Source organism: Megascapheus bottae, chromosome 16, assembly GCF_031878675.1.
Source record: "Megascapheus bottae isolate mThoBot1 chromosome 16, mThoBot2.hap1, whole genome shotgun sequence".
Taxonomy (NCBI): Eukaryota; Metazoa; Chordata; class Mammalia; order Rodentia; family Geomyidae; genus Megascapheus; species Megascapheus bottae.
Window position 1 is genome coordinate 12,704,303 of NC_143524.1, and position 571,791 is coordinate 13,276,093.

Genomic DNA, 571,791 nt, shown 5'->3' on the forward strand with positions numbered 1-571,791 from the left:
TGAGAAAGTCCAAGGACAGTGCTCAGGCCCTGAGCTCAAGCCCAGGACTGGCAAAAAAAAAAAAAAAAAGTCTCATGGACTTTAGGGCTCGGGCTGGCATTGAACCGTGATCGTCAGATCTCAACCTCCTGAATAAGATTACAGTTGTGAGCCACTGTGCCCGGCTTATTCTAGGTCTTTTGAGGAGTTAGATGTCATAGAACTTGACTTTATCTTGCAGTGATGGTCACTGGCAAAACTCACATAGTAAGAAATTTATGGGAATCAGAACGAGGCATTCCAGTAACAGATCTGCCACAGGCTCTGTTAGAGCCTGGCAGTTTTAATACATAGTCTGAGAATGGGACAGATGAGCATTATGCTTCTGTTGATTTCAGGGCATAGAAAATATTAGGTTGGTGGTAGAGCTCTTGTTTTAGAATGCGCAAGGTCCTAGTTTCAATCTCTGGCACCACAAAAAATTTCATTTATTTTATGGAACTGCTATCTCATTGCTCATCATCCATCCATAAAGTCTGGAACAGAAATGAAGGCAGTCTCTCAGGTTATCTGGATGTGATATTCCCCACCAACCTACATGAAAATTGGAAATTGTGTTAGTCTTAATACTATATGTAGAATTTAATGTCAAGTCCGTTGTCCCTGAGCTTTGAGCCATAGCACCAAGTTCTGGCTTTTTCTGAGTAGTTTATTGAAGATAAAAGTCTCATGGACTTTCCTGCTTGGGCTGGCTTTAAATCACAATCTTCAGATCTTAGACTCCTGAGTAGCTAGGATTACAGGTGTGAGCCACTGGCACCTAGTTCAATTGCTGATTTTCTAAACCATAAGCATCTCATTTATTTGTTGATCTTTGATTATGACGTAGGCACTGCTTGTCACCAAAAAAAAGATGAAGAATGATGAAAACAAGGAAGACTTGAAACCTTTTCCATTTAAAGTGACAAGATCTGAATATAAACTATAATGTGTAATTTTCCCAATTTTCTCAAGGGATAGGTATGCTAGAACAAAAACAAGCAGAATAGCTCAAAGATAACAGTCCTTTCTTCCACTTCAGAAACAAACCCACAACAGAGAGGAAAAAAGAAAAGGTGAAATCTTTAAGATGGAACAAGGGTGGGAAATACCTGGCCTGGTTCTCTGGATATAAAACCTAAAACTCTTGAGCACCACTGGCTTGTGCCTGTAATCCTAGCTACTTAGGAGGCTGAGATCTGAATATCATGGCTTAAAGCCAACAGGGCAGGAAAGTCCATGAGACACTTATCTCCAATTAACCACCAAAAACCCAGAAGTGGAGCTGTGGGAGGGCATTACTTGAGCACAAAAGCTCAGGGACAGCATTTCTGAGTTCTAGTCCCACGATCAGTATGCATGCACACATACACACACCAAGCCAATCCAAAAAAGCAAAAAAGCAGGTGAATTTCTAACATAGTTAAAAATGTTCAAAATAAATTACTACTACTTTATGATATGAACAAACTGGAACCTAATATGAAAATATCTCTGGCCTATGAGAAGACCAGGTCTTCATAGTATGACTTGATACTTTCCCCAAGTGTAGATTTGAAGAAAACTAGAAGGCAGTAATGGGTGAAACTTAGAAGAGGCATGCTGGGAGACATTAAGTTCTAGGTGTAAGTCTTGAACATTCAAAGGGATCCAGCAAGCTTTAATTCATGAATATAATGATAAATGTGGTTGAGGAGCTGAAAGTTTGCCTAGCATGTATAAGGTCCTGGACTCCATCCCCAGTACTGCCCTCCTCAATATTTTCTCTCTTTTTTTTGTTGGCTAGTCCTGGGGCTTGAACTCAGGGCCTGAGCACTGTCCTTCGGCTTTCTCAAGGCTAGAGATCTACCATTTGAGCCACAGAACCTCTTCCAACTTTTTCTACATATGTGGTACTGAGGAATCAAACCCAGTTTTCCTGCATGCTAAGCAAGCACTCTACCACTAGGCCAAACTCCCGACCCTGTTGTCTCTTTTTGACTCTGAATGTCTCTTTTTTGTATAAGATACTCAGCCCATCCACTGAAAGGATGTGTGTGTAAGAGGGTTTTTTTGTTTGTTTTTGTTTGCCAGTCCTAGAGCTTGAACTCTGGGCCTGAGCACTGTCCTTGGGTTTTCTCAAGGCTAGGGCTCTTCCACTTGAGCCACAGCATCACTTCTGGCCTTTTTTTCTATGTATGTGGTACCAAGGAATTGAACCTGGGTCTTCATGCATGCTAGGCAAGCACTCCACCACTAAGCCAAACTCCCGGCCCAGGAGGGTTTTTTTTTTTGTCTTGACCTCTGGGCCTGGGCACTGTCCCTGAGCTCTTCAGCTCAAGGCTACCACCCTACCCCTTGAGCCACAGCGCCACTTCCTAGAGGGTATTTTAAGGGAGTCTCTTTTGAAACCCTCTTTTTCTCCCTTCTCCCTCCCTCTCTCTTTCCCTCCTTCATTCCTTTTTTCTTCTTTTCCATTCTCCCCTCTCCTGCCCTCTCCTCCCCTCCCCGTGTTACTAGGGATTGAATTTAGGATTTTACAGTTACAAGACAGGCACTCTACAATTAGAACCATATCTGGGACACTTTTTATTTAGGGGATGAAATCTCATGTTTTCACTCCTGCAAACCTGGACCACAATCCTACTAACGTTTCCCCCAGAGAAGCATCTATCAAGCTATTGGTTGGGATAAGGTCTGCTAACTTTTTGCCAGAGTAGGCCTTGAGTTTTAATCCTAATGTTCTCTACCTCACAAGTGGCTGGAATTACAAGCACAAGTCCCCAAATCTGGCCCATTTTTTTTGGGGGGGGGGATCAGCCTCTCAAACAACTGGCAGAAGCTAACAGAATTTGGCATAGAGAACAGTTTCCAATCAAGGAAGGCTCTAGCTCCCAATTTTGAACTCATTAGTGTAGTGTTAAAAACAGATCCAAGTAGTCTAATGAAGGGTCTGAGTTTAAAGCCAGGGCTAAGTTAGCCCCAAGCTATACAATCTGCTTATTTGATTTTATAAGACACAAAATCCAAGAACAAAGAACTCTCACATATCCTGCCTTTCCCTTTAGTTTTCTGTCCATTCCTTAAAAGCTTCTTGGTAGTCTACAAATAAGGTTCCTATCTCTGTCTCTGCCTCTTCCTCTTCAATGAGGTCCATATTCCTGTGGTCAAAGGCTGTATTTTGGAGGCTATAATAAGTGGACATGTGTGTTATGAGAAAAGGAAAAAAAAAACCTATTCCTCCATTGAACTGGTATCTATTAAATAAGTGCAAGTTAGGATAGGCTTTGTGATCCTAGAAGCCAATTTAACTACAAAGCAGAGCCACTTGAGATCTGTATTAAGTCATCACTCCTACCTCCAGAAAATAATATAGAGACACTCGGACTGAAAGGTGAAAGGAAGTGAATCATTAAAGCTAAAACTCATTGTATGGAAAAAAGGATCTATGTCTCATGGTACCAATGCTTCAACCATAATGTAGCTTTTAATGACAGTTAGAATGAACACCTATCAGACTTTTTAGAAATGTTCAACACAGTTACTCAGCAGCCACAATGCTTGACATTAGTTTCCTGCTTCTGGTTGTAAAAATACAGCATTTACTTGGATCTTGAAGGTCCACTGCCTTATGGATATACTTCATATGTAGAACTGCCAGGCATTAGTAGCTCACACCTGTAATCCTAGCCATTCAGGAGGCTGTGATTTAATGATTATGGTTCAAAGGCAGCCTGGGAGCCCAGAGTCTGGCCTAGTGGGGAGAGTGCTTGCTTAGCATTCAGGAAGACCCAGGTTCAATTCCTCAGTTCCACATACATAGGAAAAGCCGGAAGTGGTGCTGTGGCTCAAGTGGTAGAACTCTAGCCTTGAGAAAGTCCAAGGTGCTCAGGCCCTGAGCTCAAGCCCCAAGACTGGCAAAAAAAAAACAAAAAAACAAAACAAAACAAAACAGAATTCACGAGATTCTTATCTCCAGTGAACCATCTAAAAGCTGGAAGTGGAGGTAGGGTTTAGTGTTAGAACACTAGACTTCAGTAAAGAAGCCCAGGGGCAGCAGCACCAGGACCAGCACACACACACACAAACACACACACACACACATGAAAGTTCCCTGGAATAAAGTGAATATAACTCTAATAAACACAGAGATTAATGCTATTTAATGATAATCCTAGACTGCAAAAGATGACTGGCCAAACTCACTGAGTATCTATGTTGGGCCAAGTCATTACTAGGTTTTGATCTGTCACAAAACTCTTCCTCAATCATCCCAACGCATCTCCTACTTCCTCCTACTGCCTACCATTTTGCTTCAGCTATACTAGCCTCCCTGTTCCTCATGCTCCCAACATAGGGCCTTTGTATAGCTATTCCCTGTGACTCACAATTTCTTCTTTAAGACATACTCCTTTGTGGCCTTTAAGTCTTTGCTCAAATGTAATCTCAATAATACACCGACCTACACTGACCACTCTGAAAAATTATAGTCTTTCCAAGCCTACTTTCCTATCCCTTATACTCTGTACTATTTTTTGCACATATTTTCTAATATAAATTTATTTATGGGGCCGGGAGTTTGGCCTAGTGGTAGAGTACTTGCCTAGCAAAACTATTTACAGGAACATCTCTGTCTCCTCATGGTAGTATGAGTTCCTTGAGTTGAGGAAGTTATTGGGGTTTTTTTTTTTCAATTTTTTTGTTTTTGATCTATTTTGTTCATTGATTATACCAAGTACCTAGAACAGTCCCTCCACATAGTAGACAACTTAATATTTGCTGAGTGAATAAATAAATGAGTGGATTCAAACATATAATAACTATCTCCTCTTTTTTTTTTTCTAGTCCTGGGGCGTGAACTCAGGTCCTGGGCACTGTCCTTGGACACTATTTGCTTGGGCTAGCACTCTACCACTTGAGCCACAGTGCCACTTCCGTCTTCTTCTGTGTATGTGGTATCAAGGAATTGAACCCAGGGCTTTGTATATGGTAGGTGAGCATTCCACCACCAGGTACATGCCAGGCCCTGACTCCTCTTTTTTTTTTTTTTTTTTTGGTCCATTGTGGGGCTTTAACTCTGGGCCTGGGTACTGTCCCTGAGCTCTTCAGCTTGAGGCTAGTGCTCTACCACTTGAGCCACAGTGCCACTTCCAGTTTTCTGGCAGTTAACTAGAGATAAAGAGTCTCATGGGACTTTCCTGAACCAGGTTGGCTTTGAACCACCATCCTCAGATCTCAGCCTCCTGAGTGGCTAGGATTACAGGCATGAGCCACCAGTGCCTGGCCCAACTATCTCCTCTTATGAGGGGGGAATTTGCCGACTTGTTCTGAAACTCTCCAGCACCCAAGTTGTGCAAGTCCTCTACTGAACAAATTCCAGATAATGATCATCATCCTTTCCTTTAACGTTATCTTCAGACTGTTTCCTGTAATTTTGAAATAAAGTAAATAAGCCAGTGACCTATGATTGAAGAAGACCATTTGTATATATTCTTTGTTCATTTCTCAAAGGTCATCATTTGTTTTGATTGGCTCTTCTCCTTCATGTGAATCTGTCCTCATCTAATTTTCTGCTTTCTCTACTGGCCTCCCCTTTGTGATCTCCTTCATGCTATAGATGCACTTGAGTCTTAATCTATTCTCCCAACTTCCATCCTGTCTTTTTATGGGTAGGGTAGGACTGGGGTCTGAACTCAGAGTCTCAGGCCTCAGGCTTGCTAGGCAGGCACGCTGCCACTGAGCCACATCTCCAATCCTTTTTTGCATGATTTACTGTTACTTTTCTTTATTTATTTATTTTTTGCCAGTCCTAGGCTTGATCTCAGGGCCTGAGCACTGTCCTTGGGCTTTCTCAAGGTTAGAGCCCTACCATCTGAGCCTCAGTACCACTTCTGGCTTTTTTCAATGTATAAGGTACTGAGGAATTGAACCTGGGCCTTCGTGCATGCTAGGCAAGCACTCTACCACTAGGCCAAACTCCCAGCCCCTATTTTTTACTTTTTTAAAAAATATGAGTTGGGCTTGGAATGTGGCTGAGTGGTAAGTGCTTACCTAGCATACATGAAGCCCTGGACTCAATTCTTCAGTACCAAATAAACAGAAAAGGCCAGAAGTGGTGCTGGGGTTGAAGTGGTAGAGTGCTAGCTTTGAGCAAAAGAAGCTAAGGGAAGGTGCCCAGGCCCTGAGTTCAAGAACCAGAACTGGCAAAAAAAATTGAGTTAACATACATTTATAATATGAGAGGACTTCATCGTGATATTTCCATATATGCATACAATATCCTTTTAATAATTAATTTACCCTCTCCATCATATTCCCATTCTTCCCCTTCCTCCTCCTCTACTTTTTCAAAACATTTGGGGCATTTCATTATGCTATATATTATACAAACATGATAATCTCCAGATTCATCCATAGGAATCAGTATGGAGGTTCCTCAAAAACACTAAAAATAGGGGTTGAAAATGTGGTTCAGGTGGTGGAGTGCCAGCTAGTGAGCAAAAGCAAGTCCTGGTTCCCAAAAAAACCAAACAGTTCAAGTCCTGGTCCTGAACAAAACAAAAAATCCCCACAACAAATAAACCAACTTTATGACTGCTATATATCTGAAGAATATATCTGGGCATATATATTATGAAAGAAAATCAACATACAGAAAATATAACAGTGAAAGCAGTCCACAACTCATGTCTGGGCAAAGAAAAACGTATACCACGCATGTATTCATGTATGTGTGTATATGTGTACATGTGTGCATATGTGTATACATATACATGTAATACTGTGTGATAAAACTCAGCCATTAAAAAAATGAAATATGGGGGCTGGGAGTTTGCCCTAGTGGTAAGAGTGCTTGCCTAGCATGCACGAAGACCAGGGTTCGATTCCTCAGCACTTCACATACATAGAAAAAGCCAGAAGTGGTGCTGTGGCTCAAGTGGTAGAGTGCTAGCCTTGAGAAAGCCCAAGGACAATGCTCAGGCCCTGAGCTCAAGCCACAGGACTGGCCAAAAAAAAAAAAAAAAATTCGAAATATGCTGGGCACTGGTGGCTCACACTTGTAATCCTAGCTACTCAGGAGGCTGAGATCTGAGGATTATGTAGCCAGTCTGAGCAGGAAAGTCTGTGAGGTTTTTGTTTTTTTTTTGCCAGTCCTGGGCTTAAGCTCAGGGCCTGAGCACTGTCCTTGGATTTTTCTCAAGGCTAGAGCTCTACCACTTGAGCCTCAGCACCACTTCTGGCTTTTTCCAAGTATTTGGTACCAAGGAATCAAACCTGGGCCTTCATGCATGCTAGGTAAGCACTCTACCAGTAGGCCAAACTCCCGGGCCCAGTCTGTGAGATTTTTATCTCTTATAAACTACTCAGAAAAGGTTGGAAGTGGCATTGTAGCTAAAGTAGAGAGAGCACTAGCCCTGAGCAGAAGCAGCTCAAAGACAGTGCCTAAGCTCTGAGTTGAAGCTCTAGGACCAGCAAGAAGGGGGGGGGGTCGGGAGGAGAGAGGAAATAACAGAGGGAAGGAGGGAAGGAAGGTCATTTGTAGGAAAATAGATAAATAGATGTGTCAGTTAATTTTTGAGATAAGGTCTTCCTTTCTTTCCCAAGTGCATGCCTAGACCATGATTTACCTATTTTAAGCTTTCTATAGTAGTTGAGATGAAAGGCATGCCATATCACCAAGCCCAGATACAGCTTCCCCAAAAGCTAGGATTATAGGAGTGTCCAGGTTCCCTCTAGGCCTGCTTGAATGATTCCATTTCAACTGGTACTGGAAAATAAACAAGCCTAAAATTAAACTCCCCACCTTCGTCTTGAGAAAGACTTCTCCTGATGTTCTACTTCCATTAGGCAATTATTGCCCTCTTACACTGGGATCAAGTCCTGGCACTCTTTTTGACTCATCTTTCTAAATGGGTCCCACCCTTGCCTTTGCAACTCATCTAATCGCTTATGAAATTCTTTACCCTTGAATCTGCTTTCATCCCTTTTACTGCTATTATATCCGATTCTAAACTAAGCTTTGAACTCCAACTCATTCCAGCTAATCAAGCTAATTCATTTTTCCCAAAGCAAAGCCTTAATTTTTGTTATTCTCTTGTTTAAAATTTTTCTTTTACATACTTTGTGAAATATAACTTCAATGGCCTCCAAGAAATGCACCTAACTTTCTCTGCCAATCATGTGTTCTATTACCCACTATGAATCTTGTCCTAAAATCAAATCTGTTATGTCCAATCCTCTGTGTCCTGGCTTTTACTTTTATGCTACTAGAAATTCTCCTTGCCACATATATCCATAGCTATATTGATATCAATATCAACATCTCTATACACATATATATACATATGTATTGTTAATATATAACATTTATAAATGAATATATAAAAAATATATTTATATGAATAACATATTGATGGCAAAATATTGATTTCCCTTTCTGAAGAAAATTCCAGGAATATTCTCACCATCTTCAGGCGTGCTCAAACATATTCATTTATAACTATATATAATAAAATAATTTCACATAGGCTTATTTGAAATTTGTCTTTTTTCTATTTATAATATAATTTGTATAATTTTTCTATTCCAGCAAATATAGTTTTGCCACATTTTTTTTCGCCAGTCCTGAGCCTTGAACTCAGGGCCTGAGCACTGTCCTTGGACTTTCTCAAGGCTAGAGCTCTACCACTTGAGCCACAGCACCACTTCCAGTTTTTTTTTTCTATGTATGTGGTACCAAGGAATCGAACCCAGGTCTTTGTGCATGCTAGGCAGTGCATGCTAGGCAAGCACTCTACCACTAGGCCAAATTCCTGGCCCAGCCACATTCTTTTTTTTTTTTTTTGTGGATCATGGGGCTTGAACTCTTCCTAGGCACTGTCCCTGAGCTCTTCAGCTCAAGGCTACGGCCCTACCCCTTGAGCCAAGCCCCACTTCCCATTTTCTAGAGGTTAATTGGAGATAAAGTCTCAGGTCCTTTTGTGCCTGGGCTGGCTTTGAACCTTGATCCTCAGATCTCAGCCTCTGGAGTAGGTAGGATTACAGGTGTGAGCCAGTGTGCCCAGCTCCAGCACATTCTTTTTTTGAAGAGCTGCATCGTGTTCTATTAAGTGATGTCCACCATTTTTGTAAAAAGTTCCCTATTGATGGACATGTGCATTCCAGTTATATTCTTATCCTCAGTACACATTCTTGTACGTGTTTCTTTGCATACTTGCATAGATCTGTAGGATAAGTGCCTAAAAATGGTTTCACTGGGCCAGGTAATTTGTAGAGATTAGATTTGAGTAACTGCCAAATTGTCCTACTAAAAAATTCACCAATTATATACTTAACAATGCTAAGTTTGAGTTTCTGTTTCTCCAAATTGTAGCCAGCCAAAAGTGGTTGAGCTTTTCCATTTTCACCAATTTAACAGATAAAGACAAATAACATATGAAAAACTAATTGTTTCATTTACTTTTCCTTATTCTAGGACCATCATCTAGCCTGTTAGTGATCTATATGCCCTGAAACATTCAATATTAGAAAAAATTTTCCAAAGTTGGTGATGATCAAATTGCAGCTTCACTGATGTTAGGCAAAGCTATAACACTGACTTATATTTCTAGCTCCTATATGTATTTCAAGTATTTGATTAAAAGTCCACCTTAGCCAGGCACTGATGGACCATGCCTATAATCCTAGCTACTCAGGAGGCTGAGAGCTGAGGATTATAGTTTCACACCAGTCCAGGCAGTAAAGTCCATAAGACTTATCTCCCATTAATCACAGAAAAAGCCAGAAGTGGTACAGTGGCTCAAAGTGGTAGAGTGCCAGCTGTGAGCAAAAAGCGCATTGAGACAGCATGCAAGCCCAGAGTTCAAGTACTAGGACTGGCAAAAACAAACCAATAATTAAATTAAAAATTAAAAGTACATCTCTTAGGCACAGTGACACACATCTGTAATTCTAGTTACTCAAGAGGCTGAGGGTCATGATTTGAAGCCACCCAGAGAGAAAAGTCCACCAAAAGGCCAAAAGTGAAGTTGAGGCTCATGTGGTATTGCACTAACTATACCTAAGGCCCTGCATTCAAGCCCATTGCTGGCACACACAAAAAAGTCTTCCACAGGCATTTTCCATCAACTTCTCCCATTCTAAATATCTACGATTTTTGATTTGTACACTGTTCACATTACTTTGAATCCAGTGATGAGTCTATTTTATTTATTCAATCACAAATCTTGGGAGTTAGGACTTAATCTCTTTCTTTCTTTTTCTTTTTTGGACAATCCTGGGGCTTAAACTCAGGGCCTGGGCACTGTCCCTGAGCCTCTCCTTGCTTAAGTAGCACTCTACTACTTGAGCCACAGCACCACTTCAGGTCTTTTTTGTGTATGTGGTACCGAGAAATCGAACCCAAGGCTTCTTCATGCATGCTAGGCAAGCACTCCACCACTAAGCCACACTCCAGGCCTAGGACTTAATCTTTTTTTTTTTTTTTTTTTTTTTTTTGCCAGTCCTGGGCTTGGGCTCAGGGCCTGAGCACTGTCCTTGGGTTTTCTCAAGGCTAACACTCTACCACTTGAGCCATAGCACCACTTCTGAACTTTTTCTATGTATGTGGTACCAAAGAATCCAACCCTGGTCTTTGTGCATGCTGGGCAAGCACTCTACCACTAGGTCAAACTCCGGGCCCCCTAGGATTTATAATCCTAGAAATGTTGAGCTTAGGGGTAAACAATAATTTTGAGAAGCATACTAACCAAACCACTCACTATACTAAAAGGAGTACAAGCATGTGTAGAATGCATTACAGTTCACAAGGGCCCTTCAGAGGCATTCGTTATATTAAATCCTAATACTAAACGTGTAAGAAAAAAAAATTATTCTATTTTACATAAAAGGAAACTAAACCACCAATTCACTGAGAAAATTTGCTCCAAGCAGGTACAAAACTACAATCTACGGTCGTTGGCTATTTTGCCAATACCTCCCAGCCACCTCTCTTGTTTTCCTTAAGTACTGAACACCACAATCAATATTTGTAAATGCAAGGTTTCAGAAACAGAAGTCAAGTGTTGGCGGCAGTTTAATCACATCCAATTAAAGCAAATACGCCGATGGCTGGGGATGTACAGCTTCTGCACACACCTTTCGCTATTTGCAGGCTGGTCAGCAGCTTTCCAGTCTCTGGCTCCGGAGGTGAACAGGGAAGCTTCAGGTCACTAGACAAACACGGCTGCGCGCGGCTCCTTTAAGACGGCAGGCGGCGCGTGCCCACAGCCCTTTCAAACGGACCAATAAAGGGGCAGCAGGCGGTTCGCTGAGAACCAATCAACAACGAGGACACTGCGGGGTGTGCGGCGGCCCAAGCGGTTTCAAACGGCTTTAGTGCAGGCCCCTCGGTTCTGACCCGGCGGAGGTGAGTGGACGGGTGGGCCCGACCCGACTGGCTTGGGCCTTCGGAACCGGGCGTCGCGCGCACGGAGGGTTCCTGAGCCCCGGGCGGGAGGCCTCCGCGGACGCGCGCCTGCTTTGCCGCACGAACCCGGCAGGTCTGAGGCGGCGGAGCGGGGCGGAGGCCGGGAGGAGACCCGAAGAGGGCTGGGCAGGCTGGGGGCGGGGAGGGGGGGCGGCCGTGGACGCTCGGGCGCTCGCGTGCGGTGCAGGCCGGGGTGGGATTCGGATGCCCCAGAGCGCGCCACAGTCGGGCGCTGGAGGCCGAGGCCCGGGGGATGCGGGCGGCGCCGGGCCGCTCCTGGACCTGAGGTGCTCTAGGACTAAGGGCGGGGGCCTTGCGAGTCGGGCCTGACGGAGGGAGCGCCGCCTTATTGCTAAATGAATGAATGAGGAAGGGGTTGTGGGGGTTGTGGAGGGCCCGGTGGTCGCCTCCGAGCGTGACAAGGACAAGTGGCACCGGGGCCTGGCCTTCTCTTCAACATCCATCTCCCTACCGGCGGCGAGTTGTATGTGATTCTGATCCTTCTCCGGTTCGCTCTTTTGCTTGGCTTCCGCCCGAAAGATGTCGATTAGAAGAGAGTTCAAGTGTCCTTTCCCTCTAAAGATTTTACGAGCAGTACAATAACGTAGCAGTGTAGGTTAAGCAGGCCTTGCCACTTAAATATGGGGAGCTCAGCAAAGCCAGAGTCTTACTTTTTGGTTCCCCTTCCCCATCTTCCCCACCCCGTTAGTTGAGATCGCAACCTGCAATTATTCTCATCGTCGTCGTCAGGAGAGATTTAATCTTTTTGATCCTTGCATAGAAAATGACGAGAGAAATATTGCTAGAGTGGCTGTTGTGTGTTAGAAAAGAGATCCATGTTCACGACTCTTTTTAACTGTGAAGTTTTCATCCGGAATCAATAGAGGGGGAAGTTTTTGCAGAACTTGCCCCAAATTGATGCATGGCTCTAATTGAATTCTCATGGGAACCAGAACTTGGAATCTTGGCCCAGATATGATGTGTCTCTCTCTTATGTTGTGCTTAATTATAGTAAATGAAAACTCATTTTTAGAAAGGTGAGTGCCTCTTTTCTTCATTTCCATTACCCTGAAAAGTCCTTTGACCTAACAAGCAAATAAATTAACATTCTTTTGAAACTTTTTTGAAGTGACTGGACAGACTGTAATGTTGCAAAATAATGATGTAAAGGTGAGGTGAATTAACTTTGCCAGCACAAATTAAACCTAGTTGGTAAGCTTGTGAGGAAAATTTTCACACAAGTTTTTAAAGGCCGTGAATGTAAGACACCTAAAGGTATACCATCACAATATGCCCTATACTTTGCTAGTTTCAACAAGTTTTCATTTTTTTCTCTTTGCTGATACTGTGGCTTGAACTCCTGGCCTCATGCTTGGTTGGCAGACACTTAACTGCACTATGTTGCCAACATAGTTATTTTTCAGATAGTGTCTCAAGATGTTCATCCGTTCTGGTCTTAGAAATGAATCCTACCTATAGCCTCTGGAGTAGCTGGAATGACAAGCATATTGACTAAGCTAGGTTCTTGAACTTTATGTTTGGCCTCAAATCCTTCAGTCTGCATAGCTAGGAATATAGCCACACAGTGCCTAACCCGTTTTAAAGTTTTCATCACCAAATTTCAGTTATGAAGATACAGTCTTATATAATTCATAATTCTAGTAGTAGCTATAGAGCATATCTTTTTTATTAAAGAATTTATTAACATTGATTTTCACATCATATTTCAAATGATGTGTTTAACAAACAAATATTCAAGAAGGGAATCTATATTCAATCACTGGCACTTAGATTTTAGAACATAATTAAAATTAGGCTGAGGGTTTGTATGTCATAGATGCATATTAATCTATGTAATAAAACATGCCTATAATATAGAACATATCTTAATATTGTGAAGAGCTGTTCTAGATTTGGGTTAAGAATTAAAAATAGTGAGGGAAGGGGTAACATTGTCTAACAAGAAATGTACTCTTTAAGTTGCCCCTCTGTACATCACCCTTATAATAACAGAAAATTTAAAAAATTAAAAATAACATTTAACAATACCTTTGGATAGTGTTAAAAAATGAGGAATGAAAGCTTCATAGCTCAGTAAAGGCAGGCTTTCTTATGTTTCTTTGACATGATGGGTTTTTGTTTATGTATTATTCTAGGCTTAAAGTACAGGTGAAAAAAAGAAAAATAGACCTGATCCTCTGACTTAGGGAATCTGACAGTTTAATCTTCCAAAGAGACTGACTACTACCTCCTCAGTACTGGTCCTTGAACAAAGTTAATTCATATTTTTACTAGTAGTGGCTAGCATTTATTGAGTGATTTTTTAAAATGTTTTTTAGTACTCATATTTGGGCTTGAATTTGAGGTCTTGTACTATACTTGAGCTTTTTTTGCTCAAGACTAGCACTTCCACTTGAGCCACAACTCCACTTAGCTTTTGGTGGTTAATTGGAGAAGAGTCTCATGGACTTTCCTGCTTGCGTGTCTTCAAACTTGGATCCTCAGATTTCAGCCTCCTGCTTAGCTAGGATTACAGGTGTGAGCTACTGGTCTGCATTTAACTTTTTTTTTTTTTGTGGGTCTTAGGGCTTGAATTCTGCCTGGGTGCTGAGCTCTTCAGCTCAAGGCCTACCCCTAGGCCTAGGTGTTGTCCCTGAGCTCTTCAGCTCAAGGCTACTGCCCTACCGTTGAGCCAAGTCCCACTTCCCATTTTCTATAGGTTAATTGGAGAGTCTCAGGTCCTTTTGTTCCCCTGGCTGGCTTTGGACCTTGATCTTCAGATCTCAGCCTCCTGAGTAGTTAGCCCCCCCCCCACAACGTGCCCGATTTCTAGCTTATTACAAGTAAAGGAACTGAGAAAGGTTAGACAAAATCATATATGTGATAGAATCTAAATTTAAATGTTTGTCTCTAGTCTTTTCTCTCTCTTTTTTTTTTTTTTTTTTTTTTTTTTTTTGCCAGTCCTGGGTTGGAGCTCAGGGTTTGAGCACCGTCCTTGGACTTTCTCAAGGCTAGAGCTCTACCACTTGAGCCTCAGCACCACTTCCAGCTTTTTTCTATGTATGTGGTACCGAGGAATTGAACCTGGGTCTTCGTGCATGCTAGGCAAGCACTCTACCACTAGACCAAACTCCCAGCCTCTAGTCTTTTTTCTTAAGGTTGTACTATATAAACATTTCTATTTGAGAATTCCAGAACAAATTTTGGGCAGTCTTCTTCTACTCCTTTTATTTCACTTTCTTTTCTTTCTTTTTTTCATCCTTTTTTAGTTTACCAGAGATGTGAAATATGAAGGATGTGAATATGTAAGGTCAGCTCAGAGTAGTGTTTATTATATGAGCAGCATGACAGTAGGATAGATCAGGTAGGGTGTATAAAATTGAAATGTTAATCCAATTATAGTTGAAAGACTTGATGGTATTGGAAAAGTCTTGAGTTTCCCCCCTTTCCTCCCACCCCAAGCTCTTCACCTCAAGGCTGAGGTATTTATTTCTGCCAGTCCTGGGCTTGAACTCAGGACATGAGCACTGTCCTTGGGTTTTTTTCTCTAGGCTAGAGTTCTACCACTTGAACCATAGCACCACTTCTGGCTTTTTTTCTGTGTATGTGGTACCATGGAATTGAATCCCAGTCTTCGTGCATGCTTGGCATGCACTCTACTACTAGGCCAAACACAGCCCAAGGTTGAGGTTCTTAAATGATATATTCTTACATATTCTTTCATCTTGAGTTCAGAATAGATGACTTGAGGTCTTTTTTTTTTTTTTTTTTGCTGGTCCTGGTGCTTGAACTTAGGGCCTGGGCACTGTCTGAGTTTTCTCAAGGCTGTTACTCTACCAGTAGGTCATACTCCCAGCCTTAAGATCATTCTTATGAGGGTACTCTGCCTACTTGAAACACCTCTCACAAACTAAGCTTATTCTTTTGGGCTTGGCATTTGCTATTCTGTAGCTTGAAATGTTCTACCCTACTCCAGCTTAGGCTCCACCCAGTTTTCAATTAATGGCAACACTTTAAAGAGGCATTTTTCAAAGTTCCCAATTACAGTAGCTGCCTCAATAACTTTTCCTTACTTTCCTCTATTTACTGCATTTATTGTTACATGGTGTGCTGTTTGTTTGTGTCAGAGCTCCTCAGAAGCATACTTTGTTTTTTCCTCTGTGAGGTTATCTCAGTGCCTCAAACAATGTTTTGTGCAAAGTAGATGGTTAAAAAGTATTTGTTGAGCCAAAGGACCATAGTTTTCTTTGTGTGATAAAGTGATACAGTGTATAACTAACCAATTGGCTATGTTTCTGTATCTTTTAATGTGAGCAGCATCTCAACAGATTACCTAAGAAGTCTTCCATTAAGAAAACTAGAGCTAGTTGGTGGTGGCTCATTCCTGTAATACTAGCTGCTCAGTAGGCTGAGATCTGAGGTTCATGGTTCAAAGCCATTCCAGACAGAAAAGTCCCTGTAAGACTCTTACCTCCAATAAACTACTCAAAAAAAGCCAGAAATGGGTTTGGGAGTTTGACCTAGTGGTAAAGTGCTTGCCTAGCATGCATAGCATGCATGGAGACCCAAGTTTGATTCTTTAGTACCTCATACATAAAAAAAGCTGTCAGGGCCGGGAGTTTGGCCTACTGGTAGCGTGCTTGCCTAGCATGCATGAAGACCGGGTTCGATTCCTCAGTACCACATACATAGAAAAAAGCCGGAAATGGTGCTGAGGCTCAAGTGGTAGAGCTCTAGCCTTGAGCAAGTCCAAGGACAGTGCTCAGGCCCTGAACTCAAGCCCAGGACTGGCCAAAAAAAAAACAAAAAAAAAGCTGTAAGTAGTGCTGGGGCTCAAATGATAGAGTGCTAGCCTTGCTAAAGACCAAGGACAGTGCTCAGGCCCTGAGTTCAGTCCCCAGGACTGGTGAAAAAAACAACAGCAAAAAAGCCACAAGGGCTGGGAGTGCTTGCCTAACATGTACAAAAACCCAGGTTTGATTCCTCAGTACCACATACATAGAAAAAAAACTAGAAGTGGTGCTGTGGCTCAAGTGGTAGAGCTCTAGCCTTGAGAAAGCCCAAGAACAGTGTTCAGGTCCTGAGTTCAAGGCCCAAGACTGGCAAAAAAAAAAAAAAAAAAGCCAGAAATGGTGCTGTGCTTGAGTGATAGAACGTTATCCTTGCGCTTAAAGAGGCTCAGGGACATCACCCAGGCCCTTAGTTAAAGCCCAAGGAAAGGCAAAGAAAAGAAAACTAGAAAAATTAGATTTGTATTTATGTCAGTTGAGTAGGAAGGTAAAGCTAGGTTGCCCTTATTTTATTTTCCAATATAAAAAGTTTTGGATCTCTAGAAGTTTTGAAGGTCACTAGTCAAATGCATTGTAGGGTCCTTCTGTTAAAATTTGTCTGATGTTTTTGTGATGATTAGGGCTGTAGATTTTTAATAGGAATACTACAGAGTTTGTAAACTGACATTTTCATCACATGTTAAAGGTATACACTAGCAACATGATTTGTGACCTTCATTTTCTTGCTGAGGTGATGTTTTGAAGTTTCTCTCTAGTGAAGTTATTCTTTCATCCCTTTTTATGTTACTTTCTTTGAAAGGAAGTCGCTATCCACATTTAAAATTGTGAATTTTATTTCTTGTCCTTGCAAATTACAATATATAATTTATTTGAAATTCTGTGTATATTTGTCCCTCCATTTCCATTTATTTAGTCAAGTATATTAGTATGAATTCAAGGATATATTTACCTTATACTTTCCAGTACTACTGTTGTTCACATATAGTTTGGTCCATTTGAGAGCTGTTTTAGTTGGTTCCTGGGCCACTTTAATGTATGTATTTTGATTAATTTGGTTGATTCTTTTGTTGTGTATTTGGGTTTATGTTTTGAGCACTTGTTTAACTTTCTGACACTACAACAATTCATATTTCCTGTGAAGAACTAAAATTAGCCATCTCTTCAAGAAACCTTGCTTCTTGGTATTAGGAATCAAGGGATAACCACTCTGTGTTCTCATTGTTGTACAATATTAGGCTCTTTCTTCTAGTATCTATATTTGGATTTTAAATGTCTCCCAAAGACTCTTAAAGACTTAACTTCCTCCTTGGCAACATTGAAAGGTACTGGAAATTTAAGATGTATGGCCTTAGCCAGGTGTGGTAGCTCATGTCTATAACCGCAGCTACTCAAGAAACAGAGACTGAATCATGGTTCAAGATCAAACTAGACAACAAGACCCTGTTTCAATAAACTGAATGTGATGTTGTGTGCCTGTCATCCTAGCCTCACAGTAACCATAAAATTGTAAATCATGATTCAGGTTCACCTGTGCATAAGCATAACTGAAGACTAAACCAAAAATTACTAAAACAAAATTTTGCACTGAGTCATGGCTGAAATGGTGGAGCTTCTACCCAACAAGCATAAGGCCCTGAGTTCAAAGTCCCAGTATTGCCAACAAACAAGATGTGGGAAGTGTGAAGCTTTCCAGTCATTGGAAGTATCTCCCTTAAAGAGGATATTGTGATCCCAAGCCTTCCTTTTTATTTTTGCTCCTGACTGTGAGATGAGCATTTGTGTTCAGTTAGGTGCTTTTGCCATGATGTGCTTCTTCTATGATAAGCATTTGAGCTGACCAATTATAAACTATATGCCAAAAAAAAAATCTCTTTTCTCTCTGTCCTGTGTCTCTCCTTCTTAAAAAAAAAGTTTTTTTGTTTTTTGTTTATTGTTTTTTTCAGTTCTGGGCTTGAGCTCAGGGACTTAAGCACTGTCCTCGGACAGTGCTAAAGCTCTACCACTTGAGCTTCAGCACCACTTCTGGCTTTTTTCTATGTATATAGTGCCCAGGAATCAAACCTAGGTCTTCATGTATGCTAGGCAAGCACTCTACCACTAGGCCAAATTCCAGGCCCAAAAGTTTTTTTTTTTTTTTTTTTTCCCCTCTTTATTCTGTATTCTGAGATCTGAGACAGGAAAGTTCTTGAGACTCTTATCTCCAGTTAACTTCCCCAAAAAGCCATAAGTGGAGCTGTGGCCCAAGTGGTAGAGCACTCTACTTGAGCAAAAAAAATGAGGAACAGCACCAGGCCTTGAGTTTAAGCCCCCCCCCCAAAAAAAAAGATAACACTAATGATTCTTGGTGTTTGAACTCTCATAATTAATATAGGGGGAAGTAAGATGTTTCATATAGTTACTTTGATATTCACTATACAACTTAGCATTCCCATTCTAGGAATAAAAATAAAAAAAACTAATGTTTTGGGCTGGGAGTGTGGTCTAGTGGTAGAGTGCTTGCTTAGCATACATAAAGCCCTGGATTCAATTCCTTGGTACCACATACACCGAAAAAGCCAGAAGTGGTGCTGTGGCTCAAGTGGTAGAGTGCTACCCATGAGAAAGTTCAAGGACAGTGCCAGGCCCTGAGTTCAAGCCTTAGGACTGGCAAAACCAACCAAACAAAAAACTAATGTTTATACTAAAATCTGTATGAGAAAGTTGATATTTTTTTCATAATATGGAAACAACTTAAATATCTTCAACTGGCAAATAGATACCTAAATGCTAAAAATGTGTTCACATTATATAATGGATACAATTCAACAATCAAAAGGTAGTATCATAACATGTACCTGCATGGATGACTTCAGTTGTTTTTTGTTTTTGGTTATGCTGTGAGGGAGGTGCTTATCAACATACCACAGCTCTTGCTCTGAGTTAAATTATGCTAAGTGAAAGAATCCCAACCCAAAAGATAGCCTACTGGATGACTGTATATGTTTATATAAAGGTAGTTGAAAGAACAAAACAATTAAAACAGAATACTTATCAGCGGTTGCCTAGGAGTTGAATACAAAGGTCACAAGGGAATTTTAGAGGCCGATAGAAATATTCTTGATTGTGGTGATATGGATATAATTCTATTTGTCAAAACTCATAGATGTATAAAAATAGCGAATTTTGGGCCGGGAGTTTAGCCTAGTGGCCAGATTTGATTCCTTGGTACCACATACATAGAAAAAAAGGCCAGAAATGGTGCTGTGACTCAAGTGGTAGAGCTCTAGCCTTGAGAAAGCCCAAGGACAATGCCCAGGCCCTGAGTTCAAGGCCAGGACTGGCAAAAAAAAATTTAAAAAAATAGTGAATTTTACTGTGGATCAGTTATATTTCAGTAAAGCAGTAATATGGAAGCTCTTAGCTCAGGGAATCTCCCTTCTCCCTTACTATTTGTTACTTATTACTGCTTATACATTTGGGAACATTGGAAGCTAGGATAGCCAATACAAGGAATATTTGCTTTTTAATTTAAAAGGAATATGGCACAGATAATGTTTCTTGGAAATAATAAATGTTATTCAACATGCATAGCACTTTTTCTAGGTGCTTTATAATTTTAATATATGTATTAATTTCTATAATAACCTTGACCCTCTCCTATTTTTCTCATTTTACAAAGAGATAAAAGAAGTACAGAAAGGTGGGAATTTTACCAAAGCCACAGCATCTATTAACATCTAATGAGTTTCTTTTAGTTTAGAGTCCATACTCTTTGTTGTTCTTTTGGTTGTGATACTTGAACTCATGGGCTGAGCTCAAGGCTTTACTACTTTGAGCTATAGCCCCTCTTCCCAGAATCCATACTCCTAATCACTATTTTTGGCTTTTCTTCATTGAATGTGATATGACAAATAATTCTGAAAGATTGCTAAAACTTTCTTTTCCCTTATATGTACATTATTTATTATTGTCTTAACATTGGCATTACAATGAAGAGAGTTTTCTTAAGCACAAGTGCCATCTCTAATACATTAATTTTTTCATCTTCCTTTCCAGTTTCCATTCATATACATGTGTACTACTTACAGAATTATTCCCTAGAAGACTATATTACTCAGTAATTTGTAGAATTATGGATATTTGATATCTTTTTTTCCTCTGTAAAGGGGGAAAAAAACAGGCTGGGAATGTGACTTAGTGGTAGAGAGCGTGCCTACTCTGCATGAAGGGGGAATAGGGACTGTGACACTGGAAACAGGTCCTCTCCTTTGTCACTGGAACATTATACACTAAAGAAGTCCACCCAACTTTTTTTTTTTTTTGCCAGTTATGGGGCTTGAACTCAGGGCCTGAACACTGTACTTACACTTTTCTCAAGGCTAAAGCTCTACCCTTGAGCTACAGCACCATTTCCAGCTTTTTTTTTTTTTCAAATCACACGAAGATATTCATTTATTCAAAACCCTGCTGAAATCACACCCAGCACTAAATACTCCTCATACTTCCTTTATAGCTTACTAACCACTTGGAGCTTTTTTCTATGTATGTGGTGCCGAGGAATCAAACCCAGGTCTTCATGCATGCTAGGCAAGCACTCTACCACTAGGCCAAACTCCCAGTCCTCCACCCAACTTTTATACACTTCTAGTTTAACCTTAATTTGCCTTAGAAAACCTGTAGGCTGGATGCAGTACCCTGAAGTTTGCAAATCTCGAGCTGAAGATTCTATTTGCTGCTGCCCCTTTAAACCTCTGATGAGCTTGCTGAGGGCACTTAGTGTGTTTGGTTCCTGCCCCAGAGGATTTATTTCCTAGCAGCTAGCCTTACCAAAGCTTCTGCCTCCTGCCCTGCCTGCCTGCCTGCCTGCCTGCTGAAGGATCAGCAGGAACTAGATATTAGTGTCCATACCCCTGGGAATGTGTCAGACAGAATGAGGAGCAAGCATCTTGTACCTGTGTTCCTATATCCCTGTGCTAGAAATCCTGGTGGACAGTTCCAGGGACTTTTCTGGCCTAACAGGCTAAGGCTATGAAAGAGGATAAACAGTGCTGACTGCAGTAAAGAAAAGCCTGGACATCTGCTGTAGTTATGAGTAATGACAGCAGCCCTAGGATGCTTGTTTGGATATGCAGTGGGTCAACAGTACCTACAGTCTGGCATTGCTATAGCCTGGTCCTCCTTATATTGAGGAAATAATTGATTTGTTTACTTGCTTGTTTGTTTTGCCAGTCCTGGCTTTGAACACAGGGCCTGAGCACTGTCCTTGGGCTTTCTCAAGGCTGGAGCGCTACCACTTGAGCCAAAGAACCACTTTCATTTTTTTCTATGTATGTGGTACGCAGATCTTCGTGCATGCTGCGTGCATGCTGGGCAAGCACTCTACCACTAGGCCAAACTCCCAGCCCTGTTTGTTTGTTTTTAATCGTCATGGGCTTGAACTCTGGGCCTGGGTGCTGAGTTCTTCTGCTCTCTTCTTCACTCTACCACTTGAGCCACAGCACCACTTTTGGTTTTCTGGTGGTTAATTGGAGATGAGTCTCACAGACTTTCTAAGCCCAGGCTGGCTTTGAATGGCGATCCTCAGATCTCAGCCTCCTGAATAGCTAGGATTACAAGCATGAGCTACTTTGCTTTTAAAGTATAGCTTAGCTTAAATTGGATGGGTGAAGCTGAATCTAATGCTTATGGCTTTGGATCTGTAGCTTGGGGTTTGGAGGCCTGAATAGCAGAATGAACAAGCATAAAGTTTTAAGCCTCCTTGGTACAGTTGAGCTGTAACTCAAAAAGTTGACCTAATTTACAGCCAGTTTAACTTTCTATTTCCCCAGAGGCCTGTGTTGGTATTTGGTCCCCCCGACTTTGGCGACATTGACAGTGGTCATCTAATAAAGTCCAGTCTTCTTTCCTGCTGATAGAATAGCACGATGTGAAAGACACAGCTCTTTACCTGTCTCTGTCTCTGAGGGAATATGTGGGAGGCCTCTGTCCCAGAACAAGGAAAGCAAATACACCAAAATTTTAAGATAACCTTCTAGGGAAGTAGTTCAGATTCCTAGTCCCCTGATAATAAACAATATGCCAGCAAGAGGATAACATTTGTCCTTTCTAATGAGAAATACCTAGAGGCTTTGAAGGTTTTTGGTTTTCTTTTCTTTCTTTTTTATTTTTGGTCAGTGATGGGGCTTAGACTATGGGCCTGGGCACTGTCCCTGAGCTCTTCAGCTCAATGCTACCACCCTACCCCTGGAGCCACAGTGCCACTTCCAGTTTTCTAGTGGTTAGTAGGAGAAAAGAGTCTCATAGACTTTAGTGCCTGAGCTGGCTTTGAACTGTGATCCTGGGATCTCAGCCTCCTGAGTAACTAGGATTACAGGCATAAGTCACTACACCCAGCTCTTCTTCTTCTTTTTTTAATGAAGGAAAAGCCTGTCATTTATTCTACATGCTTGATTTTACTTGGCCTTTACTAAGTAATAAAAATCCTAAATTCTCTTTGACACCTACATAATCCAGTTGTCTGTCTCTCCTGGACATGTTTTGTTTTTTTTAATTTATTTATTTTTTGCCAGTTCTGGGCTTGAGCTCAGGGCCTGAGCACTGTCCTTGGACTTTCTCAAGGCTAGAGCTCTACCACTTGAGCCTCAGCACCATTTCCGGCTTTTTTCTATGTACATGGTACTGAGGAATCGAACCCAGGTCTTCATGCATGCTAGGCAAGCACTCTACCACTAGGCCAAACTCCCAGCCCTCTCCTGGACATGTTTTGAATAGATTTTTTAGCACGCATTGTTTTATCTTTATTTAATAAAGTTAATTGAGCCGATCATCACACATCACTGGTCATTCTAGAAATTTTGTTTGAGATGGATATGGGTATATTGTCCAGTTTGGCCCCAAACTTCTGGGCTCAGATGAGAGCTGGGACTATAGAGCTGGGACTAGCATGGGCTACACAGTATATCAGAATTCAGGATTTTTTTTTTTTCTTTGAGCCTGGTCCTGGGTCTAGGCGCTGTCTCTGAGCTCGTCAATTCAAGGCTAGCACTCTGCCACTTGGGCACAGTGCCACTTTTGGTTTTCTGGTGGTTAATTGGAGATAAGAATTTCATGGACTTTTGTGCTAGGCTGGCTTTGAACCACGATCCTCAGATCTCAACCTGCTGGGTAGTAGAATTACAAGCATGAGCCACCAGCCCCAGGCCAGAATACCGGAACTATACATGAAGGTTTTAAACCCTTGGGTGATTGGGGAGAATTGAATTGTGAAGCTATCTAGTTCTCAGTCTAGCTCTAATATTGCTCATGATGTAATATCTTGGTGCTTTACTTTTAGTGGGTTGAACAACAAGAAAATGCTTGGTTTCTGGGGTCTACATCTTATGAAAGGACATGGTACACATTTAATAGGAAATTTGTTATTCAAACACTGAAGTGAGAAGTTAATAATTTATTCTAAGTTTTACCTTTTAACCTTGAAAGCATTTCTTAACCTCTGATCTAAAATAAACAATTACTTCTAACCCCTTTTCAATAGCAGTATGGACTATATGATATTTGAGGTTTTGGGAGTTATTTTATAGATCAGTGATATAAAATGATAATGTTCCTATAGAGCAGATTTATTTTAGCTGGTCTTATTGCTTTTGCCTCCATTTTAGATTGAAGCAAAGGCTTTAAACAACTGGCTTAAACAATTGGAAAATTCTGAATATTTTTGTAGGGATTGGGACACATGAACCATAGCAAGCATCATACATAGTTTTGATTAATTTTACTAATGCTTCTCTTTGTTGGCCATTTTTCCAACAAAGACATCAAACCATGCTAATAAAAACCTCAAGTTTTTTCTATATTTATGTTTACAAAAATCCATATTCCTCTGATTGTTCCTGATCCACATTTCAAACATTTGAAGATCACATATCTGAAGCCTAAAATCAGACTCCTATTCTCAACTTTTCCTCTTCTCTTCATAGACAACTCAAAACTTCTGTGATACACTTTTCTCTCATTGGAACCAGTTTTCTCCTTAACTACCAGACTGGAGCCTTCTGTTTCTCCATTAGACTTTCCCTCTACTTGCATCTTAGTTATAAGGTGTTATTTTTCTCCCCTCTCCCTTCTCCCACTCCTCTCTTCTCCCCACCCAGAACTGGGGGCTGAACTTTGGGCATTACTGGACAAGTACTCTACCGAATCAATCACATCCCCAACCCTGGCTGGCTTTGAACCATGATCCTTCTACCTATGCCTCCTGCATAGCTGAGATTATATGCTATACCACCTTGCCTGGCTGATTTGTTGAGATGTGATCTTCCTCACTTATTGCCCTAGATGGCTTCAATCTTTGATCCTTTCCAAGTAGCAGGGTTACTGGTGTGCCCTTCCTTTATTCCTATTTATTTTTTTATTTTTATTTTTTGGCCCCTTTTTCTCTTTCTGGCCCCGCTCGCTCCGGCCCGGCTAGGCCCCCTTTCTAGCTCAGGCCCCGCTCGCTCTGGCCCCGCTTGCTTCCGCCCGGCTCGCTCCAGCTTGCTCTTGGCCCCGCTCGCTCCGGCCCGGCCCTGCTCCTGGCTTGCTCTGGCCCCGCTCGCTCCGGCCCGGGTCGCTCCCGCACGCTCCTGGCCCCGCTCGCTCCGGCCCTGGCTTGCTCTGGCCCCGCTCGCTCCGGCCCGGCCAGCTGTCGCTTGCTCCTGGCTCTGCTCGCTCTGGCCCCTTCTCGCTCTGGCCCCTTCTCGCTCTGGCCCCGCTCGCTCTGGCCCCGCTCGCTCTGGCCCCGCTGGCTCTGGCCTCGCTGGCTCTGGCTCGGCTGGCTCCCGCACGCTCCGGTCCTGCTCGCTCCGGCCACCACTCGGTTGGGCTCTGTTCACTTTAGCTCAGCTCGCTTCTTTCGCTCTCTGTCGCCGTCGCAGTCTTGTCTCTGCCACTTTTCCGGTTTGGTTGTGTCTCGTCTCTGCCACTTCCGGCTTGGTTGTGTATGTGGGATACCGAGGAATCGAACCCGGGTCTTTGTGCATGCTAGTCAAGCACTTTAACCGCTAGGCCAAACTCCCGGGCCCCCCTTTATTCCTATTTATTTGGGGAAAAAAAAAATCACATCTATCATCGAATTGCCCTACCCCTCTGAGCCACAGCCCTGCTTCCCTGTTTTCTTGGCCATTTGTATTTTTCTTCAAGAACTATGTGTTCAATTCATTGGTTCATTTATTAAAAATTGGGTGTTATGCTCTCTTACCGTTTAGTTTTTTTGAGCTCCTTGTATATTCTGGATATTAACTCTGTTGAGCAGCTTGAGAAGATTTCCCATTCTGTGAGTTGTGTCTTTGTTCTGGTAATTTTGTTTCTTTTTCTATGTACAAATCTTAATTTGATATAGCTCTACTTGTACATTTTTATTTTTGCTTTCTGGGCTACAGAGTCATAATTCAGAAAATAACTGTCCATATGTTTGATGTTTTTCCTGTAGTTTCACGTAATAGTTTAAAAGTTTCAGGTCAACCAGGGGCCAGTGACTCATGCCTATAATCCTAGCTACTCAGATGCTGAGATCTGAGAATTGCAATTCAAAGCCAGCCTAGGCAGCAGATTCCATCAGACTTTTCAGTTAATATATAAAAAATAGGAGCAGTGGTTCAAGTGGTAGAACACTAAGCTTGAACTTCAAAGCTCAAGGACAGCACCCATGCCCTGAGTTTAAGACCCAGGATCAACACCAAAGAAGGAAAAGAGAAAAGACATTTTTTTATCTTACATTAAGGCCCTTTTCCATTTGGAGTTAAGTTTTCTATAAAGTGAGAGAGAGGAGTCGAGTTTTTATCTCTTGCATGTTGATGACTAGTTTTCTCAGGACTATTGAAACACTGTCTTTTATTTTTGGTTATTATATGTGATTTGATTTGCTTTCTATTGTATTTATTTGTAAGAAACTAAATGGCTGTAGGTGTGTGGTTTTATTTCTATGTTTTTCTATTCCATTGGTCTTTTATTTTTTATTTTTTAATTTTTATTTTTTTGGCTAGTCCTGGGCTTGAGCTCAGGGCCTGAGCACTGTCCTTGGACTTTCTCAAGGCTAGAACTCTACTACTTGAGCCTCAGCACCATTTCCAACTTTTTTTTTTCTATGTATGTGGTACTGAGAAATCAAACCTGGGTCTTCGTGCATGCTAGGCAAGCACTCTACCACTAGGCCAAACTCCCGGCCCAGTCTTTTATTTATTTATTTATTTTTACCAATAGCATGCTGGTTTTGTTATGGCTCCATCATAAAATTTGAAGTCCAGAATTATGATCACATATAGCATTTTTTTCTTTCTTTCTTTTCCTTCCTTTCTTTCTTCCTTCCTTCCTTTCTTGAAGTCAGGATGTGGGTACTCTCCTATAGCTTTCTCAAGGCTAGTGCTCTACCACTTGAGCCACAGCACCACTTCTGGCCTTTTCTGTGTATGTGGTACCAAGGAATCGAACCCAGGACTTTGTGCATGCTAGGCAAGCACTTTAGCACTAGGCCATACTCCTGGCCTAGCATTATTCTTTCTATTCGGTATTACTTTTGCTATTCAGAGTTGTTGGTCTTTCTGTATGAATTTTAAGATCAATCTTTCTTTTCTACAAAAAAAAAAATCCTTAAAAAAATATATTGAGGTAGGTGCTGGAGGCTCATGCCAAGGACAGTGCTCAGGCCCTGAGTTCAAGCCCCACAACTGGAAAAAAAAAAAAAAAGAATCGGGCCGGGAGTTTGGCCTAGTGGTTAAAGTGCTTGCCTAGCATGCACGAAGACCTGGGTTCGATTCCTTGGTACCACATATAAAGAAAAAAAAGCTGGAAGTGGTGCTGAGGCTCAAGTGGTAGAGCTCTAGCCTTGAGAAAGTCCAAGGACAGTGCTCAGGCCCTGAGCTCAAGACCAGGACTGGCAAAAACAAAAACAAAAACAACAAAAAAAAAGAATCTTAGAAAAGTCCTTTTTTTATTAAAGAATTTATTAACATTGATTTTTACATCATATTTCAAATGACATGTTTAACAAACGAGTTCAAGAAGGGAAGCTCTATACATCACTGGCACTTAGTTTTTAGAACATAATCAAAATTAGGCTAAGGGTTTGTATATCATAGATATATATTAATTTATGAAATAAAACATTATGTCTATAGAGTCTATATAGTTTATATTTCCAGTATCATGTCCATATTATTGAGTATGCAAATATGGAGCCCTCGCTCTTGTACTGTTTGGATCTAATAGCCACATATTAAGGATACTATGCGCCTTTTGTTCCTTTGGTCTTGACTTGTCTCACTCAACATGATTCGCTCTAGATTCATCCACTTCCCTGAAGTGACATTATTTTATCTTGTCTATTGGCTATGTAGAATTCCATTGTGTATATATACCACATTTTCTGTATCCATTCATCTGCAGTAGGGCATCCGAATTGTTTCCATCGCCTGGCTATTGTGAATAGTGCAGAGATAAACATAGCTGAGTAAGTGTCCTTATTATATCTTGGGTTTTGATGTTCAGGATAGATGCCCAGAAGTGGTATGGTGGGATCGTAGGGAAGGTCAATTTTCAGTTCTTTAAGAAACCTCCACACTGCTTTCCAGAGTGGCTGAACTTGCTTACAATCCCACTAGCAGTGCAGTAAGGTTCCTTTTTCCCCACAACCCCACCAGCAACTGTCATTGTCTGAGTTCAAAATCTTGGCCATTCTTGTTGGGGTAAGGTGTTATCTTAGGGTTGTTTTTATTTGTATTTCCTTTATGACCGTGGATGATCAACATTTTCTCAAATGCTTTTCTGCCATTTAATCTCTTCTTCTGATAAATCTCTCTTTAGTTCCCTTGTCTATTTAGTGAATGGTTTGTTGGGTTTTGGGGGATTAGTTTCTTAAGTTCCCTGTAGATACTGGATATTAAGCATTTGTCAGATGTATTACTGGTAAATATCTTTTCCCAGTTGGTTGGCTGTCTCTCTACTTTTGCGACTATGCTTGTATTTAGGCAGAAACTTTATTTTTAGGTAGTCCCATTTATTGAGTCTCTCTCCAATCTGTTGTGACCCTGGGATTCTGTTTAGGAATCTTTTGCCTGTGCCTATGAGTTCCAGTGTCTCTCCTACTCTATCATGTAGCAGTTTCACGGTTTCCATACTGACATTGAGGTCTTTGATCCACTTTGAGTTAATGCTTGTGCATGGCGAAAGGCTAGGGTCAATTTTTAGCTTTCTGCATGTGGCTGTCCAGTTTTGCCAGCACCAATAATTGAATAGACTGTGGTTGTTCCACTGTATATCTTTGGCTCCTTTGTCAAATACAAGTTGACTATAGCTATGTGGTTCTATTTCTGGGTCTTCTATTCTTTTCCACTGATCTTCTGGTCTGTTTTTGTGCCAATATCAAGCGGTTTTTGTTATTATAGCTCTATAGTAGAGATTGAAGTCTGGTATTGTAATACCACCAATATTGCTTTTTTGCCTAGGATTGTTTTGGTTATTCTATGTCTTATTCCATATGAACCTTTGGATTGTATCTTCTATTTCAGTAAAGAATGTCTTTGGGATTTTGATGGGGATTGCATTGAATTTGTATATCAATGTTGGCAGTATCGCCATTTTCACTATGTTGGTTCTCCCTAGCCATGAGCATGGGTTGTCTTTCCATTTCCTAGTGTCCTCTTTAATTTCTTTCGTTAGGCTTTTATAGCTTTCATTTTATAGTTTTCATCTTCGAAAAGTCCTTTTTTAAGTTTTTTTTTTTTTTTAAAGACTACTTGATTGCTAGAGTTAATAGGTACCTACTTTTATCTGACCAGGAACTGCTATTAATTCCAAGGAAAAACTGGAAACACAATGGGAGATGACAGTGAATGGTTGAAATTGCCTGTGGATCAGAAATGTGAGCACAAGGTAAGGCTTTTCTGCAGTTTGAATTTCAGTATTATTGGCTTGCTTTCTCAACAGTTACACTGTTGCCTTATTAAGACATGCTTTTTACACTGTGATTTGAAAAACACTAATGCCTTCTTAATTTTTTTTTTTTTGTGTGTGGGTCATGGGGCTTGAACTCTGGGCCTGGGCACTGTCATTGCCCTACCATTAAGTCACAGCCCCACTTCCCCTTTTCTAGTAATTAATTGGAGATAAGAGTCTCAGGGCTTTGTAGTACCTGGGCTGGCTTGGAACCACAATCCTCAGATCTCAGCCTCCTGAGTAGCTTTACTTACTGAGCCACCAGGCTGGCTTGGATTTATTGTTATTTTATTTTATGTCATTAAAAATAGGTGAAGGTGGTGGGCGTGGTGGCTCACGCCTATAATCCTAGTTATTCTGGAGGCTGAGATCTGAGGATCTAGGTTCAAAGCTAGTCCAGACACTAAAGAATCTGACCCTCTTATCTCCAGTTAACCTCTAGAAAAAAGGAAGTGGGGCTTGGTTCAAGGGTAGGATGGTAGCCTTGAGCTGAAGAGTTCAGGGATAGTGCCCAGGCCCAGAGTTCAAGCCCCATGACCCACCAAAAAAAAAAAAAAAAATTGTGAATGTGCCAGGCACTGGAGGCACACATCTATAATCTTAGCTGCTCAGCAGGCTGAGATCTGCGGATCACAGTTCAAAGCCAGGCCAGGCACAGAAACCCCTGTGATGCTGGGCACAGTAGCCCATGCCTGTAATCCTAGCTACTCAGAAGGCTGAGATCTGAGGATCTTGGTTCAAAGCCAGCCCAGGCAGTAAAGACCTAAAGACCAAGAGACTCTTATCTCCAATTAACCACTAGAAAACCGGAAGTGGTGCTGTGACTCAAGGGGTAGGGTAGTAGCCTTGAGCTGAAGACCTCAAGGACAATGCCTAGGCACTGGGGTAGCCTTAAGCTGAAGAACTCAGGGACAGTGCCCAGGCCCAAGTCTGAGCCCTATGACCACCCAAAAAAAAAAAAAGGCCCAAAAATCTTATCTCTAATTAATCACCAAAAAACTGGAAGTGGCGCTGTGGCTCCAGTGGTAAAGCACTAGCCTTGAGCTGAAGAGCTCAGAGACAGCGCCCAGGCCCAGAGTTCAAACCCCACAATTGGCCAAAAAAAAAAGGATCAATTTAAAAAGGTTTTTTTTTTTTTTTGAGTCTCTGAAAAAAATCCAAAGAAATAAGTGAAGTACTTTGTAATGTACCTAAGAAGTGACTTCTTAGGTAATTTTATTACAGTGATACCACTCTTGGGCATTTACTCATAGAATTCCAAGTAAAGTTAGAGAAGACACTGCACATCATATTCAGTGCTATACTACTCACGTAGTCCAAATACCTTACAGTGATGAGTAGATCAAGAAAATGTGAGGTGTGTATGTTGTGTATATGAATTTTACTCAACCAGTAATAATAATATTAATAATCATATGTAATTTATGGGGGAAATGTATGGATCTGGAAAAAAATTACGTTAAGTGAAGTAAGTCTGGCTCAGATGTAGAAGTTAGATCTAAGTCATAAACATATGAAATATATCCAGGGTCATATACACATATACACAAACAAATTGAGTAAGTATAATGTACACAAGGGAACATCTGCTTTAAACAACTAATTTACAAATTAACAAAATAGGAATACCAGGAATCTGAAACATGTTTTTATCAAGTTTTGAGAAAGTTAAGGTAAGATGATGGCAAATGAATGGAGAACAAGGGTTTGGCAAATGCAGTCATAATCAGTGTACATATGTGAAAATAGAACTGGGTTATTTGAGGTAGATGGGTTTCAGAGAGATGGAGAGAATGATGAACAGGATGACATTAAGATGCATTGTACTCATACACTGACATGTTGAAATCTCCTTGTATATCTTCTTAAAGGTAATAAACAAAATTAAATTTAAAAAATTATCTGGGGGCTGGGAGTTTAGCCTAGTGGTAGAATGCTTGCCTAGAATGCACAAAGACCAGGGTTCAATTCCTTGGTATCAGAAATGGTTCTGTGGTTCAAGTGGTAGAGCTCTGGCCTTGAGAAAGCCCAAGGACAGTGCTCAGGCCCTGAGTTCAAGGCCCAGGCCTGGCAAAAAAAAAAAATTATCTGTAGCTGGGCACTTTGGTAGCTCATGCCTATAATTGTAGCTACTCAGAAGATCTAAGGATTGCAGTTCAAAGCCGGCCTGGGTAGGAAAGTCTGTGTGACTCTTATCTCCAATTAACCACGAAAAAATCGGAAGGGGCATTGTGGCTCAAGTGGTAGAGTGCTTGCCTTGAGCTGACTCAGGGACTTCGCCCAGGCCCAGAGTTCAAGCCCCTTGATCAACCAAAAAAAGGAAAGAAAGAAGGAAATTGTCTGAAGCTGGTAGCATAAGACTAAAACTAGCTACTAGGAATGTAGGAAAAAAAATTATTTGAAGCTGGTGGCTAAAAACTGTAGCTACTTGAAAGGTAGAGCATAGCAGTTCAAGGTCATTCTCAGCATATTTCTCATCTTTCTCAGATAGGATTTCACAGAGTAGTTCAGACTAGCCTCAAACTCACTATTATAATCTAAGTTGGCCCCAAACTCATTATCCCATGACTGAATTTTCTAAATACTGAATGCTGTGTGATCCACCTAGTTTCATCAGTGAAGTTTCTTTCCTATTTATTTTTGTTGTTGTTTTGTATATTGGTATTGGCGCTTGAACTCAGAACTTGGGCACTGTCCCTTAGCTTTTTCACTCAAGGCCAGTATTCTACCATTTGAGCCACATCTCTGAGTGTGTGCGTATGCCGTGTGCATGCGCACACACACGTGTATGTGTGTGTGAGTAATATATCTGGATACAAAGTAAATAAAATGCATTTGTAATGTATAATTACTAAGAATTTTAGATAACCTTAGTAAATTATTCATTAGAGTTCTTTTTTTTGAAAACTATCAATTTCTTTAACTTTTTAATCAGTCTGTCTGCAAACATTGGATTCATTATTCAAATTACCTAGTGTTGGGATGTATTCATTTTTTTATCTCCTCTCCTACATAATATTAATATATAATAAAATGACTTTTTTTCAAATATTATTTTTCTTTTAGTTGTGGAAAGCAAGATTAAGTGGATATGAAGATGCCCTGAAGATCTTCCAGAAAATAAAAGATGAAAAGAGCCCAGAATGGTCCAAATTTCTAGGATTGATAAAAAAATTTGTTACAGATTCCAATGCAGTGGTTCAGTTGAAAGGACTAGAAGCTGCACTTGTTTATGTTGAAAATGCTCATGTAGCAGGAAAGTAAGTACTCTTCTTATTCTGACAAAACAACATCAACAACAAAAAACCTTGACTAGTACTATGAGATTTTATGTATGTTTCCATATCCTTACTTATGAGAAGTTTTAGAATATACTAATTTTCATTCAGCCCTGGTGGCACACACCCATAACAGTAGCTATTCAGAAAGTTGAGATCTGAGGATAGTGGTTTGAAACTAGCCTGTGCAGGAAAGTCCAGGAGACTTTTTGTTGTTGTTGTTGTTAGTCATAGGGCTTGAACTCTGGGCCTGGGTACTCTATCTGGTAGCTAAAGGCCTAGTGCTCTACCACTTTGAGCCACTTCTGGTTTTCTGGGGGTTAATTGGAGATAAGAGTCTCATGGATTTTCTTCCTTGAGCAGACTTTAAACTGTGATCCTCAGATCTCAGCCTGTAGCTACGATTACAGTTATGAACACTGGTGCTGGGCCTGTGACACTCTTAATCTCCATCTAGCTACCGAAAAAAACAGGGAATGAAACTTGACTCAAAATCATTAACATGGAGGAGAAAAGCTTAGGGCAGTACCCAGAACCTGAGTTTAACCCTAGGTCTTGTACAAAAGTTAAAAAAAAAAAATTAAACATAGGGGCTGGGAGTTGGGCCTAGTGGTAGAGAGCTCCGCTAGCATGCACAAAGACCTGGGTTCAATTCCTTGGTACCAAATACATAGATAAAAGCTAGAAGTAGTGCTGTGGCTCAAGTAGAACATTAGCCTACTGAAGACAAAGACCAGGTCCAGAGTTCAAGCCTCATGACCAACAAAAAAAAAAGGAAAGAAAAAAACCCCTAAAGCTATATCTAGTACAATGTTCCTTAAGTTTTTTATGGATTGGATAAATTTTTTTTAACATTTATATTGCTATTAGTGATTGAACAGGACCTTTACCACTTGAATTACATCACCAGTTCAAACATAATTTTAAAAATTGGAAACTTTCTTGTGTCTAAACAAGAGGAGATACTTGTGTATCTCTTTCTAAAACCTTTCTAAGCAGAGAGTGTGGACTGGTGGTATAGTGCTGGCCTAGCATGCATGAAGCCCTGGATTCGATTCCTCTGTACTACATACACAGAAAAGGCTGGAAGTGTGATTGTGCTTCAAGTGATAGAGTGCTATCCTTGAGAAAGCTCAAGAATAGTGCCCAGGCCCTGAGTTCAAGCCCCAGGATTGGCAAAAACAAAACAAAATCTTCTTTCCTACTATTTCTACTAAAATGTGTCTTTTGTTTGTGGTGGTAATTGTTTATATTACAGAACCACAGGAGAAGTTGTGTCAGGTGTTGTAAGTAAAGTGTTCAATCAGCCTAAAGCCAAAGCCAAGGAGTTGGGCATAGAGATCTGTCTTATGTACATAGAAATTGAGAAGGGAGAGGCTGTGCAAGAAGAACTTCTAAAAGGGCTGGACAATAAGAACCCCAAGATCATAGTGGCCTGTATAGAAACACTGAGGAAAGCCTTAAGGTAAGATTCTTTGTACATTTGCTCTGTTATAGTGTATAAGTTGAGTTTCTGGTTTAAATGGAAATAGAAACTGCTAAACTCTACCTGTCATGCTATCTAAACCAGGGAAAAAAGAAAAAATTTTCCTCAAATGTGGCACTTGGCATTGAGTAGTTTTAGCCTTCAAGTCTGTTATATATTACTTTCTGTAACTCTCATTCTTATAAAGATGAGCAGCATGGTAATTCTAATCTGTTTTTAGATTGAAAATTGGCATTTTGATAGAAAAATGTTCCCAAGATGTTTAAGCAGTTTTCTATTGTTATCCTTATTATGCATCTTCTATTGGCCACAATAACATAGTTGGTTGGCTAAAGCAACAAACTATGTTATTTTTTTTTGCCAGTCCTGGACCTTGAACTCAAGGCTTTCTCAAGGCTAGAGCTCTACCACTTGAGCCATAGCATCACTTCTGGCTTTTTTTTTTCTACGTATGTGGTACCAAGGAATCGAACCCCGGTCTTCATGCATGCTAGGCAAGCACTCTACTACTAGGCCAAACTCCAGCCCACATTATCATTTTTAATAATAAAGCCCTTATTTTTCTGAGACATGGTCTCACTATTATACCTTAGGCTGCCTTGAATTCTAGATCTTTATACATCAGCCTCCTGAGTGTTCAGATTAAAAGGATATACCACCATGCTTGGTATATTAAGTTATTTTCAATTTTATAATTCTTGTTTGGCATTGCAGTTTTTTATTGATATTAGAACAAGTGAAAGAAAATTGGATAAATCACTACTTTGTTCTGATTAGATAGTCTTTCTAATATGATATCCTATCTCTAGTTATTGTCCATTGTCCATGTTAAATACTTTAGTGTGATGGGACTGGAACTCGGAACTTGTATATTATCTACTTTAGAAAAAAGCTCTAGTGAGTGTGTGTGTGTGTGTGTGTGTGTGTAAGTTTAGAAAATATTTATTTAGCAATACAGGTTTGGTAGAAATAGAGAAGGGAAAAAGAGTGATGGATCATCCCAACTCAACTCTCGCAGTTTTTTATATTTGATCTACATCTTGGAACAAATTTTATGTACAAGTATCAGCATTCCTAAGACTTGAACTCAGGGCCTAATTACTATCCTTGGACTCTTTTTGCTCAAGGCTAGTACTCTGCCACTTGAGCCATAGTGCCACTTCCAGATTTTTCTGTGTAGGTTGTTCCAGGGAATTGAACCCAGGGCTTCATGCATGCTAGGTGAGCATGCTACCACTAGGCCATGCTCTCAGGTCCAAGTATCAGCATTCTTAATTTTTGTTAAAACTAGCTTTTATTCATATCTTAAATGTTTTTCGTTGTCTTTTTCTTGGTTTTGAATGTTCTTTTTATAGAATTTTATTTTCATCTGGATTTTTCTAACAGTTTCTATATCAAGCCTACTTCTTACCTTATATCAGGCATGTGTTTTTATGATTAATAAATAATAGTCTCATTCTATCATCTTAGAAATTTAATGAATTAACTTAGTTATCAGAACTGTGCTTGGAACTGTGCTTGTATAAGTAGATCAATTTATTCTGAACAAAATAAAAATGTACGTTATTATGATTGGCCTTTAAGTTAAAATTTTCTAGTTTTCTGTATTTTATGTCATTTCATCTTTAAGCAACTGGGAGAATAAGGATATGAAAAGAACAAATTAAATATATTTTACGTTGTTACTATTGTCATCATTATCATTATCATTTGCTCTGCTGCAGATCACACCAGAGCCTTGCAATATGCCAGGCAAGTGCTCTACCACTGAATTACATCCATAGTTCCTGTCTTCCTTATTGATGTTGTTTTGACCATCCCTGAATGGTTGTTTATTTGTCCTAAAGCATTTTAGAATCTAGTGGAATGAGCAGCTCTCTAGTACCGTGAGGCTAAAATCTGGGTTCTTTTAGTGATAGCTTTTTGCCAGTCCTGGGGCTTGAACTAAGGGCCTGGGCACTGAACTTCTTTTGCTCAACGTTAACATTCTACCACTTGAACCACAGCGCCACTTACAGCCTTTTCTGTTTATATGGTACTGAGGAATCCAATCCAGGGCTTCATGTATGCTAGGCAAACACTCTTCCACTAAGCCACATTCACAGCCCCTAGACCAGAAATATTCCTGTCCCTAGAACCAGCTTCTAGAAAGAATCTTTGAATTTTTTTACCCTATGGTAATAATGTGTGTCAAAATTAGGTTTTATTTTGCTAAGGTGTCTATTTTCATTATAGACTTGTCTTCAAAAGTAGACTAGGATTCTACAGAAACAAAAAGAATGAAATGAACAGTAGCAGTGTTAAGAAGTTTTTACTTTCTTTTTGTCTAAAGGAAGAGAAGAGAAAATAAATATTAGGTAACCCTAAAACAAACTAACGTGAGATCACCATAATGTTTTATTTTTCCTTTAGTCTTGGGAAATAATTAAGCTAAGTTGAATTTCTTTTCAGATAATGTAAAGTACATTTTTAAGGAAATCTTGGTCATCATCTGGTTTATTTTCATACTATGATATCTCTATTGGAACATAGCCAGATACTTTATTAAAAATTACTTTATGCCTATGCATAAAAAGGCACAAAAAGACCTGAGACTCATCTCCAATTAACCTCTAGAAAACTGGGAAGTGGGGCTTCGCTCAAGGGTAGGGCAATAGCCTTGAACTGTAGAGCTCAGAGACAATGCCCAGGCCCAGGGGTAGGGATGTAGCCTTGAGCTGAAGAGCTCAGGGACAGTACCTAGGCCCAGTTCAAGCCACATGAACAACACCAACAACAAAAATCACTTTATAAAGGAAATATTTTCACAGTTTAATCTGTTGGTCTACTTCCTATTACTGAAGTTTTTTTTTTTTTTTTACATTTATACAAATGAAATAACTTGTGCATATCAGTTGTCACATTTAACAATATATTTTGCTAAGCTTAATTGTGAATACCTATAATTCAGCAGTTGGGAAGCTAAACCAAGAGGATTTCAAATTCATGGCTAGTTTGAGCTACATAATAATCACCATCTAAAAAAATTAAAATGGCTGAATGCTGGTGGCTGACACCTGTAATCCTAGTTACTCAGGAGGTTGCCATCTAAGGATCCCAGTTCAAAGCCAGCCTGGGCAAGAAAGTGCATGAGACTCCAATTAACTACCAGAAAACACAAATAGAGCTGTGGCTCAAAGTGGTAGACTGCTAGCCTTGAGAAAAACTGCTCAGGGACAGGACAGTACGTAGGCCCTGAGTTCAAGCCCCATGACCAACACAAAAATTAACATAACAAAAATAAAAAATAAAACTACTACTTTTCAGTTGGGAACTTGGAAAATATTATATATACCTGGCAGATACAGAAAGTTAAATGTACTTTCTCTTGTATGCATGTGTGCTGGTCCTATGGCTTGATCTCATGGCCTGGGCACTGTCTCTATGTAAAGTCAGAATGTACTTGTTTTTCTGACAGGAAACACGAAATCAAAGAAATTTAAATTGGTGAGAGTTACTGTATGATAGTTGCAAAGAATGAAGTGCACATTGCCAGGATTTATGGTTTAATTATAGGAATAGTATTATACTTTGTGTATCACTTTAAACTAATTATATATTTTTAAGTTTTTATTGCCCCTCTATACATTTGAATTCTTCCTTATCTGATTATCTACAAAGTTGGTTTTTAAATGTTAGTATTATTTTGAGTCTTACACAAAAATATTATTGGAAAAATGACACAAATATTTTTATGAAAATATATTCATGATTGTAAATTTCTTTTGCTGCCTTAAAGAAACTCACCCTATGTCACTATTACTATGATGTATGGGGCTATACATAGCTAATCCAAGTACATTGCATGTTGACTTTTTTCCCCCTTCAACTTTTCTAGTGAATTTGGTTCCAAAATTATTTTACTTAAGCCAATCATCAAAGTATTGCCAAAACTCTTTGAGTCTCGTGAGAAAGCTGTTCGAGATGAAGCCAAATTAATTGCTGTAGAGATTTATAGATGGATTCGGGATGCCCTGAGACCCCCATTACAAAACATAAATTCTGTCCAGGTGAGGCACAGTTTTGTAATTGTGTTTACATGAAGTAAAAATGAAGAGATATGTTCCTTTCCATTTTGATATTCTCTCCTTACCCATATTTTTTATTCGTAATTTGAAAGTCAATTGACTTTTCTTACCTAACTTTCTGTGTTGCTGTTTTGCTTTTCAAATACACCTTCAATGATTCTGGTATGGTAGTTATCTTTGCTAGTATTAAAAGTAATTAATCTATTTTTTTCTTGGTGGGGAATACTAAGGAGTAAACCCAGTCTTGATTATGGTAAGCACTAATCACTGAGCTAAATCCCTTCTAATATTAAAGTATAATGTATTGTCTGGAGTGGGGAGCATGGCCTTGTGGTAGAGTGCTTGCCTAGCATACATGAAGCCCTGGGTTCAATTCCTTGAAACCTTTCTTTTTTTTTTTTTTTTGCCAGTCAGTCCTGTGCTTGAGCTCAGGGCCTGAGCACTGTCCTTGGACTTTCTCAAGGCTAGCACTCTACCACTTGAGCCTCAGCACCACTTCTGGCTTTTTTCTATGTGGTACTGAGGAATCGAACCCAGGTCTTCGTGCATGCTAAGCAAGCACTCTACCTCTAGGCCAAACTCCTGGCCCAATCTTCCTTTTTTTTAGAACTATTTTTGATGTTTTTTTGATTATGCAACTACATATGAATTCATGAACTAATTAATGTCCTAAGAACTGGACTTTATTCCTCTTCCTTAGTGCCTAGACATACATCCTCGGTGTAGTAACTAATGTGAATCAGTTTGGCTTATGCTACAAAATAAATACAATTTTAATTCTTGTTTGCCTGGTTAGAGCTACATACATGAGTTCTAAAATAATGAATGAATGAATGAATATAAGTATAAAATATATTCTCTAATGGTGCTTTATAACTAAGTTTTTTTAGCTTATATTAATAATATAGGGGTATTTCATTATTATCTTGCATATATAAATAAGTCTTTAAAATATTTTATGATATTTTCAGTTGAAAGAGCTAGAAGAAGAATGGGTCAAACTGCCAACAGGTGCTCCTAAACCAACTCGGTTTCTGCGTTCCCAGCAAGAACTGGAAGCTAAATTGGAACAGCAACAGTCTTCTGGTGGTGATGCTGAGGGGGGTAAGTCATTTTTTCCCCTTAGTCCTGGAACTTAAACTCAGGTTTTGGGCACTATCCTTTAGCTTCTTTTGCCCGAGGCTAGCACTGTACCACTAATCCACATTCCCAGCCTGGTAAGCCAATTATTATTTTTTTATTTTTGGGGTTATAGGGCTTGAACTCAGCCTGGGCACTGTCCCTGACTGAGCTCTTCAGCTCAAGGCTACCACCCTAACCTTGAGCCAAGCCCCACTTCCCTATTATAGAGGTTAACTGGAGATAAGAGTCTAAGGTCCTTGTGTGCCCGAGCTGGCAGATCTCAGCCTCCTGAGTAACTAGGATTATAGGTGTGAGCCACTGCGCCCAGTTCTGATAAATCAGTTATAAACATTAGTTGATGATAAAAAATTATCAAGAGTTTGTGTTTTACTAGGCATATTTTAAAGGAATATTTTTAATAAAATTTAGATGGAGTGTGGCAAGAATAACATTAGTCCTTTCTCCATTAAGATTTTTTTTCTTTCCTTTTTTTTTTAACCAATTTTAGGGCTTGAACTCAGGGCCTGAGCACTGTCCTTGGGCTTTCTTAAGGATAGAGCTCTGTCACAACAGCACCACTTCCTGCTTTTTCTATGTATGTGGTACTGAAGAATTGAACCTGAGTCTTCATGCATGCTAGGCAAGCACTCTACCACTAAGCCAAACTCCCGGCCCTCCGTCCCCCCACACCCCCTTTTTTTTTGGCCATTCTTGGGTACTGTCCTTGAGTTTTCTGAAGGCTAGGACTCTACCACTTGAGCCATAGCAACATTTCTGGCTTTTTTCTGTGTATGTGGTACCAAAGAATCAAACCTGGGCCTTCATGCATGCTAGGCAAACACTCTACCACTAGGTCAAACTCCTAGCATCCATTAAGGTATCAACAGGTAGCTGGATGTCTGGCTCACACCTGTAGTTCTAGCTACTCAGGAGTCTGAGTTCTGAAGATCACAGTTCAAACCAGCCCAGGCAGGAAGTCTGAAAAACTAACTAGAAGTGAAAACTGTGGCTTAAGTGGTAGAGTGCTAGCCTTGAGCACAGAGAGGCTCAGGGACACAGCTCAGTGCCTGAGGGCGGGGGGAAGATGTAATAGAACTGATTACTGACAAAGAAAAAAACATTCCATTCTTTTAACATCTGATTTGGTTTTCTTCTGGAAGGTGGTGATGATGATGATGAGGTGCCACAGATAGATGCTTATGAGCTTTTAGAAGCAGTCGAAATCCTTTCCAAACTCCCCAAAGACTTTTATGACAAAATTGTAAGTAGTAGCTAAACTTTCTTCATTTTAAATTATAACTTAGAAAATACTATGTCTAGTATTCCTCCCACACTCCTTGACCCTATATCTCCCTTAAGTTAGTTACTTCTTCCTCTGTACTTTAATATTACTTTGTATATGCAATCATGACAGCACTTTTTCCTTTATATGTTTTGTCAAAACCAAAACTTGGTTGTTTTTGACTATTTTCTCCTTTTTTGATTTTTTTTTTTTTTTTAAATAACTCCAGTTTGTCTAGCCAGACATTGTGGCTCATGTTTATGATTCTAGCTGCTTGAAAGTCTATGATTGTGGTTCAGGGTTAACCTGAGCAAAGGCAAAGGTTTTCAAGCTCAGTGAAATAACGCTGGGTAGCACATGTCATTCCTCCCAGTTGTATGAGAGGATCAAAGTCCAGGCTGGCTAATCAAGAGAAGTGAAACCCTACCTACAATTAAACAGGGACTCTGGTCATGGGCCAGTCTACTAAGCATAAGATCTCAAGTCCAACCTTTAGTACCAACAAAAAAAAATAACCTCCTTTTGTTCATCTCCCTTGTCATTACGTGAGCCCAGAATTTCTTGACATTTTTGTCATATAATTTTTGTTTTGTTGGGGCTACTCTGTATTTTAGAATGTGTACCTACCAGACATCAGCAATACCCTCTTCCCAGAGCATGACAATCAAAAATTTCTCTAAATATTTCTCTTTTTCCTTCTTCCCTTCTTTCCCTTTTTCTCCTATCTTTTATTTTTTAAACTTTTTTTTTATTAGCTTACATTAATGGGAGGGTAGCCTCCCATTATATTAAGTATCCTTTTCTTAGGAGAGATCCTACTTTGACTGTATAAATGTTGTTAAGTCAGGAAGGCATGATTGGCAACATACAGGGAGCTGAGGCAGGAGAATTTCCTCTTTGAAGGCAACCTGGGTTAGTTATATAGCAAGACTGTCTCAAAACAAAAGTTGCAGCTGGGTAACTAGCTACTTTGAAGACAGATCTGAAGATGTTGATTAGAAGCCAGCCTGAGCAGGAAAAGAGACTTGAACCACAGCACCACTTCCAGCTTTTTCTGAATAGTTTATTAGAAATGAGAGTCTCAGACTTTCTTACCTAGTCTGGCTTCAAACTGTGATCTTCGGATCTCAGCCTCCTCAAGTAGCATGAGTCACTGTTCCCAGCCTGTTTCCTTTTTTTTTTTTTTTTTTTTTTGGTGGGTCATGGGACTTGAACTCTGGGCCTGGGTGCTGGCCCTAAACTCTTCAGCTCAAGGCTACCGCCTTACTTCCCATTTTCTATTGATTAATTGGAGATAAGAGTCTCATGGACTTCAGTACCTGGGCTGGCTTTGGAACTTGATGCTCAGACCTCAGCCTGCTGAGTAGCTAACGTTATAGGCGTGAGCCACCACACTGGCTTGTTTCCTTTTTGATGCTTATTTACTAACAAAAATGAGAATTTGGCATTTGATTTACTTCAGTTGCTTTATGGCTTTGAAGTGTTAAAATGCATTTTACATGTGAATAAAAATTATATAAACATATCTGGCTAGATAACACAGTTTGGCAAGTTATTTTGTTTGTGTTTTGTTGTTAGTGGTATTTGAACACATGGCCTTTTGTACTTGCCAGGCAGTGTTCAACTTACTTGACTTAGCCCCTTTTTGAAATAGGGTCTTGCTTTTTATATTCAGACCAGCCTGGATTTCAGTTTTCCTATTTGTATTTTTCCATATCACTGGAATGACAAACTTGTATCATCTCACACCATCGTATTTTCCCTATAGACAGACAAACACCATCACAACAAGATTCTCAAGAACTTTTCCCCCCATGCTGGTCTCAAATTATGATCCTCCAATCTTTAATGAGTAGGTAGGATTATAAACTTAAGCTACCACATGCAGTTAGCTACAGGTTATTTTTTGTTTTTATTTTGTTTTAATTTTCTGTTAGTACTGGAGTTTGAACTCAGGGCCTCTCATACTTGCTAGGCAGGCACTTTTCCACTTGAGCCACATCTCCAGCCCTACAGTTTTAATTTTAAATTAGCTTTAGGAAAAGTTTCTGGGGGGAAAAAATGTGTCTTTGAATAAGTAGAGTGTAAGAAATATTTTTATGGAAGTGGCACTGTGGCTCAAGGGGTAGGACGGAAACCTTGAACTGAAGTGCTCAGGAACATCGCCCAGGCCCAGACTTCAAGTCCCATGTCTGACAAAAAAAAAAAATAGAAATATTCTTTTATTCTTCTCTTTTGTTTTCTATTACAGGAGGCAAAAAAATGGCAAGAGAGAAAAGAAGCCCTGGAGGCTGTAGAAGTACTAGTGAAAAACCCCAAACTGGAAGCAGGCGATTATGCAGATTTAGTAAAAGCATTAAAGAAGGTAAGTGGGGGGAGTTTTCAGTTTTAATATGCTGGCAACAATCCAGACCATTGATTTTTTCTTTTTCCTCTTCATCAGTAATTTAGTGATCTTTTCTTATCATAAATATATTACCATTTAAGGGTCACTTCTAATGGTATTTGAATGAAAGGCTGTATTTTTTAAAGAATTTTAAAAAACGGTTGTGTTAGTTTTAGAAATATTTTCTATATTATTATTTTGCCTTCATATGTTGTTTACTATCTTCTGAACACCTCTTGCTGATTTAGAACTAAATATTACAATTTTGCAAGATGAACTATTAAAGTAAGCTATGCTAATCTATAGTTATATGAAGGCCTTGTTTTTGTTAGATCACAAAAAATACCATTCTGTGTTATCTCAGCAAACTGCTAAGCAAACTGTAGGGCTATATGATGAATTTTATATATTTTTCAAAAAATAATAAGATATAAAGGATTTGAAACAGCTTTTTCCAGTAGAATTAGGTATTTGGTATTATATTCAGTATTCCTAAAATATTCTTAGTAAATGAAATGTTTGTCAATAATAACAGAATTGAAAGTGAAGCTTTCCGTTTTGAGAAGTACAAGGCTAGATAAATTTGAAGTAGAGGCATTACATCTGAGGAGAAAAGAATGAAAAAAAAGTTGGGACACTTTATAAGTAAAGCAATTTTTTGGGGGGAGTGCCAGTCTTGGGGCTTAAACTCAGGAACTGGGCACTGTCCCAGAGCTTTTTTTTTTTTGCTCAATGCTAGTGCTCTATCACTTGTCAACTCCACTTCGGTTTGTTATGTTTAATTAGAAATGAGTCTCACAAACTTTTCTTCCTGGGCTAGTTTCAAGTCATGATATTCAAATCTCAGCCTCCTGTGGAGCTAGTATTAGAGAACTGCCAGCACACAGCTAGTAAAGCAGCTTTTGAGCACCAACTCACTTAATTGTCTTAGTAAAAATATTGCCAGGAAGGAACCCAGTCTTGCTGAATTGACACTCATACATCTACAACCAATGAGTTTACATAAGTATTGGGCTCTTTGGATCATATAAGGGCAGTAGTATAAACATGATGAAGGAGAATCCGCTAAGTGCCTCCAAGTACAAACTTAAATGATCATTATGTGAGTAAAATGGTAACTGCAGGCCCAGGAACTCCCCCCAGAGAGAAGAATGATTACAATGGCATTTGCAATTGAGAATCCTTGTGGACTTTTTTTATATCACATACCACTATTGAATAGTCAATTATTTGAAATTGTGAGTAACACTTTAGAGTAAACGTTGGGGCCGGGAGTTTGGCCTAGTGGTAGAGTGCTTGCCTAGCATGCACGAAGACCCGGGTTCGATTCCTCGGTACCCCACATACATAGCAAAAAGCTGGAAGTGGTGCTGGGGCTCAAGTGGTAGAGTGCTAGCCTTGAGAAAGTCCAAGGACAGTGCTCAAACCCTGAACTCAAGCCCAGGACTGACAAAAAAAAAAAAATAGACTAGGGGCCGGGAGTTTGGCCTAGTGGTTAAAGTGCTTGCCTAGCATGCATGGAGACCCGGGTTCCATTCTTCGGTACCACATACATAGAAAAGTCAGAAGTGGTGCTGAGGCTCAAGTGGTAGAGCTCTAACCTTGAGAAAGTCCAAGGACAGTGCTCAGGCCCTGAGCTCAAGCCCAGGACTGGCAAAAAAAAAAAAAAAATAGACTATACATAATGGAGAGACAGGAGGATGGTGAGTTCAAGGCCAGCATGGGCTAAATAGTGACACTTTTTGTCTTCCATACAGCAACAGAAAAAAGTCATGATAGTTTCCTAAATTCACTATTATCAAAAATAAATAAATAAATAAAGCTGAGTACGGTGGCTCACACCTGTAATCCTAGCTACTCAGGAGGCTGAGATCTGAAGATTGCAGTTCAAAGCCAACCCAAGTACTAAAATCTCTGAGACTTGTCCCCAGTTAACCACTAGAAAACTGGAAGTAGTACTGTAGCTCAAGGGGGTAGTATGGTAACCTTGAGCTGAAGAGCTCAAGTACAGTGCCCAGGCTCAGAATTCAATCCCCAAAACTGACCAAAAAAAGAATAAAAATTTTCTGTTAAAAATTTGCCATCTATTAGTATAATAGCTTTCAGAGGTCTTTTGAATACATTTTAATACTTTTCAACAAAATTGTGATTCTTTTTTTTTTCTTTTCTTCTAGGTTGTTGGGAAAGACACCAATGTCATGTTGGTAGCTTTGGCAGCAAAATGCCTTACTGGCCTGGCAGTTGGGCTAAGGAAGAAATTTGGACAATATGCAGGACATGTAAGTAACACTCTTTTTTAGATATAAACCTGCCAATTTATTTAAAACAGCAAGGTAGTTTGCTTTATGCTTTAAAACAACTTTCTAACATAAATCTTTATATGTTAGAAAGTGTAAATTTCTCACTGCCTTATTAATATGCAGCCTAGCTTCTCACAAATACTAGATTTGAAGCAATAAGAACTTTTTATATAGTGCATCTGGCAGTTTAAAGAATGAAGTTGATTGGATTTATTTATTTTTATTTATTTATTTATTTATTTTTTGCCAGTCCTGGGCTTGAGCTCAGGGCCTGAGTACTGTCCTTGGACTTTCTCAAGGCTAGAGCTCTACCACTTGAGCCTCAGCACCACTTCCAGCTTTTTTCTATGTATGTGGTACCAAGGAATCGAACCCGGGTCTTCATGCATGCTAGGCAAGCACTTTAACCACTAGGCCAAATTCCCGGCCCAGTTGATTGGATTTATATGGTTAGTATTTTCTTACAAATATCTTGGTTCATTTTGGTGACTATATGCATAATAAGAAATAGTAAAATTTATAATAACCATGGGATTGCATATAACTCATGGATAAAACACCTGTTGGGTTTTATCCTCAGAACATCTCCTGCCAAAAATACAAAAGATTCCAGGAACCACTACCATAATCAAAATGTGTGCAGGAAACTACTATAAAACAGTGATTGCCAAGAGCCAGGAGTTTGTCCTAGTGGTAGAGTGCTTACCTAGCACTCAGGTTCGATTTCTTGGTACCACATACATAGAAAAGTCAGAAGTGGGGTCCGTAATTTGGCTTAATGGTAAGAAGCTTGCCTAGCATGCACGAAGACCCAGGTTTGATTCCTTGGTACCACATACATAGAAGAAAGCCAGAAGTGGTACTGTGGCTCAAGTAGTAGAGCTCTATCCTTGAGAAAAACCCAAGGATAGTGCTCAGGTCCTGAGTTCAACAGAGTGGTTGCCAGGTACTGGTGGCTCACACCTATTATCCTAGCTACTCAGGAGTTTGAGATCTGAGGATCACAGTTTAAAGCCAACTTGGCAAAAAAGTCCATGGAACCCTTAACTCCAATTTAACCCCTAGAAAACTGGAAGTTGTGCTGTGGCTCAGAGCCACATTTAAAGCACTAGCTTTGAGCAGAAAAGCTTAGGGACAGCACCCAGACCTGAGTTCAAGCCCCACAACTGACCAAAAAAAAGGTCTAATGTGAATATTTAGTTGTGTCTGTAGTTGGAGAAGGACAACACATTGAGACCTTTGGGTCCCAAAATAAATTAAGCATAAAATAAAAAAATGAAAATTCTAAAATTTTAAAATAAAAAATATATAAACTCTTAGACTTACAGATAAGTTGTATCAAAATTATAATCTTTTGTAGTAGTAAACATACATGTATATGCAATCAATACATTAACTATCTTTTTGGTTAGTTTTATATTGTTTATTAACATAATTTATGCTTTTGCATAAAAATCTTATCTTTTCAAGATAGAAAACGGTTTTTTCTTTTTTTGTCAGTCATGAGGCTTGAACTCAGCTAGGGCACTGTCCCTGAGCTCTTCAGTTGAACCGTGCCACTCCCAGTTATCTAGTGGTTAATTGGAGATCAGAGTCTCACAGTCATCTGGGCCAAGGCTGGCTTTAAACTTCAGTCCTCAGATCTCAGGCTCCTGAGTAGTTAAGATTACAGCCTTGAGCCACCGGCACTGAGCTTGTTCTCTCTCTTAAGACCTTAGTATTCACAGATCTCCAATCCTTATCTCTGTAACTTTTGACATTTCATTTAAACAGAATCCTATTGTATATGGTCTTTTGTGACTGGCTTCTTTCACCTAGCATCATTTTTGAGTTTTTTTTTTTTCAGCTATTTATAATAGCATGTATCAATAGTTCATTTTTTTTGAAATTGCTAAATATTACTCCAGCTGTTCAATTTTGCAGGTTGTGCCAACCATTTTGGAGAAATTCAAGGAAAAAAAGCCTCAAGTGGTACAAGCCCTGCAGGAAGCAATTGATGCAATCTTCCTTACTGTAAGTCACCTGCATGAATTTGTGGTTTTATTTAGAGCAAGTTTTGTCATTGTGATTTTTTTGAGTAACTACAGTTTAGAAAAGCTCATTAACAACATTTTCTTTCTAAAGACCACACTACAGAACATCAGTGAGGACGTTTTAGCTGTAATGGATAATAAAAATCCAACCATCAAGCAGCAGACATCTCTTTTTATTGCAAGAAGCTTCCGGCACTGCACTGCTTCTACCCTGCCAAAGAGCTTACTAAAGCCCTTTTGTGCTGCTCTACTTAAGGTATAGATTGTCAGTGTAACTGACAGGCAAATTTTTTTTCTTACAGTAACTATTTAACTTTCATAATGTAGATTATGATCTTTTGAAAAACAGACCTTCCTTAGAATACCCTATTGTGTGTCCATTCTTCAAGAAAAGTACCAGATAATTTATGATTCTGCTAACTGCTGAAATTTTGTTAACTTGGTCACATAATGGTATTGAGCTAGATCTAGCCAACCAAAGACATCAAATCTGTATTATTTGAAGATCATGTGGGAGTGAGACATTATGATAAGAGGCAACAAATCATGTACTTGCTGTATTTGTACAGATTTCTTTAATCTTGAAAGAATTTGTGAAAATGATTATTAATGATCAACTTCAGTAAATTACAAATGGCAAATTCTTATTAATTACTGATCTTAATTATAATTAGTAAAATATCAGGTGCTCTCTATTAAAGATTATTTTGCTTACTTTTGGAGTATAGCACATCAATGATTCTGCTCCTGATGTCAGAGATGCTGCATTTGAAGCATTGGGTACTGCTTTGAAGGTTGTTGGTGAGAAAGCAGTAAACCCATTCTTAGCTGATGTAGACAAACTCAAACTTGATAAGGTAGGTCAATAACAGTTTTTATAATGAAAGTGAACAAAAGAATTGTGTTTTTGTATTGTGGATTTATCTCTTAGAAATTTCAAAATACTGATACCTATTTGATAAAATTTCACAAGTGGTTTTTGTTTTTTGTTTTTTGCCAGTTCTGGGCTTGGGCTCAGGGCTTGAGCACTGTCCTTGGACTTTCTCAAGGCTAGTACTCTACCACTTGAGCCTCAGCACCATGTCTGGCTTTTTGCTATGTACGTGGGGTACCGAGGAATCGAACCCGGGTCTTCGTGTATGCTAGGCATGCACTCTACCACTAGGCCAAACTCCCGGCCCCTTCACAAGTGTTTTGTTTTGTTTTGTTTTTTCCTGGTTAAATGCTTAAGTTTATTAGAGTGGAAACCAATTCTCAGCTATACAGGAAAGGAAAAGAGATTAGGAAGCAAGTCCAACCATTTGCTTATTCATCTGTATACGGTTAAAACACTTAAAGGAATCCACTGGTCCCTGTTTCCTTGTTACATGCAGTCCAAGAAGCAAAGAGAAAAAGAAAAAAACCCAAACCCCAAATGAAACAAATACTCTTTCTTATTCATAGAAATCTATCTTCCATTAGCTGCGGGGGCAAGCAATTGCTTGCTTTTCTAATAGCAAGCCAATGTAACCAAACTTTGAAGGGATTGGCTTCTTCTGAAAGGTTCTTTTTCTAATTATATATTGCTCTGCAATACAACTCTGTGCCAGCAAGCAACGACCATTGAAGCATGCCTTGCCCTTGGACTCTGCAGATCAGCAATGCACAGATAAGACTTTTCTCTTCTAGTAGCATCTGGACTGTGGCAGGGAAAACTAGAAAGGTTGGGAGTGACACAGTGTCAGAGCTGGAATCATCTGAAGCCTCCCAACCTGCAGCAAGATTCAAGTGGACAATTCCACATGGCTTCTCTAGGTGGCTTGAGCTTCTCCTGGGTGCCAATGGGGTTCTGAGACAGGCATAACTTCAGAGAGCAAGTATGACAAGATACAGTCAGAATGTCATGATGGCTGTATTCTAGTGGACAGGCAAATTCAGATTCAGGCAGAATCAGTTCTGATTGAAGGCAGAAAAATCAAGCTCCTCCTCTGACTGTAGAAAGAGCCAAGTGATGAACGCAGAAAAGCATGTGGAAACCAACTATGAGAAAAAAAGTACAATTCACCTCAGTCATATTAGTTCAAGAGGCGGGCCTTTGCTGGAGTGTGGCCCTTTTTCACTGAGGGTTTTTTTCACGCTCAGTGGTAATCTCTGATGCATGGGTATTTGCAGAGGTGTTAAGAGAGGTAGCTCAAACTAGGCATGGGGAGATGAGGAAAGCTAGTGGGACAAAGAGGAAGGACAAATATTTTAGGCAATTCTCTTCAGTTTAAAATGTTCCAGGTGGGGGCCGGGAGTTTGGCCTAGTGGTTAAAGTGCTTGCCTAGCATGCATGAAGACCCGGGTTCGATTCCTCGGTACCACATACATAGAAAAAAGCCGGAAGTGGTGCTGAGGCTCAAGTGGTAGAGCTCTAGCCTTGAGAAAGTCCAAGGACAGTGCTCAGGCCCTGAGCTCAAGCCCAGGACTGGCAAAAAAAAAAAAAAAAAAAAAAAAGAAGAGAAAAATACTTTAAAATAAAAACTTTTAAAAATAAATAAATAAAATAAAATAAAATGTTCCAGGTTCATAGACCTTCCCTGGAATCCCTGTCCAGAATACACTGTATACCCACTTCATCATGGCACCCACCTACTTCCTTTCTAGCCTTTTACTTTAGGCAAGCACTCTACCACTAGGCCAAACTCCCGGCCCCCTTCACAAGTGTTTTTTATTTATTTATTTTACTACTCAAAGTAGGAAGAAGCCAGTTATGGGTGGCTCACACCTATAATCCTAGCAACTCAGGAAGCTGAGATTTGAGGATCTAGGTTTGAAGCCAGCCCAAGCAGGAAAGTCCATAAGACTTTATTTCTAACTCGTCACCAAAAAGCTGGAAATAGAGTTATGGCTTAAGTGATAGGACAGCAGGTTTACACTAAGGGAGAGTGCTCAGGCCCTGAGTTCAAGCACCAGTATCACAAATGCACAGTAAAGTAGAAAGGAAATTTCATATCGCATATAGAATTTAATTTTGGAAGAGGACTGTTGAGGCTTGAAATCCTGTGTGAGGCAAGTGCTTTCTATCTCTTGAATCATGTCCCCAGCCCTTTTATTTTTATTTTACTAAGGCAGGATTTTACTGTTATCTCTTCCTGGACCAGCCTCAACTTTGGATACTCCTGCTTCTGCTTCCCTAGTAGCTCAGGTTGTGGGTATGCTCCGATACTCTTGGTTCCCTTATTAATTGTCTGTGTTCTGTTTCATTTTGGGGGGGAAATGCAGAAGTGGCATGTGGCTCAAGTGGTAGAGTGATAGCCTTGAGCTGAAAAGCTCAGAGACAGAGCCCAAAAAAAAAGGGAGGCCGGGCTGGGAACATGGCCTAGTGGTAGCATCCTTGTCCAGCATGCATGAAGCCCTGGGTTTGATTCCCTGGAACCATATACCCAGAAAAAGCGGGAAATGGTGCTGTAGCTCAACTGGCAGAGTGCTAGCCTTGAATAAAAAGTGTCCAAGGACAGTGACCAGGCCCTGAATTCAAGCCCTAGGACTGTCAAAAAAAGAAGAGGAGGAGGAGGAAAAGGGAAAAAAATGCAGATAATCAGCTTATGAAATTTTATTTTATACTCCACTGGTTGATCTCACTTGAAATATAAAAACATAAGTTTTTTTGTGGGTCATGGGGCTTGAACTCTGGCTTGGGTGCTGTCCCTGAGCTCTTCAGCTTAAGGCTACTGCCCTACCCTTGAGCCAAGCCCCACTTCCCATTTTCTAGAGGTTAATTGGAGATAAGAGTCTTAGGTCCTTTTGTGCCTGGGCTAGCTTTCAACCTTGATCCTCAGATCTCAGCCTTCTGAGTAGCTAGGATTACACTGCACCCGGCTCCAACATAACTTTTTTTTTCTTATTAAAGAATTCATTAACATTGATTTTTTACATCATATTTCAAGTGACATGTTTAACAAACAAGTATTCAAGAAGGGAATCTCTATACAATCACTGGCACTTAGTTTTTAGAACATAATCAAAATTAGGCTAAGGGTTTGTATATCATAGATACATATTAATTTATGTAATAAAACATTATGTCTATAGAGTCATAAGTTTTTATGTCTATGTAGTTGTGTTTATATTTCCAGTACCATGTCCATATCATTGAGTATGCAAATATAGAGCCCTCGCTTTTGTACTGTTTGGATCTAATAGCCACATATTAAGGATACTATGCGCCTTTGTTCCTTTGGTCTTGACTTGCCTCACTCAACATGATTTGCTCTAGATTCATCCACTTCCCTGCAAATGCCATTATTTTATCTTGTCTGTTGGCTATGTAGAATTCCATTGTGTATATATATATATATATATATATATATATATATATATATGGAGAGAGAGAGAGAGAGAGAGAGAGAGAGAGAGAGAGAGAGAGAGAGAGAGAGAGAGAGAGAGAAACTAGCTTGAGAAAGCTTAAAGGCAGTGCCCAGGCTCTGAGTTCAAGTCCCAGGACTGGGGGAGGTAAGGAGGGAGGACTTAATTCTTAAAGAAATAAAATGGGCTTCCAAGAAGGTCAAGGCTTTTTTTTTTGGGGGGGGGGAGCAGTCCTGGAGCTTGACCTCATGGCCTGATATCGTCCTAAGACTAGCACTCTACCACTTGAGCCATAGCACCACTACCGGCTTTTTCTGTGTATCTGGTACCAAGCAATCGAACCCAGGGCTTCATGCATGCTAGGTAAGCACTCTACCACTAGACCATGCTCCTGACCCTAAAGATAATTTTCTTTCTTTTTTTTTTTTTTGCCAATTCTGGCATAATTCTGAACTCAGGGCCTGAGCACTGTCCTTGGGTTTTTCCCTCAAAGCTAGTGCTCTACCACTTGAGCCACAGCACCACTTTCAGCTTTTTTTTTTTTTTTTTTTTACTATGTATGTGGTACTGAGGAATCAAGCCTGGGTCTTCGTGCATGCTAGGCAACCACTCTACCACTAGACCAAACTCCTGGCCCCTAAAGATAATTTTTTAAATAAAAATTTTCTGAATACTCATATGTAGTTGAAAAAGGCTTTTCCTCCCTTCCCTCCCCCTACACCCCTTCCTCCCTCCTCCAAGTACTGGGGTTTGGATCTGGCAGGCTTTCCTACTACTTAAGCCATACCTTTTTCTTCCTATTTTCTCCCTCCAAGAAGTGACTTGCCAGGAAATTAGTAGTTGTGCTTAAAAGTAAGTGCAGCATAATGATGTTCATCTTAACTTTCATTCTGCAGATTAAAGAATGTTCAGAAAAAGTGGAACTGATACATGGTAAGAAAGCTGGACTTGCAGCTGAAAAGAAGGAATTCAAGCCTATACCTGGAAGGGCTACTGCTTCAGGGGCCGCAGGGGACAAGGATACAAAGGACATTTCAGCACCAAAGCCAGGACCCTTAAAAAAGGCACCTACTACTAAGGTTAGTAGATGGTTTGAAAATTAATGAATTTAATAATACAGAGTCTGAGTATTAGGTTCATGGTTGTTCAATGCAATTTACAGAGATAGGTCATTGAATACCTTGAATATTTGTTAATGAAGGCCAAGTATTAAAAACAGTACATTTGGCTTTCTAAAACCTAATTAGAGATAAAAAATGGAACTGGGTGCCAGTGGCTCACCCCTATAATCTTAGCTGCTCAAGAAGCTGACATTTAAGGATCTCAGTTTGAAGCCAGTCTGGACACGAAAGTCCATGAGATTCTTGTTTTTCAATTAGATACCAAATGAGTTAGAAGTGGAGCTGTGACTCAATTGGTAGAGTACTATGCCTTAAATTCAAGCCCCAGAACTAGTACCTCCCCCGAGAAAATGTGTTTAATTATGGTAAATATAGCAATCTAAATTTTTCAGACAAAGAGTTTCCAATTCAGTGTTATAAAATACTTGTAATATACAATTATCTTTATAAATGAAATGTTATAAAGACTCTTTCTTATTATGAGAGTCCTCAGATTTCATTTATTTATTTATTGTCAATCATAGGGCTTGAACTCAGGGCCTAGGTAGTATCCCTGAGGTTTTGTGCTCAAGCTTATTGTTCTACTACTTTGAACACTTCCATTTTTGGGTAATTAATTAGAGACAAGAATCTCATAAACCTGCATAGGCTGTCTTAGAACTATGATTTTCAGATCTTAATCTCCTGGGTAGCTAGGATTATAGGTGTGAGCCACCAGTGCCTGGCTTTCCTTATGATCTCCTATGTCTAGACAATAATCTAGATTCAAAACCTGTCTAGATTTTCTTAGTATCCCACTTGGATCTTACCTTTTCAAACCTTTCCCTGCCCAGACTAGCTGGTCTTCTCTTACAAAAGGAGTCTTTAAAAAATATAGAAGAACCAGGTTCTGGTGGCTCACTCCTCTAATCCTAGCTACTCAACACACTGAGGTCTAAGAATCAGAGCCAGTCCAGTCAGGAAAATTCATGAAACTCATCTCCAGTTACCATTTAAAAAAAAAAAAAACTGGAGCGGTGGCTCATGTGATAGAACACTAGCTTTGAGCACAAAACTTTAGGGTCAGTGCATAGGTCCCAAGTGCAAACATCAGGATGGACCCAATAAAAAAGGAATTTTTTTTGCCTTCCCTCTCTTCCCTCCACCCTCCTCACTGGGTATTTGTTTAGCTTACTTGGTCATCTGTCATCTGGAACTCTGCCAGTCCTGCTTTTTGCTGTTTATTTTGAAGATAGAATCTCTTGAACTTCTTGGGCTTTTCAAAGTTGTCTTCATACTATACCCTAAAATCTTGGACTACCTGCAAGATAATATCAGCTTTAGAAAAGGTCTATGTTTTTAAAGATGAACTTGATCTTTTGACTTTGTATTTTTTCCTTTTTAAGTTTGGGTCTTTCTTAACAAGCATAGCATAAACAGATTAAAGCAGGGTGAATAGTGATGTGGTTACCACATATTGCTATCATTGACTATAGTACTTGTGATATATTTCTGTTTTCTTGTGATCTTCCAAAATGGTGGTGAAATGAATTTCAATGAAGATAAGTAAACACATATTAGCAAATGAAAGTCCAATAAGGAGTATTCTAGGATTATAAATTTATTCTAGGATTGTTAAGGATGGTTGTATACTATATAAAATTATTAGCTGGTTATAGTAACAAACCTGTAATCATAGCATTTGTGAGGCAGAAGGAGGATCCTTTTCAACATCTAAAATGACATTTATGAGGTTTTTGTTTGGCGTAGGCATTTCTGTGTTTTGGGGTTTTTTATGCAGTGCTTTACCATTCTCCCGTGCTAGCTTTAAACTCAGGATCCTTCTGTCTGCTTACCAGGGCTGGTATTATAGATGTGAGCCACCAAGCATGGAAACATAGATCCTTGATACAAGTTCTTAACCACATAGGAATTAATTGATATTTGGACAAGATTATTTAGTTCAAAGAGGTTTAGTAAATATCATTAACATATTAAAACTGTGTCATGCTTAATAAAATTGAAATACCAGATGTGTTCCTGTTTGTTATAGTGACAAAAACAAAAGAAGACTCAGTGAGATGGCTGTCTTTAACAATAGCCAAAGATTTCTTTTACAGTTGCTCTTGGCGAGCTGGCTTTCTTTTTCTTTCTCTTTCCTCTCGCCTTCCTTTTCCCTTCCCCTCCCCTCCCCTTCCCCTCCCCTCCCCTCCCCCTTCCCTCTCTCCCGCTCCCCCCCCCCCTCTTTCTTTCTTTCCTTCTTTCTTCTTTACCCAGCCATGGGGCTTGAACTCAGGGCCTGGGCACTGTCCTTGAGTTTTCTCAAGGCTAGTACTCTACCACTTGAGCCTCAGCACCAGTTCCGTCTTTTTCTGTGTATATGGTTCTGAGGAATCGAACCTATGGCTATATGCGTGCTAGTCCACTGGTAGGCCACATTGCAGGCCCAAATCATGTAGTTTTACAATGAAATTTAATAAATTCTGATATTGGGAACCATTGGGATTAACCCTTGAGTAAGTGTTAGGGAAACTATGTTTTACTTTTACCATTGTTGTAAAGATTCAGGGATATTTTTAAAACATCAAGATGTCATTTTGAAATTCATTTGTAAATATCATTCCATCATTTTTGTTTTTTATTTTATTAACTTATTCTGAATTAGAAGTGCTATATGAAGATCATTTCCCTACTTTGGAACCTATGCTATATTCTTTATACAGATTTAGCTTATGTAGAGATTTTTTTCTTAATCCTCAGATTTTAATGAAAATTTTAGAGTTCTCTGAGCCAAAAACTTTTAAGAAACGTTAATGAAAGCTGAGCACGGTGGCTCACTGCCTGTGATCCTAGCTACTCAGGAGACCGAGATCTGAGGATCACGGTTCAAAGCTAGCCCAGGCACTAAAGTTTGTGAGATTCTTATCTCCAATTGACCACAAAAAGCAGGAAGTGTTGCTAAGGCTCAAGGGGTAGGGCAGTAGCTCAGGCCCAGAGTTCAAGCCCCATGACTAACCAAAAAAAATTATTTCAAATCTTTACAGTTTTACTTTTTAAAAATGTCTTCTAGGTTGGTGTACCACCTAAGAAAGGGAAACCAGCTGCTTCAGGTGGTACAGGGAGCACTGGAACCAAGAATAAGAAAGGATTGGAGACCAAAGAAATAGTAGAACCAGAACTCTCTGTGAGTATAATACTGTTTCTCAAAGTTTGAAACTAACATGTTGAGCTCTATAAGGACATTTGAATTCTTTCTTTGCTGGATTGTACAATAGACAGTTAATTACTATATTTTTGCTTATTGTAAGTACTTGGGAAAACTTACCTATGTTGAAGAAGCCTCATACTATAACACGCCAGTCCTGGGCTTGGGCTCAGGGCCTGAATACTATCCTTGGACTTTCTCAAGGCTAGAGTTCTACCACTTGAGCCATAACGTCACTTCTGGCGTTTTTCGATGTATGTGGTTCTGAGGAAATGAACCTAGGTCTTTGTGCATGCTAGGCAAGCACTCTACCACTAGACCAAACTCCTAGCCCCAAGAATGTTCTTTTAATTGTGGCAAAGGTATTCTTTTTGCTACTGTTTCCTAACCAATACCTAATTTATTTTTAATTTTTATCCATTTATTTTTATTTTATTGTTGGGGTAATATATAGGGGGTTACAGTTATATTCACCAGGTAGTAGGTGTATTAATGCTCACACATTGATAGCCCTTCTCATGGTTTTGTCCCCATCTTCTTCCCCCCACCCCCTCCCAATCATCTTGTTTTCCCCCCCTTCCCTTTCCTATTTCAAATAAACAAATAAATGTATGTACAATATATCAAGTATTTTTAATTTTTAAAAATTTGTTTGCCGGTCCTGGAGCTTGAACTTAGGGCCTGAGCACTGTCCTTGAGCTTTCTCAAGGCTAGCACTCTACCACTTGAGCCACAACACCACTTCCAGCTTTTTCTGTGTAAGTGGTACCAAGGAATCAAACTGAGGGCTTCATGTATGCTAGGCAAGCACTCTACCACTAGGCCACACTCCTGGCCCCAATACGTAATTTTTTATGTATTCATTTTTATTGTTAAGCAAATGGGTTTCATTTCCAAAAGTCAAATAATGAGTAGTGTCATCCCTTCCATCATTCTCCATCTTTCCCCATCCCATCCCTGTTCATAGTTCAACTTGTATACACTGTACAACTTGTTCCTAATTTTGATGTATTTTTAATCCTACAGATAGAAGTATGTGAAGAAAAAGCTTCAGGTGTCCTTCCCCCTACCTGTATACAGCTTTTAGATAGCAGTAACTGGAAGGAAAGGCTAGCCTGTATGGAAGAGTTTCAAAAGGTAGGTGCAAAGGGATAAATAGAGTGTGAGAGGAAGATTATGTGGAAGCAGTGAAATTGATACATGAAAGACTTTTTGGTTTATTTGTTATTCATAGCCATTAATGTTTTATCTTTCAACACCTGCATTGTGTGGCTTTTCTTTTGTTGTTTTGTAAGTCTGTAGATGAGTAACTTAGATGAAATTTAAAATTTTTATATTTGTTGATAAACTAAACACTTATTTTAAGAAGTGTATCACAGAAAGATGTTCCCTCTCTTATTTCTCAAAGTTTCTTTTTTCTTTCAGAGGTAAGAAATTACTTGACTTTGTTATTTACCCTACTTTTGGAACTAGTCTTTAACCCTAACTGTCTTATTGTCTTATTTTACTTTAAGGCTGTTGAACTAATGGAGCGAGCTGAAATGCCATGTCAATCATTAGTGAGGATGCTTGCCAAAAAGCCTGGTTGGAAAGAAACTAATTTTCAGGTATTTTTTTACTTCTAGATTTAACATTTTTAATTGAAATAATTCATATTCTATTATTCTATGGGTCAGCTTATGTAATTAGAACTTTATAAAGGAAATGTTAACAGTTTTAGTTTTGGCATCCTTCTAGTCCTTTATTTTACTCTTCTTTCACCTCCAGTTTTCTCTGTAGAGGTTTCTACCTTCCTTCTAGAATGTGTTTCCCTTCATCTACCCATGATAGAGCTTTATAAGTTAGCTATACATATTCTTGTCCTGCCCTCTTGCCCTTATTCAACCACTTTAAAAATCTTCATGCAGTTTCTATATATGTGAAAAGAGGATATCTGATTTTAGCCAATACTATCCTTTGTTAGATCCCTACACAGAATAATTTTAAGCCTTTATGTTTCATAACAAATTAGAAACTGTAGTACTTACTGTTCTAAATTATATAATGCAATAAGTTTTAGTTCTGCAGCTCCAATTTTAAAATATTTTCATCACCCACAAGAAAAACCATATGCTAAGTAACAATCACCTTCTGTTACTCTCCTTTCAACCCCTAGCTACTATCTATTTTTTTGGTCAACTGTATTAGATATTTTAGATAGACTCCCAGAATATGAACCTTTCTATATGGCTTACATTTAGAATGTTTTCAATGTTTACCCATATATCAGCTGTATTTTTTAACTTATTATTACCAGACTATTCCATTTTATAGATATATCCTACACCCTATCTTAGTTTTGCATTTATCTATCAGTGATCATTTAGGTTGTTTCAGTTTTGTGCTGTTGTGACTGATGCCACTGTGAACATTGACACACAAATCTTTGTATCAACAGTATCAGTTTTCTAGGGTACAAACCTAGAAGTAGAATTGTTGAGGTCACATAATACCTGTTTACCCCCATTTATAAACTGTTTTATAAAATGATTATGACATTTTACATTCACACTAGCAATATATGAGAATTTTATTTTCTCTATTCTCACCAATAATTATTTTTATTTTTTATTATTTAAAATATCAAGTATAATTTTATTATAATTCTGATTTATATTCACCAAAGCCTCTGCTCAGTTGGCTTCATAGCTAGCCTATGACTTACAGAGATATCCTTAAATGTTTTAACTGTTATACTTTCCACCCTTTTCCAAAGTAATCTAAGTGTGTGTTGGGGCATACTTTCAATGCTCTGACACTTTCAACATCATCTTAGTCTTCACTTAAGCTTTTTTTGCAGGATAAATCTGATGGTCATCCAGCAGTGAGCAAATTGAATTCTTTTTATGTTTATCCTGGAACTGCATACAGCCTGAATATGTGTTTGTTGTCTTCTTGTGAATAAATAGGAACTTTACAAAATCACCTGATATCTTAGTCTCCCAACTTTTAAGTGTTTGACCAAACTCCTTTGTGTCAGCTGGCATTGCAGCCTTGGGCCAGCTGCAATATTAGATAAACACATTATTTTCAACACATTTTCTGAGAAGAGAGCTTTTCCCACTGAGCTAGCCAAAGTCCTATCAAATAACAGGTCTTCAAAGGGAACTTTTACAGGAAATTGCCAGATAAGTCAAATAATGACAATACTTCTTTTGGTTTGGGGTCTTTTAAGGAATTCTAAACCTGATCTGCCACCCTGTAGTATCAGCACAGCTGTTTGTCATGACTGCTGGTTTTGAAGACCATTATGGATCTGAAAAGAAAAGGATAAGAGTAAAGCAAATTAAATCTCTGGAAAGCTCAGTCTTTTTTTTTTTTTTCTTGTAATTAGTAAAAGGGTTACATGATATTTGCCAGATAGAAGGTGCATTAATTCACATACATTGAAAAGCTCAGTCTTTTTATGAAACTTGTAGCTTTATTTTTTATTTATTTTTGTTTATTTTTTTTGTCTCCTGAGACTTGAACTCAGGGCCTGGGCATTGTCCTTGAGCTTTCTCAAGGCTAGTACTCTACCAGTAGAGCCACAGCACCTTATCTGGCTTTTTTTTATATATATGTGATACAGAGGAATTAAACTCAGGGCTTCATGCATGCTAGGTGTACACTCTACCATTAGATCATACTCATAAACCCTAAATTTTTGTTGTAGTATTTGAAATCCTGGGCAAGGAGTTTGGCCTAGTAGTAGAGTATTTACCTCGCATGCACAAAGAACTGGATTCAGTTCATCGGTACCACATACATAGAAAAAAGCCGGAAATGGTGATGTGGCTCAAGTGGTAGAACACTAACCTTGAGAAAGCCCAAGGACAGTGCTCAGGCCCTGAGTTCAAGCCATGGGATTGGCAAAAAAAAAAGAAAGAAATTACAATTATTTGAAATCCTTAGAAAGCTGAACACATGACTCAAGTGATAGATCTCCAGTGTTGAGCAAAATTGATTGGGGGCTATGAGTTTAAGCTTAAAACTAATTACCTAAAGGTAATTTCAGAGTTCAAATTCTTCCCAGTGCTCTTAATTCCTTTATGGAGCATCATCTTAACCAGAGATACTTGGTCTGGGAGTCCCATGTAAGATAATTGTATTTTAAAAGAGGATATTTATTTCCTAAATGGATCTACAGTTGATTGAAATTCTAGTAGTTTAATAAAATGTTCAGACAATTCAAAGGAAAATATTTATGAACAAAGGGGCAGCTATAGCTTTAAGCAGCTATAGTACTACCTCTGAGCTATGTAATCATTATAACCATTTTATTTAGATTGATTCAAAATACATGAAAATCACCTAGGTCGTTCCTGTGGCACATCATAATTCCCAGTAGGGGGCATCTTCCACTCCCAGTCATTATTTGCTATCCAAGTCATGGCATTCCCTTATCTCTGCCAATAAAATTGGCTTAAGTAAGTGGAAGCTAGAACATTTCCCCTGTGACCAATCGCCTGTCCCTCCCAGACTAGAGGGAAGGGGTGAAGGATGGTACCCTGGAGAGTGATTGGCTACAGAAAATAGTCATTCCATCAATAAGGGGCACATCAGGAAAGGAGGGTGTGGTATGGCAGTGGGGCTTGTAAAGAGGCCTGGCCCTGAGACTGTCACAGAGGAGAAGCTACTGAAAAAAATAAATAAACAGATTTTTCAGCTCACCTTATGTATTGAAACTGATTTGGAGTCTTTTTTTTTCTCTCTTGACTGTCATCTAGGTACTTTGCTAAGTTATAAAAGATAAAGAAATGAAGAATGCTTTGCTTCTGCTTTAGATTTTGGTTTTACTTTGGTTGTGGCAATTATTTCTACTGGTGTTGAATATACAGGCTGCTGTATGATTAAATAAATGTTTTTGGCTGACTCATAATTTTATAATACTTATTGTTGTTTAGGTGATGCAGATGAAGCTTCACATAGTTGCTTTGATTGCCCAGAAGGGAAACTTCTCTAAAACATCAGCTCAGATTGTATTAGATGGCCTTGTAGATAAGATTGGAGATGTAAAATGTGGAAACAATGCAAAGGAAGCTATGACAGCAATAGCTGAAGCATGTATGTTGCCATGGACAGCTGAACAGGTTAGTATCACAGAGCTTTCTTCCCTACATTGTCCTAATGTTATTGCCCCCTTCTTTTTTCCCTCCTCTGGGACTAGGATTAAACTCAAGTCTTAACTCTCTTAACTCTTGACAATTAGATCCTCTACTTTTTTTTTTTTGGCCAGTCTTGGGGCTTGAACTCAGGGCCTGAGCACTGTCCCTGGGCTTTCCTCAAGGCTAGTGCTCTACCACTTGAGCTACAGCACACTTCCATTCCTTTTTTGCACTGGTAATTTTAAAGATTTTTATCTTCTTGTCTGCCTAAATCTGTTTGGATCTTGGTTCCCCCTATTTATGCTTTCCCTATAGCAAGAATAACATGTGCTCCATTGTGCTCAGTCATTGATTGAGAGTCTTGTGACCTTTTTATTTTTAGGCTATCCTCAAACTTAGCCTCAAAAATCCCTTAGTCTCCACATCCAAAGTAGCTAGATTACTGACTTGAGCCATTACACCTGGCTCCAAATATTACTTTATGCTTACTAATATACTGTTGCTTGTTAATGAAAATTTAGTTGAAACTACTTAAGAAACTAAGATGTAAGTATCATGGTTCAAAGTGAGAGTATACACAAGAGTCTATAACTAATAACTAGTAAAAATCTATAAGTAGAGGTATGGCTCGAGTGGTAGAGTACCAGTCTTGAGCAAAAAAAAAAGCCAGATAGAAGCCTGAAACACTTGAGTTCAAGCCCCATGACTGGCACCAAAAAAATTGATTGATTGATTATAGTAATAGTAATAATATTCTGATTTTTTAAAGAACATTATAATCATCCAGTCATTCCAGCTATAATGGGAGACCTTAGACTGATTGCAGTCAAGGGATATTCATGCTTAGGCAGGAAGTGAAACTATTATTAAAGCCAGGCTGGTGGCTCATGCCTATAATCCCAGCTACTCAGGAGGCTGTGTATCAGTGTTCAAAGCCAGCCCCAGCCTGAGACTCTTATCTCCAGTTAACCTCTAGAAAATGGGAAATGAGGCTTGGCTCGAGGGTAGAACAATATCCTTGAGCTGAAGAGCTTAGGGACAGCACCCAGGCCTTGTTCAAGCCCCATGACCTACCAGAAAAAAAAAATTCAAAACTACTCCTACAGAAAAGTCTATGAGACTCACCTCCAGTTAATAAGGAAATGTCAGATTAGAAGTGTGGAGAGGTATGGCTTAGTGGTAGATTACTGGCTCTGAACAAAAAAGCAAAGTGGAAAGCATGAGTGCTGGCACAAAAAAAAATTTAAATGTAGCTAAGCAGTAGAGCACCTGCCTATCAAACAAACTCTCAGTACTACACACACACACACACACACACACACACACACACACACACACACACACACTACAATTATGCCTAACCCACATTTGCTTTAAAGCCATGTTATACTTCTGTGAGAAAATACAAATCTGATGTTGATTTTCCATTTCTCCAGGTTATGTCAATGGCTTTCTCACAAAAGAATCCGAAGAATCAATCAGAAACTCTGAACTGGCTATCAAATGCAATAAAAGAATTTGGTTTTACTGGGTAAGTCAGAAAGAAATGGAAAATAAGCACTCTTTAACATGTGATTATATGTATTTTTTATTATTTCTAAAGAACGAGGGTTATATTTTCTAATTTACTTATAAAACAAGCCATCTTTGTTTTCAAATGTCTGTATTAGCTTATTTTGCATTTTAGTGTACATTAAAAATGTTCTCACCAACAGAAAGCCAATATCAGATATTTCTAATCATATGCATCCAGAAATTACTGCATATAATCACATTCATTCAGAGACTGACAAAACACATTGATGAATTAAATGTTCTTAGAAATCTTGTAATAGGGGGTGAGAGGAAGGGAAACAGGGACAAAACCATGAGAAGTGCAAGAAGTAACACACATGATGAATGTAACTGTAACCCCTCTATACATTATCCTGACAATAAAATTTAAAAAATAAATCTTGTAGTAGAATTCGTTTAACTTTGTTTTACCCACTAAGTTTTTTTTTGATCTGTTGTGGGGCTTGAACTCTGGACCTGGGAGCTCTCCCTAAGCTATTCAGCTCAAGGCTGCCACTCTACCCCTGGAGCCACTGTGCTACTTCCCCTTTCTAGAGGTTAATTAGAGATAAGAGTCTCATGGACTTTAGTGCTGGGGTGGCTTTGAACCACAGTCCTCAGATCTCAGCCTCCTGAGTAGCTAGGATAACAGGCGTGAGCCACCATGCCTGGCTCTTACCAAATAAATTTGATGTGAAACACAGAGTTTGCAGTTTTATCTAGGTTAGTGAACTACTGGACTGAAAGAATCCTCCTTAGTCTCCCAAGTGCTGGTACATATATGTACACCACTAATCCTAGTTACTTTTTAAAGTTGCCTTTCAAAAGATATTGTTTGATCTTCTTAAAGACCACCTGTAATACATGTTTTTGGGGGGGTTTGGGGGCATAATTCAATGGTAGGAGCACTTACTTCACATGTATAAGTCCCTGAGTTTGATCCCCAGCACTACAAGGGGAAGAATGCATGTACAGTATAGTAACAGAGTTATTCTTAATACAGTCAGAATGAATATACAGCCAAGATAAGGATAATAATGGTAGGCTAATCAATTAATTCTGGCAAGAAATTATAGTGTTTAGTGTTTGGATATAGCTCACATGGTAGAGTACTTGTTTTGCATGTATGAGGCTTGAGTTTAAATCCTAGTACTACCAAAAAGAAGAAAAAGAAGTGCATGCTAGGCAGGCATTCTGCCACTAGGCAAACTTCCTCTAGATCTAGGAATCTTGTATGATTATTGAATGAACATTATATTTTTTTATTTTATTTTATTTTTTTTTTTTGCCAGATTTGGGGCTTGAATTTAGGGCTTGGGCACTGTCCTTGGGCTTTCTCAAGGCTACCAGTCTACCACTTGAGTCACAGCACCACTTCAGCTTTTTCTATGTATATGGTACTGAGGAATCAAACCCCAGTCTGTGCATGCTAGGCAAGTACTCTACCACTAGGCCGAACTCCTAGCCCCTAGACCTAGGAATCTTAATTATAGTACAGTTATTCAGTGGACAGATTGTATTTTTTTGGCGAGGGGGAATGGTTCATGGGACTTGAACTCTGGGACTGGGCACTGTCTCTGAACAGCGTCTTCAGCTCAAGGCTACCATCCCTACCCCCTGAGCCACAGCCCCACTTCCAGTTTTCTGGTGATTAATTGGAGATGAATTTCATAGACTTTTTAGTGCCCAGGCTGGCTTTGAACCGTGATCCTCACATGTCAGCCTCCTGAGTAGCTAGGATGAGAGGTGTGAGCCGTTGCACCCACCTGGCCTGAACAGACTGTATTTAAAGCACACTTTAAAGTAAGTGTGGTGAAAGGATAATCATTCCTCGAGCAGGAGCCAGTCTTCTAGTCCAGTTTTATAAATGGCTGAGTATTTTGAAAGTTTCATTTATTTGTACTTCAATCCGTTGTTTCCTCTAGGTTGAATGTCAAAGCTTTCATTAGCAATGTAAAGACTGCTCTTGCTGCAACAAATCCAGTAAGTACATTCTAGCACATGTAAAAAATAATGGTAGCCATCTTTGTGGGTCTATTCTGATTTATAAAGTTATATTTGTTATCTCTGGTAGGCTGTGAGGACTTCTGCTATTACCCTGCTTGGTGTAATGTACCTATATGTTGGTCCATCTTTGAGAATGTTTTTTGAGGATGAGAAGCCTGCTCTGCTATCCCAGATAGATGCAGAATTTGAAAAGGTAAAAGTTTCACAGTGATAAAATCCATTAATGGACATGAGAATCTCATATATATATAAGTCCAATTTATTTAAGTCTTTGGAATAAAAAATGTGTATATTTATTTCAGTGTTCACGCAGTGTCCCTAGAAGTGTTCATATGAAATTCATAACTTTGTAAGGAAGAAAACTAAGAAACTAGATGTGACATGAAAGATTTTCCTGTGTCCTTTTGTGCTTTTTGAATTTCAAGCATCATGAATATTGCTTTTTTTAAATTTTTTTTGCCAGTCCTGGGGCTTGAACTTAGGGTCAGAGCACTGTCAAGGCTAGAGCTCTACCATTTGAGGCACATGAATTGTTTTAAAACTAATTTAAGGCGGGTACTATGGCTTACACCTGAAATCCTAGCTACTCAGGAGACCGAGATCTGAAGATCAAAGTTCAAAGCCAGCCCCAGCACAAAAGGACCTGAGACTCTTTATCTCCAATTAACCTCTAGAAAACTGGGAAATGGGGCTTGGCTCAAGGGTAGGGCAGTAGCCTTGAGCTTTAGAGCTCAGGGACAACGCCCAAGCCCAGGGGTAGGATAGCCTTGAGCTGAAGAGCTCAGGGACCGCCCAGGTGGAGTTCAAGCCCCATGACCCACAAAAAATAAAAAATAATTTAAAATAACTGAGCACCAGTGGCTCATGCCTGTAATCCTAGCTACTCAAGAGGCGGGGATCTGAGACTTTTACTTTGAAGCCACTATAGGCAGGAAAGTATGAGACTCTTATTGCCAATTAATCACACACACACACACACACTCACACTCACACTCACACTGTGTGCTGGACGTAGAGCTGTAGCTCATGCAGTAGAGCTCTAGCTGTGGGCAGCAAACTCAGAGACAGCACTCAAGCCCTGAATTCAAGCTCTAAAATTGGTACCAAAATAATAACAAAATAATAATAATCATAATGATTTAAAATGAAAAGTCATCCAAGGAAGAGTAACACTTAACTGAAATTGGTCAATGTTAAACTTACTCTATATTGTCTAAGAGATACAAAGCAAAAAAACAGCTTTATTATAGAGAATTCAGATTTGAATAGGCTTGCAATATAGTTTCAGAGTTAGAATTCCAGCAATAATTAAAATGCCTTTTAAAACACTGTGTTAGCTGGGCGTAATGGCTCATGCCTGTAATCCAGGAGGCTGAGATCTGAGGATCAGGTTCAAAACCAGCTCAGGCACTAAAGTCCATGAGACTCTTATCTGCAATTAACTACTAGAAAACTGGAAGTGGCAGTGAGGCTAAAGACAGTAGTTTTGAACTGAAGAGCTCAGGGACAGTGCCCAAGCCCACGGTTCAAGCCTCACAACCGGGGATATATACATATAATATATATATATATATATATATATATATATATATATATATATATATGTATGTATGTATATATGAGAGACATTGACTTAGGCACCTTCTGTATCTTCAAGCACCAATCTGTTTGTTCTCACATTTTTCATTAAGTTTATTAGTCTCATTCATTTATGTGTAGATGCAGGGACAAAGCCCTCCTGCTCCAACTAGAGGAATTTCCAAGCACACCACAAGTGGTACAGATGAAGGAGAAGATGGAGAGGAACCAGATGATGTAGGCAATGATGTTGTTGATCTTTTGCCAAGAACAGAAATCAGGTAGTTTTCACTCTGGGGAAATTTATTTTATTCATAATACTAAATTCTCAATGACACCTTACTTTTTAAAAAAGTTCAGTACTTGGAATTTTTGTGATACGATATTTAAGAATCTAGAAGTTTAAAAGGCTTTTGTTTTTCAGTGATAAAATTACTTCGGAGTTGGTGTCTAAGATTGGTGATAAGAATTGGAAGATCAGAAAAGAAGGCTTAGATGAAGTGGCTGGAATTATTAATGAAGCGAAATTTATCCAGCCAAACATTGGTGAACTTCCAGCTGCCTTAAAGGGTCGACTCAATGATTCAAATAAAATCTTGGTACGTATAGCATTTGTCTTTTCTTCCTCTATAGAAAGTTCCTTTGCAGCTGATGGCTGATGCCTATAATCCTGGCTACTTACGGTGCTGAGATCTGAGGATCAAGTTTCAAAAGCTAGCCAGGGAACTGAAGACTCTTCTCTCCAATTAACTACCAGAAAACCTGAAGTGTCGCTCTGGCTTAAAGTGGTAGAGCACTAGCCTTGAACTGAAGAGTTCAGGGACAGTGCCTAGGCCCAGAGATCAAGACCCACCACCAACAAAAAATAAAAACAAAATAGCAGTGTTTATATTTCTTTTAAAAATGAGTGATTGCTTTACTTGTTTTGAATCAGAAATAGATTTCTTAAATTCTGAAATGTATCTCAAGATATACACCTTTATTAATCAAATATTCATAAATTTCAGAGTTTTTATAAGTAATCCATTGTTTAATAACTTGTCTCATGTATATGAAATAGCTTAATTTCTAATTTGTAAATATGAGTTTTTGTGTCAGTTTTTTTTTAATCTAAAGTGAAAAGTAATATATAAAGTATAACATGTAGTCTAAAATTCTAATTAGACAGTTTTGTGAACTGATAATAAAAAGAGAAGCCTAACCTGGAAGCCAGCGGCTGATGCTTATAATCCTAGCTACTCTGGAGGCTGAGATCTGAGTATTGCAATTTGAAGCCAGCCTAAACAGAAATGACTGAGACTTCTCTTTTTTCGGTCAGTTGTGCAACCTGAACTCTTGGCCTTCTCTTTGTCCCTGAGCTCTTCAGTTCAAGGCTACTGCCCTACCCATTGGTCCAGGTGTTGTTCCTTGAGCTCTTCAGCTCAAGGTTTACCTCTCTACCCCTTGAGCCACAGTGCCACTTCCAGTTTTCTGGTTATTAATTGGAAATAGACTCTCATGTGGTTTGTAGTGCCCGGGCTGGCTTTGAACTGCAATTTTCACATCTCAGCCTCCTGAGTAGCTAGGCGTGAGCCATTGCGCCTGGCTGCTGTGAGACTCTATCTACAATAAACTACTTAGAAAAAACTGGAAGTGATGCTGTCACTCAAATAGTAGAATGCTCACCTTGAGCACAAAGAGGCTCAGGGAGAGTACTCAGTCCCTGAGTTTATGCCCTAGTATACTGGTAAAAAAAAAAAAAAAAAAAAAAAAAAAGGGCCGGAGTTTGGCCTAGTGGTAGAGTGCTTACCTAGCATGCACAGAGGCCCGGGTTCGATTCCTTGGTACATATACATAGTAAAAAAAAAAAAAAGAGGAGGCTTATCAATGTATCAACTACCTGATGAATGTAACTGTAATCCTGTTATATGCTACCACAGCAATAAAATAAAAATAAAAATTTAAAAAAAAAAAAAGTATACTGGGAGCCTAAAAATCACTTATCAAACAAGATGGTATTCCTGGTTTTTTGTTTGTTTCTTTCATTTTTAAGTATGCTAAAAGTCTGCTATAGTAACTGTATAACAGCAAATCTTGGCTCTTAACCACTCAGGTGCAGCAGACATTGAATATCTTACAGCAATTGGCAGTAGCCATGGGACCAAACATCAAGCAACATGTAAAGAGTTTAGGCATCCCTGTCATCACAGTCCTTGGAGATAGCAAGGTAAACTTAACTTTTCTACCACACTCTGTTCTGAAGTAAACCTTAGGCTTATTGTTAGGCTATAGTACATGTAATTAGCCAGGCCCCTGTTGCTCATGGCTTTAATTCTAGCTACCAAGGAGGCTGAGATCTGAAGATCAAAGCCAGAATAGGCAGGAAAGTTCATGAGATCCCTAATGAACTACTAAAAATAACCAAGGGGGAAAAGTTAGAAGTAGTGCTATGGAGGCCGAGAGTTTGGCCTAGTGATATAAGGGTATAAAGGTGAGAATATTAGAAGAAAGATATTAAGCATATACAATGGAATTCTACATAGCCACCATACAAGATAAAATAATGGCATTTGCAGGGAAGTGGATGAATCAAGAGCGAATCATGTTGAGTGAGATAAGTCAAGATAGAAGCAACAAAAGGCGCATGGTATCCTTAATATGTGGCTATTAGATCCAAATAGTACAAGAGCGATGACTCAAAGTTTGCGTACCCAATGCTATGGACATGGTATTGGAAATATAAACACAACTACATAGACATAAAAATTTATGACTATAGACATAATGTTTTATTACATAGATCAATATGTATCTATGACATATAAACCCTCAGCCTAATTTTGATTATGTTCTAAAAACTAGGTGCCAGTGATTATATATAGAGATTCCCTTCTTGAATACTTATTTGGTAAACATGTCATTTGAAATATGATGTGAAAAATCAATGTTAATAAATTCTTTAAATTAAAAAAAAGATATTAAACACATCTACCTTCCAGGCAGTATTAAGATGACTAAATATATCACCAGTTAGCTTTATGATGCTTAGATAGTTTGTTCTCTTTGATTCAATTTCTTTATCTGAAATTTCTTTATCTTCTTTCTTACAAACTTGAGTATTTAACATACATTATATTTATGCCTATTTAACAAAAATGCACTTGTTTAAATAAGTGATTGCTGCTTACTGTTATTAATCATTTAAAAGTTTTCATATAGAGAATAAGCATATGAGGTTTTTTTTTTCTTTCATTTAAAAAAAAATTTATTGTTGGGTTGGGATCATGGCCTACTGGTAGATTGCTTGCCTAGCATGCACGGAGCTCTGGGTTCAGTTCCTTGGTTCCACATACACAAAAAAGCTGGACGTGGTTCTGTGACTCATGCTAGCCTTGAGAGAGCCCAAGGATAGTGCTCAGGCCCTAAGTTCAAGCCACAGGACTGGCAAAAGAAAAAAAAATAAATTTTGATTGCCAGGGTGATGCGTAGAAGGGTTGTAGTTGCATTCGTAAGATAGTGAGTACATTACTTATTGAATATTGTTACCCCTTCCCATTTTTTTCTTTTCTTCCCCCATCCCTCCCAAGTTGTAAAGTTAATTTCCAACGTATTACCGTGTAAATTTTGAGAATCTTAAAGTTAATTTCTACTATTTTCTTCCTAAACTAATGGAGCAGGACCTTTTAGATTAGTAAGATGTTAGTAGTTTCATAGTCCTAGAAGTTATTGAAGTATAGTTGACAATGACAACTCTTTTATATTTCATTCTACACTGAATATTTTAATGTCTTTCCTTTTGTGTTATAAGCTTAATTTGAAGGATTGAGTTAATATTTTTATGTCATTTAGTCTTTTTCATACTTTGAATAAAAGTATAAAAACGTGTGAATATTCAAACATTAGCCAGTACATGTTTTACAATCTTAACCACGTTGAAGTCTAACATAAAAAATTACATTCTTGGCCAGGAGTTTGGCCTAGTGGTAGAGTGCTTGCCTAGCATGTACAAAGACCCGGGTTCGATTCCTTGGTACCACATGCATAGAAAAAAGTGGGAAGTGGTGCTGAGGCTCAAGTGGTAGAGCTCTAACCTTGAGAAAGTCCAAGGACAGTGCTCAGTCCCTGAGCTAAAGCCCAAGACTGGCAAAAAAAAAAAAAAATTACATTCTTGCCGCCGAGAGTTTGGCCTAGTGGTAGAGTGCTTGCCTAGCATGAATGAAGACCAGGTTAGATTTTTCAGTACCACATACATAGAAAAAAGCCAGAAGTATTGCTGTGGCTCAAGTGGTAGTGCTCTAGCCTTGAGAAAGCCCAAGGACAACATTTGGGCCCTGCGTTCAAGCCCCAGAACTGGGGGAAAAAAATTATATTCTCTACCAAGTAGTCAGAGACCCAAGAGCCACAAAGATTCAGAGAGCAAAATCTTAATATTTTATGCCTAGATTACTATTTTTCCTAAAAGCAAAGTATAGAGCTTTTTTCTTTTTCAATTTAGAGTTGTATATTTTTGTCCTTGCTTCTGGAGTTTTTAATATAACCATAGATCTCATTTCAAAGAACATTGTTTCAAGTATGTTTTATGAACCTTAGAGAAACTGCCAATGTCCAAGTTTATTAAGAAACAAACTTCATTCTCCAAACTATGCCCTGCTATTTTTGCCATACAGAATAATGTTCGAGCTGCTGCTCTAGCAACTGTCAATGCTTGGGCAGAACAGACTGGCATGAAGGAATGGCTGGAAGGAGAAGATCTTTCTGAAGAGCTCAAAAAGGAAAATCCTTTCTTGAGGCAAGAGGTTAGTATGATAAATCAGTCATGTGCTTTTACTCATGTCTTTACCACATTATGAGTCAGGACCTCCATAATGAACATACATTTCAGCTAGGATTCTATGCCAAGAGTTAATACGAAAAAGAAATCAAATGTAGTGACATAGTATTTAGGAAGTAGCAAACTCCAGGACAGTCTATGCTACATAGTGAGATACAAGGAAGGAAGGAAGAAGGGAGGGAGGGAGGGAGGGAGGGAGGGAGGGAGGGGAGGGGGAAGGAAGGATAGAAGGAAGGAAGATTTAAAATAACGTATTAACGTGATTAATTTTCTATTTTGGCGCTTTTATTTTTTTTTTGGTCAGTGGTGGGGCTTGAACTCGGCCTAGGCACTATCTCTGAGCTCTTCAGTTCAAGGGAAATGCTCTTTGAACCACAGTGCCACTTCCAGTTTTCTGATGTCCAATTCAAAACCTGGGCTTCGAACTATGATCCTCAGATGTTGGCCTCCTGAGTAGATAGGATTATAGGTGTGAGCCACCAGGCACTTGGCTTTATGTGCTTTCTTTAATAATAAAGCTATTTAAAGTACTGGCTATTAAAATGGACATTTATCTTTTCTTAAAATTTTAAATGGTAGGGCAGGGAGTTTGGCCTATTGGTAGAGTTGCTGCCTAGCATGCACGGAGCCCTGGGTTCAGTTTCTTGGTTCCACATACACACAAAAAACTCAAGTGGTAGAGCTTCTGCCTTGAGAAAGCCCATGGACAATGCTCAGGCCCTGAGCTCAAGCCCAGGACTGGCAAAAAAACAAACAAATAAATAAATAAAATCAGAGGTTGTAATCATAAAAATAGAGTTCAATACTTTAAAATATTATTATTTAAAATCTTCTTATTGCAGGCTTGGACTGATGATTTACACCTATAATAGTTACTACTCAGGAGGCTAGCATGGGCAAAAGTTAGTACAAGATTCCATCTGAAAAACAAAGTGAAAGCAAAATGAGATTACTTGGCTAGCAAACATAAAGCCATGAATTCAATCCTTGGTTACCACAAAAAAAAAAAAAAGAAAGAAAGAAAGAAAGAAAGAAAGAAAGAAAGAAAATCCAGAGACTACATATGTAGTTCAGTGTTACAGCATACATAAGGCTCTGGGTTTAATACCTAGTCCTGAAAAAAGAAAAAAATAATATTTAATGTTTGGGATTATTGAAACCAAGTCAGTTTTCCCTTGAAGTGAATGACTAATCCTTATTTCTTTTGGCAGCTTCTGGGCTGGCTGGCTGAGAAACTACCTACCCTTCGTTCCACCCCCACAGACCTTATCCTTTGTGTTCCTCATCTTTATTCCTGTCTAGAAGATCGAAATGGAGATGTGCGAAAGAAGGCCCAAGATGCTTTGCCATTCTTCATGATGCATTTAGGATATGAAAAAATGGCCAAAGCTACTGGAAAACTAAAGGTATTTCTAATCGATGCTGCTGCTGTTAAAAGCCATTAGAAAAATACTGACTATGAATTTTTAAATTTTTGGCAGTCATGGGGCTTGAACTCAGGGCCTGGCACTGACCCTAAGCTCTTTGGCCAGCACTCAACCACTTGGGCCACAGCTCCACTTCTACTTTTTAAATGGTTAATAGGAGATGAATCTCACAGTGACTTTTTCTGCCAGGGTTGGCTTTGAACTGTAGTATTCAAATCTCAGATCTCTCCTGAGTAGCTAGGATTCCACAGCCATGAGCCACCAGCTCCCAGCCTAAACATGAATTTGTTTTTTTTTAATTTTTATTTTTTTGCCAGTCCTGGGCTTGTCCTTGTATTTTCTCAAGGCTAGAACTCTACCACTTGAGCCTCAGCACCACTTCTGGCTTTTTTTCTATGTATGTGGTACCAAGGACTTGAACCCAGGTCTTCGTGCATGCTAGGCAAGCACTCTACCACTAGGCCAAACTCCTGGCCCCAATGAATTTATATAAGCAAAAGATCACATTAGGGGCTGGGAGTGTAACCTAGTGGTAGAGTGCTTATCTAGCATAAATAAAGCCCTGGATTCAATTCTTCGGAACCACATAAACAGAAAAAGCTAGAAGTGCTGCTGTGGCTCAAGTGGTAGAGCATTAGCATTGAGAAAGCCTAAGAACAGTGCCCAGACCCTGAGTTCAAGCCCCAGGACTGGCAAAAAAAAAAAAATAAAAATAAAAAAGAGCACCTTACTTACTGAGGCTCACTTTGAAATGCTGGAAAAAGCAAAAGTAAAGCCTTAGAGTCAACAAGAGTGAAAACTGTGCCTTCTAGAATGATAGCTACCTGAATATGACTCCGTAATGTGTGTTACTTCTCTTACAGTGTGTTGCCTCCCTTAATTCATTGGAATTTCAAAAGTAGTAGCTCAGTTAGTAAGCTGCATCATTTCTGTTGCTTTTTACTTATTTTACTTTCTCTCTGTAGCCAACTTCTAAAGATCAAGTATTGGCCATGCTAGAGAAAGCCAAAGCTAACATGCCAGCAAAGCCTGCCGCTCCTGCTAAAGCAGTATCTAAACCAGTAGGAGGATCAGCTCCGGCCAAATTCCAGCCTATATCAGGTAACTTAATTTGAGAAAGCTAAAAGGGAAGGATATAAAACATGAAAGCTGGTATAAGATCATTACAATATAAGATGACTTTTTGGTTTTACAGTCCAAAGGAAGGTATTGGTGTAGTACATTGAAATACTCTAATGTGGTTAAGGTTTCTACAACAATTTTCTGCCACTAGGTACCGCAATTAGAAAAATTATGTCCGTCTGGCTTAATCCACTTCACCAACAGACGGGGCAACCCAAAATTAATTACTTGCACACAAAGTCATATAGCTTCTTAAAATGCTACTTAACTACAAATGTCTCTTTCCAGTATTTGCTAATTTGGCTATTTGTTAATCCAGTCTACTATTTATTAGGGTGTTTTTTGTTTTTGTTTTTTATTTTTTTGGTTGTTGGTCATGGGGCTTGAATTCTGGGCCTGGGTGCTGTCACTGAGCTCTTTAGCTCAAGGTTCAGTCTTTTTCTTTTGTAGAGAGAAATAGGAAGAGATTGGTGCTGGGGACTGAACCAAGATCTTAATATATTCTAAGCTTGTTTACACTGTACCACTGAAATACATCCCAGCCCCTAATAATATTTTCTTTCTTCTTTTTTCTTTTTTTTTTTTTTGGTCGATCATGGAGCTTGTTGAACTCTCAGGCCCTGTGCTATATCCCTGAGCCCTACCCTTGAGCCACAATGCCACTTCCAGTTTTTTTAGTGGTCAATTGGAGATAAGAGTCTCATGGACTTTAGTGCCTGGGCTGGCTTTGAAACTCAATCCTCAAATCTCAGCCTCCTGAGTATCTAGGATTACAGGCATGAGTCACCAGTGCTGACCAAACAAACCAACTTTAAATATCTAGTTTTATTTATGTCAGTGGCTTACGACTGTAATCACAGCTATTCATGTGCTTAAGGTCTGAGGATTTTTGGATAGAAGCCAACCTGAGTAGACAAATCTGACAGACTTACTTTCACTTAATAGGCGTGGTGCAAGTGGTAGAGTGCCAGCCTAGACTGAAAAAGCTAATTGAGAGCATAAGGCCCTGAGTTCTTCAAGCCCCAGTATCCATATCAAAAACAAACAAAAATTATATAGTTTAAGTGTTGTTAAATTAGGTAGAAATTTTCTGAATTATTTCATCAGGGTATCCTTAAAGAGTAACTTATAGGGCTGGGAATATGGCTTAGTGGTAGAGTTGCCTAGCATACATGAAACCCTGGGTTCAGTACAGCAATACCATATAAATGGCTAAAGCCAGAAGTAGCACTTTTGCTGAAGACTTGAGCACAAAATGCTTAGAAACAATTCCTGGGGTTCAAGCTCCAGGACTGGCAAAACAGAAAAAAGTACTAATTGTAAAACATAAGGTTTCATTTTTTTTTTTTTTTTTTGATGGATCATTGGGGTTTGACCTAGTCATGGGCACTGTCCCTAACCTGTTCAGCTCAAGGCTATCACCCTACCCTTGAGCCAAGCCCCACTTCCTGTTTTCTAGAGGTTAATTGGAAATAGGAGTCAGGTTCTTTTGTGCCCTAGCTGGCTTCGAACCTTGATCTTCAGATCTCAGCCTCCTGAGTAGCTAGGATTACAGCCAACGCGCCCAGCTTCATTTTATGTTTAATGTACCCAGAATAAAGTAATGTTAGGTAAAATTTAACTAACATAGTACGTGATTTTTTCAAAGCACCTGTTGAAGATTCTGTTTCCAGCACCATAGAAAGCAAGCCTGATCCAAAGAAGGCCAAAACTCAAGGAGTTTCCTCCAAAGCAAAGGTATGTTACTCTGCAAACTTAGTGATTTGCTTTTGTGTTGATTTTACACAATAAATTATTTTGTTAGAACATATTGTCCGTGGAAGAATATCACTGTTGTTGGTAATATCAAAGTAAATATTTCTACAAGATTCTTATTAAACAAGCATTTTCCTTTTGTTTTTGCTTTTCTTTTCTCCCTTTGGTTTTCTGGATAGGGTCTCATGCTAACATTGCTCAGGCTGGGTTTTTTTTGTGTGTGTATGTAGTTGTGGGTCTTGAACGCTGGGCCCGAGTGCTGTCCCTGAGCTCTTGAGCTCAAGGCTAGTGTTCTACCTTTTGAGCCAGACCTCCACTTCCAGTTTTCTGGTAGTTAATTGGAAAAAAGTCTCACGGATTTTCCTACCCTGTCTGGCTTTAAACCCCAATTCTCAGATATCTGCCTCCTGAGTAGCTAGGATTACAGGCATGAGCCACTTTTGAATCACCGAAATTCATCAGTTTCTATATTCAAATTTAGTCACTGTATTTCTTTGCTGATCATTCAATACTTGCAAAAGGAAAATTGCATTTAGCGATCAGTAGTAAATCTAGCAGTAAATAGTTAAAGCTAATAATCTGGAGAAAACTTTTATTAGGTACATGTAATTAATGAAAAATAGAAGAATAGAAACTTGTTACTCAGTGCCTGTCATAGAGTAGACATTTCTGTGTTGTGTTCTGACTATTAAAATAATGTTTTTCTTCTTTGTGTTGAGTACTCCTTTAGCACTATGAGTTAAGACAAAGTTTCTTCTGAACTATGCAACGAAGTCTTTTCTTACACATCTTCATATCCTTATCCCAGATGGAGTACATACTTATTTTAATATTTTGATAAGAAGCGCTTTGAAGTATTTATAACTTTTGTCCTTAGTAGGGCTAGAACCTGAAGCATGAAACATGCAAGTATTCTCTCACTTGACTACATCCCTATCCCCTATTCACCCTGTTCTTAATGCCATTTTCTTTTGCAATTTACAAATCAATTTCATATAAATCTTGTATTTGCTTGTGTTTGGATGGCCAACTAGGAATGGTAAATTCTTGCTATATTTGTGATAATAATTCTGTTAATGAAATTCACATTTTACCTTAAACATATGTAAGGTTACTTGCTATTTTCTTTCCATCTGAAACTAAAATTCTGAATCTTTAATTACTTATTTGGCAATACTAAGTTTTGAATTTGGGTCCATCACTTATTGGTCAAATATTTTTTTTTTGTCAGTGATGAGACTTGAACTCGGCCTGAGCACTGTCACTGAGCTCGTCACCTTAAGGCTACCAGTGTACCCATTGAGCCACAGTGCCACTTCCAGTTTTCTGCTAGTTAATTGGACTCAGACTTTTATGCGTGGGCTGGCTTTGAACCGTGACCCTCATATCTTAATCTCCTGAGTAACTAGGATTACAGGCATGAGCCATCGCACTGGCAAATATTCTAACACCGTTTGAGCTACACCTTTAGCTACTGAATTATGTTTTAAAACTATTAGTGAATAAAGTATTCAAAGTATTTACAGTAACCTCCCATAAAATATTTAAAGATTTCCAAAACACTGCTGTAGTAGGTATACATTAAATAGAAATAGAAATGGAAAAACTTTCTCAATTAAATGTATATCAAAATATTTCCATGGAAAGAAAGAGTGAGGTTTTCAAGGAAAAAAAAACTATTCAGTAATTTAAAAGTAGTCTAGACTAAACAAGACTAATGGAGACAGGTAATAGCCCTTCCAACTAACCAGGAGCCTAATCAAGAGCCAGCCAAGATTTATGAAACAATCTATGTAATTATATTTCTAATCTGGTATATTACCACCTACAATCCTAGTACTTAGAAAGCTAAGACTAGCTTGAATTACATAATGACTTGTCTCCAAAATAACAAGGATTTTATTCTAGAGAACCTGTAAAAAAGATATTACATGTAACTATTTTGGGTTGGAGTATAATGTAGAAAAGCTTCTCTGTTTTCTGTAATGACCTTTAACTGGTGACATTATGTTCCTAAAGAAAAGTTGCTTAGCTAATCAATACTCTCTAAACTTGGCTGTAGAGTGCACAAGGAAAGAAAATACCAAGCAAAACCAACTTAAAGGAAGATGAAGACAAATCTGGACCTGTTTTTATTGTTGTTCCAAATGGAAAGGAGCAAAGGATGAAAGATGAAAAAGGATTAAAGGTAAGGATCTTTTAGGGGCTTTTGCTTCTTTATTTTTTATTTATTAACTTATTTAAAAACAGTTTTATTTAGCTGAGTAGCAGTCACTCATACCTATAATCCTAGCTACTGAGGAAGCTGAGATCTAAGGATCATGATTCAAAACCAGTCCAGGCAGTGAGATTAACAAACTAAGCTAGAAGTAGAACTGTGGCTCAAGTGATAGAGCATTAGCCTTGAGCAAAAAAAGCTTAAGGAGGGGCCACAAGTTTGGCCTAGTGGTAGAGTGCTTGCCTAGTATGCAGAAGACCCAGGTTCAATTCCTTGGTACCTAGAAAAAAGCTGGAAGTGGTGCTGTGGCTCAAGTGGTAGAGCTCTAGCCTTGAGAAAAGTCCAAGGACGGTGCTTAGGCCCTGAGTTCAAGCCCCATGACTGGCAAAAAAGAAAAAAAGCTTAAGGTTAAGGACTGTACCCAGACCCTGAGTTTCAGCCCCAACACTGGCAATAAATAAATAAATAAACAAGCAAAAGCACAATGAAGTATGGTGGCATATGGCCCTAATCTGAGCCTTTGGGAGGCTGAAGCAGGAAGATAGTTTTAAGACCAGACTATAAGACCCTGTTTCCAAAAATAAATCAATGAACAAATAAGTTTTGCTGTCCAAAATTTATTTATTTATTTTTCAGGCAGAAAACAGGGATGGGGAGAGCAAACTGCGGGCTTCCACATTTATATTGTAAAAAACTAGAGTTTTTTGCTCACAAATTATTTTTTCTCTGCTGGGAGCATAGCCAAGCGGTAAAGTGCTTACCTAGCATGCACTAAGCACTGGGTTTGGTTCCTTGGTACCACAGAAGTGGCGCTATGGCTCAAGTGGTAGCCTTGAGCAAAAAGTATCCAGGAATAGGACTGGGGGGGGGGGAATAGCCCCAGAATATATCTATTGCCTACTTTTTTGTTTAGTAAGAAATCATTTAGTAGTCTTGGTCTTTTACATTTTTTACTTTAAAATTTAAAGAACCTTTTTTTTTTTCTTCATTTGTATCAGGGTCATGGGACATGAGCTCGGCTTGGGTGCTGTCCCTGAGTTCTTCAATTCAAGGCTACCTCCCTACCCCTGGAGCCACAGCACTACTGGAGCCACAGCACTACTTCCTGTTTTGCTAGTGATTAATGGAGATAAGAGTCTCATGGTCTTTAAGTGCCTGGGCTGGCTTTGAACCTAGATCCTCAGAGATCTCAGCCTCCTGAGTAGCTAGAATTACAGACATGAGCCACCAGCAACAGGCAGAACCTACTTTTTTAATCAACTAAACATCTGTAGTGGGCTGCTTTTTTTTTTTTTTTTGCCAGACATAGTGCATAAACTTAGGGCCTTGCCACTGTCCTTGGACCTTTATTGCTCTAGGCAATTGCCCTGTGTCCTTGAGCTTTCCCAAGGCTAGCATTCTACTTCTTCCACAGCACTACTTCTGACTTATTCTGTGTGTGTAGTACATAGGAATCTGAACCCAGGGCTTTGTGCATGCTAGACGAGCACTCTACCACTAGGCTACACTCCTGGCTCCTATTTAATTCTTTATAACATGTACTATCTTTTTTTTTTTTTTTTACAGGAAATAAACTTTATTTCTCTCTTCTTCGTAGATGACATCATCAAAATTACATATTTGCATACAGTAGTTATATTTATTGGCTATTTACAATTTAAATAGTATTTGCCAGTCATAGGGCTTAAACTCATGGCCTAAGCACTATCCTTGGGCTTTTTCCTCAAGGCTAGGTCTATATATTTGGTACCGAGGAATTGAACCTAGGTCTTCGTGTATGCTGGGCAAGCACTCTACTGCTAGGCCAAACTCCTGGCCTCTAACATGTACTATCTTAAAATGCAAAAATTATGCTAAGGCTGGGCCTAGCGGTAGAGTGCTTGCCTAGCATGCAGGAAGACCCATGTTCAATTCCTCAGTACCATATATGTAGCAAAAAGCTGGAAGTGGTGCTGAGGCTCAAGTGGTAGAGCTCTAGCCTTGAGAAAGTACAAGGACAGTGCTCAGTCCCTGAGCTCAAGCCCAGGACTGGCAAAAAAAAAAAAAAAGAAGAGTCTCACAGACTAAAGTGCTCTGACTGGCTTTGAACCATGATCCTCAAATGTCAACCTCCTTAGTAGCTAGCATTAAAGGTATGAGCCATCAGAGCCCAGCAAAAATTGTTTTTTATTTTTACTAGAAAGGTGATTAGAAAGTTAGGCTACTTCTTATTTCACTATTACACTTTTGTGCACATGTGTGACTTTTATCTGCACTGAATTCCTAGAATGAGATAGGCATTTTTGATTTTGTTATTTAAGATTTATTTTAGGGTCCAGGAATGTAGCCTAGTGATAGGATGCTTGCCTAGCATGCATGAAGCCCTGGGTTCGATTCCTCAGAACCACACACACAGAAAAATCCAGAAGTGGCAGAGAGCTAGCCTTGAGCAAAATGTGTCCAAGGTCCAGTCCCTGATATCAAGCCCCAGGACTGGGAAAAAAAGGGTTTTTTGCTATTAAAATTGTGCTATGGGTACTGACAATATGATACAGTATAATTATAGCATTCATTGATAGTGCTAGTAAAAATTGCTCAAAAACATTTTTTTTATTGTAATTAGTAAAAGGGTTACATGATATTTGCCAGATAGAAGGTGCATTAATTCACATACATTGATACCCTTTCACATGTCTTGGTACCCGTTTCCCTCCCCCCCACACCCCCCTCAAAAACATTTTTTTTGTAGTACTAGGGTTTGAATTCTAGGTTCTGCCATTTAAACTACTTCTCCAACTCTCATAATTTTCCAGAATTATGAAACTTGCAGAAGTATAACAATTGAGGAATATTGTTTTTTCCTTTTTTTTTTTATTAGAAAGGTGATGTACTGAGGAGTTACAGTTACAAATGTCATTTTTGGGGGGACAATGTCACCCCTTCCCTTGTTCCTTTCCAGTTTTTCACTCCTGTCTCCTCTTACCTGTTATGTAGTTCATTTTCAAAATAGTATCTAATTAGGCAACATTTTGTGTTCATATTTTGTCATAAAAAGAATCTTGCTTAATTAAGAAATATGCTGGAGCCAGGTGTGGTGGCCCAAGCCTGTAATCCTAGCTACTCAGCAGGCTGAGATCTGAGGATCACTGTTCAAAGCCAGCCAGGGAATTGAAGTCTGTGAGACTCTTATCTCCAATTAACCACTAGAAAATGGGAAGTGGCACTGTGGCTCCAGGGTTAGAGTGGTAGCCTTCTGCTGAAGAGCTCAGGGACAACTCCCATGCCCAGAGTTCAAGCCCCAGGCCCCCCTGCCCCCCCCTAAAAAAAAATATGTGCCTATAATCCCAACACTGGAGAATGCTGAGGCAAAAGGACTGAGTAATCAAAAGCCAGCTTGGACACTGTAGTGAATTCTAGATATCAAAAACAAAATAAAAAATAGGTATTCCAAATTAAATCTTATAGCTACATTAAATAAGCTATTCCTTCAGCTGAATATAGCCAGCCCATTTTTACTATTCTTGGTTTTTTTTTTTCTTTTTTTCAGGTGCTGAAGTGGAATTTCAGTACCCCTCGGGATGAATACATTGAACAGCTCAAAACACAGATGTCTAGCTGTGTGGCTAAATGGTTACAGGATGAGATGTTTCACTCAGATTTTCAGCACCACAATAAAGCTCTGGCTGTCATGGTTGATGTAAGTCTGCAATAAATAAATATGCCTGTATCTCAGGCATGTGAAAATTCTGAACCCATTAAATAAGCACGTAGAGGGGGTAGGAATGTGGCTTAGTGGTAGAAAGCTAGCCTTGAGCAGAAAAAGTTCAAGGATAGTACCCAGGCCCTGAGTTCAAGCTCCAGGACTAGCCAAAATAAAAAGGAAATAGAATACATCATACTGTGTTTTCACTTTCTAGAGGTATCTTTATTTTATAGACTAAATGATCATATATTTTGAGATTTTTAAATGAACCTATCATTTGGGGGGATATAGTTATGCTGGTAGTGTACTTCTGTAATCCATACTTTAGAGGCTGAAGTAGGAGGTTCTGAATTAAAGGACAACTTCAGTTATACATAGTAAAACCCTACCTAAAAAGTGAATAAATTAACCAGACACTTGTTGCTCACACCTAGCTACTCAGGAGACTATAGGGGTACTCAGGGGTAGGATGCAGTCTTGAGCTAAAGAGCACAGGGACAGTACCCAGGCCCAGAGTTGAAGCCCCATGACCCCCATACACACACACACACAATATTTGATTTGGGGGCTTGAGAAGAATTTAACAAGTACTTGCCTGACAGACACTAATATTTAATAATTATAGTCTTTATAGGTATTTTGTTTTGTTTTTATTTTAAGCACTTGGAGAGTGAAAAGGAGGGTGTTATTGGTTGCTTGGATCTCATCTTAAAATGGCTTACCCTGCGGTTTTTTGACACCAATACAAGTGTCCTGATGAAAGCACTGGAATATTTAAAGTTGCTCTTCACTCTGCTGAGTGAAGAGGAATATCACCTTACTGAGAGTGAAGCATCTTCCTTTATTCCTTATCTCATTGTTAAGGTAATATATTGTTCTGGGAGACTGCTTACAAAGTTTGAACTAACCCAGTTCCCTATGTTTTTATTTCCTTGCCCCTTTTTACTTTTTTATGATTATACCTTTCACTATTCATCTTTCCTGTTAAAATAAGGCTTCATTCACTCATTATTTTCTTTCCTGACTAGGTTGGAGAACCAAAGGATGTTATTCGTAGAGATGTCCGTGCCATCCTAAACCGGATGTGCCTTGTCTACCCAGCCAGCAAAATGTTTCTCTTCATCATGGAAGGAACCAAATCCAAAAACTCTAAACAAAGAGCAGGTTAAGCAAACTGTGTGTGTGCGTGTGCGTGTATGTGTGTGTGTGTGTGTTCAGTCTTTGTAATCAATTCTAATCTTTCAATTTCTGTGAGAATGATGAGTTGCACACTGGTGGAGCCATGGTATCAGATGATACAGGCATCACCCAGTACCACCCTGGTGACAAACTCAAGTGCACAGGGGCCATCTGACTCACAGGCATCTCTTTCAGAAAAAATTGCTATAGCGCTCTTATTTCATTGGTAAAGGACAATGAGAGAGAGAGAGAGAGAGAGAGAGAGTGTGTGTGTGTGTGTGTGTGTGTGTGTGTGTGTGTGTGTGTGTGTGTGTCGGTCATGGGGCTTAAACTCTGGACCTGGGTGTTGTCCCTGAGTTCTCAAATCTTGCACGCTACCATTTGAGGCGTGTGTGTGTGTGTGTGTCTCGGTCATGGGGCTTAAACTCTGGACCTGGGTGTTGTCCCTGAGTTCTCAAATCTTGCACGCTACCATTTGAGCCATAATGCCACTTCCAGTTTTCTGATGGTTAATTGGAGATAAAAGTCTCATGGACTTCCATGCCATAGCTTTGATTTATGATCCTCCCATCTTAGCCTCCTCAGTAGCTAGGATTATAGGCATGAGCCACTGGCACCCGGCTAGAAAAAAAATATTTTTAGAAAATATTTATGTGAAAAAAAAAAGAAAGAAAATATTTATGTAAGGGCCAGGTGCATAGACTAGTGTTTCTATGCTTGCCTAGCATACACGAATCCCTGGGTTTAATTCCTTTGTACAACATACTCACAAAAAGCCAAGAGTGATGCTGTGGCTCAAGTGGCAGAGCACTATCTTTGAACAAAAGGTGTCCAAGGACAGTGCCCAGGCCCTGAGTTCAAGCCCCAGGACTGGCAAAAAAAGTTACATCAAAGTTGGTGTCGGGCCAGGAGTATGGCCTACCAGTAGAGTGCTTGCCTAGAATGCACAAAGACCCAGGTTCAATTCCTTGGTACCACATACATTAAAAAAAAAAAAAAAAAAAAAAAAGCCCGAAATGGTGCTGTGGCTCAAGTGATCAAGCTCTAGCCTTGAGAAAGTCCAAAGACAGTGTTCAAGCCCTGAGTTTGAGCCCTACAACTGACAAAACAAAAAAAAATTGGTGCCTATGGCACCAAAAAAGTTGGAAGTACAGTTGTGGCCAAGTGGTAGAGTGATAACCATGAGCAAAAGAAGCTCAGGGACAGTGCCTAGGCCTTGAGTTCAAACCCCACCAAAACACACACATAGAGCCAGAATTAAATTCTAAAGGCTTTCATATGTGCCAAATATGTTTCAGGTCTCATTCATCTAGCCTTCCTTCTCCAACAGAGTGCCTGGAAGAGTTGGGGTGTCTAGTTGAGTCCTATGGCATGAATGTTTGCCAGCCAACCCCAGGAAAAGCCTTAAAGGAAATAGCTATTCACATAGGAGACCGTGACAACGCTGTTCGCAATGCTGCCCTCAACACCATCGTAACAGTATACAATGTACATGGAGATCAGGTGTTCAAACTGATTGGAAATGTAAGTGATGGTTCCATGGGCATTGTTAGCCTATGATGAAAAGAATTCTGAGTTTAAAAACTCTCAGGTTGGGTTTCCTGAAGTTTCAGCTATACCTAGGCTTTACCACCTGTTATAAACTCAACCCATCTAAATAGGCATCTATGATTACTATTGAACATTAAGCTATATTTTACTAGAATTATTTTTGAATGAATATCTGCACTAATTTGGATTGTATGGCAGTATTCTGTAGAAATTTATTTAGTTTTTTTGTTTTGTTTTGTGGGGTTTTTTTTTTTTGCCAGTCCTAGGCTTGGACTCATGGCCTGAGCACTGTCCTTGAGCTTTCCCAAGACTAGAGCTCTACCATTTGAGCCACAGCACTACTTCTGGCTTTTTCTATGTATGTTTTACTGTGGAATTGAACCCAGATCTTCGTGTATACTAGGCAAGCACTCTACTGGGTCAAACTCCCGGCCTATTTAGTTTTTATTTAATAAGTAATTTCCTTATAACCAGTGAAGGTACTAATACTGTCAGATCAAGATTCTTAAGTGACAGAGTCACTTTTCTGGGCACATTAGGACCTGTCTCTGATTCCTTTCTTGAGCTACTCACTGCAGTCTCTGTACCTCATCCTTTGTTTCAGTAACTTTTAAGAGATCATATATATGTGCTGTGCATCTATTCTATTATTTAATCAAATCCTCACCACACTATGAAGGAAATAAAGCAGGTGATAATTTTGAGTCTAAAGGTTAAGATTATTTTAGGCCATTCACTGGTGGCTCACACCTGTAATCCTAGCTATGCAGAAGACTGAGATCTGAGGAATGTGGTTCAAAGCCATCCCAGGCAGAAAAATCCATGAGAGTTTTCTCTAACCACCAGAAAACTGGCTCACAGTGGCAGAGCACTAGACTGGAGCAAAAAAGATCAAGGACAATGTCCAGGCTCTGAGTACAAGCCTCATGACCAATAAACATACATACAATACATATTTTACAGTGTGTGTGTGTGCTTGCGCATACACCACCATTGGGGCTACAACTTGGGTACCTCATAGCATTTTGGCTCAAGGCTGACACTCTACCACTTGAGGCACAGCTCAACTTCTAGCTCTTTGGTTATTAATTAGAGATAATAGACTTTCCAGTGCTGGGCAGGAAGATTTAACTTCCCATTATTTTAATCATATTATTATCTTTTCTTGTTGCACCTTTATTTTTCCTTCCTAAGTATTTTGTTTTTGTTTTTTTTTAATAGCTAAGCAGGTATTAGCAGAATTTGATCAATGTATTGTTTGGAAAGTAAACTCATTTTTAACTTGGTTGAACCATTTCTTCAGTATGAAAAGAGAGAGTAAGAGTGTTGTTGGAATTGTACCCATGATTTTTCTTTCTTTTTTTTTTTTTGCCAGTCCTGGGCTTGAGCTCAGGGCCTGAGCACTGTCCTTGGACTTTCTCAAGGATAGAGCTCTACCACTTGAGCCTCAGCACCACTTCTGACTTTTTTCTATGTATGTGGTACCGAGGAATCGAACCTGGGTCTTCATGCATGCTAGGCAAGCACCTTAACCACTAGGCAAAACTCCCGGCCCCACCCATGATCTTTCATATGCTGTGTAAGTGCTCTACCACTGCGCTATGTCTCCAGCCCTTTTTTAAAATTTTATTTTGAGATAGGGTCTTGCTAATTGTCTAAGATAGTCTCAAACTTGCTGTCTTCCTGCCTCAGCTTCTAGAGTAGCAAATTTACAGATGTGTGTCATTATGCCCAGCATAAGGTAATTCCTGTGAGGCACCCATGTCTCACACCTATAGTCCTAGCTATGAGGCTTAGATCTGAGGATCACAGTTCAAAGCCAGCCCAGGCATGAAAGTCAGTGAGACTTATCTTCAATTAACCACCAGAAAACTGGAAGTGGTGTTGTGACTCTAGTGGTAGACCACTAGCCCTGGGCTGAAGAGCTCAGGGACAGCACCCAGGCCCAGAGTTCAAGCCCCACAACTGACAAAAAAAAAAAAAAAAAAGGTAATTGTTCAGTCTTCCATTAAATTTGAAATTCTCATTTTTCTGTGTGAATATACTAATAGGCTTAATTGGGCCATGTTTACAGCTTTCTGAGAAGGATATGAGCATGCTGGAAGAGAGGATTAAGAGATCAGCAAAGAGGCCTTCTACTGCCCCAATGAAACAGGTGGAAGAGAAACCACAGCGTGCACAGGGCATAAACTCCAATGCCAACATGCTGCGCAAGGGACCAGCTGAAGACATGTCCTCCAAACTTAAGTATGGAAATAGAGATAGTTGTCTGAGAGCATAAGTATTCACTTAGCTTTATGTGCTCAGAGCTTGTCCTGTAACATAATTTTGAGTTCTTGTAGTCATTATCATGCATGACTAAAACCTGGGTGTATGTCTTATAGCCAAATGTTTAATCTTCCAGTCTTCATTGTCTATCTTTGTCTCAAAATCACTTCTAAATGGTCTTGTGCCTTCTTTCACTGCTTTTCCGTGGACAGAATTATGTATCGCACTTATAGGATGTAAGTACTGCCTGCTAATTTTTCATTAGCAGGGCTCTTATATCTTTCTAACTTCTTACATGGATTCATCCCCCTCTGGAGGGTGACTGAATTTGAGTTTAATCACCTGGATATTCGGTAGCCACATGTATATGAAGCCTTCTATGAAAGTCTAGTGGCTAGCAGATATGACAACTCACTGTCACAATATATTTGATTGTTCTCAGGTTGAGATGTGGCTAAATAAAATGCATGTAACCCAGAATTGGCATAGGGACTCAAAATTCTACATTTTAAGGAAGGCAACTCTTATTTTGAGTTGTATCGTGCATATAATTTTAACCAATTTGCACTTGGAAAATTTACATACCTATTTCTGAGATATAATACTGGCCATAACCTTCCTAGAGTATTCTTAAAGAGGGATGACTGTCCTTAAAAAATAAAAACAGCCAATCTAGATTTTCTTAATATTTTTGTCCGTAAATAGTGAGCTTTGAGTTGATACAATTATTTTATGTTCCATCTCGAATAGAAGTACAAGATTTGTTGCCATTAGCAAATTAGAGATAGTACTTATAACTTAATTGATAATACTTAGAATTTAGCTGGTAATGTTCTTCATAACCAATATTATTATTATTATTAGCCATTTATAACCAATATTATTGCCTAAGCCACATTCTTACACTCAAGGACTGAAATCATTCAGGGGGGCTGAAACCAGAAGTTGAACATCTGTCTTGAAGCTTTGGGGCAGCTAGCAAAGCTACTCTTGCTCTCTAATTAAGAAGTCTCTCTTAGTTCAGGAACTTCTTTTCCCTTCTTTTAGCCAAGCCCGAAACATGAGTGGGCATCCTGAGGCAGCCCAGATGGTCCGGCGAGAATTCCAGCTGGATTTAGATGAGATTGAGAATGACAATGGTACAGTCCGATGTGAAATGCCAGAACTTGTACAGCATAAACTGGATGACATTTTTGAACCAGTCCTTATTCCTGAGCCCAAGTAAGTTCAGCTTGTTCATTTAATCATCAAAGCATACATTTGAAAAATCCTCTATGGGAGTGCATAATTAAAACATTTTAAAACTTACTAGTATCTAATAGCATATTTTAGAAATATTTTGAGATCTAGTACAGGATTGCATGATTCCCACTTGCTGGGATATCTTATAATAGATTGAATTTTTCCCTTTGCTCTGCTGTCTAGGATCCGGGCTGTCTCTCCACACTTTGATGACATGCACAGTAATACAGCATCCACAATCAATTTTATTATCTCCCAAGTAGCCAGTGGTGACATCAGCACAAGTATCCAGGCTCTAACACAGGTAATGGAAGTTCCTCCAATGGTAGTATTTCCACTGATAGACTTAGTGGCCATAAGAATGATAGGTTGCATACTAGCAGTCACTACCACCCCTATTTAAAAAGAAAAAGAAAGCACATCTCAGAGGAAATAGCTCCAATAGAGCCTGTGCTTTTTTTGTTTTTGTTGTTGTCATTGTCATGGGGCTTGAACTCTGGGCCTGGGCACTGTCCCTGAGCTCTTCAGCTAAAGGCTACCTCTTGAGCCACAGCACCACGTCTGGTTTTCTACTGGTTAATTGGAGATAAGAGTCTTCACAGACTTTAGTACTCAGGCTGGCTATGAACCATGATCCTGAGATCTCAGCCTCCTGAATAGTTAGGATTACAGGCATAAGCCACTGTACCTAAGCCTTTGCATTTTTATAATTACATACATTCATTTATCAGGAGCTAGAAATATAGCAGTAAGCAAGTTAGGGACTAATTCTCATGAAATTTATATCTTAATGGAAAACATTTACTTGTCAACAAACAAGAAAATGACCACTATGTAAATTTAACTCATATGTAGAGATAGGAAAGACTGAACAGTTACTTAGATTGAATAATCAAAAAAACTTTTATCATTAAAAATGTGCTAGTGCAGGGCCAGGAGTTTGGCCTAGTGGTAGAGTACTTACCTATCATGCACAAAGGCCTGGGTTTGATACCTCGGTACCACACAGAAAAGGCCAGAAGTGATGCTATGGCTCAAGTGGTAGAGCACTAGCCTTGAGGGAAAAAGCCCAAGGACAGTACTCAGGCCCTGAGTTTAAGCCCCAAGACTGGTAAAAGAAAAAAAGTGCTGATGTGGATAAGAACATTCTACATGAGAAACAACTAATAAAAGGTAGAAAACAGTTTCCATGTTAAGTAAGTTGTGATTTTTTTTTTTTTTTTTTTTTAAGTAAGAGGGAGTTATGGAGTTTGAACTTGGCCCTATGCCTGCTAGGCAGGCATTTAACCACTAGAACCATGCGTCCAGTCATTTCTTGGTTTTGTTAGTTTGAAGATACAGTATTATTTTTTTCCTGAACCAGTGTGGACCACAATTGTATTTATACTTTTCATGTAGCTGGATTACAGGCTAGTACCATTATGCCCAGTATTTTATTGGTTGAGATTTTTTTTTATTTTTTTCCTAACTTTTTGTCTGAGCTGACCACAGACTGATCATTATCTCTGGCTCCCCAGTAGCCAGGATTATAAGCATGAATGAGCTACCACACTCATCTGAGTTGCTTAAATTCTAAGTATCATGGGAATCAATTTGAATTCTTCTTCCTCTTCCTCCTCCTCCTCTTCCTCTTCTTCTTTTTTTTTTTGAACTCAGGGCCTGAGCACTGTCTTTGAGCTTTCTAAAGGCTAGATCTCTACCACTTGAGCCACAGCACCACTTCCAGCTTTTTTCTATGTATTTGGTACTGAGGAATTGAACCCAGGTCTTCATGCATGTTAAGTAAGCACTGTACCACTAGGCCAAACTTCAGGCACCCCATTTGAAATTTTTAAACAAAGACAGTACATGTTCTTTTTTCTTCTGTTGGTCCAGCAGATTGAACTCCAGGACTTGTACATGCCAGACAAGCAGTTTGCCACTGAGTTGTACCCACAGAAGTCACTGCTTCAGTTTTTTTGTTGTTTGCTTTTGTTTTGTTTTACCATTGCTAAGTATCAATCAAGGCTAGCCTTGAGCGAAAGAAGCTCTGGGACAGTACCCAAGCCCTGAGTTCATATCCCAGGACTGACATACATGTATGCATAAATAAATACATACATACATACATACCACACAGGAACCAAGCACTAGTAGCTTGTTTCTGTAATCCTAACTACTTAGGAGTCTGATATCTGAAAATAGAGGTTCAAAACTAGCCCAACAATTCCATGAGGCTCTTACCTCCAGTTAGCCAGGCTGGCATCTATTTCAACTGTCAGAGTTCCATTGTGCAAACATAAGGCCTGAGTTCAAACTCTAGTACTACCTGATTACAGAACACAAATTAAAACATCAGAAATGAGGATGGAGGGCCGGGAGTTTGGCCTAGTGGTTAAAGTGCTTGCCTCGCATGCATGAAGACCCGGGTTCGATTCCTCGGTACCACATACATAGAAAAAAGCCGGAAGTGGTGCTGAGGCTCAAGTGGTAGAGCTCTAGCCTTGAGAAAGTCCAAGGACAGTGCTCAGGCCCTGAGCTCAAGCCCAGGACTGGCAAAAAAAAAAAAAAAAAGAAATGAGGATGGATCCAACCATAAATGTAAGAGTTTAAAATCAGTCACACACATATACAAGTAGTCTTGTAAAAATTTGAAGCTTCTGCCAAGTGTGTCTTTTGTTGTTGTTATTTTATTTTTATTTTTTTTTTTAATATCTAGGAATTTGCCAAGATCATTAAGGCAGGAAACCCAGAACCTAAAATAAAAGACAATTTGGGGCCAAGAGTTTGGCCTCTAGGGGTAGAGTGTTTGCCTAGCATGCACAAAGTCCCGGGTTCAATTCCTCGGTACCACATACATAGAAAAAAGCTGGAAGTGGTGCTGATGCTCAAGTGGTAGAGCTCTAGCCTTGAGAAAGTCCAAGGATAGGGCTCAGGCCCTGAGCTCAAGCCCAGGACTGGCCAAAAAAAAAAGGGGCCGGGAGTTTGGCCCTAGTGGTTAAAGTGTAAAGTGCTTGCCTAGCATGCATGAAGACCCGGGTTCGATTCCTCGGTACCACATATAGAAAAAAAAAGCCGGAAGTGGTGCTGAGGCTCAAGTGGGAGAGCTCTAGCCTTGAGAAAGTCCAAGAACAGTGCTCAGGCCCTGAGCTCAAGCCCCGGACTGGCAAAAAAAAAAAGACAATTTTGTCATATAAATTTTAAGCAAGAGAAAATTTCTATATACTAAATAAACAAGTGAAATACTGTGGCATATATTTGCAACCCATATAACCAATGAAATCTTGAGAGAAGGAGAAAAAAAAATCCTTAAGAGAAACATAAATATAAATAAACCAGATCTTAGAAGATACTCAGAAAGTTAGCAAGTACATAAAAATTAACCCTGTTCCAACACAGTGCCCTCCAAAATTTTGCTAGATTTGTAGATCTTTGCTAGTGTGTGCTGAGCATGCTCAGGGCTCTAGGTTCGTTCCCCAGCACATACACAGTCACACACACGCACAGACAAAACTGTACTGTATCATTCAAACTAAGAAATTATAGTCCGAAAATACTCTTAGAAATAAAAACAAGCACATTAGGATACATATACATATACTCACATGCATGTATGTATATACAAAGATATTTATTGTAATAGTATACAAATGGCCAAATTAGAAACACTGGAAAATTCATCAGTAAGGTAATGATACATCTAATTTTGGTACATGCATACATAGGTTTTTATGCAGATTTTACAAATAAAATTATCTTGATTTTAGTGATTTTTAAATGTTTCTATTGAATTAAAAGGCTGGGTTCTTATAAAGTACATGAACAGTCTCATAGACTTTCCTGCCCAGGCTGGTCAAACCGTGATCCTCAGATCTCAGCCTCCTACGTAGCTAGGATTACAGGTTTTAGCCAGCAACTCCCAGCTAAGTTTTCAATTTGAACTAAGTAGTCTGAGCTTTGTGAGTCTCACTTTGCTTACCAGGTAAATGGAGATTTTCTTTTGTTAATTCTTTTTCCTAGTCATTTCTACAGATCACACACTGGGCAATATACTTTCTGAGTAAAAACTCTACCACTGAGCCCATCTTGGGTTTTTTTTCCGCATGAAATTTTTCTTTTCTTTTTAAAATTTGTCTGACAGGATCTTGCTGTGTAGACCAAGCTATCCTCTAGCTCATTTTGTAACCCGCAGGGGCTTCCAAATGCAGAGATTACACATATCCAGCTTCTTTCTTCCTATTCTTTTTTGGCTTCCTATCAATCTTGCCTAAGGAATTTAAAAGTCTTTGTTTTTAATAAATTGAACATTTAAACACCAAGATTATTGTTTCTTTTTTTTTCTTGTAATTAATAAAAGGGTTACATGATTTTTGCCAGATAGAAGGTGCATACATTGATACCCTTTCACATGTCTTGGTACCCACTACCCACCCCCTCCCCCCCACCCCCACCCCACCCTGTCTTGGTTTTCCCCCCTTCCCTATCAAATTTCAAATAACCAAATACAAATAAATTCAATATATCAGATAACAAAGTGAGATACTGTAACAATATGAGATACCCAAGGGACAGCAAAGGAGATGAGAGATAACATAGTACGTTAAGGACAACAGTCATTCGTTATATGGCTTTTGTTTCAATATCCTGGAGGTCCTTTCAATTAGCTTCATACTATATGGCCTTATGTATCAAGGTTTTGCTCTATTGCAGATCTCTCCTAGTAGAGCCCAAGGTTTCTACTGGTTATGACAAATGAGGGAAACCATTGAGCCTAAGTTCCTTTGAATCTGGCTTACTTCACTTAATATGATTTTTTCTAAGTCTTTCCATTTCCTAACAAATGGGTCGATGTCGTTTTTTCTGACGGCAGCATAGAATTCCATTGTGTACAAATACCACAACTTGTTGATCCACTTACCAACTGAGGGACATCTAGGTTGGTTCCATATCTTTGCTATGGTAAATAATGCTGCAATGAACATTGTTGTGCTAGTGGATTTAGTATGCCCTAGATTCTGGATAATTGGGTAAATGCCAAGTAGTGGAATTGCTGGGTCATAGGGGAGTTCTATGTTTAGTCTTTTGAGGCACTGCCATACTGCTTTCCATAGTGGTTGAATGAGTTTGCACTCCCACCAACAGTGTAGTAGTGATCCCTCCTGGCCACATCCCCTCCAGCATCTGTTATTATTCGTTTTCCTGATTCTGGCCATTCTAACTGGAGTGAGGTGGAATCTTAGAGTTGTTTTGATTTGCATTTCTTTTATGACCAGAGATGTTGAGCATTTCTTCATGTGTCTATAGGCCATTTTTGTTTCTTCTTCAGAGAAGACTCTCTTTAAGTCTTTGGCCCATTTTTTAATGGGATGGTTGTTACTTTGGAGATTAGTTTTGGAGTGATTCAATTTTTTGAGTTGTTGATATATTTTAGATATGAGGCCTTTGTCCGTTGTTTGGTTAGTGAAGATCTTCTCCCACTCTGTAGGCTTCCTAATTAATTTACAAGCTATGTCCTTTGCCATACGAAAACTCCGCAGTTTAATGCAGTCCCACTTATCCAGCCTTTCTCTGATTTGTTGTGATTCTTGGTCCTTATTAAGAAAGTTTCTACCTGTGCCAAGGAGACCTAGTGTATCTCCTATTCCTTCTTGTAAAGTTTTCAGTGTGTCAGCTTTTACCTCCAGGTCTAAGATTATTGTTTCTAAATTAGTCACTTAGCCTCTTAGAATGGACCTGATATTTACTCATTTAATAGTAACTTGCTCAGTAAATATATATTGAATGATTGCATCTTTCAGGACAAGCTATGTGTAAAGTAACTGAATTTTTTTCTAGGTAAGATATTGGAAGTACTGGGGCCGGGAGTTTGGCCTACTGGTTAAAGTGCTTGCCTAGCATGCATGAAGACCCGGGTTCGACTCCTCGGTACCATGTACATAGAAAAAAAAAGCCGGAAGTGGTGCTGAGGCTCAAGTGGTAGAGCTCTAGCCTTGAGAAAGTCCAAGGACAGTGCTCAGACCCTGAGCTCAAGCCCAGGACTGGCAAAAAAAAAAGATATTGGAAGTACTTTGCTAGTAAATACTCCTATAGAAACATTGCTTAGAGTATCTGCTATGCAATATGAAGCTTGGAAAATACATTTTGGAATTTTTGTTATCAGATCGATGAAGTCCTAAGACAGGAAGACAAAGCTGAAGCCATGTCTGGACACATCGATCAATTTCTGATAGCCACATTCATGCAGCTGAGACTCATCTACAACACACATATGGCAGATGAGAAGTTGGAGAAGGATGAGATCATCAAGCTATATAGCTGTATCATCGGCAACATGATTTCGGTAAGGTCTCTGTAGTGAGGGAGCTTTTCTTCAGTCTCTACCCAGTTAGCATCAGTGTGGATGTCTCAATGAGTAATTGTCACTTAGAATTTTCCATGAGTTCTCTAATAAGCTACTGACTTATTTCTATTAATGTTGGGACAGCTCTAGTTTATGGTAGAATGCTTACATGCCACCTAAATTTCTGTTTCCTGTCAAGTTCTCCCCCTCAGCTCCCTTGAGTCCTGGGGCTTGAACTCAGGGCCTGAGCACTATACTTCAGCTTTCTTACAGCTAGAGCTCTACCCCTTGAACCATAGCACCACTTTTGGCCTTTACTATACATATGGTACCAAGGAATCAAACCTGGGTCTTCATGCATGCTAAGCAAGCACTGTACCACTAGGCCAAACTCCTGGCCCTCCCTGAGCCTTTCTTGTCCAGGCTGGCTTTGAACTGAAATCCTCTGATCTCAGCCTCTTGAGAAGCTAGGATTATAAGCATGAGCCACCAGCGCCTAGCTTCTCAACTTCTTGAATAAACATGATAGTCCCTATTTAGCTTTACATAAATAGTGTGCTTACATTAAAAATGTTGTTATACTAGGAAAAAACGACACCAGAATTAAATTAAAACTCTGAGCTGGGCACTTATATATTATGGGGACATATATCATGTACTAGAATATATCAGTCATTCGTCTTCTTTATTCTCTGTGTGTGTGTGTGTGTGTATTTAGTATGTATGTATGGTTTTGGATTTTTTTGGCTGTGGGGCTTGAACTCAGGACCTGGGTGCTGTCCCTGAGCTTTTGCACTCAAGGCTAGCACTCTACCACTTTGAGCCACAGTACCACTTCTGGTTTTCTAGTGGTTAATTGTAGATAAAAGCTGGCTTTGAACTTTGAACCTCAGATCTAAATCTCCTGAGTAGCTAAGATTATAGGCCTGAATCACCACCACCTGATTTATTCTATATTTTGAGTTTAGCCACCCTAACATAGTTAGAATTGAATAGCTATTTCAGATAGAGAGCCTGGCCCGGGAAGCATCCACTGGAGTACTGAAAGACCTGATGCATGGCCTCATCACCTTAATGCTGGATTCCCGGATAGAAGATCTAGAGGAAGGGCAACAGGTGATTCGTTCTGTGAACCTCTTGGTGGTGAAAGTTCTGGAGAAATCTGACCAGACAAACATCCTCAGGTATATTTATATCTCTGCATTAAAGTCCAAAGTAGCCTCTGCTTTGTTTACATATGATTTATGTTTACTAGATAGTTATAAATTTGGGTTTTCCTAATAAATTGGTTTATTATTCCCCCGTAATAAGCAAAGTTTTCTGATCTGAGACCATAGTTTACTAACAAGTCAGTAGATGACTAGTACCATATGAATAGATGAATACCACAGAATAGACTGTGAAATGTTTCAGTTCTTCTAGCATGTGCATTTCAGGTACATATCTCTTGGGTCTACTAATGACACTGAAAAACAATTAACTTTACCATTTACCAAGATGATTTTTATTTTTAGTAACCAAATGTTAATATGAATCCTCATCCATGAGTTCTCAATTTACTAGAGAGAGAATCTTCACAGTTGGCCTTTCAATGATTGATTTTAATTATAATAAGATTTGAAATATTTTAATAGTATGTTTGTTTTTCCAGCGCCCTACTTGTTTTGCTCCAAGATAGCCTGCTAGCAACAGCCAGTTCTCCCAAATTCTCAGAACTTGTTATGAAGGTAATGTTGAAGTTACTTCATCTTTTTTCTTTTCAAAGATGCTATCACTTCATTAAAAGTATAGGGAAAAAGAAATTTGAGGTTAAAACATTGATTCAATAGGGACATGGTGCTATATAGCTCAAGTGGTAGAACACTAGCCTTGAGCTGAAGAGCTCAGGGACAACTCCCAGGCCCAGATTTAAGCCCCACAACCAACCTCAAAAAACAAAACAAAACATTGACTCAATAAACCAGTACACATCTGAAAAAATGTAATTGGTAAATCTAGCATGGTGGTACACCAGTGTAATCCAAGCACACAGGTATCAAAGGCAAAAAAGATCGCGATTTCAAGGCCAGTTTGGGCCCTGTCCCCAATGAGACAGTAAGACTGTCTCATGTGTATGTATATGTGTACATACAAGCCCCAGGGCCAGCATAATTTGAATGTGAGCTACTTTGCTCAAGGTTAGTACTCTTACCACTTGAGCTAAAGCTTCACTTCTGGCTCCTTTTTTTTTTTTTTGCACTGGTAGGAGGGTGGAGTTGGAGTTAGTTACTTGGAGATGACAGTCTCACAGACTGTCCTACACCAGCTTTGAACTGTGATCTTCATATCTCAGAACCCTGAGTAGCTAGAATTACTGAGTAGCTAGGATTACTGATGCCCAACTAATAAGTTGGGTTTTTTTTTGTTGTTTTTTTTTGTTGTTGTTGTTTGTTTTGTTTTGGTTTGGTTTTCTTGGCCAGTTTTGGGGCTTGAACTTAGGGCCTGGGCAGTGTCTTAGTCTTTCTCAAGGCTAGAGCTCTACCACTTGAGCCACAGTACCACCCTGGCTTTTCTGTGTATGTGATACTGAGGAATCAAACCCAGGGCTTGGCGCATGCTAGGCAAGCACTCTACCATTAGGCCAAACTCCTGGCCCTAAGTAAATATATATTTTTTTTTTTTCTTTTTTTTTTTTGATCGGTCGTGGGGCTTAAACTCTGGGCCTGGGCACTGTGGGCTACCGCGCTACCCCTTGAGCCACAGTGCCACTTGTGGTTTTTTTGTGGTTAATTGGAGATAAAAGTCTCATGGACTTTAGTGCTAGGGCTAGCTTTGAACTGTGATCCTCAGATCTCAGCCTCCTGAGTTGCTAGGATTACTGGCATGAACCACCATGCCCGGTTAAGTAAATAGTTTTCAAAAAATAAAATTTCCCCGTCTACCAATTTATACCCTGAGTTCACATCTAAAAATTCTTGGTCTCAAGTAGCTATGTTATAGATATTTCACTAAAGTTGTCCCAGATTCAAATGGCAAGAAATTTGATATGACAAATTTTAATTTTAGAAGGAAAAATATACGTAGCACTATGTTATTTCAGTCTCCTGATGAACATATTTTAGACTCTAGGTGAACATATCTATAGTGCAAGACATTTTGTTCCCTCAGGTTAGATTTAGTTTTAACCATTTGAGTTAGTCTATTCTAACAGGCCAAGAAACCCAAGATGGAATTTCTGTCTTTTGCAAGGTGGGGAGCGGGGTTTGTGCCGGTACTGAGAGTTGAACTCAGGACCTCAAATCCTCAACTTGAGTTTTCTGCTCATAGCTGACACTCTACCAGCTGAACTACACCTCTTAGTCTGGCCTTGATTTCTTTGGTTTGGTTTGGTTTCGTTTGGTGGTTTATTGGAGATAACGGTGTCTTTAATTTGTCTGTATAGGCTTACTTTTGAACCATGATCCTCAGATCTCAGCCTCTGGGTTAGTTAGAATTCTAGCCAAGGGTGTTCAATTATTTCTATTTATATTTGCTATTTTTTTGTACTTTGTGAGATTTGGCTTTCCATTCCAGGATCTTTTTGCAGTCTTTGTTTTGTTTGAGCTGGGGTAATACCTTGCTTAAGTGAACACCCACGTAAACAGTTATCCTCTCAGCCTTTCCTGCTGCACCTATTCAGTGTAGATGACTGATTTTTTTCTTGTAAGCCTGGACTTCTTTACCATCCTGCTGACCTTAGTCCATATTAATGTCCTCACACAGCTTAATCTTCGCCATTCTTTGGAATTGTCATAAATTTTGGCAAGAGGGTAAGAAATCTTCTGCAGATATTCAAGTACATTGAAATACTTTTTATGACTCAAAAGGATTGAACTTCATTTTGTCCTCTGCCACTTCTGATGGTGGCTGCAAAAGACATTTTCACAATATTAACTGATGGCCTCCATCTCTGGGAGTATGGGAGGAAAGAGTAGAGCTGGATGGATGGTTAGAAGGATGACTTGTCCTACTTCAATAAATAACACAATTGAAATAATGTTTTGTGTTCTCATAGCTGAGCAGGAAGGGTACGATACCACATTTATATACCTGGATCATCTTTTTAAAAATGAGCTATGAACTTGGGAATGGTAACAAATTATCCTCATTTTTCAGTCACTTCTAACTTTGTTTCTTTTTTCAATAGTGTCTCTGGAGAATGGTTCGACTGTTACCAGACACCATCAACAGCATTAACCTGGACAGAATTCTTCTAGATATCCACATTTTCATGAAGGTGTTCCCCAAAGAGAAACTGAAGCAATGCAAAAGTGAATTTCCTATAAGGACCCTAAAGACCCTCCTGCATACTTTATGCAAATTAAAAGGACCCAAGGTGAATGAGAACAGCAACTGGTCCCTAAGAGAACATAGGAGAACATCATGGGAAAGGCATTGCTACTATATGAATGTACTTGTTTCCCTCAGATCCTAGACCACCTCACAATGATTGACAATAAGAATGAGTCTGAGCTGGAGGCCCATCTCTGCCGGATGATGAAGCACAGTATGGACCAGACTGGAAACAAATCTGATAAGGAAACAGAAAAGGGAGCTTCTCGAATAGTGAGTGGCCTGACTTCCAAGGTGAAAGCTTAGGGTCTAGTCTACTGTGGTGCTTAAACGTTTTAATTTTCAGAGTTTTAAACCATAAATAACAACGTGTTTGGGGGCCTCCAGGAAAGTTTTCTGTGGGCCCAAAGCATTAGTCCTTAGATAAATCCAATGTGGGATCTATTTAATTGGGGAGGAATAAACTAGTTTTCTCCTTAATTAAGGGAGGGGAAAACCTGACTAAAGGCTCATCATGCTGATGCTTCTGCTGTAGACCTGTAGCACTTATGACTCCCCTTGCAGAACATAGCAGTGAAGCCCAGATTTTGAGATATTTTTCTGTAAAGAGCTTATCATTGACTCCTATGAGTAATTCAAGTCTAACCAGCCTGCATTTGTGCCTTTCATGTCACAGGATGAAAAGTCATCAAAGGCTAAAGTGAATGATTTCTTAGCAGAGATTTTTAAGAAGATTGGCTCCAAAGAAAACACGAAAGAGGTAAAAAGGGGAGGGGCCAGGAGTTTGGCCTAGTTGTAGAGTACTTGACTAGCATGCAAGAAGACCCAGGTTTGATTCCTCGGTACCACATGCAAAGTAAAGGCCGAAAATGGTGCTGTAGCTCAAGTGGTAGAACTTTAGCCTTGAGAAAGCCCAAGGACAATGCTCAGGCTTTGAGTTCAAGCCCCAGAACTGGCAAAAAAAAAAAAAAAAACACAAAGGTAACAAGGAAAGAGTTTAGATAAACAAGGATCTGCTTTGTGGAAAAGGAACACTAACAAATATATCTCAACTTCTTCCTTTTTCTTTTTTATCAGGGTTTAGCAGAGCTATATGAATATAAGAAGAAATACTCAGATGCTGATATTGAACCATTTTTAAAAAATTCCTCACAGTTCTTTCAAAGTTACGTAGAAAGAGGTCTTCGAGTGATTGAGATGGAGAGGGAAGGCAAAGGTCGCATCCCCACTTCAACAGGTACGGATAGTTTCCTTTGAGAGCTCCATGAATGAGCTCAAAATAGCTGCCAGCTTGTAAAACTGTTAAAAACTAAAAAGCTCTCAAGCCGGACAGTGGCTCATGCATGTAATCCTAGCTACTCAGGAGGCTGAGATCTGAGGATTGCAGTCCAAAGCCAAGCCTGGGCACTAAAGAATGTGAGACACTTACCTCCAGTTAACCACTAGAAAACCGGAAGTGATGCTGTGGCTCAAGGGGTAGGGCAGTAGCCTTGAGCTGAAGAGCTCAAGGATAACGGCCAGGCCCAGGGGTAGGGCGGTAGCCTTGTGTTGAAGAGCTCAGAGACAGTGTCCAGACCCAGAGTTCAAACCCCACAACCGACCCCCCCCCCCCAAAAGAAAAGCTAATAAACTCTGGTATTCCCTCCCCCATACCTGATCAGTTTGCACCCTTCTCCATCTTGGTCTTGTTTGTTTGTTTGGTGGGTCAATGGAGATTGAACTCTGGGCCTGGGCACTGTCCCTCCGCCCTTCAGCTCAAAGCTACTGCCCTACCTCTGGGCCTGGGTGTTGTCCCTGAGCCGTTCAGCTCAAGACTACTGCTCTACCCCTGAACCATAGCCCCATTTCTCATTTTCTTTTTTTTTTTTTTGCCAGTCCTGGGCTTGAGCTCAGGGCCTGAGCACTGTCCTTGGACTTTCTCAAGGCTAGAGCTCTACCACTTGAGCCTCAGCACCACTTCCGGCTTTTATGCTGTCTGTATGTGGGGTAAGAAGGAATTGAACCCGGGTCTTTGTGCATGCTAGGCAAGCACTCTGCCACTAGGCCAAACTCCCGGTCCCCCATTTCTCATTTTCTAGTGATTAATTAGTCTTACCTAGACTGTAATAGCACTACCTTCCTACCTTCCATACCACCCTGCCTCCCTACATCTGTTTCTACAAAGAGCATCAGAGTGAGGCTTCTCATTATTTAGAAGCCTGTATTCCACTGGAGTAAAAACTCCCTGGTCCCATGTTGTTTGATACGTCTGACACCTCATCTACTACACTACAACTCTACTAATCTTGCTTCTTCTGAAGCACTCAGGGACTTTGGGGCTTTTGCCCTGGCCTTTTAGGTGCTTTTGCCCTGCTTTTTAAGCATGTCTAGCATGTTCTATACCACTGAACTCTACCATCTTAGCTCTTCCTAAGATGGTCTTGTTAGCTAGTTCCCTTTGTCTTTCAGATCTTTGTCTGTACTCATATGGCACAGTATCTATTAGGTCAGTTGTTTGACTTTTTTGTTTTTTTGGTTGGACTTGGACTCTGGACCTGGGCATTGTCCTTGAGCTCTTCAGCTCAAGGCTACCACCCTACCCCTTGAGCCACACACAGCACCACTTCTGGTTTCCTGGTGATTAATTGGAGATAAGAGTCTCATGGACTTTTTAGTGCCCTGGCTGGCTTTGAACTATAACCCTCAGATCTCGGTCTCCTGAGTAGCTAGATTACAGGCCTGAGCACGGTGCCCGGCTAGTTGTTTGGCTTTTGATTTTGAAGTCTAGGGAAAGGATTTTTTGTTGTTGTTGCCTGGCAATAAAATATTTGTTGAATGGCATGAATGAGTGAATGAATGAATGTTCTAAGTTCAAGCTGAAATGTTACTGTCTCCACAATTATTTTTTTTAATAAAAAACACTGAAAATTACTGTTCTCAATCTAATGGCAAAGGAAGATGTAAGAGGTTTGTTTCATTTTGAAAAAAACGGGAGTGGGGGGAGGGAAATGGGGACCAAGACACGAGAAAGGGCATCAATGTATGTGAAGTAATGCACCGCCTATCTGGTGAATATAATGTAGCCATTCTATTAATTACAATAAAAAATATATGAAAAAAAAAAAAGAAAAAACTGCCACAGGTGTCAACCATATACACCCAGCTGCAAAAGCTCCCTATCAGGGCAAATTACAGCTGTCATGTTTACTCTGTGTTCAGGTTTTGTCCAAGTTCAGTGAACCTCACCTACTACTTAATTCCAGAGTTTGTTTGCCCTATGTGGGTTTCAGACTCAGGTCAGTTTCTTCCAGTGTATCTTTCTCAGCTAAAGCTTCATTTCTATTGTTTTCTTAACCAGTAGGAATTTCTTGTTTTGGACACTTTACATTGCTTCTCTCCAAGAAACTTTTTTGTTGGAGGAAATGGGGCAATTTTCTATTTTCTTTTTTTCTTTTTTTGTCAGTTATGGGGCTGGAATCCTGGGTCTAGGCACTGTCCCTGAGCTCTTCAGCTCAAAGCTAGCACTGTACCACTTGAGCCATTTTCTGGTTTTCTTGGGATTACATGGACTTTCATGTTCCAACTAGATTTGAACCACAATCTTTAGATCTCAGCTTCCTGAGTAGCTAGGATTACAGGTATAAGCCACTGGTGTCCAGCTGGGGGGGAATTTTTTGGAGGTTTGTAGGAGAATATGTGTACATACTTATACACAGAAGGGTCTCCTTTCTCATTTCCAACATCCTTTCTACTGATAGCCAACATTTATTCAATTGGTATTTGTGGCCTAGGTGGCACATTTGCTACACGTTTGCTTGACTTGATTTGGTTTAGTTTTGGAGGAAATACATTTGAAGCACCCATTGGTTTTGTATCTGAATTTTCAAACATCTCTTATTGTTAGCTATTGTTACTCTTCATTTTTCACCCTATCAGGGTATTCCCTTCTTTAAAAAAAAAAATCCTTCTCTACTTTTTGCAAAAACTGTATTATACTTCTACTTTTTCTTCTATTTTTTCCTTTACAAGAGTAACGAATTTACATTGAAATAAAAGTGGTGTTCATGCCCAGCACTGGTGGTTCACACCTGTAATCCTAGCTCCTCAGGAGGCTGAGATCTGGAGATCACAGTTCAAAGCAGCCTGGGCAGGAAAGTCTGTGAGGCTCTTATCTCCAAAAAGCAACCCAAAAAATGTGGAAATGACACTGTGGCTCAAGTGATAAAGGGCTAGCATTGAGCAAAAGAAGCTCAGGGACAGTGCCCAGCCCCAAACTTCAAGCCTCCGGACTGCGGCGGGTTGGAAGGGGAAGGGGGCGGGTGAGGAAAAGAAAAAAAATGGTGTTCTTGTTTTGTGTTTGAGGATCAAACACAAAAACCTAGAGCCTTGCTACATGTAAGACAAGAACTACATAACTGAGCCTAAGTTAGTTAATTTTTAAATTGCTGAATTTTATTATTGTTCCCTCTCAGAAAGTTGAGGACCTGAGATAGATAGATAGGTAGATGGATAGATAGATAGATAGATAGATAGATAGATAGATAGATAGATAGATAGATAGATAGATAGATAGATAGATAGATGGATGATGTTGTTGTTTTGGTTTAGTTGTTGATCTTTGGGATGGGCTTACAGATACTCTAATGCTAAACACCTCAGCACCTCTCCCTCATAGGGACCTCTGAGGTCATAGGATCCCATAGTTTTGAGTTCTTTGTTGTCCTTGGCAGGTTTAAAGAAGAGCTTCTGCCCTTTTATGTACTGGTCTAGGGCCAGGAGTGTAGCCTAGTGGTAGAATGCTTGCCTAGCACATATGAAGCCCTGGGTTTGATTACTTGGTACCACATACACAGAAAAGGCCAAAAGTGGTGCTGTGGTTCAAGTGGTAGAGTGCTAGCCTTGAGAAAGCTCAAAGACAGTGTCCAGGCCCTGAGTTTAAGCCCCAGTACTGAACGAAAAGAAAAAGAATGAACTGGTCTGAATTTAATTTGGATCTTCTGCAGATTTAAGATGTGCAGGTGTTTAGTTGGCCCTTCTAGTGTACTCTGGGGTAGCTTGGCTCTTTGGATTACTCAATTCAGCCTTGTGATTCCTGGAACACCTTTTGTATAACCAGGGTGTACCAGATCCAACTTACATTCCACCCCTCTATTAGTCCTTGAAGTTTTCTTAGAGTTTGTCTTGTATATTTGAGAACAGGCTTTGTAAGCAGCTCCAAATAAACCCTTGCTAATTTTTTTTATTTTCAGCACAGTGAAGAGCCTGCCTCCAGAGATTTTTGTTTTTGTTTGTTTACTTGCTTTTGCTTCTAGGGATAAAACCCAAGTCCCTATGCTGTTTAGACTGTGCCCTGCTTCTGATTACCCATCAGCCCTGGAAATTTATTTTTTATTTTTACTTAGATGTTAGAATTCAGAACCTCATGATTATTAAGCAAGTAATCTACTACTTGACCCATATAGGCAGATAAAGACTCACATGTTTTTCCTGGGGCAAACTGATCTACCTAAGACATCCTGCATAGATGAATTATAGGCATGCACTACTATGACATGCACTACCATGACAGTTTATTGGTTGAGATGAAATCTTGGTAACTTTTTTGCCTGGGCTGGCCTTGAACTAAAATCCTCCAAATCTCTGCCTTCTCAGTAGCTGGGATTACAGGTATGAGCCAGTGCCACTGTACATTATTAATTGTTCTCAGTGGCAGATTAAGCAAAGAAGTCTGGAAATGTGGTATATGAATATACCTAAATGTTCCATTTACATTTTCCTCTCTAGGCATCTCCCCTCAGATGGAGGTCACATGTGTGCCTACCCCCACAAGCACAGTCCCCTCCATAGGTAACACTAATGGAGAAGAGGTAGGACCATCTGTCTACCTGGAAAGGCTAAAAATCCTCCGACAGCGGTGTGGCCTGGACAACACAAAGGTACTCCTTCTGCCTTCTGTGTGGGTCTCGAGGGCTACGGGGCCGGGGCAGGCTGGCCCCTAGGGGATCTGCTTAGCCCTAGTATATGTCAGCCTGCTTCCCCTGAGCTTAGGCGGTGTCTTTTTTTCCCTCTCTAGCAAGATGATCGACCTCCACTGACCTCTTTGCTCTCCAAACCAGCAATTCCCCCAGTCGCCTCTTCCACAGACATGTTACACAGCAAGCTCTCCCAGCTTCGAGAATCACGGGAGCAGCACCAGCACTCAGCCCTGGATTCCAACCAGACCCACTGTGCCGGAACCCTGACCTCTTCCTCCACAACCAACATTGATGACTTGAAAAAGAGACTGGAGAGAATAAAGAGCAGTCGCAAATGAAGGTGCCCATCCCCCACACCTTGCAGCTTTAGTTTACTAAACTAGAAGCCCTGTAGTATGAAGTGGCCATCCCAGGCCTAGCGTGCAAACACAGACTGGTCGTGAGTATCCGGCAATGTGGGCATGGACGGGGAAGAGTGCCGGGCACTGGGCTGGACTGGGCAGCGTCCTGCACCTCCATCCATATAGCATCATGCTGGCACTGCCTCTGCTTCCACCTCTAGAAGACTGTTGTGGATTAGCTTAGTGTACAGACTGAAACAGCTGCCCTCAGCTCAGACTAGGTTCCATATCCTCCTTGTTTTATTTCTTTTTAATTGCTCATTTGTAAAATTGTCCTGATCTTTCCTAGCTTTTAACTATTAGAAACTCTTTAATAGTTTTCCGTTGAGTTTGTGAGCTCTTCTCTCTGTAGCCCTGAAGGGTCACTGTATTCTGTATGAATGCATGGCATGAGACAACTAATTTAAGAGTCTTTTATAAATAAAGTTTGCATTAACTATACACATTTCCCCAAGTGCTCCATATTTGGGGAGAGCTGGGAACCTGTTTGTGCCACGTCCCCTCTCCCTCTATCTGGGGACTGGATGCTCAGCCAGTGAAGGAGAGCCTGCCTGCCAAGCACTACCTTCTTTTGATTCACACCCTCCAAGCCATGTCACTCATTGCTTTTCCTACACAGTTCCAGTAGAGGTAGGAAACTCTCACCTTTCCTCAGGCAGGGCCTTGGTTGACTTCCCCCAATCTCCCAATCTTCTCTGGTGATCTAAGGAACTCCTGGTACTAGTCACTTAGATGTGCAGGAGGGCATTCGCAGTACATGCTGGCCTGTAATGGTTCCCACCCCCCAACTGATCAGTAAGTTTCATCCTTTGCTGCTCAGCTTGAGTGTGTCTTTGTTCAGACTACCAGTTGCTTTACACCTGGTCTGAAGATTCACCCTTGGGGTAAATTCCACAGCAACTCTGTCCACAGAAAAACTCCTTAGAACTAAGAAGTTCTAGAAGCTAGAAGCCAGGGAAGAGTTCAGCAATCATAAAACTCCTAATAACTTTCACTTCTAGCTTACCTCCTATTCAGGTGGTGTTCAAGAAATTAAAGACTGACATGAAATTAATCCCTCTTGGTTGTCCATGAAATGAATCTTCCCTCAATTCCAGGTATCACTTTAAAGTGACCTCTAAGCTGCCCAAAGTTGAAATTTCTCATGGAAAGTGATGTCCATGAGAACACACGGTATTTCCCATCCAGCAACTAGATTTGGGTTCATCTGCATATATCACATATATATTTGACTGTGCTTGGGTCTAGAATTCGGAAAGCTCATTCGAAAACTCCCAAGATCTCAAAGCCTGCAACACCAATGGTGATGCTGGTATATTCTTGTTTAAAAAGCAAAGTCTGGGTGGTTTTTTTTTTTTCCAGTACTAAGGGTTTGAACTTAGTACTGTTTTATGCTTGCTCAGCAGTCCTCTCTGCCACTTGTGCCATTCTCCAGCCTGACTGTTTTAAGGATTATTTTGGTGATGGAATCGCCTGGATTTTTCTGCCTGGGCTGGCTTCAAATACAGGATCTCAGCCTCCTAAGAAACTAGGGTAACAGAGATACTGCAAGTACATTGAATGTGGCACTGCATTTCTATCCTGCTTTATAATCACCCTGAATCAAAGAATAACTCAGACAACTCTATCCTAATTCTCTGTTAGTTCATGTAGTGAAAAGTAAAAGACTGTGTGTGTAGTGGGCCACATCTGTAATCACAGCACTTGGGAGACTAAAGCCAGCCAATAGGGCTATATTGTCCATGAGACCCCATCTCCAAAGTCAACAGCAAAAAAAAAAAAACCAGACTGGAGATGTGGCTCAAATGGTAAAGCAACAAGCCAAGTAAGCCTGAGGCACTGAGTTCAAACCGCAGTACTGCCAAGAAAAAAAGGGGATTTTTGTTCAAATGAATTGAAGATCATCAGCTAAGAATAGTACCTACTACACTACTCTCCTATCTTACATCCAAGTGGCTCAGACCTCCATGTACTATCAGCAGGTCCGCATTTCACGAGTTGAAACTCTGTCATGTGTGTTTTAGGTTGCAGTGTCCCCTGAATCATAGCAGAATGCTATGCTATTCTGTAACTGAGGAATATGATGGAGGTCTGAGGACAGCAGCAGTGGGGCAGAGCCATGTTCCGTCCCACTTTAGTGAGCACTGCTGAAAATAACCTTGAAGATGGTTGCCACAGGGCCCCCCTTCTTTTCAGATCCATATAAACACCCTATAGCCACTATTTTCTTTAAAAATCTCTGATAAACTCTGTTATGGGAAAGAGCTGCTCTGTTATCCCATACATTGTTTGGGGGGGGGGGGGAGATGACCAACAAAGGACGTGTAACCATGCCAGTTAGCATGTGGTGGTGGGAGCTGAAGTATCATTGTCTCCTGGAGCGCTTCCTGAAGGACAGTGGGCACTAAGTGAGCTGGGAGACCCTCTGCATGTCATAAAATACAAAGAAACATGCTTGGGCGGGTTAGGAGAAGCCTTGCCCATGCTTACCTCTTCTCTGCTTGGAGCCACAATATATGAACCTGAGCATCATGTTAGGATGCCATACCCCTAGCCACCATTTCCCATAGTACTCTCAAATGAAGGCATTTTAAAACCTGACTCTCTGGGGGCATAAATTAGCCATTTTAACCATAGGAGGAAGGATATAGGGGCTCCTAGGAAAGTTAAGAGAGAAATAAATCTACCCCCCACTTGGTTTGTCTATCCTCTTGCCTCTCCTCCATGTCTGGGAAAGCTCTGAATTAGGCTTGGCAGTGGAGCAGCCAGTGCCTCCCTGTCTTCCATGTTCCAAGCTCTCGTGGCCCTAGCTGTGTGACTTTAGGCAGACGACTTCTCCAAATCCCATTTTACCTACCTCACTTCTAAGGACATCCCTATCTGTTGTGAGACTTAAATGAGATAGCCCACTAAAGCCTGGAGGGTATCTCTTCCCTTCTCAGCCAGCCCTGTTCTAGTAGTGGCAGGTTCCTTCAAGTCCGGCTGTCCAGCATTCCTGGCTCTTGCTGAGCCTAGCCTAGAACTACTCTGCATCAACAAATAGCACAGGAAGCTCTGAGGCTCATTGACAAGTGTCACTTTTAATGGGAACTAGAGTTTTTAAGAAACCACAAAAATTCTTTCATTGGATTGTCCTCTGTGATTTTGCCAGGAGTGGCCCTCTATTCAGACCGCCCAGTGACCTTCTGTATCCACCTCTTCAAGCGGAACACGTGTGTGTAGAAGCCATATTTCCCATCCCGGTCACAGCCTTCTCCCCATGACACAATGCCTATTTGATACCAGCGATTGTTGTAGGGGTTCTAAGGAAGAAAGATGACATTTCCAAGAATCAAGTCCAAGGTCATACTGGTCTTACCCAGCTAAGCTACCGATTCTGAAAATTGGGGTTTCCTCCTCACCCATTCCTCCCCACCCAGCAAGCCATATCCACCACAATGGCTTACCTTCATGACGAAGGGACCCCCACTGTCGCCTTCACACGCATCCCCTCGCTGCTCTTCCTCAAGCTTGTAACCTTGAGAGAGAAGAGCAGAGGTCTGAAGCCCCTCCCTTCAAGAGTCACAGCCTCCAAGTATCTACCTCACCCCTTCTCTGACCTCCAATTCTTAATATATATCCCAAATTAACCTCAGGCCAGGTCCCTTGGACCACCCCTCCCCCACCCCCATCCCAACTATGCCAGTTTCCCTAAGTCCACTCGTTCTACCTGCAGTCCATTCTCCACCCAATAAGGAGAAGGATTCAGAAAGCAACCTAAGAGCCAGGAGCTGGTAGCTACACCTGTAATCCTGACTACTCAGGAAGCTGAGAACTGAGGATCACAGTCCATAGCCAGCCGAGGCAGAAAAGCCCATGAGACTCCCATTAGCCAGCAAAAGCCAGAATGGGAAGAGTGGCTCAAGTAGCACTGGCTAAGAGTAAGAGCCAAGTTAGAGCACGAAACTTTGAGTTCAAACCCCAGTACTGGTAGACTTTAAAAAAAAAAAAAGAAAAAAAGGAGCCTAGAGCTCAAGTGGTAGAGCTATGACTAAAGTGGTAAGGCACCTGCCTAGTAAACACAAGGCCCCATTCAAACCCCAGTACTGCCAAAAATAAACACTAGAAAGCAAGTTAGAGTTTTAGAAAGCTGAAGTAATGAGTTTTATCCAAAACTCCCACACAGCCTCTATAATGCAAAATAACTACAAGTATACACACAAAACCACACACACAGCATAACTATGGTATAGGAGCATCCAAATGTCAGTATAATTTAGTGTATTCAGTTGTGTTCATAACACCAAAAGATATTAAGTGTGAGGTTGAGCAAATATAGCTGATTGATAGAAGGTGAACTGAATTGAGAATCTTGTGAATAATCCCAAATTTACAAATGAATAAACGTTGGCTGAAACAGCTGAAGCATATCCTGATAAAACTGACACTTCACAGATGTTAGAGAAATCCTCAGTGGCCAAGCATTCTGCGGCGTCTTTTCCATAGCAGCTGCAAAACGTGAAATGAGCCCATGCTTCACACCTAAAATCCTAGCTACTCAGGAAGCTGGAGTCAAAGGACCCCGGTTTAAAGCCAGCCAGGGCAAGAAAGTCTATGAGGCTCTCATCTCCAATTAACCTCTATAAAGCTCCGAGTATTCAGGCCCTGAGTTCAAGCCCCAGAACTAACACACAAATACCCAAACATGAAACACCAAAGTCATGTTCTTTAAAAAGTCGAAATCTGTAAAGGAATGGAATAAATGTGTAACAACAACTCAGGGAAGACTATACTTGTGAGTGATCCTACTAGAATCTACTGGCAAGAGATGAATGGGATAATGTCAGGAAAAGGACTAAGCAAGTGTCCTAATGAGTAGAAATAATGCCACTGAAAACAATCAGTTTGATGGAAATTCAAAGGCATAATTGAAAGACTGTAAGGAAGCTTCCTGGGAGACTAGCTACTTCCAGGTTGCTGTCTTCTCTGTTAATCCGTTTGCTGATACCAAATTCCATTCTCATCACACTTCATATAAAGTAGTTGCATTTCATACACAGAAAAAGCCAGAAATGGCACTGTGGTTCAAGTGGTAGAGCACTAACCTTGAGCAAAAGGAGTCCAAGGACTGCCCAGGCCCTGACTGGCAAAATCATCATCATCATCATCATGAAGTCGTGTTTATCAACTATATATGATCTTTAAAATTTCTATTTCATTTAAGGACCATCACATTTTTCAAAATAAAAAGATATGAGTATTCAAACATAATAGGCTTGGGCTGGGAGTTTGGCCTAGTGGTAGAGTGTTTACCTAGCATGCATGAAGACTGGTTTCGATTCCTTGGTACCACATACATAGAAAAAAGCCAGAAGTGGTGCTGAGGCTCAAGTGGTAGAGCTCTAGCCTTGAGAAAGTCCAAGGACAGGGCTCAGGCCCTGAGCTCAAGCCCAGGACTGGCAAATAAATAAATAAATAAATAATAATAATAATAATAGGCTTGGGGACCTAGTGATAGAGTGCTTCCCTAGCATGCACGAAGACCCGAGTTTGATTCTTCAGTTACCACATAAATAGAAAAAGCCAGAAGTGGTGCTGTGACTCAAGTGGTAGAATTCTAGCCTTAAGAAAGCTCGAGGACAGTGCTCAGGCCCTGAGTTCAAGCCAGGACTGGCAAAACAAAAATAATAATAGGCTTGAAGCAGCACTTTGGGGGCCTACTGCTCTCTGAACCTGCCAAGCTGGTTCCCACCCCAGGAACCTTTGCACCTGCTGATTCTGGAGTCATATGCCTCCATATGCCTGCCTGCCTCACTCCTTCACTTCTTCCAGTCAAACTTCTGGCTGCTTGGATTATCCTGGCCCCCTGTACTGGCTCCTTTACCCAGCTTTGTTCTTCATAGCACCAAAAATGATGTTCTAGAGCTCCTTCTTTCTCTTCTTTCTTTTGTTGGTTCTTTCTTTTTTGGTCATGGGGCTTAAATTCTGGACCTGGGCGCTGTCTGTGAGCTCTTCAGCTCAAGGCTAGTGCCCTACCATTTTGAGCCTCAACTCCATATCCAGTTTTCTGGTGGTTAATTGGCAGTAAGATTCTCACGAGGGCCAGGAGCATATGCTTGCCTAGCATGCATGAACCCTGGGTTCGATTCCTCAGTACCATATACACAGAAAAGGCCGGAAGTGGCACTGTGGCTCAAGTGACAAAGCACTAGCTTATGCAAAAGTGTCCAAGGACAGTGCCCAGGCCTTTAAGTTCAAGCCCAGGACTGGTCAAAAAAAAAAAGTCTCACAAAGTTTCATGCCTATGTCGGCTTTGAACCATGATCCTCAGATCTCATCCTCTTGAGTAGCCACCAGTGCCTGGCTGTTCCCTAGAGCTTTACTGTCATTCCTTCCTAAGAAGAATCTTCCTGGGGCTTGAACTCATCATCTGGGCACTGTCCCTGACCTGCTTTTCTCATAGCTGATTTTCCACCAGTTAAACACCCTTCTGATGGCTAGTTGGAGATAAGAATCTCACAGATGGGAGGAGGGAAAGTGGGAGAAAAATGAGGGAGGGGCAACAATGTTCGAAATGTACTCAGTCCTTTACATATGTAACTGAAACCTCTCTGTCCATCACCTTGACCATAAAATTAAAAAAAAAATCTTAACACACTTTCTTGCCCTGGCTTGTCATTGAATGGTGATCCTCAGATCTCAGCCTCCTGAGTAGCTGGGATTATAAATATGAACTTCTAGAACCTGGTTGAAAATGATCAGTTTTGGTTCCTATTGTGTACTCTCCAGTGCTGCTTGGGATGTAGTAAGCATTTAATTAACTGCTGAATAACTGAAAAAATGAATTGACCTCACGCCAGCTACATGCATGCTCACGGTCTCATTTAAGTGTTACATGAATTCATGGTATATATTCTGTTTTATGGAAGGGATAGCCTCCAAGAGGTTGGGCAACTTGCCGCAGCCAGGAATCCTAGGCTCTCATTCCTGCCACCCTGGCCCCTGCCATTCCCCAGGCCCAGAAAGCACAGACTTGCCAGCACAGAACATGTTGTCGGTGATGCGGATCCGAGTGGAGGCCTTGCACACTGACCGCTCCACGATGGGCAGGTTCACCACCTGCAGGACACTGGGTTGTACCTCATTGATGCTGGTTGTCCATGTCTCCTTCAGGTTGCCCCAGCCTGTCACCCGCCCTTTGTGTCCAGCCTGGAACAACCTTTGAGGAAGGAATAAGGGTTTAGTGAGAACCAGGAGCTTTCTGGTCCTGGCACCATTTCCCAGAGACCAACACCTAAAACTCAGCCGGTACGTGTGGCTTACACTGTAGTCCTATCCTCAGGAGGTTGAGATCTCAAGATCATGATTTGAAACCAGCCCAGGCAAGAAAATCTGTGAAACTTCTGGTTCCAATTTAGCTCCCACCCCACCCCCAAAAAGCCATTCATGAAGCTCAAATGGTAGAGTACTAGCCTTTAGGTAGTACAAAGCTCAGAAAGATAGCACCCAGGCCCTGAATTCAAGTCCCAGCATCATCACCCCCCCCCAAAAAAAAATCTGTACTCATTATCTGACTTATGTATATTACCTTTATAATAACATTTTTTAATTTATGAAACACACACACACACACCTCCAGGATGGGAAAGAACTTGTGAGTTCACTTCACAAAGGAACCTAGAAAAAAAAGGGAACCCTGTGCAGCCCGGAACAACTCAGCCTCAACCTGGTCACTATGTCCTTATCCGGCAGGCACACGGGTTGAATGTGGTCCGTGAAGGTGATAGGCTTCTTGAGCTTCAGCAGGGCAATGTCCCGGTCCAGGTTCTCCCTCCAGTTGTACCTGGGGTGGATGTAGATCTTGTCCAGGATGGAGATCTTTTCTATGTTCCGCTCATACCTATGGAGACCCCAGCAGAGAAACCAAGAGGCTACAAATCCATGCCGTAAGAGGCCCACACGGAGGGGCAGCCAGTTCCCAAGAAAAGGAATGAGCCATGGACTGCAGCCCCTCCTCATCCCATGGTGTCTTATCAGTCCTAACCCACACGAGGTGCTGGCATCAGACCTGCCAGACAGACAGGGGTGGGCACCGGCTAATCACTTTTATTTTTTTCATGGGTTATGGGGCTTGACCTCAACTTGGATGTTGTTTCTTAGTTCTTTCACTCCAGACTAGCACTCTACCACTTAGAGCCACAGCACCACTTCTGATTTTCTGTGGTTTGGCTGGCCTGGACGTGCTGTCCTCCGATCTCAGCCTCCTAAGTCACTAGGATTACTCAGGTGAGACACCAGCACCGGCTCTCGTCACTGTTTTGAAGAGACTTCCACTCCCACCCCACATCCTAATGTCTGGAACAGAGTTGAGGACACAGCAGGATTTCCTCAGTCTGCAGCCCTATCAGGACATGTCCTTGTGGGGGTGTTCAAGACACCCCACAAAGCCCAGATCCACCAGAGACCCTCTTGCGCACACTCAGGCAGGCCAGACCCCATACCCACCGGCCACAGCTCCACACCTGGTACGGGAGTGCTTGCCAATGCGCACCAGAACATCATTCTCCGTGAAGTTCTTGTCCCAGGGTGGGTACAGGAGGCAGTGGGCAGCTGTGAGGACCCAGCGGTCACTGATGAGGCTGGCCCCACACAGCAGCTCCTGGGGACTCTTTCGGAACAGCATCACCTGCCTGGGAAAGGGGAGCAGGAGTCTTTGTGAGCCGGGCCTCTGCCCATCACCAGCGCTAGAAGCAGAGGTGCTGGGAGGATGAGGAGGTAGCAGGATGCTTAGCCAGAGCCAAGGACAGAGTTTCCAGCGGAGCTGCAGTGAGGCAGCCCAGGACACACCAGGGAGCGATGCCAATCTCAGCGTTTGAGCCACCTACGATGCGCCCCTCCATATAAGAATTCAGAAGCTCCATTTCTGTGGCGTCTTGCAGTGACTTCTTCTCAAACAGAGGCCGCAGGCCACAGTCTGCAGAGCAAGCCAGCCATGAGGGGCTGATCCCTGGCCACCAACCCCAGACCCCTGCACTCAGCAGCAGCAGCAGCAACAGAGGCCTCACCTGCCTCCCCTGCTCCAAACGTTCTCTCATCAAAGAAAGGCTGGAACTCCTCCACTGTAGTGCGCCCTGAGATGGCCACATCCTCATCCTCGCTGGCCTCCTCTTCCACTGCCTCATCTGTAAAGGCCAGGACACTGGCTGGGGCTGAGCGAGGCTGGGCCATTCCTCACCCAGACCTTAGTTCTTCCAGATCTCCTGCCAGCCTTGAAAGACCCCTGGTCCTGAGGTTAGCAGGTGCCTCTGGGTCACTAGGTCACATCCTAGCAGGGCCTCGATTCGTTCATCTGTAAAATGGGAGTAAGATCTTCTCCTGCTGAGTTTCTCTAAGGCTGCAATGGCAGTCACTCCCAATTGCATATTCAGTAAGTTTGGGGGGGACCAGCATAACTGTTCTTGTCTTCCCTTCACCCCCAGACTTGTCTTCTGCTTTTTAGATTCCCCTGCTTGCCCGCTCACCACAGTAGTTGAGATCACAGTACTCATAGTCGCCAGGCTGGTGTGCCACATAGCACCAGGCACCCTCCTCGTCTCCATCCGGGTTTCGGCAGAAGTTTTCCTCCAGCTTCACCTCCGGTTTGAAGTCCTGGTCTTTGCTCAGGGTCTTGGCCTCTGTACTGGCCCAGGCCAGGCAGGGAGTCCCCAGCGCTGTCACTGCCAGCTGCCCCTGATACTGCTGGCCACGCTCAGGGACACACTGTCCCAGTGCAGGGTCCAGATTAGCCTTGGAGCCTCCAGTCCTGGGAACCACCTTAGAAGGGACATATCCTTCCTGACCTGGGGGAAGGAAGAAGAGACCAGAGAGGATGTGACCCCACAGGTCCATTCTAATGCCTCGGCCTGTATGACCTCAGACTGCCGTCCTCTTTAAACAGGTTTGCTCAGGCCTGCCTGGCAGGATTGAGGGGATAAAATACACCACATAAATAGGTAGCAATAATAAGCCAGAAATGATGACAACCAGGTGGCCTTTTGGCCTACTGGTTACTTGTTGACAGGAGATCCTTGGAGTAGTTTTTGGTTTTTGTTGTGTTTGTTGGTTTGTGCCAGTACTAGGGCTTGAACTGAGGGCCTCACTCTGTCTTTTCACTTTTTTGCTCAAGCCTGGTTTTGCTGGTTATATGGAGATAAGAGTTGCTTAGATTTGTCTGCCCAAGCTAGCTTTGAGCTGGGATCCTCAGATCTTAGCTCCCAAGCAGCTAGGATTACAGACATGAGCCACCTGCACCTGACTTGGTTTGGTTTTTGAAGGAATCTATTTTTTTTTTTTTGCCAGTCCTGGGCTTGAGCTCAGGGCCTGAGCACTGTCCTTGGACTTTCTCAAGGCTAGAGCTCTACCACTTGAGCCTCAGCACCACTTCCGGCTTTTTTCTATGTATGTGGTACCGAGGAATCGAACCCGGGTCTTCATGCATGCTAGGCAAGCACTTTAACCACTAGGCCAAACTCCTGGCCCAGGAATCTATTTTTATGGGGCTCAGGAAAGGCTAAATGACTAAGGCCTACACCGCATGTCTTTGTAGACAAGTCAGGTTCATCAGCGTGTGTAGAGGGAACTAGCATCTAAAAAGTTACTAGTTTTATTACACTAAGAGGTAATTTATTTACCCTAAAACCAGTTTCAAGATGGAACAGTAGGTCCAAAATGGGTTCGAAGCGAATAAAGAACAGACCCTGTATTTTCATGGGTTAAATACTGAAGATGGGTTCTTTACCCTGCCCGGATCGACATCCTTTCCTGGTGATTATTACAGGTAGTGAGTATTTCATATCTTAACTTTGGCTTTGATCATGTGACTTGCTCCAGCCAATGGAGTGTAAGCAGGGCTGTACATCACCATGGGAAGAGCTTCCTCATAAATTTGCAGTCTTCCAGCCTCCACCCCAGTGTGAGTATAAGTGGAGCAGATCTGGGCCCACAGGAGTCAGGCTCGGCTGGACCTGTACCCACAGCTAATCCACCCACTGCAGCCCAACCAGTATCCACTGGCCCTGTAGCCACAGGAGCAATATGGCTGCAAGTAGCCAAGAGGAAATGTAAGAGATTAGCTTATTGGTGCATCCCTGATATGGTGTCTGCCTACTCTGTTTTGCAATGTTGCTAATAGCTCTAGTTGAATAAGCCACAGGAAAGAATGACAAATGCATGTGGAACTAGAGCTGGATGAGGCTTGCTCAGTGGTGCTCAGAAGAGGACATGTGGATTGAAGTGGTGAAGGAGGCTTCCAGGAAGAGAGGACCTTGACAGGACAGAATGCAGGTCTGGAATGAGGCACAGTTGGAAGCATAAAGAAGTCAACATTAGGAAGGAAAAGAGTTGCTCCTGGCAGCTCACCCAGGTCTCCGGGACCCCCTGGCTAAGAGGCCCATTGAGCTCTGAAGGTGGCAAGGATCTTGATGTCCAACCCAGGTTGCCAGCCCCACGATGGCCCCTGGGCCCTGGCTATGGACCACTTCATCACCCCAGCTCACCACAGATGGGGACGATGCATTCCTCCCTGTTCACAGTGGGGTCTGTGGTGTAGCACCAGGGACCCAGGGTGCTGCCATCTGGGTTGCGGCAGAAATTCTCCTGCAGTTCAGCTCCAGGATGAGTGCTGGAGTTGATGCTGAAAAGGAGATTGTTTAGCAAGAGCCAGGATTACCCAAATGTCTTTACTCCCATCAGCCCACTGCTTGGCAGGCCTGCCCGCCACTCACTTAGGCTTGTGTGGGTAGCGACTCTTCCAGAGTTGGCACTCAATGCCTGACCGAGTGACATTCACAGTCCCTCGATAGTTTAGTCCCAGATCCTTGGCACAGTGACCTGTAGAGACAGAGCCTGGGTCAGCATTAATGCCTCAGGAAATCCCCACTCCAGCAAAACTCACTCCACCATGTGTTCTACTCTTCCTTGGCACCTAGTGGCAGTAACCAGATATGCCCACCATATACAACCCAATGACAGGCACTGTACCAGGACACAGCCATGAGTCACAGTCAAGTGAGGTGCCTGCCCTCATGCACTTCCTGTTCAGTGATTACTTATGGCTGCTAACCTGGCCTGATCTTTCTGCATTAGCTCCTTAAGCCTCAGGGCCTTTGCAAACGCCATGTCCTCTGCTTGAAATGCTCTTAAATTTGTTTGTCATGGTCTCCCACAAGGCCAGGTAAATTCTACTTTGGGGGAGGTTTCTCTCATTTTATTGCCTTCTCTTGTGGGGTCTGGGCACCTGGAAAACTTTCCTGCATGTCTTCTATTTTTCTTTCCTTGAGATGGTCAATTCCTTGAAAGTGAAAGCAATTCAACAGCTTAAAAAAAAAATTCCTGGAAATGGTGCTGTGGCTCAAGGGGTAGGGCTGTAGCTTTGAGCTGAAGAGTTCAAGGACAGTGCCCAGACCCAGAGTTCAAGCCCCATGACCAACAAAAAAAAAAAAAAAAAAAAGGAAAAATATGAGCCGGGACTTTGGCCTGGTGGTAGAGTGCTTGCCTAGCATGCCTGAAGACCCAGGTTCAATTCCTCAGTACCACATACATAGAAAAAAAAAAAGCCGGAAGTGGTGTTGAGGCTCAAGTGGTAGAGCTCTAGCCTTGAGAAAGTTCAAGGACAGTGCTCAGGCCCTGGGCCCACGATTGGCCAAAAAAAAAAAAAAAGGAAAAACATTCCCCAGTACCACCTGCCTGGCAAGATGGAGTCATCTCAGCACTCAGGAGGCAGAGACAGGAGACCCTTGAAGTTGAGGCTAGCCTGGGCTACATAGTTAGACACTGTCTAAAAAATAAATAAGTGATCAAATAAATGTTTTAAAATTAACACATTTTTTTAAAAAAAGAAATTAAATGATGGCCAGTGACTAACAGATTCCCTTCGTGGACAAGGCCTGTTGCAGATTAAAGATAGATTCCGAACGCTCTGGTGGATAGAGCAGCTCCCTGAAGGCTTGGGGAAGTTGAAGGACAGTGACCGCAGTGACTGCTCCAGGAAGGGACAATCCTAGCAAAGGCTGAGCCGTGTTTGTATATTAGCATGCTGTCAGTGTGTGTTTTGAAGAAAATCATAAGTCTTGAGTTTGGTCCAACAGGAGATCTAGAAAGAGAAGCTAAAAAAATGGACCTGAACATTTTGCCAGGCTAAGAAATCTATTTTATTCTGTACATAATGAGGAGCCATGGAAAGTTAGGTTAAAAGAACATATGCCATGCTCAAAGCTCTGATTAGACAGAGGTAAAGGAGAATGAGGCCTTGAAGATGAGTTTCTTATCCAATCATTCCTTTGTTCTTCCAACTAACTTCTAGACACGGAATCACATGGAAAGTCACATATTTCACCCCAGGGACAGAAAGGCCATGTCAGGGGCTTGAAATGGCCATCAGAGCCACCACCACCCCCTTCTCTTCTCTGGACTGTCCCCACATCCTGTCACTTCTCACCTTCCATACATTCCGTGAAAATCTCTCGAGTCTTCCTCATGGAATCACAAGCTGGAAAAGACCAGAGACACCTTTGGGATTGGCTTAGGGATTGGGTGGCAGAGTAAAATGAAGATGACAGAAACAGAGATATAGACCATGGATGGATGAGAAGGAGGGGAAGAAAAAGAAGAAATGGAGGGAAAGAATGAGAGGATGGGAGGAGGGAAGGGAGGAGGGAGGAGGAGAACAGGAAGTTGGGCAGATGGTGTACCTCTGGGAGAGGATATTCTCTAGCTGAAATGCCCAGGCCTCCAGTCCTGGGGCAAACCTTGCCAGGTACTCACCTGTGTACTTGGCCCAAAAGATATCCTGAAAAGCAAGGGATGAAGGTAAGACTGAAGCACACACCTTCCCGTACCCCTCTCACCAGAGAAGGGCTCTGGGGACATACATGCACATCCTCTTGTATTTTGCCCAAGGAGAAGATAAATGAGAGCAACAGAAGACTGAACAGGGCTTCCCCACTTACAGGGTAGACAGGAGAACAGAAGGCCATGGCGCTGCACAGAGCCCAAGGATACTGAGACTTGGAACCCAGGGCTCCTGGCCTCACCTCTCCAAACACCCCATTTCCTAATCATGGCCTAGAAGGGGAAACAAAAAGCTTCTTCTTGGGTCAGGTGCCCCAGAGAGACCCTCTGTGGCTTGATGTTGAAGGCTGCAGTCTGCACACTGCATGAGCCTCACTAGGTCCTAGAGTCATGCTATCTTCTAGGTATCTGGAGCCCCAAGAGAAGCTGGGGGTACCCAGTGAAATGGAGCTCAGGCCTGAAGTCATCACCACAGCAAGTACCGGAGATGTTTCTTCTTCGTGCCTCCCCAGTGGGCCTCATGCCCTGGGCCCCCTGAGGGGAGCGTGGGCCCCACCAGCAGGCCGGTGACTCACCGTGGCAGTGGTGGACTCCAGAGCCTCGAAGGCCTCCTCATAGTTGCACTGCTCCTCCACGCACTCGCGCTCCAGGTTGCCCTTGCGCATCTCCTCCAGGAAGCCAGAGTTGGCTCTGCGGACCCGCTGGAGCAGCGCTAGTGCGTGCTGAGGGGCCAGGAACACTGTGGTAGAAGGGGCAGGGGACTGTCACTCCAGGGATCTGAGTGGCATTTGCCATCCTGGGCCAGGCAGCAAACCTGGCCTGGCCTTACTGGCTACTGCAAGGAGATGTCTGGGGGACGGAGTATCCAGAAGGCGGCTACACACAGCTCCCTTGCTCCTTCTTGTCATTGCTTGCCCCTGCCCACTCAGCAGACTTGCAAGAAGGCGCCACCTTCCTCGAAGCCCTGAGCACCTGACTCCTTCCTGAAGCTGGACTCTGGCCTGAGGGCTACCTAGGGACCAGCCTGGTAACCCCCAGCCCAGAGCCCCAGCCTGCAGCCCTCCATTCCTGCCTCAGCTTCCAAGGAATCTCTTACCATGCTGGCTGTGCACAAGGGTAAACAGGGTAGCCAGGGCCAGGTAGCCAGGTAGCTGCGGGCCTCCGACGTGCGCCATAACGTGTCCGCTCCTGCGATCTGAGGGACTGTCCTGAACCCTCTGAGTTAATGTTGAACTAGCATGAAGAAATCGGTTTCAAGGGAGAGGTCAGCGGGTCAGGGCCGTGGGGACAAGTGGATAGATCATCCTCTGGCCCACCCCCGCCATCCGGGAAGACAGAGCTACCTGGATCAGAAATGGATGGTTTCTGGCGGGCAGGGGAAGCACAGAGAAAAAGCCATCACCTACCCCTTTTCCTGATACCTGTGGGAACATGGACTAGCACAGCCACAAGCCCTTCCCTTCCCCCAGCTCCTTCCAACCTCAGCAGGGATAGTGGTTTGATTGTCTGTGGGCTTCAGTTTTCTTATGTGTACAGTGGAAATGATATTGCACTATGAGATTAGAAGTAAAGCTCCAAAATATAGTGTTTAATAATCAGTAGATTTATCAGGAATTGGTGGCTCACATCTGTAATCCTGTCCTTAGGAAGCTGAGATATGAAGACTGAGGTTCAAAGCCAACTCAGGCAGAAAAGGCATGGACCCTTACCTTTGATTAACCAATAAAAGGCCAGAAGGGGAGGTGTGGCTCAAAGTGGTAGATTGCCAACCTTGAGCAAAAAAACAAAAACAAACAAACAAACAAAAAAAACCCCCAGGGGCCGGGAGTTTGGCCTAATGGTAGAGTGCTTGCCTAGCATGCACGAAGACCCGAGTTCAATTCCTCGGTACCACATATATAGCAAAAAGCCAGAAGTGGTGCTGTGGCTCAAGTGGTAGAGCCTTATCCTTGAGCAAATCCAGGGTCAGTGCTCAGGCCCTGAGCTCATGCCCAGGACTGGCAAAAAAACAAAAACAAAAAAAAAAAAAAAAAACAAAAAAAACAAACCCAGGCCCAGAAAACAAGGCCCAGGGGACACACACACACACACACACACACACACACACACATACACACACGCACACACACATCTATGTATTATCATTTCTGTAATTACAACAAAGCTATTACAATTATTGCAATCACAGGAGTGTGGCCAGATGCCAAGGTTCTACTTCATGCTGGGGGAGAAGGGGGTGTGCAGAGAGGAATTGGCCTCAAATTGGCCCAAACTCTCAGCCACTAGGGGCAGGTCCTCTTCCTCTCCCTTCCTGGCCAGGGCATTATGCAGCATGGTGGTATGTGGTAGCTGCATGGGAGGAAGAGACAAGGCCTTTTTGGACTTTCTCTTGATCATCCCTCATCCCTTGCACCAGAACAAGGGCCAGTCCACTTCTGCAGGTCTCCTTGGCACAACCGCTTCTCACCCACTTGTCTGCCCTGGGACAGCCGGGGGATGCTTCTGGTCCAACACAGCTGTGGAGCCCAGCCTACTCCTCCTGTCCCTCCCCTGTTTCCTGTTTGCAAGGTAAATATTAGACCTGAGTCTAAAGAGGACAGAAGGACAAAGAGCAGACACACAGGGAGGCACAGATTCGTGCTTTGTCTTGTCCATCCTTAGACCTCGGCTGTCTGGGGTCATGTGTAGTCTGGGAACAGAGATAGGATTGTCAGTAATGGGGAACCAGGACTCTCACAAATCAGCTTTATTATACATACCACATATATTAGAAATTTCCATAAATACTGAAATTTAAACTTATATCCAGAAATCTTCACTAATCATAATTATATAGCTCCCTTTTTTGTGTGCGAATCTGTTAGCAGACCTATGGAATAGGCTCTGTCACATCTGTACTGAGCCCCTATGGCAACTCCTAACACTGTCAGGCAGTGCGCCACTTTGGTTTTGTTTTTCATGTTGTCTTGTTTGCCCGTACTGAGGCATGAACTCAAGGCCTTGTCAGAATTCTCACCTGTCTTTTTTCCTCATGCTGGCTCTCTACCCACTTGAGCCACATCTTTATTATTATTATTGTTGTTGTTGTGTTTGGTTAAATTGGAGCTAAGAGTTTGCCTGGGCTGGCTTCGAGCTGTGATCCTCAGATCCCAGCTTCCTGAGTAGCTACGATTACAAATGTTGAGCCAGTGATGCTTGGCTTTTAAATTTTTTGCATATGAAAATATTGACAATGAAAAAGTAAATTTCTTCCTTTTACAAATCAAAGCTGGGTTAAATAGGTTTCTATTGGACAACCTCCATGTTTTCTTGGGAGAGCTAAGAAGATATGGTTCTTTCAGGAAGAATGGAGAATGTTACTTCTGTGAAGGAGGTTCTGGAAGGATCTAAGAGTTCTGTGGGATACCTCCATGGGTCCAGGCTCTGAAGGCTCAGGTATATCCCTACCCACTCAGGCTTTGTTATATGAGCCCTTTACTTCTGGTAACTGTGTTCCTTGAAACACTTCCAGGATCTGACTGGTACCATGCAACCAAATACATCATTGAAGTTTCTTGTCACCAATGCACAGCACACACTTAGCAGTGAGCCCCATTTCCAGCTGAGAACAGCTCATGTTGAAGGCTGTCTTTGTTCTTAACTAGCTGGCATCAGAAAAACAAAACAAAACAAAATGAGTAGGACTAAGGTTATGCTGTAAATTGAACATCTTTAATCATTGAAAACAGAACAATTATGCTCCAAGATGAAGAACTCAAGAATGCCAGTATTTATTTCCAAGCCTAGTAGTGCTCTATCCATGTTTCACAAAGTGGTCTTGTCTTTTTATATTTTTTAAGGAAAGCTTACAGCTTCAAAATTGAAGATATATCTTTAAGAATCTTACTTTTCAGGGCTGGGAGTTTGGCCTAGTGGTTAAAGTGCTTACCTAGCATGCATGAAGACCCGGGTTTGATTCCTTGGAACCACATATATAGAAAAAAAAGCTGGAAGTGGTGCTGAGGCTCAAGTGGTAGAGTTCTAGCCTTGAGAAAGCCCAAGGACAGTGCTCAGGCCCTGAGCTCAAGCCCAGGACTGGCAAAAAAAAAAAAAAAAAAAAGAATCTTACTTGTCTTGGAGCTGAAATTATGCTCTTTAGGTGGTTAGTTACCTTCAGTTTTTGTTTCCTCAGGCTGATCAGCAGTCTTCTATTTTGATTTAAAAGATATAAGTTAGGGCCAGGAGTTTGGCCTAGTGGTTAAAATGCTTGCCTAGCATGCACAAAGACCCGGGTTCAATTCCTTAGTACCACATACATAGAAAAAAGCCGGAAGTGGTGCTGAGGCTCAAGAGCTAGAGCTCTAGCCTTGAGAAAGTCCAAGGACAGTGCTCAGGCCCTGAGCTCAAGCCCAAGACTGGCAAAAAAAATAAATAAATAAAAAATAAAAGATATAAGTTAGTAAAAGGCGAAAGATTTATACGATTTGAAGAGAAAGGTTATCTCATATTGTTACAGTATCTCACTTTGTTATCTGGTATATTGGATATATTTGTATTTGGCTATTTGAAATTGGATAGGGAAGGGGGAAAACAAGATGAGGGGTGGGGGTGGGGGGAGGGAAATGGGGACTAAGACATGAGAAAGGGTATCAATGTATATGAATTAATGCACCTTCTATCTGGCAAATATAATGTAACCCTTCTATTAATTACAATAAAAAATTTTTAAAAGATATAAGTTAGTACCGTGAGCCTGAAATGGAACTTTCAGGGAGAGCACTAGCTCCTATCTGCTTGGCTCTCATCCAGCTTCAAGTTTCTTCCATCGAATCAGATAACATCACTCCAGCTCCAAAACAAGGGACCAAAGTTATTCCTTTAGTGGCTCCAGCCCTGAAGAGGATTCCTGGAAAGTGCATGACACCTGTGCTGTGTTTGAGCCTGATCACACTTGGCTTGAAAAGCACAGAAAGATCCGTCTGTTTGACATAGATCCTGGAAAAAAGCATATTTCAAGAATCTAAAGCAAAGCTAGGCACTGGTGATTCCCACTTGTAATTCTATCTACTGAAGAGGCTGAGATCTGAGGATCAGAGTTTGAAGCTAGTGAGGGCAGTAAAGTCCATAAGACTCTTATCTCCAATTAACCAGCAAAAAGCTGAAAATGGAGGTGTGGCTCAAGTGGTGGAGTGCCAGCCTTTTGAGTGAAAAAATGTGAGAACAGTGCCCAGGCTCTAAGTTCAAGCCCTAAAACTAGCACAGAAGAAAAAGAAAATGATACCTGAATTCATTCTATTATTAATGAGTGGTGTCATCATATAACATTTAACTTCCAGAAAATAGCAATAGAGACTCAAAACACAAGACAAAAGAAAGAAAAACAAATGACTGCCTGCAAATGCCAGTATTGGGACTTTAACTCAGGGGCCTTGAGCTTTTGCTCAAGTTGCACCTCCAGTTCAGGCTTTTTTTTTCTTCTGGTTACCTGAAGATAAAACTCGAATATTTCCTGTGCCTGGGCTGAGTTTGAACTTTGGTTTGCAGATCACATCTTCCTGAGTAGCTATGTTTATAAGCATAAGCCACAGATATATAAGCATATACTTTGGTGGGATTTGACATTCATATATGTAAAAACCTGGCAGGCTTAGCTGCCAAATTGTTTTTGTTTTTGTAAAAATGTTCAACCTGCTCGACCACCTGTGTGTGGTTTCATCCTTGTGGTTATTGAGTGTGGCATCGTAAGGTGACGTCATACCGTGACTACCACCTGTGGGTGGTGTTTACCTTTAAAAGCTCAGCCTCACTGAAGGCTGGAGCTGCTCTTTATCAGCCTGAAGGTGGAGGGTAGCTGCTGTGCTGCTATGAAACTGACTTACAGCTTGGTTCACTGAGTGCTAGTGACTCTATTGCTTGGGGGTTTGGGTCCCCCAAATGGCTGGGATATTACAATACACATAATTATCAAACAGCTCTAGGCAAGGTAATGAAGAAATCTACCACTGTATGTGTTTTTCTTGTGCCTTTTGTGTGTGTGGGGGGGTCATGGGTCTGAGCTCTTCAGCTCAAGGCTACCATCCTACCCTTGAGCCAAGCCCCATTTCTCGTTTTCCGGAGGTTCATTGGAGATAAGAGTCTCAGGTCTTTTTGTGCCCAGGTGAGAGCCACTATGCCCAGATCTTTATAAACTTTTAAAGGCAAAGATCCACTTCTGGCTTTTTGCTGATTAGAAATAGGAGTCTCAGGGATTTTTCTGTCCAGGCTGACTTCAAACCATGATCCTCAGATTTCAGCCTCCTGAACAGCTAGGGTTACAGGTGTAACTGCTCAAGATTTATTTACTTTTGTATCAGTCCGAGGGCTTAAACTGAGTGCCCGGAAGCTGTCCGTGAGGTGTTTTTTTGCTCAATGATAGTGCTTTACCATGAATCACAGCACCCGTTCTGCCTTTTCGCTGCCTAGGTTGCCTTCTTTCTGTGATCAACATTTGACCCACCTGCCTAGCTAGGATTATAGACCTGTACTACTGGAGCCCAGCAATTTATTTTTAGAAGGACAAAAAAAATAGGTAACCAAGAGACTCCATAGTGGAGCTGAGACTGGGACTCATTGAGCTCATGCACTTTCTCCATGTCCCCATGAGAATCTACCTGGAGGCCTGGGAAACAGATCAAAGACCTTTTTTTTTTTTGCCAGTCCTGAGGCTTGAACTCAGTGTCTGAGCACTGTCCTTGGGCTTTCTCAAGGCTAGAGCTCTACCATTTGAGCCACAGCACTACTTCCAGCTTTTTCCCTGTATGTGGTACTGAGGAATTGAACCTGGGTCTTCATGCATGCTAGGCAAGCACTCTACCACTAGTCTATACTCCCGGCCCCAGACAATACTGTTTATAATCAGTTTCAGTTTAATAGTTGTTCATCACGTGTCAGGTATAAGGTACTGAATGGATGAGGAAACTGAGGCACTTGATGGAGTTTAATTCTAGTTAGGAACAGAACCTGATCCACTTCTTTATAGTCCATGATTCACTGCAACGTGCGAAGGTTTCTAAACAGGATATAGAGATTTTACTGTATTGTTGAATTTTCTTTGAGGCAGGATCTGCCTCAAACTGGCCTCCAAGTCCTGATTTTCCTACCTCAGCCTCCAAGGGGCCGGGCTTCAAGGTATGTACCACCACACTCAGCTTCTTCTTTAGTGCTAAGGATTGAACTCAGGATCTCTTACGTGCTAAGCACATGCTCTTCCACTAAGCAGCCCTAGTATAGATTTCTCTTACTACTGAAGTGGCAAATCAGGGCAAAGAGACCTTTATTAGCCTGCACTTACTGACTGGGGGCTCCACAACCAGACCCTATGTTGGGTAAATTTGCATCTGTGAAAAGGCCTCTCCAGCTGCATTTTCATGGGATCTTTGCTCTATATCAGCATTCCAATTTAGTACTGCATACTTCCACACTAATATACATTATTTTTATTGAGGGAGGGAGAAAAGGGGATTAAAGGGATTTTCAATATTATAAGTATACTAGAATCAAAAGGAAAACACATTCTCAATGTGAAGAAACAAAACATCTCTGTGTTGGGTCAGGAGTTTGGCCTAGTGGTAGAGTGCTTGCCTAGCATGCACAAAGACCCGGTTTCAATTCCTCAGTACCACATACATAGAAAAAAAGCCGAAAATGGTGGTAGAGCTCTAACCTTGAGAAAGTCCAAGGACAGTGCTCAGGCCCTGAGCTCAAGCCCAGGACTGGCAAAAATAAACAAACATCTCTGTGGTCAGCTATCCCAAGAAAGCAGTGCTTTGTGTGAACTGCAAGCACTCATAATAGGGATTAGTCTGTACTCTGTCCTAGTCTTCCATGGACTGACCTCATGACTTTTACAGACTCCAGACTTTTTTGTGTGTGCCAGTCTGGGGTTTGAACTCGGGGCCTGGTCACTGTGCCTGAGCTTCTTTTCCTCAAGGCTAGTACTCTACCACTTTAGCCAGAACTCCACTTTGGGTGTTTAATTGGAATTACTTGCACACTTTTCTGCCCAGGTTGTCTTTGAACCACGATTCTCAGATCCCAGCCTCCTGAGTTGCTAGGATTACAGGTTGAGCCACCATCACTTGGCTTGTCTTTATCTTTTACATGGAGCATGACAAGACTCCCTAACATTGTTCTGGTTTTAGTTGTGTATTTTGGTGCACCTCCAAATGACGTGCCTTTGAGCATGTTAGTTTGGCACTGACCCTTTAGTATTGTAATAACCTGTCAAGCTTAGTTGCCAAATTCTGTTGTTTTTTTGTCAGTCATGGGGCTTGATCTCTGGGCCTGAGCACTGTCCCTGAGCTCTTCAGTTCAAGGCTAGCACTTTATCACTTAATCCATAGCACCACTTTCAGTTTTCTGGTGGTTTATTGAAGATAATTTTGTGGATTTCTGTGTCCACGGAACTGTGATCTTTGAACTGTGTCTTTGAACTGTGATCTTCAGATCTCAGCTTCCTGAGTAGCTACAGGTATGAGACACTGGGGCCTAGCCCCAAATTGTTTTTGTAAAAATGCTTAACCTTCATCACCTCTGTGTGGTTTCATCCTTGTGACTGGGCATCACCATGTGACGTCATACAGACATGACCACCTGCGTGTGGTGTTTACCTTTAAAAACTCAGCCCCACTGAAGCTCAGGGCTGCTGCCAGCCCACAGGCAGGATATAACCAGTATCACTGGCAGCCTTCATGAAGGAAGTTCTCTGTGTGGGGGATGGGGGGAGTGAGCATCTGGGATGGCTGTGCTGCAGTACACCATCAAGCAATGAGACCAGTCCCCCAGGGTGCCTAACCACAGGGCAGATGCTACTGAGCAGTTCCCCCGAGTTGAAATGCCAAGTGGATGAAGAACATGGGTAGGCTCCAAGAAGCAGGGCGGGCTGAGCTTGACAGCAGTTTGTCTCTAGTGTGGTCTTTCTCCCCACAGTCCACTGCTACTTTAGTTCTCTCTCCCCTTGGGTGATTTCAGACAGGCTTTGCCAATAAGCTGTTCAGATCAGGTGGGCAGCGGAGTTAATGACAGTGGCAGATGTGATGGTGACATCATAGCGCAGTGCTAGGAACCCACAACACTGACTCATATTTGAAAAATGGTGCCTTTTATTTTCCTATGGTCTTGGCTGGTTACCTGTCCTGTCTGAACCCGTTCCCTCAGCTGTGACTCAGGGATCACAATACATTTTACAGATTTTTAAGGATGAAACGAGAGTGCATGCACCTCCAACCTTCTGACTCAAAGCAATCCCATGTGTGGCTCCACCTGCACTCAGCTCTCTACCTTCCAAGTTTCAGCCCTCTTGATGGCAGCTGCTTCGCAGCCCACCCGTGTTCACATGCTTCTTCCATGGCTCCGGTGATACACACCGAGTTTTCTTCTCAGTTGGTTGAAGATTCAAATAAGTCCTCCTCTGCTCCCTGACCTGAAGGAAGTTCCAATGCCTTGGCTTCTGTAATTCTGTCTGGATCCTTTCCAGTCCTACCTATTTTGGGGGTCATTGCTGGGGTTTGATCTCAAGGCAGATGCTCTATCACTTGAGTTATGCCTCCAGCCTCAGGTCTTCCCATCTTTGTAACAGTCTTGCAGTCCTCTTATTTAGGGCTTCAGATAGTTGGGATGACAAATGTGTGCCACCTACTGGGAATGAGGATCTTGCTTTTGGCCTAGGGTGTCTGTCATGGGGTGTGAACTCTGGGCCTGGGCGCTGTCCCTGAGCTCTTCAGCTCAAGGCTACCACCTTACCCCTAGGCCTGGGCATTGTTCCTGAACTCTTCAGCTCAAGGCTACTGCCCTATCCCTTGAGCCATAGCGCCACTTCATTTTTCTGGTGGTTAATCAGAGATAAGTCTCAGGGTCTTTAGTGCCCGGGCTGGCTTTGAACAGCCATCCTCAGATCTCAGCCTCTTGAGTAGCTAGAATTACAGGTGTGAACCACTGGGCCTGACCATAATGATCCTCTTGAATCTCCACCTTAAGTTCCTGGGATTACAGGCATGAGTCAATGCATTGGCTCATAGCCTTTTTGTGTATGTCATGGATCTTGAAAACAGAACCTGGGCATAGTCCCAGAGCTTTTCTGTTCAAGGATAGTGCTCTACCACTTTGAGCCACAGCTCCACTTCTAGTTTTCTAGTGATTAAGTGGAGATAAGAGTCTCGGGGACTTTCCTGCCTAGGCTGGCTTCAAACCATGATCCTCAGATCTCAGCCTCCTGAATAGCTTGGATTGTAGGCATGAGTCACCAGCACCCAGTTACCCCATGGATCTGATGACCATCTATTGGCTGGTGGCTGTGCCTCTCCCTCTGACTTAGTCTTTTTTCTAAATTGCTTACTCTCTCACAAGCACTTCAAACTCAGGACCCATCCATGATACAAATAAGAAATGTCCGTCTTGGAGATCTAACTCATCAAATGAGGTATTTCTTAGCCACTCTGAATTCCTTTACTTGTAGGTAGTAGAGATGATATCCATCCAAGGCCTGATTGCAGCCTACAAGGCCTCCTTGTCCCTCTGCTCCTGGTCCTTATTTGGTCATGCTGCTTGCCAGGTTTCTGCTGTCTGGAACCAGATTCTCCCCAAAATGTCATTCTGTTCATTCTCCTCTGCTGTTCAGTTCCTGCTTGTCACGTTACTAAAGGCCTTCCCAGCCCAGCCTCTGTGGAGTTTCCTCCTCCTCCTCCTCCTCCTCCTCATCTGCATTTGCGGTGCCCACACCCCACCTATGAACACACTCACGAGCTCATGGGCGAACCAGGGGCAGAGAAGCAGGAGTTAGGTGCTAACTCCAGCTCTAGCTAGATTCTCAGCCCACACACTAGCAATGCTGTGACCTCTGTGACACTTAACACACTATTCCTGTTTGCTGATATGTAAAATAAGGATAACAGAAGTAGTTCCTTGCAGGGTTGTTGTAAGGATTAGTCACATACAGCCCCGCTCCACAACACCCCTACCCTGACTTAGGAAAGCCTAAGTCCCCTAGACCAATGAAACCACACAGTGCCCAGTCCAGCAGATACAAAGCACCCCTTCCCCCTTCCCTCAGCTGTGTGGCCTGTAGGGAAGATACACAGAGGGGCACAGATCCTGCCCTTACCATTCTCAAGTTCCGTGTCCTTGAACCCAGATTGCTGACTGGCTTCACAGCCCTTCTGGTGGCATGAGAAGCTGCCAAAAATCATCAAAAGTCTGAACCACAGACATGTGACACTTGGGCTAAGCTGTATTTCAACCCTCAGGAGCCATTCAGTTTCATTTCAAATACAAGGGCTTGTTGCTCAGAGGCTTGTCCCGGCACTGAGCCCCCAGCTGAGGTGGCAGAGCAGCCTACCTTTCTCACAGCAGGGCCAGGTCAGGTGCGCTATGATGAGGGGAATGCAGGACAAAGACCTCTGCTAGGGACTCTACTAGCTGTCCTGGGCACAGCAGTGGTGCATAATCTGGGAGGGTTGTCCTCGTCTGCTTCTTCCAGAACACTCCTGGACCTGTCAGGGGACCCAAAGGGAAGACCCAGACATGCAGAGCTAGAACAGTCTTATGGGCCAGGTGCCTACCTCCATCTCCACCACCTCAGCCCAGCCACCAAAGGCCACCCACATCCTTATGGATCAGCGCTATGCTGGGGCTGGGGCCGGGGCCTGGCTCCTCTGGCACCACACTGTACTTCTCTTGGCTCTGTGAAAAGGTCACCTCGACAACATCCCTGCCAGAGGGCACTTCCTGTTGGCTGCCTGTGTCCAGTAGCACTGGCTCTGTCTGCAGGAGCACCATGGTGGGTTCAGAGGCAGCAGGAGGCCCAGAGGAAGCAGAGGAAGGGCCCTGGGGCTGGTGACTAAGCTGGTGCTGCTTGAGACCTTGGGGGAGGGCATAGCCCATGCCACAGGTAGGGCAGCGGTAGGGCTTGTCAGCCAAGTGGGATTTCATGTGGCGCCGCAGCTTGGTGGCCAGTGTGTATGCCCGGCCACACTGAGGGCACGGGAAGGGCCTCTCTCCAGAGTGCAGGCGCTCATGAGCACGGAGAGTGTGCGGGTCTCGGAGGGCCTTCCCACACACGGGGCACAAGTGGGCCTCCCCAGTGTGGGAGATGAGATGGCGCCGAAGCTCGGGCAGCTGGGGGAAGGCGTCGGCACAGTGCGGGCAGCGGTAAGGGCGCTCCCCGGTATGGAGCCGCAAGTGCCCTCGCAGGTTGCCTCGCTGGCGGAAGGCCCGGCCACAGTGCGGGCACAGGAAGGGCTTCTCTCCTGTGTGGAGACGCATGTGGTTCTGCAGGGAGCCTTGGTTGGCCAAGGAGCGCCCGCACACTGGGCACGGGCACAGGGCAGGGGTGGTGGGCGCCTGGTGACTCTTACGATGGAGCCGCAGGGAGGGCCGGCGGGCAAAGGCCTTGCCACACTGTTCGCACGCAAAGGGCCGGGTACCCGAATGGACCACCTGGTGCTCTCGGAGGTCTCGCCGGGTGCCATAGGCCTTGTCACAGTGTGGACAGGGGAAGGGCCGCACCCCTCGGTGGCCCAGTGTGTGGGCTTTGAAGCTTTCCTCGGAGCTGTAGCTCCTGCCACACTCTGTGCACAGGAAGGGCTTGTGGCCCGTGTGTATGAATGCATGCTTTTTGAGGTGACACAGCTGCAGGAATGCCTTGCCACATTCCCCACATGGGTACCGTCGTCCCTGTTTGGGGGAGCTTCTTGCTGGGCCAGGAAGGCTTCGTGAGTGCACAGGAAAGTCAGTGAGGTGGGGCCCAGGCTCTGAGGTCTTTGCTCCAGGTAGGCACGGATCATGGGGGACATGTAACTTTGTGGTTAAGGAGGCATGTGGCTGGGTGCCCATGGCAGAAGGTGACATCTCTGCTGGGGGTGTGTGCTCCTCATCCACATGGCCACCCTGATGCAGTGGGCCCAGGGGTTGTTTCATGTTGGTAAGTTGGTCCTGGGATGGAGACACAGGTTCAGGACTCCCCATGTTCTCTGCCTGGATACTGTGAGATGACTGGTAACCCAAGTCTGTAAGGTAAGAAGTATGGTGCCCAGGTTAGTTCAACTTGGTGGCTGACAGTGTCACTAGGAAATTACATAGCACATGTTTTCTCCTGTTTCTCAAGTAGGAGCAATGGCCTCAACCTCGTCCCCAGAGCATACCTGGTTGATGGTCCTACCCCCTGGCTTATCCCTAGTTCTCTGGACATACACATTTAGGATACTGCATCAAGATCTTTACTTCTCACCTGAGCTCCCCTGCAAAAGCCTCCTGCCTGACATGAGAGAAGTATGTCAAACTGGAAGAGAGAACAGTAGAATACAAGCCTGGTGCTGGTAGCTCATGCCTGTAATAGTAGATAGAGGTTCAAAGCCAGCCCAGGCAGAAAAGTCCTGTGACTATCTCTAATTAGGAAAATGTTGGGCTGGAAGCTGGGCACTGGGGGGCTCATGCCTGTAATCCCAGCTACTTTGGAGGCAGAGATCTGAGGATCGTGGTTCAACGCCAGCCCGGCCACGAAAGACTTCACTTAGGACTTTTTTTTTAATTAAAGAATTTATTAACGTTGATTTTTACATCATATTTTAAATGACAAGTTTAACAAACAAGTGTTCAAGGAGGGAATCTCTATTTACAATCACTGGGACTTAGTATTTAGAACTTAATCAAAATTAGGCTAAGGGTTTGTATGTCATAGAAACATATTAATTTATGAAATAAAACATTAAGTCTATAGAGTCATAGGTTTTTTTTTTTTTTTGCCAGTCCTGGGCTTGAGCTCAGGGCCTGAGCACTGTCCTTGGACTTTCTCAAGGCTAGAGCTCTACCACTTGAGCCTCAGCACCACTTCCAGCTTTTTTCTATGTATGTGGTACCGAGGAATCGAACCCGGGTCTTCATGCATGCTAGGCAAGCACTTTAACCACTAGGCCAAACTCCCGGCCCGAGTCATAGGTTTTTATGTCTATATAGTTATGTTTATATTTCCATTACCATGTCCATGGCATTGGGTATGCAGATATTGAGTCCTCGTTCTTGTACTGTTTGGATTTAATAGCCACATATTAAGGATACCATGTGCCTTTTGTTCCTTAGGTCTTGACTTGTCTCACTCAACATGATTCGCTCTAGACACTTAGGACTTTTTATAGAGATAAAGTGTATTTCAGAATTATTCATGCTCTGCCTTTCTTTAAAAGGACTATATGGGAAGGAGGAAAGGCAAGAATGTGTGTGTACTAGGAAAATAAGGTAATAGAAGGGAAAGGAAAATATATTATGCACATCATACATGGTATAAAAATATAACAAAGGCCATTAGTTTGGACAATGAGTGTATACTAATGACAAAAGTCACCACAAATGAATAATTGTATCAGAGTTTTAAGATAAAGAAAGAAAAAGAGGGGCTAGGAGTGTAGCTTAGTATTAGAGTGCTTGCCTAGAATGCATGAAGCCCTGGGTCCAATTCCTTGGTACCACATATACAGAAAAAGCTCAAGTGGTAGAATGCTAGCCTTGAGAAAGCCCAAGAACAGTGTGCAGGCTAAAAGGGAGATGTGGGGTAGGGAGGGAAAAAAAAGGAACAGATTGGAAACATTGTACACAGTTTGCTTCTACATTAATATGACCTTATTTCAGGAAATACTTAGGAATATAGAAGTTAAAAATAATCTTTGTTGTTCATTCCAAGGGAAAAACTCACTACACTTCAACAGAAAACATCAAATGACAGCTTGCCTGATATTCTAGCCTTACCACACCCAGCAATCATATACCATGGTCCTCATTCAACTCTCCTCATCTTCCAATTCTACACTGCAAGCTCACTGTAATCTCCTTGTCTTTCCCCTTTCCCTTCCTCATCCCTTCCCTCTTCTCCCTGTTCTCTTTTTCCTGATGCTGGGGAGGAGATGTAGAACTCTTACACAACTACTCTATTATTGACCCACACCCAGCCCAAATCAGATTCTGAAAGCCTAAGGTTCCACTGTTGGCTCTTACTAGGCTGGGCCATAAACATTGCTTTGCCATATCACAGGGTGTTTTGATGATGAGGGGGAGTTGTGGGATAGTGCAGTAACATCTTGGGCACATACCTGTGCAAGATTCTGCTGCATCCTCTCCAGGGGAGGACACTTCTTTTTGTATAGCAGATTCTTCTTCCACCAGTACTGCCCCATCCTCTGGCTTAGGCTGTGTTGGGCTCAGGCTCTCTGACAGATGCTGGGGCCACAGCAGCAGCTCAAAGCCTGGCAGCACAACCTGGTACACTTGCAAGTGGAGCCTCTTGTTGATCTGAACCAGGGCCACATTTCCCTCGCTTTCCAGTCTTGCCTCCTGCACTAAACTGCAAAGCAGAACAAGAGTGAGTTCAACAGAGCCTCTTAAGTCCCAGCTCCAAGGAAGTCAGGCCCAAGGGATGGCATGTTTCTGTAATTCTCACTTGAAAAGAAGTTTGCATGCATATTCAGTTTGCACGCTTCTGTAACTTACCTGGTCCAGCCTGAACTCTGTTTCCAGGTGCATGCGCCTCTCCACAGACTGCATGATAGGTCCTGAAATAAAGCATAAAAAAAAATTGAGGGAACCCGGCAGGAAAACAAAACAAAACAAAAACTAGATGAAACAACTTCTAGGACAAATCTAAGCTGAAGCTCCTGGGAGGTTAGAAGCCTGCAGTGACAATTCGACTTTTCAGTGAGTGAAAATGGAAAATTTGCCCACCGACCTCCCTCCTACTGTTGTGAGAAATTGCTAAATTCAACACATTACTGTCTTCCAGTGAGAATCAAGCAGATAAAGTAGTAAGAACATTTTTTATTTTCTTTTGGTGGTACTGGGGTTTGTACTCAAAGAGTCTCATGCTTGTTAGAGAGATGCTTCACTACATGAGCGACACTCCCTGTCCTTTTCTGCTTTTTTGGGGGGAAGGAATATGATTTTTTTTATTTTATTTTTTTTGCCAGTCCTGGGCTTGAGCTCAGGGTCTGAGCACTGTCCTTGGACTTTCTCAAGGCTAGAGCTCTACCACTTGAGCCTCAGCACCAATTCCAGCTTTTTCTATGTATGTGGTACCGAGGAATTGAACCCAGGTCTTCGTGCATGCTAGGCAAGCACTCTACCACTAGGATCAGCCTCAAATAAAAATCTTCCTACTGATAGCCTCTGGTGTAGTTAAGATCACAGGCCTGAGCCTCCATTCCACTTCTTCGTTGAGATAATGCCTCAGCTAACTTTTTGCCAGGGCTGGCTTTGAACCTCAATCGTTTGACTCTCTGTCTCTCATAGCTGGGATTACAGATTCTCACCATTGTACTAAAGAATAGCAATTTTGTAGCGGTACTTACTATGCAATTAAACATTGAACATTTCATCTGCATTATTTCATCTAGTGCTCTGGGACAGCCATTTATTTCTTTTACAGAGGAGTATAAGGAAACGTGTAATTTGGATGGGATTTGATCCCATGCCTTCTGAATTCAGCTAGCTTTAGCTCTTGACCTTTGCCACTGATGACACTGTAGGAATCTAGTTTTTAACTACGTTCAGTCCCTGGATTCCTCAACTACTGCAACTCAAGGAAAGGCAGTCCTGCAGAAATGAGACAAAACCATCTCGTAGCCCTTAAAATACTTTGCTTCTAACCACCAACTGGACAGTCGTCCAGAAATGTCTGAATCTCCTTCAAATTTTCAATCACAAAGACTTCCTGGTCCCTCAATACCTCCTCCTGTGATGGCTTCACTCCTTGATCCTTCTCAGACACTGACTTCTCTTCTAGCGGCCCCCAGTGCAGCCCGGGCTGCAGGGGCTCCCCCACACACCAGACACTCAAGCGCTGTTTCTTGCCAGGTGAGGGGCCGACAGCCAGGCCTCCGGGGAGGCTCTTCAGAGCGAGGACGGCTGGGCACTGTCCAGGCGGGAAGTGTTTGGAGTCCTGCGCACAACCTTCTTTGGAAGAACTCCATCCTGATTTCGGGCCCAGAGGCGGCTCAGGGGCTGCAGGAAGACGGCCTGAAGGTGAGGCGGGTGTGGGGAAAGGCGCGGAGGGATATCGCAGGTTCAACTGGTCCTGGAGGGTCTGAGGTTTGCAAGGGCGCTAAGGGGATCAGGAATGCTTTCAGGGAAGCCCAGGAGTCGTTAAGAAGCTCCAGAGACTCCAAGGACAACGGAGGCTCGAGAGGAAAAGAGACTGGGGGAGAACGTTGGCTAGACAATGGTGGGGCTATGTGGGCCTGGACTGAGGGTACCGGCTTCATAAATCACTCACGGAGCGACCGTGTCTCCAAGTGCATCTGCTCCGCCTCCTCCATCCCGGGTTGAAAAGCCTCCCCTCTCCGGAAGTGAGCGTCCTCTTCTTAGCTCCTCCCGGAAACAGATTTTTGACTTCCAAATTTCCTTTCAGGGACGACTCCGAAAAGTCAGATCTCATTGCTGAGCCAGACCTCAAGTTTAGCAGTCCTTGAAAGACGAAAATTTGGATCCAAATCAAAACGCAATGGCGACTGCGGAAGCCCATCTGGGACTCTGTGTCCAGGAAAGCGGAACTGAGCGGTTCAACTCGCCTCCTTTGAGGTGGGACGAGTCGGACAAGTTATATGGTCCCTCCTCTAGGCGGATACTTGGGCCGGCACTAGCCGGAAATGGGCAGGGCTCCTTGGAAAGGACGAGGTTGGACCAGGCAGCGGTCCGGAAGTAGGTTGGAGGTGTGGCGGAAGTGGTTAGGGAGTGAGGGCGGGACCCCCCTCGGGGGGGGCGGTTCCAGTTCCTCAGCGGAGCCGGATGTTTGCTGAGCTTTGACAGGCGTGGCTGTGGGAGCGGTGCCCGGGCACGGTGAGCTTTGGGGCGCGGGGTCTTCTCGTGCGGGGTCGGGGAAGGGAAGGAGCTGGTTCAAGACCTGGAGGACTTGAGCTCAGCAGCGATAGTAGACCTAGGGGAGGGACCTCTATCCGCGGAGGGAATTCTGCAGCTCCTTTTGCAGACTTCTTCCTGCGGAACCCCAGGAAGAGGCCCCACTAGGAGGTCTGATCAGGAACTCGCTCCTGGGGAGAGAGAAGTGTTCTTGATGCCATCGGGCCGTGCACCGAGAACAAGAAATCTGGGGGGGGGGGGGGGATGTTCCAACCTTGCTATTTAACAGGGCCAGGTTTCCACCTCACTTTCTTAACTTGTGAAATGATGCAATCACCTTAGTTTTGTGGTTAAGTCTGTGCAAACGCGATTATAGTTCAGAGTTATCGCAATGTGGTGGAATTTGCGAGTTTGCTTTCCTTCTTTTTAAATTCTGGAGCCGCTATTAGAAATTGTGATTCCAGGGAAGAATAGAGGAGTGGTTTTGCTTGACCCTTTTGGCCACCGCTTTGAACCTTGTGATTCATAAGACTGAAAGTCACTAAGGAAATTGTTTAAGGGATTGACTTTCACCAGGAGACCTCCTCAAACCAGTAGATTAGGATTGGATTACAAACCTGTCTCTACATGAGTTTTATGGCCCTCAGCAATTTCCTTATTTTTTCTGCTTCTCACTTTCATCAAAATGGACTTACACGTATATATGAGAATACTGTTGTGGAGTTGATAGTTTTATGTTCATTCCAAGTTGCTCTATAAGCCCTGGACAAATGTTCGTTTTCTTTTGTGATTAGGAAGACAGTTTATATATTTTTATGGTTCTGGGGATAGAACATAGGATTTTATGCATGACAGGCAGAGTGCTGTACACTCCGGTGTATATCCTTAGCTCTTGCATAGGCTCTTAAACTAGTTTTCAGTAGGTTTGCAAACCCTCAAAATCGAATGCAAATTTTCATGTAGTGTTACTTAAAACACTTTAGTTGTACAAAGCAGTTGCCATGTAACAAAGCAATTTATGAATACAAAATATCTTGGTCAGTGTCATCCCTTTCAATATTCTCACCCATCCCTCCCCTACCCAGCAGTGCCAGTTGTGCTCTGAGAAAAAAAAACTACAATATTGTAATTTCAGTGTGCTCTACCATTTCCTAAAAGTAAAAAACAAACAAAACCCTTTGCCTAGAGGTAGGGGTGTGTGTGTGTGGGGGGGGTCATCCTGAGGATTGAAACTCAGTGCTGTCCTTGAATTCCACGTCTTGAATAATAGCTCTACTTCCATCTTTTTGGTAGTTACTTGGAGGTAAAGGGTCTCATGGACTTTCTAGCCCTGTCTGGCTTTGAAATGTGATCCTCAAATGTCAGCCTCTTGAGTAGCTAGGTTAGAACCCCAGCTTCAAAATTGTGTATGTGTATGTGTGTTTGTGAGTGTGTTTATTGTAGATGGAAATAATCTCAAAGCAGGAAGTATTATACAGAGTGTTGCAGAACTTGCTGTTAGTTATTATCTTAGACAGCCAGGATGCTTCATCTCTATTTTATGTTAGAATTTCCTCATTGGATCCCCTCAGGCTCCCACTGAGTGGGATGAATTTCCAAGCCCAAACAAAGCAACAGCTGTAGGTTGGAGGAGTATCAGACAGGTCAGTAAGGCAGGGAGGGCAACATTGTAATTACTCTGGAAAAGGTGGTTCTCCAAGAGTGAAGGGGGTCAGGTTTGGAAGAATTGTGGTAATAGTGGAGTCAACTGGACAAGAGGTGGAGTTCAAGCTCCACTTCCATTTATTTAGTTTGTTAGTTCTGGGGCTTACACACAGGGCCTGGGTGCTCTTCCTGAGCTGTTTTTGCTCAAGGCTAGTGCTGTATCACTTTGAGCCACATGGCCACTTCCGGTTCTCTGGTGGTTAATTGTAGATAAGAGTCCCATGATCCTTTCTGCCCAGGCAGGCTTTGAACTGTGACCTCAGATCTTGGGCTCCTGAGTAGCTAAGATTACAGGTATGAGCTACTAGCACTCAGCTGAACTCCCTTTTAGGTGTTTTCCCTTCTTCAAACCCAGCTCACACATAGCTCAACTCCTAGATGCTATTTCTAATTCTGCTCACTAAACACTGGAGAATTGAATTTCTGGAAGAAACCTTTGCTTCTACAGATGAGAAAATTTAGGTACAGATAGGAAAAAAGCTTGCCCAGGAACTTTGTACCTCAATGACAGTCAAGATTGTAACTCAGGTTCTCCATATACCTGACTCTATGCTGTTTCCAGCTCATCAAACACCTACATAATGCAGGAGATGTCTTTGGATTATCTGTGAATAAGGTTAAAGGAGCACCTGGTACCTGAGCAGTGATAGAACATAAGGCTAGAGGGAGGGATCAGGGGTGGAGTTGATTGTTTTGGGCTAGATTTTGTTTCTTACTAGGCTGGGGGCCCCTGTTGGGAAGTGGCCCAACAGTCTCCTGATTGGATGAAGGGGAGAAATGGGGAGAGGTGATGGGCCTCAGGGGAGTAGATTTCTTAAAACTGAAAGTTGTTGGGCTGGAAGCATGGCCTAGTGGTAGCATGCTTGCCTAGCGTGCTTGAAGCCCAGGGTTCGATTCCCCAGAATCATATACACAGAAAAAGCCTGAAGTGGTGCTGTGGTTCAAGTGGCAGAGCGCTAGCCTTGAGCAAAGAGTGACCAAGGACAGTGCCCAGGCCCTGAGTTCAAGTCCCGGGACTGGAGAAAACAAAAAACAAAAACCCTGAAGGTTCTTTGGTGTCAGGCTCAGATTTCAAGGGGAGTGAGAAGCTGGGTTTCAGGTGAGGGTGTGTGAGTTCACAGAGAAATGCATCCCCATTTGTGACAGGTTAGCTTTGGTGTTTGTGGACAGTGACCATTTTGATGTAAGCAAGGCTGAATAGAGTAGGGATAAGGCCACAAGAGAGGGAGAGAAAAAATGGCTTTGGCTGAGGAGCTTGCAACAGTTTTTTTTTTTTTTTTTTCCCTTGACTTAGTGTGGTTGCCCTAGAAACAAGGAGGTTGTTGCTAGGTCCTTGGAGCCAGTTCACTATCCAGAGCCCTGGGCTGTGATGTGTGTGGGAGATTGTCAGATCATCTTAGAGCCCAGAGTCTATGGATCTGTAATGGCAGCTTTTCTTTTCTTCCTACCCACCCTCTGGTCATGTCTGTTCTTATCTGCCTTGCTGATTCTGTGACCATATATGTCACTTTTTGGGCTCCAGGAATGCAGCAGGCCTTAGAGCAACCTCTTGGGGCTGGCCAAATAGATTGAATTGCGCCTCCTCCCTCCCTCATCTGGTGATCTTGTGGTGGGAAAGAGAGGTACTTCCTGTATGACTGAAGGCAGAAGGTGCCACCATCTCTGGCTGAATCTCAGACGTAGAGAAATCTGGTTTTAGCACTTGCTATTTTCCTGCTGTGCCTGCTTGTTCTGTCCTTCATTTCTTCTTTTCAGCACTCTGGATGTCATGAGCAGCTTTATTTTTTTCTCTTCTTTTTCTTCTCCTTTTTTTTTTGTGCCAGTCCTGGGCCTTGAACTTAGGGCCTGGACATTGTTCTTGGACACTTTTTGCTCAAGGCTAGCTCTCTGCCACTTGAGACATAGCATCACTTCCGGCTTTTTCTGTGTGTGTAGTCCTAGAGAGTCAAACCCAGGGCTTTATGCATGCTAGATGAACATTCTACCACTAGGCCACACTTCCAACCCCCCAGATTCCTTTCTTATCTGTGCATTCCAGTTCTTAGGGCAATCTGTTGGCTTTCTCATGTTGAAACTAGCATCCAGAGAACCCACAGGTTAGGAGGGTAGCGAGGAGCCCTACAGATTGTGTGCTGGGACTGGCAGGCAGATTCCACCTCTTGTTACTGGTTCTTATCCTGAGGCAAACCCAATTGGGCCCCTCAGCCATGATCTTTTCTATGGATGCTCTTGGTGGCTATGTCCTCTTTCTTTGGTTAGTGGGAAGGAGTGTAATAGTCAGGTTAACAGTAATTTTTTTTCCAGACATGGTGTTTAGAGACTCATATTAGAGATTCCTTAGATCTTGTGACATTAACCTCTATAGTGGGCTATGATGTACCGTGCTTCAGGACTCCCTGAGGAAAGAGACATGAGCTTTTCTGCCCACTGTAGAATGCATCTGACCAAGTCAGATGGGTGGCAGCCAGTGCGGGACCTGGCACAGTCCTACTTGCCCAGCTGGTGACCTGAAGGGAGGTGCTGAGCTGTGCCATCCCCTGCCCCAGCTACCTTTAGGACAACATGCTCCTCAGCTCTTGGCAGAAAGAGGGGTGTTCAGGAACCAGAGAGCCAAGAAAGGGAAGAATAGGAGCAGGCAGTTAGCTGTAAAAATTACAGAAGGTTAAAAAAAGGGGGATGGCTGACTATGGACCTCTCTCTTCTCCTAGATTTCGCTTCAGTTTCTGCTGTGAGGGACAGACTTGGCCATGGACCCAGCCTCAGAACTTCAGGATGATCTGACTTTTGATGATGCCAACCAGGCTCTGAACCAGCTGAAGCTGGCCTCCATTGATGAAAAGAACTGGCCCTCAGATGAGATGCCAGACTTTCCCAAGTCAGGTGGGCATGGCCATTCTGGGCAGCTGCAGGTACCTTAAACAGGGACCCTCTTTCCTGCTGAGTGAGTCCTAAGCACAGGATGGGCATGTAGACAGCCCTAGGGTCAGGCCAGGGACCTAGGCCTCCTGAGAGAGAGTCACAGAGGGTGAATCTCAGAAAGAGCACTGTGTGAGTCTCAAATGGTTCACCCTGGATGTGAGGGCGATCTGGCTGCGACATCTGTCACCCCATTGATCGTCAGGGTGGATTCGGCTGATCTGGATGGCTAGGCGAGTGTCCCCTTCCTCCCTCACCACTCCATGTGCATCCCTCCCGAAGCTGCACGCTCAGTCGAAGAGGATGACCATCCCCCGTAGAGGAGGACTGGTCTTGGGTCAAGACCCTGCTACTTGACCCTGCTAGAACCTCCAAACAAGCTCTCAGATGGTTCACCCTGAATTTGCTGTGTTCCACAGATGATTCCAAAAGCAGCTCCCCGGAACCTGTCACACATCTGAAGTGGGATGACCCTTACTATGACATTGCCCGGCACCAGATTGTGGAGGTGGCAGGTGAGCACACCCAGCAACGTAGCTTTCTCTACACAGTCTGTGCCCACACAGTTGTCTGACCCTGGCCATTGGAGCTCTGGAGCACATACGCTTTTCCCTTAAAAGCTGACTTAAGATCACTGACTGGTAACCTTACTCACCACCACTTCCTGACCGTGGCCTCTTTGTCTCCATCTGCAGATGGCATGTGGGAGCCAGTATGGTGTAGTAGCTTTGAAGTCAGAAAGTGCTAAGTTTGATTTCCAGCTTTGTTCTCTGAACTCTTCCTTGTACATCACTGACAGTGTTACAGTAATGAATGTATGTCAGGACTAGATATGGATGGCCCTGAATATGTGGCCTTGCCTTTCCCCTTACTCTGCTTCATTCCTTTTTTTTTTTTTTTTTTTTCCATTCCTGGGGCATGAACTCAGGCCTGAGCTCTGTCCTTGGGCTTTTTCCTCAAGGCTAGCACTCTGCCACTTGAGCCACAGCACCATTTCTGTTTTTTTTCTTATGTATGTGGTACCAAGGATTTGAACCCAGGTCTTCATGCATACCAGGCAAGCACTCTACCACTACGCCAAACTCTCAGCCCCTCTGCTTCATTCTTTTCCCACACTGTGATGTCAGCTTTTCTCCCCATCAAGTCCTGGGGAGGAGGGGTTGTTTCAGTCCCTTCTGGGACCAGGAAGTCTAGAGTGGGCAGAGTCTTCTTGCAGAAGTGCAAGCATCTGTGCAGCATCAAGTTCCTGCCCAGCTAAGAATGGGTACAGAGCTGGGTGCTCGTGGCTCATGCCTGTAATCCTAGCCACTTAGGAGACTGAGATGTGAGGATTGCAGTTCAGAGCCAGCTCGGACACTAAAGGCTGGGAATCTTACTTCGTTAACCACCAGAAAACTGAAATTAGCATTGTGGCTCAAGTGGTAGAGCACTAGCCCTGAGTTGAAGAGCTCAGGGACAATATCCAGGCCCAAAGTTCAAACCTCACAACTGACTTACAAAAAAAAAAGAAAAGAAAAAGGTACAGCTCTCCTGTCACTCTGGCTCAGAGAACTCCCTTCTGTTCATAAGGCAGGACCTAGTAGAGATATGGAACTGGAGACCTCTGAATAAGCTGGCTCCTGTCTCCAAGATTTCACTGATAGAAGAGGCAGTCGTGAGGTCAGGCAGCTAGAAGGAAGGACTTAGTCTGAGTCCACTCTGAGACACAAGGAATCCATAGAATGCTGTCTCTGGAGCCCAGTATCCTGGCTAAAGACAAGCCACATACTTGGAGGTACCTGGCCATGGGGAAGCAGCTGAGAGCTTCAGCAGGCATGCTGGGCCCAGAGCAGAACTAGCTGTTGGACTATAGGACTACACTGTCCCTGGTGTGTAAAGTGTTTCCTTGACTTCTGTGTTTGGACCTGTCGCAGCCGGGGGGTGGGGGGGGGGCGGTCCTTGGCTCTTGCCTCTTACCTTTGCAGAAGCAAGGTTGAGTTTTTCCTTCCCTTGTTCTGACCTGGGCACAGGAGAGTGACCTGTGGAAGTTATTGCACTATAGTGTACTTGATCACCTAGTGATCAAGTCATAAGACAGGTTGGGCATAGGTTGACTTGTCCTTGTCCCCTGTAGCTGCCCTGCAGTGTGTTTCTGTTTTCTCCAGGGTGTGACGAGCCTGAGGGGGCCCAGCCAGGTAGGTGTTAGTCCTGGCTGCCTATGCTTAGGCTTCGGCCTCTGGGGTATAATCAGGGAAGGGCCCTTGGGAGAGGCCAGTGGGGCCAGCTTAATTGCAGCCCCTCTCTGGGGAGCTTGGAGCTGGTGCTGTTTGAGGGGCCGGAAATAGTAGAGCTTATGGGAGGCATGGCATGACAGGGTGGAGACTGTGTGAGGACACACCCAGAGATCAAAGGGAAGGAGCTGTGAGAAGAGAGAGAAGCCTTTCTCATACCAGGCCTGGCCTGCCTGGCTTTCAGGTGGTGTGCCTTGCTGGTTAGTGAGAACAGTCTGAATTGGCACTGTCAGAGTAAGGCTGATTTGATGAGTCCTTGGTAATGTTCCTGTGCTAGAAATGGAATGAAATCAGCCTGTGGGGAAGGAAGAATGGGGTGTGTCCTCCACTGCTCTGCAGCCTGTGTTGGCTCCACTAGCAATAGTTGTCATACTTCTTAGTCAAATTTGACTTGGTCCCAGAGGGGTCTTTCCAGTGGTTTGCTGGTAAATGTTTAGCAGTAGACTCTTCTAGGAAGAGGGAGGATTGGGGGGGGGGGGGAGGGAGGAAGCCATTATTGTAGCATTTTCAGTTTCTACCCTGACTAATTTCAAGCTTATAACATGATAGCAGCTGATTTGAAAAATTCCTGATAATTTATAACAATGTAACAAATGTTTGAGCCTTCTCCAGAAGACCCCAGGCTCTACAGGCCCAGCCCCCACCTTCAGAGTCCTTGGCCTGCTCTGCAGGTTGTGGGCGGGCCCAGTCTGGTCTGGTAATGCCCAGAATGCTGGCTGGAGAAGTTGTCCAGTTGCTGATTAACACTTAGGCCACCCTGGGAGAGGCCTTGATTGGTATCTGGGGAATGCAGAGGCCTGGCTATTAGGGCTTGTCATACTGTATCTTCCCCATTGAGCTCTCTCCCCAGTGCTGGAGACACAGCTGCCAGCTTTGTGACGCCCTCATGGAAGCAGACGGGAGTATTCTGGGCTTCTTCACATGGGATTCTTTTTTTTTTTTTTGCCAGTCCTGAGCTTGAGCTCAGGGCCTGAACACTGTCCTTGGACTTTCTCAAGGCTAGAGCTCTACCACTTGAGCCTCAGCACCACTTCCGGCTTTTTTCTATGTATGTGGTACCAAGGAATCGAACCCGGGTCTTTGTGCATGCTAGGCAAGCACTTTAACCACTAGGCCAAACTCCCGGCCCTACATGGGATTCTTGTCCTAGTGGTTTCCCTGCCTCTTGCCCAGTGCCAGGCCCCCAGGGATTTGGATGATGGAATTCCAGTTAAGGGGGAGAGAGGGAGGGCCCATTCCCTAGTGATGTTCCTTACCTGACTTGGGAGTCTTATCCTGGTATTCCTTACTGCTCTCTGTTAGCCCCCATACCTATCCTGGTTTCACTCAGTGTTCATTTCAAGAATAATATTGTAGGGGCCTGGAGTTTGGCCTAGTGGTTAAAGTGCTTGCCCAGCATGCACGAAGACCCGGGTTCGATTCCACCGTACCACATACATAGAAAAAAAAGCCGGAAGTGGTGCTGAGGCTCAAGTGGTAGAGCTCTAGGCTTGAGAAAAGTCCAAGGACAGTGCTCAAGCCCTGAGCTCAAGCCCAGGACTGGCAAAAAAAAAAAGAATAATATTGTAAGCTGGGCACTGGTGGCTCACTCCTGTGACTCCAGCTACTCAGGTGGCTGAGATCCGAGGATTACAGTTCAATGCTAGTTCTGGGCAGGAAAATCCCCATGAGATTCTTACCTGCCAAAAAATGACTTAAGAAAGCCAGAACTGGGCTGGGAGTTTGGCCTAGTGGTAGAGTGCTTGCCTAGCATGCATGAAGACCTGGGTTCGATTCCTCGGTACCACATACGTAGCAAAAAGCCAGAAGTGGTGCTGTGGCTCAAGTGGTAGAGCCCTAGCCTTGAGGAAAAAATCCAGGGACAGTGCTCAGGCCCTGAGCCCACGCCCAGGGCTGGCAAAAAAAAAAAAGAAAGAAAGCCAGAAGTGACACTGTGGCTCAAGTGGTAGAGTGCTAGCTTTGAACACAAAGAGTCTTGGGGACAGCACCCAGGACCTGAGTTCAAATCCCAAGACTGGCAAAAAAAAAAGTAGAGATTTTGAATTAGAGTAAGCCCAGTAGTCAGCATTTAGAACTCAGTGAGGGAAACTTCAGGAAGTTTATAGTCTAGAGCAGCTCAGTGGTGGGGTATTACCTAGTTAGGTGTGAGGCCTGGATTCCAATACCCAATATCACACACACATGCATCCACACCCACACACAGGCGTTTACAATCTGGAGAAGTAGGTCTTCAAGCTGGTCACAGGCTTCTTTGAGACTCTGAAAGGTATTTCCAGGTTGCCAATACTTTTCTATACAAAAAAAGTATGTGTGTGCTTATAATCTTTTTCATGTAGATATCATGGACTGGTGGATCTGCTGAGCTGTTTGGTGGAACCCTGCTCAAGAATACACAGTTCTTGTTTCCAAGGTGCTGTAGCTGGCTGTGAGGTTGGGCCTTACCAGGGCTGCTAACTTAACCACTTACTAGCTCTTCACATTCCAGAGCCATAAAAGCTCACAGACTCTGCCAGCCAGCCAGGCTGCTATTACTGCTAGAGTAGGGGAAGAAGAGAATGCTTTGAGTGTTCCCAGCATTCTGGGCATTTCCTCTGCTTGGTGGGAGAAGGCAAAGGATGCGTCTTCTTCTGGACTCATGGTAGGAGCACTAGGGATTTCTGAGGCAGATTGTATGGCTGGCCTGCCAGTCTTACCCTTCATCCCTCCCCTCTGCCAGCTGTTCTTTCCCCTATCTGAGCCAGTGGGAAACAAATTAGCAGGAACACAGTGCCAGAGCCATTGAAGCTGTTCTACAAGGAACGTCAGAGTCAAGGCTAAGGTATAGTAAGAGAGCAGTGGACACCTGAGCCTTCAAAGTAGGCAAACTGTCTGCTTGGAATCCCAGTACCTGATAGATGGAGTCAGGAGGATCATAATTCTAGGCCAGCCTGGGCAACATAGTGACACTTTGTCTCAAAATTAAAAAAAAAAAAAGGTGGACCTGCTTCTGGATTGGGCTATGTTGCTTCTTCACCCTGACATATAAAGGATTCTCTCTCTGTTTGGCAGTCTGGAGAAATTCTGCCCCTGGCTTTGGGAAAGTCACTGTCTCACACAGCCTTACTTATAACCTAAATATCAAGAAGCAAAACACAAATAAAACTATATATCATTTAACAGTGACCTGTGATTAGTCAGGCTACAAACACTTAATATTTGACACAGAGTTTCGTTTAGTTGTCCAAGCTGGTCTTGAAGTTGTAGCCTCAAATGATCAGTCATATGCCACTGTATCCATCTACCAATATTTAATGGACCAGTGCTAGAGTTCCAAAGGCCAACTAGACACAATCCCTGTCTTCAAGCTAATCATGAGCCACAAGGAGACAAAAGTAAAAACAATTACACAGCAGAGTCAGTGTAATGACAGCAGATGATGGTTTATGCTGAGAACCATGAAAAGGGCCAGCTGACTTGTTGGGGGTGGGGTGGGGTAGGGTGGGGTGGGGTAGGGAAGAAGGAGGTGATTATGCCTGGTGTGAGTCTCTTGGTTCATAGGGGTTAGCCTAAAGGAATAGAATAGAACTGTCTCTAGAGAGTATGAAAAACAGCAGAGGCACAGCCTAGCCTGGCATGGATAGCCTTGGCATGGATAGGCCATATGGCTGTGTTGAATTGTGCCTGGCACAGGGCAAAGATGTAGTACTGAGCCCTGAGAGCCCCATGGACAGATTTAAGGATCATTTACAGGATCAGGTTTCACAGAGTATCTGGGGAGAGGTTCAGATGAGAAGTGTGTCAGGGTAGTAAAATTGGGGCAGGTTAGTGTTCGTAGTTCTGTAGATCTAGATATTAGGACTCATTAGGGAAGGACAGCATTTTTCTGAACTTGCTGGGCTGGGCTTTCGGTACTGATAGAGGAAATACTTGGAGAGTCCTGACTAGCTCCTTTCAGGGCTAAGAGAGGCAGGGAGGAATAAGGGCTGAATCGGGGCTGGACAACGTAGTCAGCTTTTCAGCTGGCCACCCTGGATGCATTCCAGCAGCCTCTTTCTGTCCATCCAATGAGACCGCTTTAACCCTAGAAAAAAGGGTAAAGGCTTTGGGAACTCCCTGGAAAAGTACTGACTCCTGGGTTCTGTCAGTGATCAAGAAGGATCAGAAAGAGTATGGCTTATTAAATAGAGGAGACACCAGATGGTGTGAGCTGTCCTTAGAGAGACCCTCCCTGCATTTCAGGGACTATATAGGTGGTCTTTTATTTGGCTCTGAGACTGGGGGCTAAGGAAGTGCAGCATTGGTATCTGGAGAAGTGAAGGTCCCTGGAATTGTAGGAGTAGGGAGCAGGCCCTGGCTACTTGTAGCTTTCTTGGGAGCCCCCGATCCATGCTGGGTTTGGAAGAGCCTCTCACTTAGGGGCAGCAACTTGTGTCCTATGAGCTTCCTGGCTTCATGATAGAGCCAGTGGTTAGATCACTGTTGTGATGATGATGATTGTTTTGGGCAAACATCTTTCAGATGTTTTGCTTTGCCACAGCTTTCCATTTTCCTTGGAACTCTTTTAAGTCCTCTAAAATAGTCTTAATGCGGACAGGGATGGAGCTCTGGGCCATGTGCTTATTGGGCACTAGTGGCTCACCCCTATAATCCTAGCTACTCAGGAGGCTGAGATCTGAGGATAGTGGTTCAAAGCCAGCCCTGGCACGAAGGTCCATGAGACTCTATCTCCAACTAATCATCAGAAAACTGGAGGTGGCGCTGTGGCTCAAGTGGTAGAGCAGTAGCATTATGCTGAATTGCTTAGTGACAGTGACTGGGCCCAGAATTTGAGCCCCACAACTGACAAAACAAAAACAAAGACAAAAACATCAGTCATATAAAAAGTATAAGATATAGTAGCATTTAGTACATAGCTGATATTGTGCATCCATTATTTTCTTCTGTGTGTGTGTGTGTGTGTGTGTGTGTGTGTGTGTGTGTGTGTGTGTGTATGTATGTATGTGTATACGTGTACATGTACCAATACTGGGGCTTGAACTCAGGGCCTCACGCTTTTTTTTTTTTTTCTGTCGGTTGTAGGGCTTGAGTTCTGGGCCTGGGTTGTTGTCTCTGAGCTCTTCAGCTCAAGGCTACCACTCTACCCCTTGAACCACAGCACCACTTCTGGTTTCTTAGTGGTTAATTGGAGATAAGAGTCTCACATTCTTTAGTGCCTGGGCTGGCTTTGAACAGTGATTCTCAGATCTCAGGATTACAGGCGTGAGCTATCATACCTGGCTCAGGGCCTCACACTCTTGCTTAGCTTTTAATTCAAGGCTGGTGCTCTAACTTAGAGAGATACCGGTCTCCCAGTTTTGTCCCGGCTGGTGTTGAACTTTACTTCTCAGGTCTCGGCCTCTTGAGTAGCTAGGATTCTAGGCATGAGCTCACAGGCACCTAACACAACTGTTTTGTAACACAACTGTTACTTGTAATTCCTTTTCAAGTTATTACCCCCTATAACAGCTGTATATCCATTAAGTAGCACTGTCCCCCTCCTCCTAGCATCTGGAAAGCATTACTTTGCCTCTGTCTGTATGGATTTATCTGTTCTAGATATATCATGTAGTATATGTTGGTAAGCATTTTATTAATATATATATCTTTTTGTGGCCAAACAGTATTCCACTGTATTCCACCATTTTTTCTTAATCATTGATAGGCATTTGGATTATTTCCAACATGACTTTTTTTTTTTTTTTTTTTTGCCAGTCCTGTGCTTGGGCTCAGGACCTGAGCCCAAGTCATGTTTGAAAAGTCATGTTGGGGGCTGGGAGTTTGGGCCTAGTGGTTGAGTGCCTGCCTAGCATGCATGAAGACCTGGGTTTGATTCCTCAGTACCACATACATAGAAAAAAGCTAGAAATGGTGCTTTGGCTCAAGTGGTAGAGCTTTAGCCTTGATAAAGCCCAAAGACAGCGCTTAGGTCCTCAGTTCAGGCCCCAGGACTGGAAAAACAAAACGAAGTCATGTCATCCCAGTTACAGAAAAGCATGGAGACTGCGTAAGTCAGTGCCTACCTGTCCTCCTCAGTGACACAGGAAAAGGAGATCACAGCCCACGCTGGCCCTGACATAAAGTCAGAACCTCCCTTGAGAGCAACATACAGAAAAAGAAGGGGGGTTGTAGATGTGGCTTCAGTAGTAGAGCTCCTGTGCCTAGCAAGTATGAGACTGGCTTGCACACAGACAGGTAATGTGCATGGGGTGCTCAGACCCGCGTACTCACTGGCACAGGTCTCCAGGCTGGCACCTTGATATTCCTCACCCACCTGTTTGTGGTTCAACACACGTTGCTCCATCTTTCTTTGCACTAGGAGATGACAAGTATGGGAGGAAGATCATTGTGTTTAGTGCTTGTCGAATGCCCCCAAGCCACCAGCTGGACCACAGCAAGCTCTTGGGGTGAGTACCCATGGGGAAGTGGGGTGATACATTTGCCTAGACCCCTAGGCTACCTAAGGCCTCCCTGCCTTGTGGAGGGGTAAGGTGAGGTGGTATTTCCCCTTAATAATCTTCTCTTTTCCTGTAAAGGGGGTGTTTTATACCTGGGGGGAGAGCAGTGGACTTGAGACTAGATCTGGTTTCTGGTTCTGGAAGCTTCTGCATGGCCTTGGCAGGTGTCTTTGAGCTTCATTTTCTCAACTTTCAAGGAAGATAATGAATATGGCTCTCTTTCCTGATATGAAGTCAGTCATTTAAAGTGAAATGCCTTGAAATTTAAAATACCAGCCAAATTATTATAACTCTATGGTATTTGGTACAGTTGTGGTTGTTTCTCATTTATAGTTACAATTTTTCATCAGTGTTATTTTGTGCCAAAAATGTCTATACCTGTGCGGATTCTGTTTGTGTTAGATATAGCAGAGATATGGGTAGATTAGCTGACTTTACTCAGTTTGCTGAGAAGGATTATCTTATACTTATTTCCTGGCCAGTTTAAAACATTCCCTGAAATTACAATTTCTGTCATGCCCTCAGCAGCTCTCTGAGATCCTGAGTGGTTGTGTGTCTGTGTAGGGAGTGGGGTAGGCCCAGGAACAGGCCGAGTATCAGCAGCAGGAGCCAGCCAGGGCCTGGGACTCCAACTTCTCAGAGGAGTCAGATTCTTGCCTAAGCTTACCACGTGGTCCATCTAGGAGCAGGCCACAGAATAGCCTGAGAATGACTAAGTCACAAGCCCCCTTGTCTAGCTTTTTCATCCTGTCTCAGATGATAGATTCCTGGCCAGATAAGTCTCGAGGAGAGGAAGTCCGTATATGGGGATAGGAAAGCACCTATTTTTCAAGAGGCAGTTGTTGAAGAGAACTACTTGTTCTGGGGCTTCCTCCAGATTTAAGAAGTCCTTCACTATATCCTGCTGTGGTTTTCCCATTCCTTCCTGGCAAAACATCTCATGCATGTAGGCACATGCATGCATGCCACACCCATGCACACACACAAAGCTTGATTATCATTCCTGCTGAGAGCAAAGAGGTGCATCCACCTTGGATTAGTCTCTCCTGTTTCTAGTCCGGTGAGCTCAGAGTTGGCTTAGTCAAATGCTGGGATACTTCCCAGCTTTCCACCCATTTCTGAGGGGATGAAATGAAAAATGCCTGATGCCTGGAATCAGAAAACCAATTAAAACTTCAGCTTTGCTTCATAACTAGTGGTGTACTTTGGGGTAATCCTTTTCTGAGCCCTGTAAAAATAATTATGCCCACCTCACAGGATTTTTGTTGGCAGTAGATAAAACAGTATACATGGAATGCAATTATGTATATTAAGTATTTTGAGAGGTTTGAAAGATGTAAGAAGGTATGAAAAAAATAGACAAATGTAGTTTCTTGAGCAAAAATGCTTGAGTGAAGAAATACTCAGGAGCAGTGCCTAGGTCCTGAGTTCAAGCCCCACAACTGATAGTAACAGGTGCTGGTAGGAATGTGGCCAAAAAGGAACCCTACTACACTGTTGGTGTGAATGTAAACTTGTTCAACCACTTTGGAAAGCACTAACCATAGGGTTTCTCTATGAGCCAGCAGTTTCACTCATGTGCATTATCCGATAGGCCACAAACAAGGCCACACTAAGATTACCAGCACAACCATGTTCATTGCAGAATTGTTTACCATAGCCAAGATATAAAATCAACCCCGATACCCCTTAGCAGGCAAATGGATCAAGAAAATGTGGTATATAGCATATATACACCATAGAATTCTGTGCTTTCATTAGAAAGAATTATGCTCTACCATTTGTAAGGAAATGGAAAGTCTTGGAAAAAATTACATTAAAGCGGTGGCTCATGCCTGTAATCCTAGGTACTCAGGAGACTGAGATCTCAGGATCATGGTTCAAAGCCAGCCTGGGTACTAAAGTCTGTGAAACTTTTTTCTTTTTTTTTGCCAGTCCTGGGCTTGAGCTCAGGGCCTGAACACTGTCCTTGGACTTTCTCAAGGCTAGAGCTCTACCACTTGAGCCTCAGCACCACTTCTGGCTTTTTTCTATGTATGTGGTACCGAGGAATCGAACCCGGGTCTTCGTGCATGCTAGGCAAGCACTTTAACCACTAGGCCAAACTCCCGGCCCTGTGAAACTTCTTTCTTTTGCAAAAAAATTTTTTTTTTCAGTCTTGGACTTGGCCCCAGGGCCTGAGCACTGTTTTTGGGTTTCCTCAAGGTTAGAGCTCTACCACTTGAGCCATAGCACCAATTCTGGCTTTTTTCCTGTGTATGTGGTACCGAGGAATCGAACCTGAGCCTTTGTGCATGCTAGGCAAGCACTCTACTACTAGGCCAAACTCCCGGCCCTGAGTGACTCATCTCCAATTAATGACCAGAAAACCTTCCTGGCACTGTGGCTCAAGGGGTAGGGCAGTAGCCTTGAGCTGAAGAGTTCAGGGACAGCACCCAGGCCCAGAGTTTAAATCCCATGACCAACCAAAAAAAAAAAAAGAAAGAAAGAAAAGAAAAAAAATGGGAAAAAAATTACATTAAGGGAAGTAAGGCAGACTCAAAGAAACATAGGTGGCATGGTTTCCCTTATTTGGTGTAACTAGAATGTGCCTATAAATTTATAAGTAAATACAATAGATGGTTATATATATACACTTAGACATGATGAATTATATAGGACTTGAGACATTCACACAGTGCACCTCTTGGAGGATCTTCTTAGGAGAGGATCAGAAGGGATCAATGTATATGATCATATAAAATGATGTGTTTTGAAATGAAAATGAAGTTGGTTTTTTTTTTTTCTCCTTTGTCACTGTTTTTGTTTTCTGTACCTTTTGTCTCATATATAAGTTTATCTGTTGGGCCGGGAGTTTGGCCTAGTGGTTAAAGTGCTTGCCTAGCATGCATGAAGACCCAGGTTCGATTCCTCGGTACCACATACATAGAAAAAAGCCGGAAGTGGTGCTGAGGCTCAAGTGGTAGAGCTCTAGCCTTGAGAAAGTCCAAGGACAGTGCTCAGGCCCTGAGCTCAAGCCCAGGACTGGAAAAAAAAAAAATAAGTTTATCTGTTGTGGGAAGGGTAAAGGGGAACACTAAAATGGTAGGACAAAAGGTGAGCTCAGTAGACACTGCATTGAGAATGAACTGTATAATTTGTGTGGGAGGGAGGTCAGGAAGGAAAAACTGGGAGAAAATGAGATGAGACGTAACACTGTTGAAAAAGAAATTACTAGTTACCTGAATTATGTAACTGTAAACCCTCTGTATATCACCTTTAAAATAACAATTAAAAAGAAAAATTTCTAGTGTTGGGGTTGGAGGTCTGGTTCTGTTTGTAGATCACTAGCCAGTGAGCAAAAACATTGCGTACTGAGTTTGAGTTCTGGACTCAGACCTAAAAAACAAAAAAAAAAAAAAAGAGAGAGAGAGAGAGAAAAGAAAAGAAAAACTTCCAGGCATGGCACTACTGCCTATAATCCTAGTCATGAGAAGACAGAAGCAGGACGATCACAAATTTAGGTCAGACTGGGCTACAGAGCAAACCTGTTTCCAAAATACAAATAAAAAACCTGAACACACCCACAAACTGCCCTTTACTCTTCCTTTCTACCTCAGTGGGTTACCACTGTTCTGACATCTGACTTTACAGATTAGTCCTGTCTTCAGAAACATCCTTTGAGATGTTCTATTTATAGACATCCCATGACTTCTTTAACCAGTTCCCTGACATTGGGCAGTTAGCATTTTTCCATCATAAAAGTCTGGAGTCAACAGTCTTCTACAAAAATGTTTCTGTTCGTCTCTGTCTCCTTAGGAAAAATTTCTGGACAAAATTTCTGGATCAAAGAGCATGAACAGGTTTTTTTTTAGCTTCTGATAAACATCACTTTATTGCTTTTATCAGGTATTCATTAGCCAAGTGCTGATGGCTCACATCTGTAATCCTAGCCACTCAGAAGGCTGAAAACTGAAAACTGTGATTTGAAGCCAACCTAGGCAACGTTTATGAGATTTATTTTTTTGTCATTGGGCTGGAATTCAGTCTGGGTGCTGTTCCTGAGCTTTTGCTCTTAAGGTTAGTGTTCTACCACTTTGAGCCACTATACCACTTCCTCTTTTCTGGTGGCTATTACAGATAAGAGTCTCATGGACTTTCCTGCCTGCTGGCTTTGAACTGTGACCCTTAGATCTCTGCCTCCTGATCTCCAGTTAACCACTAAAAAAGCCAGAAGTGAAACTCTAGCTCAAGTGGTAAAGCACTAGCTAGCCTTGAGCAGAATAGCTCTGGGTTAATACCTAGTCCCCGAGTTCAAGCCCCAAGACTGGACTAAAAAGCAAAACCAAACAAAAATCCGTTAATAGATGATGTTATAAGAACGTCTATTTTGGGGCTGGGCGCAGTGGCTCATGCCTATAATCCTAGCTACTCAAGAGGCTGAGATCTGAAGATCAAGGTTCAAAGCCAGCCCCGACACAAAAGGACCTGAGACTCTACAATTAACCTCTAGAAAACTGGAAGTGGGACTTGGCTTGAGGGTAGGGTGGTAGCCTTGAGCTGAAGACCTCAGGGACAGCACCCAGTCCTAGTTCAAGCCCCATGACCCACAAAAAAGGGAAAAAAAAGACTGGCAAAAAAATGTCTATTTTCATTACAGTCGTTATCTTCTTTTTTTATTTTGTCAGTCGTAGGGCCTAGGCGTTGTCCTTGAGCTTTTCAGCTCAAGACTAGTGTTCTATTACTTGAGCGGCAGCGCCACTTCCAGTTTTCTGGTGGTTAATTGGAGATAAGAGTCTCATGGACTTCAGTGCCTGAGCTGGCTTTAAACCTCAATCCTCACATCTCAGTCTCCTGAGTAGATAGGATTACAGGCGTCAGCCACTGACACCAGCTTCTTTGCTATTTTCATAGCTGCAAAATGCCATCTTTTTATGTGTCAGCTTTTTTAAATAACAAAGTGTTTGATGTGGGTACAGAGTTAAGTTATTGTAGCTAATGATGATTGGAATCAATAATAACCCAGCATTAGCCATGTCTCTTGGCTGGCTGTCTGCCTTGGCCCAGCCCATCACCCGGGGGACCAATTTTAGGTACCTCTCTCTAGGTTAGATTATAGAACTGGACACGTAGTCAAATTCTCATTTCTCAGGAATTTTCCCTTCTCCCATTTCCTTTGGCATGTCCTTAGCATTTGGGCCTGCCTAGTCTGGAGTGGTACAACCTGGAGAGGCAGCCTGGGAGCTGCTTGGACCACCTGCAAAGGGGCTTTACCCTGGACCCCCTTCTTTTTCTCTAATCTCTGTCCATTTCTTTCATACTTCTCAGTGAGCTCCATGTCTCCTGTGTTTGTGGTACTGTCATTGGCACAGGGAACCTGAGGAGATGTTGCTCTCTGGTCCTCTAGTGGTTGGAGCAGGTGACCTGGCCCCCCCCAACCACTCCCTGAGCCTGACGTTTTACAGTTTGCACCAGAGCTCACATATGTGAACTCTGTCCCTGGGTCTGAAACACAGCCTTGGACACTGGACACTTCACCTCAAAGTACTACCGTAGCCATGTTACCTGGAACAGATATCTGACTTCTCTACTCTAGGCTCTCATTCATAAAATAGGGAAGGAATGAGCTCATGTATTCGAAGCCCTTGAAAGGCACTAAATGCTAAATGACTGAGGTAATTCTGGGAAAAAAAATGTCACCCCTTGCCTGCAGGTAGGCCAGAGGACCCAGTTTAGAGGTCAGTGCTCAGAAATGAGAGCTGTGATTTTTATTCTTCCACTAGGCCTAGGGATGATCTCTGGTGATTATACAGATTATACAACCAGAACAAAGAAGGGAAGGGCTTGTCTGGAATGGAGTGTGGTATGAGTGGGGCTTGAACTCTGGGCCTGGGCACTGTCCCTGAGCGTCTTTTTGCTCAAGACTAGCACTTTACTACTTGAGGCACGTTCCTAGCCCCCATGTCTGCCTTAATTCCCATACTGTACCCAATATAGATATGAGCAGGGCTTTCCTTTTTTTTCCCCTTCATAATGCTGGGATTGATTTCAGGGTCCAGGCATGGTAGAGTAAATGCTCTTAGTGAGCTACATCCCAGCCCAAGGCTTTTCTCTTGAAGGTACCTGAAGCACACACTCGACCAGTATGTGGAAAGTGACTACACACTGCTCTACCTGCACCATGGCTTAACCAGTGACAACAAGCCATCCCTCAGCTGGCTGCGGGACGCTTACCGAGAGTTTGACCGCAAGTGAGTTTGCACATAGTAGTGGGCTTGTGGGCTAAGAGGTAGCTCTGAGCTGTCGGCTCAAGAATAAATCCCAACTATGTAAATAAGAATTGGAAGTCAGAGGGCTGGGAGCGTGGCCTCGTGGTAGAATGCTTGCCTTGCCTGCATGCAGCCCTGGATTCAATTCCTTGGTACCTCATATACAGAAAAAGCTGAAAGTGGTGCTGTGACTCAAGTGGTAGAGCACTAGCCTAGAGAAAGCCCAAGGACCGTGCCCTGGCCCTGAGTACAAGACCAGGACTGGCAAAAAAAAAAAAAAAAAGAGTGCTTGGGTTTAAATTTCTGTTTACCAACTTGCTCTGTGACCTTTCATGTTACTTGACCTTTTTGAGCCTCCTGTTTCCTAATCTGTTAAGTGGAGACAACAGTGGTACTTACTTCATGCATCTGCCATGATGGATCAAATCAAATTACCCTTTAAGAACCAGTCCCGTAATCCCAGCATTCAGGAATCTGAGGCATGAGTCTGAGGGTCCCCTGCGGTACACAGCAAAATCTTATCTGGAAAAATAAAACCAAGAACCAGCCTGTGCCTCTTACTCCACTCACTCACAAATTTCCTATCGGACCACACAGGTACAAGAAGAACATCAAGGCCCTGTACATTGTGCACCCGACCATGTTCATCAAAACCTTGCTCATCCTCTTCAAGCCACTGATTAGGTGAGCAGACCCCTCCGGCTGCTCTCCCTTTGTGTCCCTTTGTCCTGTGAGCAGATGCCCCAGTGACCAGCTAGGGGTAAGCCCCATGGTCGGAACTGGGAGGACTAAGGGAAGAGAAGTAGCTCACAGGTAACTAGTCTGAGCCAGGCTCTTTCTTCCATTGGGCAGCTTCAAGTTTGGGCGGAAGATCTTCTATGTGAATTACTTGAGTGAGCTGAGTGAGCACGTGAAGCTGGAGCAACTGGGGATCCCTCGCCAAGTGCTCAAGTGAGAACGGGGTGGCAAGGGGGACGCTGGTGGGCAGGGACTTCATGTGCCCTCTGGGTGTATGTTCTGTGTGTTCTGGCTATGAGGGTGGCAAGATAAGCTGGCTCTGTGATCTCTGGTTAGAGAAGAAAGATAGTGTCATGATTTGGTAGCCAGATATGGGTGGGTTAGAGCCTAATAAAAACCAACCTTTGGCCAGGCCCAGGAGATTTACTCTTGTAATCATAGCTAATCAGAAGGCTGAGATCTGAGGTCTGCAGTTCAAAGCCAGCCTGAGGAGGAAAGTCTGGGAGACCCTATCTCCAGTGGGGGAAAAAACAAACAAAAACCCTCAGAAAAAGCTGAGAGTAGCACTGTGGCTGAAGTGGTAGAACACTAGCCTTAAGCAAAAGACACTCAGGGGCAGCAACCAGGCCCAGAGTTCAGGTCCCAGAACCAGCAAAACAAAACATCAAATCAGCCTTTGCCATTTGTAAGCTCCGTGCATTTTCTTGAGCGGAGCATGAGGTTGGATTGCAGTAATGTTGGTCAGCGAGACTACACAGCCAGAAGCCTTGATCCTCATCCTCCACCTCCCCAGGTACGATGACTTCCTCAAATCCACCCAGAAGAGTCCTGCCACAGCCCCCAAACCCATGCCACCACGCCCCCCCTTGCCCAACCAGCAGTTTGGTGTCTCATTGCAGCAGTGAGTATGAGAAGGGTGGGCAGAACTGGGGTGCAGGGGCTGCAGGGCCCGGCTGGGCTGGGTGGCAGACCTAGCTCCCTGCGTTGGTTCCCACAGACTCCAGGAGAAGAACCCTGAGCAAGAGCCCATTCCAATTGTGCTCAGGGAGACCGTTGCCTACTTGCAGGCTCATGGTGAGTGCCACAGCCATGAAACCAGGAGACCCCCAACCTCCAGCTGCCCTGGGGAGCTCTGGGCAGGGCTGGGAGCTGGCCTCCCTCATTTGGGAACCCCAAAATAGAGTGAGCTAAGAAGCTATTGCTGCTCTGAGAACTCTGAGACTTACTGGGCCCCATTTTCTTCTCAGCTCTGACCACAGAGGGCATTTTCCGGAGGTCAGCGAATACCCAAGTTGTCCGGGAAGTACAGCAGAAGTACAACATGGGTGAGTGGTCTAGAGATGTGCTAGGCCCACTGAGCCGAGAGAGAGGGTGGGAGAGAGGGAGCGCAGGCCATTGGGAAGGTCGGAGGCATAGAATCACCATTGGAGGACTTCTTTGAATTCTGCTGCTCTGCAGATAAGGTCCCAGCTTCTCTTCCTATCAGAGGCTTCTGTGGCTTTTTTTTTTTTTTTTTTTTGCCAGTCCTGGGCTTGAGCTCAGGGTCCTTGGACTTTCTCAAGGCTAGAGCTCTGCCACTTAAGCCTCAGCACCACTTCTGGCTTTTTTCTATGTATGTGGTACCAAGGAATCGAACCCGGGTCTTCATGCATGCTAGGCAAGCACTTTAACCACTAGGCCAAACTCCCGGCCCTTCTGTGGCTTTTGATGTCACTCCATAGGACCCACTTGTGCTTGGCTGTCCCAGGCCTGCTGCCCTACCTTCAGGTTCTGGGCCCAGAGTTAAAGTTCATTGAGAGGCGAGGAATGACGAATGTGTGCCCAGGGTTCCACTCTGCCGGCCATCCCCAGTCACCGGAGAGCAGGGTGGGGAACAGGTGCAAAAGTGGAGCTCCTCAGGAAGCAGGGACTGAAGCAAAGTTAGGAAATGGGGCGTGCCTGGCCTCAGGGCTGCTGTCTTATGTGGGTCCTGCTACCTCGATCTCCTCAGGACTCACAGTAGACTTCAACCAGTACAATGAGCTGCACCTGCCAGCAGTCATCCTCAAGACCTTCCTCCGGGAGCTTCCTGAGCCCTTGCTAACTTTTGACCTCTACCCTCATGTTGTGGGCTTTCTCAGTAAGTTCTTCCCTCTTCCTCCAGTGTCTGGTCCAGGAGTGAAGTTAGAGGTGGGTGTGATTTTTTCCATCAGTCCATTCATTCACCATGGCCTATAAGCTTGTGGGCCTGGGTATCCCCACTGCCTTGAGTTATGGCTTCCTGAGCAATCCCAGACCCTGGTAACCTGGGCCTCATTCCTCATAGACATTGATGAGAGCCAGAGAGTGGAGGTAACCCTACAGGTTCTCCGGACGCTGCCAGTGGAGAACTACCAGGTGCTTCGTTTCCTGACTTCTTTCCTGGTACAGGTGAGACCCTACCTCCACTGCCCACGTGGGGGTGAAGGGAGAGGGAGTAGAAACTGTCTTCCCTGGCTGCTGCAGATGGGGTTGTCAGGAGTCGGAGGCAGAGGCTGGACTTCCTACTCATGCCTCTACCCCTGTGCCCTCCACAGATCTCTGCCCACAGTGACCAGAACAAGATGACCAACACTAACCTGGCTGTTGTCTTTGGCCCAAACCTGCTGTGGGCCAAGGATGCTGCCATCACCCTTAAGGCCATTAATCCCATCAACACTTTCACCAAGTTCCTCCTGGATCATCAAGGGGAGCTGTTCCCCAGCCCTGATGCCAGGGAGCTCTGAACCCAGCCTCTGCCCACTGCCCCTTCCCTGGTAGTCCCAGTTCGGACTCTTTCTCCTGGCATCAGCCTCATAGGACCCTGGGACCCCTGTCCAGGAAGGGGCAGTGAAACCCTTGATGGAAGTTGGAGTCAGCCAACCAGGCAGCTCCTCCCACCCACTCTGTCCAGCCCTCCTCACTGGCCCTGGAGGCCTTGCTGTTATTGTCAGACATTTTCTTCGCCTTATACTTCTCACTGCCTCTCTGGAAGCCTAGCTGCAGCTGAGCTCTGCAGAACTGGACTTGGCTTTTCGTGCTGGAGGAGTCAGCCGTAGTAATCCTTTTCCTGCTTTTACTTGTGTCTGTTTCCCTGGTAACCATGGGGAGTAAATCACTGCCGGCTGTGCTGGTAGCTGGGGCTGGCCCACTCCTTCTTGGCTTGGCCTGGTGATGTCGAGGTGTCTCCCTGTCTGGATCAGTTGCCCTGCTTTTTAAAGTCCTACTGGGAATTCATCTGGATGTAAGTCCCTGCACCGTTCCTCCTTGATAATGGCTCAACCTTGGATAATTCCAAAACAAAGGAATGACAGGGTGGAGTCAGCTTCCGATTTCTGCCTTTGCCAAATGGTACTGCTCCAGCATGTCCTATCCTAGTTCTGCCTTGGGTGAGAGAACTTAGAATCCCATCCACTGAAATAGGGGCCATCACGCCTGGGGAGAATTGGTGTGTCAGGTAGGGTCAGGGACAAGTGGGCTCAGCCCCATGCCTTGCCTGTGTTCTTGCATGCACACATCTTTGACATAGATGTGGCATTGCACTGGTCCTAGTTGTTATGCCTCTGGATCTCCAGTGGCTCCCTCCTCCAGCCTGGGAATTCTTAGAAAAGCAGAGGATCAGAAGACCCACAGGAGTGGGTGGAGATCTTGATGCTAGATCAATCCCACAAGGTAGGTTCTGGCAACCACCCCAAGTGAGAAATGGGACTCCAGGGCCCCATTATCTTTCAGAAAACCTAAACCTCCATGGTGATTTGATATCCCTCATCTACTTCTTTATGAGCCCTGGGGACCCTCTTCCTGTAGCTTTGTGCCCTGTAACAGGGAAGGTACCTACAGTGACCCTGCTGCCATCGCCACCACCAGGCCGGACAGCTCCATATCCTGTAGTATGGGAATCCCCAGTGACTTACCCCCAGGTGGTACTGGGCCCAACCTCCCTGGGCTCCTCAGGAGTTGTGCTGGGGCCTAGAGCTGCTCCTGGTTGTCAGTCCCTATGTTTCTTGCCTGGCCCTAACTAGGTTGCTCTGCTTTTTCCCTCTGTATACTAAAGAGCCATGCTCTCAACCCCAGTCACTTGGGGAGTCTTTTGGGTTTCTTTTGTCTCTCCTGTCTTTTGCCCCTTGGGTCTGTACCCGGGGCATTTGTACTGTGAATCAAGTGTTCACATTCACATTTAATAATTTCCTTGGCACCAATCATGTATTTCACCATTCGCATTTTTTGTATTTCAATAAAAAAATGAAGGGAAAATGGCTCTTCTGCTAAGTTGAAGCTTGAGAATGGAATGGTGGGTGTGGTGTGCTTGTGAAATCAGAGGTGGGTGCCTCAGGAAGTTCTCTTCCACAAATTATCTGCCTCCTTCCTTATCTTGCTCACTTGTGAGTAGTCCAGGGCAGCTTGCGAGTGTTAACATTTACTTTCCACTCCCCTTCCCCCACCCCCCCAACTAGGGCTTTAACTAGGGGGCTCACACTTTCTTAGCTTGTTATATCACTCATGACTGATGTTCCTTATTTTAAGCAGATTGTGCTTTATAGATTTAGATGGTAAATTTCGGGTTGAAGCTCTAGCTCAATGGTAGAAAGCCTGCTAAGTATTTCTAAGGCTCTGGATCCACTCCCTCTACCCCCCAGCACAGAGGCAAGTCGGGGAAAAGATGACCTTTTTTTTTTTTTTTTTTTTTTTTTTAATTGTCACTGGAGGGTAAGAGAGCAGAATCTCACTTGGCAGTTGTCCAGTTAATTTTGAGATGTTTCCTGTCTATTGCAGTTAGGAAGCTCTAGTGGCTCCAGAGACGCTTCTTCGTCTTGCTGGCTTGGGCTGGGGCAGCTCAGCTACAGCACAGGTTCAGGCCAGGTTTAAGATGGTGGTTATAAACCCTGCGCCTGAGTGCCAGGAGTCTTCACTGTACAACTATGGCCTGCAGCCAGGAACCTCGACACAAAAGACATTAGCAATCTCCTCTCCTCACTAGCTCTGCAAACTGGGTGAGTGGAGCATCAAAGCCATTGCATGGGGAAAAGGGAGGGGAGCCAGAGAAGTGGGGAGCTGTGTACTCAATTCAATTTGCAGCATGGTCTACTGAGTTCTTTGAGTGTCAGTTCACCAAAGCCTTGGCAGTAGCAGGTCTCGGGTGAAGCAGAGAAAACTGAGCACACTGTACTTCTGGGTGACTCATAAAAGAGGTGAGGGTCATTTGGGACAGCCCACCATTTCTGATCTAGGGTTTGAGGCAGCTGTCCAGCCAGGGGAACCAAAAGCCCTGAAAGACAAGAGTGAACTTAGCTCCATTCCCTTCAGGCCAAGGTTTGGTCAGAATTTTTAGTTTTCTGATTGTCTTTTGTCCTGGATCTTGACTTCAGCATGTAACAGAGTAGGGGACAACCCAGACAGCAGTTGTGTGGTTCTGGTCAAGTAGAGTGATCAGTACCAATGTGCATTTGAGGCATACTGGCTCTACCTTCGGCTCCTATCACCACCACAAATGAGGCACAGACCAGGAGGCAAGGCTAGCTTTTGCTAGGGTAGAGGTGTCTGCAGCTGATGGGCCAGGAAGGCCTATCCCTGCAGGGTCTTCCACCTTTCCTAGCTCTCCAAATTCCCAAGGCAGCAAAATGAACTTTGCAAGCCCCTGACTTCCTGCCATCTCAACTCACTTTCTTCTTTCCCTGTTTGTTTGGCCACACTAGATCAGCAGTGTGCCACTGGCACTTTAACTAGGACCATTTCTTGCAAGCCTGGTAGTGAGCACATTGTGTAAGGGGAATAGAGCTGACAATGGTCGACCTCTCACATTTTGTTACCTCATATGTACCATCTTATTGAATATTCAAATGCATGACCATGCCATGTATGAAGAAAATGAGGCTCTCTAGAACCTTCCTGACCAACCCAAGGCTATCAGTGTCCAGCAGTCAAGCCCCAAGTCTTTTCTGCACTCCAAAAGCCCCCACATTTCCTTTTTCATGGACCCTAATGGTGACCCAAACCTGCTTCCTGACCAACCCAAGGCTATCAGTGGTCAGTAGTCAAGCCCCAAGGCCTTTCTGCACTCCAAAAAGCACCCAAGTTTCCTTTTTCATGGAGCTGGATAATGATCCAGACCTGCAGAGAGGGGGAGGCAATTTGCGGAAGTTGTAAAGTACAGAAAAAATTTTATTGGAAATCTCTTGGATACATTTTTAAAGTGTAGCTCAGATAGAGTACATTGGAGGAGAGCCTTTGCCACCCACAAGCAGATGACTGGTCCCAGTCTGTGCCCAGGGGGCTCAGGAGTCAGTCTAGAGCTCATTCCTTCCATTGTGTGGGGCTGAGGGGCAAGGGCCACCATACTGGTTGCCTTGCTTCTGGCAGGCTCAGTCAGGTTTCAGCCTCTTCCTGAGTGGAGTCTTGGGAGAAAGACTGCAGCCTGCAGAGGCTTACAGCAAGGGCATCAAAGATTGACTTGGCCAGTGGCACCAGGCCTGAAAGGTCTGAAAGCCCAGCAGCTGAGACTTACTAGGCCCTTCCTCCTCATTACTGGTCCAGGGAACAAATCTGATCAGTTCAGCAGGCCATGTGTCCTGGCCCAGAGACAGGTGGGCTGGTTGATCACCACTGCTAGCAGCAGAGTCATGCACAGGGCTCCCCTCCAGAGCATAGTTGGGCGTTCACAAGTCACCTTGCAGGTGGAAACAGCTTTACATGCAGTTCAGGAACAAGCAATTGAGAGGCACCTGCTCCACCAAGCAACAGCTGCTGCCATAAGTACCCAGGGGCCAGGAGGAACGGGGCAGGCTAGTTCTTCTTGCCCAGCTGCCAGTCAGGTTGGAGAGGGCAGATGGTGAGGCACTTGACTTACTCAAGTAATAATACCTGAAAGGTTAAGTCAATCACATTCCCAGCTTTGGTTTCTCAATAGGGAACCATAATCCAGCTCATAACCCAGAGCAGTGTATTACAAACCTTGGAACTAAAGAGAGGTGGTGACCTGGCCCAGGTAGGTGGAGGATAAGCTCCACAGTCCAGCCCTAAGTATCAGGAGCAAATACTCAGGAAGCAAGGGCACACAGAGTGCCACTTGGGCATGGCATATATGTGACTCTGAGGAGGCATCACATTTAGCACCCCAAGACTTCCTGGCTGCCAGAATGGAGGCTGCTGAGACTGAGGGCAACGGACAATGCTCACCAGGAGTCCGCAGGTGTGCAAGGGAAAGCCTGCTGTCAGCTTGATGCAGTGTGAGGAGGATTACTTGGCCCTTGCCAGCCCTTTTACTGGATCTCACCTTCAGTGCAATGGCGAGGAAGATCCCCAGACAGCACCCAGATCCCTGAGGAACCTCCACAGGAGGCCTCTGTCCCAGGAAGAGGCCCTGAGCCTTCCCCGAGTGAAATACCTAACCTCAAGCGTATTTTCTCTATAAAATATCTGATTTTTCTGAAAGTAATAAATATTTATCATGTCCTCTAACCAAGGAGCAGCAATGTGGAGGGAGGGGAAGGGGGATTCTTGCTGTGGCTTTCAGTAATAGAATCCTGGAGACATAGAATTTGGGGTCTTAACATGGAACTGAGGGGCTGAGTACCTGCAGCCACCCGGGCAGCTCAGACTTTTGGCTAGGGACAGCACAACCTCCCAGAGGGGTGGTGGACTTTAGAGTTTGTATCATTCTTGACAGGTAGGCAGGCCGGCCTGTCATTTTGTCAAAAGTAAATGTGAAGTGGGTAATGGGGGAAGGGAGAGGGGAAGGAAAAAAGGGAGGGGGGGAGGGGGAAGGAAGGAGAGGGGGAGGGGAGAAACCTAGAGAGCCTATAGGACCCTCCTTCTTCCTGGGGGGGGAGGGAGAGAGGGGGGGAGGGAGAGAGAGCGCGTGCGAGCGCGCGTGCAAATGACCTAGAGAGCCTATAGAACCCTCCTCCTTCCTAGCATGGTCTCCTTCCTGTTTGTGCCTTGTTCCAGCCTCTGGGCCACCAGCTGGAATGTCAAATGGTTGATGGTAAGAGCGGGCAAGCAGGCAGGCGATCAGCTGCTTCAGGACAGATCCAGGCAGGAGGCTGGAGCAACAGGAAGTAGGTGACATCTGCTGTGAAGCTGGTGATGATGACAGGTGCAACATACGTGGCCCTGCTGAGGCTTTTTCATTAAACCAGGTGTCTTCAGCTGCAAGGCCAGAAGGCAAGCCCTTCCACTGGCAGTTACCATGCTTCATGGCCACCATCGAGTCTCGGGAAGGTCCAAGAGTGGAGACTTCTGGGTCACCATGGGGAACCATTCTGCGCTCCATCTGGCTGGGATCAGCAGGAGGGTAGGGAGCAAATGAGGAGGGAGAGGCTCTCTGCCCCTTGGGACCACAGGAACGCTGCTGGTACTCAGGACATTTTTTACTGTAGGGTTTCTACAAAGGCATCAAATTCACGAACATTCTTCTCATGCACAGCTAGCCTCTCTGGTAGTGAATCCTGCACAGGGAGAAGAGCAGGGCTTACACAGACAGGCCCAGGAGAGGCACCAGGCGGTCCCAGACACCGAGAAAGAGATAAGACAAAAAGTGTTGCTAAGCAGTGCTAGCTGGATAAGCAGAAGGTAAAGAGGCGATTGGGATGGGGGAGGGGATATGTCCTCAGGGATTTGGGGGGCGGTAGGGTCACACCCTCCATAAAGGTAAAACAGGCTAAGACTTTGCAAAATTAAACACCAACTGTTTCAGTTGGTACCAGATCAGACCAACAGTAGGATGAAACTGCAAGTTCAGAGCCCCATGGATCAAAACAAGTTTAAGAAAGCTTTTTCATGCCCTTTGTAGGCATAAAATGCCCTGGAAGAATAGAGACAAAGTAGCCATTGTAGTCCCAAGACTGATGTGGTAGGTCTGTTAAAGGCCTGGCAGCAGCACCTCCACACAGGCCAACTGAGGCTGGGGGGACAGTAGAAAAAAGAAGCAGAAAAAACCAGCTGTGAGACATTAGCCTGCCCTGCACCAGTCTGCCTGGCAGAAGACAGGTAGTCACAGTGTGAGTAAGGATGCAGTGCAAAGGAAACCTGAGCTCAAGCGAATCCAAGATAACGACTGGACTGGTCCCACTGGTATATCTGAAGATTCTGTTCTAAGGGGAAACAAGGACAATGGAGGCAAGAGGATAGGGAGAACAGGAAGCAAGTTCTAGGTCTACAGCACAGAAATGACCATCAGTGAGGTCAGGGGTAGGGTGGGGGGTGGAGAGGGATTCCATACCAAATCCTCAGCCATGGATTGGGCTCCGAGATCAATGGAAAGGCTGCTCAGCTGAGGGGGGTTCTGAAATTCACGATAGAAAGTCCCCAAGTCCATTGGAAGAATGTCATCTTTAGAAAAAGCAGGTTTCTTCAAAACAAAACAAAAGTGTATGTATGTACACACATACACACGTACACATGCACACACACACACACACACACACACACACACACACACACACACACACACACACAGATTTGAACTAGCTTGCCTTTGTCTACCAAGAAAAATCAGAGGAGATAAGCTGTGAACTAAGAAAAGCTTTTCCAGATTTGCCATATTACTCACAGGCCTTCAGTCACTGCCCCCAGACATCCACAGCCCCATCCCATCCTTCCTAATCCCTGGGAGAAATCTTGTTCAAATGCAATAAATGCGCAGAGTATTGTCTGCCCTGGAACAGCACAGGTCAAGGGAGGGATGGCCACTTACGAAGTCAATCATCACAAAGTCATCATGCGCATTGCCACTGCTGCCTCCACTGGAGCCATTGGAGTGCAGGCTGCCGTGGAGAGGAGAGGCTGTCTCTGGGGACTCGGGAGGATTCACCTGGTTCAGAATAAGGCAGAGTTAGAGCTGAGTCTGTGAAACTGACCCCTACTATGAGCCAACTGAGATTTGTTTAAGGAACTTAATGCTGGCTGTAAATGCAGAAGCCAAGGGGCTTAGCTTGCATTCTGTGGAGGCCCAACCATTGCAACTACTGCACCATGTACTGGAAACTGCCAGTCACAGGTAGGCTCACCATAGGATCGGCATCCTCCAGCTCCAAATTCTTGGGAGCAAACATGGCAAAAGGTATGTCCAAACTTGTGAGAGTCACCTGAAGAGAGGAGAGAAGCATTTGTGCCAGCCCCTTCACCCAGCTCATATGCTAACAGGCTGTCTGAAGCCAGAGGTTCTAGCACCTCCGCTGAACACTCTGTCCCCACAGCCTCCTTGCTTCCCTGTCCCCTGTCACATAAGCCCACAGAAGAGAACATTGAGAATTCAGCTGCGGAAGTTTAAGCCACAGCAATGATGGAATAATGTGTGCCACTGGACCTATGGTGGAGGATCCTCCTATTCCAAAGTAAGGCTGAAGTAATGGCAATTTGTGAACCAATGTCCAGCCTGTCTCCAGGGTGAACAAAAGTTTTTAGTCAGGCCAGGAGTGGTGGCTAGTGGTAGAGTTCTTGTCTAGTATGCAATGCACAAAGCCCTGGGTTCCATTCCTCAGTACCACATACACAGAAAAGGTCAGAAGTGGTGCTGTGACTCAAGTAGTAGAGGGCTAGCCTTAAAAAGCCCAAGGACAGTGCCCAGCCCTGAGTTTAAGCCGCCAGGATGGCAAAAAAAACAAGTTTTCTTCACAGTAAAACTTCCCGTACCTACCTACCTATCTCAAACACATACCACACATATTTCTGCAAGCATTTTCAGTAGTTCTATAAGATGCTATCCATAGGACTTTACTCTAAGGACACATTCTTGCATGTGGCAGTGGCAAGAGTCACCTGGTTGATGGGTTTGTTGACAAAGGCTCCCACTTTTCGGGCAAAGATGGTCTCAAGGACATCGTGTGGGGAGGCCCGTCCCTCACTGCTGTTGGATACAGTTTCAGCATCCTCACTAGAGAAGAAGGGGAAAATGAGAGCTCATTTTTAAGCCACAGCACAATGATGTGGTTTCTCCATCAAGTCCACCCTTTTTCCCGCCCTCCCCCCCCCCCCCCCCCGCATGGGGGCATGGATGCTGTCCCTGAGCTCTTCAGCTCAAGGCTATCGCCCTGCCCTTGAGCCAAGCCCACTTCCCGTCTTCTAGAGGTTAACTGGAGATAAGAGTCTCAGATTCTTTTGTGCCAGGGCTAGTTTTGAATCTTGATCTTCAGATCTCAGCCTCCTGAGTAGCTAGGATTACAGGTGTGAGCCTGGTATGAGCCACCATGCCCAGCCAAGTACACCTTGTTATAGCACTCTGGCCTGAGCAGTCCTCAGGTCCTACTACCCAAGTAGGACACAATACCATGTAGATTGGCTGCTACCAGTGTCCTCTGCCTCCATGAGCTCACAGCAGACTATACTTGCTGGAACAACAAAAACTTATGCACATGAATGAAATGTCTCGTTGTAATTGTGTGAACTTATAAAAGCTGATCTGAAACACCAGTTCCAGACATTGCTTAGCAGGCACAAAACAGCCAGACCCGGGCCAGCAACTCCCATAAACTGCCAGTTTAGTATTAATTACAGTCTTGGGCCTCAGGACCTGAGCACTGTCCTTGGACTTTCAAGGCTAGAGCTCTACCACTTGAGCCTCAGCACCACTTCAGGTTTTTTTCTATGTATGTGGTACAGAGGAATAGAACCCGGGCCTTCCCGCATATGAGGCAAGCACTCTTCCACTAGGCCAAACTCCCAGCCCTAGATTTTCTTCTTGTTCTAAACAAGAAGACTTATATTTTATTAGTGCAACATTAAGTTTCCATTTAAAGTCAAGAGTCTTACATTTGAGGACTTAGCCAGCCAGAGCTCTCTCCACTCTTGGTGAATTGCCTGCGTCCAAGTTTCTGCATTCATGCTCATGTTACACACACACACACACACACACACACACACATGCGCACGCACACCCCATCTCAATAATCCCTTCTGGACTGATGCTGAGTCCTGCATAACACAGGGACTCTTGGAAGGAGAAATGGGGCTTCCACTGGCTGCCACCCAGCAGTCACAGAAGGCTCTAGCCTCTGGTCAAAAAATGGACTCAAACAGCCAACCAAATGGGAAAAGATATTTACCAATAATACATCTGACAGGGCCAGGAGTTTGGCCTAGTGGTTAAAGTGCTTGCCTAGCATGCATGAAGACCCGGGTTCGATTCCTTGGTACCACATATAGAAAAAGAAAAAAGCCCGAAGTGGTGCTGAGGCTCAAGTGGTAGAGCTCTAGCCTTGAGAAAGTCCAAGGACAGTGCTCAGGCCCTGAGCTCAAGCCCAGGACTGGCAAAAAAAAAAAATACATCTGACAAATGCTTAATATCCAGTATCTACAGGGAACTCAAGAAACTAATCCCCCACAAACCCAACAAACCATTCACTAAATGGGCAAGGGAACTAAAGAGAGACTTATCAGAAGAAGAGATTAAAATGGCAGAAAAGCATATGAGAAAATGTTCATCATCTATGGTCATAAAGGAAATGGAAATAAAAACAACCCTAAGATACCACCTTACCCCAACAATAATGGCCAAGATTTTGAACTCAGACAATGACAGTTGCTGGTGGGGTTGTGGAGAAAAAGGAACCCTACTGCGCTGCTGGTGGGAATGCAGACTAGTTCAGCCACTCTGGAAAGCAGTGTGGTTTCTTAAAGAACTGAAAATAGATCTTCCCTACGATCCCACCATACCACTTCTGGGCATCTACCCTGAACATCATAATCCAAGATATGATAAGGACACCTGCTCAGCTATGTTCATCTCTGCACTATTCACAATAGCCAGGTGATGGAAACAATCCAGATGCCCTACTGCAAATGAATGGATACAGAAAATGTGGTGTGTGTGTATATATATATATATACACACACACCCAATGGAATTCTACATAGCCAACAAACAAGATAAAATAATGGCATTTGCAGGGAAGTGGATGAATCTAGAGCAAATCATGTTGAGTGAGACAAGTCAAGACCAAAGGAACAAAAGGCGCATGGTATCCTTAATATGTGGCGATTAGATCCAAGCAGTGCAAAAGCAAGGACTCAATATTTGCATACCCTATGCTATGGACATGGTAATGGGAATATAATCATAACTACATAGACATAAAAACCTATGACTCTATAGACATGTTTTATATCATAAATTAATATGTATCTATGATATACAAACCCTTAGCCTAATTTTGATTATGTTCTAAAAACTAAGTGCCAGTGATTGTATAGAGATTCCCTTCTTGAACACTTTTTGTTAAACATGTCATTTGAAATATGATGTAAAAATCAATGTTAATAAATTCTTTAAAAAAAAATGGGCTCAAGGTGAACAGGACTATGCAAAGTATTCTCTGGAGTCCAGATAGCAGGGGGGCCAGCATGAAGGAAGGGCTTCTGAGCTCTCACAATCTTCAGCTCAGAACCCCTATCACAGAGTCCTTGGTCTTCAGCTACTTTTAGACATGACCCTGGAGGTGAGGCTCAAAATGGGAGTGTAAAATGACTAATACTTTCCTTTGAGGAAGGACAAAATGGAAATTTGAAAAACCAAGAATGGAATTTCTTCCTATGAATGACACACAAAAGTTTCCCCAAGAAATTCTGTTGTTATCACTCCACTGTGGGAAACAAGAAATGTACCAGGCCTTTCTACAATGAGAATATTCATTTAGGATGTATTTGAGTGGGGGACCCATTTTCTTATAAGAAGGAAAGAGGAGATGCAGGCAGGGCAGCCTGTAGTACATTCCCAGGGCCTCAGAGCACAGCTTTGGAGTTGGGCTGCAGACAGTGCTACAGTGGCATGTTGTACTAGGTGACCTTGGGTAAAAATCAATGAGCCCTCCCGAGGTATCCACTCCTTCACTCACTCACTAATTCATTTGCAGTGCATGGAACCAGACCTTATGTATACTAGGCAAAGACTATACCACAAGTGGCAGTGGTCATTTTTTCCATTTGGGTTGAGGGTACTTTGGTTTGAACTCTAGGCCTTGAGCTTACTAGGCATACTAGACTACACTATGGACCCATGCCTCCAGGCCCAAAGAGGTGATTTTTTTTTTGTGGGTCATGGGGCTTGAACTCTGGGCCTGTACGCTGTCCCTGAGCTGTACAGCTCAAGGCTACTGCCCTACCCCTGGAGCCACAGCTCCACTTCCTGTTTTCTAGTAGTTAATTGGAGACAAGAATCTCAGACTCTTCAATGCCAGAGTTGGCTTTGAACCACTATCCTCCTATGTCAGCCTCCTGAGTAGCTAGGATTACTAACGTGAGCCACTGCACCCAGCTAAAGTGATTTTTGATAATGAAAATGTGAGAATTTTTACTTCCTCCCAAATTACGGTCTTCATCATTTGAATTTCATACAGTGTTATCACTTCAGTGGTCTGAGAGAACAATGTTATAGTTTATTCCTTTCTCTCTTTGAGACAGTCTTATTATGTAGTCTGGGCTAGCCTTGAGGTCATTATCTTACTGTTCATCCTCCCAAGTGCTGGGATTATGGGTGTAATTCATCATACTCAGTTTAATTTTTGTTTTAAAAGGAAAAATATCTTTTCCACAGGATCTTGAAGGGGCTGTAATACTCATTCTTTGCCACTTTCCAGTCATAGTAAAGCCCTGGACCTGCTTCTTTACATATCAGCTGCAAGGATTTAAGATCTCCATTTGGGGCACAGATGCCAAGCCCAAATCCCGCGTATTAGGGTGTCGGAGCTCCTAACTTGTTTCATATTTTTCCTTTTTTTTTTTTTTTTTTGCTAGTCCTGGGGCTTGAACTCAGGGCCTGGGCACTGTTCCTGACCTTCTTTTGCTCTAGGATAGTACTCTACCATTTGAGCCACAGTGCCACATCCAGCTTTTCTGTTTATGTGGTACTGAGGAATTGAACTCAGTGCTTCATGTATGTTAGGTAAATACTCTACCACTAAGCCACATTCCCAGTCCATCCTCACTGGCTTTGACAATGGCAGAGCCAAAACGGGGACACACTCACCTGCTGGAAGGGGTAGCAGCACAGTGGATTGCGTCGGAAGGTGTGTGAGTTGCCAATCTTTCCTGGTCAGCTTGGGTGCCGTGAGTCGGCTGGGTGGGAGCAAGGGGTACCCCACCTTCCTTCCCTGGAACCATGAGCTTTGGGGGAAATGGAAAGATACAGTGAACAACACTGGTGTCAGGTCACAGGGAAACCTCATGACCTGGCTTGATAGTGTCTGCTATCGAGTGTTTCATCACAGTGTCACCGCCAGGTGGGCAGACATCCTGGATCTTTCTGCTCTGGGATGTGGGTACTGGAAGACATGCACGGTGATGACTAGGAAGGAGAAGCAAAGAGAAGAGAAACCCCAGGAAAGTCATCTTTCCTTTTTGAAGATGGTTCCTTCCTCTGCCAAAGAGCCTTTTTTCTAAATAGTACACTACTGGTATCTGAAGTCCCTCAGCTGCTCCAGAGCAGGGAGGCAGCCCTGGAAAGCCCCTGGTACTCCCCTTTTTAAGGTACCTGGTGAGGGTGTGGAGCATTTAAGCCAGCAGCAAACACTACCGGATAAGCCAGGTCAGCTGATCCAAGGCCCAGAACAGCAGGCTGATAGGAAAGGCGAGAGCTTGAGAGCTGAGCAAGAAAAAAACAGGGGCAGAGGAAAGGCAAGAAAAAACCAGGCAATCCTAGTGTGTGACAAATGATGGAGGTCTGCAGAAATGTAAGGAATGGGTCCAAGCCCATAGGCCCACCGCGAAGGAGTCTGGCAGAATGTATGACAAGGTGGGCCAGGCTTTTTAGACCCCTTTCAGATCAGAAATCAGAGACTTGCTTGTTTGGGGACTGGGATTCCCAATCTGGAGCCTCCCAAAGGCCTCAATGGAGCTCCTTGCTTCCCTGTTCCCAGGGGCTCAGCTTCTGTTTTGAGTCAAGCAGATCCCTAGGGAACAACCCAGGGTCAAACTTGGAGCCAAAGTCATCAGTTTTTCCAAAGTCATTCTATTTTCTCCTTTGTCCTTGAGGTCCCTTTGAAATAGAAGGCCATCTTCTCTAATCAAACCCTCCATCACCCCTGGGTATAGAAGCATTCCTATTTATATTGAAAAAAAGTAAGAATATCAGTCTTGTTTATTTGAAAATCTGATATAAATAACTCCATGTATTTTTCACATCAGTGGAAGGAGGGGGGCAAATGAATACCCCTATTCTGGGCTGCTGGCCTGTGGCTGTCCTGTTAAAATCAATTACTGACTCCCAAAATAATCCCTCAGAGCACTTAGGGACATTTAAATAACTATCTGCTTTGTTCTGTTTCCACTTTTTAAAGAGAAGGAAGCCATCTGATCATTCCCCTTCTACCCATTATGAACTCACATGATGGGCAAAGGCCAGTCCTGCCATGGGGACCCTCAGAGTGTTCGTCACCACAGGAGTAGGGGTCTGAAAATGTGCCTTTGTGACAGTAAACACACACTGTGCAAAGACACACACAGAGACAGGAGAAACAAGAAAAGAAAAGAGAAAAGGGACTTAAGAAAGAAATGAAACACCAGCGGGTGGCAGTGAGAGGGTAGAGAGACAGTGCTAAGTGTGGCAAGGGGAACAAAGCACACGGGCTTCCCAAAAGGGCTACTTTGAGAAGCTGGGTCCCTAGCAGTGACATTTATCCCAGCAGGGGTCCTCCACCCTGCCCCCCAGACACATAGCTGAAAAATCAAGCTGAGTCAAGTGGGTATAACCTGGTAAAAACAGAGACATCTGAATCACTCATTAGTTTGTCTTCTGTGTCTCATTCCAGTAATCCTACCTATTCAGGAGGCTGAGATTGAGGATCTCAGTTCAAAGCCAGCCCAGGCACAAAAGGACCTGAGATTCTTATTTCCAATTAACCTCTAAAAAACAGGAAGCAGGGCTTGGCCCAGGGGTAGGGCAGTAGCCTTGAGCTGAAGAGCTCAGAACAACACCCAGGCCAAGTTCAAGCCCCAAGACCAACCAAAAAAAAAAAAAACCCCAAAACAAACAAACAACAACAACAACAAAAACCAGTGTGGGAGGAAGCCACTGAACAGATTCCAGGAGGAAGGACCTGAGTGCAGGTAAGGTAAGCCTGAGAGAAATGAAGATGCTGGGGTTGGCAGGTTACATACCAAGCCTTTTCAGGGGCCTGCAATGTGCAGGTGGACATGGTGCCAGGGAAGATGAGAGGGTATGCAGTGTGTGTGTGCACGGGCATGCATGTTTGTTCCTAGAATCTTACAGTATGGGAGAACTTGTAAGTGAAAAGCCCCTTAAAAAAAGTCAACATTTTGCCGAGCGAGGTGACTCATGCCTCTAATCCTAGCTATTCAGAAGTCTGAGATCTGAGGGTCGAGGTTCAAAGCCAGCCTGGGCAGTAAAGACAGTGAGACTCCTCTCCAATTAAGCACTAGAAAACAGGAAGTGGGGCTGAAGCTCAAGGGGTAGGGTGGTAGCTTTGAGCTGAAGAGCTCAAGAACGGTGTCTAGGTGTCTGGGAGTTTGGCTGTTTCAGCTTTAAATCTGACCAATTAGCTAATTAATACTTAGATGAAGATCTGTGAACACACAACAAATTCTGAGTCACAGCTATTTCTTGCCTGCCTGTATCTGATTGACACAACAATCCTTATTTTGTGGACAAATCAATGTTAATATGTATTTCCTGGATTCCAGCAAATGCTGAGTAGAAGTTGTTAACAACTCATTAGATTAAATTAAGGAAAAGAAACATTGTAATAGCAATAGGAAATGAGAACTATTACAAAATGATTTCCTTTTTGTTTTACTATCCAGTTTCAAAGGAGCATTTATTTGTGTATTTGTGTGTGTGTGTGTGTGTGTGCACACACACTCCAGCATTACAGCTTGAACTCAGACCCTGGGTACTGTCTCTGACCTTCTTTTGTTCATTTAGTGCTCTACCACAAGCTACAGTGCCACTTCTGGCCCTTTCTGTTTATTTGGTACTAGGGAATCAAACCCAGGACTTCGGGTATGCTAGGCAAGCACTCAACCACTTAAACTACATTTCCAGACCCCAAAGGAGTTATTTTCTAGATAAAACCCTACCAGCCTTCATCAGAGCTATTCAGTGCTTACCAGTGTTTTAGTTCTTTTTTGAACAAGGATCTTCAGGTTTAAGTCAAGGTTGATTCTGAACGCATGATGAGGTGTCTCAAACTTTTTGCCTGGGCTGATTTCAATCAACAATCCTTGAGACCTCTGCCTTCTGACTAGCCAGTATTACAGGTATGAGCCACAATTTAGTTTTAAACCATAACGAGACACAACTGGCAACAGATATCACGAGAAAACCGCTCTTTATATAGCAGATACTGGGAGGAATGAAGCTCAAGGTCAACCCAGACAAGAAGTTAGCAACACCTAACTCAACCCCAACTAAGCCAAGTGTGATGTTATGCATCTCTAACCCCAGATCCTAGGAGGCTAAGCAGGTCTACAATCTGAGGCTAACTAGGGCAAAGATGGAAGACTAAGTAAGTAGAGCTAAGGAGGGCTAAAGTGTGGCTCTAGTGGGAGAATATATGCCTAGCAAGCACAAGATTCTAAGTTTAAACTCCCCATTTCGTCACTCATCTTTATCTGTGTCAATAAGCAATGCTGCTACTCATGTCCACATATATGCATGGGGACAGAGGCTCAACTCTACCCTCCCAACCCAAAATGTCCAGGCCACCTGAGAATAGAAATCTTTTCTACTTCAGTTGTTTCATATGAGCTGCAAAATTAAGCCACAGTAGCACTGAGGCTCAAGGGGTAGGGCGGTAGCCTTGAGCTGAGGAGCTCAGGGATAGCGCACAGGCCCAGAGTTCAAGCCCCAAGATTGACAAAAAACAAAAACAAAACAGAAAACTAGAATTGTGTTTGTGTGTGCAGACTCACACATGTGCATGCACATGGCATATGCTTATTGGGAATTAAACCAAGGTCGTCGCACAGGCAAGGCACATGCTCTACCATAGAACCACCTCCAGCCTTAGTACAAGCTTCCTTTTCAGGACAGGTAAGAATGAGCCATGGATTCTGCAATTTCATTCATGGATATTTAGCTTCTATTTTTGAAACACCTTAGAACAGTTATTAACAATGACTAAACAATCAAAGATATATGTGTTTTGATTTTCATAACCGAAATAGTACAGAAAATGAAAAGTTATAGTGAACTGATGAATTTGTTGTATCCACTAAATAAGGTAGTCAATCAGGAGTGGGTAGGTGTGGAAGAAAAAAGCCTAAGGGAAGAGGATAGTGGGTATACTAGGTGGGGGTGAGTGGGGGCTACAGCAATGAGACACAAGATAAAAAATTAGGGTGAGAGTAAGCAAGGCTGTTCTGGTGACACAGCTCAATCCAGGGCTATTATACAAGACTCCTGAGATGCTTCCTTTGGGGAAGCTGATGGGAACAGGGGCCTTTGCTTATTCAAGTTTGCTGGGTTTACCACTAAAGGCTGACTGAAGTGTAAAATTTAATGATTGAATTGTTTGTACCAATTATTAAGAATCAACATTATTCCTTTCTTACTGGCATTTTGTCTAGCGTAAAAGAGTTTTTAGAAACCAAATATTAATTCAAAAGAGAACTATATTAAGTGCATGTGAGAGTAGAGTACTTCTTTAGTATCAGAATGCACTTGGAATTCTGTGATTCATTTTCCAGGGAATCTAAAGATGACACCAGGAAGGGAAGGCAAAGGCTACATGTAATCCTGTGGGTTTCAGAACGGTTAGACTAGAAACACCTCATTAGTACCTGCCAGGTAGAGCTTTCTGTCACTGCTCAATCCTCTCCAAGCATTTGCCACCAACCAGAGGGGCACCTCTCCATAAGCCCACACCAAATAAGTGCCACCATCTCGGAGCTGTTCCTCCTTACCTGGGAGGGAGGTGATGTGGAAAAAGAAGTGGTACACACTTCTTGAGAGTCTTCCACTGATGGATAAATTACTCCAGCATCCTCACCTGCAGTTCTAAAGTGAAGAGAAAGAAACAATGAATTTTAGGGTGGTGGCATTAAACATCAGAAAAGTACACAGTAGTGGTTAATTAAGGTTGGGGAGTTATGTCAAAAATTGTTTCAGGTTGGGCCGGGAGTTTAGCCTAGTGGTTAAAGTGCTTGCCTAGCATGCATGAAGACCCGGGTTCGATTCCTTGGTACCACATACATAGAAAAAAGCCGGAAGTGGTGCTGAGGCTCAAGTGGTAGAGCTCTAGCCTTGAGAAAGTCCAAGGACATTGCTCAGGCCCTGAGCTCAAGCCCAGGACTGGCAAAAAAAAAAAAAAAAGAAAAAGAAAAAGAAAAAATTGTTTCAGGCAGGCTGGGCATGGTGGCTCACCCCTGTAATCAGAGCTACTCAGAGGTTGAGATCTGAGGATTGTGGTTCAAAGCCAGCCTGGGCACTGAAGACCCTGAGACTCTTATGTATTAATTTTGTGTATGTGTCAGTCTTAGGCTTGAGCTCAGGGCTTGAGCACTGTCCTTGGGCATTCTTAAGGCTAGTTCTCTACCACTGAGCCATAGCACCAATTCTGGCTTTTTTTGTGTATGTGGTACTGAGGAATCGAACCTGGGTTTTTGTGCATGCTAGGCAAGCACTCTAGCACTAGGCCAAACTTCTGGCCCCAAGACCCTGAGACTCTAATCTCCAATTAACCACCAGAAAACCAGAAGTGGAAGTGGTGCTGTGGCTCAAGGGGTAGGGCAGTAGCCTTGGGCTGAAGAGCTCAGGGACAGTGCCCAGGTCCAGAGTTCAAGCTCCAAGACCAATGGACGGACACACACACACACACACACACACACACACACACACACACACACACACACACAAAAGAATTGTTTCACGCAGAGTTCAGAATGTCAGATACTTGGAAAATCAATCAATTTGCTCAGAGTATTCCATAAAGTACAGGTAGGTACTTTTGTAGTCTTTAAGTAACTTGATATACAGTAAAGTCATATCACTATCACCAAAATCCAAATGCCCAAGAGTTTTTTTTGTTGTTGTTTTGTTCCTTTGACAGTCCTGGGGCTTGAACTCAGGGCCAGAGCACTGTCCTTGGGCTTTCCTCAAGGCTAGCTCTCTATCACTTGAGCCACAGCACCATTTCCAGCTTTTTCTGTGTATGTGGTTCTGAGGAATCAAACCCAGGGTTTTGTGCATGCTAGGCAAGCACTGTCCCACTAGGCCACACTCCCAGCTCCTGCCCAAGAGTTTTGAGACGTTCTATAACCCACACATTTTAGTATACCAAACAGACAACAGCAGTAAGAAAAGCTAAGCTCTTCCCTTCTATCCGAGAGGCAACTTGGTATTTTTTGCCTGGTTGCAGTTTGAGATAGCACCTTTCACATTCTTTACCTGTAATTGCAGGGGTGCATGGGAGAGGAGCTAGGATAGGGACGGTCCACAAAGTGATCAATGATAATCCCCATGATAGGTGGGGTCCTCTCAAATTGCCTGTAAAGCAATAAGCAAATTGCAGTATTTGTTAAAATTCCTTCCTGGCCCCCATGATGTCTTCAGAGAACACTTCCTATTGTATTTATTAGCAGGAACTACCATTGCCTTAACTAATGCAATCTCCAGATACAAACCATACACTATATTCTAGACAAGCTTGTTCTGAGACACTCAAATTTCTCAAACCTGACAACTATGTGCTCACTTGCTCTCATTTTCTCACACTCCCTATTTCATTCAACTTAAAGAGGTGGTTAGGGCCAGGAGTTTGGCCTACTAGTATAGTGCTTGCCTAGCATGCTCAAAGACCTGGGTTCGATTCCTTGGTACTCCATACATAGAAAAAAGTTGGAAGTGGTGCTGTGGCTCAAATGGTAGAGCTCTAGCCTTAAGCAAAAGAAGCTCAGTATCCAGACCCTGAGTTCAAGCCCCAAGACTGGCAAAAGAAAAAAAGAAGTGTTGTTTAGCAAAGACGAATGGTAAAGTTGATTGTAGAGCTCCAGGGAAGGCAAGAGCTTTAACATCCTGAAAAGATCAAAGGGTTCTCCCTCACCTGGTAGACATGAATGCCAAGTTAATTCTGTAAGCACAAGAAAGAGTGATGGTGCCAACAGGAGTGCCCACTGTCCCAACACGAACTGTCTGGAAGCCTAGGAGAAGAAATGAATTATTAACTTTTATCCAGATCAGTCATCCTATTGTACAGTTTCTCACTTAGCAATCTGAATACGATAGTCTTGTGTGTAGTGTGTGTGTGTGTGTTTCCCTTTTCAATTTACTCTATAAGGAATGAATATGGCAGAGAAAACAGCCCTTCATTTCCAGGTAAAACTACCTGCTAAGAGAATTTTTGGAAAATTACTCGGTTATCATAACAGCTTCTTAGACCACCTATCTGTATCTTTTCCTTACTTTGTAACAGGCTATATATCATTACAAGTAGCAACCAAGCCCATCTCTGAAGTCAGGAATGCTTTAACACTGCAAAGGTTTTCTAACCCTGACACATACCTTCTCCTAAGCCATTCAGCTGAACTTCCCCAAAATATATCCTGTAGGGAAGGAAGAAATAGAAATGTTACCTGATTCTTTATTCTTAGGGACTCTATAGCCCAAATACCTAGAAAAGAAACAATCCTTTCTATCTATATCTCTAGGAACACCTTGCCTGATGGAGCAGTAATACCACTAAACACCTGAATTAAGCCACAGACATAAAGAAGCATATTAGAGGTGGATGGCTAAAAAATGAAGAAAATAAGAACTAAGAGAAAATAGCTATTTTTCTTCCCTCTGCTAATATAATGTCGATTAAAGGTATACCTACTAGGAAATAAAACAATACATTAATAAAACTGGCAAATAGTGCTGAGGCTACTATTAGAAGGTGCTAGATTGTTTTTAATTTTATTTTTTTGAGACAGGTCTTCCAATAGTCCAAGCTGGCTTTGAATTGGGATCCCCCTGCCTTAATCTGCCAAGTTTTGGGATTATAGGCATGCACCATCACATCAGAGTTATAAGTAAATAAAACATGATTTCCCAAAGGCTTGTTTTTTTTTTTTTTGGCTAGTCCTGGGCTTGAGCTCAGGGCCTGAGCACTGTCCTTGGACTTTCTCAAGGCTAGAGCTCTACCACTTGAGCCTCAGCACCACTTCCAGCTTTTTTCTATGTATGTGGTACCAAGGAATCGAACCTGGGTCTTTGTGCATGCTAGGCAAGCACTCTACCACTAGGCCAAACTCCGGCCCCTTTAATTAATTTGTTATTATATTTAAGTAGTTGTACTGCTAGTATTTTTTTTTTTTTTTTTTTTTGCCAGTCCTGGGCTTGAGCTCAGGGCCTGAGCACTGTCCTTGGACTTTTTTTTCTCAAGGCTAGAGCTCTACCACTTGAGCCTCAGCACCACTTCTCGCTTTTTTTCTATGTGGTACCAAGGAATCGAACCCAGGTCCTCCTGCATGCTAGGCATGCACTCTACCACTAGGCCACGCTCCCAGCCCAAAGGCTTGGTTTTTAAGGCAAGCTATGTTACCATAATTTCGCTGTATATGCTTCACAAAAGGTTTTTTAAAATACATAATCAGTATCTTAACATTTCTTAGCATTCTACATTTCAACTACACACAAATCTTTCTTTTTTTAAATATATTTTTTATTGTAATTAATAAAAGGGTTACATGATATTTGCCAGATAGAAGGTGCATTAATTCACATATATTGATACCCTTTCACATGTCTTGGTATGCAAATCTTTCTTTTTTTTTTTTTTTGCCAGTCCTTGGCTTGAGCTCAGGGCCTGAGCACTGTCCTTGGACTTTCTCAAGGCTAGAGCTCTACCACTTGAGCCTCAGCACCACTTCCAGCTTTTTTCTATGTATGTGGTACCAAGGAATCGAACCCGGGTCTTCATGCATGCTAGGCAAGCACTTTAACCACTAGGCCAAACTCCCGGTCCACGCAAATCTTTCTTAATCAACAAAAAATGATGATCAATAGAGAGATGTTCTCACTGGAAATATCCAGTTATTAAATAAAATAAATTCATAAAATATTTTCCTATTTTTTCAAATAATTTTGTTAAAATCAAACATATGCAAGGGGTTACTCAATATATTCTGGGTTTCAACAGTACACAGCCCTGTGGTTAGATGTTAAAGATAAAAATAAGATAAGTCTGAATCTGAGGTCTCACAGTAACTATTTTAGATGTAGCCGGGTACCAGTGGCTCACACCTGTAATCCTAGCTACTCAAAAGGTTTAGAGCCTAGGATCAAGGTTCAAAGCCAGTCCAGGCATGAAAGTCCATGAGACGACTCTTATCTCTTAACCACCAGAAAACTGAAAGTGGCGCTGTGCCTCTAGTGGTAGAGCAGTAGTCTTGAATAAAAGAACTCAGGGACGGCACCCAGGCAGAGTTCAAGCCCCATGACAGACTAAACAACAACAACAACAAAAAAAGAGGGCTGAGAGCGCATCCTAGTGATAGAGTGCTCACCTAGCATGTACAAAGCCCTGGGTTCAATTCCTCTGTACCACATACACAGAAAAAGCCAGAAGTGGCACTGTGGCTCAAGTGGCAGAGTGCTAGCCTTGAGCAAAAAGTGTCCAAGTGGGGCCGGGAATTTGGCATAGTGGTTAAAGTGCTTGCCTAGCATGCATGAAGACCTGGGTTCGATTCCTTGGTACCACATACATAGAACAAAGCCAGAAGTGATGCTGAGGCTCAAGTGGTAGAGCTCTAGCCTTGAGAAAGTCCAAGGACAGTGCTCAGGACCTGAGCTCAAGCCCAGGACTGGCAAAAAAACAAAAAAAGAAATACTGTTAATAAAATGTTGCCCTAAGAAACCTAAGCAATCTTGAATAAAAAGCTCACAATTAGGGGCCCAGAGTATGGTCTAGTGGTAGAGTGTTTGCCAAGCATACATGAAGCCCTGGGTTTAGTTTCTTGGTACCACATACACAGATAAAGCCAAAAGTGGTGCTATGGCTCATGGGTGCTAGTCTTAACCAAGCCCAAGGACAGTGCCTAGACCCTGAGCCCAAGCCTCAGGACTGGCAAAAAAAAAACAAAAACAAAAACAACAAAAAAAACCCCCAAAACTAAAAAATAAAAACTTCATAATCACCTCGGATGAATGTTGGTGAAAGGCTCAAAAGATGCTAAATATCTTCTTGCCTTCTTTTCTTTCTTTTTCTTTTTTTTCCTTTGTGAGTCATAGGGCTTGAACTCGGCTTGGAAACTGTCCATGGGCTATTCAGCTCAATGCTACTGCCCTAGCTCTGGGCCTGGACATTGTCCCAGAGCTCTTCAGCTCAAGGCTACCATCCTACCCTTAAGGCAACCCCCACTTCCTGTTTTGTAGAGGTTAATTGGAGATAAAAGTCTCAGGTTCTGCTGGCCTTGGCTCACTCCTGCAATCCTAGCTACTCAGGAGGATGAGATCTGAGGATCAAAGTTCAAACCCAGCCTGGGCACAAAAGAACCTGAGACTCTTATCTCCAATTAGATAAGGGGAAGGAGGGTTTGGCTCAAGGATAGAGTGGTAGCCTTGAGCTGAAGGGTTCAGGGACAGTGCACAAGCAGAGTTCAAGTCCCATGACCCACAAAAACAAAACAAAACAAAAACTCAGGGCCTAGACATTGTCCCTGAGCTCTTCAGCTCAAGGCTATCATCCTACTGGTGAGCCAAGTCCCACTTCCCATTTTCTAGAAATTAATTGGAGATAAGAATCTAAGATCCTTTTATGCCTGGGTTGGCTTTGAACCTTGATCTTCAGATCTTTGCCTCCTGAGTAGCCAGGATTACAGGCATGAGCCACCTTCTTGTCTTTTTCTTAAAACAAACTTTTTTCCCATTTGATATGCAACAAATTCAGGAGGAATTATTTTATAGCAATAGCTTGTCATTAATACAAGCCTTGGATTATTTGGGAGCTCTAGCTTTCCCTGTTCTGCTCTCATATTTTTCAACATACCTCTATTCCTCCATTTGGCTTCATTTGATAGTCTCAAAACACTCTTTAGCAACACCGATCTCTATGTCTTGCCAGTGGTTATACTCCATCTGGAATGACTGATCTCCCTCACTTCTTCGACCTAAAATCCTTTGCCTCAAAATCTTTCAAATGTTGCTTCTTCCATGAGGCTTCTATTTCTCACTAGTTCTTTTTTTTCTGATATTTGGAAATTTCGATTTTGCTCTTAATTAGAATTTTGCATCCATCAAATTTTCAATCACATTAGAAGCATCTTTATGTAGGGCCCTCTGTACAGTACTACTGGGAATCTAGCATGATGCTTATACTAAAATGATAATAAATGTGCTGAGGTTAAATGCCCCTAGGAAAATAGACTAACTCTTACACATTTGTTAAAGACATGGATGATGAACTTAACATTTAGTAATTTGTTAGTAAAAAAAAAAATGTAGGGTGGGCACCAGTGGCTTATACCTGTAATCCTAACTACTAAGGAGAGAGATCTGAGAATCAGAGTTTGAAACCAGCCTGGGAAAGAAAGACTCTCATCTCCAATTAACCACCAAAAAAGCTTGAAATGGAGCTGTACTAAAGTGGCACAAGTCTTGAGAACAAAAACTCAGGGACAGTGCCTAGGCACTAAGTTCAAGCCCTAAGACGAGCACAAAAAATGCAGATATTCCGCTGCTGTAAAGGAAGCTGTGAGATCTTTCCAGGGAAGCTTTTACCTTCTACAGGAGCCACAGCTGTGCAAGACAATTCACCTGATAAGTTTTGAAAAACTCAAGTTCATGATTTATAAGGGAGGCTTTCAAGTAATCACATAAAATCTACAGCTTCTATAGTACAATCAACCATCTGTCCAAAACAAAATCCCCAAGTATCTAAATGCAAGTCAGACAATATACACCATTGACCAGGTTGATGAGGAAGTTGAATGTCCATGCTATTTACCTGTACAATATGACGTATTCATGCCCTTGTTTTCTGGACAGTCTGTAAGCTGGTGTCACCCTAGTTATAGCAAGAAGAGACTTCAGCAGCAGTGACAGTCTGTTATAGACTGTGTAGGAAACTTTGATTTCTTTATCACACCTGAGGAGCACAAGACACTATTACCATCTTCTATAAAGTGCTGGAACTTGATAATTTATTATTAAAACATGTTCAGAATTAAGGGTAAAACTAGGTAAGCATTCTCTGTCAATAGACCTGTTGAAGTTGGCCCAGCTTTTACATAAATAAGTACCAAAAAATCACCCAATTTTTTTTTTCCTAGGCATTTTTTCCCCCTCAGTATTGGGGATTAAATCCAGAGCCTTACAATTGCTAGACAAGTGCTTTACCACCAAGTTGTATCTTAGCCTTGTTTTTTTTTTTATTAGCTCTGTTTTCTGTAGTTTTGAAGGCTTTTTTTGTTGTTGCTGGTGGTGGTGGTAGTGGGGCCTGGGCACTCTCCCTAAGCTCTTCAGCTCAAGGGTACCACCCTACCCCTGGGCCTGGGTGCTGTCCCTGAGCCCTACTCCTTGAGCCAAAGCTCCACTTACGTTGTCTAGTGGTTTAACTGGAGATAAGAGTCTTAGGACTTTAGTGCTAGTCCTCCTAGCATCCTCAGATCTCAGCCTCCTCCTCAGATCTCAGCCTCCTGAGTAGCTAGGATTACAGGGTGTGAGTGAAGGCCTGGCCTGTTGTTTTTTTTTGGGGGGGGGGGGGGAAACAAAGGAGTACATTTAAAAACAATTACTTTAACATGCTGACAAGCCAGGCACCTGGCTGTGGCTCGGTGGATCAAGCCTGTAATCCTAGCTACTCAGGAGGCTGAGTTCTGAGGATTGCAGTTCGAAGTTCAAAGCCAGCCAGGGCACTAAAGAACATGTGACTATTATCTCCAATTAACCACCAGAAAACAGGAAGTGGGGCTGTGGCTCCAGGGGTAGGGCAGTAGTCTTGAGCTGAAGAGCTCATGGACAACGGCAAGGCCCAAGGCCTAGAGTTCAAATCCCAGAGTTCAAGTCCCATGACCGACCAAAAAAAAAAAAAAACGATGGTCCTCTTGACTAGCTAAGATTACAGGTGTGAGCCATTGGTGCCTGACCTAAGGCCTCCCATTTAGCATTTTGCTGGTTAACTGGAAGTGGAATCCATTTCTGCCCAGGCCTTTTGAGAAGCATAAGCCATTAGCACTTGGCTTAGCATGCATTTCTCAAGGTAATGGTTGTAGATGCTATTTGTCTATATAGAAACAGAAACAGTTCTACAGAAGAAATCTGGAGAAGAGTCTGTTTGGATCATAACTTGGCAATTATTTTCTATTTAGGAAAAAGTAAGCCAGGTGCCGGTGACTCATGCCCTGTAATCCTAGCTACTCAGGAGGCCTCAGATCAAAGCCAGCCCAAGCATGAAAGTCCAAGAGACTCTTATCTCCCAATTACCAGAAAACCAGAAATGGTGCTGTGGCTCTACCACTCTACTACCCCAGGCCCAGGGGTAGGGTGGTAGCCTTGAGCTGAAGAGCTCAGGGACAGTACCAGCCCAAAGTTCAAGTCTCACAACAGACCAAAAAGAAAAAAAGAAGAGAAAAAGAAAAAGCAAGAAGCTGGAGGCATGGCTGCCTAGTAAAAGTAAGCCCGTGAGTTCAATTCCAAATCCCAACCAAAAATAAGAAAAATGGCCATATCACACATAATAATCTTTTTTTCTTTTCTTTCTTTTTTCTGGGCAGTCATGAAGCTTGAACTCTGGGCCTAGGCACTGTCCTTGAGCTCTTAAGCTCTACCGTCTGAGCCATAGTGCCACTTCTGTTTACCTGGTGGTTAACTGGAGATAAGAGTCTCACAGACTTTCGTGTCTGGACTCACTTTGAATGATGATCCTCAGATTTCAGCCTCCTGAATAGCTAGGATTGCAGGCATGAGCCACCAGCACCCAGCTGAGTTTTCTTTTGATGAATTGGTATTTTCTCAATTTTCCTGTTTATGGTTTTTGAAAATTGAAGCTCAGGCAGGAGCTAAGTTAATTTGTGTTAAAAGAAAAAAATGGGGGAGGGAGATGGTATTACTACACAACCAACCCAGTGTGTAAAAAGAGCAGGGTGGGGAAATCTTGCTGGATAGCAGCCACAGAGAAAGCAGATAAAGAATAGCTCATGAGGGATTTAATCAGAAAACTTGTTCTCTGGGAAAACAACAAATCCTTTTCAGCTTCTGCTGCTCCTTTCCTGGTGCTGTGCTGAGTCTCTGAACTGTCTCTGTGCCTAGGCAGGAAGCCAAGCCTGAAGCACATAGTAGCAAGGACCTATTGGCTTTGCTGAGTAGTTAGAATGTGTTTGGTGACTCTGAAAACAAAGCTCTGTTTTCACAAGATGTCATCTGCTTTATCCCAGACTACCACCAACTTGAAGCCTGAGGCAAAAGTACTTACTTTTCATTCATTTCAAGACACCAAATTTCCAGCTCCATGGAATCTCCCTGTAGATGAAACAGAGAAAATCATTTCAGTTTTTCTTTCTTAAAATTACATATAAAGTACTACATAATCACTATATATGACTGGATGGTACAGATAGGCAAACAGGTTCAAAATAAACTATTTAGCCAGCTGCTTGTCTCTTTTGGAGTAGATACTGAGGTATGAATTTAGGGCCTTGTACTTGTGAGGGAGATACTATAGAAGCCCACTCCAGCAGCTACCTCTTCTAAAAAGTTGGATTTGGTACAGGTCACTTAGTTTTTCTTTTCTTTTAAATTCTTTTTTTGTTGGTCATGGGGCATTGTCCCTGAGCTCTTTCACTCAAAGCTAGCACTCTACTACTTTGAGCACTACTTTTTGTTTTCTAGTGTTTAATTGTAGGTAAGAGTCTCACAGAGGGACCAGGAGTTTGGCCTAATGATAGAGTACTTGTGTAGCATGCATGGAGAACCGGATTCAATTCCTTCGTATCACATACATAGAAAAAAAGTAAGCTGGGGTAGTACTGTGGCTCAAGTGGTAGAGCTAGCTACAGCACCATTTCTGGCTTTTTTTGCTACCACTAGGTTAAATTCCTGGCCACTCCTTTTTTTTTTTTTTTTTGGTGGGTCATGGGGCTTGAACTCAGCTCAAGGCTATGCCCTACACCGTGAGTCTCAGCCTCACTTCTGTTTTTTCTAAAGGTTAATTAGAGATAAGAGTCTCTCATTCTTCAGTTCTTTAGAGCCCAGACTGGCTTAGAATGGAATCCTCATATCTCAGTTTCGGAGTAGCTAGGATTACAGGTGTGAGTCACTGCCTGCTAGACAGCTTTATTTATTCTTAATACATAGGGCCCGGCCAGGATTTAGCTCAGTGGCAAAGAGATTGCCTAGCAAGTGCAACATACTGGGTTCAATCCCCAGAACCAAAAAAACAAAAACAAAATTAGACAAAAAAAAAAATAAACAGAACAGAAAACTCTTGAAGTTTTCCTGATGATTAAAGATAATAAATCTATTGTTTTCTGCAGTGTCAGAGATCAAACTTAGTGCTCTGAGTGTGCTAGACAAACATTCTATTATGAAGTCATACCTTCATCAACCCCAAATTCTTCATCATTGTTATGGTTACAAAGTACTCTATACTATGACTATCATTTCATCCAACCATTCTCCCTATTGTGTACTATACAGCTTGCTTACAAGGTTTCTGCCCCCCGCCCCGGGTTTTATTATTATTATTATTTTTAATTTCTTTTGCTTTTGGTGCTAGTACTTGAGCTTGAACTCAAATACACAAATTTTTAAGGCAAATTTAAAGAACCAATGTTACTGGATCAGAGAACACAAAAAGTGTTTTTCCTTTTTTGTTTTTTGCACTTCTAGGGAGAAATCTCTGGGCCTTGTAAATGCTAGGCAAAGGTTCTGCCACAGGGCAGCATCCCTGGCCCTAAAAAAAAGTTATTTTAAAATTTTGTGCGTGTGTGTGTGCTGGTCCTGGGGCTTGTACTCAGAGGCTTAAGCTTTTTTTTTTTTCGTCAAGGCTAGTGTTTTACTACTTTAGCCACAGTCCCAACTTTTGGCTTTTTGCTGGTTAACTGGAGACAAGAGTCTCACTGACTTTCCTGCCTGGTCTGGCTTTGAACTGCACTCATCAGATCTCAGCTTCCTTAGTAGCTAGGGTAACAAGTGTGAACCACCAGGCTGTGTACCTGGCCAGATTATTTTTTTTAATTTTAATTTTATTATAAAAGTGATGAACAGAGCCAGGTGCAATGGATCATGTCTGTAATCCTAGCTACACAGGAGACTAAGATCTGAGGAAGTTGAAGAGCTCAGGGATAGAACCCAGGCCCAGAGTTCAAGCCCCATGACCAGCCCCCCCCCCCCCCCGCCCAAAAAAAAAGTGATGAACAGAGCCTAAAGCTTTCATCTATTTTGCTAAAGTACCTCCAGAAAAGCTGAAAATTTAAAAAATATAATGAGCTGTTCCCTTTAATTCTATAAGGGAATTTTTAGGTAGCAGCCATAGTTTTAGAAAGCATGCTCTTTAGCTAAGCACTGGTGGTTCACGCCTGTAATCCTAGCAACTCAGGAGGCTGAGATCTAAGGATCACAGTTCAAAGCTATCTGGGTACCAAAGTCCATGAGACTCTTCTCTCCAATTATCCACCAGAAAACCAAAGTGGTGCTGGTCAAGGGGTAGAGTGGTAGCCTTGAGCTGAAGAGCTCAGGGACAGTGCCCAGGTACTGAGTGCAAGCCTCATCACTCACAAAGAAGAAAAAAGAAAAAAAAACTCTTTAGCAGTCTGATAGCTTTAGCCAACCTCTATGTATTATTCTTTACCCATCCTAAAAGCCTAAAGCTAAGAAAACTTACCCTGTAACACTTCTGAGAAAGGAGTGATTGAGAAAGATAATCACATCCCTTTTATATATTAATCTTTCACTAATCATTCGTAGGTTATGAAACTAATCTGATTTGGAAATCTGACCTGGAAATTGTTATGGGTCAAATTTGCATTGTGTATCCTTAGTATATCCTATTGTAATTTTTTGTTTCCTGGGATAGGGTTCAGTATGCTGCTCAGGTTGGCCTTCAGCCCTGGACTCCAGAGAGTGCCTGGAAGACTGGCTCACTCCTACGTAGTTGGGACAAATGAGGCATGCTATCATGCCCAAACTATACGGCAAGAAGAAAAAATCATGTTATTTAAAAGTAACACAGTTTCAAAATTCTCCCCTCCACCCCCCCCCAAAAAAAGCACAAGGGACAAATAAACACTGGAGAGAATCTACAAGTTGATGTATGCTTTTCTAGAATAATCAGAACTGTTTATAATCTGGTTTTCCAGATGCTCTTGAGACTTAAGAGTTCTTTCACAGATTCCTTTTAGACATTCTATGAATCACTAAGCAAAACAACTCACTGTAGAAACTTGTAATTCACTAAAGGAATTTTGTTTTATTGGATGCTAGGGTTTCCACAGAATAAAAATTGAAACTATTCATTCAATAAAATTCTTGAAGGAGGGGCCCGGGAGTTTGGCCTAGCGGTTAAAGTGCTTGACTAGCATGCACAAAGACCCGGGTTCGATTCCTCGGTATCCCACATACACAACCAAGCCGGAAGTGGCAGAGACGAGACACAACCAAACCGGAAAAGTGGCAGAGACGAGACTGCGACGGCGACAGAGAGCGAAAGAAGCGAGCTGAGCTGAAGTGAACAAAAAGCCCAACCGAGTGGTGGCCGGAGCGAGCGGGGCCAGAGCGAGAAGGGGCCGGAGCGAGCAGAGCCAGGAGCAAGCGGAGCCAGAGCGAGAAGGGGACAAGAGCGAGCAGAGCCAGGAGCAAGCGAGAGCTGGGCGGGCCAGGAGCGTGCGGGAGCGACCTGGGCCGGAGCGAGCGGGGCCAGAGCAAGCCAGGAGCAGGGCCGGGCCGGAGCGAGCGGGGCCAAGAGCAAGCTGGAGCGAGCCGGGCGGAAGCAAGCGGGGCCGGAGCGAGCGGGGCCTGAGCTAGAAAGGGGGCCTAGCAGGGCCGGAGCGAGCGGGGCCGGAGCGAGCGGGGCCGGAGCGAGCAGGGCCGGAGCGAGCGGGGCCTGAGCTAGAAAGGGGGCCTAGCAGGGCCGGAGCGAGCGGGGCCTGAGCTAGAAAGGGGGCCTAGCCGGGCCGGAGCGAGCAGGGCAGGAGCAGCGGGGCCGGAGCGAGCGGAGCCAGAAAGAGAAAAAAAAAAGAGAAAAAAAAAAATTCTTGAAGGAGTACTTCTAGGCACAAGACTGGTTCCTGAGGAAACAGAAGTGGTTATACATCTAATTGCTTCCTAATTTCATAAAGAACTTGAGAAACACACAATGGTATATAAGAATGCAACAGCTGTTGCTCTGAACAAGGAAAACAGAGCATGAGCAGGAACATGTACTAACTACCAACGACAATTTATCCTAAAAATTTCACAAATAAAAATTAAAGCCAGGTGTGGCTGTACATTCTCATAAAAATCAGCATTTGAGCCAGGTGCAGTGGCTCATGCCTGTAATCCTAGATACTCAGGTGGCTGAGATCTGAGGACCAAGGTTCAATGCCAGCCCAGGCACAAAAGGACCTGAAACTCTTATCTCCAATTAACCTCTAGAAAGCAGGAAGTGGGGCTTGGCTCAAGTTAAGTGTGGTAGCCTTGGCCTATAGAGCTCAGGGACAATGCCCAGCTCCTGAGTCCAAGTGCCACAATCAAAAAGCAAAACAAAAGAAAAAAGCAAAACTGTGATTGGGAGGATCACAGTCTGAGCCCATCCTGAGAAAGAAGTTCACAAGAACCTACCTCAACCAATAAAAAGCTGGGCATAGTGGATCATACCAGTCATCACAGCTATATCAGAACTGCAAATAACATGCTTGATTAGCATGCAGGAAGCTCTGGGTTCGATTCCTTGGTACCATACACATAGGAAAAGCCAGAAGTGGTGGTGTGGCTCAAGTGGTAAAGCACTAACCTTGAGAAAGCTCAAGGGCAGTGCCCAGGCCTTGAGTTGAAGCCCCAAGACTGGCAAAAAAAAAAAAAAAGAAAATACGCTAAATGAAGCAGGAGGTAAGGAGCCTATTTTACACTGCTACTGTGTTTGCTAGTGTGTTTTACATTGTATAGTGTGTTTGCCTTGCATACTTGAGGCCCTGGGGTCACTCTCCAGCATACCTACACAAATCTATTCCTCATCCTTTCAGAAAATGATAAGCAATCCGGAGCAGGAAGGGCCAGGGGAAAAAGTAAAAAAAAAAAAAAGAGTTGGAACCAAAGAGTGAAGAGTCTTGAGTGCTATGCATAGACAAAGTTCTGGCCATAAATATACCTCAGAAGTCTTGAGTGAGATCTCCACACACATAGAGCGCCCAACTGCAGGCAGCTGCCCTGCCAGTGCCTTCTTTGCTTCATGTGTCACCTCTGGGATGTCTTTGATTGCTAAGTTAAACTGGAAAGAAAAAACAGAAGACTTCTGTGTGAAACTCTCTCGAGAAACATGTAAATATATGGTGATATATGGTGAGTAACACAAGAATTGCTTTGGCTGATGACAAGAAATACTAATTTCTCCTGCCCTATAAGATAGTTTAATGCAAGCCCCAGGTCTCAGATTGAAAGACCCCCCCCCCACTGTCCCCCAAGGAAAAAGCTGTGCATTTGTCACAGCAGAAATGTTAAATATCAAATAAATTCAAGGGGTCAGGAGTTTGGCCTAGTGGTTAAAGTGCTTGCCTAGCATGCATGAAGACCCGGGTTCAATTCCTCGGTACCACATACATAGAAAAAAGCCAGAAGTGGTGCTGAGGCTCAAGTGGTAGAGCGCTAGCCTTGAGAAAGTCCAAGGACAGTGCTCAGGCCCTGAGCTCAAGCCCAGGACTGGCAAAAAACAAAAAAAACAAAAAAAAACAAATAAATTCAAGGCTAATTTCAGTAAGAAATATATCCAAGTGAAATAGAATTTGTTATTTTGATATTATAATTTAGGAATGCTATAAGTAGTATGCTTTATTATCATACTTGAGAACTTTACATTCATTTCTTATGATAAATACAATACACACACACACACACACACACACACACACACACACACACACCCATCAGCAAAGAAGAGAAATTTTACCCAATCTGAACCCGTTGGGGAAGATGATGAACGAGTGCAAATCTTTTCACCAAGTCGAGCCTGGACAATCACTTGGACAGTCTGAAAACAAGCAAATACATGAAATGTCAGGCTGGAGATGTACAGCATGACTATGGCTTACACAGAATTTTAAACAGAGCAGACTTGGGGAAAAAAGGCAAAAGAAACACTAAACATGAACGCGCGCGCGCACACACGCACACACACACACACACACACACACAATCAGAAGTGTTCCCAAGTATAGGGTCAACCAGTAAGCGGAAATAAGAGTTTGAGCTTGGAATCTACTATCTACAATAGTCCCACATGGCAGAAAGAAAACTGCACATGATCTCTTATGATATTCTTAAGGAAATAAGTCCAACTGTGGGGTTTAAATATTCACAGTCACAAGCTTATGTTATCATAGTAGATCTAAAACAAGAATTCTACAATTATTCATATAGCTTAGTCCATATGGCAAAAGTCTTCCTACATGATTCTGCAACCAGAATGGACACAGCATTGATAGTTCTGGCATGGTAACTATTCAGAGGAAAAAGTGATGCAGGTAGAAATAAACTGCAGATTTTGAAAAACAATTTTCAAAATTCAGTTTTAATTCTGTTTATGAGGAAGGCAACAATAAGTGAAAGTTGGACATTTTAGTGCTGGCAGAAAACTCAGGGAAGGATGCCCAAAATGCTGCCCATTCCAATTTAGTCTTTTGTTCCCATCCCAAGGGAACACACTGTGCCAGTGATATGGCATAACAGTTTGACATTTCTACTGACAGCCTTGCAAAAAAAAATTTGACCAAGTAACTGTGGAAAACTAGAAGCTACTTTTCAGTCACACCCTCAATGCCGCCCTCATACTTGACAGTTTAGTTTACCACAGACAAAAGTCTTCTGAAACAGTCAAAATGCAAGCTGTTATGCTATATTTCCAAGGAGGGCTCTCTAAAGAGAGAAGCATGGGAGGCAATTTTTATAGGTCTTAGTTCAGGAGAGTGGACATATTACCTTGAGGGCAAAAAATTTAATAAACTTGTCCAGGTCCTTTCTGTCCTGGGAATTGAGATCAGTTTCCATTGCCTATAGAAATCTATAAGAGAAAGAAAAAAAAAGGATAAAAAGGTGATTAATACTCTTGAAAAGGAACTGTTATATCAAAGCATACAGGGATGGCAGTCTACTAGCTAAGATATCAAAGTAGAAAATACACTTTTTTTTTTGCCAGTCCTGGGGCTTGAACTCAGGGCCTGAGCACTGGCCTTGGGCTTTCTCAAGGCTAGAGCTCTACCACTTGAACCACAGCATCACTTCTGGCTTTTTCTATGTATGTAGTAACAAGGAATCAAACTGGGGTGTTTGTGCATGCTAGGCAAGCACCCTACTGCTAGGCCAAAGTCCTAGCCCCCAAAATACATTTTTTTTACAAAGTAGAAAATTTTAAGACATATCATGGAGACAATAAGTTGCCCATAAAGTGCTTTATATAAGAACTACTAACAGATAACTCATTAACCTGATTCTGAAACTTTGATCTTTAAATATGTAACTTATCAAAATGTTTTATTACTCTAGTTTATGGGCTGGGAGTTTGGCCTAATGGTAGAGTGCTTGCCTAGCATGCATGAAGACCCAGGTTCAATTCCTTGGTACCACATACATAGAAAAAAGCTGGAAGTGGTACTGAAGCTCAAGTGGCAGAGCTCTAGCCTTTAGAAAGTCCAAGGACAGTGTTTAGGTCCTGAGCTCAAGCCCAGGATTGGCAAAAAAAAAAAAAAAAAGAAAAAAGAAAAAAAAAGAAAGCTAAATGGAAGGAGAAATACCAAGTATTCCACTTTTCCAGAGGACTGCATGTGGACAGGGAACCAATAGGGCCAAATCGAGTTGTGAATGCAAAACTAGAGCCCAATTTACACCAAGTGTGCCTGAAACCCAGTCTACTCAAGGCTTTGGAGGAGGAAAGATAGTTTTGCTTGTATAATGTGCAAAACTTTTGCAGTAAGACAGGCAGGGAAACCAACTAAGTCCTTGGCAGTAACTCAGGCTTGTAGTCTAGTCTAAAACTAATAGCAGACATGAAAAGGAAACAGTATGGAGACATTTTGAAGAAAAGAGATCGGTTTTACATCTGGATAACTGAGAAATTTAGTATAATTTCATTTAACAACAAAGATATTTCTGAATATATTGTAATATGTAGCTCTCTGTCTCTTATACATATTTTCTTCTGGATGAGGTTTGTATATATTTTTCTCTTTGCTAGTAGTTAAGTTTGAAGTCAGAGGCTTGTGCATGCTTGGCTTGTTTGTTTGGCTGCCACCTCTACTCCTTGAGCCATGTCTCCAGGCTGGGCTTTTGGGTGAGTTATTTTTTTTTTGGGGGGGGGGGGGATTTGGTGCTGCTCCTGGTGCTTGAACTCAGGATCTGGGCACTATCTCCGCTTGTGCTCAAGTCTAATAATGTTCTACCACTTGGGCCACAGCTCCTCTTCTGGATTTTGGATGGTTAAGGGGATAAGAGTGTCATGGACTTTCCTGCCTAGGAAAGCCCTGCCTAGGATCCTCAGATCTCAGCCCTCTGAGAAGCTATGGTGTGAGCCAAGTGCTCAGCTCTAGCTATTTGCTTTTAATGAGAGACAAGAGTTGAGCCACAAGAATTCAGTTTAAAACTTAATATAACCAAATCATTAAGATAATTTAAGTACCTCCCATAACTAGACAAATAAGCCAACTACTGCTCATAGAAATCAGTCAGGTAAGTCAGGTTTCTCTAGAAACCAATGCAGGCAGCATAAAAGAACTACTGTAGGGGCAGGGAGTTTGGCCTAGTGGTAGAGTGCTTGCCTAGCATGCACGAAGACCCGGGTTCGATTCCTCGGTACCACATACGTAACAAAAAGCCAGAAGTGGTGCTGTGGCTCAAGTGGTAGAGTGCTAGCCTTGAGAAAATCCAGGGACAGTGTTCAAGCCTTGAGCCCAAGCCCAGGACTGGGGAAAAAAAAAAAAAAAGAAAAAGAAAAAAAAAAAAGAACTACTGTAATAATTGGACCAATCAGATAGAATTTAGGTAGTACTCCAATTCTTGTCCCACTTCCAACAAGATTAAGCCAGGTATGGTTAGGTTAGCTTGTATACAGCTCTGTCAGACCAACATCTCCAATATGAAAATATCTGAAGCCTTTCCTTTTTTCTAAAATAAAGTTTTCTTGTCCTTCTGTCTGTCTCTGAGTCTCTGCCAAATGCAAGTAATGATAGCCAATCTGATTCTCTTGCTTTGAATAGCCTCTGCTTATTCTTATTTGAGTAGTTTTTATTTCTAGATTAAAAATAAATGTCATCTGGGTGCTAATGGCTCACATATATAACACTAGCTACATAGGAGGCTGAGATCTTAGAATCACAGTTCAAAGCGAGCTGGGGCAGGAAAATGTGTGAGATGCTTATCCCCAATTAACCACCAAAAAGCAGGAAATGAAGTTATGGCTCAAGTGACAGAGCACCAGCCTTGAGCAAAAACCTAGGACAGCAAAAGAGTTCAGTGCTCTGAGTTCAAGCCCCAATACCACCCCCCTTGTTAAAAAAAAAAAAAAAAAAAAACAACCAAAACTGTTAGAACTAATGAAAAAGTATCAGGATACAAAATTACAAAAATCAACATACATATCAAAATCAGTTCCTGAAATAAAATTCCTGAGACTCCACCTTACTTAATGAATGGTTGGACTTGTTGGTGTTTGCATGCTATTTGAGCTACTGGAGAAGCACAATGGCTGAGCCTGGTGACTTGTTCTTTCATCTCTAGAGACACCAGACTGCCTGAGAATAAAGTAATCAGCTACCTGGAAAATAACCAGTGCAAAAGGGGATGGAGTCATGACTCAAGTGGTAGGAGGCCTGCCTAATAAGAGTGCAATCCCCAGTATCACCAAGAAGATTAAAAAAAGTATTATTTTATGCACGAACAGTTATCTGGAAAAGAAAACAAAGTAGGTGCTAGTGGCTATGCCTGTAATCCTAGCTACTCAGGAGATTGAGATCTGAGGAGTGCAGTTTGAAGCCAGCCTGAGTAGGAAAGTCCTTGAGATTCCCATGTCCAATTAACCAACAAAAAGCTGGAAGTGGAGCAATGGTTCAAATGGTAATGTCATCCCTGAATGAAAAAGCTAAGAGACAGTGCTAAGGCAGTGAATTAAAATTCCAGTGCCAGGGCTGGGAGTATAGCCTAGTGGCAGAGTGCTCGCCTAGCATGCACAAAGCCTGGGTTCGATTCCTCAGTACCACAAACTCAGAAAAAGCCAGAAGTGGTGCTATAGCACAAGTGGCAGAGCATTAGCCTTGAGCAAAAACTGTCCAAAGACAGTGCCAGTCATCTTGGATAAAAAGAACAAACATGGATATATAATATCTGACTTTAAAATACAGGAAGCTAAAGGCATCTTGAACAAAAAGAAAAAACATGGAGTTATCATAATATTTGACTTTAAAATACACAAAGCTTAGGCAGGAGTTTGGCCTCATGGTAGAGTGCTTGCCTATCATGCACAAAGACCTGGGTTCCATTCCTTGGTACCATGTACATTAAATAAATAAAATATACAAAGCTGCTGGGCATTGGTGGCTTGTGCCTATATTTCAAGCCACTTAGGAGGCTGAGATCTGAGGACTATTGTTCAAAGCCAGCTGGGTCAGGAAAGTCCATGAGACTCTTATCTCCAATTAACCACACAAAGCCAGAAGCAAAGCTGTGGTTCAAGTGCTAGAATGCTAGCCTAGAGTAAAAAAAGCTCAGGGACAGTGCCAATACCGAGTTAAAACCCCAGACTAGCACACACACACACAAAAAATTAAAATAGTAATAAAATACACAAAGTTATATAGTATCAAATGCAGCATCAAACTAAGCTTTTGTATTTATGTTTGTATTTGTTACCTTCACATGTGCCACTATGCCCAACGTTTTTGGCTGTGTGTGTGCTGGTACTAGGGCTTGAATTTAGGGCCTCATGCTTTCATTTGGCTAATTTTTAGCCAGCTCTTTATTGGTTTAGAAATGTCTCACCTAGGCTGGCATTGATCTTTGATCCCCTTAATTTCTGTTTCCCAAATAAGCGGGATTATAGGCATGAGCCATTTTTGACAAAGATGTCAAAAATACACCATAGGAAAAGAGCAGTCTCTTCAAGCAAGAAGAAAACATATAAGAAAAGCTCCATGACATTCTAAACAATTATATAGCAAGATGGCGCTCTCCTGTTGCTTTTCAGGAAGATGAGAATCACAGTTCAAAGTCAACCCAGGAAGAAAACTCCATGAAAGTTTTATTTCAAATCAATCAGCTAAAAACTGGAAGTAGAGGTGTTTGTTGCTCAAGGGGCAGAACAACAGCTTTTGAGTGAAAAAGTCAAGACAGAACATGAGGTTCTGAGTTTTATGTACCAGTTCTAGGGGGAAAAATTGATGGGGAAAGGAATCTAACCACATTTTTGGGGGGTGGGAGTGAGAGAGGGCTTGAATTCAGGGCTTGGGCACTGTCCTTGAGCTTATTTTACTCAAGGCTAGTTAGTGCTCTACCACTTGGGCCACAGCTCCACTTTTGGCTTTTTCTGTATATGGTACTGAGGAATTGAACTCAGAGCTTTGTGCATATTAGACAAGGACACTGGGCCATACTTCGGGCTAAAACAAACAAAACTGTCCTGCATGGTTAGACAAATCTTGCTTACTCAAGAAGACAATATTTTTTGTGGTACTGGGGTTTGAACTCAAGTGATTTGAGCTTGCTAGGCAGATGCTTTACTATGCTGATAGCTCATTTTTGTATCAGTTGTTTTCAAGGTAATGTCCTGCTTTATGTCTAAGCTGGTCTGGACTATAACTCTCTTGTTTGGATTTCCCCAGATTGCTTGACAGGCACATATTGAGCTCAGCTATTGGTAGAGATAGTGGTTTTTGTTGTTGTTGTTTTTAAGGAGGGAGAGGCCAGGTTGGCCTTGAACTATAATTTTCCAATCTCTATCTGCCAAGATGTTAGAATAATATGCTTGATCCACAGCACTTCAAGATTCCTACAAGAACAACTACCAAATATGAATATTTCAATGTCTCTAGTGACTTATTATACAACTGGTAATACTGAAAGAATGATGTAATTTCAGTTACTGAGCCCACAAAGGTACTGTCCACTGGGGAAAAAGTTCTCTTCCTAGCAGCAGTGTTTGATTGTTCCCATAGGTTACTTATCCAAGTAGTTTTCAACCCATTATTTTGTGAAAGCTTTTCTTTCTAGTTTTGCTCTTTGCAAACTTCCTTTCTGGGTTCTCTAAGCAATATAAAAAGACATTTGGTAGAAGCATTGAGAGAAAACCCAATTGAACTCTCCTTTTATTCCCTGTCCTTTACCACTACTTTATGGGTTATTAAATCACCCTAGGCACAATCTTCAGTTTGCTGCATCTTTATTCCACAGACAGTGCCACAATACAGGCCTTGTTTCTCATCTGAAAGACAGCCATTTGGCTAGTTACTTTAACTTCAAGTTTAGGCTATAAACCTTGGGCAAAAACAATGAAGATTAATAGTAAAGCACTGTAATCCTTTTTTTTTTTAATTTGCTAGTCCTGGGTCTTGAACTCAGGGCATGAGCATTGTCCTTGGGCTTTCCTGAAGGCTAGTGTTCTACCACTTGAGTCACAGCCATCACTTCTGGCATTTCTACGTATGTGGTACCGAGAAATCCAACCCTGGTCTTCGTGCATGCTAGGCAAGCACTTACCACTAGGCCAAACTCCTGGCACTCTAATCCTCTCCTTATACTCCACATTTTTTTCTTTAGATTCTTCAGTTTGACCTTCAATTATCCCCATGCAATGTCAGCAGACAAAATAGGTGATGTGATTTTGCCTGCTGGCATTTTAAGGAAAGAGCTTAGTCACTAAAACTGACAAACAATTATCTTGTACCAAGGTCTAGTTTTTGAATGCATATACATGGCCAGAAAACTAGTTGAGCAGTTTAGTCAAGGTCTGGGAAACTTCAGTCAAAAGGGACAGTTTAACTGAGTGACTGTACATGACTGTAATACCAGCACTGGGGAGTGAAGGCTGTCTAAAGACAATCTAGATAGTCTGATCACCTGACAGTGGAAAGATTTGACTTTTAATACTTTAGATTATCTACTGTCCACATTTCTCACGGTGAGCAAAATATGTTATAATTCCCAAAATGACTGTCAATGCTAAAGATGGAGCCTCCTTGATGTCTGAGGACTAAGGGACACACAACAGACTTCAGATCGGCTTGCCATTTTGATTAAGGCAGGTTTTTCTATCTTTGGGCATTCTAGACTCTTACTTATATTGTCACTTTCTTTCAAGCTCTCCAAATAGCTTGTCACTTTCCTTATAATATGCCAAATATATAACATGATCTGAGCTGCTTACTACCTTCTTCATATGTATCTTTTCAGATACTATGTATCTTCTCGAATACTTACAAAATCTTATGCCATCCTCACATCTAGTTGGTAAGGTGGAAGTACTGAGTTTGAGACCAGTGTATCATTCCTTCTTTTTCACTCCATCCATCCATCCTCAAATCATTATACACTGTATATACACACCTCTTTTTCATTGACTTCTCACTTCTTTTCTTAGCTGAGAAGTACCATCATTTAATTAAGATCCTTTTTCAAACTTAAGACAGATAACAAGTAACAAAAACTATTTATTTGGTTGTAAGTAGCAGTCTCAATTTAGCAACAGTCTCTGCACATCAAGTTCACAAATAGAAACTCATAACAAATAACACAGAACTTCCCAGAGTGTTTGAGATTATGCATATGCTTGTAGCATACTAAATGTTTGAGACAATTATCTGAAAAACAATTATTTTCCCCATTGTTGTAATAATAGCTATACACAATCATCAGCATCCAAATGCTAGATTGAATAACTATTTAATCACAAATGACACAGATAAACTACACATGACTAGATAGACAAGTAGGTTTCCTAGATCCTTACTTTGTACTGATTTTTTTTTTCCTGCTCTCATACCGGGGCTTGAAAAAAAGGGCCTTGTACATGTTAGACGAGCATTACCACAGAGCTCCTCTCCTAGCATCTAAAATATTAGTTTTAAATTAAAAAGCAAGTTATAAGATTTCTACTAAAGCCAGGCACCACCATGCCTGTAATTCCAGCTACTCAAGAGGCTAAGATCTCAAGATCATGGTTCAAAGCCAGCCTGGGCAGTAAAGTCTGGAGACTCTTATCTCCAATTAACCACCAGAAAACTCGAAGTAGAATTGTGGCTCAAAATTGGTATAGCACTAGCCTTGAGTAGAAAAAGCTTAATGACAGTACCCAGGCTATGAGCTCAAGTCCCATGACCAATAAATAATAAATAAGTAAAAAATAAAAACGTCTGGGCCGGGAGTTTGGCCTAGTGGTAGAGTGCTTGCCTAGCATGCACGAAGACGTGGGTTCGATTCCTCAGTACCACATACATAGAAAAAGGCTGGAAGTGGTGCTGAGGCTCAAGTGATAGAGGTCTAGCCTTGAGAAAGTCCAAGGACAGTGCTCAAGGCTCTGAGCCCAAGCCCAGGACTGGCAAAAATAAAAAAAATAAAAACTTTTGACAAATGAAAATAATTTGTGGAGACAGATTACTTATTAATTACAGGACTAATTCAATGGCAGGGTGCCTACACAAAGCCATGGTTTGAAGAGAATAAGAAGGAAAAGAAGGGGAGCAGGGAGGAAATATGTTTATTACAGTGTCTGCAAGTTAGTAGGAAAATAAACCAAAGTGTGAATTTAGGTGAAGTGTACATGAAAATTCATTGTAGCAGTCTTTATAATTTTTCTGGAGCTTGTACCTTTAGAATTTCAATTCACAAACAAAAATTTCCATCGAATTTTCTACAACAGAGCAAAGAATTTAACTAATTTCTACCAGAGATTTTTCTAAATTTAGGTCCATCTCCTAGCAGATCTACTTTAAACACATGAATGACTACTCTAACTTGTACTTTCAAATCCTATCCCAGGATTTCCTTGAGTAAACATGTCAAAGAATTCAGATCAGGGTCTGGGGGTTTGGCCTAGTGGTAGAGTGCTTGCATAGCATGCATGAAGACCGGCGCTCCATTCCTCGATATCACATATATAAAAAAAAGACAGAAATGGTGCAGTGGCTCAAGTAGTAGAGCTCTAGTCTTAAGAAAGCCCAAGAATAGTGCTTAGGCCCTGAGTTCAAGCCCTAGGACTGGCCAAAAATAAAATAAAATAAAAAAAGAATTCAGATCAGAGCTGGACAAAGTGGCCCATGCCTACAATCCCAGCTACTCAGGAGGCTGAGATCTGAGGATCAAGGTTCAAAACCAGCCTGTGCACTGAAGGCCACGAGATTCTTATTTCCAATTAATCACCAGAAAAATGGAAGTGGCACTGTGGCTCAAGGGGTAGGGTGGTAGCCTTGAGCTGAAGGGCTCAGGGACAGCATCCAGGCCAAGTTCAAGTAAGAGATAAGATATGTTATGGAGCCAGGTGTTGGGGCCTGACCTTCATGTCTGAGGCCTGTTCATCATTTCGGCTCAGCGGCCATTAAAGGGCTTTGGCCAGGCATTCCTCGCGTACCTCTCTTAAGGCATCTCGGTGTACGTGATTGACTGAGTGCGCTTTCCTGCACTGGTCCTACCTAGTACCTATAAGTTTGCTCTGACCCTTAGTGATAGCACGGTGGCCCTCTTCCTATTGGCTAGCTTCCCAGTTCCACCTTCTCTTTCCCCCACAGTATATAACTAAGTGCATGACTCAATAAAAGTGAGATCTGCTGCGCTTTCATGGCTGACACAGCTCCTGGCTCAGTGTGGTTTCTTCCCCAGTAATTGGGGGAGGGCTGGGTCGTCGATATTTACTATCTTGTTCAGCTCCGGGGGACTTCAGGCTGGCCCTGAGTATCCCTCCCCATACCCGTGTTGCTCGAGAGTAGCAACAGCCAGGCATTAGTGGCTCATGACTATAATCCTAGCTACTCAGGAGACTGAAATCTGAGGATGGCAGTTCAAAGCGAGATAAGGCTACAAAGTCCAGGATATTGTTATTTCCAATTAACCAGCAAAATCCTGAATGGAGATGTGAGTCAAATGGTACAACTCTAGCCTTGCGTAAAAAAGCTTTGGGGCAGAGCCTAAGCACTGAGTTCAGGCCTCATTACCAGGAAAAAAAAATTAAAAAATCAATCTAGAGCGATGACTCAATATTTGTATACCCAATGCTATGGACATGGTATTGGAAATATAAAGACAACTATACAGACATAAAAATTTATGACTCTATAGACATGTTTTATTATATAGATTAATATGTATCTATGACATACAAACTCTCAGCCTAATTTAATTTATGTTCTAAAATCTAAGTGCCAGTGATTGTATATAGAGATCCCCTTCTCGAATACTTGTTTGTTAAACAAGTCATTTGAAATATGATGTAAAAATCAATGTTAATAAATTCCTAAAAAAAAAAATCAATCTAGTTGTCAGTGGCTTTCATCTGCAATTTTAGCTATTCCAGAGTAGGAGATCTGAGGATCAAAACCAGTCTCACAGGAAAGTCCATAAGACTCTTATCTCTACTCTCTCATCTCCACTAAATAACTAAAAAAGACAGAAGCGGCACTATGGCTCAAGTAGTAGAGGGAAAGCCTTGAGCAAAAGAAGCTCAGGAACAATGCCCAAGGCCTGAGTTTAAGCTCCAGTATCAGCACAAAAAAATAAGCAAAGGTTCTGGAGTTTGACCTAGTGGTAGAGTGTTTGTCTAGCATGCACGAAGACCCAGGTTCGATTCCTTGGTACCACATACATAGAAAAAAGCCAAGAGTGGTGTTGTGGCTCAAGTGGTAGAGCCTTGAGAAAGTCCAAGGACTGGCAAAAAAAAAAAAAAAAAAAAAAGCAAGACCAGCACAGTTGCTCACTGCCTGTAATGCTAGCTACTCAGGAGGCTGAGATCTGAGGATCCCAGTTGAAAGCCAGCACAAAAAGACCTGAGACTGTTATCTGGGATTAACTTCTAGAAAACAGGAAGTGGGGCTTGGCTCAAACCACCCTACCCTTGAGCAGAAGAACTCAGGGACAGAGCCCAGGCCGAATTCAAGCCCCAGTGACCTTCCTAAAAAGCAAAGAAACAACAACAACCAAAAAAACCCCAACTCCTTAGCCAGCTACAGTGATCCTTTCTACTCAGGACACTCAGTACAAAACCAGTAAGGCACCCAAACCCAATTAACTATCAAAAAATCCATCAGTAGAACTGTGGATCAAGTGAGGGGGACAGCGATGATTGAAAAAGCTGAGGGAGAGCCCCAGGCCACTGAGTTTACAACTCAGTACTGGGGGATGCAGGGGGATAAACTCTGTAAAATAAATGGAGAAAATGGAGAAAAAAAAAACTGGGAGAAAATGAGGGAAGGGTGACACTATTCAAAAGGAAAAGTACTCAATATTTGCTTATGTAACTGTAACTCCTCTATACATTCCCTTTACAAGAAAAATAAACTCGTTAGGATTGGCATGTTGCACAGGCATATGAAAGAGGATCTCTATTTCCAGGCCAGCTTGGACTACAAAGTAACAACTTACTTAAACAAACAAAGAAACAAAAAAGCCTCAAAAACTTATATGATGTTAGACATTAAGTACACCAATGATCATTATGAAATTAAAATCTCCAGAGTTCCCATAGGTTTATGCTATGTCCCAGGGGATACAACCTAGAAACAGTGCATTAAGTTAGGAAGTTTTAGTATATGTTAACAGCTGCTTCAGCACTTATGCATCACCCCTTGTATAGTAAACTAGTGTTGTCTGTGGCTGTAGCCCAGCAATAGACAGCTTACCTACCTTACCTATGTAAGATTCTGAGTTAATCCCCAGCAATGCTGTGTGTGCCCACCTGCGAGCGCGCGCACACACACATTTCCAAGGCAGGGATGGCAGTTAATACCTGTAGTCTCAGAAATGTCCGGAGGCTCATATATGCAGATGGTTGGAGACCAGTATGTCCATGCTAGCCTGGGCAACGTAGCTCCGAGTCCAAGATCAGTCTTTAAAAACCCACCCATCCACGAATCAAATACACTTTAAACGAAATGCTATGCTGAATGAACCCCACTGACTAGCAGCCGATTTATTGGGGAAGTGAGAACTGACATGTGTGTTAGTTATGAACCCAAGGAGGTGCTTAGCCACTTACCCCGAGATTTATTTAATGAGAACGGATCGCAGGTTTCCACAGGTCGTCTCACTGCCAGTAAGAAGAGAGTCGTGAACCTCGAGTCCCTTTTTTTCACTAGTCAACAGTCACCCTCACCTACACGCGGAGTACATATTGGCACTCAACAAATCTTGATCGAATGAAAACCTGCTTCACTCATATTGCTACCCAACCTTGGAGTTACGTCCCGCAAATTACTTCCAAAAAAAAAAATAACTTTTACGACTTAACCCAAAGAACCTACATAACAGAAAAAAAATAAATAAACCCTCTGGGAGGGGTCTCTATAACAACTGGGAGAAAGGAAGAGTCAATGGGGCCTACACCAACACAACCACCCAAAGAACAACGTAAGAGAGCTCGGGGGACTGCACTCGGGCAGGCCGGCTGGGGCTGCGTCCGCAGGAGGCGGCCCGTGGGGCCGTCGGTCGAGAGCCTCCCACCCCGGGGCGCTGAGGGATTCGGGGGTATCCCCGCCTCCAAAGTTAGTACCTGCGAAGCGGCTGCCCAGAGTGAGTCCCGAGGCTCTCATTACGGAGGCCGGGGCCCGGGGCCGGCCAGCCGCACCTCCTGGCTGAAGGTCCGCGGCTCCGGGGCAGCGGGGACGACGCAGGTCGCGGGCGGATTCCTAACACCTTCGGTTGGGTCCTGACTCCGCAGGGAAGGCCTTTTTTGCTCTCAGGAATGGGCAGGTTGCCGTAATCTGGCCGACTGGTTTTCTTCAGGGCTCCTCTCTCCCGCCAAACGAGCGTTCCTGCCTTAACCTAGCAGCCAGTCGCTCCCCGGCGCCGCCATCGTTAGTGTTTGTTTTCATCCGCTTCGGTGCAGGAGGAGGGTGGGGGGGGGGAGTAGAGAGCGACGAGGAAAATCCAACTGCTTCACTTCACCTGCACTTTCGCTACCGCGTGAACACCCTATCTATTCCTCGCAGTTCTCAAAGGTCAATTCACAAGTTGATTTCTTTTCCACTTATGACTTTGTCGTAATTTTTTCAAGTCTGTCAAGGGGAAGAAAAGGCGCAAGGAAGCGAGACTGAGAGAGCGAGCGCGCGCAGGGCTGCGTGTCGAATGTGCGGCGGCTGGAGCGCCGGCTGCGGCGGCCGCGGGGATGAGGACGCGGCGTGGGGCGGGCGCGGACGCGGCGGGGGCGGAGCTGCTGTTGCGCGTCGTGGCGGCCCAGTGCTGCGGCCGGTTCCGGAGGAGGGCCCGTCGGGGTAGGCTGGGGGGTGGAGAGTGTGTTGGTAACTTGGCAGCCGCGGAGCAGTGGGTGACCAGCCTTCGCAGACTTTGAGTGACCCGCGCAGTGAGGCTTCGGTATCTGTGAAAGGGGCGCCTCCCAAACTTGGCTTCCTTTTCACATTCTGCTCTTCCGTAACTTTGAATTAGGATTTCTTGGGGGTGAGGGGCAGGCCTGTGGTGGGGGCTTAAAACGTCCGTCCCAGGCTGGGTCATGACTGACTCTCTCTGTGTCTCTCTCCCTCTCTTTCTCCCCTTCTCTCCTCCCGCCCCTTCCCTCTTTCTCGGTGTTGGTACCGGGGCTTGAACTCAGGACCCTGAGCGCTGATTTTATTATTATTATTATTATTATTATTATTATTATTATTATTTTACTTCTCTCAAGACTAGCGCTGTACCACTTGAGCCACTTCCGGCTCCTTTTTTTGAGGGGGGGTTGAGGGGTACTTAATTGGAGATGAGAGTCTTATGGACTTTCCTGTATGTTTTGGTTTCGAAGTTGTGCCCGGCCTCCTGAATAGCCGGGGTTACAGACTTGAGCTACCAAAGGCCAGCAATTTTTTTTTTTAAACCCCAGACTCCCTGGTTAGAGTAGTTTGAACACCCACATATCTGTCCTGTACCTATCAGGTGGAATCTTGGGGCTTTGGATAGCAAACCTTCACTAACCCTTATTCAAGGTGGCTTTGGATAGCAAACCTTCACTAACCCTTATTCAAGGTAGTTATGATTTCTCAGCTGCATCATTAGGACTGTACCGCTTTCACTTTGTGAATAATTATATCACCTTCATTTTTTTTCCCTATCAAACTGGGCGCCTTGTCACTGTACACCTGTAGTAGTAGCTACTCTGGAGGCAAGTGATCTGAGGATCACAGTTGGAAGCCAGCCCAGGCAAGAAGTCCTTGAGACTCTTCATTTAAGCACCAAAGGAAGCTGGAAATGGAGCTGTAGCTCAAGTGCAGAGTGCTAGCTTTGAGCAAAACTGTGCAGAGACAGCATTCAAGCCTTGAATCCAAGCCCCAGAATCAGCACCAAGAAAAACAAATGAGCCACCAAGATTAAACTCCCATTTTTTTAAAATTACAAATTTTAGAAATTATCTCCAAGTAGATATACAAAAGGGGTTTCAAGGCAGGTGCCTGTGGTTCATGCGTGCATGGAGAACGTTGAAATCTGAGAATGGCAGTTCCAAGCCAGCCCAACAGAGAAGTCCATGAGACTCTTATCTCCAATTCACCAGTAAAAATCCAGAAGTAGGGCTGAGGCTCAAGTGGTAGATCTCAGCCTTTTGAGTAACTAGGATTATAGGCGTAATCTGCCATGCTACAATGCATTTTGATCATCACCCCCCATCTTTAAAGTAAAACAACTTTGTTATGCAGCTGTGGGTTATACAGGTGATATTGGTACAGGATATTTTTCCTGAACAAAATAGTTTTGCTCAAAAAGTACTGTTGTAGCCTTTAAGTCAGTTTGGTAGGTTTCTAAATATTTTTTAACCTTTACAGAGAGAAGATTATAAATGCCAGAGCTATTTAACTGATGGTTAGCTGTTGAATCCCGACATTTCCTTAAATGCCATCTTGTACCAACATCTTCATTGGGAAGAGTTCACAAAAAGTACAACATAGAGAGACCATATCCACATTTACTATGGCCATACCAATCACCGTGCTAGACTGTGATCTCTTGCTGTATGGTCGAGGTCACCGGACCTTGGACCGTTTTAAACTGGATGATGTGAGTGATGAATATTTGATGTCCATGTATGGTTTTCCACGACAGTTCATTTATTACTTGGTGGAGCTATTGGGAGCAAGTCTTTCTAGACCTACTCAACGATCCAGGGCTATTAGCCCAGAGACACAGATTCTTGCAGCATTGGGCTTTTATACTACAGGTTCCTTCCAGACTCGGATGGGAGATGCTATTGGAATCAGTCAAGCCTCTATGAGCCGTTGTGTTGCCAATGTGACGGAAGCACTTGTGGAAAGGGCCTCACAGTTCATTCACTTTCCAGCCGATGAAGCTTCCATTCAGGCTCTGAAGGATGAATTCTATGGATTGGCAGGGATGCCAGGAGTGATAGGGGTGGTTGACTGTATCCACGTGGCAATCAAAGCACCAAATTCTGAAGATCTCTCCTATGTGAACCGCAAAGGTCTGCATTCTTTAAACTGCCTGCTGGTGTGTGACATCAGAGGAGCACTAATGACTGTGGAGACAAACTGGCCAGGCAGCCTCCAAGACTATGTGGTGCTGCAACAGTCTGCTCTGAGTAGTCAATTTGAAGCTGGGATGCACAAAGATAGTTGGCTTCTTGGTAAGTCTGCAGGTGTGAATCTTCCATTTGTAGCCTTTGAAAAAATTAGTAATGAAAAGCCAGAAGGATATGGCCCAGCAATATAGCAAAAGGAAGGCCCTGAGTTCAAACCCTGCTATTTCCAAAAATAATACTAAACAAAATTACATAACCATGTAGAATGAAATATGAGATTCTACAGACCTGAATCTCAGTTCTTTCACTTTTTTGGTGAGACCTCAGGTGATAAACTGAGCCTATTTTCTTCTGTCATTATTAAAACTCTGAGCCTATTTTCTTTTCTTCTATCGTTGTTATTGTTACTACTACTACTACTATTACTATTACTATTATTTTCTGGGCTGAGAATCAAATCCATGACAGGCAAAGGCTGTACCACTGAGTACACTTCCAGCCTTTAAGCCCTTATTTAAAAAAAAAAAAATCAACCTTAAATCTGGGTATGGTGGCACAGACTTAGCTTTACCACTTCAAAGAATTTATCTTTATCTTACATGTTCATAAATACACAAAACAAAATTATAAGAATTTGTAGTGCAAACAACCAACCAAATGGACAGCCAAAGCAATAAAAACAAACCTATAAAAACAATGCCCTTAATTCAGACAAAATACTTGCCAATAAAGAACTGATTAAGGCTGGGCGTGGTGGCTCACACCTGTAATCCTAGCTACTCAGGAAGCTGAGATCTGAGGATCAAGGTTCAAAGCCTACCTGACACCAAAGGACCTGAGACCCTTATCTCCAATTAACCTCTGGAAAACAGGAAGTGGGACTTGGCTCAAGGGTAGGGTGGTAGCCTTAAGCTGAAGAGCTCAGGGAGAAACACAGACCCAGAGGTAGGGTGGTGGCTTTGAGCTGAAGAGCTTAGGGACAGCGCCTCAGCCAGTTCAAGCCCATGACCCACAAGACAAAACAAAACAAAAACCTGATTAATCCATCTGCCCAGTTAAACCATAATTTTTACCATCTATAAAATGGTGAAAGCAATACAGCAGTGATTGCTTTTTGAGAAGCTGTATATATCAAAGTTCACTATAAAGTATTGTGCAAACTTACAAATGATATTGTTGCTGTTGGGGATGGTTACTGTGTTTATCTTTTTGAAAATGATAGAGGATAGTGAATTTACATTTCTCATTTAGGAACTCAGTTCATAGAGCGGCCTGAATTCTACTGAAAAGCCTGGCTCAGTGGTGTGAATAGGACAGGAATCTGTTTCATATCAAGTTGTGGAAACCTAGGTGATAGTACTGCTTTGAGGAATACCGCTAACAGTGATAAAATTCCTGAGCCTATGGGGCTGGGAGTTTGGCCTAGTGGTAAGAGTGCTTGCCTAGCATGCACGAAGACCTGGATTCGATTCCTCAGCACCCCATATACATATAAAAAGCCAGAAGTGGTGCTGTGGCTCAGGTGATAGAGTGCTTGCCTTGAGAAAGTCCAAGGACAATGCTCAGGCCCTGAGCTCAAGCCACAGGACTGGCAAAACAAAACAAAACAAACAAAAAATTCCTGAGCCTAATCTAGAGTTGGTGGCTCATGCCTGTAATCCTAGCTACTCAAGAGGCTGAGATCTGAGGATGGCAGTTCAAAGTCAGCCCAGGCACAGCAGTCCATGAGACTCTTATCTCCAATTAGCCACCAAAAAACTGGAAGTGGTGCTATGGCGCAAGGGATAGGGCAGTAGCCTTGAGCTGAAAAGCTCAGGGTCAGTGCCCAGGTCCAGAGTTCAAGTCCCATGACTGACCCCCCCCCCCCAAAAAAAAAATCCCTAAGCCTGGCAGCTTTGATTTTTGACTTTGTCTTTTTTTTTTTTTTGCCAGTCCTGGGCTTGAGCTCAGGGCCTGAGCACTGTCCTTGGACTTTCTCAAGACTAGAGCTCTACCACTTGAGCCTCAGCACCACTTCCAGCTTTTTTCTATGTATGTGGTACCAAGGAATCGAACCCGGGTCTTCGTGCATGCTAGGCAAGCACTCTACCAGTAGGCCAAACTCCCGGCCCCTGTATTGTCTTTTAAAGTAAGCATTTCTACTCAGGAGTTTGAGATCTGAGGATCGTGGTTCAAAGCCAGCCCAGCCAGGAATAGCTGTGAGAATTATCTTCAACTAACCACCACAAAACTGGAAATGGCACTGTAGCTCAAAATGGTAAAGTGCTAGCCTTGATCCGGGAGCTCAGGGACACTGACCAGGGCATAAGCTCAAGCTCTATAAAAACTGACAAAACAAAAACAACAGCAACAACAACAAAAAAAAACCCCACACAAAGCATTTCTGTATGTGAGCAACAGGACAAAGATAATCTTCCCCTCCTTCCCCCATTCCTGGGGCTTGAACTCAGGGCCTGAGCATTGTCCTTGGGCTTTCCTTAAGGCTCTACCACTTGAGCCACAGCATCACTTCTGGATTTTTCTGTGTATATGGTACTGAGGAATCCTAGCCAGGGCTTCATGCTTGCTAGGTAAGCACTTTACCACTAGGCATAACTCCTGGCCTAAACATAATCTTGTATACAAATGATATAAGATTCATTAAGATAAAGGCATGGTGGCATGTGCCTGTAGTCCTAGCCACTCAGACAAGAGAATTACTTGAGTCCTGGGGAGACAAGAAATGGAAGGTTGGTGGGGGGGAAAAAGTGAGCCTTCCAATTCTATTTTCAAACAACTCACATGAAGAGGTAAAGGAAAAGTAGGTTTTGTTTTTGACAGTTCTGGAGCTTGAACTAGGGCCTAGACATTGTCCTTGAGCTTTCTCAGGGCTAGTGCTGTACCACTTGAGCCACAGCACTACTTCTGTCTTTTTATATGTGGTACTGAGGAATTGAACCAAGGGCTTCAGGCATGCTAGGCAAGCATTCTACCAGTAAGCCACATTCTCAGGCCTAGGCACTGAATATTTTTTTTTTTTATATTTTTTAACTTGAGAATTATTTATTTATTTATTTATTTATTTATTTTTGTTTTGCCAGTCCTGGTCTTGAGCTCAGGGCCTGAGCACTGTCCTTGGACTTTCTCAAGGCTAGAGCTCTACCACTTGAGCCTCAGCACCACTTCTGGCTTTTTTCTATGTATATGGTACCGAGGAATCGAACCCGGGTCTTCATGCATGCTAGGCAAGCACTTTAACCACTAGGCCAAACTCTTGGCCCCAAGGCACTGAATATTTTTAAATTCATTTATTTATTTAAAGAATTGTTCCATCAGGGCAAAATTTACTTCTGCAGAAGGCTGTCAGCCAAAAAAAAAAATCTGTTGGGACTGGGAGTTTGTCTTAGTGGTAGAGTGCTTGCCTAGCAAGCACAAAAACCTGGGTTTGATTCCTTGGTACCACATACATAGAAAAAAGCCAGAGTGGTGCTGAGGCTCAAGTGGTAGAGCTCTAACCTTGAGAAAGTCCAAGGCCAGTGCTCAGGCCCTCAGACTGGCCAAAAAAAAAAGAAAAGAAAAGAAAAGAAAGAAAAAAAAATTGTCAAGCAAACACACTGAACTGGCAGTCTGCCTTAATATTTATCCTTAACAGCGGAGGCCCTGCCCCTTTGCTGAGATTGGTTGACCTCAGGTTCACAATTTGCTCCACACTGGCTAGCTTGACTAGGGCAAAATGTATTTATATGAAGTGAGTTTGAAAGAAGATTAGCAGTTCACAAATAATCTCAAAATATACTCCCATCCTCAGGTATTTCTTGATCTGGCACAAATCATAATTGCATCTTGAAAGAAACAGTATAAGACAAAATCTTATATTTTATAAATGCTTTCTTATCACAAGGCAGTTCCTCTTTTCCTTAAGAAGAGACAAACTACCAGGCCAAAACAGGAACTTTTAAGTAATACACTTAGATAGACAGTTTTTCTCACTGTCATTTTTCATTTGGAGATGGAGCCTTGTTCCTTTGTCCAGAATGCCTTGAATTTGTGATCCTAATGCTTCAACTTCAACTTAGCAGGGATTATAGGCATATTATATTTTGCTTTTTTAGTACTTTAAAATGTTTTAAATTTTATTAAGTAGTTGTACGAAGAAGTTGTGTCAGCCTGACATGCTCCTTTTTTCCAGATTGGCTGACAAGGGGCCCTTTGGGAACAAGCAAATGACTGATGGCCAGCTTTCTCCCTCTCACCTCGAATCAACATTCCCTTTGGTCAGTCACAGTCATACATGGCAACAGGAGGCCCCCTTATCTACTATTAAGGCAGCTGCCATAAATCTTAGCCCACCAAAATGAATTCCCTAAACAATGGACAGGTGCCATTTCTCCCTCTTGTTAAAAAAATGTCCTTGTCAGTTCCAGACAAACCCCTTTTGCTGTATGTGACAGGGTCCAGGGCTAGTCTGGAAGTGGTGCTTTTAAGTTATAATTGCTTTCGAACTTTTGAAAACCAGATTATTGGGGCTGGGAATTTGGCCAGGTTCGGTAGAGTGCTTGCCTAGCATGCATGAAAACTTGGTTTCATTCCTTAGTACCACATACATAGAAAAAGCCAGAAATGGTGCTGTGGCTCAAGTGGTTGAGCTCTAGCCTTGAGAAAGCCCAAAGACAGTGCTCAAGCCCTGAGTTCAAGCCCCAAGATTGGCAAAAAAAAAAAAAAAGAACAGATTATTGTTTAGCAATTCTTTTTTGAACTCAAGACCTCACACTTGCTAGACAGGTATTTTATTACCACTTGAGCCATGCCCTGAGTTCAAGACCCAGGAATAGCAAAATAATAATGTCTTCAAGGTCATGTGAGAGGGACTAATATTCTTTTCCTTCACAACTTGAGACCACTAGTTTTAGATGGAATTACAGCTTTAATAGTTTATTTTTGTTTGTTTTTTAGTGTTTGGGAACCAACTTAAGGTAATGGACATGCTAAATAGGCAGTCTAGCACAAAGCTATACCTTGAACCCTTTAAAATAGCTTTTTGCATTGTTGACAGGACATAGTTGAAAATGAGGGCTGTGGATATAGATTCATGGTAGAATATGTGCTTAGTATGTGGGAGGCCACTAGGTTCAACCCCTAGTAGCCTCTGCACAAATAGAAAATCAACTGCAGGCATGGCTCAAGTGATAGAGTATCAGCCATGAGTAAGCAAGCTGAGCAACAGCAAGAGGTCTTGAGTTCAAGCCTTAGTACCAGCACATTAAAACAAGAAAAGAGGAAAGATAAAATCAGTAAAAACCAATAATGTTTTATTCTTTTCTGATTTCCTCTCTATAGAAAAGGAGAGGTAGATATTGCAACAGTTGACAGTGTTTATTAAGCCATACCATGCCACCAATATGAAAACTGAGAAAGTATAGTCATGGAAGTTGAAAAACATGGAAATTGATACTCTTGGTTTTAGACTTCTTAGAAATTCTCCCTGTCCTCTAAATAAGAAAACTAGTTTGAGGATTCTTAATTAGTACAGTGTTTCATAAATTTTTGTGCTACAAAAAAAATCTCAGGGATTTATTTAAAATGTTACTAAGCCCTACTTCAAACCTCAGGAATAAGAATTTTTAAGGAAAGAACGTAGACATCCATTACTAATAAATGCCTTAAATGATTTGAAATCACTAGTCTCTAGAGGATGGGTATACTATAGGATAATTGGAGGAAGATTGGCAGAATTATGAGGAATGACAAGCTGTTAGATGTTTTAGTGATAGAGACATTAGATAGATGATTTATCATAATGCCATCAGATTTGTTTAATAAATCTAGAATTCTCAAATGTTGAACTAGCTTTGATCTTCCTTTGTTTCTGTAGCATATTGTCACCGACTGTTATCCCTGCCTGTCCTCATTCTTGTCTATCCCGTCAGGGGGCATTAATAAAGTCCTCTCTTCTAAAAGTACCTACTTCTTCTGCTCTTGGGCTTGTCCTGTTAAGCAGTTTTGGGTAAGATCTGTCAAAATGTCTTGGTGACTGATTGCATAAGCATCAATTTTAGTCTGTTAAACAGTTTTCATCCTTATCCCCTCCTGAGTGTTCATTTTTCAGTGGTGGTAGGATAATAAGCAGTTAATGACTATGGGACATTTTACAAAAGAGCTACATTAACTTTTTGGTCCCATATATTTTCTCCCTTTTAAGGCTTACACTTAGAGACATTTAACAAAGGTCACTTAGTATCTCTGTATCTAGACATTAATTCTAGATTATCTTTATTTCCCTTTACATCATTAGCCACTGTTTTAATGATTCTAATATTTACTCATATATCAAAACAGGGCTCACAAGTATTCTGATCTCATTTGTAAAATGCATTCAGTGTATCACTTGAAAGAGTTGGGTTTGGATTTAGAACAATATCAAGATGATGGTAATAACAACAAATTATACATTATATATTGTATATATATTTATATTTTTACTAAAAATGAATTTATTGATGTTACTGATGTTAAAATATAACTACAAAGATTTTTTAAATGGTATCAAAGATTTTTAAAAATTATTTTATTTGGGGCCAAGTTTAGCCTGGTGATAGAGTGCTTGCCTAGCATTCACGAAGACCTGGGTTCAACTCCTTGGTACCACACACATAGAAAAAAGCCAGAAATGGTGCTATGGCTCAAGTGGTAGAGCTCTAGCCTTGAGAAATCCCAAGAACATTTTTTTTTGCCAGTCCTAGAGCTTGAACTCAGGGCCTGAGCACTGTCCTTGGACACTTTTTGCTCAAGACAGCACTCTGCCATTTAGCCACAGTGCTATTTCTGCCTTTTTTTTGTGTATGTGATACCTCGGAATCAAAGCCAGGGCTTTGTGCATGCTAGATGAGCACCCTACCATTAGGCCATGCTTCTGGCTTAGATTCTTTCTTTTCTTTTCCTTTTTTTTTTTTTTTTTGTGGGCGTTGGGCTTGAACTCTGGGTCTGGGTGTTGTTCCTGAGCTCTTCAGCTCAAGGCTACCACCCTACTGCTGGAGCTTCAGCCCCACTTACCATTTTCTAGTGGTTAATTGGAGATAAGAATCTCATGTTCTGGGCTGGGAGTTTGGCCTAGTGGTAGAGTGCTTGCCTAGCATGCACAAAGACCCAGGTTCGATTCCTCGGTACCATATACATAGTAAAAAGCCGGAAGTGGTGCTGAGGCTCAAGTGGTAGAGTGCTAGCCTTGAGAAAGTCCAAGGACAGTGCTCAGGCCCTGAGCTCAAGCCTAGGACTGGCAAAAAAAAAAAAAAAAAAAAGAATCTCATGTTCTTTAGTGCCAGGGCTGGCTTTGAACAGTGATCCTTAGATCTCAGCCTCCTGAGTAGCTAGGATTTCAGGTGTGAGCCACTGCACCTGGCTAGGTTTTTCTTTTTTTCTTTTTTCAGATTTTATTAACATTGATTTTTACATCATATTTCAGATGTCTTGTTTAACAAGTATTCAAGAAGGGATTCTCTATATGCATTCACTGGCATATAGGTTTTAGAACATAATTAAAATTAAGCTGAGGGATTGTATGTCATAGGTACATGTCAATCTACATAATATAACATTATGTCTATAGATTATACATCCCATCATATATTTTTGTGTCTATGTTTATATCTCCAAGACTAGAATTTTCTTTTAAAGACAGAGTTTTACTTTGTTACTCAGGCTGATCTTGAACTTGTAATCATCCTGTCTTGGCTGCCCCATTTACCACCACAAACCCTAAAAGATATTTTATTTTATTAATTTTTTTTTGTCAGTCATTGGACTTGAACTTTGGGGCCTGGGCGCTGTTCCTGAGCTCTTCAGCTCAAGGCTACTCCTAACCCTTAAGCTACAGTGCCACTTCCCTGAGAGCTATCTTAAAAGTGTCTAGCACTATCCACTAGTCTATAGTAAGTGTTCAATGAATCATAACAATTTCTTAAATTTAGTATTTAGTATGAGTGAATTTAATTAAAAGAGGTTAAATTAAAAAAGCAAAAAGTGGGGCCTGGAGTTTGGCCTAGTGGTAGACCCAGGTTCAATTCCTCCTCACCACATACACAGAAAAAAGCCAGGAGTGATGCTGTGGCTAAAGTAGTAGAGCTCTAGCCTTGAGAAAATCCAAGGACGATGCTCAGGCCCTGAGCCCAAGCCCAGGATTGGCAATAAGTAAATAAATATTTATAAAAGGCAAAAGCTAGCTAAAGGTAAAATTTGTTAAATTGTTAGTTATTATTTGCAGTTAATCTAGTCTTAGAAATGTAAGCTATTAGCAAGGGGGGAATGGAGAAAGAGCAACAAAAGCCATAAAGGATATTTATTCTGGTATGAGAGATAAAGAGAGGAGGAAGAGGGGAGAGGGAGGGAGAAAGGGAAAAAAAAAGTAAGTTCTTTAAAAGAACGAATTTGATGGTGGGTCAGCATCATAGTGATGATGTTCAGTGAAATTCCAGGTCAATGATATATTCAATTTTAGATTGTAAGAGGTTGTATCTCTGAGTAAAACACTTACTTCATCTGCCAAACACAATGAGTAAGGACAATTACACATTATAGAAACATTGTGCTATTGTGTTAGGATATTACACCCCATTTTTCTTTGTTTTTGTGAGCTCCTCCTACAATTATTTAATGGAGAAGTCACTTAAAAGAAATGTCTTGTGGGCATCAGTGGTTTAGCCAGTAATCCTGGCTACTCCTGAGGCTGAGCACTGAGGATTGTGGTTCAAAGCCAGCCTGACACAAAGGCCCTGAGACTCTTTATCTTCAATTAACTACTGGAATACAGGAACTGGAGCTGTGTCTCAAATGGAGCTCAGGGACAATACCCAGGTCCAGAGTTCCTGGCTTTGAATTTGACAAAGGAGCTGGAGTTGTAATTAAGAGATAGAGAGCTTGCTTAGCATTCACAAAATACTGAGCTTGAGTTCTAGCATGACCAAAAGCCAGCAATGGCCAAAAAAAAAATTAAGAATTGCCTCTACCTTCTAATGTTTTTTTAGATTTAGTTATCACCTTCTTTCCCTTCCTCTCCCTCTTATCAGTCCTGGTGTTTGAATTTGGGATCTTATACTTGGTAGGCAGTGCTCTAACTTAAGCATTCTCACAGCATCTCTGTTGGTTTAAGAACTGGAGGTGTGGGCTCAGCAGTAAGAGCACCTGTTTAGCATGTGTGAGGCTATGTGTTCAAATTTCAGTTCTGCCAAAAACAAAGATATGTTCTAGTTGGGTGCCAGTGGCTCATGCCTGTAATTCTAGCTTCTCAGGAGGCTGAGATCTGAGTATCACAGTTTGAAGCCAGCCAAGGAAGGAAAAGTCCATGAAACTCTTATCTCCAATTAGCCACCAGAAAACCACAAGTGGAGCTGTGGTTCAAAGGAGTAGAGCACTATCCTTGAGTGAAAAAGCTCTGGTACAGCACCCAGGCCCTGAATTTAAGCCCCATAGCTGACCACTTTCTTGTTTTTTTTTTTTCCTCCCAAAGGCTAATGTATTTTCTTGTCCATCCTCAGTATGTTTCTGAACTCCACTTCTTGTTGGTAATGCATTTATAATCATGTACGATTTCTTTGGGCCTTCCACACAGGTGATAGCTCTTTCTTTCTTCGTACCTGGCTCATGACCCCACTTCACATTCCTGAAACTCCTGTGGAATATCGCTATAATAGGGCTCATTCTGCAACACACAGTGTGATTGAGAAGACTTTCCGAGCCCTCTGCTCCCGTTTCCGCTGTCTGGATGGATCAAAGGGAGCACTACAGTATTCACCAGAGAAGTCCAGCCACATCATCTTGGCTTGTTGTGTCCTCCACAACATCTCCTTGGAACATGGGATGGATGTTTGGTCCTCTCCAGTGTCAGGACCCATTGAACAGCCCCCTGAGGAAGACTATGAGCAGATGGAGTCTCTGGACTTAGAGGCTGATCGCATCCGTCAGGAGCTGATGCTTGCTCATTTTAGCTAATGTGAAATTTGAGGAGGAGGGAGACTTTCCACAAGAAGTTATGCCATCCTTTCTCTCTCCTCACCACTTTTTTTCTTCTATGTATGTGGTACTGAGGAATTGAATCTGGGTCTTTGTGCATGCTAGGCAAGCACTATACCACTAAGCCAAACTGCCGGCCTCTCTTCTCACCACTTTTGACACAGTTTTATCATACATCATTATTGAGTGTACACACTTGTCATGAATTGACATTTAATCTGTGTTCTAGAAGAGTTAAGGCTGTTCCAGACTTATCTTGATTCATTTGTAAATTTGTCAACTAAATCAATGCAAAGAAAGTGGCTCCTTGCTATCCAGTGAACTCCAGGTTGTATGTGCATTACTCATTTGTAAGCTCAGAGGCTGCAATTTTGTATTGTGTCTCTAAAGTCATAGTAAAGGAGGAAGCAACACAGAGCAAAAATACTTTTTTGGTTTCAGTTATCTGGAGATTTCAAATGAAAACAATATTTGTGGGTCCCAAATTTCTTGAGTCGTGTTTCAGTGTTTCTATTTTGCTGCCTGTATGGGCAAATGTGAAAAGGGAGTTTATTTGGGAAGTAGTCTTCTAAAATAAATGAAGACTTGTCTAGCAAGCATAAAACCTGGATTTGATCCCCAGCACTACAAAAGCAAAAAGAAAATAAAAAAAGGAAAAAAGAGAAATTAGTTACTAGTTTAAGTTTATAACTTTTTTTTTTTTTTTTTTTTTGTCATGGGACTTGGACTCTGGCCCTGGGAGCTGTCCCTGACTCTTCAGCTCAAGGCTACTGCCTTACCCCTGAGGCATTTCCCGTTTTCTAGTGATTAATTGGAGTTAAGAGTTTCACATTCTGGGGCCTGGAGTTTGGCCTAGTGGTAGAGAGCTTGCCTAGCATGCATGAAGACCCGGGTTCAATTCCTTGGTACCCCACATACATAGCAAAAAAAAAAAAGCCAGAAGTGGTGCTGAGGCTCAAGTGGTAGAGCTCTAACCTTGAGAAAGCCCAAGGACAGTGCCCAAGCCCTCAGCCCAAGCCCAGGACCGGCAGAAAAAAAAAAAAAAAAAGTTTCACATTCTGTAGTGCCCCAGATAGCTTTGAACCACCATACTCAGAACTCAGTCTCCTGAGTAGCTAGGATTACAGGTATAAGCCCCTGCGCCCAGCATACAACTTCATGTTTTTAAGAGACTATTAAAGATGGTCTGAAACTTAATCTTTATAGAATGTATGCAATAATTAGATTAGATGTATTTCCTAAGGTAAACATCTGAACAGAGTCAGGCTAAATGGATTTATGAACTTAGTAAGTTCAGAGAACATAATTCAAATGTAAATAAAATAGCAATCATACACTTTACTTACAAGACTAAAGACTTTGCTGATATGCTGGGAAAAAGAGATTCATGCAAGTTTAGAGAGGTTAGATTTAACTAAATCATGCTTTTTTCTCTTTTTAAGGTATTGGTGTTTGAACTGAGGACTTTGCTATTTGCTACCATACCTCCAGCCTTGCTTTTTGCTGGTTGTTTTAGAGGAGTCTAGCAAACTTTTCTGCCTAGGCTGGCATATAGCCATGTAGATCACATTTCTTTGTTTTGTTTTTTTTTTCTGTTAGTCGTGGGATGTGGACTCTGAGTCTGGGCTCTGTCCCTGAGCTCTTCAGCTCAAGACTACAACCCTATCACTTGAGCCATAGTGTCACTTCTGCTTTTCTAGTGGTTAATTAAGAGATAAGAGTCTCATGGTATTTAGTGCTGGGGCTGGCTTTGAACTATGATCTATTGTAGGGTTTGAACTTGGAGCCTGGGTGTTCTTTCTGAGCTCTTTTAATCCAGGATAGCTGTTTACCACTTTGAGCCACAGTTCTACTTCTGGTTTTTGAGTGGCTAATTGGAGATAAGAGTTTCATGGGGACTTTTCTGCCTAGTCTGACTTGGAACTGCAGTCCTCCTATCTCAGCCTCCTGAGTAGTTAGGATTATAGGCATGAGAATTCTTTATCTAGAAGAATTTTGAGAATAGAGAAAGTACTCAGAAGGAGAGGTAAAAGGAATATATTTGGATGAAGATTCTAGAATTACATAGGCAATGTGAAAGCACTCCCTAGGAAATAAATAATCCCTTAACAAGTCTTATTTCTAAAATTATTCTGATATAAAAATAACCTGATTAGAATAATAAAAGTGTGAATTGGGTTCACACATTAGTGCCATGGCTGGGACAAAAAAAAGTGATTTTTCTGAGAATTGTCATGTTCCCAGTTTCTCAGCCACTCACCATGTGATATCTCTGCATTGTCCTCTTGGATCTTTTCCTACTTATATTTTCGCAGTGCCAGTCTGGTGATTCTCACCAGAAATACAGAGCTGATGATAGGAGAACTGTGGGAATAAATTTGGATGTGATTCATCCTCAATATTAAAAACAATTGTGAATATTTATGGATAATATTTACTTCCACTGTGAAGGCTGTTTCACATCATTACCTTACTCTCTAGGAAGATTTGGGTCCACTGAGCAGGCGGTTATACTTCCTCTGGAAATACCATTGAGATTTGAGTAGACAATGAAGACATGACTGAAAACTTTAGTCATTGTTCAACAGGAGTACCCTGTTACATTATTTTTCTTGGTATAAATGTTCATTCTTTTTTGTGGTGCAGAAATAAAATTAGGGTTCTAGCACATACTAGGCAGTACTATACCACTGAGCAATACCTCAGCTTGTGTACCCAGCTTGCCTGTCTTTTTCATGAGGCATGTAACCAGACTGGCTCAGACTCATGATCCTTCTGCCTCAGTATCTAGGATACTGAGATTACAGACATGTGCTATGATACTCCACTCAAACTTTTCCTTTATTTTTTATTTTTGATCGTTCGAACTCAGGGCTTTGTGCTTGCTGTGCTGGCATTCTACTTTTTTTGTTTTTTTGGTTGGTTGTGGGGCATGGGTGCTGTCCTTCAACTCTTCAGTGAAGGCTAGTGCTCTACTACTTGAACCACAGCACCACTTTTGCATTCTGCTTCTTGAAGTATGCTCTAGTCTTTTTTCCTCTCTGATTATGTGTGCTCCCAGCCCTCAGCTCCTACCCTCTGGTTATGTTCAGGACAGGATTTCTCTGGGTCCACTTGGACCATGAACCTTGTATTTATGCTTCTGGGATGACAAGTGCAGCTTTTCTGTTGAAGAGAGGTCTTATGAAATTTTCACCTATGCTGACCTACAACTATGGTCTTCCTGATCTCTATTTCCCTAGTAAGTATGGTTAGAGGCATTAAGATATAGGTTCGTTGCTTACCTCTTCCTTTGTGCCAGTACTGACTGGGGCTTGAACTTTGCCTTACACTTTCACTTGGCCTTTTCTACTCAAGGCTGGCACTCTACCACCTAAAGCAGACCTGCACAGTCTCTCACAGACTTTTATGCACTGGCTTATTTTAAACCTTGATCACCAGATCTCAGGCTGTTGAGTAGCTAAGATTACAGATATGAGCCACTTGGGCCAGGCAAAGATACTCAGTTTTCATGAGATGCTAATGAAGAGATATAAGCAGTGAGTATGAAGTAAAATAGAAACCAGACAAATTATAGACAGTGGTTGGTTTTGTGGTGTTGAGGATTGTGCCAAATACCTTGTGCACATTCTAAGCATACACTCCACCCTGAACTATAGCCCTAACTCCAAATGAAGACTTGTCCCTATTTTAAGTATTCTAAAATCAGCTCAAAGACAGCTCAACACTCCACAGCACTGGAGAGATTGCCAGGAATACAAGAAAATAAAATTGAAAGGTCTTACTATTGTGTATGTACATGTCCCCAGGCCCCATTTAGCTCTGCATCCCACCAATATTTTACAAATTGTGGGCATCAGAAGCAACAAACTAGGATCAACATGCTCCAATTCTTTTTAGAGAATTAACATCCTCCAATTCCTTGTTTAGTCTTTCCAAATTTTTTCCTTATAATTGACAGTAGAAAGATCCATTCTTAGAGTGACCAACTGTCCTGGTTTGCCCAGGGTTGTCACAATTTCAGCACTGTATACACTGTGTCCCAGAAAACCCCTCTGTTCTAAGAAAGCTGGGGTAAGTGATTATCCAACTTCAGGAGAATCATACTACCTTTTTTTTCTTTTTTGGTCAGTTGTGGGGCTTGAACTCTGGGTGTGGGTACTCTCTCTAAGCCTCAGTTCAAGGCTAGTGCTCTGCCACTTTGAGCCACATGGCCACTTCCAGGCTGACTTTGAATCATGATCAGATCCTCACATCTCAGCCTTCTGTAGTAGCTAGGATTACAGGCATGAGCCACCAGTGCCACTTCTGGTTTTCTGGTGGTTAATTGGAGATGAGAGTCTCATGGTCTTTTGTGCCCAGTCTGGCTTTGAACCTTGATTTTCATCTCATCTTCCAGAGTAGCTAGGATTATAGGTGTGAGCCACTGGCACTTGTCTTGTCCTTGAGCTTTTCAATTTAAGACTAGCACTCTACCACTTGAGCCAACACCATTTCTGGCTTCTTGATGACTAGAGACAAGTCTAGCAGATTTTCCTGCCCAGGCTGGCTTCAAACTGAAATCCTCAGATCTCAGTTTCCTGAGATCTGAGTAGCTAGGATTACAGGTGTGAGCCACTAGCACTTAAATCTATTCTTATAATTCACTAAAGAAAACTTGATCTGCAGAGATGGCATGCCTGATGGTAAGGTAATCGTCTTTCTCCCCTTTTTTTCTGGTGCTATGGACTGAGCCAAGAAAGTGCTCTATCCCAGCCCATAAGCCACCATTTTTAAGTGTAGCCCTGTTTCTCTTGTTTTTACATTACTATTTTAGATTTACTTCAATAAATCTAAGTGTTTTTTCTTTTTGAAAAGCACTAACATTTTCTTTTCTTTTTTTTTCTCCTAGTTATGGGGCTTGAACTCAGGGCATGAGCACCATCTCTGGGCTTTTTTCAAGGCTAGAGTTCTGTCAGTTGGGCCACAGCACCATTTCCAGCTTTTCTATGTATGTGGTACCGAGGAATCAAACCCAGGTCTTTGTGCATGCTAGGCTAGTACTCTACCACTAGGTCAAACTCGCAGCCCCACAACTAACATTTTCTTATAGTTTTATAGCTCTTTTTCTTCTTTGAGGTTTGAGAACATTGTAATAATTTGAGTCACATTGAATGAGGGCTAAAGTTCTAGGTCCTGTGCTTTACAAATCTCCCAAAGGAAGAAGCTTCCCTAAAACATAGATTTAATGAGTGAAAACATCCTTAAGGAGACAACAAAATAAACTTTTCCCACCTTGACCTGGCTCCAGGAATGTGGGAATCTGCTTATTTGGTTATTAGCTACTATCTGTTTGCCCCTGATTTTTAGAGAGTACATGGTCTACCCAGGATAAAGTCTAATTCCCAGTTTCTCTTGCAATTAGGTGTGGCTGTGCTACAGAATTCTGAAATACAAGTCCTGTGTTATGTCCTTATGTGTAGGGGATATACCTTGTTCATCCCTTCCTTCCTTCCTTCCTTCCTTCCTTCCTTCCTTCCTTCCTTCCTTCCTTCCTTCCTTCCGTCCGTCAGTTGTGGGGCTTGAACTGTGGGCCTAGGTGCTGTCCTGAGCTCTTCAGCTCAAGGCTAGCCCTTGAGCACGATTTCTGAGACAAACCTTTCCTTTGAAGCTTTGCTGGTTAGACTATGGACTTGATGGCTGGGTCTTTAGCAGCCATTTTGGATCTATAGTAAAAGTCATTTATCAAAGATAGGAAAGCATGGGGATAGGAATGTGGCTTAGTGATAGAGTCCTTGCCCAGCATGAATGAAGCCCTGGCTTCAATTCCTCAGTACCATTTAAACTGAAAAAGCCAGAAGTAGTGCTGTGGCTCAATAGCAGAGCACTCACCTTAAGCAGGCCTGGCAAAAAAAAAAAAAAAAAAAAAAAAAAGCATAAGATAGAAGAAACTTGACTTGGCACAGCCACTCCTAACATTGTAGGTTGCAGATCTCTGGATTTCTTCTCTGTGCAAGAAAAATGAACCTATAGCTTGTTTCAGATTTTTTTTTCTGTTCTGACATAGGGGCTTGAACTCAGGGCATTATGCTTTCACTACGCTTTTTGCTCAAGGCTGTAATTCTATCACTTGATTCATACTTCTGCTTTTGGCTCTTTGCTGGTTAACAGGAGAAAGTGTCTTGTGGTGGTTTCTTTCTTTCTTGGGGCCTGGGCACTGTCCCTGAGCTTTTTCTTTTCTTTCTTTCTTTTTTTTTTTTGCTCAAGGGTAGTGCTTTACCTGGTTTCCTGGTGGTTAGTTGAAGATAAAGAGTTCCACAGACTTTATTACGCAGACTGGCTTCAAACTGTGATCCTCTGATCTTCTGATCTCAGCCTCCTCAGTAGCTAGGGTTACAGGCATGAACCACCAGTAGCCACTTTCTCATGGACTTTTCTTCCACAGGTTGACTTTGAACCATGAGTTCAGACCTCAGTTCCTGAGTAGCTAGTATTACAGGCATGAGCCACAAGTGTCTAGCCTCAGTGAGTTTTTCTTTGCAATAAAACAAGTTATAAAAATAAGGTTATAACTGTGTTTTTCCCAAGAGTAGAAATATCTATTTAAACAGGAAATATTTAGAAGCAATTTATAGATTCAACAATGCAATACTATAAAATTATTAGAAACAGCTATTAGTTAAGTGTGGTGGCATATGGCACAATCCCAGAAATTGGGTGGTAGAGGCAGGAAAGTGGCAAAGTTCAAGTTCAGTTTGGTCTACATAGAAATCCTGCCTCAGAAATCAAAACTCAAACCCAAAATGTAACTAGTATAGCTTTCAATAGGAAGATTACCAAGTTAACACTGCTTTAAGTCTTTAAAATTCTATAGGGGCTAGGTGAAGGTGGCTTCTGCCTTTAATACTAGCAACTGAGCCAGGAGTTTGGCCTAGTGGTAGAGTGCTTGCCTAGCATGCACGAAGACCCGGGTTCGATTCCGTAGTACTACATACTTAGAAAAAGCCAGAAGTGGTGCTGAGGCTGAAGTGGTAGAGTTCTAGCCTTGAGAGACATCCAAGGACAGTCCTCAGGCCCTGAGCTTAAGCCCAGGACTGGCAAAAAAAATACTAGCAACTGAGGCTGGGAATGTGGCTTAGTAGTAGAGTGCTTGCCTAGCATGCATGAAGTCCTGGGTTCAATTCCTCAGCACCACATACACAGAAAAAGCCAGAAGTGGTGGTGAGGCTCAAATGGTAGCGTGCTAGTCTTGAGCAAAAGAAGCTCAGGGACAGTGCCCAGGCTCTGAGTTCAAGCCCCAGGAGAGTCAAGCAAAAAGGAAAAGAAAAAAACCTAGCAACCAAGGAGACTAAGATCTGAGAATGGAAGTGTTTTTTGTTTTTCAAGAATGACAACTATATTAAAAATATGGAATGCTACAATTTGCATATCATTCTTTTGCAGGGGCCATGCTAATAATAATTTCTGTATTATCTCAATTTTAGTATATGTCCTGCCAAAGGGAGCACTGAGGATTTAGGTTTGAAACCAGGCTAGCCAGGAAAGTCCATCAGATTTTTCTTTTTCCCCCAGTTCTGGGGTTTGAACTCTGGGCCTGGGTGCTGCCCCTGAACTCTTTACTCAAGACTAGCACTCACTCTACCTTGAGCTACAGTACCACATCCAGCTTTTTCTGTGATTCATTGGAAATAAGAATCTCACAGATGTTCCTGCCCTGGCTGGCTTTGCACTGTGATCCTCAGATCTCAGCCTCCTAAGTAGTGCCCAGCTCCATGAGATTTTTCAGTTAACCACTAGAAAAGCTGGAAGTGGAACTGTGGCTCAAGTGGTAGAGTGATAGCCTTGAAGAAAAAAGCTTAGGATACCCCACAAGAACCTGAGTTCAAGCCACATACCAGCATACACACAAACACTCACATATACACACAAACACTCACATATACACATACATGTTGCTACAATGTCTATCTTTGTGTGTACTGTGTATAATGGTCTGGGACTCATAGGGCCTCAGCTCTCTTTATGCTTTTTCTCTCATGGTTAGCCGTCTACCACTTGAGCCATACCTCCAGTTTTGGCTTTTTTTGTTGTTGTTGTTGGCTAACTATAGATACACCACAAATTTGTTTCCCCAGACTGGCTACAAACCTCAATCTTCAGATTGCAGACTCCTGAGCAGCTAGGAATATAGATATGGACCACCTGAGCATGGCTTATATATTAATTTAAAGCTCCTAAAACAATTGGAGAAAGTATAAGTCCAGTTTCTAATTCACATAAATAGCATATTATGGGTGATCTTATACCACATACGTGTATACATGCATATACACATATGCTTATGTCCATGTAAATATATAAACACACACATTTAAATCTTAAATATTTTCACTGACAGATTTTTTTTTTTGCCAGTCCTGGGCTTGCGCTCAGGGTCTGAGCACTGTCACTGGGCTTTCTCAAGGCTAGAACTCTACCACTTGAGCCTCAGCACCATTTCCGGCTTTTTTTCTATGAATGTGGTACCGAGGGCAAACGAACTCAGGTCTCCGTGCATGCTAAGCAAGCACTTTATCACTAGGCCAAACTCCCAGCCCCTGACAGATTTTTTTTTGCCTGTTTTGGGACTTGAACTCAGGGCCTGGGCACGTCCTTGAGCTTTTCTCAAGATTAGCACTCTATCACTTGAGCTACAGCACCACTTCTAACTTTTTCTGTGTATGTGGTACCGAGGAATCAAACACAGGACTTTGTGCATCCTAGACAAGCATTCTACCACTACGCCACTTCCCAGCCCCTAACTTAGAAAGATTTTTGTTTGTTTGTTTACAGTGCTAGAGATCAAATGCAGGGTCTCACACATGACAGAGATATGATCTACCAATAAGCTGTACCACAGCTGGAGAGGATATTTGCATGTGTTTGGTGGTACTGAGACTTTGCATTTCTTTGATCAAGGTGAGAGTTCTACCACTTTAAGCTACACCTCCAATTCTGACTCTTTTGCTGGTTAATTGAGAAAAAGTCTTACAGATTTGACTATCCAAGCTGGCTTCAAAGAAATCCCCAGATCTCAATTCCTAGAATAGCTAGGATTATAGAATGAGCCACCAGTATTTGGCTTGTAGGAGGACATTTTGAAAAAGTGAAAATAAATGGTGAATGAGGCTAACATTGAAAAAATTTGCTCTGACTTTAGAAAATGATAAAAGTTTTAAAAGGCTGAAACTGTTTTCTTTTACACTCTTCCTATGTGAGTTTATCATCTTAGGAGGAAGAAGGGTACATGACTCTTGCGCACACATAGCAATCCATACAGTACTTATCTTTGTGACTTACTGAATCATATTTAGGGTGGGCATACTATATATATGTGCTTAGTATATCCATTTGTCTAGTAAGAGTTTAGAAAGAAGCCACTGTAACCATGAACATGTTGACACATTTGTGTACTTGAGGTTTGTGATCAACATGTGAACACACCTTGATTTTAGGCCTTTGGGAGAAAATAAAAGCAGCCTACTTCCACCCCCACTCCCTCTCAAAGTCAGAATATATAATCCCCCTTCTCTTGGCTTTGCTTGTCAGAGCTAAATTGAAGCTTTCATTGAGATTGCCTACTTTATTCCTCGTCTGTATTCTCTCATATTTCATTGACTTCACTGCCCTGCAGAGAAACTAAGACTCACAAGAGATGATTTGTTCAACTGGGATAAGCAGTGTTAGGAGCCCATTAAATACTCGCAGAATTATTTCAGACAAGAGTGTCATTGTGTTATGATTTAATCTCAACACGCCCACGAAAAACTTCGGTTCTCTAGAAACAACCTGATTAGCCGGTAAACGGCTGAAACACAAGCTCTTCTACTCCATACTTTTTTATGATCTGGGTTTATTTACTTATGCCTTGGCCAGGAGCCGGATCTGTAGTAGGAGTGGTGCTGTTTTTCGGCACTCGGCTCTATTTCCTGGAACGATTATGCTGGCGCTCCTCTTTTGATGTCTGGCGCGTTCGCGCATTCGGTGATCTTCTGCGCCGTCTTATTGCTTGATGTCTCCCGAGCGGCGGCGGCGGCGGTGGCTGTGGCGGCGGCGCCAGGTCCAGGGCTGAGTTATCCGCGAGGCCTCGGGCTCAGACCACTTTCTCCCGCCGGTCGATAGAGTGGACCCCTTGCTTTCTTCCTGCTTCTCTTCCTTCTTCCCTCGTTGGCTCAGCTCGCCCGCTGGGCTGCAAGTAGAGTCCTCGTCCGCTCAGCAGGTAGGCCCGGCCGCGGCGCCGGGCAGGCCCGGCCCCGGCACCCCTTCGCCGCGGTGCGGGGGAGATCTTGGCGCCGGCGGGTGGGCGAGCGGGCGGGCGGGCGGGAGGGAGGGCGGCCGGCCGGCCGACGCCAGAGGAGGGGCTGCGTTTGGGGGCGCGGCCCGAGGGCGGCCCGCCCGGAACTGTGAGGGAAGCCGGAAGGAGGGAGTGATGCTCCGGGGCTGCCGGGAGTGCTTCGCTGAGGAGAGGATGTTGGTCCTGGGTCGCACGTCGCCACTCCCGTGTGAACTCTGTGTGTGTGTGTGTGTGTGTGTGTGTGTGTGTGTGTGGCGCGCGCGTGTGCAAGCAAGACTGTGTAAAGAACCTCCTAGGAACGGATAGGACTTGGATGTGTTGACCTTTTCTCTAACCCGAGTCTCCCGGTGTCCTGACTCTGCTGTACTGGGGAGACCCACCCCCCCGCCCCTGACTGCTTCCAGCTCTCGAAGGGACCTTTGAGTAGGCCGAGACGAGTGAAACTAGGTCCTCTGGCTCGTCCGAGCCCAGTGTCATGTGCTTACTTTTTTTCTTTAAAGGGGTATAGGGAAACTGAGGCAGTATCCCCAACCGACCATTAAATGCAATGTAAGTTACTTTCTTTCTTTCTTTTTTTTTTTTTTGCCAGTCCTGGGCTTGAGCTCAGGGCCTGAGCACTGTCCTTGGACTTTCTCAAGTCCAAGGCTAGAGCTCTACCACTTGACCTCAGCACCACTTCCGGCTTTTTTCTATGTATGTGGTACCGAGGAATCGAACCTGGGTCTTCATGCATGCTAGGCAAGCAATTTAACCACTAGGCCAAACTCCCGGCCCTGTAAGTTACTTTCTGTCGTTTACAAGTTGATTTTTCTTTCCTTTCACTCATGTTACCAGGCTATACACTCAACATTTTTCTTCATTTGATTGTTCTTTTTCTCGTAATATAGTTTATTTTTAGAAGAGTTTTCAGAGGCTGGGGCTGTGGCTTAATGGTAGAGTACTTGCCTAGCATGCATGAAGCCCTGGGTTCGATTCCTCAGTAGCACATACACAGAAAAAGCCAGAAGTGGCCCAATGGATCAAGTGGTAGAGTGTTGGCCTTGAGCAAAAGAAGCCTAGGGACAGTGTCCAGGCCCCTGAGTTCAAGCCCCAGGACCGGCAGGAAAAAGAAAAAAAACCAAAAGTTTAGGGACCAAGTGTTCCTTAGACTGGCTTTGCTTTTTCCAAGTCTGCATTATTTTAGAGAGAGAGACAGACAGAGACAGAGAGAGAGACTACTAATAGTTCCTTTCTTCCTTTTTTGGGGGGTAGGGGGGTGTCATGGGACTCCAACTCGGCCTGGGTGCTATCCCTGAACTCTTCAGCTCAAGGCTACCGCCCTACCCCTTGAGCCATGGCCCCACTTCCCGTTTTCTAGTGGTTAATTGGAGATGAGTCTCAGGTCTTTAGTGCCCGGGCTGGCTTTGAACCTTGGTCCTCAGATCTCAGCCTCCTGAGTAGCTAGGATTACCGGCATGAGCCACTGTGCCTGGCTTCTTCTTTTGGTCGTGGGGCTTGGATTCTGGGCCTGGGCACTGTCCATGAGCTCTTCAGCTCAAGGCGGTAGCCTCTCCTACTTGAGCCACAGCACCACTTCCGATTTTCTGGTGGTTAATTGGAAATAGAGTCTCAGGGACTTTCATAACCTGGCTGGCTTTGACCCATGATCCTCAGGTCTCAGCCTCCTGAGTAGCTAGGATTACCGGCATGAGCCACTAGTGCCTGGCTCTAGTTACCTTCTTTTCTTCTTTTCTCTCCCTCCTCTCCCCCCTTTTGTGCTAGTCCTGGGATTTGAACCTCAGGTTCTAGGCATTATCTTTGAGCTTTTTTTTTTTTTTTTCTTCCCTGGAGGCTAGGGCTCTGCCAGTTGAACCACAACACAACTCTACTTCCTGAGTTTTGCTATTCAACTTGCCTTCTGGTTGATACTGATTTCTCTTTTTCCTTAACCTGTTCTTTGGAAATCTTTCCACTTGGTTTTTTTGTGGTTAGTGTTAGACAGAGATGGTTAGGTTTAGAATTCAGACTTGTTATATAAGGGACTGTTTTTTAGAAAGTGTCTAAGGAAACAGTTCCTTTCTAAAGAGTTTTGTCCTATTTGATTAGTGGTTTAGTCATTGAGTATGAGAGTTAGAAAGAATTAAGTACAGAAACTTCAGATAAGGGGAGGATAATGGGTACCAAGACATGTGAAAGGGTATCAATGTATGTGAATTAATGCACCTTCTATCTGGCAAATATCATGTAGCCCTTTTATTACAATAAAAAATATATAAAAAAAAGAAACTTCAGATAAGAAAACTTAAATTGAGCTGGGTGCCAGTGGCTCATGCCTGTAATCCAGCTATTCAAGAGGCTGAGCTCTGAGGATCTTGGTTCAAAGCCAGCCTGGGCAGGAAACTCTGAAAGAGTCTTATTTTCAATAAACTACTCAAAAAAGAAAACAGAAGTGGCATTGTGGTTCAAGTAGTAGAGGACTTGCCTTGAGCAAAATAAGCTCAGAACAGTGCCCAAGCCCAGAGTTCAAGCCCCAGGTATGGGGTGGGGGGAGAAAGAAACTTAAATTGAAGGTTAACATTACATTTTATGAATTAAATTCTATCTCCCTTTTTCCCAACGTGGAAACCTTAGTGTCTGAGTGTTCTTGTTTATTTTATTTTTATGGGATTGGGTGTGAATCCTAATGTGTTATTTTTTTGCTGAAAATAGAAATCAGTCCAGATCATTCTAGGTTGTATCAATTTCTAATCAATTACAGTATATAGAATCTATAGGTGAATAGCTTTAGGATGTTACAGATTACTAGTCTTTGGATAGAAACTATAAAATGTCTATGTTTCTATACAGTTTAGGATTCTAATGTGAATTTTGGAAATATTACTGCTTCTCTTATTTTTGTTATATGAAGTCAGCAAGATTTTTTTTTTTTCTACTTTCATGGTGGATTTTGAACTGGGCCTCTTCCACTGAAGTACATCTGTAGCCCCAGGTCAGCAAAGTTTAAATGAAGGTTCTTTGATTCAGTCCATTTTCTAGTGAACAGAACCTCATTATTCTCAGGGATTAATGAAGAGTTGCTAGATTGTTTTAAGCATATAGCTTAGGAAATGAAGTCAAGAATGTTTATTTTGAAAAAAAAAAATTTTGTTTTGTGCTGGTCTGGTGCTTGAACTCAAGGAATTGAAGTTGTCCTTGAGCTTTTTTTTTTTTTCTTCTCAAGACAAGTGCTAATGCTCTGCCACTTTGAACTACAGCTCCACTTCCGGCTTTTTTTTTTTTTTCGGGTAGATCATTGGAAATGAAAGCCTCACAGGCTCCCCTACGCAGGCTAGCTTCAAACTGCAATCCTTAGATCTTGGCCTCCTGAGTAACCAGGGTTACAGGCATGAACCATGAACCATCAGTACCTGACTTGAAACTATACATATACATATATATGTGTGTGTGTGTGTATATATATATATAAATTTTTTTTTTGGCCAGTCCTGGGGCTTGAACTCAGTGCCTGAGCACTGTCCTTATGCTTTGTCATGTCAAGAACTCTACCACTTGAGCCATCAGCATCACTTCCAGCTTTTTTCTTTGTATGTGGTACCAAGGAATCAAACCCAGGTCTTGGTGCATGCTAGGCAAGCACTCTACCACTAGGCCAAACTTTTGACCCCTGAAACAGTATTTTTATGTTAGAAGGGAGTATATATTTCAGAAAAAAAAACTGTAGAGAAGAAAGTGACATTGTCCAATGTGGATTGAATCTGCATAGGATTTAGAGTTATAAATAGTATTTCAGTGGCTCCTAATGAATGCTAAATAGTAAATGAAGATTGTTATGAGTGTTACAAATAAATGTTAAGAACATTTTGTTCCGTTTTAATAGGAAATTTGTGGCAGAGATTTAAGTTGAGGTTAAGGCCAACTGGGATACATAGTAAGGCTGTGTTTCAAAAAAAAAAAAAAATGAACAGGAGCCAGCTACATGGCCTAGTGGTAGAATGTCTGTCTGCCTAGCATGCTTCAAGTCCTGGGGATTTGATTCCTCAGTACCACCTGTGGCTCAAGTGGTGGAGTGCTATCCTTGAAAAAGCCCAAGGACAGTGCCTAGACCCTGAATTCAAGCCCCAGGACTGGGGGGCGGGGCGGGGGAATGCAAAAATTCTTCCCAAACAGAAAGGCAGCCACAAAGCAACAACAAACAACAAAGAAGACAAAGGGCTGGGGAGGGGAGGGAGAGAGAATAGGCAAGCTTATTCATCTTTGGGGATGTCTTCTAGAACTTGGTCTGTAACAAAGTAATTGAAACAAGTAGGTTGTTTTCATTAGAGCAATAATGTATATTTTGTGTATGTGTGCCAGTTCGAATGCATATGTGTGCTAGGATTCCAATTCAGAGTTTGGGCACATCCTAGCTTTTTTGTTCATTCTAATCACTTGAGCCACAACTTCACTTCTGGCCTTGTTAGTGGTTAATTGAGTCTCATGGGCTTTCCTGCCTAGACTGGCTTTGAGCCATGATCTTTAGATCACAGCCTCCTGAGTAGTTAAGATTATAGGTGTAAGCCACTGGCACCTAGCTTAATAATGTATGTTTTTATACAGTGTAATTGCTAAAATATTTTTAGTATATGTAGGGAACTTTCGTTTTTTGATTATGTTCTTTTGTTGTTTATTATTACTGAACTAGAATATTTATGGTCTTCAGTCTTTTCATTGAATGTTGGTAGTTTAGGTCAACAATTTTTTTTAACATATCAATACTCTCATCTCCTTGAGTTCACACACACACACACACACACACACATACACGTGTTCACACAAGCATTTATTTATTTATTTTTATGGGTCATGGAGTTTGAACTCAGCCTGGGCATTGTCCTGAGCTCTTCAACCCAAGACTACCGCCCTACCCTTGGGCCTGGGCATTGTCCTTGTGCTCTTCAGGTCAAGGCTACCGCCCTACTCTTGAGCCAAGCCCCACTTCCCTTTTTCTACCAGTTAATTGGAGATAAGAGTCTCACATCCTTTTGTGCCAGGCTGGCTTTGATCCTTGATCTTCAGATCTCAGCCTCCTGAGTAGCTAGGATTACAGGCGTGAGCCAGCCACTGCCCCACCATTTTGAAAAATTTTTTTTTTTTTTTGCTAGTTGTGGGGCTTGAACTCAGGCCTGAGCACTGTCCTTGGGCTTTTGTCAAGGCTAGCTAGCACTCTGCCACTTGAGCCACAGCACCATTTCCAGCTTTTTCTTTGTATGTGGTACCAAGGAATTGAAACTAGGTCTTTGTGTATGCTAGGCAAACACCCTTACCACTAGGCCACACTCTCAGCCCCCATTTTGTAAATTTTTATTACTGCTGGTTGAATTAATTTTTTCTATTTGTGGCATGAATGAGGAAATTTCACATTTTGTGATGTTATTATTTGTTAGTTATTCTCTCTGAGCTAAAGTATGTATCTCTCATGAATAATTATTGTTTTAGGTATACCTATGATAGATTGAGGCATCTGAAATTTTGCCTGCTAGGAATGGATTTGCCCACATGGAGTTTGATTTAGGATGAGAATTGTGTTTCATTCTATGTGAAAACAGAACAACATCTCTCCAAACTACTGAACAGTATAGTTAAACTCTAGACTCAAGTAGACTGCTGGAGTACAAATCCAAACAAACATCACCAATTACTATCTCCAGATCTTGGGCAAGTTACTTTGTACCTCTCCTTATCTGTTAAAAATATACACTTGTGAGAAGAAAATGAACTATGTACAGAATAGAATGACATGTGCCAGTTATTATCAATATTACTATTAAAACAGATTAAAATTATATATGTTTTTCTAAAGGAGAGGAAATAATAATGGTGCTTTGATTGATATGTAGGTGCTTTTAAGAAAACCTTAGAAAAGAGAAGGTAAAGATATGCGTTTATGTCTCCTTTCTCTCAGTGCCTTTCAAATTAAAGGATGTGTCTGTACAGGCGATGAGAAGCCTGGAAAACAGCAGTAGCTGCAACAGTTCCAAATATAAGATAGATGACAAATTTATTTATTTATTTATTTATTTTTATTTTTGCCAGTCCTGGGCTTGAGCTCAGAATCTGAGCACTGTCCTTGGGCTTTCTCAAGGCTAGAGTTCTACCACTTGAGCCACAGAACCACTTCTGGCTTTTTCTATCTATGTGGTACCGAGGAATCGAACCCAGGTCTTCATGCATGCTAGGCAAGCACTCTTACCACTAAGCCAAACTCCTGGCCTAGATGACAAATTTTTATAAAGTACTCTAACAAAACTTGCCAGAGCTATTTTAGGAACAGAAGAGCATTTCTTTGCAAAATAGATAGGAAATATCAAAATGACACCTGAATTTTGTCATGTGTTTGAGCTGTTTGGTTCTTAAGGATTAGGCATTCTTCAGGATTTGGCAGATTTGTTAAATAAATGGAAAAGAAAGGATGTTTAAGGAATTATCAAAGTTATTAGATCACCTTGGATAAACTCAAAGAGTATTCATTTTTCTTATGGTGGTAAAGGTTAAGAATCTAGAGATTTATTTATTATTATTATTTTTTTTTTGTATGAGGCGGGGTTGGGGGTCATGGAGCTTGAACTCTGGCTTGGGTGCTGTCCCTAAGCTCTTCAGCTCAAGGCTACTGCCCTACCCTTGAGTCTCAGCCCCACTTGCCATTTTCTAGTGATTAATTGGACAACAGAGTCTCTGGGCTTTGTATTGCCAGTGCCGGCTTTGAACCAAGATCATCAGATCTCAGCCTCCTGAGTAGCTAGGATTACAGGCGTGAGCCCCATGCCCGGCTTTTTTTTTTTTTTTTTTCCCACTTGTGGGGCTGGGTGCTGTCCCTGAGTTCTACAGCTCTAACCACTTGAGCCACAGCACCACTTCCGGTTTTCTGGTAGTTAATTGGAGATGAGAGTCTCATGGACTTTAGTGTCCTGACTGGCTCTGAACTGGGATCCTCAGATCTCAGCCTCCTGAGTAGCTAGGTTTACAGGCCTGAGCCACGGCTGGTAGATTTTTTTTTTTTTTTTTTTTTTTTTGGCTTGTCCTGGCTTGAGCTCAAGGCCTGAGCACTGTCCTTGGACTTTCTCAAGGCTAGAGCTCTACCACTTGAGCCTCAGCACCACTTCTGGCTTTTTTCTGTGTATATGGTACCGAGGAATTGAACCTGAATCTTTGTGCATGCTAGGCAAGTGCTCTACTGCTAGGCCAAACTCAGGGCTAAGTAGAGATATTATTATTATTATTATTATTTTTTTTTTTTTTGCCAGTCCTGGGCTTGAGCTCAGGGCCTGAGCACTGTCCTTGGATTTTCTCAAGGCTAGAGCTCTACTACTTGAGCCTCAGCACCACTTCCGGCTTTTTTCTATGTATGTGGTGCCGAGGAATTGAAGCCGGGTCCTCGTGCATGCTAGGCAAGCACTCTACCACTAGGCCAAACTCCCAGCCCCGTAGTAGAGATATTTTTTTTTTTGCCAGTCCTGGGCTTGAACTCAGGGCCTGAGCACTGTCCTTGGACTTTTCTCAAGGCTAGAGCTTTACCACTTGAGCCTCAGCACCATTTCTGGCTTTTTTCTATGTATATGGTACTGAGGAATCGAACCCGGGTCTTCATGCATGCTAGGCAAGCACTCTACCACTAGGCCAAATTCCCAGCCCAGTAGAGATATTTTTTAAAATTACTTCGTCCCTTTATATCTTTTTTTCCTCCCACTCCTGGGGTAGAACCTGAGCACTGTCCTTGGATACTTTTCTGGTAGTGTTTGTCACTTGAGTCACAGCACCATTTCTAGCTTTTTCTATGTGTGTGGTACCGAGGAATCGAACCCAGAGCATGCTAGGTAAGCACTCTACCACTAGGCCACATTCCCAGCTTCTCCCTTTATATCTTTATAGGCTGTAGGTTACTTTAATATTTTTAACTTTTATGTGTCCTGACATCCCTGTGTTCTTATTTTTTTATTTATATAAGTGTGTGTGTGTGTGTGTGTGTGTGTGTGTGTGTGTGTGTGTGTGTGTGTGTGTCTACACCGTGGCTTGAACTAAAGCCTTGTTTTCTTGCTTGCTCACATCTGGTGTTCACAGAATAGCCATACCTCTGGTTTGACCATTTTGTTGGTTAATTAGGAATGAAATCTTGTGGACTTTCTATTTGGGCTCTTGGATCCTTTGGATCTCAGACTCCTAAATACTTAATACTGTAGGTGTGAGTTATCAGTGCCCAACTTCATTTCACATCTTTTAGACCTGTTTCTTGGTTGTGAGTCTGTATTTCAGCTTTTACCTTTTCAGACTTTAGTTTATCCAGCAAATATTGTTCTTAATCGGAACCAATGTTTATTGAATACTTTGTGTCAGGGACTACAGGAGTGCTTTATGACATTGATTTATTTTCTTTCTTTTTTTTTCTTTTTGGACAGTTCTGGGGCTTGAACTCAGGGCCTTGGTACTGTCCTTGAGCTTTCTCAAAGCTAGCACTCTACCACTTAAGTCACAGCACTATTTTCTGTGTATTTGGTACTGAGGAATCAAACCCAGGGCTTTATGTATGTTAGACAAGCATTCTACCACTAGGTTACACTCCAGTCCTCTGATTTATATTCATGAAGGGCTTGATGATGTAGATACTACTCCTCTCCCCTCCTCCCGCCTTTTTTTTTCACTTGTAGTTCAGGTTGGTCTAGAATTGATGATCCTCCTGACTTAGACTTCTGAATCCTGGATTTGTATACTTGTGTCACTACACCTGGAAATGTGGGAAGTTAAGCGATTTGCCTGCCCAAGGTATCCAGCTAGTTGCATTGAGTCCAAGCAGCCTGGTTCTGATTCCTACTTTATGCTGATTATAATCTTCTTTATATAGTTCTAAATTCTCTATGGCCACTTTATTAAGAAGACTAGAGTAAAAATAAAATAGATGTTGTTTACGCCCTTGTAGAGATTATATTTCAGAGGAGAGACAGTAAACTGGTAATTACACCATGAAATGTGCAATCACAGTGTATGTTGGTCCTCATGATGGAAAAGTAAAAAATAGATTGGAGTAGGAGAATGAATTATATTAGAGGTTTGGAGAATATTTCTCTGAAGGAGTGCTATTTAGGCAGAGATTAGAAAGATAAAAGGGAAAGACCAAAGAAATGGCATTTATGAGAATTGTGAGATGGTAAAGAATTTGGTATATCTGAGAAACTGAAAGAATATTGGTATGGCTGGAATCCAGAGAAAGAGGATGAAGATTTAGCCAGGACCATGTAAAGGCTTTTAGATTCTTTAAAAACATTTTTATTTTATTTTATTTTATTGTTGGGGTGATGTACAGAGGGGTTACAGTTACAGTTACATTCATCAGGTAGTGGGTCTTTATTTTTTTGACATGCAGGAAATAGAACTCAGGACCTTTTGCATTCTAGGCAATTACTTGCTACTGAGCTGCATCACCACCTTGGCATTTCGATTTTTATCCTAATTAGAAGTCATTGAAGCTTTTTTGTTTGTTTGCTTGTGATTTTAGGAGGAAGGTGATGGTGCTGGGATTTGAATTCAGGTGCTCTAGCACTTGAGCCACTTTATCAGTCTGTTTGCTTGCTTGTGGTAGTTTTGTTTGTTTGATTTTGAGGTGAGTGTCTTAAGTATCTCACTTTGTTGCCTAGGTTAGCCCTGAGTAGCTCAGAAAGTAGCTGGGATTACAGATGTATGCCATCATGACCTCCTTCTGAAGATTTTTTAGCATAACTTTAATGAACTAGTATATACTTGTGTGTATATGTGTGTGTTGTGTGTGCTGGTACTGGAGTTTGAACTAAGGACTTTGTGTTCTTCTGTATGTTGCTTTTTTTTTTTCTTTTGGTCTGTCATGGGACTTGAACTCTAGGGCCTGAGCATTGTCCTTGAGCTCTTTAGCTCAAGGCTATTGACCTATTCCTTGAGCTACAGTGCCACTTCTGTTTTTCTGGTGATTATTTGGAGATAAGAGTCTCATGGACTTTTTAGTGCCTGAACTGGCTTTGAATCGAGATCCTCAGATCTCAGCCTCCTGAGTAGCTAGGATTACTGGCATGAGCCACTGTAGCCAGCTCACTCTACGGTTTTGAAGCACTCTGGATTCATTGTGGGGAGAAAAGATGGAAGGATTATATAGTGGTCTAGGCAAAATATAATGATAGTTTAGAATGTAGACAGTAGATGTTGAGAGGAGTAGAAAGATTCAGTGATATTTTAGAATTAGGCAGACATGACTTAATGATGGATTGGATATGTGGTAAGAGGGAGGTGTCAAGTATGATCCAGATTTTTAGCATGAGCATCTGGATAGTTGAAGGTGCTGATTCTGAGACAGAAACATTGGAAGAAGAACAGATTCTTGACTAGAATTGAGGAGTAGATTGAAGGGCTCGGTTTTAGTTGTGCTAAGTGTAAGATGCCTGTGAAAACATACAAATGTAGATACCAGGCAAGCAATCCTTTGATAATGGCACAGGAAATAAATCTGGATAGTATTGCTACATAGATGATATTTAAAGGCAAGGAAATAGATATACACACTTAGTATTATAATTGCAATGAGAACAGTGCCTAGGATCAAATGGTCTCAGGAATTTAAGGGCAAACCTGAGAAACAGGATGTAAGCAGGATATAATTGTATTTTGTTGGTTTTAGCAGCATTATTAGCACAGTAATTTGGAGTAATTAATATTGGAGTAATTTAGGACCAGGAGCCACTTTAAAGTGTGTTAAAGAAATGGGTAAGACAGGAAGAAGTGAGAATGGCATATGTATTTTGATTATTAGTTTGCCTTTCTATAAGAAGTAATTAAAACTCATAAGACAGTATGATCTGTAAAAGTAGAAACTATACCTTTTCATTTTTGTGTTCTTGACCTTTAGGTTAAATGTTTATCAATACATTGTGTTTGTTTTTTGTTTGTTTGGTTTTTTTTGTGGGTCACGGGGCTTGAACTCTGCACCTTGTTGCTGTCCTGAGCTCTTCAGCTCAAGGCTAGCACTCTATGACTTGAGCCACAGCACCACTTCTGGCTTTCTGGTGGTTAATTGAAGTATCACTGTCTTTTGTGGCCTGGCTGCCTTTGAACCTTGATCCTCAGGTCTCAGCCCTCTGAGTAGCTGGAATTACAGGCGTGAGCCACTAGCACTTCAAACTTCGTATACTTTTTGTTTGTTTCTTTGTACTAGGATTGGACTCAGGGCCTTGTACTTGTTAAGCAAATGATCTACCACTTGAGCCACTCCATCAGCCCTCCAGTTCCCCCTTTTTTGGTACTGGTTACGTTTTTTTTAATTAAAAGTTTTTATTAACCCTGATTTTTTTTACATCATTTTTCAAATGTCAAGTTTAACAAACAAGCATTCAGGAATGAAATCTCTATATGCTATCACTGGCACATAAATTTAAGACCAAAATTAACATTAAGCTGAAAATTTGTATGTCGACACAATATATATCCCATCATAGATTTATATGTCTGTATAGTTATATTTATATCTCCAAGTTCTTGACTTAAGGTCAGTGACCTTGAGTACCTGAGTATTGAGTCTCACTCTTGTACTGTTTGGACCTAATATCCACATATCAAAGAGACCATGTGCCTTTTGTTCCTTTGGTCTTGGTTTATCTCACTCAACATGATTTGCTCTAGATTCATCCACTTCCCAGCGAATGCCATTATTTTATCTTGTCTGGTGGCTATGTAGAATTCCATTGTATATATGTACCACATTTTTTTGCATCCATTCATCTGTAGTGGGGCATCTGGGTTGTTTCCCTTGCCTTGGCTATTGTGAATAGTGCAGTGATGAACATGGCTGTGCAAGTATGCTTATTATATCCTGGGTTATGATGCTTGCTAAGGGTAGATGTCTAGGAGTGGTATGCCTGGGTCGCAGGGAAGGTCTAATTTTAGTTTTTTGAGGAACCTCCAAACTGCCTTCCAGAGAGATTGTTATGGTCTACATTCCCACCAGCAGTGCAGTAGGGTTCTTTTCTCTCCACATCCCCACCAGCATTTGTTGTCTGAGTTCACAATATTGGCCATTCTGATTGGGGTAAGATGGTATCTTAGGGTGTTTTTTTGACTTTCAATTTTTTAAATTTATTGTCCTCAAGTAGTTGTACAAAAGGGTTTCCATTTCAACGTGCTGTATACACTGTACTTAGGGTTGTTGTTATTTGTATTTCCTTTTTGCCAGTCATGGAGATTGAAGTCAGGGTCTTGGCACTGTTCTTGGATACTTTTTGCTTAAGGCTAGCTCTCTGCCACTGGAGCCACAACACCACTTCCAGCTTTTTCTATGTATATGGTACTGAGGAATTGAACTTAGGGCTTTGTGCATGTGAAGTGAGCACTCTACCATTAGGCTATGCTCCCAGCCCTGATGAGCATTTTCTTATATGTTTCTTTGCCACTTTTGCCTCTTCCTCTGATAAGTCTCTTTTTAGTTCCCTTGCCCATTTAGCAATTGGTTTGTTGGGTTTGGGGGGGGATTAGTTTTCTTGAGTTCCCTATAGATATTGAATGTTAGACGTTTTATGTATTATTGGTAATTTTTTTTCCCAGTTGGTGACTATCTTTTTACTTTAGTAGCTATGTCTTTGTGCAGAAACTTTTTTTTTTTTTTTTTTTTTTTTTTTGCCAATCCTGGGCTTGAGCTCAGAGCCTGAGCACTGTCCTGGACTTTTTCAAGGCTAGAACTCTACACTTGAGCCTCAGCACCACTTCTGGTTTTTTTTCTATTCACGTAGTACTGAGGAATCGAACCCAGGTGTTACTGCATGCTAGGCAAGCACTCTACCACTGGGCCAAACTCCCTGTGCAGAAACTTTTTTTATTTTTAGATAGTCCCATTTGTCGAATCTTTCTCTGTTATGACCCTGGGACTCTGTTCAAGAACTTTTTGCCTATGCCTATGAGTTCCAGTGTCTCTACTATGTCATGTAGCAGTTTCAAAGTTTCAGGTCTGATATTGAGGTCTTTGATCCATTTTGAGTTAATGTTCGTGCATGGCGACAGGCTGGGATCAATTTTTAGTTTTCTGCATATGGCTGCCCAGTTTTTCCAACACCAGTAATTGAAGAGTCTCTGTTTATTCCACTCTATATCTCTTGACCCTTTTGTCGAATATAAATTGACTTATAAGTATGTGGTTTCATTTTTGAATCTTCTGTTCCATTGATCTTCTGGTCTATTTTTGTGCCAATACCATGCTGTTTTTGTTATTATGGCTCTATAATGGAGTTTGAAGTCTGGTATTGTAATACCACCTGCATTGCTCTTGGGATTACGTCCTTCATTTCAGTAAAGAATGTCCTTGGGATTTTGATGGGGATTGCATTGAAATTGTATATCAAGTTTGGCAGTATGGCCACTTTCACAATGTTGATTCTCCCTATCCATGAGCATGGGATGTCTTTCCATTTCCTGGTATCCTCTTCGTTTTTTTTTTGTTTTGTTTTTTTTGTTTTTCTTTTAGGCTTTTATAGTTTGTTTGTTTGTTTTTTTATCAAATAATTCCTTTACATTCTTGGTTAGGTCCATCCGTCCGTCTGCCCGCCCTCCTCCGTCCCTCCCCCCCCCCCCCCCTCTCTCTCTCTCTCTCTCTCTCTCTCTCTCTCTCTCTCTCTCTCTCTCTCTTCCTTTCTTTCTTTTGTGGGTCCTGGGGCTTGAACTTGGCCTGGGCACTGTCCCTGAGCTCTTCAGCCCAAGCCTGGACCTGGGCCCTGTCCCTAGGCTCTTCAGCTCAAGGCTACTGCCTACCTTTGAGCTAAGCCCCACTTCCTGATTTCTAGAGGTTAATTGGAGATAAGAGTCTCAGGTCCTTTTGCACCCATACTGGCTTTAAACCTTGATTCTCAGATGTCAGCCTCCTGAGTAGCTAGGATGACAGGCTGAGCCACTGCCCCTGGCTTGGCCGTCTTTCTTTTGTCTTTTGTGAATCGTACTTTTATGAACATCTTTGAGGTGCTTTGGCTATATTCCTAGAACTGGAATTATAGTATGTTATAGTAAAGTATTATTAATGTATGGTTATGATTCTTACAAAGATCAAAGCCAACACCTACTGCTTTCATTCAGTATATGATTTATATATGATTATTAGCCAGTAAACACAAGATAATAAGTATAAAAATTATTGGATGTGCCTAGATTAGGATTCAGCTTTCCCTCCCTCCTTCTCTCCCTCCGTTCCCTCCCCTTTCTCTCTCTCCCCCTCTCTCCCCTTCCCCCTCTTTTTCTCCCCCTCTCCCTTCTCTTCCTTTCTCCCCCTCTTCCCCCTCTCCATCTCTTCCTCTCCCCTTCCTCTTTCTTTTCCTCTCTCCCTCTCTTTCTCTCTCCCTCCCTCTTTTCTTTCCATTTTTCCTTCCCTCTTTCCCTCCCTCCCCCCTTCCTCCCCCCACCTCTCTCTCTTCTTTCTTCTCTCTCTCTCTCTCTTCCTCCCTCCCTTCCTTCCTTCCTTCTTTCCTTTCCCAGGACACCCAGGACCTTCGCTTGCTATACAACTCTACCACTTGGGCCATAAGCCTAGCCTAGTCCAGAATCTCTTTCATGTATTTTTAACTTTTTGAGTATCTAAATTCTTCTAACATTTCTGGTTTAATTATTTTGACTTTACTGATAGGATAAGTGATGTATAACATCTGCATGGTTTAAACTTCCTGTCACCCTCAGAGTAAGTCAATGATTGAATTGGAAATTTACAACTCTTAATCATGTTGTTTAAGGTGACCCATACTAACCAAAATCTCACTGACATGAAGCTGTTTGATATGGGTTTCCTATATTTTATAATTTCTTAAAGAGAAATTGTTCAGATGGTGTTAAGTATATGTTCTTTTTGTCTGAGAATAGAGTAACAGGGAGTTTATTTTAGTTATGATAGAAGGAATATAGATTACATGTTGGAGAAAGAACTTCCTGATGATAAACCAGGAATGTTACCAAGGGTAGGTGTAAGCTTGTTGAGAAATGAAGGAGATGACAAAGACAGCTTAGCAGACAGAGTTCATACAAACCCAGGACGGAATTGTTTGATAGCTGAAACAGTGTCATTGGCACTTGAATTAATTTACATATATATGTATATATGTAATATGTATGTATACATCTCAGCCTCCTGAATAGCTAGGATTACAAGTGGGAATCACTGGCACTGGGCTGGCTTTTTAATGGATTCTTGTTTTGTCTTTGTTTTTGCCAGTACTGGCCTTAAGCTCAGGGCCTGGGCACTGTCCTGGAACTTCTTTTTTGCTCAAGGCTGTCACTCTACCACTTGAGCCAGAGTGCTATTTCTGGCTTTTTCTGTTCATATCATACTGAGGAATCGAACCCGGGTCTTCATGCATGCTAGGCAAGCACTTTAACCACTAGGCCAAACTCCCGGCCCTCCAGTGGATTCTTAATGACTAGTTTAGGCAAGGACCAGTTTTTTTTTGGTTTGTTGTGCCTGGAGAAGTCCTATAGATAGGCAAATGAACATTGGGTAACATTGTAAAACTTGGGATTGGTGGGGTTACTCAAGTGGTAAAATGCTTGCAACTGCAATGTCTTGATTTCAAACCCTACTAACTCAAAAATAACAAAATAACCCCCCCCCAAAAAAAATCCTACACTATTATAAATCATGAACATACAAATAAAATGCTGGATATTAATAATATAACCCCATCATTCCTGGGGCTGAAGTGGGTGGAGAAAGAACTTTAGGCTTGCCTAACTACCCTGTCTCAAAAACAACAAAATATTCAATAAATGCCAAATTAAGTTGTCTAAGTGCTTATCTCAGGAAATGCCAAAGTTAGGTACTCAAAACATTACTCATCTGTTTCACATTTAGTATCTACATTAAGATATCTTAAAGTAAGTATCCTTTGTCTATTATGAAAGTTGTGGTTTATGGCAGACTGGGAGGCTAAACTGAGAGTGCTGTGGTCCTGAGTTTTATGTCTACCCAGACTCCATCTCAATATCCAGACTTCATCTCCATATGTTGACATCCTCGCCCATCAAGTAGGTGATGATATTAGTAGGTCTGGCCTTGAGAGTATCTGATAAGATTTGGGGGCAGAGCCTTTATGAGTGAGATTAGTGGCCTTTAAAATGAGGTCTTGAGAAGCCTAGTCAGTCTCATTTAGAGTTAATTTGCTTTTAGTCTAATGAAAGGGTATTCTTTCCTGTTACTTTTATTTTTATTTTTAATTTTTATTTGCTTATTTATTTGGCCAGTCCTGGGGTTTGAACTCAGGACCTGAGCACTGTCCTTGGGTTTTCTCAAGGCTAAAGCTCTAGCACTTGAGCCATAGCACCACTTCTGGGATTTTTCTACGTATGTGGTACTGAGGAATCGAACCCAGGTCTTCATGCATGCTAGGCAAGCACTCTACCACTGGGCCAAACTCCTGGCCCCAGGAATATCTAGCTTTTATTTACTGCCAGTCCTTGGCTTTGAACTCAGGGCTTAGGTACTATCCTTGGTCTTTCTCAAGCCTAGCACTCTACTACTTGAGCCACAACACCACTTCCAGCCCCTCCCTCCCTCTCTCCCTCCCTCCCTCTTTCTTTCCTTCCTTCCTTCCTTCCTTCCTTCCTTCCTTCCTTCCTTCCTCCCTCCCTCCCTCCCTCCCTCTCTCTCTCTCTCTCTCTCTCTCTCTCTCTCTCTTTCTTTCTTTCTTTCTTTCTTTCGTGGGTTATAGGGCTTGAACTTGGCCTGGGTGCTGTCCCTGTGCTCTTCAGCTCAAGGCTACCACCCTACCTCTGTACCTGGGCATTGTCCCTGAGCTCTTCAGCTCAAGGGTACTGCTCTACTCTTGAGCTAAGCCCTACTTTTGGGTTTCTAGAGGTTAATTGGAGATAAGAGTCTCAGGTTCTTTTGTGCCAGGACTGGCTTTGAACCTTAATCCTCAGATCTTAGCCTCCTGAGTAGCTAGGATTACAGGCATGAGCCAATGTGCCGGCACTTCCAGCACCACTTCTGGCTTTTTTTTATGTATGTGATACTGAGGAATCGAACCCAGGTCTTCCTGTATGCTTGGCAAGCACTCTACCAGTAGGCCAAGCTCCCAGCTACCTACTAGGTTTTTTTTTGTTATTGTTGTTGGCTTTTTTTGTTTTTTAAACTGCAGCTTGAACTCAGAAGGTGATACTCTTGAAAACTTAGTTTTTAGTTACACTATGAGAGCAGGCTAAATTTTAAATTAAAGATTGAAAAGGTGGAATTCTGGAATTGGAGTGGAATGCTTGTCTACCAAATGGGTGAGACCCAGGGGCAAATCGTCAATACAAAAAAAAAAATAGATTGGAAAAATGGCTAGATTATATAAAATTGAAGTTTGAATTGCTTGGAGTGAAATTCTGCCTCAGAGAACATAGTATTATAGGAAAAGACTGTTGATCCTAAATTTAATTCTAGTCCAGTCCCTGAGTAGCTGTGGGATTTGGGACTATTGTTATAAACCTGGAGGCTATACATGCACACCCCTTTGAAGATTGGTTACAAAGATCAGAAATTGCATGGTAGATTCCTAGCTCTGAGTACACATCCTTATAGGACTAGCTATTAGTAAAATGTTGCTGCTGGTACTATTTCTGGCTTGTAGTTAGCAATTTTTAAAGGTATATTGAAGAATACCTTATGAGTTTCAGTCATATCATGAATAGATAGTCATGGGGCTGGGAGATTGACCTAGTGTTAGAGTGCTTGCCTAACATGCATGAAGACCTGGGCTCCATTCCTTGATACTACATACTTAGAAAAAAACGGAAGTGGTCTTGTGGCTCAAGTGGTAGAGCTCAGGCCCTGAGTTCAAGGCCCAGGAGTGGCAAAAAAAAATTAGGTAGGGCTGGGAGTTTGGTCTAGTGGTAGAGTGCTTGCCTAGCATGCACAAAGACCCGGGTTAGATTCTTCGGTACCACATACATAGAAAAAGCCGGAAATGCTGCTGAGGCTCAAGTGGTAGAGCTCTAGCCTTGAGAAAGTCCAAGGACAGTGCTCAGGCCCTGAGCTCAAGCCTAAGACTGGCCAAAAAAAAAGGTAATCTTGGGGCTGGGAGCATGGCTAGCATGTATAAAGCCATGGGTTCCATTCATTGGTACCACATACACAGAAAAAGCCCAAAGTGGTGCTGTGGATCAAGTGGTAGAATGCTAGCCTTGAGAAAGCCCAAGGACAGTGCCCAGGCCCTGAGTTCTTCGGTGAATATGGTGGTAAACCCTTGTAATCACAGATGAGGCAGGAGTATCTATATTGGGCTAACCTAGGCTATATATGTAGACTATATCTCTGTCTCGGTCTCTGTCTCTCTCTTACTGACACATATACACAAAGACACAGTCATTCATGGTAGGTGCTGAGCATGTTTGCTTTTGATGAAGTTAGTCTTTAGACTGCTGTGACTATAGCTATGGGAATATAACTTCATGGTAGTGTGCTTGCCTAGCATATAAGAGGCCCTTGGTCGTATCCCTAGCACTGAAAAACTAAGAAACAAACAAAATGCTTTGATTATTTATGGGTACACATTTTTTTTTTAGCCAGTGCTGGGGATTGAATTCAAGGCCTGGGCACTTTCCTTGGAAACTTTTTCTCAAGGCTAATGCTCTGCCCCTTGAGCCACAGCGCCACTTCTGGCTTTTTCTGTGAATGTAGTACTGAGGAATCGAACTCAGGGCTTTGTGCATGCTAGGCAAGCATTCTACCACTAGGCTACGCTCCTGGCCCTTTGGGTATACTTTCTATTGATGAAATTAGAAAAATAACTTCATTCAGTTTTTTTTTCTTGGACCTAAAAGAAAGCAGCAGCAGTGGAAAAGAACCTCATATAATGTGGTAAAAGAGACCTCAGTTTATTTTTGAGCTGTTCTTATTGAGCCCTGTAACAAAGGTTTTGCAATTTTATGTGTAAATAATATACAAAGTCACATTTTACCTTTGCACATCCATGTTTTGATGAAAAAGTTAAAGAATTTTCATTGTCAGAGTTTCAAAAAATTGCAGCATTATTTTGGGGAATAGATTTATACTGGATTGACCTGGCAGGCTTCTGTTTGTGCTTACTAAGTGTGTCCAAGTGTAGTGTTTTGTGCAGCGGGAACCCAGAAATGAAGATGGGAAATATGTTGTTTATTTCAGCAGAACTGAAGCTAGGACATATGTAGGGACACTAATGTGAAGGATCCTTTGCTTTGGAGAGGGTAGCTGGATTTTTTTTTTTAATGCCTATACTGGGGCTTGAACTCAGGGCCTGGGCCTTGTCCCTTTGCTGTTTTGCTCAAGTGTGGCTCTACCACTTGATCCACATCCCCACTTCTGGCTTTTTTAGTGGCTAAGAATCTTTGATCCTAATACTTCAGCCCCTAAATAACAAGGATTACAGGTTTGAACCACCAGCTGGATTCTTCAAACCATAGTACTTCCACTTTTTTTAAGGTTAACATTGCCACTTTTTATTATGATAGCTACAATTCCAGTGTTTCACTGTTTTGATCCTCTTACTAAACTGAGAACACTTGAGGTTATATTTTGTCATCTGCAGTGGGATATGGAATATGATGGTCTCCTAAAAATGCAATAAATGGGAAAAGAAAATTGAACCAAGGTCAGCAAATATATTTAGAAAAGGTAAACAAGAGGCCTGGACTTTGACCTAATGGTAGAGTGCTTGCTTAGCATGCACAAAGACTCAGGTTCGATTACTTGAAAAAGCTGGGAGTGGTGCAGTGGCTCAAAAGTAGTAGAGCTCTAGCCTTGAGAAAGCCCGAGGACAGTGTTCAGGCTCTTAAGTTCAAGGCCCAGGACTGGCAAAAAACAAAAAAAAAAAGGAAAGAAAGAAAATTAAACAAAAAAATTAAATGTTGGTCTTTTCTAAGTCTTTCCTAACAAATAGGGCAATGCGAAGTAAGCCAGACTCAAAGGAACTTAGGCTCAATGGTTTCCCTCACTTGTCATAATCAGTAGAAACCTTGGGCTCTCCTAGCAGAGATTTGCAATAGAGCAAAACCTTGATACAAAAGGCCATATAGTAGGACGCTAAATGAAAGGACCTCTAGGATATAGAAACATAAGCCATATAATGAATGATTGTTGTTGTTAAGGTACTATGTTATCTCTCATCTCTTTTGCTGTCCCTTGGTTATCTCATATTGTTACAGTATCTTACTTTGTTACCTGATATATCGGATATATTTGTATTTGGTTATTTGAAATTGGATAGGGAACGAGGGAAAACAAGATGAGGGGTGGGGGTAAGGGGGAGGGAAATGGAGACCAAGACATGTGAAAGGGTATCAATGTATGGGAATTAATGCACCATCTATCTGGCAAATATCATGTAACCCTTCTATTAATTCCAATAAAAAATATATGAAAAAAATTAAATGTTGGGATTTGATATTGTGGAAAAATTTGAGAAAGTATAAAAACACCACTTTTGTAGCTTTGAACCTCAATGAACCAACTCACTGGCTGTTTGATCATGGGTGAGTAATTTCTTGTTGAGCCATCATTTTTTCTGTAACATGAGAGTGGAATAGGAGCTGAATTTTGACGTGCGCACGTGTGTGTGTGTGGGGGGGGGTTATAAATGAAAGGGATGTATATAAAATGATCAATCAGCCTGAAGGAAGAATATGTTTTTTTTCGTGTGTGTGTGTGGGGGGGGGGGTCATGGGGCTTGAACTCAGCCTGGGCACTGTCCTTGGGCTCTTCAGCTCAAGCTACCACCCTACCTCTGGGCCTGGCCATTGTCCCTGAGCTCTTCAGCCCACGGCTACCATCCTACCCTTGAGCCAAGCCCCACTTCCTGATTTCTAGAGGTTAATTGGAGATAAGAGTCTCAGGCCCTTTTGTGCCAGGGCTGGCTTTGAACCTTAATCCTCAGATCTCAGCCCCCTGAGTAGGTAGGATGACAGGCGTGAGCCACCACAGGCCTTACATTTTTGCAGAACTGTTTAGACTGCTACTTCCATATTATACACACTTTTATTCTGACAGAATAGCTGACTCAGCTATCCTACATTAGCATGGGAAACATCTGCCAGGTTTGACCCAAACAGAACATACACTTTACCATCTTGCTTAGTGCTTAGAAATGATTTTTAAAAAAAGAAAATAAAACGTGTTAAAACTTTCTATGATAATAAATGAAGAAGCTAGGATGCAGAGTAATAGGTAGTATGTACAATCCTGCTTCAGTACAGAAAATAAAAATTTACAATCATTATCTATTGTACATTTGTAAGGTAGTAGGATTACTTATTGCTAGTAAGGAACCTTGAACTCAGAGCTTTTTCTGCTCAAGGGTAGTGCTCAATCACTTGAGCAACACCTATTTCCAGCTTATTATTGGTTAATTAGAGATAAAATTGGATTTATCCTGCCAGGTTCTGGTGGCTCACACATGTAATCATAGCTACTCAGGAAGCAGAGCTCTGGCTCAAAGCCAGCCTGGGCACAAAAGTCCCTGATACTTTTATCTCCAATTAACCACCAGAAAATGGGAAGTGGCTCTATGGCTCAAGAGGTAGAACACTAACCTTAAGCTGAAGAGCTCAGGACAATGCCTAGACCTAGAGTTCAAGCCCCGTGACTGACCAAAAAAAAAAAAAATAGATTTGTCTAGTCTTGGATTTCATCAACTCATGATTCTCAGATCACAACCTCCTAAGTAGCCACTGTGAGGCTAATAGGGCTTAATAGGGTTATTTTAGGAGGGAATCTTGTAAAGAGTTTGGAGGAAGATGAACCACAGAACACTGTTTTCTTTCTTCCCTTCTCTGTTTTTTTGGGGGGTGGTGGGGAGCAGTCCTTGGGCTTGAACTCAGGGCCTGGACCCTGTCTCAGAGCTTCTTTTGCTCAAAGCCAGGACTCTACCACTTGAGCCACAGCACCACTTTTTCTGTCTATGTGATACTGAGGAATCAAACCCAGGGTTTCATGCATGCTAGGCAAGCACTCCACCACTAAGCTACATTCCCAGGCTCACTTTTTTCTTTTTATTATAAGGAATTCAACTTTATGAGGATAAATATGGTCTAAGTAGTTTGTTGGCATATATGAAAATATTATGAAACATTAACTTCTAGGGCTTGAACTCAAGAGTCTAGGCACTCACTGTTCCTTACCTTTTTTGCTCAAGGCTGGCACTCTTACCATTTGAGCCATAGCTCTACATCCTGCTTTTGTTGGTTTATTGGAAATAAGAATCTTACATACTTTACTTCCCTGGCTGGTTTATTCATGATTCTCAGCTCAACCTCCTGATTAGCTTGGAGTACAGGTATGAGCCACTGGCACTGTGGAAACATGCTAATTTTTTTTTTAACCTTAAAAAGGAAAGGAGAACCGGATACTAGTGTGTTTTTGTGTTCTACCTCCTTACGTGTTTTTTATTTGGGATATTAAGGAAATTGAATCCAATTTTTAGTCACAGTTTAAAATAACTAGGTTCTTTCCAGTGCTTATTTTGACTGGCTGAAAAATGTGATTGGCAAGATAGAAGGGCATCTCGGCCTTTTAGCCTAAGAACTATGAATTTAATAATTTGACTTATTTTCCTGAAGGCCTGAGGGAAATTTTTCCTTTCTCTGCTTCAGTCAGCCAAGAACCTGACCTGGGCTGACTCTGAGATTGGCTACTTTTAAACACACTGAACTTGAAACTGGAGTTTTAGACCTAATGCCCAAATCACTAGAGTTTTATGTTACCCTCATTGAGAGGACAACTTTCACTATTATATCTACAGATGGATTCTCTCTCAACTCCTTACTGATAATAGCAGTTGTGTCTGTTTCTCTAAATTTCACATGAAAATTTCAGACTATTCCCCTTGTATGTGAAGTGAACCTTAGAATTCTTCCTACCCATACTTAACAGGTAATTCATAGAGGCTGCTGGTAGCCTAAAAAGGATGATCCTAGGTATAGCTGCTTTTAAATGAGTTCATAATTTTTTTTTTAACTGTAGGAAGACTAGTAATTGTATCCCTATCCTGTTGTATGCTTTGCAATGGTTTCACTTCAGCTTTGTTTCTTAAAATTTATTTCAGGCCAAGAGTTTGGTCTAGTGGTTGAGCATCCACAGAGACCTAGGTTTGATTCCTCGGAACCACCTACATAGAAAAGGCCAGAAATGGTGCTGTGTGGCTTTTGGCTCTAGCCTTGAGAAAGCCCAAGGATAGTGCTCAGGCCCTGAGTTCAAGCCCAGGGACTGGCAAAAAAAATTCAAGTAGATATTCTTTATATTAAAAATATTTGCTGCTAAAAAATAAAGGAGTTTTCTATGTTAGCTTTGGCCACTTGCCCCTGTATGGTGAAGAGACATCATCAAAGTCAGAGAAAGAGGTATATTACATATGGCCATGGAAAGATAGCGCTTTAGTTTATGTGTAGCTGTCCTTGGGATGTAGACATGAGTTATAGGTTTAAATATTCAAAGAATTAGGAGCTGGGACAAATGGTTATATATGATTAACAGATTGCTTATAAAGGCTTGTGGTCAGAGTTGGCCAAAAGTGTTGCCAGATGATTATGGGAAGATTCATCAGTTAGAATCTTGTTGACTATTATTTTAGCCCCTACTTCTTAAAATTCTTGGAAGTTGTTATCCCTTTATACTTAAGGGAAGCAGACTGGAAAGGATAGTTATTGATACCTGCAGGTGGTTTAGGTCATTTCTGGATTTAAAAAGGGCTATTATGTGATAGATTGTAGGAGAGAATAGGTTCAGGGCAAAGGATACATATATAATATGGAGGAATATCTAGCCTTTTTTTTTTGGCCAGTCCTGGGGCTTGAACTCAGGGCCTGAGCACTATCCGTGGGCTTTTCCTCAAGGCTAGTCCTCTATCACTTGAGCCACAACACCACTTCTGCCTTTTTCTATGTATGTGGTACATACATAGAGTGCATGCTAGGCAAGCACTCTACCACTAGGCAAAACTCCTGGCCCCAGAAATATCTAGCCTTTATTTAATTGTTGGCCCAGTTATGGAATCAGTGTTTTATACCAAAAGCTACATTTTTGTAATGGCTGATAGAACTCAAGGTAGAGGGTGCTTTTGTTTTTTGCCCAAGGCAAGCATTCTTTTTACCTTTTGAGCTGTAACTCTACTTAGGTATTTGCTAGTTAATAGGGGGAAAGAGTCTTGTGGACTTTACTGCCTGGGCAGGCTCTGAACCATGATTTTCAGATCTCAGACTCATGAGTGTCTAGAATTATAGGTATGAGCATTGGTACCTGGTTAACAATAGCTACTTTAAAAATGCTATAACCAACTATTGGGTTAAGGACTGGGGACTCAAGCCTTAATACTATCAGAAGGCAAAGCCTGCATTGGCTTTGGATCTGCTTTGGCTGTGGATTCATCTTATGAACTTAAATGAATTTCTTGATTTCTTCTGGGCATAGGAAGGCTTGGATTCTTTCTCAAAGATTGTACAGGGTACAGAAAGATGTGATCTTGTATGTTGCAGACCAAAATTGTTACGTCTGTGTGTCTGAGGCAGCTGGTTTCAGTCCCTATTTCTGAGGTTAAGCTGTTTATGTCTCTGAAATTCTTCCACTAAAGCCATTAGTTTTTCTCTTTTTGCTTACACATAGAAAATCTTTTGCCATTTTTTTTTTTTTTTTGCTAGTCCTGGGCTCAGGGCCTGAGCACTGTCCTTGGACTTTCTCAAGGCTAGAGCTCTACTGCTTGTGAGCCTCAGCACCATTTCCAGCTTTTTTCTATGTATGTGGTACCGAGGAATCGAACCTGGGTCTTCACGCATGCTAGGCAAGCACGCTACCACTAGGCCAAACTCACGGCCCTCTTTTGCCATTTTTGTGTATTTAAGGATAGAATTCTTGGCCTCATTGGTTCTTTTGATAGCTCCTTGCTAGACAAATTATGCTTCTATTCTGTTAGGTCCTTTAGTTTTCTCCTTGTTCTATCTTGATTTTACACACCATTTTCTCCAAAGTAATTCCAAAAAAAACTTCAGTTCTCTTTTCTTCATCTTTCTGAGGTAAGTGGGAGTAAGGAAGATCATCCACCTTAAGTTGGATCTTAGAGCTTTCTATTTCCAGTTTTGCTCACAGTTTGTTTTAAGCACAAGCTTTCCTGTGTTTCAGATGTTAGGTGACGTCATTGTAAGTTATTTGGGAAGTCCTCTAGTAAGCAGAATCTGTAGCTGAAAAACTGGTGCTTCACCTTATCTTTCTTCACACTGCCTATATTAAAACAGTAACTAGAATTTAGTTTTATTCCAAAATATTTTGGGCAAGGACTTGATATGATTTTTATTTTTTGCCAGTCCTGGAGCTTGAACTCAGGGTTTGAGCACTGTCCTTGGGTTTTCTCAAGGCTAGAGCTATACCACTTGAGCCATAGCACCATTTCTGGCTTTTTTCTATGTATGTGGTACCAAGGAATCAAACCCGGGTCTTTGTGCATGCTAGGCAAGCACTCTATCACTAGGCCAAACTCCTGGTCTTCCAAAATATTTTGTAAAGTTGTTAATCCATTTCTGATATTCTTGTAGATGTTTGCCTTATGCTGAGTTTATGTACATAAAAGCAATTGTGAACCAGGTGCTGGTGGAGATTTAGGCTTATAATCCTAGCCATTCGGGAGGCTGAGATCTGAAGATCGTGGTTGGAAGCCAGCCTGGGCAGGAAAGTCTATGAGATTCTTATCTCCAGTGAGTTGTAGCTCAAACAGAAGAAAGAGCATCAGCCCTGAGCAAAAAAGCTGAGTTACCAGGCTTGAATTTAAGCCCTGGTAGTGGTACCAAACAAGCAAGCACATTGTGTTAAGGGTGGATATGAGCACAAATAAAGAAGTTACATTACTTGCTCAGCTCATGCTTAATTGGGGCTGCAGCCTTTGTATCAGATTTTTTGTTGTTGTTGTTACAGGACTTGACCTCTGGGCCTGGATGCTGAGTATCTGAGTTCTTCAGCTCAAGGCTGAGCCATAGTGTCACTTCTGGTTTTCTGGTGGCTGATTAGAGATAAAAGTCTCATGGACTGTGCCCATGAACCTCGATCCTCAGATCTCAGCCTCCTGAGTAGTTAGGATTACAGGTGTGAGCCACCAGCGGCCAACTCAGATTCTTTTTGTATAGTTTATGCTAGCCTCAAACTCTGGATGTCAGCCTCTTGAATGCTGGAAGTATGTACTACTATATTTGCTGTGTACCGGGTCCATGTGTGTGTGTGGGGGGGTGGCATGTGGCAATACTACGGATTAAATTCAAGGCTTCCTCCTACCAGTAGATCCATGCCCCAGTCCTTTGCTTTGTAGTGTATTTTTCAGATTAGGGTCTCATAGCTTTTACTCAGATTGGATTTAGTCCTTTGACTAGCTTAATGCCTCCTTGGACTGCCTTCCTCTTATTTCCCTCCATCAGAATGTACCACTGTACCTAGCTGTACCAGGTGCTTGATCTAATACCCTCCTAATCTGACTTTGTAGATTCATATTAACTATTGCCTTAGAGCATAAATGCTGAACACAGATGTTACTTTTATACAAAGAGACAGGCTCTATTATCAGATTATTTGGACATTTGGCTCTTTTTTTTTCTTTCTTTCTTTTTTTGCCAGTCCTGGGCTTGAGCTCAGGGCCTGAGCACTGTCCTTGAACTTTCTCAAGGCTAGAGCTCTACCACTTGAGCCTCCGCACCACTTTGGCTTTTTTTCTATGTATGTGATACTGAGGAATCAAACCTGGGTTTTTGTGCAAGCTAGGCAAGCACTCTACCACTAGGCCAAACTCCCAGCCCCATTTGGCTTCTTATAAAGGGACTGTTGATAATTTTGATTCATTAATGGGGGTTCTGTGGTTATTTGCTTTGTTTGTAGATGGTGCCAGGAGTGTGGCCTAGTGGTAGAGTGGTTGCCTAGCATGCATGAAGCCCTTCATTGGATTTCTGAGAATTATATATACAGAAAAAGCGAGCAGTGGTGCTGTGGCTCAACTGGTATTGTGCTACCCTTGAGCAAAAGAAGCTCAAGGACAGTGCCCAGGCTCTTCAGCTTAAGGCTACCGCCCTACCCCTGAGCCACAACACCATTTCCCTGGTTAATTGGAGATAAGAGTCTCAGGGAGTTTAGTGCCTGGGCTGGCTTTGAACCTCAATCCTCACATCTCACAGGTCCTGAGTAGGTAGAATTACAGGTGTGAGCCACCGTGCCTGGCTAATCCAGTCCTTTTGAGAGTCTCTAAGAAAGTATTACTACTTTCAATGTGCATAGGACTGAAAAGTTGAAATTTAGCCAGGCTGTAGATTATTCAAGATTACATAGTGGCAAAATTAGGCTATGAAGCTTTTTTTTTTTTTTTAAATTGGCCATATCTGGGTCTTCTCTTCCTGCTAGCTTCTTTGTTCAAGACTGGTACACTACCATTGACCCACGGGGCCACTTCCTGCTTTTTCTTTTTCTTTCTTTCTTTTTTTTTTTTTTGGTGGGTCATGCATGGGGCTTTAAGCCTGGGCGCTGTGCCCGAGCTCTTCAGTCCAAGGCCACCATGGTACCCCTGGGCCTAAGTGTTGTCTCTGAGATCTTCAGCTGAAGACTACCACCCTACCCTTGAGCCAACCCCCATTTCCTCATTTTCTAGACGTTAATGGAGATAAGAGTCTCAGGTCCTTTTATGCCTAGGCTAGCTTTGAACCTTGATCCTCAGATCTTAGCCTCCTGAGTAACTAACATTACAGGTGTGAGCCACTGGCTTGCCCTGCTACTTCCTGCTTTTTCAGAATAGTGTTTTGGAGACTTTCCAAACTAGCTTTGAACCTGTATCTCAGGCTCCTAAGTAGCTAGGATTATGGGTGTGAACCACCAGCCCCCGCCTTTGAGATATTTTTAATTTCAAATTTATTTTTTTCCCTTTAGTGGTAGTCAGTGGCTTTGTCCTTTTTATGCTCTGTTCATCTGACCCTATTATGATCAGTGACATATACTTAGCAGATACATATGACTAGTTAAGACTAGCTCAGTAATAGTACATGGTTTTCTCTTTCGTGTGTGTGTGTGTGTGTGTGTGTGTGTGTGTATCTCTTGCCAGTCCTGGGGCTTGAACTCGGGCCTGGTTACTGTCCCTGAACTTCAAGGCTAGTACTCTACCACTTGAAGCATAGTGCCACTTCTGACTTTTCCTGTTTTTTTTTTTTTTTATGACTCTATACACATAATGTTCTATTACATAGATTAATATATATCTATGACATACAAATCCTCAGCCTAATTTTAATTTTGTTCTAAAATCTAAGTACCAGTGATTGTATATAGAGATTCCCTTCTTAAATATTTGTTTGTTAAACACATCATTTAAAATATGATGTAAAATCAATGTTAATAAATTCTTTTAAAAAATCTATGACGGGTTATTATGCTCTATAATCATAATATTTTATTGCGTAGATTGATAAGCCTCTATAATAGACAAACCCTCAGCTTCATTTCAATTATGTTCTAAAATCAATACCCACGCCCAGAGTTCAAGCCCCATGACCAACAAAAAAAAAAGTTTGCTTTTTGGGCTGGGTGTTTGTCCTAGCGGTGGAATGCTTGCCTAGCATGCACAAAGACCAGGGTTCTATTCCTTGGTATCACCTACATAGACAAAAGCCAAAAGTGGTGCTGTGGCTCAAGTGGTAGAGCTCTAGCCCTGAGAGAGCCCAAGAAATTGCTCATGCCCTGGGTTCAAGGCCCAGGACTGGCAAAAGAGAAAGAGGAGGGGGGCGGTTCCTAGTACTCCCTTTCATAAGCAGTCACATGAAGAAACCTGGGCCATCCTGCTGGAGATACAGGACCTAATAAAGATGCATCAAAAAAATATTGGTCTTGGGCCGGGAGTTTGGCCTAGTGGTAGAGTGCTTGCCTAGCATGCACAAAGACCCGGGTTTGAGTCCTCAGTACCACATATATAGAAAAAAGCCGGAAGTGGTGCTGAGGCTCAAGTGGTAGAGCTCTAGTCTTGTGAAACTCCAACGACAGTGCTCAGACCCTGAGCTCAAGCCCAGGACTGGCAAAAAAAAACCCCACAAAACAATTAGTCTGCCAAGCAAAGTGGCTCTCACCTTTAATCTTAGCTACTCATGAGGCTGAGATCTGAGGATCAAGTTTCAAAGTTAGCCCATGCACAAAAGGATCTGAGACTCTTCTCTCCAATTAACTTCTTAGAAAAGGGGAAGTGGGGTTTGGCTCTAGGATAGGGTGGTAGCCTTGAGCTGAGGAGCTCAGGGACAGCTCCCCAGCCTACTTCCCATGACACACAAAAGAAAAAAAAAAAAGCCTCTCAAGGACTATAGTGCCCAAGCTGGCTTTGAACCACAGTCGTAATATCTCAGCCTCACTGTCTCAATTTAGATCTCTCAAAATATAACAATGAATTTTCCAGATATGCACAAATTCTATCTATGAAATATTAAGGAGGTTTTTTTTGCCTTTCTTTTTAGTATTTTTTAAATTATTTATTTATTTGTTTATGCTGTTGATCCTCTGGCTTGAACTCATAACTTGGGCATTGTCCTTGAGCATTTGCTGTATTCTACTTGCCTTGGCCTTTTTTGTCTGTCTGTCTATCTGTCTTTCTGTCTTTCTTTCTTTCTTTCTTTCTTTCTTTCTTTCTTTCTTTCTTTCTTTCTTTCTTTCTTTCTTTCTTGCCAGTCCTTGGGTGTGAACTCGGCCTGAGCACTACCCTTGGGCTTTCTCTTTTTTTTTTTCTGTTTATGTGGCATTGAGAAATGAAATCCAGGGCTTCATGCATGCCAGGCAAGCACTGTTATCACTAAGGCACACTCCCAGCCTCTTTCAAAGATGTTTAAAACTAGGTATGATGGTGCAATCCTACAAAACCAGGGATTATAACCCTTATACTTCAAGACATAGTGAAAATGTCCTCCTCCTCCTCTTCCTCCTTCTATTATTTGATGTATAGAAATTGAATTATTGAATTTTTGGCCTTAAATTAATTAGCACCATCCCATGACAGATCATAGTCCTCCTTTTTTGTAGATGTTGCTGTTAATGAGAGATTTGGGCTCCATTTTCCTTCCCTACTCCCAATAACTCTGGATAAATATACATGTAGTCTGTGCTAGGTATTGTGTTAGGTACTTGGACACACATAGTCATATACATATCCCTGCACTTGGGAGGCAGAGGCAGGGTGATCACAAGTTTAGGTCTAGCCTCTGCTACCTAGTGAAATCTTTCCTCACAAAGCCATGAACTGGATTTTTACCCACTGATGTAGCTCAGAGCACTTTCCTTGCACATACAATGTTACCACTATGGAGGAAAAAAAAAAGTAAAAGGAAATTAACTACCAGGCGTAGAGTTGACCTATCACTACTTTTTTTTTTTTTTTTGCCAGTCCTGAGGCTTGAACTCAGGGCTTGGACACAGTGCTCTGCCACTTGAGCCACAGTGCCTTTTCTGTATATGTGGTGCTAAGGAATCAAACTCAGGGCTTTGTGCCTGCTAGGCCAACACTGTACCACTAGGCCAAACTCTTGGCCCCTATCACTATTTTTTCTACATTTTGTAATCAAAGCAAGGGATGAGAAGTAATTTTCTCTGCTACAGATGAACATAGTACCATATGAGTAGGAGTGGTAGAAAATTGGGGTTGGGGGTTTAGATTAGTAGAGTACATGCTTAGTATGTTCAAGATCTTTAATTGAATCCCTAATTTAAAAAAAAAAAAAGTATAAGAGTCCCAAAGCATCATTGGTGGCTGCCTTAGGAGAGAATGTGACACAGTTAGATAAAGTACAGGTAGTTACAGAGAATTTTTAAAATTTAATTAATCTATGAATTTATTTTGCCACTCCTGGGACATGAACTCAGAGCCTCCAGCACTCTCCTTGGACTTTCTCAAGGCTAGAGCTCTACCACTTGAGCTACAGCACTACTTTTGCCTTTTTCTATATATGTGGTACTGAAGAACCCGGGTCTTGGTGCCTGCTAGGCAAGCACTCTACCACTAGGCCAAACTCTTGGCCCTTTTTAAGTTTTTGTTGGTTGTGAGGCTTGAATTCTGGGCATGGAATTCTGGGCTTGAGCTCAGGGCCTGAGCACTGTCCTTGGACTTTCTCAAGCTAGAGCTCTACCACTTTAGCCTCAGCACCACTTCCATCTTTTTTCTATGTATGTGGGACCGAGGAATTGAACCCAGGTCTTCGTGCATGCTAGGCAAGCACTCTACCACTAGGCCAAACTCCCGGCCCCAGATTTTTTTTTTTTTTTTTTTAAGTTGCTGCAGTTTGAACTCAGCGCCTCATGTTTGTTAGATAGAAAGGAACTTTATTTTTGGGGGGCTGGTCCTGGACTCAGGGCCTGAACACTGTCCTTGGGCTTTCCTCAAGGCTAGTGCTCTACCACTTGAGCCACAGCACCACTTTGGGCTTTTTCTGTGTATGTGGTACCGAAGAATGGAACCCAGGGCTTCATGCATGCTAGGTAAGCACTCTACCACCAGTCTATGCTCTACTCTCCTCCCCCCCTTTTTGTTTTAAACATTACAAGTCGGAATATAGTAATGATACTTGCCACATCCATATTTATTGATTGCTGCAGTATTCTCAATAATCAATTTATGGAAGCAGCCCAGATTAACCTACAATAGATGAATGGATCAAAAAGAAAAATGGAATAGTATAATGGTGGTTGTTTTTTTTTTTTCCCCCTGGGTCATGGGGTTTGAACTCTGGGCCTGGGCACTGTTCCTGAGCTCTTCAGTTCAAGGTTACCACTCTACCACTTGAGCCATAGTGCCAGTGCCATTTCTGGTTTTCTGGTGAGTAATTGGATATAGGAGTCCTTGCTGGCTTTGAACTGCAATCCTTAGATCTCAGGCTCCTGAGTAGTTAGGATTACAAGCATGAGCTATACCCAGCTGAAAAATGGAATATTATATATTATACACAATGGAATTTTACTCATCCATAAGAAAGAACATTATGTCATTTGCAGGGAAATGGATGGAATTAAAACAAAATCATCATGTTAAGTGAGAAAGGCCGGCTCAGGGAGAAAATTGGTGCATGTTCTCATATATGCAAGGTAGATCTAAAATACAGTAGGATCCTAGGCATTCATATACAGTCATACTGAAAGAGAATACTTCTAGGGGAGGAACTCAAAGGTATAACTCCTGAACATTTAAAATACTACTTATTGAAATGATTCTAGGAAATGCAAACATGGTTTTTTGTTGTTGTTGGTATTGTTGTTGGTGTTTGTTTTACCTTTGGGTTTTTGTTTTGTCTTTTTGGGGGCAAAGAGGCATGCAGAAAATGGAGGTAGGAAGGATAAACAAATGTAGTCATGGTATTCAGTATATAGTATGTGGAAAATGAACTATTCAACTTATAGGAGGGACAGGAGGCAGAAACGAGGAAAGGGAAGGAAAGGGTGAGGGTGACATTGTCCAAAAAGAATTGTAGTTGTTACCTGACTTATGAAATGTAACTCTTCTATTACAGCACCTTAATAATAACAGTAGAACTGTTATTTTTGCCAGCTTTAAGCTCAAGGCCATACTCCTGGCCAACAATAACATATTAAAAAAGAAAATAGAGTTGGGGCTAGGAATGTCACTTAGTGGTAGAGTGCTTGCCTAACATGCTTGAAGCCCTGGGTTTGATTCCTAGTATTATACAGAAAAAAAAGGCTGGAAGTGGTACTGTGGCTCAAGTGGTAGTGTGCTAACCTTAAACAAAAAAGAAGCTCAGGGACAATGCCCAGACCCTGAGTTCAAGCACATATACTTATATTTACACGCAAAAATTCTTTAGGTTAGTTAAATCCTGTGTGTCATGAAATATTATATGAATGATTTGATTCTTAGATTTTTTTTCTTTATGAGTATATTGAAGTGGAAGAGAGATGTATTAAATAAATACAGAGATTAAATTCCATTTTAGCAATCCCTTGTAAGTCTTAGTTTTCTAAAACAGCATCTGCATGCTGTAGGAAAGGGAAATTTGGGGTCTGAACTATTAGTCATACAGTAGATAGGGCTCTAATTATTTTTGGTTGTGGTGCTAGGGATTGAATTCAGCACCGGAACATGATAAATTATGTGCTCTAGTACTGAACTATACCTCTAATCTAGATCTAGTCTCCCTCTCTCTCTCCCACTCTTTCTTCTTATTTACCCACTCTGGTACTGGGGATTGAACTGAAGGCCTCTTTTTTTTGGGGGGGGGGGAAGTTCGGTCATGGGGCTTTAACTCTGGGCTGGGGCACTGTCTCTAAGCTCTTCACCTCAAGGATAGCACTCTACCACTTTGAGCCACAGTGCCACTTTTGGTTTTCTGGTAGTTAATGGAGATAGGAGTCTCATGGACTTCTGTGCCTGGGCTGGCTTTGAACCATGATCCTCGGATCTCAGCCTCCTGAGCAGCTAGGTCAAGGCCTCTTACAAGCACTCTTACCATTTGAGCTATGTCCCTAGTTCTTTGCTTTTGATTTCTTGTTCCATTGGATCTTTGTTATCTTTGCCCTGGTTGCCTCAGTGTCTGCTACTAGAATAGCTAGAGGCATGAAGGGTACAGTGAGGATTGTAGGTATGATGATACTTGATCCCTATATTGGGTTTTTAAAAAATTCATATTACTAAATAGAGGCATCCCAAATCACATTTAATTTTGGCTACAAAAACATTTTTACTGAGTGGGGAGTTTGGCCTAGTGGTAGAGTGCTTGCCTAGCATGCATGAAGACCCGGGTTCGATTCCTTGGTACCACATACATAGAAAAAAGCCAGAAGTGGTGCTGAGACTCAAATGGTAGAGCTCTAGTCTTGAGAAAGTCCAAGGACAGGGCTCACGTCCTGGGCCATTTTTACATTTTTCCCTTGTTGTTTGCTGACAGCCTTTGGACTGTTTCTTAGAAATGTTGAAAAATTGTGGTCGGTTGTAGGACTTGAACTTGAGCCTGGGTATTGTCCTTGAGCTCTTCAGCTCAAGGCTGCTGCCCTACCCCTTGAGCCACAGCACCACTTCCCCACTTCCGGTTTTCTGTTGGTTAATTGGAGATAAGAGTCTCATGGATTTTAATGCCCAGGCTGGCTTTGAACATTAATCTTCAGATCTCAGCCTCCTGAGTAGCTAGGATTATAGGCGTGAGCCCTGTGCCTGGCTCCTCGCATCTCTTTTCTTATTGCAGCTTTACAAAAACCCTCTGCAGGAGATATTACAATTTTGGTTTTGCAAAGAAGCAAACTAAGTTTCAAAGAAGTTAAGTAATTTATTCAATGTTTTATAACTGGAAGAAGGAGTAAAATTGCTAGCAGAACACAAATTGAAGAGAAGTCTATGAAACTAATTCACTTCCCTCTTGAGTTGTGCTGTATTCTTAGTAATTTGTTTTAAAAAATTTCATTGTTATTATAAAAGTAATATGCAGAGGGGTTATAGCTACATAAGTTAGGTAATGAATACATCTTTTTTTGGACAATGTCACCCTTCCCTCATTCTCTCCCAATTTTTCTTTGCTGTCCCCCTCCACAAGTTGCATTCTTCATTTTCAACATAGTATCTAATGAGCAACACTGCTGCATATGTTCACTTTTTGTCCCTCCATTTCTGTGCTCCCACCAGCCTTCCAAAGCCAGATAAACAAGCGAATAAGACAGAAAATCAAAAGCAGGGGCTGGGAGTTTGGCCTAGTGGTAGAGTGCTTGCCTAGGATGTACGAAGACCCGGGCTCAACTCCTCGGTACCATGTACATTAAAAAAAGCCGATGTGGTGCTGAGGCTCAAGTGGTAGAGCTCTAGCCTTGAGAAAGTCCAAGGACAGTGCTCCAAGCCCCTAAGCTCAAGCCCAAGACTGGAAAAAAAAAAATCAAATGCAGCAATAAAGAAGAAAAAAAACTTGTTTCCATTTCCTGGAGTATTCTTAGTGATTTTTATGAGTGGGAGTTTACATAATAAAGTTATATGTCTTAGAATTAGGCAGAGAAATTCTGTAAAGGTGTCTTTTTCTCCTCATCTTTTTGGAGTGATGAGTCATGGTGTGTGTGTGTGTGTGTGTGTGTGTGTGTGTGTGTGTGTGTGTGTGTAAATTGAGGTGGAATCTTGCCTATTGACTTGTATACATGGTCACAGTTAAGTCTTTTTCCTTTCCTTCTACTTGCATAAGTCTTTGGCAACTGAGCATTAATTTGGGGACTCTGTAATGGCGTCACAGACTATTCTTGGCACCCTTTTTCTCAGTCTGTTTTACTTTAAGGGACAGATTGGGAAACTTGTTTCTTCTTCCTTTTTAGAAGAGGAATGAAAAACATACTTGAACTTCCTCCTCAGCTACTGGGCTGTCTGTGACCTCAGTTTTACTTAGCTCCTTTGTTTGTAAGGGACTCAGAAAAATCCTTCTTCAGGTAGGTATTAAGGGCATATTAGGAGAGAAGTTTCTTGCCCTTTTATATCAATAGAAAGTACTTTTCTTCAGATAAAGGAGAGGGAAGGCAGGCTAAATGCCGGTAGTTTATACCTGTAATCCTAGCTATTCAGGAGGCTGAGATCTGAGGATTTCCATTTGAAGTCATTCTGGGCAGCTAAGTTCAAGAGGCTATTTTTAATTTACCAGTAAAAAGCTGGAACTGAAGGAGTGATTCAAGTGATAGAGTCCAATTGTGAGAGAAAAAAGCAGAGTGAGAGTGTGCAGCCCTCAGTTCCTCTCTGGGGAACCAGAGAGAGGGAGAGGGAGGGAGACATTCTTGAGGCTCTTTGTTGGACATATCAGTTAGCCTTTCTTTTGTCCAAACACAGTATGTTTAAGTCTTCAGAAATGTGCATTTTGGTAATCTGAGCTTTTTGTTTTTTAGTTGTTTTGATATTCATATCTGTAACTCTTTTCCTTTGGGTTCCCATGAGATCTTAAGGTTGGTCATAATTTTCTTTCTCTCTTTTTTCCCTTGTTTCTTTCCTGTTTTAGGTATTGAACCCAGGGGTCTTGTTCATACTGGACAACTAATATACCACTGAGCTACATTGCTATTTCTGATTTTTTTTTTGGTGGGTCATGGTACTTGAACTCTGGGCCCGGACATTGTCCTTGAGCCCTTCAGCTCAAGGCTACGGTCCTACCCCTTGAGCCACAGCCCCACTTCCCCTTTTCTAATGATTAATTGGAGATAAGAGTCTCATGGTCTTTAGTGCCCAGGCTGGCTTTGAACCACGATCCTCAGATCTCAGCCTCCTGAGTAGCTAGAATTATAGACGTGAGCCACTGTGCCTGGCTTATCCCTAGGTTTTTTTTGTTGTTATTTTTGGTTCTTTTTTTTTTGAGAGGGTCTTGTAACTCAGGCTGGCCTCATTCTGGAGGTCCTCTTGCCTCAGCCTCCTGAGTGCTGGAATTAATAATTTTTCTGCTGTTCTGACTGTATCATAATGTTTTTGAACAAAGGATGTCTGAATATTCACCTTTCCTTTTTTTTTTTTTTTTTTTTGGTCATTCATGGGGCTTGAACTCTGGGCCTGGGTACTGTCCCTGAGTTCTTCATCTCATGGCTACCACTTGAGCCACAGCCCCACTTTCTCAGCTCACTTTTTGAAATTAATGATATTGCTACTGTTTCTACCACTCATTAAGATTATAGTTTATGGGCTGGGGGTTTGTCCTAGTGGTAGAGTGCTTGCTTAGCATGCACAAAGACCCCGATTTGATTCCTTGGTACCACATACATAGAAAAAAGCTGGAAGTGGTGTTGTGGCTCAAGTGATAGAGCTCTAGCCTTGAGAAAGCCCAACGACAGTGTTCAGGCCCTTAGTTCATGCACCAGGACTGGCAAAAAAAAATTATAATTTATGTATTTCTTAAAAGTACTTTTATGTTTCTCTGGTAGGTAGGACGTAGGACCATCAAAGTATTTCTTTTAAACTCCTCTATATTAGGTAAGAAAATTATAGACCCTTTACAGGGTTAAGGTGAACTACTAGGAACTATTATTTCTGGCATCTTCTTGGGTAGTAATAATTTACTGGGACAAATGCATGTCTAGATTAATCCAGCATCAATAACAGCTACTATGGACTACTTCCTGACTATTTATCTTTAGCCTATTCAGAAAGTTGATATGTACCCCTATTGTTGACAGTTTCCTGGTGTACATATTTATATCATTCAGTAAAGATTGATAAGGGGTTGGAAGTGTGGCTTAGTGATGGAGGATATACTCAGCAAGCTTGAGGTCAATGGCTCAAGCTCCAACACTGAAAACAAACAAACATGATGAGAATAGGATCATGAAATTACAGATTGAAGTTTGTTCCTTTCACACTTCGTAGGGAACTGTGACTACATGGGATTAGGAAGTTGGGAGTTCCCTTATTGAGGAATCTTTTGGTATTTTACATTTTAATTCTCCAAGGAGAAAACTCCTTCAGCACAGACTATAAATATTTTTTCCTTTGTTTTTGGGTGCAGGTTGCATAGTTTAATTGCAGCTTTTTGAGAAATGTAAAGAGCCAATTATTGTTTGGCTTCTTATAATAAATTTATTATTGCTTTGTTTTTTGGTCAATAGCTTGAGCTTGGGGCTTGGGCACTGTCCTTGAGCTTTTGCACTTAAGGTTAGTGTACTACCAGCTTTTTTGTGTGGTATTTTTGGGGGGGAGGGTCATGGAGCTTAAACTCTCTCTGGACACTGTCCTTGAGCTCTTCAGCTCAAGGCTGGGCCTGGGGGTTGTCCCTGGGCTCTTCCGCTCAAGGCTACTGCCCGACCATTGAGCCAAGCCCCACTTCTTGTTTTCTGGTGGTTTATTGGAGATGAAGAGTCTCAGGTCCTTTTGTGCTTGTGCTGTCTTTGAACCTTGATCCTCAGATCTCAGCCGCCTGAGTAGCTAGGGTTACAGGCATGAGCCATGCCTGAGTAGCTAGGGTTAAAGGCGAGGATGAAATATTTTTGGGAGAAAAATTCTGAGAGAAAGGCCTTTGTAGAGAGGCTATTATTAAATAGGAAAATAATACTTTGCCTTTGAGCTAGAATTGCTTTTGCAGTAAGAAGCATCTCTGGTTGCAAAATAGGCTTCTTTGACATTATTCTCAATTCCTTAGATTTCCATGAAGACAACGTTCAAGGACCTGAATGGCCTCATTTTAGTTGCTTCAGTGTGTGGAGCTATTACTGGCTCCTTCATTTTTTTGTTCCTGGTGTGACAGTGGCTACTGAGCACCATGAAGGTTGTGCCAGAGAAGAATGCTGTCCGTATACTCTGGGGCCGAGAACGGGGCACCCGGGCCATGGGAGCTCAGCGGCTTTTGCAGGAGCTGGTGGAGGATAAAACTCGGTGGATGAAATGGGAAGGCAAGGTAAGAAAATGCATGCTGTTGACATAGGATTCGTGGGAATGACAGTGGAATGGGATCTTAGGATGGGTTACTGGCAGAGTTGGGATGTAATTTACCTTGCCTGAGAGAATTGATATCCTGATGTGGGGAGTTATTTTACAGATTTAAAAGTTAGGGCCAGGCTAGTGGAAGAGTGCTTGCCTAGAATGCATGAAGCCCTGGGTTCGATTTCCTGGTACCACATACATAGAAAAAGCTGGTGCTGTGGCTCAGGTGGTTTAGCGCTAGCCTTGAGAAAGCCCAAGGACAGTGCTCAGGCCCTGAGTTCAAGCCCCAGGACTGGGGGGAAAAATAGTTAGGGCCAGAAATAACTTTTTGTTTTGGAGGTAGACATTTTTCCTAAAGGTAATTTGGGTTTATCTTTCTCAATTTGTAACTCAATCATTGCTTCTAGTTTTTTTTTATTCCTAAAACTATGAATAATAATTTAGAATGGTTCATGTGCTAATGAATAATGTACTTTGTTTTGTTTTGTCTGACAGAGAGTAGAACTGCCTGATAGTCCACGTTCTACCTTCTTACTGGCTTTCAGTCCAGACAGGTACCTAGTACTTATCTGTAACTTAACCTTTAAGATATATGATAATATTGCTTTCTATCTGTTTTGTTTAGCTTGATCTTCCCAGTTAATCCCTAGAGGCTCTCTGAAATACTGTACAAACAAAACTTTGTCAGTATACCAGAAAAGGAAAGAAAGTTGATAAATAGTACCAACCAGGAAAAATAGTGGGAATAGTAAAAGAAACCATGAATAGCAAGGATCACAACTTGCAAAGTTCTTCAGTGACAATCTCTTACCTGAGTGATATAGGTCATTAATGGTATGATTGCTTTCCAGCTGGAAAACAAAAATATTCTCTGAAAGTAGTATATGCCATTTGGGAACAGTATGGAGAAGTATTTATTTAATTTACTTATTTTGGTGCTGGAATGAGGAACAGTATTCAAAGCTGCTTCTTAATTTACTCCTGCTCTTTTTGATTTCCTAGGACTCTTTTGGCCTCCACTCATGTGAACCATAATATATATATTACGGAGGTGAAGACTGGCAAGTGTGTTCATTCTCTAATTGGGCACCGCCGTACTCCATGGTGTGTTACTTTTCATCCCACCATCTCAGGCCTTATTGCTTCTGGCTGCCTAGATGGGGAGGTTAGGATTTGGGATTTACATGTAAGTATTTTCTTAGCCTGCTCTTTTCTGTGTTATTCTAAATACAGTGACTTATTTACCATTGGGTTCTTAATTCTAGAAGAGAAACTAGGTGGGTTCATAGAACTTACCTAGGTAGGTAGTAATTTTTTTTGGCCAGTCTTGGGGCTTGAACTCAGGGCCTCGGCACTGTCCTTGTGCTTTCTCAAGGCTAGTGCTCTACTACTTGAGCCACAGCACCACTTCTGGCTTTCTCTTTGTATGTGGTACCAAGGAATCAAACCCAGAGATTGATGCATGCTAGGTGAGCACTATACCACTAGACCAAACTCCCAGCTCCCCCTGAGCATTTTTGCTTGAGGTTAGTGCTCTATCACTTAGAACCAGAGTTCTACTACCAGCTTTTGAGTGGTTAATTGGAAATAAGTCTCATGGGAACTTTTCTGCCTGGGCTGGTTTCAAATAGTAATCCTCAAATCTCAGCCTCCAGAGTAGGTAGGATTATAAACTTGAGCCACCAATGCCTACCTAAGCTGGAGTTTTTTCAGACTTCAGAAATAGGAACAAATAAACTTGGCTCGCTGCTTGTAGATTGAATGTGACTTGAAGAACTGAGCTGACAGCTGATAGCAATATTTATAAATTAGTGGCACTGATCTTATGCACTGTTTTACAGAGCACATATTTAAAGTGGCTCCTCTAAGTAGTCATTTTATTTTAAATGAAATGTTCTGAAGATGACTTCCAAGTCTAGTAGTAGCTTACAACCTGAGAATATTTGAAATTCGTTCATTTGCAGGGTGGCAGTGAAAGCTGGTTTACAGATAGCAACAATGCTATTGCCTCCCTGGCTTTCCACCCTACGGCTCAACTCCTACTCATTGCCACTGCAAATGAGATCCACTTCTGGGATTGGAGTCGACGAGAGCCCTTTGCTGTGGTGAAGACAGCTAGTGAGATGGAAAGGGTCCGGTGAGTGCTCTGACCCACCAGCAAGGTCTGGGAACAGTATGACATGACAGAAAACCTGTGTACTTATATCACCTTAGGTAACAGGCTGTTATCCCTGTTTAGGGCAGTTGTCATTTATGGTTAAGGCATGTTGCTATCACTATAGCTGATTAGCCAAGAAATAGTTCATTGTGTTCATTTTACCTATTGTTTATTGCACACCAGGATCACCAGATGGACTCTTTTTTTTTTTTTTTTTTTTGCCACTCCTAGGGTTTAAACTCAGGGCCTGAGCGCTGTCCTTGTGCTTTCTCAAGGCCCAGTGCCTTACTGCTTGAACCATAGCACCACTTCCGGCTTTTTCTGTGTACGTGGTACTGAGGAATCAAACTCAGGTGTTCATGCATGGTAGGCAAGCACTCTTACCACTAGGCCAAACTCCTAGCCCCCTAGATAGGTCCAGAGGTATTTCAATTTAGGGTTATCCTTCTTTAGGAAAACAAGAAAGAAGTTTAGGATTTTGATGGTTGATGGCTCGCTCACCTTTTTGTATATCTGTTATACTTGAAGATGAAAGTTTAAGCATGTATTAGATATGGTATTTATTAATTTATTTTTGTCAGTTATGCATCTTGAACTCAGCCTGGGTAATCTCCTGAGCTCTTTTTATTCAAGGCTAGTGCTCTGTCACTTTGAGCCACACCACTACTTCCATTTGTTTGTTTGAGTTGTTAATTGGAGATGACAGTCTTACAGGTACTTTTCTGCCTAGGCAGTTTTTGAACCATATCTTCAGTTCTCAGTCTCCTTACTAGCTATTACAGGTATTAGCTGCCGGGCTTGCTTTTTATTTCCCCTTAAAGATCATAACATATGTGATGGCTGCTGGGTGGTGTGGTAGCCCATATCTTAGCCACTCTTGTAGCTAGTATAGAAAGATCATGAGTTTGTGGCCTAGGGCATATAGCAATCTCAAGGCTAACCTGGAGCCTGTCTCAGAACTAAGCTTAGATTGGGGCTGTAGCTCAGTAGTAGAGTTTTTAAGTAGTAGATATGTAACCTTGGGCTTGATCACCAGCTATGAAAAGCAAACAAAAAGGAAGAAAAGAAAAAAGATAATATTGCGGGCCAGGAGTTTGGCCTAGTGGTAGAGTGCTTGCCTAGCATGCACGAAGACCCGGGTTCGATTCCTCGGTACCACATACATAGCAAAAAGCCAGGAGTGTTGCTGAGGCTCAAGTGGTAGAGCTCTAGCCTTGAGAAAGTCCAAGGACAGTGCTCAGGCCCTGAGCTCAAGCCTCATGACTGGCAAAACAAAAACAAAAACAAACAAAAAAAAGATAATATTGTTTGTATTAAAGTTGGATTTGTTGTCCTGGGCGCTGTCCCTGAGCTCTTCAGCTCAAGGCTACCACCCTACTCTTGAGCCAAGCCCCACTTCCCATTTTCTAGAGGTGAATTGGAGATAAAAGTCTCCAGGTCTTTTTGTGCTGGGGCTGACTTTGAACCTTAATCCTCACATCTCAGCCTCCCAAGTAGCTAGTATGACAGGCATGAGCTGCCACCGTGTCCAGCTAGGCTATTTTTTTTTAACTGTATTTTTTTTTTTTTTTGTCTTTTCTTTTTTGGTAGTGGAGATCGAACCCAGGACGTTGCACTTGCTAGGCAATCACTTTGCCACTGAGCTACATCCCAGCCCTAGGCTATTTTTTTTAAAGCCAGCTATTTTACTTATACTGAGACTTCCCAGTTACCAGAATCTTGGCCAGTGTAGGTTGTTGTGTGAGAGAGGCACTGAACCTCTTTCAGGGCATAGAATATTCTGTCCTTTACTATTAGGATGGGTTCTTAGATATGAGTGAGTATCTACTTAATTTATCTATTACTGTGATTCAAACCTTAGTGTTTGTCAAAAGTGGGATTATTATTATATTATGTATTCTTTTATTCTGACGAGAAGTACTGTGCATTGTTATTATAGGGTTTTATAGTATAATTTGGGCCATCCTTAAACATGCTATGTAACCCAGGTGGGTCTTGAACTCAGTCCTCCTACTCCTGCTTCTGGAGTGCTGGGATTACAGGTATGCACCATGCTGCCTAGTTTAAGCCTTATTAATTTCTTCAACAGTTTTGAAAGGCTGAGAGTAGTAGCAAACCTCTGTGATTCTAGCATTGTGAAGTTGAAGTAGGATTGGGAGTTCCATGTCAGCATCAGCTACATAACAAGACCTTGTTCCCAAATAAATCAAGAAAAAAAATTGTAAAGTAGATATCCACATAACCCCATAATTATGAGGCAATATTTTTATGAATATAATTTTCCTGTTCTCAGTTAACATAATTTGTCTATCTCTTCTGGATTTCAGTCTAGTGAGGTTTGATCCACTTGGACACTACTTACTCACAGCAATTGTTAACCCTTCTAATCAGCAGGTAAGAATCCAGCACTTCCAACTCCATCTGAACTGTGAGTTGTTTCCTAAACTAGAACTCAGAATTCTGATTATATTAGATACTAATTCTTAATACCCAAGTTTTCCTTTCTACTTAGGATTCAAATTAGCTTCAGTTGTATAGCCAAAGTTACAGCCATAATCTTGATATGAGAGTCAATTCTGAAACACAAGTGAACATCAGTCTCACTATAAGTAAACCTTGTCATCACCAGACAGTGTTGGATAGCTTGTCATTCCTGTCCCTATAACTGTTTAACATTTTATTTTTAATCACTACTTCTATGTCATGGAGATGCCTTTTATAAGACATTGGTTTGCCATGTCTCATTAGTATGTAATGTATTCAGTAGACTGTATTGCTAAATGGAAATGAATAATTAATACTATATGATATTTTTGAATTTGAAGCTAGTAAATTTTCAGTATTTTAGGAATAGAGAGTTGTTGCCTGTATGCAGTGGTTCTTGGATGATTGACAGTTGTTAGTTTTTCTGTATTTACTTGGAAGTTCTACCTAATTGTTCTGCCTGCTGCCTCATGCTGGTCCACATTGCAGGGTGATGATGAGCCAGAAATTCCCATAGATGGAACAGAATTATCCCACTACCGCCAGCGCGCTCTCCTGCAATCACAGCCAGTTCGCCGGACACCTCTCCTCCACAATTTCCTGCACATGCTGTCCTCTCGCTCCTCTGGCATCCAGGTGGGAGAGCAAAGCACGGTGCAAGATTCTGCCACCCCCTCACCCCCACAGCCTCCCCCTCAGCCCTCCACGGAGCGCCCCAGGACTTCCGCTTACATCAGGCTCCGACAGCGGGTCAGTTACCCTACCACAGCTGAGTGCTGCCAACACCCTGGGATCCTGTGCCTTTGCAGCCGCTGCGCTGGCACTCGAGTTCCTTCCCTCTTGCCACACCAGGACAGTGTTCCCCCTGCTTCTGCCAGAGCTACTACCCCTTCCTTTTCTTTTGTACAGACCGAGCCCTTCCATCCCCTGGAGCAGGCTTCATCAGCGCAGCAGGACCAGGGCCTCCTGAACCGGCCATCTGCCTTCAGTACGGTCCAGAGCAGCACTGCTGGCAACACGCTCCGCAACCTCAGTTTGGGTCCCACCCGACGATCTTTGGGAGGCTCATTATCTAGCCACCCTTCTAGGTATCACCGAGAACTAGTTCCTGGGCTGACAGGATCCGAGTGGACCCGGACAGTACTCAGTCTGCACTCACGCTCTGAGGCAGAATCTATGCCCCCACCTAGGACCAGTGCTTCTTCAGTGAGTTTGCTATCTGTGCTGAGACAGCAGGAAGGTAGCTCTCAGGCATCTGTGTACACTTCAGCCACAGAAGGGAGGGGTTTTCCACCATCAGGTTTGGCACCTGAATCAGATGGAGGGAACAATTCCAGCCAAAACAACTCAGGCAGCATTCGACATGAGCTTCAGTGTGACCTGAGACGTTTCTTTTTGGAGTATGACCGGCTGCAGGAGCTGGACCAGAGCCTGAATGGGGAAACTCCTCAGACTCAGCAAGCCCAGGAAATGCTCAACAATAACATTGAATCTGAGAGGCCTGGCCCTTCCCATCAGCCTACCCCTCACAGCAGTGAGAATAACTCTAACCTGTCCCGGGGCCACCTCAATCGTTGCCGTGCTTGCCACAATCTCCTGACCTTCAACAACGATACCCTGCGCTGGGAAAGAACCACACCTAACTACCCATCTGGTGAGGCTAGCTCCTCCTGGCAGGTTCCCAGCACCTTTGAGGGCATGCCATCAAATGGTAACCAGTTACCACCACTTGAGCGAACTGAGGGCCAAACACCTAGCTCCAGCAGGCTGGAGTTGAGCAGCTCTGCTAGTCCACAGGAGGAGAGGACTGTGGGGGTGGCCTTTAACCAGGAAACAGGCCACTGGGAAAGAATTTACACCCAGTCCAGCAGATCTGGAACTGTATCACAGGAGGCCTTACATCAGGATATGCCTGAGGAAAGTGCTGAGGAAGATTCCCTTAGGAGGTAAGTGGTTGCTTTCCTGTCATCTTCTGCAATCCTGTGTCTTCTCTTTGTATTTCTTCTTTTAGTCCTATAGATTTATGGCTCTCTCTGAAATATCTAGGGTACACACATCTTGTTTTTACCATTCCCGTGGGAAATTTTGGTGGCAGAGAAAGGATTGATCCTAGTGGTATGAATCAGTTGCTGTGCTAGCTGTATTCTTGGTTAAACCCAAGGCTCTGGTAGATTATGTGAAAGAGGCATGAAGAGATAAAATCACTGGCTTTCTCTGTCTGCTTTTTGATCTTCTTGAAAGATTGTATATGTAGGACTAGTAAGAAGATGTCCTAGAGTGCTGAGGAAAAAGTAGTAAATGAATACTCCTTTTGATTCCAATTAATATGTTGTACTGGTTCTTTGATTGTGTTGCTTTGATCAGCTGTGTTCATTTCCTAATTCTTAACTTTTTCAAACATTGCAACATGACAGAGGGTCAAGAATTAAATATATATGTACATCAGTGAAAATAACTTTTTTTTTTCTTTTTTACAGATAGGCTTTTGGATATCATTGAAGTTCCTCACTTAAAATTCTTTGCTGTGAGCTGGGTGGGCATAGTAGGTCACACCTGTAATCCTAGCTGAGCTGAGGATCAAGGTTAAAAGCAGGCAGGGGCACAAAAGAACCTGAAACTCTTATCTCCATTTAACCTCTAGAAAACAGGAAGTGGGGCTTGGCTCCAGGGTAGGGAGGTAGCCTTGAGCTTAAGTGCTCAGAGACAGCTCCCAGGCCAAGTTCAAGTCCCATGACCCACAAAAAAAAAAATTCTTTGTTGTGGGTTTTGTACATGGAAAGCATACTACCATTGTATCACATTTCTGGCCCCAAGGTTCTTTGAATGGATCTTCCAAATGGTTATTTACTTTGGAGTGGAGACAAGAATGAGTATAGTTCCTGGTCCACTGCATGGTTCATGTATGGCTCTGTGTACATCTATGTTGATTTATTAGGGATTTCTTTCTGAAATCTAGAAAGGTCAACTCTAGTGTAATCATCAACTTCCAAAATATACCTCAGATCTAAACAGTATAATGCTCTGATTATCTCTACTGAAGCAAGTGAAACTTCTCTTACATAAACTAAAAATGGTGGGAGTATAGATTGGCACCTAATGTTCTTGTCATTTTGGGAGGATACATTAGACGTCACTTAGTCAGTAAACATTCGTTGAATGGTTACAGTTTTTCAGCACTGCTTGGTAGGCATGGTGCCTGGTGGAGTATATAGTGTTATTTTGGAGGCAAAACATATTTACATGACATTTATCAAATGTGTAGATGGGGGCCAGGAGCATTGCCTAGTGGTAGAGTACTCGCCTAGCATGCATAAAGCCCTAGGTTAGATTCCTCAGTACTACATATTCAGAAAAAGCCGGAAGTGGTGCTATGGCTCAAATGGCAGAGCGCTAGCTTAAACAAAAGTGTCCCAAGAACAGTGCTCAGGCCCCGAGTTCAAGCCCCAGGACACACACACACACCCACACCCACATATACACCCACATACACACACACTTAGATGATCAAGTGCTTCCTTGTACAGCACTGATACTAAATGTAATCTAAATAAAAACCAAACACCATAACTTAAAAAAGTCTTCACATCAGAGAAAGGGAAATAGTATCAAACAATGGTTTGTAAGATCCAATACTGAATAATGGGTAAGATTTGAAACAGGAAAGGCCTTTCTATTTTAGTGGAATAACACATATTAAAGGGAGAAAGAATCTGGTATATGCACAGTAGTTGGCAAGTAGTTGGTGAAAGATAGAGGAAGTAGTAACGATGTTACTGTGTTGGCATGAGTAAGATCAGTCCTTGATGAACAGCTTCTCAGTGCCTGCTTTCAGAATATTTTCTTTTGCTGAATATCCTGCCTCAGGGGTCTGAAACTCTTCTTCTCCTTACTAAGATAGATGAGAAGGCAGCTAGTAATGCCTCATATATAGTAAGCACTCAGTTTATTAAAATAGGGGACTGTCTTCAATCATTGCTCCTATAACTCTTCCATTTGTCACTTGTGGGCTTCTGATCAGGTTCTGTCCATTCTGCCCCCCCCCCCCTTTTTTTTTTGGAAGGGATGCTGTTTCTGAGTTCTTCAGCTCAAGGCTACTGCCCTACCTCTGGAGCCACAGCACCACTTCTGGTTTTCTAGTGGTTAATTGAAGATAATAGTTTCATGGTCTTTAGTGCCCAGGCTGGCTTTGAACCGCAATCTCAGCCTCCTGTGTAGCTAGGATTACAGGCACAAGCCACCGCACCCAGGTCCATCCTGCTCTAACCCCACACCTGACTTAACAGTACCTCTTTATGTGGTACTGTTGTAAGCAGTCACCAAGTGTCAGCAGTGGGGAATATCCCCACAGAACTATTTGGTACATGAGAGGACAGTGCTTCTTGGCAGATGCATATATTGATAAATATGTATGGCCTCTAATGATACAAATATCCAAAGGGCCCTTAGCACAAAATGTGTCTCTTATCCTACTTTACAATGTGATGATAGTGGTACCAGTTACTGATACCCATTTATTAGTTATCATTTTTAAAAATTTGTGTGTGAGTGAATACTAGAGCTTGAACTTGGGGCCTTGCATTCTTTGTTTTTGCCAGTTCTGGGGCTTGAACTCATGGCCTGGACACTGTCCTTGGACACTTTTTTCTAAAGGCTAACACCCTGCCACTTGAACCACAGCAGCACCACTTCTGGCTTTTTCTGAGTATGTGGTACCGAGGAATTGAAACCAGAGCTTTGTGCATGCTAGGCAAACACTTTACTAAACTGTGCTCCCAGCCCCAAGGGCTTTGCATTCTTGCTTTAGCTTTAGCCTTTTCACTCAAGGCTGACTTTTTGTCACTTAAGCCACACTTTCACTAGGAAAAAAGTCTGTTGCTAGCAATATGCCACATTAGAGGAATGGCTTAAGTGGTTGAGAGCCAGCTGTGAGCAAAAAGCCAAAGGAGAATTCAAGGTCCTGAGTTTGTGCCCCATTATCTTCACAAAAAGAAGGAAAAAAGAAACTAGAACAACACATGTTGAAATTATTTAAGGGAATGGAATGGGGGAGAGATTGATGCAATGCATTATTTATATATGTGGAAATGTCACAATGAATCCCCCACCCTTAAACTATTGTATGCTAATAAAATGATGTCACCTGACATCATTCATCAAAGCTTGATCAGCCTTCTTTGATCTGTATTATTTACCAACTGCCATAACCCAGGCATATAATTTTGTCTGTACATACTTCACAGTGTTTATCTAAAGCAAGGCTGTCCAGTAAAACTTTCTGGATGATGAACATGTTTGGTAACTAATATAATAACCACTAGTCACATTATTGAGTAATTGAAATATCAGTATTGAAAAGTTAGGGTCTAAGGAGCTAAACTTAATTAAAAAAATACTTTAGCTGGGTGTTGGTGGCTTTATGCCTATGATCCTAGCTACTCAGGAGGCTGAGATTTGAGGATTGTTCAAAGCCAGCCCCGAAACAAAGTTCATGAGACTCATATCTCCATTTAACCACCAGAAAACCGGAAGTGGCGCTGTAGCTGAAGAATTCAGACACAGTGCCCAGGCCCAGAGTTCAAGCCCTATTACAGACAAAAAAATAAAATAAAATTTATTTTTTAGCCAGGCACCAGTGGCTCATGCCTATAATCTAGCAACTCAGGAGGCTGTGATGTGAGGATTGCAATTTGAAGCCAGCCAAGGCAAAAATGTCCCTGTGAGACTTTTTTTTTTTTTTTTTTGCCAGTCCTGGGCTTGGGCTTGGGGTCTGAGCACTGTCCTTGCGTTTTCTCAAGCATAGAGCTATACTACTTGAGCCACAGCACTACTTCTGGCTTTTTTCTGTGGTACTAAGGAATCATTCCGTGCTGGGCCCAGTGGCTCATACACCTTTAATCCTAGCTACTCAGAAGGCTGAGATCTGAGTTCAGAGCCAGCCTAGGCACTAAAGTCCATGAGACTCTTATCTCCAATTAACCACCAGAAAACCAGAAATGGCGTTGTGGCTCAAGTGGTAGCCTTGAGCTGAAGAGCTCAGGAGTAGCACACAGGTTCCGGCCCAGGCCCGAGTTTAAGTCCCATGACTGACCAAAAAAAAGTAAGTGAGCCCAGTGGCTCATGCCTATAATACTTGCTACTCAGGAGGCTGAGATCTGAGGATCAAGGTCCAAAGCCAGCCCGGGCACAAAAGAAACCTGAGAGTCTTATCTCCAATTAACCTCTAGAAAAATGGGAAGTGGGGCTTGGCTTATGGGTATTGCAGTAGCCTTGAGCTGAAGAGCTCAGGGATAGCACCCAGGCCGATCAGGTATGAGCCCCGTGACCTTAACCCCCCCCCCCCAAAAAAAAGTAACTCCGTAAGTAACGACTACTGTACTGTTTTACATTTGAGAATTAGGCATTACTGCTAATTTTTAAACAAAAACATAAAACATTGTTAACAAGAATCTTCATTTTCTACTATACAGTTTGCTTTTTTGATGGTAGGGATGCAGCATTCTAGGCAAGCACTCTACCAATGATTATTAGCTCTGTTTTCAAATGCTTAAAATTTAACTCTTAGTTGTACGAGAGAGGTTTCATTGTGACTTTTCCAAACAATGTATCCTGATCAACTTCCCAATGCTTAAACTACGTTTAAACCACAACACAAACTACTTTGCACTATTAAAATCTTATCAGTTCCTAAGTCTTAAATGGTCTGCATAGAAATGATGATTTATATTTTATTTATACTTTTCCCATGCCAGTCCTGGAGCTTGAACTCAGGGCCTAGGTGCTGTTTTTAGTGTTTTTGTTCAAGGTTAGCACTCTACCACTTGAGCCACAGCTCTACTTCTGACTTTTTTAGTAGTTAATTGGAGATAGATGTCTCATGGACTTTTCTGTCCAGGCTGGCTTCAAACTATGATCCTCAGATTTCAGCCTCCTGCTTAGCTAGGAAGAAATGTGAGCCACTGTCACTGGCTTAAGTATAATTTTCACCAATTATTTTCAAAATTTTTGTAACAGAAAATTTTATATGAAAATGTACGTGACTCAATTTTTATATCATAGTAAAACAGGTCCTTCGGAAAAGGACCAAGATTACTATGCTGAGCAGACATTACTTGACATCTTTCTAAGTCTAAAATGATGACACTAGTTCCTAATATTAGCACTATACTATTCTCATCTCTATACATTCATCTAGCTCAAGACCCATAAAGGGATCAAATCCGTGCAGTATTCCCTGGACATCATTTAATTTCAATAATAGTGTCTTTTTTTTCTATGTGTATGGCACCAAGGTATTGAACCCGGGTCTTTGTGTAGACTAGGCAAGCACTCTACCACTAGGCCAAACTCCTGATCCCCCTCAATGATAGCTTCTTGTCTACAATTTCTTTTCAAGCATGGGAGTATATACTTTGCTTATGACATCTACTTGGAAGGCTTAGAGCTGCTTTCTACATTAATAACAACAACAACAAATTTTTTTTTTGTTCAGTTGTGGAGCTTGAACTCAGGGCTTGAATACTGTCCCTGAGCTCTTTAGCTTAAGGTAACACTCTACCCACTTTGAGCCATAGCTCCACCTCCATTTTTGAGTGATTAATTGGAGGTAAGAGTCTCATAGGCAGGATGGGAGTTTGGCCTTGTGGTAGAGTGCTTGCCTAGCATGCACGGGTGGTAGAGTGCTTGCCTAGCATGCACGGAGGCCCCGGGTTCAATTCCTCGATACCACATACATAGAAAAAGCCAGAAGTGGTGCTATGGCTCAAGTGGTAGGGCTCTGTCTAACCTTGAGAAATCCCAAGGACAGTATTCAGGCTCTGAGCTCAAGCCCAGGACTGGCTCATACCTGTAATCCCAGCTACTCAGGTGACTGAGATCTGAGGATCTCAGGTCAAAGCCAGCCCAGTCACTAAAGTCCATAAGATTCTTAACTCCAATTAACCACTAGAAAACAGGATGTGGAGTACAGTGGTAGCCTTGAGCTGAAGAGCTCAGGGACAGCAGGCCCAGAGTTCATGCCCCATGACCCACAAAACATAAAGGAAGGAAGAGAAGGAAGGTGGGAGGAAGGGAGGGGAGGAGGGAAAGAAAGAAGGAAGAAAGAAAAAAGAAAGATAGATAGGTAGGTAGGTAGGTAGGTAGGTAGGTAGATAGATAGATAGATAGATAGATAGATAGATAGATAGATAGATAGATAGATAGATAGATAGATGTTGGTAATCTCTAATGGATCTGACCTTGCTTTCTTTTCACCAGCAGGTGTCACTGTTGGGCTGCTGTTGCTAGATGGCAGGGAAGGAAAGGTGTTCTGTTTGTGTAGGCAGCTGAATCTTACAACAAAAACCTGTTTTTTTTTGTAGGTAACTATTGTTACTAAATGAATGCAGTTCACAGAAGGTGATTGTGCTTGAAGGGAGTGGATTTTGTTCTCTGGGTTTGTAATGAGAGATAGACTACGAGGTATATTTTGATCCTTTGGTACTGTAAGGATAATAAAGAGGGCATCCTTTTTTCTACATTATTTGTGATTCTGCTTTCATGGAATACTTTTCTTCATCAAAACATTTCATATGATGCACCCTGGTGGCTCATGCCTTTAATCCTAGCTACTTAGGAGGATGAGATCTGAGAATCACAGTTCAAGGCCAACCTGGGCAAGAAAGGCTGGGAATCTCATCTTCCGATAACCACCAGAAAACCAGAGGTGAACTCTCCCAGTGTAAAAAATTGGAGATCTGGCCAGACCTATAGTTGTAGTTAATCGGGAGGCTGAAATCTTAGGATTTGAAGCCAGTCTGGGAAGGAACATCTGTGAGATTTTTTAATAAACTACTCAGAAAAAGCCCACAATTGTGCCATGGCTCAAGTGGTAGAATGCTAGTCTTCAAGAAAACAGAAGCTAAGGGACAGCACCCAACCCCTGAGTTCAAGTCCCTGGACAGGCACAAAAAAAGAAAAAGAAAAAAAAGAAATTGGAGATCTGAAAATTTGCAATTTTGGGGGAGTGGGGCAAATGTAATAAACACAGTGTTTCTAGGAGAAATACTGTTTTATTTATTTTTAGAACTGCATTGATGAGGATATATATACATATATATACATATATTTTTTTTTTTTTTGGTTGATCGTGGGGCTTGAACTCTGAGCTTGGGTACTGACCATGATCTTCAGCTCAAGGTTATTGCTCTGCTACTTGAGCCATAGTGCCACTTCTGGTTTTCTGGTGGTTAATTGAAGATAAGTGTCTCACAGACTTTAGTGCCCTGGCTAGCTTTGAAACACAGTTCTCAGATCTCAGCCTCCTGAGTAGCTAGAATTAAGAGTCGTGAGCCACTAGTACCCAGCCATTGGTGAGTATTATAATGAGCATCTACCAATACCGATCATTTTAATAGTGCTTTGGAGTTTGGCACAGCTAAAGCCTTCTGAAATTCCATGGACCACAAACTTATTTGATCCCATGGTTCTAGTCACACGGGGATTCTCCAGGTAGCCCTCAGCCAAACACTATTGAGTAAAATAAATGATTATGTATGCAGTAGGCAGAGAATGAAAAGATCAAAGTTTGAGGCCAGCCCACACAAAAGTTTGAGATACCCAATCTCAAGCAACAATTGAGAACAGTAGTAAAAAGTCTATAATCTCAAGCCAGGTGCTGTGGCTCACACAATCTTAGCTACTCTCCAGAGAAGCTAGGATTGTGGTTCCTAGAGGTTCATAGCCTGCCCTGGCACAACAGGACCTGAGACTTTTATCTCAGTTAACCTCTAGAAAATGGGAAGTGGGGCTTGGCTAAGGGTAGGGCAGTAGCCTTGAGCTGAAGAGTTCAGGGATAGTGCCCAGGCTGAGTTCAAGCCCCATGACCCACCAAAAAACAAATAATAAAAAAATAAAATAAATATGTATATATATACATACACACACACATTTTTTATGATTTAGTATGGTTACTGATCTTATTTTTTCTTTTAAATGATAAAAAGGGGCTGGGAGTTTGGCCTAGTGGTAGAGTGCTTGTCTAGCATTCACAAAGACCTGGGTTTGATTCCTCGGTACCACATACAAAGAAAAAAGCCAGAAGTGGTGCTGAGACTCAAGTGGTAGAACTCTAGCCTTGAGGAATTCCAAGGACAGTGCTCAGGCCCTGAGCTCAAGCCCAAGACTGGCTAAATAAATAAATAAAATAAAAGATAAAAACTCATTATGTCCTATCTTTTAGTCTTATAGGGAATAATTGGTTCCGTATGTACTTGCTGAATAAATGAAGTTACATTATCTATAATTATACAGGGAAAACATATCTTCCACAGTGAGCTCAGGACCTGGAATTGTTCCTCTGATGTTTTAGTGTGGGGTCATCAGAACTTGTGAACTGGTTGTCTTAAGCCTTTAAAGAAGTCCCTGGCATCTGGCCATGCACCTCTTACTGGCTGTCCATTGAGGACTCCAGGTCTATACCTTCCTTGAGTGTACTGGAATGCCTCTTCTTCATGTGGTATCTCAATAATATTGCTGTCTTTGTCAGTAAATTCTGTTGGTATTTTTTTCTGTTTAAAGATATGTCTGCATTTTCAATTTGATACAATTCACACTAGATGTGAATTGTCAGAACTAAATATATAAAAGTTATGTTTCTCATTAGAGCTTTAGTTTTGCTTTTAATTTCTGTAGAAGACTTACTGAATTTGTTTAAAAGTAACATGAATGCTGGAGTGAGTACATGGCTCATTTTTTTTTTTTTTTTAAGATTCTATAAGCATCTTTGGATGAATCTTCCTTTTCTCCCTTTTCTTCCTAGGCCCTCTGGCATGTTCGGCAAATTTGGTGCCACGGAGCTTACCTTTCCAACTCTTCATTTCAAATTTTGAAAAGATCTTAAACTTTTATTTTATTTTTTTAAAAAACAATAGGGTTGAGTTCTGTTACTTAGCGTTTTTGCTCAAGGTTAGCCCTCTACCACTTGAACCACAGTTCCATTTCTGGCTTTGGTTGGTTAATTGGACCATAAGAGTCTCACAGACTTTCCTGACTGGGCTACCTTTGAATTCAGATCTCAGCCTCCCGAGTAGCTAGGAATACAAGCATGAGCCACTGGTGCTTGGCCTCTATCAGTTTTAATCTATACTATTATTAGTTGAATAAAAGCTCATGTTATAATACTATTTAAAAGCTTTCTATGTTTCTTTATTTACTTATTAATTTTATAAGCCACATATAGCTGGGTTATGTTTTTCAGTCAGTTGTGGGGCTTGAATTCTGGGCCTGGGTACTGTCCTTTAGCTCTTCAGCTCAAGGCTAGTACTCTACCACAGCACCACTTCCAATTTTCTGATGGTTAATTGGAGATAAGAGTCTCATGGACTTCTATGCCCAGGGTAGCTTTGACCACGATCTTCAGATCTCAGTCTCCTGACAAGCTAGAATTTCAGGTGTAAGCCACTATGCCTGGCTATAGCTGGACTTTGCTAGTGTCTGACATTTGAGTTCATCTGTAAATATTCCTGATGATTAAAGATATTTGGAACAACAACAACAAAAAAAACAATAAGGACAGAATCCTTAAGAGAAAATTTTACTTTACTCCAATAATGCAATATGTGTCTAGTTGCCCCTTGAAGACCTGATGGAATTGTTGTCTTTGGTATTATAAATCTTTATAAGTTCTTCTGAGAAGAACTTCTCAAGCCGGGCTCAGGCCTGTAATCACCTACTCAGGAGGCTGAGATCTGAGGATTGAGCCCAGGCACTAAAGTCTTTGAGACTTTTATCTCCAATTAACCATCAGAAAATTGGAGGTGGTGCTGTGGCTCAAGTGGTAGAGTGCTAGCCCAGGGCAGAGAGGCGGGGGGGGGGGGGGGGGAGGAATGAACATAGGGGCCAAGAGCATCATTTCTGAGGTGTTTGCTTGAGTTGTTGGTATATCTGTATCACAGCAAAGGATAGATACAAAATGAAGTTGGACAAGTGATAGGGATAAGATTAGGGTCTTCTATACTACTTAAGTGATTTTTTTTTTTTGGGGGGGGTTGGTCATGGGGCTTGAACTTGTCTGCGGCACTATCTCTGACCTCTTCAGCTCAAGGCCACTGCCCTGCCCCCAGGAGCCATAGCCCCACTTCCAGTTTTCTAGAAGTTAACTGGAGATAAGAGTCACAGGTCCTTTTGTGCCTGGGCTGGCTTTGAACCTTGATCCTCAGATCTCAACCTCCTGAGTAGCTAGGATTACAGGGGAGCCATTGTGCCCGGCTTACTTAAGTGATTTTTATCCCATCTTGAGTGATGAGAAGCCATTATAGTCATCATCACCATCTCCATCATCATCACCACCTCCATCATCATTACCACCGCCACCACAGTTCTGGGGAAGGAACCCCACCGGGCCTTGCACATGCTAGGCAAACATTCTACTATTGGGCAACACATCAGCTCTTATTTAAAAAGATCACTTGTTGCTGCTTGAGACTGCATTGAGGAGGCTCTCTGCTAGTTGGAGTAAAAGCCAATCTCAGATACTTTTAAATTAATTTGTTTCCTGAGGTTGTGGTGAAAACTGAGGGAAGAATCATTGACACTGTCAGAATAAGAAAATGTTTGTGGAGCCGGGAGTTTGGCCTAGTAGTAGAATACTTGCCTAGCATGTACAAAGACCTGGGTTCCATTCCTCGGTACTATATACATAGGGGGGAAAAAAAAGCTGGAAGTGGTGCTGTGGCTCAGTGGTAGTGTTCTAGCCTTGAGAAAGCCCAAGGACAATGCTCAGGTCCTGAGCTTAAGCCCAGGACTGGCCAAAAAAAAAAAAAAGTTTGTAGGAAGAGCTACAAATGAGTGAATTAATAAATGAATCAATACAGTCCATCATTGTATGCATATTACCTACTACAAATTCCAAGCACTACCCCAATCCTCAAATCAGAAGATGTGTTACTAGAAATTATGAGAACTGGCAAGTATTTCAGATGTGCAAATTAGAAATTGAATCTTCTTTTTGTAGAGCTATTGGCTCATAGATAACAACTGCTAATAGTTTATATGTGGTAGCTCCAGAATTTTTTCTATTTTCTTCATGCCTTCTTTTTCCTTTCTACTTCTTCTTTTTAAGATTAGATTTCACTGTGAAGCCCAGGCTTTTCTTGAACTCAGGATCCTCTTGCTTTCATCTCTTTAGTACTGGAATTAAAAGTGTACACCACCTTCTCTGGTTTCATTTTACTTATTTCACTTACGTATTATAGACATTTTTCCTTATTTTTATCATGCCACAATATCTCAACAATTAGATATTGCATGATAATTAATCAGATATCCTAGTGATAGAATTTGATTAGTTTCTGTTTTCTTGTCTCAAAATAGAGCATTTTTGCATACTTGTGTTTTTCTAGAGGATGGAATTTCTTCCCTTCTCCCTCCCTTTCTCCTTTCCTGTCTTCCTTCTCTACTTTGTTGTTTGTCATGGTGCTTGAACTCTGGGCTTAGATGCTGTCTCTGAGCTCTTTAGATCAAGGCTAGTGCTCTACCACTTTGATCTACAGCGCCAACCACTTCCAGGCCACTTCTGGTTTTCTGGTGGTTAATTGGAGATAAGAGTGATGGAGTTTTTGCCCAGGCTGGCTTTGAACTGTTATCCTCAGATCTCAGCCTCCTGAATAGCTAGGATTAGAGGTGTGAGCCACAGGCACCCAGCTCTTTTTCTATTTTCTGTAAGGTTTAAATTACAGTAAGCTGATGAAAAGAGAAAACCAGGAAATGCTTGTTTTCCTAAACTGCACACTGAGTGATGGAGAGCAGAGTGGCTTAACATCTAGAGAAGGGGCAGCAAGAAGGTATGGCCACAGCAGATGGAGATAAGACCCTAGAACCCTCCCATGATCCTAGTGGTGACTGCCCTTGGGTGTGCCATATACCTAGGTAACACAGATATTGGGTGGAAAGAACCAGGACCTTGCACTGTAATTTTTTTGGTACAGGGCTTGAACTTAAGGCCTGTGCTCACTTGTCTTTTATATGGGTGGTGTTATGACCAATACCTCCAGTCTAGCATTTTACTGATTATTTTGGAGATAAAGTTTTGTAAACTTCTCTTTCTGGACTGGCTTCAGAGCTTCAGCTTCTCATGTAGACCTAGAGCCATAAGTATGAATGTTGGGCCCGGGAGTGTAGCCTAGTGGTAGAGTGCCTGCCTAGTATGCACAACACTGGGTTCGATTTCTCAGTACCACATATGCAGAAAAAGCTAGAGGTGGTGGTATGGCTCACGTGATAGGGTACTAGCCTTGAGAAAGCCCAAGGACAGTGCCCTGGCCCAGAGTTCAAGCCACAGGACTGACAAAAACAAAACAAAAGAAACTGAAGTATGAGTGTTACTGGTAAATGAGAATTAATTGTGGAATGTAGCACAAATACTTCCTGTTTTATTTTACTGAATATAATTTCATCATTTTAAATAAATCCTAATGCTGCATCTCAGTAATACATTGATAGAGTTCAGGTACATCCCTTCAAGGTTGAGAAAAACTTGTATTAAGTCTAAAATATATCCACTAACTGGAGATGTTCTGTATTTTCCTGCACATTGGTTAAGAAAAACGGGGTTTTTGTTTGTTTTGTTTAGTTTTTTTCTCTCATCTCTGACGTTCACTTATATACTAGACTACTTAGTCTTTTATGTCTTATTAAATAATGCGGGGAAATCAAGCAACTCTTCTCTGATCATAAGGTGCTGACCCTTGCCTATTTGACTTACCTGCCAGCAGAAGTGGTTAGACAACCATTTCTCTCTGTCTATACAGGGTTGAATACAAAATGGAGGAGTGTCATTGCTTTTAATCATTCTCATCTTTGTTGCTCATTTGCCCAGCTAGGTTACTGTTTATTGGATGAGGAATAGGTTCTTACATTCCCTGGACTGGCTTCCAACTTCAGATCCTCCTGCTTCTGCGTCCTGAATACTTAGATTTACAAGTATACACCACTACACACAAACCTTGTATGAAGTTTTGTTTTTTGTTTTTTGTTTGGGGTTTGAACTAGCTTTGCATTTGTTAAGCAAGTGTTCTACCACTTGAGCCATATACCTAGCTCACTTTGCTGTAGATAATTTTTTAATAACATTTCTTTTATTACCTGGGCTAGATCACAACCCTCCTATCTGTACTTACTGAGTAGCTGAGGAGATTGTCATGCATCACCATACCTAGTTTTTACTGATTGAGATGAGGTTTTCTGAACTTTTAAAAATCTTGGCTGGCATTGAACCTTGATCTTCTTGATCATTACCACCCAAATAGCTAGGACTAGAGGCATAGTCAGGTCCTAAGAGGTGGTTGGTTTTTTTTTCTTTTTTTTTGGAATGTGAAGAGGGTTGTTTTGTTTGTTTGTTTTTTTGTCAGTCCTGGGACTTGAACTTGGAGGTCTGGGTGCTGTCCTTGAGTTTTTGTGTTCTGTACTATCAACCCTGAGTTGTGTGTATGCTAGGCAAGTACTCTACCTTTAAGTCACACTCTGGGCCTTGTTTACAGTTTTTGGTGGTTGTTGAAGATAAGAATTTCAAGGACTTTTCTTTCTGGGCTGGGTTTTGAACCTGAGTAGCTAGGATTATAGGCATGAGCCACCAGTGCCAGCCTTGAAGAGGTTTTAATGTGATAATTATTATACATATTCTGTCTGTGTCTCTCTGGTTTTTTTTTCTTCTTTTATGGCAAAGAATAGGCATAAGTGCATAAAGAATTTGTTTCTTGGGGCCAGGAGTTTGGCTTAGTGGTAGAGTGCTTGCCTAGCATGCACCAAGACCCAGGTTGGATTCCTCGGTACCATATACATAGAAAAAGCTGAAAGTGGTACTGTGGCTCAAGTGGAAGAGCTCTAGCCTTGAGAAAGCTCAAAGACAGTGCTCAGGCCCTGAACTCAAGCCTAGGGCTGGCAAAAATTAAAAAAATAAAATAACATAAAAAAAGAATTTGTTTTTTGAGCTGCCACCCCTGAAGCAGTTCTGTAGGTCCTCCTGGCATTGTGCCCAACAGGCAGCCCTTCTCTTGATGCAGGTCAAATTAGTACCTGTTATGTGGAGCTAAATTATCCCTCATGACAGTCTGGGCTAAATGGTGTAATGCAGGCTTTGTGCTTTTGTATACACACTGAAACATGAAAAGATGTAATCGCTCTGTCAGTCTAGGGAGGTTGGTTGGAATGCTAGGGGGGCTACAGCAAAATCTGTGTGTGCTGAAAATATTTTAAGAACAATTTCCCCTATACTCCCTTCCTTTTTTTTTATAGTGCCTATTCAGGATAGTACTCTGAAACGGTATGTTGGAGACCATTTCAAGACAATAACCCCAGGTGTAGAGTGTTTCTGATTGTATTATCTGTTTTGCCTATTGTGGTTGGTTCCAGCCCCTAGAGTTGTGTATTAATTTCCCTTCTCCTGGATTTCTTTTCTTTCTTTCCCCCCCCTCTCTCTCACTCTTTATTTCTTTCTTTCATTTCTGGTGGTGGGGCTTGAACTCAGGCCTGGGTGCTATCCCTGAGCTCTTTTGATCAAGGCTAGCACTCTGCCACTTAGAGCCACAATCTTTAGATTTCAGCCTCCTAAGTAAATAGGATTACAGGCATGAGCTATTGGTGTCCTGCTTGGATTTCTTATTATTTAGGGGAGGGAGTTAAGTCTATCTTATTTCTGCTCCTTCTTGAGAGTACTCTGATAATATGTCTGAATGGACAGATTCTGCTTTAGTGAGTGAAAATGTTATCGATGATGAATAGTCTTGAGATATATTTAGCCCAAACATTGTTTCAGAAATGTTTAGTATTTCCACATAAATTCATATTTGAGAATTCTTTTGAAAACAATTAGAAAATCTAGCAGCACTTGCTTGCATTTTGCTTCATAACAATAAATGGGGATTAAGTAGTTGTTGTTCCTTTAATTTAATTTCATTTTATCTTTTTTTTTTTTTTTTTTTTTTGACAGTCCAGAGCCTGAACTCTGGGCATGAGCACTGTCCTTGGACTTTCTCAAGGCTACTGCTCTACTACTTGGCAAGCACTCTACTGTTGGGCCAAACTCCAGGCCCACTTGTTGCTCCTTTAGTGAAGGCATGGACTTTTAAAAATTTGAGGCAGAGCCTCATTGGTTAATCCGGGTTAGCCTTTAACTTTAGATTTTCAGCCTTTACCTTTCAAGTATTGGGATTATAGGCCTGTGCCACCACTTTTTGTGAGGAATAGTGAAGTTCCCCCCCTTATGTCTCTCCCTTCTTTCCTTCCTTCCTTCTTGCTTTCAGTAGTGAGGTTTGACTCCAGGGCTTGCTTTTGCTAGGCAGGTACTCTGTACTGGTTATGCAAGCCCTATACTGGTTATTTTTGAGGTAGGGTCTTCCTTCCTTCCCAGGCATGCACCTGAACCACAATCCTTCTTTATTATTTCCCTTCCACTGTAGCTGGGATAACAAGCTTGTACCATCATGCCTAGTTTTACTTCTTTCTTTCTTTCTTTCTTTCTTTCTTTCTTTCTTTCTTTCTTTCTTTCTTTCTTTCTTTCTTTCTTTCTCCTGATTTTTAGCCTCCCAAATATCTAGGATTACAAAGCATGAGCCACTGGTGCCTGTCTTAGGCATGAATTTATTAATTTCTTAGTCTGCACTAGGTTGGCGCACCAAGGTTCCTATTTAAATTAAGTTTTGTGTATTTGATCATTACATTAGTTCCAGCAAAAGGTGTTAATTAGGTATGGAATAGTACTTCCTAGGTGCCCTGGCAAATGGTTCCACCAGGGGGAGGCACTGGACATTGCAGTATTCTGACCTCCACCCCTTCCATCCTGCCTGCTTCACCCAGAGAGGCTCTCTTGCTGGCTGTGGGCTGACATGCTGACAGCCCCCTCACCTGAGAAGCTGCTTGATTTTCTTTTTTTTTTTTTTTAATAGCAACACTTAGCAAACTCCCCCTCTGTTTCCAAAGGGAGAAAGAGGAGGCTTCAAGCTAATTTGCTGGGTGGGGCTCACCTTAGGAGAGCAGATCTCCATTTTGTCAGGTTAGATAGTGTGAGAACAACCTTCTATTGGACAATGCAAATGGACTATGTAAACATTTTCTTGCACTTGTAAGGAGAACATCTTTGGACAGAGTTATGAACAAGTGATTTGAGTATTACCTGTCAGGTAAGTAAAATCAAGCTGGTGCAGTAGTAGAAAATTATAACTGGATGTCAGTGGCTCATGCCTATAATCGTAACTACTCAGGAAGGTGAGAGCTGAGGATCATGGTTCAAAGCCAGCCTAAGCAGGAAAGTCTGTGAGACTCAGATCTCTGTAATTGAAGCACTAACTTTAACCAAAAACAAACAAACAAAAAAATGCCACAGGGACAGCACCGAAACCCTGAAATCAAGCCCCAGGATCAGCAAAAAATAAAAATAAAATAGAAACATAAAAAAAAATTAGGCCAGGGGCCAGGAGTTTGGCCTAGTGGTAGAGTGCTTGCCTAGCATGCATGAAGACCCAGGTTCGATTCCTTGGTTCCTCATACATAGAAAAAAGCTGGAAGTGGTACTGAGGCTCAAGTGGTAGAGCTCTGGTCTTGAGAAAGTCCAAGGACAGTCCTCAGGCCCTGAGCTCAAGCCCAGTACTGGCAAAATAAATAAATAAAATTAGGCTGGGAGTTTGGCCTAGTGGTAGAGTGCTGGCCTAGCATGCACGAAGACCTGGGTTCGATTCCTCCATACCACATACATAGGAAAAAGCCAGAAGTGGTGCTATAGATCAAGTGGTAGATCTCTAGTCTTGAGAAAAACCAAGGACAGTGCTCAGACACTGAGCCCCAGGCCCAGGACTGGCTCCCCCCCCCCAAAAAAATATAATAAAGTCTGAAAATATGATCTTCTCTAGAGAATTTTAGGTTCTTGACATTGCACCCTTTTTTTAGGTGCATCAGAGAAGTCATAAATATAACTCACTTTGCTGTTTCATTTCTCTGTTTTCTATACATTTTTACATAGTTATTTCTACCTTTTCTCTTTGTTCTCTTGGCTTACTTCACCTGGTAAAGTGGCTGTTTTTCTGTTAGCATGGGCAACCTTTCTTTCCACATGTGTTTTACAGATTTGCTTTCAGCAATGTTTCATGTATATACTATAGTGTTATTAATTATATTCAGCATGCAGTGTTATTGAACTTTGTTGTAGAAGTCAATAGAAAATTTTTATTTTGCATGATTAAAACTCTGTAACCATAAAACAACAATTTAAGGGGCCCCTGGCAACCACCATTTACTTGTGTTTCTATGAGCTCACTTCAGTACTACTTTAAAGTGTGATTACTTATATATTTAAATTATTTTCTTTTTGCAGTACTATAGACAAAATCTAGGGAATTACATATTTATATGGTACACTAGCATACTACCACAAAACAGGTAGTCATGCCTATAATACTAAGAAATTGGGAAAATAGCAGTTCATGATAAGGCAGTCCTCTTCTCTACAGAGGGCAGTGATTCAAATGCATGTGTTATTCTAGCTTCCATAAAAAGCTAATGTTTTTGGTTTTTGCCAGTCCTGGTTTGAACTCAGGGCTTGAGAATTGTCCTTGGGCTTTCTCAGGCTAGAAACTCTACCACAAGCCACAGAAACACTTCCAGCTTTTTTTCTATGTATGTGATACTGAGGAATCGAACCAAGGTATTCGTGCATGCTAGGCAAGCACTATACCACTAGGCTAAACTCCTAGAGCTGCTAATAGTGGTTTGTTTGTTTTTTTTTTGCCAGTCCGGGGCTTAAGCTCAGGGCCTGAGGACTGCTCCTGGATTTTTCTCAAGGCTAGAACTCTACCACAGAGCCTCAGCACCACTTCTGGCTTTTTCTAAGTATATGGTACCAAGGAATCGAACCCAGGTCTTTGTGCATGCTAGGCAAGTACTCTACCAATAGGCCAAACTCTCGGCTCCTCTAATAGTGTTATTTAAAGTTAAATTTCATTGATGATTAGTGGATGTGGAGTATTTTTTCATATTGAAAAATTTTGACTGTATATTATAGAAAAATATGTACTCTAGTCCTTTCCCCTGTTGTTCAGCCATTTTGTTCTTTATATATTTTAGATATTAACTCTTCAGTAATATTTGATTAGCAAGTATTTTCTTCCATTCTGGGTTTTTTGGCTTTTTTTTGGTCTTGAACTCTGGGCCTGGGCACTGTCCCTGAGCTCTTCAGCTCAAGGCTAGGTCTCTACCACTTAGCCATAGCACCACTTCTGGTTTTCTGGTTGTTACTTGGAGATAAGAGTATTATGCACTTTTGTGCCCAGGCTGGCTTTGAACCTCAATCCTTATATCTCAGCCTCCTGAGTAGCTAGGATACAGGCCTGAGCCACCAGCACCTGGCTTTTCTCTCATTCTGTACACTACTGTTTCACTCTGCTGTTGTGTCCTGTGCTGTGTTTGTTGTTTTGTTCTTTTCAGCTAGAGTGTCACTATGTAGTCCAGGCTGCCTGGGTTGACGTTGAACCTTGATGTTGAACCGTGATCCTCATATCTCAGACTTCTAAATAGCCTGGATTTGCAAGAGCTACCAGCACCCAGGGAGTGAGGTGTTTGTTTTTATTTTTTGCCAGTCCTGGGGCTTGAACTCAGGGCCTGGGCATTGTCTTTGGGCTTTCTCAAGGCTAGAGCTCTACCACTTGAGCCACAGCATCACTTCTAGCTTTTTTCTATGTATGTGGTACTGAGGAATCAAACCCAGGTCTTAATGCATGCTAGGTAAGCAGCAGACAAAAAGATTTCTATTTAACAACTATAGTTTAGAATATAATTTGGAGGCAGGCATGGTGTCTCATGCCTATAATCCTAGCTCCTGAGGAACCTGAGATCTGAGGATCATGGTTCAAAGCCAGCTTGGGCGATACAAAGCCGGGACTCTGATCTCCAATTAATCACTAGAAAAGGAAATGGGGCTATGGCTCAAGTGTAGGGTGGTAGCCTTGAGCTGACAGCTCAGGGACAGCGCCCAGGCCCAGGGAGCTTTGAACTGAAGAGCTTAGGGACAGCGGCCAGACCAGAGTTCAAGCCCCATGACCAGACAAAAACAAAAACAATGTAATTTGATCCATAGCAAATAAATAGGATATTATTCTAATTCTTTATACTTGTTTTGTTTGTTTGCCAGTCCTGGGCTTGAGCTCAGAGCCTGAGCACTGTCCCATCCTTGGGGCTCTCTCAAGACTAGCGCCCTATCATTTGAGCTACAACACCACTTCTAGCCTTTTCTATGTACGTGGTACTGAGGAATTGAACCTGGGTCTTCCTGTATGCTAGGCCAAACTCTCAATCCTACATTTTTTTTTTTAAAGGAGACAAGAGTCTTGCTATGTTGTTCAGGCTGCTGGCTTGAACTTCTGGACTCAAGTGCTCCTTCTCCTTTAGCCTCCCAAGTAGTCAGACTACAAGAAATCATCACTGCATCCTCCTCTGCCTTCTTGCACTCTTTTTAAAAATGATTTGTTCTACCTCTAGATAAAGAAGAGAGTACTTTAATTACCCTAGTTCTAATGCTATACTTCACACTGACAACCATGGCAACAGTATTTTATTGATAGATGCAGAACCAAATTAGGATAGGTAGGAAAGAACAGCAAGTTTTGTCTCAATTGATATTGATCCTTCTGGCCAATATTGGGATCTCATGCTTTACGCACAATGAGCTAGCTTGTGCTGTTACTATTGATTTTCAAATAATCTTCCTATTCATCACTCTCTTCTTTCCTTTGTCTTCTCTCCTCACTTCTCTCCTAATTCTCTCTCACTTTTCCTTTCCTCTTTCCTCATCCCTTTCCTTCCCCCTCTCTGTCTCTGTAGTTGAGTTTTCTTTGAGGACAGATGTTACTTTGGGGCTATAAGCTAACTTTATGTTCTTACTTCATTTTGTTGTGGCAGTACTGGGATTTATATTCAAGGTCTTGTGCTTATTCAGCTTTCTTGCTCAAGACCTAGCACTCTACCACTTGAGCCACAGTGCCATTTTCGACCTTTTCTGTTTATGTGGTACTGACGAATTGAACCCAGGGTTTCATGCATGCTATTAAGTGAGCACTCCATTAAGCCACATTTTCAGCCTTGTCTGGCATTTTTCTTTATGGTTTGTTGGAGAGGTAGTCTCAAAGACTTTTCTGTCTGGACTGGTTTGAAATGCAATTTTTTTTTTCAGGTTCTCCTAAGTAGCAAGGATTTTAGGCATGAGCCATTAGTCCCTCACTTGTGGACTTATTTATTTTTGAGTCATGGAGCTTGAAGTCTTCCTGGATGCTATCCCTGAGCTCTTTAGCCCAAGGCTACTGTCCTAGCTTTGACCCAAGCCCCACTTCCCATTTCCTAGAGGTTAATTGGAGATAAAGAGTCTCAGGTCCTTTTGTGCCTGGGCTGGCTTTGAACCTCGATCCTCAGATCTCGGCTTCCTGAGTAGCTAGGATTACAGGTGTGAGCCACTGCGCCCGGCTTGTGGACTTACTTTTAATGTTGCTGTTCTCATTAGATTGAAAGATATTTCATTGGTATATAGATATTGATGCATATCAGGCAATACACAGAAACTTAGTGAATGAAAATAATTTTATTATCATTCATGCAGTTTTGGATAGTTTTGTCTCTGTGTTGGTCTTGCTTGGTTCTCTTTGAAGCCATCTGGGGTCTTAGCAGTTTGAGTTACCAGGTTGTCTCAGGGGATTGTCTTTCCTTTTGGCTGCTCTATCAGTGTACCCAAACTTCTTACATAGCAGCCGAAGCCTTCCAGACATGTTAGTATATTATATGCTAGCTCTGTACTTTTTTTTGTTTCTGGTACTACAGGAATTGAACTTAGGGCACACTAAGGCCAGTGCTATTCCACTGAGCTATAGCTTCAGTCCTATAATATGCTCTCTCCTCCCCTTTTTGAAGATACTATGGAGAATTGAACTCAAGGTCTAGTGCTCGCTTAGCCATAGTAATTGAGCCAATTGTTCCAAACTGGCTTTTTGCTTGTTAATTGGAGACAGAGTCTTGAGGACTTTTCTGTCTCGTCTAGCTTCAAACCTTGATCTTCAGATCTTAGTCTTCTGAGTAGCTAGGAATATAGACTTGAACCTCTGGTGTCTAGTTCATATGTTCTTACTTATATCTTATATATACTTATATATATCTTGCTGGCTGTGTGGTACACATCTGTAATTGCATCCAATCAGGAAGAGGAGGTCAAGAGGATTGTGGTGTGAAGTCAACTCAGAAAAGGCCTGAAGATCTACTACGAATCAACAAGCTGGATTTGGTGATAAGCCTGTGATCGCAGCTATTCAGAAGGCCATAGCTGGATAGGAATATCTTGGATTTTTGCTGTACTCTAGGCAAAAGCTTGAGCGCCTAACTTGAAAAATTACTAAAGCAACAAAAAAAATTACTAAAATTCTCAGGGCTTTGAGTTCAAAACTCAGTACCGCCAAAGAAGAAAAAGAAAAATCTTGTGAGATGATAGTTTCCCCTTCCCTCAAATGTAGAAGCTGGGATGAATGAACTTGGCCAAAATCATGTTACAATAGTATGGAATTTAAATTATAGTGTGCCTGATTCTACAGCTCAGATACAAAATTGTTTCCTATTTTAGTTATCAGTGTTTCTGTTGATTATACTTAGACCATTAAGATATATCAAAACAACAGTTTCTCAACAGTACTGTTGGCATTTGGAGATGTATAATTCTTGTTACTGTGGGAGACTTTCCTATGCTTTGAAGGATATTTTGTAAAATTCCTACCTTATCTACCAGAATCAGTAGTACACACTCAACCCTGTTTGCAGTAACACAAAATGTCCCCAGAAATTGTCAGCTGTCCTTTTGGAAACTCTCTTCTTTTTTATTTCTGTCAGTAATGGGGCAAGAGTTGCACAGATTTTCTTTGCCTGGCTGGTATGAATCACAGTCCTCAGACTTCATTCTCTTGAGTAGCTAGGATTATAGGCATGAGCCACCAGCACTGGGCTTGGAACACACTCTCTCTCTCTCTCTCTCTCTCTCTCTCTCTCTCTCTCTCTCTCTCTCTCTCTCTCTCTCTCTCTCTCTCTCTCTCTTTTTTTTTTTTGTCCGTCTGAGCTTGAGCTCAGAGCCTGAGCACTGTCCTTGGACTTTCTCAAGGCCAGAGCTCTACCACTTGAGCCTCAGCACCACTTTCGGCTTTTTTCTATGAATGTGGTACCAAGGAATCGAACCTGGGTCTTTGTGATGCTAGGCAAGCACTTTAACCACTAGGCCAAACTCCTGGCCCAAAACTCTCTTCTTAATTAAAAACCACTGATAAAGTATTTTGTGATTTACTGTCCTTTGATCCTGCTGGGTTTTGTTTGTTTGGTTTTGGTTGGTCATGTGGTTGAACTCAAGGGTCCTTGGCACTATCCTTTAGCTTGATCAAGGCTAATGTTCTGTCAGTTGAAGCCACAATGCCACTTCCAGTTTTCTTGTGTTTAATTGGAAATGTATCTTCCAGACTTTACTGCCGAGGCTGACTTTGAACTATGAGCCTCAGGTCTCAGCCGCCTCAGTGCTAGGTTTACAAGCATGAGCCAATGGTGCCTGGCTTCTTGCTGTCATTTTAATATACCTTCAAAGGAGCTGACTGTGACTGCAAACTATCTTAATTTTTTTTTTTTTGCCAGTCCTGGGGCTTGAACTGAGGGACTGGACATTGTGTCTGAGCTTCTTTTTCTCAAGGCTAGCACTCTTTATTACTTGAGCCACAGCACTGTTTCTGGCTTTTTCTGTTTATGTGATACTAAGGAATTGAACCTAGGGTTTCATGCATACTAGGCAAGTACTCTACCACTAAGCCACATTCCCAGCACCCATCTTAATTCTTTTCTTTTGATCTATTTATTTACTTGTTTATTTATTTTTGCCAGTCCTGAAGCTTGAACTGGGGCCCTGGGCACTGTCCTTGGGTTTTCTTAAGGCTAGTACTCTTCCACTTGAGCCACAACACCACTTTTGGCTTTTTCTGTGTATGTGGTACTGAGGGATCGAACCCAAGACTTCTTGCATGCTAGCCAAGCATTCTACCAGTAGGCCAGGCTCTTGGCCCCCATCTTAATTCTTAATAGTTATTATAGCACTGTCCAGATCTGATGTCCTGAAATCACACCTTTTATTTATTACCTTTCCTCCTTTTTGCATTGTTTTGGTTTTTTCTTTTGTCTATTTGCATTGCTTTTTGTTTTTTCTTTTGTCTATAAACCCCTTAAATAAAATGCAGCTGGGTAAAGTGGTGTGCAGGTATCGATTCAGCAGGCATTCAGATCTCGGCGATTATAGGCATTAGTGGTAGTTAAAAGAAGGCAATTTACATTTTCTAAAAATAGTCAAGGGGAGATCTGCACAGTTTTTAGCAAGCTGGGAATTAAATGCTTTCCAGACTTAGCAGAGTTAATCTTTTTTTTTTTTCCTCCTCCAGTCTTGGGGCTTGAACTCAGAGCCTGGATACTGCACCTGAGCTTCTTTCTGCTCAAGGCTAGCACTCTCCCACTTGAACCATTGTGCCCTCCCAGCCTTTTCTGTTTATGTGGTACTGAGTAATTGAAGCCAGGGCTTCATGCATACGAAGCAAGCCCTCTACCACTAAGCCACATTCCTAGCTCATAATTAATCAGGCTAGTATTGATTGACATGCTGGGGGGACATTAATATTTAACAAGTGATTTTTTTTTTTTAAGGAATGGGAAAGGAATATGGAAATCACAGTTGCTTTCCTAACTTGTACTTTCATTGCCACTTAGGACAAGTTGTTGTCTACATCAAGGGAAATGGGAGAGAAATTTTTCTAAGGAATGGGAAAGGAACGTGGAATGGAACAAGGAATGGAAAAGGAACATGGAAATCACAGTTGCTTTCCTAACTTGTACTTTCATTGCCACGTAGGGCAAGATGTTGTCTACATTAAGGGAAATGGGAGAGAAATTTTTCTAGTGGAGTCTCAGATGTTGAATCCAAAGGAAATCAGGGGTTGCTGAAGTCAAGACCCAGGTCAAAGGCTGGGAATGTGGCTTAGTGGTAGAATGCTTGCCTAGCCTGCATGAAGCCCTGGGTTCAATTCCTTAGTACCACATAAACAGAAAAAGACATATAGCTGTAGCTCAAGTGGTAGAGTGCTAGCCTTGAGGGAAAGAAACTAAGGGACAGTGCCCAGGGCCTGAGTTCATTCCCCAAGACTGGCAAAAAAGTCAGTTAAAGTCAAATGTCATTAAAAAAAAAAATCAGTGAAAGTCAAATGTTATTCAGAAGCAGCTCAGAATGAACCTTGGATGTAAGAAAAATGATTGTACTTGGAACTCTGTGTTAGCTCAAGGGCTAGTTGTAGATTGATTGGGGACCCAGCTGGTTTTTGCCTTTCAATTTCTATAGACTGCAGAAGCCTTATTACATGAATAGATTTGAACTAGGAAAGCTGCCTATTTGTTTCTGATTAATAAGTGTCTCAGCCCACTAAGCTTTCCTTTTTACACATTCTTTTGTAAGGCCTCATTTATTTCTCTTTGCTTTCCTGAGTGCCCCTAAGATTTAACTTCCTATTGTATATTTGCTTTATGATAGGGTCAGGAGCATATCACTTTCAGTGAAAAGCTGTTAAAATTCAGGTAAGGATGTGGATGTGAAGAGTCATATATAAAAGACATTTATAGCCAGGCACTGGTGGCCCATACCTATACTCCTAGCTATTCAAGGAGGCTGAGATGTCAGGATTGTGGACTTGTTAGATTACCTCCAATTAACCACCAGGAAACCGAAAGTAGCCCTGTGGCTCAAAGTGTGAGAGCACTAGATTTGAGCTGAAAAGGTTAGGGACAGTGTCTAAGCCCAGAGTTCAAGCCCCACGAATGGCAAAAAAAAAAAAAAAAAAAAAAAGAAGAAGAAGAAGAAAAAAGAAAAGGAAAAGAAAAAAAATAAAACGGACATTTACAGGTATGTTGAAATTGAAGTATTAAATAGCTCTGCCAACTTTTTTTTTGGCTAGTCCTGAGGCTTGAACTCAGGGCCTGGACACTGTCTCTGGACTTCTTTTGCTCAAGGCTCTATCACTTGAACTACAGTGCTACTTCAAACTTTTTGAGGAATCAAAACCTAGGGCTTCATGCATGCTAGGCAAACACTCTACCACTAAGCCACATTCCCAGCACCCAATGTATCTTTTTATAGACCTTTTAGGATTTGGCTCCTATTCTGAATCAAGTTTAACTGAGAAGTCAGTATTATGGAATTCTGTAAACTGCATGTTGATTTTGGGGAAATAAGTTATGATGACTGGGCGTTGTCACTGAGCTCTTCAGCTCAAGGCTACTACCTTACCCATTGAGCCACAGCACCACTTCTGGTTTTCTAGTGGTTAATTGGAGATAAGAGTCTTACAGTGTTTAGTGCCTGGGCTGACTTTGAACCTTGATCCTCAGATTTCAGCCTCCTGAGTAGCTAGGATTACAGGTGTGGGCCACCATGCTTTTTTTTTTTTTTTTTTTTTTTTTTTTTTGCCAGTCCTGGGCTTGGGCTCAGGGCTTGAGCGCTGTCCTTGGACTTTCTCAAGGCTAGCACTCTACCACTTGAGCCTCAGTACCACTTCCGGCTTTTTGCTATGTATGTGGTACCGAGGAATCGAACCCGGGTCTTCATGCATGCTAGGCAAGCACTCTACCACTAGGCCAAACTTCCGGCCCCAGAATTATTTTTTCTTTCTTTCTTTTTTTTTTTTTCCCTATGTATATGGTACCAAGGAATTGAACCCGGGTCTTAGTGCATGCTAGGCAAGTACTCTACCACTAGGCCAAACTCCCAGCCCACCATGCTTTTTATATAGGAGATACACACACACACACACACACACACACACACACACACACACGAGTCAGTTAGGTATACAGGCCTAGGAGTTTGACCTAGTGATAGAGTGCTTGCCTAGCATGCATGAAGACCTGAGTTCGATTCCTCGGTACCACATACATAGAAAAAATCTGGAAGTAATGCTGTGGCTCAAGTAGTAGAGTACTAGCCTTGAGAAAGCCCAAGTACATTGCTCAGGCCCTGAGTTCAAGCCCCAGGACTGGCAAAATAAAGAGAGAGAAAGAGAGAGAGTGAGAGAGGGAGAAAGGGAGAGAGAGAGGGAGAGGAGAAAGAGGGAAAGGAAGGAAAGGAAAGATGGAAGGAAGTAGTTAGATTTGAACAGTGGCATACTATGTATAAATTGCTTCCAGCCTCTTTCCTGTTAGTGTCTGTGTTACTATATTGTGCAGTGATGTATTTATCATATATTACAGAGTATTTGACAGGAGGAACAGGGACTGGGAATTGAAAGCATTCTAACCAAGTACTCTAGTAAATTATTCTTTGGTGAAGTTGTCTTTTTTGGTGAAAGGTATTGTTTTGAGCCTCATGACTAGTTTATGCTTGATGACAGTAAAACAGGCTAATCCATATCACAGGCACTATAGGCTCTTTTCATAGTATATTGCTCCCACCTCCCCCCAGTTTAGCCTTTTAACAGTGTTGCCTTGCCTTGGTCTATGCCTCAGCTGGGGTAGGAACTGCCTGCCAGTCTTTGCTGACATGTGCACTATGTACTGTAAATGTACCCCTAGAACTGGGGGGGAGGGGGCTACAGAGTTCAGATGAGTGCCTATCATTGGATAACTTAAGCAATAATTGCTAGTGTATGAAATGGGGAGGCTTAGATACTTCTACTTTAAAGCAGAGATGTCAATTTGGAAATCATAATAGAGGTGTCGTTTCAGAACACACAATTATTTTTAACAAAGAATAGGGCTTGTCATCTCGTAGCTCAGGCATGCGCCAAGATAGAGATCTGGTGCTTGCAGAGCAAGATTCAAAAATGAAAAAAAATATAGTATATGAGTTTTTTTGGCCTCTGGCCCTTTCTCCCTTCTAAATACTGACCTCTTTCCCTTCTGAGGTCTCTTGGTAACACATAGTCTAGGCACATTGGTGGTAGATTCCCTAGCAAGTATTCACTTTCTGACTTTATAATTTGTGAACCTCCAAGGACCAGGCTATGTTACACTTATCAGGAAAACTATGTTAGCGCTTTAACATGAGTGGCTTAAGTGTCTAGAAGGATGAAAGGTGATATAAGTGGTTTCTGAAAACCTTATTCCTTCAGGAATTTCAGTATGAGTTTTTGGACACATAGTGTCCCTAATTGAAACAAAGAAGATACGTATACATATCTCAGTTACTTTTCTTTGTCAATAAGAACAAAGTTCTGGAGCAAGGTAGCAGGTTCCCTTTTTTAGTAGACACCTCCTGTCTGATGCTGGAACACAGCAATTATCTTTTCATCCTCCATTTTTAACTGTGCAGATGCGTTTGTATCATTGATTGGCTGTTTGTCAAATTGGAATCTGATCTGCCTCATTGACAAACCCTGTCATACACGGTATGTTTTAATTAGTTTGCTAAGAGGTTTATGCCTTTTTACCTTAAACTGTACCACAGAACCATCCTGCCCGTCCATCTTCAAATTATTATGATCATTGTTCTCAGTCTTGACTCCTTCCTTTGGACTTTTCATAGGCCGTGGCTAGCACTGGAGTCTCCTCAGCTACTGGTTCACAAAAGTGGTTCCCACTCTACACTGAAGGAGAACACAGCTGGATGCTAGTTTTGATGGGGATAAATAGATGTATTGGAACAAGTATACTTTTTCATGTTTGTAATCTGTCAGTAGAGACAAGAAGGATATGGTTATGAGATTACTTGAAAGCAAGCCTCTTAAGAGAGGTACAGATTATTTTGGGCATCTTGAGAGAGTAAGTTTTTAGTTGGAGGAATCAGATATTTGGACTTTGATAAGGAATTTTGCAGAAAAGAAGAAATGGCCAAGATAAATACGCTGAGGCACCATAAGATGATGTTTATAGCAGTGGCTCTCCAGCCATGATCTGGAATTCTACAAGCCAAAGCTATTTTTATAATAATGCTGAGATGTTCCTTGTCTTTTCTATCTTTATGGATATATAGTGGAGTTTTATAGAGGCTCTCTGATATGTAATAAGATTATTAACTTTGATTACCAATTTAGTGTGTATCGTTTGTTAAAAAATTTCTCAGCTGTGGGGCTTACAGAGTAGCCTAGCAAGCAAGGGGTCCTGTGTTCCATCCTAGTACCATCCTTAGTAGGCTTTCTCAAACCCCTTCTCCTTTTTCTTTTTTTTTTCCATACTGAGGTTTGAACAGAGGCCTGTTACTCAGGTGAGTAACAGTTCTAGATCTTTTTCAACCTGTAGTGGTGAGATAGGCTCTTGCTTTTTGTCCTGGATGGTAATTCTCCTATTTTTGTGTCTTGCTATAGCTGGGATAACAGGTATATACCTTCATCCCTAGTCCTTGCTGTTGTGAACTTTTTTGGCCAGACTGGCCTAGAATTACCATCCTTAGGATCTCTGTTTCCAAAGTAGCTGGGATGAAAGATGTGAGCTACCATGCTCAGCTGTTGGTTGATAAGAAGTCTTTTTGCCAGGGCTAGCCTTGAACCCCAGTCTTCCCAAATAGTAGAATTATAAGTGTGAGCCACAGCATCTGGCAGGGTTCACATAATATTTAAGAGTCTTGAGACTAGGACTGGGAGTTTGGCCTAGTGGTAGAGTGCTTGCCTAGCATGCACGAAGACCCGGGTTCAATTCCTCGGTACCACATACAAAAAAAAAAAAAAAAGCCGGAAGTGGTGCTAAGGCTCAAGTGTTAGAGCTCTAGCCTTGAGAAAGTCCAAGGACAGTGCTCAGGCCCTGAGCTCAAGCCCAGAACTGGCCAAAAAAAAAGAGTCCTGAGACTAAAAGTTTGAAAACTACTGAGATAGTGCATGTAAATGAGAAATTTTGCTGCAAAGCTTTAGGTGCCAAACTGAGGAATTTAGATTTTTATCTTCTAGACCTAAGGGAGTTGGGTTTGGCTGTCTTGAATTGTATAGCAGGTGCCACCCAGTCATTGGAAACAGGTAATGCCTTTGGCACAGGTTACTAGTGGCATCTTAGTTCTTTTGTTGAGGGCATTGAATTCTGGCAGTTGTTTCCATTGGTAGAAGATCTGAACAAGTTTGTTTGCTTTAGGGTATTGGTTTTGTCTGTGATCTAACAACCAGTAATAAGCATGTCTTCAGGGTATTATTGTTTACTAAGGAGGAGTTGTCACTGGCTTGTTTATTCTGTTTAGACTAACACCCAGACTTTCTGCTCCTCAGACCTTGATACCTATTAAATCTGAAGTGAAAGCTCTTTTAGATGACCCATTATTTTTGCCCTGACCATGTTTTCTTCTCTGGAGTTTTCTTCTGTTATTAATGTCTTTCTAGTTATGAAAGGTAATACAGAGAACACCTTAAAAATACTTAAAGTAGGCCAGATGTGGTTGCTCACACTTGTAATCCCAGCTATTCAGGAGGTTGAGATATGAGGATCACAGTTCACAGCCAGCGCAGGCATAAAAGGACCTGAGACTCTTATCTCCAATTAACCTCTAGAAAAGGGGAAGTGGGGGTTTGGCTCCAGGGTAGGGCAGTAGCCTTGAGCTGAAGAGCTCAGGGACAGTGCCATGACCCATACACACACACAAAAATACTATGTTCAATAAAGTATTATGAATTTTACAGTTTAAATTGTATATCTATTGCTTTATTATTTTAACATTTATGACTCTTTAATAATCTTTTTTTTATCCCTTTTTCAACATGCTTAAGATCAACTTAGGGCCTTGGGCTTGCCAAGGTACTCTTCTCATCCCCTCTTATGAGACAGGGTCTTGCTATATTTCACAGACTGTTCTTTAATTCTGATCCTTCTGTAAGTGTGTGCCAGCTACCATGCCTAGTTTTTTTTCCAAGGAATTTATTAATTTATTAATCTACTTATTTATTTATTTATTTAATTTGGTCCTGGGGCTTAATTTGGCTTGGGTGCTGTACTTGAGCTCCTTTCATTTGCTCAAGGGCAGCACTCTACCACTTGAGCCACAATTCCACTTCTAGCTTTTTCTGTGATTCATTGTAGGTAAGAGTCTCATAGACTTTCTTGTCTGGGCTGGCTTTAAAGTGGGATCCTCAGATCTCAGCCTCCTGAGTAGCTAGAATATCCAGTGTGAGCCACTAGTACCTAGTAAGAACATCCTTGGGCCAGGAGTTTGACCTAGTGGTAGAGTGCTTGCATAGCACGCACAAAGACCTGAATTCAATTCCTTGGTACCACATACGTAGAAAAGCTGGAAGTGGTGCCGTGGCTCAGGTAGATAAAGCAGTAACCTTGAGAAAGTCCAAGGCCAGTGCACAGGCCCTGAGCTGAAGTCCTAGAACTGGCAAAAATAAAAATAAATAAAAACAACCTTAAGTTAGAAAAGTTTCCATGATCATAATTTCTTAAATTTTAGGAACTAGTTGGTTTTTTTTTTTTTTTTTTTTTTGCCAGTCCTGAGCTTCAACTCAGGGCCTGAGCACTGTCCTTGGACTTTCTCAAGGCTAGAGCTCTAACACTTGAGCCTTAGCACCCCTTCCGGCTTTTTTTTTTTTTTTTTTGTATATGGTACTGAGGAATTGAACCCGGGTCTTCGTGCATGCTAGGCAACCACTCTACCACTAGGCCAAACTCCTGGCAGGAACTAGTTTTATTTAAAATTACAGACACATTTTTAGCTTCTCTTCATAGGTTTTTTATTTTAAAAAGAATAGAAATAACATCTTTAAAGACAATGAGAATCTAGTTGACATAATTGCAATTTACTGACAGCCATCATAAACAAAATAATTGACCACTGTTAGAAGATTATGAATATTAATTATCTTAGAAATAACGGAGAGAAGTGAATATTAAAAACAAAACAAAACTAGTTGCTAGTGACTCATGCCTGTAATTTTAGCTGCTCAGGAAGCTGACATTTGAGGATTGCAGTTTGAAGCCAGCCTGGGCAGAAAAGTTGATGAAACTGTTATACTCAATGAAAACCACCAAAAAAGCTGGAAGTGAAGCTGTGGCTCAAGTGGTGCTCAGGGGCAGTAAGTACCCAGACCCAAAGTTCAAGTCCTAAGACCAGCACAAGAAAACAGAAAAGCAGAAAGTGATTGCCTGCTTATAGAATTTCAATATTTTATTTTTAGATTTTTGTTTATTAGGTGTTTTAATTTTTATTTTAATTTCAGGTTGCAGAAAAGTTCCAAGAGTAGTACAAAGAATCCTCATATACCTTCCCCCCAACTCCTTTGGTTGTGGGGCTTAAACTTTGGGCCTGGGCCTTGTCCCTGAGCTCTTCAGCTCAAGGCTACTGCCCAACTCCTAGAGTCACAATCCCACTTCCTGTTTTCTAGTGGATAATTGGAGATAAGAATCTCATGATCTGTAGTGTCCAGGCTGGCTTTGAACCTCTGTCCTCAGATCTCAGCCTCCTGAGTAGCTAAGTTACAGGGGAGAGCCACTGTGCCTGGCTCTTGTATACTTTTTAACTCAAATTCCCAACTGTAAACATTTTGTGATACCTACACTTTTTCTTCTGCTCTCTATATAAGTATGTTTGTATATAAGTACGTCTGTGCTTTTTTATATGTTAATGGTTAATTTTATTTTTAGATATTTGCGATTATTATCTTTTCAGTATTAATTACTTAACTAGTCTTACATATTCATATATAAAGTAGTAACAGTTTGATATAATTGTGACCCAGACTTTCACAAAATACTTTAATTGGTAAAGGTCTTTTGATTGTTCCTTTTCCACTCCAGCAGATCAAAATAGGATAACTCTTGTTACTTTTTACTTAGACATCATTGGTATAGACAATGAACCAGATAAGCTGGTAGAGAAAAGAAAGGGGTGTTCCCCCCTCCCCCTCCCCGTTAGAGCTTCTTTAAAAATTTCTAAATTGAGATTATAGGTCAGAATGAAATATCAGCTTCAAGCCCAAACAAGATTGTCTGAGGCTTCCTTCTGCCCTTACTGATTTTACATTATCAAATTGCATGATAGATCATTAACTCAAATTCCATTTGTGAGGGCCAGAACAGAAGGCACATGGCTGCTAACCCATTCCATTTTTCTCATGGCATTTTCCATTCATTGGCTCTCTGCAAGAAACTAATACTAGGAGAGAAAGATCTTTCTCTGAGGTCCTAGGAGTTGTGGTGGTTATAGTGGTGGTAGTAGTGGTGATGTTTACTGTTCTACTAACATAGTTATTTCTATATTTGACATCAGTTGGAGAAGTCTATTTTAATTCCACATTATGCTTATAAAGAATTTGTGTTTTATCAGTGATCTGTATGTGGGGTATAGTACTATTTATCCTGACTGGTTCTGTTAATTTTGTGTGTTAGCATTTAAAATGCTGTATATGTAACTTGCCAGTTCCACTACATTGTCTGGGGAACAGCTGGTGCCAAAAGATTCGATAGTAAGAAGGCACAGGGGATACATGTTCCTAAAGACCTCATCAAGGATTCCCTAGAGACAAAGTGTACTGAATAGTTTGATTTTACTCTGATTTAAATGTCTTCCTAATTAAGACAGGAAGTTAGGGTGGGAAGTAGACTTTGCAGGAATATCAAATGGAATCATGGAAATTGAAGTTATTTAAATACTTTCAGTTTAAGAATCTTCTTTATAGCCATCCTAATCCAGTTCTCTTAGAATCTCTCAATAATGTCACTGTCTTGATGTAGTTGGGGTAACTTTTGCCTCCTAGCTTAACAGTTTCAGGCTGAACCACTGAATAAGGCTATCTTCTGGTCATTCTGGAGGATGCTTCTCTTCAAAAGGCCTCTTCTAAGCAGAAGTTTGGAGGGTTCAGAGCTAGACAGGACTAAATCCAGAGAATTTTGGATTGGAACAGTTTTACAAGTTTTTGAGGGCAGGCAGCTATTCCCAAACTTCCCTTTCTTAACTCTCACTAAGATCTTAGAGAGAACTAGTGTATTAAGGAATGAATAAGCACTGTAGAAAATATCATTGGTTGATCAATGAATAAACTAAGTTACAATTACTAACAGGAAATTCGCATTGCTCTTGCACAATAGAGCGGCTATAGTAACATAATGTACTATGTAGTTCAGAAAATTAGATTTTAACAGTGTTCAAAGAAATAATGAACCAAACATTACATAGTATCCATATATTGAAACATTGTAAGGTGCTTCACATTCATGTTTTTATATACCATTAATTTTCAGTTTGAACTGAGGTCTTTTTGGTTATTAAGTGTCACTGTAACAGTTGAGCTATACCTCTATGCCTTTTGGCTCTGATCATTTTCTTTTCTTTTTGCTAAGTCAGCCTGGGTGTTAATTTTCTTATTTGTACTTCCTGCTGTGGTTACCAACAGACATACACCACTGAACTCAATTGTTAAGGGCTTGAGGCTGGAAATGTGGCTTAGTGGTATAGAGTGCTTGTCTATCATGCATAAAGCCCTGGATTTGATTCCTCAATACCACATAAACTGAAAAAGCCAGAAATGACGCTGTGGCTCAAGTGGTAGAATACTAGCCTTGAGCAAAAGAAGCTCAGGGACAGTGTCCAGGCTCTGAGTTCAAGATCCATGAATGGGGGAGGAAGAGGAGGAGAGGAGGAGAAGGAGAAGGAAAAGTCTTCTAAACTTTTCTGCCAGGGTTATACTGGAACCACATTTCTCCTGATTTGCACCACTGTGTTTAGATGTGGGTAGAAGGTATTTTGTGTGTTTTGTCCCTGGTTGGCCTCTCTCTTCAGTCCTCAAGATCTCTAGATCTCTGGTAGTTACAGTTACATGAGTGAGTCACCAGCATATGGTTAAAAATAAACTAATTTTAGAATGTGACATAAATGTCCTGCATAGATTGATGCTCTTCAATAATTTTTCTTAAGTTTATGTGTCATTTTCCTCTATCACAAACATCTCACACACACACACACACAATATTTTTTTTTTTTTTTTGCCTGTCCTGGGCCCTGTCCTTGGGCTCTACCACTTGAGCCACAGCACCATTTCTGGCATTTTTTTTTTCTCTATGTATGTAGTACTGAGGAATTGAACCCGGGTCTTTGTGCAGGCTAGGCAAGTACTCTACCACTAGTCTAAACTCCCAGCCCCTAACATCTTATATGTTAAAGCCTGAAAGACATGCATTATTTTATATCCTAAAGAAAGAAAAGAGGCAATTGCACAATTATAAGATTCATCCCAAGTTGTGATACATACGTTAGAATGTGAAAAAGTATGCTTTAGAATTTATGAGGCACAGCTTTTTTTTTTTTTTTCTTAAGTAATTCTGTCACTGGCCAGGAGCTGATAGTTCATGCCTATAATCCTGGCTATTTAGGAGGGTGAGATCTGAGGATAGCCTGGTTAAAAACCAGGCAAGGCAGAAAAGGCCATGAGACTCCTATCTCCAGTTAACCACCAGAAAATTGGAAATGGCACTGTGGGTCAAAGTGGTAGAGCACTAGCCTTGAGCAAAAGAGCTCAGGGATAGATCTCAGGTCCAAGCCCCCACAACCAACCAACCAAAAAAAAAAAAAAAATGTTGGTGCTTGGGATTGGAGGCATGGCTCAGTTGGTAGAGCTCTAACCAGTGAGTAGAAACATCAAGTACCAACTTCAAGTCCCAGTCTCAGACCTTAAATAAATAAATAATAATACTGCTGACTCTGGACTTGACTTGGCTTTTTTCACTTAGTGGTTGACACTCTCCCAGTTGAGCCACACCTTAGTTCCAAAAGCGCAACCTTTATGCTCCTGTAAACTTAGTAACGTTACTGAGGTATTCAACCAGTATATTTTGATTCTTTATTCTCTTTTTCATTGATTATATTTTTCTGTTTCCATTCAGTGCTTGATTTGTTAGATGAGTGGACATATAAGTCTTGTTTTCTGCAGGGTTTACAGAAAAGGTTGGAAAGTAAGGTTCTTAGGGCCTTGCCTGTATTTCTTTCTTAGTCGATTTGGAAAATGGTATTTTTTGCCAGTTTCTGAGATGAAGTGACTGTACATGACTATACCTAAAGCCTTCTGGTTTTAATAACACTACATTTGATTAACTCAATTGAAAATGATTGGTAGCTACTCTCCTTATCCTGCAGATCTCCCTTAAAGAAGAGTAACAGGGAGCTAGAGACCTGTTCATAGCAGAGCCACGCAAGATGCTGCTAGAGAGGAACGATATGTATTTTTTTCTGAAACCAGTTCCTTTGAAACATGTTTTAAGACAGGAGCTTAACTGACTGCCAGTGCATAAATATATTGGGAAGTAGGACAGTGAATATGGTAGACCAGGAAAGTCATATATAGGAGATATGTTTTAACTGATCCTTATTGTGTAGCCAAAATTTAACTAGATTTCATACAGAAGTTCAGATTTCAGCTGGGCTCACTCATCTACCCAGGAGGTTGAGATCTGAGGATTGTGGTTCAAAGCCAGCCCTTTAAAGAAAGAAGTACTTACTTAGCATATTGCCTGGCTTCCAAAAATTGCTCCATGAAAAGTGTGTTTATTGTATTTTGTTAGTTGTTAAGAGAGCCTTAAGAGTACTTTTTCTTCACAAAAACAATATAGGCAGAACAGAACGGGTATGTGAATTTTACTGATGTGGAGGAACTAAACGTTAAGATAAATGTTGGCACTATATGGTAATCACTATATGTATGCCTACTTTTCCCTCCTATGTTGATTCTAGCCTTGTATTTATCTACTAGAGGTACTGTAAGCAGTGCTCTCATTAGAGAGCACTGTTCAGCACAGTACAAGTAGACACACCCAGTATGGGAGCTATATATCACTTTATATTTTTACATACATAGCTTGTAGAAAGGGTAAGGTTCCAGATAAGAGATGTTAGCTGGCTCTAAAGGGGGATGTTATTTACCTCTCCCCCATTTCCCTTGTGAATGACCTCTGAGTTGGTAATTGACAGGGATTATTGCCATTTTTTTAATCTCTGCTAGGAGGCTGCTGGAGTCTTCTCTCATTTCATTATCCCGTTATGATGGAGCAGGATCCAGAGAGCACCCAATTTACCCAGACCCAGCGAGGTAAGGCCAAAGTGAGAAATGGCACTAGGTGGGAGGGAGGGGCGGCCCTTGGGGTTGCCAAGCTGTTGGAAGCCCTTCCTGTGCCTCTCTGGTCCTGGTGCTCTTTTGCTCTTCAGTTACAGTTTTAAGACAGGTATTCAGGTATTTGGGAAGTTTTCCAGGTAAGTGAATTGCACCTCTGGTGCAGAGGAATATGATCGAGCTCTTGTACTTTGGGGCTCATTTCTGTCTGAGCGGGGCCTACAAAGGCCACAGGCCATCACACAATACTTTCCCAGTGGCTCAAGAAGCATTGCTAGTCAAATGGAAAGTCAAATGGAACTGAAAATTTAAAAATACATACCTATAGGGAAATACTAATTAAATAACAACAAAAACCACTTTTATTTGTTATCATTAGGAAATTTAGAATATCAAAGAGTATAAGCCAAGCTCTTTCACTTACTGTTTGGATACTTCTTGTAGGAAGAGATGAAAAAGATGCACTGAGTGAAACAAATTGTCATTTTATTAAAGCACTTGCTTTAAGGTTACTAGATGAGCTCAAAGTCCATCCTTCCCACATGTAGATAACAGAACCAAGGATAGAATATAAAGCTACTAGATTTCATTTATTTGTAGAGAGCAACCCCTTGTAGTTGTTTCAGCTGGATTTGTTGATTCTGCTAATGATGGAAAAGAGATAACTGCACATTATTTAAATAATACCAGTAATGTTTTGAGATTTTGACAAAAGAAAAGAATAATTTTATAATAGTTGGGTTACCAAGATAGTAATACAGGTCAGATAAAATTAAATGAACTTTGACCAAATTGACTGTCAGGTCCACTTGGAAACATTTTTAGCTCAAGTTGATTCAAGGGATATTAAATAATTTTGTTGTTGACACAGTTATGATGTTACACATTCTTTCTGAGATATTAGTGAACAGAGTTTTTAAATTATCTCCTTACTTCATTTTCCATACCAAGAAATGGCAACCATAAGGACTCAGGAATAGGAGTTGATGACTTTAGAAAACATATAGGCAACTTACATGATGACTAAACCAAGGAAGTTTGTTAGACTCTAATTATGTTGGAAAATTACAATAAGGGAGGGATATTTGGCCATTATCAAATACTTTCAGACACTGGGATACAAAACTTAGAAACAGAAGTTTCTTTTAGGATGGCAATGGAAATCTCATTCCCTGACAGAGTTCAACAGTGATTTTTAAGGAGCATGCATTATTTGTCATCTTTTCATATATTTCCTTATTTACCCATGCTCTAATCTCTTCTGAAAGTGTCATACTTTGTAATAGTGGTATTTTCATATTTCCTGTTTGGACATAGTATAATTTTTTTGAGTAGTGTTTCTTCATTGAAGAAAACTTGAAGGTTTATTTAAACACTTAAAAAATTTTCTCTTGGAACGTGTTAGAATTGTTTGGTGGATTTTCAGCTCTTTATTGCTGTCATTTATTTTCTATGTGGATAGTCAAAGTCTTTGTGAGACATTTCCTTAGCAAGTGGAAACCTCTAAACAGGTTGTTAAGAATTTTCTCTTCAGTTTTTCTTCTTTTTGTTTTATTTTGTTTTGTAAGAGTTGATATGTAGTTTTATAGGTTAGGGAATTCCTATCCTACAGTAAAATAACTTTGGTTACCTAGTGCTGATTTTATATCCCTACATAAAAAGGCAGAGTTTATTTGTGTTACCATCATCAGTAATATAATTTTTCCCTTTGAGAGTAGGCTATCACTGAGGAATGAGTGTATGTATGGTCACTTAGGGTCACTTTTCAGGATCATTTCCCCTCTAGAAACATTTCTCCTATTGTATTCTTTTCTAATATGGTTGACTTGAAAATCTAATTGATACTTGATTTCTGGCAGAAGAATTCTGTGTATTTGGTAGCTATAAGAACAATAGAAGCTCAGCACGGTGGATCAGGCCTGTAATCCTAGCTACTCAGGAGGCTGAGATCTGAGGATCGAGGTTCAGAGTCAGCCCAGGCACTAAAGTCCTTGAGACTGTGAGACTCTTATCTCCAATTAACCACTAGAAAACTGGAAGTGGCTCCAGGGGTAGGGTGGTAGCCTTGCGCTGCAGAGCTCAGGGACAGCACCCAGGCCCAGACTTCAAGCCCCATGATTCCCCCCCCCCAAAAAAAAAACCCATACAAACAAACAGAAAAGAACAATAGAAGAAGCTAGTGGTACAGGCTCACGCCTGTAATCCTAGCTACTCAGGAGGCTGAGATCTGAGGATCTTGGTTCAAAGCCAGTCCAGCCACTAAAGTCCAAAGTCTGTGAGACTTTTATCTCCAATCAACCACCAGAAAACCAGAAGTGGCTCTGTGGCTCAAAGGGTAGGGTGATAGCCTGAAGCTGAAGAGCTCAGGGACTGTGCCCAGGTGGAGTTCAAGCCCCATGACTGACGAGAAGAGGGGGGGGAGAGAAACATGAGTATTGACTTCTGTCTGTTGAAATTTTAGTTTTCTGTGATTGATTCTTATTTAAAAACAAACAAAAAACCAGCAACAACAAAACAAAAAACCATGGGAAAAGAGGCCCAAGTGGAAAATGAGAATTCCAACAGTTGAGGCTATTAGCAAATAGTTTTCATACACTGATGATCTTGGCCTACAGGTCTGTATATTCTACTTACTATATTTGATTTGAATCCAGTGATGCTGAATGCAATATATTATTCCATGTCACTGACCTTTGAGTTACAAAGATCATTACCTGCCTCTTGTGAATTCCATTTGATATCTGGCAGAAGGATACCCCACCTCTGATGACAGACATTTCAAGACAGGCTCATTTCTTGTTGTAGTTGGCTATAGAATCTCTTTTGGCCTGTGTCAGTAGATTTATTGAGGACAAAGTTTCAGGGCCTTGAAAAGCCAAAGGGTAAGATGTTTGTAAACAGTGCTTTATTTTGGTTTTTTGGTGGTGGTTTTTTGAAACTAGATCTTGATAAAATATCTAGGCTGGTCTCAAACTTTCATCCTGTCACTATCAATCCTTCACCTCAAGGCTCCTAAATAGCTATGATTATGAAAACATTCCACTGCTTCCAGCAGTAAATACCTTTTATGTCATTTGGATACAACTATTTCTATTCTCAATCAGGTATTTTTAGGTTTTCACTAAAAAGTAGCAGAAGATACGAACTTTTTCTTTTTATATTTAAACATTTATAGAATTATATAAAATACAAAAGTCCTCAAGAGTCCACAATTAGATTTCTGTCTTCTCTTAGTTTTTTCCCTTAATTACAGAAATACATATTTTGTATACATATTCATATATACATACTATAACTCTTCCTCCACTTAAAATTTGTATCTTAGAGCCTTTTCTTTTTATGTTGGAATCATTTAGTCTCTTTAATGGTTTCATAGTGTTCATGGGTATCATTTGTTTAATTTGTTACTATCTATTTGGTTATTTCCCAACTTTTTACTAATTGTGATGATGCTTAAGTGAACTTCCTAATGTGTATATATGTACATATATATATGTTTACATATACATATGTATTGCTTTTTCAGTATGATAAAATTCCTTGTGGAATTATTGAGTAAGAATATGTGCTTCAGGTTTTGAGTTGGAATGGTTAGCAATCCACTTAATATTCTCAAACATTTTTCTGTTCTTATTCTTCTCATGTTCTCAGTTCATAGCCTCAAATTATGTAACAGTGTTGTGAAAGATGGAGGAAAACTCAAGCACAAGGGAATGGAATGTGGGAATTGTATAATGCACTAGCAGTTGTCAGGGAATATCAAGATAATTGAATCCTTGGTTTGAAGAATAAAGAGTCTAGACTAAGGATTCATTGGAATAGCCTGGTAAGAAAGATATACCTATGTTGTCTCTGTGCTCTGATTTTTAGAGTAGAAAAAAATCTTTTTTTCTTGAGATTTCCTATTTTCTTAGGTATATGTTACTCTCAATTCTTATCCTAAATATTTTCTCCATGTTACAAATATTTATGACTAATTAGATAAGGGGAGATAAGAGGTTGAAAGATATAGTTACAAGATGCTAAGTGAAATTTGGATTTTTGCATATTTATTAGAGAAAAAAGTTGTTCTAGTGAAAATGACACCTTGGATGATAGCTTTGTATTTGTGGTGCTTGTGTTAATCAACTGAGACTTACATTTCCTGGCCTATTTTCTCATTTGCAAAATGAAAAGAGCAAATGAATGCTCAGGCCTCTTTCATGTCTTACATTTTTGCCTGTGGTGATCAAGATGATCAAAGAAAAACTATAAATATGTTTAGGGGCACCCTGAGAAGCTAAGCCAGGTTAAAAAGCTAAGACAAAAAGCCTAGTGCTAATCCTCTTCAGAAAGGGTAGCTCTTCATCAGAAGATGATTGATTAAATTGTTAGTTGTCTTAGAACAGAAGCAGTGGTGCCAGTCTGATAAACATATTCTGCAGTACATACCTCCTGGTGAGTTATATATCCTGTATTTTTCCTGCATCCAGAATTTGCCTCAGCAGGGAGATATCATGAGAGAGCTGGATTTACTGTCATTCACAATATTCCCCACATTAGTGCTAGTTTTGTTTGTCCATCTCTCTCTCTCTCAGATTATCTCCTGCCGCATACTATGCTCAGAGGATGATCCAGTATCTCTCACGGAGAGACAGTATTCGCCAGCGCTCCATGCGCTACCAACAAAACCGTCTCCGGTCTTCCACCTCCTCCTCTTCCTCAGACAACCAGGGTCCATCAGTGGAGGGAACTGACTTGGAATTTGAGGACTTTGAGTAAGTACATACTTGGCCTGCCTTTGTTCCCCTCCTCCTAAGCTGTGCATGCTTCAAGTTAGCCACTGTCTAGCAGTGGTAAGCATTCTTTGCTTCCAACCCCCAAATTATTATTTATGATAGCAGGATAATGAGGTGAGGGACAGAGGGCTCAGATACTTGGGAGCACTCCCATCTCTGGCATTGGTATTGCTGATTCACAGGCACCCGTGGCAAAGGACAGCCCATTGGGCTCTAGGCCAGAATGGGAGAAGATGGCTTTGGCTCTTTAGGCAACATTTATAAGCCCCTTTTATATGTATAGTGGAAATGCTTCTTTCCTTTGAATCCTGCTGCTTGAACTGGGTCTGTGTGTTATCCCTGAGTTTCTTTTGCTCAAGGCTAATAGTCTGCATAGACTGTCTGTCTGGGATTGCTTCACACCTTAGAGATCCTCAGATCTCAGTGTCCTCAGTAGCTAGGATTACAGTCACAAGCCACCAGTGCCTGGCTTGTTTTGGTATTCTTAAACATGCAAAACAAAAAAAGAAAGATACACACACACCTGTATTTTACTATCATTATTGGAATCGAATAGGCATTCCTCTACTTTACCCCATCCCCCTTTTTTTTTTGTCCAAGATGTATACTGACACTTAGTGCCTGATGTTTTCATCCATTGGCTGGCACTCTACCAACTGCGCCTCCAATTTCTCTACTCCACTTTTGTTTTGTTTTTATTTTTGCCAGTCCTGGGACTTAGGGCCTGAGCACTGTCCTTAGGTATTATCAAGGCTGCTGCTCTACCATTTGGGCCACAGAACCACTTCTGGCCTTTTCTGTATATGTGATGCCAAGGAATTGAACCAGGGTTTTGTGCGTGCTAGGCAAGTACTCTTAACCACTAGGCTACACTCCTGATATCCACTCTTTTTTTTTGGGCGGGGGGGGGGGGTGAATCATGGGGCTTGAACTCTGGGCCTGGGCACTATCCCTGAGCTCTTCGGCTCAAGGCTACTGCCCTAGCCCTGAGCCACAGCCCCACTTCCCCTTTTCTAGTGATTAACTGCAAATAAGATTCTCATTATTTAGTGCCCCAGTTGGCTTTGAACCGTGATGCTCAGATCTCAGCCTCCTGAGTAGCTAGGATTACCGGTGTGAGCCACCACTGGACGGGCTCAAATTGTAGTGCTGTCCCTGGGTTTTCTCAAGGCTAGAGCTCTTGAGCCACAGCACCATTTCTGGCTATTTTTTTTCCTTATACATGTGGTAGTGAGAGGTTGAACTGTGTCTTCATGCATGTGAGGCAAGCATTCTACCACTAGGCCAAACTCCAGGTCTGCTATAACAGAGTTTAATGGCATGTTTGGTTTCCTTGCCAAAAATGACTAAGTGGACATACTAGCCTTTATATGTTTGGAAGCAAAGAATAAAAGCAGGTTCTAATGGAGGAAGATTTAAGTGTGCAAGAAATTCAGGGATTGCATGAAATAGCTGATATGTGGCAAGTGAAATGGGTGTGGAAGTCCTATTGTCCCCTTCTGTTGACAGAAGAGACATCTTTATCTGTCTACTCTGGGGAAAGGTAATGCACACTGGCAATGAAAAGAATGAAGTCCCTTACAGGTGTCACTTAGAGGCAGACATCTGTAATGACATAAATTTTTCTGTAGATGTTATGATTTATTTTCCAAGCATTAGGGTCCACTTAAGGAGGCAATTACACACACATGCTTTGGGCCGGTAGACCCCCTTGTTTAGTATGTGTGAGGTCATGGGTTAAACCTCTAGACTGAGGGGGACCAGTCTGAAGAAGCAAAAAGCTGCATATGTCAAGGCTGTTGGAACACAGTGCTGCTGAAAAGCCTGGCTGACTTTCTCTCATTAGTCCTTTGGTGATCTGGGAGTAAGTGCTGTGGGTTGCTTAGCCCTTTTTCCAAGCATGTGTGGAAGGTTGTTTTATCTCTTAGCAGTGCTGAAATGTGGAGCTTATATCTTTGAGCTGTACAGTGCCTCGTGACTTGTCCTTCACAATGGAGTTCTGAGTTACTTTAAAATGTTCTGTTCTCATGTTACCTTCCTTTTCTTCTACTACCACCTCCTCACTCCCCCTTCTTTCCCCCTCAATTTTCCTGTGTCAGACTGCCTCTTCCTTGTGCTCCCCCAGCCCACCTGTGCCCCCCCCATCCTACCCCACCCCAGGCTTCAGTGTGACCTTATTTTACATCTTCTTCATCTTGTTGCACTTGGCTTATCAGGGATTTTCCTAGGTATCTTGTTTAACAATGGGCTACTTTCTCTTAAATCTCCCCTTTGGGGACTAATGGAGACTGTAATCTTGTTTTTAAAAGTAGCTGTGGGGGCCAGGAGTTTAGCCTAGTGGTAGAGTGTGTGCCTAGCATGCACGAAGACCTGGGTTTGATTCCTCAGTACCACATACATAGAAAAATGCCAGAAGTGGTGCTGAGGCTCAAATGGTGGAGTTCTAGCTTTGAGAAAATCCAAGGACAGTTCTCAGGCCCTGAGCTCAAGCCCAGGACTATGGGGGGAAAAAGGTAGCTGTGGATTAATCACCTTAACATTAGTAGTCCAATCATACCTTTACCCTGCTTGTGACGATCTTTATGCAAAGACATCTGCTGAGACTTCAGAAGAGACCTGTTAACAATAGATTTCTAGATGTCTTGTTTGTGCTTTTTGATAAACAACAGGGATCCTGACATCTCAGAACTCACCAAGAGAGAGAGGAATGGCAGATGTCTTAGGATGGTCATTAAGCAGTTTCCCTCTAAGTGAAAGAAATTGCTGGGTGATTGGTACTGATTTGCTCTCTGTTTATATTTTTCTTTTTCCTTTACTAACCTGGAGTCCTGCCATTAAGAGACATTATTTTCCTGTTGGATTTCCTTACTTTCACAGCATAGCCTGGTTCTGCCTGTGTGGCTCAAGTTGCCTTCTCTGTTCTCTTTCCATTTGTTAGTCTTAGGTCATTTGGACATTTTTGAAGAATTCCTGTCAGGGTAGAAAATGTTATAAGAAAACCAAGGAAGCTGTACTCAGATCCTGTCTTCTTTGGTTTTCTTCTATTGTCTGCTGAATGAAAGGTGTTAGCTATAATAATATTTTTCATATATATGTTAACTAGTAACATAAAAACTATTTTTGTATGTATGCTAAAGTATCCATTTGATATATGTATATATATATATATGTATACAGTGATAGAGATACTTTAAAACCTACTTTAAGCTTACACCTATAATCCTGGCTACTCAGGAAGCTGAAATCTGAGGGTCCCAGTTTGAAGCCAGCCTAAGTAAGAAAGTGTCGGGAGCAAGAGTGGAATCAAACTGTACTTTGATTTGCATCAGATAATTGCTTGATTGTCTTATTGTTTTTTGGCCTTCTCCTGTTCAATTGATCTGAGATTTACCATATGAATGTAACCCCCAACAGTTCCCTGATTAACCATCTGGATGTAACACCTGGCAGTGCCCTGGTCTCAAGAAGGGATATAAGCTTTGAGTTGAGAATAAACGGGGCGCTGCAGTTTTTGCCTGGGCTGCAGACCTCCCGGACCCGATGTGTTTGTCTCTCTTCTATTTTTTCCAGTCCCTGCCCCCTATTTCAGGAACCCCAATTTGCTGCCGGTAAGCCCCGGCAAGAAAGTCCATGAGCATCTTATCTCCAAAAGCAAGGCCCTGAGTTCAAGCACCCAGAATCAGTAACCCCCCCCCAAAAAAAGTGATACATAGTCATAATTTAAGCTCATTTATAAGCTTGTTATAGAGTAAGACTATCAAGATTTATCTCTGAAAAAGATAGCCTTGGAAATTGGTCAAATGTAGTTAAATTTTCTATTCTTTTGTTTGGATTAATGACCATCCTCCTAAGAAGACATCTTCTGCCATTCATCTCTCTCTTGATGAGAATTGAGATGTCAGGATCCTTGTGTTTATCAAAAAGCACAAGCAGGACGTCTAGAAATCTATTGTTAGCAGGTCTCTTGTGAAGTCTTCAGCAGCTGTCCTTGCATAAAGATGGTCATAAGCAGGGTAAAGGTGTCATTGTCTTTTGACATTGCTGTCTGCCTGTTTGAGAGCTCAAACTATCTATCAGAATTTAGATGGCACATGTGTACAAAGAAATGTCAGTTTTAATTTTTATTGTCTGTTTGGAGTAAGGCTGGTAAGCCTGAGGTAGGGAATTTACTCCTGTGGTGCTATTGTATGCCTTTGTGACTATTCCAGCTGGATTTGTTTCATCTGTTATTCTAAATCTAAGTATAACTCCTAAATCATCCATTGCTAGATCATATCCATTCCCTTCCTGCCTCTTTCTGTGGCTGTTTTACCTTCCAAGGCAAAGAATACCCTTGCATATTCTTCCAAATATCCTAGGCACAACTAGGGAAACTTCAGATTAGATCAACAACAACAGTATATACCAGCCACTGGATAATTATATTTAGCTTCTTAAAAATTATTATCAGGACCAGCGGTGGCTCACGCCTGTAATCCTAGCTACTCAGGAGGCTGAGATCTGATGATCGGTGTTCAAAGCTAGCCCAGGCACTAAAGAACGTGAGACTCTTATCCCAATTAATCACTACAAAATGGAAAGTAGGGCTGTGGCTCAAGGGGTAGGCAGTAGCCTTGAGCTGAAGAGTTTGGGGACAATTCCCAGGCCCAGGGGTAGGGCTGCACCTTTTTTTTTTGTAGGTCATAGGGGCTTGAACTGGGCCTGGGCACTATCCCTGAGCTCTTCAGCCCTTACTCTTGAGCCAAGCCCCACTTCATTTTCTAGAGGTTAATTGGAATTAAGACTCTCAGGTCCTTTTGTGCCCAGGCTGGATTTGAACCTTGATCCTCAGATCTCAGCTTCCTGAGTAGCTAGGATTACAAACATGAGCCACTGTGCCCAGCCTTGAAGTACTACATATACTTGAACCTTCAAGCCTTCTGCAACAACAGCTTCTTCCTTTTCTTTCTTCCTTTCTTCCTTCTCTCCTTCTTAAAACCTTCCCTTCCTCTATTCGCATCTCTCCATCCTTGTTCTCCCTCTCCCCTTCCCCCTTTCCTTCCATCCCTCATTTTCTCTCTTCAAAATGTGTTTTCTTAAGCTGGCTTCAAATTCATGAGTTCAAATAATGTTCCTGCTCCAGCTTCTCAAAGAGTTGGGGCTGCACATGTGCATTCTACTTCACTTGCTGCACCTTCTCCACATGTGCATTCTACCTCACTTGCTGCACCTTTTTTTTTGGGGGGGGGGGTAGGTCATGGGGCTTGAACTCTTCAGCCCAAAGCTAGCAATCTACCACTTGAATCACAGTGTCAATTCCGATTTTCTGGTTCATAGGGGATGAATCTCATGGACTTCCATGGCTAAGCTGGCTTTGAACAGAAATCCTCATATCTCAGCCTCCTGAGTAGCTAGGTTTACAGGCTTGAGCCACCAGCGTCCAGCTTTTTTTCCCATCTTCTTACCTAGACTCCTTTTAGCAAGGTAGTAATAAACAGGTGTTCTTGAGATCTCAGAATGCTCAGGAGAGTTTTGAATACTATTAGGTCTGACATCATCAATTAGTTATGACTAGGAGAAATTATTTCATTTAGGTTGTAATTTAGCATTCTTCATCATCCCTTTTGATGTAACTGGATTTTTCTGTGTGTGTGTGTGTGCCAATATGGGGGCTTGAATTCAGGGCTTGGGAGCTCTCCCTGAGATTTTTTCCTCAAGGTTGAGCCACATCTCCACTCAGGCTATTTTTTTTTTGCAGGGGGAGGTGTGGCAGGTAATTGGAGGTGAGTGTCTCATAGACTTTCCTTCATGGGATGTCTTCAAACATGATTCTCAGATCTCAGTCTTATGAGTAGCTAGGATTACAGTGGCTAGGAGTAGTCACTGGCACCTGGCTATAGCTGGAATTTAATATAAACCATCATAAAGGAAATATGTTGAAACTAGAAAATACTCTTCACATGAGGCAATAATCTGAATGGCTTTGTGAGACCCATATTTATTTCAGATACTCTTGGTTAAAAATCCTAGCAGAATGTAGCTGCATGTCTTTGGTCATACTTGCTCATGCTTTGTTTTCTGAGTCTGGAATATCTAAGACCTTTGAAGTACTCAGTGACTAGTTTCTGATAATAAATACATAACTTGGATTCACAAAAGGAAATCTTCAGATTGCTTCATTTTGAAATGTAATAGGCTTTGTATCTTCCTTTGACTTAGAAACTCTAATATTAAAAGTATAAGAGAAACTTAAAGTACCCACTACCTGATGAATGTATCTGTAACCCCTCTGTACATAATTCCAACAATTTTTTTTAAATGTAAGAGAAACTTAACACTGTAAAGCTATTATTCTGTTTGCAAACTGGAATCTGCTATATCAGCTAGGAATCTGCCAACTCTATATTTGTCATGCAGTTCATTTTTGCTTTAATTTTGTTGTAAGACAGGATCTTGTTGTGTAGCCCAGCTGGTTAGTCTCAAACTAACTGTTTCTACCTCCAGGGCTAAGAGTATAGTTGTATACTAAAATGTCTAGCCCAGAATTAGTTCTTAAATGTGGAATGACATTTTAAAACTTTCTAGCCAGACACTGGTCTCTCAAACCTATAATCCTAACTACTTAGGAAGCTAAGATCTGAGGATTGAAGTTCAAAGCCAGCCCAAAGAAGGAAAGTACATAAGGCTCTATCTCCAATTAATCACTCTCCCCCCAAAAAAACAAAAAAAAAAAAAATCAAGAAGTGGAGCTATAGCTCAAGTGGTAGAGTATTACCCTTGAGAAAACAAAAGAGCTAAAACCTTCAGGGACACTGGGCAGGCTCTGAGTTCAAGCCCTAGTATCAGCACAAAGTAACACCTTCCTTTCCTATTTACACTAATTTTACTTACTTGGGTTTTATAGTTGTTGTTTTCTTTTTTTTTAATGAGGTGAGCTTATTAAAAAAGAAATGTTTGTCTTAAAATATTTTTTTTCTGCCAGGCATCAGAGGTTCACATAATCCACTCTACTCCCAAGAATCTATGCAGAGACTATGAGTAGATAACAAGAGTTACGAACTATTTGTGATATTAGAGAGATCCAAATGTTTTGAACTGTGGAATTCTGAATGTCTGGCTTCCAACTTCTGACTTTCAGTATGAGTTAGGCAGTTAACTAGTTAAGGTGACCTAATGTGGCTAGGGTACTGAGTAGTGGGAATAGTATAGACAAGGACATTCGGGATTGAATTTAAGTGTCAGGTTTGTCTGTGGTATTTTCCTCACAGATATCAAGTTATTATTATCATCAATGGAATTAGGATTACTCTGTGACTCCCTGTCAGTACTGGGGTTTTGACTCAGGACCTCATGCTCACTAGGCAGGTGTTCTGCCACTTGAGCAATTCTCCAGCCCCCTTTTTGCTTTAGTTTTTGTAGGAACTTACGTTTTTGCTTGGGAGGGGCCTCAGATTCAAGTTCCCCTTCTTATGCCAGGAGCTAGGATTATAAACAACACACCATCATTCACAGTTGTGGTTGTTGTTTTTTTTCTTTCCTTTTCTTTTCTTTCTTTCTTTTTTTTTTTTTGCCTGAATGGCCTCAAATGATCAACCAGATCTCTACCTGCCAAGTAGCTGAATTATAAGCATAAGCCACTGCACCCAGTCTTGGAATTAGGAACTCTTGACAATGCCCGCTAACACTATTGCTAAGTAAGTGTTTTACCACTTGTGCCCCTTCCCCAATCCTTTTTGCTTTAATTTTATTTTTTTTAGTAGGATTTTATGTTTTTTGCCCAGGCTGACCTCGGATTTCAATCTCCCTACTTTTTTTCTTTCTTTCTCTTTTTCTTTTTGCCAGCCCTGGGCTTGAGCTCAGGGCCTGAGAACTGTCCTTGGATTTTCTCAAGGCTAGAGCTCTACCACTTGAGGCTCAGCACCACTTCTGGCTTTTTTCTATGTATGTGGTACTGAGGAATCGAACCCAGGTCTTTGTGCATGCTAGGCAAGCACTCTACCACTAGGCCAAACTGTCAGCCCTCTCCCTACTTTTCTATCTCCCTTCTGGCTGAGATTTCAAGTTTGCCTCATCTAGCTTATTCTTTGAAATAGATTGTCACTAACTCTCTGCCTGGAGTAGTTGGGATTATAGGCATGAGCATACTCTATTAGAACCAATTCCCTTCTCCCCCTCTTTCTCTTAATTGGCAGTATATTCAGGGCCTCATACTTGCCAGGCAGGTGCTATATCACTGAAGCATCTTTCCAGCCCCAAACTTGTACTCTTTCTGGGAAAGTAAAGTTCATTTAAAGATTTATTTTGGGGAATGTAGAAGAAAAGAAGAAGAAGAAAAAAAGTGGAATATATCTGGATTGTGCTTGGGCTTCAAATGGGAAAATTCAGAAGGAAAGAATTAAACAGCCAGGAGGTATGTAGAGAGGATATAACCACTTAGATTTATGTGTATATTTTTCAACCACAAAATGCCCAATATGAATATGTATTTGCATATTGTAGGCAGATAAAATTAAATGGTAGACTAAGAAAGAGAGAACTTTGTAAATGGTAATTATCTCATATTACTATTCCTTGGAGAAAAAGAAACTGTACACTCTCAGCAATTCCAGGAACCTCCAGCCCCACATTCTTGGTTCTCTCCTATGAAGAACTGCAACAGACGTGTCCTTTCGTTGTAAAAGTAGAAGCTCTTGCACAAGTGCAGAGTCCTTGCAAATGAAGACTAGACCATTGTTTCCTATGAACAATGTGTTGTGATATCCGGGATAGCAATAAAAACTAGGTACTATTGTCTAGATTCAGTGAAAACAGGTAAACAAATATTTTTGACTTTTCAGTAAAGTTAGCTGTGTACTGTCAAGATAGTGGCATTTTGAATTCTTTGGTTGAAAAGATGAGGATTATTGACAACCTAACTGTGTGGTCAGGATTCAAACTACAGTCTGTAGTGTATTTTTCATTCCTTTAAATTATGGCATCTCTGAGGCAATTGATCTTGGACATTTAGCAAGAGAATTGCTACTGTGTTTCTCCCTTGTTTGGGAAGTGCATCATTTTTTTATTCAGCACTTATCTTGGAAGCTTGATTGTTCGAAGGGTACTTTTCCTTGTGAAAGCATTTAGAAGAAAATTTAAATTCTGTGCCCCCCCCCCACCGACAAATACCCCTCTGAGAATTAATCAAAGATGCAGAGTCCAGCATCTAGGAAAGCCATTAATACTGCAGCCAGCTTCTGTCCTGCTGACTTAAAGACAGATTCTAGCTGTTAACATTGATGAGGATTTTTCTAGAGATTCCCTGAAAAGCAGTTTTCCTTGTCATAGGAGCAAGTCCTGCACATTTACCTTGTTCTTTTTCAAGTCCTTCTCTTTCCTTCAAAGGATGTTGGCTGTACTGTGTTGGAGCCCAGTATTTAGCACCTTTCACTACTGGTCAGGTAAACTGTTGCCGAAACTGTTCACTGCTCATCTGGCAAGAACCTTCAAATCCTTTCATTCAATTTCTCTGTGACATATTTGACTTCTTTGCAGTTCACAGAGACTTGCTTTATATTGACCTGTATCAGCAGTGAAACAAATGGAAGATTCTTAAATTTTCTGAATACAAAATTACTTTAAATACATTTAATTCCTTTACTCTTTTTCTTAGAACTCTTATCATTGTTCCTCTCACCTTGCTTCTTATCCATTGAAATTTGTTCCTGTCTCAACTTATCTCTGAACTCTCTAAACAGACTGCAGATAATCCTCAATTTCTCTTTTCACCTCTAGTTGCTTTTGGTCTGGCATTTTGTGTTGATATTAAAACCATACTTTGTTTTTGTTTTTGTTTTTTTTTGCCAGTCCTGGGGCTTGAACTCGGCCTGGGCACTGTCCTTGAGCTTTCTCAAGGCTAGCATTCTACTACTTGAGTCATAGTACCACTTCTATCTTTTTCTGTATATGGGATACCAAGGCATCAAACCCATCATGTACTGAGGAATCAAATTGTGCATGTACTTCTGATTTTCTGGTAGTTGGAGATAAGTGTCTCATGGATTTTTGTTGCCCAGGCTGGCTTTGAACCATCATCTTCAGGTCTCAGCCTCTTGAGTAGCAGGAATTACAGATGTGAGCCTGAAGCACCCAACCTAATTTGTTATTTGGGCATTCTGATCTTTGCCACTTCAGTTCTTTCTTGTTTTAAAGGTGTTTCTAGTCAGTAAATATTTGAGCTGTTTTTCTATTAGTTTGTTTTCTCCTGGAGGCTCTTGTTCCTTTCTCTCACAAGCAGCCTCTCATTTGTGTATGTGCCATGTTTCATAATTTCTAGTTGTTCTGGTTCTTGTTGTCTCTTTTCTTCTTTGCTACAGTCCTACACTGAATTTGAAGGCTTTTCTGCATGCTATTGAAATGTCATCCTGCTTCTGTTCTTCTATGGCTAAGCTGAGGACAGCACAGACACCACCACTTGCTTAGTATATTGCTCTTTTATGGTATCTTCATCTAAGAATTTGCTTGTATGTTAGCCAGCTGATTTCATTCTTTAAAATTAGTTGAGATACGTTCTCAGTGTGAAAGCTCCTTATGCTAGGATTATAGGCATGTGCCGCCATACCCACCTGGATCTCATCCTCATTTTCCTTTATATGTCCTCCAATAATCTCTATAAACACTCTAAATCTATACCCTCATAATATTTAGCATCACTTTTTACTATAATTGCTTTAGATATTCCAGAATTTGGGGGTTTTTAGTTGTTTTGTTTTTGTGAGACAATGTCTTGCTGTATTACTCAAGCTACCCAGCTGTCTTCAAACTGGAGATCTTCCTGCTTATTTCCCCAACTACTAGCATTATAAGTGTAATATGCCACTATACCTGGGTGTTTTTTTTTAATCAGTTTTGTTAAATTGTGATAAAATATATGTAACAAAAAATTTACTATTTTATGGGAGAAGAAACTCAATTAGAAAAAAAAATGGTTGTGTTAGGTTTTAATAGTAACAAAAAGAGGCTTGTGATATATTTTATAGGATTCTACATTTTCTGCTTTCCTATGTTTGTTCATTGTGCTTAGGTTCTCTCTTCAAGTTTTATGTTATCTTTGGGCATTGGTACTTTATCAATGTTACCAAATGTACTCATGTTTTCCCCACTGCCCTTCTAGTACCAGTGGGGTATATTTTGTTATTCAGAAGGAGATGAATCTTTGGACTTGAAGGATAACTTCACAATGTGATTCTAGAAAGGCTAGTTCTCTTCCACAGCTATAAAATAGTGTAATTGCATGTGGCTTATTATGTTTCTAGGTTAGTTGTCAATCTTCCTGAGGCTCAGAGGCCTCTCCCTGTTTTCTCCTTAGGAGAGACTTCAAAGTATTTTCTAACTTTGGTCATGATAATTGGTTGTGCCTATCGCTAAGTTAAATATATAGTAATGAAAGTGGCACTGTGGCTCAGGTGGCACAGTGCTAGCCTTGAACAAAAACTATCCAAAGACAGTGCCCAGGCCCTGAGTTCAAGCCTCAGGATTGGCAAAAAAAAAAATATATATATATATATATATTTATAAAATATATATTATTTATATATTATATATTTTTAAAAGCGTGTACTAGTAGGGGCCGGGAGTTTGGCCTAGTGGTAGAGTGCTTGCCTAGCATGCACTAAGATCCAGGTTCGATTCCTCGGTATCACATACATGGGGGGGGGGGGGGAAGCCTGCACTGGTGACCCATGCTTATAATCCTAGCTACTCCAGAGACTGAGATCTGATGATTCTCGTTTGAGGCCAGCCCCTGCAGAAAAGTCTGTGAGACATAGCACCACTTCTGGCTTTTTCCATGAAGTAGCAGTATTAGACAGTGGTCCCTTGCTATATAGTGGTTCACTTATTGCTCTTTACTGATTTTTACCTTTCATGGATGTCTCTGGAATGTAACTCCCCGTTTAATGTGAGGGACCACTATTTACATATTTTATTTTAAATCCACAATATAGTGAAGTTGCAATAAGTGAACTGCAAAATAGCAAGGGACAAATGTATTTATTTTATTGGAGATAAGGGTCTCACAGACTTTTCTGTCTACTTTGGCTTCAAATGGCTATTATCAGATCTCAGCCTCCTGAGTAGCTAGGATTATAGGTATAAGCCACCGGCACCCGGCTTTACTAGTGTCTTATCTCTCTCTTTTCTTACTCTTCTTTTTAAATTGAATAAATATGATACCTTAGGAAAATAATAATGTGCCTTCTCCTGGGGATTTTTAACCTAATACTGACTTCACAGATCAGTTTCCAATATCCATGAAATTGATTTCGTTTAGCTTAGTACACCAAGATAGAATTCTGCCCTTCATGGGTTTTTGTGTCTTGCTAGTATAGCTCCCCAGATTAGTTGGAAGATTATCTCATTGGCTTGAAGACAATCCAAAGGGTAATTTCAGAAAGTGTCCCACACTAATCTCTCAGAGGTTCATTTATTTTGAAGAGTTGTTTAAGCAGCTGATTAACTACTCTGTCCAGCCAGTGCCCTTTTGACTTTTTGTTCTTTTGATGCTTTGGCAAGTAAGCCACAAGAAGTTTTTTTCTTGCAGTTTCTCTTCTTTTCTTATAGGAAGCAGTGAGGACAGGTGGGTGGATTAATGGAGCACCCTCCTCATTTATTTACCTATTTATGCCAATAATGGGACTTGAACTCAGGGGCTCATGGTTTCACTTACTTTCTTTGCTCAAGACTGGCACTCTACCACTTGAATTACTTCTTTACTTCTGATGCATCACCAGTTAACTGAGATAAGAATCTCTGGACTTATCTGTCCACACTGAATTGTGATCCTCAGATCTCAGCTTCTAGGATTACAAGTATAGGCCATCAAGGGCCCAGCAAAATTCAGTCAGATCTTTGGATCCTGCCTCAACCACGAACTAGCTGTGTGGTCTAACATATTTGCATATGTGGCCTTATCTGTAAAATAGAACTAATATATCTTGAGATAGCTTGAAGGATCAAATGGGATAACATATTAGTAACCTTTATATTGACACCTAGTAGACATTTGAACAAATGGTAGTTATTGCTCTTACTTTAATGGTTCATAAGAGAAAACCTCGGGTTTCTTTATTTTTACCTAAATTACTTAGTTTAAGATTTCGTTTGCTTAGCTAAGCACTGTGGCTCAAGGTTCAAAGATAACCTGGCACAAAACTACCTGAGACTCTTATCTCCAATTCACCTCTAGAAAAGAGAAGTGGGGCTTGGCCCAAGGGTAGGCGGTAGCCTTGAGCTGAAGAGCTCAGAGACAGCCCCATGACTCAAAAAAAAAAAAAAAAATCATTTGGCACTGGTGGCTCTCATGCCTGTAGTCCTAACTACTCTGGAGGCTGAAATCTGAGGATTGCGTTTTACAGCCAGCCAAGGCACTAAAATCCATAAGACATATCTCCCATAAACCACTAGAAAACCGTGGCGATGTGGTTCAAGTGGTAGAGTGGTAGTTGCCTTGAGCTGAAGAGTTCAAGCTCCATGACCGATCCCTGGTCCTCCCCCGACCAAAAAAAAAAAAAAAAAAAAAAAAGATTTCATTTGCTGATATTCCTTATCATTGTCAAGTTTTTTAGTCTTTCAAGGAAGGAAGGGATGTACCAGTCTTTTTCTTTTATCTTTCACTTATTTATTTTTTTCACCAAGGGAATCTAAACTGATTCATTTCTAGATAACTATTTGTCAAATGAAATAGATTTGTCTCCATGATCACCAAAATTCACTTTTCCTTGTATTTTTCAACACAGCAAGACAAGTTGCATGCATATGCACATGTCTTCATTCTTTTTGTTTGTTTGTTTGTTTGTTTGAGACCAAAATTTGAATTTAGTATCTGACACCTTTGGTGTAGCTTGCCCTACCACCTGAGTCACACCTCCAAACCCAGTGTCTTCATTCTAGAGCCTAAGATTTAAACTTGGTTTCAATTTAGATACTACTGGGTTCGAAGATCACGCTGACTATAGAAAAATCCTCCTCTTGATACTTAAACTGTTAGTAAATATTCCTCCTCAGTTTTTTAGTTGAGGTAATCTAGAGAAGTGCTGTAAAAATATGTTACCCAAATGAACAAGCCATGAGATGGCTGACTTCTGGGTTCCTTTAAGCACAGGAATTTAGTTTTGAGGATGCTTATCATTTGCACTAAGTGATTTTGCTTTAGTAACTATCTCATATAAATAATAATCTTTTTCCCCCTCCAGGGACAATGGTGACAGATCCAGGCACCGAGCTCCCCGCAATGCCCGGATGTCTGCACCTTCACTTGGACGCTTTGTTCCAAGGTAAGAACTAGGTTGTCAACAACAGTTTTTGCAGTAATGGAACACAGAACTTGCTATAGGCAAATGCTATACCACTGGGCTATATCCCAGCCCTGTAGTTTTTTCTTTTAGGTTTTAGGTTTTGTTTTAAACCAGTTTTCTGGGTTTTCAAAGTGTCTGTTTATCAGGTTTCCTAGTAAGATTCTATCCCAGCCCTGCCAATTTGCCAATTAAAAGATTTTATTTTATATTTTTTGCCCGTCGTAGGGCTTGAACTCAGGACATTGCCCTTGGATAATTTTTGCTCAAGGTTAATGCTCTGCCACTTGAAGCACAGCGCTGTTTCTGGCTTTTTTGTCAGTTGTGGGGCTTGGACTCTGGGCCTGGGCGATGCCCTAAGTTCTTCGGCTCAAGGCTACAGCCCTACCCCTTAAGCCATCGCGCCACTTCCAGTTTTTTCTAGTGGTTAATTGGAGATAAGAGTCTCATGGTGTTTAGTGCCTGGGCTGACTTTGAACCTTGATCCTCAGATCTCAGCCTCCTGAGTAGCTAGGATTACAGGTGTGAGCCACCTCATCCAGCTACTCCTGGCTTTTTCTGTGTATGTGGTATCAAGGAATTGAACCCAGGGCTTCGGGCATGCTAGGCGAGCACTCTACTACTAGACTATGCTCCTGTCCCACTTAAAAAATTTTACAAGAGATATTACATACAATGACAGAGAAAAATGTTACCGAGAACATAGGTTCAAAGGTAGAAGCTTTCAAGGGTGAGGGTAGGGTGGGGGTATGCTGGGTAGGGAGGGATATTTTTAAAAGAGAAAGAAACAAATTTGTATATGTACAAATTCTGGGAATTTTTACTCCTGTAGGGTTTTTCATGGGTTTCCTAGGTTGAGTATGCCCTTAGGCTTAGTCTAGATTGGATTTCCCCTCTCTCTCTCTCTCTCTTTCTCTCTCTCTCTCTCTCTCTCTCTCTCTCTCTCTCTCTCTCTCTCTCTCTCTCTTTCTCTCTCTTTTTTCCTTTCTCTCTCTCTTTCTTCCTCTCTCCCTCTTTCTCTCCCTCTTTCTCTCCCTCTTTCTCTCCCTCCCCACCTTTTTTTTTTCCAGACTAGGCTAGCTTTGAACTTTCTATTTAACTTAGGCTGGCCTCAAATTCAATATCAGGCTTCTGACTTACTAGGAAAGCACTCCACCACACTTGATGGTAGTCTTTAGTTGGCTTTTCACACATGATTCCTTCTTGTAGGCGTTTTTTGCTGCCTGAATACTTGCCTTATGCTGGGATTTTTCATGAACGTGGACAGCCTGGCTTGGCTACTCATTCTTCTGTTAACAGGGTCCTAGCAGGTAAGGAATTGTTTCTTTGCCTTTTAAAGTTGTGGAGTGGTAAGGAGTTTCTCTTACTTTTACTTGTATTGTATGATGGTGTCCTGACAACTGGTGAAAACTCTGTTTGGGAGTCTCGTGTCAGGTTTCTTACTTCCAGGTTGTAAATAACAAGGGTAAGGGAAACTTTCTCTTTTTTTCTTCAGACTTTTTGTTGTTGTTGTTGGTTGTAGGGCTTGAACTCTGGACCTGGGTGCTGTCCCTGAGCTCTTCAGCTCAAGGCTACCACCCTACCCCTGGGCCTGGGCATTATCCCTGAACTCTTCAGCTCAAGACTACCACCCTACCCTTGAGCCACAGCCCTACTTCCCATTTTCTAGTGGTTAATTGGAGATAAGAGTTTCAAGGTCTTTAGTGCCTGGGCTGGCTTTGAACCCTGATCCTTAGATCTCAGCCTCCTGAGTAGCTAGGATTACAAGCATGAGCCACTGCACCCAGCCTCAGTCTTTTTTGAGAGAGAAGGATGGTGGGGGGGGGGGGAGAGTGAAGAGCTGGGATATAACTTAGTGACAAAGCACTTACCTAGCAAATACAACATCCTGGGTTCCATTTTAGTATCAAAAAGAGAAAAGAAAAGAAACAAAAATAGAGGGAAAGAGGGAAGAAAAAAATGAGAGAAAGGGACAAAGAGAAGAGAGAAGAAAGATATTAAACAGTTTGTTTCTTAATCTAACAAGTCTGGCTATGTTTTTAATTGAATGATGAAGGTGTCTTGTTCATGTTTCAGTTGGTGATATACTTATGAGCCAGATCCTGTGATTTAATTAGGAGCTTGATGTACACCTCTCCAACCTTTGGCTACTGACAGCAGGCTTTCCAGGCATTGTAGTGTCTTTTGAGGAAGGAGAGAGGGAGGAACCCAGGGAGCTGGCTTAGAAATCTCTACAGAATAGAAAATAGGCTGGGCAAGCTGTACTATGCAATTTTTAAGATGGTACACTTATATAGTATACAGTGTTTTCAGGCTTAGAGGCATGATGTGACTGGACTCAGTGATATAGTATTTGCTGCTATTTTGGGGGCAGTTTCCAGAGAAGAACACAAGGGGCGTGTGTGTGTGTGTGTGTGTGTGTGTGTGTGTGTGTGTGTGTGTGAAGATAGAGAGCTATGGTATTTCCTCTTCATACTCTACCTTATCCTTCTTCACCTCCTCCATTGCAAACTTTTATTTTATAAATGTATTTATTCAAAATGCATAAAATTTGAGCAATATTAATTTTTTATTGGTAAAACCAAAGGTTTGAAAGTCAGGCCTCACACTTGTGAGCAAGGCAATCTACTATTTGAGCCAAGCTACCAGCTCTTTTTCAGATAAGGTTTTACATTTTAGTCAGACCATGATCCTTTTAACCATGACTATGATCATACAGTACCACATCTGGCTTATTGGTTGAAATAATAGTCTTGCTCAGTTTTCACATAGGCAAGCTTGGAACTGCCTCCTCTCAAACTTTCCTACCTCCCAAGTAGCTAGGATTCATTATTACACTTGTCTGTCTGTGTGGGGGGGGAGGGGCACACATGTGAACACACATCAGTCCTAGGGCTTGAACTCAGGGCCTGGGCACTGTCCTTGGACAATTTTTGCTCAAGGCTAGTGCTCTGCCACTTGAGCTTCAGTGCCACTTTTGGCTTTTTCTGTGTATGTGGTACCAAAGAATAGGACTCAGGGCTTGTGCATGCTAGGCAAGCACTCTATCACTAAGCTACTTTCCCGTCCCCACATCTGGCTTTAGATGTATATTTACTGAGCATATTTATTGGGAATTTATGTGTGTACATATGTACATACCTGCACATGTGAGCTGGTCCAGGGGCTTGAACTCAAGGCCTCAGTGCTGTCTTGAGTTTTTTTACCCAACTTTAGTGCTTTACCAGTTGAGCCCAATCTCTCTTTCTGGCTTTTTGGTGGTTAGAGAACAGAGTCTCAAGCAGCAATGGTGCCCAGGTCTTTATTGGGAATTTTAAAATCACATTGTATTTTAGACAACCTTGGCCATGTAATCATTATAGATAGAGAAGCCTCTTTTAAGGAAATGGCATTGTCAGGTTGGAAGAATGTTGCAAGTTTGTTTTAGGGATTCTAACCAATATGCTGCAGTAACTTGGTAGGCCATAGGATCTGGCCTCCCTAAAGTGAGGTCCTTGACTTAACGTCAAGGCCTAGAAACCTCAGAGGTTCTTCACCAGACACCAAGACTTAATAGGGTAAAGCCTAGTAGGTGAGCCGACTATGCTATAGCCTCCCAATAACCTTATCTGGGAGGACTCTGGCCCTTCTTGTTAAACAGTGTGATTTTGTGACTTGGCTAAAGGTATGGACACTCTTCACTGGCAGATAAACACTCAATGCCAAACAGAAATCCTACAGAGCATTTTTCTACCTTTCTTTGTTTCAGACATCTGCCTTTACCACCCCACACAGTACCTCCTACTGCCAGCAAATCTCTGTTCTTGGCATTTAGCATTTCTGGAACAGCTGTATGTTGTTTTTGCTTTATAGCTTCTGACAACTCCTTTCCTTTCCTTTCTGTTCCCCACTTCATGCCCAGTGGTTTGACTCCAAGTAGCATAATTGTATTTGTGGATACCTTTAAGTTGAAGGGCTATGTTGTAGCAGACTGTTCTTACAGATACAGAATCAACAGAGGAAAGTATTCTGTCAAATGATGCTAAGTGCCACTGAGAAGGAAATTTAGATTCCTAAAACCTCTTTCTCCAATTATATTAGTAGATGGTTTCTATTCACTATGAAATCAGGTTCATTTTCTCAAGCTAAACATTTCAATAACTATTGGTCCTTCCTTTAAAGCTCTCATTATTTCTAGATATTTGAATGTAGATATTTGAATGTTTCTCCAGATTTTATTCTCACTTTTAAATCTTTTCAAACTTGATGCAGTAATAACAAGAAAGTCTAACAGTTATTGAACACTTGCTATATACTGGGAGTGTTTTAAGAGTTTTACTTGTATTTCATGTCTGACTCACAGTAATTTTATGTGATAGGTATTGTTGAGTAAGGTACTGAGGAATTGAAGGTAGAGAGGAATTGAACCCCCAAGTGATATAGCTAGGAAGTAAAGGAATCAGAAGTAAGCCCTGGTGGGTGGACTCTAAGGCTTGGACACTTAAGTCATTCTCTTGACCTGCTTCCTCTGAGTTGTTTCAATGACAAGCATCAATAGTGTTTTTTTTTTTTCCTTAAACTAGAAGACAGAAAGAGCTCCCAAAGAACTTCACTGATATTCAGAGATTTTCTTATTTATTTCCTCTATTTTAAGTGGTTCCTAGACATGGCCTTTTATGACCCATAGTTTTTTGTTTGTTTTATTAAAGAATTTATTAACATTGATTTTTACATCCTATTTCAAATGACAAGTTTAACAAACAAATGTTCAAGAAGGGAATCTCTATTGTTTGTTTTTTTTGGTGGGGCTTGAACTCTGGGCCTGGGCACTGTCCTTGAACTCTTGATCTTAAGGCTAGCAGTCTACCACTTGAGCCACAGTGCCACTTCCGGTTTTCTAGTGCTTAATTGGAGATAAGAGCCTTGTGGACTTTAGTGACTGGCTTGGCTTTGAACCTCGATCCTCAGATCTCAGCCTCCTAAGTAGCTAGGATTACCGGTATAAGCCACCAGCACCTGGCCAATGACCCATACATTTTATCCTGAGGAAAATCTTATGTATCATCCATTCCCTGAGCCTTTTCCTCTTAGATACACATGTTTTGCTTTTTATTAAACTTGTTTGTGATCATGTAATTGAGCTGCTATAATAATGGCTTTCAGAGTGAAAGAGAAATTGGCCTTTAGCTCTTAAATACTCCCAATTTTCCTGGAAAGATGCTTTCCCTTGTATTATTGGAATGAGCTTGTGATGGTCCCAGAACAATTACATCCAGCAGATATTTGTTCTGTAGTTGTTAGGTACAACTAATGTCTTAGGTTAACAGAGTAAATTAAACAGATATGATTCCTCCCCTTCTGCAGATTAGAGTCTCATGGTGGACTATAAGTTGATTTTGCCATTTGGTTCTTGGCTCCCATCATCCATGGAACCTTTGTGTGTGTGTTGCAGACTGTTAGGGACATAAGCAGGCACATAGTTAAGAGTTTTAGGGGGTGTGACCCATGAGTCATATGGTGCCATTTGAGTCTCCTCCATTGGATCCTAACCAAACTCTTTAAAATCACCAACAAAAAGAAAATGGACTTGTGGAAAATTAAGAGCCTGTTAGTCTGATTTCTCCCACTTAGCCTGGGAATGATAATAGAAAAAGAAGCTACTGCACAAGAGTTCTGATAATCTCTTAATCTTTGCCTCTTCTCCCTTACCTTGAGGCCTTCTCTGCAATTCTGTAGGTGTCAGTGGTTCTAATTATACATCAACCCAGGTCAATGTAGAACATGGACCCTTACAAGGAGGTATAAACACATTTTAAGTTACTGCATCTCTACTCAGGTGTATTTTGGGGGAAAGATGCAAAATACATGGAGTTCCCGCCTGACTTTTGAACAGATACTCCTAAGTATAGGTAGTGACAAGTGAAATGATAGAAATGAAGCAAGTGGGGGGCCGGGAATTTGGCCTAGTGGTAGAGTGCTTCACCTAGCATGCACATGCACGAAGACCTGGGTTCGATTCCTCAGTATTACATACATAGAAAAAAGCCGGGAATGGTGCTGAGGCTCAAGTGGTAGGGCTCTAGCCTTGAGAAAGTCCAAGGACAGTGCTCAGGTCATGAGTTCACACCCAGGACTGGCAAAAACAAACAAACAAACAAAAAAAAAAAACAACAACTGCAGACAGTAGACCGGGCTAGTTCTAAGTGCTTTCTCAAACATTATCTCCTATAAGAATTGCCATATTGGGGCCGGGAGTTTAGCCTAGTGGTTAAAGTGCTTGCCTAGCATGCAAGAAGACCCAGGTTCGATTCCTCGGTACCACATACATAAAAAAACGCCAGAAGTGGTGCTGAGGCTCAAGTGGTAGAGCTCTAGCCTTGAGAAAGTCCAAGGACAGTGCTCAGGCCCGAACTCAAGCCCACAACTGGCAAAAAAAAAAAAAAGAATTGCCATATTCTATATGGAAGAAAACAGAGGCTCACAGAAGTTATGTCACTTGCCCAATGTAACGTTGTGGAAGGTATAACTGGAACTTTAAACCAGCTCTGCCTGACTCTAAGACCTCTATTTCTTTGTGGTATTTGCTTGAGTTCAAGTAGGGAGTATCTGCCAAATGATTCTTAAGCTTATAATATTTTTCTGCATTTTTGAGCTCTCATAAAAGTGAAATGAGAAGTCCTGGCATTTTGACAGTTTCCTATTAATTACTAGAAGAACAAAAAACTTCTGAGGTGAAAGGGACTTGAGCACAGTATTAGTTATCTGTCCTGCATAATCTTTTACTTTCCTCCTAATGAGCATCCGCTCTTGGCAGATGTGGGCCAGTTATACTTAATTTGATATTTTGATGAAAATCAATGGGAAGTGTTGGAATTTTCTTGTTCCTTCCCATGGGTCATATGAGTCTAGTTCAAGTATCTTGGTTAGAGGTAGCTTTGGGCCCAGTCACTCTTGTTTTTCTTATAGTTCTTTAAGAGTATATTAACTTCTCATGTATTTGTAAGTTTTGCTGTTTTCCTTCTGTTATTAATTTATTTTTTCACCAGTTTTTAAATTATTTATTAATTTACTTTATTATTATTATATAGGTGACATACAGAGAGATTATAATTACATGAGTCAAGTAATGAGTACATTTCCTTTCCATACAGTGTCTTCTGTTCCCTCACTCTTGCTCAGTCCCTCCACCCAGTCTCCACCCACAAGTTGTCTAGTTCATTTTCATCAATGTCCAGTGAACTCCACTGCTGCACTTTTTTTACACCTTTCCCTTTAGTTTTGTACATAACCCTTCTGAAGGTGTAGTCTTGAATACACTATATATAAGGTAAAAAAGGCAGAGGAATTAAAAACTTTAAGAAAGAAAGGGAGCGCTGAGAGTTTGGCCTAGTTGATAAAGTGCTTGCCTAGAATGCACAAAGACCCTGGTCAATTCCTCAGTACAACATACATAGAAAAAGTTGGAAATGGTGCTGTGTCTCAAGTGGTAGAGTTCTAGCCTTGGGAAAAGCCCAAGGACAGTGCTCAGGCCCTGAGTTTAAGCCCCAGTACTGGCAAAGAAAGAAAGAGAGGGAGGGAGGGAGAGAGGGTTGAAAGGGAAGAAATGTCTCTTATTTCCATATCTTGGAGTTTGTTATAGTATGTCTTTCTTTTCCTTTCCTTTCCTTTCCCTTCCTTTCCTTTCCTTTCCTTTTTCCTTTTTCCTTTCCTTTTTCCTTCCCTCCTTTTTTTGCTTGTCCTGGGCTTGAAATCAGAGCTTAAGCTCTAGGCTAGCACTCTACCACTTGAGCCACAGAGCCACTTCTAGCTTATTTGAGTAGTTTATTGGAAATAAGAGTCAATAGACTTAAGCTGACCATGTGGCTCATGCCTATAATCCTAGCTAGCTACTCAGGAGGCTGGGATCTGAGGATCAAGGTTCAAAGCCAGCCTAGGCACAAAAGGACCTGAGACTCTTACCTCCAATTAACCTCTAGAAAAGGAAGCGGAAGCAAGTGGGGCTTGGCTCAAGGGTAGGATGGTAGTCTTGAGCTGAAGAGCTCAGGGATAATGCCCAGGCCCAGGGGTGGGGTGGTAACTTTGAACTAAAGAGCTCAGACAGTGCCCAGGTCTAGTTCAAGCCCCTTTTAGCAGGCGTAGGGGCTCACACCTGTAATCCTAGCTACTCTGGTGGCTGAAATCTTAGGATTGCTTTCAAAGCCAGCCTGGACACTAATGTCTATGAGACTCTTATCTCCAATTAATCACCAGAAAATCAGAAGTGGTCTTGTGGCCCAAGGGGTAGGCTGGTAGCCTTGAACTGAGAGCTCAGAGATGGCACCCAGGCCCAGAGTTCAAGGCCCATAACTGACTCCCACCCCCCCCCCCAAAAAAAAAGAGTCTTGTAGACTTTTCTGGCTGGGCTGGCATCAAACCTCAGTCCTCAGATTGCAGACTCTCCTAAGTAGCTAGGATTATAAACATGAGCTACGGGTGCCTGGCTCCATTTCTTAATAAGAAATAGAATCTTAGAATGCATTTTGTCTGATTTTAATTTCTTTAAATTTCTTAGAACTGTTTTATGTCTTGACATGTGGGCTGTCCTGGAGATTGTTACTTAAGCACATGAGGAAAGTGCATTCTATTCTTGTTGGATGGGATTTTGTAGATGCTGGATTAGATGTGCTTGGTTGATAGTATTCAAGTTTTGTATCTCCTAGCTGATGTTTTGTCTTGTTCTATCCATTATTGAGAATATGATCTTGAAATTTCCAACTCATTGTTGAATTGTGCATTTCTCCTTTCGATTTCATTAGTTTTAGATTTTGGAACATCATCTTTAGATACACATATTTTTACAATTCTTATGTCTTTGTGATGTTACTTAGCCCTTTTATTATTATGTCCCTGTTTTCCTAATATTTTGTCTTAAGATCTATTTTCTTCTAATAGTATTATGACTACTGAAGTTCTTTTTGGGGGAGGGATGTCAACACACTGGGCCTTGACTCAAGGCTTTAGTTCCATCCTTTAGCTTTTTAGCTCAAAGAAGGCAGTATGCTACCACTTGGACCATAGTCCCACTTCTGGCTTTATGCTGATTAATTAGGGACAAGAGGCTCATGGACTTTCCTACCATGGCTTACTTCAAAATGAAATACTCATATATAAGACTCAGGAGGAGCTAGGATTACAGGCATGGATCACTGACACCCATCTGTTTCTTCTTCCTTTTCCACCTCCCTCCCTCGTGCTCTCCTTCCCTCCTTCCCTTCCTCCCTCCCTCCATCCCTCTCCCCCTCCCCCTCCTTTTTCTTCATCTTCTTTTTTTTTTTTTTTTCCTGCCAGCCCTGGGCTTAATTAAGCTCAGGGCCTGTCCTTGGGTTTTCTCAAGGCTTGAGCCACAGCACCACTTCCAACTTTTTCTATGTATGTGATACCGAGGAATTAAACCCCAGTCTTCATGCATGCTAGGCAAGCACTTTACCACTAGGCCAAAAGTCGCGGTCCGCTTGCTTGCCTTTTCCTTCCTTCCTTCCTTCCTTCCTTCCTTCCTTCCTTCCTTCCTTCCTTCCTTCCTTCCTTCCTTCCTTCCTTCCTTCTTTCCTTATATGTCCCACTCTGTAGGCCAGCTTAGACTGGCCTTGAACTTGCAGTCAATCTTCTTGCCTCAGCCTCCTTAGTGGGGAATACAAGAATGTACCACTGTGCCTAGCATCCTTTTTATTTCTTTTATAAAGAACCATGAGTACTTTCTTACATGTTCCCCACTTGCCTAGTAGGTAAGTGAATATATAGTTTGGGGTCAGTAATCAATGAACATCTGGAGCTTTGGGCTTGCTAACTTTTCAGAATTGATCTAATTTCACAACCTGATAACACCACTGTTTAGTACAGCAAATTGCTTCATCACTCACTGTAGCAGCTCTGCACTTGAATTAGCAAATTTTGGGAAGATGATTGATAGTTAATACACTTGAGAGCCATCATGGTGTTACTTAAGTGTGTATGAATAGAAATGAACACTGATTTCTAGTGTTTGATCCTGTATCTCCTTGGTTGAACTCTTCTCTGTACCCCTCTGGTACTCATTAGGCAGGCAAATAAAGTGAGTGACACATTCCAACTCAACATCAATTAAGATTGCTGTTTATAACCCCAGATAACTGGACAATTAGTGGTGGTGGTGGTACTAACTAGTGCTGCTTAATAATTAACCCAATTTACCTTTCCTTCTACTCCAGTGATGAAAGTGAAGTTAGTAAAGGGCTGGCTTGGTTGCCTGGGAAATAGAAATGTAACACTCTTCATTGGAGAACACAGCCTTGGAAGCATGTTGTCCTAGAAGCATCAGAGCTTAAATTTATCTGGATGTGCACTTGGCCATTGGCATCATCATGTATTCTATTCCAGCCCTTTACTGTATCTCCTTAAACCACCAATGTAGAGATGTACTTATTGAGAATATGAATTTTGGTTTCCATGCTTTTGCCTATCTTTCTTCAGGCTTTTATAGGGGACCATTTCTGACTTGTGTCAGTTAACCTTTCTGTCCTTTTAATATGTGTGACTCAGTGTTTCTGGGCCTGTATCTTTCCCCTAGGAAATTTCTTCTTGGTCTTTCCCTATTGCTCTTTTACCCGTGTCCTTTCTGTACTCTCTCTTTTAAAATATGCATAGCACTTTATAAATGTTTACTGCTTAGCCTTTTGTAGAGCTTGGGTTATTAGGAGATAATTAAATGCCCTCAGGGAATTTATAGTCTAGCCAGGGAGTGGCCTGATTTTTCTATGGGTTTTTTTCCCCTTTGGCACTACCACTAAAAATTTAACGATTTCCCTAAGACTTTTAAATTGCTGGTCCTAATAAGTTAGCTAGGGAGCTATGTTTCAGATATGAGCTTTGCACCAAGGCTGTATGTCTTTACAACTTGAAAAAAGTTTATAATGTGGGCCTGGAGTGTGGCCTAGTGGCAGAGTGCTTTTCTAGCATTCATGAAGCCCTGGGTTCCATTCCTCAGTACCAAATACAGAGAAAAAGCTGGAAGTGGTGCTGTGGCTCAAGTGGTAGAGCCTTGGCATGGAGAAAGCCCAAGGACAGTGCTCAGATTCTGAGTTCAAGCCCCAGAACTGGCACAAGAAAAAAAAAAGTTTATGATGTGTCTCCATTGAGTGGAATGTGAGAAAGACAGCTGTCATTTGCAAGATAAATTTTCTTAAGAGGTAATACAGCTGGGGCCGGGAGTTTGGCCTAGTGGTAGAGTGCTTGCCTAGCATGCACGAAGACCCGGGTTGGATTCCTCGGTACCGCATATGTAGCAAAAAGCCAGAAGTGATGCTGTGGTTCAAGTGGTAGAGCCCTAGCCTTGAGAAAATCCAGGGAGTGTGCTCAGGCCCTGAGCTCAAGCCTAAGACTGGCAAACAAACAAATAAATGAATAAATAAATAAACAAATAAGAGGTAATACAGCAAAATCTTTAATAAGAGTTTGGGCTTTAAGACAGCTATTTAAATTTAAATATTTATTTTACTCTTTCCTAGAAGCAGAATCTTGTTGTAACTTTGATACCTCAGTTTCTTCATCTGTTCCATTAACTTAAGAAAAGTTCTTAGCACCTAGGATTACTTTAATCTGAAATGCACAAAAGTCTAAAAATTTTTCAGTGCTGCCAGTACCACAGAAAATTTCATACCATGAAACTTTGTTTCATATGTAGAATTATTTAGAATAGTACATAAAATTACCTCAATGAATAATACATGAATTTTATACATCAATTGGATTCCATTTTGTAAAATATTTATATTTTATTACACATAAACAGGTTTATATACATCTACATGTGTGTAGTAAGTATGCATATACTAATATAGGGGGGGGTTGTTTTTAATTTGTGGAGGGGAGGTCATGGGGCTTGAACTTGGCTTGGGCACTGTCGCTGAGCTCTTCAGCTCAAGGTTACCACCCTACTCCTGGGTCTGAGCATTGTCCGGAGCTCCCCAGCTCAAGGCTATCACCCTACCCTTGAGCCAAGCCCCACTTCTAGAAGTTAATTGGAGATAAGAGTCTCAGGTTGTTTTGTGCCTGGGCTGGCTTTGAATCTTGATCCTCCGATCTCAGCCTCCTGAGTAGCTAGGATTACAGGCATGAGCTACCCGGCTTAATATAGTATTTTCTCACTAATATAGTGGCTCTGATTTTCCATTGAGCTTCTGCTCTCCTACCCAGTGGCATTCTTCCTAGGTCCCAAACGGGGCTTTCTCCTTTTAGATATGGCCAGTGAGGTGAAAAGACTGTGGATTTGGTTTCTAGGAGATCAGTGTAAGGCTCCTTATTTGGGTTGTTGCCTATAGCTATATTATCAAAAAAGGGGAAAGTAAAAAAAGTCACAGAGTTTTCATTGAGAAACACCTTTTCTGTATTGATAAACATCTCCTCAGAAGATCAGGTACTTGATGCTATTTAGCCATAGCAACATGGAAGTCTTAAAGTATAGTTTCCAGACAATTAGCATCAGTAGCATCTAGGAACTTGTTACAAATGCAAATTCTTGGGCTCTACCCCACCCAGATTCACTGAATTGAAAGTTCTGGTTTTAGACACTAGAAATTTGTAGTTTTAAAATGTCTTCAACAGAATCCTCTTGAACTTCCAAGTTTGAGAACCACCACTCTAAATTAAGTATAGTGATACAGGCATAGGAAGAGGTGGTTTGGTACCACATTAAGGAGTATGCACACCAGAAACATGAGATGTATTTGTGTTGGTTAGCTCCTGATGTTTAATTCTTGGTCCAGAACTATGAATAAAGAGGGGAATTGAATTAATTTGTAATCATCTGCAGAGTGTTCAGCTGGTACATCAGCCATTTTGACATGGTAAGCATGTATTGAGCTCATTTGTTCCATGGTAAAGAGTTAGGTAGTTGATTGTAGCCAGATGAACAAAAAAGATGCTATCTCTGTTTTCCATAAGCACAGTCAGCTGAATAAGCCCATTATTCTCATAAGAAAATGGATAATATGTTTAATACTGAAGTAGAAGTATAAACAGAAGACTGGCTTTGAGAACTCAGAAAACCTTACAGTATTCAGGTAACAGAAAATGCAAAATCAGGGCCAGGAGCATGGCCTAGTGGTAGCGTGCTCACCTAGCATGCACAGAGCTCTAGGTTTGATTCTCCAGAATCACATGCACAGAAAAAGCCAGAAGTGGTGCTGTGCTCAAGCCTTGAGCAAAAAGTATCCATGGACAGTGCCCAGGCCCTGAATTCAAGCCCAGGACTGGCAAAAAAAAGAAAGAAAAGAAAAGAAGAAAAGAAAAGAAAATAGCTTCCAGGCACTGGTGGCTCACGCCTGTAATTCTAAGCTACTCAGAAGGCTGAGATCTGAGGATCAAGGTTCAAAGCCAGCCTGGGCACAAAAAGTGTGAGACTTACCTCCAATTAACCACCAGAAAACCGGAAGTGGTATTGTGGCTCAAGTAGTAGTAGTTCAGCTGAAGAACTCAGGGACCTCACCCAGGCTCAGAGTTCAAGTCCAACCAAAAACAAAGAAAAAAAAGGAAAATTATTTAGCTTTTTTTTTTTTTGCTGGTCCACTGAGCCACAGTACCATTTCTGGCTTTTTCTGAGTAGTATCTAAGTATCTTATTGAAGATAAGAGTCTCACAGACATTCCTCCTCAGGCTGGCTTTGAGCCACCATGCTTGGATCTCAGCCTCCTGAATAAGATCACAGGCACGAACCACTGGAACCTGGCCTGCCTGCCTGCCTGCCTGCCTGCCTGCCTGCCTGCCTTCCTTCCTTCCTTCCTTCCTTCCTTCCTTCCTTCCTTCCTTCCTTCCTTCCTTCCTTCCTTCCTTCCAACCAACTCAGGATCTGGATAATGTCCCTGAACTTTATTCCCTTAAAGTTAGAGCTCTACCATTTGAGCCACAGCTCTATTAGCTTTTTGTTGGTGGTTAATTGGACTTCCCTGCTCAGACTGTCTTCAAACTGTGATCCTCAGATTTCAGCTTCATGAGTAAGTAGGATCATAGATGTAAGCCACTACTAGCACCCCACAATCATTTACCTTTTATTACTGTCAGGTCTGTTAGGCATTCCATTTCCAAGAGAAACTGACCTTATAACATTCTTCTAACATTTTTTTTTGTCCGTCTTGAGACTTGAACTCAAAACCTGGGCATGATCCTGAGCTTCTTTGCTTAAGACTAGTGCTTTCCCACTGAGCCATAGCTATACTTACAGCTTTTTGGTAGTTAATTGGAGATAAGAGTCTATGGGATAGGCAGGGTGGCTCATACCTATAATCCTAGCTACTCAGGAGGCTGAGATCTGAGGATCATGGTTCAAAGCCAGCCCAGACACTAAAATGTCCATGAAACTCTTATCTCCAATTAACCTGCAGAAAACTCGAAGTGGCACTGTGGTTTAAGGAGTAGGGTGGTAGCCTTGAGCTGAAGAGCTCAGGGACAGTGCCCAGGCCCAGAGTTCAAGTCCCACAACCAACCAAAAAAAAAGTGGGGGGATGTCTTATGGACTTTTCTGCCCCTGCCAGCTTTGAACTTAGATCTTCATTTTACAGCCTACAGAGTAGTTAGGATTTTAGACATGAGTCACTGGCACCCAGTTAGTCTTTCAACTTTTTTTGTTGTTGTTTGCCAGTCCTGGGACTTGAACTCAAGGCCTGGGCCCTTCCTTTGACCTTTCTCAAGGCTAGCACTCTGCCATGGGAGCCACAGAACCATATCCGGCTTTTTCTGTATGTGGTACCAAGGAATCAAACCCAGGGCTTCATGCAAGTACTCTAGCACTAGATCATGCTCCCCACCCCTCTTCCACCTTAGATCTCAGCCTCCTATGTAGCTAATATTAAAGGTATGAGCAATAGCTGTTATCTGTAGTTACATATATTTTAAGTTATCTGTGCCCTGAGCCTTCCTTAGACCTACCATAATCTTGGGAGACCTATTATATACTCCTTAGAATTACTATTTATTTATTTATTTTGATCATTCTGGCTAAAGATGTCCTCTCTTCTGTGAATGACTAATATAGTGCCAGATCTTTTTACTTCTCTCTTTAGGTTATGATTGATGCACATTTTGACATGCTTTTCATCCCTCAGAACAAATGACACAATGATCTAAAATCTTCAGAGAAAGTATAAAGGAAAAAGGCAAAGCTCCTGTTTTCCAGTGAAAGTGACTTCTTTAAGATCACACAATCCTTTTGCTTTACCTCCTATGTAGCTGAAATTACAGATGGATGCCCAGCTCCAAACTTTGTTTGGGGCTAGAGATGTTCTGTAAACCCTAGAAAGACTGGGGACAACCCTCTTTGCTGTCCCATCCATTCCAAAGCTGGAAAATAATAACCCATGCTAACTCCCCCTTGCTTTGATTGAAAACCCACATTCATATTAGTTTTTCTTCCTTTTCCCCTTGTACTCATCCTGGAAGCCTCATTTAGTCTAAATTGTCTGCAGTAGTAGCTAACAGAGAACAGCTCTTAGCCAAAGTTGAGCTAACTTGTGAGTATTAATATTTCCTCTCTTTAACACCTGCTGATCCACAAGGCCAGCTGTCTCCTGGGGGAGGGGAGTATTTGTGTCTCTGCTAAAACAGCAAGCTTAGATATCTTTTAAATTTAGTTTTTATTGTAAAAGGTGATATACAGAAGGGTTACTATTGTTCTCTCCCAGTTTTTCCCTCCCATCCCTGACCATAGTCATATAATTCATTTTCAGTGTCTAATGAGACTGCCACATTTATTCATTATTCCTTTGTCCCTCCATCTCTTTTTGTTTGTTTGTTTGTTTTGCCAGTCCTGGGAATTGGACTCAGGGCCTGAGCACTGTCCTTGGGCTTACCTCAAGGCTAGATCTCTACCATTTGAGTAACAGCACCACTTCTGGCTTTTTTTCTATTGAGGAATCAAACCCAGGTCTTTGTACATGCTAAGCAAGCACTCTATCACTAGGCCAAATTCCCGGCCTGTCTCTCCATTTCTATGCTCCTCTGCCTCACCGCCTCCCCCCCCAAGATAGTTAAATGAACAAACAAGACAAAAAGAAAAGGCCAAAAAAAAAAAAAAAAAAAACCCAAACCCCTCCATTTCCTGGAGTTCATTTAATAAATACTATTTTATATGACCAGAGGCATGGAAGCATTGGACTTCTGTGTGTTCCTTTCCTAAGAGTATCCTCATTTGGCCTCACTGTGTGTGAGTGCCTAGAGTCTTGTATAATTTATTAAGTCCCAGTGTTTTAGATCTAGTTTCCACATATGAGAGAAAACAAAGCCTGGATATCTTGATACAAATCTTGATACAAGCCAAACCATGATGTGGAAAGAGATATATTGGGATATATTCTAGGGATAGTCTTTTTTCCTTTTTTTTTTTTTTTGGCTGGTCATGGGGCTTGAACTCTGGGCCTGGACCCTGTCCCTGAACTCTTCAGTTCAAGGCTACCACCCTACCCCTGGAGCCAGAGCGATACTTCTGGTTTTCTAGTGGTTAATTGGAGATAAGAGTCTCATGGACTTTTATGCCTAGGCTGGCTTTCAACCACTATCCTCAGATGTCAGCCTCCTGAATAGCTAGGATTACAGGCATTGAGCCACCACTCTCTGCTTTAGTTGTTGTTGTTTTTTGTTTTGTTTTTTTTTTTAAGCAAATGACCCAGTGATTCCATTCCTAGAATTCTAAATTTTGAAAATGAGTATTAAGCTGGGGCCAGTGGATCAGGCTGAGATCTAAGGATCACGGTTCAGAGCCAGCCCAGGCACCATGAGACAGTTATCTCCAATAAACCACTAGAAAACTAGAAGTGGGGTGGGGGGAAGGAAATGAGGGCAAAAACATGAGAGGGTTTATAAATGTTTGTAAAGTAATGCACCTTCTATCTGGTGAATATAGCTCTAACCCTTCTGTTAATTACAATTAAAAAAAGAAAAAGAAAAAAAACTAGAAGTGGCACTGTGGCTCAAGGAGTAAGGCAGTAACCTTGATCTAAAGAGCTCAAGGACAGTGCCCAGGCCCAGAGTTCAAGCTCCACAACTGACAAAGAAAGAAAACGAGTGTTAAAATAAAAGCATGCTTAATTGTTCATATGAGCTTGATCTTTAATAGTGCAATAGTGAAAATAAACTATGTCCATCAACTAAAAAATGGTTAAAGAAGGTACATACAAAGAACTGTCATTTAGTCATCAGAAGGAATAATAAATCAATTAATGCTGCAATCCAAATGAGTTTGAAAACATCACGCAAAGCAAAAGAAATGAGTACTTATAATCCCAGCCACTTGGGGCACAAAGACCTGGAGAATCTGAGTCAAGGTCAGTCCAGGCAAAAAAGTCTGTAAAACCTCATCTTAGCCAGAAAAGCTGGATGAAGTGTTTTTTGCCTGTCATCCCAACTATCCAGGAAATGAAAATAGTAGGATTGATGTCAAGGCCACCCCAAACAAAAAGTAAGACTCTGTTTTTCTAAAAATAGTTAAAGCAAAAAGAGTTAGAGGAATGGTTCAAGTGGTTAAGTATTTACTTAGCAAGTACAGTAATCGTTTTGTGACCACACACTCCATTCTAGAAAGCCTTATTTTAGAGGGCTGTTTTTCTATAAACCCAGCCCTATGCAGCTATGCACCATCCTTGTCTTGAACTATGGGGCTATATTCTTTAGGACTTACTGGTAAACAAACCCCTAATTTTTACTGTTGTGGATAACAGCCATGAGCTATATGATTGTTAGAAGAGATTCTAAAAATATTTCTCCCTAAAGCAGAGAATTTAATTAGTTTAAGCTGCAAAGACAACAGTGAAAGATGAAAGCAAAGAGGGTTTTATTTAGCAAGGGGTACACAGTTGACTTTTTTTTTTTGCCAGTCTTGGGCTTAGGCTCAGGGCCTGCGCACTGTCCTTGGACTTTCTCAAGGCTAGAGCTCTACCACTTGAGCCTCAGCTCCATTTCCGGCTTTTTTCTGTGTATGTGGTACCGAGGAATCGAACCCGGGTATTCATGCATGCTAGGCAAGCACTCTACCACTAGGCCAAACTCCCTGCCCCCACAGTTGGCTTTTGAAGAAAATATATCATGTAGTTTCTTAAATGAATTCAGCTAGCAAGGTAAATCGTTTGGAATCTGAGTGCTAACATATTGCTAGTACTAACATATTATAGTTTTAGTACTGACTTTCCCAACATAAAACTTTAGCAACATTCTATTATGAGCTCTCTTGGACTAGTAACATATATAGAAAAAAGTTGACATGGATAGATTTGCAGTCACTTTAATTAGAGTAATGTTTCCCTCATGCATATAACTCTAGGACTATGACAGTTCTAGAACAGTATTTAAAATTATCCCAAATTGCCTACCCTGAGGAACTGGCAGAAGAGTCATACAGATATAATTGTGTAACTCAAACATAAATTTTTTCATGAGATAATAATTCACATTTCCCGGATGTGATGGCTATGGAGGAATATGGTATATGCCTTTTTTTCTTATTTTTTAAACTTAGCCCAGGCTGCCTTGAACTTGTTGTACAGCCTAGACTAGAGGTTAATTGGAGATAAGAGTCTTAGGTCATTTTGGGCCCAGGCTGGCTTTGAAATTTGATCCTCAGATCTCAGCCTCCTGAGTAGCTAGGATTACAGGTGTGAGCCACCACGCAGGCTGTTATTACTGATTTTTAAACCGAAGAAACTGAGGCTAATGGGAGACAAAACAGATTGCCAAGACCACAGCTAATTTTTGAGAGCTAGAACAAGAAGTCTGGCAATCAGCTGTAGATTAATAAAACTCTTCAAACAGAACCATCGTAAGGCATAAGTAATTCTTAAATCTTGGAAGAAAAACTGAAATATAAATTCAGGCTTTAAAAGGACAAAAATAATTTATTCTGCTCATAAGACTGCTGCTGCTGGGGAGGGGGGCTACAGATTCTCTTAGATTCTTGTAGCTCTTTTCCCCTTGAAAGACAGCCCTGTAGAAGAATTACATTCCCAAACAATAACTCCTGAAGAGGTAATTACACTGTTGCCATCCCATTGGGAAGAAGGCTGGGGCGGTGATTACATTCCAAAACAAAGCTGTTTGGGTATAATTGCACTGTGCTGCTCTTATCAGTCTGGGGAAGGCAGGCCTCTGGTCTCCATCCTCATTTGTTTTTGAGATGGAATCTGAATAGCATTCAATTAATAGTCAAGACCCAGGCACAGGGAAGTCAGCCAAAAGAGCCAAGAAGATATTAACTTCTTATTGGTATTTTCCTGCTGCTGAAGTTATCCACGCCTTTAAGTAGCAGTAAGTTTGAGAAAGGAGCCTGTTTAAGAAGGTATATTAGGCCAATGAAAGGTTGGAGATCCCTGTTTAAAGATTGTGCCTTAAAGCCTCAAATTTCCCTCTTTGGTCAGCATCTTTACTACTGTCAAAAGTTCATCCTTGCTTTTAAATCTTCCTTAAAACTTCCCACATTTATATTTTTTCATCTATATAGAGAACAGAAAGCCCTTCTTTTCTCTGTATCTGTTGAGATAATAAGCTTGCATTTGGTTTAATTTCAGCAATAATTTTTAGGTCTGAACTAGAAGAACTACAACTAGTTTAATTGTTTCGTGTGATTTGGAAAACAAAAGACTTGAGAGTGACCTGAGAGGTGTATGTTTGTTGAATGAGCTCAGAGAGTGACAAGATGTTTGTTACAGGGCTATTATGTCAGTTGTTTGCTGAACAAACCACCCTAAAATTGAGTGGTATAAAACATTTACTACTCCTCATAACTCTGTTGATGCAATTCATCTGGTCTTGGCCATTGGGCTGTACTCTGTTCAGTTGATATTCTGTCTGAGTGTGAATGGTGTTAGATGATGTAATAGTAGGTAAAATAGTGGTCTGCCAAAGACTAATACAAGATAACCCAAGCCTTAGTACCTGTGAATATGTTACTGTGTATGGCAAAAGAGACTTTGAAGATGTATTGGTTATAGGTCTTTTTACCTGGTCTCAGTGGTTAGTTACAGATCTTGAGATGGGGACGTTTTCCTGAATTGTCTGGATAGTCTCAGTCTAATTATATGAACTGTAATTATATTAGTGGAAGGCAGAGTGATCAGATACGGCAGTAGAGACAGGAATGGCTCTCAGCTAAGGCAGCCTATGATTGTGAGGAATGGAATTCTTCAAACAATCCAAATTGAAATACCTTCTCCCTGACCCTCCCAAAAGAAACCCCTCTGCCATCACCTTAGTTTTAACCTAATGAGATCCTCATTGGACTTTGGATGTACACATTTGAAGATATAATAAATTTGTGTTGCTTAACCAAGGTTTTGATCATTTGTAACAGCAGCCATGGAAAATGAATACAGATGTCTTCATATACATACGCATTTGGTAAGGGGGAAGTTGCTTCAATCAGGACAAATTTTTCCATTCCTATTTGACCTTGTTTCTTTACATAATGTCTTGAGGTTCCAGAAAGGCAAGAGAGGCACCTAGGTACTAAGGTAGAATGACAGTAACATATCTTGCCTTGTGTCTATTGTTCCACAGCTTAAAGCAAGCTATATGACTTTAAATTGTTAGAGCCATTCTACCACAAGTGAGTTCTGAGAGCTGGTAGCTCATCCCACACATATCATTGTTTGTAAATGTCTTTACATGTACTAACAAAAGCATAAGCATACCACAAGATATATAGATTTGTACTTTCAAGAAACATCTTGCCTTAGGTCATTATTCATGTTATTAGAGAGAAATAAGTTAGAAATGACATTCAAATAAATTGCTGGGTCGTGGTTTTCTAGAGGTAGCATTTCAGAGAAACTATCTTTTGTCTTTCTCTGGGTGTTTGAGAAGATATAGTCTTTTATTTCTGTGTGCTAGAGGGATAGAAAGATGTGCAAAAGAGCTCTGTGGGTGGTTGGGCCCGTTGGGGCCCCAGGTACTCTCTGTAGGAGGAAGACTGACAGAATTAAATGTGCAAGCACTTACTAAATTGACTGTAAGTGAACCTGCACCATGGTATCATTTATAATCTCCTTTAACGGAAGTAACTTAGAATGAAAGTTTCTTTGAAAATTAGGGCAAGAGATTTTTGTATGTCCAGTACCATGTGTGGCACATGGTACTTCCTTAAAGCCATCAAGCTAGGAACTAGAACTCAGCCTTTCTCAAACATAAGACTTGGTATCAGCTTGACTTTAATAAGATGAGTTAAAAGCTACTTACTTGATGGGGCCAGGAGTTTAGCCTCGTGGTAATGATAGAGTGCTTGCCTAGCATGCACAAAGACCTGGGTTTAATTTCTTGGTACCACATACATACAAAAAGGCCAGAAATGGTGTTGTGGCTCAAGTGGTAGGGCTATAGCCTTGAGAAAGCCCAAGGACAGTGCTCAGGCCCTGAGCCCAAGCCAGACTGGCCAAAAAAAAAAAAAAAAAAAAGCTACTTAATTGAGCCTGGCGCTGGTGGCTCATGTCTGTAATTCTAGCTACTCAGGCAGCTGAGATATGAGGATTACGGTTGAAAGCCAGCCCACCATGAAAGTCCATGAGACTCTTATCCATTTAACTGCCAGAAAACCAGAAGTAGCACTGTGGCTCAAAGTGGTAGAGTACTAGCCTTGAGTTGAAGTGCTCAGGGACAGTATTACAAAAAGAAAAGAAAAAAGAAAAGAGGACTTAATTATCTAAATGTGAATGTATGGCTTGAGCCCCAGGTCACTTTTAGAGGCAAATTCAGATTCCTACTTGGTTTTTTTAGGACTCCCTTGATCTTTATTCACAGCCATTTCTCTTGGCAGAGGAAGGGAACCCCAACTGTTGATAGATCCTAGAATTTGCACTGGCAGTTGCATTCTAAATAGCATAGCCTGTGTACCCCAAAAATGTCTTCTTACTGTTGGAAATTTAAGCTGCCTTTGACAAGAGCTTTATCATGAAGCTCAGCAGGGCACTGCGTGGGTTAGAGTGCTTGTGTTAAACATCTTTGCCCTGTCTCAGAGCTTAGCCAAGATTCAATAAAAAGACTGTGAGGCAAAAGGGGGATACTGCCACAGTTTGAACTACAATGTGTGTGGCCAAAAGTGCTCCCAGTTTAGGCTGGAATGGGAAAATGTGGATTCAAGATGGAGTAGTAGTATGTCCCAGAAAGGACTAGTGCCAAGAATGTAAATGTATAGACTGTGTAATCTAAAGGGGCAGAATCTCCTCTAAGAAAACTAAACTATCTCATGTAAGAGTCAGAGTTGGTTAAGATGAAATTCAGCCACTGTCCTGCTTTTCTTCTGCCTTTGTGCTGTGGGTTTTTCCCCCCTTTTACCTTTCCCTTTATCTCTCTTGAGTCCCCATATTTATACAGAATTTGAACTTGATTTTCTTTAGTGCAGCATTAACACAGCTGCCATAGAATCCGAAAGCTAATAAAATCCACCAAGTGTTTCTTGCTCTAAATATTTTCATTGATTCTGCTAAAGTGTGAAGTGACTGGGGAAAAGTAGAAAATATTACATGGCTTATTAGGTAAACTAATTAAAACTGAAAATATGATTGTAAAGCAAAAACAAGTTGTTCCAAATATCCAGTTTCTATGTTGGGGTAGACAGACCACAGGGGCGGTTTAGCAGCACCAAAAGTGAAGAAATTCTAGCTATCCTAATCTTTGTCAAGCTAGGAAGAATTTTAGAGTTCTGAGTTAAGAGCAGTCGAAGCATCAAGAGTTGTTTTGGGAATCTTTAGATTCCTTCCCAATACTATTATCAAGCTCCAAGACACCCCCCAAAATATTACATCTAAGTGAAAAATGGTATACTTGCTATTCAAGACAACTTATCTAACATGTCCATACCCCACCCATTCAGCCAACCCTGAAATTCAAAACATTTCCTGAGCTGCCACTGGGTGGCATAAAATTTGAAGGTTATATATACTGAAGAAGAGGCTGGCTGGTTGTTTTTCTCCTTTAACTTTATGTATACTTTTTGTCCTTCTACCTCATTATTTCTAAGGTACATTCTCTGTTTAAATTTAGTCAGTGTGAATTAGTAGTCTGTGCTTTCAGACTCCACTCTCTCCTATCTGTTCTTAGTGTTTCTCACAAATGGGAGAAGGACATTTTCCCCACAGGGCATTAGTCACATAGTGATGCAGAAAAAACACCTGAATTAAAGTTTTTAATTTCGCCGGGCAGCGTGGTGGCTCATGCCTGTAATCCTAGCTACTCAGGAGGCTGAGATCTGAGTATCAAAGTTCAAAGCCAGCCCAGGCACAAAAGGACCTGAGATTTTATTTTTCACGTATTTTTTTATTGTCGTTAATGGAAGGCTTACATTATATTTGCCAAATAGAAGGTGCATTACTTCACAAACATTAATACCCTTTCTCATGATTTGGTCCACATTTCCCTCCCCTCATCCCCACCCCTCATCTTGTTTTCCCCCCTTCCCTATCCTATTTCAAATAACAAAATAAACATATATACAATATATCAGATAACAAGGTAAAATACAGTAACAATATGAGATAACCAAGGGACAGCAAAAGAGATGAGAGATAAAATGGGGACCATGACATGTGAAAGGGTATCAATATGTGGGAATTAAGGCACCATTTATCTGGCAAATATCATGTAACCCTTCTATTAATTACAATAAAAATATATTTTAAAAAAAGAGATGAGAGATAACATAGTGCATTAAGGACAATAATCGCACATTATATGACTTTTGTTTTTATATCCTGGAGGTCCTTTCATTTAGCGTCATCCTATATGGCCTTATGTATCTAGGTTTTGTTCTATTGTAAATATCTGCTAGGAGAGCCCAAGGTTTCTACTGATTATGACAAATGAGGGAGACCATTGAGCCTATGTTCCTTTGAGTCTGGCTTACTTCACTTAATATGATTTTTCTAAGTCTTTCCATTTCTTTACAACTGGGGCGATGTCATTCTTTCTGATGGCAGCATAGAATTCTATTGTGTATAATTACCACATCTTGTTGATCCACTCATCAACTGAGGGGCATCTGGGTTGGTTCCATATCTTCACTGTGGTAAATAGTGCTGCAATGAACATCATTGTGCTAGTGGATTTAGTATGAAGGACCTGAGATTATTATCTCCAATTAACTTCTAGAAAATGGAAAGTAGGGCTTGGCTCAAGGACAGTCCCAGGCTGAGTTCAAGCCCCATGATTCCTCCCCCCCCAAAAAAAAGGTTTTTTGAGTTTAGAAATCCTAGGTAGAAAACATCTTGCTGTTGGGGTTTGGGGATAGTCTTTCTTAAAAGCCGCCTGCTTGTTTTGCCCTCATTATTTTCAAAAATAGTTCCCTATTCCCCCTTTCTCTAACTTCAAGACCTTGTGAAAGTGAAAAGTATGTAACAAGAAATTATGTACATTTTATATAAAGAAAAAACTAAGCAGGCCGGGAGTTTGGCCTAGTGGTTAAAGTGCTTGCCTGGCATGCATGAAGACCCGGGTTCGATTCCTCGGTACCACATACATAGCAAAAAGCCGGAAGTGGTGCTGAGGCTCAAGTGGTAGAGCTCTAGCCTTGAGAAAATCCAAGGACAGGACTCAGGCCCTGAGCTCAAGCCCAGGACTGGCAAAAAAAAAAAAAAAAACAAAACTAAGCAATATTTGTTGTAGTGGGACTATGTGAAACAATTGATCAAACTGTAGTGACCTTGAGGACCACTAAAGGGTAGGGTTGAAATATTGAATCCTTAGGCTTCTTTAGTTTTGATAATTATCCTCATGCCTTCTCTTAGATCTTCCCTTTTTCCTTTCTTCATTGAGCAGTCTATGATGGAACCAGGAGTTTTGCCTGTAGAGAAGTAGACTCAATCAAAGAATATTGTAAACTGATATAGGTAAGATTAAGAACCAATTCACAGCCAGAAAGCGGTGGCTCACTCTTGTAATCCTAGCTACCCAGGAGGCTGAAATCTGAGGATCAGTGTTTGAAATCAGCCTGATCAGGAAAGTCCAGGAGACTCTTATCATCCCCCCCACCCCCCCATAAGAAAAATCCAAAAGTGGGGCTATGGCTAGAGTGCTAGCCTTGAGCACAGAACTCAGGTACTGAGTTCAAGCCCCAGGATCGATCTCTCTCTCTCTCTCTCTCTCTCTCTCTCTCTCTCTCACACACACACACACACACACACACACACACACACACACACACACACACACACACACACACACACACCAATCCATTCTACTTCCCAAAGACATTCAAGAACTTGGGCATTAAACTTGGGCAATAGATCATGTGGATTTTGATGTTCTTAAGTGATATACATTAGGAAAAGTAAAAAAAAAAAAAAAAACCCACAAAATTATACGTAGCATTGGTCCCTAGAGGCTACCTTCCAAATACAGTGGCTAGATTAGATTTAAAGTTAGTTGAGTTGTTATCTGTTTTGCTGAAGGATCAGAAACTAGCCCTCCCCCTTCTTTCACTTCCCTCCAATACTTCTCCTTTTTCTTTGTCTTTTTCCTCCCATTTTAAATATTTCCAATCTAGTCCGCTATTTTTTCTTCTTTGCATATGCTCAGGTTGATCATAAGAGGGACTACTATGAGGTCATCTTCTCATGTTACAGGTATCTGTGGACCTTCTCAAACTAACCTTAAAATTTCCTTTTTGTTGTTGTTATTCTTGGTTGTGGGGCTTGAACTCTGGGCCTGGGCATTGTCACTGAGCTCTTCATCTCAAGGCTGTAGTGCTCTACCACTTGAGCCACAATGGCACTTTTCATTTTCTAGTGGTTAACTGGAGATAGGAGTCACATGGACTTTAGTGCTGGCTTTGAATGGTGATCCTCAGATCTCAGCCTCTTGAGTAGGTGGGATCAAAGGAGTGAGCCACCATGCCTGGCTTCTATTTCTCTCTCTCTCTCCTCTCTCTCCTCCCCTCCCCTCCCCTCCCCTCCCCTCCCCTCCCCTCCCCTCCCCTTCTCTCTCTCTCTCTCTCTCTCTCTCTCTCTCTCTCTCTCTCTCTCTCTCTCTCTCTCTCTCTCTCTCTCTCTCTCTCCTCTCTCTCTCTCTTTCTTTCTTTCACCAGTCCTGGGGCTTGAATGCAGGCCCTGGGCACTGTCCCCCTTTGTTCAAGGCTAGCACTCCGCCACTTGAGCCACAGTGACACTTCTGGCTTTTTCTGTGTATGTGGTTCCAGGAAATTGAACCCAGGGCTTTGTGCATGCTAGGCAAGCACGTTACCACTAGGCATGCTCCTGGCCCTGTAATTTCCATCTCTTACCTGTGTGCTTTGCTCTTATCTTTTTTAATTCTTTGAATTATTCTTCCCTTCTTTTGGACCCAGAGAATTAGTGATTACTCACGAGGTATCTTCAGTGAACTACTACTCTGTTTCTATTCTTGAGCCTAATCTTATCTGTTAGCCATAAGGAAGAAATCTAGGGTGATTACTGGTTCTTTGTGTATTACACACTCACTCTCTCCCTCTCTCCCCCTCTCTCCCCCTCTCTCCCCCTCTCTCCCCCTCTCTCCCCCTCTCTCCCTCTCTCCCTCTCTCCCTCTTTCCCCCTCTCCCCCTCTCCCCCTCTTTCCCCCCTCCCTCTCCCTCTATTAGACATTATTGCTGGCTTAGAACTAAGAGTATACAGGCATGGTTGTATACACTTATAATCCCAGCTACTGAGGAGACAGGAGAGTTCAGGCTCCAGTCCTGATATACATACACTGAAACAAAAGAACCAAAAAAACCCAAAAATCCTACGTTGCCAAAATAAAACAAAAAGCCAATCAAGCAAAAGAACTGATTGGAGAATTTGGTTCTTCCCACACACACACACACACACACCTTTTTTTTGTTTGTTTTTTTTTTGGCCAGTCCTGGGACTTGGACTCTACTATTAGACTCTACTATTGAGTTCTACTGGATGTAAGTTTTTTGTTTTTTCCTTGAAGAGGAGGGGTTTTGTCCCAGCTAGACTTGAACTTCTGGCTCAAACAATCTTCCTGTTTCAGCTTCCTGAATAAATTGGGACTACAAATATGCAATCTTGTATCGGGCCAATGTATACTTTTTTTGTGTGTAGGGGGGTACATCATGGTGCTTGAACTCCCAGACTGAGTGCTGTCCCTGAGCTCTTCAGCTCAGGGCTACCATCCTACCCCTGGAGCCACAGCCCAATTTCCCCTTTTCTCCAGTCTTTAGTGTCTGGGCTGGCTTTGAACTGGGATCCTCAGCTCTCCACCTCCTGAGTAATTATGATTACAGGCGTGAGCCACTTCGTCCGGCTTTTTTTTTTTTTTTTTTTTTTTTTTTTTTTTAAGATAGAATCCAGTTGTATAGCTGGCCTAGTACTCTAGATCCTTTTGCTTTAGCTTTCTGATTTTGAGCAGGGGTTACAAGTCTATACCACCACAACTAGTTTGTGAGTGTGTGTGTGTGTGTGTGTGTGTGTGTGTGTGTGTGCGTGCGTGCGTGCCCGTGCATGTGTGCACATACACAATATGGCTCAAGCCTATAATCTTAGCTACTTGGTATGTAAAGATCAGGGGATGGTGATTCATGCTTATTATCCTAGATACAAGGGAAGCACAATGGTTGAGCACAGAGGTGCATACTTTTCATTCCCAGCCACACTGGAAGCACAAGTAGGAGATTCATAGCCCAGACTGGCCTGGTCATAATCTGAGACCTGACCTCAAAAATAACCTAGGTGTAAAGGAGCTAGAAGCATGGTTTAAAAAGTCTTACGTGCTTACCTTGTAAGTGCAAGTTCTGAGTCCTTACTCTACCCAACAAAATACTGTTCCTTCTCCTCCCCTCCCAAAAAAAATCCTTTCAGATTTAGCCAGGTGGTAGTGCATGCCTGTAATCCTAGTATTCAGAAGGCTGATAGAGGCAAATCTAGTTGATAGCCAGCCTTGACTGAATAGCAAGACCCATGCAAAAAGAAAAAAAAGGAGGGAAGGACAAAAGAATACTTTCAAATTCATTTATCATTTTCTTGCCCTTTTTTTGTTTTGTTTTGTTTTTGTTTTTACCAGTCCTGTGGCTTGAACTCAGGATCTAGGCACTGTCCCTCAGTTTTGTTTTGTTTCTTTTGCTCAAGGCTAGCCCTCTACCACAGTTATCACTTCCATCTTTTTCTGTTTTTATGTGGTACTAAGGAATCGAACCCAGGGCTTCATGCATGCTAGGCAAGTACTCTACACTAAACCACATTCCCAGCAGCACTGCACCACCCCTCACTTTTTGGTCTTTTTTTTCCCCCCTACCTTTTACTGAACCATAATTACTATTGCTCTTTAGCATTCAGGAATCTTAGATTTTTATATTTCTTAATATCACTCTGTCATAATTTTTCAGTGGGACAATTGTTCTATTATAGGGATTTACACAAGGAGAGTTTTTAAAAGCACCTCTCTAGTTTTTCTAACTTATAACAAACTAAAAGCATCTTCTTTTTCTCAATAAGCATTTTTTGTAGTTGTTGGTTGTGGGACTTGAACTCTGGGCCTTGGTGTTGTCCCTGGGCTCTTCAGCTCAAGGCTTCCACCCTATACTTTGATCCACAGCACCACTTCAACAAGCATTGTTTTAAGGAATTGCAGGTCTTTGTAACTGGCTTTAGGTGATAAGGTCAGTGTCTCTTCCTGTTACAGTGGCTGTCATTTAGTCATTACTCAAGAACTTGTAATCTTTAATGAGTGCCTTTGGCACTACTTGTCACTTGCTTATTTCCTCATGATTTTGTGAAGTATTAATTAACCATTAAATTCAAATTGATCTCTTAGTAAAGGAGATTTCTTTCCAGAAAGGAAGTTGACTTGGACAACCTAGAAGCAGTTCTTGATTGCTCCATGTTTACTAAACTGTTATGGCTGTGTCAGGTGAACTTTGACGTTGAGGAAGTCACCTATTATGTTCTAGAGTGAGATACCAATTGATAGAAGTGCAGGTCTCCACACGGCAAGTTTATGTTTCTAGGAGGGAAAGTATAAGTGGTCATAGGACAGAAAGAAAGTTGTGCTCCTTGACACACTGCTAAAAACCACTAAATATTGACTATGGTATACTGGCTTACTCCTAATAGTGATTCAACTTTTATTTTTGCTGAATTTATTGTTTTATCTTTCCCACCTTCAAATAAACTGTCAAGAAACCTAGCATCCAAATGTATGTTGTAAACGCATACACTGAGAAGAATGGTCTCAGTGTTTTAGAAAATGAGTTAAAAGTTGACAGCCAGTTTCTTTTTTTCTGGCTCCATCAGTAACTTTGCTGAATTATTTGAGTGGACTATTTAATCTGTTCTCTGCTTGACAAGGGAGAGTATAGTTCTTAACTCCTTGTTCTTTCCAGGGATTCAGGGATTAAGACAGAAGAAAGTGGTAATACTCTCTACCTTCCTTTGAAAAAGTTTGTTATCTGAAACCAAAAGTAATCAAAGTAGATCAATGCCTTAGCACCTACATTATTTACTATACCTGAACTATCCAACACTAGCTACTTGCCAGCTTTCGATACTGTAGTAGTAGGAACACATCAATGCTAAGAGACAAGCCCAGGTGGTTGAAAAGGATCTATCAATAAAACAACTTGAAGGAACATCTGAATTTTGCTTGGCACCCTTGGGATATGAAATACAAACTTACATTGAACTAAATAGAGGTGGTCACAGCAAGAGGGAGGGAGGATCTTTAGGATTTGTACTTTATTTCACAGGCTGAATGTAGCTCATGATGTGTCCTTTGCCTATTCCTGGCTAATTGTTATTTTTATCTCTTCTCTGATTTTTCCAAGAATAATGTCGACCAGAGATCTTAGGCTACTCACGACTCCCTTTGAAAAAGTTAATTTGGATGTGAAATGAGACATCAAATACGGAAATAGAAAGCTACTTCTTAACCCTTTGGGGAGATGTAAAATACCAAGATCGTCTTAAGGACTGTCTGGTAAAATATATCTTCATTACTGAATTTATTACTGATTTGGGGAGAGCCCATGTAGCTTAATATAAGGATAGCTGAAGCCCGGCGCAATGGCTCACGCTGTAATCCTAGCTTTTCAGAAGGCTTAGATCTGAGGATCATGGTTCAAAGCCAGCCAGGCAATACAAAGCCAAAGCCTGAGACTCTTATCTCCAATTAATCATTAGAAACAGGAAGTAGGGCCATGGCTCTAGGGTAGGGCAGTAGCCTTAAGCTGAAGAGCTCAGGGACAGCGCCTACCCAGAGTTCAAGCCCCATGACAAAAAAAAAAAAAGATAGTTGAATTCAAATTTCATCTAAGTTTTCAGAAACCATCCTATCTAAAACTATGAGACTTCATTTTCCATTCTTTCATTTTTCATATCACAATTTAATGTGTGATTTAACAAATTTGTTGATCTTTGACCTTTTCCCCCAGAATGTAATTTTCATGAATATAGGGATTCCTGCCTAGTTTGGCCTAATGTGGCATGCAGTAGACCTTCAGTAAATATTTGAGTCGGAGTAAACAAACCTTTTTTAAATTTTTTTTAAAATCGTAAGTATAAAGGTGATGTACAGAGGAGTTACAGTTAAATAAGTCAGGAAAATAATACTTTTCTTTTTAAATAATGTCATCCATTTCCTCATTCTCCCAGTATTTCCCTCTCATCCCCACCCACAACACAAGTGTCTAGTGAGTTTCACTGCTGCATTTGTTCACACTTTAAACAAGCCTCGTTAAGGTTGTTGGAAAAATGGGATGAGAATTTTCCAAGTGCTTATTGTGGTGGCATTTGGCATATCATAAGCTTATACATAATTGTACTTCATTATATCAAACTCTAGAGTAAGGATATTAGATGATTCTTAATATTAAATAATGAAATATTAGTTGCTATGTCTTATTAGATTTATTTTACTCAATATAAAATTCTGTTAGGATATTCATAATCTGACTTATGGGATTAAAACCCTTTGTACAATTATTTTTAAAAAATAAAGTAAAAGCCAAGCGCCAGTGGCTCATACCTGTAATCCTAGCTACTCCAGAGGCTGAGATTTAAAGGTCTCAGTTTGAAGCCAGCCCAGGGAAGGAAAGTCTTGAGACTCTTATCTCCAATTAAGCAATGGATACAGGAAGTAGCACTGTGGCTCAAGGTAGTAGTGTTCTAGCTTTGAGTGAAAAAGCTCAGGGACTGCACCCAGGCGCTGAGTTTAAGCCCCACAACTAGTGGTAGTGGAGGCGAGGATGTCTGAACCAGGTACAGTGGCAGCCCTTAGCCACAGCTACTGTGAGAATCACCAGAGCCCAGAAATTCCATACTAGTCTGGGCTATATAGGGAGACAAATGTCTGAAAATTACTTCTATACCGTTCACTATTCTGCAGTACTTAGATTTGAACTCCAGGCCTCCCATTAGAGGCATACCCTGAGCATTTTTTTCATGTGAAATCTTTTTTCCCTCCCTTATGTGGAGGTCTTGCTAACTTTTTTGCATGAACCTCCATTCTCCCATCTCTGCCTCCCACATGGCTGGATAACCATATTTTTTTCTGAATAAACAGAATGTTCCAGGATTGGGATAAAATTGCTATTCCCTAATCGAGGTCCAATTCAGGTTACAAAAATTTGCATTTCTGGATAAGTTCCTATTCTTATGTGCTCTTATCACTCAATTCATATTTGTTAAACTTAATTAATCAAGAGCTGACAAAAAAACCTTTTCTCTGTCTCCCTTCCAGTGTGATTTTACAGCTGGTTTTGGAAGTATGGGGGAGGAAAGAGGGAAGAAAAAAATCGTGTCTCATCAAAATAATCCAGTAGGTAATAGATTGACATTGAAAACTTAGTAGCAGTAGAAGTATGAAGTTATCAGAGAGAAAACAGCAAGAAGACTTGAAAATACCCTCTGAAGAGCAAAAATGAAAGGAGTAGGCTATAGGGCTGGAGGCTACATTTAACTTTATTAGCCTTATAATACTCATAAAATTATGTATATGTAGTAGGTCTTTTTTGGGGGAGCAGTCATTCATGGGGCTTGAACTTAGGGCCTGGGCACTGTCCCTAAGCTTTTCAGCTCAAGGCTAACACTCTACCAGTTGTGAGCCACAGCATCACTTCCAGTTTTCTAGTGGTTAATTGGAGATGAGTCTCATGGACTTTTGTGCCACGGCTGACTTTGAAACACAATCTTCAGATCTCATCCTCCTGAGTAGCTAGAATTATAGGCATGAGCCACCAGGCTAATAGTTTGGTTTTTCTGATAGCTTTCTGTCCACTCTAATTCCTTTACTCAAAAAGAAAGACTCAAAAGATTTCTGTCTGCCACACAAGTGACTAATTTCATGCTTTTTTTAAAAACTACTTTTAGTATTCTTTACATGAGCCCCTGCTTTTCACTCAACTAATATAAGCACTTGAGTACTGAACACACTTTGAAATGTAACCTCATTTTATGCTAAGCCATTTTCTTCTTCCCAAATCTATAACTCTCCTTTCAAGCCCAGCTCCTATTTCTTCCCTAAGCTTTCCCAATCTTTCTCCTACACTTTACATCCTGTGCAGAGTGAATCCTCCCTAAATGGCTGTGGCTCTAGTCCCTTCAGTAGATATCATTTTCTTTTTTGGAAGAAGTCTTATCGCTCCAAGTGCATTGTGGGTCCATCCAAGCAAGAATCACATTTTATTATCTTTATATATATATATCTTTCACAATGTTACTTTGATAAATATCTGTTTGATATTCAGGGCCCACAGAGCCAGCAAAACACTTTCTGTTTTGAGATCTCTAACTCTCTATTCTGGGCATGTATCTGTACTTTGGTCTAGATCTCAAATCTTTAATTTATCTCTCTGTATCTTTTTCAGCCTTAGAAAGGTTGAAAGCCAAGGCCTTATCTCCTTGCTAGAGTTAATTGTCATTGGTTTCTCAATATGCCAGTTGTTTTTGCAGAACATAATAGGAACAATTCTTCCTTACAAATCCTGTGGGTTTTAAATTAAATTGCCTGTATACTTTTCAGAAATATTGCAGTCCATGGCTGAACTACTAAACTGTCATTATCATTATTTACTACTTCAGAGATTTATTAAACCTTCTTCCTTTATACTCCCTTGCTCCTTCAAAAGAGCCATATGAAAACTCAAAGTAAACAAAGGTCTCCATAGACCTCTCTAGGCTCCACTATTTCTCTTTGTACTATTTAAGAACAGCCACCTGGCCAGGCACTGTAATTCCTGTTTGTAATCCCAGCTACTCAGGAAACTGAAAAATGAGGGTTGAAATTCAAGGCAGACTGGGCAGAAAATTCCGAGAGACTCTTATCTCTAATTAACTACCAGAAGTGGAGCTGTGGCTTAGGCTGTGAGCATAGTGCTTAGGCTCTGAGTTCAAGTCCCATGACCAACCAAAAAATAGAATACCCACTTGGACTCTAGCGTACCTGTGTTTTTTGAGAGGCTTTATCTGTAATGTATACTTGCTACCAAGCTGGAGCTCCATTATAACAGGAAACAGGTCAGTCTTCCTTTTTGGTTTTGTTTTTCTGGTAGTATAGGGATTTAATTTCAATTTTCATATAAGTATTCTAGCATGGGGAGCCATGTCCCCAGTCCTAGGTCATTAATTCTCAGTTTTTTTTAGATAAGAAATTAATGACAAAAAATAGTAAAACTTTATTCCTATGCTCAGAAAACATAGATATAGGGCCAGGAGTTCGGCCTAGTGGTAAGAGTGCCTGCCTACCATGCACAAACACCCAGGTTTGATTCCTCAGTACCACATACATAGAAAAAAGCTAGAAGTGGTACTGTTGCTCAAGTGGTAGAGTTCTAGCCTTGAGAAAGCCCAAGGGCAGTGCTCAGGCCCTGAGTTCAGTCCCCACAACTGGAGGGGAAAAAAAAAACAAAACATAGGAACACACACACAGGAGTATGTGTGCTGAGCTGGCTGTAGTAGGGTATGCCTGTAATCCTAGCTCTTGGAAGTCTTATGCAGGATGATTGAAAATTTGAGGCAAGCCTGGGCTACATAGTGAATTTAAAACTAATCTGGAGCTGGGTTTGGTGGCTCACACATATACTCTTAGCTACTCAAGCATTTGAGAAGCTACAGCAAAGCAAAATATCTGAGAGACATGATCTCAACCAGTTAAAAATCTGGGCATGGTGGTATGCACTTGTCCTCCCATCTACATGAGCAGTATAAATAGGACAGTCTTTGACAGGGCAAAAATTGAAACCCAAAATGAAAAATAACAAAAGCAAAAGGGCCAGAGGTGTATTCAAAAAGCAGAGTACCCTGCCTCTCAAAAGAGAAATGATGACTGGATTTGGGATTCATAGACAAACTCCATCTCACAAAGCAAGAATAAGTAAGTAAATTCTAGGTGCCGGGAGCATGGCCTAGTGGTAGTGTGCTCGCCTAGAAAGCACAATTCCTTGGGTTCAATTCCCTGGAACCACATACACAGAAAAAGCCGAAAATGGCACTATGGTACCAGTGTCAGAGTGCTAGCCTTGAGCAAAATGTGTCCAAGGACATTGCCCAGGCCCTGAGTACAAGCCCCAGGACTGGCAAATAAATAAATAAATACTATTAGTTATCTATTAAAGCAAAGAATGTAGAACTGTTCGACTTTATGGTTGAAGCATTTATTTCTGTTTTCCCCTGAAGCTTATTTGTGGGTATTTTGTGCCAAGAGGATAAGCCTACATTCTCTAATTGTTGCATCAAGTCTGTGCTTGCAGGGCATCCTGATGACATTTTAAATACATGGAAATTTTTGAATACATGAAAACGTCTAGTGCTGATTTTCTGCTGTGTTTTTGCTCTGGCACCTGCTCCTCTCTTCTTGGAGTTTATCCCATTGCCTAATTCTGTACATTGTTTCCAAACCTTTCATTAACTATTGTTGGAAATTTTGCTTTTTAACCTTAGCATACCCGCTTATCTTTTGAACAGAAACAGAACTGACTCTGACTAGTAGGCATTTCCTAGAGTGAAAAGTTCCCATCTTGTCTTTTCTGACTTTTCAGAGCATGAAATGGCTGAGCTAATCCTGTTGGCCTCGAGGCAAATGCCATGCAGTGGCCAACAAAGGAGAAAGCCTGCACCCAGCTTAGATACTCCACAGGCCAGAGGAGGGACCCTTTTCACATTTTACCAACTGGCAGTAGGAAACCTGCCCACTCCGATCTGTTTTGGCTGCAGTTATAAAAGAAGTAAATTCTTGGAATACTCTCCCTGTATGACACAATCACTCTTTTTCCTTTTTATTTTTCTATTTTTGATACCATTCTCACAGTCCAGGTTGACTTCAAACTCACTAGCCTCCTGTCTCAGCCTACCAAGTGTTGGGATTATAGACCTGCAATGTCACCCCTTGAAACCAAAATCTTCTTAGCGCCCTGACAACTGTTCTGGATTTCCAATGGTTGAGTGCTTTCCTGGAATTGTAGAAATCAACAAAAAATGTTTTCAGGAATTTGGGGAAGCATCCTCCCAGTTGAGTAGTTCTTAAAGCCAAACAAAAGTTGTGAGTTGAGTTGATCTGTGCTTTATGCAGAGAGCTCTCTTAGTTACATTGCTTCTAGGTTACTGTGTGACACATACTTAAGATAGTACTCTTTTTCCCCTTCTCACCCTTCTTTTCCCTCTCCCCCCCCCCTCTGGTACTGGGGCTTGAACACAGTGTTTTGAGCTCTAGCTTTGCTTATCTTGCTCATAGATAACACTCTAGGACTTATGCCAGCATTTTATTAGTTAATTAGAGATAGCCTCTTGGACTTTTCTGCCTAGGCTGGTTTTGAACTGTGATCCTTCAGGTCTTAGACTCTTGAGAAGGTAGGATTACAGATGTGAGCCATAGCACCTAGCTCAGATAGTCCTACCCTCGAAGTAAGAGTCAGATATACTAAAGTAATTCGTTAATATAATGTTCTTGCTATATTTCCATGGCAGGCACTGAGATGTTTCACATAAAGATGAGGAAATAATTTTGTCCTTTTTGTAACATGAGAACCTATTAATAATATATTGGGGGAAATTCGGGTTCAAGGACTGTGTGGGGGGATGGAGCAGAGCAAGATTATAGATTTTAAGGGACACTTTTGGTGGTCTAATTTTTTTTTCCTTTTTGTCAGCTATGGGGCTTGAACTCTGGGCCTGAGCACTGTCCCTAAGCTTTTCAGCACTACTCTACCACTTGAGTCACAGTGCTACTTCCAGTTTCCTGGTGGTTAATTAGATAAGAGTCTCATGGACTTTCATTCCCCAGCTTGCTTTGAGCTTCAATCCTCAGATCTCAGCCTACTGAATAGCTAGAGTTACAGGTGTGAGCCACCAGCGCCCAATTGTGATTTTTTTTTCTCCCTGTTTTGGGGTTTGAACTCAGAACCTTGAGCATGATAGGCTGATAGGCTCTCAGTTTGGAGTTTGTTTTTTTGTTTGGGATCCTTTTTTTTTTTTTTTTTTTTTTTGCTAGTCCTGGGACTTGAACTCGGGGCCTGTCCTTAGGCTTTCTCAAGGCTAGTACTCTACCACTTGAGCCACAGAACCATTTCTGGCTTTTTCTGTGTATGTGGTACCAAGGAATTGAACCCAGGGCTTTGTGTATGCTAGGCAAGCACTCTACCACTAGGCCATGCTCCTGCCCCCCTCTTACTTTTTTTTTTTTTTTTTTGCATTGTTATTTCTCCCCACCTCCCCCTCAGTCCTGGGCTTGGACTCAGGGCCTGAATACTATCCTTGGGTTTTCTCAAGGCTAGCATTTTACCACTTGAGCCACAGCATCACTTCTGGATTTTTCTATGTATGTGGTACCAAGGAATCAAACCCAGATTCTTCATGAATGCTAAGCAAGCACTCTACCATTAGGCCAAAATCTCAGCCCCTTGCATTGTTATTTCTTAAATAGTGTTTGGGTTTTTTTTTTGTAGCCTTGAACTTTTACCTCCTTAGTATCTAGTATTGCAGATGTGTACCACCACACCCATGTTTATTTATTTGTTTGTTTGCTTGCTTGCTTGCTTGTTTATTTATTTATTTATTTAGTCAGTGGTGAGGCTTGGACTCTGGACCTGGGCACTGTCCCTGAGCTCTTCAGCTCAAGGCTACCGCCCTATCCCTTAAGCCACAGTGCCACGTCCGGTTTTCTAGTGGTTAGTTGGAGATGAACCTCTCGGTCTTTAATGCTCAGGCTGGCTTTGAACCATGATCCTCAGATGTCAGCTTCCTGAGTAGCTAGGATTGCAGTCATGAGTCACCACACCCAGCTTCTGGCTTTTTCTATGTATGTGGTACCTAGGAATGTAACCTAGGTCTTCATGCGTGCTAAGCAAGCACTCTACCAACTAGGCCAAACTCCTGGCTCAGCTAACATTCTTGAGACCATAAACTTCAATGGACATTACTGAAAAGCGGGGGTGGTCATACACAAGAATGTATAAAAGGCTTCTTAGTATGTCTAGATGTATAAATCTACTTCATTCTTTCTAATGGCTACATGATGTTCTATAGAGTAGCTGATTAACTCTCTCTCTTTCTCTCTCTCTCTCTCTCCTTCTTTTTTTTTGGCCAGTCCAGGGGCTTAAACTCGGGGCCTGAGCACTGTCCTCAAGGCTAGCACTCTACCAGTTGAGCCACAGCACCACTTTCTGCTTTTTCTGTGTACATGGTACCTTGGAATCAAGCCCAGGGTTCGTGCTTGCTAGGCAAGTACTCTACCATTGGGCCACACTGGTGGCCTGTTTCCTTCTTGATGATGGTATAGTTTTATTTATAGTTAAAACGAAGTTTTCAGGACTGGGAGCGTGGCCTATTGGTAGAGTGCTTGCCTAGAATTCATGAAGCCCTGGGGTTGATTCCTTTGTATCACATATACAGAAAAAGCCGGGAGTGATGCTTTTTTCAAGTGGTAGAGCACTAGCTTTGAGGACGGCCCAAGGACAGTGTTCAGGCCCTGAGTTCATGCTTCATGACTGGCAAAAAAAAAAAAAAAGAAGCTTTCATCCTATCCCAATCTTGGCCAAAAATAAATACATACATACTTATATAGAGATTGATAGATGTGTGTGTGTGTGTGTGTGTGTGTGTGTGTGTGTGTGTGTGTGTGTGTGTGTGTACACACAGATAGATAAAATTTCTTAATCCCATTCCTAGATACATATTGACTAAATACTCCAATAACATATAATTGGATCTGCCTAATAGACATAGTGATTTGGTTTGGGTATGATTGAAGTGTCTGAAGGTTTCATGTCTTAAAATTTAATCTCTATTGTGAGCTAGCTGGTGTTTAAAGATGATGCTTTTGAAAAGTGGTTAGGATTCGATGAGGTTATTAAATGGATAGCATCCCCCAGACTGAATCCTAGTGACTTTAGGAAAACAAAGAAGGAGAGAAAGAAAGAGAACCTAAGTTGGTCAGAGGAAGGAGACACTCCTTTGTCTTGCTATGTGATGCTATGTACCACACTCAGCCAACAAGAAGGCTATAAGCAGACATGACCCCTTAACTTTGAAACTTCAAACCTGTAAACCAAAATAAACCCCTTGTGTTTGTCATTCACTTAGTCTGTAGTATTGTGAGAGGTAATAAAAGCTTCCTGGAACATTTGTTTCACTCAAAGGAGAAACAGTGTTTCCCCTTCTGTATTTCACAGTTACTATATGAATGATACATTCCAAATCACATAACTGTACAATATTTTTGTTCACTTTGTTATTGCTTCAATTATTTTGGAGACAAGAATCCTACTATGTAGCTTAAGCTGGCCTAGAACACACTGTTTAGCTCAAAGTGGCCTTAAACTCATGATCCTCTTTCCTCCGTCTCCCCGGTGCTGAGATATATACAATTATGCCTAGCTATTTATTTTTTGAGATGAGGTCTCACTACGTTGCACAGTGCTTGCACGAAACATGTTAACTTTTAGGTTTAAGCAATCCCCTTCCTTAGTTTTCCTGAGTAGCTATAACTACAGGTAAATACCACCATAGATTGTTAAAAATTGATGGCTGAGTGCACATAGGGATAGAAATACTTGAACACAGAACAAATTTTATGTGATGGTAGTCAGGTAGCCCAACAGATGACAAATGTTTTGGGATATGAAAATAGCTAATAATGTGTGCCTAGGGATTCTTTCATGATTCAGGAAAGCTACTGGGAGGAGACGAGATTTTATTTCTCTCCCCCAGTACTTGAGTCATACCCTTGACCCTTCAGGTTTTAAGACTGGGAAGGCTAATCTAAATTGTATTTTCCAGGTACATCCTTTCATCATTATTGCAAAAGTGGCTTGTTAATATTGCTTTTCCACTGTGTGCCTGGTATTAATGTCTGAACAGTAGATTTTAATTGGAGACTTTCGAATTAGCTATCTTTCTATGACAAGTGCTGTTCTCCCAGGATCCTGCCGCATCTGCCTGGCTCTGGGACTCTTCAAGTGTGAAAAGTTTGTGGTGAAACAGGCCCATTTACCATGTCCCCTCCCACTTTTTTTTTTTTTTTTTTGCCAGGCCTGGGGCTTGAACTTAGGGCCTGAGCACTGTCCCTGTGCTACTTTTTGCTCAAGACTAGTACTCTACCACATGAGCCACAGCTCCATTTAGGCTTTTTCTGTCTATGTAGTACTGAGGAATTGAGCCCAGGGCTTCATACATACTAGGCAATCACTCTACCACTAAGCCAGCCACATTCCCAGCCCTTCCCACATATTTTGTTTTGATTTTTTAGTGTATTTCTCCACTTCAGAACAAAGGTTTGAAATTTTTCTTTCCACCTTGAGATCTAAAAGAAAGCAACATGGCTGGTGCAATAGGCCAAAATGTCTTTTTGATTACCCTTAAAGCATCTGGTTATTGACATTTTTGTCAAGCTTCTCTTAAAAGAATCAGGATGTCTTTTCACAGAATTCCAAGCCATCTTCTTATAAGCAGCTGCCATTGTTTGCATTCGGAATTGGTAGTCTTTTGATTTTACCCAAAACCAGTTCTTTACAAAAATCAGGTTGCTTGGTGCTTCATCTCAATGTCACATGTCCTAAAATAAGCATTGCCTTTAGATATAGTTGGAACCTGTGTGTAATTGTTGACCCATCACCTTTGAAATCCAAGCTCTAGGGGATTTTCCCAGTCCTTGAAGCTTCACTTTTCTGTCCCTGTGTAAATGTTAATTAGCTGTGATTGTAGTGAAATGACTGCATGATGCTCTTGGAGCTTAGTGAGATAGACTTTGAGTTTGAAAATTAGACAGGGTTAGAGTTGGACCTTTCCTCTCTGGGTCAGGCCTAGCCTTTTCCTTCCACAGTGGCCCTCGCTGACTTGGCTGTGTAATGCTGTACCCTGAAATGTACAGGTGTTCATTTGACAGGAGCCTTTTACCCTTTAGAAGCCTGGCCCCCTAATGAGAATGTAGGCTCATAGAGCAGTAATTCACGTGTAGGTGGCCTATAAGGAAAGTTTTAACAAAAGAGTTGGTTAAGAAGCTGATTTATTTTCTTGCTTTAACTCTCTTGTCATGTGCTGAGTGGGGGCGGAAGGGGAGGGGAAGGTGGGGAATGGTGCTGCTGAAAGCATTTATCTTCATTTCTGCCATCTCCCAGTGTTTATTACCCTATGATCGACAGATGAGGAAAGCTGCCAGTCAAACCCACGTTCAGCACATTTCCATTTCCCTTCATTGCAAATTTTAGGCTTTTGAAATCTGCATACTCCCTGCAGCAGTAAAGGTCATTTCCCTCCTGCTGCTGACAAGCCCCTCTAAGTCCAGTTCTACTCACTTGTACTTCCACCAAACAATAAAAGCTGCAGGGGTCTCTGCAGTTCAACACAAGTGATTGGTGAGAGCTATTCAGTGTTTGAGTCAGCCAAGTGCTCTTTTCACCTTTTTCCATCTATCAGTCCTCCTCCCTGATGATCTCTATCCACTATTGCTGAGGCATAACAAGAGGATGGCCATTTTCCTGGCTTTACCCAGGAACATCCTTCCCACCCCCACCCCAGGCCAGTGTCCTCATTTCTAGAGAAGTTGTTGGGGCTTAAATATAGGAAAGGCCAAGCTATAAAGGAAGTGTAAGTGGATGTAGAGTGATTCGTAATAGTTTTATCCACTTGCATGTTTTCTGTCAGGGATAGAGGTTTTGAGGAAATCCCTGCCTGGTGGGAGTGATTGCTTGATATTTTTGTTTTTTGTTTTTTGTTTTCTCTCTTGTTTTTCTAATGCTGTGGGATTTTCAGAATGCTGTTTCTAATAATCTTTCAGTAGCATAAATTCTTATGAGCTTATTTGTTTTTGTCTAAAATAGTGTTTGTAGGTGGAAGAAAGGTAATGATATTCATTTCTTTCAAAATGGATGTTCTGCTTTCATAATTACTTGTCCCAATTACATCATTAGTGTAAGTACAGGTAATTGCTTCATTAGGATACATGTATTGAAGAAGGGCAAGTCTACAAAGTGGTGATGAAAATGGGCCTCAGCCTTTTCATCTACCCACACAGAATCATCTTAGCTTGACTTTAGGGATCTAGGAGCTACCAGATGCCCTGCCAGTTAGCAAGATTAGAACATGGACCTAATATGATGGGAGGAAATAAGGAACCCTACTCCTTTTATTTAGTGTGATAACATGTTGCTGAACTCCATTTAACACTGATGCATTGAAAACATTGTAATTGAATCATTGGAGATCACTATATTAGGCATCCTCACTACCATCAAGCTTTCTGAGGCTCACTAGTTAAGATGGCATGGTCATTCTCTAAAGTAAAGGAAAAGGTAAAGGGAATTGTTTGATAAATGTAGAGTTTCAGATTTGCAGGACAAAAAGGGATTGGAGATGTTTCATAACAGTATGAATATACTTAACTCTATCATACTGTACTAAATGGCTAACATAGTAAATTTTCCTTATTTTTTTATTTTTATTTTTTTGCCAGTCCTGGCCTTGGGCTTAGGGCCTGAGCACTGTCCTTAGACTTTCTCAAGGCTAGCACTCTATCACTTGAGCCTCAGCACCACTTCCAGCTTTTTTCTATGTATGATGTACCCGGGTCTTCATGCATGCTAGGCAAGTACTATACCACTAGGCCAAACTCCTGGCCCCATTTCCTTACATTTTTAAAACTTTAAAAAAAAATAAAACTTTTAAAAGCCAATATCAGATTATTTGTACTCCTTCCTTCCTTCCTTCCTTCCTTCCTTCCTTCCTTCCTTCCTTCCTTCCTTCCTTCCTTTCGACATGTCTGCCATCGACAAGTTGGCTGGCAGAGTGGCAGAAAGACCATGGGGCGCTGGAACATCTGGGAAGTCCTTCCCCTGTGGAGGTTTACATCCCTTAGCAGCCAGCTTGTGAGGCCATCCACCAGTGGCTTTAGGGAACCCAGATGCCCCCTTTGGCACTGGGATCTCACTGGGGCCTCTATATGTTGTAAGGTGAGAAAACAGTGAAGCCACATTTTGAAGGATAGAATCTTAAAGTCTTTTCTTTCTTTCTTTTTTTCTTTGTGGGTCATGGGGCTTGAAATCAGCCTGGGCACTGTCTCTCAGCGCAATGCTACTGCCCTACCCTTGAGCCAAGCCCCACTTCCCATTTTCTAGATGTTAATTGGAGATAAGAATCTCAGGTCCTTTTGTGCTGGGGCTGGCTTTGAACCTTGATCCTCAGATCTCAGCCTCCTGAGTAGCTAGGATCACAGGCATGAGCCACTGCACCTAGCTTCACTTCCAGCTTTTCTGTATATGTGGTACTGAGGAATTGAACCTGGGTCTTCATGCATGCTAGGCAAGCATTCTACCACTAGGCCAAACTCCTGGCCCCAATGACCCTTGTTCTTTAGAGCAGGAACTTTGGAATTTTTAAGCATTGAACAATAAAACTATTCTTACAAAGATTATCTGTAATCATTGAAAGCTATATTCGCAAAATATTTACCTTTGAGTCGTGTCTAAATGTATTTCAAGAGCTGAGTACTGGTGGCTCATGCCTATAATCCCAGCTACTCTGGAGGTTGCAGTTCAAAGCCAGCCCAGCAAGGAAATTCTTGAGACTCTTCTCTTCAATTAACCCCCAGAAAACCAAAAATGACATTGTGGCTCAAAGTGGTAAAGCACTAGCCTTGAGCAAAAGTGCTCAGGGAAGGTTCCCAGGCCCCAAGTTCAAGTTATATGACCAAGCAAAAAAAAGTATATATATTTTTTTCAAATATGTATTATGTAATGATTGTCTCAACATCAGATTAAGTGAGCAATGGAGTACTTATTTAACCAACCTAAATCCATTAAATAGTTCAGGATCTTATTCAGAACATATCCTATGCCACAATTATAAACACATTCTGCTTTTTTTTTGCCAGTCCTGAGGCTTGAACTCAGGGCCTAGGCACTGTCCTTGGGCTTTCTCTAGGCTGGCACTCTACCACTTGAGCCACAGCATCACTTCTGGCTTTTTCTTTGCTTGTGGTACTGAGGAATCCAGCCCAGGTCTTCATGCATGCCAGGCAAGCACTCTACCACTAGGCCAAACTCCTGTCCTCTCAGCCCTATTCTTACTCTACCTTCTGAGCATCAGCAGAGTCAGACATGGCCATTCTAAATTATGCAGTCTCAAATAAAGCAGATTTTTTAGGACTGAAATATAATTTAATTGTTTCCTTCTTTGCAAGTTGCCCTTTTTTACCCTCCCCAAATTAGCTTTTCTGATAGATTTGCTAATGATTCCCATTGTTCAGTATTTTCACTGAACTGTTGAATCATACTCTTCATTTCCCTGCTGCTAGAATAGATCTTAGAGAGAGGCTAAGAAGCTGTTTTTGTAAAAGGTTCCTAATTCTTCTTTCCAAACAACAGAATAGAGGAGTTTGAGACAAGCAGGGACAAATAGATACATGCAAATTCTCAGACTTAGTAGACCTAACATTTGACGGTCACAACTAGAGTTTTATTCCTGGACATATTATTTATTTAAATCTCCTTCCCTTTCCCTTGAGGTCTGTTTTTCTATCTCTGTGTCTCTCCTTATAGATATGATCTTATTATGAAGTTCAGGCTGTCCTTAACTTGATGTCCTCTTGACTCAGCCTTCTGAATGCTAGGCTTATAGTAGTGAACCAACATGCCTAGTCTCCTCGACAGCTACCTACCTACCTACCTTCCTTCCTACCTACCTTTCTTTCTTTCTTTCTTTTTTCCTTCCTTAGACACATTTTTGAAGCTTCCAGTCAGCAACTTAAAAAGCGTGACTTGGAGAATGAGAATTGACAGTTTGGTTTGTGCCATTGTTATTCCCTCATGGTTACAGAGGATTGCTGAATTTAAGTTTCATTTCTACCTGTTCTGCTAAATTTTTTGGGAGACAAGGCCCAACCTGTCCCCAAACTGAGCCAGCCTCTCAAGTAACTAAGACTACCCATGCTACTTTGTTTATATCTTATCAGAATAATCTGTTCTTTCTCACTGAGCATCTGAGGGAAGGCTTCAAAGATTGTATAGTACATGCGAACTCTCATGTTTTTATATGTATAATAGTTGCTATTTCTTCTGTCTTTAAAAGCATTAAACAATGTCTTTGGGTCTTTTCTTTTTTAATAGACTAGTTTTGTTTTGTTTTGTTTTGTGTGCTAGAGCTGGAGCTTGAACTCAGGACCTGGATTCTGTACGTTATTTAACTCAGTGATAGTCTACCAATTGAGCCACAGCAACATTTCCAGGTTTTGTTTTTGTTGTTGTTGTTGTTTTGGATTTTTTTTGTGGTTAATTAGATATAAAAATCACTTGAACATTCCTGTCCCATATGGGTTTGAACCTTGATCCTCAAATCTCAGCCCCGTGAGTAGGATTACAGTCATAAGCCACTAATGCCCAGAAGACCTTTAAAAAGAGAGTTATTTTTTTGTGTGTACTAGGGATTAAACTTAGGGCCCTGTAAATGCTAAGTACACACTCTGCCACTGAGCTATGTATGCCTCATTCCCTACAAGATAACTCATAGATACATAGAAAATTTGAATGGCAGGTAGAGAATTCCTTTTTTTTTTTCCTGGTCAGCCTGAACACTATTCCTGAGCTCTTTTGCACAAGGATAGCACTCTACCACTTTGAACCACAGCTCCACTTCTGGTTTTCTGGTAGTTACTTGGAGATAAGAGTCTCACAGATTTTCCTTGAACTGTGATCCTCAGATCCCAGTCTCCTGAGTAGCTAGAATTAGAGGCATAGCTCCAGACTCATTCATTTATACTTCTATAAACCCATAGGTTCTCTCATCATCAATATCCTACACTAGAAAGGTACATTTGCTATTGTTGGAAAACCAATATGATGACAAATATCCACCATTATAGTAGCATATAAAAAGTTTTGCCCCTCCTACTTAATCCCTTTGCACTTCATCTGCTTACCCCTCCACTTGGCCAAACTGTTACCTACCAATAGCTAATCACTTTTTCTGTCCCTATAGTTTTCAGAATGTCATACACAGATTGAATATTCCTAGTCAAAATGCTTGGGACCAGAAATATTTCAGATTTTGGGGAATTTTTCCAGTTTTGGAATATCCCTGGTTGAATATTCCTTGTCAAATCCCAGAAGACCATATGGACACAGTTACATACAGCAAAAGGAGTTTATTGTCATCAAGGATTGCCAAGGGAGAAACAGTGCCTGTGGTTTGTTCAGGGGCATTTTTTTTTATAGTCAGGGGACTAGAGATAGGGCTGAAAATAGCATAAGCAGGACCAAGTTCATGTCTGGGCAGAGGCAGAGGGTGGCCAGGAGACCCATGACATAGAAGCCAGCATGAGCCCTGGGGAGAGTCTTCCTTTCTTTTTGAAGGGCAGGGTAGAGTTCAGTTCTGAGTAGAGGGTATTCTGCTATTGCAGCTGGGAACTGGAGATATTGGGGGGGGCAGCTAGAGATATGGGCCTGAGGGCCTAGGATGGGGACTGTCAAGCCTGAAGTGGAAGACATACTAACAGTTTCAGTCTCAAAAACCTAAAAATTAGGCTGGGAGCGTGGCCTACTGGTAGTGTGCTCACCTAGCATGCATGGAGCCCTGGGTTCGAGTCCCCAGAACCACATACACAGAAAAAGCTAAAAGTGGCACTCATTGTGGCTCAAGTGGCAGAATACTATAGCCTTGAGCAAAAAGTGTCCAAGGACACTTGGCAAAAAAAAAAACGTAAAAGTTTTAGATTTCAGGTTGGGCATGATGGTATATACCTATAATCCAAGCCGTCTGGAAGGTGAAAATAGGATTGTGATTCAAAGCCAGCCCAGGCAAAAAAATATTACAGAGACCTGATCTCAAGAAGCAAACTGGGCATGATGGCCCATGTCTATCTATAATCCTAGATAAGAAAGAGGTAGAGATTGGAGAGTGCCAGTCTGAGGCAAAACTCAAGATCCTATCCTGGAAATAAACGAAAGTTAAAAGGGGCTGGAGAAGCTGAGTGTGGTGGCTCATGCCTGTAATCCTGGCTACTTAGGAGACTGAGATTCTGAGGATTATGGTTCAAAGCCAGCCCAGGCACTAAAGTTCATCAGACTCTTATTTCCAGTTAACTACCAGAAAACCGGAAGTGCACCGTGGCTCACGCAGTAGGGCAGTGGCCTTGAGGTGAAGAGCTCAGAGATACCATTCAAGCCCAGAGTTCAGGTCCCATGACTGACAAAAAAAGGGGGGATTGGAGGTATTGATCAAGTTGTTGAGCACAAAGATGTAACATAGATACCTACACATTCAAGAAGAATGGAGAGAAGGAGAGGAGGGAGAGAAGTGGGGAAGGGAAAAGAAGAGAGAAAAATGAGATTATAGGGAAAAAATCTAAAAGGAAGAAAAACATTTCTCATTTCAGAGTATTTCAGATTTTGAACCTAAGCATGGTTATACATGCCTATTCAAATTGGGAATGCTTCACCTTTAGTTGGAAGCATGGCATACATAGGTTTGTGATGTCCTTTACTTTGTAACCTGTATTTGTGCACGTCCTTTCATAGCAGTTTGAATAATCCATTGTATAGATGTGCCATAGTTCATGCATTCTTCTACTGAAGGACATTCTGGTTATTTCCACATTGTGGCAATCATGAGTAAAGTGCTATAAACACCACTGTGTAGGTTTTTGTGTGAAACTAAGTTTTTTACTCACTTGGATAAATATCAAGCGGCACGATTTCCAGATCATATGGTAAGTGTGTGTATGGTTTGAAAGAAACTGCCAAACTATCTTCCAAAGTAGGTGTGCCATTTTATATTCCTACCAGCAATGAATTGTTATTCCACATCTTGCCAGCATTTGGTGTTTTTAATGTTTTGAATTTTAGCCATTCTAATACATGTTACTGTGGTTTCTTACTGTCTTTTTTCGAATGTTATTATAAATGTGATATACAGAGGGGTTACAGTTGCATACGTCAGGTAATGAGTACATTTCTTTTTGGACAATGTCACCTCTTCCTAGTTTTTCCCTCTAGTGTAGTGAATGTCTAGTGTCTAATGAGTACCACAGCTGCATTTGTTCACCATATGGTCAACTCCATTTCTGTGTCCCCCTCTTAACCTCCCAAAAAGAGATAAATGACAAGACAAAAAGAAAACAAAAAGCAACAAAGAAAAAAACTTTGTTTCCATTTCCTGGAGTTCATTTTGATAAAATTGTTGGGATTCCCCCCTCTCTTTTTCTTCCCCTCTCCCACTTTCTCTCCCCTCTCTTTCCCCCTCTCTCCCCCTCTCCCCCTCCCTCCCTCTCTCTCTATCCCTCCCTCCCTCTCCTCCCTCGCTTGCTTTCTTCCTTCCTTCCTTCCTTCCTTCCTTCCTTCCTTCCTTCCTTCCTTCCTTCCTTCCTTCCTTCCTTCCTTCCTTCCTTCGCCAGTACTGGGGCTTGAGTTCAGGGCCTGGGCACTGTCCTTGGGCTTTCTCAAGGCTAGCATTCTACCTCTTGAGCCACAGCACCATTTCCAACTTTTCTTCTGTGTCTAAGGTACTGAGGAATTGAACCCAGGGCTTCATGTATGCTAGGCAAGTGCTCTCCCACTAAAACATGCTCCCATGATTCTCAGATCTTAGCCTTCTGAGTAACTAGAATTACAGGCATGAACCACTTATGCCCAGCTGTTGCTTAGTTTTAGAATTTGGTTTGTTTTGTTTGTTTGGTTTTTCTGTTTCTCTCACTCTATAGCTTAACCTGGCCTCCTACTGGCAGGTGTGTACCACCATGTCCAACTTTTATAGTAATACTTTATAAAAATATCATTCTTAGGGATAAATATAATTGGCAATTGGAGCTCATACATGTAATCCTAACTACTCAGTAGGCTGAGATCTGAGGATTATGGTTACAAGCCAACCCTATGCAGGAAAGTTCCATGGGACTCTTCATCTCTAGTTAGCCAACAAAAAATGGAAAAGTGGAGCTGTGACTCAAGTACTAGAGTGCTAGCCTTGAGCAGAACAGCTCAGAAATAGCACCTGGGCCTGGAGTTCAAGCCCCAGGACAGGTACAAGCACACACACTTTAGTCCTAGGTAGAGAGAAACGCTCCATCTAGTAGGTGGAGGCCAAGGATGTTGCCAAACATTCTACAGAATTATATAGTCCAAAGTAGTAATAGTGTAGAGACTGATAAATTCTGAGTATAGATCCTGCTGTTGGGACCTTAGAAGTCCCTCAGGAGTTGATGTCTGAGGCTGAGTGCCCTCCTCTGTAAATATTTTTCGGCTCAGTCCATTAACTGGACCTGGCACATTTCCTATACCTTCAGCTTAGTGGCCAGCAGTCTACTAAACAGGATGCTATGTTTTCTTTCTGTTGTTTCCAAGAGACAGGCTCAGTTGGCCTGCAGTTCTTTCAGAAGAAAACCTGGTGACAATTTTCTAATCTGTTGCTGGAATCTTTCACTCCCTAATCTGTGTTTACTCGGCAGTGAAAATCAACTCTCTGCTGCCAGGCTCTGTTCCTTCTCAGTACTTTGGCACCATTGGTAGTCTCTTCATTGCCACCCTACACATTTATTTCATTGCACAGCTGTTCTCCAGAAGATGTCTCTTGAACATAGACATAGACTGTACAGGATGCTGCTAGAGCCAGGAGCTGAATTCTCAGTATTTCAGTTCCCAGTTGTAGATCCAGTACTCAGAAAGCATCTGGCTATTCTTGAACTGTTTTTCTGTCTGATTCTCACCCCCTTTCCAGAATAAGCTCCCAGAATATGGAGTTTGTTCAGTTTACTTTCTTTTCTCTTAGTACCTTAATATTTCTTTCATCATATATTAAGAAAACCCTTGTACCTCCTTTTCTGTTTGGTTTATATGAATTTCTGGTAAAGTTACAAGAAATGGTGAGGTATTAAAGCATATGAAAGGCTGATAGTCAAAGGGTGTTGTCAGTCATCTAAATAATAGGTATGTAAGCATGAAAACCACTTTAGAAGTTAAGTACCATAGGGGCCAGAGTTTGGCCTGATAGTAGAGTGCTTGCCTAGCATGCATGAAGACCCGGGTTCAATTCTTCGGCACCACATACATAGAAAAAGCTGGAAGTGGTGCTATGGCTCAAGTGGTAGAGCGCTAGCCTTGAGAAAACTGGAGGACAGTGCTCAAGTCCTGAGTTCAGGCCCCAGGACTGGCCAAAAAAAAAGAAGAAAAGGAGGAGGAGGAGGAAGTTAAGCACCTTGGTCCCTGGATCAGGTAACTAAGTTGTAGACCTTGTAACTAAAAATAGATTTGCAGGGGCTGGGAGTTTGGCCTAGTGGTAGAGTGCTTGCCTAGCATGCACGAAGACCTGAAGTTCAATTCCTCAGTACCACATACATAGAAAAAAGCCAGAAGCGGTGCAGTGGCTGAAGTGGTAGAACTCTAGCCTTGAGAAAGCTCAAGGCCCAGGACTGGCAAAAAAAAAAAAAAAGATTTGTATTATTAAAAAGACCTTTAAAAAATAAAAACAAAACACCCAATAAAGCACCTTTTAAGAAAGTATGGAAAAGCTGGGCACTGGTGGTTCACACTAGCTAGCTACTTAGGAAGATAAGACCCGAGGATCGTGGTTCAAAGCCAGCCCAGGCAGAAAAGTCTGTGAGACTCTTATATCCAGTAAACTACTCAGAAAAGTCCGGAAGTGGTGCTGTGGCTCAAGTGGTAGAGCACGTCTAGCCTTGAGCCAAAGAACCTTAGAGACCTCAAGTTCAAGCCCAGGATTGATGTGTGGGTGTGGGAAGGGAGGGGAGAGAGAGAACACGAGCAACAAGTGCCTGAGAAACTTATTGTAACTGTTAGTGAACTAATTTTGAGAATTATCTGCTGCTACTGTGGCCTGGAATAATTGGGTAAGAGTTAAAAGAATACTGAAAGGTATTCTTTCTCTCTCTCTTTGCCAGTCCTGTGGCTTGAACTCGGGCTGAGCATTGTCCTTAAGCTTTTTCAAGGCTGGAGCTCTACCACTTGCCACAGCACCACTTCTGGCTTTTTCTGTGTGTTTGTACCCAGGATCAAACCCGGGTCTTCATGCATGCTAGGCAAACATTCTACCAGTAGACTAAACTCTGGGCCCAAAAGAATGTCTCTTCTATTCATGGCTTATGTGGAAGACATTTTCTCACTGAAAATCTGTCATTTGATGAGAAAATAAGGGATCCACTAGGAGTAATGCAGCAATAAGTAGAGTCTTGTAAAAGATATATACACAGTTGTTCATGTATTGCTTTTGCATTGATATGCAGAGAGGGGAGATTAGGGTAATACTGGAGAATTCAGACATCAGATTGTCCATTGTTTTCAAGACTAGTAATTGTTAGCAAATTCAGTTTCTCAAAGAAGTTCATTTGTAGCTGAGAACAACATTTAGGTTATACAGCATACAAGAATGTACTATTCTCCCCAGAGGGATTGGCTCTGTCTGCTGAGAAGGTTGGTTGTGTATGAAATGCACCTCAGAAGGAGGAGGAGGAGGAAATGACATGTTCATGTAAATGAAATACAACTGCAAATTAAAGTGTCACCCTGTTTTTAAAAAAAATCCATTTTTTTTAATTTAATTGGGTACCAAGGAAAAATGTCATACAGAAGTGCATATCTCAGGGAAAGTTAACTGAAATATTACAAATGAATCTGAATTCAAGGAAGTTCCTGGAAGGGGTTTATAAAAGATTGCCTTAATAAATACATTCTGATGATGCAAAGCTAGACTCATATATCTGTTGTGTTACATGCCATTGTTCCAAAAGATTTAGCAAATATTACCTTATTTGTTCTTTACTGCCTTTATCCAAAATTAGCTAGATACTAACTGCCTCTTCCCTGGAACAAACCTATTGAGATGTTTTATTATAGAAAAAGGTCATATAGAAAGGAAGGATTATAATGGGAAGTACTGATTATTGAGATTATATCCATGTACAGTTATTTCTTGTAAACCGTGTCTGATTTCTTTTTGAGATAGGACTTGCCAAATAAGACTGCCCAGATTTCTTTTCTTTTCTTTTCTTTCTTTTTTTCCCCCTCTTTTGTGGGTCATAGGGCTTGAGCTCAGCCTGGGCGCTGTCCCTGAGCTCTTCAGCTCAAGGCTACCGCCCTACCCTTGAGCCAAGCCCCACTTCCTATTTTCTAGAGGTTAACTGGAGATAAGAGTCTCGGGTCCTTTTTGTGCCTGGGCTGGCTTTGAACCTTGATCCTCAGATCTCAGCCTCCTCAGTAGCTAGGATTACAGGCATAAGCCATCTTGCCCAGCTCAGATTTCTTTTTTGTTGGTGGTGGTGGTAGTGCTGCTGTTGTTGTTGTTCTTGTTGTTGTTTTTGTTGCTGTTGTTGTTGGTTGTGGTGGGTCGTGGGCCTGGGTCCTGTACCTGAGCTCTTCAACTCAAGGCTACTGCCCTACCCTTTGAGCCATAGATCTTAGCCTCCTGAGTAGCGAGGATTACAGGTGTGAGGCACCAGGCCCAGCTTTCCTTAGATTTCTGTAGTCTTGGAATGGTTCTTTCTCTTCTTTGCTACTAGTCCCAGTGTTATTTTGTATTCTACATTGAAAACATGCAGATAAATGCTGTAATGTACCCTTTGTCTTCTTCCCATCAGGGGCAGTGATTGGTGATGGACAGTCTGCAGTAGCCAGTAACATTGCCAATACGACCTATCGGCTCCAGTGGTGGGACTTCACTAAGTTTGATCTTCCAGAAATCAGTAATGGTAAGCTAACATGAAAGGGGAATATTTGCGGAGAGGTATATTGTTGATGAGCCAAATATAAAAAAAACTCAAGTAGCATTGGATTCTCAGTCATCTTGTTAAGCATGAATGTGTCCTAATAGCTCTTCCATAGGTTCCAGTTAATAAATGAATGCTAGGAGGCTAAGGTTTCAGGAGGCTGAGACATAGAGGATCATGATTCAAAGTGAGCCTAGGCAGAAAAGCTTATGAGACTCCATCTACACTTATCTAACAAAATGTGGGACCTAACTAGGCACTGGTGGCTCATGCCTGTAATCCTATTCAAGAGGCTAAGATCTGAAGATTGTAGTTCAAAGCTAGTTGGGCATTAAAGCCCCTGAGTGACAGAGTGCTTGCCTTGAGTGAAAAAGCTCAGGAACAATGCCCAGGCCCTGAGTTCAAGCCCCACGATTGACCAAAAAAAAAAAAAGAATAGGACTGAAGGTATAGCACAAGTAGTTGAGTGCTGCCAGATATGAGCAAGAAAGCCAAGTGAGAGCACAAGCCCTGGGGGTAAAGCTCTGGTACTAGCACAAAAAGGAAAAAAATTGAGGAGCTAGGCACGGTGGCTCATGCCTGTCTGTAATCCTAGCTACTCAGGAGGCTGAGGTCTGAGGATCAGGGTTCAAAGCCATCCCAGGCACAGCAGTCCTTGAGACTCTTATCTCCAATTAACCACCAGAAAACCAGAAGTGGTGCTGTGGCTCAAGGGGTAGTGTAGTAGCCTTGAGCTAAAGAGCTCAGGGACATTGCCCAGGTCTCATGAGTGGCCCCCCAAAAGAGAGAGCAAGGGGAAGAGGGAGAGAGAGATTTGAATAAATCATTCAGGGAAATTGCCTTGAGTATTTGCCCAGAGGAGAGGGGTTTATGAACCAAGTAATTCATGAGCTTACTGCCTAAAATTTAGATGGATCTGAAAGGAAAAGATGGGAAAGATAAGGGAGTGTAAGAACTGAGAGCTGTATGTATCTTTGACCCTTGAAAGACTACACTGATGTTTAACAACTTGGTAATTCCAGAATTAAATGCAGTAATAAGAATGATATGGTATAGGTATGGTTGATACCTGTTTGTGTGTGTGTGTGTGTGTGTCTTTTTTTTTTTTTTGTACCAGTCCTAGGGCTTGAATTCAGGGCCTGAGCACTGTCCTTGGGCTTTTTCCTCAAAGCTAACACTCTGCCACTTGAGCCACAGCACCACTTCCAGCTTTTTTTTTTTCCTATGTATGTGGTACTGAGGAATTGAACGTGGGTCTACATGCATGCTAGGCAAGCACTCTACCACTAAGCCAAACTCCCAGTCCCTTTTTTTTTTTTTTTTTTTTTCTAAATGTGTCATGGGGCTGAGAATGTGGCTTAATGGTAGTGCTTTCCTGGCATACATGAAGCCTTGGATTCAATTCCTTAGTACCACATAGTGCCAGAAGTGGCACTGTAATTCAAGTGGTAGAGTGCTAGCCATGAGCAAAAGAAGTTCAGGTATAGTGCCTAGGTCCTCACTTCAAGCCCCAGGACTGGCCAAAACACACACACACGCACACGCACACGCACATGTACACGCACACTCAGCGGGCACCATGGCTTACACCTATAATCCCAGCTACTCAAAATCTGAGGCTGGACATTCGAAACCAGTCAAGGCAGAAAAGTCCCCATGAGATTATCTCGAACTAGCAACTCAAACCTGAAGTTGCACAGTGGCTCAAGTTGTAGAGCGCTAGCCTTGAGCACAAGAGGCTCAGATTCAATGACCAGAGTTCAGTGGTCCAGAGTTCAACCCACCCCCAGAAACTATATATATATATACAAAGTGTGGCTCAAGTGATAGAGTGCTTATGTAATAAATGTGTTATGTGGCAAAAATTTTGGACTCGTAATTTTCACTTGGATTCTCAAGAGAATCCTTACCTAGATAACTGTAAAATGACTTCTCAGTTTTGGAGAGCTCCTTTTTGTTGTTGGTGGTGGTGGTGAGACTTCAACTTTAGGGCTGAACTCTGTCCCTATGTTCTTTTACTCAAGGCTAGCACTCTACCATTTTGGGCAATAGCACTACTTCCAATTTTCTGGTGGTTAGAGGTAAGAGTCTCATAGATTTTTTCATTCAACTGGCTTTGAACTGTGGTCCTCAGATTTCAGCCTCCTGAGTAACTAGGATTACAGGCATGAGTCACCAGTGCCCAGCTGAGAGTTCTTCCTTTCTATATTCTCAGCTGTAATTGGGCTAGGCATGTGGCTCAAGTATTAGAGCACCTCTCAGGTAAGTGAAAGGTACTGAGTTTAAACCCCAGTACTGCTAATAATAATAATAATAATAATAATAATAATAATGATAATAATAATACTATGAGGTCTTAAAGAACAAAGAGACAACAAGAATTTAGGGCCGGGAGTTTGGCCTAGTGGTTAAAGTGCTTGCCTAGCATGCATGAAGACCCGGGTTCGATTCCTTGGTACCACATACATAGAAAAAAGCCGGAAGTGGTGCTGAGGCTCAAGTGGTAGAGCTCTAGCCTTGAGAAAGTCCAAGGACATTGCTCAGGCCCTGAGGTCAAGCCCAGGACTGGCAAAAAAAAAAAAAGAATTTAAAGAGTAGGAGTGCAACCCTGGTGAGAAAGAATTAAGCAATTTGAGAGTTGATGTATTATTTACATTTTTGTTAAAACTAAATTGTAGCATCTCATTGAAATACATCCATCATTTTCTAAAAATCTGTGTGATGATGTAATGGATAAGGTAATTATTCACCTGTTGTGCAGGCAGGGATTGGCAGTAAGGAATTTGTATAGGGGAAGGACACTTCAGGAAAGTTAAGATGTTAGCCGAGGGCTTATGTCTGTAGTCCTGCCTCCCCAGGAGGCTGAGATCTGAAGATCTGGGCTCAAAGCCAGCCTGGACATCCATTAGACTTTTATCTCTAATTAACCACCAGAAGTGGTGCTGTGGCTCAATTGGTATAGCCTTGAATTGAAGAGCTCAGAGACAGCGCTTAGGCCCAGACAGATTTCAAGCCCCATAACCAACAAAAAAAAAAGGAAGAAAGAAAGATGTCATTTTACAGTATTTCATCAAATAATTGTAATTTTGAATGATCTGAGTAAAATTTTGTTTTTTGTTTTCTTCAAATTAAAGCCCTATAAATATAAAGAATTTTTTTTACAAAAAAGTTTAATCCACTTTTATGGTTTTAAAGTTTTGTGTCATCATTAGGATCTTTTAGCATTTTACTTTTTTTTTTTTTTGGCCAATCATGGGGCTTGAACTCAGGGCCTAAGCATTGTCCTTGAACTTTTCTCAAGGCTAGTGCTCTACCACTTGAGCCACAGCACCACGTCCAGCTTTTTTCTATGTATGTGGTACCAAGGAATTGAACCTGGGTCATGCATGCTAGGTAAGCACCCTACCACTAGGCCAAACTACTGGCCCAGCATTTTACTTTTAAATCTTTGATTCACTAGGGAAATTAATCCCAAATAAGCAAAGCATGATCCAACTTTTCCTCTGTATGATTCCTCACTTGTCTCAACCACTTAATACTCTATTTGACTCCACTGATTTGGGGAGTCATTTTCAACCTACTATTAATTTCCTTTTTATAGTTAGGTATATTTCTGGGCTATCCTGTTCCAGTGATCTGTCTGATTATTCATAGGAAAGTTCTACATTTTGAGCCCTTACATTTTAGAATCTGGTAGGATTGTTACTGTTCTAGTTCTTTTTGGGTTTTTTTTTTTTTTTTTTTTTTTTTTTTTTGGCCAGTCCGGGGCTTGGGCTCAGGGCCTGAGCACTGTCCTTGGACTTTCTCAAGGCTAGAGCTCTACCACTTGAGCCTCAGCACCACTTCCGCCTTTTTTCTATGTATGTGGTACCAAGGAATCGAACCCGGGTCTTCATGCATGCTAGGCAAGCACTTTAACCACTAGGCCAAACTCTCGGCCCCTGTTCTAGTTCTTTTTTAATCCAAACTTTCCTTCCTGCTTTCCTTTTTTTACCATTTTAGCATTTTTGTTTTTCAATACAGATATTATACTCCCTCAGAATCTTGTTTAGTATAATTGATGTAATCACATTTATAAATAAACTTAAGGAGACTCAGTATCTTTATTTTATCTTCTTATCAAATAACATGGTATGATTTTTCCATTTCAAGTCTCTTGTATTCTTACAAGAATGTTTATTGCTATACATTTCTTATGCGTATTAATAGTTTATTTTAAAAATTTTAATCTTATTGCATTTGTTTACTAATTGTGGTACTTAGTTAAATCCCACAGGTTTTCAAGGTATGTTACCTAAAAATAATGATACTTGTACTCCATTCCCATTTAAATATCCATGTATTTCTGTATTTCTAGATTGATAGTTTTTAATCAAGAATACTGAATTCATTCATTGATATGGTTGCTTCTTCAGCACCTGAGTCAGTGGTCATATTTTTCCTCTTCTTAAATTTAAGCTGGTCAGTTATATTAATAAATTGTATAGTACTGAACTCATCCATATATATATTAACTTGGTTATGATGTGATGTATTCTTTAATACTTGCTAATAACTTACTTAGAACATGTTTTTTACGTGTGCCTGTCCTGGGACTTGAAGGGTTTCGTCTCTGTCCCCTGAGCTCTTTGGATCGAAGATAGCACTCTACTACTTGAGCCACAGATCAGTGGATTTGGCCTTTTTGGTAGTTAATTAGAAAAGAGTCTCACAGACTTTCCTGCCTGGGCTGGCTTCAAACTCTGATCCTCATATCTCAGCCTCCTGAATAGGAGTTATAGACATAAGCCACTGGCACCACACAGCTTTTGCATTGTGATTCTTTTAAAGAATCTGATTGTAATTCTAAAGATACATCTGCTTCTCCCTTTGAGATACAAATTTTCCATCTCTGGTGGGTGCTAGTTATTTAAGTGAACTTAACCTGTTTCCTGATCTGTGCTGGGCTCTGATTCCCACTTGTTTGTTGTTGTTATGCAATTGTTTTTATGCAGCTCTTACTTTATTTTTGACCCAAATAAGTACATTCATGTTTTTTGGCTTTTACTGTATAGTCCAGACTAGCCTCAAACTCAGGATCCTTTTGCCTCAGCCTCCTGAGTACTGGAATTTCAGGCATATGACACCATACGTGGCTTGATCTTAATTTTAATAGATTCAGTTGGTAAAGTTGGGAATTTGTCTTGACATAAGATTCAATTTTCAAAGTTAGCCTGCCTTCCATTAGCAGGTAGCTTTTGCCATGGGAACAACCCAGCTCATGTCTGAGAACCATTGTTCTTGACAGCAGCTGCCAATTTGCTGGTCATTGGACTTACATTAACTTTTTTAGAATTAGGCTAATGAGTTTTTTGTTTGGTTTTGGGTTTTTTTTGTTTTTTTCTACAAGTCCTGGGCTTGAACTCAGGGCCTGGGCACTGCCTGTGAACTCTTGTCCAAGGTTAGCATCCTACCACTTGAGTCATAGCACCACTTCTGGCCTTTTCTGTTTATGTGGTACTGAGAAATGGAACCCAGGGCTTCGTGTATGCTAGGTAAGCTCTCTACCACTAAGCCACCTTCCCAGTCCCAGGCTAAAGAGTTTTGATACCTGTTACTTAGCATTAAAGAGGTCAATTAATTACTATCTGTAGAAAGAAGTTTAAAAGCTGGGTGTAGTGGCTCACGCCTATAATCCTAGTTATTCAGCAGGCTGAGATCTGAGGGTTTCGGTTCAAAGCCAGCCCTGGTACTAAAGTCCGGGTGCTAAAGTCTGTGAGACTCTAATGTCCAATTAACCACTTGAAAACCAGAAATGTCACTGTGGCTCAGAGGGGTAGGATGGTAGCCTTAAGCTGAAGAGCTCAGGGATAGTGCCCAGGCCCATGACCAACCAAAAAAAAAAAATTTTTTTTTTGTTTCTGTTTTTTTTTTTTGCCAATCCTGGGCTTAAGCTCAGGGCCAGAGGACTGTCCTTGGATTTTTCTCAAGGCTAGAACTCTACCACTTGAGCCTCAACACCACTTCTGGCTTTTTCTAAGTATGTGGTACCAAGGAATCGAACCCGGGTCTTCATGAATGCTAGGCAAGCACTCTACCACTAGGCCAAACTACAGGCCTAACACTATGATTTTTAAGAGTAAACTCTTAATGGATAAATAGCTTTTATTGGTAAGTATCCTGGTACAACAGGTCTTAGGAAATCCAGTGGCGACCAGGTACCAATAGCTCATGCCTATAATCCTGTTAGGAAGCTAAGACCTAGAAGATCAAAGTTTGATGCTATTCTAACACAAACAAAAATAGTAGATAAGTGGCATAGGGCAGGTACTAGAAGGGATGTGACTGGTGCCTTGAGGATGGGGGTGCCTACATTGTCATTTGATGATCTGGTCTTCTGCTGAAATCAGAGGGGTCAGAGACAGCCGAGAGGAAATTTTTTCTGCTTATAAACTCCCTTGGGTTTTTCAAATTAGTGTCTAATCCATTTGCAAAAGCATTACAACTGCTAATTGTTCCCATGGCCTCATCTGGTCATCCAACAAAAGGCTATCCATCGATCTTTGTACAAGGTGTTTGTTTATAATTTATGAAGTTGGATAGGATGGCAGAGCCATCTGTTCTTCCAGGCATCAGTATTTCTATCCCCTCATATTCACTGCTAGGATATTTTCACTTGGAAGTAATTTCTTTCCTACTTTCCTCCCCCCCCTTCCTAACTCATTTTTGGTGTTACTAGAATTTGAAATTAGGACCTCACACTTGCTTCCATAAACAAACCTGCTAGATGAACATTGTAACAGTTGAACCATGCCCTTGTCCCTTTTGAATTGTAAACATACTGCCCAGTGCTCTCTGAAATGGGCCTACCAAATTACCCTATGCCTTCCACATCCCCTTCCTTAAAGGAGAAATGCAATTCTAGGTTACTAACTGAAAATTTTAAGAAATGAAATAGGTTATTGGAGAAGGTTTTTGTCGTTTTCAGCATTTTAATTTGTCATTTTCATGTCTGTTTGAGATAAGTGCCATAACCAGGAGCTGTTGTGAAATTGGATAGAGTTAGATAAATGGAGCAAAATTTAGGAGATGGTCAATGACTTGGAATTGTCATAATACAATATAGACAACATTATGGTGGCCTAGAATTGCAATGATGCTGGGAAAATACTTTTGGCCCCACTACCTAGCTTTTTGTGAGTTGGGGTTTTTTTTTGGGGGGGGGAGGGGAGTGCGGGGATCATGGGGCTTGAACTCTGGGCCTGGGTGCTGTCCCTGTGCTCTTGATCTCAAGGCTACTGCCCTACCCCTTGAGCCACAGCCCTACTTCCCTGACATATCTCTATAATTAACCTCTAGAAAACGGAAGTGAGGCTTGGCTCAAGGGTAGGGCTATAGCCTTGAGCTGACAAGCTCTAGGATAATGCCCAGGCCCAGGGGTAGGGTGGTAGCCTTGAGAGGAAGAGCTCAGGGACAGCCCAGGCTGAGTTCAAGCCCCATGGCCCACACACAAGAGAGAGACAGAGACAGAGACAGACAGTCTCATAGCCTTGTAGTATCTGGGCTGGCTTTGAGCCTCGATCCTTAGCCTCCTGAGTAGCTAAGATTACAGATGTGAGCCACCGCACCTGGCTCTTTTCATGAGTTTTGAGCTAAGCTTTCTAGAAGGAAACCATAGTTGCACTCTTCACGTCTTAGTCCCATAACCAGTTTTTTTTTTAAATGTTGGTGGTTAGCTTTGAGAGTTATTTTCAGCTTCTGTGTTTGACCAAAATGTATGTTGACACAAAAGATAATTCTAAGTAATAGCACCATATATTTATGGAACATTAAACAGAGCTAGAATGCTAACTATAAAACTGATTTAAAGTCTGGGGATGTGGCTCAGTGATAGAGTGCTGGCTTAGTATGCGTGAAGCTCTAGGTTCAATTCCTCAGTACCACATAAATAGAAAAAGTGGTGCTATGGCTCAAATAGTAGAGTGCTAGCCTTGAGCAAAAGAAGCTCAAAGACAGTTCCCTGACCCTAGGACTGGCAAAACAAAAACAAAAACTGGCTTAAAAGTCCATAGAGTCCCATTGCCTTCTTTATTTTCATGCCTTACTAGTTGTGTTTACTTTCTTTCCATGTGTTTGATGATTAGACTCTTAATTGTTCATTTCTTTTTAGTTTTTCGGAGGGTTGTACCAACCTCAAGGTTAGAAAACCAAGATGAATTCACTTCTGAAGCTTCCACGATTCTTTGATTCCATATCCCCAACCAGAATCACTTTGATCCAGAAAAGTAGGAAGAGACTGTCATATTTTTGGCAAAGGGCTTGAGACCCTGTGTCAGGAGCAGACGGTCCCAGTACTCATTGGATAAATCTAGCCACACAGGCTAGATGGAGCAGATGGTGGGTTGGGAGTTGAGCAGCAGAGAGGCCTAATGGTGATAGCAATGAGTATTTGGATGTCATTATTTTATTAGTTAGCAAACAGAGCCATCCTTGTAGTCCCTCCTCGGTTTTATGTGCAATGGTGCTGTAGGTGTCAGCCCCCAAGAATTGGCACAACTTAATCAATGTGTTCTGTATCATTTTTAATTGACTCTGTCATCTCTGTGGCTTCATTAGCAGCATGCAGGGAAAGGGGAACAAACATAGAGCTTTACAAATCACTCTGAGTCCCTGACCCTATACAACCTAAAAAGACCATTCTTTGTTTTCCTGGGACTGATTTCCTAGGGGAACTTGACCTTGACTTCCCAGTCATGTGTGGCTTTGTGAAGTAGTAGTCTGAATCTGGTCAGGGCAGCTTAGCTTGTTGTTGTTTTGTTGTTGTTGTTGTTGTTGTTGTTTGTTTCTTTTTCTTTTCTTTTTGACCACGGTAATAATGGATTTCTCCTTCAAATATGAGAATGAGCAGAAAATCACTTTGAATGCCAATAGATCAAAATGAGACAAAAGAAAGGGTGTGAGGCCTGTTTAAATGTGTTGTGTTCTCTTTGTGCCATTGATGTGGGCCTTCTTGTTCCAGCCTCACATGAAAGATGAGCCATATTGTCTCTACAGAAGATCACTCAGTGGTGTTTGCAGAGAGGATCAAATAAAATCCAAAAACAGGCCACTATCCTCCTACTACTGGCAAATATATCCTATTTCTGTCACATGTGGTAAAATGGATTCTCCTCCTTGACAGACATGCCTCCTTGCCCCCAGTCTTGCTACCTCAGCAAGCTTACCCCTCTTCACTAACTATGAGATTTATTCTTGGACTAGAAGCTACTTGGGAACATTGGATCACAGTGTGGAGAAAGCAGAGAGCATCATGAAAAAGGTCAAAAGAACCCCATCATCCCTCCAGAGCAGTGTCTTTTCTATTCATTCTCTCTTCATTCACAAAGAAGTAAAATAAAAATTTATGAAGGGACTTCTCAGATCAGGTTTCCTACCCCAGGAACTCTTTACCTGAAACCTTTTTTAAATCAATGGGATTGTTTCATTCATTCATTGATCTTTTGGACAATAACAACTACTGAATGACAATCCAGGAAAATTTTCTGTCCCAATCTCTCTAGTGATGTCTCCTGAATGTGAACTGAACTCAGCAGGTGGTAGTGGTGTGGACTACTCTGTCATTTCTACTAATGTAGTAGAAGAGCCATTATTAGCTTTACTGTCTCTTATGTTTCCCGATCCTTGACATTTTAGTTTGAATGACAAGGCACCCTATGGCATTTCCAGACAGGGTTCACACTCTTAGGAAGGCCACAACAAACTTAGTCTCAGAATTTCTCGCAACATCAGTTCTAAACTTTCTTACCATATTTCCTCTCTTTGTTGAACACAGCCTCCGTGAATGTGCTGGTACAGAACTGCAAGATCTACAATGATGCCAGCTGTGACATTTCTGCAGATGGACAACTCCTGGCAGCTTTCATCCCTAGCAGCCAGAGGGGCTTTCCTGATGAAGGCATCCTGGCAGTGTACTCCCTGGCTCCTCATAATCTGGGGGAAATGCTTTACACCAAGAGATTTGGTAAGGGATAGGAAGCCCAGCCTAAAGGCAGAGAGAGACACTGGTTCTTTATTTTGGGCATTCCTGGGTGAGGCACAGATTGGGTGAGAGAAATGGTCACACACTAACTTTGCCTTTCCTGAAGCACAGAAAAAAAGCTTGCTTTCTGGGAGTCCTGGCTAGGAGCATTGAAGAAGAATCAATATAAGGTTCTTCCTTTGGGCTGGGAATGTGCATGAAGCCCTGGGCTTATAACAGAAAAAGCTGGAAGTGGCACTATGGCTCAAATGGTAGAACACTAGCCTTGAGCACAGAGAGGTGCAGGTATAGTGCCCAGGCCTTGTGTTGAAGCCCAGGACTGGCACCAAAAAAAAAAAAAAAAAAAAAAAAGGCTTCCTTGCCACAATAGCATCACCAAGCTGATAATAAGGAAAGAATCTGCTGGGTGCAGTAGCACATGCCAGTAATCCTAGCTACTCAGGAGGCTGAGATGTGAGGATCGTGGTTCAAAGCTAGCATGCACACTAAAGAATGTGAGACTCTTATCTCCAATTAATTACTAAAAAAATGGGTAGCGGGGCTATGGCTCCAGGGATAGGCCATAGCCTTGAGCTGAAGAGCTCAGGGACAGTGTCAAGATTCAGAGTTCAAGCCCCATGACCCCTCCCCCCCCCAAAAAAAAAGCCTGGTGAGATGGCTCACACCTGTAATCTTAGCTTCTCAGGAGGCTGAGATCTGAGGATCAAGGTTCAAAGCTAGCCCTGGCACAAAAGGACCTGAGATTCTTATCTCAAGTTAACCTCTAGAAAGTAGAGCTTGGCTCAAGGGTAGGGTGATATCCTTGAGCTGAAGAGCTCAGAGACAGCGCCCAGGCTGAGTGTAAGCCCCATGACCCTCATAAATAAAACAAGGAAAGAGCCTTTTGTGTGCTCGTCTTGGAGCTTGAACTCAAGGCATGAGTGCTGTCCCTAAACTTCTTTTGCTCAAGAATAGCACTCTACCACAGACTCTCCTGCCTAGGCTGGCTTCAAACTGCAATCCTCAGATCTCAGCTTCCTGAGGATAATAAGGGTGAGTCACCAGTACCTGGCAGGAAGAACTTTTGATTATGTAGTAGAGAAGTAAACATACATACAGTCTGCAAGGCAGTTTGTCAATTTATATTAAAAGAAAAAAGGGAGGGGGAGGGGGATGGGAGTTTGGCCTAGTGGTAGAACACTTGCCCAGCATGCACAAAGACCTGGATTCAATTCCTGAGTACTGCATACCTAGAAAAAGCTGGAAGTGGTACTGTGCTCAAGTGGTAGAGCTCTAGTCTTGAGAAAGCCCAAGGACAGTGCTCAAGCCCTGAGTTCAAGCACTAGGACTGGCAAAAAAAAAAAAAAAAAAGCCAGGTACTGCAGCTTAATACCTGTAATCCTAGCTACTTAGGAGACTGAAGTCTGAGGATCACAGCTCAAAGCCAGCCTGGGCACAGAAGTCCATGAGACTCATTTCCAATTAACCACCAGAAAACTAGAAGTGCTGCTAGGGCTCAAAGTAGTAGAGTACTAGCTTTGGGCTAAAATGCTCAGGGCTAGCACCCAAGCCCAGAGTTCAAGTCCTATAACTGACTACCCCCCCCCCAAAAAAAAAAACCAGGCTATGTATAGTATAGTGATGCTAGAATCCTAGCACTAGCAATGCTGCAGGAGAATCACAAGTTTGAGGCCAGCCTAGGCTATACATTGTGAGGCTCTATCTTTAAAAAACAAAAAGACACTGATAAAGTCTTTAGCCAACATATGCAAGGCTCTAAAGGCCCAAAAGAAGCTTCCCAAAATAAATGTTCTTTGATACAAAAATCCCACTTCTCAGAAATGCATACAAAGATTTATTTATAAGGAAGTTTACAGCAGGATTGTCATTCAGAGAAATATAAAGTTGTATTAAGAGGTTTTATTTTAGGCTGGGAGTATGGCATAGTGGTAGAGTGCTTGCCTAGCATGCACAAAGCCCTGGATTTGATTCCTTGGTACCACATACATAGAAAAAGTTGAAAGTGGTGCTATGGCTCAAGTGATAGAGCGCTAGCCTTGAGAAAGCTCAAAGACAGTGTCTATGCCCTGAATTCAAGCCCCAGGACTGGGGTAAGAGAGGAGATTTTTTTTTTTCCAGTCCTGGGGATTGAACTCAAGGCTTGGGCACTGGCCCTGAGCTTCTTTTTCTCAAGGCTAGTGCTCTACCACTTAAGCCACAGCACCACTTCCAGCCTTTTCTGTTTATATGGTACTGAGGAATGGAACCCAGGGGCTTCATGCATGCTAGGCAAGCACTCTACCATTAAGCCACATTCTCAGCCCCAAAAGTTATTTTTTGGACAGTTCATGGGTCTTTTGTGTCTGGGCTGGCTTTGAACCACGATCCTCAGATCTCAGCCTTCTGAGTAGCAAGGATTACAGGCATGAGTCACCAGCATCCAGCTTGCTTAATTGCTTGGTTGCTGTCTGTCTGCCTTTCTTTCTTTCTTTCTTTCTTTCTTTCTTTCTTTCTTTTCTTTTCTTTTCTTTCTTTCTTTCTTTCTTTCTTTCTTTCTTTCTTTCTTTCTTTCTTTCTTTCTTTCTTTCTTTCATTTGTTTATGCCTGTAATCCTAGTTACTCAGGGGAGCCAAGATCTGAGGGCCACAGTTTGAAACTAGCCTGGGCAAGAAAGTTTAGGAGATACTTATCTCCCAATTAACCACCAAAAAGCCAGGAGTGGAGTTGTGGCTCAAGTGGTAGAGTACTAGACTTAAGCACAAAAGCTCAGGGTCAGCACCCATGCCCGGAGTTCAAATCCCGGGAATCACACACAATTACACATACATACCCATATGCGCGCGCATGCACGCACGCACACATACACTCATATCTGGTTACAAATGGTTCTTGTACAGATGCACTTTTATAGCTTGGTACCAGTGGTTCATACCTAAGCTGCTCAGGAAGTTAAAGTCTGAGGATAGAGATTTAAAGCAGTCTATAGATTCTATCTCTCAAAGAAAAACCTGGAATTGGATGTGTGGCTTGTGGTAGGTGTAGATTACTAGTCACGGATGAAGCACTGAGTCCAAGCCCTGGTACTAACACACACATGTGCTCTTATAGTTAGAGGTATTGCTTAGCAGCAGAACACCTACCTAGCAAGTATAAAGCCCTGAGTTCAGACTCCAATTCTTCTTCCCCCAAAATGCTCTTATAGAATATTTAATGATAAAAATTGTTTATAAGTGAAAAAAGGATTTCAAAACAATATTTTCAAACTTTGAGGCACAAAAATAACTATTTTTTATTATTTTTAAAATGTAATTAATGTGCTAACTAACAGTTGTTAGCATTGAATACTAAGCACTGTACTGTATATATGCGTTTTGTACTTACTACAGTCCTATAACACCAAAATAATCAAATGAACATGAATATTAGAGAAAAGATAAGGAATAAAAGTTGTTTGGAATGGCAAGTACTTTAGAAAATGTCTCTCTATTCTTTTGGCCCTTAGGTCCCAATGCCATTTCAGTGAGCTTGTCTCCAATGGGCAGATATGTAATGGTGGGCTTGGCCTCACGAAGGATCCTCCTGCACCCCTCCACAGAGCACATGGTAGCCCAGGTCTTCAGGCTACAACAGGCTCATGGTGGTGAGACATCAATGAGGGTGAGTGTCATTACTTATACATTTACTGTGTGCAGATAAAAACTATTTCCTTCAACATGGAACTGTGAATAAAGAGACACATAAAAAATCCAGCAAGCGGGCTGGGAGTTTGGCCTAGTGGTAGAGTGCTTGCCTAGCATGCACAAAGACCCGGGTTCAGTTCCTTGGTACCACATACATAGAAAAAAATGCCAAAAGTGGTGCTATGGCTCAAGTGGTAAAGCTCTAGCCTTGAGAAAGCCCAAGGACAAAGCTCAGGCCCTAAGCCCAAGCCCAGGACTGGCAGGGGAAAAAAAAATCTAGCAAGCTGGGAGCTGGTGGCTCACACCTGTAATCCTAGCTACTCAGAATGCTGAGATCTAAGGATCATGGTTTAAAGCTAGCCTGGGCAGGAAAGTACATGCAACTCATATCTCCAGTTAACCCTCACAAAACCAGAAGTGGCTCTATGACTCAAAGTGATAGAGCGCTAGTCTTGAGCATAAAAAGCTCAGTGACTGGGCTGTGTCCTGAGCCTCTCTGTGGTCAAGACTAACATGCTACCACTTGAGTCATAGCATTTAGAAAGATAAATGGGAGGCAGTTTTACAATTACAAGTCCAGATAGGAAAGTGCATGAGATCCTATTATCCCAAGCTCTGTAGTAGAACAGAAATCGAGATTATAGCTCATCCTGGATAGAAAAGTGCTGAATACTCCCATCTTCATGGAAGAAAGCTGGATATGGTGGTGTCATGCTTGTGATCCTAGTAATTATGGAAAGCCTAGATTAGGCAGATCAAAAGTCAGGTGCATTTTTAGGCATGTATAATGAGTGAAAAATGTCTGGAGATGTGAGTATCGTGTATTGTGAAACCATAATCTGGATGAAGGATGAGAACTTTAGATAGTGAATTTGCTTTTAATTGTTTCCAGCATTTTACCAATAGAACAAAAAGGTTTAAACTCTGTTCTTTGAATCATACCTTTCTTGTATTGACATAAAAGCCTTATGGCCATTGTATTGTTAGTGGTCTTAAGTGGTCTTTTGGACTCTTCTAGACTATTGTAGTTAACTGAGCTTCTCACATCCCATTGGGCTTATTTGGCCAGGGTTTATGTCCAGGGAAGCCAAGCATTTGAATAGTTCTTGAATTAAATAATATTTAAGCTCTGCTTCAATCTAAGAACCTGAAAATTAATTCCCCAGTTCTCTGTGTAGTCTGTGCCATTTATAGTTCAGTGCACTTGGTGTGTTTGTTTTCTTTAGTTGTGTATATTTAGTCTACTCAGTTGGTTTCAGTGTTAAACTCCTTAGGGGTATATCCTCCAGGGTCCATCATTTTCTGCATATAGATGATTATTAGATGCCTAGAATGGAAATCTGTGGTGGGGGAGTAGGGATAGGGAGGGAGGGAAAGAGGGAGGAAGGAGGGAAGGAAGGAAGGAAGGACGGAAGGAAGGAAGGAAGAAAGGCAGGAAGGCAGGCAGGCAGGCAGGCAGACATTACTGAGGCAGACATTACAAGTCTGCCTTGTGTTATCACTCGGCTTGCTTGACTGGCCCTACCACTGGAGCCAGGTCTTCAGTGTGACATTTTGTTGGTTAATTGGAGACAGTCATGGTGGCTTTTCTGCCCCAGCTGCCTTATTCCTCTAAGATCTCAGCCTCCTGAGTAGTTAGGGTTACAGGCATTGAGCTACTCACCTAGCTACAAATCTTTTCCTTTTCTTTTTACATTTTTTTTTTAGTTTTTAGTTTTTTTGTCATGGAGCTTAAACTCAGGGCCCAGATACTGTCCCTGAGCTTTTCTGCTCAAGGCTAACACTTTCTGGTATGGTTAATTGGAGATTCGAGTCGCGTGGACTTTCCTGCAGAGGCTGGCTTTGAACCATAATCCTCAGATCTCAGTCTTCTGTGTAGCCAGGATTACAGGTATTAGGCCATCAGCACCAACGAAATCATTTATTTTACTTTTATTATTGTTGTTGTTGTTGTTGTTGTTGATTGCCAGTTCTGGGCTTGGGCTCAGGGCCTGAGCACTGTCGTTGGACTTTCTCGAGGCTAGAGCTCTACCACTTGAGTCTTAGTACCACTCGTGGCTTTTTTTATGTATATGATACCAAGGAATTGAACCCGAGCCTTCGTGCATGCTAGGCAAGCACTCTACCACTAGGCCAAACTCCCGGCCCCACAAACAACATCGCCTCATTTGTAAGGAAATGGAAAGACAGTGCCTGGGCTCTGTCCCTGAGCCTCTCTGTGCTCAAGCCTAGCACTCTACCATTTAAGCCACAGTGCCACTTCTGGCTTTTTCTGTTTATGTGGTACTGAGTACTTGTACCCAGGGCTTCATGCATGCAAGGCGCTTGCCTAGCACTCTATCACTAAGCCATATTCCCAGCCCCTAGAAGTGAATTTTTGTCTAGAGGAAAGAATGAGAGTTTAGTGGGATTGCAGAGTATTTCCGTGAATACAGGTAAATATAGATTGTTCATCATTTGTAATGTATACACTGGCCCTGGCCTTGGCAGAATGTTTCTGTGGGTAAGGGGATGATCCTAAACTTTCTTTACACTGCATTCCCTTCTTTCTTGTTCCTTCTTTCTATTCACTGTGGTAATAATTACAGGTAAACTTGTTAGGCCAACAGACATTCTCAAGAGAACATCTTCTAAATTACTGTTTTATTTCAATTCCCACTATTATATCTCTTCCCATGAGATGATCACTTGCACAGCCCCATATGAAAACTCTTCTGGAAATGAATTACTAATTGCTATTAGCTTTGGGTATACTCATTCCAAGCAGTTATTCAAACCTTTAGATCAGTGTTTCTCAAATTGTGGTCCCTGGACAACCTGTATTAGATTACACCGAATCCTGTAAAGCTAAAGTCAGAAGATTGGGGGCATGCATTCCAGGCCCACTTGTAGTCCCAGTAACTTGGAAGGCAGAAGCAGGAGGATTGTGACTTAAAGACTAGCCTGGCCTACATAGTGAGCTTTGTGCATACTACACGAGCACTCTACCACTAGGCCCTCCTATCGTTTCTTATTTCTTGCTGTTCTTCAAGTTTTTCCCTTCTATATATGCTGGAGTCTTTCGTTTCTTTTTTTCCCCCAAAGCCCTGGTACTGGAGCTAAAACTGAGGGCCTCACAGTCTTGCTTGACTCCAGTTTCAAGGAGTCTTTCATATTAAGTCATTTTCATTTTCAAGGATGTAGGGTTTTTGTTGTTGTTTGTTTGTTTGTCTTCTCTCTTTGCTTACTAAGACCAGCTTAAGTCCTTCCATTTTTAATAAATAACAGATAGGGGAAAAAGATCAACCCAGGCACCCATTTCCCACTCCTTTACCTCTGTCCAGCACCATTTCCTTCAGTCTGAGTATGTTATTCTCTGTGTTTTTTCTGTTTAATTCTCTTTTATTTCAGCCAGTGAGGGCTTTTTGTTCATTTCTATTTTGTTTAAGTTAGGCTTTAGAGACTGCTGAGCTGAAGTTTTGCTGATTTCTCAAAATACTAAACTGCCTGTGTTCCCTCAGCTTTCATTTTCTAATTGGAACAAGCACAATATTGTAACAGAAAACTGCAATTAATTTCTAAAATAGTGGCAACTTGCACATTATAATAACTTTGGTTGTAACCAAGTGAAACCATAATGACAAAAATACAAAGTTACTAATGAAGCCAGAAATAGTCATAGACCGAAGTGGTTATCTAGTTTGTACAATAAATGTTATATTACTTTAGGGTAAGGCAAAAGTCAGCAACTGAGACGGGGTATTCATTTACTTGGGGGAAGGGCAATGTTAGGACATTTGAGATAGCAAGAATAAGGATTAGTAGTATTTATATGTTTATTTGTCTATTTGAAATAGGGAAGGGAGGGCGAAAAGCAAGATGATTGAGTGATTGGAGGGGATGGGAAGAGGGAAAGTGGGAGAAAAACATGGGAAAGGGGTATCTATGTTTAAGAAGTTATGTGCCCACCACTTGACAAATGTAACTGTAACTCCTGTATACACCTCCAAAACAAAATACAATTAAAAAATAATAAGGAGGCTGGGAGTTTGGCCTAGTGGTAGAGTGCTTGCCCAGCATGCACGAAGACCCGGGTTTGATTCCTCGGTACCACATACATAGAAAAAAGCTTGAAGTGGTTCTGAGGTTCAAGTGGTAGAGCTCTAGCCTTGAGAAAGTCCAAAGACAGTGCTCAGGCCTTGAGCTCAAGCCCAGGACTGGCAAAATAATAATAATAATAATAATAATAATAATAATAATAATAATAATAATAATAAGGATTAGTTCTTTCAGCACAGGAATTAACAGATACTTGCGTGCCATATTTATGTGACAGACTGGGGTTTGAACTTAGGGCCTTGCACTGACTAGGTTGGTACTCTACTGCTTTAACCAGTCTGCCAGCCTCCTCTGTGTGGTATTCTTTGTTTTTAATAGTTATTATGAAGGTGACGGACCTGGTGCTAGTGGCTTATGTCTGTAATCCTAACTACTCAAGAGGCTGAGCTCTGAGGATTGAGATTCAAAGCCAGCCTGGGCAGGAAAATGAGACTCTTTTATCTATAGTGAACTACTAGGAAACTTGAAGTGGTAGCTCAAAGTGATAGAGAGCTAGCCTTGAGTGAAAAAGCTTGGGGATAGTGGCCAAGGCCCAGGCCTTGAGTTCAAGCTCCATGACCAAACAAAAAAAAAAGTGATATACAGAGGGGTTACAGTTTCATCGGTGTGTGCATGTGTGCTGGTCCTGGGGCCAGATCAAGCCTATTACAGTTCTATTTTGCTTCCTCACATCAGTGAGATGACAGGTACATACCACCATGCCCAACAGTTTGTTCAGATGAAGTCTTGAGAACATTTTTTTTTTTTTACTTTACAGCTACAATCCCAATTTCAGCCACTCAAATAACTAGCATTACCATAGATTTAAGCTATTACATCCCACCTAGTTCTTTTCCTTCCTGTCTTACCCTTCTCCAAGTTCTGGGATATAGATATGGAATACCACATCCAGCTTTTACTGGGCTTCTACCTACTACTTTTCTTACTCTAATTTGTTGATTTTTGTTTCTATTGACAATCTACTGACTTGAAGTAATTTCTAGCTAACCTCTGAGCAGTCTGTTGAGCTGTAAAGTTTGTTTTCTTCTTAAAGAGATTCCAAAGACAAAGAGGATCTTTTTTATTTTATTTTTTTCAATGGAACTGGAAACTTCTAAAGGCGTTATGTGACCTTTAAGATCAAAGCAGAGATTACTTCAGCTGAGGAATCTACTTCTATACTAAATGAACTACCAAGGTATCCTACTTCTGGAATTCTCAGAATTAAAATAATGGCTTCTTCCCATTTCCTCATCTTATAACACAAAGTCTTTAACTTTCTTGACTTTTTGAAATTCAAAGGAAAAGGCCTAGAAAGTAGTTTTTTAGACATTCTCTTTAAATGAGAGTTTTGCATAATACATTATTTTTTGGAAGAAGAAAATACTTAATTGTTCAAGATAAGGATTATTTTAAATACTTTGAGTTTCTTTAGATGAAAGAACTGGTTTTGTTACCAATTTTTGAAAAACAGAAATGCTTTGCTTTTCACTTTAGAAGTATCTCCTGGTAAATGTCTCAGAGCTGGAACTAGAACCCTGAGAATGTTCTTGTATTTTCAGAAGGATTATTCCCATTAGTACCTTCTTTCTGTTATGGTTTACTGACTAAAATGCTAGGCACACTGATGGCAGTATTAATTGGGATATATATGTATGTACTTGAATGGAAATATACAAGAGATAAGAATTCAAAGTAAAGCATATTCCTTAAGTCAGTGTTGCATATCTCCTGTGTGCCATGCTTAGTGGAGGCTTGAGAGACAAAGTGACAAAGACAGTCAAGAAGTAAAGTCTAAGCTAGTCACTAGTGACTTATGCCTATAAACCTATCTACTCAGGAGAATAAGATCACAATGAAACTCTTATCTTTGCTTAATCAGCAAGAAGCCAAAGTGGATGTGTGGCCCAAGAGGTAGACCCATGAGTAAAAAAGCTGAGTGAAAGCTCAAGGGTCTTGAGTTCAAAGCCTTGATTTCAAACCCTGTTGTTGCAGAAAAACAAAAGCAAGCAAAGTATAGCCAGTTGTGGTATTTGTAATTGCAGGACTTAAGAGGCTAAGACAACCTGGACTACATAGCTGAGATCTGAGGATCCCAGTTCAAAGCTAGCCTGGGCACTAAAGACCATAAGACTTTTATCTCCAATTGATCACATGAAAACCAGAAGTGACTCTGTGGCTCAAGGGGTAGGGAGGTAGCCTTGCTCTGAAGAACTCAGGGACAATGCTCAGGCCCTTGGGTAAGGTAGTAATCTTGAGCTGAGGAGCTCAGGGACAGCACCCAGACCCAGAATCCAAGCCCCCATGACTGACTTAAAAAAAAAAAAAGCTGGAAATGGTGCTGTGGCTCAGGTGGTCAAGTCCTACCCTTTAGAGAGCCCAGGGGCAGGCCCTAAGTTCAAGCCCCAGGTCTCGAAAAAATAAATAAATAAATAAATTAAATAAAATAAAGGCCGGGAGTTTGGCCTAGTGGTTAAAGTGCTTGCCTAGCATGCAAAAAGACCGGGGTTCGATTCCTTGGTACCACATACATAGAAAAAAGCCGGAAGTGGTGCTGAGGCTCAAGTGGTATAGCCCTAGCCTTGAGAAAGTCCAACGATAGCACTTAGGCCCTGAGCTCAAGCCCAGGACTGGCAAAAAAAAAATAAATAAATGAAGAAGAAGAAGAAGAAGAAGAAGAAGGAGAAGAAAAAAAACTTAACATGTCCTTAAATTCAGTTCATGGGCCAGAGGAGGGAGGGAAGTAAGTGAAGTTAATCATAAATCAACAAAAAACTATTTGACATTTCTGAACATATCCTTTATCAATGATTTTCCCTCTAATTTTTGTTACAAAAATACTTTTAGGGACCAGGAGCTGATAGCTCACACCTGCAATCCTAGCTTAGGAGGCTGAATTTTTGAGGATCAAGGTTCAAAGCCAGCCCAACAGGAAAATTTTAAAACTCTTAACTCCAACTAACCACTAAAAAGCCAAAAGTGGAGCTGTAGTTCCAATAGTAGAATGCTAGCCTTGAGCAAAAAAGCTAAGGGAGGGCAGGGAGTTTGGCCTAGTGGTAAAGTGCTTGCATAGCATGCACAAAGACCAGGGTTTGACTCCTGGGTACCATATACATAGAAAAATAGCTGGAAGTGGTGCTGTGGCTCAAATGGTAGAGCTCTAGCCTTGAGAAAGCCCAAGGACAGTGTGCAGGCCCTGAGTTTAGGCCCCAGGACTGGAGGGGGGCGGGAAGCTAAGGGAGCCGGTGCCATGACTCACGCCTGTAATTCTAGCTACTCAAGAGGCTGAGATCTGAAGATCAAGGTTCAAAGCCTGCCTGGGCACAAAAGGACTTGATACTCTTTTTCTTTTTTTTTAATATTTTTTATTGTGATTAATAGAAGGGTTACATTATATCCACCAAATAGAATGTGCATAACTTCACAAACATTGATGCCCTTTCTCATGACATGGTCCCCATTTCCCTCCCATCCTCCCCTTGCTTATCTTGATTTCCTCCTTCCCTATCCAATTTCAAATAACCAATTAAGCACATATAAAATATACCAGATAACAAGGTAAAATATTGTAACAATATGAGATAACCAAGGGATGACAAAAGAGATGAAAGATAACATAGTACATTAAGGACAACAGTCACTCATTATATGGCTTTTGTTTCCTCATCCTGGAGGCCCTTACAATTAGTGTCATACTATTTGGCCTTATGTCTCTACAAATGGGGCAATGTCATTCTTTATAACAGCAGTATAGAATTCCATTGTGTATAAATACCACATCTTGTTGATCCATTCATCAACTGAGGGACATCTGGGTTGGTTCCATGTCTTTGCTATGATAAATAGTGTTGCAGTGAACATCATTGTGCTAGTGGATTTAGTATGCCCTTGTTTCTGGATGATTGGGTAAATGCCAAGTAGTGGAATTGCTAGGTCATAGGGGAGCTCTATGTTTAGTCTTTTGAGGCACTGCCATACTGCTTTCCATAGTGGTTGAACAAGTTTGCACTCCCACCAACAGTGTAGTAGTGATCCCTCCTGACCACATCCCCTCCAACATTGTTGTTATTAGTTTTCTTGATCCTGGCCATTCTAACTGGAGTGAGGTGGAATCTTAGTGTTGTTTTGATTTGCATTTATTTTATGACCAGAGATGTCGAGCATTTCTTCATGTGTCTATAGGCCATTTTTATTTCTTCTTCAGAGAAGACTCTCTTAAAGTCTTAGGCCCATCTTTTAATGGAATGATTCTTACTTTGGAGATTAGTTTTGGAGTGACTCAATTTTTTGAGCTGTTGATATATTTTAGATATGAGGCCTTTGTCCGTTGTATGGTTAGTGAAGATCTTCTCCCATTCTGTAGGCTTCCTAATTAATTTACTAGCTATGTCCTTTGCCATACAGAAGCTCTGCAGTCTAATGCAGGACTTGATACTCTTATCTCCAATTAACCCCTAGAAAACGGGGAGTGGGGCTTGGCTCAAGGGTAGGGTGGTAGCCTTGAGCCAGTTCAATCCCAATGACCCACCAAAAAAAAAAAAACTAAGGAACAGCCCAGGCCCTGACTTTCGTGTTCTAGTTAAATGTAAATATAAATAGGGAGGCTTATTAGTTTGTTTTGCCAGTCCTGAGGCTTGAACTCAGGGTTTGAGCACTGTCCTTGGGCTTTCTCAAGGCTAGAGCTCTACCACTTGAGCCACAGTGCCACTTCTGGCTTTTTCTATGTATGTGGTACCAAGGAATTGAACCCGGACCCCGGGCATGCTAAGCAAGCACTCTACCACTAAGCCAAACTCCTAGCCCCAGGATTTGTTTTTTTATGGTTAGCATTTGTATTGACTGCTCTTTAACTCAAGGCTATCACTCTACCACTTGAGCCACAGCGCCACTTCCAGTTTTCTTATGTTTAATTGGAGGTGAGTCTCACGGACTTCTGTGGCCCTGACTGGCTTTGATCCATGATCCTCAGATCTCAGCCTCCTGAGTAGCTAGGATTACAAGAGTAAGCCACCAGTGCCAGCTGATCTCAGGTCCTCCAACCCTTTCTGCTTTAGTTACTTTTCAAATAGTGTCTTGAATTGACATCATAGCTGAGTTGACAGATGCACAACCATGTACATCCACCCTTTATTGGTTGATATGAGATATCAATTTTTTTTGTCCAGGTGACCTTGAACTATATTCCCCTGATCTCCATCTCTTATGTAACTAAGAATACAGACATGCATGTGTACCTAACCTCAACAAATCCTTAGCTCTCAAGAGTTTTGATTTAACATACATGGAAGGGATATGATAAAATTTTCTTGAGTGACCAACATTAAATATAGACTACACTTATGAGGACATGCTGGGACAAAATCATCAGCACTGAATTAGTTTACCTAAATAGATGGCTTTCACTGAAGTTCTAATGTTATTTTTAATTTTGTATCTTGTCTCCTCCCTTCTCTGGCAAACAGCATCAGAGATACCTCTGATTTCTCCCATACACCTCCCTCTTTTCCTAGTGTTCTGAAGAAAGAAACTTTCTGAGGATAGATGCTTTGTACCACATCTCAGAAGTTGAATTTAAGATAATTGCAGCGGAAGCAGCTTTTAATCAGCTGACAGGCAGCTTTAAGAAAATTAATGAGGACAGAATCTTAGGAAGGAGTAAATCATTTCTGACAACAAAGCGGTCTCTCTTTTATCCCAGTTTCCCCATGAAGAAATAGTACCCTTCCAGGATATAAAAATAAAATAACTTTATTTTGGTATTTGCCTCCCCCAAAGCCAGCCTTGCCTTCCCCAAGATTAAGAAGAGATTCAGTTCCCTTAGATTTCTGAACACTCTGGAATGAAGAGTTTCAGGTCACTTTTGAAAATCAAATTTTCTAAATCTAAGTCAGTAAAGATTATTATTTGTTCTGTCACAGGCTAATTCCAAGGGCAGGGAAGGAAGGTGACCTAGTGATGATTAAATGTGGAAGTATAAACTAAGAGAGGAGCATACCTGTAATTCCAGCGTACTTGGGCACAAAATAGTAATTCAAATCCGGCAAGATGCTGTCTCAAAAGAAACAAAACCAACTGGGTGCTGGTGGCTCAAGCCTGTAATCCTAGCTATTCAGGAGGGTGATATCTGAGGATCGAGGTTCAAAGCCAGCCCAAGTAGGAAAGTCCATGAGATACTTAACTCCAATTAACTAGAAAACCAGAAGTGCCACTGTGTCTCAAGTGGTAGAGCACTAGTCTTGAGCTGAAGGGCTTAGGGACAGTACCCAGCCCAGAGTTTAAGCCCCAAGACAACCAGAAAAAAAAAAAAAGAAAAACAAAACAAAAAATGCTGACAGGTCCAAAGTGCCCAGATTTTTAAGGGCTGATCACTACTGAGGGTACCAGGCACCCATCCACACCCAGGGTCTAAGCTATACTTACGGTTAAAATAAATTGAGCATTCAGCATGTCAAACTTTTCTCTGGTCATTGTTTTCCTTTTCTCTTCTTTTTTTTTTTTTTTTTTTTTTTTTTTTTTTTTTTTGTGGGTCATGGGGCTTGAACTCTGGGCCTGGGTGCTGTCCCTGAGCCCTTCAGCTCAAGGCTACTGCCTTATCTGTATAACCACAGCACCACTTCCTATTTTTTTGTGATTAACTGGAGATAAGAGTCTCACGTTCTTTAGTGCCAGTCTCCTGAGTAGCTAGGATTACAGGCATGAGCCTCCGTGCCCAGCTTCTGCTTTGTTCTTTTGAAGCAAGGTTTTACTATATAAAGTCCCTGAACTCAAGATCTTTCTAGCTCACCCAGCTGAGTGCTAGGATTGTAAATATATGCTACCATATCTAGCCTCTGTCATTCATACTAATGAATTTATAATAATCAGCATCTCCAGACTGTGTTGATCATGAAATATTACATATTTTTAAAAGGTATATTTTTAATGAGTCATGGGGCTTGAACTCAAGGCCTAAATGCTGTCCCTGAGCTCAATACTAGCACTCTATCACCTTGAGCCATAGCTCCACTACCAGTTTGTGAGTTGTTAATTGGAGATAAGAGTCTCACAGGGAGTTTCCTGCCCAGGCTGGCTTCAAACTGTGATCTTCAAATCTCAGCCTCCTGAGTAGCTAGGATTGCAGACGTGAGCCACCATCACCCAGCTCCAATTAATGTTTCTGTACAGCCAGAATAATATTAAAAATAAATAATAAATTAAGGGCCAGGAGTTTGGCCTAGTGGTAGAGTGCTTGCCTAGCATGCATGAAGATCCAGGTTCGATTCCTCAGTACCACATATATAGAAAAAAGCTGGAAGTGGTGCTGAGGCTCAAGTGATAGAGCTCTAGCCTTGAGAAAGCCCAGGGACAGGTGCTCAGGCCCTGAGCTCAACCCCAGGACTGGAAAAATAACAATAATAATAATAATAATAATAATAATAATAATAATAATAATAATAAATTGTCAATATCAGACACCTCTGATCCAATGATAGCTGTGAGTTCAATGTTGGGAAAGGAACTCAAGGAATATTCCTTCTAATATCAAGTCTGAAGAGAAACACATATTGCTACTTTTTAAGTCTAAACATCTCTAATATTCTACCTAGTAAGCAAACAGGAGTGGGCTTGCAGGTAAAAAGAGTATAAGTAAAACCAAGTGCTGGTAGGTAAGAATTTTAATTAGTATGGGGGAAAAAAAAGGCTCTTGCTTTTAAATTCCTCAATATTAGTTTAAGTATGACCCAGAAAAACTTAAGGTAAGACACATCCATCAGAAATATCTGCAGTGAACAGCAAAACCAAGAAGGAAAAGCTAGACATAGGCCTCAGTAGAGTGCTTGCCTAGCATGTGCAAAGCCTTGGTTTAAGTGCCTGCACCACCACCACAATAACAGCAACAGTACACATATTCAGTCATTCAAGAAGAGAGACAGTGAAGGAGAAGAAGGTTGCTCTAACCCACCAAAGTATTAATTAGTCTGGATAATACTCAGTCCCTGAGTACACTTTTATCACATCACTGAAAGAAAAAGCTTTCGATAACATTGAAACTTATGTATTTAAGGCTATAAAAGAACATAATGCTGCTTCAAGGACAAAGGGAAACTAGACTTTATTTCTCTCCTAGACTCCCTCTCAGCCAAGTTAAGTGAAAGTATCTTTGTCCATTTCTACATCTGATGAGATTCAGGTTCCTAATGTCTCTAGGATAAACAGGAATTATGCAACTAAAGGATGTTTTTGTTTGTTTTTGTACAGTGTTGGGGTTTGAACCAAGTCTCACATACATGCTTGGCAAGTACTCTACCATTGAGCTACATCTACAACCTTCAGTTCTTTTTGATTCAACTGGGGTTGGAACCCAGGGCCTTTCCTCTGCAGTCACTGTACTACTTGAGCCACACTCCAAAACTTTTTGCTTTATTTAGTGTCACAGAAAATTTCAGACCAGTATCCTCCCTTCAGTGCTTCCTCCTGAAGGACTGGGATTACAACTGGCCCCTTCAGTTTCCATGAAACAATTATCTCCCTTCAATCCTCACCTGCACCACAAAATTTTTAAAAAATGAGCTTTGGAATTTGAGATGGCGAACAAAATCGAAATATCTATAAAAGAGAAATGTAGCTCTGTAGTACAGTGGTTGTGCCTAAGTCTGATCCCCAGCAGAGATGTAAGAAAAAATTCATTTCAAGCCAGGTATGATAGTGCACACTAATAATCCCAGCACTCCAGGGTCTCAAGTCCGAAGAAGGAAGATTTAGAGTTCATGACTAGCTTGGGTTTGATAGCAAAACAAGAGGGAGGGGAGGGCAGGAGTTTGGCCTAGTGGTAGAGTGCTTGCCTAGCATGCACAAAGACCTGGGATCAATTCCTCAGTACCACATACATTCAAAAAAGCCAGAAGTGGTGCTGAGGTTCAAATGGTAGAGCTCTAGCCTTGAGAAAACCCAGCGACAGTGCTCTGGCTCTGAGCCCAAGCCCAGGACTGGCCACAAAAACACATCAAAATAAAAAGGGTGCCAGTAGAGTAGCTCATGCCCATAACTCTAGCCACTTAGGAGATTGAGATCTAAGGATCGCAGTTTGAACCCAGACCAAGCAGGAAAATCCTTGAGACTCTTATCCTCAATTAACTACACAGAAGAAGGCAGAAAGTGGCACTGTGGCTCAAGTGGTAGAGTGCTAGCCTTGAGTAAAAATTGCTCAGGGACAGTACCTAAGCCCAGAGTTTAAGCCAAAACAACAACAAAATCCTAGTAACCAAGAAGAATACCATAGTATCTCTGCTCTGGGATATGTGCATTTGGATAGTGGTTCATTTCCAATGGAAAAATCAACTGCTTTCCATTGGTTTCTTCCCCTCTTCCTTGAAAGTTAATTCTCTTCTAGTCACCACTCTTGAAAACTTAAGACTTTTCATGACCCCCAACATTACATAGATGTTTCCTACCCACATAGTCCTTTCTTTCTTAAATATCATTTAGCTTGCCTCCATTTCCAGTCACCCCATCCTTCATCTAGCTTCCACTGTCTTAAAGTAGAGGAGATCTGCCACTTGCAAGGTTCCAACTTCACAGATGAGATTCACAAATTTAAGCAAAATAACCACAGTATTTTATTCCTTTTTTTTTAAGCTTTTTATTTATCTTTACTTTTTTTTTTTTTTTTTTGCCAGTCGTGGGCCTTGAACTCAGGGTCTGAGCACTGTCCTTGGGCTTTCTCAAGGCTCTGCCATTTGAGCCTCAGCACCACTTCCGGCTTTTTTCTATATATGTGGTACTGAGAAATCAAATCCAGGTCTTTGTACATGCTAGGCAAGTACTCTACCACTAGGCCAAACTCCTGGCCCTGTTTTATTCTTTTAGCCTCTTATTTCATCTGATCTGAGCAGAGCAGTTTGCTTCATGGACTAATGGTCTGATCTTTGTTGGCATGCAATAGAAAGCTCTTTGTTAAGAGCTACAGTATATTTTTCTCTAAATTTTAAAGGAGATGGAAAGAAAGGTTGGAGCACTGACCTCACATCTTTTGCCAATCTGTCTTTGAACAAGAACCCTTCATTTTTTATCTGGGAAGTATCTTCTTTTGCTCCAACTTCTTATTAAAGTTTGAGGACTGGAGCGGCAAGTGTTAGATTGTGTTCAATCCTAGAAATGGAGGAATCATTATCTTCTATTGCCTAAGAACCATAAAGATTTGGTGATCTGACTCTTTCCCTGTTGACGTGCTAAAGACTGTACTGACTTAAAAATCGTTTTCTTCTAACATATTGATTCTACTTGCCTTCACTGATGTTATACAGAAATGTGAACAATCTACTTTGGGAAGGTGGGGGGATGCTATATATATATATATATATATATATATAACACATGTCAACATGATGTATACCAGGGCATAGCTGCAGCTAAGACAACACAGATAAAACCAAGACTCAACAGCCTGGTTTTATAACCAGTCCTGGAAAGAGACCCGCACCTCCTAATAATTTTCTAGTGTAATAGAATTAGGTTGTAGAAGAGCAGCAGGTGCTGGCTACCTGCTTTTGTCCTGCATATCTCCTAGGAGAGCTTTGGGGCACCTGACTAATATTAAGGGGAAAAAATTATTTTTTTTGCCAGTTATGGGCCTTAAACTCGGGGCCTGGGCACTGTCTTTGGACTTTCTCAAGGCTAGAACTCTACCACTTGAGCCTCAGCACCACTTCTGGCTTTTTTCTGTGTATGTGGTACTAAGGAATCGAGCCCAGGTCTTCGTGTATGCTAGGCACGCACTCTACAACTAGGCCAAACTGGTGGGTCATGGGGCTTGCACTCAGCCTGGATGCTGTCCCTGAGTTCTTCAGCTCAAGGCTACTGTCCTACCTTTGAGCCAAGCCCCACTTCCCATTTTCTAGAGGTTAATTGAAGAATCTCTGGTCCTTTTATGTCTGGGCTGGCTTTGAACCTTGATCTTCAGATCTCAGCCTTTTGAGTAGCTAGGATTACAGGTGGAGCCACCACACCTGGCCCAGGAAAATTTTTTTTGAGACAAGTCTGGCTTTGTAGCCCAGGCTAGCTCTGAACTCAAGATCCTTCTGCTTCAGCCTCCCAAGTGCTGGATGATAGACATGTGCCACCACTCCTTGTTGTTAAGGTAACCTTTTACTTGAGCTGTATTTGTAGTGTATTTGGTAGAGATGGGGTCATGTTTACACCCATCATAACTGTTCTTTCTTGTCAGTTCTGAGGAATAGGTTATAGAGCCAGTTTCCATAGCATTCTGGAAGGAGATTCACAGCTCACCCAGTCTCTAGGTGGGAAAGATTAATTAGGCTGAAGCCATAGATGGTTGGAGAGTAGTTGGAACTACCTAACCATCTGTCAGTATTGGAGAAATTGTTGCCCAGATAGCTTCTCATCTCCAGAGCTGACTAATTGTGACATTATGTCCCCTCTCTGTAAGATGTACTGAGAGCTATTCAGTTCTAGTCAGGGAAAGGATTGGAAACCACACCTCGGTATTTTTCAGAATGTGTCAGGTTTTCTTGTCCTGGGGGCCTTTGGTTGCAGAACTGCATGGAAGGCCTGGGCCAGTTACCCGACAGGACCTAAGAATCAATACAGTATCCATAATATACTTTCTGGACTCTCCACCGTCTCTGACAATCTTGCATTCATTGCCTCCTTCCCACCTTCATGCAAGATATGATGACCAAGCAAAAACTTATCAGGAACCCTGGAAACTGCTTATGTTCACAGAGCATCTTCTGGCTTTCTGCCACAAAACAGGATTTAACCTAATACCCAAGGAGGTTGCCCCTTGAGAGCTGCCTTTTTAGCAGAGTTTAAGAACTTAGATGGGAGGTGGGGGTGAAGGTGTGCCAGAGCCAGAGGACAAATCCATGACCCTGTGACTGAGGAAGTTGTGAACTAACAACGTCTTGAGAAGTGAGGAGAGGGTCTCAATCTTCAATGACTAATTTTTAATTCTTCTGTGACAAGCCTAACTTGGTTTGTCATACTGGCTTTTGGAGAATTTTGTATCCAAAGCAAATTCTAGATAGTTTTTGCTTATTAATCTCTCTGCAGCAACAGATGATAAAAGGTAAATTTGTGACTTTAAGAAATGCTTTGCTACTTTTCTAAACTGAAACAATTTTAGAAAAGAAATTTCTCATTCAGCACATCCTTAAACATCTAATTTACTGAGACATTATTTTCTTCCTTGCAAGGCCATTTTGTCTGGCCCTTCTAGTCTGTTCCCTGAAGTTTGTAAGTTATGATACTCTTCGGGAGATTCTGTTCTATGGCTTGTACACAACTCCATAGACCCAAATCCGGGGCTTCCCTCATTGAACCCATTGAAATTAACACTCATCTTTCTGACCCACTTAACTGTTGAGAGATGAAAAGCATTAGATTAAGTATGCTAACCACAATTTTCTGATCACAACCAAGTTAACCTGTCACTATACCTTGAGCCTTGAAGTTAGACAGGAGACCATTGGTTATCTTCTAGGCAGAGAAGGGATAAAGGTACCACACTGTGTTTCTTGATTTAGAGGAAAGTGAGGGATTAGAACAAAGGGACAGGAATGGTATTGTTACCTTGCACAGTCATCATCTAGGGAGATCAAATGGAGAGCAATGGCCCTGAATTTCTTCAAGGATCCTGAGTTTATATGAGGAGATTATCCACAAATCAAGCCATCCACATTCTTAGTGATTAGAACTGAAATTCATAAATTCCATCAGGCTTTTTAAAAATAGTTGTCAAGGGCCAGGAGTTTGGCCTAGTGGTAGAGTGCTTGCCTAACATGTACAAAGACCAGGGTTCGATTCCTCGGTACCACATACATAGAAAAAAGCCGGAAGTGGTGCTGAGGCTCAAGTGGTAGAGCTCTAGCCTTGAGAAAGTCCAAGGACAGGGCTCATGCTCTGAGCTCAAGCCCAGGACTGGCAAAAAAAATAAATAAATAGTTGTCAAGGGCTGGGGAGTTTGACCTAGTGGTAGCATGTTTGCCTACCGTGCATGAAGACCTGGGTTCAATTTCTTGGTACCACATACATAGAAAAACCGGAAGTGGTGCTGTGGCTCAACTGGTAGAGCACTAGCCATGAGGAATGCCCAAGGACTGTGCTCAGGCTTTGAGTTTAGTCCTGGGCCTGGGCACTGTCCCTGAGCTCTTCAGCTTAAGGCTACCGCCCTACCCTTGAACCAAGCCTCACTTCCTGTTTTCTAGAGGTTAATTGAAAATAAGAGTCTCAGGTCCTTTTGTGCCTGGGCTGGCTTTGAACCTTGATCCTCAGATCTGAGCCTCCTGAGAAGCTAGGATTATAGGGGTGAGTCACGCACTTGGCTCAGTCTTACTCTTAAATCAGATATCTGATTAAATCCTATATCTGATCTGTTTAAGGTTCGTTCATTGTGAAGGTCATTCTAGAAGAAAAATTTCTACAAGGAAAATTTCTTATGACCACACCTGAAACGTTACTTTTAATGATTTTGTGATATGCTATTAAGATGAACACACTTGCTGTGTCTTCTCCATTCTAGAGGCTGGTAAAGGTTTTTCATGTGCCATTCCAAAAGTGGCTTATATGTTAACTGTGTTATAAACTTTGTGGTTTTCCTTAAGGTTTCTTTTTTTTCTTTTTTTTTTGTGGGTCACGGGGCTTGGACTCTGGGCCTGAGTGCTGTCCCTGAGCTCTTCAGGTCAAGGCTACTGCCCTATCCCTGGTACCACAGCCCCATTTCCCATTTTCTAGTGATTAAATGGCAATTAGAGTCTAATGTTCTTTAGTGTCTGGGCTGGCTTTGAACCTTGATCTCAGATCTCCGCCTCCTGAGTAGCTAGAATTACAGGCATGAGCCCCCAGCCCAGCTTAAGGTTTCTTTCTTTCTTTCGTTCTTTCTTTTTTTTTAATGGAAGGAGGAAAATGTCACCATGTTTGTTGTTGCAGAGGTATTGTACTTTTTTTGACTTTTTTTATTAAAGAATTTATTAACATTGATTTTTACATCATTTCAAATGACATGTTTAACAAACAAGTATTCAAGAAGGGAATATCTATATATAATGACTGGCACTTAGTTTTTAGAACATAATCAAAATTAGGCTGAAGGTTTGTATGTCATAGATACATATTAATTTATGAAATAAAACATTATGTCTATAGAGTCATAGGTTTTTATGTCTATGTAGTTACGTTTATATTTCCAATACTATGTCCATAGCCTTGGGTAGGCAAATATTGAGTCCTCTCTCTTGTACTGTTTGGATCTAATAGCCACATATTAAGGATACCACGCGCCTTTTGTTCCTTTGGTCTTGACTTGTCTCACTCAACATGATTCACTCTAGATTCATCCACTTCCCTGCAAATGCCATTATTTTATCTTGCCTGTTGGCTATGTAGAATTCCATTGTATATATGTACCACATTTTCTGTATCTATTCATCTGCATTAGGGCATCTGGATTGTTTCCATCGCCTGACTATTGTGAATAATGCAGAGATAAACATAGCTGAGCAGGTGTCCTTATCATATCATGGGTTATGATGTTCAGGGTAGATGCAGAGAAGTGGTATGATGGGATCGTAGGGAAGGTCAATTTTCAGTTCTTTAAGAAACCTCCACACTGCTTTCCAGAGTGGCTGAACTAGTTTACAATCCCACCAGCAGTGTAGTAGGTTCCTTTTTCTCCACAACCCCACCAAGAACTGTCATTGTCTGAGTTCAAAATCTTGGCCATTCTTGTTGGGGTAAGGTGGTATTTTAGGGTTGTTTTAAGTACTTTTTTAAAATATATGTTTTATTGTAATTAATAGAAGGGTTACATTATATTTTCCAGAGAGAAGATGCATTACTTAACAATCATTGCTACCCCATCTCATGTTCTTGTCCTCCTTTCCCTCCCCCCACCCCCTCCCCTCATCTTTTATTTAAGTACTTTTACAACAGGTTTTTTTTATTATTGTTGTTGTTGTTTGTTTTGGTTGTGTGGCTTGAACTCAGTCCCTATTTTTTTGTTCAAGAGTAGTGCTCTACCACTTTGAGCCACAGCACCAACTCTGGGGCGGGGGGTTGGTGATTACTTGGAGATAAGAGTCTCAGATTTAGCCGGGTGCGGTGGCTTACTCCTGTAACTCCTAGCCACTCTGGAGGTTGAGATCTGAGGATCACCATTCAAAGCCAGCCCCGGCATGGCATGAAAGTCCAATTAATCTCCAAAAAATCAGAAGTGGAGCTGTGGTTCAAGGAGTAGGGCGGTAACCTTCAACTGAAGAACTCAGGGACAATACCCAGGCCCAGAGTTCAAATCCCATAACCAACCAAAAAAAAAAAAAGTCTCAGACTTTCCTGCCAGGTCTGGCTTTGAACCAGTCCCTAGATGTCAGCATCCTGAGTAGCTAGGATTACAGGCATGAGCCACCAGCACCTAGCTTCACCCAGTATATTTTATCGTTCTGTTTTCATACTTGCAAATAGTCTACTTTGACCATATCATCTTCATCCTCCTAGTTACTGCAACTGTTTCTCACAAGTAACAATGGGTGGATATCTCCTAACATTTGGAGGGGTTTTATTGTTTTTGGTTTTTTTTTTGCCAGTCCCAGGCTTGAGCTCAGGGCCTGAGCACTGTTGTTGGACTTTCTCAAGACTAGAGCTCTACCACTTGAGCCATAGCACCACTTCCAGTTTTTCTATGGTGGTACCAAGGAATCAAACCTGGGTCTTTGTGCATGCTAGGCAAGCACTCTACCACTAGGCAAAACTCCTATCCCTGAAGGGTTTTCTTAAGCTTATATTAATTATACAGGGAGGGGGTTATTTTATTTTTACATCTCCACTCAGGTTTATATTCTATTCTAATCAGTCTCATTCCCTCTTATCACATTCCCTGTCCCCTATCTTCTCCCCCTCGCCCCGTCCCAATAGCATCTCCTTGTTTCATGTCACAGATTTTTTTTTTTTTTTTTTTTGAGAAAAGTTCTCTGGCCTCGGACTTGATGACGTTTTTGTTGTTGTTGCTGTTGGGATTTGGGTTGGTTGGTTGGTTTCAGTGGTACTGGTGTTTGATCTCAGGGCCTTTTGCTTGGAGACAAATAGTTATCACATGAGCCACTCCCCAGCCTCCCAACTGCTGGGTTACAGGCATGCACCACCATATTGGTCCTGCTTTTTTACTTCTTTACTTTTTGTTGTTGTTTTCTTTTTTGTTAGAATTAATAGAAAGTAATTATTAACCTAGACCTAGCAAAAGTAGAAAGTATTACTTGAGCCCATCAGTTTGTGACCAGCCTCAGCAAATAGCAAGTCCTTTTATCCAAAAAAAAACCACTAAAATCATTTTATAAATATTGCTTTCTAAATCACACTCTTATTTTTATCCTCATTTACTTTTCCTTTTATCAGCCCTAGGGGCAAGTAAAAGCAGATAAAGTTCATCCCTATTTTATAGAATAAAACTAGAGAGGCTACAAGGGAAATAAAACTCCAATTTATAGGTTTCTCAGCCTCATGTCCTTTTCATAGGCCCTTTTGTGAAACCCCAGATGCAGGTATCTGGCAACAATAACAGCAGTTACCATTTTGAACTTGTACCATGTCAGTCATTCTCTGTCTGTCATCTTGTTTGTTTGTTTGTTTGTTTGTTTTTACCAGTCCTGGGCTTGAGCTCAGGGCCTGAGCACTGTCCTTGGACTTTCTCAAAGCTAGAGCTCTACCACTTGAGCTTCAGCACCACTTCTGGCTTTTTTTCTATGTATGTGATGCTGAGGAATCGAACTCAGGTCTTCATGCATGCTAGGCAAGCACTCTACCACTAGGCCAAACTCCCAGCCCATGTCATCTTGTTTTATCTTACCTTAATTTGTTGGGTTTGTGTATGTGTCTGTTTGCATGTGCATGCATGCTGTTATAAAGGCTTGAACTCAGAGCTTCATTCCCTTGCTTACTTTTACACTCATAGTTGGTGCTCTGTCATTAAAGCCATGTATCTTCACTTCTGGTTTTATGCTGGTTAATTGAAGATAAGAGTCTTGATATTTTTGTCTTCTCTTGCTGGCTCCAAACTGAGATTGAGTCTAAAGTCTCGACCTTCTGAGTATTGAGAATTATAGGAATGAGCCACCAGCACATGGCTTCAGTCTCCCTAATATTTGAATGTAGATGCTTTATTTGGGTGTATGTTGACACTAGGGATTCTGCTTTCTCTTGGCTTTTTTTACTCAAGGTTAGCCCTCTGCCACTTGAGCCACAGCTCAACTTCTGGCTTTTTGTGGTTAATTAGAGGTAAGCGTCTCATAGATTTTTCTACCAAAGCTGGTTTTTGTTCCCTAGATCTCAGCCTCCTGAGTAGTTAGGATTACAGATATGAACTACTGGTGCCCAGCATGTAGGTGCTTTTTTGTTTGTTTCCCCTGAGATCTGGAGAATCTGAATACCATACATATATCAGGACTCAGACTTGCCTTTCTGAGTAAAAAGTCCGTGCCTTTCATTCTTCTTGACCTAGGCCTGTTCCAGCCTGACTGAAGTTCTTCTGAATATTCTCACGAAGACTTTGAGGCTGGTTTTCCCTCAGCTGAAACCCTAGCTCTAGCTAAACCAGATGGAAAAATGGGTAGAAACTGATGAAAGGAGAATGTCTTGCTTTGAGAAACAGAACCTAATCTCCAGGCCCTTCAGTTCCTTTCTGATCCCTGTTAGAAGGAAACCATGTGCCTGTGGATTCAAGATTCCTTTCTGCCTGTTCCCCTTATCTGAACATACCTTTTAGGTTTCCTGAACAATAGCAGTTTTAATAGTGCTTTTAATTAGATGAATTAAGAATGTTCCCTGATGTTATCATCCCCTCCCGCCCCCCTATCCTCTTCAATTTCCCACTGCTGTGTGAGCTGGGGAAAGTTTCCATGGTGATGGGGCTACCAACCCTGGTTGCCTCTCCCTGGTTGTTCTGGCCAGAGGAAAGTTATGGGTAGTACTTCCTGGTGTGGTGGACTCTGTATGAGGCTGATGCCAGAGCAGCTAAGTAAGAAGAGCTGAAAGGCTCTGAGAGCATGTTAACTAAGCCTTTAGTATGTCCTGGAATAGACCTAGCTCTCACAAAAATAAGAGGGTCCTACCTTCTCCTTCCCACAAGCTCTCCAACATAAGTTAAGGGTCAGCACATACCCGGCATGTCTTTTTCTCCTTGGATTTTGTTGTTTTGGGTAACATTATTTCTCCTATTGTCTTTTCTTCTCTCTTTCTACCCAGAGAGTTTTCAATGTCCTTTACCCAATGCCTGCTGACCAGAGGCGACATGTAAGCATCAATTCTGCCCGTTGGCTGCCTGAGCCAGGGCTTGGCCTGGCCTATGGCACCAACAAAGGAGACCTGGTGATCTGCCGACCGGAGTGAGTTGCTCACGTGGGAGATGGAGGTTTGGGGTGGGGGGAGGTGTTAAGAGTATCTCTGCCAAGGTTTAGAGAACAGGGTTCATCTGAAGGCTGTTTTTAGGCCATCAATTAAAATTGTTGGTAGGGGGTATAGCCTGGAGAATTCTCAGGCTTCTTAAAGAGGTGTAGTTGGCTTTCCGTCCAAATACTGTCACCAAGCTGCTTTAGAGACTGTCTTCTTGAATCTAGCGGCATTTTATTTTCTTTTGTTGTCTCTTGTTTCTGATTTCTTAGTAAAGTCTCTACAGACAAAAACACAGATATCAAAGATTCTTTTTAAAACCTTTCTGAAAATTGTACTCGACAGTCTTGAGTTAAAGCTGTGGACATTAATTTAGAGAATAAAATGGAAATAAGGTATTGTTAAACCCCTAATTTATCAAGCCACTGATCTCTAACAGCTTGTCCCTGTGTCCTGCCTGTTTTTCTTTTTGCTTGAAGCTCTAGTTCATAATAGTGAAGGCAGACTTAAAAGCTCAATTTAACATCAAAGTGATTATTATCTTGTCTTAAATTAAGGAGTAGAAGGGGACAGGAAACCAAAGCATTTCTGTCCTGATGACATTCCTTTCCCTTCTCTGACTTTTTGGAGGATAGGTTTCTATCTAGACATTTGTACACTGAGGACCATGGGAATCAGCCAGGTTTGTCAACAATTTCTAGACCCAGGCAGGTGGGGAATCTGAAGCTCTGTGCTTCATTGCAGATCACTCTTGATTGCTGTGTGGGACACTGCAGGGTTCCAAGCAACTAAATGTCACTTCTGCCTCCAGGCTGTCCTAATGCTGTCCTTCACTTGGTGCAGTCTTCTAGGGTATTCTGTAAATCACAGACTGCTCTTACAGGAATCTCTATTTCAGAAAATCCTTGGTGAGTTTTCCTAGGGTGTATATTTGGATCCATTCTTGTGGTCTGGTAAGTTGACTAATGATTGACACATGTCAACTGGGTTAGGTCAGTGGCTATGGAAAGAGAAACTAATTTTAAATCAGACTATGCTTGGCAAGGAGAATGCTTTCCTCTGCCAGCTTCTTTCTCTTTGGCATGTGTGTCCAGAAAACATCCTTCACTACTTCCTTGTACCTTTCTAGTCTGCCTCTTTTATGACTGCCATTTGTTGTTTGGGGTTCTGTACCTCTCCATTTCTACTCATCCCTCAAACTATCCATACATGATCCAGGATCAGTCAGTCCTACAATATTTTGTTTCTTATCTCTTTCTCTCCTTAGGAATTCATAAGAAGAATCTAGTAGACGTTATTTCCAAAACTGGTGCAGAATTCTGAACCATAGCTGGGCACAGTGGCTCACACCTGTAATCCTAGCTACTCAGGAGGCTGAGATCTAAGGATAGTGGTTCAAAGCCAGCCCGGGCACTAAAGAATGTGAGATTCTTATCTCCAATTAACTACTAGTAAACAGGAAGTGGGGCTGTGGCTCAAGGGGTAGGGAGGTAGCCTTGAGCCGAAGAGCTCAGGGACAATACCCTGGCCCAGGGGTTGGGCGGTAGCCTGTAGCTGAAAGGCTCAGTGACAGCGCCCAGCCCGAGTTCAAGCCCCATACCCCATGACCAACAACAACAACAAAAATCTGGACCATTATTTTACTTTATAACAGTATTCTAGTTGCAAGTCTTCCTTCCTCTCTTTCTCAGAGATCTTTTTCCTCTACCAGTGTTGTTCTGTCTATGACTCCTACCACTTACTTTGGTCCCAAGCAAAGTCCCAGCCCAATCTCTTCCAAAGTGATCTGCCCTCAAAGAGGCAGAATCTCTATCTCATTTTATTATGGCCTCCTCAAAGGTGTCATGTCTGAAACCCCAGCCCACATACTTGATATGAGTCACAGACTCCTTAGCCAAGCATGAAGCTGGCTGTGGCCTCAATTTTCTCTTTTTTCCCCATATGTTATCTTCAGCATTCCAAAGTCTCGGGAAGCCTAAGTCTTCGTGGGCTGCCTGGGTGATTCTTAGTCAGTAAAAGCTCAAAACTCTTCCTCAAGGAAGATGGCACTAGCACTAGACATGTGGAACAAGTGTCCTTTTTTTTTTTTTGCCTGTTCTGGGCTTGAGCTCAGGGCCTGAGCACTGTCCTTGGACTTTCTCAAGGCTAGAGCTCTACCACTTGAGCCTCAGCACCACTTCCAGCTTTTTTCTATGTATGTGGTACCAAGGAATTGAACCTGTGTGCTAGGCAAGCACTCTTCCACTAGGCCAAACTCTTGGCCCCTCAGTGCCTTTTACATCTCAGTGACCTTTATATTGTAATAACCTAGCAAGTTTAGCCACCAAATTCTATTTTTCGAAAAATGCTTAAGATGCTTAACCACCTGCATGTGGTTTCATCCTCATGGTTATGGACTTAGGGGCATCATACAGTGATGACCTCCTATATGTGGTAATGACCACCTGATGTTTACCTTTAAAAACTCAGCCCCACTGAAGCACGGGGCTGTTTTCTACCAGCCCAAAGGTGCAGAGTAGTTGCTTTACAGCTATTGAAATGACTCCCAGCTCGATTCACTGAGTGACTTTAAACTGGGTTCAAGTCCCAGCCTGATTGGCTGGGATACATCAGTATCTGTCTTTTGGGCTTTAAAGCCTAAAACAGGCTGCTGTTCCCTCATGGTAGAAAGGGGAATATCTGCCTCATGGGTCCTATAAGACCTACAGAGTCCTTTGGTACATGGCTGGGCAAGCATACTCGCTTCCTGTCATCTGCCACTGGCCGCCTCCTTATATAGCCTGCAAATGATGTTAAGAATATCCAAATGGCCCTTGGCAGAAAAAAAGGTCCCTCACCCCTGATTTAAGCAGAGAAAACAGAACAATATACACATGAGGATTAAGACTCACCCTAAGTCTCTAGACAGATTATTGGTAGAACTGGGCTTCCTAACTTTTCAATCTAGACTTCTTTCCTGTATCTGTTTTTTTTTTCTGTCAAAAAAAAATCCCTTTTAAATTCTCACAAAAGCATCATACTCTTCTGCAGAAAAATATACCATAGGAATACATATACAAGCTTTTGTAACTCTTCATGCCATCTGGTAAAGAGCCACTTTAGATTGTGTTTAAGCAGGTCAGGTGGCTTGTGCAAAAGAAAATGGGAGGATAATTGAGAGCGGTGACATCTTTTCAACAGTCTATGATTGGTCTCTGGCCTAGAATAAGAAAAACAAATAAATAGGAAAATAGGAGCTCGGGGTGGTTATCTTTTTTTTCTTGAGCAGCTGCCTAAGGCTTGCTGCCTGTCCGTGGGTGACGCAGCTCCCTGGTACACCCATTCCCAAGGGCACAGTATCTAGCCTGCCAGCTGGGCAAGATTGTAGCCCTCCCCCTGAAACAGGTGGTTGTCTGCCTTTGTCCAGACACAGGCAGCTGCACTGTATTTTGTGCTGTCAGTGCTGTTCTTGATTCTCCCCCATTGTCAGCCTCGGCACTCTCTCTAAGCACAAAGCAAGGAATGAGCTCCTTGGGATCCTTGGTGTTCTAAAACCTTACTTGACAATAGACAAGGGATTAGAGAATTCTTTCTTGCTAGGGGAGAGAGTGCTTAAGTGAGATGAACAACTGGCTCTTGAGCCTCTATACTAAGCCATCACATCACATCATCAGCCACCTGCCCTTCTAGGCCTGAGGTATCCTTTTCTCCTGGCTCTCTCACCTTCTCTCCTAAAGGTCAGTCCAGCCCCCAACTGCCATCACCAAATAGGTGTGGAAGACCAGGTTGATTTGAGGGGGTTCATACCCATTTCTGACCATGAATCGGCCACAAAATTGAGGATAGAGGGGAGGCATTGCTTCCCAGTGTCAGCTTAGAAGACTTAGCCAAGTATGACAGAGCTCCAGTTCTGTCCCTCCAGAGGGAGCCACCAGTGTAAATGGAAATTATAATCAAGCGTTTTTGCCCAGGAGCGGGAAAGCACACATCTGGATAAAAAGGGAACCAGAATTGCTGCAGAGCCTCCATCCTTCAGGCTGGTCCAAGAGAGCCAGGTGTTTGCTCTTTCTCACATTTCAGCAACCATGTAGATAAACACCAATCTTGGAAACAGTTCTCTTTCCAAATAGACAGCTGAGACTGACAGATGAAAGAATATCCTCAGAGAGTATTCCCCCAAAGTTGGAATGTTTAGGGCTGCAAGTTAGCATCACTGAGAAAGCTAAGCCAAGAGTTAAATTAGTCTGAAAAGGCTGCCCCTCATTGGCCTTCCTACTCTTCCTCATCCCTTTGTATGTTTGTCTAGATCCCAAGAAGAGCTGAAAATAAACAATGACTCATTCAGCCTTTCCAAGGCTCAGGAAAGAGGATGATGGTTGGGATCATTTTTTAGTTTCCAGACAGAAATCAGTGATATTGGGTATTGAAGACTCCAGTTTCAACTACCCAAGCGGGTGTCTTCAGCTCTTCCTTGGTACAGTACCCAGATTTAAAGTCAGATCCAGGATCTTGCTGTCATCAGGCACTCTGGTCACAGAAAGAGCAGATTAGCTGGGATTAGAGCCATTTGTGGTTAATGGAGGCCTGGGAGATAGAGTAAAGCAGCACATTGCTAGTGACTGTAGCCCTGTTCATTTAGCTACTTCAAGAAGTAACCCAGAAGAGCCAGGTGCCAGTGGCTCACACCTAATACTGGCTACTCAAGGAGGCAGAGATCTAAAGATTGCAGTTTGAAGCCAGCCTGGGGAGAAGAGTCCTTGTGAGACTAAGCTCCAATTAACCACTCAAAAAAAAAAAAAGTGCTATGGCTCAAAGTAGCAGAGCACTATCCTTGAGCAAAAAGAGCTCAGGGATAGCACTCAGGCCCTGAGTTCTAGCCCCACAACTGACTGACCAAAAACTTAAAAAAAAAAAAAAGAAGAAGAAGAAGTAACCCCAAGTTAAGTTAGGCACTGGCTGTAATCCTACCTTCTCAGGACACTGAGATCTGAGAATCACAGTTCAAAGCCAGCCTAGGCAGGAAAGTCCATGAGTCATCTCCAATAAACTCAGTAAAAGCGGGAAGTAGTGCTGTGGCTCAAGTGGTAAAATGCTAGCCTTGAGCAAAAGAAGTTCAGGGACAGAGTCCAGGCACAAAGTTCAAGCCTCAGGACCAGCCAAAAAAAGTAGCCCAGTCTATGGTTCCCAGCTGACAGTGCATGCTGGAAGAAATGCATTTTAGGGGGCTCTTGGCTACCAGCATTATGTTAACTGTCCCAGCTCAGACCTTGGGCCTCTTTCCTAGGACAGGAAGAATGGTCCTGGTCACATAGCGCACAGTTTGATGTAGATTAGACATGAATGGTTTGTCACTAAGCGGCTCTGGTTAGCAGGAATCATAGAGAAGGAATTTGGCAAGAACGCATATGGTATTGCAACCTGTCAATAAAACTTGACAGAGTTTGTAAATCAGAGGCTTCTTGACAACTGGCTTCACATTGTGCCTAATGCAGTCAGATTTGCCCTCTTTATGGAGGGCTCTGCAGTTTGCTTCTGAACATTTGCCTCTTCTCTAAGACAAGGTCGCCTTACTTCACCTTCTCCATCCAGTGGCCCCCTGGACATGGAAATAGCTCATTTATTTTCACTCTACTTTGTATTGTGACAGTCTTCTTGTCAGCCTTGTTCAAAACTGGGCTTGAACCCACAATCTTCTCACTTCAGCCTCAAGTGCTGGGATTACAGGCATGGGCCACCATGCCCAATTAAAGCACTACCTTTTGCCAAACTAAGGCACTACTTTTTCAGGCACTAAGCAGATCATACAGGCCCTTGAGCAGAAGCTAGGAGAGGTAGCACAGCACAAGAAAGTAGGGCTGGGTATGTGGTCTAGTGGTAGGGTGCTTGCCTAGCATGTGCAAAGCCCTGGGTTCCATTCCCTGGTCACACATTCACAGAAAAAGCCAGAAGTGGTGCTGTGACTCTAGGATAGAGTGTTAGCCCTAAGAAAGCTCAAGGACAGTGCCCAGGCCCTGAGTTTAAGCCCCAAGACTGGCAAAAGAAAAGAATAACATTTTGTGAGGCTCTGGTTCTTATTAGGAAATAAGTATTTTACCAGGTGAGGCCTATACCCAGCATGATAGGCATCTATAGCCAGATCTGAAGCCTAAATGCCTAGTCCTATTGGCTTATGGCCAAGACAGCCCTACCTTCTTATTGGCCTCCTTATCGGGCCAGTATTGAGAAAAATGTGCCTCTCATAATCTCTTCCTTAACTCACCCTCTTCTGTGTCCCCTGTAGCCCCCTGGCTACTCTGTGGAAAGTGACTTCTGTTGTCAGATGAGCTTGATCCAGTTGCAGGTTGGAAGCTTTTACTGGACTTTCTTTTTATTCTGTTCGGGCTGCCATAACAAAGCACCAAAGACTGGGGGTTCAAACAATAGATGCTTAATTTCTCACAATTCTGGAAACTGAAAGCCAATATGAAGTTGTTATTCAGACTGACAAGGACTCTCTTCCTTGTTTTACATCACCACCTTTTCACTGTCTCTGCATGCTCATTTGCTCTCACTCTCTTTCACTATGTTTTTTCAGGGGTGGCTGGGTAGGGCTGGGGGAGGCTTAGGGAGAGAAAAGGTTGGTTTGAGACAGGGCGCATGCAGGTCTAGAACTTAGTGTGTAACCCAGTCTAGTCTCAAACTCAAGTTCTTTCTGCCTCAGCTTCCAGAGTGCTCTGATACAGATGTGTTTGGTCCCCTTAACCTCCATTTCTCTGTATCTTCCATGACTAGGATTTGAACTTAACCTTACACTTAGTAGGCTGACAAAGCACTCTACCATTTGAACAACATTCTAGTAACCCCTCCCCCTTTTTGTTCTAATACTGGGACTATCCCTGAGCTTTTTTTGCTCAAGGCTAGTGCTCTACCACTTGAGACAGAGATCCACTTCCACCTTTAATTAGATTGATTAAAGAGTCTTGTGTATTTGTGTAAAGTCTTGTGGCTTTGAACCACAATCCTCAGATTTCAACCATGTGAGTTTGGGTAGGATTCCAGGTATGAGCTATCAGTGCTAGCTGCGAGCCCTTTTTGCTTTTACATTGTTTTTCAGGTAGAGTTTGTGCCTCCGCCTAGCACAAGCCACATTCCTCCTTCCTTCCTATGTCCTCCTGCATAGTTTGAGTTACAGGCACTTACCACTACAAGAAGCAGCTTTTTGGGTAGATGAAGTCTTGCTAACTTTTTACCTAATCTCAGTCTCTTTAATACCTAGAATTACAGGTGTGAAGCACTGTTTGAAGTTCACTTATACTCTGCTCTGCCATCTTTTCTCCTCACTTTTTTTTCTTTTTTTTTTTTTGTTTGCTCTCTTCTATCCCCCACCACCACCTTTTACTCTCCCTCTTTCCTTGGAAGACTATAAAAAAATGTAAGCTGGTCATATTAGGGACAACCCTAATGACCTCATATTGACCTCCCAATGACTGTCTCCAGAAACATTTTCATTAGTGCTTGGACTGTAACGTGATATTCCAGCCATTTTGGGGGCCCTGAACCCCCCCAGCAAGAGTCACCAGCATTCAGTGAACCAAGCTACGAGTCAGATTAATCGCAGTACAGCAGTTAGGCTCCACCTTTAGGCTGATAGAGAGCAGCCCCAACCTTCAGTGGGGCTAAGCTTTTCAAGGTAAACACCACACGCAGGTGGTAGTCACCGTATGACATCACCTTACGATGCCCTAGTCAATAACCACAGGATGAAACCACAGGCAGGTCATCAAGCTGGTTAAGCATTTTTTACAAAAATAAACAGTTTGGCAACTAGGCCTGCCAGGTTATTACAACATGGAATTTGAAGGCCACAATGTAACCCATAGCAGAACCAAATATGCAAGAACATGGGTATGTCCTGATCTGTTTAGGAGCAGAATGGCATATTTTGAATCTCTCTTAGGAGAGATTAGGGCATACATCAGTGATATAATTGGTGAACTCAAAAACTTCTCTTTCCTACTACCTGTCACACTTCAAAGACACCACCAATAACCAACAACATCCTCTTCTTAACCATACAATGACTAGTGTGAGATAATCCTTCAGGAAAAATCTTTTTTTTTTTGGTCAGTTGTGAGGCTTGAACTTTGGGCCTGGGTGTTGTAGGCTACTGCCCTACCCGTTGAGCCACAGCACCACTTCCAGTTTACTAATGCTTAATTTGAGATAAAAGTCTCATGATCTTTAGTGCCTGAGCTGGGTTTGAACCTCAATTGTCAGATCTCAGCCTCCTGAGTAGCTAAGATTACAGGCGTGAGCCACCAGTCTGCCAAGCTTTTTTTTTTTTTTCCAATTGTTTGAGATGGAGTCTCATGAACTTTTTTGGCATGAGCTTGCTCTGAACTCTAATCTTCCTGACATCCGTTTCCCAAGTAGCTAGGATTATAGGCCACCTTGCTGTAAAGTTTCTACCACAGCCCTAACACCTTTTGTCTTCTCTTCCTACCCTTTCCATTCATTTTCCAGGGCCTTAAACTTTGGTATTGAATACTACTGGGATCAGCTGAATGAAACTGTGTTCACTGTCCATTCCAGCAGCAGGAGCAGCGAGCGGCCTGGGTAAGATGAAATAGGAGAGCAGTATGTGGCTGCAGGCCTGTTCCTTCTTCCTGCTTTTAATGAGCTCTGGGTCCTTCCTCAAGCAGCTCTTCACTGAATCATTGCATGTCTTGAGGATTTTGCATACAGTCTCATTTGAGAAAAGTGTTCTATATAGAAAAGAGGATAAAAGTTCTGCTCTTAGAGTCTCATTTTAGTAAGGAGACCTCCTTCCCTCTGGTGTGGTCAACACCACAGAAATAAAGGACTATGGGGGAAAAAAATTCTCTCCCTGAAGTCTGCTGTGATCTGGGAGAAAGACGGTGATCAGAGGTGGATCTCTTAGATAACTGGAGCCCCAAAGCCAAAGAAATGCTAGGTTAGTGGTAGACCCAAGACTATCCCTGCCTTCTATAGAAACTGCAGGGCACGGTTGGAGAAATGGCCCCAGAAGTACCTAGAAATGAATGACTAGTGATAATCTCAAAAGGCTGCTGCTTCCTTTGCTGACAGCTCCAGTGATACCAGAGGCATTTCTGGCAAGTGCCCTAAGGAAGGGACTAGTCCTAGGCCTGACTTTCCTTGTACGATAGCTTGGCTCCCTACCTACAAAGCTGTGTTTTCAGCTAAGAGGAGGACTCCATAACACCTTCATAAGAGTACCAGCACTTCTTACAAAATAGACAAATAGACATCTTAATCTTGATAAATTTTGTCAGCTTGTAAGTAGACGGAACAAAGCTAGAGAGAGGGGGGCTGGGGAGAAAGGAAAAGAAAAAAAAAAAAACAACACGTTTTTCTGCCTACCTTTCATTCTACAAATCACAATAGTAGCTTATTGGACCTTTTTTTTCTTTTCTTTTCAGTCAGTCATAGGGCGTGATCTCAAGGCCTGGGTACTGTCTCTGTCTTCAAGACTAGCACTCTGCCACTTTGATCCACAGCTCCATTTTCAGTTTTCTGGTAGTTAATTTCATATGAGTCACACAGACTTTCCTACCTGGGTTGATTCTGATCCATGATCTTCAGATTTCATCCTCCTAAGTATCGAGGATTACAAGTGTGAGCCACCAGGGCTCATTTTGCTTTTTAATCTTGAGTCTTTTCAGATCAGCCATCTTTCCCTCCATATGAATCTGTTCTTTAAGAGATGACTAGTTGGCTTTGTAAGACTGAGTAGTTCTATGGCCTTCTTCCCTTGTCCCAAAGCAGGGACTGGTCTGTGGAAATTGTGCACAGCCACCATCAGGAGGTAGCTCTGGAAGCACAGGGTTCTCCTCTTAAGCTGCACCTTGACCCATGGTCACACAGGACCCCAGAATACTGTAAGAGGAGCTATCCTAAGCCCTGCCTAACTTCAATTTGCCTTTCTCTCTCTAGAACCAGCAGGGCTACATGGAGGACAGACAGAGACATGGGTCTGATGAACGCAATTGGGCTGCAGCCCCGGAATCCCACCACCTCTGTGACATCTCAGGGCACACAAACTCTAGCCCTTCAACTGCAGAATGCTGAAACACAGACTGAGAGAGAAGAGCAGGAGCCAGGGGCAGAAGCCACGGGTCCTGGTGAAGGTAGGAGTCATTTACAGCTAGAAAAAGGTCTGATTAAAGATCAGAGGTTGAAAACAGCATGACTCCCTGGAAGAGGTGGCCTGAAGCTCCTGGCCTCTGCATGAGCAGGTGGTACTATGTGAGTGTCACTATAATGACCTGTCAAGTTTAGCCATCAAATTCTGTTTTGTAAAAGTATTAAACTTGCCTGACCACCTGTGTGTGGTTGTTGACTTTGGGCATCATACTGTGACGTCATACGGTGGTGACCACCTGCGTGTGGTTATGACCACCTGTGTGTGGTATTTACCTTTAAAAACTCAGCGCCACTAAGTTAGGGCTTCAGCCCAAGGATGGAGAGCAGTTGCTGTGCAGCTATTAAAATAACTCCTAGCTCGATTCACTGAGTGTTGGTGACTTTAATATTGTGGGTTTAAGACCCACCTAAGTGTCTGGGATACAATAATCACTCCCTAGCCATGTCTAAGTAATACCTGGTATCAGGAAGAACCTTTTCTGGCAGGAACATGGACATCATTTATCTGAACCAGATCAGTTTCTCCAATAAGCTGAGCTGGACTCTGACCTCAGTCTGAAAGCTAGGGAACCAAGCTGGTTTACCAGGCCCCTTGAGCCAGGCACCACCAATAGCTCACACCTGAAATCCTGCCTACTCAGGAGGTTGAGACCTAGAAGATTGTGGTTCAAAGTCAACACAGGCAGAAAAGACCACTAGACTCCCATCTCCAGAATCACCAACAATGGCCGGGTGCCAGTGCCTCACTCCTATAATTCTCGCTGTTCAGGAGCCTGAGATCAGAGGCTCACAGTTCAAAGCCAGCCCAGGCAGGAAGGTCTGTGAGACTCTTATTCCACAAGCTCTGTGTCCAGGTCTTAGGTTCCCAGGGCCAGCCGCAAGTGGCTTATCTCCCCACAACTGGCATAGCAGATGGCGACTGCTACAAGTGACACTTAAATTCTATTGCATATGTGGTTCTACTGTAGTCATACATATCTCAGCACCTACCTCTCACCTATTTCAGGTGTGGCTTAGCCAGCCTTAGTTTTTGTCTCTCACTGCTGGCCTCACACTTTTAAGAACCAATTAGCACTTCCCAGTGGTAGGGATGGAGCCACTTTGGAACCCATCAGCAGCTGTGTTAAAAGGCTTGTTCTCACTCTCCTCACCCCCTACCCCCAACCCCTTGCTGCTCTGAACTCCATACAAGGCAACATCGAAACAGACATTCTCTAGGTCTGGTTGAACCATTTGCTTAAAAGAGATTGTGAGAGAAGCCCTGGTATGCATCAGGCAGAGACTAGCATATCTTCTACATCTGGGGCCCAAGGTTCTTTGTGATGTGGAAATCCTCTTGCTGGGGACATAAGCAACTAGCTGGAGCCAGCAGAAGCTTTAAGGTTTACTGCGGAGGAAGCAACCAAAGGCTCTTGCAGCCATCTCAAGTCTACTTTTACAGGTTTCTATGGACTCTGATTCATCCTGAAGTCCATTAAACTGATTGCAAGAAACCTGAGGTCCAAGCACATGAGACCCACTGCTTTTCCAAGCAGAGCCAGAGTGCATGCCCTCCCTCACAGCAGATGGGCAGCCTCTGAGAGCCTGTGGTGAAGCCATAAGGGTTACAGAAATGATTCCTTCCTAAGGAGCTTGAGCTCACAGTCATCTAGAGAGGGTGACAGACACTTAAGCAGGTGACTGCTTCCATGTGATAAAGACTGAGGGAGCACAAGGAGGAGCTCAGGCCAGTTACCTCAGGGATGGGTAAGAGTGGTGACTAAGAAGATACATATCCTCCAGTCTACCTTCTATAGATTTCCTGCTGTTACCTTGCTGTTTCTAGATGGCAGTTAACCCTAAATTCCTTTTTTCCTTTGTGAGGGTGGGTTGGGGGGAATTGTCTTTCTCAGTCATGGGAGATTGGGACCTGCTTACTGCCTCCTGGCTCTGCCTCTCATAAAGTAGAACAGGAGGTAGTGGTGATCCCATGGGTGAAGCTGGTCAGCAAGCACAGCACAGGAACAAGAGCCTTGCTGCGGTCTGGGGGGAGGAGGGAGGAAATGACCAGTGAATGTGTCTTCTAAGGTCAGGAGCTTTGTACTCACCTCACAGCTCTGAAGCGAGATTCCTCTTGGGGAAGATTGGAAGTCAGTGCTTTTCTGGGTCCATCTCCATCCAGAGCAAGCCCAGTGGCTCTTGCCACTCCCTTCTCCATACCAGCTCCTGAGTCCTTTCCTCTTTATGACTGAGTTGGTCACCAAGTCGGCAGGTACATGGATAAGAAAACCCCAGTTGAGATTACCATTTCTAGGCTTACCTACAAGAGGGATAAACACCTCTACACAAACACCTATGTAAGGTGTAGCTGTGCTTGTCACAATCCCTGTTCTATGCCCTGCCCTCCCTTAGTCCTATCCTGATAGCACCACAAAGCAAGAGACACGTACTTGACATGTGTGAGGTCATGGATTCAATCTCCCGATCCACAAAAATTAAAAGAGGAATAGGGGCAACTAAATCCATTAATAACTTTCAGGAAGGGCTCTCTGCTAGGGCAGTTGTCCATGTTGACTTTTTGCTTGTCTAGCTTTAACAAAAGAGTTGAAGTCTCCTTTAGAATGTACAATTGATTCTGAAGCAAGCCACCTGCCCTCCTGTCTAGAAGGTAGCTCAGAAAGAGAGAAGTGTTCCCTGGGAAAGTTCACTGTTGGCTCCTAGCACTTGTACAGAATATGCCTGGCAATCAGGTAGTATGTTCAGACCCATGAATAAATGGAGCTGAAGAATGAATGGCCTGCCGATGGTTCTATCACTGAAACTTGGGAAAAGCAAATGTGAAAAAAAGGAAGAATGTATCCAGGTGCTGGTTCGCTTATGCTTGTAATTCTAGCTATTCAGGAAGCTGGGTTCTGAGGATCATGGTTCGAAGCCATCCCTGGTAGAAAAGTTCCAGTGAGACTCTTATCCCCAATTAATTAGTTACTCAAAACCCAGAAGTGGCACTGTGGCTTAAGTGGTAGAGCAGTAGCCTTGAGCACAAAGAGGTTCAGGGACAGCATCCAGGCCCTGAGTTCAAGCCCCACAACCAATAAGGGGGGGTTGAAGAATGGACACACACACACACAGTCCTCTGCTTTCCTGACAGTGTAGTCCCGAGAATCTAATATGGTTGTAGGGCATTGTGGTAAGTAGCTAATCCCACCTGTCCTCTACATGTAAAACCTATCCTAGAATATGCCAAGGAAACAGTCTCACATCAGCAGTGAATCAGTTTCTCTTTTTCCAAACACAAAAAGTATTTTTGCCACAGAGGAGACAGCTGAATTAACCTCTATATCTCCCCATGGAATGCTTCTGGTTCTATTTCCCTCGGGCTTCAATATGTTTTCTTCTTGGAGAATATACCAGCTGTCTTCAGTGGCTAAAGCTGTCCACTCGGCCCCAAGAACCATTTGTACGCATATTTCTAAATTTCTCATCCATTATTTTTTGAGCATTTACTTTGAGTCTGATATTGTATTTATCAGCATTATGAATCCAGATATATTGGAAAAGGAGTCACATTAGAAATGAATCCCTATGTCAAAAAAGGAAGCAGATACTTGAGTGCTTCTCTATAGCAGATACTAACCAGTTTTCAAATCTGTATGCTTAACACTTGTAATTCTACTTAGTCTACCTACTTAGAAAGCTGAGATCTTAGGATTGTGGTTCAAGGCCAGCCTAGGCCGGAAAAAGTCTATGAAATTCTTCATCTCCAGTTAGCAGAAAGCTGAGATTTTAGGATTGTGGTTCAAAGCCAGCCTGGGCAGGAAAAGTCCATGAAATTCTTTATCTCCACTTAGCCACCAAAAATCCACCAAGTGGAGCTGTGGTTCAAGTGATAGATTGCAGCTTTGAGAGGAGAAAAAAAAAAAAAAAAAAGCTAAAGGACAGCTCCCAGCCCTAATTTCAAGCCCCAGTATGGACACAAAAAGACTGAGGAGGTGGAGCACCAGCAGATAGAGCCTGCATAGTGTGGCCCAACATGCACGGGCAGAGAGCAGAGCCATCTTTTTTGTGGTAAAGGCTGTGAGCTACAGCAGACAGGCAGACAGGCAAGGGAGTATGAGCACAGCAAGTGTGAGGACTGGGCAGGCCATCATCTGTCAAGGATGATGTCTACCTTTTAAGTGCTTGTTGCTGGACTTGGGGTGTTAGAATGTGAGGGGCAGCCGGGCGCCAGTGGCTCACACTTGTAATTCTAGCTACTTAGGAGGCTGAGATCTGAGGATCGCAGTCTTGCCAGATTCCTAGGTGGACCTCGAACCTGTGTGTAGCCCAGAAAGGCTGCTGATTCCCTCTCTCCTCTGCTTTGTACCTTCTAGGCGAGGGCCCAGAGTATGGTGCCAGTGGGGAAGACGCCCTCAGCAGGATCCAGAGGCTGATGGCAGAGGGAGGCATGACGGCAGTGGTGCAGCGGGAGCAGAGCACCACCATGGCCTCCATGGGGGGCTTCGGCAACAACATTATTGTCAGCCACCGCATTCACCGTAGCTCACAGACAGGCACTGAGTCCGGAGCTGCCCGCACCTCCTCACCCCAGCCCTGTACCTCTCGGGGACAGTTACCAGAACCTGGACAACTGGCAGAGCGAGGCCTAAACCCCCGGACAGCTTCCTGGGACCAGCCTAGTACTTCTGGGCAGGAGCTACCTCAGCCAGTCCCACCCTCTTCCTCCCCAGTCCCGATTCCTGTCCCCTCTCCTGACACTGAGGGACCAACCCTGCACTGCAACCTGACCAATAACAGCTACCTTCCAGAAGGTGGTGGCGGCAGTAGGGGGGACGCTGCAGGCCCCAGTGGGGAGCCACGAAACAGGTAGAGACAGATCTGCACTGCAGCCTCCCCTCAAGCCGCTCAGCAGAAGCCAGACCTCACAGCTGACTGGGACCTATACACACAGAAGAGCTGCTGGCTACATCAGGAAGCAGGATGAGGATGAGGGAGTTGGAGGGCAGGAATGAGGACTCAGTAGGAAGGGACAGGCCACTAGGTAAGGCTTGCCTTGGGGGCTGGGACCTTCCAGGATCTGAAGCCCAGAAGAGCCACATTGCTGGATCTGGTGAGAATGAAGAAACAAGTGGGTCTTTCTGCCATGAACCCCTTCCTCGCCCCTTTCTTCTAGGATCATGGGCTAAAGGGACTTAGCCCTGGGCAGAAGCCCCAGAAGGGTGAACAGTCTTCCAGATCTGGGCCACACTATCCTGGGTAGAGGCCAGTGGGATAGCTTTGGCCTGGCCCCCAGACACCACCTCCACCTCTGAACCTTCCAGAGTTTCAGCCTCTCTTCATCATCTTGGCCCACAAAACAAAAAACACTTGAGTGGGCTGGGCTCCCAGGTTCCTGAGGACAGGCACTTATGCACTCACAAGTGGGGACAGCTTGGGGGTGAAGGGGCGGTCCACTTTCCCAACACAAGATCAGTCAAGAGATGGTGGGCAAGGCCTCACTCAGGAGGCTGGCGGTGGGGGGAGGGGGGGGCTAGATTGTCCATCTCACTCCTCCCTCTCCAAGGGCCCTCAGAGTAACTCTTGTGGGTGTCAGTATTACCTGAGCCTAGGCCAAAGCCAGCCTGAGGCTTGGGGGAAAGAGGAAACTCCAAGTCAGAATGTGAGGTCTTGGTCTGTGATTTAAGGTGTTGCATGTGGAATCCTGAACTGTACGTGTAGTTTCTAGTGGAGAAATCAAGGCTCTGATCATTTTGTTTTTAGTATGAAAATGTGATTTCCTTTTTGTCATTCATCATAGAAATATTGTGGTGGGAGGAGAGGGGATAGTCTACTGCTAATGAGGGAAACACCAAAGATCTACATCATTAAAATGATGACATGCCCCTCGCCAGGCTCTGTTTGTTTTCATGGAGGATGGGGTAGGGGTTGGGATCGGGATACAGGAGGTATGGAGGGCGAGCCAGCTGAGTAAGAGTTATTTCATCTGCTCAGTAGACTGTCACTCCTGCTTCCCAGGACCCACTGTGGATTGGGGATGTGTGGAGAGGCCTTTCAGCAGTGGCAGAATAGGCAGGCGGGGGAAGTTGTTGGCTCTGATTGCTTCCTACTTAGTTAGCACTGTGGACCTGAAGTAAAGATTAAGTGCCCAAAACTGGGATTCTCAGGTTCTGGGAGTCCTAGGGTATCAGAGATGGTCTTATCCATAAGTGTGCCAAAGCAGGCTGGAAGGCCTGCTTTGCATGGGACTTAGCTTCATGTTAGAAGAAATTTAGAAAGAAGGATATGTACCTAAACTCTTCAAGAGATGAAAAGGAATCCCTGAATAGCCCCAGCATTTCTTTCCGACAGCAAGTACTGTGTCTTTTGTTGTTGTAGGGCTTGAACTCAAGACTTGGATGCTGTCCCTGAACTTTTTTTTGCTCAAGACTAGTGTTCTACCACTTTAAGCCATATTGCCACTTCCGATTTCCCTGGTAATTAATAGGAGATAAGAGTTTCACAAGTCTCATGGACTTTCCTGACTGGGCTGGCTTCAAACTGCAATCTCAGCCTCTTGAGTAGTTAGGATTATAAGTGTGAGTATCTTACATATGCCCAACATTGCCCCAGCAGCTATGGGTTACACCCAAGTATAGATTCTGCTCTAGCAGAGACAAAACCCCAGGATAAAAGGGAAGACAGTACTGTGTGAAGAATTCATCATTAGGAACACTCAAATGTTGGAGAAAATTGTACCATAAGTCCATATTCCCAGTCCACTGTAAGTATGTCAATGGACTGTACTGTGCCTGAGGACATTACTTAGCTAGCTGTGTAACCTTAGTTAAGCAAGCTGCTTTGGTTTTCTGAGTTGTTAGTACCAGGGCTCATTCAGCTTGCTACTCATGGCTGATGCTCAGGAGCCACACCACACCTCCAGCTTGACATTTTGCTAATTAACTGGAAACAATCCTTCAGACTTTCCTCCCAAGACTAGCTTCAAATCATGATTCTCCAGGTCTCAACCTCCTGAGTAGCTAGGATTATGGGCAGGAGCCACTGGCATCTTGGTCTTTTCTGAGCTTTTTCTTACAATGGTATATTTGACTTTTACTGTACAACCTTCTCTTAATTAGTGGGATTTGAACTAATTAAAGGGTGGAAGGAGAAGGGAGTCCTGCAAACCATGCCCTCTGCCCACACATCCTTTTCCAGCAGGAACGAAAATGCCATGGAGAGTATGTGTAAACTGCATGCCAAGCACTCAACGTGGACTACCTCTCCTCACAAAAGCCCTCTAAAGTGATTTACTGCTGTTACTCAGACCACATAGTTAACTAGGAAAGCCAGGACTTGAGGGCTCTGATTCTGAAGCACATGCCTGGGCTGCTATAATTTCTATAAAAAGGAGGACCAAACATGGGAGACTCAATGAGACCTCGTGTGCTCTGCTGCTTTGTTGACAAAGGTATGAGGCCTTGCTGGGTGAGGTGATCCGTCCTGCTGGCTGTGAATGAACCCATCACATTGTCCCCACACCAGCCTCTTTCCATAAGAAGCCTTTGCACTCCCCCCCCACACACGTATACTCCTCCATTTCACAAGGTTATGAATCAAAACAAGTGAGCAGTTCGTTTGGAAATGAAACCATTCAGAGGTCCAGTTGATCAAAGAATAGGAAGACTTTAGGTCTTCCAGTTCCTAATCCAGTTCTCCAAACTTTTTGTGTGTGTGTTTGTCAGTTTTGGGGCTTGAACCAAGGCCTTGGACACTGACACTGTCCCTGAGCTTCCTTTACTCAAGGCTAGCACTCAACCACTTGAGCCACAGCACCACTTTTGGCTTTTGTTTTGTACTGAGCAATCGAATCCTGGGCTCCATGCTAGGCAAGCACTCTAACACTAAGCCACCAGCTCTCCAAACTTCAAGAGCCTTAGGATTGATTCCAGGCCAGGGAGACAAAGGCCCCAGCAGAAATGAGAAAGAACGAATGTCTGCCTGACAGCAGTTGGCCACTTTGTGGTTCTGAGGCCTAAACTGTTTTCCCTATTCAACTGCTTAAGATTAGCATCCCAGCCACACACACCCTACCCATACATACCCACACAAACTGTCCTTAAGAGCACTCCCTCCTCCTTGACCCCACAGAGGAATGCAAGTGCAGGACCGCGTGGTCATACGAACCAACACCCCCTTTCCTCATCTGTGAAGTGGAGCAAGGACAGTGGCGCTGCCTTCAACCAGTTCAGCATGGAGAATTCCGCACCGACAGCCACGCAGCACTGGCTCTTCCTCAGCTCTCCGCCCCTTTTCTGCCGAGGTTCCTGCCGCCTCTGCCGGCGTCCCCGCCTCCACCCCACCCCCACCCCGCCCCCTAGCGCCCCGTCGGCTCGGGTGAGAGGGTGGAGGAGGGGTGGGACTTGGGTTGTTTTCCCAAGAAATGACACCAGCCGTCTTAAGGTTAATCAGCTGCTTGCGCGCAGAGGCTTTGGGGTGATAGGACCCGGGGCCCAGGTACAGAGGGGCTCGTCCGACTCTGGCTGTTCCCTGGCAGGGGAGAGAGAAACGAGGGTGCCTGAGCCGCAGAATTCGCGGCCGCCAAGCCCGGCCAGTAGGAGCTGTCCGAGGTGCTGAAAGGCGCAGGCGAGGCCGGGCGTCCTGAGGCTGCACCCAGTGCGGTGGCCAAAAGATTTGGACGACTGGACTCGCTAGGAGTCCGGTCCCGGGTTCCATCCCGGGTGACCTTGGGGCCCTGGCTTCCCTTCCCCGGCGGCAGTGAACTCGCTTTCCGTGCTGGGTTGGATGGGCCGCGCGTCCCGCCCTGGGGCTGGCAGAGAGGGCGCGCGCCTCTTTCTGAGCCTGCAGCGGGGAAGGGGGAGAGGGCGGGTGGTGCGCGGGGTGTGGGTCCCTTTCTCCCCGGTAGGCCCTCTCCTGTCCTCGCTCCCCTTCGCTTTCCCGACCCCCGACGGCGCCCCTCCGGTCGGCTGCCGAGTGGTCAACACGCAATCCCAAGGCTGGAAGCTCGTCCCCGACGGAACTGTGGTGTCCGAATCCACCCCTGCCCCCCCATAACCTCCTCGTGAGGGTCAAACGCTCGCGACCGCGGTCCAACGGCAAGCTGGACGATGTCAGAGGCTGCGCCCCGGAGAAGCGCAAGAAACACTTCGGGGTCTGGGGTGGCGTGGTCAGGGCGGAGGCGGGGCGCGTGGCCAGCTCCTGCCGCCTGCTTCCTCCCCGGCCCGCGAGGGGGCGCCGCGTCCCCATGACAACGCGGACACCCCCACCCCCCGGAGGGCAGCGCCCCCCAGCTCCTCCGCCCCGGCGGCTGCGGGCGGAGCCCTCGCCGTGCGGGCTCCGGGAGCTGTCGGCCGGCCTCCCGCGAGGAACCCGAGTCGCCAGTGTCTCCGACGCCCCGGGGGGTGACCCCCCGCGTGCGTCGCCGCTGGGTGACCGGCCCGGGGCGGGCGGCGCGGCCCCACCACGATTGGCTGCTTCCCCGTGACATCACGCGGCTCGGGGAAAAGTGCGAGCGTGAGCGCGAGTCGGAGCCACAGCGGCGGAGCTGCAGGCGGAGCAGGGGCCGCCCCTCGGCACCCCGTCCCCGCCTCCGGCCCCCGGCCCAGCCGCCTGCCCCGCCGACCCGCGGGGCCGTGCGTGCGTCCCGCCGTCTGTCCGGCGAGAGCGGAGCGGGACGGAGGCGGCGGTGAGTGACTCGCGAGGGCGCGGGGGCGGGGGGCTCGGTGGGAAGGGAAGGATGCGAGGCTCCTGGACGACCGGAGGGTCTTCAGAGGTGGGTCGACCAGCCACAGGACCCCCAGACCTCTTCTGGGGCAAGCGAGGTGCTGGGAGTAGCAGGGGCCCCCCAGGGCGGGGGAAGATGCTGGACGAAAGGCCAGGCAATGTCCGGGGGGCTTCCCCAGGCTCACCTGGGGAGGAGGGACGGCCAGGAGGTAGGGGGCCGAGGCCCCGCCCACAGCCCCCATCCGGAGCAGGGGCAGCCGTCGGGTCGGCACCTGGCACCCCAACCTTCCTACTCGCAGCTCTGTAACAGTGCCCGGCGCTGGAGCCCTGGAGAGCCCTTTTCCCGCCTGTCTCCCCGCCCTCCCTTCGTCCCTTGGCCGCCCCAGGGCCGCTGGCCCACCCTAGCCCATGGAGTCCTCAGTTGGCGACCTTGAGCCCCGACGGAAGGCACCCCTGCCCGCGCCTGGCCTCCCTCCCCCCTCCCAGGACTTGCCCCCGGCTGCGGCCCCGGCTCAGCCCCGGAGATGCTGCACTCAGGGTCCCCGCACTCGACGGAAGTGTTGGACGCAATGCCGATGCCAGATCCCCTGCGCCCCTCTCCCCGGAAGTCCCGCACCTCCTCTCCCGCCCCGGGATGGAGGGGGGGCCGCAGATCCGAGGGCCACAACCCTGCTAGAGCCCCGGAGTGAGCGCCTAAAACCAAGGACCTGCGCCTCAGCCCCTCTAGGCCTAGAACGCTCCTCGTCGTCGTCTCATCCCAGGAAGGGGAGGGGGCCTGGATCCGGAAAGCACGGGTGCCCACGCCCAGAGGCTGGCGAAACTGCGTTGCCAAAGGTTTGGTGGGAGGGCGGGGCACCATGGGGCTGAGACTCGAGCGACCACGGAGGAGACAGAAGAGAAGACCCAAGTGGCCCTGGAGGTTCCCCCTGAACACAGTTTAAGAAGCCGGTGCCTACTTTGGCCACTGACAGGGCCTCGCGACCCAGCGAGGGGCAGAGTGAGGAATGGAGGGGCAGGAACGTGCCATCTTCCCTCCTAGCTTCTTTGTCCCCCTCCCCTTTGGGGCGCACTCCCCTTAGGGCATGCTGAGCTGAGAGCCACGAGTTCCTCCGGGCCGGATGGGGCGGGTGAGCGCATCGACCCCTCGACAGACGTCCATCGGAGGCTGGGACCGGGCGCTGCATCCTCGAGGACGCAGATCCCTCCCCCCACCACACACACACACACACACACACACACACACACACACACACACACACACACACACACACACACACACTAGGCGTGGGGCTCACATCATCAGCCTAAGTCCGGGGTCCCTCGCCCACAAGCCAGGCGCGAGGGCGGTACTGGCTCCGCGAACCCTCTCGGTGCCAGGAGGCTCCCCGGGCGCGGACGGTCGGAATAGGACTTGTCAGCCTCACATCGTTTGCTCGCGTACACCAGTTCGCAGGTACGGCCACCTGCACGGCGTGCGTCCTCCAGGCACGCGTCCGCATGCACACGCACGTGTCCGCGCCGCGGGTCTGCTCACGCGCGCGCCAGCGCTCGCTCGGGCGCACACACGCACATGCAGACAACTACTAGCGTCTACTCCAGCTCCCCGGGGATCACTCACGAACACAACTCGCACTCGTGGCCCGCCCACACGCCCCTTGCCAGAGCGCCCTAACACCCTTCAACCCCTCGCAGAGCCCTGGGCCGCCCCCGGCGGAGTGTCCTTCCCGGGTCCCCTGTCCTATCCCCGGGAAGTCCTGCCGGGGCGGGCTATCAGGGATCCTCAGTGTTCGAGGCCCGTGTTGGAGTTGGAGATAGTGGAGAACAGCGACTGCCGGCTCCGAGTCCGGAGCTGGCACCCAGGGACCGACATTGCCATCTAGCGGTGCGCGAGGCCCCGGGCGGTGGCTGCTCCTCCCCATTCCAGGGTCTTGGGCAAAATGTCTCAAGAAAACCCCAGGAGTGCAGAGCTGGGGGGAGTAGGGTAGTTGGGAAGACACGGATCCCCATCCGGCCCGCAGCTGGCAAACTAGTGCCCCCCCAACTTACTCATTTCTCCCTGGCCCCACTAAGGATAAGAACTAAGTCACAGAGCCCAGCCAAGGAGAGCCTCCCCAATATGGTAAGTGTTGGGGTTTCTTTTTGGAGGGGGAGGCAGTACATAAAGCACCTAGGAATCTCCTAATAGCATGGCTTTGGATTCTAATCCTGAACGCATCCTTACTAATAAACTGTGACTTTGGGTAAGTTAACATGATCCTCTGTGAGAGGATATTTAGATCCGTAAAATGAGGCTACAAAAAATGTCTGCCTTTTTTGGGCTATTGTAAGCATTAAATTAGATAATCTATATTAAAAGCCCAGAGAAGTTTCTAACTCCTACAGACACTCAATAAACAAAAGCTGTTATGCTTGGCACCTGTAGCCCTCGTTTTTCTTATCCCACTGGCCTGTGGCCTGGCCCTGGGAGGCTAAAGGGAGAATTTCTTTAGCCATGATTCCTGCTGGCTCCCTTGTCCTCTGGCATAGGCCTAGAGGAGGCAGCCTGTTCCCCTGGCTAGTACTAGCTCCTGGGCTCGGAGGGTGATTCCTTAGGCTCCTTTTTGGAGACTCGGAGTTAAAGAGGGCTGGAAGACTTGAGGGAAGGCCCTCTCTGGCTTTTGCCCTTGACTGCTCGTGTGACCTTGGGAGTGTGTTACCCCTTTTCAGTCTCTCCTCCTGTGAAACAAGGACACATTAGGAATAGTTGAACCGGAGGCCTGGAGGCTGACGGTGGAGTGGAGTTGGGGGGGAGCTTGAGGCCAAGGTTGGGGGCACCCAGCCTCTTAGCTGCAGTCCCCAGTGCTATTTGCGCACTAGAGATCAAGTGGAGGTGCTGAGCCTGTCGCTCTTCATGAGGTTGTTTCAGGACAGGTTCCTGCGACGTGCGGGAAGGCAGATGGCTTATCTTGGGCCACCAGCTAGACCCTGCTGGCCCTGCAGTCGGCTCCGGCTGCCGGCTTGGTGCATCTTCCTCCACAGCCAGCTGCTGCGCCCTCTCTTCCTCTTTCACACACACAGACGCACAGAACTGCGTCTACGACCTGCGTGTGGCTGAGATGGGGCCTGTGTGCGTATGTGGAATGGTGTGTGTGTTGGCGGGTGTGAAGGAGGCTGGGCTGGGCGGCTGCCCTGGCACAGAGAGCTGGGCGTGGGCCTCCCTCACATGTATGGAAGAGGAAGAGGAGGAGGAGAGCTGAAGAGAGCCTGGTGGGAGGAAGGGCAGGCTCAGGGAGGAGCTGGGGGACTCCAGCTGGAGCAGCATCCCCACAGGTGTGATAGGGGTTGGCTGCAGACTCCCCAGCACCCTCTACTTTGTCAGGGCAGCATCTCCCTCTTCTCGCTGGATAATCCTTTTGTCTTTGGGCCTTCCTGTGAGGCCTTGGGGCCAGCCTTGGCCAGTGGCAAGTTCTCCGTCAGCTGATGGGCTCTTTGGACCTTGGGGTCCACTGGAGTCTAAGCATGGGGCATTGAGAACCCCCAGTTACCCTCCTACTACCCTGGGGTTGCAAGTGAGGGCTGAGGAGATGTGGAATCTCTTCTGCATACTTTCTTCCTCCTCCAGTTCCTCCTCTTCCTCCAGGTACTCATCTCCTCTACCCACTGCCTGTGGTCCTCAGGGAAGCCTCCCAGCCTTAGAACCATTGGCTCCGTCTATCAGAGCACTTAGGGGACTGCCTTTCTCCCACCTACCCATACGCCATCCATACACCACCCAAACACTACCCATACACTCTCCATACACCACCCAACACCACCCATACACTCCCACACACCACCCATACACCACCCATACACCTCCCACACACCACACACACACACACACACACACCACTCACACACCATCCATACACTGCCCATACACTGCCCCTGCACCACCCACACCCCATCATACACACCCATATATACCACCCATACACTCTCCATACACCACCCAACACCACCCATACACACCCCCACACCACCCATACACCACCCCCACACCACACACATCGTGGAGCTGCAGAACGTTATTTCACCTCTCTGCACTTTATTTTCCTTGCCTATAAATAGTAAAAATAAAATAAAAATAGACAAAAAGAATAAATCACAGTATCTACCTCATGGGCTTGCAGAGAGGGTATGCACAAATAGCATGTGCTTGGCACTTGGTAGAAGATCAGTGTTAGCTGCTATGTATATACTCTTTCTATTGCTCTGTCTCCAGGGTAAGGATTAGAGAGCATGCCCCTTGGTAGGGCTTGGTGAGGACATGACTGAATGGGGCTGGGGTCAGCTCAGTAATAGAGCACATGTCTACCATGTGCAAAGGCCACCAGGAGCCAAAAGAACAATGAAAGAATAAGGAGAGACTGAACGTGTCAATGAAGGAGCATGTCTTGCTATAGTACACCAGCAAGACTATGGCTGGGACCTGTTCCTCCTCATGCCTGGGCTCCATTCATACTGGCTTCTGTCCATGCCTCAGACCTGCTGCGGAGCCTTGGTTCTTGTCATTACCTTTGTCTGGGTCACACTCCACAGCTCTTCACATGGCTGCCTCCTTGTCATCCTTCTCCTCTTCCCTGGGGTGAGGGCCCCGCTCACCCAGCAAGGAGACACTCCTGTCCTGTCTCCTGACTCACTCTCTACCGGCACCATTTCATGTTTTCTTCCTAGCACGTTTTTGGTTGCTCACATGTTTCAGTGAGCAACACTAAACTCACACTCGATGGCATGTACTATTTACTTGGATGCTGGGACAGGATTTGAAATCAGGGTTTGTGTGTGCTCAGTTTGCTTGCTTGGCTGGTGTTCTAACATTTGAGCTGCACCCTGTTTGCTGATTGGATTTTTTGTTTTGGGTTTGGGTTTGGGTTTTTGGCCATGGGGTTGAACTCAGAGCCTGGGTGCTGTTGCTGAGCTTTTTCACTCAGGGTTAGTGCTCTGCCACTCTGAGCCACAGAGCCACTTCCTTGTGGTTTTCTGGTGATTAACTGAAGAGTCTCAGGGACTTTCTTGCCTGGGCTGGCTTTGACCAGTGATCCTCAGACCTCAGCCTCCCGAGATGCCAGAATTACAGACAACCTGAGCAACCTGAGCCTGGCCAAATAAAAAAAAAATGTTTATTCTTATGTCAATACCATGACTTGAACACAGGGCCTAAGTGCTGTCCCTTAACTTTTTTGCTCAAGGCTAGTACTCTATGATGTGAGCTCCAGCTTTTTGGTGGTTAATTGGAGACTCAAGGATTTTTCTGCCTAGGCTGGCTTTGATCCTCAGCTCTCGGCCTCTTGAGTAGCTAGGATTACCAGTGTGAGCCATCAGGACCTTGGTTAATTTACTTCTGTAATCCCAGCACCAGAAGCAGAGCTTAGCCCTAGGAAGAACAAAGGAGGAACATTAGCTCAAGTGATCTCAGGTTCTTTGAGCTGCTGCTACTCTGTCACCCTGACACTATGTAGCACCCTCCATCGTCATCATCACCTCACCCCTTCCTCTCTTTCTCCCTCCAGCCACTGCTGCTAACCAATATGGCGAACTTCACACCAGTCAACGGCAGTGCCAGCAACCAGTCTGTGCGTCTGGTAACGTCGACCCACAACCGCTACGAGACAGTGGAGATGGTGTTCATCGCCACGGTGACGGGCTCCCTGAGCCTGGTGACTGTGGTCGGCAACATCCTGGTGATGCTGTCCATCAAGGTCAACAGGCAACTGCAGACCGTCAACAACTACTTCCTGTTCAGCCTGGCGTGCGCCGATCTCATCATAGGCGCTTTCTCCATGAACCTCTACACCCTGTACATCATCAAGGGCTACTGGCCACTGGGTGCCGTGGTGTGTGACCTGTGGCTGGCCCTGGACTATGTGGTGAGTAACGCCTCTGTCATGAACCTTCTCATCATCAGCTTCGATCGCTACTTCTGTGTCACCAAGCCCCTCACCTACCCTGCCCGTCGAACCACCAAGATGGCAGGGCTCATGATTGCAGCTGCCTGGGTCCTATCCTTCGTGCTCTGGGCACCTGCCATCTTGTTCTGGCAGTTTGTGGTGGGCAAGAGGACAGTGCCCGACAATCAATGCTTTATTCAGTTCCTGTCCAACCCGGCAGTGACCTTCGGAACAGCCATTGCGGCCTTCTACCTGCCGGTGGTCATCATGACTGTGCTCTACATTCACATCTCCCTGGCCAGTCGCAGCCGCGTCCACAAGCACCGACCCGAGGGGCCCAAGGAGAAGAAGGCCAAGACCCTGGCTTTCCTCAAGAGCCCCCTGATGAAGCAGAGCATGAAGAAACCGCCCCCCGGGGGGACGGCCGGGGACGAGCTGCGAAACGGGAAGCTGGAGGAGGCGCCTCCGCCCGCGCTGCCCCCGCCGCCGCGCCCAGTGGCCGACAAGGACACGTCCAACGAGTCTAGCTCAGGCAGTGTCACCCAGAACACCAAGGAACGTCCAGCCACAGAGCTGTCCACCACAGAGGCGACCACCCCTGCCATGCCCGCCCCTCCCCTGCAGCCACGAACACTCAACCCAGCCTCCAAATGGTCCAAGATCCAGATTGTGACCAAGCAGACTGGCAATGAGTGTGTGACAGCCATTGAGATCGTGCCCGCCACACCAGCTGGCATGCGTCCCGCGGCCAACGTGGCCCGAAAGTTCGCCAGCATCGCCCGAAATCAGGTCCGCAAGAAGCGGCAGATGGCGGCTCGGGAGCGAAAAGTGACCCGGACCATCTTTGCCATCCTGCTGGCCTTCATCCTCACCTGGACGCCCTACAACGTCATGGTTCTGGTGAACACCTTCTGCCAGAGCTGCATCCCCGACACCGTCTGGTCCATCGGCTACTGGCTCTGCTACGTCAACAGCACCATCAACCCCGCCTGCTACGCGCTGTGCAACGCCACGTTCAAAAAGACCTTCCGGCACCTGCTGCTGTGCCAGTATCGGAACATCGGCACAGCCAGGTAGGCGGGCAGGTACCCTAGGAGGTGCTGGGGTTACATGTGTGTGCTGGGGACCAGAGGCTCACCAGCCCTGGGGAAGAGAGACGGAGGCCCTGTTTCCATCTGCTGAAGAGAGCTGCGGTCTCCGCCATGCCAGGAGGCTCTGGAAGAGGCTCGGGCTGGGTTCCGAGACCACACTCAGGGCGAGGCGGCTGAGCCGGGGGGGTTTGAACTGGGACCACTGGCGCTTAGCACCCTGCTTCAGGGAGCTGGGAGGAGAGCACTGGCTGGGTGGGCAGCTGCTCCATCCTGTCGTGGTCAACTACCAGCCAAGTTAAAGGGATGGACGTGTGAGGGAACCAAGGGGCCAGGCTAGGAAGGGGTAGAAGGTGGGGTCCCCCATTCTGCTGTAACCGGTGCTTTCCACCTCCCTGCACCCTGCATGTAGGCTCAGTCCCTCCCCTTCCTCTCCAAATCCCACACCAGGGGCAGAAATTCCCCCCTCGTACTCCTGCCAGGCTTTGGGTAAGAAGCAGCAAGTTAGGAGGCCAGCCAGGCCAAGACGGGAGGTGGTGGAGTCTCTCAAGAACTGAGTTCTGGGCTTTCTGGTGAGGGACCGCCAACTCTACTCCCACACTAAGGAAGGGAGGAGGGCTGTGGGGGAGCAGTACTCCCCTCCATTTCTTTGATGAGGGAGGCCTCCCTGGGTCCAAAGGAAAAAGGGGCAAAGGGTAGCACGCCATAGGTTTCAGTGGTAGCAGGGATGAGGCAGACAGGCACTCTCACCTGTGTCTTCCCTGTGGGCAAACCTTTCTGATCGGAAGTGAGTGGCCTGGACCAAAAGACCTTTGACTGGGTGAGGTTGAGTGCTGGTGGGTCATCTAAGTTCACTTTCTCAGCCCTGCCAGGTCCCTGGGAGAAGATGAAAAGGCTCAGGGAACTTAATTGGGCGGGGGGTGGGGTGGGGGGGAGAGGGAGGGCTGGAAGATGTTCTTTTCACCCTTGTTCTGCTTTTTCCATGAGCTCCGGGAAGAATCACTAACCAAATCCCAACCCTTTTAGTTGGCCTGTCCCTGTCTTCTCCCTCACCTCCAAACAAAACTGCACAGCAAACTCCCTTTTATATATTAAAAAGAAAAGCTTTTATTGGAAAACAAGTCAGTTCATTTTATTTATTTCTCAGTAACAGGCATCACGGTGGGGAAGTACAAAGTGTGAAGGGGGGGCTGGGAATAAAATCCCTTTGGGGGAGGCTCAAATTTCCCAAAGCCCCCAGCCCCTCCCCACCGAGGGCACTTGGGGTGGGGTGGGGGTGGCAAGGGAAAGGGCATGATTGATAAAGCTAACAAGCAGACAAAAGGCACTGACAGGTTATATCTCTGGGTTGCAGGAGGGGAGAGCGGTGACCAGGCCACAGGTGAGGCCTAGGGGCTCCATCTCCTTCCAGCCTAGCTTCAATCCTTTCCTTTCCCTTTCTTGGCTGTAAAACAAGAAACAATCCATTAGCTGAGGCCGGGGACCAACCCCCTCTCTTGCACCCCTCCCCCAACTCCCGGGAAAGGACAGAAAATCCTGCCCCCTGGTGGCTTTGGCTCAATTGACCTGGAAGCAGGTGGGAGAAGGCAGCCTTTGTGAAGGCAGACCTTCCCCACTCCTTCACTCCTTCACCTTTCTACTTTCCACGGGCATTAGAAAACTTCAGGCGTGGCCCAGGACAGCAGCCTGCACTTCCTCACCTGGCAGGCGGGCAGAGGTCAACCCGGCTGCTTGCTCTGAGTCAGGGCTAAGAGAGAGGCGGCAAGGTCCTCCACGAAGCCCTGGGCCCTTCCTCTTCTAGGAAGGGCAGAGGGAGCCCAACGCCCCCTCCACCAAGGTGACCGAGGAAGGCCTGTTCCTGGAGCCCAAGCCAGACGCTCCCACGGAACACCGAGTCCGTCTCTCCTCGTGCCACAGAGGGTTTAGCATCTCCTGAGCACCGCCTGTGCCCCCCCCACGCCCATCTCTAAGACTGTTCCACAGACATCTTAATGTCAACAAGTCACTGGCCAGGAAGGACCCCAAACTTCAGATCTAACCCTCCTCTCGAGCGGGGGAGCCCCCTTTCGCTGACCTTTGGCCTTGGCTTTGGTCTTGGGGGTGCAGGGCTTGGTCACGCGGATGGTCTCCTGGCACTGGGCATTGTACCGCGCCTTCTTCAGGGTGCCTTGGCGGGCTTTGGTGCCGGTGTCCCCATCACACGTCCCCCAGCTCTCGAACTTGTACTTGCAGTCGGCTGGAGGGAGAGTGGATCGGGGTCAGGGCCGGGCACCCCGTGCGTGGCCTCCCTCCACGAGCCAGCCCATGTGTTGGGTGAGGCGCCCCCCCCCATCCGTCCTCACCTCCAAACTCCTTCTTCCAGTTGCAGGGCACGCGGCACCGGAGGCGCTGGGTCTGGGCCCCGCAGGTGCCCTCGCGGAAGCCCACGCCGCAGTCTTTGCTGCTGGGGGTGCACGGCCCCCAGGTCCATTCCGCGCACTCGCTGCCCGGGCCCCCCTTTTTCACCTTGTCTACAACGCGCGGAGAACAGAGCTCAGATCGTGGGGTGCCGCGGGGTCCCCAGTGGAACCCAGGCGGCCAGCCCTTCCCCTCCCGCACCCCTCAGTCACCTTTCTTCTTGGCCCCCGCAGAGGTAAGCGCCAGGAGGGTGAGGAGGACCAGGAGGAAGCCTCGGTGCTGCATCCTGGGGAGAGAACGACGGGTCAGACTCCCTGGCCTGTCCCCTTCCCCGCTGGGGTCCGCGTGCAAGGATCGCCCACCCCACTGGCCCCGTGTCCCAGGCCCACGGGGTCCGAGCTGCTAAGGGGGCGGCAGAGGAATTGAGCCAGAGGCGTCCCGTGGGTGCTGCCGCGAACCCGGGGCGCGGCTCAGCCTCGCTGCCCGCCCCAGTCCCCGGGACCGGGCGAGCGGCCACCGCGCCCCGGCCCGCCAGCTCACTTCACTCGCCCAGCCGCTCGCTCCACTTCACTCCCTCCCGCGCCCAGCCGTCTCGCTCCGGCCTCTGCGGCCCCTTTTGTCTCCAGAACCGGTCTGAGCCGGTCACATGGGCCCCCGCCCCCTCCCCCCCACCGAGGAAGGACCCGCCCCGCCCCCTCCCTCAAACCCGCGCCGCCCCCCACCCCGCGTCCCCGCCTCCACGCCCGCCCCGCGCGCCCCGGCTTCGGCTTCGCCTTCGCCTCGGGTCCCTGCCTGGGCGCTTGGCCCTGGGGTTGGCCCGCCTTCGGGGTCCTCGACCCCAGGCTTGGGCTCTGGTCAGTGCCCTTTCCCCGCCGCCCGCACGCCCCACTCAGCTCGTCGCTTTCTTGGCGGGCCTCAGAGCCCTAGGTGGAGACCTGCGGGGACGCGGAACCCCCAGAGTCCCGGGCCTCGGCGGCCGGCGAGGGGCCTGCAAGTTGAGTCTGTGCGCACCCCCCGAGTCCCCCCCCCCCGATCTCCTGGACGCCCGGGGTTATTCCAGGAGAGAGAAGCCTGACCCCAACTCCAATCGCCGAGAAGGGCTCTGCCGTGGGGGACAGCCCGGAATTCGGGGTCCCGGAGGAAAGTGCCTGGACTGAGGAAGGCGGAGGGAGCGAGGCTGGAGGGGTGCGCGGGGGCTGGGAGGGGCCTGGGTCGGTAAAACTGAGCTGACCTGAGCCGTCTGAGAGGCAGCAGACCCGGCCCCTCTGACCTCAGTCTCGGGGCTCTCCCCAGAGCCGCCTCCCCCGGCAGGCGGGGGGAGGGGGCCGTGGGGCAAATGGACCTCGGAGCCCAGGCCTGGCCCCCCGCCCACCTCTTTCACTTTCATTGTTTTTGTCCCAGTGGGAAGCGGGAAGCTGGAGAAAATCAGCTCCGCCCCGAGCAGTAAGGCTGTGGGGCAGAGGTCAGGAGCCGGGCAGGCCCACCCCAAGCGGGAACCAGGGTCCAGCGAAGGGGTGGATGATCGGGAAGTCTCCAGCCTCCACCTTGAGGGTAACCTGGCAGACCCAGACCCGTGCTTCCACCACACTCCCACAGCGGAAGAAAACCAGAAAGGTAAAAAAAAACAACAAAAAACAAAAATCTCCACTTTACTGAGTCACGCCCAGCTGTAAACATGTCACCGTGGGAGCCACGTCCCCCACCCCCAGGCCACACAGTCTTCGAGGAAATGACTGGGTACACGGGGCAGGTGCCAAGCAGGGCAGCGGGCAGGTGATGCAGCAGGTTCTGCGGTTCCGGGAGGAGGTCCGGGGAGGAGAGGGGCTGAGCTCTCGACCTGGGGCCGCCCAGGAACCAGGTGGCTATGGAGGCCTCTTCTTAAAGGCCTCCAGGATAGGGCCCAGCCTCCAGCCTGCTCCTCCCCCTGCTGCACTGGGGGTGACTGGCCCCCAACTGGCCCAGCCCCATGCCTGACCAAAGGCCCATCGCCCAGCCTGTTTCCTGTTCAGCCTTCTGATCAGGTTGGGGCCTGGGGGGACAGGTGAGAGTCCAGCTCCTCAGAATCCAGCTCCAGGTCTGGGTAGCTCCTCAGGGCAGCACGGTGCTCCTTCCCCAGAACATGGGTCCTCCCGTGGCCATCCGACTGGAATGTGGCAGTGAGGTGGGCGAGGAGGGAGCTTGTCCTCTCGCAGTCAGCCCCCCAGCTGCCCAAGGCGCATCCCCACTACACAGCAGTCTCCTGGTCCTCTCGCTGGATCATCTGGTAGTGCTGCCGGTTCTCCAGGTAGGCAGCCAACTCTGTGTCCTGCGCCTTCTCCGCACGCTGCCGGGGGGTGTCACCCTGATGAGAGGGGAGCCATGTTCAGAGCAGAGGGCCGGAAGTCTAGAGATCCCAGACTGGCTAGCGGGCAGGGGGCTCTCCTCCCTGTGGCCTCCAGGACCACCAGTAGCTCCTCTGCAGATTCCTCAGAGTCTCAACTGCAAACCCCCAAGGCTGGCCTCCCTAGCATCCAAGCTTGGAAGGGCTGCCCACCTGCTGGTCTGTCTTCATGAGCGAGGCCCCCGCTTCCACGATGTAGTGGCAGATGGTGCGCTGACCCAGGGCTGCCGCCTGGTGTAGACATGTCTCCCCACTGATGGGAAGGGGATGGCTGTGGGTCCATCCTGCCCTGTGGCAAGCTCATCCCAACAGCATCAGAAAGGGTGGGGAAGGGGGCAGGGAGAGGACCACAGGCTGGCCACATAGGGTTCAGGGGTTCTGGCTGACCACCCTGGAAGGGTGGTCTACGGAGCTGTCTCCCCCTCCCCGTACTGACCTCTCCTCCACAGCATCAAGGATTTCCTGGGGCGCTACAGGAGCAAAAGGGGGTGGTGAGAGGCAGGGTGGTCTCCCCTCCTTCCCCCGCCCCCGGAGCACAGCTTACCATGGTCCAACAAGTAGCGGACCACCTCCTTGCTGCCTGTGCTGACCGCATGGTGCAGGAGCGTGCGGCTCTGCTGATCCCGGTGCATGAGATCGCCTCCCGCCCGGTGCAGCTCCTGAAGCTGAGCCAGTGGGTAGAGCAGAGCTGACCTCCTGCGCCTTACCCTCCTCTTCCCTTCCCTGCTTCCACACAGGCATGCACACTGGTACAGGCTCACACAGACTGTTCCCTAGGTGCCTCTGGGGGCTCTTGGAGTGTCCAGGAGGCCACAAGAAGCTCCACCCAGGAGCCATGGACTTGCCAGGAACAGTGCCAGTCAAGCACGGCCATCTCCGGTTCTCTAAGACTTGTCTCTTTCCAAGCACCAGAGACAAGAGGACTAGGTGAGGAGGTCCCTGCTAGACGACACCTACTGTGGCCAGGGCAGATGGGACAAGGCAGAAGCTGCCAATGAGAGCCACAGAGGGCCAGATGATGACAGGTGACAGTGGACAGATCAGCCCAGAGGCCCCCTTCCCCAGGGCAAGGGGCTGCAAAGGTTGGCTGGGCATGAAGCTAGTACCTTGCAGAAGTCATTCCTCTTGGCAGCTTCAATCAACTCCTCACCTGCGCACAACACACCTGCCAGTTATGCTGAGGTTGGAGATGGGGGCTTGTGTCTGGTGTCTAATATGAGTGTGTCAGCGCATCTCCGAGCAGGCGTATGTGGGCCAAGGGCTGGCTTGCATAAAGTGCCATGTGAGGCTGCACACAGGCTCTGTCTTCCCCCTCTCTCTCCCACCTGTTCCCCCACAGTGAGACTCTTGTGAGCAGAGGGGTTGGGGCCAAGGGAAAGAAGCCTTACCTTGAGGGGGTGCAGCATCCCCTTGCAATGACCTGTAAACAGAGCAGGGTGTGATGTGACACAGCTCAGCCAGGTCCAGTGGGTCACCCTCCCCACCCTAACTGGCAGCTTCTGCTCTTTCAGTGGACTGAGGGCCTGCAAATGTCAAGCAGTATTCTAGGCACTGGGGGTGCAGCCAGGAAAGACAGAGATGTGCCCTCATGGAGCTTGCATTCTGGTGCAGGGACACAAGTCAACAAATTAGGAATTCACAAGGTATTCAGTGGGGCAGTGTGAGCCACCAAGAAGGGGGTACCTTCTCATGGCATCCTGAGAAAGACACTGAGAGGTAGTCCCAAGCCCAGACAGGTGCACTGGGAAGGGGCTGGAGCCCCATGAGGTGCAAGGCAGGGTGGGGGAGGACCAGGGCCTTGGGAGGCCCTTCTCCTGGGGGAGAAGCCGAGCTGTGGGGCCAAGGCTAGGTGTGCCTGTGGTGGAGGACTGGCAGGAGGAGCCACTAGCTGATGGACACTTCTAGGGCTCCCTGGAGCTCATGGAGAGGCTGCAGCTGAAGGCAGGGATGAGCCCCAGCTAGCAAGTGGATGGGACTGATAGCCCTGTAGTGGAAGACTGGGTAGTGGGACTCACCGAGGTGTGGGGGAGCACGGGGAGGCAGGTAGAGGAGAGGTGGGGGTTGGGAGGTCAGGCCGGGCCGATGCCCCCAGCAGCTCAGGATCCAGGATGTAAATCTCATCCTGTGCGATCTCAGTCACATAGTTGAGGTGCTCCTGTGGGCAAGGAGGTCGGGGCTCAGACCATCCAGATGTCTCATGATGGGGGCTGAGAGCAGCTGGAGCAGCCTCTGCTATGAGCAGGGCCAGGCCCCACTCCATCGCCTTTCCATATCACCGGCCAAGACCCATCGCTGGCCTCAGCTCAACAACCACTTCCCAATGCCAAACTTTTGCCCCGGTGCCCTAGCCCTAGCTACTTCCTTCTGTTCCCTCAGACGCTTCGCCTGTTCTGTGACGCCATGTGCACTGGGCAGGGGGAGATCTGTGGCCACAGCCCTCGGAAATGTAGTGGGGCCTGGGCAAGCACCCTGGGCCTGAGAAGCTAAGGCAGTTTCCGCTCTGGAGACGTGGGGGTGTGGAGTGGGGAACCAGATACAGATGGAGCAGGCCTCAAGCTCACCTGGGCCCGGTCAATCCTGTAGAAGCGGCTGGCCGTGGTGGCTGTGGAAGAAATGACTGGGTGAGGATGCAGGAGGCCAAGGCCTCTGCTCCCCCAGGGAAAGGAAGGGAGAGAGCAGGCCCACCCATAGCTCACCCTCCAGGGCACACTCACCATCCAGGAAACACCACTTGGGGGACAATTTCTGGCATGTTGGGGATTTGGCTCCAGCACCATCAGGCTCCTGTTGAGAGATGTAAAAGTCAGAGATGGGGCTGGGCAGGAAGGACGGGGGCTCCCAGCAGTGGCGCTACCTCTTCCTGCCCCATCCCTTTACCTGCTGGAGCCTCTCAATGTGAGCACGGCAGAGCTCTAGGTCACTGTCTCCAGGTACCACCACGGTGCCCAGGGGCACAGCTGGAGGACACAGTAGCCCATCAGCAGCTGGCAGGGGACTAAGAGCACCTCACCCACCCGGTCCCCAGCACCTGCACTCACAGGCCTCCTTGAGCTGCTCCTTGTCATAATGCAGGGCCTCGTAATCGTGCATGCTGACCCTGCTCACCTGGATCCGTAGCTGCTCAGGAACTGGCTGCTGGCTGTGGGCAAGGCCAATGAGAAGGGACTGCCCAGACCACCAGTCCTTGGCCAGTTACCACACCACGTGCAGACTGCCTCCCCACACCCTGGGGCAGAGAGACTGTCACTCCTGAGCTTCCTCGTGTTGGGGATTGGACCAGGGGCCTTGCACATGCTTGGCCAGTGCTCGGGCACCAAGCTTCCTGCTCCCATTCCTGCCCCATCTGACCAGTGGGAAAACGATGGTTCAGAGAGGGGCTCAGGGAGGGAACATACTCGCTGTGCAGGGGGGCAGTGCTCCGGCGCTTTGCCTTCTGCACCATGGTGGCCTGGTTGCGCAGGGCGATGCGGATGCGCGAGGCTGCGAGCTTGCAGGGCTCACCATCCACCTGCACGGGAATGGCCTTGGCCGTGGTGAGCAGAACCTCTCGGCATTGTGTCAGTCGCTCACCGTGCCCGCCCACCTGCAGTGCTGCCTGTGGGCACAGGAAGCTCAGGTCAGGGGTGTGTGGGGGTCCTGCTTCTTCCAGAGGCTTTGGACAGAGAGCAAAGAAAGGAGGGACCCCCCCAGAGCAAAGATGTGAAGAGGGGAGGGGGCAGAGACAGGAAGGTGACTCCCAGTCAGGGGTGCACAGAGGGGGCTCCCCCCCACCCCGCACACAGGGCAGCCCTGAATGAGAGGGCAGGGACACTCACTAGAGACGTCATGGTGAAGCCGATGACCTCGAGGTAGCCGTCGTCGTGCCGCTGGGGCTCAAAATCGTGGTGCTCCCCAGGGTGGCCCCAGGGCATGGTGCCAGCACAGTACCTGCCGGGAGGGCATGGAGGGCTTCAGCGTGGAGCTGTGGGGTGGGCCAGCGAGACCACCATGGCCTGACTCCCTCACCTGGGGATATTCAGGAAAACGATGCACTGGGGCTTTAGGTCCTGAATCTTGGGGGTCAGGTCCATTCCATCACACTGGAGGCAGACACAGGGAAGTGTTAGGGACACACACTTGTCCAGGTGGCCCCACTGTGCCCACCCTGTCTGTCAGCTCAGCCCGGCTCACCACCACTCGGATGTGCTTGGCCAAGTCCTTGGAACTGCCCATCAGGAAGTCAGAGAAGGCTGTCTGTGGGAGCAGAAGGGCTGGGGGTCACCAGCTGGTGATGGAGACCTTCTGGAGCCACGGTGTGGCAGATTGGAGGTGGGAGGTGCAGGTAGACCCTTGACTCACCCCAGCATAGAACATCTTGTTCCGAAAGCGACTGTTGAATTTCTCTGGGTTGGCCTCTGGGTGAAGACAAGAAATGGGGTCTGTTAACCTGCTGTGTCTGGGCTTGGGGTGGAGAGGGAGGCTGGGAATGACCAAGGCGTGGCTCCTCCCATAGGAGGCCACCCACCACGAGACTCGTGAAACTCCAGGGTGACGTGTGCATCAAAGCCGAGGCTGAAGTAGTTGTTGAAGACATCCAGGGGGAGCTGGGAGGAGAAGGGACACCCGTGAGCGCCAGGCCTCCCAGATATCTTCCTCTCCTGGGCCAGCTCAGCAGCCCACATTCATTTGCTTTTAGAGACTTTCTTTTCCTCTGATCTCAGCTGCCTGAGTAGCTAGGATTATAGGCTTGAACCACCAACACCTGGCATTTTAGGGTCTTTTTTTGTGGGTCATGGGTTTGAACTCAGCCTAGGTGCTGTCCCTGAGCTCTTCAGCTCAAGGCTACCACCCTACCTTTGAGCCAAGCCCCACTTCCCATTTTCTAGAGGTTAATTGAAGATAAGAGGCTCAGGTCCTCTTGTGCCAGGGATGGCTTTGAATCTTGATCCTCAGATGTCAACCTCCTGAGTAGCTAGGATTACAGGAGTGAGCCACCGAACCTGGCAAAGGACTTGAGACTTTTTTTTTTTTTTTTTTTTTTGCCAGTCCTGGGACTTGTACTCAGGGCCTGAGCACCGTTCTTGGGCTTTCTCAAGGCTAGAGCTCTACCACTTGAGCCTCAGCACCACTTCCAGCCTTTTCTATTTATGCTGTACCAAGGAATCAAACCCAGGTCTTCCTGCGTGCTAGGCAAGCCCTCTACCACTAGGCCAAACTCCTGACCCCATTTTAGGGCCTTTCTTCCAGTGAACAGAATGCCTGAGTACTTCCCCAGGCCCCTGCTCTTCTGAGTAAATGCCGGGCTCTCCAGTGCTGCAGCCCTTGTGCCATGTACTGCACCAGCAGTGGGACTGCTACTTAGAATACTACCTGACACATAGTACCTGTGTCTCCAGTACGTGTCAGGTGGCTCAACAAAAGCCTTCTTGTCATTTTTATCTCTGGAGCAGTGGTGGAGACTTGCCTACGTTCCCAGAATCAGTGAGTGGGAGTGTAGGCCCAGCTCAGGGACCCTGGGCTCCCAGACAGCTGGGTCCCCCGCCAGGATTTGGCTGACCCACCCGGTCAGTTGCGCCCTCGTCTCGCTCCTCAGGCCCTGCCTCAGGGTTGGGCTCGGCGCGAAGGTCCCAACGGTCCAGCTGCACCACATTCCCTTCCTCCACGTGAGAGAGGATCTTGGACACTGGCTCGTCTGTATAGCCCTGGAGGGAGGAAGCAGGGACTGAGTCTTCCTGTGCGCAGAGACCCCTGCCACACCCTACCCTGCTTCAACCCCCATCCCAAGTATACTTACCCCACCCCAGTTGAGGGTTCGTGCCAGGTCATTGCCAGTACCCAGAGGCAGGATGGCAACAGGAGGCGGTGGTTTTAGGCGCAGCTGGTCCAGAGTGGAGAGAATCCAGCCAACCTAGAGCAGGTGGGGCAGGCAGATGGGGACAGTCAGGCCAGGCAGAGGACCCTTGTGAGAAGCACAAGCTTAGTCCTGGCTCTGGGAGAACCTACCGTGCCATCACCCCCGCATGCCAGGATCCGCAGGTTGTGTACTTTGCGGTACATTTCCAGCCTGGGCCAGGGAAAGACAGGAATGGGGACGGGTGTCGTGCCCAGAGCCAGGCAAGTTCCCACTGTCCACTGCAGAACCTTGGCAAGTACTTACGCCTCCTTGGGCCCTCCCTGGCTCAGATCAAAGACTTGACGGGGATTGAGATACCAGAGGAAAGACTGGATGATCTTCGCACCCTGTGTGGACAAGGAGGCAGTGGGTGGGTAGAGGCAGAGTGGGGAGAAGTTCAGGGAGAAGGATGCAGCCATGGGAACCCAGCCCAACAAGGGGTGAGGTGTGGAGATGGAAAAGGATGCTAGGAGAGAGATGAGGCAGAGGCCTGAGACAGGACCTGGGAACCATGGCCAGCTCTTAATAGGAGAGAAGCCAGGCTTACCTGGTTGCCCCCACTCTTGGGGTTCACAAACACCAGCAGGGGCTTCATGAGGGGGGATGGTGTGGGCCTGATGATAAAGGGTCTCCAGCGGCCCTCCTTGAAGACGGAGAGATGTAAGGCTGTCTCCTATCCTAAAAGACCCCTCCAACCCACCTGAGCTTGAACTCAGGGCCTAGGTACTGTACCTAAGCTTCTTTTGCCCAAGACTAGCATTCTACGACTTGAGCCACAGCACCACTTCTGTCCTTTTCTGTGTATGTGGTACTGAGGAATCAAACCCAGGGCTTCACGCATGCTAGGCAAGCACTTCACAATTAAGGCACATTCCCAGATCTGGATGGCACTCTGCTTCCAACCCCCCCACCACACACACTAGCTGTCAGAACTTCTGGTGGGTCCTCAAGCCTAAACTGCCATCGTATGGCTGAGCTGACAGCTTTGGTCCTCTAGATTCTGAGAAACATTCCCTTCTATTTCATTTCCTCCTGCCTGGCTTCAGGACTAACCTCAGGCCCTTTCTTGCTGGATTTCCTCTTGAAGGAGGCTCTCTTTTTCTTCTTGCTGGCCTTGAGGGTGTTCTGCAAAGAAGGAAGAGGCACTGGTAACAAGATGGGCAGGTGGGTGTGGCTGGAAGGGGCAGGGTGGATTCTGGGGGTGCAGAAAGGACTCACCTGGGGCCTCCGGGCTCGAAGGATCCAAGTGGGTGGGATGACCACAGCTGCATGGACCCCCAAGGAGCAGGGCTCCTCAATTTGCTGCAGCATGAAGCAGGACACCTTGCTGTGGTACTGGAGAACAGTGATGGGTAAGGCTGAGCTGGACCAGGGTAAGACCTGGGAGCCATGCCCAACATAGCGGGGTGTGGTGCAGCGCGTGCAGGCCGGGGGGGGGGGCGGCACTCACCGCTTGCTTGCACCAGGAGCAGCTGATGGCCACGATCTCCTTGCTGTGAAAAGCGAACTTCTGCTGGAAGCCCTGAGGATGGAAGGGTGGCTGAGGAGTGGGGTGGCCTAGACCTGAGACCCATCCCTGCCTCTGCTGCCAACCTTTCTCAACCCAGGGAAACCAAGTACATGAAAACAAAACAAAACAAAAGACAATCCAAGATATAAAATCAGCTCTGGCCAATGAGAGGTGAGCAGAAATGACACAGTAGGTCAATCCTTAGGAGAAGGGATAAGCCTTTCCCTCATCCTGTGGCCTGGAGCAGACATGACGAAGGGAGCCCTCTTAGACCCTGGGGACCAGTGCTGGACAGCGAGGCAGGAGTGCAGCAGCTTGGATCACTGTATCACATCACAGAGCAGAGCCAACGAACCAGACCCTGACAGCCTTCTCGCTGAGAGAAGGCTACTGCTCTATGGAGTGGAGACAGACTGTCTGGTTTAGGCTACTGTATTTTGGATTCTATTTCATAAAGCCTAAGTTATATGCTAATAACTCCATAGTGCATTGGATTAGAGCATTTTTGCATTTCTAACTTCTATAATGGTCGAAATCGTATTTTACATGTGTCTCTGCAGCTTTCTTATTGAACGCTGTTTACGAAAAGTCACAATTACATTGCATGCATTCCCATTGTTTAAAAAGCTCATAGCTCAGAATACATATCCATTCTCCTACTTCTGGGGGGAGGGGAGGTGTCAGTTCTGAAGGCTGGAGTGCTTAGCCAGGGCCAGTGGTCAGCTGAGCCTTACCCCAAAGCATTGGTGTCCACATAGTCAAGAGGACCTGGAGTACCTCCTTCCTGACCCCCACACCTGGGTAGGTCCTGAAAGCACTGTGCTGTCTTATTGTTCCCTTGCATTCTTCCTTGCCTGTTCCCTCCCACACTTAGTGAGGATCTGCTGGGTGCTGGGCACAGTAAGTGGAATAATGAATGCTCACACCTTTGAGAGCTGAACTGACTGAGGGAGACAGAGAGCAAACACATTAAGCAAAACAACTGAACTGGGTTGTGCCGGGGAAGGCACTCTGGGCAGTCTACCCTCAAGCTACATTGTGCTTAGGAGGGTAGGAATGCAACATCCAGCTTAGCATTTGGCATGAAAAACTCTAAATAAACATCTGCCAAATAAAGAAAGTTTACATGGTCCTCACCGGGTCCCCGCAAGTTCCCAGCAGGTCCTGCACACTGCGCTAGTGAAAACCTTCCTCCATGCTCTCTTGCTCAGCCCAGACACTGAGTCTGTGGTCAGTGCTCATGCTGGACTCACAGAAGACAGCTGGCAGCAGCGGGTGGAGACCTTACCTTTCCACAGTGCCGACACTTGCCATCCTGGCGTCGCCTGTGTACCCAGTGGTGTCTTACAAAGGTTGGCTGGGGAGGAAACAAATGTCACTAAAGCCAGTGAGGGGTGGGGATGGGCACAGCCCAGGCAGGAAGAGCTGCACCCCAGGAAGCTCTTTACACTCAGGTGTGTGACGTGGGGTGGGAGGCTCAACTTGCACACAGCACCCCACCCTTTGTGCCTAACCAGCAGGCTTCTCCTTTGGGAGACCTGAGAGCCTGAGCTTAAGGAGCTGAGCCCCCTGGTGGTATGCTGCTGGCACTGCAGATATCTATGAACTCCGGGGTCTCCCTGACTAGAATTACCCAGGCACTTACCTCCCGCACATTCCTGGAACCAGATTCACGGAAGGACGGCTTACAGCGGAAATTTATCTGTGAGTATTACAAAACGTTAGCGATTCTTTTTGGATAGGGTTATCCAAGTCATCTTGTCTACTGACTACGAGGAATTTATCTTTCCTTCTTGTGACTAAGATCCCAGGATGGAGAGGTTATCTCCCAGTAAAGAGGGACCACAGTTTGTTCATTGTATGCCTCCTTGCCCTCTGGCCTTACCTGCAGACTGTGTTGCCTGACACTGGGAGACCTTTAGCTAATGTGCCAAACATAGGGTCTTATTGGCACCTTTTGTGATGAGGCTGGTTCATTTCTCCTTTCTCAACTAATCCTGCTTCAGCCTCAACAGAGCCATAGAAGAGCCTTACTCTACAACTCAGAGTTCAGCTAGTCTTAGTCATGCCATTTCTGGTCTTGCAAACTTTGCTGTATGCTGGCCTGGCCTTCCATGCCAGCTCCCCTGTGTCATCGTCACTTACTCTGCCCCTTCATCTAGGGGCAGAGTGCTCAGATATGGCTCAAGTTGCAGACAAGCCGTGGACTAGTGTACCAGGGTGTGTGTGAAGATTTCTGCATAGGTAGTGTGTAAGGGACACAGCTGGGCTTTGAAGGACACAAGACTGGCTAAATTACAGCTGAGCAACAAAGCATCAGAAACTCAATAGTCTCTTCTAAATGTGTGGATATAATAGATAGCATAATGAGCCAAGTGCCAGTGGCTCATGCCTGCAATACTAGCTACTCAGGAAACTGAGATCTGAGGATCATACTTCAAAGCCAGATTCAGCCAGAAAGCCAATTAACCACCAATAAAGCCAGAAGTGGAGCTGTGGCGCAAATAGTAGAATGCTAGCATTAACCAAAAAAAGCTTAGGGATAACACCTAAACCCTCATTTCAAGCCCCAGGATGAGAACAAAATGAAACAAAAGAACAACAACAACAAAAACTATAAGTGTGTATGTGTGTGTGACAGAATTCAAATTAGACATTTTGGCTCTAGGGTCTCCTCACCACTACCAGGCAGGCTAGGTGGCATGTGATATGGACACATGTGTACAGATGTGTGTCAGCATCTCAAGGGAAGGGCAAGGAAGGTTGCAGTCCCACACACCTTTTCCAGCTGTTCGATGCAGGGGGTGTGCACCACAATCTTGCAGGCTGCACACTTTCTCCTGGATACTGATTTCTGCTGCAGGACAAAGAGAGCATCCCTGAGGCACCAGACACTGCCTCAGAGAAAGCAGTGAATTCTGCACGTCCCACCACAAGTGCCCTCTGCACAGAATGCCCAGACCCAGAGTAGCCCACAGTGGGCATGCTCACCCTCAGGCACAGCTGTGCACACCTTTGGGAAGGGCTGCAGCTGTAGCTGGCAGGGTCCTAGACCCTGCTCCACCACCAGGGGGCAGCAGGACTCACCAGCATCTTGGCTACACAGTATTGTTCCCCAACATAGCAGAAGTCACCCGACACGTTGGTCTCAAACCAGATGTGCTCCCCATATGTTGCTGACTCCTAGAGCAGGGATGAGGCATGCTCAGCCCAGCTTCCACCAGCCTCTGCCCCACCCTGGCCACCTTTTAATTCCCAAGACAACTGTGCTCTAGTTGTCCAGTTTTTCTCAATGTCCATACTTTTCAGGACGAAAGGTAACACTGACACCACAAAACCCCTGTCCCTCAACTATCCCAGTGGCCAGAGCCAGCAGCGTACCCAACCCCTTCCAGCACCCAGCTACTCACACTCCAGTCTACAGTGCTCCGGATCTGTCGCTCAGAGTCTCCACATGGGGCCCCAGGGGCAGGAGGAGGAAGTGCCAGGTGCGGGAGGCCCGACTTGGTGATGGCTTTCCTACAAAAAAGGAGACAGCTGAGGCCATGGGATCAGCTAGGCACTTGTAGACTGTACTTCTTTTTGCCCTCACTGACCTCCACCAAGGCCAAGACGGGGACAGCAGCACCTGAAGCTACTCTAGGTAATTCCACCTTCTCATGGTCTCTCTGAATTGCACTGACTTCAGTCACTGCCCAGAGCTGGCCACCCTCAGGCTGGGAGCAGCACCAAAACTCTTGCCCCAAGCCAGACCCCGCAGTGACCACACCTTTCACCCTGCTGGCCACCGCTATACCTACACAAGCAAGGCACTCCAGGCCTGAGGTCCTAGTGACTTGCGCCGTAGAGCTACCTGGCGCCTACGAGACAATGGACGCCTGTAGGTGGGGATCATGGAGCCCGCTGTAGTTCCTGAAGCTCTTCGGCCTGAGGGCCGCTGCTGGCTGAGGCGGCGATAGTGGCCTCGCAGGCCCCAGAGTGTGTGGCCACACACCACATCAGCAGGGAGCAGGTGGGAGGAGGCTCGGCGCAGGCACCGGGGCACAGGCAGCAGTGGCCGGGGCCCCTGGGGTGAGGAGGGCCCTGGTGTCCGGGTGCTTGGCTGGACAGCACTTGAAGCCTCATTTGTCACATCCACCCCCTCCTCTTCCTCTTCTTCCATGCCTACAAGCCCAGCCAGCAGCAGAGGTGTACCCAGAAGTTGAGCCCCTCCAGCAGCATGCTGCAGGCTGTGCCCTGTTTCCACGCTAAAGCGAGGGTTGCAGGCAGGGGGTGCAGTACTTGAGCGCCGGCGGTGGCTGGGACCCCTAATGCCCATCCCACAGCTTGGGAGGCAGCCCTGAAGCTGGGTACTGGAGCGGCGCCTCTGGGCTAGGGATGAAGAGGCCTGTCCAGCAGGGGAGCGGCGCCGGGCCTTGCCTGTGGGCAACCCCACACTGCTGGGCCGCCGCTGCCCCTCTCCAGGGCCCGGTGCCTTCCTCTGGAAGTGTCTCCTAAAGAAGGTCTCCATGCAGGTACAGGCTGGTGGCTGTTGGGTACACAGACCAGAGAGTCAGGAGCTGGGCCAGGCTGTGGCCCACCTGCGCCAGGTGAGTGAAGGATACTTGGGAGTAAGAGATGGGGGTAACCCTAGCTACTGGCCTCCAGGAATCAGGGGATTGGTGGGGAGCCATCCCCACAGTGACGTGAGCACCGACACTCCCAGCTGCACTCTAGATTGCCCCAGGTAGGAGGCACTTCCCCTGCCCAAACACCAAGCCCACTGCCTGCACAGCTCCATTTCCTTCCCTAGGAGCTGATGGAAAAGAAAAGGCAAGCTGGGAGGCAGAGCTGCTGCAGGTAAGACTCTGGGGGCTTTCTCCTTGGGCCTTCTTTCTGCCTCCAACATGGAATAGGTTGTACCTATAGTGTCCCCTTGTTGGACACAGTACAAACCAAGCAATGATGTAAAACAGGGCTTTCTGCAAAGGAACTCAGGAGATAAGATCTCCAGTTTCTCCATCCCAGCCTTGGGCCAGGCTGAAGGGGGAACGACATCTGCTCTGAGATCTCAGGGACAGTAACATCTCCCTCCTCCCCCAGCCCCAGAGGAGTGCTCCTATCTTCATTCAGGGGACTCAGCAAGAGGCCTGGGTCAAAGAAAAGCCTGGATTCTGGGTGTATGGGACTATATGGAGAGAACTTTCTAGTTGACAGCTCTGTCTCATCTTTCTGAAGGGGCAGAGTACAGGCATTTCAAGTGATGTCTGAAAATCCTGACAGCTCTGCTCCTGAGGGTTCCTGGCACTACATACCTCAAGTTTCACAATTCTAGTCACCAGCACCTGCATCTACTCCACCCTCTCCAGCAGGGCCCCCTGCCATTCTAAATTCCACTCCTTTACCTGTCACCTCCACTCTGCCCTGCTCTCTTTCCCTGTGAACTGGCATCAGATCACTGTGCCCACACTTCCACTATATTAGGGAAAGGCCAGGAAGCTCAGAGTGGTACTGCCCCTGAGGAGAGCCACATCTCTATGAGGGGTTCTCCTGGGCCCTGACCTGAGGAAAGACTGATGGGAGGAGCCTCCAGGCCCAAGTTATAGCTGGGGAATAGAGCGGTCTGGCAAACAGGAGACTTCTGCCTACTGAGGATTCAGCAGAGATAGACATGGGATGCTATTATACACAGCAAGGGGCAGGAAGGACGACTGTCTCAGAGGAAGCTGGAGTTATCCCAGCTTTATGTCTAACGCCTTCTCTTGGCTCAGCTCATTGTTGTATTGCCCTGAGAGCTTCAGGGCTCGGGCAGGGTATGGGGAGCCCATGCTCTGACCATCATGCAGGAGAAGCAGAGATGAGAGAATCTGGGATAGAGAAGCATGCTTGTGACCCACAAAGTACACTCTCAAACCAGACAGACTGGGTGGAGAAAGAGATCTTGCTTTGCTGGGCACTGGTAGCTCATGGCTGTAATCCTAGTTACCCAGGAGGCTGAGATCTGAAAATTGTGGTACAAAGCTAGACCAGGCAGGAAAGTCCATGAGACTCTTACTTCTAATGAATTACCCCCCCCAAAAAAAGCCAGAAATGGAGCTGTAGCTAAAGTGGCAGCGTGCTAGCCTTGAGGACAAAAGCTCAGGGACAGTGCCCAGGCCCTGACTTCAAGCCCCAGAACAGGAGCTGAGGTGGGGGAAAGCTGGCTTTCTTATCCCATCAACCTCATCCCAAATGTAGTCACTGGACTCTCTCTGTATCAAGCTCTCTATGCACTTATTTATAATCACAAGCATCCCAAGAAGCAGGTGCCACATTACACCATATGCCTTATGTGCAGAGAGGCAATGTGCCCAAAGCTCATAGGCAGCCAGTGTGGAGCAAGTATTGGAGCCCAGCTATGGCACGGACTGCTCCCAGGATGGGTGGAGCACGGGATGTTCCTCTTAGACCTGGAGGCTCAGGTGAGGTGAGTTAAGAAGACAACTATCATAATAATAGTTACCCTAGTCAGTTAATACTTGCTCTAGGGACTACCTTGGAAGCCCTTCACTGTCATTTTTATTTGATTCCTTCCCTAATCCTATGAGGGAGGCAGGAAGGCTCCACTATGGAGAGGAGGAAACTGAGGCTCAGAGATATGTGTCCATGACCACAGTCAGAGGCAGAGCTGGATCCTGACCCTACATCTGCCTAACTCAGGGTTGCTTTGTAAGAGGAGCCCACAGGCCCCACTGCCCACTGCTGCCAGGGCACTGGCTTGCCAGCACTCCCTAGGGTGTCAGCTTTCCCCACTCGTCTGCCCAGGCCACTCAGTGACAGCTGCCCAGCCTGGAGATTAGTCACCCAGACACACACCGCCTGATGTTAGTGTCACCCAGAAAACAAAAGGCCACAGTGAGTGTGGGGGAGGTGCTGATGTCTTCTGGGCAGTGGTGAGGGCTGCACCCTGCTTGCTGCATGACAACCCGGCCAGGAGTGAGAGGTGGCCTGTACTTCCCTTTATTATGAAAAGATGCTCCCATACAGCTGCGCTCCATACATCAGTGGGCTTCCCAAGCCCCTCATCTGTGCAGGAGATTCCTCTGCTGCCCAGGAGTACATCCCCCCGGGGAAGGCAAGCTAGTGATGTGACCATGTACCACAAACCTCGATTTCCCTGTTTGTCCAAGGAGACAATGAGATTGGAGGACACTTTATGACAAGCTGTCTTTCTGGGCACCTATTGCCTCCATGGGCTCTTATTGCCCTCCTCCCCCAGGTCCCATGCTTCCTGTCCTCTGGTCTCCATAGAAACCTCTGTGCTCTGGTCAGCAACGGCCTGACTCCTCATTTCCTATCTCTGCTCCTCCCAAGTCTAATCAGAAGCCTGGGTGGGGAACATTTCGCATAGCAAAACTCTGAGCAGCCTCTTCTTCTCACCTCATGCTCTGTCACCTCCAACATACCACACAGTACAAGTAAAGGTCACTGGCAGAGGCTCACAGGACTCTGACACTAACAGCACAGCACTGCAAAATGTCCGCCTGCCTCTGGGCTTCCTGGTGAGGAGCCTGCAGGAAGCCTACCACACCAGGGAGGGGGGTGGGGTGGAGAGTGGGGTGTAGAATGGCAGAAAGAGCTCATGAAATTCCATCAACCTCCAGCTTGCTACCAGGGGCCTGGTAAATTTAGGACCTGTGGGAGGGCAAGCAGTGGTATCTGGCCATGCACAGCCAAGCTAAAGCAGCTGGTGGCAGGGACTGAAGGACCCCCGTGCTTCATCAACTACCAGCTAGAAAGGACACCTGCTATCCCAGCCAGACCACCTCATGCCTCAAGTACTTCAGAATCCTGAACCTGCCACTTCCACCCTGGGTTGATAAACTAGTCTTTCCAAGCTCTAGATTTCTTGTCTGCTAAATGAGGGACATGCTTCCTAGTTCTGAAGGCAAGCATAGAGAGGTTCTGCTACAACAATGGATTGAAAGGCATGTGTGTATGGCAGAGGAGGGGCCTGTGAGCATGCCACCTCCTGGGGTTTATCTCTGCCCACAGTTGTGATGGAAACTCAGAAAGGGAAGGAGTGCCTAGGGTGGTCACCACCCACCAAATGAGGAACAAAGCGGGGTGGCCAATGCTACCTGGACATCTGCTCATGTCATGGACTGCTTGTACCCCGGTACTGGAGTGCTCCCCAGGGGACTCTGTCTCTACAGGAGCTTGCCCAGGACTCTGTGGCATTCCACCTCCTGCTCTGTGAAGGCTGGGCCTGAGGCATGGTGGCTAAGCTCCAGTGGTCCCACAGCAGGGGCTTCAGCTGTCTCCCCATGGGAATCCTGGATGGAAGCCATCTCTGGTCACTCTGCTCCCAGAGCTAGGATCAGAGGGAAAGCTAGAGGAGAGGCCACTGTGGGCTTGTCATACGCATTTCTCCAGGTCTCCACTCATGAGAGGAACCCTGAACAGAGGATCTTAAATCAAAACAGAACATTGCACAAGAGAACGGGGGGCCAGGCTGCGCAGTAAGGGAATAAGGAGGCCAGGAAAGAGTTTAGCTTTCAGGTTCTGCCCTGCTTGGAATAGGCAGGAGTTCAACCACCCTATTCCTTTTTCATCAGCTTTAGAGAGGCCTGGCAGGGTGAGGCCTTCATTTAGGAATGATGGTGGCCAGGCCGCCCCCTTCCCCCCGAAGCTCCCTTCACTAATCCCACACAGGCAAAGGAAGGAAGTAGCAGGAGGCAGAGAAGGTTTGGGACCCCTTTGACCTGATCTAGAAGGCAGGGTGGAGGCAGGTGGGGGGTCTCAGGTCCCAGGGACAGTTTCGGCTCCTGCTCCGGACTGCCGGCCTCTTCTGAGTAAGTCCTAGTTTGGAGAGCAAGCTGCAGTAGCTGCTCCTCCAGCCCCTCCTCCTCCTCCCTCCCCTCAGCCTGAGACAGCCGTTATGAAAATAGCTTGATTGGTAACTGCACTTCCTCTCCCAGTGGTAGCTCTGGGTTCTGCATGGGATAGGCAGCTGGCAGCAGGCAGGTGGGGAGCAGGCAGATAGGCAGCATGTGGCCCAGGAGCCTTGCCTCCTGGCTCCTCTTCCCCAAGGCCAAGCAGAAGTGACAGCCTAACTAGAAGCCAACCCTGTGCCTCACTTGCTCTGTAGATCTGGGTATGAGCTGGGAGAGAAGAGCGAGGCCCCTTTGAGGGAGGGGGACTTAATGTCCTCTCATGTCTATTGGACATATTTTCTGGGGTCTTGGGTAGCCAAGCATACTAGCTCCAGACAAATAACCACAAGAATAAATGTCTGTGGAGTGTCTCAGAACTTAGAAAGCCTTATTATTATTATTATCATTGAGCTCAGGGCCTGAGCATTGTCCTTGGGATTTTTCAAGGCTAGAGCTCTACCACTTGAGCCGCAGCACCACTTTCAGCTTTTTCTATGTATGTGGTACAAGGAATCGAACCTGGGTCTTCATGCATGCTAGGCAAGCACTCTACTACTAGGCCAAACTCCTGGCCCCAGAAAGCCCTATTTTTATACTAGCATTATTATATGGCAGGCTGGCAACTCCTCCTGTGCTGGTGGCTTAGTGTCCCCACTGGAGAATGGGGCACAGTGGTTCCTGGGAATCTGGCACTCTCCTGGCTCAGAGGGCTGAGCTAGGTACTTGCCAATGGGCCTTTCAGAACTACCCTGGTTCAGGCTAGCTGAAGAATGCCCAGGGGAGGCCAGTTCATGCTGCAAGTATCCTATCTGGAAGGTCACCTCCTCCCCCATCTCATGCCAGCTCACAGTCCTGCTACAGCTACTAAGGCAACTGTTCATCTTCCAGACCCCAGATCTCCTAGCACAGCACTCTTAAAATTACTAAAAAATTCTGGAAGGGTTTTTTTCTGGCTGGGAGGTGCTAGATATCTATCGTATCTAAAAGTGGACACATGCTTAAAATGTTTAAAAACAGAACAATTTCATGTTAACCTAAACAACACACTTATAAAAGGGAGCCACATTTCGTAACCTTAAAAAAAACTGGTGGTTCACTGCCTGTAATCCTAGCTACTCAAAAGGTTGAGATCTGAGGATTGTGGATCAAAACTAGCATGGGTAGAAAAGTCCCAATGAGACCCTTATCTCCAATTAACCACTCAAAAACTAGAAGTGGCACTATGGCTCAAGTGGTAGAGTGCTAGCCTTGATCATAAAGAGGCTGAGGAGCAGCAGCCAGGCCCTGAGTTCAAGCCCCACAAATGAAAGAAAAATAGTGTAGCCACAGCCAGGTGCTGGCTCACATCTGTAATCTTAGCTACTCTAGACTCAAAGTTAGCAGGAAAGTATGAGATACTTATCTCCAATAAACTACAAAATAAAAAATAAACAGCCAAAGTAGAATTGTGTCTCAAGCAGTAGTGCTAGCTTTGAGCAAAAAGGCTCAGTGACAGCACTTGGGCACTGAGGTCAAGCCCCAGTATTGATATTTTAAAAATTGTGCAAAGAAAGGTACATTTCAGAAGCATCCTTCATTTAGTGTGGCTTACTCATGGCGGCTGGACTCTCACTTGCCATTTGGCCCTGCACTGTTTCCACAGGGTACTCCGGTTGAAACTCATGTAGAAACTGTCTTTGCACTGCCATGAAGTATGAAATGAGAGGATCAGCTATCCAGCCTTACGGTTAGAGATATCTTCCTTGATACTACCTCAAAATATGGCAGGTGTAGTTCCCTAAAAACTCAGTGCTAGGTGGAATTGGAAACAGTGTAATGAATCTTGTGCTGTTCTATCTTGTAGTTTTTGCCTTTGAGATGTTGCCCAGGCTAGCTTTGAACCACTGAGCTCAAGCAATTCTAACTCAAGAAGTTTCCAGAGCAGAACAGCTGGGACACTTTGTAACATCATCAAGCACTCTTTATCATTGGTTTCTTGGGCTATGCAGATTTTGCACATGTTGACACATTTTATTACACAATATCAAAAGGTCACATTTACTCACACTACTAATCTCACCAGAAAGTTTTAAGTACTGGGAAGCTGTGAGGCCCTAGAAGATAGATACAACGTTTCTGAATTTCTCCTTTTTTCCTCAAATTTTCTGGCTGGCAACAAATGTTAATTCTGTGTTTGAAGTAACAGGGCTCATTTCATTCATTCCTGGAAAAAGGTCTCCCAGACACTTGTCTGACTAGTTTGTCAGGTATTCAAGTAAAAATGATGCTCTTGCCCGGTGCCAGTTGCTCACACCTGTAATCCTAGCTACTCAGGAGGCTGAGATTTGAGGATCGTGGTTCAAAGCCAGCCCAGGCAGTAAAGTCTGTGAGACTCTTACCTCCAATAAAATACTCAGAAAAAGCCAGAAGTGGCACTGTGGCCTAAGTGGCAGTGTACTAGCCTCGAGCAAAAGAAGCTCAGGGACAGTACCCAGGCCCAGATTCAAGCCCCAGGACTGGGAGGGCAGGCAGGGTATGGGGGAGGAATGCCATGAAAAAAAACAAAAAACAAAATCAAGGCTGGGAATGTGTCTTAGTGGTAGAGTACTTGCCTAGCATGTATAAAGCCCTGGGTTTAATTCCTCAGTACCACATACACAGAAAAAGCTGGAATGGTGTTGTGGCTCAAGTGGTAGAGTGCTAGCCTTGAGCAAAAGAAGCTCAGGGACAGTGCTGAGGCCCTGAGTTCAACTTATAGGACTTGCAAAAAAAAAAAAAAAAAAAAATCAACTGGCACAGGCCAGCTCAACGGCAGAAGAGCGTTCCCTCATCAGTTCAGTATTTAGCAAATATGTCTTATGTGAATTCTATTCCTTGACACAGAATATTGATGATATGCAGCCAAGAAGGTAGACTTGGTAATACTTTTTCTTTTTGAGACCCTGCCTCAAAGTCACAATCTCCTGGCCTTAGCCTCTGGAGTTCTGAGGTTATAGGTAAGCCTCCATGGCTGGCCAAAATTAATAGTGTTTACCTTTTTAGAGAAATGTAAGTATGGGGGCTGGGAGGTTGGCCTAGTGGTAGAGTGCTTGCCTAACATGCATGAAGACCTGGGTTGGGTTCCTCGGTACCACATACACAGAAAAAAGCTGGAAATGGTTCTGAGGCTCAATTGATAGAGTTCTAGCCTTGAGAAAGTCCAAGGACAGGGCTCAGGCCCTGAGCTCAAGCCCAGGACTGGCAAAAAAAAAAAAAGAAATGTAAGTATGGAAGGACTGCTGTCGGGTACTGCTTTGATGGGTGTGAATGTGCCAACAGTCTTGCCCACCATTGCTGAAGCCCCAGCAGTAGATGCCAATATGGTAAGATAGGGAAAAGATGACTAAAGACAGTTCTGCTCTCCCTAATCTCCTTCAGCAGTCAGGAACACGTTCTAGGCTACACTTTGAGACCCAATGATACAGACTGGGTTTTGTCTTTCTTTCTTGAACTCAGGGCTTCATACTTGCTCTCTTCCACCTGAGCCACATACATCTCCATCTCCTGAGTGAGTTTTAAGTCATCTAGCTTGGCAACTGTGGCTTCTGCATTGTGGCACTAGCTCAGCTTCCTAGGAATGACACAAATCTATGCTCTGTCCTCCAGTCTGACTGTGGCCAGCTTCTGCTGTGCTCCCCACCTAGCATACCTCCTGCTTGGAATCCCTTATCTGTTATGGATGGCCCACCCACTCACAGTAGCCCCAGTCAGCTAGCCCAACTTGAGCTGACAATCCATTTGGCTCTTGAAGGGACTGTTTCTCTCAGGTCCATATAGCCAGGCCACCACACCTGATGTTGGGACATGGGCTGGGCTTGCCAGCACAGGGCCTGGCAGTGAGTGGTGTTTACCACCACAGATAGCCCAGGAAGAAGGAACAGGAATTCCGCTGGGGGGTGGTCAGGACCTTCAGGGAAGAGAAGGGCTTCCTCTGCTGGCTACTAAACCAAGGTCTGGCCACAAGCCAGGCCACTTCTCTTTGTTGGGCACAAAGGGATGGTATCAGCCTTTGTTTTGGTAGCTATCTTCCTTTCCTGTCCAGGAGAGCCCAGGAGTGACAGCAGGAGGGCCCTTTCTGGGCTGGGAGCCACTGTCCCCTCCACATTCTCAGTAGCCAGCCTTATGAGACCTGGACAGTAGGATGGGGTGACACCAATTCACAAAGTGAGAGTAGTGTACATATTTGGGAGCTCCTTGATGACATGTCCTCAATCTTTTTTTCATGTGTTGAAGCTCTGTCTCAGAGTCTGGCTCAATTTGGAACTAGAGAAATGTACAATAACCAAGCCATTCCTGAGAGCTCTACCCTCAAGCCACCCTTCTAAGCTCCCAGAGCTCATTCAAGAGCCTCTACTCACTTGAGTTGTCCCTGTTCCCCAGTCAGCTGATGATACCCCACACCTAGCACCCAAGAGCCTTCTTCTCTCCCACCTCTTTGCTATTTGGGGGGGGGGCAGTCGTGGGGCTTAAACTCAGCTTGGGCACTGTCCCTGAGCTCTTCAGCTCAAGGCTACTGCCATAACCCTGGAGCCACAGGACCACTTCCGGTTTTCTAATGGTTAACTGGAGATAAGAAGAGTCTAACGGGGCCAGGAGTTTGGCGTAGTGGTTAAAGTGCTTGCCTAGCATGCATGAAGACCAGGTTCCATTCCTCGGTACCACATACATAGAAAAAAGCCAGAAGTGGTGCTGAGGCTCAAGCGGTGGAGCTCTGGCCTTGAGAAAGTCCAAGGATAGTGCTCAGGCCCTGAGCTCAAGCCCAGGACTGGCCAAAAAAAAAAAAAAAAAAAGAGTCTAACGGACTTAAGTGCCTGGGCTGGCTTTGAACCTCGATCCTCAGATCTCAGCCTCCTGAGAAGCTAGGATTACAGGAGTGAGCCACTGCACCCAGCTATCTCTTTATTTTTTTTTTAAATCAATACTGGGGCTTGAACTCAGGGCTTTGTGCCAGCTAACTAGGGACTCTACTACTTGAGCCACATCTCCTTTTTTCCTTTAATATTAATCTTTCATATAGGGTCTTGCATTTTTACCCAGGGATGGTCTCAGACTGCAATAATTCCTCCTCCGCCTCCTCCTCCTTCTTCTTTTTGTGGGTCTCCGGACTTGAACTCAGTCTGGGTGCTGTACCTAAGCTCTTCAGCTCAAGGCTACTGCCCTACCCTTGAGCCAAGCCCAACTTCCTGTTTTTTTAGAAGTTAATTGGAGATAAGAGTCTCAGGTCCTGGGCCAGGAGTTTGGCCTAGTGGTTAAAGTGCTTGCCTAGCATGCATGAAGACCCAGGTTTGATTCCTCGGTACCACATACGTAGAAAAAAGCCGGAAGTGGTGCTGAGGCTCAAGTGGTAGAGCTCTAGCCTTGAGAAAGTCCCAAGGACAGTGCTCAGGCCCTGAGCTCAAACCCAGGACTGGCAAAAAAAAAAGAGTCTCAGGTCCTTTTGTGCCCAGGCTGGCTATGAACCTTGGTCATCAGATCCCTGCCTCCTCAGTAGCTAGGATGACAGGCATGAACCATCATGCCCAGCTTAGATTGCGATTCTTCGGAAGCCCCCAAGACAGCTTGGATGATAGACACACACCACCACGGCCTGGCTTGCTGGTTGCTAACTTTCTACCCAGGCTGGCCTCAAAATGTGATACTCTCGATCTCTACTTTCTGAATAGCTAGGAATACAGGACTGAGCCATCAGGCCTTTCCTGTTTTTTTGTTTTTTTGTTTGTTTTACATTTGGCAAATACATACATCACTTGGTCACTAATGTGTCTTACAAACATTAACCTCATAAAATTAGGTTGGCATTATTTCTATTACCTGTTTCCTCATATTGTGAATGAAGGGAAACACACACACACATGCACGCACACACACGCATATACACGCGTGCGCGCACCCCACACAGGCTTGAGAGCTCTACTTCTCTACTTCTAGAAGATTCTATGAGGAAAATTGTGTCTCTGTGCTTAGCCTCTGGAGTCTGAATACTAGTCCCTCTTCCTCTCATCTTGAGTTGGCTCAGACACGGGATCAAATCCCAGGAGATGGGCAGGTATTAGCTGCTCCCACACTCAGGCCCTCTCACTGTTGCTCTGGGCAGCAGCACTGGTTTACAAGTTTGCATCCCCCATTAGAATGTGTGCTCCCTGGGACCTCCAATAGCTGGTAATGGCATCCCAAGGGAGGAGGTGTGTTAGATATGGTCTGAAAAGTGAACAGAGGGAAAGTGAGTGGTTGCTGTTTGGCCTCATGGGTTAGGCTGAGAGCAGATGGCTCAGGCTGTCCCACCAGCTCTTTAAGGACTTCCTGCTAGGTCTGGGTAGGAAAATCACTCTGTGCTCTTGTATCTTAGAGGCAGCATTGAAACTGATCCTTGCAGGAAGGCTGATATATCTCCCTGAGTCTCCCAATGGGGCCCCTCTTATTGTCTTCTCCTGTGTCAGCAGTGAGCTCTTATTCCCCATCTGATAAGACAGGCAGACGGCCCTGGTATGGTCCCCCAAACATATGCCTTCCCCCACACCTTGCCCATCACACCCACTCTGTAATTCTGTATCACCTGGTTCTGCTGTACAGGGTTTCATAAGGAACCCATGGAGAATGTAGTGTGGGTGATGGTTCCAAGCCCTTTACCACCTAAAAGACTTCTTAGAATCACAGCACCTAGGTCCCACCCCTCTCCCCAGGCATCCATGCATCCGACTCAGAGTTCCTACCTCTCCAATGAGAATTGTGCCTGGAATCCAAAGTCATAGAGAAAACAGGTTTCCAGCATGGATTTGGACCAAAAGGTCCAGAGGAATTCTGTTGTTAACCCATTGTGACCTCTTCATTCTCCATATCAGATAAATGGGGCTAACCTGCCTCATTTTGCTCATTCTCAAAGGAGAAAGTGTCCATTTCCTTAGTTCACTAAGTTTAAAAGAAAGCAAATATCCAGAGATCTAAAATTAGGACAACCACTGGAAATACATTTGGTAAAGCCCATCTGAGCCTAAGACACACATGTTGGTGACCAGGACACTGGCAGGGAGAATCCTCAAGGTACCAGAACCGTCTTGGATGGATTGCTTTCAATGGCAAGAAACTGCAAACTATTTAATTGGCATCAACAGGAGCCTGGGCAATTAAATTGTTCCAGAAAGAATCACAGGTGGCAGCTAAGGTGGGGTCACTAGAGCTCACATCTTAAGATGGTGGAATCTCTGGGCTGGGAGTTTGGCCTAGTGATAGAGTGCTTGCCTAGCATACATGAAGACCCAGGTTTGATTCCTTGGTACCACACATAGAAAAAGCTGGAAGTGGTACAGTGGCTCAATTGGTAGAGTGCTAGCCTTGAGAAATTCCAAGGACAGTACTAAGGCCCTGAGTTCAAGCCCCATGACTGGCAAAAAAAAAAAAAAGACAGTGGAATATCAAAGTAGAGGGAAAACCTACAATTTATCTCGATGAGCTGCTATTCCACTTAAAACCATCCAAACAGCATACTACACTGCTAGAGATGTATCTGAGGGAAAATTTTATAAACAGATATGAACACAGCAAACACTAAAATCAGGATTGTGGTTTCCTCCAGGGAGGGCATGGGCACTCCATTTCTAAGACTAATGGACAGATATGACCAAGCTAAGTGGTAGGCATTATACATATACTCTTCTATCTTTTTCCCCTTTGAGGGACAAAAAAAAAAAACACCAAACCTCCATTTGAATACACATGGTAATAATGACTCAATATAAAAGGGAAATTTACAAACTAGATCAAATGTGCAAAAATGATGGTATATTTACAGAACCTTCTGAGCAAATATAAAGCTACCTAATGCTTGTTTTGAAAAGACATTTAGAGAAGTCTTGCTTTTTAAAAGACATCTATGTACTATTCTAATTACAAAAATGCTTTTAAAAAGATTTTTGGATTTCTTTAAAGACCCCAAAGGGAGACCAGTGGTGTAGGTGGCTCTGGATCTCCCCTGGCTGATTCTGGTGGGTGTGTCACTCACACTGTCTCATAAATAGGGAGGCCCCAGCTCCATTTTGGGGCAGGCAGGGATGCCTTCCAGAAGTGGGTGGGCAGCCGCAGGTTGTGTCAGTGGGGTGTCCACGTAGGCTGGGGAGCAGGAACCAGCTTGCCCCTTTCACAGCCGCCCCCGCCTCTCTCTGTAAAATGTCAGCAGGCTGGGGAAGGAGGGGGGTGGTGGTGAGGAAGAGACAGGCAAGCTGTTAACCCGCAAGATGCTGGGGTGTGGGCGGCCCAGGCTCCCAGACAGCTATTTTTGCATGTGCTGTGATGGGGCTCAGACCTGGCAGGGGAGAGGCCTCTTCATGGGAGCTCTGAACAGGCACGCCGCCAGGAGCCAGGAGGAACAGGTCTCTGAGTGTGAGGGAGAGGGTACTATCAAGGCCTCCTATGAACTCATTCTTCAGGCTTTCTGTCAACTGTACCAATTAAGTCAGCTAAAAGGTCACATACAGATGTGTTTCTTCACTCCCATCTGGCCATGGGGCCCCAGACTCTTACCTAGTCTCTCCACAGTCTAGGACGCTCCTCCTCAAGTGAAAGTTTCTGGTGTAAACGCCCTCAGTGTCCAGGTGCAGTTCACCTCATGGGTCCCACTTTCACACAAGAATACTACCTTCTCACCATGCCCTTTGGGGTGTTCATATCCCTCCTGCCAGTTTGGGGATGGAAATATCAGTAAAGAGTGGACATTGGTAGTGGGGCACTGGTGGCTCACACCTATAATCCTAGCTACTCAAGAGATTGAGATCTGAGGATCACAGTTCAAAGTCAGCCAGGCATGAGAGTCTGTGAGACTGTTATCTCCAATTAAACCCCCAGAAAACAGGAAGTGGAGCTGTGGCTCAAGCGGTAGAGTGCTAGCCTTGAGCTAAAGAGCTCAGGGACAGTGCCCAGGCCCAGAATTCAAGCCTCAGGAGTGGGCAGGGTGGGGGGAAGAGTGGCGGTTAGGCAGCATGGAAGGATCCTTGGATTCAGGCTCCAGTGTGAACTTTAGGATTGCCAGGCTACAGACTTCTCTGAGCCTTGGACCCCTCTAGTAAAAATGGGAACCAAAGCAGCTATGATGATGGTGCGATGACTGCATATAAGTAATGGGCTCACAAGCTTTTGGTACCTGTGAGTGGCCAGAAAGAGGTGAGTGTACATCACTCACTTGAGCCCAAGTGAGTACAGGGGATAGACCAGAGTCCCTGGTCACACTCAGATTCATACTCTCCACCTAACCTTGTTTTTAGCCTCCGCCTCGCTGCAGCAAGGAGGAAAGGGGCAAGATGGTGATCTTCAAAGCATCTGATCTCCGCTCTGAACCATGCTTTTCCTGTCTGGAGTTGAGTGTCCACCAGGTCCTGTACTAAGAGCCACAGGGTAGGGAGGACATCGCAGCCCTGATTTGGGGCTGATAGTCTAATTGTATCTGGGGATCCCACATGAAATATGGAGGTGAGAGTAAGAAATGGAGAGTGTCTGACAGCACTGAGGGAGGCTTGAGGCTCCAGGAAAGAAGGGAGCCACGAGCCTAAAGGCAGGTATGATATACACTGTCCCCTCCTTTAGCTGAGGACTGTCCAGATGGCTGCAGCATTTTCCAGGACAAGCAGAAGGACAAGAAGAAGAAAGGGTGGAAGGTGTCATAGAAGCCTTAGGGGTGCCATAATGTGGTGCAAATGAAGACAGCATACAGTGCTGGAGTCCCATATAAGCCTAGCTAGTTGTGAGTCTTTGGCTGAGTCAAGGCCACCCAGCAGGGCCTCTGTCTACAGGGAAAGGGAGGGGTGGGGCCAGGTGATAGGAAACACACCCTTCTGCTGCATTCCAATTGGCTCTACTCTGGCAGCTAGAGTATCAGGTAACTAACCAGTGGGAGGAGCCCACGGCCACCCACAAAAGGTGCAAGTGAACTAGCTAGAAGCAGGATCTCCTTATTTGCTGTCCTCCCCCAATGTCAGTTGTGGCCCTCTTGTGTTGCTCTGATGACACTGCAGGGCAGGCCCCAGGGTCAGCTTCAGGACTTTGTGACTCTCTTGCCTTTACAGCTTCTGAAGAGACCCAAGCCCGTTTCTTTTAGGGGCCAGATCAACTCAAACCTCAAGATTAGCTAACCTCCTTCTCTACTTTGGGGAGACACTGAGAATTGTGAAGATGAGGGCAGGCAAAGCCTCAGCTACCTGGGGGATGGGATACTTCACCCTTGTTTTGAGTGGACACCCACTTCTGTGCTGTCTAGTGCCAAATGCAAATCCTGGGTGACTCCACAACCTCCCAGGAATTGACCTTTTAGGACTATGACTCAGAGACAGAATGGAAGAAATTGCCCACCCCCTACCCATCTTTGAGCCAGGCACTTTGGTCACTGAGGCAGGGATCAGGAGAACCCTACCCTAATATTCCAACCTCTGGCACATGGCCTTGTGTGGGAAGCAAATAGAGTAAGATACACAGCTCAGTCACTGAGGTCCCTTCTCCTCAATCTGGCTGCAACCCAAGGACCTGCATTTGGGCCTACCTCCCATGGCCACCTGGGCTGTTCCCAGCATTAGCCTAAGTGAGACAAACCATTCAAAGAGGCTCCCTTTACTTCCAGACATGCTGGCGCCACAAACAGGGATTCTGGGCTCTCTGAATGAGAGACATCCCTCAACAGTCCCTCCCTACTCATTGCAAAACCAACTCAAATGGGCTGCTTCCACTCAGGGCGCCTGGCGGGCGTCCGCGGTCAACCTTGACTTCAGGACCTTGTTCACCAGGCCCAAGTGGCATCAACTCTAAACAAGACCTATTGTGTCAAACTTGTTCCACAGGTGCCTCTCCTGCCCTCTGGGAGCTTATGAAGACTTATGAAGGGCAGGGGACTGCAGAGCAGGTGCTCACATTCCCAGGGGCTCTGCTGGCTAAAGTTCCTTCTGTCTAAATATGCAAGGTGCCAGGTAATTTCTGATGCCCCTGGGGTGCAAAACCAGCTAATCCATAAGCTGTGTGACCTGCCCAGAATCAGGCTGCTGGGACCAGGCCAGAGGACAAGTGAGTCCGAACCCCTCCCAGTGGGTCCTGGAGCAGAAGGAGGAGACAGTCATCCTCTTTCCACTGGAGCCAGCTAGCCTAAGCCTAAAGGCTTAGAGGAAAACTGCATGTCCTGGGTTTATAGGACTAACATCTCCCCTTCTGTCTCCTCCTGAGGGAGGAGGCTCAAGTTTCTCAGCATGGAGAAATGAGGAAGGATGATGGGGGAGGAGGGAGGATCACAGTTCAGCTTTGTGTCTCACTGAACTAAAAAAGGGAGAAATCTGCTCCTCACTTTTCCAGGGTTATATCACTTTTAGGAGGAAAGATAGGCTTCAAGGAAATGGCTCTTTAAGAAAGATGCCGCAGAGAATCTTCTTTCTTCTTTCTAACTGGACCAATGTCAGTACGTGATACCACAATACACAGCAGTCATTACCAACACACACACACACACACACACACACACACACACACGCTTGCATGTGTGAGCTTTGAATGTAGTCTTCAACACAACTTCAGCAGCCACTACCACCGCAATCTAGGTTATCTGTGACATTCCTTCTAGCCACTGCCCATTTATTTGTAAGGCTCTGTCCCTGAGGTGTGGATGTAAGTCAAGGAAGAGCAGGTGGGAGAAGCACAGCGTTAGTGTCCAAGGAGAGGGAAGTGCTAGGTTAAAAATAAGCATGTAACTTGGGGAAAGATGGAAAGATGGCTTCAGCTGGGGTAGTTAAGAGCTTCAACTGGCGGCCAGCAACAGTGGCAGGAACACACAGGCAACATTAGAGAGGGCAGAGCCCAGAACAAAGACTTTATTCCAATCTTGTGCCCCTGTCACCTGGCCATCAAATCAAGTAAAGGCAGGAAGGCCAGCTCCAGTGGACACTAATTCTGAGCTCCCAGTTCTGCCAAAGAAAGTAGTTCTCTGAATGCATTCATTTCTGAAAGCCCCATTCCCCTCAATGTACTATGAAGTAGGGGATACTGTTTCCTGGCCTCCAGAGGAACTCTTTAATTTTCCTCTCATTAAGCATCCTATCAGATGCATCCCAGGGCTGATGCAATACCATGCTCTTCAAACTTTACACACATCAGAATTACCTGGGGATGTCTACAAAAGAAAGAAAAATAGCTCAGGTTCCATTTCCAGATCTGTTTGGCCAGACATGTCAAAGGTAAGATCTAGGAATCTGAACTTAAACTCAAAGCTCCCCAGGTCTCTGTGATCCTCATAAAGAAAAAGGGATGGGTTTTGGAATCAGACCAACTGGAGTTCAAACGCTATCTCTGCTTCTTGCTTGTTGTGTGACTCCAGGCAAAAGGTTTTTCTCTCTGACCCTGTGGTTTTCTTTTTCATCTAGAAAAATGGAGAAATAACTAACCTGTCTGTCCTTCCTTCCTGTCTTTTTATAAAGAGAATTATGTAAGATGGAGCACTGGTGGCTCATACCTGTAATCTTAGCTACTCAGGAGGCTGAGATCTGAGGATCTTGGGGTTCAAAGCCAGTCTGAGGAGATGAATCCATGATATTGATCCCCAATTAGCTAGCAAAAAGCTGAAAGTGAAAGTGTGGCTCTATTTCAAGAGCACTAGTCTTGTGCAAAAGAGCCCTGAGTTCAAGTCCCAAGACTGTCACACACACACAATATATATATATATATATATATATATATATATATGTAAAGCTACTTGTTAATTTTCTTGCTTTCCTCAATATATTTGAGGCTCATCCTTACAAAGTCTGTGCCCTTCAGAAGGGGCTGCAGATATAAGTTAGAAGTGCCCCAACACTTGGTGCCCCGTGGGTAGTGACAGGAAGTCTCCAGTGGAGCCCCTCCCGAGCCTGTGAACTCTAGAAGCTACATCCTGCAGAGATGGGTGTAACTGCTCCATTTTGCAGGGCTGTGGGTGACAAACAAGAACACTAGAAGCTGTACTGCCTGCCCTGTTTTACATGACATTGAAGCCTGCGAACCCACGGAGTTCCATCTGGCAGTGTATGTAAAGATCCAGATCTCTGTATGTGGTGTGCTCAGTGACACACTGCAGGTGCAAAGCGCAGTGTCCAGTTTAGGGAAAGATAGCCAGAGGGCATAGGTCTGTACCACAGGGCCACTGACCCACAGGAGAAAACCACCCAGTTATTGAAAGGTGAGGCCTACCCTGAGAAGGGACGGACAGGGCAAATCACAGGAGAGACCAAATACAATGAAGCCCAGCCAGATGGAGAAAAGTGAGAAGGAGGCCTTGGGCAGAATCCAGGTGATCAGAGTCCAGTCTGGGGGACCTCTGGGGTCCTTAGCCGATTGGCTGCAAGTCAGTGCTCTGTCACAGACACAATGTGGTGACATTTGGAGTGCTGGGGGGAGGGAACAAGATGGACCTTGGACAGCTAAGAGATTCTAGACTACAATCCACTTGACTACTTTCCCAGAAAGGGACAGGAGGGCAAGAGAGAGGTGAGAATTCCCTAGTAAGCGATGGCACTGGGGACTCCCCGTAAATTAAGAGGTAGAGTAGGTGGTCAGGCTCCCCCCAAATCCAAGAAGAAGCTTAAAATGTTGAGCAAGCAATTAGGTCAGCAGCCAGTGATCTGGGGCCAGCCATGTGTTATGGCACTATCATAGTGGCCCCACTGGGTAGATGCCAAGCAGTGGCAGTCATAAGCAAACAGGTACCACGGAAGCCCAGAGGGCACCGTGACCCTCGCCTCACTGGTGCGAGGAGGCTCAGAGAGGCCCGGTCCTTTCAGTGTCCAGAAGTCACAGGGGTCCCGCAGGCTGGTGCTTAGGAGTTGGGGTGACCGCGTCTCCCTGTTGGGGCACTAGGAGCTGACCCTGCCAGTGCTAAAGGTGACGCTCAAGACGGGACCTCCACCTTCCTGGGGGAGGACCCCGACCCTGTGCCCACGCCGCGGCGCCCGTCCCGCCGGCGGCCGAGGGGTGTCCCCGGGTGCCGGGCGCGGAGTCCCGCCGGTGCCGCGACGCTCGTGCCGCCACCGTCCCGCTCACCTGTGTCCGAAGAGCCGCAGCCCCGGGAAGCGCCGCTTGCTGAGCCGCCGAGGCGCCTTGTCCGGCTCGGGACCGGCGTCCCGCTCGGAGCCGCTGGACGAGGCGGAGGCCGACTCGGAGTCGCTGCTCCGGGCCTCGGGGCTGCCGTCCCGCGGCTCCATCCGGCCCTAGCCCCGGCCGGCGGCGGGCCCGCAGGAGACGCCCATGCCGGGCCGGCGGGCCGGGGCTCAGCACGCCGGCTCAGCGCCGCCCGCGGTGGCCATGGCGCGCGCTTGCCCCGCCCGCCCCGCGCCGCGCGCCTCCGCGCCCCACGCCCAGGTGCCCGGGAAGCGGCCGCCGCCGCCGCCGCTCCAGGAAGTACAGCCAGCCGCGGACGCAGGACCCCGCATAGCTGGCCGGGCTGCTGCCTGCCCGCCGACGAGCACGCCCCCTCGGCCGCCCAGCGGCAATCGGCCGGCGGCGCCCTCTGCCGACCGTAGCCCGCCCGACTGGAAAAGGGGGCGTGGTCTGCGGGGGGCGGGGCCTATGGCCCCACCTGCTCCCCAGCTCCGAGGCCGGTCGGCCTGGGTGGCACACAGAATTTCCTGGCCTGACACGCGCGCGCCGCACGCGGATGCGCAATGGTCTCTTCTCCTTAGCCCTCCTCCGTCAAACAACCTACACGATCACAAGTGCACGCCTGCGAGGACAGCTGTCACCACCTCCCTTCCCACACCCGCGAGGAATATATCCCTTCTCCCTCGCCCTGTGTCCTCCCAATCACTCATGTAGTCTCGACCCTTATCCCCCTTGGCTCTCCCTCACACCCACGGGCCAAAAGTCACACAATGCTCCCATGCACTCAGGATCACCAAGCATGTCACATACAATTAAGCTCACTCATTATTCAAGCTCACCCTCCCCAGCCCAGCCTCTCACACCCAGTGAGCAAAATCTAATGGCCCTCACTCACTCTCACCAACAAAGCACTTAATTCGGAAAGTCATCCTTCCACAGCTATTCCCAGAGGTTTTCACGCCATCAGCCACTCCCCAGCATAAGGAATTTTCCCAGCACAACGTCCAATGGTACCTCTCGATCTCTTTTACTACTGGAATTAATTGCAAACCTCTTACACACTCAAATACATAATAATCCAGACAACAGTTACAGCTCACACACTCATGAATCTACACATTTATGAGCTATGTACACTTATCTCCTATACACAAACACCCCCTGGGACAGTGGTTTCAGGATCATAGCCCTCTAACACTCACATGTGCATGTACACACCCATGTACACACCCCTAAAGGCAGCAGGGGTTGCCCTCCAGAAATGAGGGCTTCCAGAACTAGAATGGTCATTTGTAGGGATTCAAATCACACATATTTGAGAATCCACAATTCAGGAAAACTCTGATAACTCTTGCAATGGCTGCTATAGGAAGGCCATGAAGCTACAAATCCGGGTCTTTCTCCTCCCCAAAGGATGCTACCCTAAAGTTTGCTGTTTCATTTTGCACCCTATTCTGTAAAGCCACATCCTGTTGCCTTCACTTTCACCACTTTTCCAGCCTGAGACAGACACAAATAGCCAAGACTCGGGGGCTGTGACTGTGAGCAAGCCTGGGAGTTTGAGCAATACCCAGCACCAGGAGCCAAGCATCCTCTCCTCCTCCCTTGCAGTTTCCAGTGGACCTGGAGAGGGACTGTGCAGCCCCAGTCCTCCAGCCAGGAAGAGAGAGGAGAAACCCACAAATGGCCTGAGCCTGACCTCTTGGGGTACATGGGTTTTCTTTAGGGAAGTTTCCCAATGGTTCTCAGAACAAGCTCCGAAGGAAGGGCCTAGAGGCAGCTGAAGAGCCCACTGAGTTCACACAGACCCTGCAGTGGGTTGGGAGAGCTCCAACACAGAATGTCACACTCCTGTGAGGGGCTCATCTCCCCAGTACCTTCTTGGCTCCTGGGACTCCTAGCTTGCTGAGGTCTCAGCCTTCCACCTTCTACCGCCCAACCATGAAAACGAAGCAGTTCCCACTGTGCCCTCCCCTGGGCCCGGGCCTCCACGAAACTGCTGAATAACGGTCAGGGGACCCCCATATCTACCACCGTTCTACCCCAGAGAGAGGGGGCAGAGTTCCCCATGCCCACTCTCAGGTCACCCGTCTACCTACTGTGTCTGAGGGGCCTCGGCTGGGATCTGTGGCACGTCCCAGGAGCGGTAGCGCCACATCTGCCTCAGTGCCCCAGGCAGCTCCCCTTCTTCTGTCCCCAGCACCTCCGCTGGGCCCAGAGCTGCGGCCACATCGCAGCCTCCCCCGGCACTGTGGCCGGCCCCCAGTGCGCTCATCCTGCCCGGCGACTCTCTTCCTCTTTCGGCACTTCCTGACCAGGGGCGGGGGTGGGGGGGCTGCTAGAGACCAGCTGGCCGCCCAAGCAGAGGACCACAGGGCTGGTAGGCGCCTTCCGCTGGCTGGGGCGAGGAGCAGCCTGGGCGGGTGAGGGGCAGGTGGGGACAAGCCTAGCCCAGCAGCCAGGAGACAGCTCTAGGAGTCAGAGGCTGCCAGGAAGCCATCGGGCCTGCCTGGGCTGGAATCTACACTGGGCCCCCATATGGCTTTCTTCTTTTAAGTGACTTCTCTGATGATCACCTCTTGGTCTTGCTTTATGACAAGCCTGTGATCTGCTGGCACGGGGTGCCCAAACTACAATGATTGCAGCGTTCTCTCCTTAGAACTTGTGTGTATTGTACATCAACACAGGATCAGGCACGTGGGACCTAATCAGTGATGTAGGGAAAAGAGCACAGAGGGTGGTGCCCATGTCCTGTTTTCTCTCCCTTACTAGCTGTGTGACATGAATGAAGTCATTAAACCTCTCTGAGTCAACTTGAGTTGTTTTGGGAATAAGGTAGGCCATAAACAGATAAAGGAACAAAACGCATGTTATAGGGAACTTCACTGAGCCTTACTTTCCTCGTCTATAAAATACAATGCTAATTTAGACCTATGGCGTTATATATGGAAGAAATAAGAGGTGAAAAGGTTTGCAAATGATTCAGTAAATACTTATTGGTGTCTTGTATGGGTCGCACATTGTATGAGACTGTAACAGTGAGGAACTTAGACGCCAGTGGAGAAGACATCCAGGAAAGGAATAATCTGTTTTTGATATAATCAGTGTCAGACAATGAGATGCGCTATAAAGAAAGGGGAAATAACAATAACAATAAAAACAGAGATTGGGCAGGGCCTCTCTGAGGGGCATTTGAGAACAGACCCAAATGTATCATGACCATGTAGTTATGAGAGACGAGCATTGTAGGTGGAAGGAAAAATAACAGCAGAGGCCGAGAGAAAGGAATCTATTTACTGTACTTGAAGACTAGTGAGGGGGAGGGGGAAGAGGCTACCGTGGCTGAGGAACAGGAGTCTCAGGGATATCCAGAAGCATCTATCTGGAAGGCTCCCCAGAGGCCATCCAACACTGGAGTCTAGGCTCAACATGGAGACTTAGCAAGAGTGAGGTAAGGCACGTACTTACTCTTTAGGGTTCTCAGGAAGAAATCTTACCTTCCTCAAGCACTTTCTTTCAAAGCCTTCTTTAATCACACTGCTCTATAATTAGTTCTTTACTTGTATATGTGTTTGTTACTCCAAGGCTGTGAATTTCTCGAGGACAGAAACAGTGTCAGTTCAGTTCAATGAAATTTACACTACCAAACCTGCAGAGAGAAGGCAGCAGTGCCACCTGATTCTTTAAAACCTCTATCTAGGCCTTGAATCACCTCTTGTCTCTTGTGATTAGGGCATACTTATTTCCCAATTGTCTGTTTAATGCCTGCTATAGAATAAGTAAAACTCAATCATAATAATAGTTAATATTTCTTGGACACAACTTGATAACTAAATGAATATACACAGCTTACTGAAAATATTATTAGCTCTTTGAATCCTTGTTTTTTGTTGTTGTTATTGTTTTGTTTTTTTCTGTGCCGGTCCTAGGGCTTGAACTCGGGGCCTGAGCTTTGTTCTTGAGATTCTTTCTGCTCAAGGCTAACACTATACCACTTGAGTCATAGCACTACTTCTGCCTTTTTCTGAACAGTTTACTGGACATAAAAGTTTCATGGACCTTCCTGCTTGGGCTGGCTTTGAACTTCAATCCTCAGATCTCAGCCTCCTGAGTTGGTAGGATTATAGGTATCAGCTGAATCCTTTTTTGATCCTATAATGTAAGTCTTATTGTTTTCCTCCTTTTACATGGGGAGATTGAGGCACACAGGCGGCCAGACTGCTTAGTCCATGGTCTCCTAGCTGAAAAAAGATGATGAATAATCTCACTTAAATACACCTTTCATTTTCCTCCCTTATTCCATATACTTAATCTTATCTATAATATGGCATATGGAGGTTTTATTTTGGTTTTGTACAGAAATAGTAAGATGAAATCCTTTTGTACAATCAGTATAATCAGCTGGACACTGGTGCCTCATATCTGCAATCCTAACTACTCACGATACTGAGATCTGAGGATCAGAGTTCAAAACCACCCCAGGCAGGAAACTACACATGGCCCAATTTATGAATTCCAGCCCAGTGTAGGCAGCAAAACAAAACAACACAAGACAATTTCTATAAGTTAATTAAAAAATTTTTTTAAGAAACAAAAGAGGGGGCCGGGAGGTTGGCCTAGTGGTTAAAGTGCTTGCCTAGCATGCATGAAGACCCGGGTTCGATTCCTCGGTACCACATACACAGAAAAAAGCCGGAAGTGGTGCTGAGGCTAAAGTGGTAGAGCTCTAGCCTTGAGAAAATCCAAGGACAGTGCTCAGGCCCTGAGCTCAAGCCCAGGACAGGCAAAAAAAAAAAAAAAAAGAAAAGAAACAAAAGAGGAACTGGAAGTTTAGCCTAGCGGTAGAGTGCTTGCCTAGCATGCACGAAAACCTGGGTTTGATTCCTTGGTACCACATACATAGAAAAGAGCTGGAAGTGGTGCTGTAGCTCAAGTGGTAGAGCTCTAGCCTGTAGAAAGTTCAAGGACAGTGCTCAGGCCCTGAGCTCAAGCCCGGGACTGGCAAAAACAAAAAAAACAAAAAAAACCATATATATATATATATATATATATATATATATATATTTGTTTTTACCCCAGAGTTAAAGAAATCCTCTTGTCTTTCTAAGTTTTAGAACACAATAAGGTTCAGCACCCCCTTTCCCCAAACAGTTCTCCCTCTAATCTACCCAGTGTGATTCCTTCAAGGTAGGACCTGGATCTGTGTCCACCAAGGCAAGATCTATTCTGGAAAAAGGCAGTTGCAAGGCCCCGCCTTCCTTGCCCAGGCATTCTGCAAGTAGTGCTAGCAGTTAAACAGAGGAAATGGGGTTGGGCTTGTTTTCCATCCGAGGCTCTGGCAGCTCTGGAGCAGCAGAGAGCAGGAAATGGAGCTCCTGGAGGGGAAGCCAGGCAGGCTGCACACTTTAAATCTCAGAGCAGTCATGACTTGGGGCCAGGGCCATCTTGAGTTCGTTGTCTTCCAAGCTATCAATACCAGCTCTGCTTTGCAGGTTGGGAGGGACAAAGCTGGAAGGGACAGGTGAGCAGGGCTGTTAAGGTGCCCTTGGCCCTTCCTAGAACAACCTATGATAGTACTGGGGAGCTGGGGGACCCCTCACAATCCACCTAGGTACACACAGGAAGAGGAATCTGGGTAAGAAAATTATTCTTGGCTTTGTTGAGGCCCTAGAGGATGAAGTGTTCTACTTTCCATGGCCTGGATGAGCAAGTGGGAGCTGGGGAAAAGAAATGTACCAGGCCACCAAACCCTTAACCTACAACCTGGACATCATTTGTTCTCAAAACCTGCCAAGCCAGTCTCCTTGGCCTGACCTTCAGTGCTCCTTCTGCTCTGGCTCCTTCTGTTTTCTTGCCTCTTTGTCCAGGCACGCAGATTACGTCAGGTTGGTGCAGGCTTCATAGTAGGTGCTCAATAAATGTTTATACCTTCCCTTTGGTTTTTTCTTTTCTTTTCTTTTTTACCAGTTGTGAGGCATGAACTCAGGGACTGGGCATTGTTCCTGAGCTTTTCTTTGAGCTTTTCTGCTCATGGCTAGTGTTACCAATTTGAGCCACAGTACCACTTCTGTTGTTTTGGTGCTTAATTGGAGATAGGAGTCTCACAGACTTTCCTGCCTCGGCTAACTATGAACCATGATGCTCAGATCTCAGCCTCCTGAGTAGCTAGGATTACAGGCATGAGCCACCGGCACCTGGCTTTCTTTCCTTTTTTTTTTACCAGTCCTGGGCTTGAGCTCAGGGCCTGAGCACTGTTCTTGGACTTTCTCAAGGCTAGAGCTCTACCACTTGAGCCTCAGCACCACTTCCGGCTTTTTTTTTTTCTATATGTGGTACTGAGGATTCGAACCCGGGTCTTCGTGCATGCTAGGCAAGCACTTTAACCACTAGGCCAAACTCCTGGCCCGCTTTCTTTCCTTTCTTTTCACACACAACATGCAGCCCTGACCCCTGTCATTTCACTCTGTTGGGCTGACTAGCTTCATCAGCCCTTGATATCTGACCAGTCAGAATCTTCAGTCTTCAAACCCCAGCTTAAGAAGCAATAGAGTGAGGAAGGTAGAACAGAGTCCTTGACACAAAGTCTGTTACGTCAACTTCTAGGCCTTGCGATGTGACCCTAGGCTAAGTTATCAAATTGGACTGGACCATGTGGTTTCTAAGATTTTCGGTAGATCTAACAGTTTCACTTGAATTGTCTTCCTGTTCACCAAGTTTACATTATGCGTATGGTAAGTGTTTTATATATGTGGCTCAAGTCTGCACTTGCATCCTACTGTCTCACTTTCATTACCAGTAACACTGTATTATTGATCTGTACATATTACAATTGTCTTCTTACAAGATTTTTTTTTTTTTTTTTTTGCCAGTCCTGGGCTTGAGCTCAGGGCCTGAGCACTGTCCTTGGACTTTCTCAAGGCTAGAGCTCTACCACTTGAGCCTCAGCACCACTTCCGGCTTTTTTCTATGTATGTGGTACCGAGGAATCGAACCTGGATCTTCATGCATGCTAGGCAAGCACTTTAACCACTAGGCCAAACTCCCGGCCCTTCTTACAAGATTTTAAATTAATTCTTTTTGGTGATAGTGAGTGACTACTAGAGTATTTGCCTACCACTCCCAACCCTTCTTGCTTTTATTTTATTTTATTTTGTCAGTCATGGGACTTGAACTCTGGACCTGGGCACTATCCCTGAGCTCTTCAGCTCAAGGCTACTGCCCTACCCCTAGAAGCACAGCACCACTTCCCCTTTTCTAGTGATTAATTGGAGATAAGAGTCTCACCAACTTTTTAGTGCCCAGGCTGGCTTTGAACTGCAATCCTAAGATCTCAGCCTCCTGAGTAGCTAGGATTACAGGTGTGAGTTACTGCACCCGGCAGAATGGAATCTGGCACTCACTGGCTGTTACTGATCTGTTAATGGTGTTTTGATCGCTGTCTTTTGCTCTTCCTAAGTCCTCAGGCTGGAGGCGAACAAGAAGGCTGTGTGGCTCTCCTCATTCTTAGTACATACTTACTCAAGGGATTTCCTTCTGACCTTGGGTTGGACTCTACCAAATTCTGAGCAGGATCAGCAGGTATCCTGTCCTCCAACTCCGCCCCCCACAGGGTCACAAGTCTTGATTACAAAGCCCTCTTGTATACCTTCCTCCCCCATCCCCTGTCCTATAACACTTCCCAGATACATAATACAGAGCCCAAAGAAAAAGAACCTATAGGATGAAAGGCCAGGTTCTTCTTGGAGGTAGACAGGACTTAAGGGGGAAGGGCGCTTCGAAATCAAATAGATCTGACCCTGTATCCATGTTCCTGTCTGTATGATCTCCACCAATTGCCTCACTTCTCACCTGTAAACTGCCTCCCAGTGGCTTTTACTCCTCATTCTCTCCTCTGCCCACAGCCTCTTTCCCCATATCTGTAGTTAACAAACAGGCCCAGCTGTGGAGCTCAGAAGCCTTCCCTACTCGCTTCAGGTATCACTAAAGAGGTTTCCCAGGATGCACCAGCCTTTGTCCTTGGGCCCTGACCTCTGAAAGCTCTTTCAGAATTCCCTGGCATGAAAATGTTCCAAATGAAGCAAAAAAAACATGACTCCAAACTAGGCTTCCTGCTGCCTGCCTCAGCAGTAACCCAGAGAACCTATTCAAACTCCAGGTATCTTGGTTTTTGTTTTTTTGTTTGGTGGGTCTTGGGGTTTGAACTTTGTTCCTAGGCTTGGGCCCTGTCCCTGAGCTCTTCAGTTCAAGGCTACCGCCCTACCGTTGAGCCACAGCCCCACTTCTTGTTTTCTAGTGATTAATCAGAAATAAGAGTCTCACATTCCTTACTGCTGGGGGTTGGCTTTGAACCACGATCCTCAGATCTCAGCCCCCTGAGTAGCTAGGATTACAGGCGTGAGTCACCGCAATCTGCCAGCAATCTGCCGGTTGCGGTGGCTCACACCTGTAATCCTCCAAATGCCCAAATAACTTGTGCCCCTAGGGTGCATGAACTGCTAGGGATACATTGTGCCCAAATGGGTTTAGATTAGACCCACTGGGGATGTCCACCAGGGCTTTTTCACTCCATCTGTACCATGAACTTGGGTCCTGAGGGGAGGATGGAGTTTGGGGCAGGTCACAGGCCTCCACACCCTTTCAAAGGAAGGAAAATGGACAGATCCCTAACTTCCAGCTTCCTCTGGCAATGGCCCCCTTCCCGATCCTGGCTGTAGCTCAGCTGTCTGCCCCCGGTTTTTGCATTTTTAATTCAGGACAGAATGTGATCTCTTGCAGCTCCTTGCTTTATCCTGTTGCTATTTAAATTACAAATCGGCCCCATCTCCCTGTCATTCTTGGGTTATTTTTAGCTTCTGGTAAATAGCAGCAGGGAGAGTGGGATCAGGTGCCCCTCCCTCCAGGAGCTGGGTTCCAGCTGCTCTGTGCCCACAGCAGGGGGCACCCTCCCCACACCAGCTCTCTTCGTGGGTGGGTGGGTGGGGGGCAGGGAGAGGATGGGGCTGGGATAGACTGTATGCTCAGATTTTGGTCTTAATCACTTTCAGTTTTGCCTTCCCCAGATCTCCGACAAACTGGCCAGAGGCAGCCAGCCTCCTCTGAGGCACATGAGGGATCCTGCTATCCTGGGGTGAAAGATGTAACTTGGACTTCACCCAGACCTACTCCCTTCAGTCAGGAGCTTTTTTTTTTTTTTTTTGCCAGTCCTGGGCTTGAGCTCAGGGCCTGAGCACTGTCCTTGGGTTTTCTCAAGGCTAGAGCTCTACCACTTGAGCCTCAGCACCACTTCCGGCTTTTTTCTATGTATGTGGTACCGAGGAATCGAACCCAGGTCTTCATGCATGCTAGGCAAGCACTTTAACCACTAGGCCAAACTCCCGGCCCATGTCAGGAGCTTTTTTGCCTTTTCTCTGCTTCACCCTTCCTAGCCACACTGTTGAGGTGTTATTGCTCCCATTTTCCATAGGAAGAAACAGAGTCAGAGGTCAAGCTACATGTGCAGGGCCAAGGCTATGATCTGAACGGATTCTCTGACCCAGAAGAAAGCCCATATGCCTATGTGCACGGGCCACAGTTGTCTTCCTTGCAATCCAGGGGGGCCCAAGTAATACCCAATGCCCCCATCGGTATGTTTCCCTGTGTGTGACCCCTGTCCCATTGGCTGGATCAGAGGTCAGCACAACGGGGCCCTCTGGGTCACATCTAGCTTGCTGTCGTTCTATTTTATTTTTATAAAGCCTGGGAGCTAAGAATGATTTTTACGTTTTGGAAATGGTTGGAAGAAAGCAAAAGAATAATATTTTGTGACAGTGGAAATGAGATGAAATGTAAAGTTCAGTGTCTATAAATAAAGTTTTACTGGAACCCAGGCACACTCACTCGTTTACACATTGTCTACGGGTGCTTTTGCACCACCCTGTCACAGCTGACAGGGACCATGTGACTTGCAAAGTCTAAAATATTTACTGTCTGGCCTTGCCCAGGATCCTACTTTTGTCAAGGAAATGAATTGTGCCTCCTATCGCTGTCAGTGTCTTTAGGGCCAGAACTCCAGTGGGGAGGCTCTGCTCTTCTTCAGCACCTCCTGAAGCCACTACCAGAACTCAGCCACACCCAGATAATCAACTCCACTTTACCACCTTGTTCTCCTGGCTTGTGCTTTTGGCTACTGAACTATCAAAATCACCTGAGGAAGATTTTGTTGTGGAAACTCAAAGCCCAACCCTGTAGTAGGGTGTCCAGGGATGGGCTTTAAGAATTCATTTTTACAGGACATCCCCAGGTGAAGTGGTTTGGGAACCACTGGCCTTAGCTCCAGAAGTAGAAATTCTACATCTTCAGACAGCCTGGTGTGGATCAAATGCACCATCCCGCACACCTCTGAGTTTCCTAGCTGCATTCCTCTCTCCAAACCCTAACTGCTTAGGAATTCCTCCATTCCAAATGCAGATGCAAGATGTCAGCTCTATTGCCCTTTCTCTCTTTTGTTTCCCTGTTCCGTGTGTGTGTGTGTGTGTGTGTGTGTGTGTGTGTGTGTGTGTGTGTGCAATCCTGAGGGCCTGGGCCTGGGCACTGTTCCTGAGCTTTTTTGGGAGGGTCAGTTGTGGGCTTGAACTCTGGGCCTGGGTGCTGCCCTTGAGTTCTTCAGCTCCAGGTTAGCCCTCTACCACTTTAGCCACAGCACCACTTCCTGTTCCTGAGCTTTTTTCCTTCAAGGATAGCACTCAAGTGAGCCACAGTGACAATTCTGGCTTTTTTGTTACGTAATTGGAGATAACAGTCTCAACGTTTTTACTGCCTGGGTTGGCTTTGAACTGTGATCCTCAGAGATCAGCTTCCTGAATAACAAGGATCGTAAGGCCTGAACCACCAGCACCCCCTCCTCATTTTAAAATGTACTTTATTGTTATTATTAAGATGTTGTATCATTTCATAAGTCAGGTAATGAATACATTTCCTTTTTAGAAAATGTGCCCCCCATGGGGCCGGGAGTTTGGCCTAGTGGTTAAAGTGCTTGCCTAGCATGCATGAAGACCCGGGTTCGATTCCTCGGTACCACATACATAGAAAAAAGCCAGAAGTGGTGCTGAGGCTCAAGTGGTAGAGCTCTAGCCTTGAGAAAGTCCAAGGACAGTGCTCAGACCCTGAGCTCAAGCCCAGGACTGGCAAAAAAAAAAAAAAAAAAAAGAAAATGTGCCCCTCCCCTTTTTAAAACTAGATGGAAATGAGAGCCTATATCACTCAGGTCTTTTCTTGCCCATTTTCTTACATCTTTTCCTCTTTCTTTTTCCTTCCTTTCTTTCCTTCCTTTTTCATTCTTTCTTCATCTCTCTTTCTCTCCCTCCCTCTCTTCCTCCCTCCCTCCTTCCTTCCTTCCTTCTTTCAATTTTTGTGCCAGTCCTGGGGCTTGAACTCAGATTCTAGGCTAGGTCCTTGAGCTTTTCTGCTCAAAATTACAGTGCTCCATGGCCAGGCGTGGTGGCTCACGCCTGTAATCCTAACTACTTAGGAGGCTGAGATCTGAGGATCCTGGTTCAAAGTAAGGCCTAGCACTAAAAATCTGAGAGACTCTTATCTCCAATTAACCTGGTGCTATGGCTCCAGGGGTAGGGTGCTAGTCTTGAGCTGAAGAGCTCAGCAACAATGCCCAGGCCCAGAGTGTAATTATATATATATATATATATATATATATATATATATATATATATATATCTTCATCATTTGAACCACAGCTCCACTTTTGGCTTTTTGGTAGATAATTGGAGATAGAAATCTTATGAACTTTCCTGTCCTGGCTGGCTTGGAACTGTGATCCTCAGATCTCAGCCTCTGAGTGGCTAGGACTACAGGCATAAGCCATCAGCACTTAACATTCTTCAACCTCACATCTGCCCCCAGCCTCTGCCTGCCCAGATATCTGAGTTTCTCTTGTATAGCCCTGCCACCCCTTAGTCTACCTGAAGCAACTGCAGGGCTATTTCCAGTTTCCATTAGCACCAAGAGGCAAAGAAAGAGAACCTATTTTTTTTTTGAAATTTTCTACTGTCCTGCTGAAAGCCCCTGTGGTCCTCATTTACGTCATAAGCAGCCAGGCCTCAGCTCTGCTTCCCCTTAGCTCACACCCCTTTTTCACCCTCAGAGTTTTATGCCCCCGCATTTCTGCCTAAAAGCCCTTTTCTCTTTGTGAAGGGCTTTCAAATGCTTTTCTTAGCAACTCTTCACAGTGGGGTGGGAGGTTTAGCTGCTGAGCCAGAGCTGCATGGAACTATGGCAGGCGGAGGATGTGAAAGGACCACTGTGGGCCTGAGCTCCTGCCAGCCCCAGGGCAGCCTGGACAAGGAATAGAAATTCAGGTCAGCAGCCCTTGCAAGACTTCAGCCACACAACAGGGGTTAGAGAGAACGGCAGTTCCATTGCTATCTCTTTCCCCCACTTCCCAGCCCAGGGCTGCTGCCAGTTTCCCAGGCCTCTGAGGCCCCCCCCTTCCCAGGCGGGGTCTCTCCCTGCTTTGCCGCCTTATTCAGCTCTAGTGCTGAGACTGAATCCTGGGCTTCATTTCAGCATGAGAGGAGAGGCCTTGCCCAATCCATCCCACCTGCTGCCATCTTCTGCAGCTTCCTCACGCTGGAGATTAAAAACCTCCAGTCTGGGAAGTAGAGGAACCTTCATTCTGGAATTATCCTAAGGAATCTCAGTTCTTACAGTGTTCGCAGGTGTATGTGTGTATGTGTATGTATATGTGTGCATAATAGAACATCTTCCATTCTAGCCCTTATTCTCTGCTCTCTACCCTCTAATCCTACCCTGGCCTCCTTTCTGACTTCAGATGCTATTTATATTTGATCCACAGCCAAGAAGACTCTCGAGGCTAACCCCTCATGTTTCAGGCAAAGAACTGAGAGACTCCAGAGAGAGACTGTCCAGCTCAAGGACACATAACAATAATGTCTTTGACCAGATCTCTTGACTCTTAGACTGACAGCTCTATTTGCTGTCCTGTGGTACTTCTTCCTCCTTCTGTATCCTCTCAGCCAGAGGCATGGCACTGATGATGCTCTCCTCTTAACAGGGTGTTCTGGAAGAATCTGGTAATGGAGCCCAGCAAACCCATGGTTCCCAGAACAAAGGTAGAACCCATGGGAACTTTCCATTTACCTCATGATGGTGGGGGGAGGGCCCTCTCCATCCCTCTTCCCCAAGCAACTGGGGCCTGATTGCCTCTGCATCATTGAGAATATGAGGCTCTTTAAGCTCCCCGGGGATAGACCACGTTTATACTTCTTTCCTGGAGCCTCAGGAAAAACCAGGACAGTCTTAGACTTACTCCAGACTCCCTGTGATTGTGTAGACTGGAAACGTCCTGTCCCTGAGACTGATGGCTTTAAAGAGTATAGATGCCCCAGATGGACTACAGATGTCCTTATTGGACGCTCCAAAGGATGTCACTTTGGGTCAGGGGCTTTAGAGGGAGAGCAATTTCAAGTTAAGACTTGATCTGTGGGGGGACTGGGAGCATGGCCTAGTGGTAGAATGCTTGTCATGCACAACGCCTTGGGTTCGATTCCTTAGTACCACATACCTAGAAAAAGCCAGAAGTGGTGCTGTGGCTCAAGTGGTAGAGTGCTAGCCTTGAGGAAGCCCAAGGACAGTACTTTGGTCCTGAGTTCAAGCTCCAAGACTGCCCCCCCCCCCAAAAAAAGAGACAATCAGTGGAGGGAAGGGAAAGTTAAGGCCAGCCTTGACTGCCTGGACCCTTCCCCACCCACACACCAGCACCTTTGTTTTGAGAAGCAGTCCCCCCAGGTCTTAAAAGGGCCATAAAGGGAGCCTCTGGGACCCCACACTCCAGCCATTTCTCCCAGATCTTCTGGGCAGAGGACAGAGGAAGGCTAAGTATCATACAAAGGAGAGGACAGTTTAGTTGAGATGATGTTGGAAGGGCTCCAGGGCATTCCTTCACCACTGTGGATGCCAGTGAGGCCTGTTGTGGTTCAGGGGACCAGGATGGTATGCAGGGTCCCAGCCATGGTAGCAGGGGCGACATCTATCCTACAGTGCTAACACGCAGTGGAAATCCCAGGAGGACACCTGCTGAATGAAGTGGGGAGGTGCTCGCCCCTCTTTCCCCAGAAGTGTAAGGGGGTAATCTCCATGCGCTCTCCAACACCTCGAGGTTCCTAAGAGACTTGTCTGTTCCCAGCAAGGGAGTGCACTCATTAATCACACGTGGAATGAACAGGGCATTCACAGTTTGTGCAGAGAAGGGGCCTTGGCACCCCTCCTGGATCCCCAGCGTCGAGAGGGGGGCCAAGCAAGAGACAGCACTAACTACTTAGCTGTTAGCAGCCAGGAAGGGGGGGTCCCCGAGCGCTCCCGCGCCCCCCCCCCGCCCTCCTTACCTGTAAGACACCTGCTTTCGGAGGTGCAGCTGGCCGAATCGCTCTTCCACCGAGGGTCCAGCCGCCAGACCCCGCGGGCCCTCGGGCCAGGGCTGCGAGCCCCGGGGCTCTGCGGGGCAGCGGCGCCGCACCACGTCTTCCCGAGGCCCCTCCGCCATCCTGCTGTCTCCTTCCCGGCTGAAGTTCAGGGTCCTGGGCTCGCCTGCGCCTGGGGCGCGCGGCGGGGAGCCGGGGTGGGGGGGACAGCGCGTGGTGAGTTCCCGCCACGCCACGCTCGGATCAGCAGCGCGATGGGGGCACTGCGAGGCCGGGGAAGGGCCGAGGGGGTCCCGCTGCGCCCCGAGTCGGGGAGTTCTGGGAAAGGTTGAGGTGCGGCGTCCTGCGCACCGGGGCGCCCCCCTGGACGGACGGACGGACAGACGGACGGGCAGAGTCCCAGCGCAGCCCGAGCCCGGGCCGGTGGGGACAGTGTTCGGCGACTGCAACCAGCGCCGCCGCCGCAGCTCAGAGTCACCTCAGTGACACTGGCCAGGGAGGGGTCCGGGGAGGGAGGAGGGCGCCGCCCGCCCCGCCGGCGGGCCCCGGGCACGGCGGGGGCGAGCCCGGCACACCCGCCGCGGGCACCGACCCAGGGAGGGGTGCGAGGCTGGGCTGCGGGGCGCCGCTCCGGCCCCCACTTCGGGGCCCCCACCCCCACATCGGTCCTGGCTGCCAGCGCTGGCAGCTGCCAATCACCGCCCGTCACTCAGCCGCGGAGATGCCGCCCCAGCCCTTGGTCCCGCGCTTTCCGGCTTTGGTATTTGCTGCTCCCGCGCTGGCAGGTGGAGGGGGGCAGGGACGGTGACACCGAGCCAGCTTTAACCCGGTCTTCGCCACGGGAGTTTAGAAATGCAGTCGGATTTGGATCGGGGTGGGGTGGGGGCCCAGGAAGGAAGAATCTGAATGCAGGGAGCACTGATCCAGACCCAGACTTCTTTGGATCTGTTCTCCAAAGGGACCCATTTGGGGCCCAGTGGGAGTGGGCTGCATGGATCTCGGTTCTGAGACCCTCAGCCGGTAAGAGGTCCTCCAAGCTAGAGGCAGCCTCTTAGGGAAAAAGAAGCAGATGAGCAAAGAGAAGCCGTATCAAAAGGAAAGAGAGATGTTGGGGTGCCTCTTGTATTTTTCCCTTTCCTTTCCACATCCCTATGGACTCTTGTCCCTGGGGTGTTCTTATATCTGGACTGGAGTGGAATCTGGTCGAGTTCTCAGGTCTAATTCCTATTTGTGGTCTAGGCTCATCTTTCTGAAGTCCACCTTTGGCCATCGCATGCACCCTCCCCCTGCAGTATGTCAATGCTGCCTGCTACCTTAGCCTAGCATTCAAGGCCTACCTTGCATTTCCTGCATCCCATCCCTGAGTCTCATTCAACCTTTCTTCTCCAGTGACTCTCACTCTGAAAACTGGCATCAGCTCTATGACATCATGTAGGTTGGCCCCTCTGTCAGATTCCTTCTGCTCATGGACTTCAGCTCTTGAGACTCCTTCTAAAGCCTGTCCCAGATGTGGGGTCTAGTCTGCCTGTGAGTGTGGGAAGGTGGGAGGGACCAAACCCACAGAGTGGAATCTGACAGTGACCATCTTCCTTGCTTTTGCTCAGGTTGTGCCCACTATCTGCAATGTGGAAAGGAAATCTGCCCATCATCCTTCATGGCCCAGCTCCAGAACCACCTCCTCCATGTAACCCTCTAGTTCAGGTGCTCTCCACTCTCTCCTCTTTGGGTCCCAGGATGACTTCCTGGGCCTCTCTTGGAGCCCACGACCTCTTTCATACTCTAGCAACAGCTCTGTCTCCTTTGATCCTCACTGCAACCCTGGGTGACAAATATGATCACTTCCTCCAGGCCTCAGAGGAATAGGAGGTGATGTCATGCAAGTGATTTATTTGCCCAGGTTGGCTCGAGCAGTCAGTGACCAGCCCAGGCTTTAAATCCAGACCTTTGGGTACCAGATCTCATGGCCTTTTCCATCCACCATTTGGCAGCCATAATAGCATTTGCTTGCCTCTCTCTCACTCATCTGTAAAATCCCAAAGATCTGCTCAGCCTCCCACCTTTCACTGACCCCGCAATCTTCTATTGCATGCATGGGATTGCATTCAGCTTTCCTAAGTACAGTTCCTTCTTCAAAGCCAAGTTCTAAAGAAGCCCTACTGCTGAGAGTGGGAGGCTGGGCCCCTGAGAGTCCCCACTCTTCACCCTGGTTGCCCTGGGGACGGTCCTTCTAGGATTCTTGGCTTTTATTTCCAAGCATCCTGGTCCTGAGTAGCCTCCTACACCATGAATTATGGTAGTTCTGTCTGAATTTGCCAGCTGCTTGGCTGCTGGGCTCCCAGGTTGGGTTTTTGTTTGGTTCTTCCCTGTGGAGCTCTCCTCTCAGACCGTTCATTCCTCCATGCTCACGCCTGCTTCCCTGTTCAGAGCCAGCTGCTGAATGCTTACCCCTTTTTCACTTTGGCTCTTTGTCCTTCCAAGAAGAAGGGAAAAAGGAAGAGCCCCAGCTTTCCTGTCTGCCGTCCTCATCTCGGCAGCTGCAGCACACTCCCGTCTATGTGTTCAGAAAGCCATCGCTTATGTCTTTGGAAGCTTCGGTGCATTACTGATCTGGTACCTGCAGGCTTTCACTGAGGCTTCATAGCTATTTTAGGGAGATGAGTTCCATTTTCCAGATGAGGACACTGAGAGGAGAAGGATTGAAGTGATTTGCTGAGGTCGCACAAGCCAGTATAACACGAGCCATGAAGCCCATGCTCTTAACTGCCACTCTGATGACCAAGCACACAGGGTTTTAAGGAGCTCACTTTGTAGCTTGACTCAGGAAGACTCAAGGGACCCCTGCTACCTAATTCAGAAATGTGCACAATTTGGCTCCTGGGGGTCATGAAATCCTTCGGGGCTTGGAATCATGTCCTGGCTTCCTTGTTGCAGGCCTCCCCCTCCCCCTCCCCCTCCCCACTGCTCTCTGCTTCTGGGGTTTGGTTACCAGGTGTAATACAGGGTTTGTTGTAGCAATCTGAGCTGGGTGACTGGCACCATAAATGCTATCACATGTGCTGTTGGCATAGAAGGCTAACAGTGGAGTGGCAGGGTCTCTGGCTTCACAGTTGGGGGGTGCACTGGGCCCTTCTAAGAGGCAGTGGCATGTAGCCCACAGAGGTGATGGTGTTTCCTATGTGGCCTGGAAGAGGGCAAATGGCCTAGGATGGGCTACAATACCCAGGGACCAGCCTGGAGCCACAGGTGCTCTGAATTAGTTGTTCCAGGAAGCTCAGTGCTCAGGGGTCTCATGTAGCCATGTTGTGGGGGGAGGGGGGAGGGGAGCCTAGAGATGGAAGGAGGAGCAGGGAACCAAATGCTCCTAGATAGCTTTGACCTTTAGCTGTGTGACCTTGGTCAGCCATTTTACCCGAGTCTCTCTCTTCCTGTCACTCTCAGTCTCTCTTTTTCTGTCTCTTCCCTTTTAGAAGAGCTGAGGGTCAAACTTGGGGCTTGGCCCATGCTAGATGAGAGCTTTCTCACTTAGCTCCACCCCCCGCCCTGCACGTCACATTCTCCACCTGTAAAATTATCCCTCCCTTAGGACTTTTTCTGTTCCTAATTGGTGTATGTAAAAGTCTCTGTCTAATGCCTGGCACACAACACTGCTTCATTCCCAGTCCTTCAATTTAAGAAAGCACTATTAGCACAAGATGGAAGAGGAGGCGCTCTCTCTCTCCCTCTCCCTTTCCCCCCTCTCTTTCTCTTCCTCTCCCCCCTCTCCATCTCCCCTCCTCTCCCCCCTCCCCATCTCCCCTCCTCTCCCCCCTCTCTCCCTCTCCCTTCCTCCCTCCCTCCCTTCCTTCCTTTCATTCTGGTACCAGAGCTTGGACTCAGGGCCTGGACTCTGTCCCTGAGCTCTTTTTTTTTTTTTTCAACAAAAGAAACAATTTATTTGGAATATGCATTACCAGTACAAATTAGGAGACTATAAAACCTACACCATGTTAGTATCATTAGAGAACACAAAAAGTTCAGTTGGAATCAAAAGGGCCAGAAGCCTGTGCTCTCACAGAAGCAGAAAAGCTTGAACTTTCAAAACCAAAGCAGAGCAGAGCTTTGCAGATTTATACTCTGAATATCAGCAAAAATAGAAGGGAGAGGGAGAAAGGGGAAAATAAAACCAACAACCAAAGGAAAGCATTTCAAAATGAAAATGCCAAAATGGAAGAAAAGAAGTAAGAGAGAAAGGGGTGGGAGAGGGACATACAATATTTTTATTTATTTTAACAAAAGCAAAAAAAAGGGGCCGGGAGTTTGGCCTAGTGGTAGAGTGCTTGCCTAGCACACACGAAGACCCGGGTTTAATTCCTTGGTACCACATATATAGAAAAAAGCCAGAAGTGGTGCTAAGGCTCAAGTGGTAGAGCTCTAGCCTTGAGAAAGTCCAAGGACAGTGCTCAGGCCCTGAGCTCAAGCACAGGACTGGCAAAACAACAACAACAACAACAACAATAACAACACAAAAGCAAAAAGAAAGTTTACAAAAAATAGAGGTTTCCAGAAAGCTTTGAGCCAGGGATTGAAACCACAAAGGTGATGTGAAAAGCTCATTATTTTGCTAGAGCTCAGCATTGGGGTGAAAATGTTTCCGGAAGCATTCCTCTATATCTCAGCATTCATTCTTCACTGTTTTGACTGAAATTCTAGCTCTCTGACCATGTAACTTGTTGAATGAGCGGTGTCTAAAATTAAGATTTTTCAAAAAAAAAATAAAATTAAGATTTTTCTCCCAGACAATATTGCTTTCTTCATTCCCTTAACTAATTAAAACATTCCAAATTAAGCCAGCTTCAATCGGCCTTTTACCACACCCTCCCCATAATTCCTTCACATGAAATCTACAGTATAAAGTCTGGCTTCCTATCTCACCAACTCTTCATTCAGAATCAGCAGCCTGACTGGACCCAGAATCTGATTCCTAGATCTACGAAGTCTGGTCAGTCCCTGAGCTCTTTTTGCTTTAGGCAAGCACTCTATCATTTCAGCCACAGCTCTACTTTGAGTTTGCCTTCCTTCCTTCCTTCCTTCCTTCCTTCCTTCCTTCCTTCCTTCCTTCCTTCCTTCCTTCCTCCCTCCTTCCCTCCTTTCTTCCTTCCTTCCTCCCTTCCTCCCTCCCTCCTTCCTTCCTTCTTTCCTTCCTTCCTTCTTTCTCTCTTTCTTTTTTTGTGGTTAATTAAAGAGTCTTAAAAACTTTCCTGCACAGGTTGTCTTGGGACCACTATCCTCAGATCTCAGCCTCCTGAGAGTTAGGATTTCTGGTGTGAGCCACTGGTACCTGACTGTCCCTTATCTCTTTTGTTCAAGGCTAGCACTCTACCACTTGAGCCACAACTCCACTTCTGGCTTGTTGGTGATTAGTTGACATAAGAATCTCATGGGCTTTTCTTCCCAGGCTAGTTTCAAACTGGGATTCTTAGACTGAGCCTCCTAAGCAGTTAGGATGACTGGCATGAGCCATGGGTACCCGCTTTCTCCCATTAATTCAGCTCTCACACCAATGCTCCCATTTCCCCATGCCATATCTCACCATGTTATTAGGGGGTCTCTCAGTTTCCTTCTGTACCCACACAATGCCCTGTCCTTCTGTCCTGGCCCCTTTAGTCCAAATGGATCTGTCTAGTTGCTCCCTGGATCACACACTTAACCCATCATCTATCATTTATTTTCTCTCCTTGTGGCACCAGCAGTCCTCCCCCACCCCCCCGCTGTCTCTTTATCTTCTATAAATATCTCCAGTCAACACTCTCAACTGAAAAACAGTCCCAAACTGTTCTTGAATTTGCCTGGATTCCCCTCTAGGTACCACCCTCTAATCCTGGAGGGCTGAGTTCCTCAGTGATTGCACCTCTATCCTTAGCCTGTCCCTTCTGTCCTCTTCCCTGTCACCTCGGAATCCTCCAGCCTGTCCTATGCATGGCTCCTGCCTTTGTCTTTTCATCGTACATGGTATCAGGCCACCCCAGCTGGAAGGTGCCTCCTTCATCAGTTTTGGGTACCTCACATCCAATTTGCTTTTTCTTTCCTACCATTCTTTTTCCCTGTTTTGTGCTTATTTCCTTTCTCCCCTCCTTACTATTCCTCTTCCCTCCTTCCTCCATCTGCAGGCCAAGCCTCTAACACAGCACCGGGATTGCTGCTGGCTTCCTGGCTGTTGGGAGACCTTTCTCCCAAGTCAAGACTTGTATTTTATTCCGATCCTTCCCACAGGCAGCTCAAATGCCAGATGCACTCAGCTCATCTCTTTTGCTTCTCTCCACACCTATTCTTCCTGCCTCAGTCCCTCTCTCTGGAATGGTTTCCTCAACCTATCCAGGGCTCTACGGTCAACCCCTAACATGTCATCCTGGGCTCTGTGCTGGCTCTCGAATCCCATAGCCAATTTGCTGTGAGAGCCTGGTGGCACCTTCTGGTCACCTGTGGCATCAGCTAATGGGATCTAACCACTTGCAGAGCTGGCAGATGAGAATTTCCTCTGTGATTCCCAGTGCCTTCATTGTATCTGTGGAAGGACTGTATCCTTTATCAGCCCTAGCATGAGGAGAAGACAAGCAGAAGCACTGGGGGCAAAATTGAAAGAAGTCCTTGTCAGTGTAGAACAAGTGCCTCTGTAGGGATTTTTAATTAAATTGTGTGCGTGTGTGTGTGTTACTGGGGCTTGAACTCAGGGCTAACACGCTTACTTCACTTTTTCACTTAAGGCTGGTGCTCTATCCTCCACTTCCAGCTTTTTGCTAGTTAACTGGAGATAAAAGAGTCACAAACTTTCCTGTCCAAGCTGGCTTTGAACTGTGATCCTCAGATCTCAGCATCCAGAGTAGCTATGATTACATGCATGAGCTACCAGTGCCCAGCCTTTTGTTGCTTTCTACTCTTGGGCACCCACTTGCCTTACCCCAGACTCTCTTTTCATGGCTTCATACCTGTGCACTCTATCCATGGCTCCCCGCTAAGAACTCATGCTTTTGTTGTTGTTATTGTTTGTGCCCCTCCTGGGGCTTAAACTCAGAGCCTGGGTGCTCTTCCTGAATGTTTTTTGCTCAAGGCTAGTGCTCTACTATTTGAGCTCAACTTCCAGCTTTTTGGTAGTTAATTGAAGAAAAGAGTCGCATGGATTTTCCTTCTAGGGCTGGCTTTGAACTGCTATTCTCTGATCTCAGCATCCTGAGTAGCTAGGGTGGCTGGTATGAGCCACTAGTGCCCATTTTCTTCCTTTTTTTCCCCCCTCTCAAACCTAGTTCTCTACCATTTGAGCCATACCTAGATGTCGTCATCATCATCATCTTCTTCTTCCTCCCCTTCTCCTTCTTCTCCTTCTTCTTTTTTGGTGTTGATTAGTTGGAGGTAAGAGTCTCACACACTTTCCTGCCCAGGCTGGCTTTGAACTGTGATCCTCAGATCCCAGCCTTCTGACTAGAATTACAGTCATGAGCCATAGCACCCAGCCCTGAGTTTCGTTTTCTCAAGACTGGCACTATTCCACGTGGGCCACATCACCACTTTTAGCTGTTTGGGTTTTTTTGTTTTGTTTTTTTTTGAGTAGTTTATTGGAAATAAGAGTCTCTTAATACTTTCCTACTCAGGCTGACTTCAATTGTGATTCTCAGCCTCTTGAGTAGCTAGAATCACAGGCATGAGTTATCAGTACCCAGGCACCATCCCCTTTTTCATGAATTCGAAATCAAGCTTTTTGAAACCTTAATGTCTTACTGTTTATTTTCTGTTTTGTGAGACAGTGTAGTCAAGGTGAACCTAGAATTCATTATGTAGCCAGAGCTGGTACAGAGCTTGCAATCCTCCTGTCTCAGTCTATTGAAGAAGCCACCCCACCAGCAACAACTCTATTTTTTATTTATTTGCCAGTCCTGGGTCTTGAACTCAGGGTGTTGAGTATTTTCCTTGGACTTTCTCAAGGCTAAAACTTTACCACTTGAGCCACAGCACCACTTTTGGCTTTTTCTTGGTATGTGGTACTGAGGAATCAAACCTAGGTCTTCGTGCATGTTAGACGAGCACTCTACCACTAGGCTGAACTGGCCCACAACTTTTCACTTTTGTCCTTAAAAGTGGTTACTCACATGTCCTTCTGAACTCTAGGAGAGATTAAACAGGATGTGTATACAGTGGAATGTGGGGATTTCAGAGGCCATATTAAAACCTTGGCCACCATTCAGCCCAGCAAATGATGATTCTGATACTCAAATACAACCATATTTGTGTCTGTTAGTCTGTTCCTGGTAAGAAAACTTTGCAGAGCTTTACTGAATGTGCAAACAAGTGGACAAGAAGACATACAAATGAAAAGCAGACAGACAAGCAGAAGGACAGGGCAGGGTGTGGGTATTCTCACAGGTAGACAGGCACTTTTCGTTTTTGAGATGGGGGAGGGGGTGTCTCACCAGAATACAACCCGTCAGCTCCAGTGATCCTCAAGTGAGCTTTCTTCCTCGACTTCTGATTAGCTGGGTCTATGGTGGCCTCACCACATCAGCCACACCTTAATCTGAAGTGTATGCCTTTATCCAGAGGAGGAAAAGGAGAGCAGAGCTACAAAATGGACAGCTCTTTGGAGGGCTAAGTCCCGTAGAACACAGGGAGTGGAGAACACAGTGCCTGGCTCACAGTGGGAGTCTTAGAAGGCCAAGACACTGGCTGATAGAGCTTTCCGCTTCCATGCCCAGCTGTAGGAGAAATGAGGTGGGGGAATTAGAGCAGATTTCTTGAGCTTCTTGGTGTGGTGAGCGGAGCCCAGCGGATGCCCTTTCCCATTCCGCCCCTCACTAGAACATAAAAGATGCCCACGCCGCCTCCCTCCTCCCTCCCACCCACCCTGAGCCACGAAGAAAGGAACAAAGTCAGGAGTTGATGCTGCATTTTTTTTTTTTAAATTTTGCCTTCTTAAAGCATGTGCTGAGCTAGTGGAAGGGAGCAGTCTAGCAATTAAAAGGCCCAGCGACTTGGGCAGCGGTGGCAGGAGTGGCCTGGAGAGGGTCTGTGTGTGTATGTGTGTGGGGGTGATGCCCTCTGTGCCAGGCCAAGGAAGAGCAAAGCCCGCACTGACTTCATAAAATATAAAACAAGGGAAGGAGACGGTTGGAGGAAGATTTGTAAAATACAATATCTTAGGGGATTGGCAATAATAAAAAATAAGGTTCATTATTTACAAACAATTTCTGTTCTTGGTCTCTGTACAGTTGGAGGTGGGTTGGGGTGTGTGCATGTTCGTGTGTGTGTGTGTGTGTGTGTGTGTGTGTATGTGTGTGTGTGTGTGTATGTATGTAGAGCAGGATGCTGTGTTGGTGGGAGTTTTCAGGGGAGGGGGTACCAGTGAGTGGTTTATCTGAGGACGGATGGTTGTGGGAGTGGTTAGCCCAAGGGAACAGTTCATATGTTGGGGGTATGTAGGGCCCCAGCCATCATATGGGCTGGGGAGGGTTGGGGAGAAGCAGAGCCCTTCTCCTGGAGTGGGAAGCCCCAGGGAAGGGGTACAAGCTGGATGGGGGTTAGTAAGCCAGAAAACGCCTCTTCTGGGTGCCAGGGGGTCCGTCCTGTGTCCTGGGTCTTGGATTGGCCTAGGAGAGTTTGATGGTGGTATTAGGGCCTAGATCCCTGGAAAAAGGAGAGGAGACAAGATGAGTTCTCACCTCTTTCTGCAGGTGATCTGTAAACGAGCTCAACCAGGGAGGACGGGGCCAGGGGGAGCCCAGGGCCACACCCACCTGTCTTGGAACCACTCCTTGGTGTGGGAAAAGTTGGGACTGGTGCCATTGCCACTGTTGTCCTCTGGCCAGGCCTCACTCAGGTACTTTGTGGTCTCGTGGGTGCTGTCCGGGTGGTCATGCTGCCGGTGGTCCTGGGGCCGTTGTTCTGTTGGCTCCCCTGGCTTGATCTCCCAGCCTTCTGGGGGTTCCACAGGCAGCAGGGCTGCACGGCCTTCTTCCCAGGAGCCCACCCCATCGTCATAGAACAGGAGGCTTCGGGACGGCACTGGGGAGGAGATGCAGGATGAGCCCCAGATACCCTGCAAGTGTGTCCCCCATCATCAGTTTGGCCACATTTGTGACCCAGTAGTGAAAGACACAGGCCCTGGGATGTTACAGATCTGGATCTGAGCCCCAGCCATGTCCCTTCCGGGCTGCGTAATCTCAGGATAGTCACATACTTTGCTTCGACCGTTCTGAGCCTTAGTTTGCTGATCTGTAAAATGGCAGTATTCGGACCAGCTCTAGGTAGACATGGGGGAAGTGATTAAAACTGGGTTAGTCAAAGGTCTAGTTCGGGAAATGTTTTGAGCACAGAGAACCAGGTTCTAATCCCGTCCTTACAGCTTTCTTTCCGGGAGACCCAGAGTCATAGGTCCTTGTTTGTACTTTGGAGACATCAACAAGATGATAAACAATCTGGGCATTGGTGGCTCTACCTGTAATCCCAGCTATTCATGAAGCTGAGACCTGAGAATTACTCTCGGAAACCAGCCTGGGCAAGAAATTTCATGAGGCTCTTTTCTCCAGGTAATCACCCCCCAAAAAGCCAAGGGACAGTGAGGGGACAGCACCCAGGCCTTTCATTCAAGTCCTTCTATGAGCACACACACACACACACACACACACACACACACACACACACACACACACACACACACACAAATTGTTGAGCACTTCCCATGTGTCAAGCATTTATATAGGGCTCTTAAATCCACATCAAATTAGTAAAAATCTTACAAAAATTAATCAATTAGATTCCTTTTGGGGGTGGGGAGGCAGGACTGGAGTTTGAACTCAGAGCCCTTTGACTGCTAGGCAATGTTCTACCCCTTGAGTCATGCTGCCAGCATTTTTTTGCTCTGGGTTAGGATCTCACTTTTATGCCTGGGTTGGCCTGGCAGCCAGTGACTTCCAGAACCCCCTTTTAGCATGATCACCCAGACAGTTCTCCTTTTAATGCTTGTTTAGAGTCTATGCCTGGCTGGGCCGACAGGCACAATGTGTCTAGCGTTTTATGGGTTGAGATGAGGTCTTGTTAACTGCTGAGGCCGGTCTCCAACTAGGATCCTCCCGATCTCAGCCTCCTGAGTAGCTAAGATTACAAATGTGTCACCATGTCCCGCTGGTAATTCTTTAGCTCTGCTTCTCAGAATAGGTAGCCAAGGCTCCAGGATGTTGTCCTGCACTAGTCCTTGCTGAGACCCAGGACTGCCCAGCTCTGGGATCTGCTGTGGGCTTCCAGCCGCCCTCACCATCCTCCATAATCTGGCAGTCAGTCTGAAAGGCCTTCCTGATACCGTGCAAGGCACCAGCTCCGGAAATCAGCCCGCTCCACAGTGGGCCCCCTTCCTCAGCCTTGCCCACCTCCTGGCTCTGCATTCGCTGCAGGCGCCCCTTCCTGTCCTACTTCCTCTCACGTGCTCTGCTCCTCAACCCCATCCCCGTGGTGGCCATCTCATCTTTCATGGGTTCTTTGGTTTGGGAAGAGCAGAGATGGCCTTGTATCCCACCCACCCACCCTCACAGCCATTCCCTCTCTCCTTCAGGGTCACTCACCCAGGGAGAAGTTCTCATTCCCCACCACTCTCCCTCTTGCTCCCCCTTCTCTTCCTCCCCTGCTCACTTTCTCCCTTCTAGGCCCTCAATGTCTGGTTCATCCTCCCTGCACTATTCCTTCTAGAAACCCCACCCTGTTCTCCTCTCTGGCTGACCTCCCATCTGTTTCCTCTTCCTCCTTCGCCTGTCATGCCTCATACATGGTCCTAGGAAATGATGGATAGCCTGGAAGTTCTTCTATAGGTCTAACTGAAGTACCCTCTGCCTATTGTTTGCTATCCTGGCTCTTCTTTTACCAGAGATGTAATGGGGCTTTGAGTTCCTCTTGGGCTTTTCCAGAAGGGAGGGAATGCGTTCTTTTAGTATGTGCCAGCTTTTCTAGGTCGCCACCTCAAGTCTTCACAACAATCATGTTTAACTTAAGATGCATGCCCAGGGCTATACAGAAAATGATATGGGTGTGACAATCTAAAGCTCCATGTTTGGAACCACTAGATCTCAGTCTCCTATGGGGAGACCCTCCCCTCCCTCCCTCCCTCCTTGGGGGAGGGTAAGTATTAGAATCCCATCATGACCTTCTTTGCCATAAGAAAAGAGTCTTATGAAAAAAGCTGGCTTTGAAACCATGATCCTTGTAGCTCAGCCTCCTGATTAGCTAGGATTATAGATGTGACGTATCAGTGCCCCCAGAATTTTTCCTTCCTTCCTTCCTTCCTTCCTTCCTTCCTTCCTTCCTTCCTACCTTCCTTCCTTCCTTCCTCCTTCCCTCCCTCCCTCCCACCCTCCCTCCCTCCTTTTCCTTCTGTCTGTCACTTGAGGGCTTGAACTTGAGGCTTGGGCCCTGTTCCTAAGCTCTTTTGCTCAAGGCTAGCGCTCTACCACTTTAAGCTACAGTGCCACTTCTGGTTTTCTGTTGGTTAATTGGAGATAAGAGTCTCATGGGGACTTTTCTGCCCGGGCTGGTATGAACCATGATCCTCAGATCTCAGTCTTCTGAGTGGCTAGGCTAATAGGAGTGAGCCACCAGCACCTGGCTCAGAATCTTTCATAACATCGTGCTTTGGACAGCTACCATTTTACTAGAAATGGTGTTGAGTTGAAATTCATTTCCTGTCCCAGTAGTGAAATACGGCACTGAGTTCATGCATATACCCACTGCCACCATCAGCTGTGTCAATCAGATCTAGAACGTTCCTTTTAGCACAGAAGCCCTCTTCCTCCCAGCTATTTCTGCAGGTCTTGGAGAGAGGTTGAGCAGGGAGGCAGGAGCTCTGTGTTCTAGTCCCAAGTCTAGCACTAACATTGAGCAAATCGCAGTCTACGGACCTCAGTCTGCTTATCAACAAAAGAGGAGGTGGGAGAGGATGAGGCCAATCCTGCACATGGCTTCTTCCCGGATGCTGGAGGTACTCACTCTGACTGGCTGTGTAGACATTGTCAGTGGCAATGGGGTCTTCCTTCAGAGTCTGCGAGCCAGAGGAGAACTCAGGAAGGCAAGGCACAAGAGAGCCCAACACCAGAACGAAGCACAGAGCCGCCACCTGGTGATGGAGTCAGCTATTAGATGTGGGGCAGGGAGGGGCTGCCTCCCACCACAGCAGCTTCTTAGAGGTCTCCTGGCCTCTTGGGAACAGGTAGTGGCTGCGCAGGCCACCCCAGTGGACTATAGAGGGCACCAGAGGCAGCCCTAGGAGCAAGAGGGAGTGTGCCAAGGGGAGGTTACCACTTACTGGGTAGAGGAAAGGAAGAGGGGGTTGGGAGATGTGCGAATTGCAGCTGGGATCTAGGAAGAGGGAGACAGGTGGAACTGAGAGCTGGGGAGCCCTAACTAGACCCCACTCCTTAGGGTTTCAGACACCACCTGTTCCTCAGCTAGAAGGGAAGAGGAGAGAAGCAAAGGCCTATGCCATACTCTAGGTGTCTAGGGATTAGCTCAGGATTCTCCTAGCATTCATTCCAGAAAAAACCATGTATATGCAGACCTCCCTGAATCCCCTCTAGCCCAACACTCCAGGGGCCTGCAGAAGCCACCTCCCTATGGGACCTGTACCTATGGAACTCCTATGCCTCTGGCTGGGGTCATCGGGCCACCAGTGCAAGAAATGGTCATGGTAGCGCCTTGTGCTGTACAAGGAAGAAGGCTGAACTCTTCGAAGGCCAGGCCAATCCACCAAACCTTGGCCTGCCTTCCGAGAAGACCAGCCTAGGGCAGTGCTGTCCTCCCACGGGCCTGTGCTGGGGACATGGCACCTACCATGAGGCAGGTTCCAGTCTGGGTGGCAGCCATCTTGTAAGGTCTGGAGATCTTGTTGGTGACCAGAGTCTGGAGTTTCTGCAGCTGCTGGAGCAGGGTCCTAAGAAGAATGCAGTGGTCACTGAGAGGGCTACAACCTAGCAGCCATCTCTGCCTCTTGGGGCTCTTCCTTGGGGTTGGAGGGGTACCCCTGGGATCGCTCTTGACTTGACCTCTATGCCAGGTTCCCCATTCATTCAGTCAAGACAGAAAAGGTCACCTCCTGCTTGGCGGCTCTGTAGTGTGGCTGAGGCATCTGTGGCTTGCCTCCAGGTGGGTAGCTCAGTTACCCTGCGGGAGCTCAGAGGTGCCCTGGGGTACTCCTGGCCAAGGATGAGGCAGGAGTTGGGCAGGGGGGCGGGGAAGGAATATGTCCCCAACTCAGGGAGGACATGCCTTCTTTTTTCAAGCACTATATCAACCACAGCCATGTGGGCCTTTCCACCTTTGCATTCCAGAGCACCCTTAGCTGACAAGGGCAAACCTGGCCCAAAGCCTAGTAATTCAACCAGTAAGTGGCACTTATTATTTATGTTAATTTTATTGCTGTTATCACAACTCCTGTAACCTTCATGTTAGCCTATCAGTCTCCATTGCTAATTGTGGGCTCCCTGAGGGCAAAGACTGGGTCCCGCCCAACATGGAATCCTCTGGGTTCACACAGAGAATTTAAAACAACAGCAACAACAACAAAACAGTTATAACTGCTTTGCAACTAGCAGGCTGGTGCAGTTCCCAGAATGAACAGCAGGTGGCGACACAGCTCCAATGGTTTTTATTCAGGGCAAGAGGTAGGGGTGAGGCGTGAGGGCTCTTTTCCCCTGCCCAGCTGGAGATGGAAGAAAGGGGTTGGGGGTTTTCCAGACCAGTCAGAGGAGTGTCTGGATCCCACTGAGAAGCTATGGGACAAAAAAAGAAGAAAAGAAAAGAAGAGAGTCTGGGGTGGATTTTTAATGTATGCTACACCGTCTTCTGTTTTCTTACTGTAATTATTCCCAGAAAAAAAACATTATCCCAGGGGCCAGGAGTTTGGCCTAGTGGTAGAGTGCTTGCCTAGCATGCACGAAGACCCGGGTTCGATTCCTTGGTACCACATACTTAGAAAAAGCTGGAAGTGATGCTGTGGCTCAAGTGGTAGAGCTCTAGCCTTGAGAAAAATCCAAGGACAGTGCTCAGGCCCTGAGCTTAAGCCCAGGACTGGCAAAAAAAAAAAATTATCCCAGACCTACCCTGATCTCAGGGCTGGGCACTATTAAGAATTTAGAGTGGGGTCCAGGTGGCTCATGCCTGTAATCCTAGCTCAGGAAGCTGAGTTCTGAGGATCTTCGTTTTTCAAAGCCAGCCCAGGGAGAAAAGTCTCCAGTTAACCACCAAAGAGCTAGAAGTAGAGCTGTGGCTCAGGAGGTAGAGCACAAGCCTTGAGCAAACAAACCTCAGGGACAGCACCTAGGCTTTGAGTTCAAGTCCAGAAGCTGGAACCAAAAAAAAAATTTAGACTAGGAGCTGGAAGCCTGGCTCTGGTGTCAGAGCACCTGGCTAAAAACCTGGAAGGCTTTTTAGTACCACCACGAAAAAGAATAAGGAAAAAATTGGAATAATAATTTTTTTTTAAAGAAGGGAAGAGAGGGCCCAGCAGTTTGGCCTAGTAGTAGAGTGCTTGCCTAGCGTGCTTTAAGACCTGGGTTCCATTCCTCGGTACCACATCCATAGAAAAAGCTGCAAATGGTGCTATGGCTCAAGTGGTAGAGTGCTAACCTTGAGAAAGCCCAAGGACAGTGCCCAGCTCCTGAGTTCAAGCCCCAGGACTGGCAAAAAAAAATAATAGAGGGGCCGGGAGTTTGGCCTAGTGGTTAAAGTGCTTGCCTAGCATGCATGAAGACCCGGGTTCGATTCCTTGGTACCACATATAGAAAAAAAAAAGCCAGAAATGGTGCTGAGGCTCAAGTGGTAGAGCTCTAGCCTTGAGAAAGTCCAAGGACAGTGCTCAGGCCCTGAGCTCAAGCCCAGGACTGGCAAAAAAAAAATAATAATAATAATAGAAAGAGGGGAGAAACTTTCCAGCATTGTGCTAGGCTCTTTTTTTTTTTTTTTTTTTTTGGTGGGCTTTGGGGCTTGAACTCAGCTGGGTGCTGTCCGCCCTGCCTTTGAGTCAAGCCCCACTTCCCATTTTCTAGAGGTTAACTGAAGATAAGAGTCTCAGGTCCTTTTGTGCCTGGGCTGGATTTTTTTTTTTTTTTTGCCAGTTCTGGGCTTGAGCTCGGGGCCTGAGCACTGTCCTTGGACTGTCCCAAGGCTAGTGCTCTACCACTTGAGCCACAGCACCTCTTCTGGCTATTTTTCCATGTATCCACATGGAGGACCGAGGAATCAAACCTGGGTCTTTGTGCATACTAGGCAAGCACTCTACCACTAGGCCAAACTTCTGGCCCCTGGGCTGGTTTTGAACCTTGATCCTCAGATCTCAGCCTCCTGATTAGCTAGGATTTTACAGGTGTGAGCCGGCCTGCGCTAGGCTCTTTGACTATATCATTTCAGAATTGAACCGGTGAACAAATTCTAGGAGCCCCTACTGACAAAATTGGAGCCCAGAGGTCTCACAATCTTTTTGAAGTCACAAAAATCTCAGAATGGGGCAAGAACCTAGAGCTATGACTTGATGCTGCATGCCAAGTACTGTATTAGTATCTCATTTAAAATTCTTTCCTCTCTTTTCATCTTTCCTCCTTCCTTCCTTTAGTTTTTGTTTGAGACAGGGACAGGGTCACTCTGTGGTCCAGGCTGTCCTGGAACTTGTGCTCCTCCTGCCTCTTTGGTCAATTGACACTGCCAGAGGGCAGGCTACAGTGAGCCAGGGTACAAGGGGGACACTGGTGTGGCCACTCACCTGTTGGCATTCTCCAGTGTCTCCACCTTCTTCCACAGTTCATTGTTTTCAGATGTAAATGTCTCCACCCTAGAGAGACCAAATAGGTGTGGGGTCTGAGTTCAGTGCTGCTCCTTGGCCCCACCAATCACGATGCTATTTCCTACACCCCCTATTCCCTGTGTCTGGTACCCCATGAGAGAAGACTGGGGGAACAGGCCCAGGCCCCAACCCTTCCAGGACCCTTACTTCTTTTCTAGACACTCCACATACTCTTTCTTCTTACGCCGGCTTTCCTGGGCAGAGATCTAGATTGGAAGGTCCAAAATGGGGGTTACTATGGGCACACATCCACTTTCAGCTCCCCTCCAATTTTAGGGCCTTCCCCAAATCATCAGGAAGTCCCCCCCCCCCAAAGTCCCAGGATAGTGCAGGGATGTCTCAGGTTTTACCTTGTTCTTGATTTTCCTCCGGACTCTCTTCAAGGCCTTCTCCTCTGCTTTGGTGAGGGGGAGCTTGGTGGGGATAGGGTAGCCCTCGGCAATCAGGGTCCGCTTCTCCTCCTCGGTCAGGAGCAGGGGCCCCGATGTCCCCTGCAATTTCTGTAGGAAGCAGGAACCAGACCATCCTGGGTTCAGATTTAAGCTGTGTCCTGTACTATGTGTGCATTGTAACTCCCTGAGCCTTAGTTTCTTCCTCTGTGAGTGGGGGGAGGATATGCATGTGTATTGGACTTAAATCTGTGAATACAGTGCAAAATATGGGGCTCAAGTACAGGGACACACACTTAGGGCATTCTTTGGGAGGGTTCCCTGGAATAATCAGAGCTCACTTGTCCAGAGCCCCCTAAACAGCACCTTTCTTCACACCATCCCCAAGGCTCAGGGCCTGTGTTTTGTTGTCCCCCAACTATAAGCCTTGGAAGCAGCCTGGGTCGTCCCTCTAAAGCTCAGGAATATCAAGTTCTAGTCCCAGTGCTGTGTGTGACTGTCTAAGCTTTGGAGATCGCTGGAGGCCTTGTCTCTTAGGGCCTTGTCATCACACCTTCCAGGGAGGCAACTCCCTCAACTCTGGGGTGTGTGTGTGTGTGTGTGTGTGTGTGTGTGTGTGTGTGTGAGACTCAGAGCTCCCTAACCCTCCCCACCCAATCAGTGCACTAGAATAGATTTCCTCAACAGCTCCTGTTTAGGATCAGCCCACCCCCAGCTCCTTACATGAGGGGCAGTGAGGAGAGGGGAGGTGGAGATGGCCGTGGAGGAGCGGGCCAAGGGCCGGACAGGGCTGGAAGGGGGCAGAGAGCGGGGACTCTGGGAGCCATCACTGTCACTGCCGTGGCTGCTGGGAGGCGTCGGAGGCATCTGTACCAGGTCTTCTGGGAAAAGAAGGGGACAGATTAGAGTAGGATTGTGTCCCCACTCTAACATTGTGAGGTGGTGAGTTCAGTCTGCCCCTAGGCTCCTTACACTGCCCTGGGGCTCAGGTGGGTGGAGGGGAGCAGACATGGCAGACAAAGAATTCCTCAGCGCATAGAGCAGAGGTCCTTCTTGGGGGCACACAAGCTGTTTCTCCCTCTAGCTTCAAAGATGTTTTTTATAGTCCAGTTTTAGTGTTTTACAGTCCAGCTATGCAAGCACTGAAGGCAACTTGTTTTTGTTTTTGTACCAATATTGGGGCTTGAACTCAGGGACTAGGTACTATTCTTCAGCTTTTTCACTCAAGGTTAACACACTATCACTCCAGCTATACCACCACTTGTGGCTTTTTTTTTTCCTGGTTAATTGGAGATAAGAGTCTCACATAGTTTTGTCTGTCTGAGCTGTTTTTGAACCACTATCCTCAGTCTCTTGAGCTGCTAAGATTATAGACAAGAGCCACCAGCAATTTGTGTCTTAAAGCAGGCCCATGGGGCTCAGGCTGAGCGAGTGAGTAGTAGGCTCTCATCCGTCCACGTTGAAATATGGAGCCATAACCACGAAGGGTTTCCAGATCCCATGGTGAGGTGCTGGATTGTCAGCAAATCAGGAAGGAGGGATGCCCTCCTGCCCTTGGCAGGAAGATTGCCACTCTGCAGATGTATGGAAGAGGTGCCTCGAGTCCAGGTTCAGCCATGGACCAGGAGCTCAGATGCTGGGAGAGAATCTGGATTGGAAAGATTCCCTTATCCTTTCCCTTTCTAGACAATTCCAAATAACTCTCGTGTCCCCTTCTCGTTTGATTGCAGAGGAACTCGCAAAACTATCCCTGGGTTGCTACTTGGTAATTTGGTGGTTTGTCTGTGAAGACCCTGGGAACTCTGGGAACTCTTCAGTTTATCTGGATATCCCTGTCTTTCGGTGTCCTTAGTGCCTGAGAGTAGTCCAGCAGGTTCTAGATGGATGATGGATAGATGATTAGATAGGTGGATTCGCAGAATGGCTGGTTGGATGATTTGGATGGATAATGGATGGATGGATGGATGAGTATGTAGATGATGGATGGATGGATGGATGGCTGAACAGTGGATAATGAATGGGTAATGGATGACTATTGCGTGGGCTTCAGCTAATGAATGCATAGAAGCGTGAGAGGATAAGGATACAGTAATGGTCACAGATGAAGAAGGAAGCACTGGAAAGAGAAGAGGGACTGAGAATTGATGGAGAATAGGTGAGGAAGATGTCTGGTACAGGTCACGACTTTGAGGGAATATTGGTAGGCCAAACTAAGATTTTTTTTGGGGGGGGAAGGGCCCTGGACACACTCACCTGGTGTCACTTTGAGGAACTGGTTCACCTCCTGGGGCTCTGCTTTGATCACTGGCAGTTGAGTCATGTCTCCCGGAGCCTGGAAAAGAGACAACTCCAGCTCCATTGGTGGTCCTCTCCCTGCCATCCAGTCTACTTCCCTCCTGGAAGCTGGTGTTCTGCCCTATTTTCAGGGCGGTGACTGGGCCTGAGGGTGCTTGGTGCAGCCCAGAGGGAAGAAAGGTAGGCCTCATGCTTGGAAAAGCCAAGCTCTATTTATGAGGAGAAAATGTGGCCAAGTCGTAAAGTTCAGAGTTTAAGTTCAGAGGAGCAGGTTTCCTGTGGCCTCTAAGACCAGGCCTCCTGGTGGGGGCTGACCTTGGGCTAATGATGAAGGTCATTTTAGTGTTGATATGTGGATACCATGAGGATCTGAGGTGCTGTCTGGCACACAGTAGCTGACCAGTGAGTGGGAACAATAGCTAAAAGGAGGAGTTGATTGTTTGGGGGCTCTAAGAAAGTCCCTGACAAGAAAGGGTTTGAAATGAGTCTTGATCTAGAATCCAGGCAGAGAAGTTGAGGCAAAGAGCTAGCTTAGTGGGTGTTAAGCAATGGATGGCATCGGATTTACTTTTTGGGTGAGGACAGTACTGTGGATAGAATTTGGGGCCTCTCCCTTGCTAGGCAAATTCGCTTAGGGCTTGAACCTTATCTCCCCATCTTTTTGTTTCTAGTTTTGTTTTTCTTTTCCAGATAAGGTCTTTGTGTGTGCATGTGTGAGTGTGTGTGAGTGTGTGTGTGTGTGTGTGCCTGGGACCTGTCCTTCAGATATGACATCCAAGGCTGGTACTCTACCACTTGAGCCACCACTCCACTTCTGGTTTTTTGTAACATGGTTTTTTTTTTCTTCTCTCTCTCTCTCTTCCTTCTTTTTTTCTTAAAATCCTGAAGCTTTGAGAAAAAGAAGTGGCTTAGGGCAGCTCCATCTCTGAGATCCTAACTGGGCCTACAATGCCCAGCTCAGCCTGGTGCCATCTTTCCCTTATACAGGGAGAAGCCAGCTCACTCAGAGGATCCTACAGTTTGCATCCATTGTAGGAAGGCAAAGAGCAGCCAGCAGGGAGGCAGAGGCCTAGCCTGGCACCTTTGACCCTCAGCCCTGAGGTTGGCATTATTCTCTGTTCACAGAGCTGTACAGTCCCATGAGCCCCCCCCCTCAGCCCCTAAGAGAGTCTTAGGCTCACCTGGTGGGGGATGGGCAGCCTGGACAAGGGGCTGATGCCCAGCAGCGGGGTGGTGGTTATAGCGGCAGCGGCAGCCATGGCTGAGGAGGCAGCAGCCATGGCTGAGGAGGCGGCCAGAGGGTCCACAGGCAGCTCTGGGTTCTGCTCCTGTTTCACCATGATTGCCAGTTTGTGTCCCAGTGCCCAAGCACCATGCTCCATATCTGTGGAAAAAGGCAGTTCCCACGCTCAGGGGACTCTGTGCACATAGCTTAGGCCCCCTCTTGCTCTCTGGCAGCTGGTCTGGATGGATTATGGAGAAGTGCTAGGGGACAACTGGAGGTGGACAGGAGAGATGGGGCGAGGTTAAAGGACAGGTTGGGCAGAAGCAGAAGAGGGGAGGATGGCTTCTACATTTAGCAGCGTAGGGAATGGCTAGGACACTGGACATGGCCCCTCCAGACTGGCTGTGTGACCTCAAGCAAGTTGCTGATGCCTGACAAGAAGCGAGTGTTCAACAAATGGCAGCTAGTGCTGAGATATTATTGTCATTCCATAAACAGCTGCTGAGCACTGTCCTAGGTGCTAGCAAGAATCGCAGGCATGAAAGGGAACACTCAGGGATGTAGAAAATGGAGTCAGAGAGAGAGGCCAGGGGAGTGGCTGTGGTAGTGCACGCCTGTAATCCCAGTACTCCAGGGGTAAGGCGGGACGACTGCACAATGAAGGCCCATTTAGGCTATACCTTAGAGACATAGAAAAGGAGAAAGAGGCCAGCAGGCAGCAAGACGGCATGGCCTCTGGAGCCGGCCTGGAGTTGTGACTTCATCCAAAGGTACTAATGGGATTATTGTTGTTGTTTAGCATGTTATTGACGATAAGAGTCTCCTGGACTTTCCTGCCCAGGCTGGCTTCCAACTCTTATCCTCAGATCTTAGCTTCTCCAGTAGCTAAGATTACAGACATTAGCCACCCCCACTCATATCTATTGATACAAATTCATAATTCTTCAAATAGATCATTCTGTTTGTGAAGGAGAAGGTAGTGGCCGGGAGACCTGTTGCCAGAGGCTAGTGAAATAAATGGCAAGAGAGGATGAGGCCTAAGCAAAGGCAGAGAGCAAGGATGGAGAGGAGAAACTTAGCCTTGGAGGATGGGAGAAGGAGGGGTGATATACAGGAGTCCCCAGGGCAAAATCCACTCCTACAAGAGGACTCTGTGGGTCCTCTGGCCTCTCCAGGGCCACAGATCCCGCTGGCATCATCCTTTTCTGTGGATGCCCATAGCCCTCCACCCCTAGATAAAGAGAAACCACAGTGAGTGGGGGCTGAGACAGCAGGCTGGGGAGGTCTGGAGGAGATTCTGGGGCTTACTGGTTGGAGAGAGGGGTCAGTGGCTCCTTTGATCCCACCTCAGAGGCCAGGCCCCACCCTACTGGGAGCCTGCATGCCAAGAGCTAGAGGTTGCCCTTGGGCCCCAGAATGCCCACAATCTTCCCAAATTATAGGGCCAGGTTGCTGGCCTTCGGGAAGCTGTGAAGAGCCACAGACAAATTACTTTAAAAATAGAACTAGGGCTGGGAGCCAGTGGCGCATGCCTATAATCCTAACTATTCAGGAGGCTGAGATCTGAGGATCATGGTTTGAAGCAAATCCTGGCAGAAAACTCCCCATGAGGCTCTTATCTCCAATAAAGGATGCAAAAAAAAAAGGCAGAAATGGAGCTGTGGTTCAAGTGGTAGAACGCTAGCCTTGGGCACAAAGAGGCTCAGGGGCAGCACCCAGGCCCTGAGTTTAAGACCCACAACTGACCCCCCCCCCCAAAAAAAAAAAAGGACATCTATGTATCCCAGGCTGACCTGGAACTTGCAATCCTGCCTCAGTTGATGACTTGCATTTCTTTTTTTCTTTCTTTCTTTTTCTTTTTTTGCCAGTCCTAGGCCTTGAGCTCAGGGCCTGAGCACTGTCCTTGGACTCTCTCAAGGCCAGAACTCTACCACTTGAGAGTCAGCACGACTTCCAGCTTTTTTCTAGGTATATGGTAACAAGGAATTGAACCCAGGTCTTTGTGCATGCTAGGCAAGCACTCTACCATTAGGCCAAACTCCCAGCCTATGACTTGCATTTCTAAGAGGCTCCCTGCTGATGGTCTGAGAAGGATTTTTTTTTCCTTTTAAACTGCTTTTGAGAAGTGGCCCAGGGGTCCACAAGGTAGAGAGCTGGGCCACCCTAGGGGTTATGGGTGGCTCCCCTTGGGAATCCTAGGCTACAGGTGCTCCCTCTTGTCTCTTGGACCCGCTCTGCCCCGGGACCTTCCACTTACCTTGAGTGGTGTCTTCCATCTTAATGGGCACAAGGGGGCTCTGAGGCGCAGAATCCCCACTCAGGGAGTAGCTGTGCTCTGCCTGGATGCCTGGCGTGGGGGAATCCAGTTCCATGTCCAGCAGAGGGCTCTTCTCGTCCAGCACAGGGTCATCAAAGAAACTGCTGAACAGGTCGTTTGAGAAGTCCTCCATGTTTTCCACAAAGTGGTCCAGGTGCTCTGGAAAGTGCTGGGATGGGGAGGAATGGAGAAGAGGGGTTCAGTGAGGCCACCTCCCTATGCCTGTTCCCCCATAATCAATGTCTCATTGTCAACTGGGGGAAAGCGAAGGAAGGGGTGACATTATCCAATGAGAACTGTCCTGATTACCTGACTTAGGAAATGGGACAACATCTTAGTAATAACAATAAAATTATATATATATATATTATTTTTTTTTTTGCAAGTCCTGGGCTTGAGCTCAGGGCCTGAGCACTGTCCTTGGACTTTTTCGAGGCTAGAGCTCTACCACTTGAGCCTCAGCACCACTTCTGGCTTTTTTCTATGTATGTGGTACTGAGGAATCAAACCCGGGTCTTTGTGCATGCTAGGCAAGCACTCTACCACTAGGCCAAACTCCCGGCCTAAAATTATATTTTTTAAAGAAGAAAAAATATTGCATGATCATCACATATCACCCACCAGCATCAGCTCTGGTCATTTTTTTTTTCTCTTTTGTGTGCCAGAACTAGGGCTTGAACTCAGGGACTCAGTTACTCAGTTCTGTCCTTTAGCTTTTTTTTTCCCCCTCTCAAGGTTGGCACTTGAGCCATAGCTCCACTTGTGGCTTTTTACTGATTAGATGGAGATAAGAGTCTTATAGACTTTCCTGCTCAGACTGGTTTCATTCCAGGATCCTCAAATCTCAGCCTCCTGAGTAGCTAGGATAACAGGAGTGAGCCGCCAGGCAGCTTTGGTCCTTTTGATGCTTACCATTAGCATAGCTACCTCTGCCACCACCTCTGTCCTCACCAGCAGCCACCTCAAGTGAGCTCTGCAAGGACTCCCAGGCCTGGGTGACAGGACCCCCAGTGCTGGCCACATTGCATCCTGCTTCAGTCTGTGCTCCATGCCCTCCTCACTGCCTGCCTTGGCTGAGATGACATCTAAGAATAACTGTCCCTACTTGAAAGCACATATCCCAAGGGTTATATTAATGACATTAATTACCTTCCTTTTTTTTGTCAGTCCTGGGGCTTGAACTCAGGGCCTGAGCACTGTCCTTGGGCTTTTCCCTCAAAGCTACCACTCTGCCACTTGAGCCACAGCACCACTTCTGGCTTTTTCTATTTATGTGGTACAGAGGAATTGAACCTGGGTCTCTGTGCATGCTAGGCAAGCACTCTACCACTAGGCTAAACTTCCAGCCTGACATTAATTACTTTCATTCTGATTTTTTTTTTTTTGCTACTCCTGGCTTGACCTCTGGGACTGAGCACTGTCCCCAAGCTTCTTTTGCTCAAGGCTAGTTCTCTACCACTTAAGACACAATGCCACTTCCAGATTTTTTGAATAGTTTATTAGAGCAAAGACTCTCACAGACTTTCCTGCCTGGGCTGGTTTTGAATTGAGATCCTCAGATCTCAGTCTCCTGAATAGCTAGAATTACAGGTGTGAGCCACTGGAGTCCAGCTTGATTTTTTTAATAATTTTTTTTTAAGAGAAAGGATCTCTGTGAAGGCCCTGGCTGGCCTTGAACTTGTGATCTTTCTATCTCAGCCTTTGGAGTTGTAGAATTATAAATGTACACCACCACACCAAGCCAAAGACATTCTTTATGCCTAGAGCTTAGGCTCTGGAGCCCACTGCTGAGGTTCAAGTCCAGGCCTACATACTTCCAGTATGACTCAGGGCTCTGTAGACTGCGGGTGGTGACTCATTAATGGGTTATGAAATCAATTTAGTGGGTCATGACCAGAATTTTTAGAAGTCTGTTTAGAAAATTTTTACTTTCACACATAACCCTTGGACATATTTATAGGTTACAGTGTGACATTCCAATACATGTGACCAAAGTATATGACCACTCCAAGGTAATCAACACAGCCATCTGCTCAGACATCCATCATTTCTTTGAGATGGGAGCTTTCCAGATCCTTTCTACTAGCTATTTTGAAATAGTTGTCAAGCACAGTTATCTTATTGCACAGCTGTAGATCATTATACGTGTGACCGCTCCCTCCCACAGCTCCCATGAACCATCACTTCTCTTTATCCCCTTCTCATTGTTCCTGGTGACCACTTTCCACTCAACTGCCATGAGACCAATTCCTTCAGCTTCCATATGTGTGAAAAAGACACAGCCAAAGACCAAGAAAAATAACACAAAATTTATATGCTGGTAGCTCACGCCTATAATCCTAGCTACTCAGGAGGCTGAGATCTGAGAAGCAAGGTTTGAAGTTAACCTAGGCAGGAAAGTCCGTGAGACTTTATCTCCAGTAAATTACCAAAAAGCAGGAAGTGGAGCTCTTGCTCAAGTAGAGTGCACACACAAAGCTCATGGACAGTGCCCAAGTCCTGAGTTCAAGCCCCAGGACTGGCACCGACTAAAACCCGAAAAGAAAACAGAGCAAAATAGAGTAAAGCATAAGAGTGTCTTGCATATTGTGAAGTTGAATACCTAGTGATTTGTTTGTTTGTTTGTTTGTTTTTGGTGACAGTCCTGGGGTTTGTACTTAGGGTTTAGGCACTGTCTCTTTGTGTGTGTGTGTGTGTGTGTGTGTGTGTGTGTGTGTGTGTGTGTGTGTGTATTTAGTTGGAGATAAGAGTTTGACAGACTTTCTTGCCTTGGCTGGCCTTGAATCATGATCCTCAGATTGCATCCTTCTGAGTAATTCCAGCTAAGTCAGCAAGCCTAGGCAAGTGCAAGGCCCTGAGTTCAAAATCTTAGTATAACAACACCTCTGCACCCCATTATGAAGGTTTACAATACTCCTTGTATATAGTTGTTACAGAACAACTGTTACATTTTATCATTAACAAAGCATTCCAGGGGCTGATATATAGTAGATGCTCCTATGCTATATTTTCTCTCCCAAAGGAATTACAAATGTGTAAGGCAATCTTAGAACTTTATGAATAACTGCATAGTTGGAAGAGGCAACAGGGGAAGGGGTGGCAAGTTCCACTGAGTGTATGGGTCAGAGCTGGCATCCTGAGATTGGTCTAAAGTCACTCCGTGTGTGTGTGTGTGTGTGTGTGTGTGTGTGTATCCCTGACTACAGGAAATAGTCTCAATTTAGCATAGATGAGCAGAGAAGCTATCTGTCTATGAATAAGATCTAGAGCCACTGGAACCCATCTTTGTGGAACAGTCACTGTGTCACTCTGTCCGTCCGTCCTTCCTTCCTTCCTTCCTTCCTTTTCCAGTCATGCGCTCAAACTCTGGGCCTGGGTACTCTCCCTGAGCAATTCAGCTCAAGGCTTGTGCTCCACCACTTAAGCCACAGTGCCACTTCTGGTTTTCCGGTGGTGAACTGGAGATAAAAGTCTCACAGACCTTTGTGCCCCAGCTGGCTTTGAGCCACAGTCCTCAGATCTCAGCCTCCTGAGTAGCTAGGATTACAGGTGTGAGCCACTGCTGCCTGGCAGTGCTGTTTCTTAAGTTCTCTGTACTTTAAGGGAAAGAAATAATAGTTCTTATCCCATAGGGTTGTCATGAGGACCCAGTGTTTGTCAGATGCTTACTAGTTACAAGATTGCGTGGATAAAATGAGTAAAGTTCTACAGAGCACCTGGTGGAAAGTGAGTGCTCAATGGTTGTTATTTTCATTGTGAAAACTGCAGCCATGCCCACACTCTGGGCTCGAGCTCTGCGCCTGAGTTTAAACCAACAGATGAGAGGTGGCTTGGTTTTCTGCTCTAAGCAAAGCATGATGGGAGGATCATCCTGAGAAACTTTTCCACTTCAGGTCTGCCAAAAAGCAATCATTCAACTTTTGTGTGTGTGTGTGTGTGTGGAGGGGGATGTCAGCCTGAGCTTAGGCTGTCCCTTAGCTTCCCCCCCCCCCCAATGCTAGCAATGTACCATTGAAGCCGCAGCTTCAATTCTGGCTTCTGGCTTCTCATCACAATCCTCAGACCTCAGCCTCCTGAGTAGTTTGGATTACAGGACCGTGTCATCAGTTATCAATAGTTTGGTTGTCATCGTTATGTTTTGCCACCTTCCAAAGCACCAGTACCACTTCCTGTAATTACCCAGTGTTTAAGGCCACGTATTTGACAGGGAACATGAACCAACCCCAGGGAGGCAAACAGATGGGAGGTGTCCCCAATCTCCCACTGACCACCCCTTCTCCAACAACAACACAGCTTTTTCTGCTTGAATTGCCTGTTTCCTGCTAGACTGTTTACTCCTTGAAGCAGGTTTGTGTTGTTCACCTGCTTAGGCATTCATTAAATAGGGGTGCAGGGATAGGGCCTTGCACCATAGAGAACAATACCACCAGTATACCTGTGCCTGAGGTGGGACAGCATCAGGAGACCAGAGGCTTCAGCTGAACAAATCTATAGGGACAACTGCAAGTCCCAGAAAGAAGTGCTTTATTGGATAACCCCTTCTCCATCCATCCATCCATCCATCCATCCAGCTCAGCGGCCAGGGCCGAGCTGGCCACGCCCTCTGCAGAGCCGCGCCTGTGCAGCGGGGGGGCGCTCTCTCCCAATACTCCCCCACGGACGCTTCTAAGGCTGCCGTGGGCCCGGTGGGAGGGGGTCTCGAGGAGCAGGAGGGCTGTGAGTCAGCCGCTAAGGTATTTCTCCAGCAGCTGCTGCACAGGCGATGATAAGCGGTTGCCAAGCCCCTTCCCCGGGGGCCTGGGAGAGGAGAGACACTTCCTCCAGTCTGGGCTGGGGTCATTGGCTCCAGGACGATGAACCAGGTACTTCTCCGAGGTTATCCCCCGCCTCCGCCCCTCCCGGCTGCTCCGCCCACACAGGGGCCCGCGGAGGGAGCCCAGTTGGCTGCTTTTGGGGAGCGGTCCCCCACCCCACCTGCTAGAAGTTAGCAGCCAAAGCCCAGCAGGACGAAGCTTCCAGCACAGCCGGAGCCAAGTGTAAGGGGAGGGCGGCCAAGGGGCGATGGGGTGGGGGCGGAGGGCACTCAGATGTTCTCTGCTCATCCTTGGGTGCTGGGTGGATGGTGAACCCGGTTCCATTACACCAAGGGTCATCTCTTCCAGCACAGGACTCGAATCCTTAGCCTACTTCCTTCTGGTACCCGGTTCTCATGGCCGGAGGGACCCGAGAAGGCTCATGATCCACGATTTGTTGGTGAGAACAGTGAGGTCCAGAGAGGGAAAAGCCATCTACCTTTAGGTCACACGGCGACCTGGCAACGTGGAGAGGTTCTCGGCGGCTCTGGGGCTGCCCTGGGGTGCGCTCCCCATCCCTGGAAAGCCCACTCTAGAACCTTCAGACCTCCCCAGCTTCAGCCAGGCCTCTTGTTCCTCGTCCTAAACTAACACACTTTTTGGAAGGGCGGGGCGGGAAGGCTGGGGAAAAGTCGTCTGCGGCCAGGAGGCCGAGGTCGCGCGCCAACCCATCGAGGTGGATGGATGGGGTTCCACCGGGGGTGCGCGTCCCACAGGGTGTCTTTCCAGGCATGGGGTGGGAAGCCCGAGAAGGAAACGTTCGGATTTGCTTCTCTTCTCATTAAAGAGTTTTTCCTACAGTCGTGCCAGTGTAAGCTCCCCGTCGGCGCCGGCTCCGCTGCGCTCTCGGGCTTGCAGACTCGCGTACCCTTCTCCCCGTAGCACCGCCTCCCGGGCTCAGATGCTCGCCTTTGACATTCAGCTCCGCATCTGGGCGGCGTCCGCCCCACGCCGCACCGCCCAGCGCTCCAAGGGTTAACCGGGCCCTCTGACCCGCCCCCTCCGGTATCCCGCCTGCTCATTGGTGAAGCCCGTGGAGTTCCTGGCCAATGGGAGAAGGCCGCGAGCCACGCCCGCGGTGGAGCGGGGTGGGTGTCGCTGGAGCCCGCGGGCTGCAGGGGTCCGGGTCGCGGCCCGTGGGGCCAAGCGTGCGTGGGGGCGGGAGGGGGAAGCGTCATGCCGGTTGCCCTCCACGTCTGGGGCAGAGGCTGGAATGGCAGTCCTTTGGTGTCCTGTGAACCTTCTCAATAGCCCGGCTCCGCCCCCCAGGAGCCCGTGAGGAAGGAGGGTCTTCTGCTCCCTCTGTCACTCCCCACCCCCCGTCCCTGGCTGGAAGGCCGGGCTGCCACCCCCCTCCCCCGTCAGCCACCCCTCCCCCCTCCAGCCCTACCCTCTAGATCCAGTCCTCCAGCCTCCAGCCACCCCCCTCCACCCTCCTAATCTTCCCGCCTCTAGCCACCCCTCCCATTCCAGGTCCAACCTCCAGATCTCAGTCTTTCAGCTCTCCATCCTCCACTCCCTAGACTCCAGACTCCATTCTCTGGGCCCCTGTCCTCCAGTCCCCAGGCTTCAAGCCTCCTTGCTGCTCTTCCAGCTCAGATTCTTGCTCTCTACCTCGAGTAGTCTTACCTCAGGGGCTCACTAGTGGACAGGGTGGTCTCTGTTCTTGGTAGGAAAGAGGGGAGCTTGTTGGGGGCACAAATAGGGCCAAATCTGCCCCTTCTCAGTGTTCCCTCCACTATAATCTTCATAAATAGGGCCAAACTGGGAAATGTAACTATTCATATATAGGGCTAAACTAGGGTTAAACGGGGTGGGGGGGAGTCCTGGAGGCAGGGCCCTTTCTTCAGGACTCTAGTTGCTCCACATCTGCACTTCATCCCTGGCTCCTGTGCTCCCCTGGCTCAGGCTGGTTTATTGTGCGCTGGGGAGAGGCGGAAGGAGACAGGAGTGAGTCCAGGCTGAGCTGTGGGTTGAGGGGTAGTGGGAATCCCTGCAGTAACATTCCTTCCAAGAGAGGGAACTTGAGATCAGGAAAGCCCTCCCACATATTCTTCTTGCTTCCCCTGGGCAGGCAGAGGCCTCAGACACCACCACCCCCCCAAACACAGTGACCTACACATTCCTGGATGGTTACTTGCCTCAGGGTCACTAGCAAATTGCCCATGTCAGGCTGAAGGACCACCAGTGTGAGTCACAGCTTTGTGTGTGTGTGTGTGTGTGTGTGTGTGTGTGTGTGTGTGTGTGTGTGTGTGTGGTCACAGTAAATCAGGGAGGGGGAAGGAGGTACCAGTTGTTAGTAGACGCACGTTCTAGATATTTGAGGGAAGATTGTCCTGAGACATACAGTATTTGTCTTCCTAGAGCTGGACTCAGGCAGCCTTTCTCCAGAAAGTTACTGGATTCAGACTCAGGCCCCAGTTCAAGCTCTGCATGTGCAGTTGCTGGCCCTCTCTGGACCCCAGAGTCCTCATAGGTCACAAGTGTGTTCCCCGTGATGCAGGGCGACAGGGCAGGGTAGAGTCCACTGAAAGTAGAAAATGGCTTTTTGGCCTCTTTGGCCTGGAAGGCAGTAAGTCAGCCATCCATCCCATCAAGGCATGGTGAGGGACTTGGGGAGGGAGGGGAGGGAGAAGAGTGATATTTCAATCTTTAGCCTCACTCTCATTCTACTTCTTTCAGGCCCAGAGAAGGTGGCAGCTGAGGGGTCCTATTTTCCCCCCACAAGAACTATTAACCATGTGACCTGAGTCCAGGTAAGCAGAAATGCTTGTGTGTATGTATACATGTTCTCTTGTGGTCATGTACTACACAGAACTGGGCTGGGAGTATTTTCTGCATAGAAATTCTCTTTTCAGGACCTCTAGGATATAGAAACAAAAGCCATATAATGAGTGATTGTTGTCCTCAATGTACTATGTTATCTCTCATCTCTTTTGCTGTCCCTTGGTTATCTCATATTGTTACAGTATCTCACTTTGTTATCTGATATATTGGATATATTTGTATTTGGTTATTTGAAATTGGATAGGGAAGGGGGGAAAACAAGATGAGGGGTGGGGGGGGAGGGAAATGGGGACCAAGACATGAGAAAAGGTATCAACGTATGTGAATTAATGCACCTTCTACTGGTGAATATAACCCTTCTATTAATTACAATAAAATATAAATAAAAAAAGAAATTCTCTTTTCAGTAACATAACCCATACACACACAGTGTCTTACACAGACACTGTCATACATACACATCCTCACAAGCTCATACGAGAGGACACTGCAAGGTGTGAACACAAATCCAAGAAGGACAGACACCAACTCAACTATACACGCTTGCGGCTTAAGGATAAGATACCCATTGAGTATGTGAGAAGCCCTGGGTTCTATCAGAGCACTGCAAAGCCAAAAATGAAACAGAAAACATCTATGTTCACACATGTGTGCAGCCACCCCGGATGTTAAGCTTACCCCACAGTCACAGCCACAGTTTCACACAAATGTATTCAGTGTCTCACAGGATGACAGAACTGGCTGCATCTAGCCTTGGGCCTGAGAGGACTGAATCATGTGAACTCCAGCAAAGGAGATGTGGGCGCCCCAGGCTTGCCTGGGCTGGGACAGTGACAGCTGGCATTGGAGGAAGAGTCATTATGGGAAATGAGGTGTGCGTGTGTGTGCGTGTGTGTGTGTGTGTGTGTGTGTGTGTGTGTGTGTGTGTGAATATGTGCTGGAGAAAAGAAAAGGAGGGCGCGCATGTGCACACACATACACCCCGCCTTGAAGGTCCCATCTATGCAGAGCAGGGTCCATGCTGGGTGTGTTTTCTCTGCAGCCCTGAGCCCTGGAAGTCCAGCCCTCCAGTTTCCCCTCCTGACACTAGTCACCCTACCCTGGCCAGGCTACAAGTCTCTCAGGCTCCAAGCCAACCCCTGGCATCTTGTGAGCAGGCGGCCCCTGTGCTATGGCCCAACGGCCCAACCCTGGGGTCCTTGCCAGGCACCGTCTGGGCAGAAGGAAGCAATGGAAGGGAGGGCCACCGCCCAAGGCTGGGATTAGCTATGACTGGCACCATCAAGGACACGGCAGCCCAGGGTCTGGCTGTTGGAGACATTGGTCCATTTGCGGATCCCTGCGGGACATCTCAGGACACTGGAAACCAGGTGCCAGGGCTGGCACTTGGACCTCTGGAGAATAAGGACAAATAGTCACATCTCATTTATCCATCACTCATACATTCATACATTTACTAAGCACTTACTATGTGCCCAGCTCTGCAGATTGACACTTCTGTTCTGAAGATTTTCTGACTCATGGTGTTTCTACCTCATTTACAGAGGTAGATCCACATCCTCAGGCCTATTCTTTCTCCAGAGTTGTATTTAGAAGGATCTTCTAAAACTCCTAAGCTCTGTCATTCCCCTGCTTTAATATGTATCGGATTCCTAACTGCCCATAGAAGAGTCCAAGTTTCTTAGGGTAGTTTGAAACGAGCCCCTTGTATTGCCTCTATCCGGCAACGTGTCTAGTTCTTAACCTATCTAGCATGCTAGGGAGGTCTCAGCTGTTTGCCCACTGGATGGATGGATAGATGATGGAGGGAAGAACAGACAGAAGGGAGGGAAGGGAAGAAGGAAGGAAGAATCAGTGAGCTCACAATGGATGGAACCCTTTCCACAGAAGAACCACTGGGATTGACAGTCCTGAATTCTGCACTGATGCCAGCCTGCTCCAATGCCAGTTTCTTTCTTTCTTTTTTTTTTGCCAGTCCTGGGCTTGAGCTCAGGGCGTGAGCACTGTCCTTGGGCTTTCTCAAGGTTAACACTCCGCCACTTGTGCCACAACACCACTTCTGGCTTTTTTCTGTGTATGTGGTACCAAGGAATCGAACCCAGGGCTTCGTGCATGCTAGGCAAGCACTCTACCACTAGGCCACACTCCCAGTCCATCCGATGCCAGTTTCTATTGCTGGACTCCTCCCTTGGGCTGCATGTACCCATTCCTCCAGTTCTTTTTGCTCTTCAGCCCCAGTGGAACCGGTTCCCTAGGAAGCACGGAGCTCACTCAGTGCTGGAGGAGCGGCTCCTAGGCAGCGGCTAGGCCTCAGGGTATAAACAGGGTCCCTTGGCCAACCAGCCTGAGCTGCTCCCATTGCCCTGGCCAGCTGGAAGAACTTCCTTGGCTGGAACCTTCTGCCTAGCTCTCGCCAGAATTCCCTCTCCTCGGCACATTCAGCATTCGGCCTCTGGCTTCCTTATGGTTACAGCCTGTCTGAGTTGTCCTCAGGTTTTATTTTTGGAAGAAGTAGTATTCTTTCTCCTTATTTACTCCCTTCCTTCAGGGAAGGTGTGTGGCCCCTGGGCTCAGCTGGGGATCGGGCGATGACTTGAGTCCCTGGGGGCTGGACTTCTCTGGGTCTTCTGGGGGACTGGACCTCCAAAGACTCCTGCCTCCTTCCCCCACCCAGTGTGTGACTAATGCTCATCCTTCTTGGAGAGCCACACTGATGGCCAAAACAATGGAGGATTCCAATTTGACAGCACCATTGGTTTTACCTCACTAATTGCAAAGGCCAATTTGTAATTCAGAGGTGGCAGTCATGCTTGCTTCTAACCTGGCTCTGCTATGTGTGGTAAGCCTGGGCCAGTGATTTAACCTCTCAGCCTCAGTCTCAGCTAAATGAGGGTACTTGGATTTTTATCCCACCGGATTGCTAGGAGGGTTAAGTGTGAGAACACATGTTAAGTGCTTTAAGCAACATACAGTACAAAAAGGAAAGTCTCTTGGCTCAAGGTCTGTTGTATTCTTATGACCACAGCTACTTGAAGTTCAGGGAGGGAGTAGATTTGCCCAGGATGACATAGCCAAGGTAAGTAGCCCCTTCCTCAGTTGTTCATTTGTCTCCATCTCCCTTCCCAGAAGAAGGGAAAGGAGGGCTGGCATGAGCCCAAAGAAAAATTTTCTTGAGTCAGAGGGTCAAGTCTCTGGACTTCCATGTTGTCCTGTCCTCCCCCCCCCTCCCCTGGTCACCTCTGGGGTAGTGAATTCCCCATTGTCCCAGGACCTCACTGAGAATGAGCCCCTAGGTGAACCCCAGGCCAGTGGGGCTCTGAGAGCAGGCAGGGAGTGAGGCCTGACTGACATCACAGAGTGAAGAAGCTTGTGGGCCAGCTGGGGCCCTTCCAGCCCGGCCAGATGTCCCAGGAATGTGCTGAGCTGGGAGCTACCTCGCAGCTTCCCTCGCCACCCCCAACCCCCTCACCCTGCATCTGCTGGCTCAGGCTGGGCCTTGGCCCCTCCCCTCTGCCCTTACTTTCTCATCTCTCCAGGGAAAGCCTGGTGTCCACTGTCCCGCCGGTCCCTTTGCTACAGCCCAGCCCCCTCTGGCATCTGAAGGGGTCGTCAAGGGCAGGAATGCTTCTGTCTGTAGAATCCATGGGCTGACATTGCGGGGCGGAGGGTGATAGGGAGCCGAGTTAACAGAGAGAGAGGAGAGAGTTCCAACGTGACAGAACATGCCAGATCCCCAATGTGGAATTGATTTGCAGCCCTGGAGAGAAAGGGTGACAGCTCTGGAGCTGCACAGGACAAGCTGGGCTTCCTCTCTGCTGTGAGGGGGTCTCTGGGCATTGTGTGCCTGCAGTAAGATGGGAGAGCTGGGTTTGAATCAAGAACAGGCTTTCAGGGTTAAGAGAGAAATCTCTGCCTCAGAGTAAGGGGTCCTGAGCAATTATTGGGGGTGAGGAGCTATGTTAGGGCCTGGAGTCATGGTTCAGGAGAGATTCGAACCCTGAAGAAGGACCCCCCTCGATACTAGGATGAAAAGGACAAAGGGAATTGGTGCTCCTGACCCAAGTCAGAGCCACCTGGGTGTCAGGCTGCCCACAGCTCTCTGCATGCTAGGCAAGCACTCTACCACTAGGCCAATACCAATACCACCATTTCTAATCACCACTAAACACCACCACCAAAACTAATATTGTCTCTCCATTACCTACGGAACAAATTCCCAGCTTCCACCTTGCCAGCGTGGTATGTATTCAAGGCTTATGGTAATAGATTCTAATTTACTATTACAGCTGGAGGGACCCTCCTCATCTTTCCTTTCCTTCAGGCCTGTTGTCCCACTCACTCCCAGCTTCTTAAACCAGCCTGGAGCAAGGCCACCACAGGGCCTTTGTGTATGCCCTGTGCCTGTACTGCCTTTGTCCCTTATTTCTTCAGAGTCCATGGTTTCCTGTACTCGCCCAGCTCCTGTGGACTGCTGGGTCAGTGGTTAATCCTGAACACTATGCACTCAACTCTGAGAGGAATTTTTATCCTTGAGCCCCTTGTAGGTCTTCACAGTCCAGGTATCGTGGCTCACACCTCTAATTCCAGCTACTTCGTAGGTGGAGTTTAGGAGGATTTCTGTTAGAGGGCAGGCCGGGGTAAAAGTTCATAACACTCCTCATCTCAACCAATAAGCTAGTCACGGTGGTGTGTACCTGTGATCCTAAGTATATGTGAAGCTCTAGGTAGGAGGGTCCAAGTTCCAGGCTAGCCTCTGGGGTGGGGATGGGACGAGACCCTACCTGAAAAATAACTAAAGCACTGGATGTTGGTGGCTTGCACCTATAATCTCAAGTATATTCAGAAAGCTGAGATGCTGGCAGAAAAATCTGCAAGATTCCATCTCCAAAGGAACCAGCAAAAAGCATGGCTGGAGGCGTGGCTGAACTGGTAGAGCACCAGCTGAACAAGCAAACTGGGCAAGTCTGAGGCCTTGAGTTCAAGCTTGACATCACCAAAATAAAACAAAAACTAAAGTACAAAAAGTCTAAGGGAAGGGGGAATGGCTCAAGAATTTGAATACAAAGTACAAAGCCCCGAGTTCAAATCCCAGTACCACCTCCTACCCCCACTCCCGCCAAAAGGAAAGATTTATGTGCTAGGCACTGCCCTAGTTCCTTGCATGCAGGATCTCATTAAAGCAGGGTCCTGCCAGTGCCCTCGCTATAGGGACCAGGAAGTGACAGCATAAACAAGTAAAGCAGGATGCCAGCTCATGCCTGAGAGAGTGGCCGAGACCCATTTGAACCCAGGACTGCAAAGCCTGCATTCCTGAGCACCCATGATGACACTGAAGTGGAGAGAATGACCCTGCCCGCCCCTCTCAGCACCTGTGCAGCATCTTGTAGGGCCAGATGCAAAATATGGGTCTCCATTCAGTGCCACACCCAAGATCCAGCTCTACTGGTCCCTGGCCACCCCTGGGCTGACACACACAGACACAGTGTTTTGGTTTGGTTTGGGTTTTACCTAAATTAGAATGGTCTTCCACCTCCAGAGACCTCAGAGGGATGGAAAGCAAGATCCCATGGTCTAGCTCAGCACAGGGCTTCCTTTTAGGCAATGACAGCAATCAGAAATAGAAACCACAGCCATTTCATTGACCTCTCTACTGTTAGCATGGAGAAACAAATGCCTGACACAGGCCAGGGACCTGCAGTGCTTCACACAGATAGGGTTCCTTGCTGGCCTACCTCAGAAGTGGCTCAACTCTCTCCCTCAGGGCTTGCCCAGCGCTCTGTCATCTGACTTGGACTTCCAGGGTGCGGTCCAAATCTGCCCCACAATGGATGCGTATAGGTGCTACATCTCTACATACTCTGAGCTGGGTTGTTTATTAAGCTGGGTAGCAAATCCTCAGATATATTCTTTATTGTACTTCTGAGATCATAGATAAGTATTTATATATGTTTACACACACACACACACACACACACACACACACACACACACACACACATATACTTAGCACATAATATGATGTTTTTGCCAGTCCTGGAGCTTGAACTCAGGGCCTGAGCACTGTCCTTGGGGCTTTCTCAAGTCTAGGACTCTACCACTTGAGCCATGGCACCACTTCTGGCTTTTTCTACGTATGTGGTACCAAGGAATCCAACCCGGGTCTTCGTGCATGCTAGGCAAGCACTTTACCACCAGGCCAAACTCTGGCCCAGGTTTTTTTTTTAATGTGTGTGCTAGCATAGATGCTAGATTAAGACTCAAGGTCTCATCTTCTTGATTAGATTGTTTGCTCATGTCTGGTGCTCTATACTTTAACCACACCTCCAGTCCCTGGGTATTTCATAATAGAAAAAGTCATCATGATAAAGTGAAAGGTAAAGGAGGAGCTTTTCAGTGAATGAATGCATACATGAATTAATACATTATGCTTTTGTTTGCTGGTTTTTTTTGGGGGGGGGTTGTGGTCTTGAACTCAGCCTGGGCACTGTCCCTGAACTCTTTTGCTCAGAACTAGTGCTTTACCATTTTGAGCCATAGCATTATATCCGGTTTTCTGGTGGTTAATTGGAGAGAAGAGTCTCACAGACTTCCTTGCCCAGGTTGGCTTTGAACCTTGATCCTCAGATTTCGGTTTCCTGAGTAGCTAGGGTTACAGGCTCTGGCATCTGGCTTTCTTGTTTGTTTGAGCATACTTTCTATACTTTCTTTGGGTGGTGATCCTGGGGCTTGAACTCAGGGTCTGGGCACTGTCCCTTAGCTTTTTCACTCAAGGCTGGCATTCTACCACTTGAGCCACATCTCTACTTCCAGCTTGTTTTGGTGACGAATTAAGAGATAAGGGGTCTCATTAACTTTCCTGCCTGGGCTGGCATCTGAAATCTTCAGATCTCAGCTTCTTGAATAAGTAGGGTTATATGTGTGAGCTGCCCGTGCCTGACCACTATCCATACTTCTGTCTACTCACTTTCCTATTCATCTTTCCATCATCCCCACCCCACTTAGCCTTCCGCCCATCTTTCCTTCTACCTGTCCATCCATCCATCCATCCATCCATCCATCCATCCATCCCCTTAGTTCTCTGTCCCATAGAAGAAGGAAACAAACCTGGCTTTCTAGCTAGGAGGCAGGGTGGGGTGACTTGGGGGGAGTAGTACTGACACTATGACAGGGAGAGGAGCCAAAACAGAGCAGACTCTGAGGATCCTGAGGCAATCAGGGGTCACAGAAAGTTTCTCTGAAGTGACTTCAGCAACATCTCCCTAAGTGGCCAAGACATCTCAGCAGGCAGGGCTGGCATGCCTAGAATCCCTGCTGTCCTTAGTGAAACCCTGCAGTCCCTTGTGAAAGTGGAATTAGAAAGGAGCCCTGGAAGGAGGAGAGAAGCACCTCTACTTCTGTTGTGGTTTGAGCTCCACTATCTCCAGCAGGGCAGCATGAAATATTGGGTATCCAGTACTTTGGGTTGACCACACCCATTCTCAGGGCACCTGGATGCCCAGAACTTAAGCCCTTGGACAGACCCCCGTAGCCCCTCCCCTTGTCTCATGCTCACCTCACGGCTGAGTCCCAGCCCTTGGGGGAACTTGTACCTTTGTTCTCAACTCTGGTCCCATGGCCTCCCAGAGCATCTTGCTCCAGGACCTGGCTTGCCTTTGACCCTCCCTCAAGAAACCAACTCCAGATGCTAGAGAACAGGCTGTTCCTCTGGAAGTCCCTGCGCTCCAGGGGGCAGGATGGAGGAGGGTGATCTGGGTGGAGCATGGCTCCAGCTGGAATGCTATATAACCCCCACCCCAAGCAGGTCAGGGAAAGCCAGAGCAGGTCTCTGGGGCAAGATGGAAGTAGGAGTATCTGCTTCAGGTAAAGTGGACAGGGAAGCCAGGGCTCAGATATCTGACAGAAGCAAATATATCAGAGGTACTCATTTTCTTGGAAAGCCAAAGACCTTGATCCCTGCAGCCTGGACTTGCCACGTCCTCAAGGTCAACCTTGACAGGGGCAGTAAAGGCACTGGGGGCCCGAGGGCAGAGCCCAGGGTGTCTCCTCGCTGGCTCTCCAGAGACCCAGCTCTCGTGCTGCTTCCTTGGCCCATGGCCCTTGGCCTAGAAACCATTTCAGCCATCACTGTGGGGCTGACACATCTGGACTGAGAGATGTGGTCTGACCTAACAGCTGGACAGCCCAGCCACTCCCACCCTTCCCCCTTCCAAAAGAATAACAAAAATGAAAGCAGTGAAGGCTTGACAAGGGCCTTTCAGGCCCTCTCCGAGAGCGGGGGAGGCAGCTTATTTCCCCAGTTCACTCCGTGACCTCAGACGCATTTCCCTCTCCTTTCCAGGCCTTTGTCTCCTCATTGCTACACTAGATTATGGGTTTCCCCCAAAACAGCTATAGCTGTTTCCCAAGCGGTAGCTAGAGTGACTGGGTCCTTAGAGAATGAGGGAGGGTTTTCCTCCAAGAAGGGGACTGCACAATGGATAAGAAGAGCAGACAGAACTTCTTCAGGACCTAACTGTTATCTTCAGGGCTGGTCCCCTGGACCCATTTTTAGAATTGTCAGTGCACATTGTGTATGTGTGTGTGTGTGTGTGTGTGTGTGTGTGTGTGTGTGTGTATGCGCACGCTGCTCCTGAGGCTTAAACTCAAAGCCTGGGCACTGTACCTGAGCTTTTTTTTCACTTAAGGCAAGATCTCTACTGTCTGAGCCACAGCTGCACTTCTAGCTTTCTGGTAGTAGTTAATTGGTAGTGGGTCTCACAGACTTTCCTGCCCAGGCTGGCTTCGAACTGTGATCCTCAAATAGCAGTCTCCTAAGTAGTTATAGGCCTGAGCCACCAGAGCCCAGCTGTCAGAACACTTTTTTTCAGAACACTTTTTTTCAGTACTGGAGTTTGAACTCAGGGCCTTCTGCTTGCTAGCTAGGCAAGTGCTCTATCACAGGAGCCACATCCCAGCCTTTTTTGCTTTAGTTACTCTCTAGACCCAGCTAGAGTCTCACAGTCTTCCTACTTATACCTCCCATGCAGTCCTGATGACAGATGAGTGTCACCACACCTGGCTTGTTTGTTGGGATGGGATCTTGCTAACTTTTTGCTAGCTGACCTTGAACCAGGCTTGATCTTCTTGAATAGCAGGGATTATAGGAATCATACACCATGCCCAGATGACAGAACACTTTCTGAGCCTCAGGTATGTTTTGTTGTTATTTACAAAAAATACTTTCTGGGCTAGGAGTTTGGCCTAGTGGTAGAGTGCTTGCCTAGCATGCACCAAGACCTGGGTTTGATTCCTCAGTACCACATACCTAGAAAAAGCCAGAAGTGGTGCTGTGGCTCAAGTGCTAGAGCTCTAGCCTTGAGAAAAGTCCAAAGACAGTGCTCAGGCCCTGAGTTCAAGCCCCACGACTGGCAAAAAAAAAAATACTTTCCCGTTCCCTTATAGGGACTATGCAGCTAAAGTAAATTTCTTACAGCTATAGCTACTTAGAGCATAATAGACAGAAGCTGGGCACCCGTGCCCAGGCCCATTACAAGGGCAGTGGGCAGACTTCTTGTCTCTGTGGGGTCAGTACAGCAGCAGTTGCTGCTCTCAGGTCAGGGCTCTCAGGTCAAACTGAGGGCTAGTCTTCTGTGCCTTTAGGAACAACAGCATAGACCATCTGAAATGCTTTCTACTGATTCCACAAAACAGAACTCCATATTTTCCATAATTTGGACACTGTAGACTTGCCTTATTGTGTTATAGTAGAGTTTTACTCTTTCTAGTATCTGTTTTGTGACATGATATATGTTAAGATTATGGCAATGTACAAAATTGATATGGTCTCAGCTCTAATGGAACTTCCTCACAGAGGAAATAGATTTTTTTTTAAAAAAAAGCCAATAAAATAAGCTGGGATAAAGTCTGAGAAGAAACAAAGAATGGAAAGAGAAAATAACAGGGTAGATAAGAACCATTTTAGGTGATTAGAGAGGGTTCACCACACAGAGTGGAGACCCAGGAATTCAGAGACAGACAGAACTTGAGGGAAAACATGTCAAATGGTAAGAACAGCATGTGTAAAGGCCCTGGAGGGGTGCGGGGAGAAGGCTTAGTTTAAGCTGGATGGGTCTAGATTCCATAGTTCTAGAGCAATCCAAAGAAAAAGAAACTAAGGAGGATGGAACCTCCAGAGTTAGGCTCCAGGGTAAAGTCTAAGCCACAAGTTCAAATCCTGTATATATCAGCTAGCTCTAGACTGTCCCAGAACAGTGGTTGCAGGGACTTGTACCTTAATATGGGGATGGCTCAGCGTATTGGAAGCCATAGAAACCTAGAGGCAATGTGAGCTGCAGGGCCCTAATGGCTGGAATAGGTAGGCAGGCCTCAGCATCCTTTTCTGGCTTCACCTTCCTTCATCCATTTCTCGGTACTTGATTGAAGGAGAGAGAGGGGAGGGGAGAGAAGGGAAGAGGGGGAGATAGGTGGGGGGGGGGTAGGAAGAACAGAGAAAACCCCTGGCCTTAGAAGCTTGTTCCTGCTACAGTGGAAGCAGAAACAAAAAGAAACACAACCCGGTTCAGAACTCCATGTTTTGAAGTAGGAGTTAGTATCTGGGGAACTGTCCTTTGAATAGGAGCTCTACCAACCACACGGCTACGAGATCCATTGGTGTTTTTCTTCATTCTTTCCTAGTGGATTCTACTCAGTCCAGCACTGGGCCCTTCTGTCCTCTTTCCTGTTGCTGAGTGTTTGTGTGTGTGTGTGTGTGTGCAGGCACGCGTGCGAACACACCTCCCTTGTGGAAGGCTATAAAAGGCCCACCCACACAGGCACATCCAAACATGCATGCTTTTCTAATCTCCCTAAATCCTCCAAAGGCTGGGAGTGGGGGTCACTCTCTGCTCCCCTAGTTAGCAGGAGAAGCCAGGCTGGGGATCTGGGAACTTCTGTCAGCCTTAGCCCCACAGTCCCCCCTCCCCGGGGCTGGTCCCTGAGTTCCAGCTGCCAGGAGGCGAATGGGTGCGCTGTGCAAACATCCTAGCAGCTTCCTGCTACTCCCCTCTGAGACAACAGAACTCTTCCTCTTCCTCCTCCTCTCTCCCACACATCCCAGCTGGGGCTGCTCTAGAATTCCCAACCAGTACCTTCTTGAGAAACTGGTCTTCCCTTCCCCTCAGGCAGAGTATGTATAGGAGGAGGTAAGATAGAGACTTCATGTCTCCTGCCCTGTTCCTCTGTCCCAGCTCTCGGAGCCCAGATCCTCTCTTAGCACTTTCAGCCACAGGGCTGAATGACCACAGGGCACAGTGGAAGAGGGCTCCAGGACAGGAATGGGGGGAGCCTGGGGCTGGGCAGGGGAAAGGCTTCCACATCTGGCAGGAAGGCCAGCCCTCTTTAGAGTATGCCTCTGAGAGTCACCCAGCCAAGACCCCAGCAAATGCAGTCTCCACACTGCAGAAAGGCAAGCCCAGGGCCACCTGTACACACACCTGCTTGACTTCCTGCTCTGACCACACCTTTCTTTTAGAACTGCATTCAAAGGAACTTCTACATTTTGAGTTTTGTTTTATGTACAGCAAGATACACAGGCTTTCCATAGGACTTCATGTCCTGTGTGGAGACTTTTAGGAAGCACTCTCCACCCTCCACACACACACCCCTTCCCTTCCTCACCCCATGATGTACCCCCATTGAAATGGACCTTACACACCTGGAAATGGAAATGACCCAGAGAAGGAATATCATTCGCCCAAGGTAACACAGCAATTCCTGGCTGACTGGGTTGTCACTGCCACCCTATCCAGAGTCTGGGACAAGTCAGCTCTGGTTTCTTATAAACCAGGACTCATGTTATAGTCATCTTTCCACTTCTCAGTTTTGTCACCCAATCTCCACAATAATGCTATAGGGGAAGGTGCTGATATCCCCTACTTTTCCATCAGGGAAACCAAAGCCTGGAGAAAAAAGTCACTTGTCTCTGTTGCCCGCTTAGTTGATGGCACAAACAGACAGAAGTCTCACATGTCTCAGGAGAGCTGTCACCTTAGACAGTCTTTCCTGTCCCCTTAACAGAGCCCCTTGCCCAGGGAGCAGCACATCCCAGTAGAGCTTTTCCTCCCCCCTGTGGCCCAGGGCTGGACACCACTGCTGATCAAGGCTTCTTTCCTGCGCTGGACCAAGGCCCAGAGGAGCAGCTGGGATGCAGTGCAGGCAGGAAGAGTTCATTCAGAAGAAAACTCAGCTCAGAGCTGCCAGCCACTGAGGGAAGGCACTGGTGAGCAGAATCCTTTCCCAGCTCTAAGAGGAGAGTGTGGTTCTGCAGAACCCTGTTTCTTTACTCCTAGGAGCAGTACCAGAAAATCCATGGGAAAACTCCATTTACCCACCCCCCATTTTACAGACAAAGAAACTGAGTCTGTGGAGAAAGCTGGAAGTATAACCCACGTTTCCCAGGCAAAGCAGAGACAGGACTAGAGGCCAGTCCTCTCTGTTCCTGTCTCCTAATCCTTTGGCCTATCTGTCTGGGAAGGGGCCTTCCTCGGAGAGCAGGTGACAGTAGTGTGCTATGTAAGGGAGAGTGGGGAGACCCACACCCCACGCCTCCCCTGCCTCAGGCTCCTGGTCTTTGGAGTGTGCCCCCATATCAGTCTAGCTACCTGGGACAGTTTACGTGGAACAGGACACAGGAGTCCTCCAGGGACTTGGCTCTTGCCAGGCCACGTTCATCTAGGACCCTGGAGAAAGAGGCCAGCAGGTGAAGATCCTCTTGTGCAGACGCCTGCGTGTACGCCCATGTACATGCATGCACGTGTGTATGCACAACTCCCATTAGATTTCCCCAAGCAGCCCACGTTCCCCTCACCCCCACCCCACCCCAGGTCCTTTAGAACCCAAATATTTCCTCCTTTAGGGAGCCCCTCCCCTATCAAGGCCTTCGGGCTGAGCCTAAGGAAGGAGAGGGAGGGAGGAAATTGGAGAAAGCCACGTTTCCTTCTGGCGGGAGGGGAAGAGAGAGAGACAAGTCCAGAGACAGAGCGAGGCAGCCACGAAACCACCAGGAGACAGGGGGGAAGTCAGCAGACATGGGAGCCCAAGACCTGAGATCGAGGCCCAGGCAGGCTGCGAAGCGGCCCCGGCACGCACAGACACAGACGGAGACGAGGCCCCTGCTTCTGGCCAGAGGGGCCACGCAGGGCCGCCCGACCCTCGGCCCCGGGCCCCTCCCCGGGGGTCTTGGGCCTGCTCCCCCGGTGGTAGGGCTTTGACCCGCGCGCAGAGTCGGCTTCGGGCCCTCGGAGTGCGCCCCCGAGCGCCCCCAAGCGGAGATCCTGTCCGGGAGCCGCCGAGCCCTAACGGGGCGCGGGGAAGGGCGCCCCCAATTTGCGGCTGGGGTGGGTGTGGGGCGCTCGAAGCCGCGGCTGGGGAGGGGGCCAGAGCCCTGCGTCCCCGACGCCGGGACGCTCCCGTCCCCTGGAGAAGATCGAGACCCCGGGAGCGGCGCGCAAGGGCGCCAGCTGTGCAACTCGGTACAGGCTCTGGGTTTGCGGGGCACGGGTGGGGGAGTGTCGAGGACTGGTCCCCCATCTCTGAGCGTCCACCACGGGTCCCTCTAGGAGACCCTGCGCCGAGCCCCCTCACTACCCCTGCCCCAATGCCGGGTAGGCGGGTCTTTCGGGGGGCCGCAAAGAGGGGCGCCGAGCTGTGCGGCGGGGAGGGAGCCCCTTCCTCTTACCGCATTGTTGAGGAAATCCGACTCGTTCAGGTCCCCCAAGTCCAGGAAGCTGGACCCGGGGAACAGCCTGTCGGCTGGGAAGGGGTCCAGGACCGCGTCCATCACGGCGGGTTCCGGGGATCCCCTTCGGCGGCCGGGCTTCGCTCACTCCAGGGCGGCCGCGAGCCCAGCACGGAGCTCCGGCCGGAGCGTGGCGGGCGGGCGGGAGCGCGGGCGGCGGGGGGCCGGTCCCGGGCGGGCCCCGAGGGAGGGGCGGGCGGGGGCGGCGCGGCCGGGGGTCGGGGGGCGCGGCCGGGGGGGGGCCCTTAGCGCGGCAGTGCCGAACGAGCTGGGCTCGGGGGCCCCGGGAGCTCGGTGGGCATTTAGCCGACTCCTCCTCCGGCTCCTCCCGGGGCGCAGCTGGCTTCCATGGGGAGCCCGGGGGTGGGGCCGAGGCTTTGAGGGGCCCCCCGGACCGGGTGGGAGCCGGGGGCGGGGGAGCTAAGCGCTCCCCCGAGACTGGGTGGCTGCCGGCCGCTCCGCGTTCTCCGCGTCTCCCTCGGCACCGCTTCTGTCACTTGGCTGTCTGCTGAACCGGGAACCCCGGGCTGGGAAGCTCGGCCAGGAGGGCCACGCCCCCTCATAAATATTCATGAGCTCATTACTGGCGAAGGTGTGGTTCGGGGACCGTCCCTCCTCTTTTAAAGAAACATCCACAGGGTAAGGAAGGGGATTAAAGCAAAATTGTCCCAGAACCTCTGTGTCTGGTGGTGAAGGCTTCACAATTTCCCCAGACGATCCCATGACTTGATGATGAAGGAGCTGAGTTAGTTCCATTTTTCCAGGTTTATGCTAAAATCCTGAACCGTTTAAGGGATCCAAAGCCAGGGAGTCAATTTCTTAGGCTCTTCAACGAATCAACAAGACATTTTTTTTTCAGCTTCTAAAGGGTTATCTGGTAGCATTCAGCTCCCAAGTTTCCACCTCCAGGAAACCTTCCCTGAAGCTCCAGACTCCAGCCATGTGCATACCTGCACCCTCCTAGCATGTGTGTGCGTTCCTTCACTGTTTCCAGTCTCAGGTGCTACAGTCCAGGCTTGTTCACATGTTGCCATACCTCTAGTCGGTGCCACCCTTCAGGGGAGGGCCTGTACCACCCTCCCTGGGTGTGGGAGGGCTGAAGAGCAGCAGATGAGAACCTCTCTTCTTAACCACCATCAGCCCAACTCCCCACTTCTGAAGAGCAGGAAGTTGAAGAACAGAGTCTGGGTTGTGGGAAGATGCTGGCAGGCCTCAATTTCCACAGTCACCACACTCGCAGATACCCTGGATCCATTGCCTAATCCCACATATAACTTTATCTTTTAAAAGGGCTGATAAACAATCAGCCAGCACCTGAACAAATCCATGTGATTCTGGAAGGCCTCCCCCTAGGGCTGGGCATAACATTTCCTGCCCAGAGTTATGAGTGGAGTTAAGCATGTCTGCTTTGTTTGGGCAATTTGCTCAGGAACTCAAAGGCCTTTGAGAATGTCACTTCAGCTCAGTCAAAGGTATCCCTGAACTTGCTCCCAGGGCCACAATGAGTGAAGGACTCACACTGATCCTTTGCTAGCCTAGGGCAACTGGGCAGGAAGGAGACACATCCACCCTTACCCTGACAAGCTGGCCCAGTTGATTCAGTTCTGACCAGTGAAGTTGGAACAGCTCCTCCCAGGCCTCCTGCAGAGTCAAGAAAAGTGTGGGTTTCAGCTCTTGCTCTGGGGATGCACTCACCAGCAAGACAGCACTGAGGAATGAGGCTGAGCCACAAAGGGATCAGATCACTCAGAATAGTGTGGGTGGAAATAAAGTGTCTGAGACCAAGAGCATTTCCCCCCAAATGTATCACATCTGACAAAACTGGGGGAGTGGTCTCTGTGGTCTCTGAGGGGTAGACAAACAAGTGTATAAGATCCAGACAGCAGTTATCCAGAGCCCTGGTCCCTGAGTAGAGTTCCTAGAAGCCCTCAGGAGGAGCAAACTGCCCCTGCTGTCTGAAGTTGGCTGGAAATGGTGCCTGGGTCCCCCTTAGCCTGCTCTGTAATTAGAGACACAGGTACCACTTAAGTGATTGGGGAAGATTATATAGTTTTCGATAAGTAGGATTAGAGTGTCCTGTCTCTCCTTATTCTTATCCAAGTGAACACCCCAGGAAACCATTGAAAATAATCCAGGGGCGGGGGCGGGGGGGCTCTGTGGCCCCGACATCGCCTATGGAGTCTGTGAGTCAGGATCTCCTGGGAGAAATTCTGGGGGAAAGAGGCCACAAGGAGAAAGGGTACAGACAGGGCATGAAGCAAAGGCCAGACAATCTTCCTTCTGGGAAGGCTAGCAAGAATGAAGATGCTAGGGATTTATTTATTCATACATAGCATAGGAATTATTGGGTCCCCAGGGTGAGTGAAAGTGCAAGGGTGAAGGGGGTATGGTGGTGACGAGTTTTTAAATGATACATTTAGACAAGGACCTATGAAGAAACACAATAGTGTGATGAGATGGTGGGGGTACGGAAGGCCTCTCTGAGCTCAGAGCTGAGCCATGACCTGGGGTTATCTATGGAGCAGGGAACAGAATAGAGGAAAGAAAGAGGGCTTGGTGGAAAGGACAGGCAGCTGTGCTGGGGTAACAGACCCAAGCCAGTACTGATGGTTACACTGGGTGGGGGGTGGGGTGGGAGCTCTGGTCTGCACAAGCTGTGAAAAGAATGTTACCAGTTCAGACTAAAAAGCTCAATCCCTTCTGAAGATGTGGCCCATAGTATAATATCCTTTATGTACATCCTAGGTAAGCATTGAGCTAGGTATGGGGAGCTCAGCCTCTCCTGTTAAGGGTGCAGAAACATCTGAGCTGGCCCAGCTGTGGAACCCAAACTTCCAGCATAAAGACATCTCCACACAGTCGGTGACACTTGGGAGGAAAGGGCAGAGAGAAGGTTCCTGCATGTCCCTGATACTGAAGGTCAGGTGGAGGGAGAGGCTACTGCCAGGCTGAGCTGAGCTGAGACCAAAAATGGTGTGTGTGTGTGTGTGTGTGTGTGAGAGAGAGAGAGAGAGAGAGAGAGAGAGAGAGAGAGAGAGAGAGAGAGAGAGAGAGAGAGAGAGAGAGAGAGAGAGAGAGAGAGAGAGAGAGAGAGAGAGAGAGAGACCTCTGGAAAATCACCATCCTTGAGTTTCAGTTTCCAGATCCATAAGATGGGGCAGGTGCCAAGGCCTCTCTGGGACCTTGCTAAGATGGTGGGAGTTGAGGAGCCGGGGGAGCAGGAGGCCTGGGGCCTGGTGGAGGTTGTTCAAGGAGGCTGTTCATGGCAGCAGGCAGGCCTTGGGGTGGTGGCAAGAAGGTCGCCCAAAGTAAATCTGCCTTGTTTGCCTGAATTGTAAAGGAAAATCTTTTTGGCACACTCTAACAGGAACTTCTGAGAAATGAAAAGGCATTCATCCTGGAGATTAGGCTGACTTCCGGGGTGCAGATGGGGGCTCTTTGTTCTCTGTGGTTCCCTGTGCCTCCTGCTAGAGATGGCATCCTGCCAGAAGGGTAGGGGTGCACCTCAGACTTCAGCTGTCACTTTCTTTAGTGTCCTCCCTCCCCCCTCCCATGGCTGGTGATTCCTTCCCCCTCTCCACCTTTAGCCATAAAGACACCTGACATTTACTGAGGGATTGCTTTGTGCCAAGTGTTAAATGGTTTACCTGTATTGTCGCTACTTAGAACAAGCTTGTAAGATAGGCATTGGAGTTGACTGAGTCTGAGATGCATATTACTTTACACATTTTGACATCTATGAAGACAGCTTTTTTTGGGGGGGTGGGTAGCACTAAAGATTGAACCTATGGCACCACTTAAGATATAACTCTAGTTATTTTGCTTTTTGTTTGTTTGTATTGAGATAGTGTTAACTTTGCCAAGGTTGGCCAAAAAAAAATTTTTTTTGTGCTTGTCCTGGGGCTTGAACTCAGTACCTAGATGCTGTCCTGAGCTTCTTCTACTTAAGACTAGTATTCTACCACTTGAGCCACAGTGCCACTTTCAGCCTTTTCTGGGTAGTTTATTGGAGATGAGAGTCTCATGGATTTATTTGCCTGAGTTGGCTTTGAACAGCAATCCTAAGGTCTTAGTCTCCTGAATAGCTTGGATTACAGGCATGAGCCACTGTGCCCAGCTGGTCTCAGACTTTTTGTTGTTGTTTATGTGGTACCAAGGAATCAAAGCCTGTCCTCATGCATGCTAGGCAAACACTCTATCACTAAGCCACATTTCCAGCCCATTGCTTCCAACTCTTAATCCTCCTCCAGCTCTAGAATATCTGGGATTAAGGTAGGCACTGTCATGCCCAGCTCAGAATGTGTCCTAATAACTGATAATGTCATAGTGGAGTAGATGTCATTTATTCCCCTTAATAAACAGCAATAATGAAGCATATAATGTATGGCATTTTGGCTTTAGGGAAACAAATGAGAAATGGTTGTCCCCAGGATTTATCTTCCTTTGCAGAAACCAGGGTTTGGGGCTGTGGGCAGCTTGCCCTAGGTGGCCCCCATCAGCTTCCAGAGGTAGAGATAGAATGGCAAAGGAGACTTGGAGCCTTCCAACCCAGGGCCCTTTCCACTCACCCCAGATGAACCGGATTTGCTCACTGGGCAGGGACAAGAGCTGAAGGGAAGACCTTCCAGAATCGTCCTCATCAGTCAGTGAATCACCCGCCCACCCTGCTTTGGAGAGAGGCCTTACAGACAGATTTTTTTTTTCCCCTTTAAATTCTCTGAAGACTGAAGTTCCTTAAGGACTAAGAAAACACTTGCCTATTTTCCAGCTCCTTTTCCTGGTAATAGGTTTAGCTTCTTTTTCCCTGAATTTCTACTCAACTGTCCCAATCTTGGACTGCAGGCAGATCCACCCCCTTGGCCCTCCATCTGCCTTCCGCCTGGGGAACAGTTCCACCCGCTTCCTGCTCACAATCCACCCTCCTTTCCAATGGGAATCACCTGCACCCAACTCTGTTTCTAGATGCTTCCATAACCTAGGAGCAGGTGCTCCATTCTCTTGTCACCACAGAGAGGCAGCCAGCCTCTCTCAAATCAAAAGCTGTGCTAAAAAATGCAACTGGTCTCAATCAGTTCAATAAGGACTCTTAGTGGACAAAGTTAAGCCCGGACCTCCGTGTTTTCCTTTGAAAATGAATCCCTGCTTCTAGCCCTGCTGTGCCATGATTTAGTCTCTCTCTGTCCAGAATATAAATGGGGCTCTTTGGAGGAGGAGCCCAGGTGTCCCCTGGGCAGTGATTGGCTGGGATCTGACCATGGTGGTGTGACCAGTGCACAATGTCCACAGATGGCCATGGTGGGAGGCAAGGCCCTAGGTGAGGTGTGTGTGTGTGTGTGTGTGTGTGTGTGTGTGTGTGTGTGTGTGTGTGTGTGTGTGAGAGAGAGAGAGAGAGAGAGAGAGAGAGAGAGAGAGAGAGAGAGAGAGAGAGAGAGAGAGAAGAGGAGAGAGAGGAGAGAGGGCGGGCATGTGTGAGTGTGTGTGTGAAAGGGAAAACACTAGCTCCTACCTAGGGTTGAACAGAGTCTCTTTCTCTCTCTCTCTCTGAGCACGTCCATGCCAGCGCGTGCGGCTGCAAATCTGGTTTCCATCTTCTCCCAATAGGCAGCTGAGCTGGGGGAGACTGAGTGGAATATTAATTGTGCTTTTGCACGTGGCCGGGCTCCATGAATGTGGTGGTCGGAGTCGCAGCCTGGAGCTATGTGGAGAATGAGAAGAAGCCACAGTGTCATGTTCCCCCTTCTCCCCAGGACTGATGGCTGAGTCGAGGGATGCCTGGGAGAGGAGCAGAGAGATGGAGGGAGCTCCTGAGACCAAGAATTTGGGGAGGACACCGACTAGGTTTAGGAGACTGTCCCAGGTTTGCCTAACCCAGGAACTGGCACATAAAAGGTATTCACTAGGTGTTTGCTAAATGATTGATAGCGGAAAGCTGGCTGGCTTGTACAGCCTCCTGGAGAAGAGAGAGTCCCAGAAAGGAAGGAAATAGACTGTAAACACCATACCAGACACTCCAAGGGTCCTGCTCAAGCCCCACTCCACCCTGTACTTGACAGGATTTGAATTCAGGGCTTTGCATTCTCTCTTATCCTTTTTGTTCAAGGCAGGTACTCTTTACTTAACCATGGCTTCATTTTTTGGCTTTTTGCTGGTCAACTGGAAATAAGAGTCTCACTACTTTTCTGCCTGGGCTGGTTTTGAACCATGATCCTCAGACCTCAGCTTCCTGAGTAATTAGGATTACAGGTAGGTGGCCTTGGTACCTGGCAAGCATTTTATTTTATTGAAAACTCCCCAGGACCTTAGACAATTAGATTTCCTCTAAGGGCTGGATCCCAATCTGCCATTTGGGGGGAGGGGCAAAGAAATAGCTTTTATTATTTATTTATTTATTTATTTATTTATTTTTTGTCAGTCCTGGGCTTGAGCTCAGGGCCTGAGCACTGTCCTTGGACTTTCTCAAGGCTAGAGCTCTACCACTTGAGCCTCAGCACCACTTCTGGCTTTTTTCCATGTATGTGGTACTGAGGAATTGAACCCAGGTCTTCGTGCATGCTAGGCAAGCACTCTACCACTAGGCCAAACTCCCAGTCCCAGCTTTTACTTTTTTTAAATTTCAGTTCCCTGAAACACTGTTTTCCTCTGAGCTGCAGGGCCCTAGATTTTGTAGCTCTTTGCATGTCCTTCTTTACTCCAGCCATGGGAAGCTGAAATTGCCTGTCTGCTTCTTGCAATAGGACCTCAGAGAGGAGCATGTCACACACTTAGCTGCATTCCACCTTCATCTGAGGCTTTTTTCCCCTCCTTCTCGCACCCCTCCTCTTTTTATTTATTTGTTTATTTTTTATTTTTGCCTGTCCTAGGTCTTGAACTCTGGGCCTGGGAGCTGTATCTGAGCTTCTTTTGCTCAAGGCTAGTGCTCTATCATTTGAGCCACTGTGCCACTTTCAGCTTTTTCTGAGTAGATTATTGGAGATAAGAGTTTCATGGAGGGCCAGGAGTTTGGCCTAGTGGTAGAGTGCTTGCCTAGCATGCACGAAGACCCGGGTTCAATTCCTTGGTACCACATACTTAGAAAAAGCCAGAAGTGGTGCTGAGGCTCAAGTGGTAGAGCTCTAGCCTTGAGAAAAATCCAAGGACAGTGCTCAGACCCTGAGCTTAAGCCCAGGACTGGCAAAAAAAAAAAAAAAAAAAAAAAAAAAAAGAGTCTCATGGATTTTCCTGCCCAGACTGACCTTGAACATTGATTCTTAGATCTCAGCCTCCTGACTAGCTAGGATTACAGGCATGAGCCACCAGGCTTCCACATTGGACCCATCTAGTAAACACGGTTTAATGTTTAAAAATATAAAAATAGCAACCATTCAATGGGCAGAGAGCATGGCCTAGTAGTAGAGTGCTTGCTTAGCATGCACAAAGACACAGGTTCAATTCCTTGGTACCACATGCACAGAAAAAGCCAGAAGTGGTGCTGTGGCTTAAGTGGAGAGCTTTAGCTTTGAGGAATGCCCAAGGATAGTGCTTAGGCCCTGAGTCCAAGCCCCAGAACTGGCAAAAAAAAAAAAAAATCCAAGCTGGGCAAGGTGGCTCACGCTTATAATCCTAGCTACTCAGGAGGCTGAGATCTGGGGATTGTGGTTCAAAGCCACTTGGGCACTAAAAGTCCATGAGATTCTTATCTCTGATTAACTATCAGAAAACCAGAAGTGGGGTGGTAGCTTAAGGGGTAGGTTGGTAACCTTGAGCTGACAACTCAGGGACAGTGGCTAGGCCCAGAGTTCAAGTCCCATGACTGATTGACCCAAAACAAAAACAAACAAACAAAACCTATCCAATATCATTGTGCGTTCTCTTAACACCTTTAAGGGCAAGACAAAATGAAACAAGTATTTTTACTTGAAGGAAGTAGGGCTCGGAGAGTTTGTATCATTTGTCCAATGTGATATAGTTATTAAATCTCATTAAATAAGAGAGTTCGAAATTTCATCTTGTATCTGTTTGGCTTTGTCCTTCCAGTGTACTGGCTGGAGAAGTTGCAATGATAATCAGGAGGCTTTCTGGAAAGCTGGAAGGGGCCTGAGGCCTTTGTGGTCTCAACTTTTACCCCCATTATTGTTTTTGAGGGCCAGCAGGTGGGGCTGTCATGGTCTGTCTTGTGCATGGAGTGGACCCTGGGATCCTGGAACGCTGGGTATCCCCCTCCTCAGGGACTGGTCCCAGCCTCTACGGCTGAGCATAACAAACAGAAATCCAGCAGGCCTGGCCTTGGCAGTCACCAGGAAAGCAAATATATATTCCAGATGCTCAAAGAACGTTTCTGGAGCCTCCAGAACTGAAGGGCGGACCAACTCTCTAGGGGAAGATGAGTGGATGCCGCCCAAGGGAGCCACATTTGTTTCCAGATCCATGGAAAGCAAACTCTAAGTGTCTAAGGATCAGGGTAAAAAGCCTAGTGTTGGGTTCTGCAGCCAGGCCCTGGCCTACCTCTCCCCTGCAGGAAGACAGGACTCTCCAGATAGGTTCATTGGGTACTCCCTCCCTCCCCCTCCGTCCCCTTCTTTCTTCCCTCTCTCCCTCTCTCCCTCTCTCCTTTCTTTCCTTCCTTTCTTCCTTCCTTCCTTCTTTTCTCCCTGCCTCCCTCTCCTTCCTTCCTTCCCTCCCTCCATCCCTCCTTTCCCCCTTTCTTCCTCTCCTTCTTTCTTTCCCTGACTTCCTTTGTAGTGCTAGAATTCTTGATCTTCCTGCCTTTGCATGTCCAACGGCTGGGATTATAGGAGTCACCACCATACCTAGCAAATTTACTTCTTATAGGGGTGACACACAACACAGGTACTCTAGAAGCCTGGGGACCCTGGGGAAGACACAAGAAATAAGCCCAAGCTAGAGTAGACCAGAACATGGTTTTGAGAGCAGCAGCTGGAAGCTCTTAGGGGAAAAGCAATTTCTCCTAAACCAAGGGATATGGAGACACAGAGTTGGGGTGAGTCAAGGGTTTTGGGGGCTGTCCATACAAACCCCAGGATCTTCAGTGTGGGATGCCTTTAAACACCAGTGTGCATGGCCCAGAGGAGAAAGAACTTAAAGAAGTAATGTTTTGTTTTGTTTTGTTTTTTGTTTGTTGTTGTTTTTTTTCACAAAGGACCATTTACTGTAGCTAGCTTGCAATGCAGGCTCAATCTCCTGAATCAATAAAGAGCTCCTGTAAATTAGTAAGATGAAGACCAGCAACTTGATAAAAACAGGCAGGAAGAAGGGACGCATGAGTGGGGTACACCTGTACAAAAGGGCATTTGCCTTGTCTAGCCTGGGGTAGACACCTCCTTAGAGTTTTCTTATCACAAACAATGTTAGGAGGCAGCTACTGGGATGACTATTTCCCGGAGGCTTAGAGAGATGGAAATAATGTAGCTAAGGTCACACACTCCATCAGAATCTAGGGTCTTAGGAAAATCTGGCAGGAACAAGAAGTGATAAACCACCCCAAAGCAGAGAGATGAGGCAGAATCCCTCTGCTTCCCCCCCCCCCCAGTCACTTGTGAAGATTGAAGAATCTCTAGTCCTACTGAGCATGCTACTTCAAATAACAATAACAAGAATAAAAACAAAAAAAACCTTTTATAATCTGTGGAATAGAAAAGGAAATTTGGCAAGGTGTCGCAGATCTGTAAGATTAGCCACTTAGGAGGAAGGGAATGGGAGGATTGTGGTTTGAGGCCAGCCAGGCAAAAAGTTCACAAAACCCCATCATAACCAATAAAAAGGTAGATACAGTAATGTGTACATGTCATCTCAGTTATGTGGGAAGCATGAATAGAAGGATCACAGTCCAGAACAGTTTGGGTAAAAAAGTAAGACTTTATTTCCCCCAAATAACCAAAACTAAAAGGGCTGAGGATTTTGGCTCAAGTAGTGGAGTCCCTGCCTAACAAGTGAAGATATTGAGATCAAACCCTAACACCAAAACAAACAAAAAGGAAATGAAAAGGGAAATGTGGGAAAATGTTAATAAAATCTGGGTATTCTACATCCTAACCACAGAACACAAAGGGCCCAGTTCTTCATATAATCAGTTTTACCAATTTATTGGTTATCCTTCTTTGCCATATGTGTATATATTCCTACACAGGTATGACTACACACAAAGCACATGGATGTTTCTTCTTTCAGTCATTTTAAACTGGAAAGGAGGGTATTATGCTTTTCTTTCTTTTAGTTAATCTGTCTTGGAGATCTTCCTGTATTAGCACACAGAAAACTTCCTTATTCTTTTTTTCCAATACCTGCCTAGCCACCATTGTCTGAACATACCCTAGTTTATTTACCTGTCCTCAGTTGATGGATGTATGGATTTTTTCCAGTTTTTCTTTTCACTATAGGAAACAATTCTCCAGAGCTGGAGTTGTTCAAGCACTGCTCAGCTATAGGATAAAGTCCCACAAGTGAGATTGTTTGGCCAGGAGAATGCATTTGTAATGGTGAAAGACATTCTCATAGCTCCAGTACCAGTTTCTACCTCTACCAGAAATGCATAAGGAAGCAGCCTCTCTCCTTTCTTTTTTGCCAGTCCTGGGCTTGGGGCCCTGAGCACCGTCCTTGTACTTTCTCAAGGCTAGAGTTCTACCACATGAGCCTCAGCACTGGCTTTTTTCTATGTCTGTGGTACCAACGAATGGAACACTGGTCTTTGTGCATGCTAGGCAAGCACTCTACCACTAGGCCAAGATCCCAGTCTACTATGGCATTTTTGCATTCCATAGTATCTAATCTGACATATATGACACAGTTTCAGTATTTTTCTTTTTTCCTCAGTTGGAGACCAGGATTTGAACTCTTGATCAGATGCTTTCACTCATTGACTGACACTATTAGTTGAGCCATGTTTACCTTGAGTAGGATTGAGTATATCTTCACATATCTTAGAACAAATTGCATTTCCTTTTCTGTTACTCCCTCAGTAGTTTTTGACCCCTAAAAAAAACCAGTAGTGGGCCGGGAGTTTGGCCTAGTGGTTAAAGTGCTTGCCTTGCATGCACAAAGACCCGGGTTCCATTCCTTGGTACCACATACATACAAAAAGCCAGAAGTGGTGCTGAGGCTCAAGTGGTAGAGCTCTAGCCTTGAGAAAGTCCAAGGACAGTGCTCAGGCCCTGAGCTCAAGCCCAGGACTGGCAAAAAAAAAAAAAAAAAAAAAAAAGGTGGGGAAAAAAAAACAGTAGTGTCTTATCTTATTTATTTCTAGACATTCTTTATATATGTTAAAGAGAATGTGTTGTGAGTTACCAGCATACTGAAGCCACAATTTGCATGCCCTGTGGGAAAGGCTATAAAGATACATTCTTTCCCACCCCTCCTACTGTCGCATTCAAGTCCAACTATTTAATCATTGAGTGATTATTGAGTACTTCTTATCTACCAGCTCAAGGATGATGCCACCAAATTGGAAGTGAATAGATTGGCCATCAGATTTCTCCCAGTCAGAGATCCAGAAGCATAATCAGACAGGTTGTGGTGTAATGTGAGAAGAGATGTAGCTCAGGAATTCAGAATGCTCAAGAGGAACAGAACAGAGGTGGCAAGAGGCTGTCACCATAGCTCTGGTATCTATCAGCACAAAGGGCTGGTGAGAGCTGGTTTTTCTTGCCTTTCCTCTCCTGTGGCTTCAGGGCAGGCCCTGAGAGAGAAACACCCTTGTCTAAGAAGATGGATTGCTCAGAGCTATGTATTTTCAGAGATCTTACCTAGTGCCAATCCTTGCCTGTGTGCCTTCCTGTGATTTCCTACTTGGCTGAACTGGTTCTTGCTCTCCGATTCTTCCTCCTCTGGTTCAGACAGCTTGGCAACCATTTCTACCTTTCAGGACTGTACTGTCCATGCTGGAAGGGAAGGAGACTTCCCTTTGGGTTCTCTCCTTTGGGTAATCAACTCCAAGCAAAGACTCATTGAATGACAGATGGCAGATGTTAGAGAGATCAGACACCATGACTGGATTGGGGTGTGTACAGTGAGGAATAGGCAAGAAAAGCACAAATTAGATACAGGGATGGATGGCTTCTCAGAATCCTGGTAGGAAAGGGTTAAGCTTGCTAGAGTTTTGTATATGAAATGGCACCAGAAAGGAAAAAAAAAAAAAAAAGTGCAGACTAGCAATTGAGCCCTGTCTCATCCTGGTTCAAATGACATTGTCTGTGCTTCCCCAGCCTCGCCTCTTGCACTAATTACAGACCTTTCCTGGGGAGGAAGGCTGGGGCCCGGAGGTCCTCATTACAGGCTCCCTTCCTTGCTGGAGGGCGCAAACCCCAATGACCAAACCCAATGACCAAGTAAGCTCCCTGGCTCAGGACTCCATTCAGTGGCACTGCCTGGTGAGGAAAGGGTTAAGCTGCAGGCACAGACTAGAGGGAAAGGCTGATAATGAGGAGGCGTCCAGCTCCCCTTGTCCAGGCCTGGGCACCTCACTCTTGTCCTCCAACATGGCTATAGTCAGGAGCTGTTGGGGCCTCCCATCTGTGGTAGCCTCTCCCTGCGGCCTATGGAGACCAAGCCTTCTGTAATCTTCCATGTGTCTTCAGGCCTCGCCCCTCCGAGATTGGCTTTGATGTGGGATTTCGTCTTGGGGCTAATCATGGGTTTCTGAGGCTTTGGCCAGGCTCCCCCCCCAACCTCCAAGCCTCGGCATCGACTGGAGGTCTCCTGACCATCAGTGCCAGACCCCAAGTGTGACCTTGGCAGACATGGCAAGTGGAGGGCCTGGGGAGCAGAGGGTTCACGAGTGGGAGTTTGAGTATCATTAGACTGTCATGTATTGTCATGTTTTGTCTCCCTCATGAGACAACAACAATTGCGACAGCAACAATCATAGGAGCACCAGACTGAGGATCTGCTACTTCTGGTGTCACTGAATCCTTCCCACACAAGCCTCTGGGCATCATTTGAGGAAAGGAGGAGAAGAGGGCTGTGGACGCATTCAAGTCATCGAGATCTTACTAGATACTGGTCACTGTTCTCTAACAGCAGGAGGGACAGGTCCTAGAAAACGGATCAAATATGCGTAGAGCATCATGTAATATGATACAGAGATTGTGTCTGCAGGAGAAAGTCTGGGAGATGGGGCCCCTGCATTGGACAACTTGGTTAAGCATGGCCTCTGTGAAGTGAGCCCCCAGGAAGGCAGACTGGTGGCTTCTGTTTGTAATTCTAGCTACTCAGGAGGCTGAGGTCTGAGGAATGTGGTTTGAAGTCCACTTGGACAGAAAAGTCAGTGAGATTCTTATCTCTAATTACACACACACTCACACACACACACCCCAGAAGTAAGGCTGTGGCTCAAGTGGTAGAGTGCCAGCCTTGAGAAAAAAAGCCAAGGAACAACATCCAGGCCCCTAAGTTCACATCCAGATATTGGTACCAAAAAAAAAAAAAAAAAAAAAAAAAAGGAAAAAGAAAGAAAGGAAGGAAAGAAAGAAAAGAAAGAAAGTCTATAGGACTGGGAAGATAAGGGCAAAGAATAAGGTCAGGAGCCTTATCTTGCTCAAGGCTGAATTAGAGCATGGAAGAAAGGTGGAGAGAGATAAGAACAGCAGACCCAGGAAGGAGGGGCTGAGTCCTGCAGATCTGTAAAGGAGTCTGGACTTGACTATGAGGTCATGGGAGCAGCAGAATGGTCTGAGCATGCTCAGGTTGATGTTTGGGATCTAATAATCCACATATAAGATACAGTGCATAGCAGTTGGCTCAGGCTCCCACAGCTGGGCTGCTCAGCAGAAAAGTGATGCAAATACAATGAGACTGTTTTTATCATGTCATTAGCAACAGTCTCCTGTGAGCTGCAGACTTGATGCTACCTAAAGATCCTGTGTGCCCTGCAGAGGTACACATTCAGGGAGACCACACTCAGTTTGTTCTTCTGAAAATGGGGAGAGAAAACAATACTCACCTTATCTGTAGGCACAGGTAAGGCCTGGTGTGTGAAAGAGCCAAGGCACTATTCAATCAGAGGATGCTCAGCCATCTCAGTTCAGGGCTTTATTTCCAAAGGTGACTGTCAGCCTGACTGCTCAGAGTTGTACGTTTGCCCGCCCCGTGGAGCAAAGCATATGCACATCCCCTGGTCGGTGTATTACCTATGTTGACAACAAGTACCTCCCAATGGCCACCTCCCCAGGTCATCACTCCATTGTAAGCAATTTTGGTGGGGAGGAGGCAGGACACAACATTTGGACCATAGCAAGAGATTTCCTTCCATGCTCATCCAAACTGAGTTCTTGGAATCCCTGTGGCTTCTTTTACTCACTCTGTACCAGCCTGTGAAAGGTGTGCAGATTTTCTGTACACCTGTCATCCTGCCCTACTTTCCTGGAATTCCTGAGGGCCGGGACTCTCTTGTTATTTGTGCACCGGCTACAACCCAGTATCTAGTGTCTGATTGGTGCATAAGAAGTGATGGATGGGTTAAGTGAATGATGCAGTCTCTTTAGTAATCCCTGCCCTATCTAGGCCTTGGCTTCTTCTATGTGTAGGGTGGTTTTTAAAAACACTTTATTCATATACTCATTCACTCATTCATTCACCGAGCCATAGCCATCTCTTAATGTGATGGTACCATGGCATGTTCCATAGATGTAGAAATTAGTTAGAATCAGTGTTGCCTTCAAGAAACCGAGGCAGCTCACAGGATGGCCAGCAACTATCACAATGTCAAGTGACATGATCTTTATGGAGACTATTGAAGTGACTGAGATAGGAGGATGGGCTGCTCTGCAGTTGAGAGGAGGTGTCAGGAATTTGTGATGTGGTCTTGAAGGATGGATAGGTATTTGTTAGACAGCTAAAAAGAGGAAGAAAGTTCAGAGGCTGAGTGTGATGGCACACACTTGATGATATCCCACCTATGTTGAAGGCGTAAGTCATGAGAATGGTGGTCTGAAATGGTCTGGGTAAAAGCATGAGATCCTATCTGAAAAACAAACTAAAGTAAAAAGGGCTTGGTTTGTGCCTCATGTGGTAGAACCCTTGATGAGTAAGTAAGCTCTGAGTTCAAACCCCAGCACATATGCATATGAAACAGAGAAAGAGAGAGGGGGAGGGGAGGGCAGAGTGAGAAAGAAAGATTGGACCAAAAGAAGAACGTGGCAAAATCCTGGAGGTATGGCCAAGCCTAGCATCTTGGAGATACTTGTTTATGTTGCAACTTATCTGTGCAGAGAGGGTGAGGGGAGAAACTTAATCCTGGAGAGAGCAACCTGTAGGTCACTGAGAAAATCGGAGTTGTGGGATAGACCAATGGGAGCATGGTTTTCAGGCAAACAATAGCAAGGTGAGAATTACATTCTAGATAAACCCTGTGAGGGGCAGTAGATTGGATGTGAGCACAAATACAATGGCTGGTGGGGTTGGGAGGCTATTACTGTTATCCAGGAAGATATGATAAGGGCCTGAACAACAGTTAGACAAGGCTAACAATTACCTAGCACACACTGTACCACCAGGCTGCACAGTTAAACATTTGCAAACATTATCACCTTTCATTCTCGTAGCTGCCCAGAGAGCAGCTTATGGAGGGTGCATTACATGAGAGAATCTGAGAGGATTTAAGCCATCTCCCCTAACTGATAGCCAATTCATGAAGGCAGTGGGTGAGTCCAGAGCTCAGGAGGAGTACGACCTGGGACTGAGAGAGGGGAAGGAATCACATCCTTCTCCTCAGTCTCTGACAACAAGCAGCTTTTATGGGTTCCAGATTCCAGGATGTGTCCAAGCCAAGGAAGAGGACTCCTGTATCATTGCTATAGTGGCTGTGGGCCTTGGCCCAGGGTGACACAAGACGTGGGTTCTCTCCTATTTTCCATGCAAGTTGGATTATTACTGCCTTTGTCCTCCTCTACAGGAGTCCTGGGAAAGGGGGCTCCACCCCATAAATTCAGGCTGTGGGAGAACATTTTGTGGCCTCTAAGACCTTGCCCCTTTTCAGATGTTTCTATTGTGTCACATGTGTGGGTGGCCCAGTTCAGTGCAGGTCATCAATGGGTCAGGCCCTGGCCTTCATTTGCCTGAGGCTGGCCAGGTTATGCACTACTTCCTGGTACCTGGAGGACTCGGATACCTCAGTAGGGCAGAGTTTCCTGAAGGAGCTTGGTCCTTGGACTGGGGCTTAGTCTGTTCCCTGAGAAGTGGTTTCCAGCCAGCAGCGCAGGTTCTATTCTGATTCCTCTTCTTGGCCTACTGTTAGAGGAGCTGTCTTCTCCATGGATTTCTGTGGACACTTCTGTATCTGCAGCAGTCCAGCCAGCTGACGTCAGAAGACCCTAGGCTGGCACCCAGTGCTGCTGATTCACCCTCTAGCAGGGGACATTGTGGCCTCTACCTGGAGCTTTGCTTTGTCTTTCAGAAGTCAGGGCATTATTTTTTGTTTTTGTTTTGTTTTTTCTTGAACACATAAAGCAAACCTGAGTCACAAATTCAAGAGAGGCTTGTAGCTCACTCAGAGCCATCAGCATCACCATAGCAACCGCACCATCCATGAGCACTTGAAAATGTCATTATCAGTGGCGACCCTGAATATTCTTTCTCACTCACTGCACCTTGGCTGACAGAGCATCCTGGACTGTGGGGAAGTGGATGAATGACTCCGGCATGGACTCCCCAAAAGCAGGGAACTGAAAGTAGGGACTTCAAGTACCTTATCCTTATTATACCTGCTTCTGTCACTTGCACATTGAGATTTTTGCTATTGGAGCAGGCACTAGGGCTGAACATTGAGCCACACTTTGGATTCTCAAATCCTGTGATTTCTATTTCTTTCTTTTCTGGTGGTACTAGGATTTGAACTCCGAGACTTATGCTTACAAGGCAGACAATTCCTTTTTGATTTTAGGTTATCCTTCAGAGAGGGTCTTATGTTTTTTTTCTCTGAGCTGGTCTTGGACTTTGATCCTCTGACTTCTGCTTCCCTTGTTGCTGGGATTGTTTTTGAGATGGAGGAGTTGCTAACTTTTGTCTGGAGCCAGCCTTGAAATTTGAGCCTCCCGATCTTTGTCTCCTGAGTGGCTGAGATTGCAGATGTGAGTCACTGAACCCAGCTGTGTTTTCTACCAATTTCTATGGCTGAGCTCATGATAGCTAGAATTCAAATGATAAATATGATGATGATGACAATGACGGTGACGACGACAACGACGACTATTAAGTACCTGCCCCCGTGGATCAGGCAGTGAATTCGATTCTTTGCAGTCCTCATGTCTAGCCTCTTGCTATATTTACCTAAAAGCCAAATTAATTAAAATTAGTAACAATAATGTCGGACATTACTAAATGCTGGACACTCTGATAAGCACTTCCACATTTAATTTCACCTAGAAATCATACGAGTGCTCTTATTTTACAGAGGAGGAAACTAAGGCTGATAGAGGTCAGTCAGCTAGGGAGGGGTGGGGTTGAGGTTTGAGTTCACATACGTGAATGTGATAAGTGTTTGCCTGTTTCTGTTATAGCTGAAGACTCAATTCGGGTCCAAGCAACAGATCGAGCACACAGAGGCTCCAGCCTTGCCCGATTTGGAAGATGTTCTCCACAAACCCTGACCGACATTTCCCCTGGCAATCCTCATCAAGGTGACCTTGGGGAGACAAGAGGATTCTAGGACATAGATTTGAGGGTGTGAGCTGCTGCATTATGTATCATAGGCTTCTCTCCTGCATAAGCCTTAACATTTGAGAATTTTGAGTTAACCATGCTCCCGAAGGACAGACACTCGAGGACCTGACACAGCACTGGGAGCAATATAGGGGCTCAGAAGCATTTGCTGGACTTGAATGAAGGATGCAAGGCCCGGCAACCTCCCATGAGTCTGTAGGGCCAGCACTTCCTGGGCTCCTGGGAGTTTGTGATCACTCCCTACCCATGCCCTGTCATCTCTGATGCCCTTCCACTGTCACGTCTGCAGGAAATGACACTCATGACCTGGCTCTCTCCTATGTGTTTGCCTATGATAGGAGAAGTAGGGAATACCTGTTGCCAAGAAAAAGTAAGTTGTGGTGGCAGGAACAAACTCAGTCCCTAATTTGGCCTTTAAAACAGATACTGTCCAGACACCCTCAGGACTTCATTGCCTTGCCCACTCAGGGCCTTAAGCTGGCTGTTTTCTACTCATCTCTGGTGCTATACCACTTGAACCATGCCTCAACTCAGGCATTTTACTGGTTAATTGGAGATGGACTATAGGGACATTTCTGCCCAGACTGACTTCAGATCATAAATCTCTAGGTCACATCCTCCTGAATAGCTAGGATTACAGGCATGACTCATTAATGAATGCCCTTCTTAGACTTAATTAGTTGATTAAATTTTGGTGATTGATCAAAACTGAACTCAAGGCCTCACTCAAGGCAGGGACTATATCAATAACCTACAATCCTACCCCTTAGTATTTCAAAGTGTTTTTATTGGGCCAGGAGTGTTTGCCTAGTATGCATGAAGCCCTGGGTTTGATTCCTTACAGTACCACATACACAGAGAAAGGTGGAAGTGGTGCTGTGACTCAAGTGGTAGCAAGCTAGCCTTGAGGAAGCTCAAGGACAGTGCTCAGGCCCTGAGTTCAAGCCCCAGGACTGACAAAAAAAAAGATTTTATTGCCTGGTGCCTATAATTCTAGCTATTCAAGCGACTGAGATCTAAACATCATGGTTCAAAGCCAGCCTTGGCAGAAAAATCTGGGAGGCTCTTATCTCAATAAACTACTCAGAAAAGGGTGGAAGTGGCACTGTGGCTTAAGTGGTGGAGCACTAGCAATGAGTGCAAAGAGACCCAGGGACAGTGCTGAGACCCTGAGTTCAGGCCCCAGGACTTGCAATAATAAAATAAAATAAAAGATTTTATTGCCCAGCGCTGGTGGCTCACGCCTATAATTCTAGCTATTCTGGAGGCTGAGATCTACACATCATGGTTCAAAGCCAGGCCTAGAAGAGACTCTTGTGGGAGAGAGCTAATCTGGGTCCCCATTGTTTTGGCGCCATCTTGCTTCCCCTTGTGAGGTCTTTATACGTAAGGTTCTCCAGACCTTTCCTACCTAAAGAAAATCTTAAATGGATAAAAAGGAGAACAAGCCAGTGATGAAGGAAAACAACAACTGAGGGACCAGCATGAACTAGGTGCCATGACAGGCTGTAAATTGCAGACAAAGAAGTAGGCCTATGCCTGAGTTTTGCTTCCCTGCCGAAAGAGACTCTTATCTCCAATAAACTATTCAGAAAAGGCTGGAAGTGGTGCTGTGGCTTAAGTGGCGGAGCACTAGCATTGAGTACAAAGAAACCCGGGGACAGTGCCCAGGCCCTGAGTTAAGCTCCAGTACTGGCAAAAAAAAAAAAGTTTTACTTAAAGAAAGCTTAATAATAAGCTATGTTACAAAGAATAACAACATGCACACACCTATTTTGCCTAAATTAAAACTGTTAACATGTTGTTAATTTAATTCCAGGCTTTATTTTATTTTTTATTTTAATTACTTAATTTTGCCAGTCCTGGGGTTTGAACTCAGGGCCTGGGCATTGTCTTTGAGGTTTCTGAAGGCTAGCAGCTCTCTACCATTTGAGCCACAGCATTACTTCTGGCTTTTTCTGTGTATATGGTACCAAGAAATCAAACTCAGGGCATGCTAAGGCAAGCACTCAACTTTTAGGCCATACTCTGGACCAATTTTAAAATTTGAACTCTTAATTTTTTTTCCTTTTTTGTTTTCTCCATTTTTTGTTTTGTTATCTCCATTATATGCTCTTCAGAGCAGAGTTTTAAAATTGTTATTATAAAGATGATGTACAGGGGCCGGGAGTTTGGCCTACTGGTAGAGTGCTTGCCTAGCATGCATGAAGACCCGGGTTCGATTCCTTGGTACCACATACATAGAAAAAAAAGCTGGAAGTGGTGTTGTGGCTCAAGTGGTAGAGCTCTAGCCTTCAGAAAGTCCAAGAACAGTGCTCAGGCCCTGAGCTCAAGCCCAGGACTGGCAAAAAAAAAAAAGATGATGTGCAGAAGGGTTATGTAACATGTCAGGTAAATAGTTATTTCTGTTTGGACACTGTGACCTCTCCCTCAATTTTTCAAACATTATTGAATATATATATATATATATATGTATGTATATTTGTTTTTGTTTTTGTTGCTGGTGGGGCTTGAAGTTAGGGCGTAGACACTGTTTCTGAGCTATTTTGCTCAAGGCAAGTGATTTACCACTTTGAGTCTCAGCACCATTTCCATCAAGTCTTTATTTATTTATTTATTGCCAGTTTGGGGGCTTGAACTCAGGCCCTGAACACTGTCCTTGGGATTTCTCAAGGCTAGTGCTCTACCACTTGAGCCACATCACCACTTCTGGCTTTTATCTGTGTTTGTGGTATCAAGGACTCAAACCCAGGGCTTGTGCAAGGCTAGACAAGCACTCTACCACTAGGCTATGCTCCTGGCCCCTAGTCTTTTTTTTTTTTTTTTTGTGAGTCGTGGGGCTTGAACTCTTGGGCCTAGGCACTGTCCCTGAGCTCTTCAGCTCAAGGCTACAACCCTACCTCTTGAGCCCCCACTTCCCATTTTCTAGTGGTTAATTGGAGATGAGTCTCACATTCTTTAGTGCCTGGGCTGGCTTTGAACTGTGATCCTCAGATCTCAGCCTCCTGAGTAGTTAGAATTACAGGCATGAGCTACCATGCTGGGCCCCAGTCTTTATTTTTTAAAGAAATAAACAAGTCTCATTTATGAAGAACCATTATGATTGGTGAAAATCATGTTTAAATTAGAGAGACCTTTCTGACCTGGGCAACATAGGGCAGTGCACCCAAGCGGACAGGCAAACTAACTAAAGGACTTTTAACCCCATCATCTTCAACTAGAGGTTTGGCCCTAAGTGACTATTTCCAGGAAGGAGGTGGCCCGGAGGCCAGGGCGCCATATATGCCTGGCACTTGAGTCTAGAATAGGTGGGAGCAGTGGGCACTTCCTCCTGAGGTTAGCCGGAACCCAACTAGTGTTTATGCAGAGGGTGAGGCCTGTGCCCCAGGCTCCTTCTGAGGCCTTGGCTTTCAGGGGAGCGGCCAGGCAGGCCACAAGCAAAGGACTTGAAACCACTGTCTCCTGCAAAGCCCAGAGGCCACAGCCAGGAAGGATTCTGGGAAGGAGGCCTCACATCTAGGTGGTCAAATGGTCAGGGGAGGCTGTGAGGATCTTGTAAAAAGAAGGGGAAAAGAGGAGAGGCGGAAGGTCTGGCCCATATAAGGTACCTGCTCATCATGCACAGGCACTGGGCAATAGAGGAAGAGAAGGTTCAGAATGGCCGTGATGGCATCTGCCCAAGGCTTCAGGCTTTGGTCAGTTTGGGCTGAGGTTGAGCCTGACTCCAGGAGTCTCATTTCTGTCATCATACTGGGCTGTGTCCATGAGAAAACTATTTTGCACCTGCAGAGCCTGAAGCAAGGTGGGAGGGGCACCATTTGAAGGTGGATTTCTAGGAGGTGTTAGGTCCCAATATGAGCAGTGGTTGTCACTTGTCCTCATTTGGTCTGAGTCCATAGCCACTTTTTGGCCTGGAGGCTCTGAGGGGCTGATAAAGATTGAATTACATTGTAAAGCATGTCAGAGGATCCTTCCATCCTTGACATTTTTTTTTTTGCCAGCATTGAGGCTTGAACTCAGGGCCTGAGCATGGTCCTTGGGCTTTCTCAAGGCTACCACTTGAGCCACGGTACCACTTCCAGCTTTTTATATGTATGTAGTACTGAGGAATCAAACCTGGGTCTTTGTGCGTGCTAGGTAAGCACTCTTACCTCTAGGCCAAACTCCCTGCCCCATCCTTGGCATTCTGAGAGCAAAGATCTCAGAGTCAGGGCCAGGTACATAGCCTATTGGTAGAGTGCTTGCCTAGCATGCATGAAAACTTGGGTTCGATTCCTCAGAACCACATACACAGAAGAAGCCAGATGTGGTGCTGTGGCTCATAGCACATTATCACTAGCCTTGAGAATGCCAAGGGATAGTACCCAGGCCCTGAGTTCAAGCCTCCTGCAGGAGGCTGAGATCTGAGGATTGAGTTTCCAGCCCCACCAGGAATAGCCAAGAGTCTCTTATCTCTAATTAACCAGCAAAATGTGGGAAGTGGAGGTGTTGCTCAAGTGGTGGAGGACCACCTTTGAGTGAAAAAGTTATGAGAGAGTGCGAGGTCCTATTAATGATAGTAGCTCATACTCCTTCCAGGAATTCAACCTGGTATTGTATAAAAAGCGACTCCGCATTTCGTGCCCACCTGGCACCTAGCAAACACTGAGGAAGAGTGCTGCCACTTGTGTGGTTTGAGACTTGATCTCTCCCACCTACATAGTTCTCTGAGCCAGGCTCTGGTCTGGAGTGGCAGAGAAGTGGCAAAGCCTCTGTGCCAGAATTCTCAGGTGCTGTGTCCTCTGTTTGGGAATGAGTGACAAGAGGAGGGAGATGACATGGGAGGGTGGGCAGAGGGAGGCTAGCTACTGAGTTTGAGATGCTAGAAAAATGCCTGCCAGTCCCTAGGGGTGGGAGACTAAACAATGGCCACCCCCAAATTCTGACCTGGTACTTCCCTGTTTGATGGCCCCACAATGGGTGGACCCTCTCTCTCTTTTTATTCTCAGCTATATTCAATGGAGAGCCTCATAGATTCAACATTGATCCTTCACCGGATGCCCAGGTTTTATTAATAATAGTAATAGTGATAATAATAACAATTATTATTATAGAATGGTAAGGCTAGACGCTGTGGAGCATTCCTTCCATGCTAGCACTTGGGAAGATCTTGAGATAGAAACCAGCCTGGGCTATATAGGAGTTCAAGGCTAGCGCAAGCCACATACCAAGCTCCTGTCTCGAAGAACCAAGGACTGAGCATGTACACTAGTGGTCAAGTTTTTAATTAACACAAGATGCCCTGGGTTTGAGCCCTAGTACTGAGATTCTACTGTTATTTACTATGTATTCAGTGCCAGGAAATGTGCCAAGAGATTATGAGGGAGTTGCTTCCTTCTCTTCTTCTTCTTCTTCTTCTTCTTCTTCTTCTTCTTCTTCTTCTTCTTCTTCTTCTTCTTCTTCTTCTTCTTCCTCCTCTTCTTCTTCTTCTTCTTCTTCTTCTTCTTCTTCTTCTTCTTCTTCTTCTTCTTCTTCTTCTTCTTCTTCTTCCTCTTCTTCCTTTTCCTCTTCCTCTTTCCTCTTCTTCTTCTTCTTCTCTGGGCCTGGATGCTGTCCCTGAGCTCTTCAACTCAAGGCTGTCACCCTGGAGCCACGGCGCCACTTACCATTTTCTAGTGGTTAATTGGAGATAAGAGTCTCAGGTTCTTTAGTGCCTGGGCTAGCTTTGAACCTCCATCCTCAGATCTTAGCCTCCTGAGTAGTTAGGATTATAGGCAAGAGCCACCGTGCCCGGCTCCTTCTTCTTTCTGGTGCCTGTTCTAGGGTGGCTGTCTCTTAGCTCAAGGCTACAACTTTGAGCCATAGTACTAGTTCTAGTTTTCTGGTGGTTAATTAGAGATAAGTGTCTCATGGACTTTTCTGGTTGGTTTTGAACTGTGATCCTCAGATCTCATCCTCCTGAGTAGCTAGGATTATAGGTATGACCTACAGACACAGCTGTGGGGGTGATGATGATGATGATGATGATTTTGTCAGTCCTACGGTTTGAACTCGGGGCTTGGGTGCTGTCCCTGAGCCTCTTTGTGCTCAAGGCTAACGCTCTACCACTTGAGCCACAGCAGCAGCTTTTTCTGAGTACTTTATTGAAGAGTCTCAAGGGCTTTCTGGCCCAGGCTGGCTTTGAACTGGGATCCTCAGATGTCAGCCTCCTGACCAGCTAGGATTAAAGGTGTGAGCCACTGCCACCTAGCCAGGGTTGCTTATTATTATCTGGTAGTACAGATAGCACACTGAAGTAGAGACAGCTCAAGTTACTTGTTGAGGCTCATGGGTAGGAATTGGCTTGCCTGGGATTATTATTAAGGCTGAAGACTCTGAGTCATGGAGCCAGAAGACATTCTACAGACTCACACCAACCTGCCTCAAGGCTCCTGGCCTGGGATACCATATGCTGAATTCTGCTCATGGTAAATCTAAGCTGGCACCCTGGTGGCCTGGCCACAGAATGGGGTTCATGTCACTCTCATATTCAGCAGTTTGCGTGTCATTTTTGTTCAGTGAAACCCTGCTCTGGAGGTAGGAGATGAGGCCGAGCTCGAAACCCAGATTCCACAGAAGAAATACTTGGCCAGTTAACAGGGGTTATAAGGAGTAGGGCAGACAAAAAAAAAAAAAAAGAGAGAGAGAGAGAGAGAGAGAGAGAACTGGAGAGACTAGGATTTTTTTTTTTTTTTTTTGCCAGTCCTGGGCTTGAGCTCAGGGCCTGAGCACTGTCCTTGGACTTTCTCAAGGCTAGAGCCCTACCACTTGAGCCTCAGCACCACTTCCGGCTTTTTTCTATCTATGTGGTACCAAGGAATCGAACCTGGGTCTTCATGCATGCTAGGCAAGCACTTTAACCACTAGGCCAAACTCCCAGCCCCTGGAGGCTAGAATTTTGGCCTAGTGGTAGAGTGCTTGCCAAAGACCGAAGATTCCTTGGTACCACATACATAGAAAAAAGCCAGAAGTGGTGCTGTGGTTCAAGTGGTAGAGCTCTAGCCTTGAGAAAATCCCAAGGACAGTGCCTAGGCCCTGAGTTCAAGCCCCAGTACCAGAGAGAGAGTGGGGGGGGGAGGGAGAGAGAGGGGGAGAGAGAGAGAGAATGAAAATCTGTAGCAGTGGAAATTGCCCCTTTTCCTAAGTGTAGGAAAACATAGGGAGGAGGTGTTGGTCCCATCTCCTTAAGGGACTGGAGCTGCTCAATCCAGCCATAGCTAGGGAAGCCACTCAAAGCTGAGGATGAGAAATACCAGAAGGGCCTCATCTTCCTTGTCTTTCACTGTGTAAGTTTGTAAGAATCTGGTTGACAAGGGCGTCTGGGGCATGCCATTTGCCCTCCAAAATGTTGAGCAGAAAAGAGAAAGGCACTGGGTATGGGTGGCTCATATCAGTAATCCTGGCTGAGATTTGAGGATCATAGTTCAATGCCAGCCTGGGGAAAGGAAAGTCTGTGAGACTCTTATGTCCAATTAACCACCAGAAAACCAGAAGCAGTGCTGTGGCTCAAGTGGTAGAGTGCTAGCCTTGAGAAATTTCAAGAACAGTGTTCAGGCCCTGAGTTCAAGCCCCAGGACTGGCAAAAGAAAAAGAAAAAAAAGAGAGAGAAAGAAAGAAAGAGCAAGAGATCTAGAGCTCTGTCTTCCTTCATGCCAATACAGAGAAAAACCTATGTGAAGACATAGCTACAAAAAAGGATGACACCTACAAGGAAGTAACCAAAGCCGGCAGCATCTTGACCTTGGACTTTGCCCTTCATAGCTGTGTGTGTGTGTGTGTGTGTGTGAGAGAGAGAGAGAGAGAGAGAGAGAGAGAGAGAGAGAGAGAGAGAGAGAGAGAGAGAGAGAGAGGGAGGGAGGGAGGGAGAAAGACAGAGGGAGAAAGAGACAGAGACCGAGAGAGAAGTCTGCTGCCTAGGGTGTGGTATTTTCCAACGGCAGCTTGAGCAGACTGATTCTGTGGCTTTCCAGTTGTTCAGAGACTCTGTGTTCCCTGTGGTCCTCTCAGCCCTGCTCTCCCTCTGTGAGTACCTCTATCCTTGGACTAGGAGCAAGAGGGCAGCTCTATTTCCAGGCTCAGCTGTGTCTATAGGAAGAGAAAGGAAGTTATTCATGAAGTTCCTGCAAACACAAAAATGTTAATTCCTAGAAAGCCTCAGCCCACTTTCCTTTGAACTATTCCCCTAACTAGGTCACATGCTTAGACTCGAACCCGCTCCCAAGACCTGAGAAGTCCCCGTGTAAAATTTTGTAGAGTATTGGGAAAGATGGTGTAAATAAAATAGATATTTATGCCTCTTTCATAATAAGAATTTAGAGCGGTGGGGTGGGGGAGGAAGCAGTTCAAGAACAATGGAGAGCTTGGTCATCTTCCACATGTGATTTCTTTTCCCAGATCCAGGTCGGTAAGAAAAAGTAGGAAAACGGTTAAGGGCACAGCTTAGAAATGGTGCAATCATTTTGGTTCATTGCCCATTGGTGAGAATTCAGAGTCATGGGCCACATAAAGGTGCAAGGGAGGCTGGGAAATGTAGTCCAATAAGGCAGCCATTGGCCCAGAGGAAAGCCAGTTCTGTTTTTTTAATTTTGTTTTGGTGGTACTAGGGTTTGAATTCTGGACTCATGCTTGCCAGACAAGCAGTCTGGACACCTGAGCCATACCCTGAGTCCTTCATGGTTTTGTTACTTTTTGATAAGGTCTTTTTATCTGCTATCCTGTTATTTATACTTCCTCCATAATAAGATAACTGCTATTGAGATGAGAGTCTCCTGAACATTTACTTCCTCCCCCAAGCTGGCCTCAAACCTCAGTTCTCCTGACCTCTACCTTTTGAGTAGTTTGGATTATAGGTGTGAGCATTCACTACCAGTACCTGTAATCCTAGCTACTCAGGAGGCTGAAATCTGAGGATAATGATTTGCAGCCAGGCTGGGTAGGAAATTCTCTGTTTAATTACTAAGAAATCCAGAAGTGGAGATGTGGTTCAAGTGTTAGCCTTAAGCAAAAAGGTTCAGGGACAAGTGCCCAGTTCCAGAGCTCAAGCCCCAGGACTGAACAACAAAAACAGCCACCAAGAGAGAGAGAGAGAGAGAGAGAGAGAGAGAGAGAGAGAGAGAGAGAGAGAGAGAGAGAGAGAGAGAGAGAGAGAGAGAGAGAGAGAGAGAGAGAGAGAGAGAGAGACAGAGAGACAGAGAGACAGAGACAGAGAGACAGACAGAGAGAGACAGAGAGACAGACAGAGAGAGACAGAGAGAGAGAGACACAGAGAGTGACAGAGAGAGACAGAGATAGAGACAGAGAGACAGAGACAGACAGAGAGACAGAGAGACAGAGAGAGACAGAGGTGTTAGTGGATCAGGGAGCTCTTTGTTGAATATTATTAACTATACTCAGGTTCCTGAATGAATTTTTTGGGAAGGTAGAGGGGATAATGTTGTCAACTTCTACTTTGGCCTATGGGCTTGCTTAACCCTCTGTAGTCTGGATCTGCTGTAATAACAGCTTTACTCAGTGCTACTTAAAAATTATACACTGCTTTGTTTTTTCCTTGGCATCTCCTGGGGGGAGAATGGACAGCTAATGAAGTAGAGTCTCCTTTATTACCTGCCCTTGAGGTCCTCAGACTCTGGGAAAAGGGACAGATTTAGGCAGATAATTATGGGTCCCCATGACAAATGGTAAAGGAGTGGCAATATAGAAAGCTCAATGAAAATTGATGGAGAAATAAAGACAATGCCTCTTAGAGGAGATGGAGTATGATGTGTTCAGTTTAGCTGGGTCTTAACTAATATGTAGGAATTTCCCACATGGTTTGGGGCTGGGAGGACATTTCAGACAAAGAGAACGAAAGGTGTGGCGGTGTGGAGGCCCACAGGGTGTGGCTCGTGGTCTGGTGTGGCCAGGGAGTAGAATGTGGGGGGGGGGGGTTGGTTGGAATAGGAAAGGAATTGGATGCCTGACAGGCCTCTGAAAGCAACCCAGGGTGTTTAAGCCAGGGGAGACAGGATCAGATCTGTGTCTGTTCTCTGAGGTAAGAACTGGAGGATGACTCGTTAGGAAGTTATTTCACAAATTTGGTTGAGTAATGAAAAGAGCCTGAATCAGATCAGGGTTTTGGTGGTGGGAATGTAGGCCAGGAGACAGTTTTTGAGAGTTTTGTGGTAGGATGACAGAAGGCAGTAACTGGTTGGTTGAGGGCGAGGGGGTAGTGGTTTAAAGCTGGCTAAATATGATCCTAAGTTTACATGTCTATGCTAGGAAGCCAGAGAAAGAGTACAGGAAATATGAGTTGGGGGTAGGGAGGGATCAGTAAGAGGAGACAGTCCTCTCCACTGTCCTGACCTTGTTCCATGACAGACTTCTTTAGGTTCCTTAAATGGACAGCAGTCTCTTAATTCAAGGCATCTGAACCTTGTGTTCTTGATCTGCACAAGGCTCCCTCACTCCCAGATCTCCAACTGGCTGACCCCTCACTTCCTCCAGGAGCCTCTTTTTGATTCTCATTATCCCTCTCCCACTTTTTTTTTCTTAGCACTCCCATATCTTGTCTTTCCATACCTCTTTCTGATGGTGGCTGAAGGCCCATTTTCTCTACAAGACTGCCATTTCCACAAGGGACATAAGCCCCTACGTTATCTGTTGCTCTGTTACCAACACTGAGGACAGTAGACACTCACACAGTACTTGAGACATCCACAGCTGTAAATAAAAGTTGGTCAATAGTTTGAACCTGCATCCATTCAGATGGGAGGGAAGCTAATGAGGCCACAGGGTGATAGGCAATGAAAGTGACTCTTCTGATTTATTATGAATTAGAATTAGTGGTTCCTTTCTATTGTTGATGGTGGTGGTTGTGGGGCTTGAACTCTGGACCTGGATACTGTCCCTGAGCGTTCAGCTCAAGACCAGTGCTCTACCACTTTGAGCCACAGTGCCACTTCCAGTTTTCTGGTGGTTAATTGGAGACAAGTGTCTCACTGGACTGGCTTTGAACCTTGATCCTCAGATCTCAGCCTCCTGAGTAGCCAGGATTACAGGTGTGAGCCACCAGCTATGGTTCCTTTTTATTTATTCATGTTTTATTTATTTTTTGTGCTTGAACTCGAAGCTTGAGTGTGGTCCCTTAGCTTTTTTCACTAAGGCTGGTACTTTACCAGTTGAGTTCCTCTTCCATCTTTTTACTAATTAATAGGGGATAAGAGTCTGATGGATTTTCCTGCTTGGTCTGATTTGGAAATTCAGATTTCAGCCTCTTGAGTAGTTAAGACTGTAAGTTTGAGCCATCAGCACCCTGCAGACCCATGATTCTTGACCAGAGATGGCTTGGCCATCTGGCATGCCAGAGTGCTACTAGTATCAAGAGGGCAAAAGCCTCCTGCAATGCACCGGGCAGCTCCGGTAACAAAGGATTATCTAGTCCCACTTGTCAATAGTGCCCAGAACCCTGCTGGAGAGGCAGGCAAGCCAACTGGCACAGCCAACTTCCAATGTAGCCTACTGGCTGCTATGGCCCAAATGAGTAAGAGCAGAAGCATAGCATTGCCATAAGAAATATGAACGTGTGATGTGCCGCCAGGAACTACCTTGGATGGCCTATGTCAGAGGCCCTAACACCTTGGGCGGTTTCCCCTTAACTGAACTCCCAGCTGTAGGCCCAGTCGGCCCAGCCTGGCTCTTGCGTCCCTCTGACTCACCCCATTGGGTTTCTCCTGCTCTTTAGTGGAAGGGCACCATTCTCTTCCCACCCCAGCTGCCTCGCTGATTATTTTCAGCTTGGCTTGCAGAGGCCCAACGCTGCAATTACTCCCCAACCTCAATGGCTCCTTCTGAAAATAACATTTGGGTCGAAGAAAACCTCAGTCTGGTGGGCTGGATTTTATATGAAACAGTTAAAGCGTGGGTGTGGGCGTGGGGGTGGAGACAAGCGAGTGGCATGGTGGTACAATTAAGAGAAGAATCTGGAAGAAAGGGAAAAAGAAGAGAGGGAAGGGGTGTTGGTAGAGGCTGATGCCCAGGAAAAATATATATACCTACCGGGCAGGAGCCCTTAATCTTTTAGAAGCCATATGCCAAGTCTTCATGTATACCTCTAATTGAAGGTTTTGCTTGCTCTAATGTTACCCACTCCCCTGATCTTTGAGGCCTGAGAAATTCATGTCTTCCTTGGGCCAGAAGAATTAGTGTATGGCATACCAATCTTTATCCAAGCTAGTGACCATATTTTCCAACCCCAAAATAGGAGACACATGGTCTGACATAGGATTTTTGTTCATTTTCCAAGAGACAGCGGCATTCTGGGAAATGTAGTTTTAATGCCCATAGGTGGAATTTCTAAGTAGTTCTATGGTCAATGGAGGAGAACCCCATGGGACATTCACAGTAAAGACTCTCATGAACACAAAGACAAGGGGGTTACTTCAGTTCAGAGAAGAAACTGAAACAGCAGAAATGGAAAAACTGGTCAGGTGGAGGGGATGTATGAATGAGGTCAGAAATATTTAGAAGCAGTATTGGATTCTAAGAGGCAGGTTGGAGTGTGTGGGAAGGGTGGTGGGGGAAGTGGGCTGAATAAGGGGGGAACCTGTACTGGAAAAAGAAGCAGAAAGCCAGGCATGGTGACTCACACCTGTAATCCTAGCTACTCAGGAGGTTGAGATCTGAGGATGGAGGTTCAAAGTCAGCCGTGCATTAAAGTAGATGAAACTTTAAAAAAAAAAAATGGGTCATGGGGCTTGAACTCAGCCTGGGCACTGTTGTCCCTGAGCTCTTCAGCTCTAGGCTACTGCCCTACCCTTGAGCCAAGCCCCACTTCCCATTTTCTACAGGTTAATTGGAGATAAGAGTCTCAGGTGTTTTTGTGCCTGGGCTGGCTTTGAACCTTGATCCTCAGATCTCAGCCTCCTGAGTAGCTAGGATTACAGGTGTGAGTCACTGCACCGGGCTGTGTTCCCTTGAAGCCAGCCCACTAGTTCCCTTGGACACTAGTACCCTGGAAAGGAGATATAGGGAATCATAGTGTCCCTCTGTCTTCTACACAGGTGTCTCCATTATTCTGGAGTTGGGAGAGGAAGGCTTCCTCTGTGCAGGGTCCTCCCCTCCTCACTTGGGAGTTCCTTCACTGTCAGACACTGAGCTAAGCCCTGGAGATACAGAAGATAGCCAGGCACAGACACTGTGGTCACTCAAAGAGCTTCCAGTTCACTGGAGGATGCACTTAATTATACTACAGCATTAAGTGTTAAAATTTGAGTAAAAAGTACCAAAATCCAGAACATACTGGAAGGGTTCAAACACATCCAGAATAAAAAAGAATGAAGGGCATCCCAGAGGAAGAGACTTCTAGGCTGGGAGACAAGTCTTGATGGCATAGAGTCAAAGGTGTGGGGAGCTAAAAAGCTCAGGGTCATGTGTTTATTAATGGCAGTGGCAGTATCTGAACCCTGGTTGATCTGGTTCGCATTCCTTTCATGCTACTAGTCCTTGTTGCTTAGCTCTGCAGAGGCCTTCATTAAGGCCCTGGGATTTGAAATTTGGCTTTGAAAGAGGAATAGGATTTGGAGGGAAAACTTGAGTCCCCTGAGCATATAGGCAGCACAGACACCTCCTAGGATGTCATGAGGAGGGAGAATGTGTACTGTGCTTAGAACAGCACCTGAAACAGTCACTCAGTATGATAGCTATTATTATCTCCTGAATTTCCTTCCAAATGCAGGAGGCAAGACAATTTTAGCTAACATATATACATTTTTTATTTGAATAGTTCTGAATCTATTTTCAGGCTGTGGTTTCACTAATGTTATTGCTTAGGGCAAGAATGCATTAAGATGAGAATCAATTAAAGCTTAATTTAGAGGACAAGTTATAAAATAAAATTCAAAATACAGACTGTAGGTGGAATGTGTATGTGGGAGAAAAATCAGAAAGGTGATATACCTGAGTTGTTGCAAATGTCAACCAACCTGTGAAGCCATGTTCCCTCCTGCAAAACAAACCCTTCTCAGACAAGAGTTCTGATTGCGCTAATGAGCTTTGGAACCTGGCAGAATATCTCAGCCTGGGAGGCTCGTGAAGGGAGGTGGAATCCAAAGGTCCCGGCCCAAAAACCAAGAGCCAGCTCTTCAGCTTGGCTCTGCCGGAGCATTTTGGGGGCGATTTGGACCTCATTTTTTTCTTTTTTTCTTTTAAACACTGGGTCAATCAGTCGACCAATGCCTGGGGAGAAGTCTAAGTTCAGATCTGGTTGCTAGCTGCCAAAAGGTCTCCCGGCCCGCTGGCCCCGCCCCACCATCAGGCCCCGCCCCCGCCCCGCCCCCCGCACATCTGGAGAAAAGCTTTTTTGTCCTGCCGCGCCCGGCCCAGGCAGGGCTGCAGCCCGCGCACGCGCGTTAGCCCGGTGCCGGTGCTCCACCATAGGGCTCCACTCCCAGTACTGCGGCGTTGCAAACTGTTGCATCAGACGTCAAGCGGCCGGCGGGGCCGCCAGGGTTTCTAGGAAGATAGGAAGGGTTTGAGCTCCTCTGTGGTCGCTTGGGAGCATTGGCTGTCACTCACGGTGTTTGCACGCCAGTAACAAGATCCCCTGAAAATCTCGTTTGCCCCAGTCCGGGTCCAGCCTTTGCCACAGGTGAAACTCCCACCACTCCTGCCCCCATCCACACTGGGCCCCAGGCTGGACCGATGGAACTGGTTTCCCTCTGCTTCATTCATTCATTCATTCATTCATTCATTCATTTTTGCAGATGCTGGGGCTTGACTTAGGGCCTGGGCGTTGACTCTTAAAGGTCTTTCCATGCAAGGCTGGCACTCTTACCACTTGGTTAATTGAAGATAAAAATCTCACACAGGGGCCGGGAGTTTGGCCTAGTGGTAGAGTGCTTGCCTAGCATGCACGAAGACCTGGGTTCGATTCCTCCGTACCACATACATAGAAAAGGCCGGAAGTGGTGCAGTGGGCTGGTTCAGGGTAGAACACTAACCTTGAGGAAAGTCCAATGACAGGGCTCAAGCCCTGAGCTCAAGTCCAGGAGTGGCAAAAAAAAAAAAAAAAGAGAAAGAGAGAGAGAAAGAGAGAGAGAGAGAGGGGGGGGAGGGGGAGAGGGAGAGGGGGAGGGGGAGAGGGAGAGGGACAGGGAGAGAGAGAGAGAGAGAGAAAGAGAGAGAGAGGGGGAGAGGGAGAGGGAGAGGGAGAGGGAGAGGGGGAGAGGGAGAGGAGAGGGAGAGGGAGGGAGAGAGACTCTCACACACTTTCCTTCCCGGGCTGGCTTTGAAACCATGATTCTCAGGTTTCAGCCTTCTGAGTAACTAGGGTTACAGGCTTGAGCCCAGCAGCGCCAGGCTTAGTCGGTTTTATTAATGGCAAGGATCCTGAAGGAAAGAACTGGGTTTGATTTCTCTTCCCCAGTACAAGAATGCCCCTCAGGAATTTCACACTCTGTGAAAGTGCAAACCTAATTTCCCCAGACAAGCACACTATAGCCCATTCCCAAAAGGGCTTGGCAAGCTCCCAGCAGGAATGCTCAATGCTTTCCAAATCTCTTTACCTCAGCAACTGAATGTGCAGTCAAAGCTTGGAGCCTTTCTAGCCCTGCACTATGGGTGGCTGGACTTCTGTCCTTCCCAAATAAATCTTCCTTTTGGCTTATCTCAGGTCCACATGTAATGGAGATTTTGGACATCAGCCAGAGAATGCACAACTACAAACTCACACATAGGTGGCACACCTCTAAGAAGTTCCCTTGATCCACATGGCTCAGCAACTATGGTCACAGAAAAGCTGACATTCCACTCTCCCCTTTCTAATATCTAGATCACTGCCTTTTGGAAAGGGAGGAAAAAATACAGTGCTGCATCTAGAAGGGACTGTGGCAGTCTTGGGGAGCAAAATGTTTTAGAAGGACAAGAATCATGTGCCAGAATTCTAGTTCTAAAGGAATTTTCAGGGACAAAATCGGAATTCTATCCTTCAATCTTCCATTTATGTGTTTGTTTGTTTATTTATTAGAATGGTTAAAGACCAAGATCATTCAATATCAATGGATTTTCCAGAAAGACAAAAAATTGGCAGTTTACGGCTCCCCCCCACCTCATTAGTGGTGAAACTTTATTCAACTGAATAGTGTTTTGCCTTCTCCTCATTATTGCCAATCACTCTATCCCCAGATTTGATAATCCAAGGGGAAAAAAATGGCTCAAAAGACTGATAAGGGGCCAGGAGTTTGGCCTAGTGGTTAAAGTGCTTGCCTAGCATGCATGAAGACCCGGGTTCGATTCCTTGGTACCACATACATAGAAAAAAAAAGCCGGAAGTGGTGCTGAGGCTCAAGTGGTAGAGCTCTAGCCTTGAGAAAGTCCAAGGACAGTGCTCAGGCCCTGAGCTCAAGCCCAGGACTGGCAAAAAAAAAAAAAAAAAAGACTGGTAAGTATTCTCTAGTGTATCCCTTGCCAGATAGTCAGTTTTGTTTGTTTAAAGGAGCACTTTCCTGGGACACAGGGAAGTACATGGCACTATGGGGGTTTTCATTGTAATAAAGCCTTCGTGAATATGGCCTGACCCATTTCAGTCACATTAACAGAGCTCCCAAGATAACTACAAACGGATGGGAAAGAGTGTTGGCAGGTGCTGGAACTGGAACACCCCGAGTCCTGCTTCTAGAGGCCAATGTAGGCCCAAACCTTCTGCCATATGGGTAAGTTCAGGGAGCCATGGCCTCAGGGAACTGCCAGAAGCACACAGAACACCAAATGTGTCTAAGCAATAGTCTCCAGGTGGAGAAGCACGTTCATTACTATCTTGGGGCCAGGCATGAAAGTTGGAGACATAGCCTGGACAAAGAGAGAGGGCAGACCCAGCCTCAAAGAAAAACAAAAGGGAGACCCTGGATTTAAGCCTCAGTGTAGGGGGTGGGGCTGGATCCAGGAAGTCAGAAGCCAGTGGGAACAAGAGAAGGTAACTTCAAGATTTTCTACTGGGAACTCTGCTGTGCCCTGGCAGCTACATCTTGCAAGTTTTCCATATATATCTGTAGAACGAATGCACGGACGGAGGAAGGAGCCTAGGACAAAGAGGTCCAAGGTCTTGTAAGTGGCAGCTGGGACACCCTGATTCTCTCATATTGGAGCAGGAAGGGAGAATTCTGGTTTAATAGACACAGAGAAAGCCAGGGGTGTGGCTCAAGTAGTAGAGCATTTGCCTAGTAAGCCTGAAGCGGTGGCTTCAATGTCCAGCAAAAAGACAGGGCAATAGAGCTAGATCTAAGAGAACTATTTCTTATTTACTTTTAACATAGCTTTCCCTGGTTGGAAAAGCCGTCTGTTGGTGATTCTAGAATTGAGCAGAATAAAATAAAGTAAGTACAGCGTTGTCCTTGATGGTCAGGGATAGACATAAGCTAAAGGTGGATTCCATTTCCTCTCTGGCACTCGCAGATTCTCTGCACTATACAGACCCAGACAAAGCTCCTGTTCTAAGAGTCTATGATCTAAATTCCTTGTGGAAAGTCTGCTTTGGAGATGCTTAAGGCACCTCATTTAGTCCTC

The 571,791-nt window shown here is 44.2% G+C and overlaps 10 protein-coding genes, 2 non-coding genes and 2 pseudogenes across 37 annotated transcripts; 5 read left to right on the top strand and 9 right to left on the bottom strand.

Annotated features, from left to right (window-relative positions):
* The first annotated feature begins 11,323 nt into the window (after nucleotides 1-11,323).
* Ckap5 (cytoskeleton associated protein 5) lies at nucleotides 11,324-104,729 on the top strand. 3 transcript variants are annotated; one of them, XM_090347798.1, is made up of 45 exons: nucleotides 11,324-11,404; nucleotides 29,043-29,136; nucleotides 32,266-32,459; nucleotides 33,736-33,942; nucleotides 37,841-38,012; nucleotides 39,002-39,134; nucleotides 40,313-40,413; nucleotides 42,686-42,799; nucleotides 44,995-45,099; nucleotides 47,044-47,133; nucleotides 47,245-47,409; nucleotides 47,882-48,010; nucleotides 52,376-52,558; nucleotides 55,650-55,763; nucleotides 56,811-56,921; nucleotides 57,299-57,391; nucleotides 60,710-60,895; nucleotides 62,347-62,441; nucleotides 64,390-64,447; nucleotides 64,539-64,664; nucleotides 66,191-66,330; nucleotides 66,474-66,648; nucleotides 68,142-68,255; nucleotides 70,696-70,824; nucleotides 72,071-72,265; nucleotides 73,252-73,387; nucleotides 75,057-75,145; nucleotides 77,226-77,351; nucleotides 80,908-81,057; nucleotides 81,724-81,927; nucleotides 82,092-82,227; nucleotides 83,573-83,766; nucleotides 85,868-86,040; nucleotides 86,274-86,297; nucleotides 87,109-87,282; nucleotides 87,487-87,607; nucleotides 93,443-93,622; nucleotides 94,619-94,806; nucleotides 95,274-95,349; nucleotides 97,788-97,976; nucleotides 98,069-98,206; nucleotides 98,610-98,693; nucleotides 99,011-99,170; nucleotides 103,697-103,848; nucleotides 103,986-104,729. In XM_090347798.1, the coding sequence occupies exons 2-45, from the start codon at nucleotides 29,080-29,082 to the stop codon at nucleotides 104,223-104,225; spliced, it is 6,120 nt and encodes a 2,039-aa protein (XP_090203924.1). In that variant the 5' UTR covers nucleotides 11,324-11,404; nucleotides 29,043-29,079; the 3' UTR covers nucleotides 104,226-104,729. The 3 variants fall into 3 exon arrangements, with proteins under 3 accessions (XP_090203924.1, XP_090203926.1, XP_090203925.1); XM_090347799.1 differs by lacking the exon at nucleotides 11,324-11,404 and adding an exon at nucleotides 11,505-11,537; XM_090347800.1 differs by lacking the exon at nucleotides 86,274-86,297.
* LOC150052895 (small nucleolar RNA SNORD67) lies at nucleotides 82,313-82,423 on the top strand. Its single transcript, XR_016538182.1, has one exon. It is a non-coding gene; the product is annotated as a small nucleolar RNA SNORD67 (small nucleolar RNA).
* Nucleotides 104,730-107,349: 2,620 nt separating the features above from the next.
* F2 (coagulation factor II, thrombin) lies at nucleotides 107,350-119,303 on the bottom strand. Its single transcript, XM_090347802.1, has 14 exons — nucleotides 119,191-119,303; nucleotides 118,670-118,833; nucleotides 118,068-118,092; nucleotides 117,742-117,792; nucleotides 116,030-116,135; nucleotides 115,802-115,938; nucleotides 113,789-114,106; nucleotides 113,333-113,449; nucleotides 113,115-113,241; nucleotides 112,790-112,957; nucleotides 111,994-112,167; nucleotides 111,305-111,486; nucleotides 107,735-107,805; nucleotides 107,350-107,590 (listed from the first exon to the last, which is right to left on the bottom strand). The coding sequence occupies exons 1-14, from the start codon at nucleotides 119,267-119,269 to the stop codon at nucleotides 107,450-107,452; spliced, it is 1,860 nt and encodes a 619-aa protein (XP_090203928.1). The 5' UTR covers nucleotides 119,270-119,303; the 3' UTR covers nucleotides 107,350-107,449.
* Nucleotides 119,304-129,655: 10,352 nt separating this feature from the next.
* Nucleotides 129,656-135,566, bottom strand: Znf408 (zinc finger protein 408). The gene is made up of 5 exons (XM_090347803.1): nucleotides 135,361-135,566; nucleotides 134,815-135,089; nucleotides 133,584-133,645; nucleotides 133,187-133,437; nucleotides 129,656-131,113 (listed from the first exon to the last, which is right to left on the bottom strand). Exons 1-5 carry the CDS (start codon nucleotides 135,401-135,403, stop codon nucleotides 129,684-129,686), a joined length of 2,061 nt encoding a protein of 686 aa, XP_090203929.1. The 5' UTR covers nucleotides 135,404-135,566; the 3' UTR covers nucleotides 129,656-129,683.
* A 232-nt stretch (nucleotides 135,567-135,798) lies between these two features.
* Arhgap1 (Rho GTPase activating protein 1) lies at nucleotides 135,799-160,541 on the top strand. The gene is made up of 13 exons (XM_090347804.1): nucleotides 135,799-135,923; nucleotides 140,354-140,525; nucleotides 140,981-141,076; nucleotides 149,166-149,253; nucleotides 155,403-155,534; nucleotides 156,150-156,236; nucleotides 156,405-156,503; nucleotides 157,084-157,191; nucleotides 157,288-157,364; nucleotides 157,538-157,615; nucleotides 158,281-158,409; nucleotides 158,596-158,699; nucleotides 158,846-160,541. Exons 2-13 carry the CDS (start codon nucleotides 140,393-140,395, stop codon nucleotides 159,032-159,034), a joined length of 1,320 nt encoding a protein of 439 aa, XP_090203930.1. The 5' UTR covers nucleotides 135,799-135,923; nucleotides 140,354-140,392; the 3' UTR covers nucleotides 159,035-160,541.
* Nucleotides 160,542-164,152: 3,611 nt separating this feature from the next.
* Atg13 (autophagy related 13) lies at nucleotides 164,153-204,422 on the bottom strand. Of its 6 annotated transcripts, none has more exons than XM_090347806.1 (19): nucleotides 204,077-204,422; nucleotides 203,564-203,614; nucleotides 192,322-192,403; nucleotides 191,294-191,374; nucleotides 190,499-190,618; nucleotides 185,627-185,673; nucleotides 183,161-183,301; nucleotides 178,735-178,775; nucleotides 178,277-178,373; nucleotides 177,622-177,720; nucleotides 176,139-176,232; nucleotides 172,600-172,698; nucleotides 171,748-171,831; nucleotides 171,244-171,380; nucleotides 167,043-167,157; nucleotides 166,292-166,369; nucleotides 165,979-166,095; nucleotides 165,505-165,633; nucleotides 164,153-164,731 (listed from the first exon to the last, which is right to left on the bottom strand). In XM_090347806.1, exons 3-19 carry the CDS (start codon nucleotides 192,388-192,390, stop codon nucleotides 164,654-164,656), a joined length of 1,626 nt encoding a protein of 541 aa, XP_090203932.1. In that variant the 5' UTR covers nucleotides 192,391-192,403; nucleotides 203,564-203,614; nucleotides 204,077-204,422; the 3' UTR covers nucleotides 164,153-164,653. The 6 variants fall into 6 exon arrangements, with proteins under 6 accessions (XP_090203932.1, XP_090203931.1, XP_090203933.1 ...); XM_090347805.1 differs by having other exon boundaries at nucleotides 203,564-203,680; XM_090347807.1 differs by lacking the exon at nucleotides 203,564-203,614.
* Nucleotides 204,423-204,773: 351 nt separating this feature from the next.
* Harbi1 (harbinger transposase derived 1) lies at nucleotides 204,774-217,718 on the top strand. Its single transcript, XM_090347811.1, has 3 exons — nucleotides 204,774-204,897; nucleotides 206,331-207,145; nucleotides 216,621-217,718. The coding sequence occupies exons 2-3, from the start codon at nucleotides 206,398-206,400 to the stop codon at nucleotides 216,998-217,000; spliced, it is 1,128 nt and encodes a 375-aa protein (XP_090203937.1). The 5' UTR covers nucleotides 204,774-204,897; nucleotides 206,331-206,397; the 3' UTR covers nucleotides 217,001-217,718.
* A 6,683-nt stretch (nucleotides 217,719-224,401) lies between these two features.
* Nucleotides 224,402-224,508, bottom strand: LOC150052901 (U6 spliceosomal RNA). Its single transcript, XR_016538200.1, has one exon. It is a non-coding gene; the product is annotated as a U6 spliceosomal RNA (small nuclear RNA).
* A 2,367-nt stretch (nucleotides 224,509-226,875) lies between these two features.
* On the top strand, nucleotides 226,876-443,423 carry LOC150052902 (muscarinic acetylcholine receptor M4). 7 transcript variants are annotated; one of them, XM_090347819.1, is made up of 19 exons: nucleotides 226,876-227,258; nucleotides 265,386-265,640; nucleotides 266,162-266,220; nucleotides 266,669-266,852; nucleotides 267,631-267,803; nucleotides 270,152-270,218; nucleotides 270,798-272,254; nucleotides 308,258-308,344; nucleotides 312,943-313,122; nucleotides 327,351-327,431; nucleotides 328,659-328,759; nucleotides 379,437-379,547; nucleotides 389,377-389,565; nucleotides 393,065-393,219; nucleotides 415,548-415,687; nucleotides 424,173-424,265; nucleotides 425,625-425,818; nucleotides 438,829-438,839; nucleotides 441,062-443,423. In XM_090347819.1, the coding sequence occupies exons 2-19, from the start codon at nucleotides 265,506-265,508 to the stop codon at nucleotides 442,514-442,516; spliced, it is 4,872 nt and encodes a 1,623-aa protein (XP_090203945.1). In that variant the 5' UTR covers nucleotides 226,876-227,258; nucleotides 265,386-265,505; the 3' UTR covers nucleotides 442,517-443,423. The 7 variants fall into 7 exon arrangements, with proteins under 7 accessions (XP_090203945.1, XP_090203941.1, XP_090203938.1 ...); XM_090347815.1 differs by lacking the exons at nucleotides 438,829-438,839; nucleotides 441,062-443,423 and adding an exon at nucleotides 430,184-431,688 and having other exon boundaries at nucleotides 270,798-270,944; nucleotides 271,218-272,254; XM_090347812.1 differs by lacking the exons at nucleotides 438,829-438,839; nucleotides 441,062-443,423 and adding an exon at nucleotides 430,184-431,688.
* LOC150052903 (small nuclear ribonucleoprotein G pseudogene) lies at nucleotides 276,709-288,322 on the bottom strand (annotated as a pseudogene).
* LOC150052904 (small ubiquitin-related modifier 2 pseudogene) lies at nucleotides 299,597-299,878 on the bottom strand (annotated as a pseudogene).
* Nucleotides 443,424-443,822: 399 nt separating the features above from the next.
* Nucleotides 443,823-446,086, bottom strand: Mdk (midkine). 2 transcript variants are annotated; one of them, XM_090348904.1, is made up of 5 exons: nucleotides 446,001-446,086; nucleotides 445,137-445,210; nucleotides 444,870-445,037; nucleotides 444,602-444,763; nucleotides 443,823-443,971 (listed from the first exon to the last, which is right to left on the bottom strand). In XM_090348904.1, the coding sequence occupies exons 2-5, from the start codon at nucleotides 445,207-445,209 to the stop codon at nucleotides 443,946-443,948; spliced, it is 429 nt and encodes a 142-aa protein (XP_090205030.1). In that variant the 5' UTR covers nucleotide 445,210; nucleotides 446,001-446,086; the 3' UTR covers nucleotides 443,823-443,945. The 2 variants fall into 2 exon arrangements, with proteins under 2 accessions (XP_090205030.1, XP_090205029.1); XM_090348903.1 differs by lacking the exon at nucleotides 446,001-446,086 and adding an exon at nucleotides 445,465-445,562.
* Nucleotides 446,087-446,557: 471 nt separating this feature from the next.
* Dgkz (diacylglycerol kinase zeta) lies at nucleotides 446,558-479,960 on the bottom strand. 10 transcript variants are annotated; one of them, XM_090347826.1, is made up of 31 exons: nucleotides 479,783-479,960; nucleotides 458,097-458,205; nucleotides 457,774-457,869; nucleotides 457,466-457,543; nucleotides 456,332-456,388; nucleotides 455,975-456,043; nucleotides 454,627-454,698; nucleotides 454,395-454,511; nucleotides 454,230-454,301; nucleotides 453,724-453,819; nucleotides 453,441-453,523; nucleotides 453,287-453,347; nucleotides 453,078-453,191; nucleotides 452,845-452,985; nucleotides 451,809-451,887; nucleotides 451,643-451,698; nucleotides 451,475-451,537; nucleotides 451,310-451,383; nucleotides 451,120-451,231; nucleotides 450,700-450,899; nucleotides 450,343-450,443; nucleotides 450,182-450,261; nucleotides 450,019-450,088; nucleotides 449,866-449,906; nucleotides 449,320-449,459; nucleotides 448,693-448,724; nucleotides 448,411-448,454; nucleotides 447,849-447,969; nucleotides 447,741-447,774; nucleotides 447,458-447,557; nucleotides 446,558-447,265 (listed from the first exon to the last, which is right to left on the bottom strand). In XM_090347826.1, the coding sequence occupies exons 1-31, from the start codon at nucleotides 479,956-479,958 to the stop codon at nucleotides 447,149-447,151; spliced, it is 2,805 nt and encodes a 934-aa protein (XP_090203952.1). In that variant the 5' UTR covers nucleotides 479,959-479,960; the 3' UTR covers nucleotides 446,558-447,148. The 10 variants fall into 10 exon arrangements, with proteins under 10 accessions (XP_090203952.1, XP_090203953.1, XP_090203955.1 ...); XM_090347827.1 differs by lacking the exon at nucleotides 479,783-479,960 and adding an exon at nucleotides 477,627-477,909 and having other exon boundaries at nucleotides 448,411-448,469; XM_090347829.1 differs by lacking the exon at nucleotides 479,783-479,960 and adding an exon at nucleotides 477,627-477,908 and having other exon boundaries at nucleotides 457,466-457,540.
* A 21,679-nt stretch (nucleotides 479,961-501,639) lies between these two features.
* Creb3l1 (cAMP responsive element binding protein 3 like 1) lies at nucleotides 501,640-537,078 on the bottom strand. 3 transcript variants are annotated; one of them, XM_090348907.1, is made up of 13 exons: nucleotides 536,533-536,596; nucleotides 535,457-535,534; nucleotides 515,119-515,347; nucleotides 512,818-513,020; nucleotides 511,595-511,673; nucleotides 510,065-510,222; nucleotides 509,303-509,452; nucleotides 509,100-509,158; nucleotides 508,872-508,940; nucleotides 505,949-506,048; nucleotides 505,109-505,235; nucleotides 501,874-502,141; nucleotides 501,640-501,763 (listed from the first exon to the last, which is right to left on the bottom strand). In XM_090348907.1, the coding sequence occupies exons 3-13, from the start codon at nucleotides 515,309-515,311 to the stop codon at nucleotides 501,727-501,729; spliced, it is 1,443 nt and encodes a 480-aa protein (XP_090205033.1). In that variant the 5' UTR covers nucleotides 515,312-515,347; nucleotides 535,457-535,534; nucleotides 536,533-536,596; the 3' UTR covers nucleotides 501,640-501,726. The 3 variants fall into 3 exon arrangements, with proteins under 3 accessions (XP_090205033.1, XP_090205032.1, XP_090205031.1); XM_090348906.1 differs by lacking the exon at nucleotides 535,457-535,534 and having other exon boundaries at nucleotides 510,065-510,219; nucleotides 536,533-537,078; XM_090348905.1 differs by lacking the exon at nucleotides 535,457-535,534 and having other exon boundaries at nucleotides 536,533-537,078.
* Nucleotides 537,079-571,791: the final 34,713 nt, after the last annotated feature.

Excerpts from the sequence above, each read along its gene's own strand:
- Ckap5 (XM_090347798.1), top strand. The coding sequence starts at position 29,080 with ATGGGAGATGACAGTGAATGGTTGAAATTGCCTGTGGATCAGAAATGT. Across the intron at positions 68,256-70,695 it reads CAGTCCTTGGAGATAGCAAG|AATAATGTTCGAGCTGCTGC; the intron begins GTAAACTTAACT and ends TTTGCCATACAG. Across the intron at positions 77,352-80,907 it reads AAGATGAAAAAGGATTAAAG|GTGCTGAAGTGGAATTTCAG; the intron begins GTAAGGATCTTT and ends TCTTTTTTTCAG.
- F2 (XM_090347802.1), bottom strand. The coding sequence starts at position 119,269 with ATGGCGCACGTCGGAGGCCCGCAGCTACCTGGCTACCTGGCCCTGGCT. Across the intron at positions 118,093-118,669 it reads TGGAGTCCACCACTGCCACG|GATATCTTTTGGGCCAAGTA; the intron begins GTGAGTCACCGG and ends CTTGCTTTTCAG. Across the intron at positions 116,136-117,741 it reads TTTCACGGAATGTATGGAAG|GTCACTGTGCCAAGGATCTG; the intron begins GTGAGAAGTGAC and ends CTGTCTCTACAG.
- Znf408 (XM_090347803.1), bottom strand. The coding sequence starts at position 135,403 with ATGGAGGAGGCGGAGCAGATGCACTTGGAGACACGGTCGCTCC. Across the intron at positions 135,090-135,360 it reads CTTGGAGACACGGTCGCTCC|CCCCTGAGCCGCCTCTGGGC; the intron begins GTGAGTGATTTA and ends GTCTTCCTGCAG. Across the intron at positions 131,114-133,186 it reads TGCAGCAGAATCTTGCACAG|ACTTGGGTTACCAGTCATCT; the intron begins GTATGTGCCCAA and ends CTTACCTTACAG.
- Arhgap1 (XM_090347804.1), top strand. The coding sequence starts at position 140,393 with ATGGACCCAGCCTCAGAACTTCAGGATGATCTGACTTTTGATGATGCC. Across the intron at positions 140,526-140,980 it reads GCCAGACTTTCCCAAGTCAG|ATGATTCCAAAAGCAGCTCC; the intron begins GTGGGCATGGCC and ends TGTGTTCCACAG. Across the intron at positions 157,365-157,537 it reads TGCCTACTTGCAGGCTCATG|CTCTGACCACAGAGGGCATT; the intron begins GTGAGTGCCACA and ends TTTTCTTCTCAG.
- Atg13 (XM_090347807.1), bottom strand. The coding sequence starts at position 192,390 with ATGGAAACTGATCTCAATTCCCAGGACAGAAAGGACCTGGACAAGTTT. Across the intron at positions 191,375-192,321 it reads TTAAATTTTTTGCCCTCAAG|ACTGTCCAAGTGATTGTCCA; the intron begins GTAATATGTCCA and ends GCTTGTTTTCAG. Across the intron at positions 171,381-171,747 it reads ATGCTCCACACCCTCACCAG|CTCATGGTTCCAGGGAAGGA; the intron begins GTACCTTAAAAA and ends TTTCCCCCAAAG.
- Harbi1 (XM_090347811.1), top strand. The coding sequence starts at position 206,398 with ATGCCATCTTGTACCAACATCTTCATTGGGAAGAGTTCACAAAAAGTA. Across the intron at positions 207,146-216,620 it reads CAAAGATAGTTGGCTTCTTG|GTGATAGCTCTTTCTTTCTT; the intron begins GTAAGTCTGCAG and ends CCTTCCACACAG.
- LOC150052902 (XM_090347819.1), top strand. The coding sequence starts at position 265,506 with ATGAAGGTTGTGCCAGAGAAGAATGCTGTCCGTATACTCTGGGGCCGA. Across the intron at positions 327,432-328,658 it reads CTTGGACGCTTTGTTCCAAG|GCGTTTTTTGCTGCCTGAAT; the intron begins GTAAGAACTAGG and ends TCCTTCTTGTAG. Across the intron at positions 424,266-425,624 it reads AGGAGCAGCGAGCGGCCTGG|AACCAGCAGGGCTACATGGA; the intron begins GTAAGATGAAAT and ends TTCTCTCTCTAG.
- Mdk (XM_090348904.1), bottom strand. The coding sequence starts at position 445,209 with ATGCAGCACCGAGGCTTCCTCCTGGTCCTCCTCACCCTCCTGGCGCTT. Across the intron at positions 445,038-445,136 it reads TGCGGGGGCCAAGAAGAAAG|ACAAGGTGAAAAAGGGGGGC; the intron begins GTGACTGAGGGG and ends CGCGCGTTGTAG. Across the intron at positions 443,972-444,601 it reads GACCAAAGCCAAGGCCAAAG|CCAAGAAAGGGAAAGGAAAG; the intron begins GTCAGCGAAAGG and ends CTTGTTTTACAG.
- Dgkz (XM_090347821.1), bottom strand. The coding sequence starts at position 459,196 with ATGGAGACCTTCTTTAGGAGACACTTCCAGAGGAAGGCACCGGGCCCT. Across the intron at positions 457,541-457,773 it reads ACTGTGTAGCCAAGATGCTG|AAATCAGTATCCAGGAGAAA; the intron begins GTGAGTCCTGCT and ends GTCCTGCAGCAG. Across the intron at positions 447,558-447,740 it reads CTTGATGCTGTGGAGGAGAG|TGGGGAGACATGTCTACACC; the intron begins GTCAGTACGGGG and ends CCTTCCCATCAG.
- Creb3l1 (XM_090348905.1), bottom strand. The coding sequence starts at position 536,634 with ATGGACGCGGTCCTGGACCCCTTCCCAGCCGACAGGCTGTTCCCCGGG. Across the intron at positions 511,674-512,817 it reads GGCTGCCCATCCCCCACCAG|GCTCCGGGAGACATGACTCA; the intron begins GTGAGCCTAAGA and ends TCTCTTTTCCAG. Across the intron at positions 502,142-505,108 it reads TGTCTACACAGCCAGTCAGA|TGCCGTCCCGAAGCCTCCTG; the intron begins GTGAGTACCTCC and ends TCTCCTCCCCAG.